This window comes from Pagrus major, chromosome 21, assembly GCF_040436345.1.
Source record: "Pagrus major chromosome 21, Pma_NU_1.0".
Lineage (NCBI taxonomy): Eukaryota > Metazoa > Chordata > Actinopteri > Spariformes > Sparidae > Pagrus > Pagrus major.
In genome coordinates, this window is record NC_133235.1 from 20,778,497 (window position 1) to 21,305,609 (window position 527,113).

The 527,113-nt window shown below is 40.2% G+C and overlaps 17 protein-coding genes across 24 annotated transcripts; 9 read left to right on the forward strand and 8 right to left on the reverse strand.

Annotated features, from left to right (window-relative positions):
• Nucleotides 1-17,064: 17,064 nt before the first annotated feature.
• Nucleotides 17,065-19,178, forward strand: snai2 (snail family zinc finger 2). Its single transcript, XM_073491500.1, has 3 exons — nt 17,065-17,213; nt 17,332-17,853; nt 18,227-19,178. The coding sequence occupies exons 1-3, from the start codon at nt 17,135-17,137 to the stop codon at nt 18,406-18,408; spliced, it is 783 nt and encodes a 260-aa protein (XP_073347601.1). The 5' UTR covers nt 17,065-17,134; the 3' UTR covers nt 18,409-19,178.
• Nucleotides 19,179-84,695: 65,517 nt separating this feature from the next.
• On the reverse strand, nt 84,696-90,555 carry ube2v2 (ubiquitin-conjugating enzyme E2 variant 2). The gene is made up of 4 exons (XM_073491874.1): nt 90,456-90,555; nt 85,990-86,138; nt 85,766-85,891; nt 84,696-85,571 (listed from the first exon to the last, which is right to left on the reverse strand). Exons 1-4 carry the CDS (start codon nt 90,469-90,471, stop codon nt 85,425-85,427), a joined length of 438 nt encoding a protein of 145 aa, XP_073347975.1. The 5' UTR covers nt 90,472-90,555; the 3' UTR covers nt 84,696-85,424.
• Nucleotides 90,556-93,074: 2,519 nt separating this feature from the next.
• On the reverse strand, nt 93,075-102,125 carry mcm4 (minichromosome maintenance complex component 4). The gene is made up of 17 exons (XM_073490480.1): nt 102,066-102,125; nt 100,694-100,768; nt 100,436-100,594; nt 100,144-100,307; nt 99,921-100,022; nt 99,730-99,825; nt 99,413-99,508; nt 98,408-98,546; nt 98,006-98,226; nt 97,744-97,864; nt 96,820-97,079; nt 96,172-96,537; nt 95,930-96,057; nt 94,523-94,730; nt 94,186-94,414; nt 93,743-93,876; nt 93,075-93,601 (listed from the first exon to the last, which is right to left on the reverse strand). Exons 2-17 carry the CDS (start codon nt 100,752-100,754, stop codon nt 93,506-93,508), a joined length of 2,580 nt encoding a protein of 859 aa, XP_073346581.1. The 5' UTR covers nt 100,755-100,768; nt 102,066-102,125; the 3' UTR covers nt 93,075-93,505.
• Nucleotides 102,126-106,451: 4,326 nt separating this feature from the next.
• On the forward strand, nt 106,452-107,857 carry cebpd (CCAAT enhancer binding protein delta). The gene has a single exon (XM_073491967.1). The coding sequence runs from the start codon at nt 106,645-106,647 to the stop codon at nt 107,527-107,529; it is 885 nt and encodes a 294-aa protein (XP_073348068.1). The 5' UTR covers nt 106,452-106,644; the 3' UTR covers nt 107,530-107,857.
• Nucleotides 107,858-107,949: 92 nt separating this feature from the next.
• spidr (scaffold protein involved in DNA repair) lies at nt 107,950-142,603 on the reverse strand. 2 transcript variants are annotated; one of them, XM_073492084.1, is made up of 20 exons: nt 142,385-142,603; nt 141,888-142,049; nt 141,714-141,777; nt 140,726-140,914; nt 140,087-140,229; nt 136,505-136,740; nt 135,568-135,668; nt 132,822-133,041; nt 128,030-128,234; nt 126,325-126,569; nt 118,992-119,150; nt 115,798-115,885; nt 114,114-114,254; nt 113,944-114,006; nt 113,222-113,420; nt 111,850-112,038; nt 110,561-110,654; nt 110,374-110,485; nt 108,966-109,022; nt 107,950-108,466 (listed from the first exon to the last, which is right to left on the reverse strand). In XM_073492084.1, exons 1-20 carry the CDS (start codon nt 142,397-142,399, stop codon nt 108,347-108,349), a joined length of 2,802 nt encoding a protein of 933 aa, XP_073348185.1. In that variant the 5' UTR covers nt 142,400-142,603; the 3' UTR covers nt 107,950-108,346. The 2 variants fall into 2 exon arrangements, with proteins under 2 accessions (XP_073348185.1, XP_073348186.1); XM_073492085.1 differs by lacking the exons at nt 107,950-108,466; nt 108,966-109,022; nt 110,374-110,485; nt 110,561-110,654 and having other exon boundaries at nt 111,955-112,038; nt 113,173-113,420; nt 142,385-142,485.
• Nucleotides 142,604-143,764: 1,161 nt separating this feature from the next.
• On the reverse strand, nt 143,765-158,792 carry mapre2 (microtubule-associated protein, RP/EB family, member 2). 2 transcript variants are annotated; one of them, XM_073492058.1, is made up of 7 exons: nt 151,968-152,234; nt 148,501-148,628; nt 147,719-147,864; nt 147,402-147,618; nt 147,028-147,170; nt 145,407-145,565; nt 143,765-145,156 (listed from the first exon to the last, which is right to left on the reverse strand). In XM_073492058.1, the coding sequence occupies exons 1-7, from the start codon at nt 152,087-152,089 to the stop codon at nt 145,058-145,060; spliced, it is 1,014 nt and encodes a 337-aa protein (XP_073348159.1). In that variant the 5' UTR covers nt 152,090-152,234; the 3' UTR covers nt 143,765-145,057. The 2 variants fall into 2 exon arrangements, with proteins under 2 accessions (XP_073348159.1, XP_073348160.1); XM_073492059.1 differs by lacking the exon at nt 151,968-152,234 and adding an exon at nt 158,759-158,792 and having other exon boundaries at nt 144,977-145,156.
• Nucleotides 158,793-162,098: 3,306 nt separating this feature from the next.
• dtna (dystrobrevin, alpha) lies at nt 162,099-184,660 on the reverse strand. Its single transcript, XM_073490988.1, has 22 exons — nt 184,596-184,660; nt 179,600-179,667; nt 178,522-178,602; nt 178,225-178,438; nt 177,819-177,904; nt 177,152-177,306; nt 176,930-177,035; nt 176,277-176,443; nt 175,921-176,045; nt 173,773-173,856; nt 173,448-173,528; nt 171,148-171,243; nt 169,352-169,433; nt 168,936-169,030; nt 167,046-167,159; nt 166,749-166,845; nt 164,553-164,576; nt 162,869-163,028; nt 162,693-162,782; nt 162,508-162,601; nt 162,262-162,379; nt 162,099-162,137 (listed from the first exon to the last, which is right to left on the reverse strand). Exons 2-22 carry the CDS (start codon nt 179,664-179,666, stop codon nt 162,120-162,122), a joined length of 2,154 nt encoding a protein of 717 aa, XP_073347089.1. The 5' UTR covers nt 179,667; nt 184,596-184,660; the 3' UTR covers nt 162,099-162,119.
• A 2,802-nt stretch (nt 184,661-187,462) lies between these two features.
• ccdc178 (coiled-coil domain containing 178) lies at nt 187,463-207,749 on the forward strand. Of its 2 annotated transcripts, XM_073491810.1 has the most exons (20): nt 187,463-187,561; nt 187,876-187,989; nt 191,141-191,277; nt 191,384-191,442; nt 191,535-191,614; nt 192,045-192,248; nt 192,341-192,561; nt 193,703-193,845; nt 194,345-194,498; nt 194,598-194,693; nt 194,903-195,039; nt 195,160-195,343; nt 195,437-195,499; nt 195,865-195,993; nt 196,103-196,216; nt 196,431-196,576; nt 196,910-197,069; nt 200,198-200,347; nt 204,648-204,782; nt 207,081-207,749. In XM_073491810.1, the coding sequence occupies exons 2-20, from the start codon at nt 187,932-187,934 to the stop codon at nt 207,207-207,209; spliced, it is 2,499 nt and encodes an 832-aa protein (XP_073347911.1). In that variant the 5' UTR covers nt 187,463-187,561; nt 187,876-187,931; the 3' UTR covers nt 207,210-207,749. The 2 variants fall into 2 exon arrangements, with proteins under 2 accessions (XP_073347911.1, XP_073347912.1); XM_073491811.1 differs by lacking the exon at nt 200,198-200,347.
• Nucleotides 207,750-217,853: 10,104 nt separating this feature from the next.
• Nucleotides 217,854-232,110, forward strand: klhl14 (kelch-like family member 14). The gene is made up of 8 exons (XM_073491919.1): nt 217,854-218,731; nt 220,713-220,834; nt 225,662-225,751; nt 226,325-226,403; nt 226,841-227,031; nt 229,761-229,919; nt 230,824-230,981; nt 231,970-232,110. The coding sequence occupies exons 1-8, from the start codon at nt 217,854-217,856 to the stop codon at nt 232,108-232,110; spliced, it is 1,818 nt and encodes a 605-aa protein (XP_073348020.1).
• A 9,480-nt stretch (nt 232,111-241,590) lies between these two features.
• cacna1eb (calcium channel, voltage-dependent, R type, alpha 1E subunit b) lies at nt 241,591-303,782 on the forward strand. The gene is made up of 49 exons (XM_073490858.1): nt 241,591-242,006; nt 249,119-249,388; nt 254,892-254,997; nt 256,341-256,480; nt 268,590-268,693; nt 269,792-269,950; nt 272,309-272,499; nt 272,577-272,680; nt 272,763-272,878; nt 274,499-274,552; nt 275,874-275,954; nt 276,050-276,259; nt 276,355-276,467; nt 277,111-277,223; nt 277,366-277,497; nt 277,765-277,834; nt 278,253-278,370; nt 279,877-279,944; nt 280,199-280,266; nt 282,940-283,701; nt 283,859-283,869; nt 284,602-284,865; nt 285,127-285,256; nt 285,342-285,471; nt 289,947-290,006; nt 290,167-290,273; nt 290,768-290,779; nt 291,849-291,945; nt 292,052-292,212; nt 293,722-293,859; nt 294,032-294,233; nt 294,323-294,487; nt 295,262-295,372; nt 295,497-295,577; nt 295,848-295,967; nt 296,116-296,181; nt 297,037-297,128; nt 297,394-297,568; nt 297,663-297,790; nt 298,154-298,250; nt 298,586-298,691; nt 298,969-299,076; nt 299,162-299,262; nt 299,379-299,482; nt 299,568-299,667; nt 301,979-302,083; nt 302,489-302,624; nt 302,780-302,928; nt 303,261-303,782. The coding sequence occupies exons 1-49, from the start codon at nt 241,591-241,593 to the stop codon at nt 303,780-303,782; spliced, it is 7,173 nt and encodes a 2,390-aa protein (XP_073346959.1).
• A 2,703-nt stretch (nt 303,783-306,485) lies between these two features.
• LOC141016676 (RING finger protein 11-like) lies at nt 306,486-311,514 on the forward strand. The gene is made up of 3 exons (XM_073491182.1): nt 306,486-307,152; nt 307,579-307,748; nt 308,833-311,514. The coding sequence occupies exons 1-3, from the start codon at nt 307,030-307,032 to the stop codon at nt 309,002-309,004; spliced, it is 465 nt and encodes a 154-aa protein (XP_073347283.1). The 5' UTR covers nt 306,486-307,029; the 3' UTR covers nt 309,005-311,514.
• Nucleotides 311,515-313,702: 2,188 nt separating this feature from the next.
• Nucleotides 313,703-318,699, reverse strand: rpe65a (retinoid isomerohydrolase RPE65 a). The gene is made up of 14 exons (XM_073491670.1): nt 318,689-318,699; nt 318,306-318,388; nt 318,002-318,152; nt 317,472-317,579; nt 316,164-316,305; nt 315,890-316,037; nt 315,725-315,806; nt 315,489-315,621; nt 315,258-315,397; nt 315,034-315,163; nt 314,834-314,948; nt 314,148-314,242; nt 313,941-314,052; nt 313,703-313,848 (listed from the first exon to the last, which is right to left on the reverse strand). Exons 1-14 carry the CDS (start codon nt 318,697-318,699, stop codon nt 313,703-313,705), a joined length of 1,596 nt encoding a protein of 531 aa, XP_073347771.1.
• A 2,001-nt stretch (nt 318,700-320,700) lies between these two features.
• LOC141016391 (uncharacterized) lies at nt 320,701-328,580 on the forward strand. 4 transcript variants are annotated; one of them, XM_073490707.1, is made up of 12 exons: nt 320,701-320,995; nt 322,149-322,282; nt 325,012-325,127; nt 326,015-326,095; nt 326,208-326,245; nt 326,344-326,477; nt 326,597-326,675; nt 326,769-326,888; nt 326,966-327,055; nt 327,190-327,273; nt 327,654-327,828; nt 327,945-328,580. In XM_073490707.1, the coding sequence occupies exons 1-12, from the start codon at nt 320,874-320,876 to the stop codon at nt 328,131-328,133; spliced, it is 1,362 nt and encodes a 453-aa protein (XP_073346808.1). In that variant the 5' UTR covers nt 320,701-320,873; the 3' UTR covers nt 328,134-328,580. The 4 variants fall into 4 exon arrangements, with proteins under 4 accessions (XP_073346808.1, XP_073346809.1, XP_073346812.1 ...); XM_073490708.1 differs by having other exon boundaries at nt 327,654-327,819; XM_073490711.1 differs by lacking the exons at nt 320,701-320,995; nt 322,149-322,282 and adding an exon at nt 324,119-324,780.
• Nucleotides 328,581-329,192: 612 nt separating this feature from the next.
• On the reverse strand, nt 329,193-341,028 carry LOC141016366 (ankyrin repeat domain-containing protein 13C-like). The gene is made up of 13 exons (XM_073490674.1): nt 340,151-341,028; nt 339,990-340,031; nt 339,303-339,407; nt 335,889-335,974; nt 335,638-335,683; nt 335,478-335,544; nt 335,153-335,297; nt 334,932-335,063; nt 333,787-333,948; nt 333,602-333,681; nt 333,149-333,247; nt 330,745-330,845; nt 329,193-330,647 (listed from the first exon to the last, which is right to left on the reverse strand). Exons 1-13 carry the CDS (start codon nt 340,524-340,526, stop codon nt 330,517-330,519), a joined length of 1,572 nt encoding a protein of 523 aa, XP_073346775.1. The 5' UTR covers nt 340,527-341,028; the 3' UTR covers nt 329,193-330,516.
• Nucleotides 341,029-341,066: 38 nt separating this feature from the next.
• On the forward strand, nt 341,067-342,436 carry znf830 (zinc finger protein 830). The gene has a single exon (XM_073490677.1). The coding sequence runs from the start codon at nt 341,161-341,163 to the stop codon at nt 342,196-342,198; it is 1,038 nt and encodes a 345-aa protein (XP_073346778.1). The 5' UTR covers nt 341,067-341,160; the 3' UTR covers nt 342,199-342,436.
• A 1-nt stretch (nt 342,437) lies between these two features.
• efcab14 (EF-hand calcium binding domain 14) lies at nt 342,438-349,550 on the reverse strand. Of its 2 annotated transcripts, none has more exons than XM_073490675.1 (9): nt 348,808-349,550; nt 347,912-348,060; nt 347,616-347,761; nt 346,900-346,998; nt 346,683-346,790; nt 345,358-345,510; nt 344,689-344,797; nt 344,485-344,601; nt 342,438-344,016 (listed from the first exon to the last, which is right to left on the reverse strand). In XM_073490675.1, exons 1-9 carry the CDS (start codon nt 348,981-348,983, stop codon nt 343,838-343,840), a joined length of 1,236 nt encoding a protein of 411 aa, XP_073346776.1. In that variant the 5' UTR covers nt 348,984-349,550; the 3' UTR covers nt 342,438-343,837. The 2 variants fall into 2 exon arrangements, with proteins under 2 accessions (XP_073346776.1, XP_073346777.1); XM_073490676.1 differs by having other exon boundaries at nt 343,743-344,016; nt 347,912-348,057; nt 348,808-349,080.
• A 69,739-nt stretch (nt 349,551-419,289) lies between these two features.
• Nucleotides 419,290-490,736, forward strand: LOC141017052 (adhesion G protein-coupled receptor L2-like). The gene is made up of 23 exons (XM_073491671.1): nt 419,290-419,383; nt 421,945-421,954; nt 436,437-436,676; nt 441,541-441,650; nt 445,124-445,138; nt 446,279-447,079; nt 456,057-456,359; nt 458,758-458,858; nt 461,337-461,522; nt 464,318-464,356; nt 467,867-468,050; nt 469,605-469,727; nt 470,168-470,373; nt 470,798-470,971; nt 473,438-473,647; nt 474,617-474,837; nt 475,584-475,650; nt 478,789-478,880; nt 480,202-480,370; nt 481,835-481,963; nt 483,859-483,955; nt 485,009-485,134; nt 489,376-490,736. Exons 1-23 carry the CDS (start codon nt 419,290-419,292, stop codon nt 490,239-490,241), a joined length of 4,563 nt encoding a protein of 1,520 aa, XP_073347772.1. The 3' UTR covers nt 490,242-490,736.
• Nucleotides 490,737-527,113: the final 36,377 nt, after the last annotated feature.

The following is a 527,113-nucleotide window of genomic DNA, read 5'->3' on the forward strand; positions in this document are numbered from 1 at the left end:
CATGTAGCACAAATGTCAAAACTATTTATGTCTTTCTTCGGCATAGACACCCCAGTTTTATGCAAGGGTCATCTTTCTAGCAATGAAGTACTTCGAAACCTTCAGATAAAATTTTCAGACAGAAAATACCTATTCCTAACCTTGAACAAAGTGCTTTGGTTGCCTTAACCTAACAAAGGACTGAATACAAAGCCACCATCAACCCGAACCACTTCCCTGTAACTCCAGCTCCAACTCCAGTTCACAAATGTACTTTTTCATTCAGTCAAAGAAAGTCACAGGAGAAAATGTTGGCAGTTAACATCTCTGCAAACATTGATACATTGTGTGCGTGTATCATTCGTACCATACTGACATTTCTACAATATGTGTCATATCACATTCACCTTTCATGTCAGAAGCGGAGGGGATCATGGTGGAGTTACAGGCGAGGAGGCTGCCAAGCCAGTGACCACTGTTCAAGACTACGTCTAAATATTTGTAAGGGTGACGTGATATTTTTAAGGAGACGTCGGGACAATTTCTAGCTGTGTTTATGGCAACAAAAACGGATTTTTGTGGTGACCAAAACCTGTATTTTAAGCCAAAACATGATGTTTTCCTAACCACGAACCAAGTGGCTTTTGTGCCTAAACTTAACCTTAAACTTAAGATCATGAGTAAGCTGTTGTTGCCACAACATAAAATAGGAAATAGAACCTAAAGAAATGTAAAATTTCAGCTTTTGTAGAAATGTACATTGCCAACACTTATTCTGGTGATTGTGTTGAGAAGTGTTGTTCAAGCATTAAAGGCTGAGAGTTGTGCTGAGAGTTACAAAAACATTTTAAATATCATGTACAGGAATCCAACAGATTATGTTTTGTATGTATATAAAGAATACTTTAGAAACCTCACTTATATCGATATGCATTCTGACCATGTGATTTTTATCTATATTGTTGTGTAACTGCAAATATATGTGTTCCACAGATTCATCATTAAGTTGTGACTTTATGTTTGACATTACAAATTCAATTCGACACACAGTATCACAGTTTTTCTCTTCAGCCTTCCTCCACCTAACAACCTACACATGTAGCTGTCTGCCTCAGAGATGAGTCGGCTCTGCAGTGGCTGTTAGAGAAATCCTGACATATTTTGTGGACCTGCTTTAAAAATGAATGCCTTCACGTGGTCAGCTGGAAAATGTGTCTGCGGCTCAGAGACGAGCACTTTGTCTTCGCGGGTGCCCTCCTGTACATCCCATCAGACGCCAGCACTTCCCTTTTTTTTCTGTTGAGAATCCAAAGATTAAATAGGCCGAACCTTTTGTGCCTTTTAAGTCGAGTCAGCGCAACTCCTTTTACAACCACGCCATCAGATATTTTCAGTCAATTTGCCAAGCGATGTTTTTCAAATAATGCTCTTGTCTTTGACACAATGGCAGGAAACACAGGGAGAGAGGAGGCGAGTTAGATTGCCTGGAAGATGTGGAGATTGTAACGTGACATCTCCATCTCTTAGACCTGAGGACAGCTGTGGCCCATACAGGATGATGAATGGCCGTTTGTTGCGTGCAGGTGGAGCAGCTGTCTGTGGAGTGCTCCAGCAAATGTAGTTTTACTGCACGTAAATTGAGATGGGTTTCACTTACTGTATGTTCACTTGTTCTGCGACCTGGAACATATGGTGCCTGGGAGTGCAGCTTTTTAATTTGGCGAGCGATGATAGCGGATATTATGTTACTCAAATATGATGGCATCCCAAAAGAGTCCTGCTCAAACATCAAGAGCATTATACTGACAGAAATTCAAAGGATCTGCCCAGTTCGTGTTAGAAAACATAATTAATTCTTTGTTGCAAGCTGCCAGCAATATGCACCTTCTTCTTTCTGGCTCTTTAAACACAATCTTTCCATAGAGAATGAAAAATACTCATTACGATTACCTTTTTACATTGTGTTTTATCTTTGTCTTGAGAGGAAAATACTCCTCAAACATTTAGGATATTTCTTGATCAGTTATTGACATTTTTTTACCTCAGAAAAATGGACATTTCTCAGTTGTGAGGGCTTAAAGATTTATCTAAATCGAGCAGGGGTGCTGACTTGTTGGCCAGATTTTGTTCTAGGATACAAAATCTAATTGGTGTGTGCTCGACTATTTTGCTTGTTAGGGACATGCAGTCAGCGTACTGTATGTAAGCTCCTTTTTGTCTCAATCTTAAGAGCTGTAGCTACCTTGTTTTTGCTTGTGTGTTTTTTATGTCTGTTTTAGGTGGGTGTATAATTGGTATACTATGGAGTGAAATGGAAGTTTTAACTGAAGTGCGGGTGTTTTGGGTATTAAATATGTCCTCACAGTGAAAGAAAGAAAATCTTCGTGTTTAACTATTCCTCACTTAGAGCTGCAGCCAACAATTACTTGTTTAATCTGATGCAGTTGATTTTCCCCATTTATCAGTTGAGGGTTTGGTTGATAAAATGCAGAATGTTGATCACATTTTCCCAGAGGCAAGGTGACATGTACAGGTTGCTTGTTTTGTGTGACCAATACATTAATTCAAAGATATTCAAATTAATATCATAGAAGACGCAGAAAAACAACAAATATTTACCCTTAAGAAGCCGGAGTCAGTGAATTTCTGGCATTTTTGCTTAGGACAGTTATAGGACATCTCCAACTGTGGACTGCACTTTTGAAGCTAAGCATTACAGCAGTCCACATCTTGCTTTTTTGGAGCCAGAAGTGCACATTTGGGCGAGTTGGTAAGAAAGCATACCCTACTTTATTGTCTATTTTGCTCTAAATGGGATGATAATTTACTAAATGACTTGAAACTAGCAAATGGGACCATAAACCCAGTACAAAACTGTCATTTTTTTATAAGATTACATACAATTGGACTTCTTTTTTAACCAGGGGAGTCACCCCTTTCTGGCTGACACATCCTCATACCTAAACGACTGAATAAGTTGATTGCCAGTGTCTCCCAAAGCGACATACATCACCGTTTCCAGAACAACCAGCAGGTGTGCCATACACGTACACACGCAGTCCAGTTAGGTTAAGGCAGATAAACTACTTGGTTAGGGTTAAGAAGCCACTAGAGGTCGCCTGTTCATATGAAGCATAAATACCAGCTGCTTTCAGTTGAACTGTCTATCAATTCATCTGCCAACAATTTTCTCACTGAACTGCTTGGTCTATAAAATATTTAAAAATAAAAAGGTCCAACAACAGCTTCAAAAGCCCAAGGCTCCATCTTCAAATATCATGTTTCGTGCTGACCTACAGTCCAAAACCAGAAAAATATTAAATTTCAGTGATGTAAAACTGAGATAAGCAGCAAATCCTCACATTTGAGAAGCGAGAACCACTAAATGTTTCAGCTCTATATGGTTTTCATCAAAAGACTAGTGTTTATACCAGAGTGGTGTTCAGGTTCCTCTTCGCCCCACAATTCATGATACGTTAATAAACTCTAAAAAGTTCTGTATTTGCAGAGCACATCTTGCACCCAGCAGTGCTTTGTGTGCCGCTAGAGGTGCCACTTCTCCTCCTATTCTTTCAGATTACGTTCCAGACATATCATTCAGGCAAGATAGAAAAAGTATCTCATCATGTTTTCAGTTCTTTTCGGAGCATTTGTCAAAAACGAAGCCTTTCATCACCTCGTAAGTCAATACCTGAGCTCCGGCGACGCGCTCCACGCCAGATGCTCATGAATGATAGGCAGAGGAGTAAATTAGTGATGGACACATTTATGGACTGAGCTCTTGACCTTCCTGACTGTGATGTATGTTTTCTGGCAACAGGGAGCCACCAGATATCAGGTGGGTGCCAACTTAAATCAGCGAGAATCATTTCAGAAACTGGTTGCCTGTTATACGGCTGGATATCAGGGAGCAGAAATAGACATACGCAGGATAATAAAGAACAGCGAGAGGAAACTGATCCTGCAGCATGTTTGCTTCTGACAGGTTCCTAATGGGATTGTAATCTTTATTCCTTCTTTAACATGTGATATTATGGTGCAACGCCTTCGGATAAATGGATTGGCCAAGTCAAGCATGTTATCTTACATGAGGGTCCTAATTAGGCTCAGCACAGAGCCTTTACACAAGACTGAATAGAGTAATTCACTTTCCTAATTAAACTATATACGAATAAATGTATGTGCATACAGTCACGTCTGTAATTCAGTCCAATGATGCCTTGCAGGGGAAGACTTGGGGGCCTGGAAATGGCCCCATGCTGTGTGAAGTACATGAAAGGATTAAAAAGCTCAGCGTACTGCTGAAGGCCAGGCAACATTGAAATGAAGCTGCACAGTCGAGGGACACATCTGCTCCCTTACTAAATATAAAGTCGGGAAACATACAGTATTAGCTACCTCTCGATTGCTCGGGTAAATTATTTATGAATTCAAACCGTCTGACATGAGACAAATTACTCTTAGGGATATAAATAACGTGCTGTACATCATCCAATGTTTACTTTATTTCCTACAGGATTTGCTTGATTCCCTTCAGGGTCATATCCTGTTGCAAAATGTGACCTCTTCACCTAAAACCTATAAAATATAGAGATGCAACTAATGGTGCATAATCATTAAGCATTATTCAGCTTGTGACGTTTTTGATCAATAGCGAAATGGTTTAGTCAATAAAATATAATAAAATAGAGAACAGGGCTGTAATAACAATCATTTTCACTGTCCATAAGTCTTTCAATCATTCTCTTAATTAATCGATCCCTGCTTCCTAAAGCCCAAGACGACCCCATCAAATGTCCGACTGTCATAGAGGAGTAAAGAAACCAGAAAATACCCACATTTGATAAAGGAAGTTCTGTAGCTCATCGAATGTCTACTTTATTCTCTGGGAAGATTTTCATTTCCAGCTGCAAACTGTGACCTTTGACTAAATATATGCAACTAATGATTCATAACCATTATCGAATTTGCTGCTATTGACTTTTTAAATAAGGGAAATGATTTAGTCAATAAAATATAAGAAAATAGAGAACAGGGTTGAGCGACTGACCATGAATCAGTCGATCGCTTCATCAATTAATCGATTAGTCAAAGTATACCGTGATAAGAGAATTGATGATTATCATACTGTGTACGTTTGCTTAACTACAGTATTGAATTCTACTGTATTAGTGATATTAAAAAGATAATTCTGTAAGTTTTTATAAAGTTTGATGTCTGTCAGGACATAATACTTTGTACAGCTGAAAACTTGTTCTGTTTTCATCCCTTTTAAAGGTCACTGTGAATGAAAATAATGAAAAATAATTGTGTAAACCGTATAAATTGAAATGTGATGTTTTTTTCTAGATGGTTATCATACCGTGAAATTCTCAAACTGCTGCAACACTCAGTGTTTGGTGCATAAAATGGTGAAAAATGAAATCACTGTTCCCCAAAGTTAGTGTGCGACGTCCTCAAATGTCTCGTTTTGTCCACAGTGCAAAGTTATTTAGTTTGCTGTCATAGAGGAGTAAACAAATCAGAAAATATGCACATTTGAAAAGCTGAAATCAGAGAATTTAGACAACAAATGTCATTGAATTGACTAGTTGCTGAAGCTCTGACTGAGAAAATGATTCCAGAGGCCAAAGTGATGTCTTCAAAATGCTTTTACTAACTGTAAAAAAAAAAAAAAAAAAAAAAAAAAAAAACAGATTAAAAGCATGAATAAGCTTATGTTGTGGACAATTTCACAACTGTGAAAGTAAACAGAAAAAAAAACTATGATGTCCACACAGCCTGTTCTGCTATCATAAGCAAAAACTGTGAAGCGGGTTAATTGCTGCTCCGGGGCTATTTTACTATTCACAGGTTGGATGGATTGCAAATGTTCCGAGGAAACACAATAATGCAATTTACAGTACAAGACTGCCTTCTATCAAGGTTGAGCTGCTGCTGCTGTGATGTGCTGTCAAGGCAGCGGTGCTTAACGAATAAGCAAGACTCTCCACATTAATCAAATGTGACCTAAAATTGTCCAGCCGGGGCTACACACACACGTTGTAAAGCTTAAAGAAAATGCTGCCTCCCCCTCGACAGAAACGTTGAAGGTATAGATGTGATCTCGGAGGGCTGGTACCATAAATCGTCGTGTATAATCTAACGCCTTATAGCTTTTCTTAGGGCAGTTATCACCAACGTGTCGCTTTCATTGCGTTGATCTGTGTTGCAGTCCTGAACCTCTAAATCAGATGGGCTGGTATATGAGGCGCATATAAATGAGAGTTGTGTCTTCTGTCTTCCCCACGAGACTTTGGTGTGCATTCGCTTCATTAGCCATCAGTCTCCGCTAAACCAGACTAATGGTTTTCTTCTTGCATGACAGTGACTCCGTGGCACGGACCAGTGATATTTTATCCTGCACTCCGAGAGAGAAAACTACGCTTCCTTTGTATGTTCAACGCTCGTACATCACACCACAATAAAAGCATATGGCTTCTCCTCCGTGGATTCGACATCTGGAGCAGTTCATGTGGATGGTCGACCAAACAGTTGCTATAAAAGCCCCACAGCAACCGCAGGAGTGATGCATTTTGTCTCTCCGCTGCCAGGCTCTGGTGCTAGATTGTAATGAAGATGTCCAGGTGACATACTGTGGGCTTTCCCTGCTGCCCTTTAGATAGAACAATCGCTGGAAATGTTAAAGGATTGCTCCACGACTGTTTCCTTTAAATAAATCCTGTTACAGCCTTATCTCTAACTTTCCCTAAACTCACTGCTACTTTTTTTCCATTTCTCTCTGGGAACCTGTCAAGTTTATTTTTTTTGCGCATCATTTTTAGCAGAGCAGCACTCCTTTTAATGGCCAAAATAGGTCACTGAATAAAGCCACACGGCATTAAAAAGAATGAAATGATGCTTCACTGAGTGCTGAAAGTGCAGCCCTCATATGCATCGAGCTGCAGGGAGTGAAACAGCACTTTGAATGCGTTAACATGCATAATTGATGCCAATGTGTACATTCAGTGCTTCTAGTAATGCCTTCGGACAACATATCCCAGTTGTACATTTCAAGACGTTTAGCTAGTCCGGATTTTTAAACGACCCGCTGGGATCCATGAGATTATTGATCGCTTAAGTAGGGAAGATAAAGTGTGGAGGACCTCTCTGATGTGGAGCAGATCTTGGTTGTGTTGGGTGAAACTTTGTGGCAATCTCCTTGCTCCGATTGATCCGGACTGCGACACAGTGTGTGGAGGATTTTCTCGTTCTCTCTTCCCGCCTGACGTATTGACCGGACGTGACTGACACCATTTCACTCAGGCCCTGATTTCCTGCCAGTGTACCTCTGTCACTTGGCCAAACTGCTCTTTGATTTAGGACATAAGCAGAAATCAAGGGGGAGGGGACGCGTGTGCTAGGGCATAAAATCGTCAATGACATGCCACCGTCTCCCCTCCCTGTAGGAAATGAGACCTCCAGTACATCAGACAGATTGCTCCTGACCTATGACCGGCCAATGGACCGGCTCGGATTGGCTCAATATGCCTGATAGGCTCGAGTCTGATTCCTACATCTCGGTGCTGAGATTGTCTGTCACACAGTGAGGAAGAAAAAACAAGCCACGCCAGGTTACAGTTAAAGAAGCAACATAAATTTTGTGAAACACTGGAGGGTTTTAGTGCCAGGATGATAAAACACAGTGGACCAGCAGCAGCAGCAGCAGCAGCAGAAACACTCCTCAGGTTTATCACAGATGGACTGCCTTACAAGATTCTGCAGATGAGCCATTTGTGAATACTTAATTGCTGTTCAGGATATAAAATGGCCTAAATATAAGTAGGTATGTTGATGATTATTGGCTTCACAGTGCAGAGAGAGTACTTTGAGGCAGCTTGAATAGCAGCACTATCCATGAAAGGAGGTCTGCTGCCTCTGCACTGGCTGGAGGAACTGCGGGTGCAGCTTGTGTACCTGCACTGAGGCGATGTAAAGAAAAAAGCTTCCTGCAAAGAGCACTTCTTCCCTGCAAGATCACACAATAATGACACGGTGTGCAATCATGAGGCCCATCATGAGTGAAGTGCATCACACAAATGTGACTATGAGGAGGATGTGGTGCTTCATTATCCATCTTGATCATATGTGTGGTACATACATCAGCATTAAGGTTGATCAAATGAGGGGAAAAAAGTGCATTATAAAGGGTTAATGTTTCGTTTCATGGGTGTTTGGCATCATAATTAACTACCTACGTTCGTCATGCACTGTATCATCAGGCACTGTAAATGCAAAAGGGAAAATAAAGGTCTGTGAGGCTTACCTGATTTTCTAGTAACAGGTGGTGATGTCTTTTTTAGATCCCTTTGGACTCCAATCCCTCATGTGACGGGCTTTTTTTTTTTTTTCTTATCTTAATTTATGCAACGGTGGCTAAAACATCTCAGCGAAAAAAAATCACAATGTATCCCTTGTGGCAGCATCGCCCACACGGCATCCTGGTCCACTCACTACTCTGTAGCGCTGTGCACAAAAAAAAAGAGGAGAGGAGGAAAAAAAAAAAGAAAAAAACAACACCGAGAGGAAAAGACAAGCCCGCACTCGCACAGAAAACGAGGATTTGTCCATATTTTTTCCTGGGCAGCGGTCGGTTTCAGGGATTCCTCTCCGTCGACATCTCTGGCAGAGGGTCCGGTTTCTCAGCTCCCGTCTCTGCCTCGCATCGTGCTGCCAAAATGACTGAAGCTGGAAATCACATGCGGCTGGTTTAACGCGCGCGTCAATCCACTTGGTTTACCCGAGGCACCCGCACAACTCTGGATGCATAAATATTACATGATGACTCTACTTTTTTCACTGTTTCCAGGGACTGCCTGCTGCTCTTTCCAGCGTCACACTCTCCAAACGTCTCGCAAAGCGTTTTCCCCCCCTTTCTGCCAATTAGATTTGCGTGCACTGCGGTCCTCTCTCTCTCTCTCTCTCTCTCTCTCTCTCTCTTGCTCTCTCTCTGTATATATATATGCGTGTGTGTGCGTGTGAATCCACTCGGGATTCATGCCGAGGTTTGCCCGCTTACAGATGAGATCTGCGGCAAAAAAAAAGACAAAAGAGAAAGACTATTGGATTTGTTTCATCATGGCTCATGCTTCAAAGTTGTTTTACATTACATTGTCAGTGTGTGTCTCTGCATGTGGGTTACAGGTTCCCTGAGCTGCATGTCACTTAAAAGAAGAAGAAACATGAATTACAGAGTCATTTGATATATGCAGTGACAGACGGAGGGAATTTAAAATGTGCTTTTTTTCCCCTTTTTTTTTTTTTGGCAAAATATATCAACATTAACGATTCCAGTGGAAACTACATGCTGCATGCAAGGACAATCACCTGAAGCTCAACATCAGCAGAAGACCAATGGCCTAATGTTGGACCAGTAGTCACTGAGTTCATTGAGAGAAACAAAAAACAGTCCAGTTCCTTTGACGTGCTCCGGCAAAGAAAATCGGATTGTGATAGACACAAAGTTGCAGCCATGACAGTAGGACAGAGCTTCAAATATGGACGTTCCTCTTGAGAAGCTGAAAAATCTCAAATGTGGAGGCTTCACACATACACCGATCAGCCACAACATTAAAACCACTGACAGGTGACGTGAATAACATTGATCATCACATCACAATGCGATGTTCTGCTGGGAAACCTTGGGTGCTGACATTCATGTGAATGCCACTTGACACGCACCACCCATCCAAACACTGTTGTGGACCAAGTACACCCCCTCAGCACAACAACACTACCCGATGGCAGTGGCCCCCCCCCAGCAGGACAACGTGCCCTGACACACTGCAAACACTGCTCAGGAACAGCTGGAGGAACACCATAAAGGGCCCAAGGTGTTGACCGGGCCTCCAAATTCCCCAGATCCCAATCTGATCGAGCATCTGTAAGACGTGCTGGAGCAGGTCTGATCCATGGAGGCCCCAACCCCCAATATACAGGACCCAGAGGATCCACTATAAAACGCCCTGGTGCCAGACACCACAGGACCCCCTCAGAGGTCTTAAGTCCATGTCTTGACAGGTCAGAGCTGTTTTGGCTGCACAAGGGGAACCTTCACAATATTAGACAGGTGGTCATAATGTTATTCCTGATCGGTGTATATTCAACATAGAAGACCAACACCAGCCAGCCACTGCTTTGAAAGGACCTGCCTAATGTCGTGTAGGTCAACCTCAAGCCACCAAACGGCTCAGATCCATGGACACAGGGCCTTTGGGTTGTGAGATGGGACCTGAATGGATTGGACTTGGGATAATGAGAATTTGGAGGCCAGGTTCTTCGAGCCATCCCTGTGCAGATTTTGCTGGGATGGCGGGGGCCATTTTCCTGCCGACAGGTTCAGTACCATCAGGAGTGCTGCTGTCATGAGGGGGAGTAGTCGGTCAGTGAATGGCAGTACCCAAGAGTTCCCAGCAGAATGTTGCATTGTAATGAGATGGTCGATGTTATTCACTTCACCTGTTGGTCCTTTTTTCAAGCTGTTGCACTCAGTGGGCGAGCCGCGTTCAAGGCCGACCACTGCGGGAGGGGGAGAGGTGGTGCTCACACACAATCAACGTTTCCCCGATGTGCAGATGCCGACCACGTTATCGTCACCATCATATCGCTGCTGTCTACAATTACCCCAACGCAGATTCAGAAGATGCACTAAGTGTATATTTGTATATAGATAACTGTATATGTGTTCTGTAATTTATGTAGGATGAAGGAGTTTATGAACCTCCGTTTCGCTATGCAACCTTTTAATGTTGAGGCTGATTGGTGTTTACAATCACCACAGTTTGAAGGTGGATACCCGTTATCAGTGTCACCAGTTCAGTATCCGAACAAATGTGAAACACGGTCTCATTCTCCCTTCTGTTGCTGACGTATATGGTAATGAAAAATGGTGGGAAAATGTCGTCATTTCAACATTTTATCCTACAGAGTGCTGCAAGAATGAGTCATAAAACCCAACAGCAAGTTAGCATTTTTGCACTCCTGGTTCCCTCGTCTTGGAGTCAGTTGTTTTTTTTTAATGTGTTGCCAGTTGAGTGCCTCAAACAAGTTTTGTGGTTAAAACAAGATTTTGTTCTACAACATAAAATACGTCAGTAAGTATCACACATGTGACTCATAAAGCATTTATGTGTCTTTAAAAAGGCGGTTGCTAACAAGTAGCTAGATGAGACTACAGAGGTTGTAGAAGACATTAAACATCATCATGCCAAACACAGACTCATCTACTATTCTAGCGCTATCTTTCCAACTTGTAGATGGATCAATTTATGGTAAAGTGTTTATAGTATAGTGCAGTAGGAAGCTTAGTGTTGGAAGTCAAACAATGCTAACGTTCAGGTTAGCCCACAAAAATATGCCATTCCTGCGGCACTCTATTAGACATTCGTAGGACATTTTGTCAAAATTAGTGAATAAATTCTTGAGTTATGGGCAAAAATGTGCTTTGTGAGGTCACGCTGACTTTGACCACCATTCATCCTTGACACCGTGTGGTCGTTTGTGCCATTTCTGAAGAAATTCCCTCCAGGCGCTTCTGAGATATCACTTCACGAGAATGTCACAGACACCGACACGGAGGCTTAAAAAAGCATGGGTGGATTTTCTCATTCTTGTACAGTCAGACTCTTATGACTCAGTTTGCGTTGTCAATGAACACACACTATAATCTCCTCACTCCTCACACACACTCACTGTACATACGTATCTGTTCAGTCACTCAGTAGTATTTGGACTCTTTCCCCGAGGCCCGAGCGTGAGCAGCTGCACGGGGCTGACCAGGTGCACCTCATTTTCCATGTTGTCATCAAGCCAGCTGAAGACTCCCGCTGTTTCCCCGCATGATGCAAGTCGGCTCTTGCGACGTTTCATGTTCCCTACCAACCTGAGCAGTGTGTCACAGACAGCTCTTATTCATAGAGCACGTGGGCTTTTCAGTCTGGAACCCCCCACACATATCAAGACTCTTACTCTGAAAGGGTTGTTAATTAAAGGTCAAAACTTGTGGCTCTGGACCAGAACTCTGAGTCCTGTTGATCCTGCAGCCTATAGCTGTTCTCAGGGTTGTCTGCTGACTCAATCACACTTCACTATACAACAGCAACCTTTGAGTGTCTGCCACTGTGAGGCTTTCCATCCCCGTCCTCCCTAATGGCTTAACTGTGATCCATTAGCAAATCAAAGTTAATTCACACCCAGATTATGGCGCTTGTATAGCCTTCAGGTCTCGCCAGAGGCCTTGTTAAAGTGCTACATTTGATCTTATGGTACCTTTAACCAATCTGACCCCTCTGCACCCGTCTCAGGGATGTCCTGATGCGATACTGATCCAATGGCTTTGGAGCGGCACTGATTCTGAGCTTATTACGTGAAATGAGAATCAGTCAATAGCCAGGTTCAGGGAAAAATGGGCAAAAGAAAATGAGAATTAATGCTCGTTTCCATCCACTGTTATGCAATCATTAGGTGCCAAATCTCCATTTAGAAAACCATTATACCATTGCAGAAGAAGAGAGAGAAATATGACTTTTTTCTTTGTTTCAAGCACGTAAGGTGCTATACGTTGTGTATAAATTCATTACCACGTCGTGAAGTACTGACAGTGGGAAACTTAAAGCATATGATGACCTGTGAATGAGCCTCACTGATCAGCTGTCTTTCTCTCGTGTTTTAAACCTTTAATCTAGGAAGGTTACATCAGATCTGTGTGGATCGATGAGGAGGCTGTTTTAATCTGCTGCTATTTTTTGTCTCTTCAGCAGAGCAGAGGCTTCAGTTGGAGCAGAAACAGCTGATCAGAGTTAAATGTCCACTACATGTTTGAACTTGTTCAGAAACTGTGTGTCCATCTCCCATTGAGCGCGTGAAATTCAGTGTTTAGCTACCATTTACATTTGTGTAGTCATGACTGGACTGCTAACTGCCAGCATCTTAACATTTATTCTACACAGTGACACATACTGATTTAAAATTAGGGAAAAAGAGAGCACTGTTATGGGAGCATTAGTCTCCTTCTGTAATAAATCTGCTATTGGCTGACTATTTCAATTGGTTTCTCCTTCCTCACGCCATCTCCGTCTCTACAGGAAACAACAACAGCAACCTCTGAGCTAGCAACATACACACTGAAAATACAAGGTACCCTTACCTTGTTGCTAATGGTACAAACCTAAACAAGCTAGCAGTTGTTACCCTTTTTTTTTGCAAGGACATAGCCATTTTAATACCTGGGTTCGCCTCCCCACGTGCAAAACAAGTTTTCCCCGACACTATTTTGCAGGGACACCATCGCTGCATCCTGGGCTTTGCATAGCCCAAGACTACAGTGATTGGTTAAAAGAAATACAAATAAGACAGAGCCTAAATTGAGGTATCAGAATCGTCATCAGAAAAGGGAAATAGTTCAATCGTTGCCTTACCTACGTAACATATTTCCTCAATCAGCTTCTCACTTTTAGATTTTTACCAGAATTGGATCCATTTTGTTTGTTTTACGTGAGATACGTTTTGCTGTTATCACTGGTTTAAAGTGGACGGGGCTCAGGTGGGGAAAGGTGATGTCACGCACTTCCATGCACCAATCAGGAATGAGCAACATTTGAATCAAAACTGTTGCAAGTAAATCTGATCAAGCCACACCTGCATAAATTGATGCTCATTTGGCCAGGAATATTTAGGATATTGGGGAAAACATCAAATTTGAAACCACATTTTAGGGGCTTTAACCAACCTGACCTCCTTTACATATTGTACACTTTTATAAACTTTGTATGTGTAGAGCTGGGAAGCTTAAATCCTATACAAAAAACACTTTTAAAAAGTCAAGACAAGACAAGCAGGATTACATTGAAAATGAAATAATGAGGGATTAAATAGCAATTACAAAACAAAGAAAAAGAGGCATGAATGCATAAGAATTAATGCTGGATGCAGTTGCTCATCAGTCAACACGGGATGTCCCCAATGTTCGTACAAGAAAAAAGAGGATGATGAATGACGGATGCTGCAGGTCTGAATTCAACACGTCACCCTCTGGATGAATTGCTGCAAACATAAAAGAAGATGATGATGTACCGCCGTGTTGTGTTGAGAAGCTGATGCCTCTCAAAATGAGCAAGCATGTCATCCATTTAACTTGTGCTTGACCAGAAAACCAAATACATGTTTGTCTGGTAATTGAGCACATTTCTGCCGGTGTTTCACTATCCCACTAGGACACAATGCAAGGCCAAGGGTACACGGCTTCCTCTCTGTTAATTAATTTCCTAGCTCATAAACTACAGCCTCTGCTTTTCATAATTGCTGATATGATTTGAGTCGGCACATCATGCTTTCACTCCCTCTTTGCTGCTGTCGGTACGGAGCAGCTTCCACATGCTCTGAATGCAGAGGACGGTGCTGAAGCATGAAAACACACGAGGAGGCATTTTACACCTGCATGCTCCGCTCCTCCTGGATGCGTTGTAGGTTTTGTGGGTGCTATTAATTTCAAAGCATTATCTTTAAACGCTGCACAATGTTTTTCTGCTGGATCACCACCATTCCTCTTCCATCCTTCTCGCCATATAGAGCGCTGAATGTGTGACAGTAGCCGGGAGTTATTATGCACAGATAACCTTCCCTTTCCTTTATAATCCAAGCAGGCACAAAGGGAAACTATTCATGATCTGCAATTATGTTTTCTAGATAAGATAAGCAGTTCACAATTAACTTAAGGCTTGCCCCAGACATAAGGAGCTTTTCATATCTGCTGACCTAGCCAATCAAACAGCTCCAGGAGCTGCTTTTCAATATCACCATAGCTAAGCCTTTTGCCTTTGTGTGCTTCTTCTCTCTCCTGCCTTGTTACTTTCAGATGTTCAGCTACACGCCCCTCTCAGAAGAGCCGAGTTGAACACAAGGGGGCGTAGACTGCTAAGTTTGCCTCACCTTGTCCAAATCAGCAGTAGCAGAGGCAGCAGCAGGGATAAATTTGATTATGGTGTCACGTCTGACCTTGAGGGGGAACTACGCTTGAATTTACATTTCAAGGAGGAATGCCTTATTGCATTATTGGCAAGGAAATGTGTGGCTTTCTCCACACTCCTGCTAACTGCATTAGGAGTGACCAGCCTTTGGCAGCGTGCAGGTTGGACCAGTTGTTGAATCATGAAGTCAACAGTTTGTCCGTTCAGTATATCCTCAGTCAAATCATTATCATCACCAATAGGAGAGTTGGTGTCGGTGGGAGTATTCTCAAGTTTAAATATGCCACCCATACAGGATAATCAAGTCCCCAGAGGTTTGTAGCACAACAATCAGCAGCAGCACACTCTGTGCAGTGATTGCATTAGTGATGGCATTTTAAATAATCCTGTCTGTCTCCCCCGGTAGATCTTATTCTTGTTCCTTTCATTGCAATCGTCCAGGATCTGTCTGTAGCTGAAGAAATAAAAATAGCAGCTCTGCTTTGTTTGTTTCATTTTATTTGCACAGTTTGGAGTTAAAGGGACATTGCACATTGCTAACATTTTTGTAAATGTGCGTAAGAAGTACCAAGAAGTCATACTTGAGTAAAAGTATAGATATTGTGTTATAACATTACTTGTACTTTTGATACTTACCGTAAGTACATTTAATATGTGATACTTAAAAACTTTTACTCAAGCACTATTCATATGGGTGACTTTGACTTTTACCAAAGTAATATTTGAACATGATATCTTTGCTTTTGGGTACTTTTTACACACTGCGGCACAGCAGTGATGGAATGTAACTAAGTACATTTACTCAAGTACTTTACTTGAGTACAATTTTGAGGGACTTTATTTAATTATTTCCATTTTCTGCAACTCTATACTTCCACTCCACTACATTTTGGAGGCAAATGTTGCACTTTTCTTCAGGTAAGTAACTTAAATTACTAGTTACTTTGCAGATTGCTTCACCAGAGCCACAATAACTTATTTTAAATTGATTTATTTTAACAGCAGTTGGATGAAAAAGAAAAACACTGATTCTGATCATGAAAAAATGCTGAATATCGTATCCAGCAATCGACCAAGCCGATGTAAACATATGTATAATTTACTTTTACATGTACTTTTGCCACCAAAGAACCTTTAACATCAGATACTTTAAGACTTTTACTCAAGTACTATTCATATGGGTGACTTTAACTTTTATTAAAGTAATATTTTTGCATGATATCTTTACTTTTACTCAAGTATGTTCTTGGGTACTTTTTCCAACACTGTGGAACAGCAGTGGTTAAGTACAATTTTGAGGTACTTGTACTTTACTTGAGTATTTCCATTCTCTACTACTTTGTACTTCCACTCTTCTGCATTTTGGAGGCAAATATTGTACCTTTTAGTTACTTGCAGAGCCAAAGTAGCACATTTAAAATGTATTTACTTTAACAACAACATAATATACAGTATATACATACCTTTACTTGTACTTTTGATACTTAGTACATGTAATATCAGATACTTAAAGACTTGTATTCAAGTAATATTCATATGGGTGAATATCACTTTTACAACAGTGGGCTGGAGCACACATAAAACAAGTACAGCAACACATAAAACAAAGCATGCTTCAGGGTATCTGAATAAGTTTCTTTTTAAATGTATTTTAAATGAGTTTCTGATGAGTGTTGGCAGTTTGAGCTGCTCTCACTGAAAAATCTGCCTTTATTTTGTAACAACTTTCTCTGCTGCTGCTCTTCTGGTCACCCCATGTGCAAGTGCATCCCTTGAATCAAACACGAGTTTAGCACAAGGCACCTGTCTAAGTGGAGGAAATGGCACTAACCCAGCCCCTAGGGGGGGTTGTGCGCCCCTATAGGCTACAGGCGCATTTGTGGTAAAAGCGAGATTTAATTGGTTTGAGCTCCCAGTATATGTAGATGGCAGTGGGTGACTCCTCCCATGCACCTGATAGGGAGTATTTACAGCTCTTTACAGCTACCCACTGCACTGTTTCCAAGAGCGCAGCGCTGCACCATGACACTCCACTGGACCTAAGCATTAAGGATTTCCGTCTTCACTCTCTAAACCTGCCGCTATATTTTCCGAGAGGGAAAACAAAACAAAAAAAAAGTTTGCCAAGAGTTGTCCACTACTTGTTTTCCAAGATGCCACGCTCGTTTCTGGTCAAGAAACACATAAACTCCGCAAAGAAGCCAAATTATAGTGAGCTGGAGAGCCCAACAGGTAAAGTTTGACAAACTCTCAGAAAGTTTCGCGCAAGTTTCTGTTTGCTTTCTTTCTCCTCATCCAGGCGACATGTGATCCTTCATTTCCCCTTTTTTTCTCTCTCTATTATTTCCAGTGTTCTTCACGCCGCACATCTACAGGGCCCTTCCTCTGCCCGTCATCCCGCAGCCGGAGATCCTGAGCCCGGCGGCGTACAGCCCCATCACAGTATGGACTACCAGCAACTTGCCGCTGTCTCCGCTCCCCAGTGACCTCTCCCCCATCTCTGGATACCCCTCATCGCTCTCCGACACCTCCTCTAAAGACCACAGCGGCTCTGAGAGCCCGAGGAGTGATGAGGACGAGCAGATGCTGCCCAAGCTGACAGACCCTCACGGGGTGGAGGCAGAGAAATTCCAATGTAGTTTGTGCAGCAAGTCCTACTCCACGTACTCTGGACTTCTCAAGCATAAACAGCTGCACTGCGACGCCCAAACGAGGAAATCCTTCAGTTGTAAATACTGCGAGAAGGAGTACGTGAGCCTGGGAGCTCTCAAAATGCACATCAGGACTCACACCTTGCCTTGTGTTTGTAAAATATGCGGGAAAGCTTTCTCCAGACCCTGGCTGCTCCAAGGACACATCAGGACGCACACCGGTGAGTGAATGTGGGGTAACAGAGGGCCCTCTGAGTGAGGATGTGGGCTAATTGTGTTCAATGTATACATGATGTAACAGCCTTTACACGTAGAGTAGACTCTAGCTACACAGCTCAGGACAGTTTGTAGTCAGGCTGATGTGGAAAGTATGAACTCTCAGATTGATTTTGGTGATGCACTGCGAAGAACAATATTGCTTTTTCTGATAAATGTCATGTTTGAATCAAGCAGCGACTGAACCTGCTCAGCTGAGTGCCTCTCTGTAGAACAAAAACAGCAGGCCAGCACTGTGACAGTGTTTCTATTCAAATGTGTTTGCACACAATCTCTGACAGCGTCTTCTTTCTCATTCCTCCCACCCCCCCCTGACAGGAGAGAAGCCGTTCTCCTGCCCTCACTGCAACAGGGCGTTCGCAGACAGGTCCAACCTCAGGGCTCACCTACAGACCCACTCGGATGTGAAAAAATACCAATGCAAGAACTGCTCCAAAACCTTCTCCAGGATGTCTCTTCTGCACAAGCATGAGGAATCTGGTTGTTGTGTAGCACACTGACTGAACTGGGATACTTCTTTTTCCACCATCAGAGAAAAAAACTGTTGCTTCTTTATGTTTCCGAGCCCGGGAGAGCTGTCAGGGAATCACATCGATGGGGGGGTTTCTCTTTTTTTTGTTTTTTTGCTTCTTCTTCTTCTTCTACGAGCGGTCGATTTCATTTCAGAGCGAGAAATAGCTCTGTGTGCTCACGTGCTTCTCGTCTCAAGCAGTGTTTCTGTGATTGCAATCAGTGTCGAGCTTTGTCATGCCATGTACTCACCTACCTGTGCTATTCATGCACTTTTCTGCATGTCTAGAGTGTTTTTTTATATGCCTTCACAATGTTATCTGCAGTGTTTGTACCGATGTCTCTCATTGGCTGTTATGCAGTCCTCCACTTCCTTTTTTTTTTGTTGTTTTTATCACAGACGATACCAAAAAGGCGCATTATTATGAATGACAGTATGAACAGAGGAATGCTGAAGCCATTGTTACTTAGGGAACAAGTGCAAACTTAGTTTTTTAGGGTGAATTTATTTCAACTTTTGCACAGTCAGTAGAAACAGTTTGCCAGCACTCAAATAGCAAAACAGATTTTCTCTCAAGTGCCTCAGTTTTACTTGGCAATAATATGTATGTTTCCTTTTTTTTTATATATATTTTTATATATTGAATGTAAGCGTGACTGAGATGATTGTATATCAGCAGTGAAAACTGTGATGCTGAATGATTTTGATATTTTTCATATCCTCATGACACTTTTGAGAAATAAAGTTTCATGACATTTATTTTCGTATAATTTCCTCTCATCCTTCAAGTCGCTTTTCATCCGCGCAGCCGTCTGTTGATTGTCACACGCTTCAAACGGAATAACTCGCACAAATGATATTTAATCCGGCTTGCACCGTCTCATGTTATGGAGATGTAAAAAAAAAAAAAAGAATGAGAGGAGAGAGGTGACTCAGCTCTGAATCAGGCCTCAACCTGTTCCCTGCGAACCTGTCCAGACATCAAACAATCTTGAAATTTAACACATACAAGCTATATTGATCTGCACTCACTTGTTATACCCTTTGAGGGCCCATGACGCCCTCTTTACCCGAGTGTGTGTAAAGCTGAAATGTGAGGGCGTTGTTCCTGTTTAGAGAATAATTCTTATTTTAAAACTCATGTCGTCAACTCAAGGAAAATGTGTGGTTTTTTTTCAATTATCTCAGGGGCACGGGGCACTCAGATATCTAGATTTTGACTATGTTTTCACAAAAAGCTCAAATTTGCATTTGCTTTGACAACCTCCTTGAGTTTCTGGGATGCTTGCCATCGACGATTAAATAGATTTCCTCGGGCTACATCTTGTTGTCTTTTACCATATGCCGTCTACTTGCAGCAGATCGAGATTAGAGCCCCAAAAAGCAAATGCCTCAAGGGATACAGTCAAAGTTGAACTCTTTCTAACAAACCCCACAGTGTGTTCCCGTTTGGCCCCAATGCCCAAAAGCTCCTGATCTGAAAGGATGTGATCTGACAAACAGACACTTGTTTTTCTCACTGCGAGTGGCTGAACTCCCCTGTAGGTAGATTCTCCTCGCTGTGAGTCATCATCGAGCTATTCCAGGTGCTCGGATTGGGCAAGGTGGCTCCGGGGCTCTTCAGCAACCTCGCTGGAAAAGCAGGTGCAACCAGGAGCATTTAAAACCACAGCAACAGCTCCAGAGATGCTGTAGAAACCTCAGCCACGACCTAATGTGGAAACAAGCAGCAGGTCCTATTATTCAGATCATTTGCCTCATAAAAGGAAAGTGGCATCGAGAGGCCACTCTAAACTCCAATATCGCTGAGAAAGTGAAGCTGTTTGTCCTGAATATTCTTCGGAGGATCTTTCCTTCCATAGGCAACACTTTATCACGCCGGTGTCAGAGAGGAGCAAAAACAATGAATACATAAAGCCAATTAGCTGCGCAATCTTGCAAGATTTGCCTTTTTACAACAACAATTAACTGCATGACTGATTCCTTAGATAACAACATGTTAAATGCTTTCCCCCCTCAAACATGAATATTTGATTTAGCTGCTGTTATGATAGTGGGAGGAGACGGGGCGGAGAGGGAGCAGGAACTCATTTGTTTGAAAGCATATGGCTATTAGAAGATGTGTTAAAGAATGTGAGATCAAATATTTGTTAGGTGTGGAGACTGTTAATAGTCTCGCTGTTGTGATCAAGTTGCGAATCTCGTAGACGCCAAACGCAGGTAGATACCCTGCGGCTGTTTTTGTGATTAGATAAGAGAGAGGAGTCTTTGTGCTGACACGTTGTGAAGATGAGGTTAAATTTGATTTGTGCATTACTTTTGCTGAAGTATTCTTTCAATACCAATAGTTTTACTTATAACTGAGTAATATTTCAGTGATGTAACTGCACTTGTACCTGAGTAGAGCTATGTAGAGGCCTCGATTAAGCCATCTATCACATTCAGTAGTTAATTAGGGGTTCAAATAACAATGAATTAGCAATTAACGATATAATTTGTAACATTTCTGCATGAAAATGTCTAAAAACAACACAACCTTTGTTATATACATTTTGTTGAGTCCATTTTTCTCAATTGTTTCCAACAAACCCAGAGAAATCTTAACAATAAGTAACAGTGTGGTTCATTAATCGCCTGTGGCTATAATAACGTAAAAACATCAGAAGATACTTCAGAGAGTAAGTAAGAAAGTCAACAATAGTGACTAAACACAACGCGCATAAAACGTTTGGACATAACTCGTGATTCTCACCAGCAATGGTGGTTGTTTAATAATGAAGACAGCAACTCCCATGATCCCATGCTGCTTGAACCTTTTGTTTTGTTTTGATTGACCCTAACCCTTGCAGCAGAAATTACATCACCATTGTTGTATGTTTTGCGCGCGTTGTGTACGCGCGCTATCGCAATTATTCCCAGCAATATACAAACCCAGTTTCAAACCTAGTTTCAGTTATTCGCGAATCAGAGAGTGATGCAGGAACGTGGCCAAACATAACACGAATAAAACTTTATTACCTCGTCCGTAAACATTTCTGGCTGAGTCATGTCGATAGTTTTGTAATCAGCAATGTAGACAACGACTCCCACGATCCCACCCTGCTAACGTCTTCTGCTTTGTTTTGATTGAGCAGCAGATACTGTCCGTTTAGTTGATTCATTTTTGTCAATCAAAGCCCTAGGATGTTTTCAAATTGCTTATTTTAATCAGCCAGCAGTCCAAAATGCAAAGATATTTATTTTACTTCCACATATGACAAAGAAAAGCATCAAATCCTCACAAATGAGGAGCTCAAGGGACTGTTTGGTCTTTTTACTTGATGCCAATTAATGTTCTGTCTGCGAGCAACTTGATTAATCAACTAATTGTTTTCAGCTTTATTGCAAATAAAATACAATTTTGCCAACATCTTTACTTTGGCTGTCATTTAATTAATCAGCCCATCCTGGTAATTTCTCCTTATTATTAAAGCCTGCAATCATCACACTCTCTTTCATTTTATCACGTACATGTTAAATAAATGTCCTCACTCGCTACATACAAGTGCTCAGGGGGACATAAAAACCCACAGCAGCTTCTCTGTGTCAGATGTAAAGTAGGGCCCAGCTCTCAGAAACCTGCTGACTTTATGGTGAATCAGGGAGTATGATTCCTTTATGACCATCAAGTGGAACAAATAAAGTTAAGGGCGTCCTCTAAGGGCTGATTGTCCTAGCCCGGGAAGTGATCCCCAGCCCTCCTCTCTAACCCCGCCACATCAGAAAGGAGATGATTGTGTATTCCCCTTTACTCCGACCGCCTGGAGGAATGTTTGTCTGTTTATTGAGCTCCCGCATCTTGTTAAAAACTATTCTCTTTCATTTCAGCTGTCTCCTCAAGTGACTGCGTTAGCTACTCAGAATGGCACTGCTTTTTTTTCAGCTGGAGGTGCATATTCTCCAGATAATACTGTTCGCCTCTAATTGTGTCGCGTCCTTTGCATCTGCGCCCTATTTGTTGATAAATTGGATTCATGCAGATGGAGCAGGCATAATTTAATCACCAGGGACGACAAATTCTTTTGAAGTGTCTTATACAGTCTTGTGCATTTATCTCGTTAATGTAAAAGGGTTAATGTAAAGGGGCAACAACAAAAAAATGTAGTTGAGAGACTTTAAAGGAAAAGTAAGGAGCTGGAAGCCTGTTTGATGTGCAGCAGGCTGCAGTCGTGTGACCCTCCATGTAGGTCAGAAATGATTTCTGCTCTGAAGTGAAGAGTCCAGCAGAGACAGACGAGGCTATGTTGTCTTAATCAATAGCTCTGTGGTCTCCTTTTGTTGCATCCCTCTTGAACAGAGGTCAGCAGTCAAAAGATCCTGTGATCATATTTATTACTTGATTGTATTTCCTCCTAAATGTTCAGCCCACTAAACCTCATGACCACAGCTGTAAAAAAAAATCATCACAATGGTCCTTTGTGTCTGCAGATGATTTGATGGATGGAAAGTTGTCGTTTGTATAAAAAGTTTTCACTCTCTAACCGTTGTCACAACTTTAGTGATGAAACAGTTTCTACTTCATTTTAAGCCTCCAAAAAGCCTTAAGCCTTTAACAACAAGTCATAAATGTTTTACAGTATAGCACAGAAGGCACATTAGCCTATATTGAGTCAAGGAAAGTGCTCATTTACGGCCCAGCACTGCAGTTCAGTTGACTAGTTTCAGTCCATAGCCCATGTTGAAAAGAAGGCCTGTCTTTGTAGCTAGCTAGCAGGTATCTGTCTGTTTACAATTAATATTTATTTAGATATCAACAGAGTTTAACACATTTAAATGACTGCATGATTTAAAGGTTACTCCTCAAAATTACACCAGAGTCCAAAGCTAGGGCAATTAGCCTGATGCTACTTTGCTAACATAGTTAGCTTGAACAGGAGTAGCTAGGTTTATATTTCCTCAATCGTTATTGGATGTACGCAAGCAGCTGCCTCATTTAGTTATTTGGTTCAACAAAGTGGATAACCAAAACATTTTTATTTTTCATGTACAAATAACAGCTAGGGAAAAACCAATCAATATATTTAGCTTTAGCTAGGGTTAGCTGTGGTTATCTGAGCAGCTAGCTTTCAGTTGATATACTATAGGCCGAGCTTTCTTGACCTGTCTCATTTCTAATGGAAATTTTCACAGAAATTTAATGGCAAAGTCATTGTATATATCGTCAAACAGAAAGTAAATACATAGCCTAATGAGTGTTTGACAATTGAACACAGCTATCACATAAAACATGTCTTTAAACTTTATTTATTTGAATATGATGTGTGTATTATATCAATTAGCCTAAATTTATTTTTATTTATTATTCATATGTTTTCTATTGATAAAGTATTTCTTCATGTATAAATGCTTCTTTGGTTGTACATGAAGGATTTCACCAATTTATACACTCTCATGATAACTGAGAAAACTCCAGCTCCCAGTTAAGGACCGGACATTTGTCTGAAAACATTGAAAGACATCTGGTAAATTGACCTTGAGTTGGGATTTTTTTTTTTCTTCTTTTTTTCTTTAATCAAATTAAGCTTTCCTAAACCAAGAATGAACCTTGAGGCTCGACATGCTTTCATGGTTTTTACCAGTTTCAAGCAGTTTTAAATGTTAAGGATTGTTCAGAAACATGGTACATGTTCGCCTGCATACCACAAATACTGCAAATGTGTGTTAATGTATCATTAAATATGATAACAGCAATGTTGCACAATGTTATCAATCATTCAATAACATTTATACTCCAGTCACAGATAGGGGAAGTTAAACTTGTTGACCACTTGTTGTTTTATTGGCTTATAAGTACATTATACAGTAGTGTATTATAAGCAATTTAGTATTCATACTGCAATTTATTTGATATTTGGATGGCTCAAGTGTTATTTGATAAACCTGAGTACTTTTCTAAAGTGGTGTGTTATCTTCATCATCTTTTGTGAAATTGTGATCAATTATATTTCAGTCTAAACCCCTTAACATGAAAAGAATTGTAAATAAGTAATCAATACAATCTCTAAATATGCAATGTGTGTTTTGCATGTAGGGTTTTTAAAAAGGTGGCCGGCACATTACCACATGATTTGCTGCCGATGGCACAGATGGCGACTTGTTTGGATTTTATCTCCTTCAACATGCAGCTCTCCAGAGTCGAATCTTAAGTCCCTGTCCTCCACGGGAACACGTCCATCCAGGCGAATAATGTTTTCAGAGTCCTCTCCACTGCATTTTCAGGACAAGCTGATGCTGGACAGACACCACAGTATCAAATAATATACTGACAGGGCCATCTAAATGGCTGTCAGTTCCACAAAGTGAGGCAGGAGTTTGATGTGAAGCTGCTGTCACACTAAATGGGCGAAACCTGCTTTTAATTTGAATAATGATGATGTCACGCATTGAAAAGCAGGTGCAGCAAATTGCTCATTTTTAATCCTTTTAGACTTCAGAGCTGCCTTTGACACCGTTGATCATCCAATTTAAATTTGAATGGGTGGTATTACCTGCACCACGCTTGACTGATTCATCCCCCTCACATCAGACAGAAACCTCTATTTCACCAGTGGAAGCTCATCTTTCTCCTGAGCGAACATCATATTTGGAGTTCCTCAGGGCTCAATGTCAGGACCATACCTTTTTTCACACATGCTCTCCCCCGGCCATATCAAACACAATATTTAATTTGGTTGCTATGGTAATTTCATGGAGCTATATGTAACTATGCTATACTGGTCAAGATTTTCAATGGATGGCAATGTGGGTATGTCGTAGACATTCACGGTCTCCATGTGATGAATCCTAATGACTTCATTGATCACTCAGTTTTTCTCTTGAGCCACAAGCAGATCATCTTTTTCACTTATTCACTGAAATATCTCAACTTCTGCTCGATGATATTCTTCTTCTTCTTGGTTTTGCGATTCAATAACAATCAGATGAAATGCCATAAATTGATTGAGATTCATGTCCTCCTCAGGTTGAATTTTGAGAACTTGAGTGACTTTTAACCTAATGCATCATCAGTTAAAAAATTGAATTTGAACGATACTTAAATCATGACCAAATACCTGCAAAATAATGACACTCTCAGCAGCCTGAGTTGCGCTTTGTGTTTAGCAATAATGTTCGCATGCTGCCCCAGTGTAGTTAGCAATATCGAGTTGTAACACGGCTGCATCGCTGTCAAGTGTGACGTGTTATATATGGTAGCACTTTCTAAACAATGGTATAACATGGCAATAACATCATTCACCGTCCCTGTTATATGGCAGTTGATTTCCTCCTCTTCTTGGAGGCTAAAAGGAGCTCCTGGGCATCGTTGTCTCCCAAATTTGCACACATTTTTGGTTGATGTTGTTCTGTTTTCAAATCTCCCACTGGTGAGGACTTCTCATCGATTATGGCTTAAACATTGACTGAACTGAAAGTTCATCGTTGATCTTGTTAACCAAACAATCTCACTTCAATGTTTATTTCGTAGATGTTCTGAAGTTTTAGAAGCAAAATTCACATCCACACTCAAACAGATAAAAGACCAGACATGATTAAAAGACGTTATCATCTGTGACTGCATTCATAACTACAAAAAAATCTTCTCTTTTCAGAAGCTCTCTCTCCAAAGTGAATAAACTTGAAAAGGCTGGATTCATTTTGTAGTGTCAACGGGGAAAAGACAGCATCATAGGTTTTTTGTTTTAGGGTTATCTGGTGTTCGGCATAGAAAACTTTTTGAAAGAAATATCCCAGGTTACATTTTTTTGGTTCAACAAACAAATAAGACATTTGTTTTACTGAGGAACTAAACCATCATAGCAGAATTATTTGTGTACCACCTGTTCTACTTTATCACTATCAATAGATCATATGGAGGTTTTGATCGTTATTTTCAGCAGCACGACTTTCAAAAACATCAAATATTAATATTTTCCTCATTTAGTAAGACAACACAGAACTTGGTACGAGTCTTTCAGAAGATGTTTTGACAGCCATCAGAAGTTACAAGCAAATTGATCCCACTGGAGCTTCCCATACTGTATACCGCCTGCGTTCACACAGGATGGTAGCTTGTCGGTAATTGGTTATCGTAATGACTTTTAGGCACCAATAGTTCCTTTGTCTTTTACCAAATTAAAAAAAAAAACCTCCCAGTATCAGTAAATGACAGAGATATAAGAGGATAAAAGACAGTAATGGGAATTTAGTAACATAACAAGCTTCAGAGTTGGTAAATGTTTACTTTAATTGCAGCACACATGGTTGTTTGTCCTCCAAGATCTAACTTCATCCGTCTGTGCTACAGGCTGGGCAGAAGCACCACATCCTCACTCTGGATCTCATCTTTTAGAGGTGATTGTGCTATTTCACAATCAATTCAGCTCGGAGCGACAAATTAATAGTGAGGTAGGTTTATGCCAATTGCATATTTACCAAACGCAACTGTGGCTGCATTCGTTCAAATCCTGATAAGGAGAAGAAATTACAGAACCAGAACGCACCAGACTTTTAAAGACAAATAATCATCATGGAAATGGGATTTGCTTTCTAATTGTATTGCTGTGTCCCAAGTCATTTATTCAAATTAATATCCTCCCTGTGTTTACCTGTTGTGGGAAGCGCTGTGCATCTTAATGTCCTCTTTTTTTCTCAATCCATTACATACACTCAATATAGACAATGTTACGGGTCACTTTTCATGACGTCCGCTGATGAGGCAGCGCAAGGTAAAAGCTATTATCTTTAATTGATTTCTCTCTCCAAATCTATACCAATCACGCAGGAGAGGAGACGGATAAATAGCAAATGTGCTGGAGGAGGGTTCACAAGACAATAGGCAGACGTGGATTGTGCTAAAACAAGGCTCCAGGAAAATAGGAGGAAGATTACTGTACATTCATAGTGAATTATTTTGATCAGTGGGTAATCTCTGAGCAACCTCGGATGTGCGCAATTGTAGATGTGAGAGTGTGAGTGTGAGATGATCCCTGAGAGGCCAGCAGACCAAGCCAGTGACCTAATTATGATGAATCAGAGCTGGGAAAAGCTGTCTGGCCACCAGCCTGTTCTAAGTGGTTTTACACTCCACAGCAACAGCATGAACAGCCTCAACAAGGCAACAAAACACAACAGGTATGCTTCGAGCTCAACAGGGGTAGCACGTATGTTGCTGAGCACACGTTCTTGTTGTATGAGCTGAAAATGGAAGGAGAGGCAATCAATAAGACAAGATGGGGTATTTTTGATGCTATTTAAAGCTCCTATTCGTGACAAAGTGAATTTGAGTCTCATTCCGAACTTATCAAAAACTGAGGCTTTGCGTCAGTATTTAACGAGTTGGGAATGAGACTCAAAAACTTTCTTACAAATTTGACCATTAAAGGGGCTACTTTGAAATTTCTTGCAGAGAGTATGAGAATATTGCCACCACTCCAGTGTCTCTACAGCACATATAATGTCCTTGACAAACCAGTCGGTCAGTGTTGAGCGTCGATCACCCTTGTTGATCGCCCTAGCTATGTGTCCCGTACCTTTGGCACTAGTCGTCCCTTGACATTCCCACTTCCTGTCTTTGTCTTTTTTCCCCATCCTTTTTTCTGTGTGCACCTGTGTGTTCATTAGTTCATTAGCCCTTGTGTATTTAAGCCTGTGATTTCCCCTTACCCTTTGTCAGTTTGTCTGTTTTTGTCTTCCTTTTTCCCTTTTTGAACGTTGAATACAGTCTACCGCCACCTGGTGGACTGGAGACGTATTTCCCCTCACGCGGGCGCATGTAGTACAAGCTAGCTGGCTGCCAGCTGTCTTTGTGGTGAGTTCAGGAGCGTCTTTTTTTGCCGAGACACAGGTGACTTGAGGCAGTCAAGCTTCATTACCGCTAGTTTTTTTATATTGCTTTGGTGTTGGCTTAGCTTAGCTTAGCCTCGAAACAAGGGGTAACAAAAACTGCCCAACAGCACCTCTAACGCTCACTAAACGAGGACTATACCTTGTCGGGGTGCAGTGACTTCCTGTTGTCTACTCCAGGAAGTCACTGCTGCCAGCCAAAACAAAAGTCCTGGACATAACCCCCTGTGAAACCACACCAACTTGTTTTAATAATTAGATTTTTGTACAGATTAAAGATGTAACATGTTGATTAGTGAGATTTCCTTGTTTCACGTCTTTATGCTAAGCTAAACTAAGTGGCTGCCTTATAAGAACTGAGAGTAAGATCAATGTTTTCATCTAACTGGATATCTAATGTTGAACTATTGCATAAAGGCAAAAAAAATGGATCTAAATTGTGTGAGCTTGTCATAGAAATGTGCGTATCCCTGTAGAGTCCCAGGTACCCAGATCAAAGAGCAGCTGTTCGGGGACACACATTACTGCATGACCTCTCTTAACTTATGGGTAAATAGTGAAACAGAATACTCTGGGGGCTTGAGAAAGGCTCGCCCCTGTACTCTGGCATGACATTGGGCCTCCGAGTGGTATTAGGCACTGTCCGCGACACATTTAAGGCTTGAATATGTCGCTTTGAGGAATTTCTTGGGTTTCTTAGATGGATGTTCGAGCCTCAAACCATGACGCAGTATGAAATCAGCCGACAATATCCACCGAGACACTTCCTACAAAGAGCCAGTGGCAGCCACAGCATCTCCTGAGATAGTTTGGAATTTTTCTTCCTTTCTGTCTAGTGGTTATCTGATCGTCAGTCAAGGGAAAAGGTGAGTATGGAGCGCAAACAAAAGGCGCTTGAATAAACTAGCTCCCGGCCACATTATTCAGACTCTGGGTATTGTATTCTGCTGACAAGCCTCAACAGGACGCGAACCTCCAGAGGAGCTTCTCTGGGGATGGGTAGGACTCCTTTGCTCTGCCTGACAAGGATCTCAGTGGAAGTTATGTACATAATCTGTATCTTTAATGCTGCAGGTAACAAATCACAACTGTTGTACTCCGCTCAATGTCACAATTAGAGAAACAGAAACACCTGTAGCGTATTATGCAATGCAAACAACAGCCCTGCTGGAAATACGACTTCACATAAAATGTTCAGGGATTTTTTTTTCAGACTGCATTAGCTGTGTCTGTGTTGACTCACTTCTGTGGCTGGACTTGATGTAATTTTGGACGGCTTTGTATTTAAAGGCGTTGCCAATATTTTGTCCACTTTACTGTAGAAACATCCAATAACACAATGCAATCAGTCCAGTGACAGTGGAAATTACCACTTAGAGTTCAATAGTAGAGTTGAACCAATGTTGTTAACACCATGTAAACAGCATTTATAAAGCCACAGTATTTATAGTGCAATGTACAGGCATTTGTATTTTTCTCAGCATGTATATTTTGTATTTTCTGAGATCATAATCTTATTTAAGTATGTTGTGATTGTACTAATTGTGCTGAAGGAATCTTATTTGGTGTCTATTACAATATCTGTTCATTCAAATCTGTTCTTTTCAATCTTTGTGGCTCTTTGAAATTAAGATGTATTTACTCAGGATGCCACATCACATGTTTTATATGTCAGCATGTTTTGAGCGGATCAAGCAAGACGTGAGTCTTCCCTCTCAAACTGGTTTACTTGAATACTTTTTGTTTATGTGTCTAAAGAGGTAAAATCATCCTGTAATTTATATGTAATAAAGTAAAGATGTAAAATCACCTGAGTTAGCTACATTTTGATTAAAACAACATAAACATATAAGATACAGTTACATGACACGAGGGAAAAATCCATTATCAGATTATACAGGTGAATAAAAACTGCATCAGTGTTCATATTTTAGGGTGTCACCAAGCTTTTCTGCTTTTCTATCCTGTTGATCACCTCTTGAACACCTCAGATTTATTTTGAAATCCCTCTGTGGGGTCAAAGTTTGGAGTCACTGCTTCAAGTAAGAAACAGTTATACCAATACGATCTGTAACAGGCTGAAACTGAAAAAGACAAATGGTTATTTCAGAAGTTTGGCCCACAATATTGATGATGTTGGTCGGTCGGTTCCTGTGGCACTTTGGCTCAAACAAAAATGTCTTCAAATGAGTCATGAGATGTGATTATGGATAATTATGGTTTCAAGAGGATGTTTTATTGTTGATCAACTGTTTGTTCCATGACAAGATACTGAAAAACTAGAAGAAGAAGAAAAAGAAGAAGAATCTTTATTTACTACATACAATAACATACTGAAACTAAAAACTAAACATTTCCATGAAGTTTACGTGTAGATATTCACGGTTCCCAGAGAGGGAATTTGAGTGTTTTTGGCTTATGGAGCATTTTCTTCCCAAAGGATGAACTCATTTTTGATCTTGTATCAGTACTTCTGGCTAAAATCTTACCTTTGTCCATGAGATATCTGATAGTGGGATTCCCATTAGATTCCTTGAGATATTTACGGTTAAGAAGGCCCTGATTTTAGTGACCCCTTGATCTCTTCCCTTGCCAAAATCTCCACGTGTACTGTAGATGCACCGCTAGACTTAATAGGCCCATCATAATGAGATTTACTGAACACTTTCACTTTCCAGTTGAGTTACTCATTCCGTCTTTGTGTTTTATGTCCCCCGTTATCAGTTTGATGAGCCAAGAAGCTCAAGGCTTTGAACAGTCTGAACCGGGGCCACAGTTACAAAACCTTTATCGCGCTATAAATTATTCTGATGATGGATATCCTTTATAGTTGTTTTTATTTAAAGAACAAAGTGTTACTGAGAGTCTGCTCTTGTTTTAATTGCCAGAGAAAAATCTTATGAGCTTGTTTTACTACAACCCGGATCCCAAAAAGGTTGTGACGCCGGGACAGAATGCAACCATTTGCAAACAAACAAAGTGTTTACAACAGTTTTATGAAGTGTTCCCGAGCCCATAATGTAATATCCTTTACACAAAGTGGTGAACCTCACCCCATCCTTGCTTGTGAATGAGGGGAAAAAGTTTGGGCATCTCTGCTTTAGAGTTGTTTGACTATTCAGAGCCACCGTACGATGTGTGTCCCTACTATAGACATACTGCCAGCCGCAGTTGAGGGTCTCCGTTTTTATGTATGGTTCCAGGACCTAACCGGACTGCTTGACATCCTGAAATACACCTGTAAGTGACGGGGATAAGTCTGCAGCTCCTTTATCAGCAGGTGAAACTCACCTTGCTCTTGTTAAGAAGGCCCTGATTTGTCTTTTTCTTCTTTCAAGAAGTGAGAGGATCACAAGATCAACTTCACTGAACTTCATTTTTTCCTGTATTGTGAATTTACGCAACAAATAGAATAATAAACGCGTCAGACTCTGTGCGCAATGTTTCTCGTCAGATGACGTATTAAATAAACACATATGAGAAAACAGACTTTGGTGTGGTATTTTGGTGGTTATATGGTAATCGCCAGTGTGGTGACACACTTTGACAGGATATGCATCATGAAATACCATCTGCATACAAAAACAAAATGGCAGAACACCATCCATCATTAAAAAAAAAAAAGGAAAAAACAGTTTCAGTATGAGACGTTTTTAGGCTCATTCTCTCTGTGATTACTGGAGGATAATAGATACAATTATGTTTTACAACAGTATCCAACAAAACGCTCCACAATGAGCTGAAAAATCCTCCGGGACTGCTGCTTTTTATTTATCTTGAACACAACTTGCTACTGCTATTTTCCTGTTTTCCAAGAAGACTCGGAAATATTTCAGCAATCTAGGATTTCAAACATAAACCACCAGGCAGCCGAATACTTGTGCAGAGCAATATTTTGCAATAATGAGCCATATAAACACTGCATCAATATTACAATCCCCCCTCCGAGAAATAGATTGTTTGTCTTTCCAAGCTAGTAGTCACAGTCTTCCCTGCCATAAATATCCTCTGTCATTGGTGCATTCCTCTGCCTTCACCACAGCCTTTGAGTCTTTTCGGAGATTGCCTGGTCTGCACCGATGCTTTCATTCCAGTGGACTGATCACAGGAGACCTGATCCAGCTGTGTCATGAGTTGCGGAGAAAAACCACGGCTGATAAGAGACCAAGACACTGAGTGATGTGGGATAAGGCGCGACTTTAAAGGCAATAAGCAGCATTTGGATTGTATTAGGAGATAATGCTAATGACGTTCAGATTAACACTAATTCAGCCCTCTGTGACTGAAGGAGAACAAAAAAAAACCTCTGGCTTGAGATCACTGATGATAGCATCAATATGAGACATGCCACTGAGCGCAGGAATGGATGTGAATCAAGGGCCTGTAGGGGCAGACACGTCATCATCCCGCAACAGCAGCGTTAGTTGCCACAGACAGCTGGAATGTTCCACTGGGATGACAGAAGGTGTGTCTGATCACACAACAACATCCCCCCACCTCTCTCAACACCACCCTTCCCCATCAACATGCCTCCTGGTTGAACCCCCCCACCAGCTCTAATCTCCCCTGTCCCTGCTAAGCGGTCAGTTGAGACAAATGGCGAGGAGCTGCTTGGTGGTGAGGACGCAGCAGGTGCTGTGCTGTCAAAGGCCACTTCACACCTCCTCTCTCTCTCACACTAACGCCATTATTGCCCCCCAATCCCCCCCGCGAGCCATAGCCACCCTCGTCACGGGAGGGGTGAGAGGGACTCTCCAGGGTCTGCTTTGTTATCAGCATGCTCCAGCTTTGAAGTGAGCTGGGCCAGAATCTGGACTGTGTTTACTTGAAGGCATCTCCCTTGTTGTGTGTGTCAGCCTGAGGTAATTACGGCTCAGCAAGTAGCCCTGACCGTGATGACACGGTGGGGTAGGTGTGGAGAAGTAGGCAGGGCCCGGAGTACATCAGCGTCTGAGGCTGCGCTTACTCACTAGGATGTGGTGTAGACAAGGGAGCTCCCAAGTGGGGTCTGCTTGCATGGGCATGATTTGTAAAATAAGCAGCGACCATGGCCAATAATGTCCTATAATTGTATTGTTATCATGAAGTGCAGGCATGCTGTGCTTTTTTCTCAGTGGGGTGTCACATCAAAGACCTGTTTAGCAAAGCAGTTCATTTGGAAGTACAATTTCTGTTGCATAATTCTAAGTGACAGCATGTTTAAGTTGTTATTTTGTCATATTAATATATGGTAATGCATTTTCCTATTCATTCTGGTTCAGGAGTTTGAGAAAGAACCAATAACTTCAGACATAAAATCAGTGTTTTTCTGTTTTCACTTTTGCTTATTTGGTAAATAATTGTATTTGCTTTCTTGCAGAGAGTTAGCTGAGAAGGTTGATATCACTCACGTGTGTATGCTAAATATGAAGCTAGCTGGTTAGCTTAGCTTAGCATCAAGACCGGAAACAGAATGAAACAGCTGGTCTGGTTGGTCCAAAGGTAACATGATATGTCTCCCTGGATGTCAAAAGCATCCTGATTAATATTTTGTATCTTGTAAGTTTGCTCTTTTCAAAATAAAAGTGTAAAAATGACATGTTATGGTATTTTTACGTGGTGTTATGTGCCATGTGAATTTCAGAAAGTTAGATATTCTCTTGGGAAGAAAGCGAATAAGTGTAGTCCCAAAATGTTGAACTTTTCTTTAAAAAAGTAAGTCTGGCAATATTCACTATCATTATATATTATTTTATTCTTACTGTTTCCCATGAAAAGACCAAAACCAACAATGTGTTTGAACATTTCTCAAGACTTTTCATTCAGCTCTAAGCCCAGAAAATTAAAAGCAAATCATAGATAGAAACTCACAATTCTAAAAAAGTAACTTCCTAAAAAATCTTGGTGGTTTTTTAGCACACACGACTAAATCTGGAGGAAACAGTAGATTTGTTGGGGACTATTTTCAGCTGTGGACTAATACACATTTTGTGCTCTAGCTGGTATTTATGCCACCGTCAAAGTGTATGTGGGCATAAAGATAAACTCTAGAACACGGGGGAATAATCCTCAGTGTTGACCTTCGACTATGTAGGCAATGTTAATAGTCAAGTGACTGTTGGTTATTTAATTTATTCATATAAACTCAACACGATATAAATAATTTGCATTAAATGATATGCTTATGTAATTGAATTACAGGGAAAATGTATATGTAACTGGAATACATAAAGTCATTAGAGTTCCAGCTGACCATCAAAAATCTCCTCAATATGGAAACTACTAGAGAATCATTTGCTGATTTTGGAGTGCCAATTATTCTCAGCAGTTGTACTTCTCATAGAGGACTCGAAAACAAGCCAAGTCTGTCAGAGTCATTCCAAAAACTCTGGTCACACATTGCACAAGCTCACTGGTGAGAGTCTGATAATAAGATTTCTCCCTCCTCCAGCTTACTCAGTGGCTAAAACAGGATGTTAGCAGAATACCAAATGACTGCAGAAGCCTTCAAATGAACACATGGAGCTGGTTTTGTTATAGATCACATTTAAACAATCTTGTTCCTCCGGCTCCAAACATGTTGATGACGTCAATATTAACATGAAGTCAAAGGTCAGACTTCTACATAATGCTGCTGCAGCTTTGTAGAGAGCCAGGCTCTGGACTGGATGTAATCTGCAACTAACATGACGCTGAAGATTGGTGCATTGCAAAAGGCCAGATATCCCCCTGCAGGCCTGGTGCAGTTGTCAGAGAGGATGTGTAAGCTCTCTGTCAGAGTAATACCATGGAAAAAAAAGGATTGCATCATGTCTGTGAGGTGTATTTTATAATCACGCGCATCATTTAAGTGTATCACACAGTGACTTATTATGAAATCCTGTGCTCTTTGTGCTGACTGCAGATCTTTTGAGGTACATCTCACAAACAAATCTAAGCACGATTAGGATATTTATCGTGTCATTGTCTCTTTTAACTTGCTACAATTAATTTGGGATGTTATCCAGATTTAATAGATGTTCTTGCTCGTGAAAGAATAATTGCCTGTCTGCTTTGAACAGCGCCGGAGCACACATAGCTAATTTGAAAAAATGTAAATCAACTGCGTTTAATGAATAAAAGCTGTCATTTAGAGAAAAAAAAAAAGAAAAAACAACACTAGCACGAATTCCCACACAGACCAAGGTGACGAAACACATATGGCAGAGAGTTAATGTGACAATGAAAGCTTTTTTTCAAAGCAAGTACACTCACAGATTAGGGAGGATCTACAAAGTCTATCGCAATCTGATAAGACTTCTGGTGTTTTCATTGGTGAGTGTCTGCTTTTATCTTCTACAACTGCTCAGCCTCTCTTATCATGTGCAGCACAGTCTGGAATTCCAGCCTCTGATAATTGTCTCGTAATCTTTGGTTACCCAAGCAAAGAGTTAAACTTACATGGACTGTAAAATATTTCACAAGCCGGCTCACAGCCTTACCTGTAAGCCACAAAGATCGATCTTCCAGCTAGAACACCTTCAAATGTTTGTTTTTACAGCGAACTTCTCAGGTAGAGGAACAATATTTTCTATTTATGATGAACCGGGAAATGGATGGAAATGGAGTTTGGCTATAACAGAGGAGCAATGGGAAGAGTTGAAGGGAGTGCATAATGCTTCAATTTTGTACCAGGCACCGCCCGATGCAGTCCACAGTGCTGCATCGATTGAATTGCTCCAAAGTTAAAGGAATAGTTCGACTTTTCGGGAAGTATGTTTATTGGTTTCCTTGCAGAGAGATGAGAAGATTCAGCGACTATGAAGCTAAAGCCAGCAGCTGGTTAGTTTAACTTAGCAAAGATTAAAAATTGTAAGCAGGGGAAAACAGCTAGCTCTCTCTCTCAAAATCTGTCTAAAAGCATCTGTAAAGCTCACTAATTAAGTCACATCTTATCGTTTAATCCACACAAAAAAGTGTAAAAACACATTGGGGTTTGATGGGGGGGTTTGTTTGAATACATGGATTTTGTTTTCTTTGGACAGAGACAGTTCGTTCGTCCTTACAGATGTCCTCATTGACGAACACCAGGGTAATTAATGACTAATTTAAAAGTATGAATAAAAGTAGCTTTCAAAAGACGACAACTCTCATAAGAGTGCTGGATTCCTCTAGTGCGTGCTTGGTGTTTACAGAACGTTATCAATCATCAGTGTGAACGATCACATCATTATCTCTATAGTGATCATTAAAGTTCTTGGTAATGACGACCCTTCAGTGTCCTTAAAGGTCAAGCTTTTCCCAAAAATTAGAGAAGCGCAGGTATTTTTGTGTTCCCCATGAAATGAGATCATTATCTACAGACACATCACTTTGTAACATGTTGATCTTTCAAGCAGCAAACCCTCCGCCACCAGTGTTTTCACTTGATAAGAAATCCAATTAAGAGAGTTATAAAAAAAAACTGTCATAATAAATGCTGTTTGGACTTCTTCATTTTAGAGGTTGTTTTATTTTTCATCCCTCGCTGCAAAATAAATCCACTGACATGAAGCCTGGAGGAATACAACTTGAGGTAAAGCTCGTCTGCCTTGATGCCAAGAGAAAGCAGAGGCAATGGTTGACCTTGTCCTTCTTTGCTGTTGGTCTGTGGGTTTGGGCCAGGGACAGGAACTCCCTGTACAGACACTGTGTCTGCGATTGCTGAAACTACTCCACAGTAGAACGCTTTGTTCACTGCCACCAAGGAAAACCTAGACAACAAAAACACACACATGCTGGAAAAATGAACACTTGAGAGGGGTCGTTTTCTCCTCAAAATGTCTTGCTTGGGTTTCAGTGGTAAATAATATTCCCTTCAGACGGGAGGGGAAAAATCATGCAGCTTCACAAAAATGCCTCGAGATAATACATACAAGACCTGTTGTTATCAAGCCATTAATCTAAATTTACAAGTAGTGAGGGGTTATGATGTCTTGTGTCGCAAAAAAAAGAGCCCATAACCGCACTGTGACCCAAGATTTAAGTTGTTTAACTGTGTGGGTGTGATTGGAGTGGGAGCTCATAACTCTCTGAAAATTAAACAGTTTAGAGGTTGTGTGGTTATTTGTATTACTAAGAAAAATCTCGGCATGAGCCAGCCAATAGAAATAACAATGTAACAGCGTTTTATTTTGGGTTGGAAATCAAGATGGATAATTTGATTTTGAGCAGTTTAATCCAACACTGGCATCCAAAGCTCAACGACTCTTGTGACAATAAATTCAAACACGAGATGTTTCGCGACCACATGCTAATAAAAGATTAATGCTCCGGCGACAGTTTCGCAGCCGAAGAGCTACTTGGCATTTTTCTTTCACTTCCAATCCGGCTGACCAAATATCACTGGCAAATAGTGTCACTTCAATCACTGTGCCCCCAAAACTGATAGGTTATCCAATTATGTGCGTTGATGCATTTCCTGTGAAGCTGGAACATTGCTCATGACCTTTTCTTGATAGAAATGAAATTTTCTCCCCTTCAGGCTAAACAAAATCTCACAGCACTCCACCCTTTGAGTGAGTCATGCTGGGATAGTCAAACAAGCCCACACGATGGATCTACAGATATTACTGCCGGAGAAGAGCTGCTTAGAAACCAGCCGTCGTGTCACATGGCTCTAGCACGTCTCAGGGTTTTAGAAAGAGGTGTCGACGAGGGGTGGAGAGTCCTTCATCGCTGCCTCAGAGCAGGTTATCTCTTACTGCAGCAAGCCGCCACGCGCCTGTTGCACCTGATTGTCTCATCGGCACATTCCAGGTGAGAGGGCCCGACAAGCCAGGACACAGCACCCAGACAGTGATACACTTGTTCGGCAGCCGCAGGTGTAGCTGCCCTCGTTTCTCTGCGTGCTCCCAGAGGAATCAGTGTAGGAGTAATCTGAAGGCGAGGCAAAGGAAAAAAATCAATGACAAATGACTCTGCCTTTTTTTTTTTTTTTTTTCATGAAGTACAGCAAGAAAAGAAGAGGCATTCTTATGTGTGGTCATCTTATTGACCTACATCCCGGTCCATCATTCAAAAGAGACTCTGGAGTAAAAAAAAAAATACAATATTAATAGAGTGAGTGGTGAAAACACCCGGTGCAAGTCATTATAAAAAGGAATTTTTCAGTACATTGATTCCACCTCAGTCCCTTAACTGGGACAAACATTGTGAGTTTATTCAGTCTGGAAAATTGCTGCAGTGGTCTGAGAGAAGACAGGCATGTACAGGGGGTGGACAAAATAACAGAAACATGTAGGAACGCCTATTTCAATGCTACAACTGTTTTAGCGTAGCTTAGTCTCTCCAGTGCGTGTAAGTTTTCCATCTAATTCTGTTACATAAGTTTGAAGTAATGTGTCACATGTAATGTGTTTGTGTCATTTTGACTCAACGTGAATAATTAAGTAACTTACTTAATTAAAGGAGACAACTACCAATTTGAAGTGCACTGCTTTCAATTAAGTAAACACTTGAAAAACACATTATATTCATGTAATGGTTATAATTAGATAAACACATTCATTTAGACGTTGTCTATGTAAAACTTTATCATAACTATCATTAATACATCGTACATTTATAGTAAATTAAACTTAAGTTAATAGTTATTTGACTGTTAAAAATGGTAGAAGAAAGAAAGAAAGAAAGAAAGAAAGAAGTGAAGTGGTACGGCAGCAGATACTTCTGTCAGGTGGCAGCAGGCTGGAACGAACAAGGAAATTCTTTGTAAACCATTTATCATTGTAAAGTTGCGACTGATGTTTAAAATACTTTGCAAATGGTTAATAAATACTGTGTAGTTTCTCTCTACACATTATTTCAATGGCTGTTATAAACCTTTACAATTGCTTAATAAATTATTTAGAAAGCATTTAATTGTTGCAGTTTTGGTTATATATAATAGTGCAAGCAAGAATACGGGAGAAATTAAAATAAATACAATTTACAAATCCATCGTGCCTTCTAAGTAAGAAAAGTCAAAACACATAACAGTTCCAGTCATGGATGGATGGGTGGATGGATAGATAGGACTGTGTTGTACAGATTGTAGACCTTGGGGGCAAATTAGTAAAGTTTGGGCTCTCTAAATTCTCTATTTTCATTACCAATTAACCTGCAAAGTATTTTCATGATTAAAGGACTAATAGTCTGGTGTATAAAATGTCAGAAATGTGTAAAATGTGTAAAGCCTGAGTCAATGCCCCTGTTACTTTGTCCACCACCTGAGCGCATTAGGTGCGATGCCTCAGAGAATTCACTTTAAACGGTTCCTGATTATGAATTTAATTCCGCCCTCCGGAGCAGAATAATGCTCTTGCGCTCTAATACTGTATCTCCAAGACATTAATAACTCCCCTTCATCCATTCAGACATACACTAGTACGTGCGCCATCTAAATTTATGCCTTTGTGGGTCTGTTCGGCTGCCACTGAGGGGTGATCAGCCATTCAGGGGAGGGAGGAAACAGGAACTGAAGCATTTTGATGATGTAATTGGCAGCAGATGTGGAGGAAGATGGAGATAAAGGAGAAGGAATTCAAAATAATATCTGTTTGGGCATGCTTCTGAGGGTTATCATGAATGCTGAGGGATCATGTTGTGACTTTTGTCTCGCTGATTCGCTGTTGCTCAAGTGCTTTCAGTTTTACAGTGGCCTGAGCTTTGGAAATCTGACGTTTCAGTGCAGCAGCAGTGGTCATATTGTGGAAGGATATTGCGGCGTCTCTGAAAGAAGCCTCTAATAAAACTTTTCTATCCCCACCTGATCGGCGCGCACACAGGGCCAGTGCAGAAGACAAATTGGATATGCTAATGTATGAGGCACATTGTGAGCTGCGTGTAAACAGTATTATCAACCCGACTCATTTTATGAGCCACAACATCAGCCGGGAGGAGGATTTCTCCTGGAAAGCTTCCTCAGCCTGGAAACAATCCAGGACTAAAGTTATTCTCTCATGTTAAATTCATGGCAAAGAAAGCGACCGAAGAAGGTCAAGAAGCCACTTTTTCCTGCCTTCCTTGTGGTCTGACAATAAGTCGGTGAGAACAACAAGGCAGGGCTGAGTAAGAGGATGCGGGGGGGTGGTGGATGCAGGCTGGGACCTGCTTCAGCATTAAGTTATGCCTTTGTAAGGCAGAAGCACTTGCCTGTGGCAGGTGCAGGTAGCAGACATGACGCTGCCGAGGTGTTTCTATTGAGGAGTACCCAACCTGCCGAGTTGTCGGGACAAGTTGGAGGACTCAGTCACCACCCTGCTCTGAAAAGCTCACCAGATCCGCATACTATGACTTGCACTTCTAAAGATGTGATGGAGGAACTGGAAAATCCCAGGGCTCCAACATAAAATTATCGGATTGTTTGTGATGCTTGTCACGGCGGCTAATGTGGAAGATAATACATCATAACAGCAATTACAATCCCAGGGATTGTCTCTTTTATGTTCCACCCTTAAAAAAGCACTAAGAGCGTTTGCAGACTTTACAGTAAAGTCATATATCTTTCACAGAGTTCTCAGCAGTCTTATTTAAAGTTCAAAATGTTTTTTATGGGAGTGGACTCATCCTAAAGCTAAAATTTTAAAGGGCGCATAATAACAGGGACTCTTATGAAGCTTTAAATCAGAGGATCGCCGTTTTCCACTTCAGAAATGTGGCTGCATTTCTTAATAAAACCATCCTTTCTGTTCATTAAGCCCTCAGCCCTTCTGCTCCTCTCCTGTGTTTACGCCACGGAGGCACCTGTAGCTGCAGTACAGCGAATCGGCATCTTGCAAGTCTGGCCATGTCATGGGATTCCTGTCATCACACTGCAACAGTAATCATCTGCACTGGGGAGTCTGAGTGAGGAAAAAAACGAATGAAAAGGCTCAGTGTGAAAAATGCAAAGAAGAATCTTCTGAAGGAAGCGTGACTCACCATGTGCTACTAGCTCAAAACATTTTCTTGTTGTAGGAGTGGCGATGGATGGCCCGAGGCAGTCATTTTTTAAGTTCAAAGATGTTCCATGCAAACTTATTTCTGACATACGGCGGACAGAGGGAGCTTCCTCGCTATGGTGGTGTGTAGCCAGAACTTATCAATCCAGAGCCTGTTTCAGCCTGTGTTGAAAAAAAAAGAAAAGCCTGGGTGAGATGACACGAAAGATTTTTAGCCCTCATGCTGGTCTGGAAAATCAAAGACCACGTCAATGCCCACCAACATGGAGTCAGAGGAATTTGAATATACGTCTTTAAGCCTTCTTTAAGCCCCCTAGTCTGGAGCGTTTCATCAGAAGGTAATTTCAGAGCGGATGTAGACAATTTTTATGTTACTCTAAGCAGCGAGCGGAGCAAATTTAAAGATATCGATCTGAAAAGTTTAGCTGCAATTATCCCCAAAGACACCTGAAGAGGCTTTTTCACAATGAGGGCAGAGTAAGCAAAACGATCTGTCCTCCCTCCTTCTGTTTGCTTTGCCTGAATGAATAGCAGATCCACCGGCATGGCAGTGTCAGAATAGATTAGCACCACGGTCCATCTCCCTGGCTTCACAGAGTAAAATCCTCTTAAAAGCAGGGGATGTCACTCAGTCTCCTGAGACATGTACTTGCATGGTGGAGTTTGGAGCCCTCACTACTGGGAAATATACCTGCACAAATACAGGGAGTTTAGACTGAAAATGAGCAGGCAAAAAAGGTGTTTGCGAAGATATATAAAATCTCCTACGCTACTGACCAATTTTACCTTACGCAGGAATGTACAAGCTATTAAAGGTAAAGCTCATTTGATGTAACTGCAGAAAGGCTTATCTTAAACACTAAACGTCCACTTAGTCTTTTATGAAGACGCACTGGGATGTTTAATGTTGAAGACGACAGGTTCAAGTAGCTCTCTTCTTGGAAGTATCTTCATATTGCCTTCAGGTACCTGTTATGTTATAATCATAGCCCAGGGCTGGGAGTAAAAGAGGGCTTTTCGAAACCCATTCAGAGTTTTCAATCCGTGTAGCTAAGAAAACAACAGGAAGTTCCTCTGCGACAAGCCCAAAGGCAGAGGTTAAGAGTTCATACACTTCACTCCTCTCCTTACAAAACAAGTATTTATCGGTTCAGATTGAAGAGTGTTTGTTCACACACAGCTGCGAATAAAACACATTGTGTAATATATTGAAAAGTGGTACGTAGTAGACATATATTTAAGCAATGTATATGTCTGAACATATGAAAGGATGCCACGTTGTTTTGAAATAAATACCAATACCTACACTACTGCAGATAAATGTATTTATTTTATTAGTTGTTTTTTTTTGATTATTAAAAGTATGTAATTTCTGCCATAGGTTGTTTCAATCAAAACAATTAAAACAGAAGACACAGTTGTAAAGCAGTGTGGGATCACTTTCATTGTTAAACAACCACCGTTGCTGAAGAAAATCTATCTGAGCGAGCGAATGAAACGCGCTGTTACCTTGAGAAAAATGGTGGATTTCACTGGATTTTAACAGTGTTGAAAACATTTGGGATAATTTCAGTACACAGCTCACAAAACATATAACAAAGTCTAGTCTTTTTTAGATATTTTACTTGGGAAATGTTACATATTGTATTTTTAAATGGAGAAAGTAAGAGGAAGCGTACCAGGCTACTTTTTATCTGTCCCCTTAAAAGAAGAATCAACTCGAGCTGAAACAGAAGACGGATCAGTCATGTAGCTACGTTTAGGGTTGTTGCTTCTCATTGAGTTTTAAGGTAAAATTATTGTATCATGGCTTGAGTTTTATACCGGCCACTTTAAAATCTTAACCTGTTAACTAGCCTCTATTTTGTGTCTCTGCTCGATGATTAACAGAGTGTATCTCTGCAACCACAAGGTCTATTTGAATAATCAAGGTGTAATAATAAAGGGAACACTTACAACAATATTTGTTCAGATGTGTAAGTATAAGTATATATGTCACTGGGTCCGAGTAAATTAAGTTGGCACGCAGAATAAATGAATTACAATTTTGAAATGAATATCCCCGAGGAATGATGCAACTGCAGCTCCAAACCTCTAGCAAACATTACAACATAAAAGCGTTGAACAAAATGTGTAAGTATCATTAACCTCTGTTTGCTAGAGAGTTTATTTTCTGCAAGAATCCAGATTCAAAATGAAAAATCCCGTAGGTTTTTTGTTGAGGGAACCAGGGCGATGCTAACTTCTGGGTTAGCCTACAACAAAAACATCATCTCTGCAACAATCTGCCCCTCGTTGCCTTGCATATTTTTACCGGAAGGCGCATACATTATGTATTTGTGATGAGGATTGCAAACTATAGGCTATAAATGCTGATGTATGTGTGCCACAGGTGCATGTTGCTCTATATAATGCTACATTTTTATCACTAAATAATGCATATTACCTGCAGCAATGACTTGTTCTTAACTATTCCACATAACACTACTATTTCCTGCCGCATAACACACCAACCAGCCCGCATAAAACAGTATTTTTTTATGGCAACAAATAAGAAATGTCTTTGTTTTGACTTTGTATAAAATTCAAAATCTTTCACATGCGACTGCTTAGTCTCCTTCAAGCCTGCCAATACATAAGGTCATCCAGTCTGCTGGTTCTCTCACCTCCTGATGGTAACACACACAGAACAGAGACAATACAGATTGCCCTCTGAGATATCCGGGGAAGGTGACCTGTAAGGTGAGTTACCTGTCCGGGAAGGAGACACGGTGTTGGCTTGTCAGCTTAATGCCTACAGCGACTTCAAAGTCTGTCAGAACGATCATGTCAGTGCAAACGCGTGCTCACACATTATGTAGATGTGGATTATATAAATTCATTTACAGTCACTCAACACCAGCACTTCTTTGTCATTTGCTGCTGTTCACAGGAGCTGCAGAGAAGTCAGTGTTTTTTTTTTTACCTGAGCTTCAATAAAGCAGCTGTCATTTGAGGACGTAATATTCTACATTTTCAGCATAGCAGCGCGTAGCTCCTCTCAAATTTATTGGAATCACTTTCTGTATCGCAACAAGAATCCTCTCCACTCTGCTTTTCATTTCATAGTCTCATTGATCATCGGAGCTTCTGAGAAACAGAGAACAGGTGTGATCATCATCCTAATGCATCTTCTGCGGCGCGCACGTGTGTGTAGGAGTGTTTCGGTGTGTGTGTGTGTGTGTGTGGAGTGCAGCTAAGATTTCGATGAATACACTCTGGTGTGGTCTGAAAGTACAGTGAATGATTGTTGGCACAACATCCGTAGTCATCCATAATTTATCTCAGCTCAGAACACTTTCCAAAGCTTTTTGAATGTTGATTTTCATCATTCCATAATTTCACGTTGTGCTCGATCTCGCAGGCCAAAGTGTACAATGCAATACCTTTCAGCATCTGTGTACACATGTTTATGTGTGCATGTGCTTGCATGCACGTATGTGTGTGTTTGTGTCAACTCTGGCATAATGATAGACTGACAGTGGGAGCGACAGCACCACCCCAAGCAAGCAGAAAAGCCCTACATTCCTGGGCTGCGAGCTGTGAATCTGAGCACAGATTACAAGTTAAAACACGCAGCCAGGAGCCACCACTGTTTTAGTAAATACTTTCACAGCTAGTGTTTAGAGATCATAGCTTCAGGACAAGGGTGGGATTGATTTCCCAAACAAGGATAGTGTGTTGTGGTTGTCCGGTTTTATTGAAGGGTGAAAATGGAAAATTGGCTTCACCTGCTAAGGAAAGGGTCTGGGAAGATTTATGGATGCTTTAAAGAAACTGTTCTGGGAAATTTGCCTGTTCGCTCTCATGCTGAGAGTGAAATGATACGTTAAATGTGACGCTGTGTAAAACATGTTGAACAGAATGTCAGTTAAAAACTGTAAAAAGACAATATGTTTAATGTTCAACCTCATCAGCTTCATTGATTTTTGTAAACATCTGCTCATTCTCATTTTGATTCCAGCAACATGTGTCAGAGAAGTTGGGACCGGAGCAACAACAGACCGGGAAAGTTGTGGAATGCTCCAAAAACACCTGTTTGGAACATTCCTCAGGTAAACAGGTTAACTGGTAACAGGTGAGAGTGTCATGATTGGGTGTAAAAGAGGCATTCTTGCCAGGCTCAGTCATTCACAATCTAGGATAGAGCAACGTTCATACACTTGATGATCACATTAGTTTTTTCTTATGTTTTACAGAGGGTCCCAACATTTTTTAAATCAGGGTTGTAAATACGAAGCTAGTCAGCTACCTGTTAGCTTAGCACAGAGACTGGAAACAGCCAAAGAACAGCTGGCTAGCTTGTCGTATTTAAACTGCAGCTTTTGTACAGATTAAGCAAACAAGATATGACATGCAAATAAGTGAGTTTAAAGGTGCTGGAAATTGATTTTTGTGACAGAGCCAGACAAGCTGCTTCCCCCTTCCCCACAATCTTTGTGCTAAGCTAAGCTAGTGAGCTAAACTGCAGGTTGCAGCTTTACATTTAGCATTAGCAAATATTTAGCAGATGTTAGTGGGTTTTTTTCATCACTTCTCCTCATAATTCTCAGTAACAAAGTGAATAACTGTTTTTCCTTATGCGTTGAACAATTTTTTTGTTATATTTGTGGGAAACATCCCGATAGGAATTGATATACAAATGCTCTAACAAATAAAACAAGAAAAATCTAGTACCTGTGGCTGCCGCAGACCTTTTTATTTAGCCTAGTCTTTTTGGTTTCTAAATTCTTACCAACCTAAGATTTAATTGGTGAGAAATGTTAGTAGGTTTTGTTACCATCAGACAGAGCCAGGCAAGCTGTTTTCAGTCTTAATGCTAAGATACCTGTCTCATGGCTCTAGCTTAACATTCAGCGCAAGAGTGAAGCATGAGTGAGCATTTCAAAGAAGCATATTTCCAAAAATGTGTAACTGTCCCTTCAACTAAAGATTAACAGCACATTTACTCTATTTTTATATTCATATCTGTAACATACAGTAAATGTGTGTAGTTTAAGTAGGCTTCCCTAAAAGAAGAGGCTCCCCTTGGATTTTAGCATGCCGTAGTAAGAAATTATGGATTTATCCGGTGGTTCACTCTGGCTGCATAGATCTGCATAGATCACCACCTGCCACTCAAATCTGAAACACCTGCTTCCTCCACAGTGTCCACCGCCAGCTGGCTCACTGCAGAAAACACTAAAATAGCCATAAAAAAAAAAAAACCTCAGCCCAGAACCAAAAACGGTATATCTCCCACATCAGAGCATTTAACATTTAATCCCATACACATTGAGAAGAATAATTCATAGGTCCTGTATACACCTCACTTTTCTAATGTTTATTCCCCTCTCTATTAAACATGCTTTTTCCCACTCTCATTCCAGCTGTCTAGGAGTTGACTGAGCTAAGAAAGGAACTTTCCTGAATTTCCATCCAAGAAAACCAAACAAAAAATGTTCCTAATAATAACACACACCTGCATTTACTCAGTAATCTTTTCCTCTTTCCTTTCTTTAATTGAAACATTAATCAAATAGACTTGCTGGTTGCTGGTTTGACTGTGTAGAGCTCAATATTCCCAGGTAATAAAGAGGAGGACTGGTGCTTAGGGCCGACAGATCAGTGTGATTTAGATGGCGGTCAGATTATCATGCTTGTTGGGAACATACAGGAAGGAGGATCCACTCCACCTACAGGATTCCTCAGCACATAACAGAGTGAATCTCCACTCGGCTGTATTAGCTCTGCCCAGCATGCTCTGCTGAATCCTTTCAACTTGACTTGATAACAAGCGTATTTGGCTCCTCTGGTCTTCCTCGCTCGCGCCTGTCTCACTCTGCCTCACTGCCTCTCTTGTTGTAATTCACTGTCGTTTTGCAACATTTTTTATCTGCGCCGTTGAGTTCAATTCTGTCTGATGCCTGTGGTTCATTTGTCCACTTTTCAAATCTTCACATGGCATTCAAACAGTGTGGTTCTTATCCCCAGTTTTCCTGTTTCAGACTGCAGCTTTTAGGGGGAAATATTGTACTTTTTACTACTTTTCTACTATTTTTATTTGAGGATTAGAATAATAAAATACAATGCATTATTAAAGATTAGGCTACCCAATATATAAAGTTAGAGCTAAAACAATTCAAATCAATCAACAGAACATTAATTCTCAACTATTTTGATGACTGATTGATCATTTTAGTCATTTTTTACAATAAAAAAGCCAAACATTTTGTGAAATGTAACATTTTCCTGCTTTTCCTTGTCATATAGTTTATGATAGTAAAATAAATGAATCTGGGTTCGGGACTACTGATTGGACAAAAAAGTGATTTGAAAACATTGGACAAGACTAAACAACTAATCGGCCAATCATTAAATAAATAATAATTGGTTTCAGTACTAAACCAGCTAAAATTAGCTTCACCTCCACGACAGCATTTAAATGTAGGAATAATCTGATGATATTTCAGTACTTTTACTTTGAACACTTTAAGTACATTCAGCTAACAATACATACTATTACTTATGTTGTAAATAACAGTTTAATGCAGGGCCTTTACTTGCAATAGAGTATTTTCACAACTAACATTTAACAATAGCATTCTGGCTCACATTTGACCACCAAGCAAGTTAGCTAAATAACATTCATTCACGTTAACTTTCTTTGTGGCGTTATTATAGTTCCCACCAAGACGGCCTCTGCTTGCTCTCTCTATGCTTGACTCAAACTGGTAACTATATACAGTGGTTTAAGAGCTGTAGTGTCCCCGGTAAACACACCAACCTCTCTGGCCTCCTTCCCAGTCTTCTGCTGCTCCTCTCTGGGTCACTCATCCTCTGGAGCAGCTCTTCACTGCCATAGTGTCTCTGGGCTAGGCAGCGCGGACACTGCAGCTGCCACAACCAAATAGGTTGGTGTGTTTACTGGGGAAACTACAGCTCACAATCTGCTGTAACAGCTCTGCTACTGTCTGTTTGTCTTACAAACCAACCTCAAGACAAACACAGACACAACCCGTTAACACCAGGCAACCACAGTAGGGAAATAAAAGCTTATTCTTGTCTCATTTGTAGTCTGATTAAACAGCGGACTTCCAGAGCCACGAAAATCTCTGATTTCTCTGATTTTTTGGGGGGGTTTTTTGACGGGAAATAGGCGCCCATCAGTTGAAATCTGCTACTTTTCTCGCCTTCCCCCGTCAAAAAAACTTGTTGTATGTATTTAGAGTTCCAGGACCCCGAAGCTGTCAAAGCTTTCATCATACAAAACTAATAGACACAAGCCAATCAGAGGCAGAGTTGGGCGGGTCTTATAAGAAATGCAGTGGGATCCATAATAACACTTCTTTGTGGGTTGACATTGGATGTTGAGGTGGCTGTGTCTCTGATATTTGAGCTGCAAACCTTGCGAATCACTCAGTTCATTATGTCTCATGTCATGACTTCCAAGTCAATGTCAAGTCGAGAGTTTGATTAATGTTGATAGAGCAAGTCTAAGGTTACTGAGGAAGATTACTTGAGTAAACATACTCACTTACTTGACAATAATGCGTTTTATAAACAGCATATTAAAAGCAGGATCAGATGATGATGGTGCTGTGTTACTAATACATCTATTGTACTGTAATGGTATTTAATGGATGAACGGGAATAATAAATCCTTTCAGCCTGAACGGCTAAAATCTTGGATACTGCTTGTCAAACAAAGCTGCTGCAGCTTGTCCAAATCGAATGACGCAAACCCACCAAGTGGAAGATTTCCAGGAGAACGTCAGACCTGCTTCAAACTTGAACTGACTGGACGAATTTCAGCGACTGTTTACAGACGGATGTCACTTAAGTCCAAGTCCAATGGTGACACATTTACTGGCTAAAGCTGCCTGTTTTGTTGAAAAAAGGCAGTATGTTTAACAATGTAACTAAAATTAAAATGTACCAAAGCCAGCATCAACCATCTTTGATCAGACCGTACATGCAGAATTGCTGTAATGAGGCTCCTTTAACTCACTAAACGGTGGTTAAACAAATGAATTGAAGTGATTACAGTAACTTTATTCTGTGCCTATTTTCAGAGCTAAATGAGAAACAGTTTGAGGCTAATAAAAAGCTTAATGTTTATCCACAAAGGGACATTTTAATCTCCAGCGGTAGACTGTCGGGGTAAAGATGTTTATCATATTGCCTGTAGCTAACTAAATAGCCTCCTATTATGACACAGACAGACCTGCATGGCGTAGGAGCGCAAGGTGGCTGTTAGACCGGATGAAATAAGGGCCTGTTGCCACCAGCTGGAGCAGAGCTGCAGTGCATCATCACCTGCAGGGAACACCTGGACGCAAACAGACAGGTGTGTTCATTCACTCTAATGAGGATGTTCTACACACACACTGTGATATTTGGTTGGTCAGAGCAGCATTTTAATGAGAAAAGGTGAAATTAATGTGGGAACAGTGTCTGTATTCTGCAGAGGTTGCTTATTAGAGACAAAAACAAGCTTTTTAATTAAGAGCAATCACCCCCCAACCAAAGCTGCGATGCATTTAGTGACTCTGTGTGATACTGATGAGCATGGCAGCAAACTGATAACATTTTATATGAAACCTGACAGGCTTTTCACCACGTTGCTGCATGTGGCCAGAAAATGGTTGAAAGCACAGGGCACGTGGGGTGCCACGAGCAATGATTCACATGGTTGTTAGTGCAGATTATTATCCAAAGAGGAGGAGGATTAGTCAGAGAAAGTATCCAGATCCTTTGTTTAAGCAAAAAGTATCAATACCACAATGTAAAAACTACGAGATTACAAGTATAAAATGTGCTGTGTGGATTATGTCAGTCTGATATTTTTTTTAATGTATTATTCATCTGTTTTATAAGCAGTGTTTTAATGTTATGGGGACTACTTTTTATGCATATTACACATAGTATACTTTTGCCTGAATTTGTGCATGATTCAGTCCACCCACACAGGTGTTTTTTCGTATGTGCTGCCTAATTAGACCTCTTCTCAGGACAGTGAGTCAGGCAAGAACAAACGGCTACTAATTGACATCTCCCTCACCCTTCTTTTGTTTTTGTTGTACCTGTTAAAAAGGTACTCTGCCAATTTATTTTTTAAAAACCATTGCTGTGGTGAAAGAGGTTTTATTCCAGGCACCTTCTTTCTTCTCAAAACATGGTGCTTACATTACCCACAATGCAACTCAACTGTCGGGACTGTCCTGTTTGAGGGTCCAGTGTGTAATGTTAATAACGTCTAATGTACCCTGAAAACATTGGCTGGATGGTGATGTCTTGTCCCTGGCCAAAATATTTTGAACCATATTGGACATCTTGATGGACGTCATTTAACATCTCACTATTTGCTGGGTAGTTTCAAACTGCTAGCCCCTAGCAGAGATGAACAGCATGCTCCAGAGGTCTGGTAAACCTCCCACCCCCAGATTGTTTTCACTTTCAAACTTATAGACTCAGGCAACAACCTTTTCTGACTCAAGTGACGTCAGTAGAGACTATCAGACTTCACACAACTGCCTTGGGAGCCATAAAAGTCTTTCCCTTTGAGTTTATCATCTTCATTCGAGCATCATGGTATTCCCACCGTAGGTGCACCCAGCGTTCACCTGACTGGAGGTCTAATCAGCCAGAGTAGTTGAAAACGCCTGTGTGGGTGTGCAGAGCCTCTCATCTGCAAAGTAACTAGTCAGCTGTTAAATAAATGTAGATGAGTATAGGGTACAGATTTTCCTCTGAATTTAGAGGACCAGTGTGTAGGATTATGTGGCAACACAGCACACAACGATTATTAGTTTCAGGTGATTATACACTAAGAATATTCCTTTCCTGCCAACAGATCCCACTGTATGCTGTACACTGGACCTTTAAGTAAAGTTATTGAGTAAATGTACTTAGTTACATTCCACCACTACGCAGGAGGGCCGGGCTGTCAGCGGAAGCAAATCTCTAAAGATCAATGGTCAGTGGAACAATGGCATCGGGAGTGAATGTAACAAGTGGCTCTGAATCAAATTCCAGTTTGTACAGGAAGCTGTAGAAAACCAGGAAGGACACTGCCCTCGCTCTTCCTCTGCTACGTCAAAAATACACCAGCTCAGGCACCAGACGCTGCCCCATCAGGATCCTGTTTTCACTCTTTTTCTGTTCCACATTTGTCGTTAACAAAAGGGAGAAGGGTCAACGTCAAAGGCAACCTGAGCTTCTTGTTGTACACATGACCAAACTTAAAGGCTATGATTTCCTAAGCAGTGGCATGCTGTCTAATTTTAGAGGAAACATATGATCGAGTAGGAATAATTGACTGCTGATCGCACTATAGGCTCTGTAGACAATCTGCGTTTGAAAGGTTTGCTGTATGAGGAAGTGATCATTGCAGCAATGCAATGACTCACGGAGCTATTCTCAACTTCTGAATCCATGTCACAATATCAAAGTGACAGTGATTCATAAGTCACTTGACATTATTAAAACAGCCCTTGAACGTTCAAACCTTCTTTCTCTGACCTTTAAGTACTGTTGAGATATGTCATGTGTACAGTATGTAAAGGATTAACGCATGCACAGTGGTGAAAAGTACAATGTTTATTTTAGTATTAAGTTGCTGTAATGTTCTACTCCACCATGTCAATCACTTCTTTCTGAGATGACAGATGTGTGATGGTGCTACCTGATTTAATTTACTTTTATTTCCTCCTCGGTTTGAGACACTGGATGATATTAATGTCACTGAGTAATATGAATTCATCAGCATTGTGCATACGACCACTAAGTTTGGTAACAGCTATCAAAGAGCATACAATAAAGTATGATAATAATAAAAAAAAAACATTTGCAGCAGCAATATCAGCTGAAACACCTGTAACCAGATGTTGGGATTATGAGACACAGCAGTGATCTTTATAAAATAAGACCTCTCATTTTTTTGCCTTCAGTGCGTTTAAGGTTTTACATTAAAAACTTATCATGAACTAACAAAACACTGCCCAGTTGGCCTGTCACCCCTAACAGAAAAATCATGAGTCATGTTGGGACCTCTTGTCATGTTTCAGATGTTTCTGAGTTGTTAGCAGTTTCTCCAAGGAGACACTTCCCTTTTAAACTCCTCAGATGACGTCATTAGAAAAAACTGCTCAAGGCCCAAAGAAGTACAACTATACCAAAGATAACAGAGGAGTCACATATTTGTGCAGCAGAACTTCTTTGGTTTTTATCTTTGTTTCTTTCCCGTTAATCATCTCAAGCCCCGAGATAAATTCTGTGAACTGTTGGAGGAGGCATTTCCCACTGGACTCATCAACTTACATGTTTTTGCAATACTAACTGAACCTCAACAAGCAACAAGAATAAAATGCTGCTTTTGCATCGATTCATCAGTATTAAAAGTAATGATAAACTGTATATAACATACCAGTTAGAGGGCATATTGATATTTTAAAGCAGCTGCTAGGAATTTTAATTTTTCGTTGATTTTGGCGGCCCCTGGGGACAAAAATGGTAAAAGCACCAACGCCTTGTGTCATAAATTATAATAATGATAGTAACTTTTTTGTATGGCACTGTTAAAAGAACACAGGTACAAAGTGCTTCAAATATCGGATGAAGTGCACAAGTCAAACCCGAATGTACGGACATACATTTATACACCAGCTCAAACACAATGCACAGACTTTATAAAAACGCTAACCTATAGAAATTAGTTCTTAGCAGCCGTTTAAAACACAGCACAGAATCTGCAAACCTGACGGACTGGGACAGACTGTTGTGGAGTTTAGCTGCTGCCACCGCAAAAAGCCCGGTCAACTGTGGATTTGAAACGTGAACAGGGAGCAGATAGAAGGCCCCGATCGGATGATCCGAGAGGAAGGCTGCAAGAATCAGGGCTCAGTAGTTCTGTTATGTGTGCTGGTGCCAGGCCATGCAGGGCCTTGCATGTACTTAATACAATTTTGGAACTGATTATGTGTTTTACTTGAAGCCAATGAAGAGAGGCAAGGATCGGGGTGATATGGGACTGACGGAGGGATCGTTATCTGTGCATTTGTCCCGAGTGAGCGAGTGAAAGACAGAGGCAACTTATTCTTAATATTATTCTTCTTTTACAAACACAGCTGTTTGAAGGATACGTGGCGATGAGGTCATTTTTGGTGGGTATTTGACGAGTCTGAATCCAACCCAGTGACGGGCATACATAACTTTGATAATAACTGTACAGGAATAGCCAATCTTCTCCCTTATGTAGGTCATCTAGAGGCATCAGGAATAAAATTTACGACTGTGTCATAACCAGTGAAAACATCCTTGTAGTACATTTAGGCAGATTTTACAGATAATACGTGAATGTATTGCTACTTTCACTTACATAAAGAACCTGGATTCTTCGTCCACCGCTGGGAACACAGGAGTAGCTCGGCCAACAGCATAAGTAATGCACCAGAAATGGGAAAGTACCATGTAATGTAGTATCTGCATTCAATCTCCATCTCCGTCCTTGTTAAACTATAGCTGCTGAGCTGCACTCCAACTAAGCACAGGGGCTGGACTTCCAGCTGGAAATGTTCTATTGGGCTTTGGGCCCATTTCCTATAATCTTTGCTAATTAAAAGCAGCCCCTCCTGCTTTATTCACATGCTCTGTGCAACAGAATACCATAAATCCTTGTAAAAGACCGAATGTGTGAGACAGAGGGAGAGAAAAGAAGGGAGACCGAGGGGGAGAAAATGAGACAGAGAGAGAGAAAGAAAGAGAAATGGCCAAAGCAATTACTCACCATCATGATTATTGTAGGATGAGATTTATTTTTGTGGAGATGTATTTTGTAGATTCAAATTTTCGTGTTATTTGAGAGAATTTGCACAATTTGATTATTGGTTACCGCATATATTTTAATTAATCTAGAAAGGGAACGACATAACATGGTGCACCTTGCTTATAATGTTAGCAATGATGTGATATAAGACAGTGAAGTACATAAAGGAAGCTGTCTCCATGCTCTATCTTTACCGATGTTAGATAATTAATTATCAGGTTTATAGTTAACACAAAGAGTTACCACATTACATTATCATCTATTATCCTCCTAATTACACTAAAACACACAGTATGTCTCTCAATTAAAACAATTCAAACAAAAGATGTAGTTTGATGATGTTGTGAATTTACATGGAATCATTGATGATAAACATCCACCATTGCAGATGGAAATCTTTCTGTGTGAATTCAGCAGAAATGTCCACAGATGAGGTAATGAATTGTTTTGTCTTGTTTGTCGACTTCCTCGCTCGCTCTCTGACATCATCTGATGTTTCCCTGAAGTTACAGTGACACAACCTGACATGTTTTGTTACAAGGAACCTTCTTTTGGAAAAGGGCAGGGATTTTCCTAAAGGTACTTGATGGGTGATTGAACCAACCATCTGTCTAAGTGTCGACCAATCAGATCGTCAGTAGAGAGTGCGACTACCAGCACAGCCAGTTCAACCCAATCGCCAGAATAAATGTTCTCAAAGTACATTTCTGCAAAACCACAGTTAACTTTATGCCTCTTTAGACCCAATTTTCTTCTTCTTTTTCTTCACACAACGCTGTGCCTATGTTCAGGTTAGGTTTAGGCACAAAAAAACAGTTGTTAGGGTCAGGATACATCATCATACATCATGTTTTGGCCTAAAATACCTGATCTTCATCAAGTATATAATGGGGTTTTTTTGTTTGTTTTTTGTATTTTGTTTGTTTCCCAACATTACAGTCAGGTCACAAACATGTCATGTAAAAGAGCTATGACACATTTTGTGGAAATGTCAGTATGGTACATTGACTATGACATTTGAACATATCCGTGGTTTGCAGAGACATTAATTGCTAACAATTAATTCTGCTGACTGGGCTACCCGTTGGTGACTCAAAGTCTTACCAAAGCCACATAAACATCTACTCCATCGAGAAAAGCCCTCAGTGCTGTTCTTTGCTCTTCTTTCGATGAAATAAACTCTCCAATTCTGATACAACTGATGCTACTGCAGCTAAGCTAACCTCTTGAGGAGCTGTCTGCCATTGTTTTCGAACAAACAGTCGCTTCTCCGCTGGTCTTCACATCTCAAGAATCCATCTGCTTTGCAAGGTAAATAGCAACAGGCGACGAGATGAAACGCACCGTTACATTACATAAAATTGTACATTTGTTGGAAATATTTAGGATAATGTAAGTAGACAAACATCGGACATTTTTAAGAGGAAATGTTACATGTTACAGCTTCAAGACTCAATTCTCCAGTTGAGGGATTCTTCAATGATAAAGTGTTTTTTATAATTAAAAATTCGGACACTTCTGGTAATCAGTGAGACAGAAACTGTCCGATAAACACCATTAACAAAATGTGAATCATGTAATTTTTTTATTTCTTGATGTATGGCTTTGATATTTGCCAGTGATGAATGCGTGCTGGGTATTTATAATCAGATTCCTGCACAATCAAGCTTTTGGGGCTTTTCTGTTTGTCTGTGTGAGAAATGAATAAGACCTTTCAAAGAGGAAAAATATGCACTGTTAATTAATCTTTTGATGTATTTTATTAATATTGACCCTGGATCACTGCACAGACATTTACAACATCACAATGAGGAAATACTGTTTTTAAATTAGTGACAGACTTTTTGTCCGTCTCTTTAATATGCATATATTAGATTGCAAATGAATGCAGACAAATTGAATACATTTAATTAGATTTTAATTAAATGTTTGTGTAAACTCAAACGTTTGTTTGTCGATTATGAGTCGCAGCGATGCCTGTCAGGAGAATCATTGCACAGGCTGCGAGGATCCAAGTGATGCAGACCAATCAATAACGTCATGGTCTGAAGTGACCTCCAGGAAACCCCTTTTCTGAGCTGTCACGAAAAATCCCAGGCTCCGGAGGATTTTGGTATTACACAGGCACGGTCAGGGTATGTGGGTAATGAATTTGAGATTTATAAAGGTTATTTATGGCAACAAAATAAAAAGAAGGGGTCAAGCGACATCATCTGACTAAAGAATTTCTTCCTCTTCCCTTTATTGTTTTTCTTTTTCAAAGGCATTTTTCTAAATTTAGATTTTACGTTGGCGTTTTTTCACGAGCGTGAGTCAACATGTGGACAGAGGTTATGGGAGCCGGTTTCCTTAAATAAAAGCGAGGTGCGAGTCATTCCCTGAACAAAGCAAAAACAGATCAATAAATTGTGTTTGTTTGTGTGTGTGGGTGGTTGTGCGTGTCCGTCCGTCTGTGAGAACAAAAAAAAGGTCATAAAATACAAAAATAGAGCCTCCAGATGAAAAAGGCTCCATAATCCCGAAAGTGTAAGTGTCTGTGTGATAATAGTACCAGGGTTTCTGTGTAGTACTGAGTTTGCATTTTCTCTAACAAGGGGTCTGGCGTCCCCACAGCCGTCAGTGGGATCCACGCTGGGCCCTTTCGCAGTAATCAGCCAGACTGTCTTGCTCTAATTGTTTCCAGATTTGTGTGGGAGGTCAGAGCCCCGGAGTGCTGATCCTTGCCAAGTTTATAAACAGAGCAGTGTTTCCAGATGGCCACTGGCTCCAGACTGGCTAGCAGGTTGATTGGGACCAGAATAATAACAGGTGGAGAACAGACAATGAATTCCTTGACACTTCTTGCCTCGCACACACTCACAGACGCACCGACACTCTCTCGAACACGCAGTAACACACTTCCAATATGGTGAGCAGGAGAGACTCCTGACGCCGTCTCTGCGGTTTGAGCTCGGCAACAAGCAGATCTGAGGGTAATACCGGCAGGATGTAGAGCACATTTTGGGAGCTGAACAGAGCCTGTTCTAAGGTTTTACACATGAGAATTTAATGTTGCAACAAGCTAGACAAAGTTAGTTTGGAGATTTAATCATTTTTGACTCCAAAAAAAGCACAATATTTGACCTTATTGAGTCCTGGAAAATTCTTTAAAAAGAAGACAGTTGACTTCTCCTTTGTGTTGACTGATTTTGACATTTTACAGTGTCTTTATCCTGACTTGGCCCGGCCCCAGCTTTATGAAACCTTTCCTTCTTGTGGGGAACAATGTCAGCTGTGAATTGCAAAAGACCAGATTACAAAATATGAAGTTCCTACAGGAAGCCAGCTCGCTCTCTTGTGTTGTTTTTGGACACCAGGTCAAGTTTGTGAAATCATTGAGAGTCTCCAAGGCATCTAATTATTCCTGTTTTCACATTCTGTAATTTTTTTCAATATATGTATTTTTAGTCACGTCTAAAAGCCAAATAAAATGAATTCCCAGGAAATGTAAAGGAAACAAATGCTGTCACGTACAATTTATGTCTTATTCAAATCTCTCTCTCTCTCTTTAAAGTTGTCAGTTTTGGAAATGTTCCTGTTGCAAACTTTGTCAAAGCTGAAGGTTCACTGTTTTTCCATGGGTGTATTCACTGTGACACACACACACACACACACACACAGTCACAGTTTCAAAGTGGAGATTTCAGCAGCTCCGGTGAAGACATTCCCACCACAATCACATCATTAGCTCCACCATGTCTCTTAATGCCTCTCTCAAGTTTTTGTTTACAGAATCCAGTCCTTCCAAGGTCTTTGTAATAGCTTGAGAGATCTGGGCTCTGGTGCGAGGGGGGGTTGAGGATGTGTGTGTGTGTGTGTGTGTGTGTGTGTGTGTGTGTGTGTGTGTGTGTGTGTGTGTGTGGAGTGGAGGGTGGGAGGGGGGGCTGCCTTTCATCGGTTTTGCTCTGCTACACTTGTTTGGGCCAAGGTTGGCCCCTGTTTTTCAGTAAGCGTACTCCACTCCAGATGTGCGGCGGCTCCAGAGTGGCTGCCATGTACAGTAAATCGGCATCTGAGGGCTCGTCAATCTGTGGGGTAGAGCGCTGCGGTGTCGTCAGCCCCAGCCACTGGTATAAACGGAAATTTGTACTGCTGAGCTCCCATGAGGGCTTGGGGGGAGGTGGTGTGGAGGGGGGGGTGGCTGGTGGTGTTGCAGAGAAGAGAAAAAAAAAAGGGGGGGGAGGATATTTGGAAGTGAGAACTCAAAACTGATGAGTAGCGAGGGACAGAGGCTGTTAACGCGCACAAAAGGTGCAGCAAATGTCTGAATATTCTCGTCCAAAGGGATAATGAGCTCAGTTGGCTCAGCGGCGGGACGGCAAATGAGCAGGAGGGGGAATGACGTCGACATGAGAATAAATGATGACTTTCGCAGAGAAATTTATCCGCTGCTGAAAATGGAGACATGAGTGTGGAAGCAGGTCACAGTCGGGGTATTTCAGCATGCTTTAAATCAAATCATCCAGCCCCGAGTAGATAAAATGATACAAGTTCATAAAATGACAGCCGAGACGATTCAACAAGCCTTGAAGTAAAACAGGCAAACATGAAGCGGTTTTACAGAGCTGCTACTTCTTACAAGGCCAAAACTAGAATATGCATAGAGAAAATGAGGGTTAATAGCAATGATACAGCATCACTTGTTAATGTAAATACACCAGCCTGAGTCATAATAAAGCTCTTTTCAGAGAGGACATAGAGCAGACTCTGGAGTGCCATCAGGGCAGACAGTGTTTCCCCCGCACATTCCTCCCTTTACATTTTCCCATGCTCAGAGCTCCGGCTCTGACTCAGCGCCATTATCACTGGGACCAAGTCATAGGAAAGCTGCTGATGACTTACAGAGTGAAGCCTTCATGTCCAGACAAATGTTTTAGCTCCGTCCTCGATGTGGTTTCCTCCCCGTCTGATGTTATTAAGGGTCAGCCATGTTTCTGTGACCCCAAACAGACTGAGGCATGAGAAAGCTGCAAATAATGAAGGAATCGACAGGATGAACGATCATTTTCTGTTTTAAGCATCACTGTGTTAAAAGCTTTATTAAAACAATCAGTTTGTTTACAAGCACTTAAATAACTGGGTTAAGACCTTTTTTACTCTGTGAGGCATTATCCTTGAAAAAACGTGGTGAAATCTATGATCAAATAATACTTTGAAAAGGAAAATAAGTTGATTCCTAGTTTTTATGAATCAAAATTTTTTCAGTCACTGGCACATCAAACCGAGATCATTAAATTGTGTCCCGTCAATCCCAGTCATACTTCTCGGAGGGGAAAAGGAGCCGATTCACTGGAATACAGTCGAACTTTCTATTGGATTGAATGGTACAAAATGCAGCCAAACTTTTATGCCCACCCAATATAACAAAAAGTATGTCAAGCCAGCAAGTCTGGCATCACTGTGCACTAACTAGAGTGTGGCTTGGGCCACATTTTTCTGTCTGCAGTGGACCGAGTCTGAGAGAGTACTAATCGAGCCTGACCTGAACTCGACAGGCGTTCTGTTTTTTGAGTCCAACTCAAACGCGACAGCTGAAATGTAACAAATAACCTCTATGCTGCATTCAAAGCATTATGTAAATAACAAACCCCGGCCCTTAAAAGGACATATAGCCCTATCACAAACAGTAGGATCATCACTTATAATCAGTTGTCACTATCACTTATTACTTATTTTATTTCATTTTTTTATTATTGTCTCCACCTGCATCTTTTTTTCCTACTTACAGCGTTGTGCTACGACTCACCAGACATTAGTACAATGTCCAGAACATCATTGGTACCGAGCATCAGCGACATTGATGAGGTGAGGTCCAGAGGATACTAAAATGGCAACACCCACCCAGCCACAGTCTGTTCACCCTGCTGCCATCTGGCAAAAGATACAGGAGTATCCGCTGCTGTACCACCAGACTACAGAGCATCTCCTTACCTCCTGAACTCATCCTCCGCACCTCACCTGAAATAATTTGCTCTTTATTTCATAATTTTATTTTTGTAAGTAACAGAAAAGGTGCTACAACTACCTTTTTGTTGCTCAATAATAATAATTGACTTGGTTTTGAAACATTCTCAGGACATGAAGCTAAACAGATTTTATTTGACATGATTGTTGTTATTGCCTGATGTTTAGGTGCCACTGCAGAAAGCTGTCTGCAGTAACTTGACTTCTTAAATGTCATGTATACGGGAAACCAGACATCCATAATTAGAGTGGAGGATAACGTCATCTCCCCAGCTAGATTTCTGCTGGATAACGCCAATTTCTCGGCCATGCAACTGGGTTTCAAATTGGCGTTTTATGTGTATGGTCCATGACAAAGACTTCAGACAGGGAAAGTAACAAGAACATGACAGAATTAAAGGAGGGCCCGTAGTGAAAAACGTAGTGACGCATTCTGATATTTTAATTTATTCCACCAAAAGCCCAACTGAAACTAAAACTAACACCATACTGGGTGTATATTGTAATGGTGTTGGTGTTGTTTTCCTTGCCCACGTCATGACCTTTCCCTCTTCGAAAGACAGACCCGCTGCCCGACCCCTGTCCCTAGTTTCCTTTGGGATCCCCCACACTCAACTCTGGGTTTTCCCCCCTTTGCCCAGTAACGAGGCAAGGCGTCAGAGGCCTGATTATTTGCACTGACCCAGGTCTGTCTCCTCGGGGCGGCTGCCTCGGCACAGTCGCACTGGATCCCATTGACACGGTGAGAGGGAGAAGGAAGGGGGGAGGAAAACAGACCCTGGCTCCAGTCAGTCGGCCCTCCTCGGCAGGTTGATGAATGTCCAGGACTTCACGATCTTTGCCACCCAAGCCAGCGGAGTCAGGCTACAATGAGTTACAGTCTCTCGGTTAGAAAACCCTCCTGCCCGCCACCGCCGCCCCCCTCCCAGCCAGCCCACGAGCCCCACAGTCCCCCCAGAACCCGAGCTGGCCGGCCTCCCTCCCTCCACAAACACTGGAGGTCTATCCTTGACTGCTCCGCGCCGCACTCCTGCCACCACCTCCCTCGCCCTTTCAACTCTCGGCCATGACTGCGCCGATTCTAACCGGCAACACACACTCACAGGTCCGACCACAAGCTGGCACAGGTCGCCTCCACCACCCCGAGCTGCTTATGTCAGGTTGCTGCAGCATCGGTGCATTCATGAACCTGACACCTGACTGTTTGAAGATATACGATGAAGTTCATTATATACTTTCCCAGCAACGCAAACTACAAATAGAATATTTTGTCTTCCTGAAGATGACGAACGCAGCAACTAAAACAACACTAAATAATAAATGTGTTAAATATTTTACCGTCTTTCTTTACTCCTTGCGTCACGTCTCCACCAACTATGTACCTAGTAAATGCAAAACAGAGGTGAAAACGTGTGCTTGGGATGCCCATAAAACCGAACCGCAATGGCAGGAGAAAAACAACAGCATTGTTAAGGTCGGCCCCCTGCTGCTGCAGCTAATTGTGCTCCAGTCATGGGCTATTCACCGTCACAGCTAGCTGGAGGCAAGACTCAACTGACTGAGGAACTCTTGCTCAAGTATTTCTCTCATCATTTGTGCTCGAAATAGTGGAGAACGGGCTGATGATAGTGGTTCTGCAGAAGGGTGGATGTAATCACAGGCTCATACAACCTCTGGAGTGTTTCGTGACACTCACTGTCTCATGTGAATACAGTCCTCTAACTTGATTGTCTCAGCAGGCTGAAAGGTTACTGATAAGATGGAATCAAGAGAGAGAAAGAAAAAACAGTAGGAGGTATGATGAAACTAAACTATACAGAGCCGAAGACAAATATGCCGTGCCATTAGAATTGCAATTATTCATTATTACGGCAAAGCACGCTCATTATGTTACCCTACAATTGAGACTGGCAGCACTCGTGGTAATTTGATGACGCACAAGTCGTGGTGCTTTTGGCTGCACAGAGCGAGTCTGAAGGTTTCACGCCATTTTTCCATTTTCAGCCAGAAATCCAGACTGACCTCTTTAATCCTCTCTGAATGATCCTTCTTCTGACTCCTTGTCGCCTTATGAGCATTTATTTAATGTATAAACACTTCAATAATCACACCAAGTTGTAATGAGGTATAAATATAATGCTTATATGACATGTTTAGAGACAGGGGGTGGTCTGTATAGGCCTTCATGTACATATAATACATGTTCTGTGTATATAATATATACTTGTTGATGTTTGGATAAATATTCTTCCTCTCTGATTAAAAACTCAACTTTTATTATTGAACATATAGTGATAAATATTTCATCTTCACACTTGAATCTGATTTGATTTAAAAGGGAAATTGCCTTTGTTTGATCTATATACAGCCTCGACTAGTTGTGGAAGATAAAAAGTAATCCAGCCAGCCTACAGGAAAGTAAGTGGAGACAAATCATGGCCTTTGATCTATAATGTTGCCAATTTCAAACAATTTTAGATATAAAAATAATGCACGTCCTTCATATTACAGAGGCTGTTTGACAACTTGTAACTTGTTTTACTTTTGTATTACCTCAAGGTTCAATTAAACAACTTCAGCGCGGTGCTTTGTCGGGTTATTGCAAATGTTAAATGGAAATAAGGCAAAATAACTGTTGGCTAACTGACTTAAAGCAACAATTATGTAACTTTTTGACCTTAAAATAACAGCTTCAAAATCATTTGGATGGTAAAGTGTTCAGTGGCTGCTTTTAAAATGCTGTATATTATTATCAATATATCATTAACACTCTGCCACACTGCCATAGCTGTCATAGTTTATGTAATATAGTTTATATAATATAACATTTAGAAGGTATATCAGGTTTTGCATGTAAAATCTGAACAGTACAATATTTAGCTTAAGTTCCACTTTAGTACAACACTATAGGTTATAGATTGTGGTGTCTTTGGTTGGAGGGTTTCAGCACATCACACCAGAAAAAAGGGTCAAAGGACTTGTAATCAGCTGACACAGAGACTGTCAAAGGATTCTTTGAATGGCCTTTCAAAGGAAACACTGTCCGCACACGGTTCATCCGTCTGTTCCCTTTAAACCACATCTAACTTCCGTTCAGCCCCCCCAGTGGAGCAGGAGACATTCCTCACAAGATGGTTGAATGGCAGCCCTGTTGCAGGTCAGCCTAGGCGGCAGCAACAGGCGATTTACAGGGTCCCTGCTGTGTGGAGCTGTGACCTGGCCTCAGAGCAGCGCTCCCAGGTGACAAATAAAACACTAGCCCTCACAGGAGCGCGACTTCAGGCTCCACAATGCTAATTCAATACAATGCGTCTAATTGTGGCCTATTTCAGAGAAGCTAGCACGATGCTCTGCCAGCCATTCAGTGGATTACTGCTAATTGGGAAATAAACGTGTGGTAAACGAGTCTGGGATGAGGTAGTTAATGTGGAACCCTCTTAATGGACACTTAGAGCTTATTAGCTTCATTCTCACAAAGCATTGTTTGATCTGAAAGGCTCCTTTATTTTCTCTTCATGGTGTTTCATTAGATTTGGTGTTTTTCTTAAAATACAGATTGTTTTGTTAGGCGCCACCAAAAGTCGGCATCAAAGACGTTACGCAATGCTGCTGCTACATATCATTTCAGTTATCTTGGCAATTTCATGTCATGCATTAAAGCATAATTCATACAAAAGCATATTTGAGTAATGGTCATGGGAAACTGTAGATATGAACCACTCACCAAAACCTAGAAACCAGACGGCTATGGAGCTTATCAGTGATGGCTTCATTTGATTTTTTGTAGAGCTGCTCCACCAGGAGCAGACGTTACAGACTGAGAGTCTGTTTGTTAGAGCTTGTATACCAAGAAAGACCTGGATTTATATTGCTACCAACACTTTGAACCTGAATTTATACCAAAATCCTTGGGTAAAGCAGTCTACATATCAATGTTGCCCTTAGCTATTTGTACTGTATTTTTTATATTCAGTCATGTTGTATCTGCTTTAAAATGCTGTTTGGGGTGTTTTTTAAGTTCATACATCATAATCCATCTGTTTAGTCGATTTTGGTGAAAATGGAGCTTGAGGTCGGAGATGCTCTCCACAACATATCATTAAGAAATGTTGACCGTGACCATTTTGACACCAAAATTAGCATGCAGGTTTTTTTAAAAACTAGAAAACAAACCAAAAATAGGCGATCGATTCATTTCTCATCTTTTTTTTCCCCTTCTGTATCTTTTCTGGTGTGTCAAGTTCGATGTCACGAACGTGCCGGAAAACAAGGAACAGTAGAAAGCAACATGGAGGATAGTGACAGCGTAACAATGGTTACTTCAGTCCCTCGTTCAAACTCAACACTGAGTAAACACTGCTTGAAGAGAGAAAATTATTAGTGAGCCGATGTCCTCATATGCAGCCAGCATCACAACATTGTACAAGAAAAGAGGCGGACATTAGCATGTCTGCCGATCAGAGCTGGAGCCGATAAAAACTTGAGACTACTGGTTACTAATGTAGCAAGTCAGACCCTTTATAATCCTAATGAAATGCCAACCTATAGGAACAGCTAGCTAGACAATGTAGCTAACACTGGAAAAGAAAGGCTGCGCCATCAGGCAGTCAAACGTTAAGGCAAACGTTAGCTTCATTGATTCATCCATAGACACTTGATACAATCTAATTCAGAATCTCTGAAGGTGTAAAGCTGCTAACATTAACCTAGCATTGCTGCACGCATGTGATAAGGACATGTGAGTGACATGAAGCAGGCAGACGAGACGTCCAACTAACGTCAAGGATAAGAAATAGTATGGTCCAGTTGAGGTGTGTCTCAAATTGTATTATAAGATTCTTCCAGACATAAATATGGGAAATATAGATTGTAATATTAAAGATTACAGATAAGAAGGATATATAAATGTTTGACACCCCTGACCTGTTGTTTTCACCTCTTTTGGGGGCGTCCAAGTCTTAATCAACCCTGTAATTCGAGCCCTGTCTATATCAATAATTGAATCATACATATTCACTGCTGCTTTCAGTCCAGTAACTTGCATTTAATCATGTTACATTCAAATGATTTATAGCTTCGGCTTCATGTATTTCCAAAAAGAAATAGTTTCCAGTCTGACCCAGAAGGGATCTTGACCTAGATATAGCTGTCCCATATGTAAAAAAAAAAAAAAATTCTATTGCCACCGTTTCAGAGGCAATATGTCTTGTTGAAATAACACCTATCTGTTGTGCCCTCAATTTCAAGTTTGTGGCATCAAATCGAGGGCTCGGATATTCTGGGCCATCAATAAGACAGATGGTCTATGAAGCGAGAGTCACTCAGAAGCACCGCTGCATCACATTGGCTTCAGCCTGGCACAACATGGTTTTCTATCTCAATTAATGGGGCGAAAATGATCCTGAAAGCAAATTGAATTCAAGTGTTAGCTCTCTCGGGATAGAGCTCAAACTCTGAAGGGTAAGAAGGATACCAGAACTGGCCGACAACCAAATATGTTGTTGTTTCAGGAGCTGATAAGATTTACTCCCATTTACTTCCATTCATCCATCAACAGAAAGTTACGCCGTGTTCTTGCAGTCTCAAATGAATTCCAAGATTTAAAAAAGGGGTTTTTTTTGGTTGCCAGACTGACAAATGTCCTGTGTTATAAACCGGTTGTTGCACCAGTGGCTCAGTCTGAACACACGGATTAGATCGTGGTGATTATCAGCGTCATAGGAAGATTTCCTATGGTTCTGTAAGTAGCAATATGAGATTCATAATCATATATGTCTAAAGGTCTTAACATAACACACACTGGACTCTGTCTTGTGCTCCACTTTGCACAGCAGGAGATACTTCATGTGTAACTTTTACTGACCTTTTACATTCTTAATAAGCTGCTGCTCAGTTGTACTGGAAAAGGTCACACGGGTGGTTTTGCATAATTCACCACAAGTTGCGTTTACTTTACATTCTGCTGACTGGTTTCCAAAGCAAACTAAAACTTATAGATTTCTGAGTGTGTGTATGCTATTGTTTTTGAAAATAAACTTGGAGAGACCTGAAACTTTAATCTACCAAAGTAAACACTTAGATTGCTTTTTTTTATTGTCTGTGTTATGTTATTGATGCACGAGAACGCAAATATAAACACAAGGCTGAATATTATTTTTTGCCAGTAAAGCCGTGGCACCGTACACTTTTGAGTCAACTGCTAAACAACAAACTTCATAATGAATGTTAAGCTTTTTCCAATATCCATTTTTGCCTTTTGTTTGTCTAAAATCCATATAAAGCTTATTTTGATTTCAGAAGTCTGCACCACTTTGCACCAACACCAATAACTACGCAACAATAACAAACCTGACAAAGAAATGTCGTCCACCGTCATGCTTTTATCAGAGATAAAGATACATTTAATTCTGCGGTGAAATAAGTGGAAACCAATGGCTGCTTGGAGGGTCAACAGTGGTGTGAAGTATACATGATATTTAATAAATGGTCTCCAACATACAAAAACATTCATATTAAGGGTTAGTTTAGTTATTAACCAGCAGTCAGTGAATTGCTAGGGAAAGACTGATCTCTGAACAGACTCCGGATGTGTCAATCTCTGAATCCCCGATGAATAACCACTTGTTATCATGTGACCAAAACCTTGTATTTAGGTCATGTGATGACAACTGAGTCGTGTCTCCGACAAAAGAGCAAACTATCAACCTGTGAAGGCCATTAAATGCATTTTAAAGCTAGTAAGTGGACCCTGAGCTAAGATTTTGGGACCACTTTCCAAAAAGAAACTAGTTTTTATAAGTAAAATTACCTTTGGAGGATATTTACCCTTTAAAGGACATATTTATTAGGAACTGTAATAAGTAACTTCATAACATTTACCACTGCAGACAGGATGGATTATAGTTATAGCAGCAAAATGTAACTTCCGAGAGAAACATAACTGATTGTTGAGTGTCATCAGCAGGTTGTCGAATACTGATGCTTTGGGTTGGCAGCTCAAGTCAGACAGCAGCCTAAAGCGTCAGTGTTCGACCACCTGGTTGCTTTAAAAATACGTTTATTAACATTTCTAACTTCTTACCTGATAGCATCATTGAAAGTGAGAATCCCACGAGCATTCATTAATGGATTACCACCATTTATAACTGCAGTTCTACTAAATTGTAAAGACTGGCATCAACCAAAGGGTGTTTTTAATAAAAGCAAATGAATAATACGTTTAAAAGTACTTAACTAATGGCTTTTGCTGCTGGTAACCATTAATAAAGCCATCAGTTACTTCTTAGAAACCCTATCATACTCCTTAATGTGCTTTAAATTGATTTATTTTAACAAGAAAATGGACATTTTGCTGCTCTTCTCGAACCCTTTGATAAACACCCACACTGTGCCCACAATGGGAGTCACCACCAGTTCACCACCCACAGAGAGTTTTTTTACAAGTCCCATCACAGAGCAGAGTCTGTCCTGGTTTGTGTAAAACACAGAAAGTGACTTGTCGTGTTTATAAATCCTCTCTTGTCTGTCCAAGATTATACAAGAAGTGTTGTGTGTGTCCCATAACTGCTAGATGACATTACCTTCCACACTTAACTATAATCATGAGTCAAGGACTACGTCAGACCATTAAATACTTACTTATTGTATCAATTCTTCACAATACAGTTCATGGAAAGACACTGATGTTGTCCTGAACTTTCTATTTCAGGCTGGATATCTATATGGACTCTATATGGGGGGAGGGGAAACAAGTACATGGTTATCTACAGGATTATAAATGAACTTTTCTTTGATAATCTACTGATTGACAGTGGTTGTAAAACAGTCCCGAGCGAGCTGTCTTCTGGATCAAATGGGCAGGTTCTCAGCATGCTATCAGCACTGTTAACTCTGGCTGTAAACCAAACCTCCCAGGAGGTCAGAGGTCAAAATGTTTGGGCTTCAGAGAGACGCCATAGACTGAGCATGGCCAGGATTTAATATGAAGTCTGACACAACGTTACTGCCTGTGAATTAGTGACCTCAACATCCGCGCTCATATACTGTAGGACCACAATACAGAGAAAGTCCAGATGTAGATCATCCAGACATTAGAGGCAGGGTACTGTGTATTTTATGGATAACACTGTGGTTAGTTTTATAGTTTTATATATAATTAGTAGATGTTTCTGTACAATTTCTTTGCTTATAGCGTGGCTTTGTAGATTTCTGTACACCACTTTGGGCATGACTAAAATATCTCAACAAATATCAGATGGATTGCCACTAAATTTTCTAAAATATTCATGATCCCAAGAGGATGAATCCTACTGATTTTAATCATCCCTGACCTTTTTCCTTGCTAGAGAAGTTATCATAAGGACATTCAAATAGTTTAATACTTTTGTCTATTACTAAATACTTACAAAAGTGACAATCCCATCAGCCTCAGCTTACTGCGTTCTTAGTGCTGATTAGCATGTTAGCTAACATGCTGTAACATCACTGTAAGCATGTTAGCATGCTGACGTTAGCATTAAGCTGAAGACACTGTTTACAGAGCTGATAGCTAGACTAGACTAGTAGCCCATGTTTTACATTATCCAACTTAATCTTCTTAGCTAACTTGTTTTTGTTCATGTTTTAGGCTATTTATGTCACTTTGTGTGGAGTATAGTGTAGGGGGATACCTTCATAAGGCCATTTAGGTTTTTCTTGATTTAAAATTGTATTGTTCTGTTAAGCTAGGCCTACGTTAACAAGTAACCTCAGCTGTAGTCAATTAGGTTGTTGATTTGATCTCACTAGCAAAATCCTTTTTTAAAACCTTATTCTTCAGTTCAGCTACTTTAATAAGTAGCTTCACCTGTAGTTTGTTTTTAGTGCTTAATAGCAAATGTTTGCATGCTGACATGCTAAACTAAGATTTTGACCATGTTAAAAAATTAGCCTACGCCTGCTAAGCATTAGCATTTTAGCATTGTCTGCTAACAAATACATGCAAAAATGATATTCCCATCAGCCTCAGCTGTACCCTGTGTTAAGTGCTAATTAGCAAATGCTAGCGTGCTAACACGCTCAACTAAAATGGTGACCCTGGTAAACAATGTTTTTTTTTTTCTTTTTCTTCTTTCCTTTTTTCAAATCTTACTGTCCTGTTCAGCTACTTTAACGGGGATAGAGATGGTTAATGTTGTACCTTGTAAAATCCAGATGATACATTTGTTCTGATGAGTAAGAAGCCGGTCAGAGAGGTGACGCTGGATGAATGAACATCATATCACATCAGTAAAGTGGAAACGTGTCTCATCTGTGGGCCACGGATTAACCCCTTTCCAACAGACTGGAGCATGTGTGTCATGTTGAGCTGCACAGGAGAGCTGAGCTGTGCTGCTTTCAGACACACTGGTGAAAAGCAATTTCCTTTGTTTGCAGGAATAGTCAGTGACCTAACAGAGTAATAAACATATAGAAGTGGTCGCCATCATATATGAACGCTTATATAAAGTCCATATAGTTTCTGGTTACAACTATCAGCCCCACAGGGACAATAGACAGAAACAAGACGTAAACAATACGCCTGAGTTGTTTTATGAAAACCATGAAAGCAATTTTGGCAGTAAAATAATACATAACAAGCTTATAACTCACTTTCATACATTTTAAGGCTCCATTAAGTTAAACAAGAGCTCCACCTGACAGAGAAACAGCCTGTCAAGAGGACGATGTTAATTTAAAGCACAATAGTTTTTTGTGTCCCGGATACTTCCATGATAGATAAGGCCGATAATGAAAGTGCCTTGACACTGCGGTCAAAAGACAACACTTTACTGTGCACAGCCTAATTGAAGGTTACTTCAAATGAATTATTTCTTTATAGGGAATTTCAATAACACACAGATAAGAGACTTAGAGCACCCTTGCCTGCTTCCCCTTCTTGCTCTTCATTTGGCATGCGTTTTGGCAGGCACCTCAATGCACTGCACTCCAGGGTGGTACAGATGATAAAGGGAGAGAGAGGCAGAGAGGGAGAAGGGTAGACTCGTCATGGGGGAGGGAGGGAGGTAAAAGTGCTCCCTTATCAGGAGCTGGGAGCAGCAGCCTTTACCTGGGATGTGCACCTGCTGGTTCAGTGTGTTCTCACGGAGGCCGAACCCCCCACAATGGTACATCTGGATACACTTGAAACATGGAGGCTAATTACTGGAGTATTAAAGTGTTCTTGTCTGGTATCACAGAGATTTGTCCGCACAGCACTCTGCAGTGGCACAGCGCCGGATTTTCACACATTTGGAGGTCAACCAAACTAAGCTCAAGGCATCCAGCCACATGTGCAATGAGACACCAACTTTGGGGAGATAAAACTTGGTTGCATGAAAATGACTCATTTTAAATTAAACAACAGTTTGGGAAATACATGTGTTGACTTTCTTATAGAGAGTTAGGTGAGAAGATTGATACCCCTTTCATGTGCTAAATATGTAGGAGGTGGTTAGCATATTTGAGCATAATGACTGGCAACAGGGGAAACAGCTAGCCCGGTTCAACCCAATCGCCAGATACGTTTCTGCAAACCACAAACATTTGACAATTATTGTGTGAAAATGCTGTGCTTATGGTCGGACAATGTGTAGGCACAATAACCGCTGAGTCGGGAAAAGATCATGTTTTGGTTAACCTGGCTGGAAATTGTCCCGACATCTTGTTAAAAATACCTGGCTTTGGGCTACAAATTGCCCCAGTGTCTTGTCTAAAATATCCAGTTTTGTTGCTGCTGCTGTCGTCCTGATGTCTCGTTAATAACGTCCAGCGGTTTGGCACTTACAAATGTTGAAACATCATCTCGAACAGTAGTCTCTCGCTTGCCACCCGTCTCCCCCAGCTGTCTGTACGAAAAAGTATAAAGCTGCTGCCAGTTATCTGTTGGGTGGGAGTGGGAACAGGTTGTAACTGACATGTTATATCTTGTTGATTCATCTTTTTCCACTTCCATTATTGTATGAATCAAACAAACTAGATATAACTTTTTAGAGGCTTCTTCCTCCTGTTTCCAGTCTTTATGCTAAGCTACGCTAACCGGCAGTAGCTACATATTTACCATACAGACATGAGACCAGTATCAAGCTTCTTATCTCTCTCAAGAAAGCGAATGAGCATATTTTCCCTAAAAGTCAATGTAATTTATGTAAGTAATTTTGTATTAGCTCTAAAGCTAGTTAATATTTTCTTCATATGTCTCTGTAACAAACAATATCTCTGTAGGGACTGATTGCCCTCTTGTCCCTCCTGTGCGACTGAGCCCGAGATGAGAGCTATTGTAGGGAGCGTTAATGCAAACCAGATGTTAAACTTGTGTCCTCAAAATGAATGGGCCTATTGGGAAACCAAGGCAAGTCTCTGGGGACATTCCACTGGAGGCTAAGCTGATTGGTTCATATTGAAACAACATGGCCAAGATAAACTGGGATTTCAAGAAAGGGGGTCTCTGGACGCTGGAGTCTAAAATAAATCGTTAGGGCTAAAGGAGGAGCTTAGCTCATCCTCAAAGGAAAACAGTGAGTTTTGCAAGTGACTGACACACATGATGACTGTGGCGCCAGGCAACCTCGGTCTACGGCCCAGTTGTGGGCTGCATGGGAAGTGGGGAGCATCAGGGGCCATGCTTCTTTTGTGCTGATGTCACAAAGCTGCAGGGTATTACTTTTTCCAAATTGTTGTATTTATTTTCCCCTCACGACTCGACTGTTTCTGGCAGGGAAAAAGCTAGAGCTGAAACAGTCTTGTAAAGACAAAGATTACCCCTATGATCACACATTTTAAACGCAGCTCATTTGTTTAATCTTGCATAAAGGCATCAAAGGAATCATGTGTGACTTGACTCCGGAGTTAAAGATACATCTTGATCTATTTACTTTTGAACACAATTCAGTGTTATGTAGTTCATGTGGTGGAGATAGCGTATGCCAGAACATATCAGCTTAAATCAGTTTTCCCAGCTGATTATTTCACACAGTTTTATCTCAAAGTTCTTGTTTTCATATTTTCAATATTCAAAGATTTACGTGTCACAAAGACAATCGTACTCAGTACAATGTGCAGTGAAGTGCTACACTGCAGTGATCCAGTGTAACTAAGTACATTTACTCAAGTACAATTCTGAGGTACTTATTTACTAGGTACTATATTTGCGAATATTGTACTTCTTACTCCATTATATTTGAATTAATGAATTTATTTTACTGGCAAAATGCTGAATATCAGATCCCATTATAATTTACATTGATATATATCTGCCTTACGAACTGCACGTCCTTTTGCTTCTGGCTACAGTCTAATAGTTATCTTGGTGCTTTTCGTCCGTAACTTAGTTCAAATACTTCACTTTTCACAGTTCACTTTGTATATATTTTCAGTAGTTTACTGTTTGTTTTTGTGTATCGTGTTTTAACACTTTTGATCCTTTCAATACATAGATTACCGTTAGCGATATCAGCTAGCCACACGCTAATGTTAGGTTACTATGGCTCTTTTTTTTTACCTGATGATTGGAAGTGCTGCTAAATATGAAAGTGACTGACGTAAACCATCTGGTGAACGCAAGCAGTAAAGCTCCGACCTCACTGCTGTGCAGAGCTTTTCAGGAGGTCAGCTAGGCTAGGCTAATCTCGCTAGTTAAAAACACCTACGTGATTATATAAATGATCAAAAACGCTAAAAAGGAATGGTAAAGTATTATAATAAAACAACATACACAAAGTAAACAGAAAAGTGAAGTATTGTAATTACGAATAACCTCTGAGATAACGTAGACTTATACTGTAGAGTTGCACCAGAAGCTGAAAGATGTGCAGTTCGTAAAGCAGATATAAGTCATACTACATTGTGCAAGTGGAGAATTAATACCTCCCTACACTGTGCAGAGGAAAAGTCAAACAAAAAGGAGAAAAAAATACACAAACATAAAAGGAATGGACCATTTTGAAAGAATACTTGTTGGATAAGGGGCCAAAAAGGTTGGAAACAACTGAGGTAATGTTAAAAAGCTTTCTCATTTTGTATCATTGTTCTAACTTGACCCAGCAAGAGTAAGAATACATTTTATTTAACTTTTATTAATCAATATGGATGTTGATTCTCATCAGTATCAGCAGTGAGGAGATGATCTCAGCTACTGGTTTTGTCTGTGCTATCACAACAAGGCTTGTTCTTGTAGAGTGGAAGTCCAGTTGTTTGGACCTCCTGTGGGATAAAAAACAAAACTCTCAAGGTCACAATAGTGGCATTTTAATTACCATCAGCCAGCCACAGAGGTAATTGCTGGTGCCATGTCCTTCGGTACTCCGAGATGTCAGGCTTCACAAAGAAAGATCTAAAAAGAGAAGCACGCTTCCACACAATAGCGGGAAAGCAGGAGTGCGGCGGTGCTTTCCTCTGTCAGTGGGCTGGTCGGCCTGTTTTGTAAGCACTTCCATCCTGTGAAAGCCCCTGGTAGACCTCCACCTGCTAGCTCACTACTAGTCTGCTGCAACTTCTCAGAGAGAAGCGAGCCAGCCTCTCCCCCTCATTTCACTGGCGCCAGCGCTCAATGGGCCCTGCACTTTGATTATTTGTGTTAACAGTTAATTTAGCACCACAGACACATGTGCCAAAGCTGGCTTCACTTCCTCATGCATCACCAACAAATGTGACTTTTATGAGTTCCTTTTCACAGGGCCACCCCCCTCTCGCCTCTCAACTCTCTCTCCTAACCCTCGGCGGACTCCCCACACACATACACACTCACCCATGCAGACACCATCTCCTCACCTCCTCTCACCTCTCCTCCCTCCCTCCTCCCCCATCTCATTTTCCTAACCTCCCGCCTCCACTCGCTCATTTCGCTGGTTAAGCCTTAATCTCTTCCACATCTTGCCTGTGAGAGTTATTTCTGGCTCCTCTGTTCCCAATGTTTGCATTTATCAGGAATACATTTCATGTCAATTTATTCGTTGGTTAAATACCACAAGAGAGTCACTCTTTGGGAGATTTGAACTGCAGTTGAAAAGAATGCTTATCCCCCAAAAGAGGGACCTCTCAACGATTTCTGACAACTTTTTCCATTTGGATCCGAGCTTACAAAAATAACTTCTAAGGGGGAATTAAAGGAATAACTGTTTCATACAGTAAGCTCACTCAGAAAGACATTACAAACCACAAAGAATGCATACCTTACTGCATCTGATGAGAAATGGTGCTATAGTCCAGACTCCTAACCGAGGACGACCACTATACAGACTTGAATGTTCCAGATATTAAGTAAACCTGAGAGCGTGACCTGCACTTTTTCGGTATTAGGTGACACAAAGATGTAATCTGCCTTTATGAAAACCTCTACCCTCAATCCCGAGTGGAGCCACAGTCTGGTGGGTAGTGGGAAAGGGAGCTCAGAGGACTTTGTCAATGCCTAGTTAGCTTCGACATCGATACTTACAGACTGGGAAAGAACAGTGCTGAGGGAGCACAAACTAGCCGCACACTGATGAGCTCATGCCAGGACTATGCAAGCAGAAGGCCACAGGAGCCATGGAAATATTTGGACATCTATTTTGCTCCCCCGCTTGTCTGTAGTGCAATCCAGTGCATCATCTTTTGTGGTTGAGAGACACGTTTTCAAGTGGCCAGAGGCAGAACCTTAAAAGGTCGGTCTTGCATATTTTTTTTATTGTGTGACTGCATTTCAGCCACTCAGCAGGAGCAAATTGCGACCGCATCCCGACACCGCAGATTCTTCTTCATTAATCCTCCATCCGTGCCATGTAGTCTATCACTGCTGGAGCATTGATTCGTGCACAGCGGTCCGCAAGAGCATGGCCTGCTTTCAGTCAGACAGAAATGGTCACTGCTAGTATCCTGAGGCAGTGTTATATGTGGTGAAACTGCTCCTGGAAACATGAGAAAATCTTATGTAATTGCTTTTGCTTTAACATGAGCACACACAGGGTCGGGGTCTCTACGGTCAGGCAGCTTACTGAGCTCACAGAGGTGCCGTAAAATCTTTCATTTGGATTATATTTCATCTCTTAAGAGGTTCAAGTCTAGGCTTTAAACTAGCAGCAGGTGAATTAAAACACTTTATATTAAACCCTGTATTTAGCATTTTGAAGCAGTATATAAATGACTAATAAATGGTTTATAACACTATAATGTAGTTGTAAACAGCCATGCCAACAGTCTGGCACTAGGGATGGGAATGTTGGTCTATCAGTCTTGTCTAGACTGAAATATCTCAATAACTGGTGACTGGATTTCCCTGGTTCCCTCGACAGGACAATGGCATTTTTCAGCTGGATTTTGGATTGTTGCAGAAAATAAGATCTGAGGCAAACACATGTTTGTGATACCTAAACATTTGTTTTCTTCATTAATGAACACCACTTCAGGTGTACTGCAGGTGTAGCATTCAGATGTTTATTTTAAACCACATTGGAAAGATAGCATAATATTTATTATAAACAGAAAGCCTAAAAAAAAAGTTATTTTTGAGAATAGGCTCCATACATCTAAAGTACTAGCTTGTATCTCTTTGGAACTAGGTCTACATTATAGTGTGTTATAAATAATTTATTATGGGTTTATACTGCTTTTGAATGCTAAACAGGGTGGTTAGAATAAAGTGCCACTGTGCATCCTCCTGAACCTAACCAAATGCAGATATCACCTCTGGAATGAGGAATGAAAACCTGTGAAGAAGCGAGACAAAAAGCAATCTTCATTCTCATTCCCGTCACACGCAGAAGGTGAGAGAATGACAAAGTCTATCCTCGGGGGAAGGAGGGGGGAGAAGGCACAGGGGAACGATCTCAGAGACACTCGGCTGACCGGGCTTCTGCACACAGCTCCGGGATTCCCTCCTCTTCCTTCCCAGTATTGTCTCACATCCTGCAGGGCCCGGCTCTCCTCTGCGGCCATCGCTGCCACAATAGCATCAGCGGGCAGCGGGCACTGAGGGGTGACCAGAGGGACACCAGCAGTCAGCCTGACAGGATGTGACACACTTCTCTCAACAATTAATGAGTACAAAAGGAGCGGCTGACACGACATGACAGCTTAGCGTGGCACTTCAGGCCTTAATGGCCCGCTGAGTGGCATCTTCACACCCGGCCATCACACTCGGAAACAAAAATGGCCAATGATGGCAACACGGAAAACAATCGCTAGAATGTTTTATTCAACAGGAGGTCACACTTTCGAGAAAAATCACACTGCAGTAGGATGAGAAAATGATGAACATGCTCAGTGGTGGAAAGTAGTGAAGTACAGTACATCTGCTCTCATAGTGTGCTTCCTACTTTGCTTGAGTATTTCCATTTTATGATACTCAACTGCAAATATTGCACTTTTTACTACATTATATTTATTTGACGGCTACAGTTAGTAGTTCTGTTGCAGCTTAAGATTTTACTTATATTTACAGTATACATAATAGTTCATATTAGCTCCACCTCAATGTCAAGAAACACATTGGTTTTCTCAAAGCATCCAGTGCATCAGCACTGTGCACCCCTCTCTGTCTGAAATGCTCTGTTTTTGCTCCTGTCTCTTTAAGGCCCCTCCTCCCAAATACTCAGTCTGCTCTGACTGGTCAGCTCGCACATGCCTGAGCCAGCACCACTAACAACAACAGAGCAGCTGTGCTAAATGAATTCTTACGTGCCAAACAAGCTGCCATGCATAAATTATGCAAATGTGTGACTCTGTGACGTAGCGTGATGTCACGGAGTCACAGAATTAGAGGCGGGACTACTGATGAGGCGTTTAAGGAGCAGTGTTTTCTGTGGGAGAAAGGAGCTTCTGTTGGTGCGGAGTGATGGAAAGGAAAAAAACAAGAAAGCGCAATAGGTCTCCTTTAATCAAGACATAACCACAGAGAAAGTAGCATTTCAGTGAGATTAATAATTGTATTAAATTATTTAATAAAAATAAATGTATTATATTCCATTTTAATTTGACTTGTGTCATTAGTAGAGGTCAAGTCACAGGTTGGTCAAGTCCAATCCAAATCACTTAGTTTCCCCCAAGATGCTGAAGTCTTACCTGCAGTATCCGGTATTTTAAAAAAAAACAATAAAACAGGGTGGTTGTAATTATCCAAGAATTTATCGTATTTATCTATTTCTTAATATCTTCTCAATAAAAAAAAAAAATCCATCCCCATCGCTTTTAAACAGCAAAATACTAATAGACAGCCAGACTTTAAAAAACTAAAACTGAAAACATAAAATGAACACAGACAAGCTGTTCAATTCGAAGTCCAAGTCTCAAGTTATTTATCCTGTCAAATCGAGTTGCTAGTCATCCAAACAGTGACTAAAGTCGACTCGAGTCCACATTTCTGCTAATGAGTATTCTAACTTTGATACTTGAAGAGCATTTTGTGCTAACACTTACGTACTTCTGCCTAATTCTGAATACTTCTTCCAGGAAAGCTCGTTGCTGGCCGGAGCCATAATAAGAATAACTACAACATCTGTGATGCAACAGCAAAGTCTTCCCAAATATGATAAAATAGCAAAAGGAAAACAGGATTGCAATCAATAATTTCAAAGCAAAGTTAGTTATTTGTCACCGTGTTTGCGGGGAAGAAGTTTGAAGAGCCACACAGAGATAAAACATTCAGCAAACTAGTATTTATATCCTCTCTCCCCAGTGACTTCTCTGGCCTTGGTAAATGAGCAAAAGAGCTGAATTTCTGCCTCCTCTGGCGTTCACCGACTGTGAACAGCAGCTTTCTCAATATTAATAATAATATTACCGATGGCACCACTGAAAGAGAGGGATTAGTGCTCATACTGCTGAATGAGAAGTCACCGCTTGGCTGGTATACATGTGGGATTTGACTTGACTTTTCTTTAAACACAGCAAATGGGAAGCCAAAAATCTTTTTCATTTAAGAGCAATTAAGTGGATCCCAGAATCACTGGCTCCAGCACGCCGCCGAGGCTTTTTTTTTTCCCCTGGTTTTATTACCCATTTCCTCTCCCTTGCGCCAGCAGAAGGAATGCTCACTTTTCTCTCACAAAGCCACATTTCCAACGCCAGAATCACACAGGGACCACCATGATTAAGTGCAAGCCAGTGCTTCCCTAAACATGTGAGACATTACAGACCCCCCTCCTCCTCCTCCAAACACTGGAGAAGTGTTGTGTTCCAACATTTATGTGAAGTAATTAAAAACATCCACCAGTAATTTAATAGTTCTCACCAAGTAGAGACATGAAGTCTACACAGTTTTTTCACTCTGTATAAATAACCTGGAATGCAGTGAGTACACAGACACACGATTTGGTCTCTTTTTTTTCTTCTTCCTGCCTTTTGCAACATTTTGTAAGAAGCCCTGTTCTGTGTCACTTTGACCCGATGTGAGGTTGCGCAGTTACAAGCGACACGCTGACTTTCTCAAATTCATGTTCAAGATAGCGTGATCCATATATCATACGCTGACAGCACATTCAAATCAAAGCCGCCCAATAACTTGAGACTGTCATATTCTCAGAGCCTTATAGTCTAACGTCAGTGAGCATAAAAATGACCCCGAGCTGCAGCGGCGTATCCGAATGCGGATGGCTCTGTGAAGTGCATGTCAATAGCCCAGAGAGCCGGCGCTGCAGCAGACATGTGTTTCCAATCGGTCTCTTTTCTCACAGCGAGAGACAAGGCCATTCATTTATCTCACTGTAAATACAGCACTTAAACACTCAGCAGACACACTTTTTTCCAGAAAAATTGTTCATGTAGGGAATTAACTTAAGCTTACAGTGTCATTGTTACTTTTTTTTAAATAATACATTCTCTGCACACATTTTGAGCTGCTGAAAGTTATATATATGCAATACGTGGTTCGAAATCTAAGCTAGTTAAAGGGTTAGTTCACCAAAAAAAAAAGAAAGAAAAGAAAAGAAAATTCAGTCATTATCTACTCACTCCTAAACATTTCTGGAGCTTCACAGCAAAACAGTGTTCTCCTAAACAACATAAGAATATGGGGACTCGTGAATGTAAAAAAAAAAAAAAACTAAAAAAACATAAAATAGCTCCATACAGCTCATCCGGAAGCTCAGACATCCCAAATTGATTTGAAAAGACATTATTTTCACCATGTTTTAAGCAGAAATTCTTGCTGTAGCTGCTAAGCTAAAAGTGTTGCAATTTTATGTTGTTTTTGTTTTGTTTTATTACATTTTAAAATAAGTCCCCACCTACTTCAGTTGTTTCGGAGCTAACACTTTTAGCTTAGAGGCTACAGTCAGGATCTTGCCTTTAAAAAAGGTCTCAATGACGTCTTTTCGAGTCAACTTGGGATCTTGGTGCTTCCATTTTTGTGGATTATGTTGGACAAGCTGTATGGAGCCATTTTACCGTATGTTACTACTACTTCAGTTGTTTTTGACAATGCTGAAATGCTGTTTTGCTGTGAAGCACCAGAAATGTTTTGTGGACTACAAAACTTTACCCGACTCCATCGTTGGTGAGTCGATAAAGACTGAATTTTAAATTTTCAGGTGAACCGCTCCTTTAAGTTCTAGTGAAGATGTTAACATAACGGACTCCACTGCACATTACATTACACCTCCAATGTTAAATTACCGTGTTATTGGTTGCACATCCATTATCTAACACATGCACCTGTCACTTTGGCATATGTCATCTACCTGGATATGATATTGTACATTAGATTGCACCTCCACTTTTGTTCCCATTTAATTATTGGTTGCACATCTCACTTCTTTCTGCATTGCACTGCATTAAAACTTCAATATCCCATTTCAAAATTGTCACAATTGTCTGTAAGGCACTTACACTTTCTTTGTATACCTGCATACTCTGCTAATACAACACGTTCTGATGGCACCAGTGCTGTTATACATGGTCAGATCTGTTTATATCAAATCCTCCATTAGTTTATTTTGGATGCATGTTTGACACTAATAGGGTAAGAAGTGAGCATGGCTGTAAAGACCCTGGAGAAGCTGAACAACTAATCTAATTTATTGAAAGTTTAAGCCTGCCACCCAATTTTCCTGTTTCAAGTTGCTTTGATGACTCAACTTGTTCACGGTTTGAAGGTCAGGGAAAAACACTTAAAGCTGCACTGAGCAACATCTTTTTATTACTTTATTATATTAACATTTGATCAAAGAACAACATGTAATGTGCATGAGGTCACCCACTGTGATGAAGCCACAGAAAAAGTAGGTCACAGTAGAAAAAGCTTTAATAAACCCACATAGCGATGGTGAACATAACCAGAGATGTTATGAGAGAGGTCACACACCACTTAAAGCATTTTGATTATGAAGGTCGGAACGCGTGAGATGGTGTGACACATGTCCCGCCCCTTCGCCCTGAAAGCCAATTGTCTGCTTTATCACAGCCGAACCTGGAAACATATTAACCGACTGTGTTGTTGCGCGGTTGAGATGCACAACAGTTTCAACTAAGGAAGATGAGGTCATTCAAACATTAGACATTTAACCTTTGCTTTCATTGATGTGTTCTGGTGGGATGAGCTGACGGTGTCTTTGGGAGTTGTATGACATGACGGGAAAAAAGCATCTTAAAACTGATTTTGGAACAAAGTCACCACTTTTTAAGGGTTTTTTTTTTTTTAATCAGATTTGACCAATGCTTATGCATTTTTTATGTCCCAAGTGAAGTTATGGCTCTCTCCCCATTCATTTAGATAGGGGCCTGGTCTTGTTAGCCTGAAATATCTGGCCATGGGCATTGCCAAGATGGCTTCCAAGTGGTAAGACTTGCCTAAACGGACTTTGACATAACAGAACATTTACTGTAGTAGCTAAAGACTCCCGCACATGCTGGCAAACTGCAATACCAACAGCACAGTTGGCTTCGATTGAAGGACAGAGCTGTAGAATTACAACTAAGTGCAATACATAATATTTATAAACAGAGCCAGTGAGTGTCTCAGGACCAAGTTTTTTTGTAAGGTTGAGGAAACTCATTCCCAGACTCAAGCGCTAGCATTACAGATATGTGCTAGCGTGGGTTTAAATGTGCAATATGTAAGAAATTTAGTTTTAAAACATTAAAAAGTAACTCAAATTATTAACACTCCTTAACAAGACGTGTATGTATTGTCTTGCAGTGATATCCTCTGAAGTTAGCATGCTTATCAGCTAGCCCCAGCCTATCCCTTTTCATAATACCACTCCTCCCAGTCCAGACCACTAGCTGTGTGGCTAATTGAGCTAACTAGCTGACAGCATCTCCAGTTAGCAGTAGTTAGCGGTTTCTCAGATGATATGCTGCACCCTATTTGCATGAATTTGAGAGGCCAATTCTTACATATTGCACCTTTAATACTAATATGGGCACCTGTTCCTTTAGGATCTGTGGTTACCTTTGCATATCAATAAAATTATAAAACCTCCAGAATTTTAAAAATAATTTTAAACTCTGGTTTATAGAAAACTTTGATGTGTAAATTATCATCCAAGTTATAGTTTTTTATGTACATTTTTATCATTTATTTTGGGATGTTTGTAGGTTATGAGGTTATGTTTTTGGCGGTGTCCGTTTGTTTGTTGGTTTGTCAGCATGATTACACAAAAACAATTGAACCGATTTCCAGGAAACTTGGCTGGAGGATGGGTCTCAGCCCAGAATTAGCTTTTGGTGCAGATCCAGATAAAGGGGCAGATCCAGGAATTTTTCTTTGATTTGCGTATTTTTCCTCATTTTCATTACCATTCTAGTTAGACAATAATGTACTTGTAGGTGTGGTGTGTTGGTAAGATATCACCTTGTCACTCCAACTCTTTCATCAAGTACCACAATGGAAAGTCTTGAAATGTATTGTCATCCTCTACATTTTTGTAAACTGAACTTTTTCTATTTTTTTTTTTAAATCTGAAGCTTCAGATTATACGAGCTCCTTTCTCTGTCAAACTCCAAGTGTGAGTTATGGCGAAGATGTAAAGAATGGTAACAAATGGAGTTTCTCAGGAAGACAGACACATTCTCCCTTCAGTGGCCGTAAAGAAGACAAAGCCTTTTACAGTATCAACAGACGCAAGACGTGACCTTTTGGCCCCTCAGGGCAAAAGGTGAGAGCTCTGGGAGCAGAGGCCTGGTTCCAGCAGTCTGCCGGCAGACGAGACATATGTCCTCCTCACCACATTCCTTCCCATCTTAGATCACTGAGCAGCTCTCCCTCGGCTTTCTGCCTTCAGTCCCTTCCAGCCCAAAGCAATATAACTCTTTATTTTAGCCCGGATGGCACCTTATAAAGAAACCAAAATAAACTGGGAGGTACAAGTGCAATAAGCTCTGTGAACTTCCAGTGCGGCCTCAGCTGGTGCTTTAGTGCAGGTGCTTGAGTTTGAAATTCAGATTAGTCTGATGGGGCTGGAGGTTAAATAGGTAAGGATTTCATTCAAAAAGAGATTCTCCAAAGAAGTGTGGTTCAGAGAAGTCTACTCTGGAAATACATGTGGTGAATAAAGGAATAAGCCAATGTAACCCGGGGCTATGTCTTTTATATCTGGGGATGACTGTGCTGCTGAGTGAACTGGCTGCAACACAAGCCGCTTCTTATTTCATATTCATGACTTCCGAGAGGAGTGGAGGGAAAAATACACAAAACAACAAGCGAGGAGAGTATAGATGATGGAAGCTAGGCCCATATACTAACTGTCACATCCAGAAAGTCAAATCTCATCTTTCTCAGACTGAGGAAGAGCGAGGTCATCCTCCGCAGCAGGCACTGACTCATCTCACACCCACACGTACACTCACACAAATTGAAATAAGAAATCTCGCTCGCGTTCAGAGATCTAATGGCTTCATAGTACAAACCTTAGTTATCTATCAATGTGCACAACCTCAATAGCCCCATGACAACACAAAGGGACACCGGCAGAAAGCCTTTGTGACAGTAGCCTACAAACAAGGCGGGTTGTACTTCCCTGCAGCAAAACTGCAAAACACGTCACTTTTCTAAAGAATAATGACAGCATGCACAAATGGAGCCTGGAAGCATCACAGTGGCGCTTGCCTTTTCAGACAAGTCATGTCCTCTAAACAGAAGCCCCTTCACACAGCCCTGTCAAGGACATACATGAGTGCAGAGCGCCCTCTAGGGGACAGAGCTCCGAGTTGATTGGACGTGAAAAGCGATTAAAGTGCAACACATCAAAGCTCACCCTATGCAAATGCAGCATTGAAAATAGAAATAGTTAGAACAAATGTGACTTTTGATATGTAAATGAGGTGCAAAGTGTTGATTTATTCCAACTATTCACAATCCAAGTGTTTTCTTCCTGTGTTTATATGTTGCTTTATCATTTGTGCGCATGCAAATGTCTCATTTATATTCATGTAAAGTAAAACATACTGACACAAGATGCCTTTGTGGTTCTTTTTATCTTAATGCAAGTCAGCTGTCTTGGGATTACACACAGATACAGTATGTGACCTCAGTAAAATCATGTTTTTCTATGGGAATATTTTTTGAATCATCACCAACCCAGATCTCTCGACAGTGTTAATGTGGTTTAACGTGGCCAACAGACGTGTGTTCATCCACAGACCCAGAGAGAAGCTGCCGGGAGTCAGGCTCTGCTGCGGCTGGAGGGAGATATATGGCCAGGAGGTCACTCGGGTCGGATGTGGAAGCCACCACAGTTCATCATTTTTAGATGTCACACGCAGACGCACTGTCTTGAAAGCCTTGGATGCTTTTGAGGACACAGATTTATCAAGGAGTTGTAAATGCTTACAAAGAGGAGCCTGCAGCTTTCAAAATTAAACATCCATCATTATGGTGTTCATAACATTGGGTCAATGTCACAAGAGGAAAAAAAAATGATTGGAAAATTGAATGATTTGACTGTCAAATACGAATCCTTCCAAAAAGAGTCTGGTGCCAGTGGATAATGGGAATGTAAATTGCCAGAAATCTCCCCAAAAAATGCACTATTAACCCTGCCTCACAGGCCAGGCCATCACTGCAGAAGAATGTTGTGGAGCTCAATTTTTCCTGGTAAATAGTGTTTAAAAATAGATGCTTCAACTCAATGTTTAGCAATGAACAATTATTTTAAAACCGGGTGCTCTAACGGTAAAAGATTACGCCATCTGCAGTGATTCCCCTTTAAAATGCCCATTTGGTTAATTAAACTTTATGAATAATCAAACAGCTGAAAAGCAACAAAAGGTCACACTCTCAGAGGGAACAGTAGCCCTGCTTCTCACTGCCACACTGGATATCTGCTGACAAATACTGTGCAGTGTTCACAGGCTAAAACAAGACAACATAACAAGGTTTGGAGGGACTGTCAATTAAGAAACAGCCTTGTTCATCTAATTAACAAGCCACTAAATGAGAACTGCAGTGTATAATAAATGGCATTTTGATTATATCATTCTAATGAGCACGAGCCGCATATCAAGTATCTGCACTAGTGTGGTGTCACCCAGCAGTTTCATTAACCTGGTTTCCATTACACTGGCCCGAGAGGGACAGCGAGAGCTTACTCACAACATAATGCATGACTAGCGCTCGCAGTTGCCAACAGGAGTCAACTTGTCAGCTAAGGCCCCCTTGTGGGAGAAGTGGCAACAGTACGTGCAGCTGGAGAGTCAAATAAACTTGAACCGTGGGATGTGTTGGGGGTTTTTTTTCGCAGACAGTGATTTTAATTTCAGAAAATCACAAGTTCATACACCTGCCATTTTCACTAGAAGTTAAATGCAAGGGTTTCAGAACAGAACAGGCTTCAACGTCTGTTACATGTCAAAGAGCTGCAGAACAGAAACATATTGGTATCGTGTCAAATACATATATATATATATTTATAAAAAAAAAAATCTTTCTTACCTTGTGACACTACTTTTAGACTACAGCCACAGTTTAATATTCAGCAATCTGCATGATATTTCAATGAAACCTGCTAAATTTGACTAACAACTCAAAAATGTGGCTTCTCCTCGACTAGGTATTAGTTACAGAACATGCCTTCATACACACATCTTGCTGTTTTACTTCAGTGATCAGTCATTTGAACAAAAAAACTATTGGGACTCTGGTACAGCCTCTGCGTGGCGTCATGCTTCCCTCTTCAAGCCCACTCAAGCTGGAACACGTCGAACATAAAAGTCATTGTCAAAGTAACTTTATTAAAAGGCGGATAACTGTGGTCTTGTAGTCTTAACTATCTATTTCAGTGCTTAACTGCAGGGACATTTTCTTTTTTCGAATGAGCTATGTAATAAGAAAGTCCAATCTTGCTCTTGCAGACGATATTGTTGATGTGCGAAGTGAGCCTCTTGATGATTTTACACAATATTTCTAAGAGAGTAAGGTTTAAGACAGAGGGTCGAAACAATCCATTACGATTAAGTGCTGAAGGTCTGTCCTTCTGGTGGTTGTGGAAGCTTCATATTTTCTTTGGCCATCATTAGACGCCTTAACTCTTGAAGAACAATTTTAATGCTATAAGAATTCTGCCATTTTGATAATATTGGTATGCTACGTGAATCCACCTGTGAGACAAAAAGAAAAAAGAAAGAAACAACCAATCAGTCATTGTGACAGGAGCGCTGACAGTGAGTTATTGCAACCATCACATCTAAGCGTCATGAAACTGCAGCGCAGAACAATTTCCAAGTTCAAACAATACGATACGACGCAGAGCAACACTCATATATAACCGTGTCAGATTTGTGATGACACTCACCGTCCCGTTGGAATTATTTATCCCATTCATGTTAATTTTTGTTACAAATCTAACAGTCGGGGCTGCCTCTGGGTATCTGGATCCACATTCCACTTTCAGACTGTATATCCTGTTCTCATAATTGGTCTGAAAAACAACACAGAGAAACAGAAACAAACATTAACATCAGATGTTCAGTCTGTGTTGGAAAATGAAAATCCACATGCCGCGTTTGCTCTGCTCACTCTTGCTGGTCCGATGATCATGCCTGTCCACCGTGTGAGAGTCATGTCTTCGTCATCCTCGAGGCCCCAGCTGACTGTGCCGTCGCCTTCGCCTTTCTGCCCCTCTTCAAGCTCCTCCAACAAACGAAAATTGCGTGGGACTTTAACTCCTAAGACAACAAAAACAGAATTTACAGGTATTTAAATGATACTTCTGATATTCTTTATTGATTTTTACTGTTTAAAAATTCCAGTAAAAGAACAACACTGTTTCCGTACGCCTCCATTGCTGCCCGTAAACTACAAAAACCCCACATCAATCAGCCACGTGGTTGCACTGTGTGACATGTTCCTTCATTATGATGTTCATGAGCATTGTAATTTATTTTGAGTCAATCCCCCTGCGCACCGTCCATGCTGTGCTGCTGTAAATAGTCACACAAGAGGACCGAATGTGTATAATCCGCAGCTGAAAAGCAAAGCTCTCAGCAAATGCACCATTTCCTCCTCTTTGAATAACTTTTGCTAAAAATCTACAGCTCCCGGCTGTTTCATGAAAGCAACGAGACGCTTAAAAAAAGATAAAGTATATATTTGTAAACCGTTTTTTAAAGATTTACATCTTCAGTAGGAAATCAATAAACTTGAGGCTGAGAGCCAGCCAGGGTTGAGAAGTCAGAAAGTACTGTAAGATGAATGAACACATTATTGGTTTTGGTCTTTTCATGGGATTTGGGGCAAATAAAAAAGTAATATCTACATAAAGAGAATTTCATAATCAACACATTTAAAGCCAACTGGTCTGGATTAAATTCAAATGTGAGGATTTGATGCTTTATCTTGTCGTACACTGTAGCAAACTGAATATCTTCGGGTTTTGGACAAAACAAGCAATTTGAAAATTCACTTAAGAAAACTGATGGGGAGTTATCGCTATTTTCTGATGTTTTACAGACCCAAAGGTTTATTGATTTATCAACAAAACAACTGGCAGATGAATCAATATAGCAAATGGGCTGAAACCATTAGTTGACCATCAGATTATCAACCAGAGAAGGATATTTCTGAAGGAAGTGCGCTGTGAGTGGTTGATGTTGAAAAGATGACACTAGACTGCAGCGCTGGCTTTGTCTGATTCAATTAAGAAGTAATAATAACAAATATTCTCTGGTTCCTGATTCTGAGACGTGAGGATTTTCTGTTTTTGCCAGTGGATCGAATGAAAATTTGTTGCCAACTATTTTAGTAATAGATAAATCGTTTCAGTCATTTTTCAAGCAAAAATGTCAGCAGCGTGTTCCAGCTTCTTAAATTTGTTCACTGACGTGTTAAACCTTTAATGCTTAATCAATAAATAGAAAAAACAGCCATAACGGTAAATAACTTTTACCCTTTTACGGTTTTCCTCTAAAAAAGAACTATGACATCATTATCAAAGTGTTTTGTCACTGTTGCTGCTCCATCTGTAGACACACGCTCATCTTTCTAATCATAGAAACATAATGCATGCAAATGAGTTACTGTTAAATTAGTGCTAGACGTGACTCATTGAGACGAGAAATTTCTCAAACGATCGACGGGTACATGCACATGGCAAAGCACAGTCTGATGTACCTTCTGCACATCTAATGTGATGCCTTGTTCACATTTGACATTCATTTGTGAAGACATTCGAGAAGCTCGATATAAACTGCACTCTTGACAATCATTTGGAAACAGTCATGAGATTTGGAGCACATGGGCCTATACTGCTGACTGTTAACAAATGATTAACAGGGCAACATCCACTCATCTTATGACTGGTGTTGTAACAGCTGACTTGATATCATTCAGAACTCGTCAATCAAAGTATTCAGCTACTGGGAAAATGTTCTCAGTTCGGAGGTTGGCATTACACGCAGCCTGACAGGCTCTTACAGAGGTGTAAATGATGAACCACTTACAGCTCATGACTGGAGGAGTGGTGGAGGTTGAGGGGACAGCACTTAAGTAAAACTACTGCTATTCATAATTATGATCCTGAAGACAGATTCACAGAAAGGGAAGTAAAAAGAGCATTTAAAAAAGGCTGGGTGACTGAGACAAGAGACACGGAGAAAAACATTCAAATGGTCCCCTGTCAATGGGTCGTTCATTTCAGCCCCTCCGATCTCAAACAACATTCATCACAGTCAGTCTTCACAGATCACTTTTTAAAATCAATATTTCACATCTGGTGCGCCGTCGCTGCGATGAAGGATCGACTCTTAAGTGTCTCCTCCATTTTCTCAAAAGGCATTTGCTCACAAGACGTTCAGTCCTTTATCAACATACAAACACTTGTAAGGAATGCTACTGGCTAATTTTAGCTCACCACAGTGTTACTGGTATCCACACATATGTTAGCTGCTACGTAATGAGAAACTGCAGCACAAAAATATTTAAGATACTCATAATTAGTTAGGGATATTAGGATATGGGTGCATGTATATGCAATAAAAGTCAAATGAAATGTGTTGCATAACAAAACACAAAATAAAAATTCAGATGTCACAGAATAAACGATCAAGTAAAACACTAAAATATCCCTTATTAATTTTGTTTAGTATAAGATGATAGGGCTGCAACTAAGTTACCAACATTATCAATTTATATTCAGATTAGTTTCTCATTTAATCAACTGATCAAGCGGCCTATAAAAAGGTCAAAATAACATCATCAACTACCTTTCTCCAGGAAGTTACATTTTGCTTTGGAGAATCCTCATGAAAAGTGTTTAAAAGCAAATTCTGGCCCATATTTTATGTTCTTACCAGAGTTTTTTTAAACCTTAAAAGAAGAGTACAGTGTAAGTGTAAGCCAAGTAGCTGCACATTTCAAGGAAATGAATACCTCACAGAGACAAACTGCTGATCTGGTCTTAACGTTGGTGCGAACATGCTTAGTAGAGTACGACTACGATCCCGCATGATGACAGACACAATAACTCAGTGTGTTCAGGATCAGTCACAGTTTGAGCCACTCATGTACATCCATTACTGCATAGTTTCATTTTTATTTCCCTCTATTGTCTGTGGTTGTCGAAGGCTCCTCTGTTCTCATTGGGTCCTCCATATTGTTACTGATAAGATAAGATCCTATGAGAATTTGAAACATGTGTAAAATGAAGCTCATGAGGAAACAAAGTATTATCTTACAATCAACTGCAATGATAATCTGAACCAAAGTGATCCTCAGTGATTCACTTTACTCTTAAATCTAAACACTTCACTACATTTGAATGGGTCAGAGTGTTTTTATGGCCTCTGGGGCTCGTCCTTTACGACTCATGCCATCTATGGCACTAACTAGTAATCTAATCCTGGCTAGGTTGAAATGAATCAGCAGGTCGCGGCAACTTGCTCCTATGATAGTTTCGATTATGAAGTTACTTCCCTGTTTCTCCGCTTTGCAATAACGTGTGCTATATGTGTGCTATAAAAACTGACGACGAACAAAATAACTTAAACCTCCCGAGACTTGTTATCTTGCCAATATTGTTCTGTTTTTCAATAATTCAGAATTTATTTGGCAAGTTTGAAAACCCACGCTTCCTGCTGAGCGCTAACGACAGCCACGGGCTCCGGCTATTTGCTGAAACAAAGCGTGCCCGCTACGGTATAACGTTAACGTTTGGTCGATCTGGTGCCTTTCTGCACTCCCCACACCCTGCAGTGGCCAAACATGTGCCACACGTGAAGACTGTGAATTATTTTCCTGCACCTATTTTTAGATTTACGGGTAGAGATCCTGTTAAAATTTGACAATAACGTTAGCAAGAGGCGAGGCTAACGGGACGGCAACACATTAAGCATCACCGTTACCTTTGTGCGGCGTTTCAGAGGCACAATCTAAAAACCCACATTATGTTCTCCACCTTTAAATTGTTAAAGCTTCGTGGATATTAAGGAATATGAAAGAATTATACCAGGGTAGTTCATACAATTAGAGTATGTTTGTGGCTAGCTAGCAGGACATAACGGGAACGACACTTGCAACCGCGCGGTGTTAGAATATTCTAGTGCCCGAGTTAGCTCAGCTAGCTAGTTCACTGTAGTGCCGTCTGCGGTTGTTTACAATCCTCATTTAAACGGCAACTCACACACCTCATTAAACTTTCACATTATCTCATTAAAGCTATACGCCTTTCTTTGTGGCACAAAGTCGTTGCTAGCGATACTGACGCTTATTTCAGACACCTTGTGCTATTTCAGCTAACTCACGGGGCAAGGCTATTCGCCCGCTTAAGCTAGGTTAGCCAACCCCTTCGCTCCATGAGATAGATGGCCCCCGCTGAAGACCATTGCCAACACCGAGAGGAGATATTAACGGGCAAATTACAATTTGGAGCAATTTCGTAACAATTTCAAGAGAGCATTTGGCCACGTTGTCTGGCTAAGTGGGCAACGCGACGCCGCCTTCGCCTCCAGTCTGCGTTGCTGTAAATGTTAGTTTGAAGGCACACGAACCTGAGGAGGCCGCCATCTTCTTCAGCCGAGTCCAGAAGCACACAGAGCTGTGACATCACAGCGGGTGAGACCGACAGCAACACCACACCGGCGGGTCAGCGCACTGCAAGCTGCCCCCTCTCCACATCCAGCAGCGCAGTTTGCTGTCAGCAGAGTCTCAGAGACAGCAATTACACCCCTGGTATCTTAAACCCTGATGTTTTCCACTTCTGCAGCTTCACAGTCGGCAATTTAAGTTGTATTTTTAGTGCTAATCCAATTCACCATCTTCTTTTTACATCAAAAGTGCACACAACTCTTCTGTCTTTGCCCTCTGTGTAGAGGGAGGCTCTTCTTCAAGGCAAGTGTTATTTGTACACAACACAATTCAGACACAAGGCAGCTCCAAGTGCTTTACATGGGGCATGCAATTACATTAAATGACTGTAAAAATTGCATTTAAAATAACAAGTAGGAAGACACCAAGAAGCAAAACATTAACATGAGTTCAGGAATAGGAAAATGAGCTAAAATAGAAAAGGTTTAAAATAATAAAAGTCACAGTGAAGTTCAAAGCCTTGAAATTGCTTCAATGAAAGGCTGTGGCAAACAGAAAGGTCTTCAGCCTTGATTTAAAAGAGGTGAGAGTTAATATATCTATATTTATAATATCTGAATGCTGCTTCTCCATGTTTAGTTCTGACTCTGGGGACTGAAATCAGACCTGTACCTGACGACCTCAGAGGTCTGGGTGGTTCATAACGTAGCAGCAGATCAGAAATGTGTTTTGGCCCTAAACCATTCAGTGCCTTACAAAAACAACAGCAGGATTTTGAAATCTATTCTCTGACTGACAGGAAGCCAGTGTCAAGATTTTAACAATTGGAGTGATGTGATCTACTTTTTCTGGTTCTTGTTGGGACTCGAGCAGCAGCGTTGTGAGTCAGCTGCAGCTGTCTGATGGATTTTTGTACAGAGTCCTGTAAAGACACCAAAGATAAATGCACGGACAAGTTTTTCCAAATCCAGCCGAGACATAAGTCCTTTTATCCTGGAAATATTCTCAAGGGTCTTCACTCAGTTGCACAACTATATAGTGGACACAGTAAATGCTGAAGACAGGAGTTACTGACTGTAAATTCAATGAAAGTGATTTTTGCAGAAAAAGATATCGTAAAAAATAGAAGACCAACGGTGTTGTGAAAATGAATAAGCAGCAAAAAATCTACATATGCAAACTTAAAGGGGCACTAAGGATTTTAATATTCGTAGATTTTAATGGGTAATAATACAAACTCAGAAATATTTAAGTAAGATGTTCTCAGAGGAAAATAGGGTCCCCTGAAAACTGAAAGGTGGCAGGGTCCACCAAATATAAACAAAGTAACACAGTATGAAATTGTGTTTGTCCTTCAGTTTGTTTTTTATTCAGTTTTTTCAGTCACAGAAAAAGAAGAGTTTGTTTATCTAGTTTGTGACAGGCATATACAATGTTCGTCTTGTTAACTACAGAGTGCACCTTAAAAGTTATTGCTCACAATATGCAGCGTAGCTGTCAAACACATTGCATAACAGGAAGAAATGCTTCACTTGTGGCCAACAAGCTGAAACGTTTTGGACAAGCCCAAATATGCTGGTCTGACAATGAAGTTATTCATGTGTGATATGTGTTGCTGCAACAGCAGGCAGTTATACTGTGTGTTATATATATATATATATATATATATATATATATATATGTATATATATATATATATATATGTATATATATATATGTATATATATATATATATATATATATGTATATATATATATATATATATATGTATATATATATATATATATATATGTATATATATATATATATATATATGTATATATATATATATATATATATATATATATATATATATGTATATGTATATATATATATATATATATATATATATGTATATGTATATGTATATATATATGTATATATATATATATATATATATATATATATATATATATATATATATATATATATATATATATATATATATATATATATGAACTGAACTGAACTATATATATATATATATAAACACTGCCCAAGAGCACAGATTCACTTGATTTCAACTAGGGGCTGCACAAATAATCCATATAGCAGTATGGCCAAGGCAAATCTAAATCTAAAGACGCTGCCTTTTCTGATGCATTATGATGAAGTGCTGTGGTGGTGTAGAGACGCCCCGCCCTACAAATCTTGTCCTCCAGATGAAGGAAAGCATGTCTGTGTGATACAGACACCAACTACTGTTACGTCATCATGTTTTTTCAGTGAAAGTAAGAACTGTGATGGAAAAATTATCATTTTAACCAATCGTGAATCATATCACGAAACATGTTTTTTTTTATTCTAACAACTTTTAAAGCACCACAACTTTCTGAGGAAAGAGTTGATTGTTAAGTCTCATCCACAGGTCACTGAAGCTGCAACAGGTCCGTCGCCAACCCGAAGCGTCACGACCCGGGGATGTGACTCAACAATCGAGCATTTCTCTTCAGAAAGTTGCATTTTGTTGCTTTAATGACAAAACTGGAATTCCATTCAACCAAGACACGTAACCACTGGAAAGAAGAAACCTTCCAAGCATGTTCAGTGAACAACATTTTATTTTCTCCTATTAACAAGCAGTTAATGTTAACTACAAGGACAACTCAACAATAAGTCACTGGCTTGATTACAATGTACAAGATGTAAGAAAAGAGCTTTTTACTGTAACATAGAGCACAAAACTGCAAGAGCATTTACTTGAAAACAGGTAAACAAACAATACAAGCACTTTTAAATATTCGCTCCATTAATTGCCATCATGTTTTGTTTTCTTTTTTTTCTCTTTTTTTTCATGTGGTTTATTCTGACTCAGGTCTCAAAATCTGGAGGATATTCAAACATCTAATACACCCAGAAAACACATGGTGGATCAATTATACAAAAATATTTTACAGCATGAAAAAAAAAAAAAAACAGGTCGACACAGGATAGGATTTAAAATTAAGGACTGTACATAATTGCAGGGTGTGCCTCAGGCCAGGAGACGAACAGTCTTGCCAGTGACCGTCAAGTAATCCTCGTCAGCCAGGGATCGGAGCGCCTCGTCGAACAGCTCCTTCGTGATCGCCTGAAAGAGAGTCAGAAGGAAGTCATGACGGGAAGAAGTGGCGTAACTTAAAGCAAATTTTTTTTTTGGAACAAATGTCAAGACCGTAAAAAAATTTGATTTAAAAAGGAAGTACAATGAAAGGCTAAATAAAATACTTACAGTTTCAGACTGTCCTCTGAGGTCATCGAGCAGCTGCTGGTATTTCATGGCAGGTGTCTTTCCCTTGGCCTGGATCAGTTTCTTCAGGGCTTGGGCAACCTCCTCCTTGCGCTTGCGGGCGGTCGCACTCATACCTGCAATCACAAATGAACACACTCAGAAACACCATCAGCCTGCGACTACTGATTATTTCACTGTCAACCGTCTGCAGTGTGCTTGTTTTGGTCAACCAAAAAGTGACTTTTCTAGCACTGAAGATGAAGAAAAGCAGCCGGTGTTTAATAGTTTTAATATACTGCCTTTCTAATTGTCGTTTGCCCAATCAGCTGCTTTTGTTTTACACAAAACGACCATTTAGAATTTTATAATAGCAAGATTTTGGACCGAGTGCGTCTCATATTTCCTGCATAACTAGTTACCATTATTTTAAACGCGATACATACCTGTTGTGAGAATAGAGATGTCGACGAATCCTGTTCTGGGGTCGGTTGCCGACTGTTTGAGGGCCTCTCGGTGCAGCCGCTTGGCCTCCTCCACGTCGATGGTCTCCACCTTCTCAGAGAAGCGCACCTTGGCGTGGGCCTCTGCCAGGCGGATCAGGGACTCCAGCTGTCTTGGGTAGGCGGACACCATCCCACGTCCACTCCCGATCTTCCTCATGTCCACGTAAGCCTGGAGAGCAACGAGCACGAGATTGGTCATTAATGTTGCGTGACACTTAAAGGTTAGTGAGCGTGTCACCAGGGCTGCAAATCGTCAATATAATGTAAAAAAACGAACCTCAATGAGAGCCTGGCTGGCCTCCTCGCTCAGCCTTGGGTTAATGTATGTTCGTGCGTATGCGATGTAGTCCCGCAGCACAGCCATGTCGAGGAACTCTTCCTCCATCTGCTCCTCGCTCTGGTAGTACAGCGACACCAGGTGGTGTGCCAGCCTGCGGTCGTAAGCCTCGTCCTGGGGATCCAGCATCAGGAAGATGAGGTCAAATCTGGATGGAGGACATAGTGCAGTGTTAAAAACCAGTAACCAAAGGAGAAACTAAGCCACAGAGAAATGATGGAAAGAAGAGGACATCAGGTTGGATGTCAATTAGTGGCATTTGAATTAAGACCTGTGAACTGCGGTCCCTTTTTATCTGCGCCGTTCACCTGAGCTTGCTATAAACATGTTTTCATTGAGCAGTTCATCTAAAAATGGACGAATGATTCAAGTGTTGCTCACTCAAAGGACGCATCTGCATGACATTTAATCAGTGATGTTACATGAAGACTAATTCTCTCCAATAACAAGAACGCTAGCAGAACAATTAGTCTGCACCTCCTTTCATGTATTGGTATGAATTAATAACATCCTCTAGATTTGTAAATGCACGCCGTCTGTCCCCTGGTGTTTTGTTTTATTTATCATGTTCATCTACCATGATCGACACCTAAATGATCCCTTCCTGCATCCATTCCTTGTGTAATGAAGTTTGTAACGCGTAAAGTGAATTAAGAGTACTGGGATTATTATTTTTACGCAATTGAAGTAATCAGTTTTGTTTAGGTTTATAGTTTTTGTTCCTTTTGTTGCGACTAAAAACATGATTTAGTAATGTTAACTCTTTCACAGGTAACGCTACCCAACACTGGCAATAAAGAATATCCTTAAATTAAATGAAACAGACTAAGGAGCTTTTCTTTTAATCTTCTGTAAATGTACGTATTAAAAGTTAATGTGACACATTTTGAACAGATGGGACTACTTCTCCTCTGATATGCGAGTAGTATTTCATTGCTGTAATGAGGGGAAAGGAAAGAAAGCATTTCTGAGCGCAACTAAAGTTCTCCTTTGATTAAAGTGAGCAGAGGCTCATTAGTAAAGGATCTGGCACTCCATTAGATGTAATGACTTTAGAGCCTATGTGAAAAATGCTGGATCAAAAGCGATGCATTTAAGAGCAGGCATGACAAGTTTTGAGACTTTTTCCTCATTTACTTATGCATGTTCTTACTGATTCACTCGCTTTGTCCTCTAAGGAGCTCACGCTGCTTTAAAATCTAACTCTCTGCCAGAGAGACGATTGCCAGACCTGTTTTATAGCTGATAAACGCTGCCAATTTTGCAAAACTGCCAACCTTTTCAGCAAAATTTTAACTGTGATCCAGAGAGTGAGAATGAGGTGCTTCAGTGACTGGCGGTATTCACCTGGACAGCAGCGTGTGAGGCAGCTGAATGTTCTCGATCGTGGTCTTTTTGGGATTCCACTGAGATTCAACAGGGTTAGCAGCGGCCAACACAGCAGTGCGGGCGTTCAGCTGGCAAATAATTCCAGCCTGTGAACATAGAAAAAAAAAAAAAAAAAAAACAGGAGTGAGAATCAACTAACTTTATTTTTTAACTAAATAAAAACACGTTGAAAACATGTTGAAAATTCGTCAAAAACACACCTTGGCGATGGAGAGCGTCTGCTGCTCCATGACCTCGTGCAGCACGGAGCGCGTGCTGTCGCTCATCTTGTCGAACTCGTCGATGCAGCAGATGCCGTTGTCGCTGAGCACCAGAGCTCCGGTCTGCAGGACAAGCTGCCTGGTCTCCGGGTCCTTCATCACGTAGGCGGTGAGACCCACAGCGCTGGAGCCCTTCCCCGACGTGTACTGGCCGCGGGGCACCAGGTTGAAGACGTACTGCAGCAGCTGGGACTTACTGGTGCCGGGGTCTCCGCAGAGCAGGATGTTGACCTCAGCGCGGAAGTTGCCGCGGCCGGTCTGGCTGAAGTCCTTACGGGTGCCGCCGAACAGCTGCAGCAAAATGCCCTGGAACCATCAGAGAGGGAAATAAATCTGCATTAAAAGCTGTCAAACACCAATTCTACACTTCTTCTTTTAGTCTTAGACATTCTCACAGGTGATTGGGTTCATCTCAAAATGTCTACTGTCACAGAAGGCCACAGAAGTGATTAGATTTCTGTTGGCCAATAAATGCAATGACCAGAATGTTACTGACAAATCATGCATATCATCCTTGTGTGACTGGGATCTTATACAGGCGAACACTCATATATTGGCGTGCATCCATTCATCAGCACACACACACACCTTTTTAATGTCCTCGTGCTCATAGATACTGGGTGCGAGGGCAGAGGAGAGGCGTTCGTAGACGTCTGGCTTGGCTGCCAGTTCCTTCAGGGTCTGCACTCTGTCTTCGGTGAACAGCTTCTGTTCCGCATCCTCGTCCAAGCCGTGCAGGCGCTTCTCGTCCGTCTTACGGAAGTGAATGGCATCGATGTGAGTCTTGTACACGGACTTCACGTTGCTCTGAATGGGGCTCACGCGCATGGGGACCGCTCTGTAGATACCTGCAAGGACATTAGAGAAGCTGTTGTAAGGATGTTGAATTATAAGTGGAAACATGGGCTGATTAAAAAGAGCTCTAGAGAGGCAATCAGTGTTGGAAAAAATAAGCTGATTGTGAACAATTGATTCATCATTAATTAACGAATTAACACTTGTTGACTCCTGCTTCTTAAATGTGAGAAATTGCTGCTTTTCTATGTTTTGATATCATAGTAAATGTCATCTTGGGATTCAATAATTGTTACAATTTTCTAGACTATATTTGAGCTGAAACGGAAGTCTATTGCCAAAAAGTTGATATGCAACCACTTAAAAACACATTTAAAGCAAAAAATAGAAATATTCTTTAGTTATTCTTTATATTATTATATTATATTCTTTATTTACTATCATAAATAACAAAGAAAAGCAGCAAATCCTGCCACTGAAGAAGCTGGAACCAGCTAATATTTGACATCTTTACTTGAAAAATGGCTTAAATGAGCAAAATAGTTTAATTGAGTCATTGTTGCAGCACCTAGTCAAAAAAACAAACAATATGAGGACGTCTTCTTCGGCTCTTTTGAATATTTTATGGCATTTTACTGACAAAAAAAATTACAGGCAGATTAATGGATAATGTAAACAGTCATTAGTTGCAGCCCGAGCAGGTTTCTGAATTCTTACCTGTGATGTTGATGCGGTCTCCTGGCTGCACTTTATCAACCAGGTCGTTATGAGCATAGACAATAGTTGTGTGAGGCGTCTGACCGGCTGGCATGTCCTCTGGAGACTCTTGAATTTTGATCTGTTATCAAACAAGACCAAAAAAAATGAACAGATGTCATGACCTCATCACTAATTACCACTCAACAGATCATGAGATTAGGTGTTGTTCACTGTAAGCAATCTGCCTGGTTAGCTACCCCACGACCCCACCAACTCTCACCATCTGTTTGTCAGAAAAGGCTGAGCGATTGTGAACGAGCGCCAGGCTGTGGGTGTTGTTGCAGTGGCGACACACAGCCGGCTCAGCGATGCGGCCGCGATCTATCTCCACACGGGTGCTGTAGGCGCACACCTGGCACTGGAAGAAAGCCTCCTGCATCTCGGGGATGAGCTGCGAGGTGCGGATCACCATGCCGCTGATGGTGATCAGCTGATCGATGTCTGTGAGGGGGAACACATGCGGCAAACAGAAGCTTTAGCCCAAAGCCAAAACCTCACATTTCACGATATTCACAAAAATCCCACTCTAAATATGGGAGAGGGGTGTCTCAATATGGTTGACTTAATAGTGTGATTTCACTTTGTTCTCATCCGACATCACCGGATTAATGAATCCACACACCTTCTGGGTTCAGGGTCCTCATGTTGCGGGTTTTCAGGGCGTTGTAGGGGCGGACTTGGATCTGGTACTCCAGGATGGAGTCTGGAAAGCGCTCAAAGAAAAGCTCATTGACTGCCATGTCGAAAGTTGGGATGACTTCCTGCACAGGGAACAAAGTATTCACTTTATATCATAAATATGCTGTCAAACTGCCACCACAGACAACATATACATCAGAGGTGTGGACTCAAGTCACTGCTTTGATGACTTGCAACTTGACAGGGAGTATAAGACTTGAGACTCGACTTGGAATTTAAAGACTTGTGAGACTTGATTAAAAAAAAAACGTTTTCAAATGTCTTTTTTTTAAGCAAATAATTCTCTGTTTAAAAGTGATTGGAGGGAATATTTTCTTTATTAAGAATAAATCAAGAAATAAATAAGCCCTTATATAGTTATTTGTTTTTGTTTGATTGCATTCATTTCATTTAATATCTATAACTCAGTTCATCTTCATACTTTTTGAACGGGCTAAATAAATTGGCCAATAATATTATTAGAAGGCTATTAATACCTTATCATTGCTCTTTGTAAAGACTGCATATTGCAGGTCTGACCGGTATTTTGAGGGAAGAGAAGTGAAAAAAAATACTTTTGAAATACTTGAGTCACATGTATATTATAATTTAAAACCGATTATTTCGAACAGTCATTTCCTACTTCGTTCAGGACAGCGTAGCCTGGTCATGAATTCTCTCACTGTTTGTATTGTGAGAAAGCATAATAAGCAATGGCTCCACAAGTATAATATCTTTTTAAAACAGTGATTTATTATGTGGCTGTTTAAGCACTGGTCCAGGTTTCATCGTCCATTTTAACATATGGACCAGAATGAAGGTTGATTATTGTCTTCATTTAATAACTAAAAAAACAACAATGCAAAAGAAAACAATATTTATCCAAAAGCAGACTTTGTAACACACATGAGATAGTAAAAATAGCTTATTATGAAATATGGGACATTACCTGTGGGTAGCAGATGAGCTGCCTGTAAAGCTCTGCATCAAAGGACTGCACTTGCAGACAGTTCACATTCAGCACTGGATCACCAACAACGCTGATCTGTGAGACAAAGAGAGGATTATTAATAGAATGTGATTTTGTGGTGTGTTCTCCCTTGATATCCCCTCATTTCCTGTAGAATAGGAGGTAAAAAATACCTGAATTTACATGAGATCAAAACAGATCTCATCTAGTGCGAGTCTGACTTAAAGCCTGCCTGAACGGTAATAGTTAACACAACATACCAGAAGTAAATAAATGAAGATGAATAAGCACTTTACCTCTTCCAGCTTCTGCATGTATAAAGGCTCGTTGAGGTCCAGACCAGCGTTCTCGTCTTCATTGGCGGTCGGGTCAATGAACCTCTGCAGGAACCTCTGAAAGCAAAGTGGCCCGCAGCATGCAAACAGTTAACTCTCCTGTACAGAGAGTCTACAATATCTCTTAAGAGCTGAAATGCAAGATTTCATACCTGGAACTTCTCCTTGCAGACCCCGACATTGACGTCAGTCCCCCAGATCACCAGTCTCTGGCCTGCGTTTGGCTCACTGGCCACAGCACCATCAGTACTGGGCTGCAAAAACACAGAAAAAGTGTTAAATGCTGTGGTTTTAAGATTTCATTCTTATTAACCTTAGTCTATTACAATAAACCGTCTAAGTAATTCTCTGAATATTCTGGACTCCTCCACTGACCGGCTCAGAGTGAAGATCGACTTGTGGAGCCTTCCTGACTGACCCCAGATCAGGACGCTGTCTGGCAGGAGTGCCACGCACACTGCTGCGAGGGGTTCCTTCAACCCTGGAGCTGGGGGTCCCATACATCAGTGGGGAGCTCATGTCCACTTCATTGGGCAGAACTGTTAAAAAGAGACATTTTTAACCACACTGGAGTTAAGTCAAGTGTATCAAAGCAAAACTAAACGATTAAAAAACTTTGTATGTTTCCAGTGGATGAGGCCAAAACAAACCAAAATGGTGTGGATACCTGAGGCACGTGGGCTGGAGAACAGAGAAGCGTCCTGGGGCGCTGCTGGACTGAGCATGTCGGTGGCCGGGGAGGTGGGCATCGGCATCAGGTCCCCGTTGGAGGAGTCCTGGCCTCTGCGTCGCTGAGAGGGAGGGGATATGGGGCCCTCACTGCTGGCTGAGGATACACAAGACACAAAGACAAGTTAATAACAACATACACAAACAACCTACACATAGCTTTTGAAATCATAAGGAATCGTTGAGAAAAACTCACGTGTGGCCGGGTTGCCATCCCTTCCACGTTTGCGGCCCGGAGTCGAGGTTGGGGAAGACATTGTTGCTGAGAAGTCTAAAGAGCAAACAGATTCAAGGGGATTCATTTTTAGCAAAAAGGAAACATGGTGTAGAAGCCAAACCCTACAGAGTACAGCAAAGATTTTAGCTTTAGCACCCAATTAAATATTCAATTTCTCTTGCCCTTTGCTCCAAGTAATATTTCTCATTTTACAAAATACCTCCGCAATCATCTTCTCCTTTGTTTGGACTGATTAGGAGAGGGTGTAAGTGCCTTCATCATACCTGGACCGTCAAGTCAAATTTGGTCCATAGGATTGCGTTAAAACACATTTTAACACCTTAACTTCTGAGTGAGTTTGGGTTTTGTGCAGCTTCACATTTGAAAAGCCTGATTGTTGCAGGTAAATGTACTGAATTTGTATAAAAGTGTGTTTGGACTTAATGTTGAGTCTTAAAACTGTTGCCCTGCCCTCCAAGTTTCTTTGTTTGCTGGGTTATTGTTTTGTTTAGATCAGTCTGCTCAGTGTTAGATTAAAAAAACCTATCTATATGGATATCGTTTGCCCCAACTAACCTGTCTTTTCTGGCCACAATGCTTTTATCATTCCACGTTTACTTCTTTAGATGAGATCAGATGTATGGTTTAATACTTGACTTTAATTCACCTGTCAAGTTTGAAGGCCCAGATATTTAGCTGAAGTGCGTCCTTTAAAGTTTTGTGTTATTTAAATGCAATAAACTGTCAAAACAGCTGTTTGTTATCATTTATTTGATGCTATGAATATTTGCATTTTGTCTAGTAGTGTTAACCAACACATTTCAATGGCTCCTAAAGTCACTCTGCGGGTTAACAGTTTACATGCCAAGCACACAATGAAGTGGAAATGTATTTACAGCTACATTATACACTCCAAAAAGTATTTCTCAGCTTAATCCAACATCACTAAGCGAGTCATCAGAGTGAATACAGGCCTCCTGGTTCACAGTTCAGACTAAAACATGAAGTTAACTAACATCATTTGAACTTTAACACAATTTACTGCTACTACCTTACGTGCAAACGTACTCTTTTATCACATATTCATCGTGTTTTGTTCCGTTTATTGATGACTTTCGGTCAGCTAACAATAACTCCTCCACCATCTGACATGTGGCTGCAGAGGAAACAATAAGCCGAAACTTACTGCTGCACTGTCTGACCTGATTTCGCACGTAAAGTGAGCACGTAAATAAAAATAATAACTCGATGCACAATCACTCAAACATCTGTAACAACACAAACCTTGATTTAATCAATATAATCAGTGAGATAATAAGAAATAAGTTGAGTAAATCAAGAGTTTTCTCACCTGCTCTTGTGTATAAGTCCGAGTGCTGCAGATCTGGCGCGAAACTGCTGGTGACGTGATTTTCGCGGGGAACTTTCGACCAATAGAAAGCCAAGCTCGTCGATTTCTTTCCGGTAGGTTCTTCCACCGCAGAGGGAGGTTCGTGTGGAGTTTCAGGCGGTATTACTCAAATTCAACATGATGAAATGTCTAATAAATCACATAAAATAGTTCAAAGTGTAACTTACACTACACGTTTTACTTTATATTGTATTTACAATACATGTTGCTTTTCGTGCGCGTGTTTTTTTGTTCATGAATACCCTGATCTGATTTGGTTTGGTCCAACAGTAAATTCCTATTTTTTCTGGTTTATCTTTATTGAAACAGCCGAAATATAACAAACATATGAAATAAAATGAAATAAAATGAACCGTAGCAAAAAAGAACGGAATAAAATAAGCAAATACAATGGTAGCAGAGACCTTACATACAAATCCATAAGTGAATAAATAAAAATATATATATAATATACATAAACTTAAGAATTTTATCGTAGTGCATATAATTTACCAAAATATAAGATTTTTTTAATGCTTTTTTACTGCAGTTATGGGATGTAACTAAGTACATTAACTCAAGTACTGTACTTAAGTAGAATTTTGATGTACTTGTATTTTACTTGAGTATTTCCATTTTCTGCTACTTTATACTTTGACTCCATTAAATCTTGGAGTCAAATATTGTACTTTTTACGCCACTACATTTATTTGATCAATTTAGTTAGGCTTCTAGTTACTTTGAAGACTGCATGCTGTATGATACGGAAGCCCTAGAGGGCCATGCATTCATACATTTTATTTCCTCCGTTTTCCCGTGATAACGAGTTAATTTCATTTGTTTTCTCGAGATCTCGAGTTATTATCTCGAAATAACAACTGCCATTTTCCCAAGATAACGGGATCATTTTCTCAAGATAACGGGATCATTTTCTCAAGATCTCGAGATAACGAAACTTTGTTTTCCCGAGATAACGACATAATTAATTTGAGATCTATCATATCACAGCCATTATCTCGAGATCTTGAGTTATTATCTCGAAATAACAACTGCCATTTTCCCGAGATAACGGGATCATTTTCTCAAGATTTCGAGATAACGAAACTTTGTTTTCCCCAGATAACCATATATTAAATTCGAGATCTATCATATCACAGCCATTATCTCGAGATCTCGAGTTAATGATCCCGTTATCTCGGGAAAATATAATTAATTCGAGATCTCAAGATAATGGCTGTGATATGATAGGCCTGAGATTATGGAGACGCTCACTTAGATTGCGCTGCCGATATAGCTGAAGCCTTGCTAACCGTCTTTTTAGATTACGCACACTAATGTGTATATTATCTGTAATAGCAAGGCATAATGCTATTTCAGCCTGTGTCAGGCCTTGATTGAAAAGATATGTGATGCGGTGATCGATATGCTCCTGCTCCTCTGACATTGCTACACTGAATAATGTTTCCTGCAATGATTTAATATACTACACTGTCGTTTTGTTTTCTCAAGATCTCAAATTAATTATATCGTTATCTCGGGAAAACAAAGTTTAGTTATGTCGAGATCTCAAGAAAATTATCTCGTTATCTCGGGAAAATGGCAGTTGTTATTTCAAGATAATAACTCGAGATCTCGAGAAAACAAATGAAATTAACTCGTTATCTCGGGAAAACGGAGGAAATAAAATGTTTGAATGCATGGCCCTTTAGGGCTTCCATACTTTAGGGCTTCAGTAGTATGAGATCCAAAGTAGAGTTTTTAAATTAATTAATTTTATTAGCAAACAGATATGTTTTTTTTTTAAAAAAAAAAAAAAAAAAGAAGAGAGAAAGAGGTGTGAGGAAATGTTGACTTAAATTTTATTTAGTAACACTCATCTAACCTACTGATGCATTTCATAAAAATTAATGAGGTTATTACAAAGTTTTGTAAAAAAAAAAAATTTACTTTATCCTGCAGGTGCGTTCATTGGCCACCAGGTGGCGCAGTCTCCATTTCAAAAGGGGCTTTGGTAGAGGAAAAGTACAGCTGACTTCCTCAGGGGGAAAACACAGGAGCATTTCCGAGAAGTGTCAGCACATGTGTCCCTTCAGGGGGGGTTCATTGTATTTTATTATTAAGTGGAATGATGTTAATAACTTTTGATTACAGGGTAAGTAAACTCAATAGACTACGTTATACAGACTCTTCAATGTCATACATTAATAAACACACTGTTTATACTTTATACTCTCAACATATATCAATAATAAACCACCTGTTTATAAAGAGTTACTTGTTATCCACACAGTGTTTATTCCTTTGTGTATGTTCAGTACATAGAAACGATTTGACGTGTGTAGATAGATTGTTGTCCAGCTAAACTGTATGTTTAAGTTTATTTAAGCTTGTAATCTCTGGTTAATTGTGCCTCAAATCAAGAGCTACTAAGCAGATTTGTCAACTTTGCACATGTTAACTGGGGTCATAGGTAATGAAATCCCAATATGACAAAGAAAAGCAGTCATTACGCAGACAGGCAGGCGCCAACAAATGTCTGGCAAAAAAAACGGATCGACTGATTGACTGGTCTATCGAAACAGCCGCCAGACGACAAATTAAATAATTGCTCTACTGTCAAAATACTCACTTATAAAGTTGATTCAGAAGCTGTGTCACACATTACACACACACACACACACAAATCAGTGGCGTCCTCATGCTGCCTGCATTAAGTCATTAAGTACACCAGGTATGATAACACCTGCCAATTTAAGTTATAAATGTGGTGAGAGGCCAAAAATACATTTGAATACATGTCTGAAGGAGTGTGTTGCTTTTGTTTGGGTGGTTTTCCATCCACTGCAACATTTTCATCACATATTATTTAAGATATCTGACCACTTTTGAAACCAGTGGTGAATAGCACAATAACTCAAGGACTGTACTTAAGTACAACTGTGATAGTTGTACTTGAGTATTTCCTTTTCTGCTACTTTATAGAGTACTTATACTTCACTGCGCTTCAGGATTGTTACTCCACTACATTTACTCCACTCTCTTTTCTGATTAAAGACATATTAAACAAGAGTATATAAATAATGTCAATGAGCTTCACTATGACCATTGATTTTTACTCAAGTACTGTTCGTATTGGTGACTTTTACTTTTCTCAAAGTAATATTTTAACACAATATCTTTACTTTTACTCAAGTATAACTTTTGAGTACTTTTACAACACTGAGTAACTAATGACCCATTAATATTATAATAAGAGGGAACATTCATTAACTGTTCATGCTTAAAAACATTCTGTACTTTATGATGATTTCATGTTAATGTGTCAATAACAACAGTGATGGAACGTAACTAAGTACATTTACTTACATACTGTTCTTAAGTAGGCCTACAATTTTGAGGTACTTGTACTTGAGTATTTACATTTTCTGCTACTTTTTACTTCCACCACTCCACATTTTGGAGTCAAGTATTGCACCCTTTACTCCACTACACTCCACTAAGTTATTTTGCAGATCGCATTCTGCATCAGAGCCAAAGAAGTACATTTTGAAATGTAATTATTTTATCTACAATTCAATTTAAAAAACAAAACACGACTGATACCGTGATTCGGAGTCATGCTGAATATGGGATCCTAAATACTCTAGACCCCTAGTAAACAGGCTATATGCAAAATATATTTATGATTTACTTTTAGTTATATTTCTGATACTTTGGAGAAGAAATTCAAACTCAGAATTATGATATTTACAACATAAATGAGGTAATAATAAATGTGTTTTGCAATAACTGAATAAACAAGCTGTTCTCAGAGGGAAATAAGCCCCCCCTGAACACTGTTTGAAGCTAGAAAGGTGGCAGGGTCCGCCACATATAAACAAAGTAAAACAGTATGAAATAGTGTTGTCCTTTAAGGTCAGTTTGTTTATTCTGTTTGTTTAGGCATCAAGTAAATCAGTCAATGAAGATCACTCAAGATCACAAGATTACTCAAGTACTTTTAACAAGACCTGTGCTTCCATGCGTATTGGAGTATTTTCACAGGGTAATATTGCTACTTTTATTCAAGTAAATGATCTCCCAGGACTGTTTGAGGCAGAGATCATAGAGAAAATTAATCCTAATCCAAGACACCCAGCGGCTGCAGTATGTAAACAACTGTGAGCCATTCATACAGTCGTAGTAAGAAGTGGGTGTCAGGAGCAGCACGCCCCTCTCTCCTCAAATGGGAAGTTAAGGCACACCACGTGACCTCCGTTTTGCCTTGACTGGCTCGTGAGAGGGCGGCACGTGTGACGTCAGCGGGCAAACGATACAAAACACTCCGCGAAAGTAGAGATGCCTCAGAGAAGTGTGTGAGTGTTTTCAATGACAGGAGCCTGACAGTCAACACCCAGGGATAAAAAAACAACAAAACAAAACTTTTTTAAAAAGAAAAGGCAGAAAGGCGCGTGCAGAGAGAGTGAAGTTGTTGTTGTGCTGTCACACTTGTGGGTTCACTTTTTCACACCTTTATTTCCTTCCTTCACCACGTGGATTCATGTGTGACATATACAGCCTGGACTCTCACTGCGTGTCTCCACGATGCAACATGAGTTGGGCGATGGAGCCTGCTAACTTCTACGAGAGCACCAAGCTGGGTGGCCCGCAGCAGGGGGGCTGCAAGCCGGGCAGCAGGGGCGACGGCGCGGCCGAGGACGGCACCATGGTGGAGCTGAGCACCGCCCCTGCCATGTACGACGACGAGAGCGCCATCGACTTCAGCCAGTACATCGAGTCCATGACAGCCGTGCCGAACCTGGAGCTGTGCAACGACGAGCTCTTCCTCGACCTGTTCAACACTGTGAAGCAGGAGAAGGTGGATTTCTACACCATGCAGAGCTCCGTGCAGCCCGGCGGCATGCAGCAGCTGTCAGCCGCCTACACAGCAGAGAGGAGAGCGGACGGCATGATGGAGAAGGGGGCGTTCAACGCGCCCATCAAGCAGGAGTCCGACTGGAGCGACAGCGACATGTCCTCATCTCTGCCCTCACAGATCGAGACCTGCGCCCAGACCTCCGTCAGCCTCCCCACGGGGCAGCCGACTCCCCCCACCACCCCGGAGCCCGTCTCCTCCAACGTGAGCTCGGCCAAGTCCTCCCCGCGGAAGATGGGGAGGGAGAAGTCGAAGAAGTCGGTGGACAGGTTCAGCATGGAGTACCGACAGAGGCGAGAGAGGAATAACATTGCAGTGAGGAAAAGCAGGGACAAAGCCAAGATGCGCAACTTGGAGATGCAACAGAAGTTGCTTGAACTGAGCTCAGAGAACGACAGGCTTCATAAAACCATCGAGCAGCTAACCAGAGAGCTCACCGGGCTCAGAGATTTCTTCAAGCAGATGCCCAACTCCTCCTTTGCGGGCTCCTCTAATGCAGAGAGCCGGTGACAGACTCATTAATCCTATGAACTGAGTTTTAGGAGACATACCTCAACAGACTTCTTGTTTTTACCATCTGTACCAGATGTATTTTAAGCTTACCATAATGGCACTGGAAAATATATGATGTTGCTGCCATATTTTTGTGGGATTTTTTCTCTCTGTATTAAATTATTTTACCACTGCATTTACATGATGTTATACCTGATATGGTACATGTTTTATAATTCCAAACTTTGTATAAGAGCCAGAGCATGATCTTTTATATAGTTTGTATGAAACCTTGAAAATATTTGTTATGGAATCTATAATAAAAATTGCTGAAAATGTGCAGAAATCGCCCGGTCTGTGAGTGCTCTTTTGCATAGAGAGGTTAAGTTGTGTCGAGGGGAGTGTGCTCTCACAAGAAGTGCAACAGGAAATAGAAAGTTAAGTCAGCAAAAATACAGCTTTTATTGACACATATTGTCAGTACTCTTAAATACAGAGGGAGATGAGTTGAAAAATAAGTTTCTTTCCGCTTCCAAAATCTGTTTACAGTCAAAAAGTCACAACCCCATCTGATGAACCACGTGGGCTGCTTTGACACACTGCATGCCACTGGTCTACCCTTGGGCTGTCAACTCCTGGTCCACAGGCTCACATATCATTAACACAAACAAGACCTTGTCTTCTTGCAGCCCAGCACAGCCTGAAGCTGTCAGGGAGGCCTTCAGAGGGGGGGTGGGGGGTGGGGGGCTGAACTGGCTCAGACCAACAAGTCCTAGTGTGCAGATCCTTGGAGCCAGCTGAAGCCTGAGGATTGATATCATCGCCCTGACAAGCCTCACAGGCTGATCTCTTCCAGGCCGATCCAGAGGGCAGGTTTCCTGGTGACGACTCTGACGTACACGGCGAGGGGACCTATCTCTTTTCCCAGGACATTCTCCACATCGTAACCTGGGAACTGAAACATACAAATTTAAAACACACTACTTGTTGAGACTGTTGTAGGTCCCTAAAACCTTCTTCCACTACCTGCACACACGGAAAAAAAAACCACTTGCAAGATTTTTAATCTGATTACGCTGCAAGATTGTTTGAGTGCACTCAAGGCCCTGACCTTTGCACATTGATCAGCGGTATTTCTTGTTTATTCTGCACTCATCAGTTCCCCAGTTAAAGAGCATTAACGCTTGCATAAAGATTTAGAACAACTCCACCATCTTCATGCAAACTTAAAAACATCACTAAATACAGGAGGTGGCGGAAGATTATGTCATTATTTTGGCAGCAAATTCCTTCAACTGTCAATGAACAGCATGACTCTGGGATTTCTATTGTTCAGCACAGAAAAGGCTGACATGTACAGATGACTGTGCTTTCAGGAACATATTGACGGAAGATCAATGCACCGTGCAGTTCAGCCCCGGCGTTATGTAACCGTTTGTAAAACGCTAACCTACCTCAGTGCCCTCCAGTGCTGCAGTGTTCAGGATGGACATGATCGTCTTTTGCTGCAGCTGTCGGAGAGATAAAGAAGGTGGTGGCCCGTTAATGTCCTTTTAATCATCGTCTTAATATTGTAAATACAAATGCAGTGCTAACATACTGTGCTCGCTGGTGAGTCACAGTCTGATAGAATGGGTTAAATTATAAATCGGCTGATAAGAAGAACACTGATAGTTTTATCACTTTGGCTCACTTTGTTTTCTGATAAAGTCGAGACAGGTTTTATGTAATAAAAATGGCGTCATGCAGATGCACATAGAGTGCAGAATTTTACTTCCTGGACCTTTTGATGTGAAAATTAATTTTTTATCGTTATGAGCCTAAGTCTAGACAGAGGTTTGTAGCAGTCCACCCACTCTGAAGACAAGCTTCTCTGATCACTGCTTCAACCAGAGCTGAGTGATATGGCCATAAATCTCCATATTTAAAAATCTCCTCAAAAGAACTTTATAAATGCCCGGACATGCTGACAAAATCAAATATCACTATATTTTTTACTTAATACTTCAATATCAATTTTGTAGGTATGACTATTGGTACTTTCACAAAATGTGGATATAATGACTAAGTGGGTAAAGGCAAATATGACATCACAATGCTTAGCGGCGGTGCTAAAACAGGGGATAATGACCTGTTGTCTCCCTAGTAAACATATCAACCGCACATGTATAAATGCTCACAATGGCATAGGCCACTTGTGTAGGTTATGGCACAGCCTACGTGCAACTATAAATCGGCCTTCAGACGATATATAGTCTCATATCATCATAACAATATAATAATCAGTATGTTGACTTGGCCTACACTACAACCATCAGGAGATTAGCTTAGCACGAAGGCTAATAACAGAGGGAAACAGATAGCCTGGCTCCGTCCAAAGGTAACCAAATCGGACAGTTAACACCCCTAAAGTGTGGGAGAAGTTGCCAGGAAGTCACTGGAGACTCACAGAAGTTACTGGTCCCAACCAAGAAATAGTCTGACACATAAACCCCGAAAATCGTCACTCTCGTGCTCTGGCTTTTGTACAGATTAAACAAAAGAGATATAACATGTTAACGAGTGGACTTTAAAGGCGCCGTTGTTTTTTTTTCTGGCAGTTTCCCCTCGTTTCCAGTCATTTTGCGAAGCTAAGCTAACTAGCTACTGGTAATAGCCTCATATATACTGTCCAGACATGAGATTGGTATCAATCTTCTCATCTAATGCGCAAAGGGCTTTTCTAAAAATGTTGAACTATTCCTTTAAAAAGATTCACTTTACACATTGTAAGACAATACAGAAACATTCTGATTCATTAAGCTTGACTCACCACACAGTGGACATCAAAATATTGGAAATGCATGTAAAGACTGTTCTCACCTTAACTTTTAAAGTGCAATTAGTTAACGAAGAACTCAGGAACACTTCCAGTTGGATCCTCGTCTTCGGCTCGTCAACCACAGACTTGCAAGAAACACAGAGAAAGTTTTCACTGTGGAAAGAAAACAAAAAGTAAAGTTATGATTTTCATGAGGTTTCACATTGGGGCCATTTTGATTAAACTTACGCTCTTTCAGATAACATCTCTAAGTTGTCGCTCCCACAGTGGTTGCAGGCGGGCCAGGAGTAAGCAGTGTTTTCATCCACACCAACTATCGCTCCTGCAGACAGAAACAAAATTATTTAAAATTATCTCACAAAATCATCTTCGGGAAAAAATCCATGCACATTGTACTTTTCTACATGGTTTACGTTAACTCTTTCGGGACAAGCTTATTTCTTATTATTCATTTACATTTTTAGATATTTTCGAGAGGATTGACGCCTAACTAGAAGGAACGCTGTCAAATCATCTACGCACAGGATTCAAAGTGTGTGTACTTTTGTGACAGGGTGTGAGAGATAAACACATCCCTTTTCATTTTTATCTGAGATTGCAGTGATAAATGCAACACAGTACTCCCTGCCTAAACACCATCTCACTTAACAACGAGAGCTGCCGCCTAACAAACACGAACCTTAAATAAGATACTGAGTTTAACACTGATAAATCGATCTTGTACATTCCGCTCTGGGCCTTTTTTCCACTGGTAATTTCCAGAAGATAGTATTTGCGCACGAGTGCAAGAGATAATAAGTTTGTTTTATTTTTTCAGCCACCTGACCAAACATGTAAGGCCAGAGGGGCCTGAAACAAGAGGGTTCACAGTGTGATCTTTGCCCTCAACTGTGACACAAAGTCGACAGATGCAGATTATTATCTGATCTAGGTTGCTCCTTTCTGCACCACGTTTACATAACAGAAAAGGAATCGAAGAAAGCAAAGAAATACAAAACAGATACTTTAAGGAAATGAGGTTGATCAAAAGCAGCAGCAGTTCTTCTATACTTGCAAAGTTAGGTTATTTTAAATATACACATACCTGTGGCAATAAAGCTTACAAATGCACAGAAGCATGCAATCTGATTGCTATGTTACTTTAAACTTCTTTTTACAATGTTACTGCACCCTCATCTGAAATGTAAAGCCGTATGGGGAGCAGGCACATTCATCTCAATTCAAACTGACATGGGAATTGACAAAAATCCAACAAATTTTCATGTGTTTGTATTTCATAGTCCCAAACAATGACAGCTGGAATACACTGAATAACAAACAGCAGAAAGTGAAGCCTTGAAGCCACATCAAGGCCTCTTGCTGAGCTGTAAACTTGTGTATGAAAAAACAAGTGGTTTTCCTCCCCCCTTACAGAACAACACATCGAGCATGTTCTGCAGGAATCACTTCAGATGAGGCGAGTTACAGGGAAACCGCAGGACTCTGTGAAGGGGGGGGGGGGGGGGGGGGGGACTGACCTGTGAGAGAGCAGAGGGAGTTGGGTGTTATCTCAGGACTCACAGGATCCAGTCTCACAGGTTGGGGTGGGGTCTTTGCCTCGGGCTCAGATAGTGACTGTGAATGTGAGTTTGGCATGGCTGAGGAGTTGCCTTCAGGATCCACGGAGCAAACCTCGACAACCGACTGCTCCACACACAGAATGACACCTAGATTTGGACATTTAAAATTGAAATGGTATTATAAAGGAAATGTTCATTAAAAATCTGATACTGATTGAGTTTATCTCCAAGCTAGCAGACTAGTTTGGGTGCAGTGGTGGAGGAAGTACTCAGATCCTTTACTTAAGTAAAAGTACCAGTACAACAATGTAGAAATATTTAATAGCAAGTACAATTTCTTCATTCAAAATCCTCGATTAGTTAGAATAGTTATTTATTAGCATTAACCCTGATAGCAAGTCAGGTAAAGCAATATTTTTGTGTTTTGGGGGAATGCACTAGTGCAGCAATGACTCTGGGACAAAATCATTTTGTAAGCTAAAGCTTCAAACGTCAAACAGCTATCAACAAGTTGTTTAAATGCACTGATGTCTTTGTTGTGTCCATGTTGTTTCCACGTTATGGCTTGAAAGCTCATGAACACACACAGAAGCAGTTGTGCAGAAACATTTTAGTTCAAGTCCAAAATTCACTCTCTTTTAGCTCGGTTTTTGGTCTCCAGCTCCTGAGGAAAATATTCAGCTGTTTAGCTACTAAATGCTCCATTCTGTGCACCAGCTAGTCTCTGTGTCTGTCTGCTTTTGGTGCTGAGCAGGTAGTGAATTTATTTTGCTGACAACAGCTCCTTGCTGCTGCTTCAAACAAGGCTAAGAGAGCGGTGAGAGTGAACCGGAACAAAAAAGTTGTGGGCGAACAGCTAAACAATGAGCTTAAACTCACCATAAAGCCCCATTCTCTGCATGTTCATCACTACAAGCGACCATTTCACATCGTCATTTTATTGCATTGTTATTATATTGAAAAAAAGCAATTATAGCAGCTTAAACAATCTAATAATGTGATGCATAATAATATATCAGACACAGGCCATTTTATGTAGGCGAAAGACCTGAGTACTTTTACCACCACTGCTAACAACTATAGCTTTCAGATTAATACAGTGGTTTAAAAATTACAATATTTTCCTTTTTAAATGTATTAAAGTAGAAGTACAAAGTAACAAATAATGGGAATACTCAAGTAGAGTACAAGTACATCAGACTTGTTCATGAGTAAATGTTCTTATTTACTTTCCTCCCCTGTTAGGATGGCATGTACACACAGTCCTAAAAGATTAAAAACCTTAAGAGATAGTGGTTGAATGGCACGTCAGGTCATAGTCGAGCTCTACCATGTTCTTTGATGGCATCTCTGAATAGCATGCGACAAGCGGCGGGGGATTTTAGTGCTTCGAGGACAGAGGAAGTGAGCACACAGGAAGTGTTCACACACAGGGCCACTGTTCGCCTACAAGGCCTCTCTGGCTGCTCCTCCTGAAGACTGGGGTCTGTCAGCACCAAGCAAACCTCACCCTGTCCTACATCACTGCTCTGAAATAGCAACGAAGACACAAAGGAAGAGAATTTCTTAGAAACATGCAACCAGAGTGGCCTAGAAAGAGGCAACTTAAAGGAAATATTACATAACAAAAGCTTAAAATTAACACAAACTAGACACAAGTCTTCTTTTATGTTTAAGAATCACCTGCTTTGATGAGATTATTCATTCACAAGTGACACACAATGGTGGTTACTAGTTCAACAGTATAAGCTGCATCTGTGTTTCAGTGGTGTGAGTGTGTGGCAAAGTCCACCACTTTGTTCTGAGCTGCTATCTCATCTTGGTCAAAGTTTAAAGGTCTCACCAATCAATGGTGAAGAACGCCCGACTGTCATACACACAGCGATATGAACGCCGCTCTCTACGTCAGAGCTCAATCTTATCAGTTTGTTGGCTCAAATGATCACAAAAAGACGACTGAGGAGCTCTAAAGGATGCAATGTTTATTATGTTCTTCTGACTAGAGTCAAATTAAATCAGTTTTATGGGGATGAGTAAAAAAGACAAACTTACCTGCAATATTCTCTTGTATATGACAGTGGCAATAAAACTGCAGCGACAGCTTTTAAGCTCACTCTAATAAAAAGGAAAAAAACATGTCTGAGATCGACCTGCTGGAGATAAGATATCCCAATCTGCAGATTTCTTTTTGGCATTTTGTGTGTGTGAGAGAAGCCGCTCACCTGCAGTATGTCTCGTAACGTTTGTGTTGTTGGTGGAAGGTAAAGCGGGGACACAGTGTGGCCCTCAACGGGTTCAACCGAGTTCTCCTGACCAGACAGAAGGTAGCAGAAACTCGGAGCTGGACCTGCAGATCTACTTTCCTGCAACACCAATATATATTGATTACTAAATTTGAATCCAACCCTCTTGTCAAAGAGGGAAAATTGCACAGACTCAGCTATTCTTTCTCCTGAGGTCATAACTGACATACTTTTCTACATTGGCCCTTCAGGAAAACACATTTAATGATTTTTTCTGAATTTGCAATTGTTGTCAATTCAGTGAATTTGTCAGTTTGCCCATGTTTTATTTCAATCCAGACTTTTCTTTGTCGAATAAGGCCAAAATGTTTTCTTCATTGTATTGTTTTTTTGTTTATCTGCATGTGTTGTGGAAGTTGCGGTTTATTGTGCTCTCAGGGCCACCATACTTTCCAACTCTTATATAAATAAATACTTTCTTTCACACTCGGCTCATCCCTGTTATGACTGTAGAAATGGTACACTTTGGTTTGATTGCAAATAAAAAAACTGAAACTTAAAGGTGCCCTGTGGATTTTTCTTGTAAAAAACAAAACACATTTTGTGCATCCTTAATGTCTAACAAACGTGTTTCTTTGATGTTTGTTCACTCAACATAAAACATCTGCAAAGCCTGTTTTCCCAAAAAAAAAGTTGAATTCTGCAGATTGTCATGTTTGAAAACACTGGTGGGACTGTTTATTGCATCAGCCACGTGTGCATGCATATGTTTGAGACAAAATAAATAAATGAAATACAAATCACTCCATAGTGTTGCTAGAGGCCTTTAAAGCAACCACAGATTGACACAAGGTTAGCCTGTTTTCCAGATTGAATCCCTGCCTATATCTCAGATTTGTTCAGCTATTTATGGAGATGTGGTGGTGAGACATCATGGCGACGTCTGTTTTTTTGTTTGTTTTGAGCCAGAAGTGACCATATTTAGACAAAGGGGTCAAGGATATTCTTATTGGATCTCACTGACAACCAGAGGACAAGCAGTGGTAGCGACGTCCATCACAAGGTCGCCACACCTAAAAGCACATCCAGGTTTTTCGTCTATTTTACACTTAAAATTTACAAAATGAACATTGTGCTGTATTGACGAAGACTTGAAACTAGCGATTGAGACAATAAACACATCAGGAAACGGTTTACTGAGGTAATATATCAAGTGAAAAGTTGGGTCATTTTCTCATAAGCTTACATACAATCAGACTCCTGTTTGCAACCAGTCGAGTTGCCCCCCGCTGGCCATTAGAAAGAATGCTTATTTTTAGGCACTTGAGCTGAAAGGATCGGTCAGTAAGTAGATTGACTTCATCTAGAAAACTAATCAGCATCTCCAATAAGAATTTACAAAAAGTCACTTTTTGTGCAAATGTACCAAACATAGTTTCACAAAACATGCTGTTTGATATAATTTCTTCTGGCTTTCAGAACTTGTGACAGGACAATTCTTTTACAATTTCCTGATATTTTAAATGGCAAATAATCACTCAGGAAAAGAGTTAGCAGATAACTAAATAATGAAAAGAATCATAAGCTGCAGCTTCAGTTCCTTCTGTGAAAATGAGAACACATTCCCAAAAGATGCAGGATTCCTGCTGTGTCAAAAACTTACACTGGACATACAGGGTGCGTTTCCATGATCTTTAACAGGCATCACTGGGGGCCACAGACTGTCTATCAAGCTGAAAAGCCTGGTGCGCCTGAGAGCGAAACAAAAAAAGGGAGAAAAAAACAAGTAAGGAAGGGGGGCACTGAAAAGGGGGGAAAGGAGAAGAAACTAGTGAGTAAAAGGACTTGACTGGGAAGATAGAGAGTTTCTACAGCCAGTTTCACTACCAGTGAAATATGAATCTGTTCAGACAGAGCTTGTTTTAACGTCACCGAACATTACTGTAACAGAGAGCATGCTCGGGCTGGCAGAGCAGACACGCACAAAAAAACAAGCAGGTTTTGAGATACTGAATGGTGGGAAACAGTTCACACCCTATGTTTAATCACAATATCATTGTAGCGCAAAAAAAACAGGGTTGAGAAATGACTTTAACGGCCACAGTTCTAATGGTACAGTCTCTCACAAACGTCTTAATCTCAGTAATGACAGATTGAAATTAGCTCGTACTCTCCGTGCTATTATGGTGATTCATTCTGGTCAAAGAGAGACTGGAAGTATAGATTAAATAATTAAATGATTAAGCAGCAACTCCGACAGGACACGTCAATCTCTTGATTCATTGTCTCTCTTCTAAGAAGCGCTTGTTGAGTTCAGAGTGGCTGGTAAATGTTACTTATTCATCCATATACGTGCTGTCCTATCAGCCAGTGGTTAACAACCTGTTAGTCAGCCTGTAATCACAGGGTTTCTTTGTGTGGAACCAGTTCTGCAGCCCAGTCAGGTCCAGTGAGGGCTGCTCACAGATGAGCAACGACAACACTAACAGGATTCATTGAACTCATTGTGACTGTGATACTGAGTTTATACACGTGTTGAGCACATGTTAATACAGCTTTTTAGATGCTCTAAGGTGCAGCTGTAGTTTGTAGTCACTGATATTCAGAGCTGAGGTGTTGATAAACAATTTAAAAACAAGTTTTGATTTTCTCTTTCGTTGGCATACTTCCAAGAGGCAGAAACTTTCCGATGAAACTAGTCCCCTAGCTCCTTTGCAGTCAATACTGATAGGACATACTATTCACACAGGTGCCAGGGTGGCTTCTGAGTATTTGTTTAGAAATCCCACACCCCTCAAAGACTGATACTGCTCAAGAAACAGTTGGACTTCAGGAAATTCAATTATTTGCTTTCACTCTTAGAGAGTGCTGCAGGAATGAGCCCTAGAACCCAGAAATGAGTTAGCATTTTTGTACTTCTGGTTCTCTCCACTAGAAGTCAAAGGGTTATTTGAATGGGTTTTTGGTTAGATGCCTAAGGTCTGTGGTTAGAAAAAAAAAAAAGCTGAAAGGATTTTCACGTCCCGTCCTATGACATAGATAGAATACTTCAGTAAATACCTCGCTCGTGAATTTTTAAGCTTTTGGGTGTCTTTAAAAAGGCAGTTGCTAAGTGGCTAAATGAGACTACAGAGGCTATCTGGGACATTAAAAGTGGAATATGTAAGAATTTTAGGTGACAACATTCAAAAACTAACTAGAAGAATGTGAAGTAATAACAGTTTTGAGGTTATGACGTATATTTATTGTGTTGGAGAAATATCTACTGAAGCTAGCATGCTAACCAGCAACCCCTGGTGCTCTGAGCTCTCAGTCTGGACCGATGGCTGCACTGCTAACTGAACTAAAAAGCTAACAGCAGCTACAGTTAGCAGCAGTCAGCGTTAACTCCGGTGAAATGCTGCCCCCTATTTGTTTTGAGTATGAATCAGACAGAAGGCCAATTCTTACATAGTGCACTTGTAAATATCCTTACGTCAAACACAGAAACTACTCATCTTGTCCACTTTGAGGACTTTACTTAAGTCAAACTTTTCAACTTGTAGATTTATCTATTTCTAGTGAAATATGTGTAGTATGCATTTAAATAACAAAAATCATAAAAGTGGCTTTTATTAGCAAATATTATCTCGCTGAACAAAACATGTAAGTATCATAAACTGCAATAAACCCGAAACCCAATTGAAAAATACCATCGGCTTTTTGATGAAATACGTCACCCCCTCTATATCTGTCCATTAAATACAGAGCTGCAGTCAGGAGAAAGTTAGCATAGGGGAGGGGGGGTTAATGTCAAACTATTTCTTGGCAGACTCACTTCCTGGAGTTTTGTCATTACAGTTATGTTAATTAGTGAGCTTTAGAGGAGCTGGATATACATTTATCTAACCTCTGGACAGAGCCAGGCCAGCTGTTGAACTGAGCTAACAGTCTCCTGGCTGTAGCTTGAGTGTTGTATCAATCTTCTCAGCTAATTCTCAGCAAACACGCAAATAAGCGTATAACTGTCAAACTATTCCTTTGAAATATGGATTATTATGACACACTTGGAAGTCCAATATTTACTGGTTAAAAAAAAACTGTGGAAAAAAAATGAATGCCTAATTTATCCCAGCCAGAGCCACGTGTTTTTCCACTCGAGCTAATAGGATAGCCCATGTGCGAGCACTGAAGATAGGCCATCCATCACAGTGCGACCACAGACAACCTCCAGAGACATTATAGGCTGCGGTGGCATTGAAAATACCAAAGATGTAAACATACCCCCAGCCAGTCTCTAAATGTTCCCATGTCAGTTCTTCTAACTGCTTCTAATCTGGGATCCTGACTATGGAAACTCACAAGGGACACAGAGTGTGCAGCTCGGTATCACTTTACATGTAAACACAGTTTCACTGCTGGCAGCACAGCATAATCAGGTGCATATGAGCGAAGACTTTAAATTCTTATTGTATTGTTTCTGTGGGTGTCAATGTGTGAAAAGGGCATTCGAAGATAAAATATAAGCTGCATATAAAAATATGATGGAGATTCACACTGAAAGCACTTAACGCTGATATGCAAATGTGTTGTGGTTTAGCTTGAGGCTCAGTGCCTTTATAGCACAAGGCCCTAAGGCTTTATTACTAGCATTTCATATCAGGACACGTCTATCACAGGCATTTACTCAGGGCTGTCGTCCCAGATGGCTAAAGAGTGAGATAAGATAACCTCTCATAGAGCAGAAATCCATATCACAAATTAGTAATGGTCCCAGGTTGAAGTTTACTCATGGCTGTGATCTGATATTCAGGTACAAAGCTAACCAGACTCGTAGGCATGGGTACATGCATACAGAAGAGAGTGTGTGGCTCTCACCTCTCTCGAGTGACCCGCTGCACCACTTTAATGTCTCTCAGCACACATGTCCTCCCCTGCCACATGCGGCAATACTGGTGGAAGTCGTCCTTGTGGGACAGGAGGTGGAGCTGGACCACGCTGAACATCCCGTAGCTGTCCTGGACAAGCACACAGAGTCTGGGAAAAAAACACAAAAACAGAACATTTCATTTAGGTTAAAGACAGACTGAAACAAAAAACTATTCACTCCTGTTTTGTGAAATAAATAACAAAAAGGGCTCGCATGTCAAAATCCTTCACTTTTCTCTGAAATGTTTATTTTCAATGACTCATCTTGAACTGGGGGGCAGTTACATAAACTTTTCCAATCAATTGTGATCTGGGGAGACCATACTTAATCGTAAACATGTGAGTCATAGCAGCCAGAGTGACATCCACCTCAACCTTCTCCTACTCCTCAACATGGGGTTTAGATTCAAGACTGAAGATGTTTACTGTCCCTCCAGTTGTAAAAGTACATTTGTATGAAATTCTTTGGCTGTGAGGCTCTACTATAGAACATAGTAAATAAGTATATATAAGTAATAAAGATATGAAGAGATTTTAACAGCAGTAAAAGGTCTTAAAGCAATAAAATGTTTGAAGCAATAAAACGTATAAAGGAACAGTAACAGAATGCAAATAGCAATAAAAGGTATAGCAGGAGTAAGGTGCATAAGGCTCCATGTTATGCTACATTTGCGGAGCAGCAGCTATGTAACAATTCATACTCCCAACGAATAAGCGCAGCATATCACCAGAGTAACTGCTAACCATTGCTAACTGTATTGTGTTTATCCATCCATGCCTATAGCAACTGTTAGCTTGTTGTGCTCAGCTAGCCATGCAGCTAGCCAGACTACCTTGGGATCGTTGGTGTTTACACCACTAGGAGAAAGAAGTTTTCAGGCCCAAGGCTAGCTGACAAGGATGCTAACTCTGCACGCTATACATAGACATTGATGGAACATCAGAACTGTTATTTCCTTTTATGTTTTTGAATGTTTTAAATAAAAACCTTTAACAACAACAACAACAACCTCGCCCTTGTAAAAACATTTCACATAACCGCAGCAAAATGCACTTCAACTTCTTTTTCATTGTGACTTTAAATTTCTATAAGGTACGTCGCCCTTTTTAATGTCTAAGTTCACTGAGACTGTGTCATTAGAGGAGGTGATTGAGGGAGTGGGTGTATTGTTGACTTTGATGACTGTGTGTAGCTGCTTCGAATTCTTTTCCGCTTGCCTGTATCTTGCTTTCGACTCTTTTGTGACTTTGCGGATACAACGGTATATGTGTAGTACTGAGATGGACGCAATAAGAGTCATCAATACCGATGAATCCACCGTCTCCTGTGTGCTCCACCCAAGCACCACCCTTCATCTCAACCAAACAGAATATTTCCAGTGGCTGAAAATGTGTCTGATAAGGATAATCTCTTGTTGTGTGCTACATGTGTGAAAGGGGAACTTTGGACAATGTCCCGTGTTCACTTCAGAAAACAGATATGGACAAGAGGTCCTAAAGGTAAATAATGGAAACTTTAAACATCTGCAGATTTTTCGCAACTGAGCATTAGACTGTTTTTGTCAGTTACTTCATACATTTTGGGGGGGATTCTTGGTGTGCCAAAACTGATCTCCTTGTCCTTGTATGCCGCTTTTGTCCTGGCTGTACGTGTAGCCTACTGGGGCTGAATGTGCACAATATACAAATGTCTCTATTTCTAACAGACACCCTCACGAGTAACTCTAAATAGATCAGTAAGTAATAAATAAATGGCTGAACTACAAGTATTTTCGTAGAAAGTACGACTGTAATAATCAGATTTTCTTCTCAATCTTTTCTAATCATATCATTCAATCCTTTTTTTGTTTTGTTTTTTTAGTAAATAACATGTCATTTATACAATTAAGTATTGAAACACCTCTGCTCCCAGTGTGACAATAACAATACACAGTTAAGGCTCAGTGCTGACATTTGGAAGTGTTACCGCTGCTGGCTGGTTTGACCGGCTGCTGCTGACAGAAAAGCCCTTTGACCTACAAAGTTATGAGGCAGTGAACGTCTGTGTATTCCTGCACTCTGCTGCTCCCAGTGAGCAAGAAGCAGGAACTGCTATAGGCTCCAGTATCTGAATAAGTCAAGCCCAGACACAGCCCCGTACCAGCCCTGAGAGTAAACAGTGGAGTTCATATCCCCTGGTTAGACAAGCAACGGCCAGGGAGGAAGAGAAGGAGGAGGAGGAGGAGGAGGATGAAAAACAGGGGTGAGGGAGGAGGACTGTCAGCCTGCCCATCATGCATGTGCATGCATGCGCACATCCCAGACATTGGGAAAGTTTGGAGACTGTTTTCAACCACCTGACTGGGCCTATAAATGTCCTCTGTTGGTAAACATGGGGTCTGTCTGTGTTTGTTCTCAGAGACCTGGAAATAGATATCTAAATAACATTCCTGACATGACTTTTGGTGGTGAAGGCCAACTTTTCAACCAAGATTATTCTCAGTTGTTTGCTTTATTCGCAATCCAAAATCAGACCTAAACTACATCTTGTTAAAACAACATGTTGAACATACAGAGGTGAGACAAATGTTTTCTGTGGGCTTTGTGTTTATGGTTATAAACCATGGTTATGAACAGAAAAGTTGTGTTTATGGATATAAACACAAAGTTCAGACTGCAAAAAGAACAGACCTCAGGACAAAGCTATTTATTGATCAGAGCAAGGTCACATTGAACACTTTGTCAAGTAAGACAAGAAAATGCCCCTCGGAAAATGTCATTCCTAACTGGCAAACACTTCCATTTCCTTTCCACACACAAATCATAGTAACAGGCTTCTGTCCTACGATGAACCCTGTTGTAAAAAAAACAACAAAACTTGCAACCAATGGGGCTCAACAGTTATTTTAGATGTATTATTTTAGATGTCTATATAACATCAAAAAAGGTGGAAAATGTTTATCTACTTTGACCGACAGTCCAAAACCCACAGACATTACATTTAGAGTGATGTTAAACAGAGAAAAGCAGCTAATTTACACATTTAAGTACTATAACCATATTGGCATGTTTGTGTTTGATGAATGATTAACAAATAATTGAATGTCAAAATTGTTGGAAACTTCAGATGATTGACTCAACCAACTTCAACTAATCCTTTCACGCCAACAAGAAGCTATTTACATATAACGTAGTTTTTTAGATACTACAGTTTGTCAAGATTATGATTAACGTAAATGTTCACCCTGGGTATAACCAAAGGAAATGGTTAAAGGGTAACTCCAACCATTTTACACATTAAAGTGTGTTTACAAGTCTTGGGGACAACTCCTGCATATTTGAAACAGTAAAGTAAAACCTTTTGTGGCTCCAGAGGAAGCCACATGTAATCTGATAACCTGCCTCGAGTGATGTCACTCAGTTGCTATGTTGCATTGTGGGTAATGTAGGCGCCAGGTTTTGAAAAGGAAGAAAAATACGTGGCATAAAAATAATAATTGGATTTTAAATTGACTGTAATGATTCCAACAGTGTTATAGTGCAATGCTAGGTGTGCTGATTGCTTTTCAAAACATGGCGCCTACATTACCCACAATGGAAGCCACTGAGTGACATCACTGGAGGCGATTTATCAGATAACATGTGGCTTCCTCTGGAGCAAACGGGGGAAAATAGATGCAGGTTAATATACATTTGGTGCTCTAGTGAGTATTTACATTATTTTTACATTATTTATTTGTTAAATACACAAAAAAATAAAGAATAAATTCTGTTACATACTGTAATCTGTAGTTATTCTATATGTTTAAACCAGGAGTTTAAAACAACGACTTTTACGTTTTATAAAACTGTACAGGGCTAAAACAATAAATCAATATTTGCCTACAATATACAGCTGCAAGACTCACATCAGGTGGGGATAAATATACACTTAGTGGAGCTTGTCTGAACTTGATAAAACTGGAGTGAAATGTGATATGCCACTTGACAGACAGAGAAGAAAAGGGTGAAGAGACACTTGGTGGTACCAGCTTGACATAAACAACCAGCTCCCCCCGCTTAGTTCCTCTTTTCAGCCGTTCAGAGCCCCACTTCCTCAAACTGCGACCCCTTACTCCCAAAAAAACCCAGCCATTGGCTGCTTTCAGTCACAGGCCGCTTTCAGGAATTTGTTATTGTGAGCCATCACAAAATTCTCAGCAACTCAGGTTTTCTTCCAGGAACTACGATCCACTGAGCCTGTGCAAACACACACACAAGCTGCTCCACACACACACTCACAGTCACACTGTGTGCGCATGCTAGCCCACGCACATGCACATTACTTGGCAACACACTAAGTAAGTGACCCACACATTAAGAATACAGCAGAGAGGCCTCATTGGTGGGGGGCGGACAGGCGGGATTCCTTCCTATGTGTTGTCCACCAATCAGTGCAGGCAGAGTGATAAACACGGTTGTAACTGGATCCTCGTAGCACATTGTGTTCCCTCTCCACTGAGGAGAGAAAAAAAAACAACAACTAGCCTCTCCTCACTTCCTGCAAACAGTTAATCTTCTTGTTTATTCTATTCTGAATTTACGGGAACTTAACATCTTCTTCAGGCGTAAATATCATACTGGCCCTTCTCCCGTGGGTGTGTGTATGTGTGTGTTAACGCAGAGGCTAAACAACAAAAGGATCAAATAAGCATGCTGACCAGTGGAGTGAGTCATAGAGGCTGGGGACACAACATGAGAGGTACAAACTGTCCTTGTCTTTATTCAGAATGGGGCCAGTGAGCTGCCAAGTAAACTACCCTCCTCTCCACAGAGCAGGCATGCATCCTGGAAAAGTACTATAAGAGACACATGGTGCGATAAGTTGTTATTCCTGTGCAGCAATTCACACCACAACCTATCATAAAAAGGCTGAAAAGTGACAGAAGCGTTGGACACTTTAGTATCTTATTATATTATAGACAAATAATTCAAATTTAGGATTTAGACTAAAAATAAAACTTTCCAATGTTCAAAGTCTCTCAACAAGCGATCAGGATCACCCAGATATTCTGAACTCAAGTCCTCCTGATAACCTCCTAACCTCCACCCCACCTCCATCCTTTCACTACCAGCCCAGCCTGCTGAATCTGGTTGAGTTCTAGAGAACCGGAGGGAAGGGCAGGAGTGTTTCCGGTCAGAGGGCGGCGTTTGTTTACCAGCCGGAGAGGCAGCATGGCAAGAACAAGTGTCATATTACACTCGATGCTGCTCGTTTAGTCATTTAGCTTGTCAGCTGACCGGGGCTCTCCTCCCTTTACCACAGAGCGCCCCTCGGACCGCTTCGCTCAGAGAAACCAATACATTTCTTTTATTAGTCAGCAAAGCACAAAAACAACGAGCCCTGGGGAGGGCCAGGCAACTAAAGGTCAGGCTTGCTGGATTTGCTTAAAGTAGAACATTCACTGATTCATTAACTTTCATAAGACCACTCGAGTAAACTTGTGAGACGTTTCAATGACACAGGAAGCTCTGAACAGCTCACACTGCAAGTCTTTTAACAACAGTTAACTATTGATATGACTCAGACTAAACGTCGCTGGATCAAAATATGCTCTTGTTTTATCATTATTTTTATCGAAATAAGACTAATGATTGGACAATTTAACAGGAGCACCAATCAATATTCTTGTATCAACAATGGGAAAAACAATGACTTGAAATCGATCACTCATAAGCCTCTTTCACACATAGTTGTCGGTAAATTACTGGGATAATCTTTCTGGCACAGCTAGTGCTTTTCGCTGTTTCACACATGCCACAGCGAAGCCAGAATAAATGGAACAAGGGACAGTCCAACGCGTGACAGTAATGGGACACTTGTGGATGCCAACCGCCATAAAACTCAACAGAAGAAGAAGACGAGGCAAGGCTAAAAGCTGCTGTAGGTGTTGTCGTCGTTTCAGCTAACTTCCTGTTTGTTTTGCAGTCAGCAATCCCCTCCCTCCTCTCCACGTCAAAAAGATCATTTACAACAAATAAGCATTGGTTTTACGTGACCATGAACAAGTCGCAGACTAAATTACAACATCAGTGTGACAAACCCACAGAGTATTATCACCCAACTATGCAGTTCCCCGTCAGCTCTGTTGCACTTTTTAGTGTCTTGTAGCTCATTATTTTGGCTTTACAGTCCACAACTTTGGTCATTTTTACCTCAAGAAAATTTTACCTCGTCCCATCCTCCTGTTATGTGATTGGCTTGTATTGGTTAAGTCTACAGGAGCGTAAAAAGGTCTATTTTAACCCAGAGCTCTGCTTTTACCCTACTAAACTTGTCTCATGTAGCACACCTACTTGCTAATATGTGATTCATTTATTTATTTTACATACATACTTGAAACAAAAATAACTGCAGTTCTTTCAATAGCTTCCAGCTACCCAGTGACTCAAATCAATACTGAATACTGATTGAATGACTACACTGACAAACAGGCCAATACTGTCACCATAACAATTTATAAAGTGAAAAATACCCTAACCCTGCATTTCCCACAGCACAAGGTGAAATCTTAAAATGTTCTGTTTTGTCGACCAACAGTCAAAAACCAAAACATATTTAGCTTACTATCATGTATGACTAATCGATTACTTACTTCAGCTCTAATAAATGTTATTCTTTTATAATGAATATTAATACAATGTTTGGGCTTCGCCTTATGATAAAGTAACCAAGCTGCAACAAATCTGACCCCATTCCACACAACTGTACAGTTTTGAAATGCTGAGAATGCGACATGATGACATTTTAACACCCACTTAAACAGTGCTGTATATACTTGTGGTTTACTTCTGAGCATTAAGGTAATAAAAGCTGTTGCAAACCTGTTCCACCCAGTGGTGTACAAGTGGGCATCGATTCAACTCTGGCTTGCTGGTGCACGACATACTGAAAACATCGTGTTGTCTTCCCTGAGAATTGGCCTGAATCGCTCACTGAGCGGCTGGATTCAATTAGAAATGTTTGTGTCCTTTGTCAAACAATGCCATATGGCTGGAGACAGCGTGAGCACTTTGTGGGGGCTTGCTGCGCTGTGAACAATAGCTCCACCACTGAGACTCACATTGTGCCACCAAGGAGAAGCATGCAAGGCCTGAGACCGAGAAGACCAGCATGAATGTTTTTTTTTTTCCCATAAAGAATAATTCATGTTGTGGGAGAGAAACATTCACAGCAGCTCAAATATGATTCATTGTCTTTTGGCATCAAGTGACAAACCAAATGTCTCACTGGGCTGCTCATTATAAGCTAGTCTAACAGTACCTGGTTTTGCCTTTTTCTGCCGGCGGAGGAGTTGTGGAAGACCTGGAGGGAACTCTGGGCTTAAGGATGGTCATGGGAGAGCAGTCAGGCACTGGGATGGAGTAAACTCTCTGGACCACCACCTCCACGTCCTGCCCCACAGAGCCAGCCTGGCCCAGCCCCTCGATAGCTTCCAGGAGGGAGAGGCAGTGTCTGGTCAAACCTCCTGAACCTCCGAAACTGCACAGAGCATCGAAGGCAGCAACCTGAAATGGAAAAAGAGAGGAAAATAAAATTACATAATCTTTTTATAGATAGAATCTTTTGTATTACACATTCAAACATTTAGTCAATTAATCAACTAGTTTATCAGCATAAAATTAATTTGCAAATATTTTGATCCCACAGAAAACACTGCTCCTGAAACGCCTTGTCAGTAGTCCCGCCTTTAATTCTGTGACTTTGTGACATCACACTACGTCATTATGTCACACATTTGCATAATTTATGCCTAGTGGCTAGTTTGGCATCTAAGAATTGATTTTGCACAGCTGCTCTGTTGTTGTTACCAGTGCTGGGTCAGGCGTGTGTGAGCTGACCAATCAGAGAATACTGGGTATTTAGAAAGGGGGTTCTTAAAGAGACAGGAGCTAAAACGGAGCGTTTCAGACAGAGGGTGAATACAGTGCTGCAGCCCTGGACAGTATGAGAAAATGTATGTGTTTTTTTGAGCACTAAAGCACGTAAACCTATTCTAGTAGTAATCCAAAACAAAATTATGAACCTGAAAATGAGCATAATATGTCTACTTTGAGCAAAAAAATGCTGGCTTCAACCTCTCAAGCATGATTAATTAGTTAGTTGCAGAGTAAGATAACATGACACAGCTGGTTTTCCTCCTGTCTTCCCATTTTTTTTGAGTCAATAGCCACAATTATGCAACATACAAAACACAGTAGTTATTTCACTAACTGTTTATGCCATCACACAGTATTTGCTTGTTGTTTGTCAGTACAAATCATGGGTATGAGCAGTCATTCCGATAAGGATCAACTTTTCTTTACGCCTTGCTCTCCTTTCAAAGGAGGGTGTGTTGTTTCTCAGACATTACCCAGTCTCCAGGTGATTTATTGGTTAAGTTATTAGTATTTGCTCAAAGCAACTGAGATTCAGAGGAAATCAAACATGCATGTAAGCCAACCCCTCATGGTATTCTCACTGTACAGAGTGAATGCACCTGTGGCTGACTGATGTGGGTTGAGCGCTCCAACGAGACTATTTATTATTCTTTGTACAAAAAACACTGAGAAGTGAAACTGATGTTTCACACTTGCACCTGTGATTTAATATGAATTCAAAAGAAAATATATCATGAGGACTAAAGTCATATTAATTTTATGAATACTGACACGAGTCTCCTAATTTGTGATAATGGACTTTTGTTTTATCTTTTGCACATAAACAACAAAACCTGAGGCGAACAGTGACCTGATGGCTAACACTGTCCTTCACACGAGATATTGTAGCTACCACCACCAGCTGTGTTAATATGCTGATTTAGTGGACTAATGACATTTTTCAGTAACTGAGCGTGCATGGAAAGTGAACGAGGGTTTAAAAGAAGTTTGTTTAATGCTCTATATGACCTATAATATACAATAACAAAAGCATGAAATACAGTACATTTGTAATGCAATTGTTTCTAATGAAATCAAAGCATACACACCTGTTTGGCATCGTTCTCCTCTGTGGTCCTGCATACTTCCTCCAGTCCAAATGTCTGACACAGAGAATACGGACTGCACCTCTCTTCTGAGAACAGGCCTCTGGGAGTGGACATGTTGGCTAGCTTTGAAGCAGAGTAGACTTTCTGGCTGAAGTGTGTGTTCAGAATAATATCACAGCTGAATCCCTCGATGGAAAGACTTTGCCTGCAAAGAGATAAAGTTAATTTGTTTTAGATTCAGGGTACAGTTTTGTTTCAGTGCTTTGGTTGCATTCTTTACTTGGATTGTGCAGTCTTTCTAATTGAAAGGCACAAAGAAATGAATTTAGGATCTGAAATTCAACACACTTTAGGGTGTTGGGCAATGCTTGTGATTGTGTAGATAACAAACGCAAAAAATCTGATTTTACAGCACATTAAATGTTATACATTATTGCACAAACGTAGGGGGGCGAGAACTCGAGACTGAATGTCATGTCAGATAAGGTAACAACCACCTCCGCAGGTCTGTTCAGTAGGTAGCACCCACCCTGCACAGAGTACAAGTTCAAATAAGTTAAACTCCTGGAAGTATAAATACACACTGGATGCATTTGTCCTCTTTAACTGAGGTAAAAGATGCTTTTTCCATGTAATTGAGGTTCTTAAAAGGCTACACCACGCAGCGCTGCACAGTTTCATTAAAACGCTTTCCAAATGTGACATCATCTGTGGAAAAAAGTACTTCATCGCTCGTCACAATCAAACAGACTGGTGAGAGAGCTCGTTGGTGAGCTACACCAAATCAAATGAAAAGACTGCATATGTGTGACCTGAAGTGCTCCTGTGTTGGAGTTTAATTTTAAACCGGTTTCAATTTCACCTTCATCAGTGTGTGCCAAGTCAAAGATGCTTCTTCTCTATACAATCTTAAGGAAAGCATTTCAGGTTGTGTGCTTCGGATCATTTAATGACACACGTACCTGAATGGCACCGAGCCTGTGATGAAAATAAGTTAAATAACAGCCAAATAATTACATGGCATGTTGTTTGTGTTAAGTTTGAGTTACGACTTAATTCATGTGACACAGATAATAGAGTGGTGATGGCTTATCACTGACTCAGAGCCAAGCGCACTCTGTGACTGGAACTTCAGTACATGTCACAGCTCGTCTCAGACCTGTGATGAAAGTTGAACCAGAGAAATCAAACACAAAGATAAAGTGGAGGAAACTATTTGTTTAGACATGCAGTGAAAACAAAAAGGGGAGAGATCAGTATTCAGGGACCAAATTATTATATACACTAAAATGTCAGTTTTAGGTACACCTAAACGCAGCCTAATGTGACCTCTGTGACGGTTATAAAGTTCAGTTTGGGTTATAAGTGTTTTAGAAAGGTATTTATTCAATAATATGGTCATTTGGAAAGCATTATACTGACTGGTGCTGGAGCATTATTAATAATAATTAGCTATAGACATTATTATATATTTAAAAGACAGATAATAAGTTATTCAAAATTAACAGCAAACAAAGTATAAAGAGGTCCTGACATAATTACACAAACATCTGTACATCTTGATCTGTAACACTAACACAGTAAAGTGAAATCAACACCCGAGGCAATAAATTGAGAATTGTAATCTTTACAGCGGCAGTTTTTATTGCAAGGTTACTGTCCTCAATTGTATTTTACAGTACATACAGTTCCTGGCACTGTACTGCTTGCCTTATCATGGTGGATCAGACACTTTGATGATTCATCCTTGAGTCAATCAACTGAATATTAATCCACTTGCACCATGACAGTCATCAATCTCAGTCATTTATCAAGTAGACATGCTCTACATTTGCTGGTTACACTTTGAAAAGCGCTTAAATGTTCTTGCCGTTTTATAAATTATATTTTAAAATAAATCATCATTTTCAACATTTTAAAAACTACAAAATTGTTATTTTACAATTGAAACTTTTCTTTGACATTCAGTTGTAAAGTAAATTGTCTTTACATTAAATGGCAACAAACAAGTTTTTTGCATTATCTTACCGTTATCAGCATTTTGATTGGTTCCCTATAAACCTCTCTTTCACTATGCTATCTTCTGGGGAAATGACGGCTAACTAGCGATCCGGCACCATTTTTGTCTGATTTTCACATCTCCATTATAGACTTAACAAGTTAATAAACTCATGTTTTGTCCCATGTTGCTGGTAGAAGAAAACTATGGTGCCACTTAGAAATGCTAGGGCGAAATCATGTCAGATATGCATAGTCCTTACAACCAGATATTCTGGAGGTGTTAAATGAATGACCCTGTAATGTTTTCCCTTTATTTCCCCTCTTTTTCCTCTCAATCTGACAATATAGTTGACAGTGGCAGTATAGCTTTAGTTATTAGTTGCAGATCAATATTCAATTTAAAACACATGATGCTATTATATAAATTAAATTACCTTGCAGGATGTAAATCACTGACAATAAGCTACTTTTTAACCAATAGAGTTGCATGTTGATGCATCGATTTGTATGAATAATTTAATATTATTATATTATTATTACTATTCAATAATATAGTATTCTCTATTCTTCCACTATCTTATCTTATTTTTCTATTTTTAATTGCAGTCTTGCTTCATTATGCTGTTCTGATTGAATGCAAGACTTTTACTTGAAGTTTGGTCATATCATAGTGCTTATCATTGCTGCTTATTCATTTAAAACAGTAGTAGTAGTATCTGATGCGAGTACTTCCTTCACCCTTCTTACTCATAGCATGTGTAATCATGCCAAACATCTGATCAGAGATCAGTAATCAGAGAAAGCATTACTGTTGTTAGTGGAGCAGAACGTTCTTTTCACAAGAACAGGTACGTGAGCCAAACAGGAAGTGTGGCCCCATTGTGAACAGGTGAGTGGGCAGCTGTCATCATCACACAGGTAGCCAGGTTAAGGAGTGGCCCCTGCTGCTCGCGTCACAGCTCCTAAGTGAATAATAGCTGCAGGTATTTCCGCTCAGGCGTGGGAGGTGAGGGGAGGGAGGAGCCAACCTACTCACTGCAGGAATCGCGGGGGAGGCTAACTCCTGGAAGTGTCACACCGGAAACTGTCTGACAAGTGCTCTAAATTCCGGGTTTTTCCACTATGGCCTATCCTTTGAGCTGTAGAGTTGGCTGAATATGAATATTCCTTGAGAGAATATGAGCTGATGTCATATATATATGAAATCAGCGTTGACCGTTTTAGGGACGTTTTATTAAGTTATCATGCTGGTTAAATTAAAATATAGACCAAATGCTGAAGCTACTGAAAGTAATTTACACAAACAAAAGAGGATTTAAGGATAAAAAAAGCAATTCTTTGAAAGAGTAAATGGGTGTGTTTGGTGGTGGTGGAGGAGCTCTACTCTATCTTGTGATTTCAGGAATAGAAATCAACAGGGGAAGGAGAGGTGCTAAAGCCAGAGATACTCTCAAACTGCCATGTGTTTTCAATCTCAGTCCTTTGGCTCCCTCCACTCTCTGCTCCCAAATGCTCCAGAAAATAATCCTACTGTGTTTTTTCCCCCGGCTTGCTGGAAATGACCTAACCACTGCCAGGAAGAGGAATGTGAAGCATTCCCTGGAGCTGTTCGTGACGTCAGAGCGCTGAGGAGGCCCCTGCGCTTCCGCCAGCTTGGATATTCCAGAGCACACTCGACCCAAACTCCCAACAGCTGGAGTCAACTGCTGCCTCGCTCCAGCTCCAAAACAATCCCGAAAAACACACGCCCCCACCTCCTCCTATCCTCTCTGCCCTGCATGAGAGGGACTTTTCCTCACATCTGGGTCTTTGCTGCTTACTATTATGAGCTGAGAAGAGAACATTTTATACTAAATCCCCAAATAATTGTATTTAATCATGCATATGTTATTAAACTTAATCATTTTATATGTTTAATACTTAAAGTCTTCACAAGTAGTATACTGTCTTTCATTATGCCTCCTCAGCATTATTTTGTGAGATCCTGTTACTCTTCTGTTCTGCAGCTACTGAGTCAGTCTTGTACTGTGTAACTGCCTGTTAACAGTCCTTTTGATCACCTGCCAGGACACAATTTAGCTATAAATTGCAGGGAAATGCAAGAAAACGTTTCACTGAATAGTACAACATTCATCTTTTACAGAAAGGTGCAACTCTACCAACCATCAGTGCTATTAGAGATAGCTGTAGACGTGTTGTAACAAGAAGTGTATTTATGCTTATTACACCTGAAACAATTAATTGATTAGTCAGCAGGCAGCATATCACCAGAGTAATCGTTAACGGCTGCTCACTGTAGGTGCCTTTAGCTAGTTAACTCAGTTAGCTAAATTAGCCGTGCAGCTAGCAGCCCAGACAGGGAGCTCGGTGTGGTATTATAAGACAGGACAGGCAGGGGCTAACTTCAGTGTATATCTCTACAACACAATACCAGATGTCTTTGCCATAATGTCAAATCTGTTACATCACTGTATAAAGTCTATTTCGTGTATATGCATTGAAGGTTTCAAGTCTCTACGTCACACCTGTGTAAGCTGCGTACTGGAGCGGGATTGGCTTCCAAACTAGTTGTGATGTCACAGAATTATGCTCTTGCTCTTATGTTCATGTATTAAACTTCAAGATCTGCACAAAAAAAAACAACTTTCCTCCTTTAGCAGATTAAAGTGAAACCATTCTTCTAGTGTCAGACTCTGCGCATTCACTCTGCACAGTGGAGGTCAAACGCCATGGTGAAGTAACAATAATCAGATGGGGACTTTAAAGTGCGTTATGTATTGCATCCTCTCACCATGGTGGGTATATGTGGATGATATCTCTGGGTGCAGGGAGCAGCTGGGCTGCAGTCTCTCTGTTGAATAACACCAGCATGCGAGCTCTCTCCTCAGAGACAGGGCTCTCGTGGTGGTGACCCTCTCCGGGGGGCTGCTGGTGCTCGCAGAGCGCCAGTTGCATGCTGCACTCCTCCTGAACCTCCAGCACCTCCAGCACCAGTACGCCAGGCCTGTCCACTGGGGAGCACAGCAACAACAACACAGATGTTGAGTGTGTGTGTGTGTGTGTGTGTGTGTGTGTGTATGTGTGTGTGTTTCAGTGTGCGTGCCTCTGTGTCTATGCACACACAGCACACACACGCTCTCACGGACTCTCGCTTTCTTTGGGACTCATTATGTGTTACGAGAGTAATTCACTTGTAGCATCAGAACAATTCGCACTGCATAACTGTAAAAGCTGTTACTGACTCAGGCTGAGTTGGACATGAAACACAGTCAATCCCACTGGGTGAGTGTGCAAATGTTTGGAATTTTACCACAGCACTGACTGTGCTCTTGGCCTGAACAATAAAGTCAAGAGATGATTATGAAGAGCAAATCAAGACAATACCCCGGAGCTATAAATCACGCTGAGATAAGAGAGCAACTTGGCTGCATGTGGATTCTGTGTGTAAAGTTGATTGCACTGCATTGTGAAAAATGCAGAATGAGAGCACACAGTCAGTGCAGCTCAGTGTCTGTGTAGTTAACGATGCCTGAAGGTGGCCAGAGGGAGGATTTTAATACGATAATAGTAAATCATATGAAAGGGATCGCTAGAGAGCTTGCATTTGCACATGCATTTGTCCAAACATGAATGTTAAGTAGGGATGCAGACTTACTTTTCACACTGGTTGCACTAAGTAATACATTTTTAAATTCGTCACACTATATTTTATTGATGGTAAACAGGAATAAAGGTGCAGAGAAATGTTTTTGTTCATTTAGATCACAGCGCATGCAACAAGAAATTGCAATAACCTCAATGGTTTAAGAAAATCAAGTTACACAGTGCCGATGTTTATTATCGGGGCATTATTAAAAAACATCAATTGATATAGAAGTTTAGACTTAATGTTAAAAGTATACACTATAGAAACTGGCTCTAAACTAGGGAGGTTTTTGGTTAAGTTTATTTTTGGGGATTTTATTGTATTTCTTTGATAGGCCAGCTTGGAGAGTCAGACAGGAAAGAGGGGGAGATATGGGAAGACATGCAGCAAAGGGCCACAGTTTGGTATCAAGGACTCAGCCGCCGTACATATGGTGCATGCTCAACCAGGTCAGCTATCAGGGAGCCACAGAAAAACTTTCTAAGCCCAGCCCCTCTCTTCTGACTAAATACCTTTTATAAACTATGGCAATCCAGTTACGGGTTGCCTCTCCCGTCCGTGCACTGGCACCGTCTAACTCCTTCTTCCTCTCCTCAAACTGCCTCCCATTAGAAAAAACATTAGCAGATAAAAAACTGCGGACAAGGCATCTTATGACCAGGAGACAGGTGGAGCGGTTTCCTCCCCCGATGATATTGGGCCTGGGCTGGGTCTTTCAGAGCTACAAACAGTCACAGCAGCATCAAAAAAAAAAAAAAAATCAATAGCCAACGGAAAATGAATAGAACTGTGTTTTAAGGATGTGCTGTGTCACGACTTCTCTCATTCACGTGCAAGGAATGTGGGAACAGTACAGGGCGCGGCCTCGCAAACGCACACACACACAGACATGCATGGCACATGTGCAAAATGCACATAAAACCCTGCTACACGCTGACAACATAATCCATAGAAAACTGTAGACTGTCTACACAGCCAGGTAGTGTTTGTTCTAAGTGAGAGTTACATTTTTCTGCTAGGTGCATCATGTGTGGATTCACGTCTCAGATTACAAAATCATCAGAATAACCACCGGCAGCAAGCCAAAACTCAGATTGTGCTCGATTCTTCCTCCTGACCTAAAACGATCTGATAAGTCATATTATGTCAGGAAACAAGTCACGGTCACATGTGCATGTACGAGCACATTTACATAACACACAAAATGACTTCAACAATGATAAACAGTTATCATATAACAGCACGATCTAGTCCGGTAACAGTGTTTTTAATGTTCACAATTTGCCCGGCAACAAATAACTTCTAATTGGGAAATAATTAAACATGTGTTATTGTTTAAGAAAATCCTGATGAGGACCATCTGATTTCGAATAAACAGAAGCAGGTGTCTTCAAAAGAGAAACAGCACATATTGATTTGACTTTAAAAATACCAAACCTCCACAATTTAACCCTGAATTTAACCCTTTACACATCACTCTAATCAAACCCTTGACTGATCTCAAAGTTGGAATCAGGTGGGTGCTTTCTTTTTCCACAATCAACTGCCACCTTTAAGTCACTGTCCTATTACAAGGAGATACTTAACGAGAGAACATAAGTGGTTTGGTACACCACGGAAAGGAAAAAAGACAAGAAAAAAAAAACAAACCTAGGCAAGCAGTTTCCTGTAACCTACATATTGAGTTCACAGTTCAGAGCCGTGGTGATCAACGTACAGCCGGCGCTTCCTCAGCGTGGCCTCTACGTACAATCACGCCTGCTCACAGACTGACTTCATCCCACTCACAAAATCAAAGTACATTGTTTAACGTGATAGATGATTAAGAGTGTGAATGAGAGCAACATCATTAGTATTACTGTGGATAATAGTGTGGGTTTGTGTGGATCACCTGTTGCCGTTGAGGCGTCAGAGATGGACTGGTGCCTCCAGAAGCTAACAGCTGACCTCTGTCTGCTCTGGAGTCGATTCAGCCTCTCAGCGAGACCTCCGCTGTGCACACACACACACAGATGATAGATGATAAATAGATGATGTTACTTGATAAATTCACAAAGCACACGCACACTTGAACAAAAACACGTGCAAAAATGTGTATTTCAAAGATTTTCTGATGCAACAAAACAAGCTGTCAAAGACTTCAGATAGCCATCTGTCAGATTTGGTGGGCTTGGAGATGGCGATGACATTTAGCACCCACATCATGACACCAGGTGTCCCTTTCATCATCAGTTCTGCCGTGGAAACATTGCCGCCAAAGTTTGAGTGTCATCTTGCAGCAAGAAACATGCCTTGTTGCTTTGTTTGCTCTCCTTATGAGGCAATAGTTATACCAGATGAGTATTGGGCCAATATTGACCTTATTAAGATCAGTTGTCAGCAACACAATACACACTAAAGCTGCAACAATTAATTGATTTACTGATGAGTCAACTATTTTGATAATCGATTAATCAACTTGAGTAATAAAAAATAGACAAGTCAAAATTCTCTGTTTCCAGCTTCATAAATGTGAATATTTCCTGAAATCCTGAATCTATTTGGGTTGTGGATAAAACAAGACATTTGAGGACGTCATCTTCGGCTTTATGGAAACACTCATCGACAGTTTTCACCATTGTCTAACATTTTATAGACCAAACAACATAACGTTTAATTGAGAAAATAATCAACAGATTAATCGACTATTCAACCATGAAAACAATCATTAGTTGCAGCCCTAATAAGTATAGTTTCTTCATTGTAATGATCTGTGTTCAGGCTATGAGAAAAAGCTGAATTGTTGCTTCCTTAATGTGACTTTTGAACACAAGAACAGCATTTCAAACCTTTGAAATTTCCTTTTCTTTTTGGCAGAGTCTTCAGGGGTCTTGGACTGCCTGGCGAGCGATTTCTGAGGCGTCTGCAGCATCGCTTGAGCAGATCTGACCCAGTCACTGACTGACCTTTTGCTGCCCTCACCAGTTTGGAGAGGACAGCTCTCTGAGTCCAGCCTGCTCGACGTCATCGTGTGGCCAATACTCTCGCCGTCAGATGCGTAGCCTGAGATCTCTAGCTCTGTCATCTGTGGATAAAGTGATAATCACTGATTAATTTTTTTTAAAAAGCGTATACTTTCCCTGATTTTGAAATGTGTCACGTTTGAATGAACTTTAATAAGTGTTACATCACAGATAAAATACCACTTTATGTCAGGGGGATATTAGATATTTATAAAGGCCTTCATTAAATTAATCACGTGTTATAAAAGATAAATAAAAGAAAATAAAATCAATAAACTCAGTAATAAAGTGGGTGGATATGGTACACTGATATACTGTCAGGCTGATTTATTCACGAGATAAGGTAACAAAACAATCTTTTTTGCTGTCTCACCGCTCACTACACCTGAGGGAATCAGTTCTCATGGAAAAATCCAGAAGAAACCTGAGTTCCTGTCATGTGCAGACAAGACCAGCATACCAGGCTCTGTCAGCCAACGAGCTCTCTTATTTGAATCAACTTGACCCTGCTAGGCCGAGTGCCAGCAGACGTCACACTCTAACCAGCTACAGAGAATAAGGAACACTATGTTCCTGGCCCCGGCTCAAAAATGTTTTCACCCGGCACCGAAAGCATTGTAAGTACACAGCTCTGCGCAGCCTGATTCACTCGCATGTTTTCCTGAACAAACAGTAGTAAAAAAGATGTTTATAGTCCTGCTCTGTTGACACAGCCCTGATCTAGCGTAGCCCTGATGCAGTGGAGGTCGTTGACCCCTTCGAGCGAGGGAGCGAACACGCTTCATCTGGGAAGTGGCCGTCCTCTTCGGCCTTGGAACGCGGAGTCGACCCTCACAGCTCCGCCTGTCCACTTACAGCGCTAGTACAATAACACAGAAATCTGGCAGATGTTCTGCAAGTGAGTCAGCCGTACATTTATCTGGAGTAATAAACTTTGACTTGGTCTGGGATCGTCTCCACTGTATCCTGTTAGATCCAGTTTGATTTACAATTGGCTGTATGCAAGCATGCTTTCCGGGCAGCACAAAAATTCAGACTAGGTTACATCTTGCTGTTCTAATTAAATCAAAATTGAGTGCATGTTTACAGATATATAAAGCAGAACTATTATAATATGTGTTCAATACCAAAATGCTATTACCAATACTGAATATGCATTGAGCGCTGAACAATCAAACTGTGCATACACTTCAGTGCGACCGTATATGAAAACTAGGACCCTTATAGAGCTCTGACCACAAGCCTCCTTTTAGGTGAACTTAAATCTTGTTTGACCCCAGAGAGCTGATAGCAGCAAATTAAAGTGTGACAAGAGGAAGTAGCTGGGTCTGCGGCAGTGATGTTAATCTGTGTACAGGCTTCCTCTCAGCACACAGCCTGCAAACTTGGAGCGTCATCACGACACCCCGGTTGCTTGAATTCACCATGTGTTTTGCAGTATGAATATGTTTAATTAGTGGGCACGGCACTGTACAGTACCGTGCTGATTCAGTTGATTGCTTGTTCAAGGACATCTTCATAAAACCGCTATCAAGATGACCGCATCGCCTCATAATTTGGACACATCTAGCTGATCAATTGCATGTTGTAATGTGTTCCGCCATGATTAAACGCCGTGTGTCTGGTCTTGAACCCAAGTGCTCAACCTTTACCACTCCTTATACATTCTCTCTACGCCAGCCCTGCCTTGGACAAACACTGTGTCTGAATGACTTCAGAGAAGGAACAGTCAATCCAAGTCTCCACGGCATACAGGAGGGCACACAAAAGATTGACTTCAGTGATAACACAGATATATATTTGTCATATGAAGTAGCAAGAGAAGTGTGTTCTGTGCATGCAATATATTGCGTCATATTTTAGCGGTTATTTTCATTTTCGATTGATCTGCTGATTATTTAATCTAAAATTTCAGAGAACGCTGAAAATACCCACGCAATTACTCATTGACGTTGACATCATCGAATGACTTGCTGTGTCTCGAAAACATACCAAACTTTGATTTACGGTACTGTTACACAAAAAAACAGTAAATCTCCACATTTAAGAAGCTGGAACCATCAAATATTTAGCATTTTTGATAGAAAAATGACTCAGTAGTCAATAAAAGCCCAAACATTTTCTGTCAATCGATTCATACACTGCGTTGTAGCTCTACAGTGTTTTGATTTACATAAATAACACTAATAAAACCCATTTATTTCTTTACATATCAGCATTTCAGAGGGAGCAACTAATGTTTTTCTTAACATGGAAAAGTTCATAGTGTACTACTAACTGTTAATATCAGCTTTGGATCAATGATTATCTGGCAGCTTTCCCTCCACACTCTGTCAGTGTTTTACTGCTACCTCAGCCTGTGAACTTTGACACTTTGGAGCATAACCCTGAATCTAGAAGGTTCATCATGAAATGTTGGTTAAAGCCTGTAAGGCCCTTTCAGGACATGTTGACTGCAATACTCCACCTGCTAGTGTGATAACTACAACATACAATCAAAACAAAATAAATCAGCTATAAAACATAAAGACTTAAAATAAAACACCATATCATTAGTGTTATTTTACGTTACACTGTCACATATGCGTCCATGCCATCAGGTTTTACACACACACAGTGAACAGAAAGACATCTGGAGTCTCTGTACTTTAGGAAAAGTACTGACACTCGTGGTGCTACTTCTAGGAACACTGCATACACTGGAAGTGAGCTGATACTTTTAAATTAGAAACATACACTGGACTCAAACAGATATATAGAATTTTAGAGGTTGTGTGGCCCCACCTAGTGTTCATTAAAGCACATAACAACCTTGAGAAAAGAGCAAACCACAGTCCATTAGTGTCGACGTTTACATACACAAAATATTCCAGTTTTTTCCCTAATTACAAAAAAGACAATGTTCCTACTAAGCCGTTTACATGGATAATGAAAATTAATATCCCTCTAATAGTCCTGTTACAAGCAGCCATGCATATTACAGTTAACAAACACAGCCTCTGTCTTTTCATTCCCGCAAACACATTTTAGAAAACGACATTGCAATATCTGTGCATATCCAAAAACCTGTTGATATCAAAGTCTTTCATAATGTGTAAAAGTAGGTGTGTCCCTCCATTTGATCAGATCTCTATCTGAGCCCTGAAAGCTTTTGACTTGGCAAGCATAGTTGAAACAGGCATGAGGTTGTGTTTTGCAAGCTACGGTAAATACCCACAAAGGATTGGTCTTAAAACCTGGATAAAATGCTGTTTATATGACCCATATAAAATTCTGATAATTGTCATATTTGGAATAATCGTGGATAATCAGTTTGCATGTAAACATAGTTATTGTACCTGTCTAATGCACCTGATTCACGCACTAATGCAGTTCACGAGAAGTACATTAATGGTTGTAAGTACTCACATTTGTAGATTTAAGAGGCAAGTCTTCCGGTTTTTCATCAAAGGACTCTGACTCGCAGTCAGAGATTTGTTGCCCACTGTCCTTTTCAACATCTTCCTCGGACTCATCCACATCACTGTCTGTGTCAATAACAAGAAGATCATCTAAAAGAAAGAGAGGGGAAAAAACAACACACATTTACACACACACATTTTTCACAAAATAATCTAATTCAAGGTCTGTTTACAAGGTTTTTCTGGAGCAGTGACTGGAGGATGCTCAGATCTTATCAAGTGACTAAAACCTCTTACCTAGGTCACAGGATGACAACTGAGTCAACGCCATGACAACTGAGAAAACTCTGGAAAAAAACTAGCAAGTGGACCTTGAGTTAAAGGAAAGGTTTGACATTTTGGAAAATACGCGTATTCACTGTCTTGCCACAGGTCAGATGGCAGCTTAGCTTAGTTTAGCTTCGCACAAAGACTGGAAACAAGGAAAACAGCAAAGCTGGCTCTGTCCAGTGGTCAAGGAGTTAACCTATTAGCCTACTTAAAACCCCGTAATTAACAAAGGTCAGCTCTTGAAAAGCTGAACTGTCTATTAAGAGCAATGTCATATTTCCCAGCTCTGACTCAGCGGCTCACAACATTCATTCACCTTTATCAGTTCTGAGCATGCGCAGCGCTCTTGTGTAAGACTGGATGGGAGCTGTGGGTCTCGACGGTCTCCGAGGACGTTGTTGCTGCTGAACCACACCTCTGGACAGATGTTGCTCCTGGGTCTCGTTATCAGACTGTTCACTGCCGCTGGAGCTCCACGCAATGTTCACCAAGTCCTCTCTACTGTCTACATTAAGAGAAGAAAATGGCGGTGGGTGTCAAAATGAAGTAAATTTATTTTATTAAAATACAACTAAGTTAAAAAAAATACAAAAACACACCACATACAAACAGATATTCTTACATTTAAGCCATTCAGCAGCCTCAACATGGGTTGAATTTTATCAGGCCAGATGTTAAATAGCGTCAGACAGGAGCTCGCAATTAAAATGAAGTAATTATTTGGTCAATTTACATTTATCATTCAAATAACTTCGCTATTACTTGATCTGTTCTTTTAACTCCTAGAACATGGATAAAGTCAGTGGTTAAAACAGTTTTCTAGTGGAAGAAACATCCAACATATTTTTTTATATTATTAATGGTTAACCAATAATGGACTGTTAAACAGGCACGGTGTGGTTTAAAAATATAGCTCAAAAATATTTATCTCTTCCATAACTGAATAAACAAGCTGCTCTCAGGGGAAAATAAGGTCCCCAGAACACTGTTTAAAGCTAGTACGGTGGCAGGGTCCGCCACATATAAACAAAGTAAAACAGCATGAAAGTGTGTTGTCCTTTGAGGTCAGTTTGTTTATTTAGTTAATTAAAAAAAAAAACCATCTGATTGAAGAATAGCAAAACAACTTTACTATTTTGTGATCATCTGTGGGCCATTTTTATTAAAACAAACATTAGGTTTGATGTAATATAAATAAAAATGTAGATGTAGATCTTAAATGGGGATAGTGAGAAAGTCTACAATATGATTGCAGCTGTGATAAAACATCAATATATTGCACAGGCACTTAAATTACAAATTACCTAAAGCAGGTGACTGTGCCAACTTCCTGATGGCTGACAGTTTCCTTCCAGATGACTTCAGGTTCTGCAACAAAAACAACAAAAGCATCAACAATGTTAAAAACAAACAAACAAACATAGAGTTGTGGTTTGGGGTTAAGTTGTGAGTATTATATCAATCATGTCTTTATCTACCTTCATCACTGGACTGTCCAGAAAACTGTCCCCACACTTCTTCCAGCTCTTGGCAGAAGACGCAGATGAAAGTGAGGCTGGCTCTCTGCCCACTTTTTGGACACCATTTTCCACATCATCCGGAAAGAAAACACACTTTATGTCCTTGTAGTGTCTTTTACGCTGCACAACATGAACAAAGGGACAAACGGTGGGGGCCATGTCAAACACGTTTTACATCACTTAATGAAACAACTGGTTCGACAGCTCATTCAGCCCTGCTTCTCGTTGAGTCTCGTTTGTTTCCTTTTCTTTTTTTTTTTACCTGGGTCTAGCTTAAATAAAGAGCAGCTGTGTGTTAGTTGTGACAGTAAAGACAATCTAAACAAGTTAAAACACGAGTTGACAGTTCAACTCACTGAGCTGTGGGCGGGCCGAGGCAGACAACACAGCTAGCTTAAAGTTAGCTCAAAGTGGATAGCAAGTTAGCTAGCTAGCAAGGTAGCAGGGGCTCTTACCTTTCTGAAAGACATGGCGACAAAATAAAACAAGTTTACGCCACTGTGGTAGTTTATCTGCGTGTCCACAAAACGTTGTCTGATGAAATCTTTTTCATTAACCCATCGTGGTGCAGTTGCGGTTTGCCGGTGGCTGCTAACTACCTCTCTAAGTGTGCAGACGAAGCTAACGCTAACTGACTTGACTGTTGCTCAACCACAGGAGGGGTGTGTTTGATTACTCAACAGCGTGGACCGGAGGCAGCCAGCCTGTCAGCCTCTCTGCAACACGATGGCCTGCTCACAAAGACTGAAAGTAACATGTTAGTCAAGTACTGTTTAATCAGGTAGACGTTTGAGTTACCTATACTTTGCTTGACTTGATAAATAAATAAATGCAGTATACACTACTCAGATTTAGGGACACTGGGATACAGTTGCATATTTGCATGTGCATGGATATGCAAAAAAAAAAAAAGTCAAATGCAATGTGTTGCATTATTTTTGGGGACCAAATATATTCACAAAACACAAAATAAAAGTTCTGATATGTCACAGAATAAAAAAAACAGTTAAAAGTTAAACACGAAAATATCCCAAACTAATTTTGAGTAGCATAATCTCTAAAAAAGATCTACAACATAAACACCGATACAGATATATATCTGTGATAGGCCAATATATCATCCTGGCTCGAGTAAATGTTCCCATTATAGTTATTTGTACCTTTCAGATTAAAATGTTACACTTAAAACAAATGAGAAAATATAATATATTTCACTAGTAGGCAGTATATAAACTACTTCATATCAGCTCCACCTCCAAGCACAACATTAAAATGCTGCTCACAGAAGTCTATTTTAATAGTAATTTTGTACTAAGGCTGCACATGATAGTCAAAAAGGTGACATTGCGATTATTTTTGGCATTTATTGCGGTTGCGATATGATTCATGATTAGTAGGAGGGATTAGTTTTCAAATCAAGATGAGATTTTTTTAGTGCCTGTACCGAACAAACATGGTTTCTTACATCTCAACATCACTTCATTATAATGCTGTTTTGTCTACAGTTGACCTTTATCAAAAAAGTGCAGCTCCTGCGATTTGGAAATTGCACGGCAATTTCGATAATATTTCAATTTTGTGCAGCCCTGTTCTGACTTTTCTTGGGTGAAAACAGTGTTGGTTTACCCAAGTAAAAAGCAGGGGTACCTCTTCAAACACTGTTTGCTTGTATGGAGTATCATCAGCATACAAAAACAGGTATGGTAAATTATCATCTATTGACATACTAAAACACTAACAATTTATATATATTTGATAGTTACAGCAGATCACTTAATTTCTTAACTATGACCAAGTCTAGTTGCTGCTGCTGGAGTGACAGGACAACACTCCTGTGGACTCAAAACGCATTTTTATTACAGCAAATCCATCCGAATCTCAACAACTTTCAAATTGCAGGTTAACCATACAAAAAGCTCACTTAACATACTTGTTTTTTATTAAATATGTAAAAAGCAGGTCAAGTTATTCACAAATAAAATGCAAACATGCAACACGTTTTTTGGGGAATGCATCATGAGTGGGACATGAAAAAAAAACATTTACCATTCATTAATTATTGACAGTACATGTTTACATTCCTTTTCATTTACACAATTATATATGACTAAAGCATTATGGTGCACTGCCCGGTTCAATATTAGTAAATGCAATATTAAGAAAGGGTATACAATGTACTTACTGGAATATAGCATGGCAAATTACTCAGTGAACTGACTCGTCTCCCTAACACCTGTGGTTTAAAAAACAAAAAAACTCTGAAATCTGAACAGACCACAAGTTCCAGCTGAGGTTTAAAACTTAAAACGCTGCATCATAATAAGACTAGTTCACAATAATGTTTCTTCCTTCCCTATGATAATGGTATACCAAGTAAACTATATCACCAAAGCACCTTGTATGGCGTGAGTAACACATTGTTGAGCACACTGATTATCTGAAATCTTGTAATTTGTGAGGATGTCAAACAGTCATAAATTGGCATTATACTACATTTTATTCACAATTCACTGAATGTATCGTCCTCCTTCACGAGGATGCAATGCAGAATCTCGCACTATTTCTAAGGCTTAATAATAATAATAAATATGGTGAGGGTCTATGGACAGATTGTCCAGTACAGAGTCAAATGTCAGTGCAACATATGGAAGGAGGTTAAATAAGAGCTACTACGAGCCCTTTCAGGGCTTTGCTTATTGCATTCTTGTGGTTAATATTGTTGATATGCAAAATAAAACAAAAAAATAAAATGAAAATAAAAAGGACAGAAGCCGGGAAGTTAACACTTGCACTGACAGATAACAGTGACCTGTCTAAACTTCAGCATTTCATCACATCTACTGTAGCTTTTGAATTGATTTTTCCACCCACACAGTCCTCGGAAAACTTCTGTGATGGTCTGAGCTCGTCTGCCACAGCAGTTCACCAAAAGTCACAAAAAACATCGAACAGTGAGCGGAGGGATACAAAAAATAAAAAACTGTGATGGTGCTTCTATTCAGGAGGTTGCTTCATGTGCTCAGTCTTGGAGAGGACAAAAAAATTAAACCATGAGGAAAAATAAAAATCCTTTAACAGTTCTCACATATTAAAAAGAAGGGTGTGACTGCGGTGAAGGATGAAGGCAGTCAGTATTCATCCTGCTCCTCCTGCTGATCATCTGTTGCCTCCTCGTGGCCTTGCTGGTCTGCTTCCTGTCCATCGCCCTCAGCCAGCTCCGCTCCTTCCTAAAAACAGGGGGCAGAAACAGCTTAATAAAAATGCTACTGCATTTTGCTCCGAGGCAAACATGTGATGACACACAGACTGTTCTCATCTGTTATAACCGCACTATAGCTTTCACATGACTTCACCACCAGGAAAAATGGCACAAAGACATTTCACTAGTGTTCACTGCTTCAAAAACTTATCTAACTCAGGATAAAAACAGCATCTGACTGTCCTGAACCCAGTTCAGATCAATCTGGGGTCGCTGACCTGTTCGTCTGAGGCGTAAAGGACCTCCATTAGCCGATCGACAAAAGGGGCGTTTTCTTCACCCTGCTCCTGGCACAGCAGCTCCACCTCTCGCAGCTTGCTGAAGTAGTAGTCCCGCTCCTTCTCCACTCCTTCCAGTGCCAACTTTAGTGTGTTCACCTACAAAAGAAGAATCCACAACATTATTTTTACCATCCATATCAACACACAAAACAATGTGGATCCTGGTTAAAGACAATTGATTATCTAAGAAGTAGTCTAAAGTGCACAGATCTCCTGTAATCAGAGGTCCAGAGTGAGCTGCTTAATTGATTATTCTATGGACTAACATTCAGTCTCTATCTTACTATTGCTAAAATAATCTATTGATCCATTTTGACATTTGTCAAGTAAAACTACCATACACTTGCAGGTTGTACCTTCACAAATGTTAGGACTTCTCTAGATTAGATCCTAGGGGGTCACTGAATATTTTCCAACACGATGGAAAAATCTGAAGGCCGTCCATCATTTTGACAAATGTTCCCCAACTTCAAAACTCTGGTTTAAGTGTTGCTGGTAATTCCAGTCTGCAGTGTGGCCGCAGAGGAAAGGTTCAACCCTCAGACCTAAATTAAAACTGCCATGACAAGTCATCTATCCAAAGCAGAGACACACAACCTAATGACAATCGTCTCTGCAGCGATCTCCCTTGATGCGTTTGAGCAACCTTGATTCCACGTCTTTCTTTTCCACCATTATTTTTTTCCCAACCTGCTCGAGCTCTTTTAAAACCATGAGTGACTGAGTTTTTAGGTTTTGCCACAAATTCAAAATAGGATTGAGGTCTGTAGGACATGAACACTATCAAGATGAGATAGTCTGAGCAAAGATGGTGCCAATGCACCATTTCTGACAGGCAGATGACATATTTACATTGCATTTCTTCCACTGTTTAAAGAACAGCAGTCACAGAAAACACCAAACAGTTAGTTAATGGTTGTTGTCTGTCTCTGCACCAGCTGCTCCTGATGATCTGCTGTGGTGCTTTAAAGATGCCAAGTATGGAAGGGTTCCATGTTTGATAAAGCCTTCTAATGTGGATATACGGTATACTGAATTAGGTCAAGATCAGGCAACACATCATTAATCCCGTCAAAAAAAAGCCAAACTGTACCATATTTTTTAGACCAGCTACTGTTGTATGTGGGTCAAGCTAGTCGTTTTAGTGAAGGGGTAGCTTAAAAAGAGGAAGTAGTTTTTAGTATAGGACATTAATAAACTGGCTACAGAAAGATTAATAATATATTAACAAGTAGCACCATTTGATGGTTTGTGTTACACACCAGCTCTGATTCTAGCACTTCTCTAGTCTCTTCTGTGAAAGCACACTGCCTCTCTACAGTATCACTGCCATCTAGAGCAATTAGTCAGCAGAAAATTAATTGACAACAATTCTAATAATCGAGTAATTGTCTCATTATTTTTCAAGCAAAATATTCCCTGGTTCCAGCTTCTCAAAAGTGAGAATTTGAAACTTCTCTTTGTCCTGCATATTAAACTGAATGTCTCATTATTGATAGTTGGTTTCAGAATAACAGTCAAATTTGACGTGCAACCATCAGAATTTGCATGAACACACCTGCTCGGTAAGTTGTGTGACCTGTGCTTCCAGTTCTTTCTCTCCTTTGGCAGGAGCCAATGGTACAGGGATCTTTTTGGCTGACGAGGGTCTAGATGTTGGTGTTGAGGACTTGGGGGTTGTTGAGCTCGACCTTGACGCTCCTGCAGCAGAAAAAGGGTTTATTACTCAGGGATGGATGCCTGACAATGTAATAATAACTCAGTTTCTCTCTCACAGGAAATGTCACAAGTCTTCTGTGTTCTGTGTTTGGAAATTACCGTATAATAACCAGAGAACAGGTACATAAGGCCAGGTATATAAATATGAAAACATGCCAGTGTCTGCAAACACTTCACCTACACTTGGATATCAAAAGAACAGATGATGCTTACCTGCAGTAGGGGAGCTGGCTGCATGGTGGGACTTCTTTGGCAGGTTGAAGATCTGCTCACCAGGGTCAGGTGGGGGAATGGCATCCTGACCCTGTCTGGCTGCCACCGGGTCATACTCTTTACCGTCATAATTGGCATCAAAGAATTTCTTAAACCACTGGATGAAATCAAGATTGTCCTGAAATCTGCCTTTGACCAGTTTCTCCACAGGAATTATCTGCATCAAGGAAGAGGAGGGAGAGAGAATCAAAATGTAAAAACGCACAGTTTTTTCTTCGAAGTACATACAGTGCAAAGTATAAAATAAGAAAACACACCTTGTCCACATTCATCCTTTTGAAGGACGCTTGTAACAGTTTGAAATTGTGAATGTACTCGTGCTCCAGCTTAGCTTGAAACTTGACCTTTTTAAGACTGATGCAGCCAGGGAAGAGCAGATCCATGAACTGGCAATAGGCAGCTCCTGAAGACAGAATAAAATGTTAGTTGAGTATGCATGCCACTGCTCAAAAATGAGAAGGCTACAATAAAAATACAAGCTGGGATTTATCAAGCCTGATAGAATTTTTTTTTAAAGGGTTTGGGAGCTTTGTCTGTACCCAGATCACTGCCCCCGTTTCCTTAAAAAGAAAACTATTAATGCACATTCTCAGAAACATGGCTAATATTAACTTAGACCTTTATCCAACTGAAAAACAGGGCACTAGCAGAGCCTGGCAGTAGGTCAGGTATTAGATAAAACTCGCATAAACCCAACTACAGAGCACCTAAGTAGTAATCTACATCAAACAAGCAGCCTACACCTTAAGAAAAGGGGGGTGGAGGGTGTTTCTGTAGGCGTGACTGTAGAGTAGAGTGACTGAAATTGGATTACTTGGTCACAGCAGGAGAACGTGGGAGGCTATACGTTTATTTTTAGACAGACGACTCTCGGCCAGGGAGAGGTGAGCACATTTCCACAGGTTGCTTTAACTGCTAGCTTACAAAGAAAATTATATGAACGCTGTGCTTTACCGGTGAAGGTGTAGTCTCAAACTGCTTCTTTAACGAGAGCAGGACAAGGTGAATAGAGGGATAAAGTTTTTCATTCTGTTCTCACCTGAGGAGAGCTGCTCCACTTTCGTATAGTTTAGGCAGAGGATATCGTTAACCCAGGCAGTGATGTCATGCCTGCTCATAGTCTCCTGGGTTATTGAGGTAGAATATACGTTGACCGCCATCCCCCAACTGCAACAGAAAAACAACAACACTTCAAAACAAAAGCAATGCATCCAGAGTGGAAAGGTGCCGTTTCCTCATGCGTCAGTTTCGGATTTCAAAACATGATGAACGAATATAGCAGCCATTTCATGTGCATTTTAGAACAAGCCCATAAAAGCGCTCATAAAATAAAAGACATACATGAAACACATACTCTCAAAAGACCAATTAATAACGATTGGAACAGTTCGACCAGACCAATCGTATTGTTCTGATGTTTATTAAGTAACAGCAACAAATCAGGTAATATTACATTCAGTAAACACATATCAAGCTTCTGAAGACTGCACCAGCATTTACTATTTATCATAATATGATCTTCAGCATGTATCCACATGGCTAGATCGACCCACAAAGAAGCACAAAAATCTACAAATGGCCATTAACAACAGCCGACCCCTTGCCGCTGCATGCCACCGGTACTAGTGCTCCCTCTACACTGTGAATTAACCTCATCTTCTTTGATGTGTGAATGTGTGACCCCTGAATACAGTGCGCCCTCTGTCATACAAGGTTAGACTGATGACGCAAAGTAGTGATGGCTCCATAAATAACACAATTTCATTGACTGGGCGGCAGCAGCTCAAGCGGCAGAGTGGATTGTCCAATAATGGGAAGTTTGGTGGTTCGATTTCCCGGCCCCTGCAGTCTACATGTCGGAGTATATTTGAGCAAAACACTGAGCCCCAAATTGCTCTTGGTGTGTATGAATGCTTGTTGCTCCTGATGAGCAGGTGGTGCCTTGCATGGCAGCCTCTGCCACCAGAGTGTGAATGCTGATTTGTGATGTTTGTGTAAATGCAAGTTAATTTTGCAGTGGCCAAAACTTTACATATTCATCTTGATAATTGCCTCATGAGTGTAAAATCTGTGGGGGTGCAGTATCTTACACACGTTATGGATTCAACTGCTGATTATTAAGTTGATTAATCAATTAATTGATGGTCCATAAAATGTCAGACAGTGGTCATCATAATTTCCCAGAGCCTGTGGTGATGCTTTAAATGTCTTGTTTTCTCTGGACAACAGTCCAAAACTCAAACATAGTCACTTAGTAAAGCAAATATTCACATTCAAAAAGTTGAATCCAGAGCCCAAATTCTCTGGTACATCAAATATCAAAATATCTTTGCACTTCATACCACAAATCTGCTTTGCTTGGGGAGCAAAGAATGTAGTATAGAATATACAGTACAGACCAGTACACCTATGCTATATTAATATCTTGGTTGAAGAAGGCCTTGTGGGCCTTTCTTTGATTTGATTTTACCTGTATGGTAAACAGAAGCTGCTGCATGGTTGAATTAGAAAGATGTTATTTTACCTGCTTGCAAAACAGAGGCCCCAGAGCACCTGCCCCATTTGCACTGAGGATATTCAGGCCTACAGTATACCAAACCAAAAGCGTATCAAGTGCCATAAAAATGTATCAAGAACTCAAACTTTGATCCTTAAACTACAGATTAAGCAGTTACACAGCAAAGCCACAACACAATTAATAAATGCTTACAATTTTATTTGTTAACTCTTAAGCAGCTTCGTTCACAGTGTTTCCCCACACTGGATATACCTGAACAGCCAGGACAAGTATATTAAAGCCTGCCTAAGTACATCTCAACCCTTTCGTGCAACAAAGCAATTCAATTGATCATGCAGAGAGAAATTTTACTATCAGTTCTACAAACGCAACACCTTGTCTCCAGGTTGCCTGTCAACATGTGTGTCGTGTTTTTTAACTGCCAGTCAAATAAAGGGTATGTTTGCTCCGTAACTGATTAGATACTATAGAGTTCAAATTAGGGATCGACTGATTATCTGCTTGGCCGATTATCAGGGCCGATATTCAGCATTTCTGACTATCAGTATCTGTGTTTTTGTGTCTGACTGCCAATAAAGTAAATTATTTTAAAAATGCAATATTTTGGCTCTGATGCAGCATCCTTCTTCTATCTGTAGTTAGCTCTCTGTGGTCGTACTCAACACCGTACCCACAACACTATCTGACTGGTTACACATCATAATAGCCCCTCAACACAAGCTTCTAGTAACTAAAGTCATCAAATAAATGTAGTGGAGACGAAGTATAAAGTAGCAGAAAACGGAAAAGTAAAGCATCCCAAAACTGAACCTAAGTACAGTAGTCGTTAGGTACATTTCCTCACTGGTTAGTCTAAATTCTGACACTGAGATTTTTACTTTTACTACATCAGTTCACAATATTTTCATCAGTCTCCTTGATTACTAATAATCAGTGTTCTTACCAGCCCTGAAAAAGGCACGTCAGTCAATCCCTAGTCCTAACATTGAGATGTATAATACAGTAATACTTACTAATATTCGTATAATTATCACATGTGCAGTCCTGCAGCATAACAATTTGAGCCTACTTCACTGATAGAGAACAGCAGGACATCTGCATTGATACAGCCCTGTTATAGCAGCCTCTGATATGCTATTAAAACCATGCTAAATCATCACCACCATCACTATCACCAGCTAACCGACACCAGGGTATGCAGGATAATAATAACCCTTCAGCAGCATTAAAGTTGGACTATCACATCACTGCAGGACAGAGCCTCGGTTGACTGATTCTCTGGGAGGGAGGAAGGAAACTGGGCCAGCCGATCTCATGTCAACAAAGCGGATGTATGAGCTGCTAGCATGCTTTGTTAGCCGGGCAGGGATATTAGCCAGCAAGCCGGCCAGCCGACACCAGGGCTGGGCTGATGGCTGATTTCAAACAGGGGGTGGGTGGGTGGGAATCGGACTCGTGTAGCAGCTCGTGGGGTGATCCACACAAGAAAACATCAACCCAAACGCACCACACATCCTGATTTTAGGGATTACAAGGTAGCTGCGAAGTGTCATGTCACGATAGGAATATTCTAGCAGCAGGAGCGGCGGGAGCAGGGGCGGCTGTCTGCCTGTCATTTAAAAAGCTGGACCCCTTTTTTTAGATCCGCTCCTCCACATGAAATCCTTTACACTGCTGCACACCGAAACACTTGACAGCACGTATCCGGGTGCTGGCAATAATTTGCGGGTGGTTGCACACCAGCAGGAGCGAGGGTTTAAGCTAACTTGGGAGCGATTTGCGCCATGGTGTCAGACACGTACAGAGAGCTAACATGACAGGAGAGACAACAGGGAGAAGAGGAGCGGATGGGTGCAAAGCAAAACCAGCACACGACGAGGAGGAGGACCAAGGCCAGTGCAGGTTTCTTGTCTGCAGCAGTGTTTTGTCTTTTATATGGGCTTTTTTTTTTCGTACATCAAAGCAAATGCGACGTTACACTGATTTACCTGTAGGCGCGCTCTCCCCGCACTGTATTTTTCCTGTAAGGAATGATGTTGGATCCGTTGTCCGGGACGATGTCGTTGTTATTCTCTCCATTTGGGGAAAGGGCTTGGGTGGGACCGGGCATTTGGGTCTCTAAAATGTTGAACAGATACTCTGTTCTCTCTCTGGTCGGGAAAAGAAAACAACAGGAACGATGCAAATGCTAAGAAAGTGCCGCACCTCCGGGGCTCTTTCCTTCTGTCTGCTTATTCTTCACAAATCTCTGCCCTAATGACGTTGCTGCACCGTGTACCACGTGACTGATGGGGCTGGCTGCCTGTTCCTTATGGTGGGCTATTTCAGTCCACCAAATTACATTGATCACTTGTGCTAAAAAGCACCATTGTTGGTCAGATCAATGCTTTATGCCTCTCGCTTTTGAGGTGCAGATCGACTTAATGGCACTCATCAAAATGATCAGAGACAATACCCAATCAACTGGAAAGTACTGATTTGACTGAAAGGAAAATGCAGCCCACCCAGTTTCACCTTCACATCTAAACATTATTATTTGTTTCTCAGCACTACGACATCCAACAGATGTGGGTGCAAAAGACGAAAGAAAAAGCAGGCAGATCCTAATAGATCAAAGTGGTGACAATGATGGTAGCATAATGGTATGAGGCAGTAAAATGTTTTGATTACTAACCATTTGAATCAATCAAAGTATTAAACTACTTCACTTAAACTGCTCCAGCTGTACTGTCATTTAAATAATAGTTGCAGAACTATTTATTGATTGATCAATTAGGCAAATCGACAGAAATTTCATCAGCAACCATTCTGATAACCCATTAATTATGTGAAGTCTTTCTAAGCACAAATTCTCTGATTCAAGCCTTTCAAATGTGAGTACACTGTGCTTGTGATTTTTTCCATGTTTCCTGACAATCAATAAACCAGTAATCAAGAAAATAACAGGACTAATAGATGATGAAAGTAATCCTTATTTTTATTTTTGTGTGATCTACAGATTGTTTTTTAAATTATAAAATATCATGCACACTTCTTGTTTTGTCTCACCAACATTACAAAACCCAAATATATTCAATTTAGCACCAAATTTGCTATTGCTATAGTATACTTATGATATCGTTTTGGATATCGTGATATCGTGACGTGGCATAAGTGTATTTTCCTGGTTTTAAAAGCTGTATTACAGTTAAAGGATGTAGTTTTCTGAACTTACCAGACTCTTCTACCTCAGCTAATACTTATCTTTACCCCACTTAATCATTATATCCACATAACTGATTATCAAAAATCTATTATTGGTAATCTTTAATGAAAGTACCAATAGTCATGTCACAATATTGACACCGAGATATGTGGTCAAAAATATCAAATTTGCTTTTGTCACTCAGTTCTAGCATTTATAATGTGCTTTTGAGGAGATTTCATAATATTAAGATATACCAGTAGATCATGTATCGCAATATAGCCTAAAAATACATTATTTTAAAGCCAGATCACTTAGCCCCAATGCAATTTACCATCACAGATTATTTTGAAAGCCAGCTAATAATTATATTTGAGAAGCTGAAACCAGTAAATTTTTTCAATCAAAATAATTTTCTGTCAACCAGCTCATAGAAGTTTCCCTGCCCCAACACACCTGATTCAAATGAATGAGTCGATGTCAGGCTTCAGCAGAGCTTGATGATGAGCCAATTATTTTTATCAGGTGTGTTGTTGCAGGGGAATAGCTAAAGCATGCAGGAACACTCATCTAATAAATCATTCAACTAATCATTTAGCTCCACAATGTGTATGTATGAATTTACAAATATCCAGTGTGGGGGTAACAATAAGCCTTATTCTTACAAGGATCTTAATTTAGTACATATGTTTTTTAAAAAATCTGAACAATGCAGTCCTGTGGTTGCTAAACTATCCCTTATTTGTGTTTCCACATCTGTTGTTTTGTGTTGTATATTCTGCTGAACAAACCGCTCTGAATGGGTCAGAGGAAACTACACTGTCCCATTTAAGTCTATTACTACATTAAAAAAAAGATACATTGGCAACTAAAACTTCTTTTTGCCGAAATCTAAATTTGCTAAATTGTGGGAATGACAACATATCCACATGTCCTGTGAATCATTACGCCAACTCAGTCCAGCCTTTTACGAGCATGGTTAGTAATCAGTGATATATAGCTACTGTTTGTGGACCAGCAGGTATAACAGGCATGATGGGAAACTGACAAAGCGCTGCACCACAAGCTAATACAACACAGCTACAATGTTTTATGCAGGAATTTTATGCAAGAAGCCCAGCCATTAATACGGCTTCTAACTCTACTAATGGAGCTTTGCCTTTGCTGTCAGGACCCTGACACCCTGACAGCAAAGGCCTCAGGGCAAACATACAGCACTTCTATGAAGCTGTAAAGCTGTTTTACTGCCTTGATTTTTTTCCTGCATTTTAATTATTATACCAAAAATGTACTTATTTGTGTCGTTGTTTTGTTGCTTCATTTAAAAAGTCTAATTCCAGCAAAAAAGAGTAAGTTCCTGCACACACTTCCACAAGACAAAAGGTCTCTGTGACTAACGCATCAACCTTTTTTAATAAATTAATCAATGCAGTGGTGAAAAGTGTGTGCAGGAATTTGTTTTGTTTTTTTATAGCTAGAATTAATTTTGGGAGGATTTAATTCCCAAAGCAAGTGGTGTGCGAGTTGCCTTCACCTTATCTTGCTTAATTTATAAAAAAAAAAAGACCACATTTTCCCTTTCGGCAGTCTCTTTAGTTTTTCAGTCAGTCATAGAGATTTTGAGATCAATACAATAATCCATCCAGCTCCACCATGAGTCCAAAGGTCGGCTTTTTTGTGAGTCAACACTATCGTTTCTGGAGTCAAGACGAGTTCAACAGGTAGTTTTGTAAATGTCAGCCAGGTCACAAGGCATAATGTTTTGTCCAACACACCTTTTGTGCTTCTTCTGGTAAAAGCTCATTGAAGCCCGACCATAGAAGCATCTTTTATTAGCCCTTAACACGACTTTTCAACAGAAATTTAATCTTCCAGTGTACCTTTCTACCTCCAGCTGCAGAACCAGCAATCCCTTTTGCTGTGAAAATGGCAAAGAATATATTGAACTGTCATTCAATGCTTTGAAATTGGGTAAGGCATGTGAAATACTCACACTTGATCTGTGTGCTCACTTAAAATTGTTCCTCTAGTGCCACCATCAGGCGAAAGTTGAGGTCTATTAAATAGATCTCTGATAAATCTCACAGACATAAAGACATGAAGTCTGATTAATTTTACCCAACAGTATTGACCTCCATTTTGAGTTTTATCTTGTTATGTAAGTTAATCCAATTTTCACTACACTCATGGTTACTGAACAGGATTTTCACTCTCTGTATGCATAGCAACAGCTAGATGAGGTTGCCTTCTGTTAAATGATACAGGATTTCCAGTAAAGCTATGCTTTGAAGACGTTACAACACATGTTCCCAATTCCATCTGCGTTTCACTGTGAAATTGTGGCCATATTTTACGTCCTCACTCTCATTCATTCAGCTTAAACTAATCATGCTGGTGCTTTAAAAAGTCACATGTCAGCAAAGCGGATGTATGTGCCACGGATTCCACATTTGACTGCAATAATTCACAATTGTACTGAAAGTGCATTAAAGCCATTCTTTTCAACGTTGTGAAAATATTAGAAATAAATCAAGGCAGTGACATTAAGGCAGGATATCCATCTCTAGTGTATTCTTAAAGGATAAATATTCAGCCTCTACTAGGTCAAAAGTACTCTCTAGTCTTTACACAAATTCCTGCAGAGCCAAGCACAAGACATAACCAAGCACTAATGCCATTAAATGACCGAACTGTGGACACTAGAAATGTCTCTACCAGGAACAAAAAGCATGCAATGCTACATTTCTACTACAGAAATGCTAAGGCCCTCTCAGACTGGAAAGTGCAGCATATTCGTCTCATCACAATCATGACATCGAGCACAGAGGCAAAAGTGTTCCATGGTGAAACTTCAGGGTGATGCGGGATGTGCTCGTTGACATGGACAGCAATTGCACCCCCCATAATGTGCCGCTTGGGTGGCAAAGCTATCACCAGGCTGTCATTGAAATGAACTTGTCACTTCCCAGTCTGACAGGCCTTGAAGTGTCACCACACAGGTGAAGCGTGCATGTCCTCTCTAAAATAAATGATTCAACTGTGAAGCTTGAGAATTAAATACATGAATATTAGGCCATAAGAAAAGAGACGAGTGCCCTTTGGGTCGTTTTTTTGCTTACGCCATCACCTGTAGAGGGGTTGTCCTCCTTGGTGCTCCTGACAAAAGGCTAGCATTTATGTCCAAAAAATGAAAAATCAAAGACATAGCTGCAGTTATATTGCAACAAAAGCACAGAAGTTTGAGCATCTCCTCAACAACATTTTGAAAAGAAAGACTGGTGTGAGAAAGCTGTCTGTCAATGTATTACTAGGCTTTCATACAAAAAACAGCATAGTGTTACAGTGTCAGGTACCGGTGAGACAAGTTTAAACTAAAGGTCGACCAATTAATCAGCACTACAAGGACGTTTAACAAACTATAATTACTGGCTGAATTTGGCTTCACCACTCACGCAGGGATTTACAAAACCATTTTACACTGAGCCTCTCAAAGTCCAAGTAATGTCATTGTGTGCCTGAGATCATTTATATCTAAATCAAGTTATCTTAATATAAGACAGCTTTATTTATACATTTTGAGCGTGACAAAGGTTGTTGGTTATAGAATGGTATTTTTAATACATTAGACTAAAGATTGCTGCTGCTCTGCCAAAAGCATGCTGTCCCTGTTTCACTAGCAAGCAATGGTCATTGGTTACAGCCATAGGTGCAATGGCCATAATTGATCATTTGAGGGCCATGCGCGCATGATTAACCGCTGATAATATCACCAGATATTTCTGTTATCAGCTTTTTCCTGCTTGAAATTATGATAGTATATCGGCCTTTAAAAATACACTGTCGGTCGACCTGTAGTTTCATTGGCCAGTGCAGTGCATTGCCAGAAAATGCTGCCCCGTGTTGACTGGGGTTCAACTTTTCTTGCCGGACGACCTCTGCATCTGAAACAAATCAGGGTGCTGCTTTTTTTTTTTACATTTTAAATGCAGTATAAAAAAAAATCACAGCAAAAAGCTCCAGGGTTTGAATCCCGCTGGGGTTAGGGCCTCTCTGTGTGGAGTTTGCATGTCCTCCCTGCGCTTGCGTGGGTTTTCCCTCAGATACTCCGGTCTCCACCACCATCTTAACATGCACATTGGGTTAATTCTCCAGTCTGGCTTAGAATCTGGAGTTGGTTCCCGCCGGGTGCTGTATGTTGGCTGCCCACTGCTCCCTCGGGATGGGTTAAATGCAGAGAACGAGTTTAACTCATTGTACATTGTGTGATTGTATGTGATTACAATTCTCCTTCTTCTTCTCAAAATATGCCAAGACTGGTGAGTTAGATATAAAATATGCAGTAGGCCTACTTAAAAGGGGTTAAGAATGGGAAAAAATGAGACTGCAGTCAAATTATGTATCAAGTTCAGTGTTGTATGTTTGGGAAACAATGACCACAAATGTTATGTTTTGTATTTTAATTATGTATTTGTTGGCACTGAGTGGGTTTGGTAGCTATCCAGACACACAGCATGCAAGCAAGATCATCTAGCTCTGACCAGCTGCTTTTATGTACATGTTGCTTTCCATTTTGTGAGGGTGGAGTAAGATGTTGGTAATGCACAGCTTGGGGAAGCAGTCTGTTAATGCTATATGCGAGGCTACAATCAATCACTGGGCTCTTATGTGTAAGAGCTGTGCTTGCTCTATCCATCCATATCTCACCAAGCTGGGTGATCAAGTGGGTGGGTGAGGGGTGGCGGCTCCACCCAGCAGACCCAGCCCTCCATATTCAAAAAATAGCAAGGAGGTCATCCTTATCTGGATTGCATGTGGGATAGCTTAAAGGGTTTGCTGGTTATTTGAGGTTGCACAATGGCAATGAGAAGGTTTTTTTTTTAAGTCGCAAACACTTTGAGGGGAACCTCATATTTAACCAAAATGAGAGCATGGAGGGCCAGGACCAGAGAGGAGGGAGCACTGCTAGCCTCACATCCTAAATGAGTATCTTTTAAGACATCCCTTTAGATATCACATGTGTGGGAAGAAAAGCTCTCATTTGCGACTTGACAGGGGAAATTTGGCGGCCAAGACAAAAGAGGTCCCTTCTTCTTCTTCTTCTTCTCGTCTGTCCCCGGTGCACATCACTGATCAGAAATAGCTGTCGTAACTGATGAGGGGGATAACACGACGCAGTCTCGCTAAATCTGCGATTTTTTAAAGCAAGTCCGCAACGAAGCAGCTAGCTAGTAAATCTCGTTGATGAAGCTAACTCGGCGTCGTGTTAGAAATGACAGCTAAACGGTAAGCAAGCTACTACACAGTCAAACTATGCCAAAGCAAAGAAAGAGTGTTTTATGAAGCCAGACGTTACTTATGGTGACGATAGTACATGTTGTTCAGCTAACCGCCGAGTTACAGTAAGCTAATTTTGTCGCTGCCGACACTTTGTCAGAATAGTGACAGCAGACATATGCGCTGACCCCGGGGTAACATCACCGTACGAACCACCGAAACACGTCAAAACGATCCGGTTTTTTCCGCTTACACACCATATTGTACGTTTAAAACCAAATAATAGACCGGGAATTGTCCGGCAAAGCAAATGTGACTCACCAGTGAACTCCAATCCGCAGGTTACAAGGTGTTAAAATTTGCTGTTTTCCGGCTGAGTCACCCCACCCTCAAAACGCCTAGTAAACGAGGAGCTGAAAGAGGGAAGCTGATTGGACGGCGCGTCATCGGTGTTGCAGCGGATTGGTCCGCCAGTGACATCTGTCGTGATTTTGGCCAATCGCGTTTTGATGCGTTGATAATTCAGAACAGCAGACAGCTTTCCGTCCTGTCGCTCCGTGTCACATCAGCTTTCCCACAGAGAAACGCAATAATTTGTCCAAATCTAATAAATATTAATTCAACGCAACGTTGACTCAATCCACCATCATCTAAAATTAATAAAAGATCATATGTAGAGCTATTATTAAAAAAAAATACTGTAGAGGAGTACATAGGCACATAATAGCCTAAATCATAATAAAATAAAAGACAATAATTCTGAAAACCTGCCATTATACTTTTTAGTACATAATATTAGACAACACTATATGTTGTGAGTTGCAATGTTCTAGAGCTAATAGAACCATTGAATCAAATAAAAAAGACATTTTTGGACTATTGGTCGGACAACAAGGAGACATTTGAAGAGGTCATCTTGGGCTGTTGTCAATTTGTGATCGCCATTCATACTATTATTTATTCATTCATGGGCATTTCCTATACTAAATGCTTAATGGAATTAGTAGTAAATGTTATTCTTCATTTTTCTATGTGAAAAAATGAATCTCAATCACCCTGCTGAGCCTGTAACATTAAGATTTATTGAGAAATAATGTTTTTTTATTATTTCTACTCACCAAATTATAATTCTAAGCCAAGATTAACACTATTTTTCACAGAGGGGAATACAGGAGACAAAGTTTGCATACGTGACTCAGTAAATCAGACGTCTAGCCGCTGACACAACTGCATTCCCCATGTTTTAACACCAGGGTGCAGTCATGTATCGAGACAAGACAAAAGATATCCTGAAATTGCTTGGTTATTATAGCTGCGTTGCTAACTAAGCTGATAGAGTAATCACAATAAAGACAAGATACAGAAAGGACAAATTGCATGAAGACTTAATTTGACTAGATTGTGATAATTATCTATCATTATGGATGCTGTAAACACTGTCCTTGAGCGGTGAACGCAAGGGCCTGTGTTCATGTTTCTATGGAGTACTAATAGTAATACTACTAATAAAGACTAATATGAGTTAATTCATACGCTGATAATATTGCATGAGCTTGAGAGCAAGATTCTCCGTCCTAATTTTCACATGAATGAGGTTCAGTGCTGGATGGCTGCTTTTATGTTACCTCAGATGGTGGCTCTATGTGATGAATTATAGACAATAGGTTGAGGGCAGCCAACAGTGCATTTATGACAGATAATAAATGTGCACTGCCAAACCAAGCCAATTGAAGTGTGCCGTCCTGGAATGGAAAAAGAAAGAGAAAAAGGAGTTCATAGGCAAAAATTGTGATATTGTGTCAACACTTTATTATGCATCACCACCATGCAAAATCACTGCTATGAACTTGCTCAAAAATCAAACTAGACATATTTCACACATTTATGATTTTAGATTGGCTTGCCACCTTTTTCCCAAAGTGACTGAGTTAAGTTTCACGCACGCTCAGGAAATACATCAGGAGTGTGTATGTCGGTGTGCAAGTCACACAGAGAGATTTGTGTGTGAGAGCTAATAAATGAAACAATGGCGAATGATCTATGGTCGAACCTTAATTCATAAACCATTGGTAGTAAACACAATTTGTTCAATGCCCTTGCCAGTGTAAACCTTTGAATTTGAGTGATTTGGAAGTCTCTATGTTACATCTTTCTCAGTGTATTTTAAACCAAGATACTAGAACCAATCCTCCTATATCTTATATTTAACTGACAATTTATATGTAGACAGTGTACATATTTGCAAACTAAGTCCCTCAGCAGACAAAATCACATCCCAGCATCAGATTTAATGAGTTTAGCCTCATTTGTCCAGCTAGCGTTGCTGCTGAACATGTTTGTTTTGTTGTTAGCTACATGCTGCGTTGACAGTTTGAATGAGCTCCTCTGAGAGGTCATCCAATCAGCTAAGGCAGTGTGCATTATTATAACTCATGTATCAAATAAAAGAAACATATCTGATTGGCCTGCTCCAAAAACAAAAACAATACAAAAGCCACTCGACAGCAACAGTAAGAAATCTATGGAATAGTGGTAAAACCTGTCGGAGTTATACATTTACAAAATATTGCAAATTGTTATCATCCATAACTGCAACTCCGACCTAATTTCGAGTTTATATCTTAAATCAGATGACAAACAAACACTTAAACCTGGTTGACTGTTTTTCAGAAACATGAGAATTTGAAAGAATCGCATTTGCCACCCTGTACTAACAGTGTTGTTGTACATTTGTTTGACAAATCATATAAAAACGATACAAATTAAGCAATAATTCCCCAAAAGTCATGTGTTTTTTATGGCACCTGTGGTATCATAGATAGCTCACTAATTAATCTCTTTACATCAGCTCACAGTTTTACCTTAAATATGTGGTTGGTTAAAAAATATATCTTTACATAAATGTATTCTATGGTTGGATTCAGCCATTTCTTCAACTTAAATTCTTCATATCTTCAGTGCTCCGTAGCGTCAGCCCAGTGTTGTCTCGTCCAGTGTCGTCTACTATTGTTGCTTTTCATATTGCTCACCTGTAAAGAATACGGAACAAGTTACGAACAGCTCGATGAAATGGAAGTGCTCAACGTATAGAGCAAAGAAAGGCAAGATAAGCGTGTCAACATATCTCCCTATGTGTCAACATAGGGAGAGGTAAGCAACATAATTTTTAGACATTTCTGTGTTTTAGCCCTGCAGTTAAATTACATTTATAAGTTTGCTTTCTAGCCTAATCTTATTGTGTAGTAGCTAACATATTCCTGTTTCATTTAATTTGTGTAGGAGCTCAAGTTTATTATCATAATTGACTGAAAGGGTTTTCTTATTCACCTATTTTCCCGAGTATTTCTTCTGGGTTTTAATGCATTACACCATGGGACAGAATGAACAGAGATCGCTTCCAAAGATATCCTCGTTTGGGCTTCCTCATTAAGACACAATGCTAGTCACCAACATTTACATTAAGATTAGCTAATTAGCGCTAAATGCAAAGTGCAGCTGAGCATGAGCACTGTTTGTGTATGTAGTCATAAATGGACTGTATATACACAACTGGTGCTATTACAGTTTGATTTTTGTGAATGTTAACATTTGTATGCTTCATATTAGTGTTAGTATAAGTGTTCATGTAAAAAGTTAAAGACTTACACTTTTGGATACTCACCAGTCACCTGAACTAACACGGTCACTGCTGCAGCGTCACCTGAACCAACACATACAACACATCGCCAAAACACACACAGCAGGTTAGGACAAGTATCAACAAGGATTAATTTAATAATTCAAAACACACAATATGCCTCCTTCTCCTTCCATCCCAGTCTCACCATGCATGTCTTGTCTGGTTCCTGCCTGTGCTTCATTAGCTCCTCTAACTTGAGCTCGTCCTCCAGCTGCTGCTCCAGATCGTTCTCGAAGCTCTCCTCCTCTGCAGCGCTGGAACTCCTTTGACAGAAAACAAGACACAAGATCTGAAATAAACCTGAAAAGCAAATCAATTGTGGGTAGGAAGCAGCCAAAGAAGTTTGACGGGTTAAGCTGCAGTAATCGATAAGCTTTGAAAGAGTATGTACCTTGGTTTATATGTGAATAAGGGGTCTGAAGAGGCCAATAGGTCACCACGTCCAAAGTCTGAATCCACAGTGCTCTCAGTCTCACTTCCACCCTCTGTGGGGAAAAAAAAACATTTTTTTTTCAGCTGCTGTATGTATAAAAACTCAGAAAGCAAAAAAGTAGCTTTTTATTGACTTATTTTTACCTGAATTGAGTTCTTTAACCAGCGATGACATTGTGTTGGTGATGGAGTCAGCAGCAATGAGTAGGTCATTTCTCAAATTTCTCCTTGGACCTTTGAAATAGTTTTAAAATGGGATCAGACACAGCTCCTAACCACACTTTGGACATCATATCCACAAACGAATGCTTCTGTGTTACCCTGAGCGAAGGCCTCCTGAACATCCCCTCCCACGCCCATGAGTGAGTCCTGAGGTGTGTGAGTCGGGGTCGTGCCGGCAGAGTCCGAGTGGATCGGTGTGGGGATCGGCCGGCTGATGGTGTGGCTGGGGGAAGAGCGTGGAGAGCCAGGACCCTGAGTCTGCAACACATACAGATGATTTCAGTGTCAACTAGTCGGTGTTGTTTAAAGTAGTTAATAGTTGAGTAAAAGTACAGATGTCGTGTTAAAATATTACTTTGGTAAAAGTGAAAAGTCACCCATACAAATATTACTTGAATAAAAGTCTTAAAGTATCTGATATTAACTCTACTTGTATCAAAGGTAATTTTCTGGCAATGAATGTACTAAGTACAGTGAAGTCAAGTCAATCAAAAAATACGAGTAAAAGTAAATTATACATATATTTACATGTATGTATATACACTGTATGCTTGTGGTCTGTTTTTCGATTGTTAATAAAAATAAATTAATTTAAAAATGCTACTTCGGCAATCATAAAGCCTGTAATCTGCAATGTAACTAGTACCTGAAGTTATCAAACACATGTAGTGGAGTAAAAAGCAATATTTGCCTCCAAAATGTAGAGTAGAAGTATAAATTAGCAAAAAATGGAAATACTCAAGAAAAGTACTGTAGTTGTACCTCAAAATGGTACTTAACTACAGTAAATGTACTTAGATGCATTCCACCACTGCAACTAGAGACACTGTTGGCATTTTAAAGAGAGAAATACATGCTGTTATGGCACGACTGTGAGAAGAATATAATATAGAAAACCTTTATGAGTAATGCAACAACTAACTTGTCACTTTCAGCGCTCAAATCACAGCAAATAGGTGACTGTTCACCCCAAAATCAAAAACATATTAGACATATCCATCTAGATTCTTTTGATGTAAGTCACCTGTCAACTGCATCACTGTGCAGAGGGAAGCATGCATCATCTACTCATTGACGAAAGGCTAGCAAACATTACAGCTCAGCCGAGGAGGACAGCATTAATGTTTACATCCAAGCTTCTCATCCATGAGGAGATGCACGTTTCCTTCTGCGCGATAATATGGTTTGGCTGGTGTAGCTTGGTAGAGGGAAAATGTGATAAATATGATTTTTTGGATTATGTGCCGTCCAGTTCCATTATATTAGAGAGAAGGCAGACATCTCTATGAGCAACATCTCACACCAAAATAATCCAGATAAATAAATAGCACTACAGGTAAGAGGAAAAATGTGTATTTTGATTTTTTTGGGGTGAACTGTCCGTTTAAAAAAGCAGTTCCAAACAAATGAGGTCAACAGTTTTTTGGGTCAGCAGGGAAGCTCATTTGTCCTAATAGATTCATGAGTAACAAACATTACACACATGCTAGAAATGTACGGTATGTGGGGTCATTAAGCTGCGTTTAGTTAACATGCTGTTAAAACGGTTTTTTTCTCTCGAAAGAGCCGTCCTAATTATTCCCACAGACCAAACCAAACAAGTTCATGCTGTCTGGTGAACACCATGTGTCTCCACATTTCAGATTAAAATGAAGAATTACAGAGCAGTGGAGAGACAAAAGTTTTCACTCAACAACAGCTGAGTATTTATTCCAAACATGCAGTAAATCTGAATCCAAGTGTAGCTTCAGTCTCTTTTTGCTTCACAGTTTTCACACTTACAGCTTGTTTCCGTTCCTCCTCCAGCTGAAAAACAATATTTTATGGCTCATGAAACAACAACCACACTGCATTGAGTACTTCTAAAAAAAATAAAAAATAAAAAAAATACCAATCAGTATTTCCTCCAGGAGGCGACAATCATGTGGCTTCCTCATGCAAGTTTAATGGATTAACATTGATCCTTTCAGGCTAATTAGATTGATATCCTGCCCACTTAAGCCAGTGCGGTAAGCAGTTTAAGCAGGCTTTGAGGAACTCCTGTCCTGTTGGCTGCAGAAAAGATTCTCACGCCAAAGGTTAGCCTTCTTCGACGGGGGGGAAGACACATTGGCTTGTAAAGTGTGATGGAGCATAATCCCAGACTCAATATCCTGTTCTTAACTTGTCTGTCTGGTGTTGTTGTCTGGCAGCTTGAAATACCTTTACATGGCTAGTGAAGGGCATACGTGCACCCGCTTCCAACGAGCTGCGTGCTAACGCTACAGTGACGATTTTGGTTTAAAAAAAGGGTGTAAATAATGTCTTTTCAATCAGTTTGAGCTCTTAGGGCTTCCGAAGACTTGGATTACATCAGGAGAGCTGTATGGAGCCATTTCATGTTTGTTTGTTTTTTACGTTTCAAAACAAGTCCCCATCTACTTCAGTCGTTTCGGAGAATGCTCCAGAAATGTCTTCACCAGACGTGAGTAGATAATGACTGAATTTTCAATTTTGTACGAACTTATCCTTTTGTCACGGTAATGGAGCAAGGTGTCACTCAAAAATCCACTGACAGGTCTTTGAACAGGACTAACAACTTGATAATACTTTTTGTAAAATGCCGTTAAAGGTGTGTTTACATCAATACATGTTATATTTGGTCAGATGAGAAACACACAAAAGCAGATATTTCATCTATAACTCAAAATATATGTGAATATCCTGTAATTTTTAAAGTTAAAGAATTACAAATTAGGCCTCAGCAGTTTTTGACTATTAAAGATGTGCGCCCTCTAATGGATGTGTTGGGTCATTTCTCATATGTTCCCTTCTCTGCAGAGTGCAGTATTCGCTTTACATTAGATGGAGTGATCACCCACAGCTGGGAGAAATTGCAACAAAAGGGGAATTCATCATCCGGCCATATTGCTTACCACCGACACAAAAACCACAAGTTTTCATGTCAGTCTTTACTACACTGATGTGATTTACGTTCACGCGTCCTCGTCAAATCTTCTGGACTCTGTCTTTCACCTGCCTCAAGATTTATTACCAATGACGTTTATAGTACACAATTACTTTATTTTATATGATAAGGTTGGGTGGTCTTCTCTTCGGGAGAGACTGAATACTCACTGGTTTCTTTTAATCTATAAAACCCTTACTGGAAAATTACCATATTACCTTTTGGAACTGCTTCGCCACTCAGATGGGTTTTATCAGACATGCTTTGCTGACTGGCTCTTGCGTCATGTTTCTTCATGAGTTTGGCTTAAATTTGGAAAAGCTGCTTTTAATTTACCTGATTCCTGGAACAAAATACAGCACCTCCTTCAAAAAATCAATGTACTTATACCTTTTGGACATTTAAGATATCTTAAAAGATCTTAAACCTCCCAACTTCGATCAATATTTTAAATATATTAATTCACCAAAACAATTATCTAACCTAATCGCAAAATTGTACGATTTTTTACATAACTGTATTTTCATCTATTAAATTATTTTCACTAATCGAATGGTTTTTAATGCTTTTTTAAAATGATTTTGATAATGGTATTGCCTTTCTCTGTTACTGTTTCTCTTCGTTGTTGCTTTGTTTTTTCACTTTCTTGTTCCTGTAATTGACTCGATGTCATTAGCTGTGTTTACATGGACCCTAATAGTCCAATCAGAATTAAAATGCCTCATGTAACGACCTTAATCAGACGAGACTGATCAGATCCAGCAAACATTGTCAATGGAACCACAGCTACTGTGAATGAGGGTGTCCCTCAATGATCTCTTGAGTATAAACAAAGTTTGAATGAATGAATACAACATACAGCTGCGACAGAACTGATCCTGTCTAAGGAGCAAACTTGAAACAGACGCACAGCCTCACTGTTACCCACAGGAAACAGAATGTGTTCGTTCAGTAATCATGAAGGCAATCCTAACCGTACTCTGTATTCGAGCACTGTGAAGTCAGAGAGATGAAAGGCTCCTCTGTGGTACCTTGAGAAGCATCATTAGCTGCTCCAGCTGCACCATGAGTTCCCTGCGACTCTCCTGCAGAGTAGACATTCTTTGTTCAAGCTCATCTTTGCGTTGCCTAACAGAGGAAACAAGTTGTACAATGTGATGATACCAGAATGTCACGTCAGCGGCAATATGGGTAAAAAAACAGTGTACGAGCATTTGTAGACTCTAACATATGCTGTTCAATTTGTCAAGGAAAAAGGTAAGCAGTTACAACATGTATGCTGAATTGCAGCCAAAGCAAAAACGTCTGTTATAAACACAAGAAGTTACCTGAGAAGTCGTAGCTCGGCCAGCAGAGTGGGGTTCTGCTGACCCCTGTCAGGTGGAGGCTGGGAGGCCTCCTCATGCTGAAGGCGCAGCCGCTGGATTTCCTGCAGGATTTCTCTGTGACAGGCACGAATGTATAAAATTACAAAACCAGGTTATATTGCAGACATTGGTTTGTCTGTAAGATCTTAAGTCAAAAGAGAATATGTGGAAACGGCATATACGTGTATATATAGTGTATGTAAGCACTGTCCAAATCTGACCATGTTTACATCTCAACTTAAACCTGCAATGACTGATTTTTTTTTTGTCCACTTGGGGGCAGCAGAAACAAACTGTGAACATTCATCACCTCTGTTATTTACACGACAAGCAGAAATGGAGCAACATTAGTTTGATAAATGTAAGTCAAATATTCACTCTCTTTCAGCTGTTTGTGGTCTCTACCAACTCCTGAGGGAAATATTTGACTCTTTAGCTGCTAAATCATCATGTCTGCAGGTATCAGACACTGTAAGGCTTTTTAGGACCTTTTAAAGATCATTTTCAACCACATTTTTTTGGACGAATCACTATTTTTTCTTATTCGTGAATTGCAGTTAAGTATAAAGGTATGTAGTATATACATATTTGCTCCTGTGGGGAGTTGTTTGTATGTAGGAACATTATTATCAGAGGGAGTTCAGTTAATCTACATTTTGCCAACAGATAAGTGCAAGTATAAAGCAAGAGGACAGTATTGGGCTCAGTGGTAGGTTTAAAGATTTGTCACATCTGATATATGGACTTTTACGCAGAAAAGCTTGACTCATTGACTCACAAAATGAAATTAAAAGATGGATAAATGAAATTGGATAAAATGTGATGATTTTAAGGCCATATATTCATACTAGAAATACTGCTTCACAGTTGTATGCCTCTGCGCACCAGTGAGGTGAGACCTTTTGGATATAAAATGTCATCATTTCATACGATAAGACATTATTGTAAAATTTTGTCATGATGATCATATGAATGAGTACTGGTTGAGTACTGGCTAAAAATGTGTATTGTGAAGACACAGGGACTTCGATCTTTCACCTTTGACCGCCAAAAACTAATCAGTTCATCGTTCGGGTCCAAGCGGACATTTGTGCCAAATTTGAAGAAATTCCCTGAAGGCATTCTTGAGATATCACATTCACGAGAATGAAACAGATGGACATGGACGGACAACCCGAAAACATTTGAAAAATTTGAATTTAAGACAGTTTTAGATTTTTTTAGGACCTGCAGACACACTGATAAATGCTCTACTCTGGTAACCAGCTAGTCAATAACCTCCATTTGGTGCTGGAAGGGCAAGTATGAAAGCGGTGGGAGTGGACTAAAACTGTAAAGTTACATGCAGAAAACCCCAAAGAATGAGGTGAAAGACACTATGATCCTTCACAACAGGTATTTGTGACGTGTCATCGTAAGAAAAGCACAGGTATCACGAATAACATAAATGATGGAGCCTAAACATTTGTAGAGCTGAAGGTTACTGCAGAGTCTGGTGATTATTCTCTGTCATCATTTCATGTCAGCACTTTGAATTTGCCTTTGTATGAAATAAGCTCTAGAAATAAATTGCCTTTACTTGCCTTGCATGGCATATATCTTATACAGCATATAAAGAGTTAGTTCCCCTTTTTAAAAATGTTAATATTTAGTAAAGAAATATCATACCTTGGCTAATAATGAAAGCTCATAATCTTAACAATGGCAGCTTTCAGTGATATATGTGTTTGTTGTGTCAGACTAGGGCTCCCTTTATTCTCCAGGTGAATTTCTTATTGCGGAGGTGAAAAAAGAAGAGAAGAGACAAACAGAAGAGATCTGAACAGTCTCACTGAGGCAGTCATCCCTAACCTGTTTTTGCTCTCGAGCTCGGCGATGAGCTGCCGCTGCTGTTTGTTGGCATCCAGAGAGCAGGGCAGGTCTGTGGGGACCCTCTGCTGTTGAGCCTGTCGGTGAAACCAAGCAAGAGACAGTCACGTGAGCTGGCTTTACCTCTGGATGATGTCATCCACTACCTTATCTCATATCTCACAGGGAAGGGGGAACAAAACAGTCAAGTCACCAGCCATCCATCGAGACCTGATCAGAGCATAAACAGGCACACGAGTCAGGTTTGAAATGATCACCACCTGTAAATCCCTTCATCATGTTAACAATAAGAAGGCCAGAAATCCCAAAGGTACTTTCTTCTCATCAATGACAGGTCTTTGGCAGGGGACACAGATGGTATTGTGTGCAATAAATATCACATATACACAGTATCTCACCGCAGCATCAGCAGCCAGTCTAGCAGCATAGCGGGCGATGAGACTGTGCTCTTCATCTTGATGGTTACTGCTCTCCAGCAAACTGACCAAGAGGAAAATAGAGATGGAGGTCACAACATGAAACGGTTACTAGAAGCTACAGCAGATTCAGGAAAGAAATGCAAGGGAAAAAAAAAATCCAAGAAAGTTTAGCTATTAAAGAGTCAGATTAGTTCTTTGGCAGGAAAGCTTCATAAGTTTTACAACAGAGGCTCGCGTAATCATGCTAAGCTACTTATGTAAAACCACAAAAGCAGGAATGAAGTTGGGTTATTTTATAAAAGGGGGGGGGGGGTGAAGTAATTGTTCACTTGTATTTAAAGACCAGAGGGGTTATTGTACAGTCTGATGAAAAAATATGTTTATGTACTTGCAAGCACACATACAGTAAAAGCACTCAAATCCACTCAAACAGATGGACATGGAGGGGATCTACAGAGCTGCTAATATAATACAGAGAGACAGAATGATGGATGATATAGCAACCAGCACAAATGACACACACACATACACAAGCATTTTAGTGCACTCACACACACAGTAAAATACAGGCATCCCAATATTCATGGGATGAGGAGAGAATAAGCCATATTCCCAGTTATACAATAAAAACCAGTCAGCGTACACATCAGTTTTGCTTTTCAAAAATTTACACGAGAGTTACTGGACCAAACACACCAAACTCATTTTAGATATTACCTTATAAGGAAGCAGTCAAGTCTCAGGAAAACACTACCTAAAAGTTTTTTTCAAGCATTAGGTACCAATTATTGAACTAATCTGCACTAAGCATTTGGAAAAAAAGAGTTTTAACATGACAAATATGAAACTATTTGCCAATTTCCCCTCGGAGATCAATAAAGTATTTCTGATTTACCTATGTAAGTACCTAGCCTTGACAGCTTCGTACTCCTCGTACTCTGTGCTAAACACATCCAACAAGTTTCTGAGAGAGATTTTCTTGGCTAGTTGTCTGCAGGACAACAAGAGAGAAGAGAGATCGATACAGTGGTTTATGAGCTGTAGTTTCCCCAGTAAACAAACCGACCTCTCGACCTTGGCATTCTTCCCAGTCTTCTGCAGCTCCTCTCGGAGACACTCATCCTCTGGAGCAGCTCTTTGCTCCCAGTGTGTCTCTGGGCTAAGCAGAGTGGACGACACTGCAGCTACAACAGCTGAAGAGGTCAGTGTATTTACCGGGGAAACTACCGTTCACAAACCACTGTATCCATCTCCCTCTCTTCTCTCTTGTTGCTGTCAAGGCTTTCGTTGCACTAAAACGATAGAAACAAACCAATCACAGGCAGAGAAGAGAGGGTCTTCCAAGAAAACTAGTGGGATCCATAATAACCCGCAAGGCTGATTCTAATTTACAGAAACATAACGATTCTCGGTTTCAGGTGATTATACACTAGTGAAAACATAATAATGAGCATTATTAGCCTAAATCCTACACACTGGGCCTTTAAGAACTCAAATATGAAAGATGAGCAAAGAATCACGTCTAATTTATACCTCTGTCTTGGTAGAAATAAACTCTGGCACCATTTTGAGCATAAACCAGGCAGGAACAACTATTGCTGCTGACTAAAACACTAATGCTGAGAAGACTAGACTGTAAAACTGACAGCATGCAGCGTTAGGGCTGTAACACACTCAGAATAAGGTTAGATTAGGGGAAGGATTGCGAGGTGGCAGTTCAGCAGAGCAAATAGTTTCCACCGGTGTTTGGCAAACACAGCACCACACCAACTAACCATGTTTTGGGGTTGTTTTGGAGTAGATTCACATAGAGGCCTATCAGAGCATGTTCGTCAGCAAGTCTATCGGCAACATCGAGGTTGTAGTTCAACCTGGAACAGTGCAGGGTTTCACAAAGCATAAAACATTACATTACACAGGTGACAATAGAGGGACAGGGGGTGAGAGAGGGGAGGAAGCCGAAGGAGAAAAGGAGAGAAAGCAACAAAAGAGAAGAGGAGGAGAGAGGCTGAAAAGCAGCCATTCATGGGTGACTAGAGAGACACAAGGCCATATTATGTTTGGGAGAGACACTGATGAAGGCTAGGAGCACGATTAAGGACATGCCCAGAAAAAAAAAAAAGAAGACTCTAAAAGCTACGTGCACTGTTTACATTCTACAAGCATCAATCACTCAGTGCTCTATTATTAAAACTATTGAAAGTCATTATTTTTGAGTCAAACAATCTACCCTCCAAGACATGTCAAGCATGCAGTCTTTTTGATGTAGCTCCCTTATTTATGGAGGCTAACCACCTGCATCACAAGCCCCTATAGCAACCTACTGCTATGGAGGGTCGATGCAGAAATGTCTCACAAAAGCAACAACAAAGAAACACACCGTCAATCCAATAAGAAAGTAATTTAAAAGGTAAAAGAAATAAGTGAGCCGGTGAACCTGGCATTTTGTTTTTTTAACCAGCTAGTTGACTTGGTTCGCTGGTTACATTCATTAGCTAAGAAACCACCAAGCTAATTTAGCAAAGGAGCTACAAAACCCACCAGCTACTGCATGTTGACCTCATAATGATGGCTACAATGCACGCTAGCCACAAGCTAATGTTTAGCAGAGAAACACAAAAATGGATTTGCTAAACCGTATTCGCTTGTTGTTAACACGTTAACAACAACATTACAAGGTCAGTAGCTTATGCAGTTTTAGCTTGTAGTAGTTAAATGTTCAAAATAACTAGAATAAAAAAGAAATTCGGTGCATCATTTGTTGAAATGGCAGTCCTCGCTACGCTAACGTAGCAACTGTGGACTGATGGGTGAATTAGCAGAAATAATACAACACAAGAGCAGAAAAGATTGAGCTGGTTGTGAGCAACTTAAGCTAATGGATAGCTAGTAGCTTGCGTCTTTATAGGCATATTGTTACAGTAGGATAGTCATCATCTCTTAGGCGTACATTGCCTTTCTCCTCAATGTTGACAAAAAGCTCTTGCACAGGAGGCACTAGATTTGGTATTATAGTACAGGTATTTGGTGCTGGGCGGATAATAGTTTATCAGAGGTTTTTGCTGCGTGAGAAAAGTAATAGAACAATCAAGTCATGGGCCATAAAACCGAAACAATTAGCTGAGCTGAGGGGACCTACCAATAATAATCTGCTTCTATGAGCAACCCCCTTTCACATTACACACAGTCATTAAATCCATTGTCAATATAAAAATATTGGTAAGTGCAGCTTGCATTACAACCCGGGGGTATGACATTTGAAAGAGGTGGCCATTTACCAGGAAGTTTATTGTGTTGCATCATGAGAAATGTTGGGTAGCTTGAGTAACATAAAAGACTAAGGATAAGGATATATGTCTTTATGAAAGTGCAATACCAACCCATCTCTACAGCGATTGCCTTTAAGTGTATATTCCAGCTGGTTGGGAACAAAATCAGGGCAAAAGTCATTCAGTCTACCTCTGATATGAACATCAAGAACAACCTAAAGAAGGCCGCTCACTCGTCACATCTGTATGTTTTTCTATAAGCCCGACCTATGAAAGGGAGTAGTGTTCCCTAAAGAAGCACCTTCTTCTGCAAGTGCAGGTGCGTAGGAGCTCAGCAGCCTTTTACTAAAGAAATCAGGATCAAACTGTATGGCAAATACGTATAGCGAATAAAAAAAAAGTTAATCCCATTTCATCTGAACTTGTTCACATAAATCATAAACAATGAGCCTGGGAATGTCTACAATTTAACTGCTACAGCTTCAACAAAGAGGTGATTGAGAGTATCATTCAAAGCTGCTCACATTAGAAACAGTATTTCCCATTTCTATGTGAATGAAAAAGATTGTAATAGACACCCTCGAAAATAATTGCCAATGATCTTTATGATGCATGCTTCATGTAGCGTCTCGGAAATAGCCCCTCGAGTACAACAATGTAAACCCCTCCATAAGAAAACTGGTTCTCTAATAGTTTCCTTAGGACGATAAGCACACCGGTTTATGCCCCATGATTATTATCTATATTAGATCACACATGCATTTGAGCTACAAAGGCATTCTCATACGCACACCTGTGTCACTTACCCTCTCCCTTTCAACAGATGTGGAGCAGGCCCAGTCAAGGGCTTTCTTTGCTCAACATCATTACTCTTGCTGTAAGGCAAGCTATTTACATTCAGCAGAAGAAACCACAAAGAAAAGAAGAAGCACGGTGACACACAAATGTTCACGCACACACACACACACACCCACACACACATACACACCACAGTTTGGGAAATAAAGGAGAAGAAAATAAAGACAGTGTGGGTCACAGTGTCTACAGGGCAAGGGGCCTTTAGGGAGCATGGCAAACTGAAAGGATCTGCAGTAAAATCCAGGACATCCATTGTTCAGCTGTTGCACTCACTTTTTGGTGGAGTAAGGGTTCCCTGATGTCGGCATGGAGTGGGAGAGTGAGTAGTCATTGGTGATGTTCACTGGTCTTGGTGGCCTGGATGGGAAACAAATGTTGGTTTTTAATCTGTTTCTTTATGCTACAGAGACGGCAAATATTCTTTTCTTCTTTGTTCATCTTTCATTCTTTCAATCTTGCGGCTTTCCTCCAAATTTATAATCTCTGAATTTCGGTAATTACTGTAGATGAACTGATGTAGGATGTTGCAACAAAGTCAGATATAATTAGTCGCGTAGGGTGTGGTACACAATGAAAACATGCAATGAGGGGGAGGGAATGATCGACAAACACAGCAAGTGTTTCAAAAGAAATGAACAATAGTGACTGTCAGTAACTAGGGTGGATAGGACTTGACAACACTGTATATGATTAGGACAGTACAAAGGATTCAAACCTACATTAACAAAAGTGTACAAAGACACATTTTGAGATGTGTTAAATAATCAAAGTTAAACTCACCATGTATCTCTTGAGGAATATACAGAACAAGAAAAGGAATGAAAATAATTTATTACAATCAGCCCAGCAAAGACTACACTAAATGTAATTTTAAGAAAAAAAAAAACAAGCTATCATCTTATAACAGATTTTGGTATCAGCATACTTATTGTTTCAGCCAATAAGTAACAAACAATTGAGGTAGTCTGACAAACATTGAGTGTAGTTTATTGCAGACAGTTCACATTTGGAGTATAGTTGCATGATATGTGTGTATTTACATTTCAATAGCCAGACCTTAGTTTGAGAAAAAAGCTTTGTTACTATTGTGGCGATGTTACAATTGTACCAGTTTTACCATGAAACCACTGTTCTGAGTCTTAACGACTACTTTCTGTATGAAGCTTAGCAAACTACATGTGGATTACGGGTACCTGCAAATGTGGATTCTGATATAAAGTCATTATATTTCTACAGTTTCTTACAATTATGTTTTGTAATTTTTGAACTTTACTTCCATTTACCATCATCCGGACTTTAAGATGTATCAACATCTTGTAAGTATCAACAATATCTGTGGTTTACAGAAAGGTACATTTCTTTTGGTTATCTATTCACATATTGTCCATTACTGCAGCACCTCTATCCACCCTCTGTCTGAACGCTCCATTTTAGCACCTGTCTCTTTAAGGCAACCCTCCCAAAAAGCCTAGTTTGCGCTGACTGGTCAGTTCTCACAAGTCTGAGCAGACGTTGCTCACTGTGTTTCTGCATCAGCTCTGCCAGTGTTTTCGTAAAACACGGCCATGCTGGGTTGAGGCTTAGGACACTGACTGTATAACTGTGACATCACAAACTTACAGGAATTCTGAATATGTGTGCATTTTTTTGTGGATGGAGCGTTTTGATACTTTAACAGTATTTATGTATGAAATAGTTAGACCAGATTCATTATCAAATATCTCACTTTCTACAATATGGGACCTTTAATTCTAAATCTTTTAATGGATCCTTATCAACAATTGTTTGTTTATGCAAAAAAAACTACATCGACTGATACATATCATCAGATGTTTTAATCCTTAAATACTAATATCGTCATGGACTTCAAAAATCCAGTATTGTTCAGTCTCCACAATCAACATTCAGTTGTAGGCTGACAAAACTGGCTGCCTTAATTGGAATAATTTGCTTTATTAAGGGTTATAAAACACTTAAAGGGAAGAATTTCAATTTTTACCTTTGATTTGAAGGTAAAAGAACAAACTATATTTTGCACCTGAAGCAGCCTTGTGTTCCTATATCTGATTTAGCCTTAATAAGGAGCCTCAGCTTGCTACAAAGTCTGTGGTTTTGTTTCATTATTCATAAAACAACACAACCATCAGTCAAGTCGAGGAAAAGGTAGCTGCAGTGTTGCAGATTACAATCATTCCCAAGGCTATAATTAAGCCTCATTGATCAGTTGACCCAGGAGATTGACTGGAATCACTTCAGACTTCGAGGCAGCAACAAGATAATTATCAGCTGAGGGATGGAGTCAAACATTTTAAAACGTGGAGCAGGAGGCTCTGAAATAAACACAGCTCTCTGACTGCAGGACTACAGAACTGGATTGTTTCAGTGTTATAAAGGAAAAAAAAAGCAAGAAGATGAACTTACACAATATGAGCTAGGTTGAGAGGTTTCTCTGGCATTTCAGGAAACATGGGGTGAAGAGGCTCTCTGCTCGATGCACAGCTCAGTGACTTACTGAGGGCATGGGATAACTTCTTAGCAGGGGATTTCTGCAGAGAAACAAAGGAGCGAGGGGCCAATTCTGAGGACGTGTGGACACTCATTTCTTTTCATCATTGTAGCAACACCACCACCTGCATCGAGCATTCAGCATCCTCACATTGTGGTGAAGCGGAGCAAAAAATAGCCGCTACGACTGGTCTAGTGCAGACACACCTCCCTCAGCCCGCCCCTCTCCTCCTCCTCCTCCTCCTCCTCCTCCTCCCCTCTCCTCTCCTTACCCATGACGTATACTCCTTCATTTGGTGCTGGTTGCTATGGGAACCGCTGGCATGCCCCCTCCAGAAGCAGTCCTGACAGAGCTGGTAATTATGACATTGCTGGCAGCGGTAGCGGAAGCCCATCATACTCTCAGTATGGCAGTAGGAGCACTCGACCGGGTGAAAGACTGCAGGCAGGAGAGGAGAAGGGGTCAGACACACACAGGCACGCAGATGGACAAACACATGCACACAGACAGATGTGATAGTAAAACCAGATATTTTGCACATAACAACTAGCAGAGGATTAATTTCCAATTAATTTAAGGACAGATGTGCGATCGAGTCCGCTCTGACAACGACATTCATCTCATTTCAACCGCGCAAAGCAGCACCACTCCAGCGTGCTGTGGATGTGTTTCTCCTGCTCACTTGGAGGTGACTTGTGATGATGACTGCATCACAAATACGCACAAGCACACACACTCATACGCAGGGTGTAAGGTCCCCATGGGTCATCATCACTGGAGGTGTGTGTGTGTGTGTTTCCTTGTATATGTCTGCTTGGCTGCTTGTGCGCATGGTGAGTCAAGATTATGATGCAAGGCTGAACTTTACATCCTCCCGGCCCCTGCTAGCTCTCCCGTTTCTAAATATTCCTTGTGGTGTCTTACCGTTCTCCACGTTGGCGAGCCGATGCATGAGCGGTAACCACACCAGACACTGAGGGGGCGGGTCTGACATCAACGTATCCAGGAATGTATTGAGGGAGACCTTTTTCTGCGGAGGAGAGGTGAGATTCAACAGGAAACAATCCTCCACAGCGTCGACGCAAAAATTCATTCATCCATTCATAGATTCACTATTATCACACTCGGTGGTTAATGAGCCCTCACCTGCTGCGCAAAGCACGTTCTGGAAGCTTGCTCAGTATAACCAAAAGAAGGTCCCTCAAAAACCGCCATAGGTAATTTGAGCACCTCCCTCAGAAATTGGTCAAACTGCGGGTACGCCATTATTCCAGCAGAATCTGATATCTGTGAAAAAATATCTGGGAACAACGCGAGCAGACATTACACAAATGAATCAAACTAATTGTCAGTTGCCACCACAGTCAGCTAATTACAGTTTTACACAATACAATTATCCCACTTATTTGTGAAAACAAATCAAAGTGAAGCAGTTATTCAAATCAATTGTTATAATACATCAGCAAACCAGCACTCCCCCCCCCCATTTCACGAGCCTTTGCAACTGCTCCCACGGATTTTGTACATTATGTAATAAACTCTATCCTTCAGATAATGAATAATGACTTCTTCCAGCCATGAAGAGCTGGGCCAGTACTGCTTCTGCTTTTAGGAACAATAGACTAAGAACAGACAGAGATATAGATAATACAGACACTACTAAGCTTGTATTATAATTTCCGAAGCAGCACTCAGACTCGAAACTGCGTGAACTTTACAGAGACAATTAGCTGATTTATTACAGGTAAAATGGGTGTTTTTCATTTCATTTTTCACAATTAAAAGTAAAATAAGGATTTGTTGTGTTGCTTACATCTTAATTTATCCAGAATTTTCCCTCCACACATGGTTGCCAGGGCCATCTTCGCAACAAAGACAGATATCTTGCCATGGCCCTCCCTAAAAGGAGCATATAAATGTTACATTACGGTCATAGATTCTTTTAAAAGGAGCTGTCAAGGCCAAAAGAAAAGCACGACCTTTAAAGGCAAACTTGAATCACAGTGATCATCGTCTTAAAAAATGTTTAGCTTGGCTTTTAGTACTTCTCGCACTCTTCACGAACATGTTGTGACACGACGAAGGTAAATAGTCTGTATTTTCACTCCATTTTGGCAGACACTTCCGAGTCACATTTCACACCACATTAGCTCACGTCAGAACCCCAAGACGTGAAAGCGCCCAAGCGGCCGCCGCCTGTCATGTGACGTGTTACTCACGGGTCATAGGCTGCCAGCAGGAAGTTGAGCAGCAGGCTGATGGAGTGCTCCACGATGATCTGGTGGGTGGTGGGCATGCGCTTGTTCAGCTGGTAAAAAATGGTGGACAGCACCACTTCTAGACGAGCCACAGAGAGGTCAGCGTTGAGGTCCATGGTGTTGATGCCGTTCTCTCGGAAAGCCTCGATGACATTCCAAATGTCAACCAGATGCACTGGAGAGCAAAGAGGAAGACTGAATATAAACAACTGCTATGAGCGTAGTGATGTAGTTAAATGTACACTGCATCATACTCACGATTGCATTTCTTCTGCACAAATCTGAGTTTGCAGGCTGTTCTGTATGTCGATAATCGTATGGAATCCAACTCTTGAGCCCCTGAGGAAGAGTTACTCATAATCAAATCACACTGGAAATGTCACTGCTAGTTCACAGATAATGTGGAAGTCTGGAGGGTGAAGTGTACAACATTAGAATAATAAATGACACTATGAAATAAGACATCATATGAACACTATAACTCAGGTCAACATTATGAATTCTTTTTAATACAATTTATTGTCGGTAAATTCAATATATGTCCCTTTGTTGGTTTGTCAGCAGGATTACACAAAAACTGACAAACGGATTTCCACCAAACTTAGATGAAGGATGCCCAGAATACACCACATTAACTTTTGGTGCGGATCCGGATAAAGAGACATTTTGTCTCACTTTCTATAATATTGTCTCACAAATTTCTCAGGGACTAATAATGCATGGATCTCGATGAAAAATATCTGACGTATTTAGGTGGCTGGTATCTATGAGTGCGCACAATTTCATGCAGATAAAGGGGACTGTTGACCTAAATCATTATTTCACCTAGTATAAGCACAAGAAATGATTAAAACCCGCTTTAAATTGGTATGTTGTATGGAACTTTGACACAGGTTAAGCCTTGGCATTGTGACATAAAATAGTCACTCGGAAACATGGTGATGTGCAATAAAAACAGACTATATACAAAGGATATTTTAAAAGAAAAATGAACTACACTGAAGAAGAATTACGATGAAAAGCACTAAATCTTAAAAAGAATTGTACTATCTAAAAAATTCAAGGTTATATTATGTTGTGTGCAATTATTATCAAGATTTCTTGCTATACTTTGCATCTCCATAGATGTGTGCCTCCATATGGTGTAAAAAAAAAAATGAGGTCACACTGGTGTCTCTCAGTGTTTGTAATCAGTCTGGGTGACACTAGCGGGTACACTTGATCTTCATGATATTTGATTTACATGAAAGTTGCAGAGAAGAATTTGCCATTTTTATGGTCAGTGAGTAGAACAGTCTGACATAGATCACGCTGGGCTGAGGCTACGAGCACTTACTCATCTCGACGAACAGTTGCCTTCTATCTGCCATGTTGTCACCGCTCTGCCCGTAGTCTTCAATCATTCTGATCAAGAGGAGAGAAAGCAATGTCAGAGGCTGCGTATCCCTGCTTTTAACAGACACAGTTCAGATTAAGGTGTTGTTTAATCACCGTGCTCTTCCGATTCCTTCCTATTCCTATTGAAGTGAGTTTTTAGAAGCATTTATTAAACTACTGTGCATAAAGAGTCTTTAAAACACACACCACTTGTGTAATAATTACATTACATTACAATAACATGTGTTAATTTCACTTTAAATAATCTTGACCATTACAGAATATAATGTTCAGTTTATAATTACAGTACATGATGTTCTAGAGGCAATTACTGATGCCAGATTTCCAACCACACAAAGTTTCCAGGTTCACTGTGTGGCGATTGACTGGGCACTGATCCTCCTTAGCTGTATGCATTTTACAATACCAGCGGCAGATTTATCCCTCAAGATTTATTGTAATTTTTTAAATAATGGGTTCATGATTTCAGAAAGAAGCAGACAAAATCAGCTCCCCATGTCTAATTTTTTTGGCTGATGTGACAGCTGGCAGATTTTTATCAGTTGTAGCTAATTAATTAAGCTAACGTGCGCTCCATGAGTTATTTGAAAACTCTGACTGACTTTTTAAAGTCTCAAGCTAACTATTCTGAGACTGACAGCCCTATAAAAGAGGGTCTTAAAGGTGCAATATGTGAGAATTGGCAAAACAAAAAGGGGACAGCATATCACCAGGATAAACGCTAACTGGTATCAACTGTAGCTGCGGTTAGCTCAGTTAGCCGTGCAGCTAGCGGTCCAGACTGGAAGTTCAAAGTGCTGAGGGAGTGTTGGTTTGGTTTAAACCGTTAGGGAAGGAGCTTTGGACTGCCAGGAGGAAGTTTCCAGACAGGTGCCCGATCATAACATCAAAACTGATATTTCTTCACAGTCTGTCGATCATTTTAGTTGATTTTTCAATGTTTGAAACTATAAATTCTTACATATTGCACCTTAAAATATCTACTTGATGGTGACAAACATTATATTGTGCTAAGAGACTGAAGCTAACACTGCATGATCCAGGCAAAAAGTAAGCATCCTCAGCCTGAAGTTGCTGGAGTGTGAGCCTACCTAAAGAGCGGGACAGAGCCGCTAACATTAGCTTGAACTCTGATAGCATTCAGGAGCAGCATCAACACAGCTAAGACATGCTATAAACTAGATGTTCTAGTTGTGAATGCCGCTTTTTTTAATGTTACTTATAATTGAACAAATGAATGGAGCTAGCTAATGATATGCTCTGGCTTTGGAAGTATGACTGATACAACTTTATGTAGGCTAGATCGCGGGGAAATGCTAACGATTGCAGTTCAACACAGAGCAGATAAACACACTAATTAATGCATTCACTTCTGCTGTTGGGATTTTGTGGTTTTGGAAAGGCTAAATTTAGGACCCCACCCTTCAAACTAAAAGATAAAATGTTCTTATTACAGCCCTGTGCACACCACGTCAACATGTGGAGGAATCCAGAGCTTGACAGGCCAGCTGTGCCGAGTTATGGTTGCAAAGCTGTGATCAGACAATCGCTGTTTGGGAGAGGGGGTCTAGCGAACAGTCAATAAATGAAGCACAGTGTAGACAGAAATTATAGGGGGCCTAAGGGCAACACAGGAATTAGTATCCGTCTTATAGAGGGGCCTTCAGTTCAAATTTATCTTGAAATGGTAAGACCTTTATTATTTCACGTCATATTGAGCTTGTCGTGTGCATTTCCCTCAATCAATGTGTGCTTGATTAACTTACCAAAACCTAATTATTAAATACTCATATTGGTGGTGGAGGGGGGGGGGGGCCACAGCTCATTTTACCCCCGGGGCCCCATAGCAGGTTCCTCCGGCCCTGGTAAATACACACTGACCTCACTTTTCCAGTTCTTTTTAATACATTTGCAAATTGAATGTAGCACACTACAGTACTTATCAGAAATGTGAGGGGGGGCGCAGAAAAACTTAAGTAAGACAAGGACAAGACTTTCAAAGGGGCAGAGCAGCAGAGAGAATGCTCACACCATGCCTCACTGCACTCTGTCCGAGGCAATCTAATACACCTAGTCATGTGGTTTGTTGCCATGGCAGCAAAGATCCCAGCCGCTCCGTTCGTAAAAACATAGTGCTAGTCACCCCCCAACACACACACACACACACACACACACACACACACACACACACACTACACCTCCCACTGCAGACGAGCAAAGTTTGTCGAGAAAAACTTTTTCTCACGAGTTAATATCTTTTGTGATATATCGCTGGATGGGATGATAGCTGAGAGCACGGTGGCACTTCTTGGGCGAGTGGTTCAAAAACACTTTTTCTGCAAGAGACGGTCATTCAGGCATGGTATTTCAAATTACTTTGACAGTAATTGGGAGACCCAAATGTTACGCTGCCGAGACCCACGGCGTGGAAATTAGAATTCACCTAGTGTTTAAAAGCAAACAATGGCATACGTTTCCCTCTTTTTGCTCTCCTTCCTGTTGCTCTGATTTCCAGTCGGCACAGGCTGGTCGATTATGGAGCTCTAGGAATCTTTGAAATCCAGTTTAAGAGGGATTTTAGATTAAGCTAATAAATTAACCTGGAATTACAGAATCAATTGTGGAGTATTTGAGAAAATTACCTCACAGCAGAGCAGTATGAGCAATAGAAAAAAAAAAACTGCTTATATATTATCATGACTAGACAGAACATTCAGTCATCTTCACAGGTTTTAAAGGGGCACTATGCAGTTTTGGAGAAGAAATTCAAACTCTGAAATTCAATATTTACAGTATTAATGAGGTAATAATATAAGCATAGAAATATTTAACATTTCCAAAATTTAATAAAACAAGCTGTTCATTGTCCCCAGAACACTTTCTGAAGGTGGCAGGGTCCGCCAAATATAAACAAAGTAAAACATTATGAAACTGTGTTGTCCTTTAAGGTCAGTTTATTTGTTTCTGTTATATGAAAACTAAGAGTTTGTTTATATAGTTTGTTTAGGCATTCTCTTCTGATTATAATTTCCTCCCCAATCGACATAATGCACCTTTATAAATGAGAAGCCTGTAAAAACAAATATAATAAATGAGTATTTCACCAGTTATAAGGCGATGATGAATGCACCAGCAGTACACAGCAGGTATAGATGTATATACAGCAGTGTCAGGCAGCCAGTAGTCCCAATGTCCTCTTCATAGTAATGGATATGCAAGCCCATTCATCACTTACAGAGTGCATAAATGTAGAAGTGTACAAATATACACCATTTTATAGATTAACATTGATATCCTTTCCACATTGCAAGTAAACACATCCTGAGTCCCAGCGACGTGACCTTCTGCGGTCTGTTTTCAGCCTCAGAAATAACTGAGATTGATACAATCTATTGCGAGAGCTGATATTAAACCAGCACAGCCAAATACAGGCTGTAGGACGGTGAAGGCAACAAGATGATCAACATACCTCTCATAAAGCACCATGGTCGTACTCCTTACACTCGCCTGAGATGAGTGATTACAAGGCCAAGTTCAAGAAACACAAACTCCTCTCTAACACGGAAACATTACAACAAAAGCAGCCCAAATGTACGGGGCACACTGCACATATCTGAAATTAGAAACTGTCAGCTAGGATACAGCGTGTGCTGCCTCTATCTTTAACTACAAATGAGAAGGCTTCACATTCTTGTCCAGCTTTACTGGCTCTCTAGTTGCAGACCCCAAACCTCATTCCTGGCATGTGCCCAGCAAACATCACTCTTCCTCTGTGGCACTGTCACATGAGAAAATAACTGCTCTTAAAAGAGAAAATCATCGTATGCCATTAACATTACAGAGAGACTGGTGGGGCTAGGCACTGCCAAAAGCAAAATAAGGGTCTCGCGGTAATGACTCACTCTGTCTTTGAATGCTGCACGGGCTTCTGTTGGCCGAGCGTTCAAGTGCATGTCAGGCCAGCAACAAAAAGAGAAAAGCCTTATTAGTCAGTTATTTACATTATTAGGCTATTTCTGTAGCAGCTCCATAAAACAGAGCGGACTGTGCTGTTAATTCATGTCCTGCTTGATGTACTTGGAACAGATTATCATGCAACATTTCCAAACACAAGCACTAACTTGAAGTTGGAGAGCAATCTGTGTTTGGCCGGCTCAGTACAGTACATCGCAGCTGTTACCACTGATTGGCCAGAGTTATTTTTACATCACGGACTATAAACTACACTGGCATCCAAGTCCCATCCCCTGACGGATAAAAATTGCTGCGGCGTTGACTTAAGGTTAATCAGCAGGAGCTCGGCGTAGCCAGAGATGTTGTGCTTAAACAGTTTTCCCTTCCTGTCTGGTACCAGCCGGTGATGTCTGCTCCCTGGTCCCTGTGCTGATGATCACCATGGTTTCAGCTACAAAAAGGCCAAAACTTTGGGGACCCTGAGAGTGCAGCTACAAATGTACGGCTTTGCTGGTGCTGGTGCTGTTCTGGAGTTCTTTGCTCACAATAGTACAGTGTGTTTGCCTGTGTAAATGTGTGATGTCATAGCCAACACAGATTTTGCATTTCAATCACAAGCTTGAATTGAGTTCAGGATATGAAGAAAAACAAAAATTCCACCGCAGGAATACTGTACAAGGCAGGTAAAAGGGGCAGCAAGAAAAGGCAACAGGCTCCTTATGGTAAACACTCAGCTCAGGCATCACCTGTCACACCAGAGACACCTGTGTGTCCGAGAGACAAAAGGTCTGATTGTTACACAAATGTCTCCCTGCACATGCGACTGCATTTCTGATGTTTCTCTCCTCGCACATCCTCGTTTTTGTTTTTTTTTTGTTTGTCTATCGCTGCAAAGTTGATCGACAAACTCATCTCACCCAGAGTGACAAAGTAGGTTAAGGTCGCTCCTCCAGCAGCTGCAGCACTTGCACGAGACTTACCAGTGTTTATTTCGAGGCATGTCATGCAACATCACTGTTTTCCATCCAGGAAGCCGACAGCCGGTCGTGTCCCGCGGTGCGATCAGGGTTTCTTTGGTGTAGGCTGCTGCATCACTGCACGAAGCGGCCGTCGTTGGTGCCGCCGCCGCCGCCGCCGCCGCTCTCCCGCAAAGCTCGTGTAGTGGAAATTTTTCGGGCAGCGTACTGGCTGAGCCGAGCCGAGCCGAGCCGAGCAGAGCTCACAAGGCAGCGTTCGCCTCCCGTATGTGGCCTTTGCGATGACGTAATGCGGAATCTCTTCACTTGCGTCAGTGTGCTTCGGCTGCAAAATGTTAAAGTTTTGATACGAGAGGAGGGAAACAAAGGAGAGAGAGAGAAACAGCAGGTTTACTCGCATATGTTCACAGAGGAGGTCACGCAAAGATGCGTTCACTTGCTGTTGTTGCAGCTTTGGGAAGATGACGTCATGGAATAAATTATTTCAGTAAATCTTTTGTGAATGAAAAAAAATAATTCACTTTCCGACAGATCTTTGTTTGACTGCTGTTCTTTTCTTTATATTTATTTCTTTATATTTTTTAAATGATGGAGATGTTATAAAACTGTTACAAAGCAGACAATTTGGTTTGAAAAACATTGAATGCATCTCTACAGTGGATAGTTTATATTAGGGTTAGACTGATTATCGTCCCTAGTCGATATTCAGTATTTTACTGATTATCAGTATCAGTGATTTTTTTTTTTTAATGTCTGATTACCAATAAAATAAACTAATTTAAATATGTGCTACTTTGGCTCTGATGCAACATCCTCTCACACAATGTTACATCACAAATAATAGCCTATAAACACTAAAATAATGTGAATCTGCAAGGTAACAAGGCCTAACTAAATGTATCAAATAAATGTAGTGGAGAGGAAGTGTAAAGCAGTACCTGAAAATTGTACTTAAGATCAGTACTTATACGTTATTTATTATACTTTATTCCATCAGTGGTTGTTCAGTATCAGTATTGGCCCTGAAAAAGCCATATCGGTCGACACCTAGTTTGTATTAGGGATGCACAATATATATCCGACTGATAAATTATTGGCCCAATACCAAGAAATTTATATTATTGGTTATATCAGTATTTGTGAAATTCTAGTTGATAAATAGAGCCAACGATATGAAGCCAAAATCGCAAGAAGAGGAACAAGGAGGAGAAGGAAGAGCGCAGCTTGTTGTGTTCATGACGTCAAACTGCTACGCCTGGGTAGAGCCATGCAGTGTAGCCTAGAGAACGTATTTTTACAGTTTCAGAGGACGACAACACAACTGCAGTTTGCAATAAATGCTCCTTAAAGGTTCTGAGAGGAGGGAAAAACACACAAGAAATCTTATCTTGACATCCATCTTTGCTCTCTACATGTTATCCTTTCTTACACTCAATTCTGCGTAAACTACAGGTTAGGAGCTTCTTTTTTAAATATAAAAAAATGTGAAATTATCAGTCATCCGTATCAGCTGAAAACACATCAATATTGTGCATCCCTAGTTTATATGTTAGCTGTGACTCCCATTCACTGTTAGTTTAGACTACTAGTAAATAAAATAATCATTAGACTGCAGAGGTTTTCCAACCACAAATTAAATGTGAAAACATAGCTATATAGTTTTGATATGATTTTTGCATATGAGCTGGTCTATGTTTGAGCTTTTTAGCTTTCCAAACATTGTGTGACACCCACTCAAGAAATGTCCAATTAATGTTTGCAGTGGGCTGGTACTGTGCTGTATTAGTGTAAGCACTTTGAGCTAAATTTAAAGCACTTTGAGCTGCATTTCTAGCGTGAAACGTTGCCATGCAAATACAGTTTATTATTATTGGTGTAACTGCATCACAGGTGAAACTCAAAATAAGAGGTCGACTGATATGGCTTTTTCAGGGCTGATGGTGATGCCGATACAGATTGTTAGAAATCAAGGAGACCGATATTTGGACAAATATTCATTTTCAGTAAAATTGAAATTCTTTTTGTCAAAATTTTGAACAACTAGTGATGAAATAAACCTAAGTACAATTTACTCAAGTACTGTTCTTCAGTACAATTTTGAGGCACTTTACCTGAGTACTTCAATTTTCCGCTACTTTATAATACCTCTACACTACATTTATTTGATAAATTTAGTTTCTAGTTACTAGTTACATTCAGACTATACAGTGATTATAGGCCATTAATTGTGAATGTGTTACAATCAGATATTGTTGTAGGTGGGACATTGTGTGAGAGGATGTTGCATCAGAGCCAAAGTAGCACAATTTTAAATTAGTTTATTTTATCGGTAATCTGACAAAAAACAAATTAGTCATACTGATAATCGGAAAAAGCTGAATATCGGCACCGATAATTGGCCAGGGCCGACAATCGATCTACCTCTACCCAAAATAATTCATGTTACTTGGATTTTTAGCCTATGATCAAACCAAATAATCATAAATATATCATAAATTACTGTATAGCAGTAAAAAGTAAAATAGCATATAGTCCTTATAATTGTGGCCTCATAGTATGAATATGTTTACAGTTCTATAGACATAAAACACATCTAACAGCCTCACTATAATTGCCAAAAATGATCTAAATTAAAAAGAAATTCATGTTAATTTACTCCCCCATTAATTATTCTATCATACTCTGTCATATGCTTTCACAAAATGTGCCTAACATCACATAAAACGAGTAGGAAACGCCTATCAGTGTTGCTAAACAAAAACACAAACCTCCATTGCTGCTCTTGAACGCAGCTCTCCCGCTGCCCCTTGTTGCCGAGCAACCTGGGCAGTAGATTGACAGCAGCCGGAGTTGAGAGACTTTGACAAAACTCAACTTTTTCACCGGACAGCAGCAGCGCAGAATAACAAAAACAACACACTTCAAGACTAGCTAACAGATAGCTGGCAGCCACAGCAGTGTTAATACAAGTAAGTTGATAGCCTGCCATTTTTCGCTTTCACTTTCTGCCATGACAACGACCCCCCACCTGCTCATTAATTTATCATTAGCCGAGTTAATTAACCGTAAATTTAACGTTAGCTAACACAGAGACTCGGAGAGTGAAGGCATCAGCTCCAACTTAAGCTAGCGCCAGCTAACGTTAACTTTGTGTGAAAGTTTAAAGGCTGTTATTAAACCTTTGTGATGTGTAAATAAAACAGCCAACCTTAATTACAGGGTAGTATTTGAAGCCTAAGTTTTGAGTCAATCTTGAACCGTCTACACCTCTTCGTTTCCACAGGACGGAGGAGGTAAAACTGGTGGCGTCTTCCTAAAAGTATCGCACAAGTTTCAGCGATGCCCGACGTTGAACCGCTCAGATTCCCATCAAGGGAAGGACGACCTGGTCAGCAAGGTGAGAGAAGTGACCGGTGTGTATGCAAACACAGTGGTGGAAGAAGTATTCACAGCCTTTAAAAGTAGGAATACCTCACTGTGGATATGCTCCACTACAGGTAAAAGCCTCCTCAAGTATGTAAGCTAAGTATTATTTGCAACATTTGATTAAAATATAAAAAGTAACCTACTCATGAATGCAGAAAATGGCCCCTGTCATTGTTTTACTATCATATATGATGTTTTTGGATTAATATTACTGCTGCATTATACTGTGTATGTTGCATTTTACTGCTGTAGATGTTACCTTACATGCTGTTTGATAGTTAAATCTACAGCAATCATATTCTGTAAGTTCATCGTATGTTTGTAGCCCTCCTGTGGACACCATGTATCTCTAAATAGTTTATTTAAAGGTGCTATTTGTAAGAAAAGTTGATTTTTGAGTCTCATTCCCAACTCTCAAATGATGACACTTTGGGATTGTGGGACAGGTCGACCGCCATCCCAAAGCACCAGTTTTGACGAGAATCTACCTTTAACGTAAAAAGTAGTAGAATTTGCTCAAAATTATAAACACTAAATCATTCAGTTTATCAGAAAATAAATAAATAAATTCAGAGTCACCAACATTTGAAGGTGCCGTGTTTTTTACTGGACAGGACAGGTATGAAAAATGTAATCTGAAAAGTAATTATAGCAGACAGACAAATGTAGTGGAGTAAAAAGTTAAGTTAAAGTTAAATATTTAAACAGAGATGTGTAAGTATAAAGGAGTAAAAGCATAAAGTAAGAAAGTAGAAAGAAAGTAGAAATACTCTTCTCCGAAAACAACTGAAGAAGATGGATGACTTGTTTAAAATGTAAAAAACTAGCAACAAAAAAAAGCGTTTTTGGTAACTAATAAACTTCACCTGATTTTCCACCCACATTAGGGTGACTACATACTGACTGGATTTTTATTTTAGGGTGAACTTATCCTTTAGATACTAGATTAAATGACTTAAGTTTGCGTACCGATACTGCTTACGATTGTTTAATGATTCTTAAATTTTATTTGTGAAATAAATTAGGTTTAACGTTACGCCATGATCCATTTTGTCACTGAAAGATAGGAGTTTGATGCAATTACAGTAATTTTCTAAAGAAATGTGAAAAAATTTGGATGATAATTAGATTTAAATATCTAATATCATGCGTGAGTGTGGCAGGTGAAGGTGATTGGCCCTCAGGCTCACATGGGCCTGCTCTGTCGCTATAATACACCCTGCCAGTATGATTTAGAGCTTATTCAGCCGGCTGATGACATATTGCCTTACCACCTTCCTACCCCACTTGGTTCTTTCACTGTGTATTATTCATTTGAAGTGCTCAGCAACAGATGGCCTTTATTTCGGGTCTCCCCGCAGTTTTTCCTCAACTGTTCTGGTGTTGGTCTGAGTCAGCTCAGTCAAAAGCCACCCTCCAAATGAAATATCATGGCAACGGTACCAGTTTGTCATTTACCTGTCTATCTGCACACAGTGGACATAACTTTAATGAAGTTATGCCTATCAACTACCCCCAAAAAGGTGCCAGGAAATGCCAGATGTCACAATGATGACACTCCTGAAAAGACAGGTGTGTAATCACCTAGTGTTGCAGGTCTTCCTTTCAGTGGCATATGTTCAGTTTTAGCTAAATCTGTGGCTGGACCCTTTATCCAGGGCTGGTCCTCACACTGCAAAGCCAAACACACACTCACAGAGTCAGAAGCAGTTTTGGCCTGACAGAGAAACACAATCCAGTGGTCTCTATCTATATTCCATATATCTAGTCCAAGCTCTCTCCACCTCTCTCTTGTGGGCATTGCAATGAAAAAGAAAACACTACCTCCATCTTACCTGCTATCTGACACTGCAGCTTACATGATAAGAGAGAGCAGTGAGAACTCATAATATAGTGTATATCTTTGTGCATGCAACATAAATTTGAAAATAGAAACAACGTCCAACTACTGTTATATTTGGGGTTATTTCCTACCTTTCTATCTACTTAGTATATCACAAATGAAATTATACTTAATGTCTGTGAATTTCATGTGAGAGATCATATCAGTGTGACAACAGAAGGCATAGGGACCAATATTTCAGTTCTTCATACAATGAAATTAATTTTTACCTGAAACAAATTTGTTCCAAATCCTCCACTGGACTGTACATATTATTTGTGTCCCATTAATAACTGTTCTGGAGCAGAGGTGCTCAAATTTTTTACCTTGTAGGGCCAAAACTGAAACTCTATGGTGGGCCACACACCAAAAGCAAACACCTATTGTATTTTACTGTATTAAGATTCAAAATGTAATAACTAGGACTTCAGGCTCCCTTGATTGGATGACTTCACTTTACCCACTAAAAAATAAAATGGCACAAACAGCGATTTATTTTTTATTTAAACTGTTATTTTATTTCTCTAGAAACAACCGTCAGGCCAAATCGAACCTTATGGCAGGCCGACTTTGGCCCACAGTCCTGGTCTAGAGGTTGAATTATTGTTTGTGGGAGAATTCATATACTGTACGTTGAAATGATATCGTACAGGGAACCTTTTGCCGTTAACATCAATTCTGGTGGTTCAGGTTACATTTATTTGTGAATAAATGTGACATGTCTTTGTGCTATGATATAGACAAAGGATTTCTTTCCAAAAGTTAGTTTTTCTTAGATGTACCAAAGTAGGATTGCGGTCCACAGCACTGGTGTTTTTGTTTTGTTTTTTACCCTTTTTGTCAGCCAGATGGCGTCCTTTCACCACTAAGAATTGTGCCCTTGGGTTTGTCTTGAGATGTTCAAATTAGTTTTCTCTGCTCTCTCACTGATGCTCCCAATATATTGCAGTCTATGCAAGCAGAATCAAAGAGAAAGTAAAGACCCAAAGAACATCTTTCACAGCCAAATACATTTTTGTAATTACATTTCAAAATAAAGTTAATGAAGAAGTGTGAGTGTTCCAACAAAAGTTGTTTTCTGGTGTCTTGAGGAGTGTTGGTCATAACATATTTCAGGGGCTTTGCAGAAAAACTGTAGGCAGGGTTCACTTATCATTGATTCTCTTAAAACGATTATTTGTTGGTGATAAACAAAATTTTAAGTTGGAATTACACATTTCAATATTTTGTGTTTCTCAAGATCAAGCAGATCTTCAAACCGTATGCTCTGGTAGACGTCGCACGTGTGCTTTGCTCAACAGTCCCTCGCCATGTGTCAGCAATGCTATTCACCATGTACAAGAGATGAAGATGATGGTGGAAAGTTGGTGTCAACAGGTAAACTGATGTCAGATGTGATCAAACCTATGAAAGATTGTCAGACAAGTATAAGATAGGAGTACAATCAATTTGAAATTATTGTTTCCTTTCCTTCCTGTACCAGTCTGGAAAATATCAGGCACAGATTGATCAGGACAAGCACCACTGCAACAAAACTTTAAGGTGAGGTCCTATGTTGTTTTGATTCCCTACTTCTTTTTGTTATAATCAGTAGGACTTAAAAATATGACACAAGTTTAACTCCCTTTTAACAGATTTCAGTCCAGAGACTCGGATACTGAATCTGTGACGTCTACAGAGTTATTTGTGGAAGGCATCGCAATTAGCGCAAGAGGTGACAAACAAAAACTTCAGTCTTCTCTAAAATATTTGTTTAATAATATTTGTTATACCATTGAAAAGCAAAAGCACATGAAAGTAAAAGAGCAACACACAAGTGTATAGTGAACATTTTCCTTAGAAAAGCTCTGGGTTTAGAGATGTTTCATTCCTAGCAGTAGTGGCTAGTCAATGTGAGAATAAATGAGTCCCAGTTGCTGGTTCACATCTTTTCTCTACATAATAATTCATCAGATACTATCCAGTGTTCACCTCTGCTAATAAGATACCATGGATCAAGTTTATTTCTATCTGCACTTTGTAATTGGTCACATTATGTTAACATAGCTTTGCAAAGATTAGTTTACTTCTTCATGCTTTCTAGTTGAAAGTGAGGATACGATACAAATCATTGTGGCGATCTTGTTTAATTTTTCATCCTCTAGAAAGTTGTCCATTATCGCCACTATTGAAGAAAATAAATGATGTCCTTGGAGAGGTTGTGTGTCTGATTGAGCGGCTGGAGGCTGATAGGCAGTATGCAGAGGAGACTCTCCACAAAGAGAAGAGGAGAAAAATATTTTTGGAGAGCAAAGTTGACAGCATCGCACTGTGGAAGCAACAAGAGCACTCTTTTGTAGTCCAGAAAGGTCAGTGACTGAGAAGTGTGTTATCATCTCCCCAGAGACATATTTGTGTCTTGTATTTTGATGTATTCCTTTTTGATGATTCCTCTTTACAGAGCATGAGGCTTGCATTAGAGACATCACTGAACTCAAGTGGCAGCTCAAACTGGAAAGAGAAAAACTTGAACAAGCCCAGGAGAAACTGTTGCACCCTGAGGTGTTGAACCAGCGCTTACACGAGGACATCAACTTTGCCAAAAAACAACTTCCTATTGTGAAAGAAAAAACTGACCTCCAGAGAGGCATCATAGATCAAATTAACTCTGCACAAGCTGAGGTAACTGTCTAATTTGACTGATTCTGGAATTCTTATGTTTCTATTTTCAAGCTCAGAAAGGTTGGACACTTGTGTTTGCCAGGGACACAATTAATAGCTATGTCTTGTCTGTGGTAGATGAAGTATTATTTTGGAAATTTTGCAAGAATTAACCACCTAACGGGGTGAAAGTTTGTTGTTGACACAGTCCAGTTGTGCCAAGATAATATCTATCATCTGGTGCATTCATACATAAGCAAGTGAGCACAATAACATAAGGAAATCAGGTTATTTCTTTTGTTTCTGATTAGTTTCTCCATCATACACTAGCTCTATCTCACTCAGCCACTCTCTCTTTTCTAACTCTATTTTTAATCCACAAGTGCCATGGCTTTAGGAATTACAATATTTGTTGGTCCATTGGTCCAGTGGTCATCCAACAATTTGGTCTAGACTAAAATCATTCCATTTTAACAATTGACTGGATTGCCATGAAATTTGGTACAGCCATTCGTAGTCCCTAGTGGATGGATCCTAATAACTTACATAATTCCCAGACTTTTCATTTAGCTTTTCTACTTGTTAATTTCTTTAGTTCATGTCAGGATGCTTCAAAATCAATTGACCAAATTCAGCCTCGGCTGTACTGTTGCCGTCAGGCAAATATGCCATGAAAGTGTGCCAGTAGAGAGAAGACTGAAAGGGGAACATGTAACAGGTCAACTTTGACTCAGAACCATTGCATCTTAATGGTTGATAAATTTAACAACAGCACCGACTCAGTGTTAGAATGAATACAATATTTGTTTTTGCTTGTACAACTCAACAAATCATTGGCTGTGGGTGCACTGAAGATAATAACACTGGGCTCTGATGTTCAAGTGTGAATCTTTGAAAGCAGGCTTACTGAAAGCCCAGGGTTAACAGACAGCCTTGGGTCTCCTGGATTTTCTCAGATTTGCCAAAGCCAAAAAAAAAAAGTGAAAACCCCTTTAGTTGACTTGTGGCAGATACTTGCTGTGTGTATGGGAGTCACAAGATTTAGTTTCAACAGGTTATGATTTGATTACAGGATAATGTATTGTCTTAATCAGTACCTGAAACTGTTAACAAATAATATCTAGGAAAAATAAAAGCCAATGATTTCCTCTTTCTTTTTCAGGCCGACGAAGTACACTCAAAAACACAAAGTGACCTCACACTGGCTCAGGAGGAGTTTAAAAAGATGGAGCTTGATGCCAAAAATGAAAAGACATCACTGGAAAATTCGCTGTCGACGATGAAAGATCAGCTTTCTTGCAGACTGTGAGTATCTATCCTATCAACATTAAAAATAAACAGGTTTTGCATCACTGTACTAAAGACCTATACAGTAATTAAATACGTCATAATGTCTGGCTGGAAGGTGTCTGTTAATATTACCGCAACCATACTCCTGCTAAATAATAACAAGTCTCAATGTAACGGACCTGACAATTTAAACTGACCACCATCAAACTTTGAAATTGATTTGAATACAGGTGGTTTGACATACAACACATAGGTATAACATAAACATAAATAAATAGGTTTTATTTATGCTTTGTAAAAAAACAACTTAACTTATTAGTTATACTGTGGTCATGCTATCTTGAAGATGATTTTCTTGCAATATATGGATTATAGTTGTCGTGATAACATATTGTAACAGTATTGTGTTGAGTTGCCCCATCATTCCCGAAACAACCTGAACACTAGATTTCTACTTTTAATATATCAGCTTAGTAACAAAGGACAAAACTGTTTTTGTTTTTTTTCCTCTCAGGGAGGATTTAAACCAGTTGAAGATGGTTGAGAAAGGTATTTGTGCTGAAATAAAGGATGCTGAGAAGACAGTCGCTCTTACAGAAGAAAAGTGTGCAGCCATAACACAACGTATTCCTGAACTTATGGCTCACGAGAAAACTGAAAAAGAACGGGTAACTGATGTTGTCCATAATTTAATTTTTAAAGGTTTTTTTTCCCTCAACATTATACAGAAATATTCAAATTCACATTTTTTCCCCTTCTTATGACAGATTGTGCAATTGAAACTTCAAATTGAGAATGAAATGCAACGGAACAAAAAATTGAAAGAGAAACTAATTGCAATGAAACAAGAGATTGAGAAAACTGTAAGTATTGTTACAGTAGTGTCAAAATGTCTCTATAATGTTGGTGCTGCTTGATAGTTCATTGGGTAGAGCATGGCAGATAACTGCCAGACTACATTTGGACTCTCAGTGGAGCTATGTATGCTAATAATGTTTGAATTCATTCAGTGTAAGGTGTTTTGGTTAAGTGCATCCACTCAGTGGCACCCTGTATGTTACGTTATCCACAGAGACTAAATGGGGAAGCAGAGGTTTCCTGCATAGAAGAGCAGCTCAATTCAAAACGTGATGCTTTTGCAGCTCTTCGTAAAGAGAACATGGAGTCTGAGCAGAATGTAGAAGACTACAAGCTAAAACTTTCTGTGAGGTACAGTGTTAAAGCCGAAGTCATGACAGAAGTGACAGCATCCTATATTTGGCGTTACTATATACAATATTAGGCTACTTATTTGTGTTTACTGTTACTTTTCTGTGTGATTTTCCTTAGTGCGAAAGCAGTGAAGCAGATGCGCGAGGAGAGGAAGCAGATGCTCCAGAAAATCATTGACAATGACGAGCAGTGGGAAAAGGCCAAGGAGGAAGTGACCCAAGTTGTAGCCCAGCACAGTGTCGCCCAGACTAAACTGGAAGAGCAGGAGCAGCTCACCTTCATGGAAGAACGGAGGGCCAGGGTCAGTGACAACATATGTACATGTGCTATGTATACTGCATGGGTCACAGTTTGTAAGGAAAACGGCTTTCAGTGCCCTTTCTATGCTTTACAGAAAGAGATAGAAAAGCTGAGGATAGATCTGACAGGACAGATGACTGCCCTGGAAGTACTGAAGGTAAATTCATGAGTCTGTACCCTGAGTACATTTTGCTCAGTCAGACTTTAAGAAAAATGTTATCACAAAATTGTCATGCAAACCAAGTAGAATTAAATTGAAATCTTCAAAATATAGCTATCTATTTTTGCACACCTTTTTGGCTTCTGTGGAAAACTTTATAGCTGTGATGAGAAAGGCATGAAGAGGTGAAGCTTCACAAAGCACAGTCTCAATAAAAAACGAACATTATACATTTCATAAAGGTAGTTTTAAATGTCTGGCTGTATTCAGCTGCATTATTTCCCATTAATGTCTTCACACCCTGTACATGTTTGTAGACTTTAAGATAATGACATTCTGCTTTTTATTTTCTTTTGCATCAGGGTCACTGTGCAAATAAAAATGAAGAAATGTGTCGACTGCAAAGGAGCTCAGCGCTAACCAACCAAAAGCTCCAGAAAGAATTTGAAGATGCATCCTCAGCAACAAAAGCTCTGGAGACAAAAGTGGAGGTACTGATGAAACTTAATAGTGTTTGATCCTAGTCCAAGTATCAATTTACATAAAAAATGTGTTCAAGGTTTAATTCAACTGCATTTGTGACTAATTTGGTTTGTATAGCAAATCAGGAAATTGACAGAAAATCTGGAGAGGATCCAGTGTGAACACAGGAACACATTAGTCAACCTCGAGAAGGAGAAAAAACTCAAATATGACCACCTGAAAGCTGCTCAGGTAAGAAAAGAAAAGTTAAGGGTTGCATAAAGCAATTCTTCTTGAGTCAAAGAACAGTTGCTAAGTCAGGTTTACTCTGCAAAGCTCATTGAGCACACAGCTAGTCACAGCTATTTATCTTGTCATTCTTTTGTGGAACAAAATAATCTCCTGCTCTAAGCACTTTGAACAAAATAAGGTTAACAGAAACATTAACGTTGCTATTTGTTTACAGGATCTACACACTGCTACTGTAGAGAGATATGACAACACCTTGGGCAAAATCAGTGACCTTACGAAGAAGAGCGAAGAATACCGAGATGCTTCAGATGAAATGGAAAAAACAGTTGATAGCATGCCAGAGATCATGAGAGAACTTCAGTAAGCTGGTCATACACAGGAATCACTTCATGTAATAGTTTGATATTGTTGGAATAACGCTACCTTTTCTTTTACGTCAGCCTTTTTGACAGAAAATGGATAAATAATGAAAATACTCAACCTTTTCCCTAAAAATGTTTCTTTGAATATTTATTTGATAATGAGTATTTTTATTTTTCACTATTTCCTTAAATAAATGCTTTGAATCTAAATTTCTACCTGCTATGATTACTGCGTCAGTGGGAGCGCTGATGCAGTAATCATATATTTATGATACTCAGAAACGATTTGAGGAAAATAATCTAATTTTGTGTGTTTGATTTCTCCTTCCAGAAGCGTTTTTGATGTGGTGGAATTCAAAAACAAATCAGCTGCTCTCATAATGAGCACCTTGCAGTCTGATATTAATAACTGCCAACGACGAACACAGCGATCCATGCAGACACACACCACTCATGTAACAGCAAGAAAAAAAGAAATGGAAGGTAGCAAGGTAACAAAATGTTGTTCAGGATAACTCTCTGTAAGTACATGACTTTTTTTGTGTCAAATACTGTGCAATCAGAGACGAGCTGTAAAAAACATCTCATTGTTTATTTGTTTGTGGATTAGTGTCAGCACATTGCTTGTCACAATACATCCCTTAAGATGCAGAGAAAAGAGCTGAGTGCAATTAAAATTACAAGCCATGGTCAATCTTGTTTAAGTGCTTTTCCCACAAATGACAACTCACTGTTGTTATAGTCTTTTGTCTGGACGAATTTGATGATGCGTGTCGTGGTGAGATGCTGTGCACATTTTGTTACCTGTAGGCCAACATTTTCAATACTAATTTCCATGTAAGCATACAGTTCACAACATCAAATATGCATATAATCTTGACTGTTTTTTATATTAATGTCAGAAATAGGCTCGTGTAGAAACACAAATGTGCTGTGCACAGCCTGGCTTGCATTTGAACACTCCTTTGTAAGAGAAACCCCTATTTATTGTAAGGTTTTCATCTGCAGGATTATCAGCCCCAGCCAGAGCCTCTTTGCTGATGGGGGTTTCACATGGCTTATCTAATGTGAAATCGCCATGTGGTATATAGTTTCATTAAACGGTGATCAAGAATGCATTAGTTCAAAACAAGAAAAGGCAATGGAGCTTAAGCCGCCATGCATCCAAGTGCAGCAACTTTAAAGAAGTTGTTGGCGTGAGACAATTTAAGAATTAGAAGTCTTCCTCATAGACACAACTCCCATTAGCCAGATAAAAGTTAGCCATGCAAAAAAGGGGTTTAGTCTCTCCACTTGACGAAATAAGATGATATAACAACAATACTCCTCACCAAATAAAAAGATCAGACAGACTCTCAAGTTCTAAGGAAATTGGTCACTTTAATCATTGAGACCAATATACAGCACACATAATGTCTGCATTAGCATAACATAATAAGCAGTGTGCATTCAGAAGCCACAGTGCATGAAGCAGAATGGTTAGGCAAATATTTCTTATAGAGGAGATTTCTTGTAAAATGCTGACCAAATACTATACTCTTATAACCTCTGAAGGTTGCAGACCTCTGTGAAACGGTTCAGTATAGCCAACAGCCTGGTGGCAATTTGCATGTATGTACTGCTTGCTGATGGTTATTTTTAAAGATACAAACACAGGGTATGTCAAGGTGAAGTAGATTGACTTGTCAGCCCTGTGAAGTCTTTGGTCATCTTTTCCCAACCCTACATGTCTGGAAGTGTTCCGTCTTTCGTGCACGCACCTATTTTTTGATCTGATCAGTGCTTGTCGTTTGGCGAGCACAAAGTAAACAATGCAAACTGCCGACGCTATCAGTTTCTTATGGGCAATGAAGTGTAATTTGTTCCATTTACACTTCACAACAGCATCAGATGGGCTTTGTCAGTGCTGCATGGAGTAATTAAACCTGAAATCAATAGCAGGCATTTGTCATGTTTACAGCCCCTCTTTCTGCTGGGTTAAACTCATCACTTTAGTGCTGTTCTGTTTTACTGCAGAGACACACTTCATTATGTCTGCAGGTAGACTTGAGATATTCACCAGCCACATCTCCAGTACTTGGGAAACATTGTTCAAATGAAAAAGACATGCAGAGAGACACATACTCACTGTGATTTATTTGCTTGATTTCACAGAAAAGTGTCAGTTGTTGTGTGCCTGTTATGTATATATTAATTAACAGCACAAGTACAGAAAACATGTATTGTATTATACACACACATACTGTACCAGGTCAGTGGTACAACTAAAGTATCTTCTAACTGCTCAGTGTGGTGTTACTATACAGTATGTTTGCGACTGTATATTTACTCTCCAGTGCCCTCACCCTTTAATTTTTTCTTAGGTATCTGTACATAGAAGATTGTGAGTCATGAAAACATTGATCTATGTGATCATTCATTATGTATTTTACATCTGACCTGAACTTAATGCTGCCTCAGTGGTCGTTCTTCTTCCATTACGGCTGTGGCATACAGCCAAAATATTGGTAAAACAGTCATCATACCAACAAAAATCAATTTGTACAGTAAATGCTATATGCTCTAACTGTAAAATTCACATTTAAGTGTGAGAGGTACTTGGATCCTATCCTTGTCATTTTTCTAGTATAATGGTGACAGTTAGGGTCAGGATACACCAATCAGGGCTGATGTTGACCTTATTTGTCGGTTTGGGTATCAGCCATGATATGACTCTATGTAATAACTTGTATCAATTTACATGTAACGTGATGTGAAAAATTAGACCTTCCCGTCTCTCTCGGCTGCTTATACATGCCTGTGGTAGATTTGTTAAAGTCGTTTAATGCTGCTGGACTGTGGATTTCTTTGAGAAGGACTCGATTTTCTGCAACAGTCAAAAGGATGTGACTTGGTACACGTTCTCAAAGGGCCTCATCTCAGTGCCTCTCTCTGCTCCGCTAACAGAGAGCAACCGTAGCTTACGTTAGTTTAGAAATGGAGTCCGCTAACATACACTAACAACCGGCTTCGAGCACAACACAGAAGTTCCACAGAGCCCCTTTAATGTTGTTTTGTTTTCGATATTTGTTACATTAATTTAGTCACAGAAGAACACTAGCTCTAGTTATAAGCGCCACACAGTGATCCCTAGCCTACATTAAATTGAATCCAGTGAGATTTGTACAGTAAGACACATAGTATAATATTGGGGAAAAGAGATGACTGGTATTGAATAGGTACTCAGTATTGACAGTTACTCTGAATTGATCAGAATGTTTTTATTTGTGTATAATCACATGAAACTACGAATCATTGTGTTTTTGTTACCTTAGAATGACCCTTTTATAATTACAGAGAGAGAGGGTCCTCTTCCTCAGAGTCCGCCATGTTGAATTGCCTTGTTGAACCGCCAGAACAGCCAAATTTAACACTGGCTCTATAGAAGGCCTATCGCGTTTGTAGCAGCCACCTTTGTGGAGGGTGAGATGAGGGGTGTTCAGTTGGTTACAGTGTGCAATCACACTGCTAGATGCCACTAAATCCTACACACTGGACCTTTAATAGCCAGTGTAAACATTTAACTTACCTTTACTGTTTGACCTAAACCTTTTGTTTTCACGTGTGTGTCTGTGTGTAGGAAGCACTAAAAATTGCACTGACGGAAAACAAACAGCTGGCAGTCGAGTACGAAGGTCTGAAGAAGATCCTCATGGAGGCCAAACAGGAAGCAGTGTGTACTCTGAGCGAGAGAAACCATGCACATAAATCTTTTCATTATTACACTCAGGTACAGTTCATATAACCTTTTGTTAAATTTACTATCTCTCCACCCCCTCTCTTTTTAATTATGGTTTATGACTGAGAATTTTTGCGCTGTTATCTTATCTTCTGTGTTATCTTATGTTGTATTCCACGCTATTCTTCTTTGCACCAGATAGCTCTTCTTTACATGGGCAGTAATTCTAAGAAGGTTTTAGTTTGTCAAACCAGCGAGGAGGTTACTGCAGCAATCTAATAATGATGAGATAACTTGAGTGGAGGAGGATGATGGATGTGACATAATGTAATGATAGCTATGTAGTTTTGCCACCAAGGGGAGTAAAGAGAGAGGTTGATGGTACATGTAAATACTTTACCTTCTCCATTTCCTTGATTATAGTTTTTGTGAGGTGGTCAGAGGTGAAACGTTTTATTATCTGGATGTTACAAATGTGCCTCTGCTCACCACAGCTCACACACACCATTTGTTGGGGATCAGCAGCAAACACAGGTTAGGATCGGACAATAAATGTGCCTTTAGTGCTAAAATAGCACCGGAGGTTTTGACTAGTTGAGGGAGACAACTCAGCAGCATTTTCCTGTTTAATCTTTATAGTTTTTGACACTATTTAACTGAAATAAAATTACACATGACAACCATAACACCAGGAAGAAGCCACACTGATTCCTGCAATGAAAAATACATATTATTTGTTCCAAAAATGACTAATACCTTTACTTGAGCAATTCCTCATCTAACTGCATGAATGTTATCAAGTGAAAAATGCATGCAAAAATAAAATCCTGTGGACAGGATTTTCCACGCTCATGATCAAAGCCTGATTTTCTTTTACTCCGGATTCAGCCTTCACCATTTTTGTTTGTTTCAACTCTACACTTCTACAACAGCAGCCTCTCGGCTACTGTTTTATGCCTGATTTTAGTTTTTATAACAAGCTTATAATCCAAAATGTTTCTGAAATGTAGATGCAGGCCTATCATATTTAATCTGATTTAAACAGGAACATCCAGGCACTCTTCTTTCCAGTTTTATATGTGTATAATTATCCTTATAACGTTGGATTTTATGTCCCAGTTAGTACATATATTACACAATGTTATTGTCCTTAATTGATTTGTTTGTAACTGGAGGCAATAAGGTAAAGGCATTTAACATTGTCAGGATCATTTGAGAGATCAAACATTAGTGCATATGTGTGAGATGCCTCACACCACTTGTGTGTGTGTTTGCAGAGCCCATAATCTCTTTAATGATATTCAGCTGAGGGATACAATGAAAACCATCTCTTTAGTATCCTTATATAGAAATATAATCCTGGCAGCAGGCAGCCCTGACAAATAGTTCAAGTGACAAGACAAAAACAGCCCTTATTATGCTAACAAGATGACAACTAAACAACACAGAATTTGCTTTTATAAATGAATTTTCTTGCATCTTAATTTTTTGTGTAAATATATATATAAAACATGAAATTCATTAAGACCTGACATATCTGTAATAAATGATTAAGAGTGAGCTCACAAGTGTGATTTCAACTTTTTCAAGCCGTTGCAACACAACCCATAGTTACTATTCACATTCACATTTTCACAAAATGCAGGTTATAGTTCCACCTCTGAAGCTGAAATGATTAACTTTCCACAAGTTGTCACATTGAAGTACAGCTAGAGTAGGCATCAGTGCTGAGTAAATCGTTACCAACCACATACCTTGAATGTTAGTCAGTGGTGGAATATGACTACTCTGTACTTTAGTACATATTTCAGGTATTTATACCTTACTTGAGTATTTCTATTTTATGCTGCTTAATACTTGTATTTCACTATAATTCAGAGGGAAAAAATGTGTACTTTATACTCCACTTTGTTTTAATACAGCTTTAGTTGTTAGTGACTTTGCAAATAAAAATTTTACACACAAAACACATGATAAGCCTATAAAATATAATGTGCTGTTATAGATTAAACTGCCTGACATTTTATAAAATCGTTAAAATAAACTTCACCTTGATCAGCTGCAACCGTAAAATGCTGCTTACATTATAATGCAGTAATAACACAATACTATAATACTACTACTAATACCAATTATACTATATTAGAATACTATAGTATAACACTCACAACGCTATACCCTGTACCCTTTGCTGATAATACTTGCATAGTTTAAGAAGCATCTTTCATATTATTTTGATTATGGCAACCGCTGTGGAAAAAAGTGGTATGAAGATCATAAAGATCATTATCTGCCTAGTGTGCGCATTTATATAATAGTATTTTTCTTTTTTAAACACAGCTGTTTGCAGGATGCATAGCAATGAGGTAACACGATGATGGTGGAACAAAATAAACTTTTTTTTGGTACCTTTAATACACCTAGGTTACATGAATGCCTACAGCTAACTGATTCGGTTTGTTGATAATTGTAATTTTGTTAAGAAAACTAAACTCATCAACATTCTCGTTATTACATACCTGTCTAGGAGGAAGATGGCCAGTTAAACATTAGTTTTGAATCCTTTCAAATCCCACAATCCTCTCCATCTGTTGAATGACTGTGTTTACTCTATCAATGTCCCTGTTCGCTTTTTCTTGGTCTTTGATCAGTTCTTTCTTTTTCTCTTTGGTGATCCTGCCCCAGTGTTAGGAATAACCACAAAATATAATTCAAAAATGAAATTATCTAGAGAAAAATCTCCTGTTTCATTCTAACTGGATAATGTATTACTCAGTGCTTTGCCTGGGAAAACAAAAGCAAATGTAGTTTGCACGCCGTAAATCGTTTTGCCGGATTTCGTGTAGGAATCCAACCCAGTGACAGGCATGAAGAATAACTATAATAATTATATAGAAATATCCACTCTTCTTGCTGATGGTCTTGTTTGCCTATGTAGGTTATATAGAGGCAACAGTATTAAATTTGAGATGTCTCATAACCAGTTACAAACTCCTTGTAGTATGTTTAAGCGACATTTTCAACGCACGATTTTTACCTGAAATGGATTGTTTTCTGTAGTGCAGTATTACTATGTTTAGTTAAGTAAAAGATTTCTTTATCCACCACTGATAGTAGTGAATTACGTCTATTTATTCTGCATTTAGAATAAGGACAGGTGCAATTCAGCAACCATTACCCATCAACATATTTTAATAGCAGAATTTGGGGATCTTTACGCATGTAAATGAGTTAGTTTCAGTGTTTTGGCATACTACACTATAACAGATGGGATAGAAGTACATGTATGATCTTCACATTTTTTTGTATATTGCAGCTTTAATATACTAGATAAAATCACTCAATGAAACAGTTTTAGCCACACAACTTGGAGTGTTGCACATTTTATTGTATACAAATGCTGTGTATGTTTTTGTGGTGGAAGAAATATGTCCTATTTATTAATTGTCCAATCAAGACACACTTCAGCTGGTTTAACTAATATTACAAATCTTTCTTTCAAAAACAGGATGTAGTAATGATTAATGTATTTCCAAAATTCAACAAGTATAAATACACTCACATAATCAGATTCTCGTTTGTAAATGAAAAAATAACTAATTAATTAGCATCTGATAGCTCTTGCCAGTATATTCCTCTTATGAAAATCCTCTTGATTCTACTGTACATGTAAAGTGTTGCTTTGTTTATGTGGAGGCTTTCAGCTCTTGGGTTTTAACAGGGTACACCATAAAGCGCATTCTTGTTATTGTCTTTCCTTCAGGAGCTGATGACTGAGCTAATTCGCTTTAGTTTTCAATGCACTGGGGAACACATTGCCAAGCAATGATAAGCTTTGTAGGGAGAGTAGAGAGATGGAGGGGAAAGAAAAGCAATGGCATCTATCAGAATTTAAACCTCTTTGCTTGAAACTGTGTTCAAATAATAAAGCAAGCAGCATGTCTTTCCAAGAGACTAGGAATAATTTCTGGTTTCAGTGGGGGGTTCATGACTCTGTGTGTATGTGTAAAATATGTCTTGAGGGGATTGGTATAAAGTTAAACTGGGTGAAGTAGAAATATTTTACTCATCAGCTTTGCAGTCACAGAGTTTGCCTCGGCTAGAACAAAACTGCTGAAGCATTTAGAGAAAATTAACCCCCCATCCTGGCAGCCAGATGTGACTGGATTCTGATGAGTGCACACGAGTGGGCAGAGAAACCAAGAGACTGTGAAATTCCTGTCAGGCCCGTGTACTGCAGAATGGGCTATTGACTGCTTTCTCTATTCCCCTCCATCATTCTTCTTGAACACTGCCATTAATTTCCTCTCCTGCCTTACCAATTCCTTTTCTCTGCCTTCTCTCCCCCTAGCTCTCTTTGTTGCAGAAGAGGATGCACAAAGCTTTGGTGAAATACTTCAAACAACGCAGCCTCTACAGCCGGGCTGAACTGGACCGGTGCCAGGCTCTTTCTCAAGAGACCGACCAGAAAATAAAAACAGTCCAGGTATTTGAACATATACATGTAAAACAGGCTGGAAAACTTCACAAACTGTCACTATTCATTTAAATGGTAAATCCCTTTATTCAACTTTTATCCCAGTGTAGGTATTCTACCGGATGGAAGCGTATTCTTTTGCATACCACAGTAACTCCATGTTATGCTTGGCATTGTTTGAGCCTCATCCGGCTAGTCAGTCGCCTTGTGTCTTCTTTGCCAAGCAAGGGCAGCCAGGCAAACATCCACCAAGGCTTTGTGCCTCGCTGCTGTGGTGGAGTTAAAGACGCCACTCTTACATTACAGTCTATACATTCACTCATCAGATCACAGACCGGCGTGATGGATGATGTGTCTGCGCGAGTGCCTATGCAGTGACTCCGTGTCTGAGGCTAGCTCTGCCTCTTGAGATAACTCTATATACACGACACATTGTGCCCGGCCACATCACATCAACATTTGAGCCTGTTTCCCATTTAGAAGGGGCATTTGTGGCTTTTACGGCTAATTCGGAACGAGTTCATTAGACGGAATGGAAGATACCTGTGTTACAGCCTCTTCTTTGTGAGTAGGATAACCTTCTGTCTGTCTCGCAGAAGAGTAGCGGTGTATCCTGCAAGGTTGAGAAGTAAGGATCTTCATTTAGAGGATAATCGGTGTCTAATCTGTGCTGTGATGTGAGATGAGGTCAAAGCGGACAGAGAGACAGTGATGAATCTTTATGAAATGTCCTGTCCAGCATTAACGCAGAGCCAGGTGGCATGCAACCGTATTATGAACTACTTCCACCCTTTTTACTTCTTCCTTACTATAACAGTAGGGCATCCCAAACTCCTAAATCTCCATGTTTGTCAGTTGCAATCTGTAGTTTTTGTTATTCGCCAGACATCAAATTCAACTTCGTCAGATATGCTGGAGGCAAAATATGCTCAGATTTGATTAGAGGTTTTTTCAGGGGAGTACCCAATGAAAATACTATTAAGTGGTTTCCTTCTCAGTTCCTCCTCCTCTGACTGCTGACATGTTTTTCCTTTTTTTTTGATGGGTCTGGTCCAGACATTACAGAGAGCAGCCATGTCTCACTGGCCCAGCCTCAAAAGGCCCCAGCAGATCACAGCTCAAGGCAGGGAGGAGTAGGGCACAGGGGGGAGGAGCTATCAGAGAGCTGCAGAGTGTGAAGGACAAAAGAGCTGGTGTATTCAAGCGCACCACACCGTCACCCGTCACAGCTCAGCACAGGGTCCATCAGAGCAGGCAACACTCACTTTAAACAGGCTCCTTGTGAACAGTCCAGCTCGGGGTCTAACCTCCAAAAAGTGTAGATAAACCTTTATGAGAGAAGAAGAAAAATACCTTGATTAGTTTATGAGCAGGCGTAAACAGCCAATCTGCATGATTGCATGAATATAAAGACCTTTAACGTGGTCTTATGATCCACAAAGAAATGCACTGACAGTATGCAGATAGTGATAATGCATGTGAGATTCGCAATTACATGATACATGTATTATCAGTATCGTTGCCACTATGTTACTGATACCAGTTGTAACTGGAGTTGAACCAGGCTGAATCCTGATGAGGCCTGTACTAATCCATCATGTCCACTTAACCCCACAAGCAGAACATAAGAGAGGTCAGGTTCGCGCTTTCACGGCTACGGCGTGCTCGAATCTGACGCCAAATGGCAGTTTTCTCTAAAGTAGCTTGAGGGGAGGAAGGCCGGGGAACCCTAGGGTGAGCGGGTGGGAGTGGGTGGGGGGTTGGTGGTGGGAGCGTGGGGGGCGGCGGGCTGTCATCCTGTTACACTCCTGCCAGAACTGGCAGTTCAGCTTTGTGTTCTGCGAGTTTACACTAGGGATGGCATAATTGACAATGGCTAACAGCGGAGAGCAGTGCAGAGCCTTGTTGAATGGCCAGTAATGATTGGAGCAGACGCCCACTGCCCCAGTCCCAGGGGACAGTAATCCAAGATCCTGTTGCTGATATAATTGTTAGTCAGAGAATTTCTGCATGGCTAGGCCGGTTCAGATTCCCAAGCTGGTTGACAGTGCCAGGCAGTTTAATAGAAAAACTGGATGCTGAGGTTTTTAAAACAGAAGAGCACTGAACCTGGACGTGGTTCACCAGGAGCCTCTTGTACTCCTTCCCCACAAAAATAAGAACAAGATGGTAACTTTACTCTCACAATTGCAGATCCACCATCAGCTGTGTGTGTGGGATGCACACCGAGTAAGTCTTTCTGCAAAAAACAGCATTTCCTTAATTAGCTTGTTTCCCATTTATTGTATTTGTCCTTTTTTAAAACAGGACTGGTTGTCAGAAGGAATTCAGCTCATCTCTTCGTTCCTACAATCCTTGACAGATGACTCTACTACCACCAATGATGCCGGGGCGAACAAACAAGCCAGTCCAGATGCGGTTGGATCGAATGAGTAGATGCCTTCAGTTCAAATAGCAGTGTAATTGGACATTCACCTGTACCAGACAACTTACTTACCCTAGCACGCTTCACTATTCCCCCCTCTACTTGCAGCAAATCCATAACAATGAAACAGGTGACTTTCATGCTGCTGTCAGGACTGATCTAATTTTAGCTGGGTGAATGATTGCAATTGGCTTTGCCTCATCAGATAATTAATCTATGTCACCATTAATTGGAAAAGAGAATAATTACAGGCAGTGTTGACAGAAATTCTACGCTTCTCCAGATTCCAAGATCTAATTACAACTAGTGAAACCCTGTGACCTTAACTAGCACTTAGTGCACCTTGGCCACCTTGACCATGCCCATGTGAAGACCACTGTCTCTCTGAAAGACCCTGTTTTTGTTACGGCGCCCCGCACTCCTTCACTCGCCTCACTCTCCGAAAGCTGTCTCCCTCAATCACTTTTCAATATTCAATCTTAATTTTGTGGAAGTTTAGCATTTTCAATGAGCTGGAGATGAATGATTAATGAATAAATTTAAATGCTTCATTTTGTCCATGGATCATTAGTTAAGTCCTTTGTGGGAAGGACCTGAGAAAGGAGTGAAAATTATTGAGACATTAGCCTGAAGCAATCCAGGGGTAAATAGTGTGCACAAAAGGATGTTGTGTGCGCACTATCCACTGGCTTTCTAAAGAACCCTGGGGAAACACTGTTTTCAATTTGGAATCTTAACTGAATCACATTTAGTACTTGTGGAAAATTGATTTTTGTTTCATCATGTTTCAACAATGTCATACTAATGGTACACGACACTAATGCCTGTTCCATATAGACTTTTAAAGTAAAGTAAAGATGTCTCTGGATAAACAATTCTTGACTTAAATATATTCATTTACTAAATAATTATGCTCATATAATCCTTCAAAGAGTACAATTTGCTGTTGATTTTCTTTGCAGTCTTAGTGTCAAGGTCGATGCTTTCAGGCTGCTCCTTTAGAAATATGTGTTGCCCTTTCCTTCTGTCTGTGTCTGGTTGATAGAGATGCTGTTGTTTTGGTGGTACACTGGATGCCTCCTCTACTTATGGGGACAGAAGGGGGCAGTGTGAACACAACAACCTTAGAAAGACATAATTGACTGCGGCATGGTCCATTCTTGTACCTTCACATGGCCGTAGCATTTCATCTCAAATGAAGGATTATTATTAATCTGTCAATTGGAATATGTAAAATAATTTTGCTAAGAATTCAAACTTTTAAAGTCTTCTGAATGCAAAAAAAGTTATTTATCTGTTCTTTTAACTTAAATATGCTGTACGATAATTGTAGTCACAAAAAAGCAAGCATAATGGCTCTAACCTCATATCAGCTACTCGCAGAGCCATGATGCCACTAGATCTCTAAAAGCACCTTGAAAAGAAAAATGTTCAGTCGTCTCATATTCCTTACTGACTATATGGTAATATCTCAAATGAAAGTGCCTCCCCAACACATTTATCTACTCTCTTTGCATCTAATCAATCCCCTAAATAAATGAAAGTGAGCCACAACTAGATGTCATCACATTTATCTGCAGGCGTGCCTCACAGTGCACACACCTTAATGCTGTTACTCTAAAAGAGGGTGGACTGTGGAAATACTGATGGGGCTATTTGACAGCTCAGATGTATTTTCTTCTACATGTTTATTTCATTATGATGAGGATGAAAAATAGCCTCGCTGTGTTGTTGTATTCTGTGAGACATCAAAGCTGGTTTAGATGATTTTGTGTGGTTTGGTATTAAGGCTTGTTTTGCAAGAGACATGTTGGGAAAATCTGATTTACAGGCAGCATGATTCTCAATTTCAGCCTGGCGCCACCATGCAGACGATGGGCCCGTTTCGTTTGGATTCACCCCGGTGATCGCTTCTGATCGTTGACGTGAAGCCAAGTGAATCAGAGCAACGTTCTGTCTTCTCCAGCTAACCCAAACTTCTGTTTTGAGATCTTATAAAAACCAGGAAATACGGAGGTGTCCACTCAAACCGTCCTGTCTTTGTTCATGAGCAAGTGGAGAGTTGAGCCATGGAGCTGATGGAGTCAAGGAAAGAATGTGAGTGGAGAGAGGTGCTACTGTGTCTAAAATATCAATGAGGGAGATGCTGCCAAGTTTTGGAGCACACAAGAGGGAATAGGTCCCCTGTTAACATCGAGTGGACCAGGCAGTTCTGCACTGCTTAGCTGTTAATATCTTTTATCCTACAGAGAAGATTTTATTTTATTTTACCTACATCATTTTAAACACCATCTACTGCTCCCTTCCCTCAGTATTTATACACCGCAGTGAGTTATTAAGGAGTGTGTTCCTTTAAAGTTTAGGTGACTACAACATCTGTCATTCAGTCATACTGTAGAGCTTAACAATACACTGGAACAGTGTGTTTGCCCAGGTGAGTCTTTAATGTGAAACTCTGCAGAAAACATGCCAAACAAATTCATCAGTAGAACAATACATGTTCCTTGTGTTTCCACACTCGTTTGATTTCAAAGATATTTATCTTAACAGGATAATAATTTGTGAAAGTCTCTGACATTTGTGGCTAGCTAGCATGATAATAAATCCATGGCTTGGAACATTTTTTAGTTAATTAGAGTCAATCAATCCAAACTTTGCTCACTTACCGGTGTGAAACCGGAGTATAATGAGCAGAAATCAGCATGGTGATTGGAAAACACAAATTACAGCTGTTAAAGAGAAACTCATCCACTTTTCTTCTGTTGATGCCAATGCCTGCTGCGAGGATTTAAAATTAGCATGGCATTCCTTTAATGGATGTTGGGGGAATGTGCTCCTCTATAATTAAAAAACCTGTTAATATCCTTGCAGGCTAAAATAAGAGGGGTTAGTATGATTAAATGACAAATCTTCAAAAGGACATATTGGTCATTTGACTGTTAAATGTGTCTGCATTTATTTATCTTTCGGAAAATGCACATCTTAATTACCGAACACTGCTTTCATACAGTATAAGCCGTTTATATGTTAGTTTTCCTGTTTATGTGTATTATGAGCAAATGAAGTAACACTACATAATGGTGTGTGACCATACCAGCGAGGTGGTCAGCACTGCAGCTTCAAATAGATCATGTGGCATATTAATGAACTTCCCTGGTACATATGGGACATGGTTATGGTTAAAGGCTGTGTGTATCTCTGTGCTCAGGGCTGCATTCACATCATTCTTGACATATTCCATGCACCTTGCATTCATTGTGTAATGATGTGAGTAATAACCTGGTGATGTTAACAGCACCCCACACTAGGACCTTTATCTATAGCATGATATGACCCCACTGTTAGTGGTCACAATGTATATGACCTCAGCGCTGGATGTAATTTCCTCTCAGGAGCTCTTGGAAAGGGAGAGCTTATGTTGTTGAGCTCATGTCGTCGGGGCTGCTAACAGCAGCTTGCCATTGTATTAATTATTGTCAGGGAATCCAAGGGGTGTAGATAATACAGAATGCACTGGTTGGTCCCATTTGTTTCACTTGTCAGTGGAGTGAATAATTGGGAGTGCTGACCATATTAGACACAGAGAATTTCTAAAACATACGACTCAAACAGTCGCAACACAAAAGTATGGCTGGGAAATTAAAAAGCTTAATGTCTGAGAATTTCAAATCAGTATGGAATAATTTGCTGGCTTCCCATTGCCAAAGGAATTTACTGAAGTTTAACTCTGACAACAGAACAGAACAGTCATTCTGATTCACAGTCAAACATACCCTTTAGAATATTGTGCTGAATTACAGAGACCTTGTTGATGATTGTAATTTACATTTATTTTTTACCAGAGACTATATATACTACCTCAACATTATGTCTTTTGTTAAAGATGTTACTTTAAGGCAACCTGCATCTGCCTCTCTGATGCACCCCAACTTTATTCTTTAAAGGCTTGAGAACATTGATACACTTTTAGTAGAAGGGGGTTGCTAATACAATGGGGCTCATCTTGCAATTCTCCCAAGGAATAACTATCAGTCCTGCTACAGCGGCTTCAGCGTCCCTAGGTGACCGCGCCACTGAGCCCGTGCTCGCTCCATCGCACCCCACTCCACGCCTGCTGCCACCCTGAAGGTAGATGCATCACGCTGGGGAGACTGCGCAACAGCAGCCCCCTCTCCCACCAGCCCTCCAAACCTCCTCCACGGCACAGTGGCCTCCTGCGGCCCCTACATATCTCCGGGTCTCCACTGCAGTCCCGGTCCCACCAGTCCAGACTCTCCCTCAGGTGAGTCTCCACACCACTTCCATGTCTCCTCCCACATGAACCACACAACTGGTATCCTTTTTGTCATTTGAGAAATGCCACACATACTGTACACACACACATACACACGCTCCTGTGCTCACTCTGAAGGGGACACCGCCTGTTCCTTTCTGCTCACCTCCCGGCTGCCGGCTGACTCTCTGAGCCGTGTCTGTGGTGGCTACGCCATGTGTGGGGATCTAGGGGCTTCAAACAGCAGGCCTCCTGTACTCCCTGAATGGCAAATATAAGTGCCTCCAATTTATTACCCCATGGACGCTTTATGAATCATCTCTGACTAACTTTGATCTGAGATGACATGCATGTGCTAATCAGTCTTAGTATCATAGTATATGTCGAAAATATTTAATCGGGTAAATCGCGTGACTGCATCCACTCAAGTCTACCTTGTCCTCACTTTTATTGAATCATCAAGTCAGGGCTTATGTCAGATTTTCACTACATGGTCATCGTGACCTAAAGAATTCATGATAAAGACATAATTGCAATATCTAAAGAAAATTGGGGGAAAAAGCTAGCTAGAGGCCAACTGATACATTGATTGTCTGATATTATCGGCTGATATTGGCCTGTGACATATAAATCGGTATCAGCATATATGTTGCCCGATATGCACTGGTAAAGAAAATTTATTTTTTTGAAATTATAATACAGAAAAAGATGCTCAGGATAATCCTCAGTAAGTTAACTGTTTCACTTCACTGATGTTATTTTGGACAATTTTTCTTTTTGTTAAAACTGTCAAATATCCTGCCTCTGTTACATATCTTTGACACAAGTGTTTGATAACCACATTTGAGGGACCATTGCAAAAAAAATAGTGTGTATATCGGCCGATATATCGATATCAGAAGTATCGGTAGGACTCGAATGCCAACAGTCAAATTCATCTTCAGCTTTGTTTATTGTGTGTTTTATCTCTATTTTGGCGAATAAATAACACTCAAAATATGAGTTTAGGGAGGTGGAGAGAGAGTCTGTAACCATAACTGTACAAAAGATACAACAAGAACATCTTACACATTTTTCTGGAAATTTCTCCCCCTTTGGCCAGGTGGCACCCAGCATAAGGGGGCATTACCGCCACCTACTATGACAAAGTGAGAACGGAAAGAGACGGAAATGATTTAAGAGGCGATGTATATTTTATACCACATTATCATTAGGGATGGGACGATATAATATTTTTATTGAGGATCAGGATTAAAAACACTCACAACAAGCTGATCGTGGTGAATTTTTTTATTATCGAGATAATCATAAATATCCTCACATGAATAGCTTGAAAAGGTTGTCTAGCTCGCTGATATACAGTCCTACATTGGTAAGCCTGACACTATGTCAGAGGGCATGGCTTGCACATTGTATCCCCCATAAAAACAAATTATGTGTGTGCATTATGTGTGTAAATACTATGCAATCCAAACTAAAAATCAACAAGGAGATGAGGATACCAACATTTATTTATTCTTTATTTGTGCAGGAGGACCTTATGATTTATAAGTACTTATTTAAGATTCTTTGATTGTTTTTCACTTAAAAAAAGATGTTTGTCCTCTCTGTGATGCAATGATTTGTTTCTGTTTCCAAACAAGGTTCAAGTGATTCCAGTATGTTTTAGTGCAATTTTAGTTTTTATTTGAAAGTTTTAAGAATATTTTGTCGATTGTTGGGATATTATCAAGAATCACAATAATGTTGGACAAGATAATCATGATTGTCCCATGCCTAATTATCATATGTGTATTATTAACATGATATCAATGTTTCATTTTTAAACGTCATGGTTATTGTCAGTACTGGTATATCGTGACAACCCCACTTCAAGTGAAATCATTTGTCACTTTTATATCATAGCTAATATCAGGACGTGACAAACTGGTACAATCGTTGCCACAAACAGTTAAAGTTACAGTTTGCTGAGACTCTGTATTAGGAACTCCCAATCAAAACCCCTTAACCCCCTGTTTCCATATCCAAAGCAGTGATATCACATTATAAGATCATTTCACACATAACTGTGATCTCTTCTGAAATCATATAAATACACTGAGACAGATGTTTAAACAAAGGAACCCTGCTTGTGTTCAGACGTTTGATTTAAATGTTACTGCTGATAAAATGCTGCTTCATAATTTAGCATTTACTGTAACCTGCAGTTTGTATTCAATCTTGTCTCACTAAAGCCTCTTTAAAGATGCTTCCTGCAGCATCCTCTGTTTTCCCCCCTTTAAACATTTTTTATCAGACAAAAACCTCTAAACTATAACAGTTTCACTAACACATAAATTACAACTTTCACTTTATAGGTTGCCATACCACACCACACTTAGTTAACAAAATATTTTACAAACAAGATGCTATCACCCTCTCCATGATATTAATATGATATGTTCTCTGATCTGTAAACAGCTGGTTATCTTGCTTTTCCACGATAAGAGAAAGTGCTGAGGATTTACGCTTGGTGAGCACATTTGGGCTGAATCTTTCACACGTCACAAATTGCAGATGGGAAGCAGTGATCTTGAACAGCCGATCACATTTCCGTGACCATCTGACACCTTCCATTTAGGAAAATAATACTTTCTATCTTAGCATACCCCCTCTGCAGCAGCCAGCAAAAGGAATTATGCCTGGTAGACTTTGCTATTCACAACTTTGGAGCTTCTCCTTTTGTTTTGTTCCGTTGCACTGATTAGATTAAAATGTTCACTCTCTCATCAGTTATTCAAGGCCACAAAAATGTCTACGTTTGTGTTGTTTAGTTTCATTTTTCCGTGTTATAAATAAGGAGATATTCGTGCTATAATGTAAGCATTACACAGGAAGTTGTGTTACTGAGGATAAAATAAGGAGCTTATTGTATGAAGTAGATAATCAGTGCTGGGATCTTTTGTGTACCTTTTTTTTGCAGCATCTCTGTGAGTGAATTACAGTATTTAAATCTCATGTAACTTGTTTTTCTCGCTGTAATATCTTCCCTCTTGTGTTCCCATAATGTTGAGGACAAAAAGACTTTTTATCCATAGAGGTAGATATGGTATCTGAGTAATATGACAGATAAATATGAGTCGGGTTAACTGGTACAGAGAGTTGTAAATCACTGTGGTGTGATTCTTTGTCTCAAAGGGTTTAATTAGTCTGGAAATTCTTCTCTTATCTGATGACCCCCCCCCTCTCCTTCCCTCCCTCCCCTCCCTCTGCACACTGCAACAACTTACAACCATAAACGCCCTGCAATCTGAAGACCAGTGGCCTCAGGAGACTGAGTTGCTACAAAGAGCTGAAAGAGTTGGAAATGGTCATTTTATTGCGTTAGAATAGCTCGCTCGAGACTTGGGTAATGTAGTGCTAACTGAGTGCTAACACAGATAACAGTATGTGGCTCCGAAGTGAAATACAGTGGACTTCTACTGTAATGCTCTGCGGTGTCAAGTGAAAACAAGGCAACACAGTAATGGCAGTACACAACAATACAGAACATAAATTAATACTACAGTATTCTAGTTTTCCTTCAGTGATGATTATTATTTGAGATGCAGTGCACAGTCTAATCAGTCATCTCATAAGAGTTCATGTAGATTGAAATTGCTCAGTATAACTACAAGTGGGGGATACGCAGGCTGCGTGCTTGTCAAATACTCAAACATCAAACCGCTTCCATCTATTATAAATGCTACCTATATGTGGCCTGTTATTGCTTGACGGTAGCATGGTGTTGCTCTATTTCATAGTACATGAACAAACCCATTTATCCCTATCTGTCATTTCATAACTTGTGAGGTATCTGTCACTTGTGGTCCCACGGGAGTCCTGCATGTAAGTTTTTTTACTCTAATTGAGCTCTTTATTTAATTGACAGTTTACTGTGTCCTAATAAGTCATTTGAAGCTGTTGTTTTTGATTGGATTTTGCATGAATGTTATTTTTATTTTGTGCTTATTTTGAACCTGCAACCATTTGGTGTCAACCTGATGATGATTAGGGTTTTGTTGCCTGATTATTCATGATGAAAAGGGTCATAGTAGGGAGGGAGTTTTAATTTGGATGATGAGATTAGACAGCTTTGTTTTTTCAAGGTTTCAAAGACATCCAGACCCCAAACTTCACTGTGGTTGAAGTAAATGAAGGTACCATAACGTATTAAGACATTAACTAGATTATACAGGACTGGAAGTACCTCAGGGCTTTAAGTTTATTGGGTTTTTTTGGTAAAGTGCTATTAATTACATATAAGACAACAAAGAGGCTTTTTCATTATCAGTAAACTTGTGTTAATGGGAAAAGACCGGTCTTGTGAAAGTGTGCCTGTATATTGAATCTAAATATCCAAGCAGGACTTTCACATACAACACAACACTACTGTGCACTGATGGATGTTGTATTAGGTTTCCACCCTTTGTGTTTTCAGGCCTGCAGGTAGTGACACAATGACCTGATGAAAGCACTATGTTTATGTTTTTATAAGTTTACCTCACTTTGTGCATGTTGTTGTGTTCATGCTGATGCTTTTGCCACACACAAATGGGGAAAAAATGGGGGGTTTATGTGCTTAATTCTATAGCATAAACAACGTGTGTACATTATAGTGCATGTGTTATTTATGATACAGATGCAAAACTTGAGTTTGCGTAGAGCACCTTCTTTTGAAGGACTAGCAGGAGCAGAATGAGATGAGGGGTTATTTTGGCGATGGAGATTAAGGCAGGGGCTTTTTGTCATTTGTGCGAGACAAGCCATTCATCCATCCAGTTCACAGCCAAAAAAAGGCTGGTCCCAGAAATTAGCAGTTTCAGCTCAGCAGCAAAGTCGTCGGGCTGTGAAGGCAGAGAGAAATTGACTAATTAGCAATGCGCACTAAAACTTGACGGTTCTCTCTATAACAGCGAGGGAAAGACTCGGTTTTTCTCCCCCTTTCTCTTTTCTTTCTTCCATAGATGTTTGAAATCGCAGTCATTTACGCTCGACAGTTTTTACAATAGCCTTGAGCCATAATTTTGCGAGTCTCTCCAGCATCCATACCCCTGCATGGTCTCTCTCCACCGGCCATGCACGACCGTTTCTCTCCCCAACCGTGGATTTCCTATTACTCTCGTTACGACTCACTGAGCCCCAGGCCCAAGGATAATGATGTGTTGTTTCTTGGTAGCATAATTTGTCACACGTATATTTCTTCTTCTTCTTCTCTTGCAGAAAGCACAGCTCCCTCTCACACACTCACACACTTCTTGTTAATTCAGAAGAACAAATGATCAACGTCAACAAATAACCTGAAATAGTGACTTTATGAGTTGGAATCAATGGTTATTTTGAGGCACCACCGACTATAGACTTTAAAGGAAAGGACACTTCTTTTTTTAAAGGAGAACAAAGGAAAATTCAAGTGAGATTATTTTGGGGGAACCTGAAGCTTACTTTCTGTTTTTTTGTCAAGAGCTGAAGTCAGGTAAGTTTGGCTCCTTCTCAGGCGAGCTGCTCACATCATTTAGTTGTGACAGGCGCTTTTAGTGAATCCGGCGACAACGTTTGCAGCACGCTTGTGCCAAGTTTACACACATTACGCACATAGAAATAGCTTTTGTGTAGTGCCGAAGTAACAATCGATATGCATATTACGTTTAAGTTTGCCGAAAGCTGCATTTCAGGGAATATTTCTCGATACTCACGTCCGCGTAACTCAGCCAGGCTAAAAAAAAAAAAAAGCGAAACGCGCCCGTACCGCTGCTGCTGCTGACGGCTCGGAGACAAACTAATTGCTTTTTGTATGACTCCTTAAATCTGTGCGATGTGTAATGTCCTCATTGTGGGGGTGTGCAGCAGGATAGGAGAAGGGATAAGTGTAAGCTGAATGCTGCATGTTCTCCGTCCACCGTGGCGGCTCGTCGCTTTTTCCTTATCCGACAACTTCAGCCGAGCGAAGGGGGGGACGCGCTGCAGCATCTCCGTATCCTCGGTTTGTTTTGACAGCGCCCTTCACAAACCTCAGCCTCCATTTAAAACCACCTTCGCATCTTTTCTGAGTTGAGAATGAATAAGAGTGGCACGCTGTGGGAACTACTGCGTTTTTGTTTGTTGCTTTACGACCAGAGCTCAAAGTTGAAAGCGACTGGAGCCGTATTGGAGGTAGATTGTCGCCGGCAGGCATGGCATGATGGTCGCTCCCCGCTGGATGGACGCGAGATCTGTTCAATAACTTACTCGAGAAATCGTTTTGTGTTGTAATAGTTGACTGATCGCATCTGTAGGCTACCGTGTGTTGTGCAAATAAATGACCTGAGGTAAATGGCTTGCATGCTTTATTTGTTGCCTAGGTGGCGTTCACAGTCAGGAAGTCATGTCCAGATCGGGTGATAGAACATCCACCTTTGACCCAACACACAGTGACACCCTGCTGCACGGGCTCAATCTGTTATGGAGAAAACAGCTTTTCTGTGATGTGACTCTCACTGCCCAGGGACAGCAGTTCCACTGCCACAAAGCTGTGCTGGCATCCTGCTCCCAGTATTTCAGATCTCTCTTCTCTTCTCATAATGTCATCAACAATGAGGGGAGCAAAGGGGACCAGGGCAGCAGTGGGACCCCCTCATCCTCTCCTGATGACAAGCTGGTGACCCCCAGCGCCAGGCCCATCAATAACCTGGTACTCCAGGGCTGCTCCTCCATTGGACTACGATTAGTGCTGGAGTACCTGTATACTGCCAACGTGACTCTTTCCCTGGACACAGTGGAAGAGGTGCTGTCAGTCAGCAAGATCCTCAACATCCCCCAGATTACCAAGCTCAGCGTGCAGTTCCTCAACGACCAGATCTCTGTGCAGAACTACAAGCAGATCTGCAAGATTGCCGCACTCCATGGACTGGATGAGACCAAGAAGCTGGCCAACAAGTACCTGGTGGAGGATGTGCTGCTGCTGAACTTTGAGGAGATGTGTGCCATGCTAGATGCTCTGCCACCTCCAGTGGAGTCAGAGCTGGCTCTGTTCCAGATGTCAGTCCTCTGGCTGGAGCATGACCGGGAGACTCGCATGCACTATGCGCCGGACCTTATGAAGAGGCTGCGCTTCGCCCTTATACCTGCTCCAGAGCTGGTGGAGAGGGTGCAGTCTGTTGACTTCATGAGGAGTGACCCTGTGTGCCAGAAACTACTCCTGGATGCCATGAACTACCACCTAATGCCCTTCAGGCAGCACTGCAGGCAGACCGTGGCCAGCAGGTGAGGATGAGACAGACAAACGTACACAGACACAAAAAGAGAAACACACAGACATGAGTTCACCCACACACACACAGCTCTGAGCTGTTTGAGAGTGAATGGAAGGTGATTAAATGCCTCCCCCTTGTTAAATTTTAACAAATTGCCGACTCAAGTATTGCCCACTCGCTCAAGTACTGGTCCCACCGCCTGTGTAGTCTGGACCATGTAGGTGGTCAGTCAGAGCTGTGAGGTTTGAGGCCCAGTAAATGAGGATTGAGGGGGTTTTCCTGTACAAGAATGCCAGCTGTCAGGGGCTTGATCTGCTCTCTGTTACACTGTATCCACAATTACAAGGTTACCTTATGTGTTAGTGAAGAAAAAACAAATCTTTATTTCCTCACACATCTGTGTAATTGCTCTGTAATCAGTGTAGACAAGGTGCAGAAAACTAGATAAAGGTTTTGCGTTTGATGTGTAGAAACTCATGATTACAATTTCAAATGCTGTAATTGAATTGTTACTAGAATTACATGGTAATTACGTAACAAGAATACTCCAGCTATTGAGGTCACAGTAAGCAAAAATAAAATACAGTCAGAGCCAATTTAATATATTTGGGTGTATATTATATAGAAAATGCAGCATTTATCAATTAAGGAGCAATCTGACGATGCTCCCTATATTCAGGCTAGACACACATGTCTCACTCACAAAAAAATAGGCCAAACTGCTCGTCTGACTTCCGGTTTGTCCTGATCAGCACTTTGAGGAGCAGGTAAATAGACAGACATTGTCAGTGAGTTGATTGATTGACGGTGCTGTTGTCAGATTTTGTTTACAGTGCTGGCTGTACAGTCAAGGCTGAAATTATTTTGAGTAGTGATGGCTTCAATATTCAAATTTAATTTCATATTTTCCAAGGTGCAATTTAGAGCCCTGGCACTGAGGATCTCCAAACTTGAAAATCAAATTTAGCACAAAGAATCTTGAACTGAAATAATTTTCCATGTATCTGTTTCCCACATTATCCCAATAACATATCTATCCCCACATATGGACCTAAATGAGCAAAGAATCAGGAATCCTCATAATTAGTTTCACATGCCACTGTTTCTCTCCTCTCTCAATTAATCACCATTATCTATGTCCAGGGGCTCATTTGCATATGAATAACCCCAAAACACTTCAGAGTGGGCCAGTAGCCGAGAGAATGTACCGAGACGACGGTGATTTACCCAAGCATAAAAAAAGAAAATATGAAAAAGGGAAAAAAAGGTGAATGTGACTGAATATAAAGGCCAGCTACTCTTAATCTTTTTTACTGCATATTGTGATTAATTGGTAGATTTGTTATGAAATCCATTAGGCGCCAGATAATGGTCATTAATGTACAGTAAAGTGTGCAGCTTTTGGGTTATATATCATATACAAACAGCAGGAAATATCTCACGACTGGCTCAGAGATGTCACATGAATCATCGCAGCCAATGAAATGGAGACACTGTATAGGCAGGTTTATGTACTCAATTGCGCTTTTAGCCTCCAGCATGGCACCCTGCACGACCGTCTTCGCTTCACAGCTAATTGAAAAGATATCTTTAGAGTACAATAACCATTCAATAACACATCAGTACTCTGTTGAGCAATTGTTTTGTTAATCATGATAAACGTGGCCACATATTGCTTTATTAGTAGTCTCAAGTTCAGTATTTGTGCACAGACAATAAGCAGATATTCATTTAACCATACATTTGTTCTTTATTTTATTCAGTGATTATTTCATTCATACATTTAGCATTTTCAGAGTGAAAAATAAAAAATATGGCGTGCAAGTGCTGTTAATGCTATCAAAGGAACTATGTAAATGAAGGAACTGAAGGTGTCCAGGTTCAGTTTGTGTTTATTTTGGCCTTCGGGTGTTTTATTTCAAGTCTTAATACCTGTTTTGTTCTCTGTTTCCTAACACTTGTCCACACACCCACACTGTCTGACATTACAGAATCCGTTCCAATAAGAGAATGCTGCTACTGGTGGGTGGGTTGCCTCCTGGACCTGATCGTCTCCCCAGCAATTTGGTCCAGTACTATGACGACGAGAAAAAGACATGGAAGATTCTCACAAGTGAGTTGCAAAAGGCTCTGCTGCTCTTCTTTTTTTCTTCCTTTTTAACCCGAGGCATCTTGTGTTCGTGGCTTTTATGATGAGAGGAAGTTGTTCCTATGGATGACTTTAACACAGGTTAATTTCCACAGAAAATGAGGGGAAGGAGTTCCCTAAATCCTTTAGGTAATAATGTATCACTATCACTTTTAATATAAGTTTTTAATCAGAGCGTGACTTCACAGCACTGTGGAGCGTCATGCCCGGTTTCCCTTGTTTTTTGCTGAAATATGCTGGCAGGATGCATGATGAGATTTACTTGAATCTAATGATCTATTGTGGCAGAGATGGAACAATAATGAATGCCATCTATTCCTCAACAGCTTTTAAATGTAGCTTGATTATTCACTCACATTGATCGATACATGAGATTGAATTACCCCATTCGTACTAAAACATGGAATTAGCCTGCTGACCTATGAGTTAAATACAGAGAGATGGATGGTGTCAGTGCAACACAGCAGCTGTAATGTTGAAGCAAACATTCAAAAACATCGTACGATTTAATTGACTAAATAGCAAAAATAAAAGACATATCCTATAACCTGTAGGAATTTTTACTAGGATGCAGTTTATAATATTGATTTCATGATGTCATATTGAAAGCAAGTTGCCATATTTTTTTATAAAAATCTACTCTATTGAAAAAAATGTTGTGTCTATAGAGAAAATATTTGAACACTCACCTCTTTAAAGTGTCCTAGGCTCCGTTTTCTCTCTGTCTTCCTTGACCTTTTAAGGCTCACCACTACATCGTTGCCATATTGCAAAGGTCAAGTGAGAGCTAATGGGAAACCATATTTGTGCTTTGAATCATCATTGCCGGATATATTGAGTTTTTGTCCTCTTGTTTTGGTTGGAACCATATCTCAGCAACATCTCTTCATTCGTACATATTAGCCATAGGGTCTGTTTTTTGTCATTGTGCAGTTTATGTTAGCACTTGATGCCACAAGTTTTTCATGAATCTGGTGTGGCGCCTCTCTTGTTGTGTCTTAAATTCAAAGAAAGTTTTGGACACTTTCTCACCCTCTGCTGGAACATCTCTTGGCAGCCGTTTGTTATTTTAGCTCCTGTTTGGACAAATCTATCAGGGTGCATTTTACCAAAGGAGCCGTTTATACACAGCTGCCTGAAACTCACTGCTGTTTATGTAGTCATTTTCTCATTTAGCTCACACTCATGGGTATAAACTGCAACAAGCAAAAGGTCAACAGGGATTTCCATCACTCAAAACTAAAAAGTTAACACTCAAATGGTCCGTGGCCAAGTGGAAGGACAAAACTGCAAAATCATCCCCTTAACACATCAGTGACCATCTGATGTAGCCTCCACACAATGGATGTGGAATAGAAGATTATTAACATTCAATCATAACTTTTCAATGAGGCGAAACCTGAGAGGGACAGCCTTTGATTAAGACATTCATCAACACAATTTGGGAAGAATCTGATCCCTCCACGTTGATATATCTACTGCTCGCTGATTCCAGTGTAAAGTTTGCCATCTAGTGTACCCACAGCAGCGTGGACACACACAAGACAAAGGCAGACACAGGCTCAGTCACAATGCTGGACCATTCCCCTCTCCTTCTTTGATATTAAAATCTCCCACTTGGAAATGGACCTCATCTACGCAGCGTGGTTTAGAACAAAGGAATTCTGCTCAGCGGGATGCAATTGTAATGGTGTTAAAGGCACGTCAGAGCTCGAGCAGCAGTGGTGCATTAGCTGTGGAGTCATTCAACCAACCCCGACTGTGCCTCTATGCAGAGGTTTCTGACTCCCTCTAGTGAGCCCTAGAGCTCACTGTAGACTGGAGTGATGGCGTCCATCTCGTAGAGGACGTGCTCATCCTGCCCTCCTGTGGCTGTTCACCCCTGGGGTTAGTGGAAGATTTCAGGGAGATAGGTGGATGAATTTCACCCTCTTTTTTAGCTTATATTCTCAGTAAAGTCTTGCACATTGAAGAAGAAAGAATAATTAATGTGTTATTATTTCCATCGGACTATTATCTTAGTTATTATAGCCTGCCACTTATCCCACAGTTCAGTTGTATCTGAGAAACCTGTAGAGGGGAGGGCAAATGTCCCAAATCCTCCTACAGCGCTCCTCTCACTGTAGCCTGTGACATACTGTAAAGCGGTAATCTTCTTTTCACGTGGGTGCGAGATGATTTTTAGTATGAGTACAAGTCGCTAGACATCAAATAAAAAGCCGCCCATCCGTGTCCTATATACTGCTGACTGAATGATAATGTAAATAGCATGTAAGGGAATTTGGCAGTCATATGGCACTCGTCTTTGAGGTGCAGTGGAGGCAGGCAACCTAATCCCCTCGTTCGAGATAAAGCTGTGTTTAGTGTATGTAGTATTAGTTCCTATCTGAGACTCCCCTCCCATAGAGGACCGGCACATGTCAGGCAGCCAGAGTGAGATTGCAGGGAGAGGCCAATTGGAAAGAAATGAGATTCAAGGCTGTCTAATTTTGCAGCAACTGTGATCCATCAGGCGTTGGGGGGGTGACAGTGGAAATGACTGATGGAGACAGACAGGTGGGCTTTAACATTTCACTGATTTGTGCTCAAAAAGCACCGGGCCTGAGATTTATTGAGTGAACACGATCATGTTCATTATGACTGTCACCTAAGACCATTTCTCTACATCTCAATGGGGTCACTTCAGCAAAAGAAGATGGAGGAGTGGAGAAGAGGGGAGCACAAAAACATACACAAGGGAAAATCCTCCACGCAGGGCTCTCCTGCAGCTGTGGGACTGTAGCCATTGATGCTAACGTGTGCTAACGTAGAATGAGGAGCATGATACACTAAAGATCGTATTTATTGAATATACGCAACGTATTTCTAGATAAATGGCTGCTGTGGGATATTTTAATGCTAGAGGAAGAGAAAAGGAAAAGTGTTGCAGTGTGAGACAGGCAGGTTAGTTAAAAATAAAAACTTTGATTCCTTTTCAAATATAAAGATACATAGACAAGCAGACAGACAGTTAGTCAGTTAGAAAGATAGATAGAAACAGCAGTCCGTTTACTCTGCTTCATACTTTCATTTGTTCCAGCTTAAGAGTCAACCGGCTTGATTCCCCACAAGAAATCACTTCCTGTAGATGGATGACTGGAAGTTTACAAAACCAAAGCAATGAAGAGAAGAAATCAATCCCATAACATTGGCTCACATTGACAATTGTGAATAGATCTTTTCCTGTGTCACCGTAACAAGACTGTTGGCCTGCTGTAGCGAGTACATCGCAAATTAAATCAATGTTGACATTAACATGAGCACTCTCGTTAAACAATAGGACATGCAGCATGACAAAAATAAAAATAGTCCCCGAATGAGAAACACAGCCAGGACAAATACTGCTTTTTGAAAAGTTAAGATAACAATTTTATAGATGTTATGTAAATAATTTCATTGTGACTAACTTTTTTAAAGCTTCAATGTAGTTTTTTCTATTTTCTCTTTTAGGATTATATCTGAGGGCTTTTATTTTTGTAGGATGTTAGGCTCTTAAAAAATAGAGAGAAAAGTGCTTAGCTGAGGAGCTAAAGGTGCAAAATATAAGCATTTTTGTGAAGCTTTGAGTGTGCAGATGGTTTTTTTGTTAACAGAGTTAAAGAAGTTTATGTTAAACAAAAAAACATCCTGTACAAGATTTTACGTTCTGTGTTGCACGACTGAATATGTAAATTGGTAACGCTCTATATTCCGGTCCTTGTAATAACAAGACAATATATGTGTTAATAATGACATAATTGAAATATTATAAGACATTATAAGACATTTAGAGGCACAAAACTTGTGAGTCCTCTGGTTCTCAGGGCACAATTCCACTTCTGCTATTGTGCTAAAGGCAAAAAGACAATAAAAATAATCTCTAAAGAAATAGTTAACAAGTGCATTATAAAGGATTTATTAACCTTAACAAAGCATTGTTCTCACTTTTTGATTTGGAAGCTGCGTAGTGACCTTCTAATGAATTCTTAATACATTATGTTTAATCTTAATAAAGCAACAATAAAGCTTAGTAAAGGTTTAACAATAACATAATAGGCAAGATAGTGAAACTCAATATATGCGTTTGTAATGCAATTAACAATTGTAAAAACTTTATTAAAGTTTAAAAAATTACTAACTTTCTTAAGCAATCTTTAAACTCTTAGCAAGTTTTTATAAGTGCTTATGACCTAACAATGAACATGTTTTATTTTGTTATTATTAACACTTATATAGTCTTAAGATTATTAAGAATCTCATAAGAACCTAATATAAAGCTTTATCCATTAATAAACAGGTTATCCACACACAATAAACAGTAGCTTTATTTATTCCTAGATAATGTTTTCAGCACCCTAATTGTTTAAAACTACCACTAATTGTGTTTTTAAAATTAAAACTTAATGTTCATGGGTACTTTAGAGTAAGTTTATTAGACCCAATATGAGCACTGGGGTTGCACCAGTATACATGTTTCACGGTATTATTCGTGAAACATGTCTAATAATAATAACAATAATAATAATAATAATAATAACTGTTATACCATGAAATTGTGTTTTCATTCCATGAAAATCTCATACCGTTACAACCCTAATTAGGGTTAAGGTCAGGGCTGTCTCCATTTGGGGATATTCTACAATACAAGGTCATGTTTATTAGGCTTTACATTAGCCTTGTATTTATAATGTTAACTATGTACATTTATAAGATTCCATATAAAAGCTTTCATGTTTTCGTGACTGACGCCTTTGATTTTTGTGTCTCGTCCAGTAATGCCTTACAACAGCGCCCATCACTGCGTGGTGGAGGTGGAGAACTTCCTGCTGCTGCTGGGCGGAGAGGACCAGTGGAACCCCAACGGTACAGTAACACCACAGACTGAACGTCTCGCTTTCCAGTGACTTCACGCAGCAAATTTGTCAGCGTTTTAATTAATTCAGAGAGCGCTCCTCGGCGCCAGAGTTGATGCAAGTTCAAAGCCATCAGAGTTAATGTAACACTTTCAGATAGTCTCAAACACTCATCCCAGAGCCAGATCAGCTCTGAGTGGACAAACAACACTCCAGTCAACACTTGTAAATAATTGGCAATGAAAAATAACTGTTACTGACACTGAAATATTTGTGGTTTAAAAGTGTTGAGTGCTTTTCGTGAAACGTTGGTAACGCCGCACCTTAGAAAGAAACAAAGACTGTAAATGATCAAAAAATCTGATGCAGTCCTGTTGTTCTAATTACACTAATTATTATAACAATACAACAGTAAAATCAACACTGTTTACAACTTCGATAGTACTGTATGAATCCAGGACTTTGGCAAAGAGCTAGCCAATTAAAACCGATCACTGTCGTATTGTACCATTAAGACTCACTGAACTACTGTAAGTTATTTAAGTAGCCAATGTTATTGATCTTGATTTTATCTGTTTTGCAGGAAAGCACAGCACTAATTTTGTCAGCCGCTACGATCCCAGATTCAACAGTTGGATACAGTTGCCTCCGATGCAGGAGAGGTAAGTCTGTTCATGTATACGTACATTTAGATCTGATGATGCACTAAGAGAGTGAAGGTTTTCCATTGGGTTTTGGAGAAACTACTTTTTAATGCTTAATGAACAAAAGAACAACTTTGTGGTAAATTGATTTAGTAGATTTAGTATTTTTTTCTTTAGATTTTTTATCAGTTTGCATAAAAACACCGTATAAATATCTATATTACTATCTTTACAATTCTGTTTATTTTTATGAAGTTATTATATTTCTAAAAAAAGTCTTATCCAAATCTAAGAAGTAATTATGCTGGCATTAAAGCACCTACTTATAAACATGTAACTAGCCCTGAACAGATCTGTGTTTTTTTTTCCACCTTACACATAAACTGGAAAATCCTATTATATCTCTTGTCATTGCTGGTTTAATGATGTTGTCTGGCTGACACTTCCTTCCTCAGGAGAGCCAGTTTCTTTGCCTGCCGCCTGGAGAAGCACCTGTACGTGATTGGTGGTAGGAACGAGAGCGGCTACCTCTCCAGCGTGGAGTCCTACAACCTGGAGACTAACGAGTGGAACTACGTGTCGTCTCTGCCGCAGCCTCTGGCCGCCCATGCAGGATCAGTGCACAACGGCAAGATCTACATATCAGGTCAGGAGAGAAGCTGTCACTGTCAATCTGCTAATTAAAACATACATAAGGCATCTGATGTTCATTGTTCAGCATATGAAAAAGATAAATACATCCTCTAAAACATTACTATGTGATAAGTATTTGGCTAATATTAAGAATATTAGACATTTTTATTATCAAGCTGGATAATGTGTTGTTGTCATATTAGAACAGCAATGACTATAGACAACAATTATGAATACATACATACAGATGTAACTTAGTACAAACTTCAGGCAGTTTTACTTTTTAGAATAAAGATTGTTTCCATTTTCTGCGACTTTAAACATCGATTCCACCTCAGGAAAGAGGGAAATATTGAACTTTTTAAACAATTGCTTTTGTTTGACGGCTACAGTTACTAATGACTTTGTAGATTAAGATTTCATATATGAAACATGTGAACAGTTTATAAATTACAATGTATTGTTATAGATTATATTCTATAGATTAAATATAAACCATGACACTTTGCGACATTAAAGTGCTGCTTACACAATCATTCTGCTCCATAATGAGCTCTTGCTTTTAAATTTTGCTGATAATACTTTCAGAATTTTGAAGCAGAAATGCGGGACTAGAAATAGATTATGTTTGTCTTGTGGCATTCCTCCATTTACTTCCAAAACACATTAAACACATTAAACATAATGAATAATAAAACATGAAGAGAAAAACTGTAAAAGTGGCCATTAACCACAAAGATAAAGGTACAAAATCATAGCATAAGTGACATCTTAGGTGTTAAAGATCATATTGAAAACATTATTAAGTAGTCAAATCAATTTTTAAAAAGAATGCATCTACAGAGTTTGTAGAAAGGTGCAGAATAAAAATCTATTTTCCTTAAAAACATTATGATTGTGAATTAATCATTTTAAAATTTTGTCAGGCTGAGTTTTACAGTACACACCCAGCATACTGTACCAGACTGTACTGCCCTAACATTAGCTAGCTAGCGTTAGCAATGTTAGCTAGTTCAACAAACTGGCAACCACACGAGAGGGCAGATGATTCATACAGCAGTGGTGTTGTTCATGAATGCAATGGAAGCAGGGGGTGGATTTCCACATTTAGTGGCTGAATGTACTCAATAACACCTTTAACACAGCCAAAATTTCACAAGCTCCATTTAAACAAAGTGCGAAAGTGTCAGAATCAGAATCAGAATCAGAAATCCTTTATTTGTCCCGCAAATGGGGAAATTCCTTAGTCACAGCAGCCAAAGGACAGTATCACACTTAAACAATAATAAAAAGTAAAAAATAAACAATATAATAGAGATAAGAAATAGAATTAACTCGTATATACATAGTATTTACAATATGAACTTGGTATTTACAATATGACATAGTATTTATAATATGAACAGTGTAAGTATAAGCAGTTTTGTATTTTATTTACAAACATTAAATAATAAATATGGGTATTAAAAAATTGTCCAATTAGTGCAAACCAGAAAGTGTGTGGATATGTGTAGAGTTTAGTATTGCACAGTGCACATGTGAGGTCTACTGGGAGCAGTGCTGGTTGTATAGTCTGACAGCAGCAGGAAGGAAGGACCTGCGATACCTCTCCGTCACACACTTGGGATGTATCAACCTGTCGCTGAAGGAGCTGACCAGTGCAGTGATAGTGACCTGCAGGGGGTGGGACTGTCAACAGTAATACGATAATATTGTGTTTAAAGAGCACTGATTTAGCATCATACTCTTCTAACAGACTGACTCACAATGGACAGATTTAATTTAAGGATCCAAATCAATACATAACTACAGATATCTTTTATTCACACCTTCCTTGTCAAACTCCTACATTAATTCCTACATTAGCCACCTGAACCTTTACAACTTTATTTCACATATGCAGTAGCGCTCCTTAAAACCTGTAAACAGGCTTTGATGTGTGAAATCAGTTTCCCTTTAATCAGGAGCAAGTGAGCGCTACATCTTTTCAGCCTGTCTCCAGGTGCCCAACAGCAAAAAACTTGTTCCAAATTTCAAACTCTCCTCTCAAAATGATGGACAGAAAAACAAAAACAGAAAGGCATCTTTCTTCCTGAAGACATGATGAAATATCTGGTTTGATTTCGACATAAAATCTATACAATACTAATACTGTCTGAAATCTATAATGCTGCCTCTTGTTTTAGTGACATTTAAATCAGTCAAAGACTCATCACACTGACGCAGTAAGCCATAAAGTAAGACAAAATCCTCCTCTTCCAAAAGCTGACTATCCCTGAATCATCAGTGAACTGTGACGTGGCCATTGTACCATATTATGCAGCACAGCAGCCATTAGAATATGAAACTGAAAGAAGGAATAAAGGCACCAACCTTGAGTGGAACCTGCGTTTGAATAGAGCTGGTTGGAGAAAGCACCATTAACGCTGACACACCGCTAACCATCAGACAAAAACAAAACATCTAGTCAGTGAAGATAGCAGCAAAAAAAAAAAAGAGCCAATAAGTTTCTCTGTGAGCACATGTGGCTAGAAAGTACTAATTTATATGTTTAAGATCATTTTAGGATATGGTTTAACACGAGAACCCTGGTTATTGTTAGGTTCAGCAGTAGATCAATACATTTTTTATTGAGGACTATCATTGATCAGCTTATACGCGTGTTCGCCCTACGGACTGTGTTACAAGAGTAGCCAGTGAGTCATAGCATTAAAGGCACAGTTGTGTGTCTACCTGTTGCAGGAGGAGTTCACAATGGAGAGTACGTGTCCTGGCTCTACTGTTATGACCCTATAATGGATGTGTGGGCTCGGAAACAGGATATGAACACAAAGCGTGCCATTCATGCCCTGGCTGGAATGAACGACCGCCTATATGCTATTGGTGGAAACCATTTGAAAGGTAAGTACCCGAGCGTTTCAGTAAACGAACAGAAAAACAGGTCAAGGTTGTATAGTTTATATTTTTTCAACATTGTGTGAAAGAGATGCTGCCATTGTGAGCACGACGATGAACTTTTTTACGCTCTCCGACCTATAAGCAATCTTCTCTTTCACAGTTTATCATTCAAGGTACAAATTAAAAAACAGGACAAACAACTGAATTGCTGTTATGTTTCATGCAGTTTGTATTTAATCATTTTAATGGGAATAATAAAAGCAGAGATACTGTCTTTCATTACTTATTTAATTGGCTTTTCGCTGCCACTGTTTCAAGTTCAGCTTGTGAAAACTTTCCATAAGTGCTCTGAGATCTGTCACAACTGTATCCACATTCAAAAACAAACTGTTTTTTATGATTCATTACTGCATGTGTGTGTCTGTGCGTATCTGTCTATGTCTTTGTCTGTGGTTTGTTTTTGTGGCTTCTTTACTGTCTTTACTATGTGGCTGTGTGTGTTTGCACGTCCATTTCAGTGTAAAACACATTCAGTTTATTTGTAGTGAAATGTGTGATATTAATAAAAGACCTTGGCTTCAGAATGTGGCAATATTCAGGTACTTTCTGGAAAAGCAGACGCTTGTAAATATAATCCACACGGCTTCAGAGGCCCTGAGAGGAATGAGTGAAGAAAACAAACGATGTCAATGTTTCATCTGTTATTTCTCTCCTGTATTTACCTGAATATACAGTATAGTGGCTGTTATGTCACTATCAGTATATACTGGCTGAGCAATTGAGGGACTTTCAAAGTCAAACAAGCAGCTTATTTCTGTTCACCTGAACCTACAGTTACAGGCAATACTAACTGACACTGAAATGCTTCCATTATTTGAGATTTTTTTTCCCTTCCTCTCTCACAAAGGTTTCTCCCATCTAGACGTCATGTTGGTGGAGTGTTACGACCCGAAAGCTGACCAGTGGAACATCCTGCAGACGCCCATCCTTGAGGGTCGCAGCGGCCCGGGCTGTGCTATTCTGGATGACAGCATCTTTCTTGTGGGAGGCTACAGCTGGAGCATGGTATATTCTTACACATCAGATTAGATTATGTTTGACATGGCAAAGCTCTGTATTTTTATTACTATGAACAAATCCCATGAAAAGACCAACAGTGCTCTTGTCTTAATTCTGTCTGATTTGCCTCGATGGGTCGGGAATACTTTCCATTCTTAAAAAGGCTACATAACATATTTAAATATCTGGGCAGTGTAGTTTTTAGCAAATGTTACTCAAACAGGAATAAATAGTGGATTTGTCTGGGACTATTTTCAGCTGCAGATTCATATACATCTACACCTATAACACGATTGTATATGTAGTGTTGGAAAACTTGTATAGACAACCAAGAGAGACGGGGAAGGTCTCATTTTTCCCGTAGTGTTACAATATGCTCACATATGGCTAATATAAAGGTAATTACTCAAGTACTCAAGTATCAGAAGTACAAGTAAAACTAAAATAACACATATATTTACACGTATGTTTATGTTTATGGTCAACTGATTATGGATCCAATATTCAGCATTTTTCTGATTATCAGAATCAGTGCTTTTTTTGTAACTAAACTAGTAACTAAAGAGCAGAAAATGGAAATACACAAATAAAGTACTAGTATCTCAAATTGTACATGAGTAAATCTACTTAGTTACATTCCATCACTGGATGTATATGGGACAATAGCAAAAAAAAAGAGTTTGTTGATGGTAATAGAGGATCATCATCACCAAACTTGCCACCTTGTGGCTCTTTGATGTGTTTTTTGAGAACAGAGCAGTTCTGTTTCACAGAGCAATAAGCTGTATCCATCCTCGGATACTCGGGCAGTGTTAATTAGTGGGTTTATTGTCTGTTTTTGTCTTTTTATGGAATTTCTTGACAAAATAATATAGAAAATCACCAGATTTAATCTTTGAAGTTGTCCCCGTTGTTTTTGACTACATGCATTTATATAAAACCGTGTTTTCCTAAGATGACTGAAGAGAATAACTTGGTTTCCTTTTTCCCTCAGGGGGCCTATAAGTCTTCTACCATCTGCTACAGCCCAGAGAAGGGAACATGGACAGAGTTGGAGGGAGAGGTGGCAGAGCCTTTAGCGGGCCCAGCCTGTTCCAACGTCATACTGCCTGTCTGCCTTCCCTTTAACAAATGACAACTACTGGCAAATGAGCGCGAGGAGCAGCAGAGTGAATGGGGGGAGGACGATCAATAAGCAAAACAGTTGTCCACAATTTTGTGACAAACCCTCCGGTCGGACGACGGGGGTGTGTATAAATTATTTTTTTACAGGTTTGACCAGAGCACTTTCGTTATTCCCTGCTGAAGGTTTGACAAAAAAAAAAAAAGAAGAAGAAGAGGAATTGTGTAACTCATGTATTTAAACTCATCTGTGTTCTGAGAAATGGTCGGTTTCATGTTTGATTTAATTTAAACTGATAGTAAGTGTTTTTGGCTTCTCTTCTATAGCACGCATAGTGTTGAACTGAATTATAGCTTTCAAATCCATTGTATCTTGTATTCAGTAGAGGCATAATTCCAGCAAAATGCAGTGTTGTTTCATGAACTGAAAAGGTGATCAGTCCCAAACTCAAGTTAAACTAGGGCTGGGTGATGATCAAAGTGTATAAATATTCTTCATGGCTCATATTATAATTGTTTCTCTCTGGGTGGATTGTGCACTTATCCCACAGCATCACCCGGATGGATCATAAAGCAGCTGTTTTGTTGTCTTTCTCTAAAAATGAACATATCTTTGTGTCGTTTCAGAAACATTTCTTCACTGCAGTTGTCATTATTTAACTCACATTGTAACTAGAACCTGCAAACAGCGGTCCAAACACTGTAAAAAGAAAAGACACAGTTGCACACTGATCTTTGAGGATGTGTTCATATCACCCAGCCCTAATTTTTAACTGATTATCTTAATAATAATTTCCATCCAGACTGAAGTCGTGTTTCTGTATAACTTGATGAACAGAGAGTTTTCCTCACGGGTTACCTGCTTGCCACATGTTTGTGGCCACTGTTCTCCATGATGCAAGCAAAACAAATCAAGGTTTGCTGTTTATTCTGACGCACTAACGTTCACATTAATTATACAATGATGGTACAATCAAATTGTAATTGCTAGCCGATGTATTTATTGGTGGCATGTTAACAGATGAGAGGACGTACGTTTGGTTTGTCCTCCTTCACAAGTTAATGCCAACAGGCCTGTTTATGAGGCCGCGTAGCATTACCTCGATTTTAATCTTTAATGTATGGAAAACAAACGAGCATACAGTGGCCCTGAATGCACTAATAGTGGACTTTTAATACAGCACTTTTAATTCACTGACATGTAAATTGATTAATGTGCTGTGTTTAAAAAAAAATATCTTCAGTGCAAATGAATCTAAGTCCAGTCTAGTCTACGTTATTAGGTTCAAAAAGTTGACTCTAAATATCGATGCAGTACCTGTTGAATTCTGTAAAGATTTGTTGATTTCATTCTTGTACATAATCGCTTGCAGTGAAACATTTTTGTGCACTCGACCTTGGATTTATTCTCAAATCCTGTTATGTCCTTTGCATTTTAGAATATGAAAATAAATTGACTCTTGATGATTAAAACACCTTTCTCAGTTCTTTGACATTCAAGACACGGGTGTGGTTTATACTGGGTACATGTCCTCACCGCTTTTTAAAAGGATAATTAGTGTGACGCTGACTCTGCTGTCCAGTTCAGTGGCCAAGAGGTTAAACCACAGAGCTCATCTCCAGGCTCTCAACTGCAAAATCACTGGTTTGAGTCCTGGCTCTTGGTGAGGCAGTGTGATGCAATTCCTGCATTTCTAGCAATGGGCATTTCAGCTTTCACACTGCAGTTTCAGCAGGAAATGCATCTCATTTTCTAGTTTGTTTAAAAAAAAAATGTCCTAAAAATAACTAGCACCAAGAAATGTTATCATAATATACAATTTGTATGTCCACCGTAAACATTACTATAACCTCATACAGTCTCCCATTACACTGCCTAAAATAGCATCTGTTGAAGACAGTTCAAAAGACTTTTTTTCACCTGAGCTCTTATATCTCCTTCACTTCTGAACACAAAGTGTGAACCCCTCAATTCTAGACAGGACATGAGCTAATTTTCTTGGTTTTTAATGTGAGTGATTAGATGTAAGATGATTCAACATATTTTAACTCACATGAAGCCAAAGCTGTCTCAAGAGATGGGACAATAAAAGCTTTTTATTATGAATCGTGACAAGAACACTCCTGATGACCTCCAATTTCCTGATTTATTTTGAATTGCCACAAAGGGGGTGGTAAGATGACATGATTCCAGTATGTGTTATTGCCATTTGATATTTTGATGATTACTGGGATGATATCTTGAAATACATATATATTGGCAAGGATAATGATAAGAAATGTTCATATCTTCCCATGCCTACCTGTCTCTTGTAGCTCATACTGTGCTAAAACCGACTTTGAGATGGACACAGGAAAATGTCTTTCTACATTCACAGATCATTCTCAGTCTTTTTTTGTGTTTTCTTGGAATCGTTTTGTGACTGAAATCTAATCAAAAGTCAAATCATTCTTTGGTTCAAGTGTTCACCCAATCAAGTAGGAATGGCTTTAATTTGGAGTTATGAACGAAAAGTTTGAGAGACAGATCTGTGTAATAACTCATCTAAATGATCAGAAACACAACTTCACACTTTGATAGAATGAAGCTCAGACACACAATACGAGCCAAGTGTTCGCAGCTCATAAGGACATTAAAAATGTTTTAGGAGGAACAGTTTCCCTTTTCTGCTCACTCGTCTTGTAGTCGTGTCAGACTAGAGCCAGACTTCGATACTTATCTGAACCCTCCGCTTCCTACACTTGACTTGACTTGTCAATATGAGTTAAAGAGAGATTAATTCAACTTGCAGTTCACCTCGAACCTCTCCTAGATTGACTGTCGTAGATAAAACCAATAAAGAGTTCTCTGAGCCCATAGAAGCTACGATTATTAATAAATCTGACCTTGAAACACCTCACGGTTAGAAAATAACAGCATTACAAAAAGGCAGGATTCTGTAAAATGTGAACCAGCAAGCGTACGAAGCGAACCTGATGTTTACCCTCAGGCCAGCCTCTCACGCCAGACCAGATTTGATCTGCCAACCATTTACTACCAACTGTCTCAAGCGCCAAGCAGCATGCTCGTCCCCACGCACACCATACACCTGGTGGTTTATTTCCAGCTTCTTTTTCCCCCCCCCTTCTCAATGGCAGCAGTTTCTCTGCTTGACGCCTCCACTTCATGCATCCACTTGGCCACGTGCCTGGAGGATAAGACGGCAATTATTTCCTCACTGAGATGATTCTGCTAGATTACATAAATCCATATCTAATTCACACAATATGGCAGCGGGACAGCAGAAAATACTCAGTGTTCTTCGTGTCGGTAAAATCCTCAGAGACATGTCAGACAACAACCACTGCGGAGGGGTTTGAATGCTTCCCTCTGGTCAGTCGAACTACAGAAGACTTGATCGCTACAAACACACCATTTACCCTTCAGTGCTGGTGGAGGCAGATGGTTTCTGCTCTGCTCACACACCTCATCCCCAGCTTAGGGAATAGCAGGAGTGGTTAAAATGAACAGAGTCAACCTTTTAATTAAGTACATGGACCATCATGGCTCTGCTTTAATCACAGACAAAGTATTCTCTGTCCTTGGCTTTGGTTTCATAACAGTGCAGACACGGGACTCACTTTTTGTGGCCTGGAGGTGATGAAATGCTTATCTTCGTATATTTCATAAGCAGAAATATATAAAGATTTTAGAAGACACACAAAATAGCAACAATTTATCTAATTCATTCATGGCAGTTTCAGTGTTATCTGTTTTTCCCGAGAACATGGATTAAGTTTTATAAATGAACATTATCCTGAAACCTTTATGTTTGATCTATTCCTGTAAACATGTCGAATCAACATATAGTAGCTGCAGGCTTTCCTTTTCATATTCAGTCTTTTTTTCATGTTTGCTAACGAGAGCGACTACGTTAAAAAAAACCTACAGGATGAAACTGTGCTTTAATCCTGCTGTACCCCACCTACCCCTGCATCTTATTTTTAGTATTTATCTGTATTTGTAATCTCAGATTGGTCTTTGTGAGTCCACTTTTTCTTCTGACGTGCACAAAAGTTCTCTGAGACATCATTTAGAGATTTAGAGATGCACTATAGTCAAACTCTTGATGATACCTCTGTGAGAACGAAGCATCCTCACATCTGTTCTTTTTAATCATGCCTTTTACCCAAAATGCTGAGCTTTTAAAAAATGTCTTAACCGCCTCCTATGAACTTGCTCAGTGAATAGAGTTTGGTCACTCAACTGAGCAACGTGACAATAAAGTTTCCGCTGCCATACCACCAGACTACAGCGCGGCTTCATTCCTCAGGCTGTGAGACTCCTCAGCTCATCTTTTAACCTTTAAGCTTCAAAATGAACAATGCAAGAAGAGGTTTCTATCACAAAGAAAACAATAAATAACATTAAATACAACATGCATATAAGCCACTTTTGGGGCGATACTCTTGACAACTGACTTAATGATAAAAAATATGACATCTTTGCTAATTTCCTTATTTATTCAAGTAAGTAATCTTTCAATTTCCATGTTTTAATTCCCATAGAGAAAGAAGTACTGCACAGGTGTTAAGGCCTGGTTGTTGAACTTACTTTTTATTGTGGTAACAGTTCATTTTGTGGGTATGAAGCATCCTGGATGAAACTCATTATTGGTGTAACAGAGTTCAGTTGTTACGCTTTAAACCGATTAATTACAAACTACTCAACCCAGTTTAGAGTTTTCACGGTGACCGAAAAGTGCAGTTTGTCTAAACACAAGCATTCAATTCAACATAATAACAATAATATTGTTTTCAATTACATATTGATGAAAAAACAGTTACTTGAGTTTACAAGGAGACGTTCTTTTCTCTGGAAGTCAACAAGCCGCTTTTAAACTCAACACAACTACTGTCTGTCATGTTACAGTCCTCTGTGTCACGTGTGATAATGCTAAAAAACTATTGTCTGGCAATAAGTTTAATTATGTGCTCTTTTTTTACTTTACTTGAGTACATATGTATACTTGCACTCGACTAGTATGTATTTCAGAGGCAAATATTGTACTTTCAACTCTGCTACACTTATTTGACAACTATAGTTACTTTACAGATTACACAACAAAACAATATGTACAGTACAATTTACATATTAAAGGTGCATTATGTAATTTTGGGGAAGAAATTTTATTCAGAAGAGAAAAAACCTTCACTGAATGTTACAACAGCTCAAGATCTCGAATTAATTATATCGTTATCTCGGGAAAACAAAGTTTCGTTATCTCGAGAAAATTATCCCATTATCTCGGGAAAACGGCAGTTGTTATTTCGAGATAATAACTCGAGATCTCGAGAAAACAAATGAAATTAACTCGTTATCACGGAAAAACGGAGGAAATAAAATGTATGAATGCATGGCCCTTTAGGGCTTCTGTAATTACCTCATTAATATTGTAAATATTAAAATTCTGAGTTTGAATTTCTTCTCCAAATATTCACAGTGCCCCTTTAATGCATTAGTAATAATAATCTAATATCATAATATATAATATAACAGCCATTCTTCTAGTATAGTATTGCATTGGCTTGTGCTGAAAATCTATTCTGGTTGTTTACTTCTGTAGTATGGTTTTGTTTTGTGTTTGTACTCCACACCAAGATGTAGTGGTCAAGAGTAAATAAAAACAAATAGAAGAAAATAAAAAGATCTGGATATAAATGTGAAAATGTGTTGTAAGTGAAAAGAGACTGGACTTAAACATGTAATTTCTTCATGGTTCTTCAGGAAATAGGTCAAAGGAAGTGAAGTGATGTCATCAGTGTGATTTTTATTTCAAAATAATAGACTTTTGTCAGATGATAACACCGGTGACTCCACTCTAGAGGACGATTACTTTCATTATATTTTGGAATTTTATCTTTTTGTATAATTTCTCTCATATAGTTGATAGTTGTGTACACATTATGATCAAAATACTGCACTTTCCTTCTATAATACATGACTGTGTGGACAACTGCGGTGCTTGGAATGTAAAATAACTGATTAAAAAACAAATATTGCCAAATTGCTCAAATAACTTGTTGTTTTATTGTAAAACGTGAACAAATACTACAAATTATGATCAAATTTATTATAAAATATGACAAAAATTCAAGTGTTTTTCAGGTGTAAAAAGTCTGCTGACAGAAAAATGTTTCCACAGAGTGACCCAGTAATATGAAGGTGAGGGTAAAACCTGTCCACCTCTGATGCCAGTGCAGTCCCCTCTCCTCTGAGCCTGCTGGGCGTCAGGTATGCAGCTTTAGTCCACCATCTAGTGGTAAATGTGTCTGAGCCAGTGTGTCTGTGCTCCCAACAGCCCACCGTTTCATTTGAGCAGCGTGCGGACCTGTTGATTCATCCCTCCTGTCTGAAACTCACCTGGTCTCGGGACAGGTGCATCACTCCTCAGAGGAAGAGGACGAGGAGGAGGAGGAGAATCCAATTAAAGTCTGCAAGAGATGAAGTTTTGGAGGAGGGAGCCATTCATTGCTGACCCACATAAAAGTGACTCACTTCTCCGCCGCCAGCTCGCGAAGATGATTGGGATTATTTCCATGCCTCTCGCCGGTCCCCATGCCTGTTTACGTTCATGTGAGCTGCTCTCCCCTGGCTCGCAGCCACCCCGCGGTATTTATAGCCAAACAGCTGAGTGATCAGCGCTCAAGGAATCCTCGCAGAATCCACCTCGAAGCGCTCAACTTGGACCCGAGTGAGAATTTAAGGATCCCACCTGATCTGATCTGATCTGTTTTGACGATGAAGGAGCGCGCGTCGCCTCAAGGTAAACCTGTCACCTTCATTAATCATGTCATTGGTTAATTGATATTGTTTTGGTTTTTTTTTTTTTTTTTTTTGCTTCCTGTCTCGCGCGCCTCATCCATCCTTTTATTCCCCTCGCAGTGAATATTTTTAGCATCTATTATTTCCACTTGTTGTAAACAGCTGCTGCCGCCGCTCCGTCTATTTTCTCTTTGTTCACTTGCGTCAAACACTTAACTCCACCAGAAGAAAGCATCCTAATTAGCATCTCAGCCCACTTAGTGTATTTCTCAAACCATCGCAGACCTGCAGCCTGACGCGCGCACATGAGAGGAAAGGGGGGGGGGGGGGGTCCGCCTGTTGTTTCCAGCAGCTCTGCAGAGGTTGCACTAATTAAAAGCGAAGGAGATCACAGCAAATGATCTGAATTTAAAAACAGGAGAGCGTCTTCACACAGGTGCTTTAACTTTAATGAATCACGCAGATGAGGTGGACGCCTCTTGTAGTCACACTGATGCTTTTATCTCTAATCAGCCCTGATTAATTTCATTTGTTTGTCTGAGTAACACAGATGCCGTGGATTCACCCTCCACATCGTCCCCCCTGCTGCTTCTCCAAGGTGTGCCTTGTTGAGTGCCTTGACATTTAATTCCCCCACAGCCTCCATCTGCAGAGCCCACCTGGCAATTAAAGGTATCGCATATCTTTTGAACTTGCTGCTAAAATCAGAGGCAGAGCTCGCCCGCCAGAGCCTGCGATGGAGCCACCCGCGTAAATGTGCGCGCTGACCTTGTGAGCCTCTCCCTGCTTTCAGTGCTGCGTTCGAGGGCAGAGCTCAGCTTCAGACTGTGTCCAGTTCATGTCTGAGGAGCCCTGCTGATGATGAGTGAGTCACTGTGCCTTTTGCTTCAGCTCTCCCACACTCAGTCATCTTCCTTTCAGCTGCGGCTCAGTGGAAACAGCCTTGTTTCGTCTGTCTCCGACTGGCTCGCCTCGAAAACTTGCTGTTTTCCAGCCTTGCCACTTCATCTCCCTCATATTTCTTCTGTCTCGGTTACACACACACACACACGTCTATGCTTAAGTGGCAGCAGCAACAACAACAACATCAACAACAACAGGATGGTGGTTTAACAGGGCTGGAATCATAGGAGCAGATTAGAGCGATGAGAAAGTCTAAACTGTGGTCAGAAAGGAAAATATCACCTCTCCTAATGTGTCCTCATTACTTTTTACTACACCCACTCTCTGCACAAAGTCTTATTCTGCTCACCAGTACAATTACTGGTGCTATTTCTGCATGGCTGCTGATTCAAAGCTTTTGCTCCTCCAGTCATATGCACTGCCAGCATCAAAGATCCCTTCTGGCTGAGCTGATCATTTAGATCACACAGTAGGAGTTGAATAGGTGGCATTGGTTCTGAATTAAAGATGCATTGTTATGTAGGAGAACCTAGTTCTCGTTCCAGGAACCGTCAGTATATCTGTTATGTGTCTCTCATCCATATTCCATAATCACCATCAGTCATAAATTACGGTAGTTTGCTTTAAAGAGTGAACCAAGAGTCCACACTGGAGAAAGTGCTACTTCAAATTATAAAAAAAACAAGGTGTTACTTGCTTGTGATAAGTAAACGAGTATGTGCCAATGGAACAGGTGGAAAAGTGTGCCCTCTATCTCACTGAGACGCTACTTTCTGTTAGCGTGTCTCATATTAACCCATTCATACACAAATTATTCAATCACAAAGTATTTTTTTTCCCAATGTTTACTATCAAACAACATCAACTTGACTTTGTGCATTGCATGTTACATTGAAGGAAGGCAGTGGACATCATGCAACGACCGTATACAGGAATGAAATTTCAAGTGAAGCTTCGTAGTCCACAAAACATTTCTTGAGCTTCACAGCAAAACAGAGTTGCAGCATTCTCCTAAACAACTGAAATAGATAGAGACTTGTTTTAAAATGATAAAAACAACCAGAAGAAACGTATAAAACACCTCCATACAGCTCATGTGGCATAATCTAAGTTTCCAGAAGTTCCGAGATCCCAAATTGATTTGAAAAGATGTTACTCACACCCTCGACGCCCAGTCAAGCTTGTGCACCCTCTTCAGGCAGGTTGTGCACTTTTACCCTAGCAGCTACAGTGAGGATATTGGCCAATAAAGGGTGTAAATATCACCTTTTCAAAAATTATTTGGGATCCCAGGCTTTCCGGAGACTTTGATTACCATTGCCATTTTATGTTCTAGTTGGTTGTTATAATGACTGACTTTGAATTTTTTTGGGTGAACTCATCCTTTAAATCGTCATTAGTCTATAATATCTGGGAGTCATGAATGTCTTTACCAAATTTTGTGCCAATCGTTCCAGTAAAAGCTGATTTTTAATGGATTGTGATAACGTTGACCAACGATTCATCCTCTGGAAACCATGAACATCCTTATAAAGTTCATGACCAGTAGTTGAGTGTGAGATAATTCATTCTGATTACCACCTGACCGATATTGCCATCCCTGCAGCCATGCCGCTATCATGGCTCAAAATAGACAAACGGAGATGTATGTGATGAGGATGTGAAGTGTTTTCTGAGCCGTGTTTCATGACGATCATGTTTAAAACCTTGCACTCAGAATTTTTCTGCCTCTCTACCCTTTTTCTTTTCATAGCATTATGGTGAAACCGCCACTCCTCTGTAGAGATGCTCACCAGATCAGACCAGTCCCTCTCCCTCTCCCTCACACCCAAACGCCACTCTCCATCCAGCTGTGGTCCAGATGGAGACAGGCACGTCCAGTCCTCCCTGTCCCTCCCCGAGCCTGAGCCCTGGAGGAGGCCCAGCTCCGCTGCCCGTCCCGGCCTGGCTCAAGGAGCCCGCTCCTGCTCCCTGCAGGTCCCTCATGCCGTCCCTGAGCACCTGGGGCTGCCCCCTCGAGCAGCCAGCTTTGATGTGCCTCGTGGTCAGGACGACGGCTCATCCGATCAGGGTTCAGGGTCTCTGAGCCCCCATGGCATGCAGCGGCGGCGCGGAGGACTCGTGGAGCAGAAGGACATCATCATGGCTCACCAGGCTCACAAAATCCAGAGCACGCCGCAGGCCCGCAGGAAGGAGTGGGAGTGAGTATAAAAGAGATTCAGAGGCAAATGATTCCTCTTAAATTGTATGTTTAAAGATGATAAATCACCATGGAGGAGGATGAAAGCATCAGTGTAAGAACACCATTATACAGTATAACTGCTCAACCTGTTGAACCTTTTTAGTGGGTCCGTTATCACAAACACATACTGTGAAGCTGCAGAACTTTACTTTAAATGTTTAACAAGGTGGCTTTTAAAGATATGAAGTATGTCGGGCTGAATTTTATGGAAAATTGACAAAAGTGATGCAAAAGGATGAAGAATCTTCCCTTTGAAGTGGTGACGGTGATGATTTCCATATTTCAGTCGATAAACCTTTTTTTCACGCAGACACTTAGACTCGTCGGGTGTAATTAATAACATTAACGATGGCTCAATTCCGTCTAGCCTTCGTTAATGTTATTAATTACACCTGTTCTTGTCCTGCTATGGTGCTTCAGATCGTCTATCATGAAAATGACCCGTAGATCTGTGACATACTGTAGCTTCAACAGTGTAACAAGCAGACACAGATTACAGTTTCTGACATAGTTGATGAACTTAAGGCTGCACTAATCAATATTTATACTGTAAATGAACAATGGGTTTATCACCCGGCAGATCTACAGAGCGTTTTAATTCCTTTCAGCTCATTGTTTTGGTTGAATGGCCCACAACTTTACTGTTTTGATTCTCTCTCACAGCTCTCATCAGCCTCGTTTACAGCCACATCTGGAAGCTGTTTTTTTTTGTTTTTTGTTTTTTGCAAAAATGTTAAGATAAACCTACTATACCTATAGTATATATAGCATATAGCGATTAAAGAGCCTGATGCTTCTCTCAAGAGTAGTTGGAGACGAAAACAGAGCTCACTCGAGTGAATAATGCACACACAGAAAACGCATCCAAATGAGTGGTAATGGTGCTCCGTGTTGCTAAAAGTGTAAATAACAAGTGTCTGCTGTGGCAAACGTCACCATATCAACTTTACAAGACGATATGTCCGTTTTTTGTTTTCAATTCGTTGCCCTCAAGTGGCCAGAAATATTAATATAATTTCTTTTTTATCTCAACGTCAATCTAGTTATACTATATGTTGATTGTGCTGCCTTTAACTCATTGATTGCTTATTTATTTAGAGGTCCAATCTGTAAGAAAGTTGATTTTTGAGTCTGTTTAAAGATGATAACTCACCATGGAGGAGGATGAAAGCATCAGTGTAAGAACACCATTATACAGTATAACTGCTCAGCCTGTTGAACCTTTTTAGTGGGTCCGTTATCACAAACACATACTGTGAAGCTGCAGAACTTTACTTTAAATGTTTAACAAAGTCTCGAGGCTTTTAAAGATATGAAATATGTCGTGCCTGATCTTCAATCCTAAGGCTATGTGAAGAGCTGGGAATGAGACTTAAAAATCGACTTTCTTACAAAGTGAACCTTTATTGAAAGAATTGAGTATTTCACTCCCTGGAAAACGATTTAGAAAAGAAGACTCTCGATTGATGACTCGTCCTGCACTCTATACTAATTTCGCGTCCAGAAAGCGCGTTCTTAATTTTTGTGACAGGCTGATTAGAAACTTGAGAGTTGAGAGACAACGTCCACGATGATACTGTTTCACAAGTAGAATAGATGATATATTTTTTAAAAAGCTAATAAAAAAATAAATCATTGTTGCGTTCCGTCTCCTTCTCTCTTCAGACAGTTTACCTGCATACTACCGAAGCCTGCTCAAACATGACTGACCAGAAAGCTTCTGACACCAAAATCTCATGTCTTGCCTTTAGATTCTGCGTTTATATGTGCATTCATTGGCGCGTTGCAACATTTCTACATCGCTGATTAGCGGAATAATGTCAAACCATCGACGGGACTGTGTGCCACATCATTCATGTGTGTCCTTGTGACCCACTCTTATAAATGTTGTCCCATTGTGCTTCTAGTGGTCAGAAAATACCACAATATTAAAGGTTCAAGGGTTCAAATGATTAACAATTACCGTATAAAGTATAACGCTTTTATTGTTGTTTTGTTGCTTAGCTACGAAGTGCTTATTTCAGCAGCAATACATACGCAGAGGCCTTTGTTTCCAGCATTGTTGTAGCTCCACCAATGAATCACCAAATCAGTTCCCAATGCTTTCATCACTTGATTTTTTTTTTTTAATGCCTGTGTCACATCGTTGCCGTGGTTTACTGTAATCAGATACTGGATAGCGTTATTAATGGCGGAGCTGAGGGTGCTTGCGTGTGAACCTTTGAACTCTGGAGCCACATCGCTCTGATTATCTGCTTCCCACCACTCGAATGTGGAGTGGCACTCCATCAGCGTAACCCCCAACCCACCATCAAGCCCCCTCCCGCCTCCTCCTCCGCCTCCTCCTCCTTCCTCTATCTCCTGATTTTCTCTTTACTGTACCTCCACCACCCACTCCACATCAACTTAACTGGTGTATTGTCATACAGAGAATTGTCATTCTGTCATTCTGGCTTTTCATCTTTTTCTCTCAGGCACAAGCACAGAAACACGCAACTTTAATCAGTTTTTCTTAGTATTTTCTTATTTTCAACATGTAAATGTTGACTGTATAAGCAACTATAGCACATAAAAGTACAAAATATTTAATGAGGGACTAAAGAATAAGAGCAGAACATTGATTTCATAGCTCTACTTTACATGTATTGTGGTTATTTGTCCATTAGGGGATGCTAGGGAATCAAAGTAGAAGAGCAGCAGGGAAGCAGCACATGATGTCTTTAGAGCTAAGCAGCAGAGTTTGGACATTGTTGACTTTTCCTGCACAACTCCACTGCTAAAACATGAATGATATTTTATAAAACTGCATGATGAAATAAAAAAAAGAGATGCAAATCAATGAGAGAAATTGAACTTCTACATAATGACTTTAAAGAGTGAGAAAACCTTTTTTCTCACAACAGAAACTTCAGCTTCACAGATGAATTTTTAACATTTTGAACTCATTTCGGTGTTAATCTGGAGGGTTGTAAGACTGCTCTGAAACCACAGCCATGATGTAAATATGTTTCAAGGTAATCTGCCCTGATATAAGCGCCAGTTATTGGTCCAATCAATCTGACATAACTCAGTACTAGAGGATGTCTGTTGCTAGGGAACAGAGAGAAAAATAAAATGCTAAAACCACTCCAGTCAACGTTGGATGAAAGCCTGTCTGCAATTATATAAATGCTCTTCAGAGTTCTGGCACAAAGTACGCCCATTAACGTTTTAACTCGCAGTGCATGTCACCTGCAGCCTCGCTTCATCCGTCTTCCCCTATATGATATTTCATAAGATGTTATTTTGCTGGACCGTGGACGTTAAAATGAATCGCAAGCTGCTGCTGCTCTTCTTCTGTCCTGATGTAAGGCACTAATGTACCCAGTGATCAGCTGCTAAGTTAATTTTATTCAAAGTTTCCCCGAGCGGTTTGATGTTAGCTTTTCTACTTTTGCCGCGAACAGTTCACGCAGCTATTTTTAGAAGGCTTTGAGTAGGCTGTGAGCAAGAGCATCACAAAAGCCAAACACTCTTAAAGCAGACTACATCTGGTCATACATGCAGTACAATGGATAATCAGTGTAGTGACGGTGCTGTGCAGGAGGCTGTCAGTTTCCTGAAGATGTCCAATGACCTTGATGGAGGGGAGGTGTGATTGTGTATGTGTGTGTTTGTGTGTGTGTGTACTTGCACTTCCTACATAGTGAGGACCGGAAATTTTTAACCAACAGAGTGAGGACATCTTTGGAAAGTGAGGACATTTAAACCCAATCACCAGAATAATATTGGCAATGTTGAAACTTTACATTTCTTTAGGTTTATTTTTTTGTTTTATGTTGTGACAATGCTGTGCTTATGGTCTGGTTATATTTAGGCACATAAACCACTTAGTTAGGATTAGGAGAACATCTAATTTTGTTTTAAAGGGGCACTATGTAGTTTTGTAGAAGAAATTCAAACTCAGATTTGACTAAGTAATAAAACAACCTATGTTTTTAACATAACTGAATAAATAAGCTGTTCTCAGAGGAAAATAAGGTCCCCATAACACTGTTTGAAGCTAGAAAGACAAATATAAACAAAGTCAAATAGTATTCAATTGTGTTGTTCTTTAAGGTCAGTTTGTTTATTCAGTATATTTAGTTATGAAAACAAAGAGAGTTCATTAGACATTAAAAAAATCAGTCCATCAAGATCTTTCTCTTCTGAAAAAAAAAATTCATAGTGGACCTTTAAAATACACGTACAAACATGGCTGGAGTTGTCCCGACAACTCTTTAAAAACACCTGGTTTTGTCGCCACAAACACAGTTGGAAACTGTCCAGGGGTTGCCTTAAAAATACTGAATCATTTCCCACTTACAAATTAAAATGCTGAGTTTGAATTTCTTCTCCAAAACTACATTTAAAGGGTAACTCCAGTGGCTCAGTTGCATTGTGGGTAATGTAGTCACCAGGTTTTAAAAAGGAAGAAGAATGCCTGGAATAGAAAAAGGGTTATATCTCTGGTTCTGCTGTATCAATTTTAATTATTTATTTTTTTAACTCTCCATAATGAGTCCGACAGTGATGCAAGAGGAGTATGCCTACATTACCCACAATGCAACTTCTGAGTGACATCACTGGAGAAAATTTATCAGATTGCGTGCAGCTTCCTCTGGAGCCACAAAAGGCTTTACATTACTTTTTACACACATGCAGTCCATTTCCCCAAGAACCTGTAAACACACTTCAGTGTGTGAAATTGATGGAGTTACCCTTTAAATGCAGCCTCTGACAATTACACCCCGAATTATAATAATTAAAAAAAGGAATACTGAAATTAATAAAAACTAAACTAATGAGAAATGGTGTGTTGGTAGAAACAGATTTCTGTAGGAAGAGCTCTATTGTGCAACATGGCTTTTGTTGGCAGAAATGAATTCGAGAGAGCTATGTCGCTATGGAAACAACAGCAAAGAGAGCGCGAGAGACGCAGAGATAGAGAGAGATATGTGCTGTTTGCAGAGATGGACAAATATTTTTGTTGGGCATCAGACAAGTAGATTATGGGGTTTTTTTTGGTAATGATGTACAACATTTTCTTATTAAAAAAGTGCAGATGAATGTATGATTTTTTTTTCAATATACAGTTCAGATGTAAACAATCTGTAAGCAGATCTGTGCATGTCACATGCTCATTATGATCCTGCTATTTTTACATTCTGCACTCAGTAGGTCAGCCTTTTGTTGCTTTGCACGAGGTGACACGCCCGCCTGCCTCATGCAGATTAGGAAGAGGAGGTAACAGAGCTGAGTTTTTGGGACTTATTCATAGATCCTGTTAAATCGATTTTTCTTTTTCTTTTTTTTTTATCCTCTTCTCCCCCAGATCTCGACTTGTTTGCCAAGCATAAATTTGTCACTCTCTCTTGGCTTTGCATTCTCAATCCCCCGTCTGAGCCCTTCCCGTCTGCACACACTGTGATACCTGCATTGTGCCTCTGCTGCTGCCTGGATGACAACTGTGCAGCAGCAGCAGCAGCAGCAGGAGGAGGAGGAGGAGGAGCAGCATACTGATAATTTGTGTCAGGTTCTCAAGTGGACTGATGCTGCTTCTGTGGTGGATTTTAATTGCATTTGTCTGACGCGACAAAGAGCAACCTCGGGTTTGAAACGCGATTGAATAAAAGCATGTCGGTGGGTGCCGAAGTGGTCATCTTCAGGAAAACAGTGGGGAAGGGAGGAGAGCAGCAGATGGAGTGAGAGAGCCCAATTGCCTAATGAGGTCTCACTTGTGGCACTGAGTGTGAAAAAGACCCTGCTTTCTTCTCTTCTCCCTCAAAAAGGGAGCAGCCCTAAGATCTATTTCATGCTCTATTTTTACTCCTGACTTTTACTCCAATATTAGCACAATGGCCTAGTTTTTAAATGTTTTAATAGTCTGTCTCCATTAATGAAAATATGGCAATGCTGTCTGACTTATCAAATGACGTTTAAATAGGGGAAATGAGTCAAGCTCCTGTTCTATGTGAATCACCTTTAGGTCCTCTTGTCCACACACTTGTTGCCTTTTTTCTGTGCATTGTCACTCCTACCAGTGTTAAATGTATTTTCACATCCCCTTCTTTTTGCCACTGCACCCACTAACATCTTTACATAATTGTTTTTGAACCCACACAGCCTGCTGTATATAGGCTCCTCACTGTCTCTCTCTCTCTTCTCAAAACTGTTTTTGTTCATCCTCAGCAAACTCTAATTGCTATGGTAACAAAATACACGTCCCTCCTCTCCACCAGCTTTCATTCAGATGAATTTTGAAATCGCCATCATGAAATATTACTGTGGGAAGGGGAGGTGAAGGGAGGGGGTGGTGCCGGGCTGCTTATGCGCTCCTGGCTGCGTGATCATTTTCCAGCAGGTGATCAGATTTGTAAGATACCGTCTGATCTGGCGATTCAAGCGGCTCTCGTGCCACATTTTTCGGCTTCTTATAGAATAACTCCACGTTCAGGTTTGCAAAGACCTTGGTTTTGAGGTGTTAAACGGGCTTCCTTTCACACGAGACCTTCCTTTTTGTCAAGTTCGCCGGGTCGAGAAGATGCGTAAAGTTTGCGAAGACTTTCCTCGGATCTCTCCAGCTCATGAGCGCAGAGTAGTTCTCGATCGGGCAGATCAGAACGAGCTTGGATGTTGAGAGAAAACTCTGAGATATAAACTCAGCGGATCCTCTTTTTCTTTTCTTCTTCTTCTTTTTGTTTTTAGCTCCCTCCGTTTGCTTGACTTTGAGACGCGCACACATTAAAAGTTGTCAGAGCTGATTTTTTACGCGCTGTTAAACAGATGGGATAACAGAGATGCTGAGCTTTTTGCAGCGATAAAATATAATCCAACTGAATGATATAATCATTTGTTTCTTGTGGATATGGAGTGATAGGAATCTGCAACTTTTGGGGCGAATTCTTGGCGTTAGAAAAGCTCTCAGTGGATTGAAGGTGGACCCTTTTTGTCGTTTTCACATCACATTTTTTTGCTTTGCTTGAAGTCCTGTAGTAAGAATAAAAACAAAACACTCTATCTAAGCCGGGCGGTCTCCTCATCTCTTTGTAGAATGGCTCGGTTTGGAGACGAGTCCGTTCCCGGCACGGCGGACGCCGGGGATGGGGACTTGGAGCAAGGCGGCAGCGGGGACGGCCAGGACGCAGCGGCGGCGCAACTCTCGGCTTCTATGAAACAAGCCAAGGCGCAGCGGGCCCGGACCATGGCTCTGTACAACCCCGTCCCCCACCGGCAGAACTGCCTCACCGTCAACAGGTCGCTCTTCATATTCGCAGAGGACAACATCATTAGGAAATACGCACGGCGAATCATTGAATGGCCATATCCTTCCATAATAATAACCTTTAAAGTTGTGTGTTAAGTTTGCTTTTCTTAGTTTGTTACAGAGAGTGCATGTTGGGCTGATGTCAGGTCAGCACCATGGACAGCTGCAGGCAGCATGTGAACCACTCACATTCACTCCTGTGTGTTAAATCATGTCTAAAAAGTGCCATTTTTAAAGCGCCTTCTCAGTGTTTTTAATGTTTTTTCACATCTAGAGAGCTGCCTGAGTGATTTCGTATCTGATCTGCATAACCTGCTCCATGATGTCCACTTGCCTTTCACTAATTCCCCCACACAAGCATGGATTTTAACCCTCTTCTCATGATTCTGCTCAGTAACTCGCCTCTGATTTGATTCATCCATGTGCTCCAGTGCTGGCAGAAGACAGAAAGTTAGCATGTGGTGATCATTAGAAGCAGCTCAGCTCACTGTGGGGGTGGCATGTAGGCACATCTCTGCTGCCTTAGTGCTCATTGGAATATGAACCTGGCCATGAGTAGGTGTCAGTTCAAATCCACCAGGCAGCGCTTCTCTGCTTCCTGCTGCAGCCAACAGTTTCTTTCTGCTCAACTTCTGCAGGATCGAACAACAACAACACGAGCAGGGAAGTTATTTATCTAGCAAATAAATGTATTGTAGACACAGATCAATAACACAAGAGCGCTGCTTTTTCTCCTTCACTGAAATGTATTTTTATTTACCTTAACTGTGTTTAAAGTGATGAATCATGTACATGTTTTGACGTTTTCAGAGCATAATCAGCTCAACAGCATCCCTCAGTTGCCATATCTACCCACAGCTCCTCCTGTCTTACACCCCCCTGCAGTGCAGCGTGCCAGTCTCCCACTGTTACCTAACCACAGGCTCTGTGTGGTGTGTGGGAGTGGGGCTAGTGGTCAAGACTAGCTGGCCACCGGCAGCACTGTAATGTGACTGTCGGTATCACAGAGGCAGAGGTATGTGGGAGAGAGCTGGCCAGTAGTACTGTGGCGGATCGTGGGCTGTAAAAGCAGCACATGTCAGAGTATTGACTGGGCGAGACCCAGATTTTTTTTTTTGCACACAGCGTCCAAGTTCTGAGCTCGCAAGTGGAAAACAGATTCAGATGAATTCATAGCGATGGTGTATTTCTTTGACTGTATGTTCCTGCAGAAATAGACTGGAGTGTTACAGTATGGCTGTAAGTTTAGTAGTTGCTGGGACTCATAATGGCTAATGTAGGTCAAGGTCTCTGCACCATGGAGTTAAAGGCTGCAGCTATGAGTTGATTAATTGATAAGTTGATTGACAGAAGATTAATTTGCAATTGTGATTAATCACTTTCACTTTCAAACTTCTCTAATGTGAGGATTCGCTGCTTTACTTTGTCTCATTCGCAAGGCTCGGCAGTATGTCGATATGATATCGTTATCGGGACATGAGGCTATATATTGACTTGGATATCATTATATTATGATATGGCATTACTGTTGTCTTTTCCTGGTTTTAAAGGCTGCATTACAGTACTTTTCTGAACTTACCAAACTGTTCTACTTGTTCTAAAACTTGTCCTAGTCATCATATCCACAATATTATTGATTATTGATCAGAAATCCTATTGTGTTGATATTAGATTTTCATCATCATCGTGGCCAGAAGAATTCACGATAACGATATTATCATGATATTCACCCACATTATGGGTAGCGTCTTTGCTCTTGTCAATGTGGTAGTGGCTAGCTAGTTACTGCATCTTCTTCTTTTTCCGTTTTATGGCAGGTGGCAACTAGCAAGGTACGTTACCGCCAGTTACTATGACAATGCAAGAATGGAAAGAAACAGAAATGAATTAGGAGGATTATTTGTATGATATTATCATACTGGTATTATCATCAGGATGTCAAAAATATCTCATTTTTACACAGCACGATTATCATCGTTATCGGTATATCGTGAAACCCCCACTTGAGGTATTTGGTGAATTTCGCCCACTCCGAGCATTTATGAAGTGCTTTAGAAGAGATTTCAAAATACCAAGTTGTGTATCACGATATGGACAAATTTTGGACTGTTGGTCAAGAAATTTGAAGATGTCACCCTGGAGTCTAAGAAACCAGGGTGGGTATTTTGTGCTGTGGGTTAGGGTTAGGGGGCTGTATTGTTCTGTTGTACAGTTTAAATGATAGACATGCTGATTAATGTAGAAAGTAATCAAGAGAAAAGAAAAACAGTGAAAGTAATCGTTTGTTGTAGGTCTAGTGTGTAGTTTCCCAAAGTGCGTCCATTGGCGGCCCTCAGCAGCATTTTGCGCGGCCCCCGGGATGTGATATAAAATGCTTGCATTATACAGCCCCCCGAATGAGGAATGACAGCTTGTAGAAAGCTTGTAAGTGTCGCTGGGATTATGTTCTGTCATCAATGCTAGCGCTGTTGGCTAAAGTTAGCAATTTCTGTGGACACATTAGCAGTTTAATGTAATGGAGGTGAGATGGAAAAGCCGCCACGGAAGAAACGCTGTGTGGTTGAGGCGAAAAATGGATCAACTCTCACAAATAGCCCCTCTCCCAGTGCACACCTGGTGTATACATCACTGCTGACCATTCGTAAGTGTGAGCTGTACAGTTTCAGACTTTTAAATATGTTTCTTGGCTCCCAGACAGCCATTAGTTTCCATTTATTTGCATATGACACAAGACCTCCTAAAGCTTTCTTTTGTGATGTAATCCATCACACTCCATTTATTACTGTCACAGCTACATTAGGAAAGTTACCTTGACAAAATAAATGTAGAGTTGATGTTGCCTGCGGTGGATTGCACATCTCAGGAGAGTTCCATACAGCAGTCGACAGACAGATAATTATTTTTTCTTTGCTGTTTTTCTTTGTCTTTTTCGATCGTAACAGAATCTCTTTGGGTCTTGGACTTTTGGTTTGATAAAAACAAACACTTTTGGGCTTTAGGAAATAGTGTTTGAGGTATTTTTCATTTTATTCAACACATTTTAATGGACAGATTATCGGCAGATTAATAAATGTTGCAGCCCTATTTTGTTTAAAATGTTGCTCAGTTTTGCATCAAATTAAACCAAAGGGTGAGTTTGTATCCTTTGACGATCAATCAGTAAGTGAAAAACATTGAAACGATCATAAGAAGTTGAGAAGAAAAGGAAAATTACACTCAATGGCTGCTTCAGAAGCCAGTAAAATATATTAAAATATCTAAAAACGCAATAAGAAGCACGGTTTGTGCAGTTAAATGGTTTTGTGATTCATCCCAAATAGTCCGAAACATGTAACAGGTAGTAACAGAGCGGGTGACGTCTATTAAGTATTCCCATTTTGGCTATTTTCAACTGCTTTTCAATGGCAACATTGTGGACTTGTCAATGTGAGTCAGTGTGGGTCCCAGAGGCCCCCATCACAGCACTCCTCTGTGAGTCAGTGACCCCATTTCTCTCAAGGCAGGAAAATTAATAACAAGAAGCAGCTGCCTCATGGGAACTCTGAGGGACTCAAAGTCACAAGCACATACAAGTGTTGGGGCAAATATAGTCAGAGGCGCTTGCATGTCGGTTCACACATATACACATATACTGTACCAGGAGGGGCCAATATGTGCACACACACATACAGATGTTTCAGCTGCAGGAGGGTAGATGCTACTTTTGAGAAATTAAAGTAATGATGCAAGAGATTCTGTAAGTAATGGGGACTTTAGAGTTCATAGGATTATATTCTCAATATGTCACATCAAGAAAATAGAAATGTGAAAGAGAGAATTATCTTGTTTCCAAAGTTGCAGTTGCACAAATGAGTCAGAAATGAGTCAAGAGTCGTGTTCATGTTCTTTTGAAAAATTTGGATCGGCAGATTTGTGATCTAAGGCAATGTTGATTAATATGGCTGATATTTTTCATTCATTGTTTGATCTATGAAATCGACATCAACGTTTCCCAAAAGCCCAAGGCAATGCCATCAAATTGCTGTTTTGCCAGATTACAATCCAAAAATATTCAGTTCGTCATAACATAAAGCATCACACTGAGAAGCTAGACCTTTAATGTTTACCTTCAGTGCCAAAATAAATGTTGGCAATCTACATTTCTGCAAACCTCAAATATGTAGATGTAAAAAACTTTACATTTCTTTAAGTTTCAACTCTATGTTTCTTTAGGTTCAATTTTCAGTTTTATGTTGTCTCTTTAGGCACAAAAACCACATGGTTAGAGTTAGAAAAACAACATGTTTTGGCTTATAATACCTGGTTCTGTTGCCAGTAACAGTTGGCAAATGTCTAATGTCTCCTCAGAAAATATCCTCTGGTTTCACACTTACGAATGCTGGAACGTCAGCGGTCTTGCCCAGGTGTTCCACCACCTTCTCCCGTCATGGAAGTCAGCTCATGTAATCTGAATGCGACACAGCATTGTAGAAATGTTGATATCATACATTTGACGGATTTCAATGTGAAATGCCAACATTTTATTCTGGTGACTGCATTTGAGAATGTTTCATGTTCAAATTTTCTTGCATTGTTTCTGGAGGCAACTATTGATTATTGTCAATTACTTTTAACTATTAATTGACCCGACCAACAGTCCAAAATCTAAAGCACAAAGAAGCAGGGAACGCAGAACATTTGGTATTTTTTCTTCAAAAATGACCCAAACAATCAAGAAACTATCAAACGTGTCTGTTATTAATTCTCGGTTGAATAATCGTTTCAGCGTTAAAACATTCACACGGCCACAAAACTCTGGAATCTGTTCTCTTTATGTTGAAACTGAATGAACAAATGTTTTCGTCGCTCCTGCTTTAATATCCAGACTTTCACGACCGTCTGCTTTACGAAGCTTCACAATCAAAGAGTTCAAGCCAAAACCTTTCTTTAGCATCAAAGCGATAACACTTTTGAAGAAGAGAGTTTGTCTTACAAGAACACAAGAATCGACAGCCCGTGGTCCATGTTGGTGTCAGCTGTGTGCTGTGAAAGCAGTTATGACAACTGTTTGCTGTAGTTTGTGTAGTTAAACCAGTCAGGCCAAGGTGACTTCACAGCGCTGTCTCTCTCTCTCTCTCTGTGCCTGCTCTCGTTTTCTCTTCATGAAAAGGACTTTTAAAAGCAGGTTGCCATGGATACTGCAATCTCTCTCACAGATTGCTTCCAATACCAGAGAATATGAACCATGCTATAATTCATCTGTCATTCAATCATCCATCCATTTATGTTGTTTTTTCCCTCTCCGCTGAAGCACACAGAAATATTCGTACAGTTTAACACAAAGACTGTTTGTATGGATAAAGTACTGCTGTTAGTGTGTTGAACGTTTTAAACTGTTTTTGTTGTATCGTGTTTGATCATCTTCAATTATCTACAAATCATGATTAGATACATTACAAGCTGCTGTGTTAGTTAGTGTTTTTTCCATGTTTTTGTTTGCATTGTTTGTTCGTATTTTTGTGTTAGTTTTTTGTCCATGTGTTGTGCGAAGAGTACTTTCCTTAACTTTGCGGCCTTTACACCGTTTGAGTACATGATCCTGGCCACCATCACCGCCAACTGTGTCGTCCTGGCCTTGGAGCAGCACCTCCCTGGAGAGGACAAGACCCCCATGGCAAAGAGACTGGTGAGGACAAAATCTCTTTTCGCATCCTCCATACATAGGCGGTGTCATGCGTGAGGTTATTGTGAAATGCAAACCAGAACATTTCTAAAAACCCAAAAGGAAAAGTCCAAAATGCTTATTTTTCCTCTCGCTTGTAGTGCTATTTATCCATGTAGATCGTTCTGGTATGAGATACCAGTAATGGAGATAGAGATGTCTGCCTTCTCGTGAATATAAAAGAAGTAGATGGCACTCAGCTTGAAAAACTCAACAGCAATGTCTCTTTCCAGAAATCATGAACAGTTACTCAAGGTAGTCTACAGAGCTTGTTGTGAGCAGTTCACGTAGGAACTATTTTCTTTCTACCAAACTACACCTGCATCTTCTCATGAATGAGCTGACTAAGCTAAGTAAGCTAGCTAACTTTACAGCTCAGCCGAGCTAATAATGTTTCCATCCCGTAAGTCTCTTCTCTACAAGTAGATGCATGATGATATGGCTGGCAGGTGTAGTTTGGTAGAAAGAAAACAGTTCCTATATGAAACTGCTCACAATAATGTCTGTGGATTATTGTCAGTAAGCAGGTCACGATTTCATTGCTGTGATGAGTTTTTCAGATGTATCTTTTTGGCGCTTTGAGCACCACAAGCCATCTAGTTCCCCTTGTAGTCGAGGGAAGGAAGATATCTCTACGGTCAATATCTCCAAAACTCAGCAACTCATGCCAAAACAATCTGCATGAATAAATAGCACTACAGGTAAGAGGACAAACATTTTCAATTTAGGGGTGAACTATCCCTTTAAGGAAGAGGTGGATTATTTTGCATGGAAATGGGTGAGGAAGAATATCTGTTTTAAAATAACACAGCCTACATCATCATCATGCCACATACAAATACACCTTTAGTTTTGGAAAGTAACTAAGTATATTTACTCCAGTGCTATAAATACCTATTTTAAATACCATGTTATGCTATTTTATACTTCTAATCCACTTCATTTTAGGGGGAAATATTTTTTGTACACGTTTACATTTATATGATAAATATAACACTTTGAATGGGACCATTTTCATGATGAGTACTTTCAAACTTTTTGTATATTTTGCTCATAATACTTTTGTACTTTTACTTGAGTAACATTTTGTATATAGGACTTGTTATAGTGGTTAGTATATAGTTTTGTATATAGTTACGAGTGGCCGTATGGCACTATGTTTTCAACCTTCGTACTGCATGCACCGAATGCACATCAAATCCAGCAGGCTATAGTTTTGACATTGTTCGTGGCTGCAGCATATATTAGTATGTTTATCAGTTAAGTTCAGACACTTCTGACCGTTTTTTCGTACATTATTTCCACAGGAGAAAACGGAGCCATACTTTATTGGGATCTTCTGCTTCGAAGCGGGGATCAAACTGGTGGCTCTTGGTTTTGTTTTCCATAAAGGCTCGTACCTGAGGAATGGCTGGAACGTCATGGACTTCATAGTTGTGCTCAGTGGGTGAGTGACATTAGTTTGAATTTGAGTTTTTTTCACAAAGTGAGAAATGTTTGTTGTAAATCGACAGATTGCTAAGTTACTTTCTTGCCAAGCGTACTGGTGAAAGTGTTCACGGAGGAAGATCAAATTTCAGTTTTGTAACTAACCAACATTTTGACTGAGAGCCAATCAAATCAGAGGAGACTTTTAGATTTGGGATTGTTCAGTAGTCAAGTCAATTTTATTTTTATAGCACAAAATCACAAAGTTTCCTAGTGGTGCTTTACAATCTGTACAGCATCAACACCCTCCATCGATTTGGATGAGGGGCAAAAAACAACTTTAAATGGTAGAATAAATGGGATAGACCTATATAAAAATACAACATCAACTTCTGTCAAGGCTTTCCTCCTTTATTTCTGTTTGGATGCTTCATAAATCTTCAAAGCAGTCATATCTGGGAAAAGCACAGGTGTGACTAATAAATTAACGCTGGCTCAGTTCCACCAAGCGTCCATGTAAATGAGCCAGTATGCAGAATACCAGGACCCTAAAGCTGGCTCACCTAAATGGAATACAGCCATCATTAAGATTAGCAATTACACCTGTACTCTTCTTATTATAGCATGTGAAAATATCTGCTGTGAAAATGATCTGGTAGATTACTGTTATTATTGTTATGTTTTTGAGCTGTTAATAGCGAAGATGTTACGAATTACAAGTTACAATACAGCCGAGGCATTTTTTTCTGCTTCTACAATATATCTGATCCTTCACTGCCTTACTACTTCACATGTTCATCACAGATGAACATCTAGCGTAATTTAAACGTCACCACCACTAAGTGACTTACAACACAATTACTATACACGTTTCCTGTGAAACTTACAAGTTGTAAAGTTACAGTTGCAATAGATTGTAACTAAAGTCGGCCTGTAGACGGACTAGTGAGTAGATGAGTCTCCGTGTTCGCTGTGATGACGTTTAATATCCTTAACAACCTCTGTTGTCTCATTTAGCCACTTCTTAGCAACCGCTTTTTTTAAGACACGTAAGCGCTTTATAATTAAATTGTGGGACATGTAATGATTTATTTAAGTCGTAGAACAAAATGTGTTAATATCTTAAGTCTGTGGTAACTACAGACCTTATTTCTGGTATTTAACCGAAAACCAATTTAAAAAAGCTCATAGACTTTGAGACGAGGGAACCAGATGTGCAAAAAAAAATCACCATATGTTGTGGTTGTTAAAGTAGCTAGTAGGCCTATGTCTGGCTAAAAAACAGCGGCTAGTTAGCAGTGCTGAGTCATTTGCTAGAGGTCCATTGCTTTGACTGTGTTTTCTGGGTTAGGGTTTTCATTATTCGCGCTCCAGTCCTTGAGCTACAGTTTGGGGCAGACCATAAACAAGCTAGTAAGCTAACAAAGTAGCAGGTCAGTTTTGTCTGGAGGCATGCCAGCCTACCAATATAGCCGAAAATATACCTTTTATTTTAAGAGATAAATGGGGGATTAGTTTTAGAATATGTGACAGCAACAGGCACTTAATATCATCACAGTCATTTGATGTGTCTTTGAGCAACAGTTTGTTAGCGCTGACCGCAAACACGCTAACAAGATAGCAGGTCAATTTCCACTGGAGGTAAGCAAACTAAAATAAAATAAACTTCTTATGTCTTTAGAGACTAATGGGAAGATAATGAAGATAAATCGACCCAAATATCCAGCCTTATACTAATCATAACCATTTCCAAACTCTCACTGTTGACTTTAAGGAAAAGGCTGGTGTTATTTGTATATTAACCTCCGCCAGGTTATGATTTAGCTTCTGTTTTAGCTCGTGTTTTACAACATTTTTGTTAATTTCTCACTTAATAACGCATAAATCTTGACGAAAAAAATCTGGCATATTTAGGTGACTAACTGTAGTGAGTACAATTTGATGCAGATCCAAATAAAAATCCGGATCTAGCGGATTTAAATATGTTTTATTTGATATTACCAAAATCAGAGGTGCGTTAGTCCGTATCTGCTCTCCGACTCCTCCAGCCTGTTTGTGGCATTCAACCCCAACCTTAATCTTTATACTGAAGACATAAATCTGATGTAAAGGGATCACAAGTACAGTTTCATTTTTAAAAAAAGGGCCAGGATTTTCCTAAAATAGTTGGTGACTGTATTTTTAAGCAGATGTTACATTAATGTAGGACGTAGTGTATTTTTTGGGTTACTATTTTCAGCTATGGATTATTTGGTGCTCTAGTGAGTATTTGCAGCAGCAGGACGGCGTATGTGGGACTCAAAATAAACTGCAGTAGCCATTGTTATTTATTTCACCCAGTACAACAGTGTGGGTCATCGATTGTCTATGGCACAGAGAAATACACTATATATATCAGGATGCAGCCACACAGACACTACTTGTAAGTAGGATAAATTCATTGTTGATTTTGGCCTTTTTTTGTTGTCTCACTGTGTCCACATTAGAGAAAAGGTGCTAAGATTCTGGTTAAAGGTCAGCTGAGGAGTCTTTTAATAGCCTATTAAAAAGCAACATATAACTCTAACAGAATGGGTTTGTGTACATATATAGACGTGTGTGTGTGTGTGTGTTTTGGAGATATGCCTCCAGCTGCTCTCTGTTAATTTTGAATTTGGTTGAACTCCATGATGAATTACAAACTTCACTGATTGTATGAGAGACTGAAATAAAGTTTTAAATTAATGCTCAGCAACTGATTCTGCAATTAATTCTGACAGAATTCATTTTTACTTCACCCGGCTGTGGCTGGTGAAGCAAAAGATTAATTCCAAGACACTGATTGTCAAGTTATGTTGGTGCATTCATGCATGTGACGCTGCTTGTGTCAACGTTTATCATTATTGTTGCCATGCGTGCTTGTACTGCATTTTAAAGGCTTTCTAATCCCTGCGTGCTGCACCTCGTGACTGACAAACGGCAAAGCAATGGCTGACCCTATAGTGCGAGTCTTTATTGTTTATATGTTGATGTGCTTTCTCTCTATAAGCATATACATTTTAAATACCACAAACATCCACAAGAAAACACATAAATGCAGGAAAATGTGTGTTTCCGTGGCACAGTCAGGCTCTACAGTCAGCAATATGTGGGTGGATAAGTGGATTGGCAGTTGTGTCTAAAACCTGCTCCGGTTCGCCCCCAGGACCTCTGTGAATTAAATGTGAATGCAGCGCTGGAGATGTTATGCAAAAGCATAGAAAGACTGGATGGATGGCGGAGAAAGAGAGAAGAAAAGGAGAAGGAAAACAAGGGGGAGGGAGGAAGATGGAGAGGCAGACCCAAAGAAAAACATAATGAGAGACTTTATTTGTTCTACTTACGACTGGGGTTTAGTGAATTAATTGTGCAGGAGTTAAGCACTGTTACCACTGTTGATGGCTAAGTGTACAGTATTCAGCTTTCAGGGAAGATTGCTGTCGGCATGTTGACATCTCATTTCAACCTGACACCCACATCTTTATTTTTCTCAGCATCTCTTATTTCTCTGACTGTCTGTCTTTCTATATCGCTGTCTCTCTCTCTCTGCCTCTTACATAAAAGGCACGATATCAGCATCACGTTTACAGACCAGTTAGTGCCGGACTCAACAGCTGAACAGCTGTGTTGCTGACAGGTTTCCACAGAATTTCAAAAGGTGAAAGTGTTCAGACGATTTTAATAATCCATTATGAACAGCTGTTACCTCAGCAGTGCTGTTTGTTTCAGTGGGATACTTTGAAATTCTCTCATTATGCATCTGTCAAAGTTTGCAACAAAACTGTTTGCTCTCAGTTTCTCAATTAGCGGCTTGTTGGCTGAAAAGAAGCAGAGCTCGGCTTGGTACAGAGAAACAGCTCATTATTCACACGACTTTCACTAGTCTTTAGATTTGAAACCCCACATGTGGCCGGAGCAACATGTCGTTAAGATGATCTTCTTCTTGTCTTCGAAGGCAGATCTGTGATTTAAACCTTAAACTACGTGACTCCACTACTGATATCTAAAAGCAAAGATGTGAAATTGAATGTAAATTGTCTACCAGGTTTTCAATTTGTAGATTAATTGAAGCTTGAATCAATCTAAATTATGATGGGTTTGTGATTTTCATGGTGTAAAACCATGAAAATATAGCTAAAAATGACGCTACTTGTATGTTGTAATACGTTAATTCTGCCGTGAAATCTGTTATAACCGATCAGATGACGCCAGCTACAGTTTCCCAAAAAAGGAATCAGTTATGTTTTTTAGCAGCGAACCAGTAAAGCCTACAAAAGTGTTAAGTGTTACTAAAAATAGAGATTTGGCGTAGGATGTCACTTGATGGCCAGTGGTGCAAGTTGTGTAACAGTTTGATGGAGTTCAGGAGTGTTAAGAGTGAGCTGTGGCATGAACCCAATTATTTTTATCAATCACCTGATTCATTGTTTGGTGAAATATGTCCAAACTAGAACGGCCCTCAGGCAAGCGCATACCTCCGGCAAGTCAAATCCAATATCAGCCTCTATAGTACCTGTATTACTCTACATTTTAAACCACCCATAACCCTTAACGTGAACAGTACGTATGTTTTGACTCACAGTTGTCAGTCTTGATGTTCATGGGTTGTGTTTCAGTCCAGTAATGTTTTTAAAATTAGTCCACACAAGGAGTCTTTATGCGAGATTGGAGTTGCAAAAGTTTATGCATTAGTGTTTGGAGGTAGTTTTTGATAGGGATATTGATGTGCTGCACTTCAAAGAGGCTGTAATCATTATTTTTTTATTGCCAACGTATAAAATGACAATAAGAAAATAATGTAAAAGGGGTTGTGATGAACCTACAAAGAATTATTATCTGAATCTGCAGCTCCCCTCGACTTTCTGGAGCTTCAGTTTCAGCTCATTGTTTTGCAAATATACTGTTTTTAGTTCATCCACACCACTCTCATGGTGTTGTTTCAGAAGTTTGAGGTGAAAAAGCTCTGAAAACTCACCGTACACTATCTGTTCCACAGACACAGTTAGGAGCTAGCTCATGAACTTAGTGGAGCATTTAGCCAGTAAAGATCCAGAAATTTCCCTGAGGAGTTGGCAGAGACCAAATCCGGAGCTAAAAGAGACTTAAATTCATCAGGTGGCCATAACCATGGCTACAAATGCAGGATAATGCCGCACTGACAAAAAAAAAAGGTTACTGCAGGTTTAAATGGTAGTGTGACCGCAGGCTGTAAAGTGGTGTTTCATTGTCCTCCCTGGTTTAAAGTGTGCTTCGTTGCACCTGTAACCACACCTGACAATGAAGTGTCAGATGAGTTGTGGTGTGAAACTCCATTGGGTTTTATAGACTCAACGATTGAGGTTAAGCTCTTCTAATACATTTGATTTCAGTTAACTTAGGTCATGAAATGCACAAAGTTGTCAGTGTTACTCTCTGCAGCCCACAGATCATCTTGCCTTATTCCAGCCACAGCTGGTTGGTAACTGACGACCTGGTTTCCTGCCACCTATCTGACACAGTTTCTGGTAGCACATATGCTGCTCTCCTCTCTCTCCCTCCCTCTCAAACACACACACACACACACAAACACACACACACATGCACACAGTGACTATCTCTCACTCTGGTGGCACAGCACAAGTAAGTCAGACTTAAAAGAAAACACACATGTGTCATAGCGGCCGGTTGGGAATAAAATCGAGGCCACTGGGCCAGCGCTGGCGGCATTCATTCCATTTCATATTAATGAATTGCTAGAAGCGAATCTGCTGGGACACTGAGCTCAATTAAAATCCTTAATCTGAGTGAAGAGTGTGTAGCAAAAAAAGGACCACAGCTAAAACAACTTACCCACAAACCAAATTAATTCAATGGGATTCCTAAAATGGTCAATTATATCCTGAGGCAAACAGATTGGCTCAGGTAGACTTGATGCTTTGATTAGCAGTAAAATGTGTCCCAAATGACTTGTTAATGTCTGTGTGCTTGTTACTCCTTTTATCAGGCTGCAGGTACAGATTGTTGCCAACGAACCTGTTGCCCTCATGTTGTTAAATTAGTTCTGACAACTCCTCCTATCAGACCTAAATTATATCGATCCCCAGCTGTGTCTGCCCGGCACACATACTCCTCCTGTGTGTGTGTGGCTGTCAGCATCCCATCATGTTGCATGAACGGTATCAGCTTTCCCTTGTTGCCCCAGTCCCTCTTACAGAGTGTGACACTTTGCTAAAATTGTTGCTCTTTAGACAGGATGAATAATACCACTGGGTGGGAGTTTGGAGTGATTCATTAGCCATCTGGCTCAAAGACAGACACACAGGAGAGAGAAAAGACTTACTCTTGTCGGTCTTTGCATGTCAAAGCAGTTTGCATCTGTGTCATTTAATGTGTGCTTGCATAAATGGCCAGATTAACCTATGAGGGGGCACTGGGGCAATCATCTTCGACCCTGTCATCTCATAGTTTCCATTCAGTCCAGCGCACATAGCTGTACACGGCAATCTTGTTATAAGCTGAAATTCAACCAGTGCTGGATTACTTCTTCCTACTTTTAATGTGTGTTGTGTTAATTTGTGAGAATTTGATGAACTTTTATAAAACTGTTCCATCCCCAAAATGTCCAGGTGATGAGGGGAGTAACAAATTGAATTTAAAACCGGGGTAAGAGAAGGAGAGAAACAAAAGTAGGAGCCAAAATTAAATGTTTCATTTACAATTTAAAGAAAAAGTAAACGAACAAAAGCGCATTTAGTTTGTGCCATGTAAGCAAAATTTAAAAACAAAAAATATTAAAATCTTTAAACTAGATTTCGACACCATGCCGACCAAATAACACTCAGTGGACCTGAGGGTCATTTTGGTCCCATAGAGCTGGTTGCTGCAGCTGTTTGTAAGTTAGCTTAGCCTGAGTCCAGCTACGCTATAGGCTAACACACATTTTTTTCTAAGTAGAGAACTGAGAACTAAATTTGGAAGTTTTCAGATTATATTTTTGAAAAATAACACAATATACCTCAATTTCTAAAGTGTTATGCTAAAAACATCAGGCTAAATGTCAGTTAGATTAGCATAAACAAATATTTCCCGCTCATTCAGCTAAATGGGCCTATTGCTGAATCAAACATAATTTCCCTCCTATGCCTACATTAAATAAGTCATTAGCAGTTATGCACAAATAGTTGGTGCAACCCAATCCTGGAGGTTCTGGGTCTCGGGCTCTGGGGCAGATTGGTAATTCATCCTTGTGTCTTTGTGTAAATGCTGATAAATTAGTCTGATCTCTCTGTATGTGGCACATTCTTGGCATTGCCATTTAACCCACCAGTAGGCACCAGCACGTCTCAAACCTCAAAACTTTGGGTCAAAATTCACATTGCAGCCAAAAGTGTTTGCAGCCATGTTAGTCAGTCACAAAACTGATCCAGAAATTAAGAGTAAAACTTGAAGATCTCGTCAACATCATGTGTGGTATTCATTCAGTAGATGTAAAGGACGGCTGCAGTGGTCTCAGCTCTAATTTTGCTTAATAGCTTTACAGTCCCTGGTGGGTTTTCTTTGGGAAAACATACACCCCGTCATTTATTCAGTGACTAATAGTGAATATATGTCTTTTTTTGAACTCATTCCCAATTCAACTGAGCAGGATTAATGTTGCCGTTACATGCGTGGCTTATGTTTCCCCAGATTTAATTTAAAGCCCTTAATTTGTTTGTGCACTATGATGATGTTGAGTCAACTGCACATTACCATATGCAGAGCTGTGTTGAAATGGTCGGCAACGTGATGCTGCTGATTACTGTAGATTTTGGTGGTGTTCCTAGTGTAGGTGGAGGTGTGTGGGAGAGGCTGCATTCTGTGCATGTAATGAATTCAGCCTCTCATGAGCCAGTTTGGTACAATACTGTGCAACAGTGCTTCACTTAAAGAGCCAACGAGGAAGAGATTAGCCTCTCACTCTGCACATTAACTCGCTGCTGAATTGTTGCAGTTGAATCTGTAGAGGGGCGTGTGTATGTGTGTAGCTGCCCTATGTGTTCTAGTGTCTCTTTACTGTACTGAAAGCCCTGATAAAGTGATCATATTAGAGTTTGTGTTTCTTTATGCTAGGTGAATTTTCATTCCTGCAAAACTGGCCTTTCTCTGTAGGGTTCTGGCACACTGTTGGATAGGCAGAGCAAGGAGGATTTAAGTCACAACAAACTTAAAAGAAAATGTGAAAATGTATGGAAATTCATAGGCAATCTTGATATATCAAGACTAATGGTGCGTTCACACTGAATGCAAAGTGAATTTTCACTTCAAACAGCCAGAACACTAAACACTAGTCTCAAGCTAGGAAGTAACGGCATGTGGTGAGGGTGTGTGTGTGTCTGTGTGTTTAAATTGAGTTGAGCCTCTCAATGAACCCAGCACTCACCAGAGACTCTGATTCTCCCTTCTTTTCCGTGTCTCCTCTGTACATTCATAATATAAAGTACATTTTCCCTCCAGCTCCAGTCGGAAGTCAACACAGTATGTTAACACCGACAACAGAGGTGTCCCGAAAGCCATGCTGAAATAAGGATATCCAATGATAAATCTAGTCAGTGTACTAAATCGTAAGAAAATCGTCAGACAACAGTGATGTGTAGAGTTGAACATCATCTACATACTGTTATTGTTATGGAAACATTGTTATTGTGGATAAGAGTGAAAGCATGTAGAGATTAAACAAAACCGGGTGATGTGAATGAGGAGCAAGTTGAAAATCTTGAACTTTCATATAAAGCCGCATTCTGGGTCCTTTCCAGACAATGTTGATTAGCCACACTGTATAACATCTGGAATCCGGAAATCATATGTCATCCTCCAAGCTAAGTGCATTGTGAAGAGAGTTTGAGGCTTTGAATCAGTTTAGGACTGCTCTCAGTCGTACCACCTCATTTTTTAATTGTATCCAACAAATTTGTGTTCCTAAAGAGGTTAGATGCAAATTCGCCCATACAGCATCTCAAGTAAACTGCATTAAGATATGATATTGGACACTGAAAGACTACAAAAAGGTTGCTTTGCGTGATTACTGACTGTGCCAGGGAATCTTGTTTCAGCAAGAAACCAATTTCCAAACTACACAAAGGAAAAATGGCCACAGTGTGTGTGTAGGGATGAATCATGAGCTACCACAAGCAGACAGAACATTTACTTTAATTTTGAGGGAGCCTCCACTGAATTGTTGTGCTCAAAGTGCAGCCTTGAAGGAGCTTTGCTGCCTGCCTTTGTTCAGCGTGTTTGGTTTGAAGGCTATTTCCACAGACTCCCACTCCTCTGCTCCCGCTCCGTCTCAGTGTCTCTCGCTGTGTCGTCTCTTTGTCTGACTCAACTCACTCACCCAGTCACTCACTCACTCACTCACTCACTCACTCACTCACTCACTACAGTTACAGTATGTGGAAGACAAAATAGACAAATAGAAAGACTGCTTTTGTGTTTGTCGTGTCAATTAATTTACATTAATTTGATGTGATATTTCCGCCACCGCTAGCTGTGTAACTTCTTACACATGTGCCAAAACAAAGTCAGACATGCCACAGTAATTTGATAGACTGACTGATATGTCATTCTTTAATTAGGTTACAGTCTGCTCCAATTTCAACCTTAATCTGATCAGTAAAAATGTCGATGTTTTCAAGGCATTTAGAAGCATATATGAGGGGTTTTGTGTTAAAGGCCACATTAAACTTGCCATGAGGAGTGCGCTCAGCCTAATGTTTTAAAATCCTCTCTGGATCTGAATGAGCTTTGTCAAGTCTAAGACGGACTAAGATTCAAGAGCCAAGCAAGCAACAATGTGAGACTTCACTGAGCTAAATGAGAATGTCAGCATGCTAACATACTTCTAGTGCTAAGATGCTGATGTTTAGCAGGAACTTTGCCTTTGTATCACTACAATTATGGTATTATATGCAACAGAACAACAGTGATATTTTAACTCTTTTGCTGGCAAGAATCCACCAAATGACACAAAATGCTGTAAATAGTAAAGTAAATAGCTGTACTACTCCTTTAACACTTATGGTTCTGTATATTGATCAGTTTCCCCCAAAGATCCCCGTGTTGGTGTTGTTCCTGGGACATCGTAATTATTGTTTCTCCAGGACCATCATTGCACCTGATCAATCACGTTGTTGTAATGTCATAGCCTAGTGACCCCAAAAAAGACCCTAAAAGAACGCACATGGGAAAAGTTATCCTTTCAAACACGTGTTTAACGTTGTGAAAGGGCCTATTTTGACCTAACCAAGTCTTTCTGTCGCCTCAACCCAACAACACAAAAAAACTGAGAAGAATATGAAAATAATACATGAACATACAGTATAAATAGTAAGTGAGCAGTATAATAAAATGTTCAGATGGGATACAAACTCCAGTCTCCTGGGGGAAAGTTCTATACTTAATTGATTGAGCCACAACGGCTGACTCTAGTGGACTTTGTTGCTTTCTCCTAAATCGAAATGATGGTCCTGGAGCAATATTATGATGTTCCAGGAACAACACCAGCACGAGTTTCAAAGCTATGACATTACAGTAGCATAATTGGTCATTTGCACTAATGGTCCTGGAGCAACATTGATTATGATGTTCAACACGGGGTTATCAGATACACCTAAGAGGTCCTTAAAGCGGCTGTTGCTTTTAAAGGGGATGGGAAAATTTGACATGAGTGGTCATTACTGAAGCCTGGCACAACTCTGGTGCTGAGAGTTCCCACAGCTGGTCCAGCACAGATCATCGCAGGGATTTATTTTACCTGAAAACTTACAACTCTGCCATTATACGCGTATTTGGGTCGGTTTGAATATTACACATCACGATCTGTTTACCTCTAAAGCGGAGCAGTTCTTTGCCAAAAAACACATCTTTGTGAAAACGCTCTTCAACCTCACTCGCACAAATGTGAAGTTGCTAGCTCACATGTTAGTGTGGATGGAAAATAAACACAATGTGATCGATTTTTTCACATCACCTGTAACCACAGCACACAGTTTCTCGCTCAGTCGTCGAACACGGTGGTGTGGACGTTGAGCTTTCACGGCTCTGAACAGCGCTTTCAGGTTTATCCGCAGCAGTGTGAACGTGGCCTCACTCATTCACTCGCTCATTCGGCCTCTCTCCCCTCCCACTGCTTTCAGGAGAGATTCTGCGTGGGCTTACACTTGAGTTTGTGCCATGTGCTTTCTACCCCCTGCTCACACACATGCACACACACACACACACACACATATATATACCCTCCCCCACATTTCCGATCACTGGCCAAAGATTTTATGAGTTTGTAAATTTGTGTCTCTGTGTCTCTGGAAATTAATTCTAATTTCTAGGATAATTTTCACAGCTCAGAATATTACTTAGCAAATTAGCAGTGGATATTGACTGATTACAGGACGTCAAAATCGTCTTGGTTGGTATCGCCTTGAGGTGGAAAACATCGCCAAATGAAAATCTTCCATTTTCTGGCAGGCACTTGTGTTTTGTTTGTTACAACATTATCTTCTCCTAATTAAAAAAAAAATGCACAAAATCTGCTTTTCTCCATTGCTGCAAGAAACATTCAGATGTGAATTCTGGTGTATGTGCTGGTTAGAGATTGCCTGTCGGTTGCTCCTGCTGCTGTTTTTCAGTGTTTGTGTGTAGGTGGAGGGACATCAGTGTGTGCGTGGGCAGATGTGAGTAGAGATGCCTGCCAGGTGTATGTGGCTGTGCATTCTTTGTCCCTCACCATACAAATTTGGTACACTAAATGGATGTACTACAACGCTGCATGACATTATATCTGTTTATTTTTTTCTTTAAAATGACTCAACTCCCAAAATGTCCTTGAGTTACATCCTTTTGTTGCCTTTTACCTATTTTTGTCATTAAATTTGTCACACACCGCAGACAAAAAACATTAATCTCGGCACCAGATTTAGCTACTAATGGGTTTTTTTTATATGTCCCTGTTGCATTTTCTCTATTTTAACCCAGATGTCTTTCTCCTTTTCAGGGCCATATTAATTTCACTGTCTTGACAAAATGATAAAAGCGAGAAACACACAGTCAACACCTCTAAATCAAGCGATAATACTGATAATGTCTGTGTTGTCCATCAGGATCTTGGCCACTGCTGGTGCTCACATGAACATCCCAGTCGACCTTCGGACCCTGAGGGCCGTGCGAGTGCTGAGACCTCTCAAACTTGTGTCCGGGATCCCCAGTGAGTCCGTTACTGACCTCTAATCCTGCACTGTAAGGCCGAACAAACTGGTGCAATGCTGCAAATAACAAATTAATATTCTTTGTGGGTAATTTTTAAAAAAGGGCTTCAATCATCGATCATTCATGCCCTTTTTGAGAAGAGGTGTGAATCCTTCCTCACCTCACAATTGACAATTAATTCGAATGCATCTCAACATATGGCATCCTCAATTTTCTATATGACCGCACACAGCTGCTTATCTATTATGTAATACAGCAGTAAGATGAATCTAACTTCCATTTTTTTTTAGAAAGTCCTTCCAATAATCAGACTACAACAGTCTACTATATAAAAAGCTGCGTCTTTCCAATACCAGTATCTGTGTGACCCACTGTACATAAAAATAACGAGGGTGCTGTAATCCACAAAAACATAATTTCACATAGCAGCTTTAGGACAGGGCACATATTGAACAGTGCCTCTCAGAGTTGGACAGCAAAGTTGACAGTGCTTCCTCAATTCTTAGCTGATTAGCTGGGCTCACTGGCTGCAGACGGTAGCTTCAAGTGAAAATGGCTACAGTGGTTCACAATTCTCATCAGATTTTACACACAGCGTATGTCTCCTCTAGTTTTCAAAGTTCAAAAAACCTGACAAGTGGCCTGAGATGTTGGCTCTCCAAATACTAGGTGCGTTTTTTTAACACTGCTGATCTCTGCTTCCCATTGAGAGTGAAGTTGCAAGGTAACTTAAAAGTTTATTGTCCAAACAAGGCTCTCGATTACGCTCCCTCTCTGCATCAAAGTGTATCTTATAATCGAGATATTTCTACACCTCTACTTTTCAGTGTAAATCTAAAACTGTAGTCAATCTTACCATTCAACGTCTTAATGTTGTTGTCTATGTTTTTGTGAGAAGGTGATGAGTGCTGCAATTCATTGGCACCTTTGTTCAATAAGCACCTGCGAAATCCAGCTTGCACATGTAGAAACATTGAAAGCATGTGTATTGCAGTTTATGCCATTCTTGACAGCTAATTACTGCCTTCATAGTAACAAGACTGTATAAATACTAAATACTTTGGTGCTTTGTCTTCTTCTTTGTGAATACTTTCAGGCCTGCAGATTGTGCTGAAGTCCATCATGAAGGCGATGATCCCGCTGCTCCAGATCGGCCTTCTTTTGTTCTTCGCCATCCTCATGTTCGCCATCATCGGTCTGGAGTTCTACAGCGGGAAGCTTCATCACACCTGCCTGCCATCTGTGGAAATCCTCGGTGCGGTCCACGCACACACTGCTCACAAATCTCTTTCTTTTCTAAAGCCAAAAGGTCAATCCACGCACCAAATGTAATTTTGTTTTATGTTTGTAAAGTAAGTAGATAGTTAGTGTAAGTGTTTTCCCAAAGTTTTCACCATCTAGTTTTAACTGTAGTAAGGCATTATGATATCCAACAGGCTGACTGTATAAGCATAAATTTTGGCTTGACCACCTCGCCATCTGTGGGCACCTCCTGTCCTTAGGTTCATCTTCTTTTATCACAATACCAGTGCCTTTAGAGGATCATTGCCGCGCTTTGTTTCTACCAGCAGGTAGAAACCTGCTTTCCCAGCAGGTATACCTCATGTGTCACTCATTGTTCTCAAACAGAGGGTGTGAGCATCTTTGTTTGAGAACCTGAGGCGTTCGTAGATTATAGTAGCAGCGAGCTCAGAGGTATTATTAGAGTTGTTGCAGGCTGATTTAGCTACCGCTTAATTAGTCAACATCTACTCTCTAATCACACGCCACACCACAGCATTTACTGTCATCACCAGACGCAACGCAGAGCTGAAAAGGTTCACAGTATTTAGAACAGGAAAAGATAATTTAATCTATTCCCTAATTATAAAGCGATTCATTTTGTAAAGATGCCCTCCAGACGCATTTAAAGACATTTAGAAATACTCTGCTTTGAATAATAATTTGTGTCTGTTATAGTTCATTAAGTTTAAATACTCATGTCCATATCACACTTGTGTAAAGGCCCCTACACACCAGGCCGAAGGTCGGCTGTCAGTTAGTGTCCGGGGCTGTAGTCAGTGCAGTGTGTCCCGCGCTGTTGGCACTAGACAGCCGATGTCAGAGGCTTTTTGGCCGATTCAACATGTAGAATCGGCAGCGGCTTGTCCGTGAAAGAAATCACTCTGATTGGCTGTTTAGGTTGAGTCTGTCGCTGTAGTATCTCATTTTCACCCATTTAGTGCACTTTTCTCAGACATTTTCTTGATTATAAACAGCCACATTAGCGACAGTAGTGTCAGAAAATGCTGCTTAATCATTACCAACGGTTTGTATATCGGCAGAGAGGTATTTCCTCTCCTGAGGCGCAGAACGTGCAAGCTTTTCGGCTGCTGGCTGTAGTCTGTGCGGTGTGTTAAAGTGCAGCTTTGTGGCCGAGATAAAGGAGACATGAGGAAACGCAACAGTCAGCCTTTGTTGCAACTAGTTCTTTGATGTCAGATTGGTGTGTAGGGGCCTTAAGTTGCATACTGAATCAATGCCTGGATGTGATGTCACAAAATCCTGCTCGTACATGCACATGTTGATCTCATATTTAAGGTGAGCACAGAAACTTTAAACCTTCTAGTGTCTAATTCTGCACACTGAAGTTCAAACATCCAAGTGAAATAACAAGAAGTAAAACACATTTTTGAGTGGAAGGGGCCTTTAAAATGCAGTTACCATCTACTCAGAATACTTAATGTCCAAGTAAATGATTATTTAGTTGTTGACCGTGATAACGGTCATAAATTGGACAGAAACCATGTGAATGAAGTGTTTCCTTGAAGCAGTTCAACAAAAAAAGTTTGATATTTTGGGAAAACATTTTGGGAAATATACTTTTCTCTATTGCAAAGAGTTATAGGAGAGGTACTTGTACACAGGTCTGTCGCTTCTACGCTTCCCATTCATTGTCTATGTAAGCAGCTGTGCAATGTGTCATGTTGCCCTCTCCTCATCTGCATAACGTTTAGGTCTAGGCTACTTTTCGCACATTAGGGGCCTCCAGTGTGACTCGCCGCCTCTTAAAAACCCCTGAAAAACTATATAAACTAACCGATGTAAAGTTAAAATGAAGACAGATTCATCAGAGGGTGCAGCCTGTGTTGATCAAGTATGCAAAGCTGGCAAGCGTCCAAAAACACCCCTATGGACACATACCGGTACAGCTAGAAGCCTATTAGCTTAGCTTAGCATAAAGAGTAGAAACAGTGTGAAAAAGCTCATCCTACTCCGTCTGAATGCAACAAAATCAGCGTATCGGCATCTTTAAAGCTCTTAAAAAAAAAAGATTATATCTCATATGTTCATCCGATGTGTAAAAGTGGTGGTTGCAAGCATATGACAGATGGTTAGAAAACCAGAATATGACTTTGTGTGAGTTGTTAATGTACACCACATGCATCATCACAGCATGTGGTACAGATTCTATGTATGAAGATTTATAGTGTTCAGATAGAATATAAGGGAAGTTTGGCAGCAGTGCGCTGCCCAGCTGCCTAGACCTAAATATTAGTTTATTCATGAAATTTTTTTAATGTAGCTATATGGATATTTATCCACATTATACTGCTATTGTCTTTGTACGTAGACAATGAGACTGTTGACTCGTCGGAGTTGGCGTTCGCCTGCGGAGTGAGGAAGTGTCCAGAGAGGTACGACTGCAACGACACCTGGATCGGGCCCAATGACGGCATCACGCAGTTTGACAACATCCTGTTCGCTGTACTCACCGTATTCCAGTGTATTACCATGGAGGGATGGACGGCCGTTCTCTATAACGTGAGTTCAGTTCTGGTCAAACCACAAAACAGTTATTGTATATGTGTAATAATGAATGAATGTTCATGGATTTTCAGACCAACGATGCCTTGGGTCCCACATGGAACTGGATTTACTTCATTCCTCTCATCATTATCGGCTCGTTCTTTGTGCTGAACCTGGTGTTGGGTGTCCTCTCAGGGTGAGTGTGACTCCTCTCATGTGTATATCATTGCCGTTTCCATCTGTTTTATGACGGCAGTTTTTAACGCTTCTCTCTTCAGAGAGTTTGCCAAGGAGAGGGAGAGGGTGGAGAACAGGCGGGCGTTCATGAAGCTACGCCGGCAGCAGCAGGTGGAGCGAGAACTGAACGGCTACCGAGCCTGGATAGACAGGGCAGGTACTGGGCAGCAGAAGAACTTCACATCTGCAGACACACACCTGTTGTTTAGTTGTGCGGAGGTATGCAGCGACACAGTGAGTGAGAATGCAGATGTTTATGGATGCACATGAGCGAACCTGCGATCTTCTAGTTATGGGAAAGTTGCCCTAATCCCTTGGTCACCTGAACAAGTGCTGTCAGACCCGCTTAATGCATTTTGGATCCAGATGTTTTCCTGCAATCATCATCGAAGGGTTTGGTCACAACAGACAAAAGCTGATATGTAAAAGCCATCTGACAAGCAAAAGAAAATATTACAAAAATGTTAGATGGTGCTGAAATAACTTAATAGTACACTTTTGATAGGAATTTAACAGGTTTGGATGAGTCTGAATCTTTCTATTGTGTTTTTTTGTTTACTTTTTGGTACGATAATAACTTTAAAATTCAATATTCAATCGTGCGTTAACAGACAAGCTGTAACAACTCCAGGAAAAAGACAAAGTGTATGAGTTCAAATCAACAATAAACAAACTCCCACTTTCCACCACCACCCACCCAACCACCCCCAGCCCATTTTTATGTAATAGTCCATGTAAAAAACAGTGAGACAGATCAACAGACAGACAGACACAGACAGAGAGACACCATCGGTCTATGGTTAGTGTAAACAGGTATTGATGCACAACATAAATATGTAATGTTATTTATATTTTTATAATGAGTGAGTTTTAGAGGTGCAGGTAGGGAGATTTGGTTATCGATGAACAGAGACTTTGATGTATACAGTCCAGTAACATTTGCACATTTTTATAACACTTGTAAAATGTTTTATTCCCATTCAAGTTAGTTGGGGGTTAAACTGGAAGTTAGCCACTTGAACACAATGGTGTATAAATATTTTGACCATCACAACCCCCTCGAAATGACTCATTTCACGATAAGAATTTGATCCATTTGGTCAGATTTCGATTTGAAAGTCTAGTAGAGGTGCGAGAGAGAATGAAAATGTACAGATACTGTACGATTACAAAAATTCAACAGCTCAGCGGTGGGTCTTTTTTCCGGCTTCCAGATTTTGTAAAGCGATCGCTCTGCTACAGACACTTTCAGAGTTTCTGGACCTACAGTAAAGTAGCCACACACAAACACACACACACACACACACACACACACAAACACACAATATGGCAATGGCAATCTACATTGCTAGTCTCCCACGCAAGGAGAGGGTGAGAAAAAGGTGATACTGACTCACTGACTTAAATTTGTGTGCAGCATGTGTGTGTGTGTTTACATGCATGTGTGTGTGTGTGTGTGTGTGTGTGTGTGTGTGTGAGAGAGAGAGAGAGAGCTGCGGTGCATATTTATGTGTGCATGGATGTGGGTGAGTGTGGGAAGAGAGAGAGAGAGAGAGATATTGGGAGGATGTAAGAGAGAATAAGAGCTTTTTCTCTAAAGAAGGTCATGCTGGCCTCTCCAAGCACACGTTTACATCAGTTTGGCCTCAGTTCCTGTTAACGTTCGCAGACATCCTAAAGAATACAAGCCTGAAATGTGTATTTACACGTCTGATGGTTTAAATTGTGCAGTATGAAAATAAATCTGTGTATAACCTCCAGTTTTATTGTGTTACAGAGGAGGTAATGCTGGCAGAGGAGAATAAAAATTCAGGGAGATCGCCGTTAGACGGTGAGTTCACACACTTTAAACACACCTACACTTCATCACACGTGGATATACGATTATTACATGTTGTGTAATGGCCACAGAAAAATGCTCTGTTGTTCATCTTGTGTGTGGAAACATGTCAAACCTTGTTTCCGGTCAAGTTTAACCACAACTGTACTGTAAATCATTGTGCAAGCTCCAGGTAACCATAGCAACAACACTAATGCTTGTTTTACCAGTTCAGCCTCTTTCAGATATGAACCTCGTTACGTAAACATGTTGGCAATTCAACACGTCGGTCTCATGAGTCACTTTTACGTAAAAATCACAGCAGGAATACGACTGAGATGCTGCACGTCGTGTCCTGCCATATTATTTATCACTTAATTATCACCTCTTGTGTGCAAAGGAAATGAAATCGGTCAACTTAAACAGGAAATATTGTGAATGAGTCTGTTTTAAGGTAATGAGGAGATTCTTCTCATGTCAGATCCATCTGGAGAAATGATTTTTTTTCTCCTTTTCAGTGCAGAGCAAAGATAAAATAGAAGAAAAGCACGTTTAAACACAATCACCATCTGACCAGCAGTCTCCCTCCTTATATATTCATTGAAATCCTGCAAATCGCCCTACATACAGCATGAGAATAAATTATTTTCATAATAAAATAGGCAGTAAAGTCAAATTAAAGTTATAAACTAAACTAATGAATGATGAGCGAGAAGCGGGGGCGAGAGTTGATTACCTGTTAAATCAGGAATCAGTGGCAAAATAAGGTTTAATATCCTTCACTGAGAGTGAGATAACTGAGAACACTCTTTTTTCTTCATATAAATAAACATTTCATCTCATATCTGTCCTTCAGCAATGCCCCCACTCTCACCTCCATGAGAGCTCTGAATAAACAGGCATTTACGCAACCGATACCTATGTCTGAAGGATAAAAAGCCATCATTGCATCATGAAACCAGCAATGTTACATGCTTAACCGAGGGTTAATCTGAACACAAACGCAGTGTCTCTTTGCTCTTTTGGTGTGCCCATATGAGTAGGGTGCAAAATTGTGATTGTGACTCTTAATTGTGAATTAATTTAATTCGACATTATCATTATTTTAATTTTAATTTGATAACTGTAGATAGGTCAAAAAAAAAAAAAAAAAGAGGAGGACCCAAATGCAGACACAACGACAGTGTGGTTAAGAAACAAAACACTAGCTTTAATAACGTGAGGATGAAACAGGGGAAACACAGGCAGGACAGCTGAGAACACGAGGGATGAGGGATTGAAATTCAGTCAATACAATTTTTTATAGCATGAATTTTTTGTGGAACATTTTTAGTGCTAAAGAGAGCGAGTAAGAAGACCGGTGCACGGAGAGGAGCGCCAGGGGACGAGAAGTTTACAGACACGTCTACAGCCAGTGAGTGAAGAGCATCACCATTTCAGTTCCTTCCTCACCCTCCTGCCCTCCCATGTTTGGACTTGAACCTGTGATTCTCCCTCCGTCTCTCTCAGGTATGTCACGATCCAGGATGAACTTCCGCAGCGGCCGGCGCGGCCCCGCTGCCTACCTGCGGCGTAAAGAGCGGATGCTACGCATCTCCATCCGCCGCATGGTGAAGACAGACACTTTCTACCTGATGGTGCTCAGTCTGGTGGCTCTCAACACCATCTGTGTGGCCATCGTCCACCACAACCAGCCCGACTGGCTGACCATCTTCCTCTGTAGGTTTTTACATCTCATTCTAGATTTACTACTTCTGGTCATGTCTGCCTCCTTCTCCTCTGATTGAATTGCTTTTTTGTTTTCTCATCTCTAGACTATGCAGAGTTTGTTTTCCTGGGGCTGTTTTTGGCTGAGATGTTTTTGAAGATGTATGGTCTGGGTTTCCGACTCTACTTCCATTCATCTTTCAACTGCTTCGACTGTGGGGTGAGGTCCTTCATCTCTCATTCTGACTCCATATTGCACTAGAAAAGAAAAACTGACTCAAAAGCAATTCTGTTTTATATCACAGAGGAAAAAAGTCGATTTCTGGTGGAGAAGCCAATAAATCAGGAAGTAAACCATTCTCACAAATGTATTAAGCACATGCAAACACCAGCCTGTAGCCACCACATTCATAAATACTCTACGTATAATATCAGGGGGAAATTAAAGATAAAAATTGAATTACTGCATGAGCAGGAGAACGAGAGACATCTGACCAAACACTTATTTTTTACATTTATTTTAATTATGTAGTGTTGATAGGCTATTACTCGTGGCGTGCAACCAATCAGATAGTGTTGTGTTCGGGACATTGTTGTGGTGACTACAGACAGAGACGGGTGACTGAATCAAAGTCCAGTAAGCGCATTGTTAAATTAAGTTATTTTCCTGGCAATCAAACTAAAAAAAACACAGATTCAGATAATCAAAATTATTCTGAATTTCTGATAATCCGTCTGTCTTGAGTTATGATCAATAACTGTGCCACATAGATTTTAGAGGGTAGTAAAAACACGTCCCACATGTCCACATCAGCTCTCATTTACTGATGGAGCCGTTTTTTGCTGTTCGACATGTTCTGCAGGTCATTGTCGGCAGCATCTTCGAGGTGGTTTGGGGCTTCTTCAGGCCGGGCATGTCATTTGGGATCAGTGTACTGAGGGCGCTGAGACTTCTGAGAATTTTCAAGATCACCAAGTAAGTGGGACAACGAGACTGTTCGCATGAAAAACAACGCATTTCAGCTAATTCGGGCCTGGTTTTGTAGCATATTTGTCTGTGTATATTTTTACAGAGCTGTGTTCAAAAAGACAAACAGCGTGTGATTTCTCTCTGTCAGATACTGGGCCTCTCTCAGGAACCTGGTTGTGTCCCTCATGAGCTCCATGAAGTCCATCATCAGCCTGCTGTTTCTTCTCTTTCTCTTCATTGTGGTGTTTGCTCTGCTGGGGATGCAGCTGTTTGGAGGGAGGTGAGTAACATCCTCACAGTTATCCAGGACTAGTTTCTTCTTGATTCACATTTTAACCTCGGCATCTGACCGTGCCGCAGTTTCGAAAGCGGTTTCTACGCCCCGCAAACTGATCCGCAGTTTCTCTCAATGGCGTCTATGATGAAGAGGAGAGGAAATGACATGTCCGGATGAAAATAGCTCTACATCCTCCTCCTCCTCTTCCTTCCTCCTCCTATTCTTTCCTTGGTCATATCTGACCCCGCTTTCTATCTTCCTTCCCTCTAGGTTCATCTTTGAAGATTACACTCCCACCAACTTTGACACATTTCCAGCTGCCATCATGACAGTGTTTCAGGTTTGGCTCCCACAGATCCCCCCCGTTCTGCTTGCTCTCCATGACACATTGCACCCTGGGATATTTCTCACCCCAGGCGCAGATTAAACAACTCTGCTCACTCGCTCTCCACCCCCCTGCCTCCGCTATCAGCCCACACATCCATGCACACATATGCGCACATGAATATCAAGACAAGTGAAACGTGAATGAATGCACATCAGATCAGCTACAAAACCAACCGCACTGTGAAAGAGTGTTTTGATCTGCACACGTAGTAATTACTGATCTTGCTGTCACTTTTAATAACATATCATAAACTGGTGTTGCAGACAGATAATACATCTCCTGATTAATGTATTTTAAGGCCAATATTCTCTTGAATCACACACGGGCATTGTAATTATTTATGCTATATATTCTGTGCGTTTGCCTGCAGATTTTGACGGGTGAGGACTGGAACGAGGTGATGTATAATGGGATTCGCTCGCAGGGTGGAGTCCAGTATGGCATGTGGTCATCGATCTACTTCATAGTGCTCACCTTGTTTGGAAATTGTATCCTTACTGACTCTTCAAGAGTGGTCAGAGAGCTCTGATATAGGGTTTACATCTGTACATGATCAGTGGTGGAAGTATTCAGATCTTTTACTTGAGTAAAAGTGGTACGAACACAGTGTGAGAATACTTTAGTGCAGATAAAAGTCCTGGAAAGTCATTGTATTGCAGAAATAGCAGTAGAATAGCCTCTTTTGGAATTATATTATTTTTGTGCATACGCCCAAAATGTTTTCTGGCCTCCGCGTCTACTTCCTGGTTGTGCGGCTTGAGGGAAGTCTTACAAATATAAAACCTCCATGGATCAAAAAGAGTCATAATTGACCTTGTTTGCAGCTCTTGATGTCTGGTCAGCAGTTTTACAGACGTCTCTTTTATAATGGCGGTCTATGGATGAAATGCTTTTTGGGCCACAGGGGAATTTTTTCGCTGCAATACCGCTAGTGGCCACCATGCCAGATTGGCAGCAAGGCTGAGCGGCACCCTCCACTGAAGGGTTTCAGCCCAGTTAGTGTTTCCTTTGAGAAAACAACAGGCTAGAGATGGCAGCTACAGGCATGGTGTAGATGTGACGACCAGTGTTCTAGAGAAACAGTGGTTACGACCTAGCCTCACGTTTATGACAATGTTATGATGTTATTGATGCACAGGTAACATGATGACCCTTGAGCCATCTGTATTTGCTTACGAAGACCATGAGATGTGCCCAAAGATCCCAACCAATGAAGCTCTATCTTTCCAACTTGTATATTTATAATTTATAGTAAAATGTGCTAAGTGTTGGTGACGTTGAAGTCATGCAACTGCGATGTAGTTTGTCTGAAGCCTAACGCTAGCTTTTTACTTCTGGTGATAGCATTTACACTTCAAAAATCATAAAAGTGATGTTGGCTTGTGAAGATTATCTTGCTCAGCAACACGTGTAAGTATCGTAAGCTTGTGTTTGCCACAGAGCTTATTTTCTTCAATAATCCAAAACCCAATCCTATGGGCTTTTTGTGGAGGGAACCAGTTCCAGAACCAGCTCATAAACAGTGATTGACAGATGGTTCGTCCAATCTACTGCCAAGTATTTTTTGAAAGTGCCTGCCCTTTTCAAACAGTTTTTAAGGACAACATCCCAGATGGTATGACAAACCATCTGGTGAGTCAGGTTAGATGAATTTAATGTTCTTGTTAAATACTTAGTGTCGGGAAATTAAATTCATAACGTCCCATTATATTTTGTACCGTCATTACAGGTTTTGTTGAAACCGAAAGCTTCTTGGTTCAGCTTCTTGGAGAGAGTTAGATAAGTGGATCGATACCTTTCTCATGTCTGTGAGGTAAACGTAAAGCTAACGTCAGCATGAGACCATGAGATGTGAGAAAATAGAGCTTATATTTACATTATTATGTCATACAAACTAGAAATCTGTTTGAGTCTTGCTAAGAAAAGGGCGAGGAGAGCACAAACCTTGATAGGTTCCCACAGTTTGGTTTTTTTCTTAACTGCTTTCCTCACAGACACACTGCTGAATGTCTTCTTGGCCATCGCTGTGGATAATCTGGCCAACGCACAGGAACTGACAAAGGTTTGCAATGTTTTATAAAATATCTGTATTTATATAGCGCACACCAAGTGTAGTATTCAACCTATTTTTATGCAAAGGCATCTCTTAACTCTTTATGTGACTTATTTTACTCTTTCTCATATGATGCTTCTTGCTTTTAGTCATTGTTTGTCTACCAGTTTTCTTTTGTCTTGTAAAGCACCGTCTAACTTTGTTTTAAAAAGTGCCATATAAGAGAGTTTATCATTATCAATAAATCATTTTGCCTTTGTCAGGATGAAGAGGAGGAAGAGGAGTTCTTCAACCAGAGATATGCCAGAGGCAGAGACGGCCTGATATCTGAGTAAGTTATTCTTCAAAAGCTAACAAAATTGCAGTTTTTAGACGAGATACCCGGAGCATTCACAGCTCTTAAGTAGCTCTTAGTTGTGAGTGTTTGACTGTGTCTTCGATCGGATCTCCTCACGTCAGATTGGCCCTAAAAATGTGTCATGATTCTTCCAATTTGTTTGCCTTTCAGCGGCAAATCACACTAAGATTTACTTAAGATACAGTGTGGATGCTGTGGGACGACTGGTAGTGGTTCTGAATTTGATCATCGTGCTGCTTCTGTTAAAGGAGAGATGTTTAAAAATCAATTAATGAATAAATCCACAATGTCACTGATTGTGGACTCTCTGAAAATCAGTTCAGTTGCATGGTGAATGCAAAGTTAGCGAGGCATGTTTAAAGCACTGATGACATGTTGATTGAATGTGCCTGATTTCAAAGCATGAACCCTGACAGACTGATGTTGCAGCATTACTGAGACTCCTGTAATTATCTACTGCCTGTCATTGGTAATGGGAAGCCTCTTTTGTTAACGAGAGTAATTCGTCAGTCATTTCCTGCTCCTTCCGATGACCTGGTGGTGGCTTTCCCACAGGCCTAATGGTCCAGTAAGTCAAGAGGAGGGCAGAAGATTTTCTTTCCAAAGATTTTTGGGAACAGTGGGAAGTCTCAACGTGTCACTCTACTGGGAGGAGGCACATTTTGGAGCTTGCCACATTTTGAACAAGATTCCCGACTTAGTATGACTCTGATCATCATGCCAGTGTGACAATGGAGTTATTCTAGGCACCATTAAGCTACTGTAGTATGTGACACATCAGAGTGACTGATTTCCAAAACAGCTCTGGCTCAAGAGTGCTTGAGGATGCTGCTGGGACACATCAAGTGTCTCATTCAGAGCACTGGCCTGGCTCAGTTAGGACTCTACTGCATGTTTTACACCAATAACTGCCATCTCTATTTATTTCCATTTCTAGCTTGATTTTTCAAAACGTTTAATGTGATTAAAGATTGACATGTGTTTTTTCTGCTTATGTGCTGGACCTTTATTTATAGCTAATGTCAGCAGGACCAGAGTTATTATATTTTTGTATTTTTCATTAGTTTTTGTGGTTATTTCGCTTTTAATTTTTGTTTTCAGTTTAGTTTCTGTTAGTTTTCCACAGGGTAATTATCCGTTTCAGCTTAGTTTTTGTGGCATACAAGTGTTCAGTTTTAGTTTAGTTTCTATTAGTTTCATTATTTTTTTGTTTGTTTTTATTAGAATATGGGATATTTGTCAGGAGCAATTTAAGCAACTTAAGTTTGGTTTTAGTGAAATAGTTTTAGTTAAGTTTAACCTGGAAACTGTCCAAAACAAAAGATAACAATCCCTGTTCTCAGTGATGTGAAAAGACGGAGCAAAACACCCACGTGTATTAATAAGTCGGCAGGTTTTGTTGCTCACTAATCTAGTAGACAGAACAACCGTCGCAAGTCCTGGTGGTAAGGGGGAAACACATATCAACAGGGGAACATTCTTTGACACAACACCGGCGCTCTCCATCAAATGAACGTCAGTCCGTTCACTCTTGCTTTACCTCGGTTTTTCTCACTCTCCCTCTTCGCTTTCTTTGCCTCCTCCATCAGCGGGGGTCTCCCACGGTTATTCAAGATGTTCCACCATTACATGCGGATAGAGACCAGGGAAAACTGTGCCTCTTCCTGTTTTGGTTACGCAATGATGGACTCGCTTCCTTTGTGCTGTAATTCATCCTTCATTTTTGGTTGGAAATATCGAGACCGAATTGTATAGTGAAAGCAATGTAAAGAGAAAAAACCCACATCAATGACAGATAACATTGACACTGAATGTATCATTTGTCTGTTACATATTTGAATGTTAGTCATGTACGTGTTGCAGCTATCAAGATGCTGATTTTGATGTGTATTACAGTGTTTTTGCTGCTTCCATCACGTTGTCTTGTTTTTATGCCTGTTATGTGACACTGACCAAAATGTAACTCAGCTGTGGAATCAAGTTGAACCCTAAATTAAGAATAATATTTTATGTTAACAGCCATAATCGAGGACTTCCTTAAATGACATGTCTACATTGGTAATACTAAAACCACCTTCGCACATTTTGTTATGTGTCACAACAAATGTTCTGTGTATGTTGTAAAACACTAATGTCTTGTTTTCAAATAATCACTCATTGATTACATGGACACCAAAAGAGTCTGAACACCAGTAAGTATATTTGTATGCATCTCTGTCTCACAGAATTTCTCCCTTGAGTTTTCCTACTCAATTATTGAGATTATTTTCTCGATGTTAAACTATGTTTGTACTTAAAATCCTGCACCTTACCTTTTTTTTGTCATGGTGGTTTTTCTTTCGATCTGTCTTTTACCTCTCAGGTATCCTCATTTTTTTCAGTTCTTGGATGTATATGTTATTTTTTAGCTTGAAGTATTTTTGCACATTTTTATCATGGGAATTTTTGCTTGTTGTTAATAGTCAACTAACATTGTAAATTCACAGAAAAGGTTTGTCCTTTTCTTGCAAGTTTTATTTAATTTGAATATTTTTTAAATAACTGGTATGCTAAATGGACACAAGTCTTGATGTTTCTTGTCACCAATTCCTTAAATCTGGGCCTGTTGCTGCCCTGTATTGATGTGAAATATATTGTGGTCCTTAGTGGGAGGAGGAGACCCTACCTATACAGGAAGCGAGCCATCCACCGAGGTCGACCGACCTTTCCAGACGAACCCGAGGGTCCAGCAGGGGCAGTGGACGAACCGCCTCCAACCAAGGCCTTCTCCAACCGCCGTGAGAGGAGGAGAAAGGTCAACATGTCAGTGTGGGAGCAGAGAGCCAACCAGCTACGCAAACGACGCCAGATGGCGAGCAGAGAGGAGCTGTTTGCCAGCCCTACGGAGGACACAGCTGAAACTCCAACCACTGCCCACCATGCCACCACTCTCTCCTCAGAGGCCAGCCCAGCTCACCTGCCTGAATCTCCCATGTCCGTGGGGATGCCCCTCCCTGAGCCACCAATGTCAATCTCCATCCCCATCCCCGAGCCTCCTGAGGCTGAGCCTCTGGTCAACCTGAGCGAGGAGAAAACAGGAGGAGCTAACCACCGAAACGCAGGCGGCGGCAGGCACAGGATGGCCCGCAAGTTCAGACCCAGTCAGGGGCCAGATGAGGGGGCGCGACACAGACGGCACCGCCACCGCGAAGCTCGTCCTGAAGCCAAGAGTCTGGACTGTGCCCAGGCGCCACATGAGGTGCCGCTAGTCAGACGGTCGCTCAGCCAGGAGAGGAAGATACTGGACGAGAGAGAGGAGAAGGAAGACAGAGATGAGAGAGAGAAAACAGAAGGAGAAGGAGGATCAGTCCAAGATGATGGAACATGCATCGTCAACCCGTATGCAGAAGTGGGAGGAGATTGTCGGAGGTAAGGCTGTTCTCACGTTTCCCCTCAGATTTCCAAAGAGGTATTTTAAGGTTTAACACTTTCTCGTGAAGTCAGGCATATTTTTATTCCCCTGTATTTTATCCCGTTCATCGTTGTATGTAATTATCTGAAATGTGAGTGGATATTCTTGAGTCAGAATTGCACTTTGTCATCTCCCTGTTTTATTCTTACAATGGGGAGATTCACATGTTAAAAGTCCATCTCAAAACATTATCCACATGCCCACATGTGCATTTAGAAAAGTTTTACCTGCTGTAATCATTCTACCTGTTCATCCTGGGTGAGAAGAGATCCTTCAATGGAGGTGGTCAACCTTTCATGAAAGACATTATCACAGTCCAGGTTAAACAAGTCAAATGTGTATTTTCCAGTGTTAGACGATTGCCTTTTTAGTAACACAAAAAATGGGAATTAATACTAAAAAAGAGTGTGACTTTCTTTCAAAGATATCTACTTGTTTCGTCTCACTGCTGAGGCCATGTATTGCTCCACTTTAATTTTCGTCTTTTGCACAGTGTGGATTTTGTCCCAGATCTCTTCTATTAGAATTGCATTAGTGCTGAATCGGTGGTGGTTTTGCCCTCAGTAGGCTACGTGTCTGGCCTTATACCGAACATCATGCCCAAAGCCAAACTCAACATGAAGATATTTAGGGCAAAAAAAAATTCAGGGGAGTGTGTTATTTTGGAAAATCAGGCCCTCTGAGCAGCAGGCTTATATTTTGAGGATAACCATTTTATTGTTCAATGGACTGTTGGGATTTCAGAATAATGGACCATCGGAACAATGGGCAGTTGCCGCAATATACTAGAGTTAAATGAACTAAAGCTTTCGCACAGTTCTTAACCCTCAATGATCTTTTTTTTCCATTTTTCAGAGCTGGTGGCGACATTCCAGACCCTCCTCAATGTGAGCAGCTGCTGGACTGTACCTGGTCCGAACAGGGTGGCGGTGGGCACTCCGACCAGTACGATGGCCAAAACGTCCCAGTGGAACACGCCTTGGAGGCCACAGAGTCCACTGTGAGGGCCATCGAGTCTGAGAGCCGCCCGGTCTCCATCAAACGTAACAAGTCCAACCTGGAGGGCAGCGTGGCTATTGAAATGTCCGCACAACCGCTGCTGGAGCTCACACCCATGACAGGTAGCGCCATGATCACTTCTCACTGCAGTCACACATCATCATAGAGTGGGATTTATCATCAGTATCACTCTGGGTGAACTTGTGTAGGTGTTTCTGACATCTGATGAGAGTGCCACTCCTGTAGTCTTTTTCAGATGAATCCACCGGCACCGGCACTGTGACTCACATTGTTCTTTCTTTGTCATAACTGTTCCTGTACAGCTAAAACATTTTCTTCTCTTCTCTCACATCCCTGGCTGTCCCTATCTATCTGTGTTTTAGGGAACAGTAAAGAGTTGGAGGCATACAGCTCTGACCAGAGAGACGATGAGACAGAGGAGGAGGATGTAGCTCCCACTCCTCCCAAACGTGTTGCTCCAGACAGCATGTTCATCTTCAAGTCATCCAACCCGTAAGAGCCGATAAAATCTACAATAGCAGTAGCGTTTGCTTTTTGGGCTCTTTGTGTTAACATCTTCCCCTTCGTTGATCCGCAGTATCAGGAGGATCTGTCACTATGTGGTCACTATGCGCTACTTCGAGATGACCATCCTCCTCGTGATCGTGGCGAGCAGCATTGCGCTGGCTGCTGAGGACCCAGTGTGCACCAATTCAGACAGAAACAAGGTGAGATCGACTTACATCTCTCTTGTAAGTGTCCATATGATGTCACATTAACCAGAAACAAAAGGCAAGCTTTAATAATGTGAGCTGAAGGCCAAAAATCCAGAATACAAGCAATAAAAAGGCAGGCAAAGAAAACCAAAAGAAAAATCCAAAAGCTAAGGACAAGCCAGAAAGCCACAGGGAACAAAAGGAAAAACGGTGGGAAACAGACAAAGACGGGATGTGGAAAGTAAAATATGACCCCCGAGGAGAGACTTTCAACATAAAACAGGAAAGCACCAAACTAGAACTCAGGACCACGACACCTAAGGCCAGGAGAAGCTGGAAAAATACATTCACTACTGCAGGAAAAACTGTTTATAGCTGATCCAAGCAAGATGAGTCTGCAAGACGAGATGTGTTAATTGTTCCAGTGTGACAGTGTCTTCTCAAAGGCATTCGTAGTGTTGCCCTCCTTTGCACATACATAAAGAGGCAGAATTGTGTGAAGAAACAAAAAAGAGAGTTTGAGAAAATAAAACATAAAATGGCTCCATACAGCTCGTTCGGCATAATACCGGACTCTGGAAGCTCCAAGATCCCCAACTGATTTAAAAAGATGTTATTTAGATCTCTTTTAAACCGAAATCACTGTAGCCATAAAGCTAAAAGCGTTAACATCCCATCTGAAGTGGGAGCACAAACTCAACTGCACTTCGAGGGTATAAACCTTTAATGTTAGAAGTTATAAGTCATGTTTCCACCCAAAGTTGGTGGAACTTTAAACTTTTCAAGGAACTACAAGGTTATTTCATCCCGTTCTTGTCTTCATTTCCTCCACAAAGACTGGCAAATTAACCCTGTGATGTATGAAAAAGCAACATCATTTTTGAACGCGATTATTAACAGAGGAGGGGATGCCTCGCTCACATGACAGACATGCAATAGATGGCGTGTGATAGAATAGACAAACACACTTCAAAGTTACAGTAATGACAATTAAGACAACAAAATTATAGCATGGACAATTAAGATGACAGAATTAAAGATAGGTTGTGAACATATCCCAAACAGACCGGAGCCGCACGACCTCGTCTCCACCATGGAGACTTGAAAAGAGGACAGACTACAAAAACACACAAGAGACAAAAGCTGAAGTGCGCGCACACACACACACACACACAGAGGATGAAAGAGAGACAAGGACAACATGAACACACGAGCATGAAGTGGGTGTGAATGTCAGACTGTCGCACACAAACGCCTTAAAGAAGCAGCTGATGTCTGAAGTGTCAACCGCTTTATTCAGCAGTCTTTAATTACTGCAAGTGACACAAAGGCTTACAATCAGGTGCTGACATCGCAGCAGAGCAACATGATGGTGATACACCGAGGCCAACGTAAAAGTTAAAACAATGAGTTTATAAACGTGTAGTTTAGGTCCGTCTTTTACAGACATTTATCCTCAAGGGAAGCTTTTCAATCCCAAAGACTAAAAGAATGAATTACTGGAATACCACTGATTAGATTTATAGCTTTCAGGTTTACTGTTTGATCTCGGGTTGACATAACACTGTGTCAGCAACAATGTGTCGTGACACATTTGGCCACACGCACATGCAAGGTGAGAATCGGCAGCTTTGCCTGGGAAAGAGCTGTGCAGTTTGTTTTTCACAGCTTTTCACTACTCGGTATCGCGCAAAGTGTCAAGAGTGACCAAATAAGCACAAACCAGAGGGAGAGAAAATCCACAAAGTCACATTAGAAAATGTGACACACCATCTACGTACCGTGCTGCCAGTCATTTCCCATCTGAAGCGAGCGATCCAAATAATCTTTTTAGTCACTGTCCTGCTGTTGAAGGAGAGCAGACGGACTCAAAGAGGAGCTTGAAAATCTTGTCTTTGCTGACATCCAGTGGCTTAAGTGCTCACCTGGCTGCAGTGATGTACAGGTGGTCTTCAGGACGCTGTGACATCACTGCTGGGTGTGGCTACAGGTGCACACTTTTCACATAACCCGTGAGTGATCCTGGGTGTGTTCAGAGGAGAGACTGGCTAATAACTGTTCTCATACTGATGTTAAGTTGCTTTTTAAAGGGGCAGTCTGCTGACTTTTTAAGGATGTTCTAACAAAAGATCCCATCATGCTGCATTATGGGAACTGTAGTATTGAGAAATGTTGGAGCCTGACCCATACTAGCGACTAAAAGCCAGGATATCTTGGTGTCTGCTGTACGGATTTTAGCCGTTCTTTTTAAATCTGTCTTTTGTGAGTGAAAATGTAACAAATGATTCAAGGGATCCAGAGATAGACAGAGCAACTTTTTTCTTTTTGTAGCATCCCTGCATATTTCTATCTTTCTCTTCTATTTCTAAACGCACTGAATTAGTTACATTCTCAGTTTAAGGTTTGAGAAGCAGGTCAACCAGATGATCACAGGTTCATTTCCTCTGATTGGATGGGATCAAGGAGTTTTATGTACTCCTTTGAAGCCGTACCACTGTCCCAAATCCATACTATGTCTAAGCAAAGTGTTTTCACTAAAAGGTATGCTCAAACCAGGCACCATGGATACAAAATATGGTCAATATTTAAGCGTGCCGTTGGGAGATATTGCGCCTCATTCACATGGATTCAGTCAGAGTGTGAATGGCAGATGGACAACACCTTCTGGACGGCACGGGAAAAACAAACAAACAGTGGGACGGGATGGCAGCAAGGCAAGACAAAACATGCATGACTATTTGTTGCTATGGTGATGTCATATTGTTCATCAAACTAAAGAACTGGCACGCTCAACTCAAGTATAATGAGTGCCAACCCAAAAATCACAAAAAATCATCATCAGAAGAATAACACTGAGGAAGGTCTAGGGCTGAAACACATCTGTTTCTTTTTGCTGCTGTGCATTATTCAAAAATATTATATACTGACTTGCGAGTGCAGACGACTTCAGATGTGATTTTTGATTTCAGCGTTTACAAAAATGGAATAAAATATATTAGATACAACTATTTTGTGTCTATTTTGGTGGTCAAGGGTCACTGCGCCCTCACAAAACACATTTTTGCCCATTACAATTACAACACGATTTTAGAAAAAAGTCTAACAGGATAAAATGATGAAGTTCTGACATGTCATTAAATGTTCTGGCCATCATTCAACGCCTTAACTCAGCAACAACAACTTGACTGGTGCGCGGCGACGACTGCGAGGCGTTAGCACTAGTTTTATCTCATTAATCTAGAAATAGCTTCTTTTCTTTTTCTTTTTCTTTTTTTTTTATTAATTGTGCAGTAACAAACAAGGGGTTGCCACACACAGGAGGAAGACAGTGTGTGTAGGAAGAAAGTAAAAACGAAAAAAAACAAACAAACGCAATTATAAAAAGAAATGAAAGCAAACAAAGAGCAAACAAACTAAAACATCAGAAAGGTGCCCCACCCGTTTTGAAGTTATATTACTCAGTATAGCGACAAAATGAATAACAGACAGAGTCCAGTGGTCTATGATTATTGTAAAGAGGAATTGATGTACAAGATGGTTTTACATTAAGAGAAAATGAAGCACAGAAGAAGGTAAAACGGAGTTGAGGTTTAAGTTCACCGGCAAATTTGAGAGGTATTAGTAATAGTTTCTTGTTGTCAGCCATGTTTTCTCCTTGTGTGAGGGAGCTACGTCACATCCAGTCGTAAATTCTGTAACGGAGGACGGCAAAGAAGTTAAAACATTTTAACTATGGACGGCAATGTTGTTTACTGTTACCTTTCCCTTTATTCTCTGCCGGCCTTGCCTAATTTTACCATCCTGCTCCACTGAAATGATATCCAGTTTGCTGTCTACCATCTGCCGGAAATCCATGTGAACGCAGCATTATTCTGCCAGAAATTAAAATGAGAAAAAAAAACAAAACATTGAAATTGTGGTTTGTAATGAAACAGAAGATTTGGAAAAAATAAGTATCAAATCCTAGAAAAGATAATTGATGTCTGACATGGATTTTATATATGCAGATATATTTTATCATTTAGGCACCAAAGGGTGCAGATTTTTGTATACTATGTGAAGACTGTAATATGGATTTGGGCCACACAGTATGCCCATTCAGAGAAGTCTTATTTAAAGGGGCTGTGTGGAACTTCTGTGTTGTGCTGGAAGCCGGTTGTTAGTTTGCGTTAGCAGACATTAGCTTCTGTTGCTCTTTTTTAGCTTAATGGAGAGAGGCACTGAGATAAGTCACATCCTTTGGACTGTCGTGGAAAATCCAAAAATTTTATGCAGTCCAGCAGCATTAAACAACTTAAACAAATTGTCCACAGGCTTGTTTAGGCAACAAGAGAGACGGGGAAGGTGTCATTTTTCACGTCATGTAACAACCTGCTCACATATGGCCAATGAAAAAGTGATAAATACATGTAAATTGGTTCAAATTGCACAGAGCCCCTTTAATAAATTATTCTTATGTGTATTTTGTGTGTTTGTAACTTTTCCAGGTCCTGCGTTATTTCGATTATGTCTTCACCGGAGTGTTCACCTTTGAAATGATCATCAAGGTGCGTAACTGAAACAAATATTTTCTCCACCTTGGCAACCTCAAATCAACACTTTTAAAGAATTTACTGTGCTCTTGGTGAACTCAGAGGTGTTTCCGTCCCGGTGTGTATTCAATATGTTCACTTTGTGTGTCTGTGTGGGCGTGTGTTTGTCCTCCAGATGATAGACCAGGGTCTCATTCTGCACGATGGCTCCTATTTCCGAGACATGTGGAACATCCTGGACTTCATTGTGGTGGTGGGAGCTCTGATTGCCTTCGCTCTAACGTGAGTCACTGTGTATTGGCGCCTGCCGATGACTAACGACTGAGTCACTGCAGCAAAATCGTTTATCGAGCATACAGTATTGTTATAAAAGACCTTCCCTCAAAGACACTTTATTGCAAAAAATTGCAGTCTGCTTCATTGAGCTCAAAAGCTGCATTGATGGAGGCATGCATGGTCCTGTGCGGTGTGTAGATTCAGCTGCGGTCCTAGAACAAGAGGAAAAAGTGGCTTTCTGTGTATTTTCCTGTCATGACTGATGCTAAAACAGCCTCTTCAGTATTTCTTTCTGCTGTCGTTCCCAGTATGAGTGTGATGGATATCTTACCTAACCTTCTGTGACTCTTGTTGTACTGTAGAGGACTGTACTGTATGTTAATTTCTCTGTTGTGAATATAGCTGTGATCCTCGGAGCTGTGCTCACGGTCTATCTCTCTTTATGCCTCGATTTTTTTCTCTGTTGTTCCTGTGGATTTTTTCACTGTTGGGGCTACCAGGAATGTGATGGGGTAAAAATTTCTGTCACACTAAATGTGAATGTCGCCCATAAGCTTATTGTATGTTTCTTTTATTTTCATGTATGTAGTTTTCCTTTTTGTATTCAGTGTGTTTTTGTTTTTTCGTACCAAACTACAGAGCCGGACAGGTATCATAAAATTTTTGGCAATTAGGGGACACAATGATTGATCAATCAAATCAATGATTTACACCTTTGTTTTACCTGATTTGTTTCCTCAAATTATATTTTTTGCACAGTAATCAATAGATTATAGAGATTTTTTTCTGGTGATCCATTTTCAAAGTCTGCTCTCAATTATTTTCTCTCTTGTGATTATGACTTGAGAAAAAGGTTTTGCTTTGCTTAATCTTTCTAAGTTCCTTAATTCTGTTTCAAGAAAAATGTCAATTATTTATGTTTTATGAAACAAAAAATGAAGGAACTTAAAAGAATTACAAAACTTGTTTTTTTCACCAGTTCTCAAGTCATAAACACAGGAGAGACACCATTTAGGTCAGACCAGAAAATAAAATCTTCACTTACAAATTTTGAAAATAATCAATTAATCTGTAAAATTAATATTTTTTTGTGTGTATCTCAGTTCAAAATCAAATTAAACTTTACGGCACACACACACAGCTCAAACTTGGGTTTGATACAAGGACAAACTGAATGAATATTATAATTTATAATTTATTGTGCTGCACAAAAAATCAGCCTCTAACCTATAATAACGTTATAATTTTAGTCTAATTTGATGGATTAAAGTAATTTAAAGGTGTAATTTCATGATTTGAGCACCCAAATTATAAATACAAGTGAATTTAATACCAGTTTTTGCACCCAAACACAAATTATCAACATCTTTACCTGCTGTGACACCTGCTGGGCTCCGTACAAACACACTCAATGTGAATTCTGTGTCTCATTTTCTTTTTTTTTAAAATAGCACCTGTGTTTACATTTTGGTTTAACTGTGCCTTTTTTTCACTGTTTTAAATGTGTCTACACCACCTGTCTTTGTGCCTTAGTTTGAGCGCACAATTACGATCCTAAGTGCCGCGTTTCAATGTCAACAGAAACAACAAAGGCCGAGACATCAAGACAATAAAGTCCCTCCGAGTTCTGAGGGTCCTGCGGCCTCTTAAAACCATCAAGAGGCTTCCTAAACTCAAGGTGCGATCTTAAACGCTTTCCAGTATTTTTTGGTTTTGGTGTTATTTCACAGATCTCTGACAGACTGCGCTCGCTTCGTCGGCCCACTTGTCTATTTTCTCCACAGGCTGTTTTCGACTGTGTGGTCACATCTCTGAAGAACGTCTTCAACATCCTCATTGTGTATCAGCTCTTTATGTTCATCTTTGCTGTCATCGCGGTGCAGCTCTTCAAGGGGAAGTTTTTCTACTGTACTGACAGCTCCATGAATACAGAGAAAGAATGCCAGTAAGTGGATATGTCTGTACCACGTCTTTTACTTAAAGCAACATTATGTAACTTTTTCCCCTTAAAATAACAGCTTCAAAATCGTGTTGATGGTACAGTGTCTTGTAACAGGATGAATGGTGGCTCTGTCTCAGCCACTCCGCTCACCTATCACTTGTTTCTGTATTATGTAACTTCATTGAGAGGGTAGGATCACAGCGTTACATACGTGTTCACTTCAACGTGCAAGTTTTCAACACGTAACATTGTTAGGACGTAATGACTTATGAACTGTTACATGCCTGGGATTTGTATGATTTGTACAGGTGTGTTGCACTCAGACGCTGTGGGGGGCGCCAAATCACACAAAATGCCAATTTCTATATTAGCATTGCTTTAATGTGTAAGCAGCAATAACTCAGTGTAGAAATACTCTGTTAGAAGTAAAAGTCGTGCTTTCAACATTTCATTGAGTAAAACTAAATCAAAGCATCAAAGTGCCAAAAGTAAAACTACTCATTATGAAATTTGGCCCAAATTCATAATACATTATATCATATTACTGGATTATAATTGATGATGCATTAAATATTGCAGCTGGTAAAGTGGAGCTTATTTTAATTACTTTGCATAGAATACTGCTCGGTAGGTTGTGAATTCTCCCCAGGGATCAATAAAGTTTTATCTTAACATATAATAATTATATTTTGTATTACTGATCTGAATCTGTAAAGTAACTAGTAACTAAATTTCTAAGTAAATGTAGTGCAGTAAAAAATATAATATTTCACCTCTTTAAATACTTTTTCTGTGCCGAGGTGATGTCCATGTTAGTGTTGGTGATGTTTACTGGGAGGGACGATGTGTTTCACTGAGCGGTTTTACACAAAACTAAATGGTATGGGTATTTTACCATCTTTAAGACAAGCTGTAATTTTCTTGACTTGCAAAATTATCGTTTAAATTTCATGGCACAATGGACGGGACTTGGCTTCTCTACAGTGACTCTGTTGAGTCAAATTGTCTGAGGAATCTGTGAAGAGAGGCGGCATCTTTTAATAAAAATATCAAGATTTGGCACCAGTGTATCAATAATGTATGGCAAGAGGAAGCGATACGATATGTAGCCATATCGCTAATGTCTTGCCCCTAATTAACATCTTGTTAGCTTAATCCACAAACACACACACAAAAACAAGTGTAAAATTGACATCTTATGGGTTTTGAAGAGAATGTCAGGCTCAATATAATTAACTTATAAATATTTAACAAATGCAACCGCAGCACTTCTGACCTTTCTGATAAGAGAGCAACGAAACATCCTACATGAATACCTCAAGATACTGAGACTCTGAGTAGAAGCAGCAGCTCCTTTATAGTCTTTATTCACCTGCAGATGACCTGTGATTGTCTGCAGATCCACCAGTTAATAGTACGAGTTAGGCTAATATCTTTCTCTTCATTAAAACTGCTCATTTAATCGGTGAATTAAGTGAGTCAATGACCTCTGGGCCGCTCTGTTCCCTGCAGAGGCTACTACATCGACTACACCAGAGACAAAAAGGAAGTGAAGAGGAGAGAGTGGCGGAGACACGAGTTTCACTACGACAACGTGTGCTGGGCCCTCCTCACACTCTTCACCGTCTCAACAGGAGAGGGATGGCCTCAGTAAGTGGATTTTCACTCAAGACAATTGACTTTTTTGTAGGATTATTATTTACAAATACGCAATTCCCCCCTCCAGAAATGTAGTTTTGCAGATAAAAATGTAAGTAATTTTGGCTTTGATTGCCTAAAAAAGATAAATAATCTGTTTTCTCTAATCTTTTCTTCCTGCCAGGGTGCTGCAGCACTCTACCGATGTCACAGAGGAAAACATGGGGCCGAGTCGAGGGAACCGGATGGAGATGTCTGTTTTCTACGTGGTCTACTTTGTGGTCTTCCCGTTCTTCTTCGTCAACATCTTCGTGGCTTTGATCATCATCACCTTCCAGGAGCAGGGCGACAAGATGATTCAGGAGTGCAGTCTGGAAAAGAACGAGGTGTGGATCGATGAAGCACAGATGCATTTACAAATGTATTCATGTATTTAAAGCTCATCTTCAGCTCCGCGTGTCTGTTTCTCCATCAGAGAGCTTGCATCGACTTTGCCATCAGCGCCAAGCCAATGACCCGCTACATGCCCCAGAACAGACAGACCTTCCAGTACAGACTGTGGCACTTTGTGGCGTCGCCCTCTTTTGAGTACACGGTGCTCATCATGATCGCTCTGAACACCGTGGTCCTCATGATGAAGGTAAAACAGGATTAATTTAACAGGAGTGGAACAGTAGATACTTTTAAAACACGTTGTGTTTATCATGTTTGCATGGTGAGGTGCTGGTTATGTCGACACCGAGGTGGTGGCTCGCACCAACCAGGAGGACTTTTACAAAACAACACTTTATGTAGGCCTGTATTAGTCTCTCTGTTTCTCTGCACAGCATGTGTAAATGTACAAATAGACAGTAGGGGGTAGAATGAGGGTAGTTTGTCCAGATTTTATTTGGTTTCGCACCAAATTGAGGTGGTAACAATTAATACGTACAAGAAAATATAGACAGACACTGTTATACAATACAATAAAACACTGTAAAACATGACATACCAGATAATTCAGTTTGACTTTAAGTGATCCAGGTCAGGATCCATTTTGAGTTCTGCAGGTCAGGTATTCCACGTGTCGATCTCCTGAAGATTCAAAAGCTAATGAGGATTTACGTGAAGGCACCTTAAAATTTCCTTTTGGATGCTCCACATGTTACTAAGCAGTACAACCCTAAGGTTACTGATTATGTCGGCATTTACAGATGACTTTAAAACAAGCAAATTTGATAAAATATTCAAAACTTAACATGTTTAATTTCTTAAGAACGTGGCAGTGATGTGATCTTACTGGCTTCTTGTCTAAAATTGTAATTGCTCTATTGTATATCATCATGAGAGGCGTTTGTGGATGTTGTATTTGCAGCAAAGTGATCAGTAATGATAGTTATATTTGTACATTTTTTGACTCGTCCTTTTCCTTCAGTACTACTCGGCCCCAGCAGCCTATGACACCGTCCTGAAACACCTCAACACAGCCTTCACTGTCCTCTTCTCATTGGAGTGTATACTCAAGATCATGGCTTTTGGTTTAGTGGTGAGTATTAAACAGAAGAAGCGGGAAATCAAACCTAATTTAAATCACACTTAGCTCCGCTGATTTGCAGGAATTGTCTATATTCAGTCAAATATTCAGACTTCTTTTTTTTTTTTTGCTGCAGAACTACTTTCGAGATACTTGGAATATTTTTGATTTCATCACTGTTCTTGGCAGCATCACTGAGATAATTGTGGATTTACAGGTAAGTTACTGCCAAGACACCATTCATTTTTCACAATGTTGTGACCCTAAATGAAAATGACACAAATAGCCAGCTTCAAACGCAGTCATTTCTCTCTCCAAGTTTCCTGGTGTGTTACGATCCCTGCCTCCAGACACAACTTTAGTCATATTGTGATGAATTTCACCATCTGTGTTTTACATCCTGTCTCTCCCGTCTGTCTGCCGCTCTCGCTCTCCTCCCCTCCGTCTTGTGTCACCCTCTCTCCAACCGTCTGTGCGTCTGTCCTAGTCGGTGAACACCATCAACATGAGTTTCCTGAAGCTTTTCCGAGCGGCCAGGTTGATCAAGCTGCTGAGGCAGGGTTACACCATCCGTATACTGCTGTGGACCTTCGTGCAATCTTTCAAGGTCGGACATTTTGACGATCTTCTCTCTCGTCTTTTTGATTCCTCACACGAGGATGATGCCAGTATTTTTTCAGGCAATATGACAAATTCATATTCTTGCCTTCATGACAAGTTTTAATAATTTGTCTTTGCTGTCTCTTCTCCAACAGGCTCTTCCTTACGTCTGTCTTCTCATTGCTATGCTTTTCTTCATATACGCCATAATTGGAATGCAGGTACCTTTCAAGATAAAACACAAATTACATAACATATCTCAGTTAAATCTCCCTGTACGCCTGATGAAAAGTATATAAAATTAAATATATTATTGAATAATATTAAATTATGTTAAAATATAATATTATGATTATTATGAATATTATAATGTTAAATAACATTTAAAAGTATATTATCTTAAGTATACTTGCAGCCGGACTAGTCAGTATGCTTCAAGTGTGTAAATGATTAGTTGACGTGAAGTTATCTATTTGGGAACAATTGATTTTGTACTAAGTATATTTTATTTGTAATTAAATTGTAGAAAATCACAATTTAGTTCACTTATTGTACTTATATGTGTTGAAATTAAAAACAACTTCAAGTATACTTTAGGACACTTTAAGTATATGGTTGTGTATGTACTAATATTCAGTACATGCTTGTTTGTGTTTTAAGTAAATTAAAATTTATTGTGAGTTTTCTTGCAAATATACAAGCCATATACCAGTAATATATTCTTACTGTAGGAATGGCATGCTCAGTTATACTTCTGGCTTATTCCAATTACTAAAAAAACTTTTGTCATCCTATTTTTCATGAATAAAATTGATGGCTGTTTGCTTAAAAATAGCTGCATTATTGTAATTTGTATGAGCTTGTTCAGCTCATCAATTGGCTATATTTTTTATATATTTACATTTGATAATAACAACCATTTTTTTTGCATTGTTTTGTTTTGGATTAGCTGCTTCCTTTTATCTATTTATGCTTTTTTGACATTTTCTGAATGCATGGAGCCTGATTACTTCTATGTCAGATCCAATGAAATAAACCAAAGTATTAATGTTACTGAAGTTACCTGTTTTCTGCAGGTGTTTGGAAACATCAAACTGAATGATGAGAGCCACATCAATCAACACAACAATTTTAAGACCTTTTTCAGCGCACTGATGCTGCTCTTCAGGTGGGTTTATCAAGGAATATCATTCAAGCCTGATGTCTTTAGTTTTCATTTTAATTAAATCTAATTTACAATACGATACGTTACGACATACTCTTTTCCTTGGACTCAAATGCTGTGCACATTTAGCAGCCTCCATATACCAGCAGCACATATCGTAATAAAACACAACCACATCTTACACACATTGCATGTATATTTGAGATTTTTTGCAAAGTGGATCTTAATTTGACATCAGCTCTGTGCTTATGCTTGTTTAAACTACCAGGAGTGCGACAGGGGAGTCCTGGCAGGAGATTATGCTTTCATGTCTGTCAGGACAGGAGTGTGAACCGGACCCCTCCATCGCCCCCCTCACCACGTCTCCGGACCACTTGGGTGGCTGCGGGACTGACTTTGCTTACTGCTACTTTGTCTCATTCATCTTCTTCAGCTCCTTCCTGGTCAGGACTCGTCCAAATTAACACTCCGTTCATGTATTTGTCAGTATTTCTGCTGTCTTGCAAACCGCTTTTCATCTCATGTCTCTTTTTTTAGATGCTGAATCTGTTTGTGGCTGTGATCATGGATAACTTTGAGTACCTCACACGAGACTCGTCCATCCTCGGTCCTCATCACCTAGACGAGTTTGTTCGCATCTGGGGGGAGTATGATCGTCTGGCGTGGTGAGATCTTCTTGTTACTGCTGCATTTTTACATTTCTAAAGCCGATCTGATTTACATTCATGTTCTATCTTTATCCAGCAGAGGGCTGTCAAAGAGTGTGAAATGTTCATACACTTTTTCAGTGCACTGAGCTGTCATGTTTAGTAGAGCATCCAGAGTTCACTGTGCTAAAGCCAACGTTTTTTTTGCGAGAAAAAGAAAATGTTCTAAAATTTTCAGATGTCCGATAACAAGTGGAAAAGCCAAGTAGCTGGTTGTCTTCGTCTATATTAGATCTGAATTTTATACCAATATTCACCAACCTCTCCCACTTCTGCTTCTGTTTCTCTCTTCACTTATCACCCCCTAATTTGCCTCTGAAGTGGTCGTATCCACTACACCGCCATGTATGAGATGTTAACGCACATGTCTCCTCCGCTGGGCCTGGGCAAAAAATGTCCTGCAAAGATCGCCTATAAGGTACTGAAAACATGAACACTTTTTTCCAAACACAGAAGGGCTAGACTATGAAAATGCAAGTTAAATCCTAATTAATATGAATCCATTATATTGACTACAGAAAAGAGAGATAGGAATGATAGATAGAACTGGATTAAAGAGAACCAACAGACTATTTATCAAGTCAAGGGTACTAAAACTGAATAATTTAGTTACATTCAAAACTTTTCAGTTGGAGAATAATTTAAAAGATTTTCTTTTTATTTATTAAGTAAAAAAAATGTAAAGCGACCAAATAACTGGATGATATTTACTTAATGTGTGATGTATATGTCAAATATTTCTGTGCATCTCAGAGGTTGGTGCTGATGAACATGCCTGTGGATGAGGATATGACCGTCCACTTCACCTCCACCCTGATGTCGCTCATCCGCACAGCTTTGGACATCAAAATAGCTCGAGGTCAGCATCACCAATAAGCATGCAATGACTGTGATATGGCATCTCGGGCTGCAACTAATTATAATCAATTAATTGTTTGGTCTATATAGTGTAAAAAATGCTTGTCCAATCAATCCAAAAAGAAATTTCAGTTAGCTGTCATATAAGACAAACAAATGCAGGAAATCCTCACAATTCAGAAAGGTATTGTATTTTTGACTCACATTGTTTTAATGGCTTAAATATAAAATATTGTATTTGCCAAAGTTGCTGAATGTTGATTTTTGGTTCTTTTCAGGTGGTGAGGACCGTATCGGTCTGGACAGTGAACTGCAGAAAGAGATCAGTATCATTTGGCCTTATCTGCCCCAGAAGACCTTGGACCTACTGGTACCTATCAACAAAGGTCTGAGTCTAACTATGAAAGAAATACTCAATGTCATGCTGACGGACGAGCAGTAGCAGCTAATGTAGAGCGTCTGCCCTCACAGATACGGACATGACAGTGGGGAAGATCTACGCCTCCATGATGATAATGGACTACTTCAAACAGAACAAAGCCAAGAAGCTCAGGCAACAACTTGAAGCTCAGGTCAGCTCTGCATCCTGCACCTAGAAACATCTAAACAATGTGATAATAATGAAACTGTAATGAAGCCGTCTGACCTGTATTTTTAATATGTTGTGCTTCTGTTTCTCTCATCTCAGAAGAGTAGCTTAATGTTCAAGCGTCTGGATGCCTCCACCCTCCCCGAGGACATACTTTCTAACACCCAGATGCCGATGATGGCCCACAGCGCCGGCTCGGCCCTGTGAGTCTGTGCGCATGTGCACATTTGTTATATTTGCGTCTCTGTTCATGTGTTTGTTTACTTGTTTGTCTCTGTCCCATTACAGGACCAGAGGAGGCTTTGTGGCGCTGAGCCCCATCTCACCCCAGGAACTATTTTTGCAACCCATGAGCTCCGACAATGAAGCTAGTCAACAGCAGAATCCGGTGAGAAAGAGGACCAACATGAGCATAAAGCCATTAATACCACACGACACGTCTCACAGCAGTGGTTCTTAACCTTTTTTAACTTGCAACCCCATAAAACAAAGCATGGTCGACTTGTCATACATAAGTTGTGTACAAGTTGTAACCAGTTAAATGAAACAGCACATTTGGGGGTCAAATTCAAAGAGTACACATGATTTTGATTTTATTTTATTTTGCTATGCATTTATCCTGGTAATCATTTAACAACCCCTAAAGTGCAACACACATCTGAAGGGGTCACCAAGTGTCATGTTAATTGATGCCCAAAAGCATTTTCAAATGTTCCAAAAATAGCTAAAATAATCAGAATGTGAATAATATCCGTTTTGACATTATGTCAATGTACTATGTTGTAGTGATGTCTGTTGAAGTTAGCATGCTAACCAGCTAGCCCATCCTGCAGTGAAATCACTATCACTCTCCTAGTCCCTGAGCTCCAAGTCCGAACCACTAGCTGCACAGCTAACTGAGCTAACTAGCTAAGAGCAGGTACAGTTAGCAGCAGTTAGCAGTAACTATGGTGGTTTGCATTCTCCTCTTTGTTTTGAGTATGAATGGTGGTGACCAGTTCTTACATATTGCACCTTTAACCCTGATTACAAGTCAGGTAAAGCAATATTTTAGTGGTTTTAGGAATGTACTGGTGCAGAAACAAGTCTGGGACAAAATCACTTTTCAATATCAAGCTTAAAAACTTCAAACAGCTATCAACATGTTAAAACACACTGAGCAAGAGACTACAACACATCTTCTTTGTAGCATCCATGATGTCTCCCCGACATAAAAAGCGGAAGAACAACTTCCTCACTCAGGAACTGGAACTGAAGAGCATGTGCACGCAGGGTCAGATTTTAAAAATGAATTGTTATGAATAATAAGCACTAGCTGAGTACTAAGGACCAGTTTCTGTAATTAGAAAAACGACGCTGCTGGTGTGAAAACAGCCGTAGCAAGAAAACAACAGCCTGAATATCAAAAAGATCCCTCTGTCTCTTTCTCAGCCACAAACATGATACATATGTGCTTTGGTAGAAACACCGTCAGTATGAAAATGCATTCAGTGCAACAAAAACATATTTCTGTTCCTATATCAGCCAATCCATCATTGGATATGTGGATGAGTGAATACACTTCAAATATGAAGTGCAGCTTGCACCTGGCGCAGCACACACTCACAGACATAATCTCCACTGTAACTTCTACCCTCTGATAAAACATACCATGAGGCAAAAATTCTCCCTTCTCTCTGAAGTATTTTATGATAAAATAATCATTTTGTTCATTCAATTCTCCCATATTTCTCCAAACATTCATACCTTTCTTCCTTTCTGTTATCACAACCTCATTCTGGATCTGTACAGAGTGTAAAAACCCTGCAGATCTGGTCACCAAAACACTAAATACAGTTTATGGCAAGCATGTGACGCTCACGCCTTGTTCTTCTCAGGGTGACAGAGAGATAAATGGAAAGTAGACTACTGAGAAAAAGACGATGTGTGTTGCCCTTTAGGGTTACAGTATCATGTGATCGTTTAGGTTTCCAACAACTGTCTTCACATATTTCCACTCGTAACTCTTACAAACGTTTTATTTAAAGCTAATTATTGATGTGTTTAACCTCACACAAAAACGCTCTGAACATGTTTTAATGGATGACGTTGCTATAACTTCTCTCCGTGCCTTGCAGAGCACGGCATCGCTGCTCTCTGTGTCCCTGTCTTTTAGTCCTGTGGAGGTCGGAATAGCAAAGACAGACTGTCAAACTGTCGATGTTCTGCTCTGTCCTTACTGTCTGGTTTTACTGGTCTGCGTGCTCGTAGAATGATATGAAATTACTCTGAAATTAGTGTTTGGTCTTGCAAAGGAATGTGTTCGGCCCGTAGGCGGATGTTGTGTGGCTCTGTTCGTGTAGCTAATAAGACCTGAACGTGCATGACTGAATGTACCTTGAAGCTGAAATATAATTCCCATTTTTACCTGTGAACTGTTTGTTTCTTGTCTACTCTTCTCCTCCGCTCTTTGCTCCTCTTCTATCTCCTCCTTGAAGTCAGTTTTCCTGTTTCTGGTTGTTAATCTGTTCGTTTTATTTGGCTGGAATGGCTTCTGATTGGATGGCGATGGTGATGGCTTTAAATAGACGACGCTCAGTGATGAGTTTGCTCACCTGAACTGGACCTCTGTATGTATATAGAGGCAGTCCTGGCGGGGACGAGCCTGATTGGTGCTCTGTCTATCCTTGCCCTCCTCTTTTGTTTCTGTACTCACCTAGGTGGGCGAGTGCAGTTTGGGGATTGAAGCCCCACTGGAGCTTCCACTAGGGAGGGGCCTGTGTGTGCGGGCCTCTTCCATGCCCCGTCTGGCTGTAGAGTTGCAGGTACACACTTCTTCCATGACACGGCCTCTGTGCTGGATCTCCAGGACGTCAGTGGTTGCATGGGCTCTGATGCCAAAGTGCCTTGCTCTCTACGTGCACGAGAAGTAAAATCAGTCGAGTTTTGGCCTGTGTTTTGCTCCTTTTGGAGTCTGATTGAGGGGATGTGATCTTTGAATGCTGATGCCTTCTCACCTTCATCTCTCTATCTACAGAATAGAGGAAACTAAACCTAACAAGTCTATGAGGATGCACTGTTTTATTGCACTGACTAAAGCATGACAACTCTCTGAAATCTTCCACTTGTTTCTCAATTAAATATTCTGAGTCTAATTACAGAATGGTTAATGTGTTCTTTGTGTATGTACTTTGTGCCGTTTTTGTTGGTGTGTGTTTTCACACTAAAAGCAGGCGGAGGTTGCCAGTGGCTCCATGAAGCGTTCGGTCTCCACCATCGCGGATCAGCGGGTGAACGGTCTTTGGCAGGAGGAGAAAAGTCCTGAGCGCATTTATCGACCTCGTCACAAAAGCTACAAAGCTGCTGGTTAGTCCTGCTCACATGTCGTTATCACACCAGATTGTGTGGATGAAGTGTGAAGCGATTGTCTTTTCTCTCACCATTTGCAAACACAGATCACTGGTGTTAAAATACAGGCAAAAGTTAGCATTAGCCCCCTCTCCTGAACATCTTCCCTCTAGTTTCTCGGTCTGAGCGTGGGGAGCGTGGCCGGTCCAAGGAGCGCTGTCATCTCCTCTCTCCAGACGCCTCTCGTTGTAACTCAGAGGAGAGAAGCTTGCAGCCCTCTCGATCCTCCAGCACAGAGAGAGCACACACCCAAGATAAACAGGTAGGTCGGACAAACTCTGTCCAAATGAGTGATTCAGGGACTTTAAGAGCAACAAAACAAAAATCAACAAATTAACACTTTAAAGTCTATGAAATTAAAGGTAAGTTCAACTTTATATTTCAATTCAACCCTAAAGTTGAAGGTTTAGATTGGAGATTAAAACATTTACAAGGCAGTTTGGCCATGTCTGTTTTGTGTTTTTGTCTCTCACACGCCTCACAACATTGTGGAAGTGTGATGCTGAATTGCTGGAAAGACCCTTTAAGTTTTGACATTCCTGTGTTACCAAACGTCATTGTGGGTTCCATTTTTGTCTTGATTCCCGTCTCCAGGGCAACAGCTCCGACAGTCCGGTGCCCTCCACCTCAGAGTCCAGCACTCCCAGTGCCCGACGACCTTCATCACAGACCCCGACCCGCTCTCGCCCTCACATCTCCTACTCCCCGCTTGTGTGTCGCACGCACCCCTCCGTCGGCGAAGACGAGGATGAGCGGGGCAGCCCAGAGACTGTGAGACGGGGCAAGTCCAGCTGGGAAACCCAGGAGGGGGATGAAAGCGAAAGGGGCAACGAGGCCCTACACCCGTCCCCACCTCGACGCTATCCCTCTGAGCCGTTCCTCGCCTCCCAAGAGGACGACCACAGCCCAGACCCCTCCGGTCCCATGGAGACGTTGACCTTTGAGGCGGCTGTGGCCTGCAGCCTGGGACGCGCAAACACCATCAGCTCGGCTCGCCCGCGCTTGCGGACTGGCTGGCAGGTCCCCAACGGACATTTTCGAAAGCGCCTGGCGCAGACAACCTCCATTGCGGGCTGCGATCCTCTCAGCGACACAGAGGAGGACGACAGGTGCTAGGGACAAGAGGCACAGTATGAGGGAGGTGTTAGAGGACTCTGTGTGCAGAGTCGAGGTCAATGTGACTCTTTTTGCATCAGTGCTCCGAGGCCATGAGCCCTCTGGATGTTTGGTAAAATGTGAACCCAAAATGAACGAAACAAAAAGAACAATACTTCCTGAAACTGTAGTTGCCAATTCACACAGAACACTGACAATAAATAAGGTCTATTTCCTGACTTGTACTTGATGATAGAGAGTAATAATAACACATCTCAAATAGTCGCGGGATGCAGAAAATAAATGAATGGATCAAAATTATGTCATTTGTGTCAACAGGTATTTTCATTTCTGAAGATGTTTCTAAATGATTCAGTGTTGCTCTTAGCGGTATTTATCTGTGGGGTGTGTGAATATGTAACTACATTTTCTTAGAAATTAATTGTTTTGTAAATACATTGTGACCATCAAACCATCGCCATCTCTTAGACCAGATCAATACAGGAAGCCATCATGAAGAGGCGATCTGATACTTTACCAGACAATGTGGATACTAATAAGTATCACTCAATAATGCTGGATTTTTTTACAGTATGAATGAATGTGCAGGGGGAAAAACTGCCTGATTTTCCCCGTCATCTTTCTTTTTGGTATTGAACATATTAAGTTGTCAGATATGAATTCAGTAATAGAATAATATAGAAAAGATGCTTCTTTGTTAATTCACCCTGCGTTATTGTTGAATCATGCCTCCAACAAACCTCAGACCTTTAAATTAACCTTCAAAACTGTTATTTTTTTGCAGTCTACACCCTTTAAATGAGACTTTTCCAACAATCACGTTTAATTTTGAGGATTGTTGGATGGTTAATTTTACAAAGAAATTATATGAAAACATCACAACCTCTCATCTATTTTCACCTTTTTCTTCCTTGTGAATATTGTATGAAGCACTGCAGACGATGACTGTGGAAACCCTGCAGACGCAACCATGACACATCTGCTTCACAAATTAACATTACTCTATTACTTACTAATAATGTACAGAGGAATTATGCTGTTTGTAACATTTAGAGAAAAGAAATAATAAACAGTATCAGCTGACGAGCTTTAAAGGTAAAGGAATCTTTGGAAATGTTCATTTTAAGGTTTGTGTTTTTGTTTTCTTTGCCTAAACAAGGCCGATTCTGTGAAACTCACTTAACCAAAAACATGGAGATTTGTATCATAAGTTCCTGGAATGCAAATACTTTGTGGGTTTTTATGTGTACAATAGCTGTATATACAAATAAAGGTGTCCTCAAGTTGCCACTGTTATTGGATGTCTTTTTATTTTATTTTACACAGTGTTTGGAAAACATCAAAAACCACGTTAAATACATTTTGAAACTGACAGTTTGTGCTGTTATTAAGATTTATTTTCATGATATACTATTCTTATTAGTTATTAACACCTTTGTCATGGTGGTTAGTGATCAAGGTATTTTTTCAATGTTACATGTATTGTAATAATAGTGTTAAACAGAAGAAATTCAAGGTACTTTTACAGCTTACATGAGAATAAAAAAAGCAAAGGTCTTTTACACCTATGGTTCATCCACACAGCTGTTTTTTTCCCTTATTGTGCCTGATTAGACCTGTGTGGGAGTATACAGGCTGTAGACTAAACATTTAATTTGTTGTTGTAAGAAAAGCACAGGCGTTACTAATAACATTAACGATGACTCTTTTCTATTCAAGCCACAACAGTGTTGAAGTGATCCAGCCAGAGTGATTCTGTGCGGGTGTGCAGGGCTTTTAATCTAATTTTAAAGACTTTATTGAAAGTCAAGATCATAACATTTACAGTGAGATCAATCTTTGGGGCCTTGCAATGAAAATAGTCTAGTAAAGTGTAATTCACAAATTGCTGTGGCAATAAACAGACAAGCAATAAGGAAAGAGAAAAGATAAACATTTAGTTAATAAAATGAATGAATCTAAATATATGATATAGTTTATAATGTTAAAGTTAAGTATGACATAAAACATATAAATACCATAATGTGATAACAAAAAAACATTACAAGGTGGAGCACCAGAGAACCACTGATACATTTACTTCATTTACCAAAGCAGTTGCTGAAATCTGGATTCATGATCAGACATTCAGTTAAGCCAGATTATCTAAACCACTTTATTTGGAGGTAAAATCAAAAGTGAGCCCTCCCTAAATGTTTGCAATGATCTCCAAGAGAACCACAGGAGGCTACATATACTGTGCAGTCTGAAGGTACACATTCAGAACACAATATTACATCTTTGATGGATTAAAATTGTGTTTATAGTGTTGACAATGACATTAAAAATCTGACCCAAAGTGTACAACTAAAGAAAAGAAAGAGAATCTGGCTAATCTTTTACAAAATAGAAGCATGAAATAAAAAAAAAACTGGCAGGATATATGTTTGCAGGATTTTTAAATGTAAAACCATCTTGGATATTCAGAATTTGTGTGGTGCTAACCAACTTCATTCCAGTTCACAGTGTATCTTAAATAACTAGATTTTTTTTTTTGTGTAACATTTTTACATAAATGTGATGATCTTCTTAAATTATTATTTGTTTACAATAATGAATTATGTATACATTAATCATCATTATTTTTAATTATTTTATTGTATTTATCATTGAAGGGGGTGGGACTCTTGGACACACGCATGAGGAATCAACCAATCACCGTGCAGAATCACACCTATACGTCATATCCAACGGACCGATAACATGTCCTCTGGTTGAAGAAAAAGCTAGCAAAGAAGCAAACTGTTTAATGTTACTCACGAAGTTTAAAGGCGGAGATGTCGCTACGCTTCAACCCGTAGACCGCTCACTGTTACAGCCACAGTTGCTGCTGAAGTTGACATTTTGCAGAAATTGTGATTCTTACGAAGGAATGAGCGATACTTATCAAGGAAGTAGCCCAGCTGGCTAGCGAAAAAGTAGCTAGCTAGGCTGCTAGCTGTCGTTAGCAAGGGAGTTCTTTGTTTTGTTTTTCAGGTGGAGGTCCGTGTAAACATGAAGAGAAACTAGTGTGGACACCTGCTTTAACGTTCATGTAGGAGTTGTATAATCATGTACATGGTATCTTTGGTAGTAAGTAGCTGAATTGTAAACTAAATGGTTTCTGGGATATTAGAAAGACAAAAGTAACATTAGCAACCGAGAGCAACTTTAGCAACAAAGATCGGATTTTTAGCGTCGGGCAGGATAGGACTGGAGACACGAAGATATGGGCAACTGTCTCAAGTCTCCGACATCAGACGACATCTCTCTGCTTCATGAATCCCAGTCAGACAGGGCGAGTTTCGGTGACGGGACAGATCCAGACCTGGAGCCACCTCCGCCGTATCAGGTGAGGGGCTGCTAACACTGAACTTCCAGGGTATTGATTCAAGACACAAAGGTTTCTGACACACAAAGAACAAGTGATCATGACAATGAGATTAGCTGATGTTAATACGCAGCAGGTAGTGTTGATGAAAATATGTATTTCTGTCGTGTCTTTGAGGATAATCGGTGACATGTCTGTGGCCTTTATGTAAGTCTGGCTCCAGTCCAGTACAGTCAGTAGTTTACCTGTGTAAACAAACGGATATTGGAGTCATTCCCACTGACTGGCCTGTCAAGACAGTCCAGTCCAGACCAGACAGCTGCTTTATTTTTCAGTTTATCCCTGCACACAGCCTCACCAGCCAGACCACTTTGTCTAGACACAATGAGCTGATATGGGAAGCTAACTGTTTTTGTTAAATGTTGGTGTTTCTTTGTCTTTTACCAGGAGCAGGCTCACATGCCCATGTACCATCCCACACCTAGTCAGGCCCGTCTGGCCACCCAGCTGACGGAGGAGGAACAGATCCGCATAGCTCAGCGCATCGGCCTCATCCAGCACCTCCCTAAGGGTGTTTATGATGGAGGGCAAGATGGCTCAGAGAAAAAGATCCGAGAGTGAGCATTTTGCCTTTTTGCATGTGAAAAAATGTTGCAGGCCAACAGAGCCGAGCAATATTAACTGACTACGCCCTCATTTTTGTTAGAGCTGCACAATTAATCGAAATATATTTGAAGTTGAAATGTCTAATTCACAGAAGCGTTCATGTTTTGATAATGTACTGAAGCTATGGAAAGATTTCCTGGCCTGCAAATCTTGTTCTCCAAATGTAAGAAAACATATTTAGTTTTAACATAGTACAGACCCCAACAAATATCACCTAGTCATGATTTTGATATTTTTCAGTGAAAATAAAAATTGTGATGCAAAAATAATCATTCCCACTAATCATGAATCATATCGTAATTGTAATATTTGTCAAGATAACTGAAGTATTATTTTTTCCCATATTGTGTAGCCCTAATTTTGGCAAACATGCAGGGAAAGCTTTAATGGTTTCATTTATTTAGCATGTCAAATAAAAACATCTAATAACCGCAGTACCGCAACTAACTATTATTTCAGCTATTAATACATCTCTCAATTACTCTTTTGATTATTCACTGCGTCTATATAGTCAGAGTCTATAATATCAATTTCATTTATATAGAGAAGAGAAAATCAGCAAATTCCAGTTCATTCTAGTTTCCTTTGATAAATTGAGTTAAACATCGAATAGATTATCAAAATTGTTGCCACTTTCATTTTTTGTCACTTTCTTGTAACCTACGTTAATTGATGAATCATCTCAGTTCTGTATACCTGTAATGCATCCTTAAATATCACTAAAAGACAGTATTAAAGTTGTATAAAGCTATTATTATTATAACTAGACTATGATGCTGCTTTTGCTGAATCATTTTATTTATATTTTTTTGTATTCGTTTTATTTATTAGCTCTTACCTAGTTGTCTTTGTTCTATATTCCGTTTCTAGTTACATGTCTTTTATTTAATTAACAGAGAGAAGCCATACAAAGTTTCGTTGTACCTCGGTTTAATGACAATAAATATTAATCTTACTCGTAAGTCTCAGAGGATTTACATTCTCATGTCACTAAATTAGCTGCTGTGTAAGCATTTTCTTTCATCCCCTTTTCAGGTGCGTGATCTGTATGCTGGACTTTGTATACGGGGACCCCATCCGGTTCCTGCCGTGTATGCACATCTACCACATGGACTGTATAGACGACTGGCTGATGAGATCCTTCACCTGCCCCTCCTGCATGGAGCCTGTGGATGCTGCCCTGCTCTCCACCTACGAGACCAACTGATCTTTCACCCCTCGCCCCCAGCTTAGGTCGAACACAACCCCTCCAGCCCCAACACTCACACAAACCCAACAACTGCCCTCTTATAGAGTGAGAGGAGCTAAAACATGTCTTCTCTGTTTTCTTGCACTTTGAAAAAATCTTAATCTACTCACCTAATGTTGGCCTTCCATGCCCCTTCTGGTCTAAAAAAAAAAAAGCTGGTCTTAAACATCAGTTACACAGCTCAGTAAGGAACTGCTTCCAGACGACCCTGCGTGATTGTGTTTGTGTGTGTTTGTCATGCTGATGGTGAGCGCTTGGGATGTGTGTGTTTGGGCTGTTCGATGCATTTCCACTTGAGCCGGCCTCAGTGGTATTCCTCCCCAGTTCACCTTCATTCCCACTTTGTCACTAAAATGGATAATTAGGTTGACAGTTTATTGACCAAAATGTTACGCGGTGTTGCCTGAAAATTCAGTTTTCTGTAGCAACCGTAAGCAGAAACTTCCTCAACATATTGATCTCCCGGACATGCCCTCATATAAAAATGGCCATACACTTTGGAGGTATGGGAATACACAGCTAAAGTTTACACTGTTGGTGTTAGATAACAAAGAAGAAATTACTGTCCAGGTAGTCAATACTACAGAAAAATTATGCACACGCTTAACAGAAACCACCCAAAGTTTATAAGTACACCGTCTACACCTAAAGGAGATCAAGGCTACATAATAACTGGCCACTCCAAATTTCCAGACTTTAAAGAAAATGCTTTGAGTTGAAGGGAAGATGACGTTGTGTAACATGAATGTTTGCCCAGACGGTGTGTAAAGTAGCTGGCAGCCAATGTAAAGGGCTCATTTGTGCACAGGTGGGTGGATCAGTCAGTCAAAAACTACAAATGCTTGCACACACTTTTCATCTGATCCAGAGATTTGCACTTTACTTATAGGACAGTATCTAAACAATATATTAATATATGTACCTTATAACCTTGCACTATCAATACTTCATTCCTTAATTTCCTGAGATGCAAAAGTTATATAGCTGATAAAAGAGATTTTCAAAGCTGTCAGTAGTCACGTCGAAGTAAGCCTGGATATGTATTTCATGAAATCTGTGATTCAGTAGTGTGATCCTCCGCTTCGTTCTGCTTGATTTTTTTTATTCCTGTGTGTTTTTGTGTGTAAGTGAAGGGACAGAGGCTTGCTCCAGTTTAAAGGAGACGTTCTACATTTCTGGGAAATAAGCTCATCTGTGACTTGTAAAGATTTCAATCAAAAGATTGATGTCACTCTAATTCTGTAAAGTAAGGAGCAGGAGCCAGCATGCCATTAGCCTAGCTTAGCATAAAGACTGTAAAGAGGGGGAAACAGCTAGCATGGCTAAGAATCTCAAAGGTATACTTACAAGCACCTCTAAAGCACAATAATTGTTAGTTTTACGGGGACTTAAACCAGAAATAGACAAGTTTTTGGTTTTATCACATCATTAAAAATAAATATTGATTGCACAATGTAATGGTTTAAGAATAATGAATGAACGTTCTTCACTGTACTATTCCTTCCCTCCAACTGGTATGAAATCTTCCAGGAAAATGAAGGCTGATTGGCACCATTTCTATCCATCCAATTATAAACTAAATGAATGAGTAAACTCTCATTCATCGTGTGTTGTTGGTAGTTGTTACTCTGAGGAATACGGAAAACGATCCAATTGTCTAGTAGCAGCAACAATAATGTCACTTGAAAAGACAAGGGAGGAAAAATCATCTGCTTGCACTCACAGGAGAGATTAAACAAATGATTTATAGTGAGTTTGTAAATGAACTTGAGAGATGCCGGTGGGCCTTTTCTAAAATTTGGACGGAGCCATGCTAGCTGTTTGCCCCTGCTTCTAGTCTTTATGCTAAGCTTATTGCCTCTGGCGTCTAGCATCACACTAGACATACAGTGAGGAATTAGCACATTTCCCAAAATGTCGATCTGCTCCTTTAATAAAGAAAAGAGGCTACATTTAAGGAGAACTTGAACTTATTTTGAATCCACATTAGTACAACGTCACTCTCTTTAGTATACGTCACTTTTTTTGTTTTATTTCACCATAATTGATGTATTTTGTTGCTTAGTTACAGTTATTGATTTCCTTTTGATTTGTGGCATTGTCTGGTGATAGAAAGGCTGTATTTTTTCTGTGACTTGTGTTTTATCTCATTCCTTCACATTTTTGTTACGTTAGTGTAAAGATCCACTGAATATTTAGGACAGTAAGTATATAACTTTTACACTGGTTGAAGCCGGACTGTGCAAACCTCTGTCCCAAATGAATTTCAGAGTGCAAGAGACTTCTTTTATGGTGTGATAGTAACAACTGAGATATCAACTTTTCCATTCAGCTTTTCCTTTGCTGTGTTTTTCAGCTTAAGTTTATTCTGAAAATTAATATTTCCTGTAATCTTGTTTTGTTTCTTTTCTTTTTGGAAGGCTAAAAAGCCTTCATGTAAAAAAAAAAAATAAACAGGATAAAAAATATTTTTACTGTTGTTATTTTTTAATTCAAACCCATTTAAGAAATCAGCTGGCATCAGTCAGACCAAGTGGACTGGATTTGAGGCCTTATGATTACCAAAATGAGAGATTAAAGAATACACGATTGCAAAATATTCCCCTGAGCCTTTCATTACTTCAATCCTAAAATCTGGCAGTGGAGTGGAAAACGTGACTACATAATCAGGGTGATGTAGCAAGCAAGTCCATGCCATATTAGTAATGTTTGATGCTTTGTTTCCTCTGCTTGCATCAGCTGTGGGGGAAACGTGAGTCAAATCGACTGTTTATATGTGACGCGCAAACATCACAGTGGAATTGTAATTAAAAATTTGAAGGTTACAGAAGGTAAAACGCTGTGTGTACCTTTCCACACAACATTCAAACAATACATGTCTTGTCTATGTGCAATCCCGATTCCAAACAGAGTTGGGACGCTGTGGTTCGTTTTAATTTTGTAGTTGCAGGCATCAAATCCAAAACTAGAATGGCACTCAAATTGTACTCACTCAAAGAGACCAGACACCTAAATACGCATGATTTTAAACAAGATCGAAACATTATTCCCAGAGGAATTATCAACAATGTCAGAAATAGACAACTTTTTTGCTGTCACTTATCATTCTGAAGTAAATTCTGATTGCACAGTGTAATGGCTATAGAAAAATGACACCATCTGCATATAGATTAGTTCCTTATGAGCCTCGCTTTAGCTATGTTATTTGGCCTGCCCACCGGGCTTGATTTTTCCTGCAAAAGTGAAGGCCACATTACGGTACAAAGGAAGCAAGTCTGCCATTGCGCAAACCAAACAGGAAGAGGCATTGTTTTCCCCGGTTGCACTCCGGAAACGCTCGGAGGGGGTAATTTGAAAAGCTGTCAATTTTCACTTTTAAGGAAAATTAGAAAAGAATTCCTGGATCTATCCCTTTAACCAGATCTGCATCAAAATTTAATGGGGTCTATTTTGGGCCGAGACCCATCCTCCACCCACGTTGCAGTGAAATCTTTGCAGTAGTTTTTGAGTAATCCTGCTGACAGACCAACAAACGGACACGGGTGGAAGCATTACCTCCTTGATGGATGTAATGAGTATATATTTACAAAGAAATAATAAAGTTTATCCGTTTGAACATTGAATATACTGTCTTTGTAATGTCTTCAACTGAATATGGGTTGAAAAGGATTGCATGCTGTTTTAATTTATCGTTACATAGCGTTCCAACTTTTTTGGAATCTGGGTTGTTTATGAATCTTGCATAGAATGACCGGGTGTATGCAGGCTCATCATGACTTTACATACAGGGGTCACACATCCACTTAAAGACATACCCTTTCTTTCTTTCTTTCTTTCTTTCTTTCTTTCTTTCTTTCTTTCTTTCTTTCTTTCTTTCTTTCTTTCTTTCTTTCTTTTTTCTTTTTATTTCTTTCATTCTTACGTTCTTTCTTTCTCTCCATCTTTTTTCTTTCTTTGTTTCTTCAGATTAAGTTGTGACACAGTTAATCAGCTTTGCCGTTCTGCAAGACCTGCAGCTTTTGCCTTTTTAATCACATTCAGACAGCGTTGAGCAACACAATAGGGACCGACTTGGAAAGGTCACTCGTTCAAATGCAGCTATAATAAGAATTTTGTGTGGCAACATTATAAATCTGTTCAAACACCTGAAGAATTTAGGCTGAGGGATTATTTGTAGTGTTCAACGATCTACAATATATCAAGAGACAGGCCTGTTTGTTATAAGAAAACACCAAGCATTACAAATGTACCTCATTTTAACATCTTGTGGCCTTATGCAAAGAGTGAATTCAGTGACATTTTCAAAAGTGTTTATAGCCTTAAATATGCAGTCTCACCGGGATTGAACACTATGCTTCCTCGTACATAGCTCATGAACATATCACATAGCAGAAGAATACAAAACAGCCACATGTTATGATTTTGTCAAATTTATTTTTTCAACCATTACATATGTGATCAAATCCATGTTTTTTCTCATTATACCAGCGCTGATAATTCAGGGTCAGGACATGGCAACTAGGCTCAAAGAGGCGATTTGATTTGTGAGAACATTAAACCATTTTGTCTGATAAAGCTTTATTTTCCTTGAGATGATGATACATTAGTCATTATTTATCCTGTTTTAATACTGAGTGGCAGTTGAGAAAAGCACTATTATGGTTTGTACATCCCGTGAAAGGTGACGGGCATGCTGCACTCCACTTCTGCCCGGGCGATCTCAGACAGGTCCTTGGCGTTGAGGATGAGGAGGTATCCTGGTCTCTGGGAGCCGGGAGCCACCACAATGGTCAGCAGCACACCTGAGGGGACAGCATTACATTATCATAAAACCATTCTTATCATAGTAGTTGTCCGATTCGATTACATTATGTTTACATTGCTGTTGACATACCGTCATCCTCATCCACTCCATCAGGAGTCTGAACAAACAGGGGCTCTGAGGGGTAGGAGTCTGGTTCTTGCCATACCCAGGTCTCCTTGGTCTTCACATTCAACTTGCAGATCTACACAGGAATAAAGAACAAAATAAGTTAACGGAAAAGCACGTTTTTACACATTCTGTTATGTTTATAATTGAAGGTATTTATTTTTTATTTACCCTGTCTGGAATGAAATGGTTGAGACCCAGGCCATAGGCGTATGTGTAGTTCTTCCCTGCGTACCTTTCATAGTTGATCTGAGGGAACTCAAAGGCTACAAAAACAACATGAAAATGATTACATAATGAAAATATTTCGGTAACACTTACAGGTCTACAGATTTCATGATAAGTAGGTGGTAGTTACAATGTAACATTTGAAATTTCTTGAAATTACCCCAGTGCTATTCATTAATAATATTCTATTTTCTAATAAGAAGTTAATAAATAGCTGGTCATTTCTTTAATAACATTTCCAGGAAACTTCCAACTAGTTTATATCTAACTTCCCCTTAGCAGGCCACTGTATTTGTCACTAATTAGCGATTTATGGTGGCTAACTATAAAAAAAAAGGCATTTAGGAAAATTGTTCCAATGTCGGGTTGATCTGCTGAAATTATAGAAATCGGTGAGAATGTAAAAGGTTAAAAACAAAAAAAATTGTAATTGTCAATAAACTTTTGAGTCATTTATTGTGGTAATTTGGAGGTAATTTAATAAATTCAAAATATGTTGCTTAGTAATTACCACCTACCTACAATGAAGTTTGCGGACCTGTAAAAAAAATTATTTCAAGAATGTACTAAACATTAATGTGTCCTCCATGACACACTGAGTGAACAAAGTTTGTTGGGTGTGTTTGCACCTTGGCGCGGCCCGGAGAACAGCACCTCTGGCTCCAGCCAGATCATCCCGTCAGCGTGCATCACCGCTGTGGCTGTGGTGTACGGCAGACTGACGAGGTTCTTCCCCTGCTCCTCCTACATCAAGTCAGAGATGAGGGTAAATAATGTGAAACTTTACATCTGTAGGTGGCAATTTGTGCGAGTGAAACAGTAGACTCACCTTGTGGACGTCCAGGGGAATAACATATCTGCGGACCTCCGGCTGTGGTGCCATCATGGCCGCTTTCTTCACCTCTTCCCAGTTGGCTCTCAGGTTGGCCAACCACAGGTAGTTGTAAACAAACTCAAAACTGCACAGATAATGAAAAACAATGTCTCAATCAATCAAACAGAAGAGAAACAGGATGGTTGGAATAAAAGTCCAACATTTGGTTCTTTAGTTACCCTTTCCATCCACAGAGGTCAACAACAATGAAGCCTTGGTCCTCGTAGGTGTTGATGTGGTGAAACATGCCAATGGGAGCCCCTTTGAACTTGTGATCGATGTACTCTCCTGGGTATTTCCTGGCGATGTGAAACAAGGTCTGCAAAACAAACATTGGAACAGATATCATGAGATTTCAGGGTTAGAAAACTTAAAATCACTAAAAATACAATTCTACTTCTAGTTCTTACTCCTTGAGCCTCGTTGGACTCAAAGCAGTCCATGTAGTTGGAGCCTCGGATGCTCCAAGCGCTCAAGAACTTCAGCAGGTTGATTTTCACCGGGGTCTCCACAAAGACAAAGTAGTTGTCTGACATGCCGAAGCTGGAAATACGAAAGGAGAGAATGTCAAAGCTTTCTGCGACAACATTTGATTACACCAAGCGGATCGCTGACAAAAATCCTGTGGGCTGGAGTCTACACACACCTGTGCACATAGGAGGGCTTGAACCTCTCAGCACTGGGGAACTGCACCACCACCTTGGACTTCTCAATGGGATCAGACTTATCTAGGGAAAAAAAGGCAGAGGTTGTCATATTTACTGACCTTGAGAAAAAACACATTTTATAAAATGTTAGCTGTGATCCAAACCTTTCTGTGTGGGTGGAGTCCTGACAATGTTGTAGGCCAGCGTCGCTCCTTTCCCCATGCAGTTTCCGATGTTATACACCGTCCCATCTCTCTCAATATGAGGATGGGCTGTCACTCCGTTAATGTTGACATAGTTGCACATGTCAACCTAGAGTAAAAACAAGGATTTTTTTTAACTGGGCTTTAATATGAAGAGATGCACAGTATGAAGTTGAAGAACATTAATATCAGTTTTTCACTCCTCACATTTTATGATATATTTGTGCTGTTGTACCTTCTTCAGTGTCTCCAAGGTCTCAGTGTTCACTTTAGTGATGAAGTTGGTTTCTGTCACAGCATAATAGTCCTCACCAATTGGGTACACGTTCACCAGGCAGTTGTCCGTGACCTCAACACCCTTAAAGTAAGAGAAGAACCTGCAAGCAAAATGAAGATTCCACATAAAGATGATGTTAAGTACGGAAGCCCTAAAGGGCCATGCATTCAAACATTTTATTTCCTCCGTTTTCCCTTGATAACGAGTTAATTTCATTTGTTTTCTCGAAATCTCAAGTTATTATCTCGAAATAACAACTGCCGTTTTCCCAAGATAACGATATAATTAATTTGAGATCTTGATAAAACAATAGTGTAGTATATTAAATCATTGCAGGAAACATCATTCAGTGTAGCAATGTCAGAGGAGCAGGAGCATATCGATCACTGCGTCACATATCTTTTCAATCAAGGCCTGACACAGGCTGTAATAGCATTATGCCTTGCTATTACAGATAATATATACATTAGTGTGTGTAATCTAAAAAGACGGTTAGCAAGGATTCAGCTATATCGGCGGCGCAATCTAAGTGAGCCTATCATATCACAGTCCTTATCTCGAGATCTCGAATTAATTATATCGTTATCTCGGGAAAACAAAGTGTCGTTATCTCGAGATCTCGAGAAAATTATCCCGTTATCTCGGGAAAACGGCAGTTGTTATTTCGAGATAATAACTCGAGATCTCGAGAAAACAAATGAAATTAACTCGTTATCTGAAAATGGAGGAAATAAAATGTATGAATGCATGGCCCTTTAGGGCTTCCGTAGTTAAGTACAAATCTGAGATACTTTGCGTCTTTTCTCTTCATGCCACTTTTTACTCCACTTGATTCCAGAGGGAAATATTCTACTTTTTACTTCACTACAATTTTTTGACAACTGTAAGCACCAGTTGATTTACAATTGAAGATTTTCACACACAAAAGCTATGAAAAGCAAGTATGAGGGCAGTATCAGGCACAAAGCGGTAGAAAATTAGAACCGCAACCAACTACAACAGTTAAACCTGTTTTTATATTAATGCATGAGTACTAAGATTCTAATTATATGATCTATAATAGTAACGACTGGGTAATGATAATGTCATGAGTTGATGAGTCTGGAGATGTGGCACATTCATCAGGAAAAAACATAATATACATTTGTTGGATCAGTTTTCCAACTTTAAAGTACATTTTTGTGTCTTTTTCTTTACAATTAAAACCATCCAGATGAAAGTGAGGACAAGCTGGAGACAATTCTGTGTGTTTACATAAAAACCCACCTGGAGAAAATGTTTTTGCAGGGATCAGGGTACGCAAACGTTCCGAACTCAGTGATCACCACACGCTTCTCTGTGATGGCTCTCACGTAGGCATCTGTTCTGACAAACCTGCATGAGGGAAAGAATGGAGAAGAATCTCATGACAAAACATCATACACACATTTTAAAAAAACAAAAAAGTATTTAATAGAAATGTATCATTCAATATCTTTAAAACCTTCATATCCTTACAGGCTATCTATTGAATATAGGTGTTAAAATGGCAAATAACTGAATACAGCTTTACCATTACCATTATCAACATTACAATGAGAAGATCAACTTGCAGAGAACTTGCATTGTGTCACATTGGATATCAGGTAACAGTTGTATGAGCAGCTTGATCAGAAAGGTCTGCACGGCATTTACCATGTAACAATAACATTAAAAAATGGAGATTTTTGAGTTTTGAGTCTCTGTAGGGTGATTCTGTTACATGGCTTTAATGTAAACGATGCAAACAGACACTTGTTTTGTCTTTAAGGTCTTACTTTCGGAAGTAGGTGACCTGGCCATTCTTGAAGTCAAATTTGTGCATGAGGGCCTGGCCATCAAAGAGATGGTAGAAAGGTTCATCTCCAACCTCAAAAAGTCCAGGACCCAAACGGAGAAGACTTCCCTTCAGAAATGAAGGAATCCTACCTGTAAAACACCAAATCAGAGATTGTTTTGTAAAAAAGGCATTCAGGGCCTAGTTTGAATGCTGGTGCTGTATTCTCTGCAATCAGTGCGGTATATGACTGTCACAGACTTATTTGCCTGCAGTCTATTTCTGTCTGAAATATGCAAACAAACCTGTGACTGTTGCTGGAAGAGGCTCAGCCAGTTCCTCACATGTCTCAAAAATCTTCTTGTATCCACCAGCTGGGTGTTCAAATCTGTTATCGAAAAGTGACGACATTCACCAACATTGCAAAGTACATTAAACTTAATTAAATTTCTAGCGAGATAAATGTACGTGTCTTTTAGATGAAGTCACTAAAAGCTGAATTTCTGACTGGTCATGCAGTTCAGCTTGAATTTTTAAATCCGTCTGGAGCTCAGTCAGCTGCAGACACACTGACCATTTAAATCACTGTGTTTAGTTTTCAAATATGCTGTGCCCACTTGCACCTCACTATAATCAACATGAGATAAAAAAAATCATTTTGAATAGTTTTGATTGATCAGAAACTCACCGGCTGACCATGTTTCCTTCTCGTTGTGGCAGCAAACAAAGCAAACTCTTGAGAAAACCTTCTGGTCACTTCTGAAGTGGAAGTCTCTGATCTCCCAGTGGATTTGGGGATATTTATTCGTTTAGTCTGCCGCTGCAATGTGCCCTGTAAACCTTTCTCCTGACCAATCATGTCACACCATGAACAAGAATCCCATTGTGCCAATATCCTCTGCTGGATGACTCAGTGGGACCCCCACTGAAACCGGATTTATTGCAGAGAATATTTATTGCGCAGAATTGGCAAATGTGTTGCAATAGTGCATGTGATTTTTTTCCCCCCAATTGTTCTGATTTTGTGTTTGAGGAGTTAAGCTGAGTCATACTAAGTGCAGTATATTTCAGAGTATGGATGTAGGGCAACAAAACAAAAGAAAGGGAATGCGTTTTTCAAAATTTACTGTACTTTAATTCAGAACATATGCAATCTACATTACTAGCCAGTACAAACTGACACACTTTTAGGTTTTAAGAGAAAAAAAATAGATTGTGATAAGGACTAAACTGGGACAAAAAAACCCCCAAACCTCTTATAATATTAGTGCAATAACACCACTTTATTTTAGATTAAAGAATACAGAAATAGAAAGGATCCATTATAAAACAACAATAACAATGAACTTCCACTGCTATTATTAGGCAATCTTGAACAATGTGATGGTTACACACTGTTCTAATTGGACGAAATGTGGCCAGTGGTTCTTTGGTCAGAGCACAAAATGCCTTAACTTGCTTGTCTCGGTGCAGCTATAATCTAGGTGTGTGGGGATTATGCTCGACGTAGCCTGAAGACAAACGCTGCATTGTTCCTCCTGGGAAAAAACACCATTAGTACAGAGAAAGTTTCGCCAGAGGCAGTTTTGTCAGAGGCAGTGTTGTGACTTGGCTCCTCCAGCCAACACGTGGACTGACTTTAACCAGCAATATGCAAAATCTTTCTAATAATAATAATAATAATGATAATAATAATAATAATAATAATAATAATAATAATAATATGTTTTATTTATAAGTGCCTTTCAAGTCACCCAAGGACACTAAAAAAGCAAATAAAAACAGTCAATACATAAAGAAGACAATAATAATACAAACCACGCAAAAAAACCCAGTTAGGGAGCATCAGAGAAATGATCTTATGATCTATTAATCATGAAATGATGGGTCAGAGATTCAATACTTTTTTAGTCAGGGAGGATTTCTCTAATGAATTTTACATTCACATGTACTGCAAATAATTTGAAAGACAATGTTTATTACAATCCAAACTCCAAGTCCACTTATCATCTTATTCTGAGGCTTTCAACCACATCACATGGTCCTCAAGAATGGATAGAGGCTGCTCAGTTGTCATGGATCTTCTACCAACTTATGGAGATCATGACAACTGCAGGTTTATAGATCCATCTTATGAAAACTTAACGAACACCATCCTCTGATGAAAACTGCTTTGTGATTGAGAGCTCCAGCAAAAAGCCAATTAGCAAATAGGAGCAAACTAGTTGTAAGGCAGATTTATCTTTGACAGTTTTAGATTCTGGATGTGTTTGATCAGGTCAGCACATGGATCGAAAGCTGCAGAAAAACTTCCTTTAGTTGAACTACTTTCAATGCAAAAATGGAACTTTGATTAATATATATGGTAGGGGATAAAATGCAAGATATAGCACCATGTCATCATGACTGTGATGTTATAGGTAGGCCTATGGCAAAGTTATACATGCTCTACTTTCCTATTGTCCTTGTTTATATCATGTATAAAAGCGGAGGGAGACCTCTGTTGGTTATTGACTGAAGTTCAAAAGTTGACCTACATAATATCAGTGTCTGACAAGCTGGTGAGCAAAACTAACACAACATCGATCGAGTAAAAGAGGTGAAAACAAATAATAATCCTGAAATCCTGAGACGTTTTCATGAATCTGTTATTTTCACTGCAATAGAGATTTAACTGCACGCATGCGCACTTCGCTCGGGAATTACAATATGGCGGCGGAACCTTACAGTGTGTTGATGTAGTCGCTCGCTAACAGCTAGCCCGCTAATTACCTTCAAACAAGCGGCTTTAACCGCCAGTAGTTAACTGTTACTGTAGTTTAAGTTTACTTATTAACGTTTGTTTTGTTGTTTAGACGTTTTTAGTCGGTAAAATGAATTACACAACGAAGGTGGTCCAGGTGACGAATGTGTCTCCGAGCACAACATCGGAGCAGATGAGAACACTGTTCGGGTTTCTGGGAACCATCGAGGAGCTGAAGTTGTTTCCACCAGAGTGAGTTAACTAGCTGGTTGATTCAGTTGCTCGTTAACTTTAATGTCAATGCAGTCACATATTATTCGTGTAGTTTTTTCCAAACATTCGTTAAAAAGGAGACGTAACAAACAATGAGGCCCGACGTGCTAACCAGAGTTGTAGCTAGCAGTAATTTAATACTCCTAACCTGGCTAACACTGTTGATCATGTCTAACACGAGTACACAAACGTTTCTTTAAATTGTGGCTAATGGTGAACGTTTAGTTAAAACAGCAGCTTAATAATTATAGCGAAAATCTGACAGCAAATATAGATTTTAAATTAATTTGGGCTGTGACTTTAACTCCTGTGGTATTTTTGTTTGTGCAATAGTGAAATCATACACCTTTTTTTCAGTTTCAAGCTGAGTTTGTTAATCTACTTCAAGTATACAATTGTGTTTTTCAGCGTGTTGTTTTCCTTTTATATCCGTGTCGATGAGTATCTTGGAGAAAAATAAGTGTTATTGCTGTTATGATAAAAATAAGGAATGAATCACATACAAATGCTCATTTGATTTATTATTTCCTAAGATCATAATGTTCGCAGCTCAATGTCACAGGTCTGATTTATAATCTCATATGTTCCCCTTACTATCATTATTACATCTTTGTGCATAATATACAACGATTTTCATTATTGATTTGTCTTGTGATAATGTTTGGATTAATCTACAAATAGTTGAAAATGTATGACCAATCAAAGTTTAAAAACCAAAGAGAAAAAAGTAGAAAATGGCAGCAAATTATCACGTTTCTTTCTTGGGAATGTTTGGAATTTTGCTTGCTAACTGTCTTGATTAAATCTCTGTTATCTGACTAATCAATTGATCAACTAACCAGCTTTTGAACTTACTACATCATTACTTTAATTTGAACTTGTTAACCAACAGAGCAGGGAAGTTGTAGTGATGGGACTCAAACTCTGCGTGGTTCACATTTGTTTTTATGGCAGTATTGTGTGTAGATATCCGGATTTAATGGATGGACTGAATGCATTTTCATATTTATTTGTTAATGTGCCAAATCCACAGCGCGTTACGTTATCAAAAGACGTGATAAAACAAAGGGTTGTAATGTGATTGATTGCCATTTTGTGCAATATTAATGCATTTCTTTTACTTCCTCCACAGTGATTCTCCGATGCCGGTGACATCACGGGTGTGCTTTGTGAAGTTCCAGGAGCCAGAGTCTGTTGGAGTGTCTCAACATCTGACTAACACCGTGTTTGTGGACAGAGCGCTGATAGTGGTCCCGTTTGCTGAAGGTTTGTCTCTTTGATATTTCCTTGTATGAGTGGTCCATGTTGATCGAATGGCATGCTCCTTGAATAGTGAAAATGTAAAAGAGTAAGAAGGATTTCATCCATTCCATCCGTGAACTGCACAAATCCACTCACCTTGGTCTGTTTATATGAACTTTTTTGATAATTTGAATCATACTGGTAATACCATTCCCTCCCATTGTATGTAAGAAGAGTTAAAAGCAGACCTGCCAGATTTTTGGTATACTGTGTAACAAGTCCCAAACCAACACAATGATTTTTCATTTAAAAAAACAACTGGATTTTATTTTGATGGGAAAGTACATATGAAGCTGTTTATGTCTGCCTGAAACAATAACGTCTGTATATTGAAATGGCAGTATACCAAAATCTGCTTTGCAGACTTGGAGTTGAACACTCTCAAGCTGCGGCCGCCACAGACACCTCAAAATTCAGAAGTGAAGTTGTTTGAACTCTTAACCATGTGCATTTTATTTTCTCCCCCATATTGGACTTTCCTCTGTTAAACTTCTCTCTATTTGTTATTTGTGTGTGTATGTGTGTGTGTGTGATTTTTGTAGTGAAGAAGGCCCTCGTTGATGGCTGAAAGTGGTCCTCTGCCTGCCAACAGGGGATTATAGACATTTGCAAAGGCCAGCAAGCATTCAAGTCCCACCCCACTCTTTTTGTGTCCTCTATTCTCTCTCTTTCTCTGCCTCCTCTTTCTCTTTCCTCCTGTCTAATTTATCTTCATCTTTACCCTGAAGCAGTGCTCATTTTGCATTGTTTTGAACGCTGCTTAGCCATTTGTTTTATGGCCTTAACGAATGAGGCTGGCAATATTTTAAAATTTTTGATGTCAGCAAAAATCTTGCAAAGACCAAAAGAGCATTGTTGTCCAGAAAACTATTAAAAGCCCATCAGTGAGCGACACCTTTGTGCTGGTTGACATGCTTATTCATTCTGATGCCACAGGCACCATCCTGTGGTTGCTTATAGTCGCTAGCACTCTAAATGTGTATTAATCCGCCACTGAAAATGTTCCCCACCAAATGCAATATTTAAATCTTCAGTTCCCATTTGTTTTAGCAATCACGTAGCCTTCTTATTAAAACAAAATGATTTATAAAATAGTCACAGATATGGTATAGAAGGCAGAAAGAAGGGCTATTATTGGTTTTGGTCTTTTCATGGGATTTGTTGAAAATAACCAACAAGCCAGCCTCATCCTGTAATAATGTGCAAGTTAACCTTGAGAAAAAAAAACTTTGAAATGCAGTAGGGCTGCACCAAATCAAAATATTATCAAAATCGCAAAATATTGCCAAGTGCAATATCCAAATGGCAGCAGTTGCAGGTTTTTTTTTTTTGCTAAAGGTAAAATGTGTGACAAAACAGCCTTTTTAATGAAGTATTGTATTGCTGCAGAGATGCCCTGGTCTACAAATCTACACATTTCCTATCATCATTTTAATGATGAATAAACTTAAATAGTTTTTTCAATTGTGATGCAAAAATGATCATTCCCACTAATTGTGAATCATATCGCTCTTATAATCTGTTTCAAAATGATCGCAATAAGGTTTATTTTTCTAACCGTATCGTGCAGCCTTAAAGTGCAGTTATTTGGGTCTGTTGGCAAAAGGCTTTACAAACGGGGTGTGACAGACATACTTACTGAACCAATGTGAGCAGCTTATTTTGGGACTTAAAGACAACACTAGTCAGTGATTGGTTATCTTATATAGAAGTCAAACTACAGCTGCCGACGTGAGACAATGTTGGTAAAATCTATTCTCTTTAACAGTGGTCTTCTTCTTTTGTTGTTGTGTTTTACAGTTCTTTTTCCTGGCTCAGCCAGTCCTGTATACCAGACCCTGCTGAAAATACCATCCAACAGTTTTGTCTCCTGCAGCAATTTCTCTCTTCAGTGTGCACTTTTATTTAAATGTTGTCTTTGTTGTGTGTCCGTATCAAGGTCATGTCTTTTTGTGAAAGAGTTGTTTTGGGGGTGGATTTATTGTGACATGATTATGAGGTGCTTATTTGTTAATTGGGGCCATTTTTAAAATGAAATCAGTGGCTCATTGCAAATAAAGATGATACCATTTTTTTAAATTGGACTGTGGTAGCGCAGATTAATCAAACCAGCTATCCTCTGCCTAGGTTTGGTTAATTGATGCAGTGGCAGGTAAGGATACTAGAAAAATGATGTACAGCCGGCACGCTACCCATCCTAAGTTCTGCTATTGTCAATAGTATATCTGACATTTGTGTTTTTGGTAAGTAAACACTGATAGCTTGTGTAGTGTTCTTGCCAAATCCCTAAAATTCTCTCTGTTGTGTGTATCTCGATTTTTCTCTGTGTGCTTTTAGTAGCGAAGCCGCCAACGTGAGTCGCTTGTTTCAGTAAACGTCTAAATGAAAATTGAGGGCACACCCAACTGGAGAAGCAGCTGTGCTTGCTAACGTTTGGTTCATGACTTAAAAAACACGTTCAGGTGATATATTCTTGGCAGTGTTCATTGGAGTAGTGTGATGTATTCCAGCAATAGTTATGTCACTGCAATGATTATGTTGAATTAAGGGACCTCTTCTCTGATCTGTAAGGTAACCATTTTGTTGAAAATGCAGTGTGAAGACATTTTTTTTCTTGTCTTTTCCAACATGTCTTCTCTGTAGTTGATGTTTGTGAAACTCCCTCCTAATGCCTGTATTTTATTTTCCTGTAGGATCTATTCCAGATGAGGCTAAAGCTTTGTCACTGTTGGCGCCAGCAAACGCTGTTGCAGGAATTCTGCCAGGAGGAGGACTTCTTCCAACGCCCAATCCCATCCCCAATCCACCTGTAAGACTTCAAATTCATCGTTTGGTACAAATGTTGACTATGGGAAAATACACTAAAGTGCATGAGATTACAAAAATTGGTAGAACTTTAAGTTATGATAGTGGGTATGCTGTGCATTTTAGCAGATAATCATGCTCCAGATGATGTGAACTGATCTGGTTTTGTTCTGACTGTGAGGATTTGCTGTTGGCGTGCAGAAGCAGGGATGTCGTGTCACATCAGATTATGCTCCGTAGACTAGACAATCTCACCTAAAAGTCAATTTGATAGTACGGCTGCACGATATTGGAAAAAACTGACATTTGTTTCTCTGCGATTATATATGACAATATTTTATCAAACAAACAAAGCAGTAGGTTCGCGGTGCAGAGCTTCTTTGCATTTCTCTCGCAACCAACAAACTCCCTATGTATCTGATAACCCAACTAGACTAAATTATCTGGTATAAAACAGAGTTCTCTCATAGATTAGTCATGGAAAATGAGAACGGTTTGAGTTTTCCTTTTGTATCAAGCAGCTAAAAAGTTGTAGTGTGATGTGTTTGAGGTAATGTCAAGTTAAGTAAGTGAATTACTTCGCATTACAATGCATTGTGCAGCAGTATTTGATAGTTCAGGAACTTTCGATCAAATCATATGACATTCATCAGGAGATGGGGTTAGGATCTGCTCAGTTATCACTGAAATTACATTACGTTCTAATTTGTGGCTTTTGTGTTATTGAGATGATGATTCAGAACTGAATGCATGGCCTCATCTGTCAAAATGGGGAAATCATATTAACACCATTATGAGCATGTGAGCACTTGTAAGATGTCAAGACCTCAACAGTAGGCTATCATAATAAAAGTGCCTTTACAGGCTTGTATGTCTTTTTTTTTACCTCAGATGGGAGGGAACCCTTTTGGTGCTCCGAACATGGACGCAATGGCTGCATTTGGATTCCCGGGACCCAATATGAATCCCCAGGTGGGAGGTTTTCTTGAATGACCGTGATTATTGAGTCTTTTCCATAAACTCGTTAAGTTAGACACGCAATGTATTTGACAAACCTTTACCCTTCTGTCCTCTGATTTTACAGGCTGCTGATCAGCTGTTAAAGTTCATGACAGATCCAAAGTAAGTCTTTATTAAGAAATTCCTTTGTGGTCTGACAATAGATGTGTTGGTGTGTTTTTAGTGATGATGAGTCAACTAACTAAGATCCCTTTGTGTAGACTGAATCCTTTGGCTGCAGGCTTAAACCTGAGTGCAAGCCTGAAGGCAGATGCATCTAATAAAGAAATTGAAGAGGCCATGAAGAGAGTCAGAGAGGCCCAGTCGCTCATTTCTGCTGCCATTGAACCTGGAAGTGAGTGCACAAAAAGCTGCAGTCATAATTCTTACCTTCCTAATTTATGTCTTTTTTAAAGTTTTTGTAAATTGTACCTTGACATTATTAAGTAATTTCTGTTTTTTTCTGTCCTGCAGATAAGGAGAGCAAAAAGAAGCGCACTCGATCCCGGTCCAGGTCCAGAAGGAGGAGGTCAAGATCACGTTCAAGACACAGGTGATGACTAATGTACATTATCTGAAGAGTTGAGATAGAGAGGCTTTTTGTATTTTGAGAATAAAGAGAAATCGGCAAATTATCTGATTGCAGGCGATCTAGGAGCAGATCCCGACGACGGTCAAACTCCAGAAACAGGAGGCGCTCCAAAAGCCCACGCAGAAAACGCACCCACTCCAGAGACCGAGGCAGGCGATCTCCAAGCAGATCCAGGTGGGTTAACTGTTCGGACTTCTTTATGGCAATCATAGCTAAAGATGTAACTGATCTTACATCAAATCCATCTACAGAGACAGAAAGAAGGATGATTCAGGGAGGAGAAGATCCAAAACACCACCGAAAAGCTACAGCACAGCCAGGAGGTCACGCAGTGCAAGCAGGTGAGATTTTTATGAGCTAAGGCAGAATGTAATTTAAAAATATATACAAACTTTTCTACTGCAGCCACCTAATTCTCTCAGTTTCGAAGTTGCAGAATAACATTCTCAGCTTTTTGTCCCGGTCTGCTACACAGGAGACGCAGGAGAAGTCGAAGCGGCAGCCGATCCCCTAAAATTTCTCCTAAAAGGAGAATCTCCAGGTCTCCGTCTCCTAGAAGGTTGGTGTATTGATGCTTATTATTTGTATAATACCAAAAACTGCATGCTTATTGTAAGTTTGTGGTAATGATGTGTTTTTTTAAAACGATGATTAAGGCTGCTTCCACACCTGTCCTGTTTGGTTGAAACAAACTCTGGTGTGTTTGCCTGTTTGGTTCAGTACCTCACAGACGAACACAAGATTTGTAGTTAAGTACAGTACTTTTGTAAATGTACTTAGTTACATTCCACCACTAGTGTAAAAACAGACCGTACCAGAACTTAAAGGCAACTCTTGACGTCTTTTCTTTGGTCCAAATCACTAAACATCCTTTGTGTGGGTACATCCAGGGCATTCTTTGACACCCCTGTCTCACCTTTTCCTCTCCTCCTTCTACAGACACAAGAAGGAAAAGAAAAGGGATAAGGAAAGGGAGCGCAACAGTGATAAAGATCGCAGTCGCGAGGAACCTGTACGTTCTGCTAGCAAGAAAAAGAAAAGCAAAGACAAAGACAAAGAAAGAGAGCGGGAGAGGAAATCAGATGGAGAGAAGGGAGATGTCAAGGTTGGTAAAGTACGTTTGACACTCAGGCTTCATTCGTACACACTGAGCTTTGTTGTTCTGATGTAGACAGACTTGGGGAGGTGTTCATACTTTTAAATATCTCATCCAGTGGTTTCGTTTCACAGATCACCAGGGATTATGATGAAGAAGAACAAGGCTACGACAGTGAGAAGGAGCGTGAGGACAGGAAGGATTCTGACGACTCTGCTCTGTCTCCTCAGTCAGTAGAAGGCAACGGTACAGCGCGGCTTGTGAAGGCTAAAGTTAACGGAGCTGACGATCACCATGAAGAGGACATGGACGTCAGCGATTAAGCGGCCCGTCCTGATTTGTCCAACATTATCCCTTTGTTTTGTTGTGAACATGTTACGACTTTTTTTGCCCACTGCGGTAAATCTAAAATGTGAATTGAGCGTGAAATGTATTGATTTTTCGTACTGAAGAGTCGTCTACTCTTTTTTGCAAATGCAGAATTGTCATGTTTGCCCAAAGACACCGTCATGTTGCTTTAAAATACCCAAATGCTTTTTGCCCTGACTAACGTAATCGGTTAAAACTGGAAGTAGACTTTGCTTTTCTTGAGCTTGTGTTGTCAGGTGTTGTCACTTCTTCGCTTATCGAATCTTTACATTATTGTTTATTGTTGTGGTGTGTTGCTCAGGCCTCTTTCCCACATTCTCAAAACAGTTTTGCTTCTTGTTATCTGAAAGTGTTGTTTTATCAAGGATTTCTTTTATAATAAAGCCTATTTGGAGGACAAAGTCTTTGAAGTTATTATTTGATTTTTGTTTTATTACCTCAGGTAAGGGATTGTCATATGGATAAAATCCTCCACAGTAAATTACATTTTATATTGTGATATATTGACGTTTTCTGGAAAATCCATTGAAAACTCTTTAAAGATAAGATCACTCAAAAATGAAAACAGTCATTATCTATTCACCCCATGACGATGGAAAGTCAGGTGAAGTTTCAAAGTCCAAAAAAACATTTCAAAGAAAATGAAAAATGACGTAGCATTCTCATAAATATCTAAACTAGATGAAGGGAAGCTCAGTTCAATAAACGTCCTCAATCATGCTGAGTATACTTAAAAAATCCCAATAATACATTTAACATGAAACAACTGAGAAAGGCTGATGTATATTTTAACAAGACGAGCTGATATTAATAAACTATTTCCTAATAATTTTGTTTGACATTTGATGCTTTCAGTTTTTCAAATGAAAAAAGCGGCTTAAATCAAATAAACTGAATATTTAGATGATTTAAATACCTCATCATACATTGCCATAAACTAGTCCTAAACCGAAAGGTGATAGATATCCCAGTTTAACAAAATATGTGACAAATGAGTATTATTTTGAAGTCTCTTATACAATACTGTCTTTTTATTATACTTGCACAAAGTCAGTTGAAACATGATGCTGGTGCTTTATTTAAAGGGATGTGAAGTAGGTATGGTTGCATTACATATTAGCTGAAGCCAGAGACAACTCAGTGGATCAGATCATTTCCCACCCGGACAGTTTTGGTGATATCCAGCAAAATCAACTTCACAGCTTCGTTTTACTCTCCTTGGATTGAAAAAACAAAAACAAAACAAAAGGAAAAATGCGCAGACTACCATCGAGGAGAGATTTTATAAGCACTAAAAGGTGTTTCAAAGAGTTAGTGTTACAACTTTTCCTTTATCTAAATACCAGTAAGTCTGCAGGTAATGTAACAAACGTTCAGAGAATATACCTTAAAGATGCATGTGATCCAGTAGGCCAACACAGCCATAGCATGCCTTAAATATACTTAATATCAGTGCAGTATTAAACTAAGAACAGTTTACCTGATATCCCATCTGGGTTCTCCCACACACAAACGTACATACAACAATCCTTGATACAGTACAATTATTCACTCGCACGGAGCACAGAGTCCATACTATCACGACAAACATGGAGACGGTTGAGAGGTAACATGAGTGAACCTGAAAACACAGGAGACTGCGTCCTGCACAGGGGAAAAGGCTTTGATATCGAACTGTTAAGAATGTGTTTTTATGCTAAACTTTCTCCCAGCTGGTTAAAAACATTCTTAAGTACTGGAAATGTATTGCTACACAGTGTTACTCCTTTTGAGTATATATATTTATATATAGTACATCATTTATAAATGAATATTAAGCTCAGTTTGAGGATATAGCTATATTTGTGATTCTTTTTGCTATGACTTACAGATAAGACGTGAATAATGTACAGATGACGGTGTCAGTGCAGTTTCAGGAATGAGAATTCATTGATCAGTCCAAGGGGAGGAGGAGGAGGAGGAGGAGGAGCAGGAGGAGATATTAAAACAGTGAAGATGAGGAGTCCAGACTGCGTCTTCTGACAGCAGCTCAGAGCAGCGGATTGAGCCGCTTGTGTGGTGAAAAGCGAGCACAATGAAACCTATCACTCATTTCACATAAAACGGCTGCCAATATGCATCTATAAGTGAGATGTAACATCTGCTTGCATTGATTTGCTTTGGAGCCATCAGCAAAATGAACAAAAACTGATGAGTAAGATCAGTTCCCACCTTTTTTTTTTAAACAGATAATATATATTTGAATAAAACAATACAGGTTTCCTTATTTTTGTTTTCCGCCTCCAAAACGTATCAGCTCTCTGGTCATTTCCTCTTAGCTTCAGATGTGTTTACAGGTCAGAGGTCAGGGAAGCGACTGGGGTCTTCTTTGTATTCGTCAGGGATGACGAAAATGGACTCCTCAAATTCGTCGTAGCGGAATTCCTGAAATGTGACAGTGGCTGTGATCGTTGGGAAGACGGGGATGTCTGCGAGGGAGAAAAATAGAAGATACCGTTATTTTGGGGATTTTTCCCCTTAAGCTCACCCACTCAGATGAAAACAGGAGTAGATTGGCAGGCGTACCAAGTTTGACAGGAAACCCGGGCGGAAGTTTCATCTGAACAAACTCTCGCAGTTTGTTGAAGTGCTTGAACGGGGCTATGACCTCCAACACGTTGAGTAACCTGGAGGCAGAGGAAAAGGAGTCAGCAATTTGTTTAAAAGTTATTTCTAAGCAAGCACTTGCCGTTGGCTACAGACAAACTCACAAAATCTGAGCAGGAACAAAAGATAAATTAGGTCAAACTGCAAATCGAGACCTTGAGAGAAGATAGCAGCTCTGATGGTAGTACTAGAAGAAAAGTAAGAGTATCACCAAAGTCACTGGGATACATCCTCTGGGGAACATTATGGCCAAAACACATTTTCATGGAAATCCATCAGATAGTTGCTGAGTTATTTAAGTCTGAACCAAAGTGGTGGACCACCAGACCAGCATTTCAATGGCTAAACAAATATGTGTAGCAGAAATGTTTATAATCTTGCCACCTCTCAGATTTATCTTGTGACCCCGGGTTGGAAACCACTGGAATAAATGAATTATTTGTATCCTGACAGATGAGCTTTGACAGAGGTTTCCCTCAGGGTCCAGACAAACACTGGTTTTCTATTACAGTCCCATCCCAGTTGTATAAGATGGTGAGAATGAAAAGTAGTGAGTCTGAGACTCAAAATAATGTGATTGGCTACAAAACTAACTTCTTTTTAAACATTGGTCTCTTGTTGGTGATTAATGACTTTTAACTGAATATGTTAGGGGTAGAAAATAAAACATTTTTAACATTACAAAGCACAGAATGCAGAGGAAATAACTAAATCAAATTAAAAAACCATTAGCTATTACAACAGCTTGGTTGTTATTGTTGGCTCCATTAAGGTTCATTCAGTAGAGGAGATAAAGCAATTTACTACATTAGGTCCCAGTAATATTTTACAGCACTTCCTGTAACAAAACCGCGTCCTGTTTGAAGCCAGCCATGCCTCTCCCTTACATGATCAAATGAGTGTTCTTGGCTGCATAAAATCAAAACTCAAATCTGTATGTAGTTAATTTTATGTTTCTTGAATATAACAAACAGGAAAATGCGCAGCAATCACCCTTTCCTCTCAAGGCCGTCATTAAAACTTAAACTAGTGTTACGATTTACACCAGGGGTTCTCAAACTTATTACTCAAAGGTCTGGCATCTGATTTTATTCTAGGTCAGGGGCCCAGAACGATTCGCTATAATTAAACAAGATTTACTCATTTAATTGACTTCACATCCCTCACATCTCACTTGTTAAGTATTTTATTATTTGAAAAATGCTGCAGTGAAAATGATCAGAGACAACTACTTGGGGACCTCTCGTTCAAGAATATGGTTGAGTTGGCAAATAACAACAACAGATTATTTAAATAGAATTTTTTTTGCCCGTAGAAATTATTGGGATATTATTATTTAATCACCAAATTATAAAAAGTGCTGTCATGAAAGAACAAGAAAGTGATCACAGATATAGACTATGTAACCTATCAGCTTTCATGCACCTTTGAGATTTTTGAGTTTATGATGTGCACCTGAATGCACCATGCAAACACTGATACAGTTTATCTATGGAGAGAAGCAGCTTGACTAAAGAGTGACTACTTTGGCACAAACATTAACATGCCAGTGTGGCTGATAGCCTTCCCAGATTTAGTCACCAAACAGAAAATAGACCCAAATATGGCTCTTGGTGGACTCAGACATATTCTTCCAACTACGTTTACATGAGTTGTAGAAATTGTTAGAAATGAGATATAGAAAATGAGACACAATATGTATTTTAATAGTATTTAAGTGCTAATAGCAAATAATTCTCTGTAACGTTAATGCACAAACTCAACAGCTGAGCTGAGTCTGGACCGACTTGCTGTTCGGTCGGATGCGGGCCAGGGTCTAGACTTTACGATGATCCGATTTGCACTTTATTTGTATTTAACTACTCTACTTCCATCACCAGACAAAATAAAGCTTCTACAATGGATAACCAGTGGTGGGCAAAGAAAGCTGTCTTTATTACTTAACTCCCTTGAGAACCCTGAATCTGCAAGGCTCTCTATCTACAAACTGAACTTGAAACAGATCCCACAAGCGTGAAGATGCATGAAGAATAAGGCATAAGTGAATAGGAAATGAGAGAAATAAGGAGATTGTTCCTTCAAACAGCTCAAGCACACTGTGATTTTGTTGTCACACAGTGAAGCAGTTGATTTGCAATCATCTCATCAGTGGTTACCCCACACAATCAGAGAAATCCTAGTATCTGCCTGGCCCAATTATCTGATCCATTTAATCTCTACACTACCCCTTCACTAACGTCCCAAGCGTATCTGTGTATTCACCCAGGATCAATCTGTGCAGAAAGCTTTGTAAACAGATCTAAGGAGGGAGGGGTGCACTTACGACTCGATGCCTAGAGGGAAATCCTGGCTCATGGCTACAGTGGCTTTGAAGTTCTTCTTGCTTTCCTTACACACAAGCTCTCTCCCAAGATGAGGTGGCCTGAAGGTTTGAAGAGACAGACAAACACACAAAGCTTTTTATAACCCATGACGGCTCACATGCGTTTCAAACTCGGATTTTCTTGCAACCACACGGATTAAATTTGTAATTATGACATCAACTGATGAAATTGTAGAAAATGCGAGATGCGGTCCACCACAGCAGCTCAGTCGGTAGAGCGCGCACCCCACGTACAAAGGCTGTGTCCTCGCTGCAGTGGCCCAGGGTTTGAGTCCGACCTGTGGCCCTTTGCTGCAGGTCATCCCCCCCATCCCATTTCCTGTCATATCTCAAGCTGTCCTATCAAATACAGCACCAAAAAGGCCACAAAAAAAAAAAAAGCGAGATGCTTACTTTCCGTGCTCTGCAGTGATGTACTCTTCCCAAGAAATTGTGTTGGGTGCCGGAGCTGTGAGGGACTGTCTTCTCGCAGGCTGGGCACAAGAAAATATCAGTCAGTGGCATATTCACAGTCCTCAGGGTACCGTTACTATTTACCATCGGTAGACGAATCCAGAACACTCAATTCTTCCTCTCACCTCAAAATTTTGTTCACTGATGCTCCCTCCTTTACTCAAGCTCTCCATGATGGCTTTATTCCTCAAGATGTCCTCCTCGCTGAGGTGTTCTCGGCGCTTTCGTGACTCGAGCACCAGGCCGTTAACTGAATAGAAGTCAGCCAGGAAGTTTCCAATCCTCTCCTGAATGGAAAACGAGCAGACATCGGTGTTTAAGCAGGAGTTACCAAGTGATTTTAAATACTACCACTGATTTCTTAAATATAAAGCCTGAGGGTAGGACTGAGCTAACGTTTTAGGAGACAAGAAGATTTAAATTCCCCTTCTCTCTTATCTTCATAGCAAAACAAATCAAAACTAAACAGAGCAATTAGGCCTCATCTCTACAGCCAATATCTTCAAAACTTGGCAACTCACACCAAAAAAATCCTGATGGATAAATAGCACTGCTGGTAAGAGGAAAAATATGTTTTTGATTTGGAGGAGAATCAGTCGTTCCCACCCAGGGGGTCGGAAACCCTCCAAGAGATGGATCACGAGATGATTTACAGGACAGAAAAGAAACACGCATAAAATAATTTTTAAAAATTCTATCCTTTATCTCAAAACAGGATACTTTTACTTCTTAGGGACTCAACAATTTGAGAAGTTAACTCACTCGAGTAATACTTACTCTTACATTACTCACAACTCATTGTCATATGCAACATAAAACACAAATTATTGACCCACTTACATGTAATGTAGAGCCAGGCTGATATATCTGTTGGCTGATACTGTTATTTCTTGTAGATATCAGCGTATATTTGGTGCGATTTGAAAACTTTGAAAATTTATAATTATTAATTCCCAGCGATGTTGTCTGTTTCACTGCACTGATGTCATTTCAGACAATAAAGTTTCTTGTTAAACTGTTAAATATCCTGTGTCTGTTGAAGCTCTGTCAAGTGTTTGATTACTACATTTGAGGAATCAGGAATCACTGACATAAATGTGCGTATATCGGCTGATAGTGATATCTGTATTTTCTAGTTGCTAATATTGGTATCACTATCAGTCACACTCGATTTGTAATGTTTTAACCTGTAAATCATTCTGTAAACTCTTAAAAAAAGAGCTCTTTCACTTTCAGTAGTTCTAGTTCTGATTTGTCCCATAAAGCTTACTGTTTTATCTTCTCTGAACAGCCAGCCGATCTGACTACGAGAGAAAGTGATGGACTTGGTGGACAGGGTTGCAGAGTAGACATCACTGCTCATCAATATATCCACCTCTTCTTCCGTCTCCATCTCGGACTCCTTGGGGGCAGGACAGTGACAGTTATGCTGTGCTACTCACATCAAACAGCTGATGACACAAGGTGAAAGTGGTCGTACTGCTCACTCACCTCGTGGTGTATTCTTTGGTACACTTTTGCCTCATTGTCCAGAACCACAAAGGACTGGGAGGGCTCAGCATCGCCATTGAAAATAAAGCTGAGATCTCCGCGCTGACACTTCATATCAGTGAAGTCTATAAGAGTGGTGTCAAGTCTAAATCAAGAGAGAGGAGGAGGAGAGCAGAGTGTGAAGACTGTGACGTCCTAGTTTTTAGATCTAAAAGAAGTCTTTGACCTGGATAACGACCATTTGTTGCTTCAAAAACTTGAGTCTCTCACAAGCACAGTATCATCCTTTATCTGGTACACTTAACAATAGAATTGCACATTTTACCTGATATTAATTCCCTGCTTGTAGATTTTACAAGCATCAGACGGCAGCATCCGGGACAACAAAGGCACTAAAACACAGAAAAGAGTGTAAATAAATTCATCTGTGGCTGGTGAACAAGTATTTTATACTCTGGCTTCAACTTTATTGTGTAAAAACTCACCCCAGCTCTGAAAGTCCCAATGCAGCTCCAGATAAAAGTCTCCAAGCTACAGAAAAAACACAAACATGTCTGACGGAGGGATCCAACAAATACTCATACGACTGTAATTTCATGGGTCAAAAGAAAAGCGCAGTACAGTGAAGATTTCACATTATGCTTTTCAGTAACCATGTGCCCTAAAGGAGTCAAAGTTCAGTGATGCAGTTCCAAACTTGAATTTGGTGTGGAAGTGAAGCCAGTGTGATCCTCACCTCTCTGAGAGCTTTCAGCAACTTTGGCCTCTTATCCTCCACACTCTCCCTGGACTGCTGCTTTAACTTCCGCAGTATTGCTGTGACTGAGAAAACAAAAAATAAATCTCAATTAGAAGTTATGCAAATGTACTGCAGGGTGATGTCAAGTACATCCAAAGTCTTTAGTACTGGCCTCAAAAATGCACAACCTGTCAGGCTCTTCGCATGTTTCTGGTGCTGAATGGAGTCTTATTCACATGCCGACCTGCCAGGTTTTCTTATACCGTGCGTTGTAGGTGTTTGTAGCGTAGAAGAGTCAAATGACTAGTCGATTAATCAAATAGTCGATTAATCAAATAGTTAATCAAATAGTTAATCAAATCGATTAATCAAATATTAATCAAATAGTGAAAGAAAATGACTTGCCAACTATTCTGATAATCCAGCAATCCCTTTTAGTCTTTTTTCAAGCAAAAATGTTTCCATTTATGGTTCCAGCTTCTTAAATGTAAAGACTTACCTCTTTTCTTTGTCATTTATGATATAAATGAAGAGTCTGATTGTTATTGTTGTCGTGTTTTAATGTTTTGAAATCTTATTGTTGTTGTTATTGTTGGGGTTGCTGATGTTGTTGTAAAGTGAATATGTATTGTCTTTTTTTTAAACTGTAGTGTCTATTTTCTTAACAGAAGTGTTATGCTCTGTCTCCTGCCCAGGGACTACAGATATAAATAAGCTTATAGCTAACTCTGGTACAGCTAAGAAGCTGTGCACTGTCCCTTTCAAATAAACAAATAATTAAAAATGTACGAATATAAATCAAGCGTCTTTGGGTTTTGGACTTGAATTTAGGCTTGGGGAAACTGTGACGAGTATTTTTCACAAATTTTTAGGCATCGTTAATTGTGAAAATAATCGTTGGATTAATTTATAATGAAAATCTTTGTTGTAGCTCTCTAGCGTAAATTTAGAATAAGCAGATGTCCGGACAGATCCTCAGTGTACAGCCTAAGATGACAAAATGTACAAGTTTAACCCACTTGTCCACTGTTCCACCAGTGTTTTTCATATATACAGTTAATAGTAGGGTCGCGGCTAACAGTCACATAATTTATTCAATTAATTGATTATTGTTTCTTTTAAAAAAAAAGAAAACATAGGAACATTTTGGAAACTTTCATTAGATTTTTCCCAAATCCTATGTGATGTCCTCAAACATATTGTTTTGTCCAAAAAACAGCCCAAAAAAACCCAAATATTCAGTTCACAATGATATGAAACAAATAAAAGCAGGTAATCCTCACACTAGGGAAGCTGGAACCAGAGAATGTTTGGCATTTTTATTATTTAGTAATCAAATAAGTGCTGAATCAAGTGCTCAGTCAGATTTTAATATGGTGCTACTGTGACATAAGGAAGCATCTCTACTCTGTTACAACCAATCCCTGTACAGAAGTCTCATTTTACATGTTACATATATTTTCATCTGGATCAGCTGAACTCACTGTCTTCATGAAGTGCAGCTCTGTCTCTCTCTCATACACAGCAGCAGCAACAACAACAGCAACAACAACAACAACGACCACTTAATAATACAGGATGGACCACAACAAATCAACATATCAGATGTATCCTGGTTATCTCGACCAGGTGGGGGGGAACGCTGGACTGGACGTGACTGAGGAGAGAAATGCTGATGAGGCACTCGCTGCACTGGGTCATTTTGTCATTGCACACGCAGACAACCAGTGAGCTGCTGACGCAACGTGCACACGTGTAAAAGTGAAAGGTGATGACTGATGACAAGACTGCAGTGTTTCAGGTAAAAGCTGTTATCTGCGCATTTAATATCAAGCACATGTTATTCTTCCTGTGTCCCTCTGACTAAGTGATAGCCAGCTGTGTGCTGCATGTTATTTAAATCTAAATAAAGCTGTGCCTTTCTTTGCATGCCCTTGCTGATGGTGTGAATATACCCAGCCCCCTTTCTACTCCCCCCCACCCTTTACCCTTAAGAATGATGTGACCTTCTCGAAGCAAAAACTCCTGGTCCCAGTCCCAGTCCCAAACCAGCCTGCCACAGCAGGCACAGAGAGCCGGGACGCATACTAACAAGGTTGAGGGTCATTGCTCAAACTGCTGGGCCTCACAACCTCCATCACAAGCTGTACAAGAAGATGATGCTGATAATTCACTGTTAGGATATCTATTCAGCCAAATAGCAATAACAGAAATTTGATGGAAATAAATGATTTAGTATGCATCCCCTTTACTAGACGTTTAGCCTGGCCTTTATCTTTAATTTATCCTTGGTTATGTAAACAAAATTAACACCACACACACAAAAAAAGGACAGAGCGGTGAATTCATCCCAAAGGCATTAGCTGGTGCCTTTCACATGTCATTTGACTCTTTTTCACTGGATGTCAGATCTAAAAGCAGTGGCATCATTAAGCAGGCGAGTGACCGGGCCGTTAAGCTCAGGGCTTCCCAACACTAAGCCATCGTTCAGGCTGTGTTCCAGCCCATCTGGATGACGAGCGCTCAGAGAAAATCCCCACCTTTAGCTTTTTAGCTGGACCGACCGTTTAGCTGTTGCTGCCTTTAAACAATTAAATGACTCATAAAAAGGTCCTTCAAACACACATAAGCCGTGACCTCCAACAGTATTTAAAGCCCTTTGCCTTTTCCCACAATTTGTATAAATAAAAAGCAGATGAAATTAGAATTTGTAAATGACGTGCACATATGAACCTTTGTATGGAGGAAAAACTTTGATAAACTAAAATAAATAAATATTGAAATTCCTTCTTGACTTGCTCTCTGCAACATGACTGGATTTCAACTGTGGGCAATACAGCTGACACACAAACTCTGAAAAGAAAGTGAAAAACTGCCCAAAACCCAGAGATGCCAAGCTTGTACAGAGGTATTCAAGAAGACTTTAAACTGTGCACACTGCCAAGAAATGTTTCTGCAAAGCACGGACTGTGGAGATTCAACTCACGTTGAGATTTTGTATTATATTGACTATGAGAGAGAATAAAATCACAACTTCCTTTTTCATTCGGGAAGTATACTCTATCATTCAGCTGGCAAAAGAACAAAGCAGAGCAATCCAAGCAAATGTGATACTGAACACACCACAACCATCAGGCTGACATTTACCAATACTGCTACAATATTAGCATTCATGCAGAAAGCCATTCCAGATGTCAGACTGACGAACTGACAAATAGTGACTAAATCTGACATCACTGTGACGCCGTTGCACATTTATAGACCCGTCAGATATGCAGCACTCAACCTAAATGTTACAACAGTGAGTGCATGATTGCAGGTATGCTGTGGAGATAACCATCAACACATCCGAATATGAAAACTCTAGGAGAGAAGACAGCTATTCAGAGCAGTGTTGTTGAAGCAACTTACTCATCTGCCTGTCGCCGTAGCTGATGGCTTCTGCGAGAGGGCTCCATCCCTGTGCATTCTTGATCTTTACGGGAGCGTTATGGGCCAGGAGCAGGAGGGCACATTCTGGAAGAAAAACACATAAAATTATCATAGAGACAAATGTGATAATGTCTAATTTATTGTGAATTCTGTATACTGACACAGTTTTTCATTCAATGTTGTTTTGAGCAGAAAAGTTGAATGTTAACTTTGTGACAGAGTCTATATAAAAGATGTCAACATTCAAACAGACTGCTGATCATTTAGACGTAAAGATCATTTATTACGATCAGCATCAAAAATAGTACCTCCGTCTGTACAGGACGAGCCAGTACAGCCTACCTACTTTGTTACAGCAACACTGCAGAGGTCAGATAAGACATGCTGAGTGCAGCAGGAGTACAGAGGCTTCTCCAAAAATCTGTAGGGGAACTGAAGTGGTTTACAAAAAAAAGGCCTTAAATGAGGATGCTAAATACTCTTTAACAGAGTCACATAACGACAGATGCGTGGCCCTGGAGCACAGCAGATTTGGTATAATTTTCCGGGCTAGATTACCCTCTGAGAAGCTTTTTTGTTCATTTAGGTTAATCCTGCGTATGACAACAGGTTGTTAAGATCATAAAAAAACGAGTTAAATCCATGTTATTACTCTATCAACTTTACCTTTGTGGCCAAGCATCACAGCCAGGTGAAGAGGTGTGTTACCTGAAAGAGAGGCATGAGAGTGATTAACAACAATAAATCCACCTGTTCAGAGACACTTGTTATGTAACGCATTTGAATTGATTAACACAACAAAAGAAAAACAATGGCAGAAAGCTCACCATGCACATCTTTCTGAGAGATGCTGTGGGTCCTGATGAGAGAGGAGAGCCGACGCACATCTGCCTTGAAGACACACTCATGAACAGGGAACTCCAGGTCCTCGCTCGTGAGGATGATCGGGTTCTTATTATTATCATTGACAACTGTGCCGATGGATGATGAATTGCCGTTGATGTTGTTTGCATTGAGCTGCTGTTGCTGCTGCAGTGCTGAGGTTTTGACTGCTTTCTGGAAAGCCTTGTTGGATTTGAAATGGTTCCCGGTGCCGTTAGGGATAGTCCCGTTTGAGGTCTCATCGTACGTGTCCATTATCTCGTCATTTTTGTTTGGTTTGTTGTGGTCCTTTCGCAAGGTGCGTATCTTCTCACCTGTCATTGTGACTACCGTGCGTTAACCGGGCTATACTAAAACAACTGCTACAGGCTGGTGACTAAAGATGTGGCACGAACCTGGGAGGAGACAGTCAGCAGGTATAATTTCAAATGAGCTTCTTAGCTATTTTAAAACAACAGCGACGCTTTCTCGTAGCTGGCTGCTCTCTGTTCAAATAGCGTTACACCTGCTGCCCACGTTAGCTTTAGCTCCCAGCAAACGTTAGCTAGCCAGCCCACAATAAAAAATGATTATGGTGGGTGCGGCGATGAAAACAGAAAATAATGCTAAACATAACAGAACACACACGCACTAAATCAACATGCAGCTATGAGTGAGGACGAGGAACAAACGGCTACATCGTTGTCTCTTCTACCGCTCCTTGGACGTTTTAAATGGTATCGATTCAGTTCGCTTTGCGGCAAAATTCAGGCGAACGGGATGGTACAAAAAGCCAGCTGAGCAAGAGCTACATCCGCGCTAGCATGCTGCGAGTTGCGAAATATCGCGAGACCACTCTACATCCCAGTTTGAACGCGAGTTCATGCAGCTGACGTCATTTTCATGAGACGCATTTTTCTTGTAACTTCAAGAAAGCAGCTAGCTAGCTAGCAAACAAGCAGCGTTATTTTCAAGAATGGCGACCTCTAAGAAGGGGAAGAAAGTTGTAAATCAAGAGGAACTCCGGCGCTTGATGAGGGAAAAACAGCGGAAAACAACCGACAAGAAGCGCGTCGAGTCTCCTTTCGCTAAATACAACAGTCTCGGGCACCTCAGTTGTGTCCTGTGTAATGTGCAGGTGAAGTCCGAGCTACTGTGGCCGACACATGTTCTCGGAAAACCGCACAAAGAGAAAGTTGCTGAGCTGAAGGATGGAAAGACTCTACCGGTAACACAACAGAGTCAGCCGGTGAAGCGCAAAGCGCCGGAGAACGAGGACCTGAACGGGAAAAAGGCAAAACCCGCGTCGGGTGCAGGCCAGTCTGCGTCAGGGCTGCCGGGAGATTTCTTCGCGAAACCCAGCGAAAAGGAAGCTGTGCCTACTCAAAAGTCTGCAGGTCTGAGTCTGTTGGCTGGTGTTTATGATGAGGACGATGATGATGATGAAGAAGAGGCAGGCCAGGCGGGAACCACAAATCCCCCACCCGAGAAGGCTGAAGCCGCAGGACTACCGTCTGATTTCTTTGACAGCTCCATCCCATCCACACCCGCCATCTCCCATTCGGGCTCCATCCTCAAAGCAGACATCCAGGAGAAAAGCGCTGAAAAGAAAGACAACACAGCCGAAGCCCTGCCAGAGGGTTTCTTCGACGATCCCGTGAGAGATGCTAAAGTGCGCAACGTCGACGCACCCAAAGATCAAATGGACAAAGAGTGGGAAGAATTTCAGAAGGAGATCCGACAGGTGAACACAAAGTCAGAGGCTATCGTGGCGGAGGACGATGAAGAGGGTCGCCTTGAACGTCAGATTGATGAAATTGATGAACAAATTGAGTGTTACAAGAGGGTCGAAGTGCTGAGAGACAAGCGGGATGTGGTGAAGAGCAAGCCTCTGCCCAGTAAGGATCAACATATGGAGACAGATGCCAGCAATGATGATGAGGAAGAGGAGGATGAAGAGGAGCTGCTGGGGCTTTTGTCCCGGGACTGGAGGGCTAAAGATGCACTGTCCTAAGTTCCACAAGAGCTTATATGACCCTGGAAAAGACTGCATATGAATCAGGGCTGAGAGAGGTATTCCAAAAATTGTAAATATCTTTGTGAAAAAATCTTCACAACATCATTTTTGTATGTATCAGACTGATTTAAATATGATGCAGTGATGTACAATATTCTTGTAAAACACTGTTTGGTGCCACTGGAAAATAAGGTTTCTCAGTTCATGACTTAAAACAACAGATTGACCACAAATCAAACCTTTAACTGTGTGTTTATTCATTGGTGCTCACACAAAAACACATTCATAAAGTCCCCAATGTACAGTAGCAGCATGGATCCAAAAATCTTACGTCATGATGGCCAAAGCTGTTACTTGTTGAGCTCAACTAACCATTGTCCTGCAAAAACAAGGAGTCGACTATGTTAAGTTTATAAATAATTGGTTCATGTTACATCATAAGCAACATGCAAAGCACAACAGAATTATTTTTTAAAAATGTACAATGTTGAGATTAAGACCGTAAAGTAAATTTTACCAACCCGACCCCTTTCACAAGATAATTTATTGAGAATACATTTAAACCATTTTTACAGAATACAACAAGTTTGTTATGTAAATACACAATTATTAGGCCCATAAAAATGGAATAAAATGAATCAAGTAAAGAGTGATGTCAGTGCTTCTTATACTACCTGTTACACATTGTGAGCAAAGTGTGCCACCTGTCTGTCTACTGCAACTTTAAACAAGCAATATCTACGTCATTTTGTTATTGCTACATATGCCTCACAAGTTACCACTTCAAAACTTTCTGAATGATTCAAAGTGTTCATAGCCCTTCGAAACTTGTAGAACTGAAAACTGAAAAAATAAGCAAAAATACAGAAATGTACAATTGGACAAAACACACGATTTCAATCAAAATGTAACAACTAATTGAAGATAAATGAGGGGAAGAAAAACACTAAACAGAAAGAAATCTGAAACTTTGTTTAGGACACACAAGTCCTCACCTCTATGCTCAACTGTGTGTAAGTTAAGTTAGGAATTTGTCTAAAAACCAAACAAAAGACTCACGAAAATTCTGTTTCTAGTAGTCATTTGTAAACATTCAGAAAATTCTATCTCGGGTTCTATAAATAAGGTTCAGGTGAGTTGTACCAGGTGCTTATGCTGATGGATGGGGAGATCTGCAATGAACTGACAATTACAGCCTCCAGAGAAGCTTGGTACACAAAGATTTTACACCAAAAGGAGACAGATTGAATGACCAAAAGAAACAAAAAAAATACAGGTGCAGGAAAACAGCAAGTCTGATAACCGAGGGTGGAAAACGGGAGTCAAAATAATTTACAATTATTTCCACAGTTTATTTCGTATTTATCATGGATTTTGCTAAAATAACAGCTAAATATTTTGCATACTCAGATGGATTAACTTTAAAATTTAAGCTCATGTTCTGTAAAGAGGTTGTGTTGAAATGGCTCGGGGAGAGGAGGTGAGTAGGGGGCATGCCAGCGCCATTGTTCCACAATCAGTATGATAAATATTCAGTTCACAAAAGTGCAGCAATTACAGAAAAGGGTCGGGATCTCCGAACCCCCAGACCCCGCTGGGTTTTCAATACTGTTCACTGCTGTCAGTGATAATGTGCTCATAAGCCTACAGCAGCTCTCAGCTCCAGCAGGGAGTACCTCCGGTCCCCGTCACTATCGAAACACTCCATGGTACGAGCTCTGGGCGTTGATCTTCCAAATACTTTACTCAGGCCGTGATGGGTCAGTCCGCGTGAATCCTGTCCAACGCTTGCCTGCTGGAGGATGTCTTCCAAATCTGTGAAAAGAATAGTTTCTTCAGATATATGCCAACACCGGTTTGTCTGTGAGAGCACTGCAAAACTGAATATAACAATTCAGAACCTTTAGTTCAACATATTTGGAAATACACTTCTTTGCTTTCCATTCTCATGTCTGGTTGTTAAATATGAAGCTAAAGCTTAGCTGCTGGCTCAGCATATAGACTGAAAATGGGGAAACGGCTAGCCTGGTACTGTGCCAGCATCTCTAAAACTCAATAATGACCCCATAATATCTCAAGTTTACAAACAACGAGTTAAAGTTTTATGGGGTGTTATGTGCCAAGTATTTCTTGGCTTGGAGCGTTAACTTCCTAAAGTCTTGCGAGGTTGCCAGGCAACCAGTGGAGACTTAATATATCATAGCCTTACATTTACTGAACAGACCTGAGAGCGGAATTTATCTTGACAAAAAACAAAATACTTGTATTTTCACTTTTATTCACCTTTTTGAGAACTGACACCTGGCAGGAACACACTCTTTGGACATCTTGTTGCAGCATTTCTCTTAGAGCGGTTTAGAGTTGAGAAACGTGGACGTCTGCTCGTCTGAGGCTCTGCCTCTGTTTAAACAAAGGAGAAAAAAAATATTAAAATGTAACCGATGAAAGATAAAACTGCTGCAATAAACACTTTTTCCTGCACTGCACCTTGCATATCCTCAGGTGTTGCTTTGGTTGGTGTAGCTTCATTCACCACCTCGGTTGCTGGACTTTCATCAGTGATTGGCAGTTGAGCTGCTTCTTCATTTTCTTTTGACTGTAAAGCAGATGGGAGATGACATGTAAAATGAGTCAAGTTGCCATTTAGTCTCTAGGCCAGTGATTCCCAGCCAGGGTACGCCTGGGGTATTTCTGGAGTTGATTGGAGATACGTGGAAAGATTGCAGAGTAGCTCAACTAATCGGAAAAAAATGAAATCACCATTTCTGTATCAAAAATAAATATAATCAGATTCAGGTATGACACCTGAACATCGCATTGAGATGGCTAGTTAGCAAGCAAAGACAACACAATTTCATACTGTTTTACTTTTATTTGGCGGACCCTGCCACCTTTCAAGCCTCAAACAGTGTTCTGGCGACCTTATTTTCCCCCCAAGAACAGCTTGTTTATTCAATTATGGAAAAAATAAATATTTTTGAGTTTGTGCTTTTACCTCATTAATATTGTAAATATTAAACATCTGAGTTTAGATTGCTTCCCCAAATCTACATCGTGCCCCTTTAAAAAAGTTACCCACGACAATGCTGATCACAATACCACAAAGGTTTGACTTTTACAATGCGGAAATTAAGTGTGAAGCATCACATTACTCACACTTTGCTTTGACCCGTTCTCTAATGACAACACTCTCTGTTGAAGATCTGCAACCGTAGAGAGGAGGATGTGGATCTGCTCGTCAGCCTGCCTTTCGTGCAGCTCCTCCGTCTTGTTAGCTTCACTCACAGCTTTTCTCAGGTTTGTTATGTCCTATAACAAAAACAAAAACAAATCCATGTAAAGTAACCATTTCTATGGCTTTGTGAGAATCATGGACATCCAGTTACTAGCACAAGAACACACAAGGGAAATTTGTTGTGAATTAAAAGAAAAAAAAGAGATGTGTGATCAGGTTAAGTGTGCACCTCATAATCCAAAATTAAAAGACTACTGAGGTCTCAGCCAGCTAGCAATTTATCACTGACCACATAATTATTGACGGCACTGTATAAAACATGATCTTCTTTTCCCTTCCTATTTTGCTTTAAAAAAATAAAGTGGAGAAAACATTCTGCAGTTGTCTATGACCTAGTTTTACTCAGCAAACCGAAGCATCTAAGCTCCCAAAATAGATTGGCACTTGTTTCATGCATTATGAATGAAAACCTGACGCATGGATCCAAGAAATGACAGGACCTTCTTAACCCGACGACTCCTCACATGTAAGCCTAACAAGAACTGCAATATATTCATGCACGCTGGATAAACAAATAAACAAATTAATCTGGCAGCGACAAAGTTTGTCGCGGCTTCTGGTTTGGATTTCTGCCACAGTTAAGCAGATCAACCGACATTTCATCAGCGGAATCATCTTGGCTATATGCAAGTAGACTTGCCTCAATACGGAGTGAGAAAAATATGCTGAAGCTCCACTACAACCAGCAACTGACAAGTAGTACATTAGACATTGGTGCACGACTAATTCATTTAGACACTATACACTTTTAACTTGTTTTGTGTAAACACTGCTCTCCATACATTCACACATAAATAATAGATGAGAACAGCAGCCTCCGCCAATGCTTGCATTGAGTGTAGAGATGTAAGCAAAAAAACAACAACGACAAGCTGTCTCACAAAATCAGAGAAATCCTCCATCAACTTGGTCTCATTAAAAATCCATCAGCTTTGCTCAAGTGAAATACGAGAGCTAGCAGCCCTATACTGTTTACAGTATAAAAAGACAAAAACAAAAGATATAAGCAAAAGTAGGTAATATGAAACCCTCACAATAATCTCCAAGTACTCATAAAGATGTGTATTTGGAGCCCTGGAAGATACCTTGAGGTTTGCAAGCACTCATGTCCTATTTAATCTGAACAGGTTATCATAACAACTGTCAAAATTAGAAACAATTACAAATGTCACCAGCTTGAATTTACCACTGTCTTCTTCAAGTCGTCATCTTTCTTCTGATTTTCGAGAGCAGCCTGCATAGTCTTCACGTCGTGCTGTACACTTGTTAGTGTGCTGCCAATTGTTGCAACACTCTGGAAAAGAAAAACACTCTGTGAGGTCACTTATGAAAGCATAAATAGAATCTTTATAATAGATTGTCAACCCAATTTCTCTTTTAATTCAATGTTGCTTTGCCTTTACCTTTTGAAGCTCTTCAACTGTGGTGGGAAGGCTAATTAAATCAGCAGCTGATTTCAAGTTAGCCTTTAAATGGTTTACAGCAGAGTCCAACAGACTGATCTGCAGGAGTAAAATGACACAACACATTGAGTTTCATCTCTGAGACGGAATAACAAATCCTTTTAGCTCTTCACATTTCTTACTGTAATTTAATCAATTCAAAATTGAGACTATTGGAGGTAGTAGAGTAAAAATACTGTGTATTTAAACTTTTATGAAATGTTCTCTATTGTTACAATACGCTGAAATCATTCAACTCCAAACCAGATCACTCAAATAACCTGTTTTGCAGCAACACGGGAACAATTGCATATTTGCTTGACTGGTTGTCTAACTGAGGGAAGTTATGAGGACTTGTTTCACTACATTTGAAATATGTTGTTTTTCTAGCATGTGAAAAATATACTGCTCACACTTTCACGTTCTTGGTTTACACAAACCAGAGGCAACTACACAAAATTGTTCACTATTAATGTTGACATAATTTCTTTCCTTCGTGTTACTACTGTATGTATATTTCATATTTAACAAGGGTTCTCAGCGACAAAGTATCAAAAGTGCATGTACTGAAGTATGACAAGATATTCTCTAACACTTTGTCATGAGCTCTAGTTCGTGCATCACTGTGTCAATGTGTTACGATGGCTCCAAAACCTGTATTGATGAAAACAACTCACCTTTCGGTTCATTTCTGTGAGGTTAGACCAAAGCTTGCTCAAACCCTTGTCCCCATTTTCAAGCTCGTCAAGCTTTCTCTCCTTATTTTTCAGGTCCTCACTTAGTTTTGGTATTTCACTTGATGACGCCTTCTGGCTGGATTCCACTGTAACACATTAGAATATGTTATCAAAGACAAAGAAAATGATTTGTGACTGTAACTTTGATATAAAAAGATTATGTTTCCAAAGAGCACTGAGCTTTTATGAATGTCACAAGGTGACCGTGCGTGTTTGTGTGTGACAATAAATCTTACTGCTGTGCAGCTTTTCTTTCATTGCATCTAGATCTTCTTTCAGAGCAATCTGCATCCATATGAGTCCAGCACAGGCCATAACGCAGGCAGCTAGTATGATGAACAGAAACAGGGGGTAGCACACATTGCAGCACTGTGTGTAGCTTCTTCTGTAAGGAGAAGAAACATGATCATGTAAGACATTACAACCGCACAGCCTCTTTCATTTTTAATGAAGGAGATATTTTCAGAAGCCTGCATGCTGTGTCATGGGAATTATGGGAAAACTGAGAAATACGGGTGCTTTGACATACAATATTAGCATATCATACTCATGCTGAATGTAGTATTGATTACCTCTTATGTGGCTCATAACAAGCTACAGAAAAAAAGCCTGATTATTTTCTTAGTGCGCAACATGTGTGTAATCTTACCACAGAACAAGAGCAAGTGCATTGATCTGGCAATACTTATATTTTCTTTGGTTTGATCATTCATACCCATTTCTGTGTGGTTTTGGTCTCAGAGACTGTGTTGCTGTAAAAACTTTATCTTTGATTCAAAATTCAAGATTTGAGAAGCTGAGTGAATAAAAATGAAGCAATATGTACTCTGATGGTTCCAATGTGAACAATCTACTACATAAAAATAGTAACAAAACAACCTGGAAAATACATGTTGACTATATTATTACAAACACATTAGCAAACACACACAGTTTAAATGGCTGTCCTTACATGCAGTGTCCTGTAAACCAGTTCTTTCTACCATCTTGTTTAACTCGTTCATATTTAGGTCACACATACTTTGGGAACTTAATACGCAGCAAGTAACAATACTGGCGCTATTGACTGAACAAAAACACACCCACACTTTATCTTTCACGACAACAAAGCGTTATTACAATCGTGACTCACTTCCCAAAGTTAGCTCCGCTGCTCAGGTTGTTGAACTCGTCTCCGTCCGAGCTCGAGTCGGACTCAGAGTCCGGCGGCTCGGTTCGGAGAAGTCGGTGACCGGAGCCCTTTTTGGTCTTCTTCCTCTTGCTGTCCCCGAGTCCGATCAGGGCATTCAACTCCTTCCTTTTCTTCATCTTCTTCTGAGGGGTCAGCGAACCTGCCGAGCCCGATTTAAACCCGACTAAATCCAAAGTTTTGTCCAGTTTGGTGGATGTTGTCGTTTGTGTAGCGGCTAAGCTAACTCAATGTTCTCTTGCTAGCTTGAATTTCAACCACGCAAGGTTGCTAACGGATATAAACACATCGGACTTTACCGACTGGGTGCCCTGCTCAGTTACACTTATATATATATATAAACGTTCAACAGATGTTCAGAGTTACGCTACTCTCCCAAAAAGCGTCTCTAAAACAACTTTTTCTACTAGCTGCCGGTAATCGCATACCTCCGCTAGCTAACTCGGCTAGCATCTGACACCTTGCTAACGGTAGCTAACAACTGCTGGCTATCGTTACTGTGCCGTCACATCGTCTCGGCGTAGTTTCTAAACACCTGTAGCGAAGTCGCTCAGTTTACAAGCACCGCCAAATGCCTTTAAAAAGATAAACAGCAATAAAAACCTATCTATCATAACATCACAATATGCGGCACTGTGCTTCCAGCAATCTGTCCTGCTGTCTGTATTGTTTGGGCAGGGGCGTCCAAGTAACCTCGCAGCTGATTGGTTCAAAGAGCAGCTACAACTTCCGGTGCCGTGTTCTGCCAGGGAGCGACAGAGAGCATAACACCACCCGCCAACGACAGCCTCTTTCTGGACCCGGTTGCAGCACAAAATCATGAAGAATGTAATGTTAGTAAATTAAATTAGAAAAAGTAGAAAAGGAGATGGCGATATCAGTGATAAACACGTTAGATTTAACAAGCTAAAGACAACAAGAAGGACTTCCGGGACAGGTAACTAAAGCTAAAGTTGACTGTGGTTTATAAATAACAGTCTTGCTAGGTGCCCACGAGCTAATTTCAAACCAGACTATCTGCAGTCAATTTTATTTTATTTCCCAACTTCAGAGTAAATTTAATTAATCTTACAGTATGAATTACACACTTCATTTGAGTGTGTTTAGTGTTTTTGCAATAAGCTTTTATTCTGCTCATTAAATACCCAGGGTTCTTTCTTTTCTTTTTCTTTTTTTTTTAAATCACAGGGCTAATTTCAAGGTCCAGTGAAATAATCCCAATGGAAAGCAGGTCATTTTTTAAAGGTGCACTATGTAGTTTAAGGAAGAGATTTTAAACAAAAGAGAAAGATCGTCTCCATCTCCATTGACTGATTTTTTTTTTTATGCCTTAACGAAGTAAATAAATAATCTGTTTTCGTTTTCATGACTGAATAACCAGACTGACCTTAAAGGACAACAGCGTTTCATACCTTTTTGACTGTGTTTATATTTGGCGGACCCTGCCACCTTTCTAGCTGGGGACCTTATTTTCCTCTGAGAACAGTTTATTTATTCAGTTATGGAACAAATAATACTTCTAACTTAGTGTTATTGCTAATTAAAATTGTTAATATTAAAATTCTGAGTTTGAATTTCTGCTCCAAAACTACATCGCACCCCTTTAACGTTAAATATTTTCACTTTTTTCTGTTTGAAGTATTTGTTTTTTTCTAGTTTTGTTTTTTAGTTTATTGACTGATATATGTTTATTGGGTTCATGCCGAACCCATTTGATACAAACAAATGTTTAAAGCGTTAACACTTTATAATAACCATCATTAATAAATGGTACATTTATAGTTAATTATACTTTAGTTAATAGTTATTTGATTGTTAACAAACAATAAAATGTTTTAGAAATAATATTAAGCAACATCAACATCAATTGCATCTTTATAATGGCCATCATAAAAATGTTTATGGATGAGCTACACAGTATTTATTAACCATTTTAAAAGTATTATAAATACCACTTGCTACTTTTCATTAAAACAATTAATACATGGTTTCTGACACACTTCATTGTTTAACAGTGAAATAACTATTACCTAAAGTTTAATTAACTATACATTTACTATTAATGATGGTTATATTAAATACCCTATGATGTTATGTATCAGAACATCACTTTGATATTTTCCTTATTGTGATATTGATATTAGAAAATATCCTTAACGATAATGATTCCTACCACATTGCCAGTGATCAATCGGAATTACTTGTCGGTAGAAAAATGAGTGCTATCAGAATACGTCTTAAAATACATATTGCTTATAACATGTTTAGTCTACAGTGTTACAAACCAGAGAAAAGCAGCAAATCCTTTCATTTGAGGAACTTGAACTAGCAAATGTTTGGCATTTTTTATTGATGAATTACCTTAACAATGCATCAATTATCAAAATTCACAGTAATTTTCTTGACACCGACTAACTGATGATGTGACTAATCGTTGTGGCTCTAATTTTCACATTTGTAGCTTGTTTGTAGTTGTATCAACAGGTCGTCCCTCGGGCCCTTGTCATTTTTGTTTGTGTGTGTGTTTTGGTGTTGACATAATATTTTCGAGAATACACCACATCCTAGGAAACAGGATTTAATTTTTTGTTTCAATTCGCCTCGTCCAGCAGGGGTCTGCCAGAAATCCAGCTGACCTGGAGAGCTATTGGGCTGACCCAGCAAGACACATGGGCTGAGTAGATGCAGGGTTGCTGCAGTGTGGCCTTTAGCTCTTTTTCAATGAAAAGGGACTCCCACTGGCCTGCCTTTGGCTCTGAAAATATAGTCCTTTATGTGGCTGGACCCCCATACTACCATGGCACAATACTAATAATAATGACACTGAATGAAAATCTCCACACTGGACCAATTTACAAACACACAATGGAGCTGGGATGCTCCTCAGTATCTCAGTATGAGTTTTGTTATTGAGTTGCAAGAGATGAGGCCCACTGCTGATGCTTTATTATCCTTAGAAAAGAATTCCTCAAGGCAATGCTTGTCATTTCACAATAATAGCATGATGCCACCCACTCAAATACAAAGCTAATGTTATTATAGCTTAGTCAGACTGATGTGCCTGCCCTGTTATTTAAGTGCATTAAACGGGGGGCAGCCACTGCATTGTTTTGAATGCATTTATTGTGAATCCAGTAGAGTCATGTAGAAATTCAATCAGCGGCTCGCCTGCACTCAGAACACCTGGTGAGGGGACAAACATCACGCTGAGAGCCTGCGCAGAACCCCGCCAGCATGAGGCTGCAAATCAAAGCGTCGGAGGTGTTTCATCTCTTCGCTGGTGTCTCTGTTTTTCATCCGGGGTTAAGACTATAAGGATGACACTTCAACTTATGGCTCCTCACATCTACAGCCACGAGGTAGGGAGCATCAGGCCTATGAAGCCCACGACTCTGATTACTACAAAACACTTGTTTTCACACTTTGTTCACAGCAGGGTTTCTCATATTCTCACCAGGAGTGATTCCTGCAACTGTCAGCTGGGAGCAGCCGTGGGTGCTGACAGAGAATGTAAATAGTGGTGGCACGATAGGAAATACTGAATAGAATTGACTGCTAATTGAAGGCTTTCATCTGACATGGCAGACTATGTGAATACAGATTATTGTCAGTTGGAAGCAGTGCTGCTGTTAGAATACCAATTTCTCTCACCAGGCGCTGTTTTCCCCGTTTATTTAGAATCTTTCAACCATTATGTTGGATGACTCAACTAGTGGACATGAAAATGTAATCATGAATGTATGCCTGCTGACATGGGATGGGGCCCACATGGTATTTAGAACTGTGAGACATGCTGGAATTTACGAACTTCTATCTCTGACAGCCGCCGTCTGATGCAAACACATAATTTACAGTAAAGCACAAGCTTTGTTGAGCTTTCACGGGGAACTAAATGCATGCACGTTTTTTCCCGCAATTTCTTTGAACTGTTTTGGTTTTATTTATTTCACATGAGAGGTTTATGTCTGTGCTGTTTTGTACATAAAGCCAAAGTCATGACTTCATGTCCGGGTTAGCCTCTGTTCCACTAGCTTGTAACTCAACACAGTTTCTCGTTCAACAATTCTTTCATCTGTCCTTCTGGAAAAATGAAGCATGTTCCTGGGGTTTACTCCAGCAGTTGCTGTAAGAAAAATGGAAACAGTTGTGTTGTAACAAAGTTTATTTTTACTGTGTAAGCACAGAAAAAGTGCCAATGCAGGTACTTGGTTCTGTCCATATCGTTAAACTCACCAACACTGTCCTCTTAAGTATATTTTTAACTCTTAAAATAAAAAATATTGAATAAACAACGATAATAGATAATTTGTCAAAAACATACCATCCTGATCTAAACATGTGACACGAGCCACATGACACATTGAATAAGGCTCTGTTCAAAGGCTGGATTTTCAACTATTAGCGCTGTTGGAAATAAAAAAAAAAAAAAAAGCGTTAATAGTAAAAACTGTGATTTTCGATGACATTTCCTTACTTCTGGAACAGGACTTAAAACATCCAGTTTCGTTTTGGCTCTCTATTGGTAAGAGATTTTTTTGACCAATCAGAGCTCTGTAGGCAAGATAAACAATGGCTGCGTTATCTCCCTAGATGGCGAGCTAGCTACCCAGCTACCTCTAAGAAAAATAGCAGCAGAAAAATGGCAACAAGAGTGACGAGTCTTACAAAGATTTGTTTTTCTAAATCAACTGGTAAATTAACAAATCCTTAATCGACATATTGTTGTGATTGTTGAAGAAACGTTAAGTGTAAAATGAAAATTATGTTGTCAGGAAATTATGTAACAGAACAGGGCTGCAACCAACAGTTATCTTCATTATTTATTAATCTGCTGTTTGTATTTGAGATAAGGGGTTTACTCTTTAAAGTATTTGAAAATTGACACAATAATTTCATACAGCTCAAGCTTGAACGAGGTAACGTTTGTCATTTTTGTTTGAAAAATGTCTTAAATGATTAATCGATTATCAAAACAACCTCTGATTAATTTTCTGCAGATCAACAAAGCAATCAATCGACTGTTTCAGGTCCTAAAAACAACCCAATTAGTGCCACTCTGCCTAATTGGAAAATTGCCTTACGTGAACACAATGTCCAGCTGAGTGAATAAAATGAAATTCAGTGTTAATCAATTAAATGTTAATCAGGCTGTTTTCTCTGCAGCCCTCTCAATGGCCTAATACAGATGGGGCTTAGTTGGAAAAAGGTGATGTAATTTACTTCCGTGCACCAATCAGGATTTAGCAACGTTTGAATCAAAATGTGATAACAGTTGGGGTTTGTTTGCTGATGTTGCCAGGTAACTTTCTATCAAATATGATCAAACCGCACCCATGAAGTTAGCAGTTTAGTTACGTTTAAAAGTTTACATGTTTACAGTTTGTCCAGTCTACTGACTACTTCTGACTGACTTCACAACACTTGTCACATTCTCACACGTTCTTATACTGATGGCAGAGGCTGTCATGCAAGGTTGGATTCAGTATTTCGCCTTAGGATACTCCAATTAATGGGACGACCCGCTCTACCTCCTGAGCCAGAGCCACCACAAGAGTCACCTGTGTGCAGATACCTCACGTCAGCAATGTCACTGACGCTCAGTAGATGTTCTGAGCAGTTTTAACCACCTGCTGCAGAGCCTTCCTGTCCCGTTTTTATGTTTCCAGTCAGAAAGCTTTCTATTGCTGTAAAAGTTTACAAGAACTCGGCTTGGGAATTTTGCCTTCTTAAATTTCCTGAAGAAATACAGACATTTATGAGCTTTCTTTACCAGTGTTGATTCCCAGGAACCATAAACTGTTCAACTGCTCCCCCTCAGCTCCACTGATGTTTAAACTCAAAATTTAATTACTCTCTATACCGAACTTTAACTTTGAATGTTGCTTGTTTTGTCATGAATATTTAATGTTATAGAGAAATATTTAAGATTTGAAGCCAAATTATCGGGGGCTTTAATGCCGCAGTGAGAATAAGAAGGCGCTGAATCAGTTAGTGTGTTTTTATTATGTAATAAATATTTGTTTTGAATGTGAGGGAATTATTTACACTACCTAAACTTTTATTCTATGTGTTTTCTCCAGCTGCTTTGCTGTAGGGAGTCCAATCTTACATTGGACAGCATATTCAGAACATGAGTGTGACATCAGAGTAAAGTGAGCCAAAAAAACAAAAGTTGTCAAAGCTGTGAGTGATCCGTAGCATTTGAGTGACCCCCGTCCCACATGTCTTGTGTCAGTCAGCCTGGCTTGTGGAGGCCCTCTGTACAAAAGTGAATCAGCAGGGGGCAATGTTCTCACATCAAACAGTCCTAAACTGCAGCACGAAGGCAACACTTGAGTCAAGGACAGAGGAGCTCACCATCACTGGCAATGGCAACAATGCAAATATATTTCATATCCAGCACACAGTGGTCATCATTGACAATTTTTATGCAGTAACAATGACTATCCTTTACCACTATCCTTGTGATTGTGAAGGGCTTGTACACCTGAATATTTTAAACCCTGCCAACATTAGCCACATACATACACAGTCAGCTATGTTTAGGCAGCAAAATGCATTTTAGATCATGTTGTGATTAATAATTAACGTGATTGTAACGTTCGCCATTGTCGGGTAGCCTGGAGAATATTTTCAGTGCAGAGGCAGAGACGAGAGTGGGAAACGACAGTTTGACGACTATTTGCAGCTTTCAGTGCAGCTCCCTCAGTGTAGAAGTGTCAGATAAATGCTTTAAAAGTAAGAAGAACATGTAGGAGACAGGGCACATCATGATTTAGCGCTTAATTCTCTGTCTTCTGTCACAGCGTGGCGACGCTTTACTGTAGAGGCCGCCACTGCAGTGATACAGCAATGGTCTGATAGCATCTAAAATGGATAAAAGGGAATAGATTAATATATTAAGCATATGAAAGAGGTGAGGGGAAAATAATCAGACAGGGATCATCCTTTGATTGAACATTTGGGTAAAGTTCCAACTGTATGTGCACTTTAACACAATTTGTTGTGCATGTTAATTCTGTTGCTCTTAAACACGTTTATGTAAATCATCAGAGCCTCTAATAAAGCAGTTGTACTGATAGGTCTACTGCTGGAAATATCAGACATTTTAAATTCAATGAGATTTAAGGATTGGTTTCACAGACAGACAGCCAAAGTTCCCCTTATTCAGTGTATTAGACCAGGATTAGTTTAATCCATGTCTGTGAAATAGGTCCTTCATTTTCCTGGTAATGTCTTCAGTGCACCTGGTGTCTTCTCCTTCGTTTGAAAGGTTTTCTGTTATTTGCTGTGGAAAAAGAAAAAGAAAAAAATCACAATAAGAGATCATTTTAATCCACATAATCACATTCTCCTTTTTTTTTCTTTTTGGGAATGGTTTCAAGCAAGTTTTCTGATCTGCAGCATAGTCAAAGAGAGGGGCGGAAGAAGAAGGAGACAAAACAATAGAGGCGAACAGAGGAAGAAGAAGAGAAACACTTGACATGTCAAGGAAATCATGGGGCTAGAGGGGGCATATAACATCTGATGGGGAAAAAATTCATTGAAGTTTTGCCGATTTGATTAAAAACTGTTTATGTGAGTGATTACAGCATGACGGAGGGGGAATTGATTTTATTGATGGCAGCATACGTGCAGATTGACGCTCAGAAGACAAGAACAGGGCTAATTTCCCACAACTGTTTTAATAAGATGGAAATGGATTGCACAGATATTGTACCTGTTTTTCCAAGAAAACCCTCAGAGTCCTCGGTGGGGGTAAATTGCGGTAAACAGAAATACTGCTCTGGCCTAGATTTCTCTCACACAGCGGCTATTTTATTAAGCACATCCAGCTTGCAGCAGCAGACCAGACTCCCTTTACTGCAGCTCATCTGTGACATGGGCTGATGGTTTTTGTGCTGTGAAATGCAGCTATATGCATTCGCTGTAGCTGCCGTTATCAGAGATGGAAATTCTGAGTTTGTACTTCCTGTAGTTTCATTATACATCCCTGCTCGTTGTTCACCTTTGATATTCCTGCTCCTTTCTTTCTCGAGTTTTCCTAGAAAATCTACTATTGACAGCTTACATCTGTCTGTTTCACACCGCGTGGTTTAAAAAACATCTCCAAGGCAGATACAGAGGGAGTTATTTTTTCCCTCAAAGACAGGGAGTGAAATGTGACATCCTATCCCACACACTGTAATTTGTAAGTTGTATTGGCAGTTGCATAAACTGGATTGTGTGTGTGTGTGTGTGTGTGTGTGTGGCTGCAACCTTCCTTAGTGCAGTTGTTATAGAGAGTTTAACATTTAGGGTAAATGTGGCTAGTGCAAGAACATTTTTACTTAAGTAAAAGTAGCAGTACCACAGTGTAGAAATACTCTGTTACAAGTAAAAGTCCTGCATTCAAAATGTTGCTTGAGTTGGTAATTGCATTGTAATTGATGCATTAATGTGTAATTATCACTTTAAATTTGCAGCTGCTAAAGATGCGCCTGATTTGAACTGCTTTAAAGGTGCACTATGTAGTTTTTGGGAAGAAATTTTAATCAGAGGAGAAAAGTCTTCATTGATTGATTTTTCCTGCTTCAACAAGCAAAATAATCAAATTGTGATTTGTGAGCAATTAATTCATCATATTATGTTTTTGAATAATCTGAATTAGAGATCAATTTCAATGTTCTATTTTTTTTTCTTTTTTAGGGCTGAATACAATCATAAGTAATCAAGGAGACCAATAACTAATATTTTTGATACTACCTTTGCAGTAAAAATCTTAGTGTGAAAATATAGAATAACCAGTGACAGAATGTAATTAACTACAGTACACTCAAGTACAGTACTTAAGTACAATTCTGAGGTGCTTTACTTGAGTATTTCCATTATATACTGCCATGCTTCTGCATTTATTTGATAGCTAGTTCCTAGTTACTTTGCACATTCAGATTATTCAGTGTTGATAGGCTATTACTTGTAACGTGACTTGTAACCAATCAGGTAGTGTTGTGGGCGGGACTTTGAGTGAGACCACAGAGTGGTTACTGCCTACAATAAATTCATTTATATTATCAGCAGGGGGTCACACTGAATCTGCAAAGAACCTAGTGACTAAAGGAAATGAATATAGCAAAAAGTACAATATTTCCCTTTGATTAGTAGTTGACTAGGATAGTTGGAAGTTGGTAGTTGATGAAAATAGAACTACTCACTTGCACTTGAGTAACATTAACTTCAAAGAATAGGTGGTATATTTGTTGTGCACTTATTGCTTGCAGTCCCACGAGACTTCTCACAATTTTTTCTACACATTTTAACAGAACTGTGTCTCCATGGGAGAGTGTAAGTTTAACAAGTGAACGAAAATATGTGTGAAAATCAGTGTTTTGCTAACTGCCTTTTGGTGTCAGTATCAGCTAGTCGGATGATTTTCCCCTCTAGAGTCTAATTATCCTGATCTAACTTTAATAATTCTACTAACTCTAACACAAAATGTGTCAGGTGTGAGATTTTAAATTATTACTCTCAGCATTCATAATGCCTTAATTGTGGCTGCTAGCCTGCCCGTTGCATTGACTTCACACATGTGGGGTTTGAACTAACAGGAACATCTGCTCAGTGTTAATGCAGGCTGCACCTGATTGGAGAAACTGAGAGTGCAACTACACCGAGCTAATGGTCTAATCACATCCATACACACGGTCATGGGATAATTACAGCCTTATTACAGTATTTACTTTTCATTTACTGTAGTTTAGCCAGGAATTATTCAAGAAAACATCTGACTATCAGGTGCAAACCCAACGATTTTGAGCTTTTTGCTAGATTGTAGATAGAAGATATTTAAAAAGAGAAAACATTCTTTAGAATGGTTGGATGAGAGAGAAAACAGGCCAGTCCACGTTTCCTCCAATGTAAACAAACAAGTGGCAGAAATACATTCTTTTGCCTTCTGATCATCATCTTAGTCGCAGAAACTGGCACAGCTGCGTTTGGGGAAGAAACAAAAGAAAAATAAATAAATCGCACAGACATTTTAAGCTCGTCTCCAACATCATGCGGTTCTTCTATCTGAACGCCGTACTGTGCTGTTATTTGCTTGTTTGCGGCCATTCCTTTCACTCGCCTGATTCCTGCTAGCCTCCCTCAATCTCTCCATTAATGAGCTGTTTTTTCACCCTCAGAACTATTGCTGACTGGAGGGGTTGTGGGTTGTCCAATGCATGAAAAGCGCAGGAGGGGTGTCACTTTATGAGATACTGGAACCGTGGTGCCTGGCAAGGACAATCACAGCAGCACCCTCGGTGTCGTCTAATTCTGCAAAGCCTTGTCTGCTTGCTTTGTACTGCAAGCAGCAGCCATGTGCCTCTGATTCACTGTAGAAGCGATTCACTTTCATGAATGGTGTAATGCATCTAATAATATTCCCAAGATGGTTACCGATTATTGCGAGTAACAGGGATGTGCCCTAGTTATGAAACAGCAGAGCATCATTGTTTTCTTGAGATAATATTGTCAGGAGAACAGAAGGGGAATTTTAAAATAGTTGTTATGTGAAAACACAAGTTCCTCCTTCTGCACGTTGGATGGTAAATGAAATGTGCTTCTTACTTATGTTGAGGTGCAGGCAACGCCGTTTAGGCTCTTTGTGCTTTGGCTGCATTCATCTACTGTCGAGCTGAAGTTGATCTGCAATTCTCTTTGTACCAGATCCTCTCCCAGCATCCACTATCCAGACGCACGAGGGAGAAACCTTGACGAGGCGCATAAGAAGAAAACCAGCACATTTGGGTATGACTAAAACCTTCAAAGCATTCTCAGGCAGCCAGATCTTTTTTGTGATTCAGCCTATAGTACAGCACATGGAAAAAGACATTCTATCTTTTCGGCAGCATGTGTTATTTGTGTTTCTCTGGACCTCGAGGTCCGTGGAGCCCCCGCAAAAATGAAGTGAGAGCTTGCAGCAGCTGCTAGACGGCATGTAAGCATAGAAATACTACCTCCTCTGATGAGGTCGAGAGGAAAGACAAATTTTTTTAAAGGAGAGAGGAAATAAGAGGATTAAGTCTGATAATGTGTGTGCAGCCTCCCACTAAGACAAGTGTGCCCTGATGCAGAATACCTGTGGCTTGTGTGAGGGCCTGTTTACAACTGATTCATAGACAAGACAAAGGAAGAGCGGTTGATTGGTTGGAGGGGGGAGGGTTGAGAGAGGCAGATGTGATGTTTTCTTGAATAAGTAAAATACATGAAGAGTGGAAGGTCAACAGATGCATTCAGCACAATACTGACAAGGACTAAAGTATCATTTGATGTTTTCCTGAAGTACAGATTTTCAAGGGTGAAATGCACGTTCTGAATCTGAAGCTTATTTTCTTTAAACGTGTCCAAACACCTTGGCAGCAGACAGGCTTGTAAAGCATCCGGAAAATGTTTAAGAGTGAATTTAATGACCGTGGAAAAAAGTTAAAATGATCTAAGAAATCTGATTATCAAAGAAGACTTGCTGTTCTAAGTCGCCGCCCTTTGTGTTCACCATGTGCAAAGGATTTACTGACAAACTTGCATTCGGACCACATTCCAGCAAAGAAATGTTCAAGGTTAACTCAGCCCAAATTTTGCAATTGAAGTAATTAGTCAACTGAGTGGAACACATGTTTATTTGCTTAAAAAGAACCAGACGGAATATCCAAATGTGGTGGATGAATGCCAAAAAAGAAACTATTCCCACATTCGCCCTATTGTCAAATCCAGGTAATAAAGGCTTTGATTGATGAAGACGTTGGCAGAGCAGTGAAAATCGCTCCCTGGCCTTATTTACATACAGTAAATCACTGCCTGCAGAGTGACTGATTTGGCATTTGTGCCATCCGCAAACATTAATAAGACATAAATAAATAAAATGAGGGAAGGTGATTATGTATGTCTGTGGGGATTTTTGAAGCAGGATGTCTCTGACAAAAGGGCTCCAACATTTTGTACAAGCTTCCCTCGCCAAGCCTCTATCTGCTCCCTAAGTCATATCAGATGTTTGGGCTTTATTGGGACTTGAAATAGTTATTAGCCCGAGCACCCACCCTGCTGGATTTATCTCCTGCGAAATAAAGACCCACACAATAATGAGTACTGCTTAGTGTGATATCTGTTCCCTCTATTCACCACTTTTTCTTTCTTTAAATCAAAAGCGACCCCCTTTCAGAATGATGTCAGGCTGGTGAAATTGGAGTTAATATAGGAAGTAATATATCTCTTGACTATCCTTGGAATACAGCTGAGAATATGTGAAAAAGTTTACAGAGCCACCGTTATTACAACTGAACTGCTAAAATGTCTTTTTCAGTGGATTAAAAGAAAATCTCCATTAAACAATGAACAACCACAGTGGCTCTGAATAGAAACCCCACTGCCGTGTAGGAGTACAGCCGGTCTGCTCAGTTGTCCTGAAAATCTTCAGCAGGAGGGATTACGAGAGAAGGTGGAGTGGTTGTGCCGTCCAATGCATGTTTCCTAAATTACACGATGTGGGTCATTTCCATAGGGGGAAGAAGTCGGCCTGCGGCGTATCTAATTTGTCTATAATACCAGCAGAACTGGAGAATCTCCTGCCAAGCATCATCTCAACTTCAGCCTTTGTCAGACATCCTGTTGCCGGAATTGCAGAATCTCCGCCAGAGTCTTCATGCCAATATTCCACGAATCAAACCCAAAAGAAGTATCGCTTTGGAAAGATTGTTTTATGAACATCTACTAAGTTCTGGTTCACAGATCCTAACGTGTTTAATTGAGAATTTAGTTATGATAGCAAAGGCAGATCCAAAACACAGAAAACATTTTTAATATTTTTGTGATACTTTTACAATTTATTGATTTTATTTTTATACACAAAATGGCAAAAATGTATGTTTTTAAGCTTTTTTAATGGACAGGATTAGTCAGTGTTATAATTCATAAAGATATAGCACACCTGAACAAAAACAGTGAAATAAGGGGATAAGGTGTAGGTGACTGTGGTTGTACAGGTTTGAATGTGTTGGGTAAATGAGGGAATTGCTGAATAGAGCTGCAACGATTAATTAATTAGTTGTCAAATGAAGCACCAACTATTATAATTATTGAGCAGAGTGACGAAAAAGTAACAATTCTCTGCTTCCAGCTTCTTAAACGTGAATATTTCCTGGTTACTTTACTCCTTTATGACGATAAACTGAATATCTTTGGGTTGAGGGCAAAGCAAGACATTTGGGGACACATTTTCCACAATTTTTTGACATTTTTTACCTAAAAACTAACTGAGTAATTGAGAAAATGACTGACAGTAGGGATGTCATGATATCACGATATTCACGATAACCGTGATATTAAAACAGGACAAATTGATAATACAATACACATATGATAATATCATGTGATTAATCCAGCAGAGATGTTAGTTCTTGTGCATCTTTGTTTTGTTAATTACGTTGCCTTTTCACTATTCATTAAGTGTAATTTTTCTATTTTTTTATTTATTTATATATTTATTTATTTTTATTTTTATTTTATTTTTTTTACAGTTTCACAGTTATGGCTACAGACTCCACCTCCATACACTTTTATTTTTAGGGTAATTTATTTGCCAAAAAGGAGAAAATACACAGTAAACACAGTTAAAAATGAATGTCATTGTTAGCATAAAAAAAAATTCTATAGATATCGTGATAATATCGTTATCGTGATTTCATTTTGCCACGATAATCGTGTAGTAAAAATCTGACATCATGATAGCCCTAATTAGCAGATTGATCGACTATGGAAATAACAGTGAGTTGCAGCTCTACTGAATAGATCATATAGTAAGCTCATTATCATGGATGACTTAATGAATCAAAGAAGGCTGCGTTTATTTTATAATAAATTAAATGTATTCACCCTTAATGCAAATGTCAAGGCCACAAGATGCTCGATATATCTCTTATTATTTCAAACATTTTTATATATAAAACATAAATATATAATTTAAACATGTATAAAAGTGCCATAATGAAGGAGAAGTCTTAGTAAAAAGTGTAGTATAAGTACACGTGTTAGCCATTTTTGATAAAGAGGATAAAACTATGTATAAATGATGTGAGTTCAGTCTTTCATGATCTCTCTTTGCAGCGGCAGCAGTGTGTGTTTACTTTCTTTGATAATGCTTTAATGCATTTGAAAACGCCCTCTCTCTTTTGTAACTTGCCAGTTTAAAGCTCTGACATGTATGCGTTTCTTTCTCTCTCTCTCTCTCTTTCTTTCTACCTCCTCTACACATGCAGTTGGCACAATGGCCAAGAATGAAATACATGAAACCTCGGACTCCATGTAAATCCCATTCATCGGCAACAATACAGAGAAACCTGGCATAGAGAGAGGGTTCTTTTTCTCCTCAGGAGGAGGAAAAAAAAAATCATTAAGACCTCTGCATGTACAGAAAATGTACAGTCATGCTGATTCTATTTAGCAGGAGAGTTAAAAAATATCATTCAATAAGTAGCAGGTGCCATGGTAAGCATTAATCTGTGTGTTTTAGAAATACGCCCCTTGCTGCGACTGAGGCTGTCACTGTTTCTACACTGTTGTCATGTGGGTGCAAAGTGGCAAAAAAGATGGCAAAGCAAGTGAAGTCTTTTTTTTTCTCTGGCTATCTCAAATTGCAGTGGAGGAAAACTGCACCAAGAAGCTTTCACCATTCAGGTGTTGGTCAGAGGCTTGGATGTGCTTGACTATTTCAAATTGATTACAGGGCGAGTGATGGCCGCTAGACCTACATTTAGGAAAGCTTTCACAAGTGAGATCTGAGATTTTATACTTCCTTCATATATGCTACAGTGAGACTGCTCCCTGTCGCTCAGGGTTACCAGCTGCTTCTCTAGTCGTGTTCAAAGTTAGGCTCAGGGAGCAGATCACGACTAACGTGAACTGACAGGGAGGCCAGAAGAATGTCAGACTTTTTTTTTTTTGGTTAGGTTTTGTAATTTTCTAGCTGCATCATAAATCTAATTCTCTCATCCATGATTGTGTGTATTTCTGCAGAAACCTCCTTTTAGCCACAGATGAAGGTTAACCTTTGCTTGATGAGAAAGAAGAAGGAAAAAGAAAAGATGAGAAGATGGTTAATTTTTTTTCCTTCTGTTCCTGCTTCCTTTGCCTCCTAGTTAACATTTATATTATAAATAAAACCTCCCAAAAATAGAGGAAATAACCTTTTGTTCTGTCACAGGTAAAACAGTTTAAAGCTTCGAGCCCTTATGACAGACTTTTTCAGTCTAAAGACTCAAGTTCAACATCTACTGTAGCTTTCACTGTGTTACACAATCCACCAAAAACATAGTGGTGGTATTAATAGCAGCTGTACTTCAGTTGAATAACAATGAATCTCCAAATTAATTAATTAGAGCAATGACATACTGTAGATCTACACTCAAAGAAATTAATTAAACATGACTAAAGCATAACAAGACAAAAATCAGGCTTTTTAATAGGCTATAAAAAAGATTTTAAAAAAACCTTCAATATTAGTCATTTACAAACGTAGTTTCTAAGACAATTGACTTTGTCACGTTGCACTTCATCTGATGTACATGCTGCAATTATTGTTGATGCTGATACAGGGTATTGGACAGCAAAACATCCAGTAATTAGTTAATTAATTAAATGTATTTATATACACATATTTTATATATCTATATATCTCTAAATATATAAAAATGTGTACAAAAAATGTAAGTAAAAATGTGTATATATATGTGTGTATATATATATATATATATACATACACACACACACACATACACACGCAGTTTTTGCAATGACCCCTCAAAATGTGACATCTCGTGACAAACGGAGGCACGATATTTTGCAGTTTAACAATAAAGTTTATTGTCCTTCATGAAATCAGTGCAATGAAACAGTTAATTTCACTTGGAAATAAATAATTATAATTGATCCTTAGCATCTCATCCTGCATTATGTTCCGTAAAGAAATGATTTTCCTGATATAACGCTATTGGCACATATATGCCATTACCTATATATCTGTGATATCACAATAACATATATATAAAAAATAGAAAACTGTCAAACTGTTTTGGTCGGGCTCTATAATTTAGGACTTTAGTAATTGGTTTAGTAATTACACATTTCACAGTTTACAGCACCCCATCATTAAATCCGACCTTCACGAAAGGTTATAATGTTCAGTTTTTGTTGAAACACTTTTAGAGACATGTTGATTCAACTTTATCGTCAGTGGAGGCTTTAGTTTGTGGTTGCTGTTAAACTCCTTGATTTACACTGAAAGGACAAATGTAATTGATATTATCATATGACCGTTTGGGTATAATAGTCTCTTCTTGGTGAGTATTGTAAAAAAAAAAAAAAAAAGGTACAATTTTATTAAAAATGTTTATAATATTTTATAAAATGTTCTAAATGTATTTAACAGGGTAAAAACAACAAGTGCCTTATCCCCCACATCTAAACATCTTAATTAGTATATTAACTACAATACCAGAAATATGAACATGTTTTATGTCAAGGTGTTAAGTAAAAAAAATGCAATATTTGTCCTTAATTTGTTCAAATGCTAATTGCTCATCTGCTAAAATAAGAAAATAAAAAAAATCCACAAAAGTGAGGGATTGTGTCAGTCATTTTTAGATTAATGTCATAATCAAAAGCCAGAGAGTTAATAATAACTTGGACTTTTTGACTGGTAACAAAAACACAATAATTGTGACGGAAATATCTTTTGACAGTCATATTTCAGGCGACCCGGGACTCTGCGCCATAATCCCTGCCCTGCCTACAGTACAGTCTTAAATGTCTCGCTGCTGTATAATTCACACCGCACCGTGCCACTGCTGTGTTACATGTCATGCTGATAATGACACAACGCATTTGTCAGTTCATACCCTCTGGTTTGTCCCTCCCATCACGCTGCGTTTGGATAAACATTTGGAAATACAACTGTCGGCGCTGTAAACTGCGCTGGGATGCTCAACAGGAATGCGCACAACGCCACTTAACATCTTTTAGCAAGTCAAGGAGTCAGTTGGCCACAAGGAGCTGGAACACGATGAGTGTAACACAACAACACTACCAATTGAGTGATATTAGTGTCAGGTCTCTTGTTAACACAACTGTGGTGGTCTCCTTAACTGCTGTGAGTGTGGACCCTATGTAAAAATCCATATCGCTGTATGTTGTCAACACGTCTTTTTCACGGTAACATAATTCCTATAATAGGTGTCTGGTAACACTCTGAGTCGACTGTATAATCAGTGCAGAAACAGCCCTAGGTGCTCAGTTTATTGTATGAGTTGAAATTCATACTGATAGGTCAATCTCAAAAAGTAAGACTGTGCAGTGTTGTGAAACTGTGGAGCCGTGCTGCTACTGTTCTTCCTGACTTTCTGCGGATCACTTACTGTGGATTTCCAGTGCTGAACAGTGCATTTTGTCACACTGTATGGTGCTTAAAAACAAGAGGTTAGGCAAACATAACCTGCCTGTCTGGGGGAATATGCTGTGCAAGGTCCTGCTGCTTCTCACTAATTCTCAGCGCAAGAAAATCCAAGCAACACTCTGTGCCAGCGAGAGAAAATAACACATGTTGGCCGGTCTAATTCTATAGCGCACTCAGTAGAGTCAGATGAGAAAACATAATGCCTAATCAGATAATTGGGTCGAGGAATTGACAAAATGAATTACCCATCTGTTTGTGTCACAGCCGGTGATAACCATGCAATTTTGATTTTAAAAAACACCATAATATTTTCATGAGGGTCTGCAAGGCTCTGAGAGATTGAGGGGCAAGCTAGCCATCCAGAATGCACCGCATTACTTATCATAATAGATAACCCAGGGAGAAGTCAAGTGACCACTCTAATGCTGCTATTAAGTAATACATATATTTATGAATTTGGATTTAATTCGACAAAATACAAGAGCTGTCTGTGGAGCCACAAAACTGATAAAATGTAGTGAAATATTTTTGGAAAAACCGAAGATATAACTGAATACAGTGATAGTTCTTTCTCATTAATTAACGCTCAAGCAAACAGAAATGCACCTTAGTTAGCTGAATGGCTAGTTTTCATCAGCAGTCCCTTCACCTGATGATAATGGGTATTCTATTAAATAAATAAATAAATAAATACAATCAGTGCACAAATATATAAGGCTTCATACTTTGAGACACGTTCAACTGGTGAAAAATGCAATGTTTTTCCTTTTTTCCTTTTACCAATAAAATAGTTGATGTATCTTTTGCTTGCTCATCTCCGTCGTTATCCTATTTTTTCCCCTTTTTTTAATTCATTTATTTTTTGTCATGGCACACATTAAATTATTTATCTATGACCTAATTTCGTTATGCAACAATTCTCACGTTGCTTACCACATTCCCAATTTTCCTGAGGGATTTATGTTAATGAGATGGGCGTATCCTTGTACGCACAGAGCAGTGATTGGTTCAGTGTGTGTGTGTGCGTGTGTGTGTGTGTGTGGAGCAAATCAAGAGTATTGTGGCTGGCTATCTTAACTGAAAACACTGGTGGCTAAGCACACACATGGGAAGCAGCTTTTTCAGCTATCAAGCTAGCTGAAGCTAACCACATCTGATAACCACACCAGTGTTTATTATCCATAGAGTGTCCTGTAAACTGTTGATCCTGCGGCATCTCAGTGTACACTTACACTTTGTTTAGTTTATTTAACAACATTATAAGAAAAGAGATTAAATCATTCCATCATGAACACTAGAGACATCACTGAAGATGAGGATAATGTTAAGAAGAAGTATGGTGTCTGAATTTCTAAGAAATGTCCCCCCATGGAGTATTTTTGTCTTGTCTGATTAGCTTCTGCTGCATTTTGTCAGTTCCATGGGCTCCAAACTGCCATGTATGAAATTAAGTTCAACAGAACATACTTTTTAATTAAGATTTCACTCGTCCACTTTTCCACCTGCAAATGCATTCATATACTCTTTTATCTGAATGTGAAATGTCTTTTTAGTTAAATTCGGAAAACTGCTCACGTACTTTAATTTCCAAAATGTTCAAAGCACCAGAATCCAGAAAAAAATAAACCAAAAGGTTGCATCCTTTTGTTTTGTTAGAATTGTAATAAAAGTAATTTTTATGCTCTGTGGAAATTTAATTTCGGAATGAAACTCTTCACTTGAGACAGATTCATCCAATTATTTTTGGCCGTTTATTAATGAATTAAGTTCTATTAAATATTAAATAGAGAAAATGTAACAGAGGGCTTCATCTGCCCTTGACATGAGATCTGGCAGTGAGGAATGCTTGCAAGCTAAAAAGTTGCATCTCTGTAGAAACCTCTTGGCATCACCGTGGGGAGAGATTAACCCTGTCCTCTGCTGTTTGATGTGGTCGGCTGATGCAAAGCGGCACAGCCAACTGCATAGAGATACACCAACCCGTTACCGTGCTAATGCTTTGAGTCTTGTGTGAGCCATGCAAGGATGCTATATGAAGCATGTTCGCTGCTAGTCCTCTTCGTAACAGCTTCCAGCCAAGGATGATGTCACTTCTTGCCCTGCAGAGGAGCAATCAGTCTCCTGCATGCCTGAAGGGCCCCTTAGGAGTTATCAGTCTTTGATAGTTGTCTCCATTGCAGCCGATTCAATCTGTAACATCACTTCAGGCCTTGTGTGAGCATATAACAAACATGCTTGATCATTTCCGTCGTTAGAAGTGGAGAAAATCCTCCGCGAGCCTCCCTAGTTATGTTCTGGTTGCAGAGTATTAATATCAGAGCAGACAAAGTGCTACGCCTTGCAAGAGGTATGATTACATACATACACATGACAGAGGGAGACGGAGAGCGACGGATTCACACGTACACACCCGCAGGCTGATACAAGCACAGAGACACACACACACACACACAGCTCAGTGTGCCACTTCCTCATCTCCTGCTGCTCTGTCCTTAAACCTCTTCACCCTCCATGCAGGGAGTAGACACTGTGCTCTTTTCTCTTTGTCATGGTAATAACACTAAGCCTAACTGTCCCCCATTTTGCCTGTCAACTTGCATTTATTTTGTTTTCCTTTTTTCTTTTCTTTCTCCGGCATGTACTGTCAGGTTTCTTGGGGTACGTTTAAGTCCCTCCCCGCATCATTCAACGCTCCTGGAACCAATTATATTATCCGGCCAGGCCCTTTCAATTCCTACAGAGGGAGGGACAGAATGAAATCTAGAGATCTATTCTCTATGCCAGCAGCATCACACCTTTACTAACCTACTCTTAAGATCCCACTCGAGAGATTTGCATTCCTCGCCCTGCTTGCTCTTTCCCTCTCAAACTCTTCCCTTCGTACTTTCTCATTCTTTCCATGAAGCTTCTCCTGACAGTGTGAATAAGGGTCTTGTTGTTTGCAACACCCAACATACTGCTGTGTGACACATTATCTGGTGTAGTCTGCCATTGCAGCGGGATGCTTGCCTCAGAGCCTAACCGTATTGTCTGAGCTTTCACCTCACCCCTGGCTATCTGCTGTGCTCTGGCTTAAGGCTTATCCTCAGGCCTCTGCAGAGCTGCCGGGCCAATGAACACTAACAACTTTCCCTTTGTATGCTGTGAGAACCTCGCTACACCACCACTGGCACATTTACTACCACTATCTACCTCTACTACTGATATTATTCTCTATGTGGTGCAACAATCAGTTGTATTATATTGGATTGTTCGGCACAGGGCTCTCAATTTAATACATGTGTTGCTCTGAACAATTTACTACTACCTACCTCTACTGCTGATATTATTCTGTCTGTCTGTTTGTGGCGCAACAATAAGTTGTATTATATTGGATTGTTCAGCACAAGGCTCTCAATTCAATACATGTGCTCTAAACAATTCACCACGCATTTTGTTCTCTTGAACACTTGTTTGGATGAGATCACATCTCTTGTTTCTGACACCACATCTGGTGTTTTTGTTACAATGTGAAGCGCGCTTTGTTTTTTGTCACGAGGACGGTAGGAAACCAGTCGAAATGGGTCACAAAATATATATTTATTATGAATACGAATCTTATTCATCTATGTGTTCATCCGTCGACGCTACCTTGCCAAAAGTATGTGGACACATAAAGATTATACCCATATGTACTGTAATTGTTAAGGATCTTATTTCAAAAACCATGGGCATTGATCTGTTGCTATATCAGTCCCCGCTCTTCTGGGAAAGCTTTCCACAAGATTTTGGATGCCGGCTGCAGGGATTTGCTTTCATTCAGCCGCAGGAGCATTAGTGAGGTCAAGCACCAGTGTTGGACAATAAGGCCTGGCTCGCACTCGGTGCAGTCAATTCATCCCAAAGGTGTTGAAGGGGTTGAGGTTAAGGCTCTGCGCAGGCCAGACAAGTTCTTCCAAAATAAGAAAATCACATTATATGAAGCTGGCGTTGTGTATCTATCTATCTATCTATCTATCTATCTATCTATCTATCTATCTATCTATCTATCTATCTATCTATCTATCTATCTATCTATCTATCTATCTATCTATCTATACATCTATCTATTTATACATCCATACATCCATCACTCAGTCAAATATGTGAAAAATAGAACAATAACAGCAGTCTGACACACAACTCAGTACAATTCAAACACAATTAACATCAAGCCAACCTCTAAAAGTAAGCCAATAAAAAGATAAAAGAAAAATCTCCCAGCAATCTCTCTCCAGTGTATAACATCAAAAGCCTGAATAATGTCAGCAGTCCAGTTAAGAAAAAATATGACACGAGTTTAACAGGAAACAGAAACAAAGTTGATTTAGCCCTTTTGGTCCCTCCAGCTATCTACCTACCGACCTAACTTATTCCCTACTTGTAAAAATGGCAGTCAAGGCTGACATTTTACAGCCCAGTGGGAGTTAGGACAAGATGTGTTGCCACCTGAATGATGACACAACGTCCATTTGACTCTCTCACATTTTTGACACCACTTAAAGATGATAGGAATCTACCCCGTATAGCACATGCAATGCTTTTTCAAAGGCATGGAGGTAGACATCGCATGCTAAACCATTTTTTTTCATCTTCTCACTGGCTGCTATTGCAATCAGACAAGGCTCTGCTCGCAAAGTCATTGGCTTTGATATGGATGCAGTTCCATTGAGATTTGTGTATCATCAATTCTTTTTATGTTGTATTTCTGAGCTGCCAGACATTGGTTTACTCTGACTGCAAGGAGATGCTCAACTTCAGATAAATTTAATATGAAAGTGATCATGAAAGTTTCTGATTCTCCCATGGTTCTACAGAGATGTAAGATGCTGTGTATCAGCCTGATTGAAATTCTGCTGCTACATTCAAAGTTGTCCTCGGTTTCAGCTGAAAAGCGTTCCTATGTAATTATCCTAATCGCAGTTTTAAAAGCAGTGGAGCCGTCAAATACTTCCATGCAGGATAATACACATATTGGCTAGAAATGAGCTATTCGGACAAGCGCAGCAATGTGTCAGAAATGTCACCAGCTGAACAAAATGCCCCCTATTGTTGTTCTGTGACACCTGTGGCTACCTTTTTGCAGACAAGCTCTAATTAAGCACTCAAAGAACGATGTGGATGGGAAATATTTATGCTAATTTATCTATGTTGGTATTTTTTAGGAATTTATTATGGCTTATTTTCTATTGTTGTTGTTGTTTGGCTCACTGCCATTGTTAAAAAAAACTTTTAGATAAATACAAATACAAAAAATGAATACATAAATGCATATAGCTAAGAAAAACAAGCTGTGTAAAATGTTCACAGGTAACATAAATAAATCTTTATATATATATATATTTCTGATCTGAAGCAGACAGCTTAACACCTAGCAACCATGTCGGAGGTTCTGTGAATACCTTAAGGTCAATAATACTTATATCTTCTGGAACTGCACTAATGTTAAGTCTTTCTCGAACAATGTAAATGTAACTGACAGAGATATACCATTCCAAACAATAGTGTTGTGATGTACTCAAAAGACTAGAAAGGATAGAAAAGGTGGGCCTCCATCCACCTGTTTTAATGCACATTTTTAATTTATGAATGGAAAGAAAATTAGAAAATAAAATCTTGAAATATTGTTAAAAAATGTTGACACTTTGCTGATGTGGATAAAGATGGTCTATCAATAAACAGCACATCCTCATATCAAAATGACTGAACTGCCAGTGACTTCCAAAACGACGTTTATCACTGTGCCCAAGACAACATGAGCGTTGCAGCGTACCAGCCCAGACGCACTGGACCTTCATCTGATGTTCATATTTTGGTGAGCTTTAGGCACTACTTGGTTAGGTTTAGGCACAAGAACTGCTTGGATAGGTTTTGGCACAAAAACTGCTTGGTTAGGTTTAGGCTGTTGAACTACTTGGTTTGGTTTAGACACTTAAACTACTTGGTTAGGTTTAGACACTTAAACTGCTTGGTTAGGTTTAGACACTTAAACTGCTTGGTTAGGTTAAGGCTCTTGAACTACTTGGTTCGGTTTAGACACTTAAACTGCTTGGTTAGGTTTAGACACTTAAACTGCTTGGTTAGGTTTAGGCTCTTGAACTACTTGGTTCGGTTTAGGCAAGAAAACTACTTGGTTAGGTTTTGGCACAAAAACTGCTTGGTTAGGTTCAGGCTCTTAAACTACTTAGTTAGTTTTAGGCAAGAAAACATCTTGGTTAGGTTTAGGAAAACATTGTGTTAAAAAAAGTTAAAAGAACTCAACGTTGACTTCTGGTATTACACTGGACGTGAACAGCGTTCACCTCAATGAAAGTCCTGTGTTTGTTTAACCCGACCATCCAATACCCGACCTCCTCCCTATACAGACTTTTCGCTCTTTGTTCCTCACTTCCTCCTTTGGAGCCATTATCATTACTACAGCTGCTAGAGGTCGCCGCCTGACAAGAAATATAAATGTTGGTTGTAAATAGCTGCTGTCATTGTCGACCTTTGTGGTTGTTTTTCTGATGAACACTGGCTTAATGGCAGAATGGAACAAATTGCAATGGAAACAGAGTTAGCGAGTAAATTTTGATGTACATGATGCATGCAACTTAAATAAGACTCTGCTCCACTCGAGATGAAAAATAGTGGCAGATGAAAGACATCATATCTATATGGAGTGATGAACAGACCATAACGTTAAATACATGAAGACATTGTCATTAGACATTGTCACCTTGATGCGCGCCCTTCTTCTGCAGTGAATTCAAACCGGAAAATAAGCACTACCAGCTGCTTGTCTCAACAAACTAACTCCTATTAACTGGTCGCAGATGGAACAAGCATCAATTTGCAGATTTTTTTCATGATTAAGTTAAAATTTTCACTAGATTTGGATTGAAACCTAGTTACAGATATCTGGTATAAGATTCTGCTTGGAAACAACATGCCAAGCTCTGGGCTAAAGGAATTATGGCTGCATTTAGGCAAACATGCACTGGGGTCTTGGCTGTTTCTTATATACTGTATATTGTACATTGTATGATGTATGATGTATACATTTGTTTTTGTCCTGTTTTGATTCCGCCTCCCTCAGGAGTTGAGTCAATCAATCAGCTCGCTTGACATGCAGGTCTGCACATCGCATAGTCGAAATGTGTGAGTCTCACGTGTCAGTTCCTCTGTGAGCCTCTGCAACCTATGGTTGCCTATATAACTCTCCTCTATGTGTGTTCCTGAGACATGTATGTGTATCTTCAGAGAAGCATAATGCCAGTCTAATAAGAAAATGGTGTAAAGCTGACCTTTCAGGGAAAGAGCGATTTGATAAGATTGTTGGTATACAATGGAAAAACTGATGTGGCTGCTGAGGTAAAGGAAATTGATTTGGAAAAAGTGGATCATTACACAAAAAGATAGTGGTGATAGCTGTTTAAATAGACAATAGCTGGAAAAGAGAATGTGTACATGTGTAAGTAGCACTTGACAACTAGTTTCCAAATATGAAACCCCAAAAAGAAATATAGTATGAAATATGAATATATCTCTGAATTTCTTGCACTAATGATCGAGATGTTTTATTTTGGGATTAAAATGAATGGTAAGAGATGCAATGGGCTGGTGATCATACGGAAGGTGTTGGCTGAAGTTTGTTTGCTCATGCAGGGTGGTGCTCGTATCTGCACAGCGTCCAACAGTGTATTGATCGGGTAGCGAAAAGCTCGTGATGGTAGGTGTTGTCATGACATGACAAGTTCAGAAGAAGCTGTCCTGACAGCGTGGAGCAAAACCGGCTCCTGGTGAGGCTTACAAGCCCTGTGCACACGCACATGCCGAGCAGATTCAGCAGGAGCTGCTCGCTTCTCAGGTCACTGACAGTTCAGACTCCCAGATTTTTGGTCCTGCAGTGAGGAGAGTCTGCTGCCGCTGTGAGAGGAGGTGCAGATCGAGACTACAGAGCTCTGCAGGCACAATCTTATTTATATTCAGTGTATAGATTTACCCTGACTCATCATGGCGCAGGAAGAAGTATTAAGAGTGCCGCTGCATATCACTGGAAGAAAACAATCTGCTTATACTTTGTGTCAGAGATATCAGCAAACAAAAAGCAAATCAATCATTTACATGTGACAGTTGGTTGTGAAACAGACACCCTTTCGTTTGCATAGTGACTTCCCACATTACTTTAATTTTTTTATTAATCCCTTTTATCAAAAACGCCCACACGAAATGCCAATCAGATCTCAGCCTGGCCTCATTTTTACACAATGCATTTCTTTAATAACTATGCAAAACAAATGTGAGATCACCAGCTTCCATCAAAGCCACCTCAGAGTAAATCTGATTGTTCGATTGAGTTGCATAGCGTGCTGTCTGTCTGCTCAGTGAGATGAAATAATGCAGCCACACCATAGTATATAGAGGGATGTTTCATCATATTGGAATAACAACTGTTATTCCTGATGCCACAAGCCACAGTATAGAAAACTCACAGCTGCCTGTGTTTAGGGGTCTATTAATTCCAGCCATGACTGCTGAAAGATGAAACAGCTGGCCATAAACTATCTTGACAAACTTGTGTGTTGTGTGACAAAAAAAAAAAAAAGAACGGGAAGGACAGCCGCAGTTACAGTCTTTGTGTCCATGATTTTTTATTTCCTCTATCATCGCTTGTGCTACATTTCCCCAACTATGCCAGAACCATCACTTCTGAAGGAAGGACAGAGAGCATATTTAAAATCCCTACAGCTCACTTAGGACTGTTTCTTCGGATTCCTCAAGGACTTTGCAGGTAGCCTCTTTTCAGGGGTTTAGTGCTTACTCTGTACTTCCACTGGCATGAAAAATTAAAGGAATGGATTCTGCATGAAACAGCTGGGACATACAGTATGTTGAACCTCCTGTCCAGTGAATCATAATGTTTGCATCAAGTTTGCATTTAATAATAACTCAAGGTCTAAATCCAGGCTCCATCAGCCAACGTAGAGTTTATGTAACGCAAAAGCTATTAGTGATATATTTGAAGATTAGCCTTGAAGATGCTTCCCCTTTCCTGCCTGTGAAGCCAGCACCTCTGGGGGGCAGTAGAGGCATCAACACTTCCTTTCATCTCATCCTGGCTGCTGGAAAGGGGGTAAGGTCAGAGGGGATTTGAGCTTGGCTCTCCACCACATGTTTCTTTGCTTGCCCAGTCTTGCTTTAGGCTCAGATTATCACCATATACCGGCTACTGTTACAGGCTACCTTTGTGGCCGCAGCACCACGACAGTGATTGGCGTGTCAAGAGACTCTCCCTCGTCCTTACCTTTCCCTTTCATATTTATGCAACTGAAGCCCTTTCTTCACCATACTAATAAAAATATACACAAACATCAAGGAATTTAAAGAGCTTCTTAAAGGATTTCCAACCAAAATATACATCAACAAAGGAGAGCTGGGAGCCATATTTAGAGAGCTTTAGCTGGATACGCTTCAATGTGTGGACTGAATGTTTAGCCTTACCTTTACTTCTTATTGTGTGCCACTCCAGCAGTTTGAACATTCAAATTTTTACTTTAATTTGTTGATATCATACACTATGATTCATATAACGATAGGAGCCATTTCCTCACCATTTATTGTTATGACTTCCAGCCAGGCGTTCAGTCGGACACTCCTTTCAGGAAGCTGTGTGTGATAAAAGATTAATAAAGCTTTCGGTACGCTCACAGTGTCCTTCACCGGCACATCCTTTACATGGCCTACATTTGTTTCGATATCATAAACACAATGAGCGCTCTCTGGGTTTGCTGTAAACTGGTAGCGTGTGGCTTGATTGTGCTGATGATTTGGCAGAGAAAAGAAGCGACAGGCAGAGCGTGACTGAGAGCGAAATCTTCGAGTGAGTGAAAAAAATTAGAAATTCATTATGTTTCTGGGGAGTGAGGAGTGTGAATAGAAGATATGCGGTGCGGGAATGAATAACTTTATGACTCTCACTACTTAAAATGTCACCAATCCTGCCATTTGAGGAACACGGTATAATTGACAACTATAATGGTCTTTGAACTTAAAGAAAATAAAGAATACTTGAATAACTGTCAAGCATTGACAAAATAGTTATAATAGTTGATATTGTTACGTTTACTTTACTCTGTTGAAACACCTGAAATTGACTGATGTGACTGACACAAATTTTCCTCACACATTTCTCCTGTAATAGACAATAAACAAAAATGCATCAAACTGCTGTCGTTTTATATGTTTCTCGAAATCTCTAGGGGCCTTAGGAGGACTTTGCTCAGAGTATGGCGAGGTCGAAGTCATCCAGCAGTGGCCTCCGTCTGGCATTTTACCCAGAGCATATCCTGTGGGAGCGGGAGCTTTGGAGCCGGCTGTGCGACCACATCAAACAATGGCTTTTTGTTGTAAACAAAGCCAGGGCAGCTTGCCGGGGGCCCGCTCTCTCTCTCTCTCTCTCCTCACACTCACGGCCCGGATCCAGTCTGCCTACTATAATTCTGGACTGTCAGACAAATGTGCGCCAATGCGCCACAAGTCTTTCTTATTTCATTTGCATTTGTACACACAGACCATGAACCTGGCAGCACAACAGACAAATTCAAATGTTTTCGAAAATAGTAAAGCGAGATGAATTGCAAAACTAAGGGCTTTGCCTCAAGAGAATAGTTAAAACACAATCACCTGAGCAGTTGGTTGACTGCACGGCGTGAAACATTATGTCCTTGTGTTTGTTTATTGGTCAATGCAGTCACTGCTGCAGCTGCTTTGTTCAGGGGACAGAGTTCCAGTTGTGCATTAAACATTTTATGTATGTTTGTTTTCTTGAAATACACTTACATACACTTATTTCACAGGTTGCATCTCTGTCATTTAAGAACATTCAGTCTCCACAGGTTAATATAGTCTTGCAAGCAAACATTTTCCTTAAGATTTTCAGAGTTTGCACTATCTCTGTTGCATGCTGAGCATTTTATGTCATTATTTGTTTTATGAAACAACAGTCATGGGCAGCAATATTCTTCAAAAGGAGAGAAACAACTTAGTGAGGTTGAGAAATAAATTAAACAATGAATGGAAAACTGCATAACATATGGAAAGGTTGTAAGGTTGAACGGTTCATTTTTATCATTTTAATTACTAACATGAAACTTAAATAATCCCTGAGAAATGTAGATAACGCACAGTGCCAGAAAAAAAGAGAGTATCTACAAAACATTATTTACAGTCCATAGCTTATCTGTCTGGCTAGGTGAAAGTTTGTCCAACTACTATTAATGTTTATAATGAATTCAATATTCTAAACTCATTTACAATATAGCACATCTATATTTAATGTTAGTTTAACTCACATTGAGAGACACTGCTACTCTTCCCGTTACGTTAGCTTTAGCTCAAGTTTAACCAGGTATTTTTTATCCCCAAACACTAAATATAGCTCCTGCCTCATTTTGCTACATGGAGTAACAAAGATGTCAGTTTATTAAAATAGATGAGTCTCCATGTTCGGCCTGATGACGTTTAATACTCGTGACAACTTCTGTAGTCTCATTTAGCCGCTTGTTAGCAACTGCTAAGACGTGTAAGCACTTTATAATTCAATTGTGGGACATTTATTAATGTATTTTATGTCGTAGAACAAAACATGTAAATATCTTATATCTTAGACCTTATTTCAGGCACGTAACCATAAACCAATTCAAAAAACTAATTGACTTTGTGACGAGGGAACCAGAAGTGCAAAAATGCTAACTGATTTCCTGGTTTAAGGACTTGTTAATACACCACCCTATTTAAAATGAATTCAGTATTATAAAGTAATTTACAATATTAAATGTTATCTTAACCAAAATCACATTTATTCCACCAGTTATTGAGAGTCACTGCTACTCTGTTAGCCCGTTACGTTAGCTTAAGCTAGAATCTAGCCAGGTATTATTTATCCATAATGATTACATTTAGCTACAGCCTCATTTGGCTTCATGTCGTAACTAAATAACCAAGATGTCAGTTAATTAAAATTGATATATTATTTTATGACAGATCAAAATTAATGTGTAAATTTAGCTTTGGTTTTTAGCTGAGGCTAATCTCACCAGCTAGCTTTAGCTTGATAGAGTCCTCTTGCTACAGCTGTGGTTACTGCTGTTTGGCTTGGTTTTCACTCTATTTATCGTAATCATTTTAACTATTGCCATGAACCCTACATAATACCTGAAAAATGCACATACCACAACCTACCTTTGGATAATCCTCATGGAGCGTAAGAGGACATATAGCCTATCTGCAATACATTATTTACAGTCTGTAGGTCATCTGTCTTGCTAGGTGAAAGTTTATCCAGGTACTATTAATATTTACAGGGGTTTAAAACTAAGTAACAATATAGTAGCCTACATTTATATTCAGCTTAACCACACCAAATCACATGAATAGTCATTGAGAATTACTTCTACTCTCCCTGTTACGTTAACTTTGGCTAGAGATTAGCCGGGTATGTTTTTTTCCTTAATGACTGGATTCAGCTCCTGTCATATTTGGTTATATGGAATAACTACCTGAATAACTAAGATGTCAGTTTTCATAAAATATATATTTTTAGATTACAGAGAAATTAATATGCGAATTCAGCTTTAGCATCGATATAGCCCTCTTGCTACAGCTGCGGTCACTGCTTTTTGGCTTGGTTTTAAGCTCTGTATTGTAGTTACTGATACATAACACACCTCTGTGGTATATTATTCATTTGTTAAAATATAAAACAGAAAGTAAGTATATGTTTATATGCGTTTTCCCTTTTGTAGAGCAGAATAGACCTCCTGCATTATAGCTCAGCTGGCACACTGACCAGTCTAACTAACAAGCCACACTCACCATGAAATTAAACTTAATAGGTACCCAAAGGTGCTGCGCCACAATGTCACATTACATTGAAAAATCCATTTCAGGATCAGGAATGATTCAAAACAGTACCAAATGCTGCAACGTGCTGCAACCCCTGCTGTTTCATGTTAGTGCCATTACCTCTCATATAGCAGGGCTGTACTTGATCAAAGGTGACAATGCAGAATGTTTTCACAGTAGGGCTCATGCTTATCCCATTAATTAGCACCATATTATTGTCAAGAGTGTTGAATGCACTCGGTTGGTATAGACCAGTGATCACATTTTCCCCATGATAATGAAATACTTTAAACACCAAGCTAATTGAAATGCTGGTGCAAGGTAGCAGCTGGTCTGCATGCCTAGCTATTATCACTACTAATAGTTTAGATCGGAAAAGGAAACAGGAAATGGAAAGGGAGGCCCATCTCTGTGTCCCAGGAGCCACCCAGACCCTCCGAGGCTATTAGAGTCTGTGTTTTTCTATTATGGCACCTATGTATATTTTATCCAAACTGATATACTGTCAGCAACTCATGCAGAGTAGAATTTGGAGAGCTGGTTAATTGTGAGGTTTGCCGATAATTGTTTCATTAATTCTAGCTCGCTCCCATTGTTCCTGGCCAGGCACATGGGTCCAAGCCTACGCAGGGCTTGGCAGTAGTTTTTAAACGAAGGGGAAATGGAACAACCTGCTTCACTGCCCCCGCTGATCCCTCGGGTTTCAGCTGGTTTTTCTTTTTTCTCTCATACCTAGTGTGTCAAGGGCATTCCCTGTCTCTAGGCTTCTAGAAACCTGCATACGACAATCACTCTAAAAGCCAGTGGAGGCGCACAGCAGGGGACCAGATTTACGTACTCTCTCCATATTCCCTTCGACAGAATAGCTGGGACATTTGTTCTTAATAAATTATACCAGAGCTTTTACGGTCTTGTAAAATATTCCCTTCAAAAAAATATAGACTGTAAGGTTCAGACATCATTTGTTTTGTTTTTTCAACAAAAGGAGGATTAGCATCCTGTTAACATTTATATTCCCATTCTGTTTCATATGAAGTGGAAATTATAATGGATTGAATTCTAACCAAGTATGTGCATGCTAATCACATGGCTTTGCCATTTGAGATCCACATGCTGACTGCTGAAGGGGAAAGAGGCGCCTATTGACTCTATTTGAATCCATTGGTGAGCACATGTTCCAATCTCAACACTGAGAACTGGGGTTATAAAGTGTGGCAATGGGAAGTACACCAGAGGGCAGAGGCCAGTGGCTTTATTGCTATTTGGAGCGCTGCTGTGTGTCTTTGAGGTTTCAAAAGTTTGAATTAGATTTGCTTCACCACATCTCCAGCTGGGAACTATGTAAATTGACAGTAAGGGACCTTATCTGTGCAAGAAAAAGTTAAAACCTCCACCATCAGCTCTACAGCCATGGGCACTGGCATTTTATATCCTCTACACTGAATGACTAGACTATAAATTGTCATGTACCAGTGATTGAATAGGCGTCTCATCTTATCTGGTGGCCATCAGCAGAAAGAATGTAACTATATGAGCATATCCTGCTGATAAAATCTATTTCTGTTCTTGTTCTTTAGGACGGAACTTCATTCATTTGAGGGAATTAACCCAGCATGAAAATATTTTTCAGTATCTTTTTGTTCTTAAAGAAAAACAGGATGCCTGGGCTTTTCAATTTATGTGCAGTTACTCAAAATAAAGGAAGAATCCAATCCCCTCACCGTGAGGCTTAGAAGAGCACATTTCAGCTTTGAATCACAGGGTAATTTCTGTGTGCTGCCTCTGCGGGCTGGTGTGGCCTGTAGACCCTGGGCAGGGCTTTACAGTGAGAGACAACAATTCACCGTCATGGCTGGTGGCCGTTTTTTCCTTGAACTGCGAAAACATATGAAGAGCCGAAGCGCCTCTGTATAGCAGAGAAAAAAAAGACTATCATTTATTATTCAAATGAAATGAGGTCCGGCAGATGGTGGAAGAGGGGCCGTGGGCTTGCGGCAGAAAACCTCCTGCTCTCTACCTCTGTGATTCCAGTCAGCCCGTGACGAAATAAAAAGTTCAAAGGGAATCAGCGATCGTGACGGCTCTCATTAGCATATTTCCAATGAGCAACATTAGAGGCAGAGATGGGGGAGTTGCGGGTGTATCCCATGCAGGAACTAATCAATGTATGAAGTGTATACATGATACTGCAAGCTTCGCTTATGTATACATCATTTAGTATACACTGGAAGATACAACTTTTTCTTTTCAAACAAGAAGAGGCAGCGTTGCATTAATGTGAATAATGTGATCGACAGTTCAGACTCTTGGGTCAACAAAAAGCCAGAATTTTACATTCAATTTTTTGATTCATCTCCTCAGATTCAGTGTAAAACAAGTCTCAAAGACCTCTGTTCTGTTTTTGAATAGTTTAAACGTTTTGGAATGAGTGAATAGAGAAAGCATCCTTTCAGGCTTTGTTAGCTTTATATTACTCCAATGTCAAAATATATTGTGAAAAGAAGAACATAAAAAAGGAACAAACCCCACAGGAGACTGTTAGAGCTCAATTCTGACACAAAACTGACTTGTTTAGGTTATAGTTCAACAGCCTGGGAAATTCACATAGCCTATTGACTTTCTTGCTGGGATTTAGTTGAGAAGATTGATACTCACTTTTTGTCCGTTAAATATTAAGCTACAGCCGGGAGGCGGTTAGCTTAGCATAAAGATTGGAAACATGGGAAAACAGCTAGTCAGGCTCTGTCAAAAGGTAGAAAAATGTTCTCTGCCAGCACCTCAAAAGCTCACTAACACATCACACACGTCTTCTTCAACACATCTTTGAACCTAAACGACTGAATAGGTAAATTCCCAGGGACTCCCAAAACAACATAGCCTTTTACCTATGTACAAACACACATTGCGTAGCCATGTCAGCTTGTCAGTGAAAGCATGTTAGCATGCTGAGGTTAGCATTAAGCTCAAAGGAGCACAGTGCCTGAGTATAGCCTTGCTACAGCTATCAGCGAGTTATTGGCACAAGAAACGAAGAGAAAGTGCATCCAAAGTTTCGCTATACTAACATGCTAGCTTGGCGTCAGTGAGTATGGCCGTCATGACATAAGTTACATCATGTACATGAAGTAACTTAACTGCATTAGGAAGATAAAATTACTCACTGTTGACTTTTGGTTTCATACTGGACGCGAACAGCTGTCTCTGTGTGTTTTGGCACTCTTTATACTCACCTGACTTCCTCCTTTGCTGCTGATGTAATTATTACAGCCATCTCACAAGAAACGTAAATATGAGTCGTATTAAGCTGCTTTCACAGTCGACCTGTGTGCCTGTTATTTCTGATGAGGATGGGCTGGCCTTGTTTGTGAATCAATAAAGAAAGTTCAAATGTGTTAATTAGTGAGCTAATGGGTGGATATTGTCACCTCTGGACAGAGCCAAGCTTGCTAATTTTTCTTGCTTGCCCTAATTATGCTAAGCTAAGCTAACCTGCTGCAGGCTTCTTATTATCTGTACAGGCAACCCTGTTTCCTAGAAATTACATTTGTGCATTAATTATGTTAAATACAAAGCATTTCCTCATTATGTTAATAGAAAATGCAATTCGGTTAATGTTACAGTATGTTTCCCTCAGATGTTCTGTGTTCACTGTTGCAAATTAGTTTTATACAAGCAATATGTCGAGGAAAAAGGGATTTTACAGACATGAGCATGGTATTGATCTTCTCGTCCAACTCTTGGCAGCAGAGTGAATAAGCCTATTTCCGAAGAATGTTTAACAACTCCTTTAAGAAGACTATTTTTCTGTCTTTTTTGAGCTCTGCTTACAGTCTCCTATAGGGTCTGTTCAGTTTGCCTTTTCTAGTTTGTCATGTTGGGTCAGGGTTTTTCTAGTTTGTCACAACATACAAAAACCCTGACCCAACATGGAAGATATACCACTACACAATATGGTATGTTGTACAATAGATACTGTAAATGGTTATATATTCCCAGAAAACCACAATGGCTCTATTCACTCACTGGAAACTGTAGCATTATGGAGTGCAGTCGCGTCATGCCATTTGCCCGAGCACTGTAAAACACTGTCATGTGTGGGGTGAACAAACCAAGGCTGGGCTTGTAAAATAGCAGAAAACTCTTAAGCTTCCCTTCAGACACATAAGACTTCAGCACCTGTCAAGGGGTAACTTAAGTGTCAGGCTGTAACCACGTGCACCCAGCAACATGCAGCCAGCCTATGGTACATGGGGTTTTATGTTATTTAGTACTTTATTCTTTAGGAGGCCTCTCCCCCTTTCTTTTCAGAACAGAGTACCACTCCATCTGATTTGAAATACTGGGCTGGGAGATGCTTTTGCCCCCTAGGCGCGACTGTATTTCAAAAACTGAAATTTGAGTGAGTTTTTCTCAAGTTCCCCGTGGTGCTGTTCTTTTGGACCACAACAGGCCACAAATCTGGCAGTGGCAGCTTTTTCTCAGTGAAAATACAGAGGAACATCTACCCATTAAAGCACAAGAGGAATTTGGTTAGAACTGGAATGCAATAAAAATGTATAAAAAAGCCTGATTTGACTTTACACAAAGGATCTAAGAATGTCGCAGACCCAATGAGGGATAAAAAGGAACAAATAGATGACAGTCCTTTTTATTTATTGGATATAAAAGAAGGGGTGGTCACATCCTGCAATTGGGTTTTGGTTATCACACAACATAGGAATGTAGTCGGCGGACTAGAAATACATTTGCAGCAAATGAAATCAGGTGATATGTTAATTCTAATTTGGAACTGATTGTGGAAACATGTTGGCAATTTGACTACTACTTGTTATTTGCATATTAATTAATTGGGTATAATTATAACATAATACTCTCTTTTTGAAAATGTGTTACATTACAAACTGAGAATCATGATGGAAGTCTTTAAGCAAAAACATTTGGGAATTTGGCTTGGCGTCGCTGTTCTCTTTTGTTCAGCACAGAAGAAAAATGGCTTAAATACAGTGCAGATTAATATAACAAAAATCCCATTGCTGGGAAAACACCCAAACCTTGCTATATTGGCAAGGATCGTGCTCATGAATGTCTGTTTTGAAGATTAATGACTGAGAAGACGTTTCAAAACAGAGACATAGACGGGACAATAAAGTGGTAAATTGTAAGTCTTGATTTAGGAGGGGGATCAGTGTTAGAAGCTCTGGCTTTCTTGTAGCTACTTCCTTCTTCCTGCCGGATAAACAGAGCCCTCGTTGAGGCTTTTTGCAGATCACACATGGCACTCTTGCAATATCAGTTTGTGAATCCCATTCTTCTTAGCAGTGTCACCTTGTAAATTCCTCCTCCTCCCCCCCCCTGCTTGAAATGCATTTTTACTGCTTTGAAAATGAAGAGACCACCATGTGCTTGGAACATACCTTCGCTCTCTCGCAACAGGTTCTTCTTTTTTTTTCTGACTCCCACTCAAACACTCACCCACTCACTCCTCTACACTTGGCGACCAGAATAGAAGCAGCAGAGCGACATTGACGAGCCCGCTGGGCCTGCAGGCCGACGTTAGCCCACCCTGGGATGAGGCCGGTGGAGGACCACCCCAGCAGGCTGCTAAGCCAAGAGTGCCTCGGCCAATTTATGACACCTTCAAGGAGAGATTGCACTGTAGACACTTTAGAAAGCAAGTGGCTGAGTCATGGACCTGCTGCATGGCTTCCTGCTTCCATTTAAGGGTCTATCTCTATTTTTTTTTGTTATACCAACTGATTTCTTTGTTATCTTTATGAGTGTGATTGCTATGCTGCCGCAATCATACTCATATTGTGTTCCATACTAATCATTATGTCAATTGGGTGCCTTTTTTTTTTTGTTTGCTCACTTCTAGCTCGACATGAATTGTGCAATAAATATGTTCACATTTAAAAGTTAGTTTTCTGCATTTTCATAAAAAGTACTTTAAAAAACACTTTTGTATCTCTTACCCATCTTTTGCATTAATTAATAAGATTATTTAGATTTAAAAAACAATCCATATAGTCATGAATCATATTGTAGCGAATGCAAACAAATCAAATTCTATTGATATTTCAGAATGCTCAATATCACACACTGATCAAGGGTAGGCTCATTCTGATAACATGTAGGGTTTATGAGTCATTCTGAGTCATGTACTGTTTACAGTTTTGTAAAAAGTACCCAAAAGTCATACTTGAGTAAAAGTAAAGATATCGTGTTTAAATACTACTTTGGTAAAAGTACCATACTAATAATACTTGAGTAAAGGTCTTAAAGTATCTGACATCAATTGTACTCAAGTACCAAAAGTAATTTTCTGCCAATAAATATGGGATCAGCATTTTTCTGATTATCGGAATTACGTTTTTTTAAGTTAATTAATTTAAATAAATGAGCTGCTTTGGCTCTGATGCAGCATGTAATCCAAGTCACAAGTAACTAGATTAATCAAATAAATGTAGGGGAGTAAAAATACAATATTTGCTTCCAAAATGTAGAGAAGTGGAAGTATAAAGTAGCAGAAAATCGAAAAAGTCAAAGTTAAAGTACCTCAAAATTGTACTTGAGTAAATGTACTTAGTTACAATCCATCATTGCATATATAGTGTTTTAGTCTACAGAGGTCATTTACTCCCATTACTTTTAAGTCAGGACATGTATATGCTACAACCTAAACAATTCTCACACTACAATAAATTTATTTTTGGAGTAAAATAATGCATCATTTTCTATGGACACTGTTTGACCTCAATTGTTTATATACCTCTGTCATGGTAAGTAGTTAATTCGAATTTGAAGATGCTCAGTTTTGCACAGTAATCAAGTGTTAATAAGCTCACGGGGACATTTAGAGTTTGTGAGTAATTTTGAGTTATATAATAAACAAGTCAATACATTATACAAGTCTATTATGTCCCATTGTATTTGTCACTCACAGCGACTTACACACTGATTAAATGTGAATAGGCTCTTTATGATGACATGTACAGTTTATGAATAATGTACAGTTTTGCATTTAAGCCTAGCACAGCAGTATTTTACTGCCATTGCTTACTCTAAAAGTCATGTCATGCAGCATCAACACAAACACCAATGAAATGCATTATTATTATCATTATTATTATTATTATTAGTATTGTTAATATAATTATTATTATTGACTCCTGACATTGATGAAATTGCAGTGAGCCTTCAAAGCTTTGGACAGTAATCAGAAGCACCCCTTCAGTCTGACGGCACAAAAAGGAGTGAAATTAAGACCAGACCCGACTGCGGACGAGGCTTAATCCACAGCAGATTCTCCCCTCAGCTTGAATAAAGCTTTGCAGCGTGGCTCTCCACTATGTCTGCTTGCTCTGGTAACAAGCCTCTTCTGTGACCGGGGAGAAAAAAAAAATCATACGCAAGGAAAAAGGTAGGGATAACCTCCCTCCCTTCCTCTTCAAATAGAGGCATGCTGAGCTTCGCTGGAGAGGGTGGCGGTAGGGGGGGCACTGGGGAGCATTCAAGCCCCTCTCCCTCTCGCTGCTCAGTTTTTAACCAGCGTTTTCCATGAGCCAGTGTGCACGCAAGGCAAGCCAAAATAGATAATGAGGAATGTCAGCCTAGAAACAGAAAATCACCTCTACCAAGACCAAGCTGTTCCAGAGGACTGGATTGCATTCCACAGCAACTCTGAGTGATTTATTACTACCAAAAAAACAAGTCCCCCCCAAAAAGACATATAGCTACACAGCTGGTTAATGCCAACTGGTAGTGACTTGTGATGAGTAATGACATCCCTTTGAGTCAGTAGCTTTGTTCTGCCGCGTCTGGATGATGGATCATTCTCTTAAATCAGTTTTCAAGATGTGCAGATTATCCGTTTCATAATTATTATTTTCTAAAATGGAGCCGGGAACTTTAAGAAGTCTCCCCACTCTTCGCCGGGTCAGTTGTGTTATCACGTTTCTGCGAAGCCGAAGCCATAGATGTCCACTCTTCACCCTGCTCATCAACAGTAGATCCAGGGTCCATACAAACCCAATTAAGAATCAATTTGAGCCAGTGTCAGACAGTCTGGCGCCTGGAGAGGGGTAAATGCTTTTAATATGAACATTTTATCGTTGTCTCACAGTCTTCCATCGTCTAACAGTCTGGCATGTGTAAAGTATCTGTCATGAAGCCTTACGCCTGAGTACTACCACAGTAGTGCGTCTGCGGACCTCCACACATGGCATGCATGTGAAAGGAAAGGTAGAAAAACTGATATGTGAGACAATCCTACTTGAAAGGCATAAATCTTGCAATACTGGATAACAATATGATTTTGACAGTAGCTATGATTGGCATATTTATTCCTCCCGCTGTTCAGTCTCAATTTAGTCCCAGGACAAATGTCATGGCGTGAAATGCGCACTTGAATCATGTCAAACATGCTTAACATGGGCACAGAATGATGTCGATGCCATGAAGGCGTTGAAAAACGGACACCTTTGCTACTTTTAGCCTTTTAGTAACTCGGTGCCACTTCATGTCTACCACAACGCAACTATCAGTCAGACTAATGGAGTGTGTACCATATATGTATCTGCATATCTCAGCATTTGTTCATAGCTTTGAAGACCTTTATTGAAAGCGTAATAACATCATTTTCAAGAAAAAATAGCATGTTTTATGTCAGTGCTAACTGAAAGAGGCATAAATGCACTCTATCAGGCTCTCCTCCCTGTGTCACGGCAGACATATGCCATTCATAATGGTGCTATCAAATCAATATCATACCATACTTCTGCCTCTGCTCCCACCAGGTAGCACACTGTACCTGTATTTTTCCATCAATTTGCAGCATTTCACATAACAAGAGCCTGCACTTAGAGCACACACTGCCTGAAACCTGTGCTACAACAGCCTCTTTCGGCGGCTCTCTCCACACTGACATACCTGTGGCTGTGAAATGCCATGATTATCATTTGAGGCAACACTGTGGAGAAAGGCGCTGTGAAGAGATGATGGCCTCTGAGGGCTGAGTGGCAGTCAAGAAATGAGTCATGTTTTCTGAACATATTCACTTGAGCGTGAAGGTAATTTTTACACAAAGGTTTCTGAAAGTCGCAGATGGCGGTGATGTTTTTCATGCTGCTATTGATTAAACAATTAGGTTCACTTATTTATTGGATGCATGTTTTCAAACAAAACCGGTGGAGAGGTTTTTTTTGACAGTTGCGCCAGTAAAAAAAAACTTTTATTGATATTTTAGATCCAAATTTTGTGTTGATAAACGACTGACAGCACACCCCAGGGACAGACTTTCGAGCCACCTTGACAACAGTGTTTGCTTGGACTTCTCTCTGGAAAGTTAAAACAGAATACTGTGGGTTTCTTACTGTATTTTAAATGTAATGGGTATGTACTATTAAACACCTTTTTAACAAAATGCTAAAAATCAGTGTGTTATGTCAGCGTTCAAGAAACACTGTATGGCTTCCATGAGGCTTTAAACCTGCTTCTGTGTCTGATGAAGCATTCACACAGTGTCGGCAGAACTGAAAGCAGAGGAAACCTCCTTTTATTCTGACCTGTTGTTCGGGCGTTAATCAACGATATTTACGATATATTAGTAGCAGGTTGAAATCAGACAAACACTGTATAGCTCCATTAGCTATTCTGACTGAATTTGAATTATTGTTGGATTTTATCTAAATGTGACTGCTTGAAACGGTTGCTATCAGTATATATCAGTTGTCTAATCATAATTAAGCGTGAAATGCAGCCTAATTACAACTTGGATGCTTACATGAACAGAAATGTAAGTGAAGGGTATTGAAAATAACTGATGACATGTAACAAATGCTGTTCCGCGGTGGCCCTGCAAAAGGAGAACACTCCCATGCAGGTGTTGTTAGGAATGATGGTCATGTTGAACTTGGATGGAGCAATAGACCATATTTACACAGTGAAGCTAAAATGCTGGGATATTATTAAGCTGCTCTGTTCCGGCTTGCAAGGTGCATAAACAAAGGGAGTCTGCAAGTTGTTATCATTTTACCCTTTGATCAGCAACTAAGTGGATGATGGATATTGAAATCTGGAGCGACATTGGGCCGTATTTCAAGGCAAAACAACATACTTGACAACCTATTAACATGCAAAACGTAGCATTCAACCACTTCCGAGCTAACATGACTGTTTGATAGTGTTACAGGATATGAAAGGAACATATTCATTCAATTCATTCTAAAATATCAACACATCCTGGATGTATGGATATGTATGCAGTTGCTGTTAAGTGAATGAAGCACCATACACTCATCTCAGTCTAACCTACCCGTGTTGGCGCATCATCGTTGCTGAAGATATATGTTCCAGGAAGTGGTTGAATGCTAATGTTAGCCAATTGGTTAGCATAATGTTAGTGTAACAGGTGTCATCTTGCGTTGTATTAAATAAAGAGGCCTAACGCCTATTTGACAAATGGGTTGTCAAATATGCCGTTTTTACCTTGAGATATGGCCCGACTTCACACAAGCTATCCATCATCTTTTCAACACCTGATCCATCAGGAAGCAGTGAAATGATAACAATTTGTCAGATTCTGCAGCCTATGTTTACATGACTTGCAGGGATGTCAAAGGAAAATGGCTGGCGTTCGAATATGGTCTATGCTGGGAATTACGTGAGCTTACTGAACTACCAAATAGAGATGGTAGAGATGTGATTTGATAGGTGGAAGACCACTAACAGGAGAGCAAGGCAGCTCCAACAGTCTGTGCAAATCCACTGAGAGAACGTCTTATCGTGTGTCTTATGTTGGTTTAAAAATGTTATACCAATTTATCTCAGAAAATGGATAGCAGCCCCCGGCGCTTCAGCTTTTCTGAGAAAACAATTCAAGAAAGCCTTTATGAGAAAAGGTAAGTGGAACAGAAGCTTGGAAAGGGGTAAGGACGATATTCCCACCTTGTGTTCCTCTTGCATCCATTCCACTGTGCATTTTTGCATAAACGGTTTATTTCACCCAATTTTCCTTGTGAGCTGCTTTGCAAATTAATGACTTGAAACCAACCCTGGAGAGGATAATATCTTCCTGTTTTGCGGATTTATTATTTATTGCGTCTGTGTTTGTGTCAGGGTTAAACTGTATGGTATGCGTCTGAGCACCAGGGTCTAAAAATAGACGCAGTCCCAGAACTCCTGCTTGAGTGACAGGATTCCTTTCACTGGCACGCAAGGATGACCCATTTCCTCTTTTCCTAAAAAGTTTACCACAGCCTGCCTTATGATGTTATTTTAAATAAATTCACTACTTTATTTGGCTACAATAATTTCTGCCAACGAGCTATATCAAGGGTGTTTTTAGCATTCTGCCGTTTATATTTTGCTTAAAGATAGGTCTGAGTTAACTACGAGCTACTGTTGAATGGAATCATTAGATGCTGTAAATCTTTTTTTTCCCCTTTCCTGTCCTTTTTTCTTCGCCTTTTTCATACCGGAACAATGAGCATCTGTTTCCATTTTTTCAGCGTGTTTCAGCCTCTTTGTGGAAGAGGGTAGACTTGCTGCACAACAACGGAGCAACAACACTTCTAACTACACTCTAAGATAAACATGCACCATTGGAAACTAAATTAAAACAAATGTTCCCAAGTGCTTTCGAATGTGCAAGTAAAGACTGAGATGTTTTCATCAGATAAGCTTGTTTTTGGGCTGAGAGTCACAGATATTTTTGGAGCAAATCACACAGTTGGAAAGCAGCGACTGTGGTGCATTACATTTATTTGTTCTGTGCTTTTCCCCATATAAGAGCATTTTTACAGACGTCCCAAGGACAGAGGAAAGGCAAAGTTCTGTGAGCCAAAAAGATCTAGAGAGGAGACAAGCCTGGATCCATGTTGCTTGTCAGATTTTATCTATTGTAGAGAGTTGAATTCGCTTTCTATGCTTGATCTAACTTCTGTCAGTGGAATCTGCAGTCGACACAAGTCTCATGGAGTGGAAAAAAATGGAGGACTACATAACTTCCAGAAGGGAGAATATACTGTATGGTTCTGAAACTCAAAGCCATTCAGTAGCTTTTGCTTCTCTAGCAGCTATATACGCCTAATTCTGTTGAATTGGAAGCAACAATCTCCACCATCAAACATTCAGTGTATTACTGATCCTATGCAGTTTCTCCTCTTGGAAAAAATAAAGTAGGTCTACAGGGTCTCAACTGACAGACAGGTCCTATGACTTATGGCAGCCATATTTTTATCTTATGTGGGCGACCTAAAGCTGCGTGACCCATAGCATAAGGATCTAGATTTTTTCACATTACTGTTGAACTGTGCAAGCTCCATTAAGCCTGGACTTACTATTATTAGTTTGTAAGTACTTAAGTACTTAGGAAGTGATTCAGTACCTATTTTTCTGTCAACAAGATGAAAATTTAAGAAATAAGTGTGTTATGTCAGCTACTATGCTCAGTTTTATGTAAAGATAGAGTCGTTTTCACCAGTTCATTCTTAATTCCAAGTTAGCCTTGTTGTAATGTCGAGTGTTCTTACATAGAGATTAGTTTTAACTAAATATCTCCACCCACTAACTGCCAGGTGTAAGTTAATGTTAGCTAACGCTAAAGTTAGCTTTCTGACCCATGTAGAGTAAGAAGTAGCCTAGCTAATAGACACAATCTTAAATAATGGAAACAAATCTGACCTGACATTTGAAATTTGGTTTCATAACTGTGTATACTGGCATTATTTTAATTACTCTTTACAAAAATAGCCTACCTCAAATCACAAAACGTTCTGCTAACAACGTCAGGCTAACACTCAGTACGTCAGCATGCTTGGACATTTTCCATTAATTCAGAAACATGCTGTATCTCTCCTATCTGATATCTTTAAATAAAACATAATTGTAATAATTTGGAAGTTAGTTTAGTTGCGTGTTGATCATGAGGTGCTACAGATATTTACTGAGAACTGGTTTACACACTTCTAAAGTCGCTTTAAGTTTTAATGATGCAATCTGATTTAGTTAATAAGTTTGAAACTAGCTAGTAGTTGCTAAGAATTGAGGAAAGACATACACAGTCTAATTGCTGGTGCGAACGAATGCCCCTGCTTCCATTGAACTCGTTCGTTGTCTTCACGAATGTGGTCAGGTTCACTTGTGGTTGAGTCTTATAATGGAGCCCGTTCCATCACAGGAGCCGCCATTATATGACCATCAAGATCATGACGATTCCCACCCGTTTTCCTGTTGCCCTGTGATTACAGAACTATAGAAAGCTACTCTGCACAATAAGCTGGGAGATGGACCCTTCAAAGAATTAGCTTCCTCTCAATGTGGAAAGAACAGAGAGCGTTTTCTGTCTGCGTGAAACAAAAGCATTTATCAAATCCCATAGAAAATCCTCAAAAACTCAGCGTCGATCCTTTGATTTTTCCCTTTTCAATGAATGGCTTTTCCCTTTAAAGTTTGCGATCGCCTTTGATTTTGCGGCTTTTGATCTTAATGAGTAAAACCACCTAATAATGACTCCAGACATATTTACCGCAGCATTCCCAGCTGCCCTCTTATTTACCGCATGAATGTTTGTTGAAACACCCCACATTATTGCATGAGGTTTTGGGCCATAATGTTAACTGCACATTTGGAGGAGGGGGGGAACACACACAACGCATGAGAGGACAAAATCAAAGACAACATGTCGAGGTGAAAGGACTTCTGAAACTGTCTCTCTCTGTGGGGTCTCTGCGGCTGAAAAATACCACATAAAACCTACCACAAAAAAAAATTTAATTAGCACCCCTATAATCCAGTGTAGCATCTGAAGTCTGGATTCACAAGAAGTGGAGTTGACTTTGAATTAAGGCATGCGGGCTGCTGTTTTCTTGTGTTTCGGCAGCTAATTTTCAAGTGAAAGAATCAGTAACATGAGCAGAATTTCAAAGCAGTGGGTGTGTTATTATCAGGGGTGGAAGTAACTCATTACAGATACTCAAATTACTGTAATTAAGTCATTTTTTGAGGTACTTGTATTTTTTCAGGTCTGTAATTTTACTCATACTTAAGTATGCATTACACCATGTAATGTACTTGGTTATTTTGAAAGCTTAATGGATTACTGAGTACAACTTGAATGACTATCTAAACCTTTCATCTGCATTTTTGTAGCCAATAAGGTTATCCGATCACAAGTGGGCCAATGAAAACCCAAAATGCTAAACATCAACAGTTAGAAAGTAACTCTGAGTGCTGTTTGAGAAGAACACCAGTAGCTTTACTTGTGTTTGAGTAATATTTCAGTTATGTAACCGTAGTTGTACTTGATTACAGATTTTCAGAACTCTTTCCACCACTGGCTATTATGTATTGTAATGAATCAACAACTAAATAACTAATAAAACTAATACAAATGCATTCATACAACACAACTACAAAACACAACCACAGTTGTACAAATTTTGATATGTGTTGGTGAACAGAGTGAACGGGAATATGTAATCAGTGTATTCTGGTAAAGTTACAGGAAAAAAAAGTAGTGTAATTAGATTAAAGATACATTCAGTAAAAAAGGGGATTACTGACAGGATTACAGTTTTAAAATAAAGAATAACACACATGACAACACTTTCTCACACAACATCACATTGGTCTTGAGTGAAACCGAATGCACAAGTGTGGGTTCTTACAGATTACCGATCGTTATCAAGATTAAAGGTGCCATGCTTAAGAAATGGACACCTTGAATTGATCCCAACAAAGAGGATCATTCACACCTGGGCTCACCTAGCCCTAACGACCGTCATGAAGGCCGGTTGGGTCAACGACTCACAAGTTGCTCTTCCGACTCTGAAACTCAGCGTTCACACGTGTCCTTTACGACTCTGTAAGGACACTTCCACACAGGGTTTTTAAAGCCTGCAACTCCCCTCCGTTTAGTTAGAACTGAAGAAGCCTGCTGGATGAGAGGGAGAGATGAAACGTCTTCAAGAAACTGAAACCAGTCTACGATACAGCTGGTTTTTATATTGCTAGAACAGAAGCTTTGGACTGCTGGGAGGAGGTCTAGCTGGTTAACATGCTAACTTCAGTAGACACCTCTTTAACACAATACATAGATGTCTTTGACATAACGTTAGAAATGTTACTTCCTCACATTCTGTTGATCACTTTAGTTATAATCGAATGTTTTAAACATAAATTCTTACATATTGCACTTTCAAATAGAACCCGTCTTATTGACATTTCTTTTATATTGTCTATATGTGCAGATGTTTGGTATTGCGGTTATCCAGAAATAATCAAGGTACATTACTTTAATATTGTGATACTTGGACTACATTACTGACTTAATTTTTTCTCAGGTAATGAGTAACTGTAGCAGAATATATTTTTAACGTAACCCCCGCAACACTGAGAGTGAGCCAGTAGGATGTTTGTGTCTGTCCTAAGCTATATCGTACTGTAAAGCAGAAGCAACCACAAGCAGTCATTGGTAATGTAATGTGTATGGATGGTAATTATTCTCCCCAAAGTTAATTAACACAGATTTAGTAAGCAAAAGCTAGGTCAAATGTGGAAGTGAAACTATGGTAAAAAGTTAGCGAACTATTCAGGAAAAAGGGAGCATTTTGTTGTTTTTTTGCGCTGCTATAATTTCAATGTGGCTTAAAGTGGAGATCGATGGAGACACGTAATTACAGCATGAAGTCTGTTCTCATGATAACGACTGATCTCTCACTGTGAAATGTATTTGCTCTCTCAAGATGAGTCAGCAGCGAAACTTTTAGCCCTTTTGTGACTTACTGAGGGTTTTCATTGCACATTGAACACAGGCAGGAATGACAGGCTGCAGCAGAAAGAAGCAAACCAAAGCATTTCCTGACAACTTCATCAGTCCTAAAAAAAAAAAAAAAAGAAGAAGAATAAATAGAGACAAGGGCCGGCTGTGTTTATTTACATATATACTGCATTGACCACAATGAATAAAACACCAGCAAACCGAGCTCTCTTGGGTCAGTTCAAATGAAATAGAGAGTTTGCACTTTCAGTAGTAGGCCATACATAAACATTGTTTCTCTAAATAAGAATATGTGCCAGTGGATCAGCATCATTACATCTGCTTTCTTTTACTCTGCTTTTCTTTATTATGTAAAACTACGCCTCAGAAAACATGCGAGCTCTGCACTAATCCTCTGCCTTTCCACCTGGTGAATTTGACCCAAATTCACATTTCCCCTGTGCGGCTAGGGGACTGTTTTTTATTGAAGCCACGTGTAACAGAGACCACTGACCTGGCTATGTACTTCGGCTCACGCAGCGAAGAAAGGAGAAATGATATTTAGGACATTAGTAGCTCCAATCTTGGCGATGGAGTGTTTGTTCTCTGACAGACTTTTCTCAGGCAAATATGTCCTTCTCCTGATTTTGTACCACGGAGGTAGCTCTTTTATTACAATGCTGAAAAGTAAGGATCTAAAAATAGAATCAGTGTTGGAGAAGAATGAAAGCTCTTGCTAACGGTATAATATCATGTTCAAAGGAAAGCTGCATGGGGCTGAACTTTCGAAACCTGAGGAAAATGTTACCATAAACCTGCTTCCAGCTGGGCAGATCATTTTCCTTTCAGTACATCGATTGTTGAGAAATGACAACAGAAACCTGACATGATATTTAGAGGCAGAATGACGGAGCTCAGACAGCATATTAAAAATTGCATGTCCCCCGAGGAGGAAGGTGAATGTGCAGAGACACCTTGGCTCAGAAAATGGACACAGCTGGTTGTACGGCACAGGTAAAAATTACACATCTCATGAACTGTTAAATTTGTGTGTGTTGCTTTGGCTTATAATGGGTGTAATGGTTTCTAATGATAGCCCCAGTGTGGTGACTGAATAAATCAGAACATTATGAAATACATTTATTTCTTCGTTTGTTTTGTTCCTGCATTTGCAAGATGGAAAAATATGTAGCCTGCAGCTGCCACATCCAAAGCAGTCAACAAATCATGACTAAATAATTGGGGATCTGCCGTGCACAAACATGCGGTTGTCCAGTTTGTCATTAAGATTATATCACATTTGTTTGCAAATGGCAATTTAATGCTAATGTTTTGCAGCTTACAGTGAAATCCTAATGGGCTTTCAGCTTTGAAGTGTAATTTCATCGACAAAGCCGAATCATTCCCAGTCAACTCAGTTATAGTTTCATGTTTTTTTGGGGTGCCAAGTCAGTTACAATTCTGGTCTCCATTCACCACCATAAAAATCAGGATTCAATTTGCCCCATCTCCATTGTAACCAAGGCAGAGACGTGGTGTGCTTTTAACATGAAGGCAGGGCTAGTGCAAGAAAATTCCTCTTTGCGTCATGGATTATTACTTCATTTAAAGGCAGGCGTCTGTGGAAACAGTGACAATACTTTCCACCTAAATGAATTAATAATGATATCCTGCAATAAACAACAAAATTACCAAGAATACAGAATCTGAAAAATCCATACAGCATCCCTATAATGATTTGTAGTGTTCCTTCAGGACAGTTATTTTATCTTGTTGTGTGATAATATTCTTACAATGATCTACTTAATGCACTTGAGTGAGATGTATTGTTTCCTGATCCACCAAGTCTTTGCTTAAAGAATAGACATCATCCACTCACCTTATAGCTTTAATTCAATCAATATGATGCAGTTTTATTGAGTAGATAATTGATACTCTTACATAAAAGCATAAAAACAACTTGATTTGGAGCGTACTGTATGTGTTTTTCGACATATTTGAATACATAAAATTTCACATTTCCCTGAAAATCACATTGACCTGCACTAATTTGTGTAGATTTTCATGTTTTTTTTTTTACAAATGGTGCACACTTTCCATCAAAGCTAACCTATTTGTAAACCATGCTAGAAATTTCACCCTAGCAACCATTGACTCCTACTCATTTCCATTCATTATAGAAATCAGTTGACAACCTCAAAATACATCACAGTTGAAATTACGACTGAAAAGAAATGACATACTTGTTGAGTGGTAAATTACTTTAATGGTAGATGGATTTAAAAGTCTGCACTGCCTCACAAAAATAGTATAATTTAGTGTAATATAGTACATTTTCAAACACCTAACTTCAAAGCTGAACGATTTGTAAACGGTGTTGCTGTATTTCTTGGCAGCTGTTGAACTGAAAGTGCCTATTTTGTTGAGTGGCAATTAATTCTAATGGCAGATTGATATAAAAGTCTGCACTGCCTCATAAGCACATTATAATGCAGTACATAGTATAGTATAGTACATTTTCTACAAATGATGCACACTTTACATTAATACCAACCAATTTGTAAACGATGCTGCTGTATTTTTAAAATTTTGTCCTGGCAGCCATTGACTTCTATTAATTTCAATACAGTGTAGAAATCAGTTAACAAACTGAAAATGCTTCACAGTCGACATTAAAACTGGAAAAAAAAATAATGTTGAGTGGTAATTCACACTAATGGAAGATTGGTTTAAAAGTCTGCTTTGTCACACAAAATTAGTATAATTTAGTACATAGTATTTATTTTCTACAAATCATGTACCCTTAACATCAAAGCTAACGAATTTGTAAACCAAGCTGCTGTATTTTAGAAAATTCGTTCCTGGCAGCCATTGATTTCTATTTATTTCCATACAGTATAAAATCAGTTGACAAACTGAAAATGCATCACAGTCAAAATTAAGACTAGTAAAAATATTTACATTATTGCTGAGTGGTAATTTATTCTAACTGAAGACTGGTTTTAAAGTCTGCACTGCATCACAAGAGTATAAAATTAAACAAAAAAATAACACAAACTGTTTAATTGATTTTCGCACTGTAGAGAAATGAATGGAAAACGATGGCTGCCCCGAGCATTAGGAAAAACACAAGTATGCTTTGGAAAACACACCAGTGTGGTACTTAATGTTTCCATGTGTAAAACAAGCAGTCGTAGAATTACAAAACTAGACAATATAATGGTTATATGATTGTGAAAATGATATTCATGCATAAAAATGTTTACCTTTTTGCATATGAAGTTAAATTGCATTTTTCACTTGATGCAAAAACTACACAAAGTAAACAAACAAATGTATCTCTAAAGCTTTTGTGGTTTTGAGGGTTTCTGTATGTAAGGGACTGACAATGGCAATCAAATGTATTCAAATAAATCCTTGAGATTTCAGTCGAGCATTTTAGTGTCTCGTGGTCTAAATCCTGTTTCAGATGCTTTTCCATGTCGACAAGTAAAAATTCAAAGGGAGGCAATGAACAATGGGATTTCTTGCCGTGAATATATGCATGCCATATGATACTTTGAGCTCTGCAACGTATATAAGCGTCGGCTCTGCTCTCTAAATGAACACTGTTTACACTTGAGAACATGATCATGTGAATATGATTGTATTTCCTTTGTGCATGCTTAAGGCTGAGGGTTATGTTTGTATTGCTATTTTCCTTCAAGTGTGTTTGGGTTTGATGCAGTTATAAAGCAACACTGTAGGCTACATATACTATTATACATAACACAGCTAAGCTCTTCATCTCTGGTAGCATGACCCTGTTATATATTATAAGTACCTCTTGTTAAACACAGTCAAATGCTTATAGAAGCCGAGTTTTTATCACCTTCTGCATTTACAAACCTACTTTATTCCCAAAGTCTGTGCACTTGCCCAATTAAAACAAGTTGAAATCAGCCTCATTATTTGCTGCTGTTGTTACAAACTTCTAATTATCCAGGTGAACACTGCTGCCCACAATAGTGAAAATCCAGCAGGAAACGAATTAGTATGCTATTTATATGAGCTGCTTTCAGTAGCATGCTTTCTTAGTAATGACTGGCCTTGTACATGTTCGCACTCCTGATTAAACAGCGGGGGATCCTGATAAAAAACACAAAACAAAAATAAAAAAAACGTGCTTCTAGGTTTGTTTAAGTCTAAAAACTTGGAAAAAACACAGCAGTGCTTTAAATCTGAGCACACACCAGATAAGGGGTTTAACATTAGCCTCAATGCGGGCTGTCATAATTAGCATCAGGATCCAGTCCGCTCCCTGGCAGCGATCCGCTCCAGGTTTTGCGCGCCGCCCTCCTCGGCCAGCTGCTGCAGAGCAGGGGACCGGTGCGCCGTCTCTGCTCGCCTTGTTCGCCTCCAGTCCGGCTGTAGCTCCGACTGTCTGCGCGGCGTGTGGATGAGGCGCAGAGGGAACAACCGGGAGCGCACCGAAAGCCAGACTCAAGAAGTCATATCATCCCTCTCCGGGCTGTATCTGTGAACCAGGCCCCGCTGGAGACGTCTCAGACAAGACTTGACAGTGTGGAAGACGTGCTCGGAGTTTCATTTCGTGGCGAGACTGAGGGCGCATCTCGTCTCCTTGAAGTGCTCCTTTTCTCTCTCTCTCTCTCTTTTTTTTAATGCAGTCTAACCGTAGCGCTCCCGTCGGAAGGAGCCTGGGTGCACGCACTAGTAAAGGAAGAGGAGGCGGAGGTGGCGGAGGAAGAGGGGGCAAGTAACGATCATTACTTTTGAACAGAACCCCCCCCCCCTCGCTATGGAGCTATCCGTCCGGTCCCGGACGTATCGGCTTGAACAGAAACCTGCCACTGGAAACACCAGCGCCGTCTGTCCGCTGTGAAGAAGAAAGTGGAGCATGCAGCCGAGCCCCAGCCGTCTTTGTGCGACCCGCTGCTTAGTTTCTGGGGGCCTCTTCTGAAAAAGGGAGAGGAGAAGGAGAAGAGAGGAAGGGGGGCTCCTGGTCTTCATCTGAAATTCACACTCCATGCCGGGATCCATATTTTGGCACGGCGTACCCACAGTAAGTAGCCTTTAAAAGGAGGATGTTTTGAGTCTTTCAAGGGGAGATGCTGGGTTATGCCTCTCTGAATCGATACCATTTATTTACACTCCCTGGATATGATAAGGCAAATGTCAGAAAAGGGGCCCACGGGCTCCTCCAGCAGTTTAAAACTGTTGTGATGAGATCAATACGCACAGCCCCGTAGTATGGGCTATGATGTTATTTTGCAGCCCAGCCGTCTGTTGCCTCCAGACTTGTGATTAATATGAAGTTGCTTGTCTAATAGGATAATCCCCAATGTGGATTTGAGTGCATATGAATTAAATTAAAAGATGCAGTGCATGGCAAAATGTGTTTTAATAAAAAGAAAAAGAAAGAAATGCTCAAATTCAAGCTGCTTTCAGATGTGAAAGAGGTTATTTTTTTTATTTGAGTTGAACTCTGAGACAAAAGAAGTCCTGGATATGAAAGAAAACACCTATAAATAACAAAAAAGGAGGTGATTTATAAGCTATTCAATGATGACAAATCGGGCGTGATAACATGGTGAAAAAACAGAGCTCACACAAACATCTCCACCCAGTCCAGGACACCGGGAGCTGAGTAGTTGGATGTCAGTTACTGTCTCCATTTACTTCTCCATTTTGCGGCTATAAAATAAGATCATTTCACAGAGCATGTATAATTCACAGACCTGAGCCAGCCATGTGTGATGATGGGACACACACACACACACACACACGCACACACACACACACACACTCACTCACACAGACACAGTTTTTACAGGCTCAGAGAACCATATCTCACTCTCACGTGAAGCTTTTAGAGATAGGGCCGCATAGACTTGTGCAAGAAACCCCAGGAGGGCACGACCAGCGGTGGACTGAAAAATCAAGGTTAAATAACATTAACACATAAATCCATACTGTCAATGCCAAATCAGGATAGTGGTGCAACATTATATAAGCCATACTGACAAGTTAGAGGAACTGAGAGCTGCCCCAGCCGGCGTTCACTTATATAACAGCTTTTCGTGCAAGTGGAAGTATGGATGATGACTTTTTCAAATCTTTTTGGCAAAACCGGCAAAGAGTTTTTGAGCAAAGAAAAACTGCAACATTATATAAGCCGTACATGCACAGTGTGAGAAATTGACTTGCCACCACATAAATTCAAGCATATTGTGACCGTGGCGGAGAAGTTTTTTCCTGTCACGCCAGCCATTTTGAAGGAATGGACAAATAAAGAATGGGATGATACTGACATGGCCATCACTGAAAAGGAGATGAAAAGGTCGTTCTGTGCCCCCCCTGCCTGTGGGCCGTTATGGGGTGTTTTACTTTGAAAATGCTCCGACTGAGGCTATTTCTTGAAACAAATGCTGGGACAGTGGATTGAGAGCAGGATTTGTGTGTGTGTGTGTGTGTGTGTGTGTGTGTGTGTGTGTGTGTGTGTGTGGCTAGGGGGACAAATGTTCTGTTGCCTCTTCCTCCTCCTCCTCCTCCTTCTCCTCCTCCTCCTTTCCACCCTCCTCTACCTTCACTCCATCTCTCACCCGCCCCAGACGTGCTGGTTTGGTCCATTTGTCTGCGTTGTCTTGGGAGGAAGTGCCATCTCATCTCACATTGCGCAAATGGTTTCAATGCATGCTAGTGTGAATTCTAGCGGGTTTTTGTAACTGCCAATTTCCATATCAAAGTGTCTGCATTTCAATGGGGAGAACTTGAGCTACCAGCCCCCTTCCTCTAAGCAGTTTTGTTCTGATAGTGTTGCTGCTGCTGCTGCTGCTGGCGGCGGCGGCGGCGGTGGAGGCTACTGACAAGGATTGCTGGACACTGCAGTTGGTTGTGTGTGAGAGGCAAGTGTTGGAAACAGATTTAGTGTGGATTGGGAGAATTTGTTGGTCATAATCTCGCAGCAACAAGCCATGTATTTAGTGGAAAATTTCTGGACGGCATTCAGAGACGTGGTCATGTTAAAAAGATTTCGTCTGTTACAATATTTTCCCCCCAGAATGTCTCCACGCGAGCATGAAACATCAACAAAGGTCTGCATTTTATTTTCAAGCAGAATAAGAAACCGCTGTGTCCGGGCCGAGGGAGAAAAATAAGGCATAAATAACTTCTGTTTGCATATTCCGACTTGTATTTTGGCCGCAGCAGAAGCCTCCAAAGTGAATTTGCTTTCAAGTGGTTTTCTTGCACAATAAAACGGGGTTTAATTCAACAGTCAGAGAGTGTAGATGTAAAGACGCAGAGCATTCAAGCTTCGTGAGTCACTCTGAGCACCTAGTGGTGTCTGATTGTTTTTCTGTCGCAGAGATAATATTTATTTCCCATTCTGTGCAGCTGTTGTTTGTCAGTGAAAGAACGCAGAGAGACACTGTTTATTTTGATTCCTTCCTTTTTTCTCACTTCTTTGTCTTGTGATACATGGCCTAATGTTCTCTGCAATTTTAGGCAATTTAGTCGAGGAGAAATAAACACTCATTTCGACCACGCACAAAGAGAAACTCAAAAAAGAGGCTTTCTTGCCTTTGTCCATGGCCTCACTTTGGAAGGAGTAACAGCGTAGGTTAATGGTGAAAGAAAGTGCAGCGTGCAAGATGTTATTACGCAGAGACAGGGAATGTAAATGCCATCGGGAGCGCAGTAGGGGTCGGTGGCCCCTTCATGGTCATCCGGCTCCTGGGTAATAACATGAGCCAACTGCGCCCCAACCTGCCGGAGAACAGAGGGCTCGCCCCCTCCTCTCCTCTCCTGCTGCCTTTGTTCGGACAAAATAACATAAAAAGAAAAACTTAGAAAAGAAGTGGGAGTTTTGAACCCAGAGAGCAGGAAGGAGGGGAATAAAAAGAGGACTTCACCTGCCATCTTCACTCATGGCGGACGGGTTTGACAGCTGTCTTGTTCAATTCCTCTGACATGCTCGCTGTGAAAAGTTGGACAAACAAATGGACAGAGGGAGGGTGAAAGAGGGTGATGCATGATGGTGGGTGAGACAGTTTTGAGGAGGTGAAATACTTTTACATCAGTTACACATAATCAATTTTTAGACGTTTGGCTGAATTTTTTGTTGACTTTTCGCCAGTCTGCACCTCTTCCTGCTAGTGATTTCCTATGTTTTCCTGCAATGATTTCTGACAAACGGCCCAAAGAACAGGGCCCTCTGTGTTGTGTTCGTGTAGGAGGATAGGGCAGGAGTGAAAACAATAGCGAGCATAGTAAGTTTTGTTGAGTTAAGAAAAAAGTGAGAGAGTGGAGCGGGAACCATGCTGTGGTGTGCTGAGCCGAGCCTGGTTGTTCAAATTATTAAAAAGTCTGCTGAAGAGGAGGAGAGGTACATGCATTCTGCTCCGTTGAGGCTGTATCGGTGGAGAAATTGGCATCGGTGCTCCTTCTCAGATGGATTTCTTCCTGGGTGAGTGTTGCTGCAAAATGGTCTAGAAAGTAGTCTCTGATTCTGAGGGGCTGACACTGAACCTGACATTTACTGCTGATGCTGTGAAGAGGCGCCCTCCAACTCCCTTCAAAAAATATTTTTTAGATTTTTTGAAAGAACATCGAAGCTGCACTCTTGTTGTTCGCATTTGGCCATGTTGGACGAGGAATACAAAACAGAGGGAGTAGGTTTAATAAAATAAAGGGGGCATTTTATTTATTTAAGAAAATGCTTCGGGGTGAGTTTCTCATTTAACCGCAAAAAAGCCCAGCGTAGCTATTTGGTGGCTTGCCTCAAAAATAAGGAGACAGATGACTGGAACGAATGATTATGTGTTAGGGTAGTTAACCCGATGGATGGATATATGGTCTCGCTCCTCATCACATCCGAGGGAGAGAAAACAGCTCTCCCATGCTGCCGCCTCCTGTGTTTAAAATGACAGTTAACTTTCCCCCACTGGTTCAAAATGGATGTTTAATGATCAACAGAGGCTTGGAGCTTAGGTCTAGCAGTCACGCAGGCTCTATACGCGCTCAACGCCGAGTCTCTGCTAAGAAAGCTACCCCCTCGGTGTTGCTGTGCTCATAAGGAGGCTGCTTCTTGAGTGATGGATCATCAGAGGTCTCTTTGGGGGGTGTGCGTGTGTGTGTGTTAACTCTTTAGTGTGTGCGCATCACTCTCAGTTGGGGAGCCATTGGCGGCGTGTGATGGATGTGTCCCGGGTCTTTAGGCTCCATATATCAGAAGATTAGCACTGACCTGTGAGTTGTCTGGGCCGCCCTCGGAGCTTCTTCTCCAGCACTGGCCCGGCATTAGCATACGAGGACACTGCTCTGTCTCAGGGGGATACAAAGATAGTGTTCTTTATTTGGTTCTGTCATAGCACAGGTCACAGGAAGTGTGCAGATTAAAGGCTGAAGGCTTTGTCTTTGTATTAGGTGTATCTGACGGGTCATCTGTCTTCAACTGTGGAAGTGCTTTTCTCTTCCCCAAATTCCTAAATAGTAGCCCATCATGTAATTATCCTAGGAATTGAGGTTCAGGACATGCCTCACTGCAGAGAAATCTCTCCCCTGTCCTCCGTCACGGTATTCATGAATCGTATAAAAATGTAAATCACTCGGCTGATGTGGTGTAACATTGTTATATCTCGTTCTGCACAGGGAAGAAAGGGAACGTAACAGGTAAACACCCAAACTAATGTTTTCTTTTCCAAATAAGTCTTCAAGTTCTTCTATTAAAAGCTTTCACATAAACATATTTGCTGTGTTGAAAGGCTAAATTCTATATTTTCATACGTTTTGCAGCTTTCAAATTATCATAAAATCCTTCCACATGCATTCTTACACCTCCCACTTTACTGCTGGCATTTGTTGTCGTGTCTTTATGTACAGAAAGTATGCTTTCAATGCAAATTTTCAGAGAGATGTTTTCACGTCGGATCATCACCTTTAGTCTGCCGCCTCTTTGTCTGCCATGTCTAATGGCTATTTGATGCCTACTTGGTGTCACTTGGTGTCTCACGATGAAGCCAATGTGTTTTCAAGGTGAGGAGATATTGTCAGAGCCCTTGAATGTTCCCGCGGCTTTGATTGGCAGGCGTTGTCACGGAAGATGAGAAGCGGTGGGAGTCGCTCAGCAAAGAGAATCTATTACCTAGGATGGCAAGGCGCGCTTTCACAATGTGTCAGTGCAGTCAGCCATCTTGCTCTCTCTGTGTCTGCGGAACGGTCCCTCCTCTGCACAACCAGGGAACAGCTTTCAAGTTTAATTTCGGTGGCTGCCATAAGTAATGTTATTGATGGCTCTTTTTTTTTCTGAGGGTTTCGCAGAATGATGAATTATCATGTAAAACCAAAAACATTTAAGCGCTCATCATCAACGGTGTGTAATCCGTTTTATGCTTTGCCGGCAGTCAACATTATAAAAAAAAAAATGTATTGCAACGTAAATGGCGTCTTTAGTGAAGCGAAAAAAAAAAGCAATATAGAAGTTGAAATTCAGCTGCGCCCTTTCATGTGGAGTTGTGCTGATTTCCTCCATTTCAAAAGCCTCCCTAAAACAGAGAGAGAGACATAGAGAGAGACATAGAGAGAGAGAGAGAGAGAGACTGCAGGCTCTGTGAGATGCAGCGAGAGAAGGAACCTTGTTGTTGATCAGCCAAGCAAATCAGATCTTGATATTTGAAGAGTGGAGTTGTGATTGCTAATCACTCCACTGCTGAGTTTTAATTAGGAGACTCATAAGCATTATGTCATCCCTCGGCAGAGCATAGTCAGGCATCAGATGAACTTTAAAGAACAAATAATTAGTTTTCTTGTTAGTTGGGCCTACAAAAACAAGCATGGGCTCCTTTTTTGTACCCTTGATTAATGAATATTTTTATTTAATGTGCTTGCATTGATTAAAAATATTGCAGCATAATTGGGCTTCATGTGAACTCGTGTAGGTTACACGTTATCTTAAATCATTACTTGACCTTATTAAGGGATGAAAAAGACTTATTTGGAGCACAAACAGCCATGCATGGACACTTTTTTTTTCAGCAAGGAAAGCCTGAATCTAATCTTTAACTATTTTCTAGGAGACGGTGCAATAATTTGGACTGAGCTTATTTTCAATGGGTAGGTCTCTGTGCTGTGCTCCTAAGACCTTTGTTAGGACATTTTAATTACAGCAGAGCTGGATGTAATTGATCTAGGCTTAGAGGGATTTCACTGTCAATGAGAATGAGCCTGGGCGTTAATACAGCCGAGCAAATGCTTCCACCCCTGTGCTGGAGGAGGTGAGGGGAGCTCTTCTGCTTGACTTTGCCTTAATTCGGCCAGGCGTCTGTCTTTTACGCGTAACGGTTAATTCAGCTGCACAGGGCCGCCTGGCACGGCGTTGCAGCCAAGTCTTCGTCCGCCTTCACTTAAACATACATTGTTGTCACCTGGAGTGTCCTCTTACGGGGCACTTTCTTCATGGTTCCGTGTTGTCACCCACAATCTTTAAATTTTCATAAGGCTGTTAGATAATGCTTCCCGATGAGGGTGAATTATTGATGGTCTTGTTCGTATGAGTGGGACAGGGCAGGCTTTTAACTCTCTGAGCTGCTGGGTCTCTTATCCTGTAACTAAGGGACACCGCACAAACACCCAAAAGAATGATGTACTGGAGGAGAAGGAAGAAAAAAAAAACGGAGGCAGGGGGCTGAAAATAAAATAAAAGAAGCATGCATCCTTTACACTAGTGTTGGGCTAAGCCACAGCACAAGTGAAACTTGGCAGCAGAGGAAAGCGTTGCATCTACAGAAGCCTTTTCTCTGTTTTTGAAGCATTGAGGAGCGGTATGGCGGCTGTGTATTTGTTGCTTATGTTTGTTGGATTGTATGGGAGTACACACAGTGCTCTCTGGTGCTGCTATTTTATTTTGTAGAGACAAATGTTTCAAGTTAGGTAGTTTTGTTAGCAGAAGGAGGCTCGGGCTGGGATGTAAAGCGGTTGCATTGCTTCAAAGTTATTTTTTGGAGTTCGAGTGGACATTTAATATTTGTTGCCCCCAGAGCGGAAATGGTTAGTTTATTAATTGAGTGGTCGGTCAAAAGAAAATGAATCCGCAGCCATTTTGACAACTGTTTCAGTCAATTTTTCCAGTTAAAACTTTGAGCATCCATTCTCTGACTTCTAGGCGGATTCTTTGCTTTTCTTTGTTTGACATCCTGGAGCCTGAATATCTTCGGGGTTTTGACTGTTGGTCGGACAAATCAAGCAATAAGAGGATTCTGTAAACTTTTCTTTTTGTGGCTTTTTCTCTTTCTGTTCAAAAGACTTCAAGGTTATTTGATTAATCATAAAAATGACCAACAGATTCATGTATAAATGCAACCCTGGTCAAGACAGTTAACTGGCCAGATAATGCAGTGCATTCATAGTTCAAGTGCCCCTTTTTTTTTTGAGGGGAATAAGTCTTATTATTGTTATATCCTTGGTCCAAGGCAGCACAAACAATATTTCAGAACATTTTTTGGAGAAAAAAACAGCGCAGCCACAAGAGATACTTTGCTTATAAATGGAGCTTCGACCCTGACTGAAAAACTGTGAAACGTGCTGCAAACAAAGAACGACTGCCTGAACGTAAACACACAGCTACATTTGAGTGAAATCACTGCCTTACCGCTAAATGTACACCCATGCACCCTGACAGCTGTCCAGATTCTTATAGCTCGCACTTTAAGCATTGTTCCAATTCACTCTCTCTGCACTCGTATGGCCCTCTTGTTTGCATCACAATAGGCCGAGCAGAACAAACTCATGGAAATACTGGTAAAGCGTACAATTTGGCATGCAGAAATTCAGCCGTATTGTTGTTTGAGCTTCATTTTAGGTTCCATTTTAACATTGATTTAGAGATGCTGAAGTTTCTCAGTGAGAAATTGCTACGTTTGGCCCTGTAAACAGCCTGTCTTTTGTCCAAATCTCACAGATTTTGTGCATTTAAAACATGGAGTCTGGCCAATGCTGCAGTCCAAGATTGGACTCAAATTTGTTGAGACTTATCTAGTTGTTTAGAGGTTATGTTGTGTGATTATGTTGTATTTTTGCCCATTCTGACTTGTTGTGTCTGCGAATAGTCCCTGACAAAAACACATGTTCAGCCTCATTTTAACCAGCAGACATGAGTCTAACTGCTCTAGAGGAAGAGACATTTTAAGCCCAACAGTAAACCTGCAGTGTCCATCTTTCAAAATGAAAATTAAGTGGTTACCAGCAGAATCGGGTCAGTAAATCTTCAGTAATAACCCTGAGACTGTCACGGCGAAGACAGGAAGAGAACAAGAAAGTGATTATGTACAATGCAACAAGACAAACAAGTCCAACCAGTTCCCATTTCCCACTGGAAACGCTGCAGATTGGTGGCTGTGCTCTTCGTTTCCAAAGGAACAGACAGAGTGGGTGGACAAATTAATAGAAACCAATACTGAAAGAAATCGACTTTGAATTGAAAACAAGCACGAAACCCATCCAGGCCTACAGCGCATACATGCATATTAAGTCCATGGCTCATTTCCAACTCAATACAGCCAAATGGTAGAGCTGGGCAATATGGCTAACAGATAATAACTTGATATTTTACGCCTTGGTGAAATACTGCATCGCTACAAAGGATTTCTTCTCATTAGAGCAGTAATTGAGAATAATCTGCCTCTAATAAATGCTATTTGATTTGAACAGGCCCGCACAATCATGTTTTCATTCAAGATTATTAAGCATATTTAATAATGTTTTCACGAATTTTAAGTCAAAAATAATCAGGGTTTGTGTCCAAGATAGTTCCTCCAGGGTCTTGGAGAGTTTTCTGCGATTATGAAAAGCCCAGAATACTTCCATAAAGGCTGTTTTTCATTCATAGAGTAATTTTAATATCCCCTTATTCCAAAATCAGCGTACACACACTAACATTAACTGCCACTATCAACATGTCATCAGGCGTGCCTTATTTTCTCTTTCACTCTTTCTTTAATCGAAAATTTAACTAAATTGTCGGTTATGTGTCCGCTTCAAAAGAGGATAATCACTGCTTTTTAAACTGAACTGATGCAGCCACCAGTTCCAGCAAGACGTTAGTGCCTGAATTGCAGATGTATCATCCACAAAATAATTAAGGTGGAATTGGAATCAGTACACAAAATTGATGGCAGCAGTGGTGGTTAGTGTTTAATTTTTCATATGAGGACTAAACAAAAACATTGGTTTCATAAAATAGTTGGACAAAATTACAACTGAAGCTGCACTCACTAAAGGATAAGTTTACCCAAAAAGGAAAATTGAGTCATTATCTACTCACTGACGGAAAGTGGGTGAGTAGATAAACATTTCTGTTGCAGCATTGCATCCTAAACAACCGAACAACTGAAAAAAACATCTGAAAAGTAAACATAAAATGGCTCTATACAGCTCATCCAGCTTAATTCGTCTAATAAGTCTACAGAAGCCCCAAGATCCCAAATGGATTTAAGAAAAAAACAAACATTATATAACACCCTTTTTAAAGCCAAAATCTTTGCTGCTAAGCTAAAAGTGTTTGCACGCGCCCAATCTGAAGAGGGTGCACAATCTAGACTGCACTGAAAAGGTGAAAATAACATTTTTCAACTGAATTAGGCATCGGGGGCTTCTGGAGACGAGCTGTGTTGTGCAACGCTGTTTTGCTGTGAAGCTCCAGAAATTTTTTGTGGAGTAAAAAATGTCACCAGACCTTCCAGTGGTTCAAACGACTACATGCAATGTCAAATTGGTCACTCCCGGTGATACAGCCTTTTAGCGCCTTTTTAGCAAATGGTTTGGTGTTACACGCCACAAATTCAGTCATGGCAGGACTTTTGGCAGCAGCAGGCAGCTACTTTCAGTGACAGCGCTTTAGAAACTTACTACACTACCTGCTAATGACATGCAGACAACGTTAGCAAATAGCAGGTGAACACAGAGATATCTGTGGAGACACATATTTCATCCGGGAGTTGGTAGAGACCAAAAACAGAGTTAAAAGGAGAGTGAATATCTGACTAATACTCATCAGCTGGCTGAAACACAACTGCAAATTAGTGCTAGTATTGCTCTGTGTGTGCTGGATGTGGAGGCCACTGTTTGCCAGCATGTTCACTATAAGGTGCCCTGACCTACAGATCTTGTTTTTCAGGCGTGTATATAAAATTGTGATGCAAAAACTGATCGTTCCCACTAATCATTAAATCATTTGGCAATCAAAACATCTGTGAAAAATAATGTTTAATATGTTGTTTTTACAGCAATTAAAAAATGTAGATACAAAGACACCTACTGGGATAGCTAGTAAACACAATAAAACAGACCTCATCTGTTAAACATCTCGAGCTAAATACATTGCCTTTAAGAAAGCGGGCACTGCCCAGAGGAAGCAGCAGGATGATTCAAGTGATTTATTGGTAGTGAAAGACTTAAGATTCTGTATGTGAAAGGTTAAAATTCAGGTTCAGGTGGCAGTAGCTGGAAAGCAAAAAAGGACAAGAAAACAATATAGTGGCCAGGGTGAAGTGACAAGGCGTGAATGAAAATAGGATGGTTAAATAGCTGGAGGACGGATGAGGAAAATGAGGACAGGTGAGCAGGTGGGGCGGGGAAGGTCAGGTGATCAGGGAAGGAGGGTAAGTTTGAGGGCATCTGGTGGACATGAAGAGCAGAGAGAGGCAGGGAGGCATTCAGTAGGTTACCCGGTGTAAGAAGAGAAATAAGACAATGTTAAACATTTCTTGCACCCTTTTCCTGCATTCTTGAGTTGAGTTTACCTGCAGAGAAAGCTAGAATATGTCCGCTGTCAACTGTTGGTCTATAATAGCATAGGCAGCCGTCTCACGGGACTCATTAGGACCGACAATTACTTTGCACTGTTGTGTAATGGCCAAGGTATATGAGGCAATTTTACAGGACTCCAGTAGCTGCGCTGTGTTTTGTGGTGGTTTCACGAATTAAATCAGATTCCTGGTCTGGTTTTCCCCCGTCACCAGATCTAAACATCATTTAACATGTAGGGGAAGTGTGGAGTCGATTTCCACCTCATTCAGCTCTCACACAGCAAGAAGTGCATAATTTACCTCTCCTAGAAAATTATGCCCTTCAGGACTTGTAGATGCTGTAGTCATACCTACCTCTTGTCAGGATCTTGATATTTACATACTAATACGTTTTCACTCTCTATAGAAGAAGACATTCTTTATTAATCCCCCCAGGGGGAATTCAATATTTTCCACTCTTGTTATTTTACACACACACACACACACACACACACACACACACACACACACACACACACACACACACACACACACACACACACACACACACACAAACCCAAAATACACTCGTGCACAAACAGGACCTATACACATGCATCATTGTATGGAGAGATGCCATATCGAGGGGGCCTCCATGAAGTCAGGCGCCCCGAGCAGTTAGGGGTGTGCTGCCTTGCCAGGAGGTGAGCTGGCTGCTCTCCAGCTACCAGTCCACACTGCATACTGATTGAAAGGTTCATGCTGGACTTGAACCAGCAACCCCTCTGTTCCCAGGCCAAGTCCCCACGGAAAGACTTACTGATGCCCCAGAGCTCCACCATATTGATCTGTATGGCTTTAAAGGTGTTTGGCATGATTGACCCTAGTTCTATAGTATTTTACATGTGTTTGTCGTGTATTGTGTTGGTGAAAAAAAAATCAATTTTATCATATTGACTTCAGTGAAGTCTATTGTGGCATATTGTGATACCATTTTACAATATTGCAGTGTCCTTCAGTCTTGGTCCTGCTCCAACATACCTGATTCAAATGAATGGGTCGTTATCAGGCTTCAGCAGAGCTCAATGACGAGCTGATCATTTGAATCAGGTGTGTTGCGGCAGGGAATCATCTAAAACATGCAGGGCAGGGGGCCTGAGGACCAGCATTGAAGAACACTGCAATACTGTGTGGTCCAAATGAACAAATTCTATCAAGTTCTCGTTAAGAACAAAGAGGACGAGTCACAGAAGTCTTGGTTTTACATGTGTAAAGAGTTTGGCCTGATGAAACACATGATATCATAGCACACACGATCTGATTTGTCCCTGTTGGTGTTGTTCGCAGCACGCCAAAGCAAATGTTGTTGTTCCAGGACCTTCATTAAACTGACCAGCCATGTTTTAGGAATGTCATAGCTTAGCGACTGGGGTAAGAAGAGTGGAAAAAGTGCTTATTGGAGAAATTATCCATTCAAACACGTGTTTAACATTGTGAAAGGGTGTTATTTCAACTCAAACCATGTTTTCCTAAACCTAACCGAGTATATTTGTTGACAAAACCTTTTAGTTCCCTAGACTTAACCAAATATTTCAGTTCCCTAAACCTAACCAAGTATTTAAGCTTCCTTAATCTTCTATTTCTTTAAATCGTTTAGTTCCCTAAATCTAACCAAGTATTTAAGTTTCCTTAACCTAACCAAGTAGTCAAGTTTCCTTAAACTTCTAGTTCCCTAAATCTAACCAAGTATTTCAGTTCCCAAATTTTTTTAGTCCCCTGAATCTAACCAACTATTTTAGTTCCCTAAATCTAACCACGTTTTTTAGTTCCCTAAACTTAACCAAGTATTTAAGTTTCCTAAATCTAACCAAGTGTTTTTGTTGCCTAAATATTTTAGTTCCCTGAATCTAACCAAGCATTTAGGTTCCCTAACCCTAACCAAACAGCAACAGAAAATTGCAAAAACATGGAAAGTGAACTTAGTGTAAAAATAATAAGTGAACTGTATGAAAGTATATTCCCTAACCCAACAACAACACCAACACGGCAATATCAGATAGACCATTTTAACACATTTTAGCATTTTATGGGCTGCAGCTGATGATTGCTTTAATCATTAGTGACTGTTCTTTTCCCACTACACTTTTTAATCGTTTGGTCCACAATGTTTTACAAATCATTGAAAAAATCACAATTCCCCAGTATCCACTATAACATCTTCAAATAGCCTGCTTTGTCTGACCAACTGGAAAATATTCAGTTTAAAGAGACTAACAACAGTTTGGCATTTTCCTTTATAAAAACGTAACAATGAACTTATAATCAAAATAGTTTTTTGTTCTGTTGTTTGTTTAATCAACATCTTAATTCAGCTCCAGATAATTAGATCATTTTAAACTATTTTGTGTTTAAGATATCACGATTCACAGTCGCCTGGAAACCGGTACACCTCAAACTAAAATGAATGCAATTTAATACATTAGCCCTGCAATAAATCCTAACTAGATGAAGGTTTGAAAAGAGCTTAACTCAACCTTATACTCATTTTAGAGGCGTATTGTTGAGCTGTGAATGTATTTTTATGTCAGATAAAAATATTCTTGTCACTATCATGATTCAGCTGAAGTGCTTTGTGCCTTTGTAACTGTGACGTGTGTGTTTTATATAAATTCAGTATTGTCACTCTGCTTCGGAGTGCACACTACAGCTCTGAATTAAGGCAAATTAATGCATGTCAGTCACTCAAGACACTGAATGAATAGAGACCACACATACCGTCCACAGTTAGAATGCAGCCCATGTGCTGGCCATGCATAGGTAATGCAAAGCAGACTGGATTCTGGACAAAAATGTGCTCGAGGTCTGACAAAACTTAAAACTTTACAATGAATCCACTGCAGGAAGGTGATGAAACCGGGAGGATGGATGTACCCGTGTATGTGAGGCAAGCCATCGTGGAAAAACATTAGATTGTTTCCAGTCGACAGAAGCCACATAACTTTAAATAGCTGCTACAATCAGGATGAAAATGCATTGAGCATGAAGTGTAAATGTCGATGTCGGGAGAGAGACAGCAAGCAGCTTGTTTGAGTGATGTAAAATGTCTGGTTAACAGTTTAGGTTCTTCAGATAAGAACAAAGTCTCACAGACATGGATCTAACAGCTGTGTGGCTGAGATACAAGCAGGAAACAGTCAGATGTTGGCAGATCTGAGCTATTTGTCGTAGGTGTTGCAAGAGTTTTATCCAAACTCGAGTGGGAGCAACTTTTTTCACATTTTAGAAGTTTTGTTTGTGTTCAGTATCATTTGAATTTCATAAGCCACTCAAAAAAAATACCAAACGGATTTCCATGAAACTTGGATGGAGGATGGGTCTCGGTCCAGAATAGATCTCATTAACTTTTGGTGCGAATACAAGATCTTTTTCTCACTTTCTTTAACATTGCGAGGTGTTTTTTGACATTAATCTCATGGATCCTGATGAAAAAAATCAGGCATAGTTTGGTGGTTGGTGTCTACGAGTGTGTACAATTTTGGTGTGGATCCAGATCTGGTGTGTTAATATATGCTTTAGGCCTGATTAAATTAAAGGGTACTGTTGGGTTTCTGCGGAGGTATGCGCTCTTCTGAGTTCCATTTTTGTTAACTTACTGTTTCAGCTCAAGTGTGGTTTCTATAACTGAAACTAAATGATTTAAATAATGCTGGCATGAATACAATTTACAATTTTTATGAGACTACCATTAATTTGGAAAGCTCAATAACCAGTTTTAATAATATGTATTAATTGCTCAATGGATATAAATATGTAAATACAGGAAATATCACCTCTTCGTGTGTCTCCTCACCACTCCTGAAACCAAATGCACGCCTTCGCAAACAATTCAAAATGTATTTTTTTTGGCTACACCGCCAACCACTTGCTCCCCTCGAGGATTAATAGTGTTTGGAAAACTAACTGCTCTTCGCTTTTGGCAACAAAAATGACACTTTGTCATTACACCACTTTGTCATAAGCCCCTTTTGGATGGGATTAGTTTTACGGGGGGTGGAGGTGGGGAAATGTAATCGAAAATAGAGCATGTCTGTAAATTTTTTCGTCCCGCATGAATCTTGCATGTCAGTAACTTGGGCGGATTTTAGTGGCTGGCCAAATCTGGGATCTCCAGGCAGAAATAACCTCAGATAAAACCTGAGCGAGTCCCCTCCGAAATGACAACCCCTGAGATAGTTTGCAAATAATGTGTCATTTTTTCTGGGGGGGAGAGAGGGACTGTGCTCGCTCGGCACACTCCTCCAGCTCTCGGATTCTCCAGATGCAACATTTCCTCTCCATCACGGTTTTGTCATTATTTAAACAAGTTGCTGTCAGTTTGCGGAAATTATGTTTGATTATTGAGATGCGTTTTTGGTGCGATGGCAGCACATGAATGGAGCTCTGTAACACTGGAGACTGATTACACAGATCTCTCCTCCCCTGCTTTTTGTTTGGTAACATCACAGATGTTATGTATTAGCAGTTACTTCACGTACACTTTGCTGAAAACTAATCCAGCCTGAATGGGGCTACAGTGTGTAAAAATTTTAACGTGGTGTCAGTGTATTTTCCCCCCAGAAGGTGTGAACATCAACACATCATCTGCTGGAAACGTGCTGAAGGAGTGAATGAATTTGTAGTGTGTGTGTGTGTCATGCTCACGTACAAATGAGGGGTGATGCTGCCGGGCCAATCCTGGTTTCCGTTGTAAAAGCTGTAGCATTGGAGCGAGCTGGAGGTGAGCAGTGTGTGTGTGGGTGTGTTTGTGTGGATAAAGAGCAGGCAGGGAGTGCTAGATTCATGTGTGGAGGAGGTGAGAAGTGAGGCTATTGGTACATTTATGAAGAGACTGATTGAAAAGGAGCAACCTCTCTTTTTCCATGTCAGCGTCTTTGCTCTTCTCTGGTGACCCTGCTGCTTAACCAACTGCTCAGAGGTCAGCCTATTCACTTGAATGGCAAACAAACATCTCTTTCTCACACATTTTGGTCTCAACAAGCCAACGCAGCCTGCACAAGATGTTCAGGCAGAGAATCTTAAAAAGGAGTATTACCATGAAAGATTTCTGCAACAAGAATGTGGCTCAAATGTCAAGATTACCATTTTGTTTTTTGTTTTTTTAAAGCAAAATTAGCTTCCTGAATGTGAATATTTTCTAGTTCTGTTAACCTTTCATGGTACTAAAGTGTATATTTTCAAATAGCACATGGATTGAATTGTATTGATAAATGAAAGATTAATCGATAATGAGTAGTACGTTACAGCCTCTAAGTCAGAATTGCTATTGAAAGGTGAAGTAGACAGAGATGATAGTAAAGAGTCTTTTGGCCATGTTTCATTATTTCCGTGCGATTCCTACTACAAACATCGACAGAAACATCCGCTCTTACCCTCTTTCTGCAACTGTCTGCTCCTCTGCAGCTCCTTTTTTTGAACACCGACACACCACCCTCTCTTCATTTCGCCTGACACTAACCTGGTTGTTCAGTCTGGGTCTTCTTTGTTCTCTTTCACTTTACTAAGCTTCTTTGCTCACCCCTCTCTGTTTCACCATGTCCATCTGCCCGCTGGCACTCTATCTTATCTGCTGCCTCAATCATTTGGCCAAGAGCCGCTGAACACACCAACTGTTGTCCTCTCTCAATAAAATAGTGAAGCGTTGCACCTTTCAGAGGTTTTCTGTTTGGGCTTTTTTGAGTTGCGCTGAAGATCTTTTTTTTTTTTCTTTTCTGTTAGATCTCTCCTTTTAATCCAGAGCCATTTATCCCCAAAACAAAACAAGACATAAAAGCCGCAATTTATGTGCCTTGAATTAGAGTTTTGCATATTTAGATGTTACAGGATCTCAGTGTGACCCAGACCCAAACAGAGACGATGTAAGAAGTTCTGTGATCTATCATCATAAAAAAAAAACACCTGTTGACATATCAATTATTTATAGGCACTGAACCAGGCTGTGTATGATGATGAATAAATAGCACGAACAGACTCGTAGGAACTTGGGATGAAGAGTTTTTTTTGGGGTTTTTGTTGATCTTAAACCCTTTCTCAAAGAATCACACACACATTTTCCCAATTTTTTTTTTTTTTTTGTCTGACCAATAGTCCAAAACCTCTTTATATATATACTCATTTTGCCATAATTGCCAAGCTTGAGGTCTCAAAAATAGGGAGGATTTCGAAACCAAAGCAGGGTTCTGGGGGTCCTTCCCTTCAAAAATGAGAGATTCAAGGATTCCTGCATTCTGGTGACATTTAAAGAATGAAAAAACAAAATAATACATAAAATGCAACAACATTTTTATGTCGAATTATTTTAATTGTAATTGTAATTATGTTACTACCAACCTGCTCATACTGATCATGTGACTGCCTGTTAACCTATAACTGGAAGAGCCCGAAGGTAGCCATTTTGTACTGCCCTGATAAAGGCCTTAATGGCTGAAATGCATAGGCGTGTTTTTACTGTTGCTGTGATTCAACAGCCATGATTAATTAAAGGATTTTTAACTCATTACCCTCTTGAGTGCCTCAGACTTTATGTCAATATTATATCGTAATCGTCTTAGATTTTGGATATTTAAATATCATGATATGGCATAAATTTTGTGTTGTCCTGGTTTTAAAGGCTGCATTACAGTAAAGTGATTTAATATTCTGAAATCCCCTTCAGCTCTTCTCAAGACACATTTAAGAAGTCCTTGTTGTTTTAGTGTGTTGCACGGGTTGTAAGTTGCAGTTTACAACCTGTTTATCAGACTAGTGTATACTGTATATTATCAGCTCCGTGCTTGTGCAGACTGCGCTTGGTGTCGGCCCATCTCTGTCTGGCAGTTGATGGCAAGTTCTCTACATCACTGGTGGAGCCAAGGAAATGACATCATGTCCCTGCAGGGGTTGAAAGCGCAGCCCTGACAGGACTGTCATGACAAAAGAGTTTCTTGGGAACATCAGGGTGCACCGAAGACAGGGGGAAAAAAAAGTGTCTGGAGGCTGTGTTTTCTTAGTTCCTGTAGTTCCCGTCTCCCACTTCTAGCCCATCAACCATTTTCTGATGTTTGAAATTCCCCTCTCACATGTGCGTCTTTTTTTGTCCTGAATGTAGGGCATGGGGGCGGAGCCGAAAGTTCTCCAAATTAGTAGTTATTCAAAGAGTGGAAGACGAATCATTGTGTTGGCGAGATGCAGCTCAACAGAGCCACATCTCTATTTCACTTGTAGGTTTTCAGCTTACACTTGGACTTGCGCATTAGTTTTGTTCCAGTCTTACTTGATATGTATGTATGCGCTCTTTATCTGTCCCTCCTCGGCGTTGACAATTGAAAATAAATTAACATTCCTGGGCTTTATTTTTGTCTTCTCTAAGCCTGTGGAGAAAACTTGGAGGCGAACCCACGAGGTCAGGCCATACTCACAGGCTGTCAATCCTCCGCAGTGACCCCACCGCCCCTTCCTTTCTCCCCCTTCCATTCTTCTCCTCCTCTGCTCTCCCTCTCCCATCTATTTAGTCCCTCCCGGCTTAGAAACTCTCAAACTCCCCCCCACTCCTCCCTCCTCCCTCCTTCTCTCACTCTCTCTTTCATTGGACGCCTCTCCAGCTTGAGTGAGGCAGACACAAGCTTTGTCAAAGCAGACTCACATTCATTCAGCCGGCTGTTGCACGCAGCCTTGTGTTTCATGTTAAGACATGTGGGCTGTCTCCATCTATCCATTTATTTTAATTATGTTTTAATTGCTCGCCGTCCTCTTTTAAACGCTTGCTTATTATTTCTATCAGGCTGATGTGAAAAATTGGCTGTGGACTGTGATTTCCTCCATTATCTTAACTGATGATAGATTTCCCTCCTTGGGTTTCCACTGTGTATGTATAGAGACAAAAGAAAAACAGATGTCCTGGATGTTTGCATATCATTTTTCATTTCAATGCTGGAATTTTTTTTGGTCCTGTACCCAGAAATATATACTGTTAATATGGAAGGAAAAACCTGAGGGAATATATATATGTGTAATTTTTTAGGCAGAGGAGCTCAAGGCGCTGATCAAAATGAATAACTTTTATGCAGCCAGTGGTCTGCTGGTGTATTTGAGCTCATTAGATTTAGTGTAGGTGGTGACAGTTAGTCATAACTGTGTACCTTTTTTTAAATATCTGCCTCGGTGGAACATGATGATCATTATGTGGAATTTGCTGGCCGAGAAACAAGTAACCTCAATTCCCAGGCTTGGGGAGGGGTAACTAATTCCTCAGCACAATCTCTGAGGGGCTAACGATGCCTCACTTACCTCTTAAAATCATTTTCTGCTCGAGAACATCTTAGCCCCCCACAACCATCATCCCCCCCCACTGTCCCCTGATGTGAAATTATGATACGTCTGTCAGCGCTTGTGTAAAGCATCTTAATGTTAATCGCCTAATCCTTTTATCTCAAGTCCGGACCGATTCAGTGCAGAAATCCCACCAAACAAAACAGTTTTTTAGGAAGATGAGCATGGCTGTGTCCTCCACCAGCTTAAGGGAGAAAGGAGACATGTTACCCAGCGGGGCGACGGCTGATCGGGAGAAAGAACCCCGGGGTGGTGAGGGCAAGTCTGCATCCGCGAGGCCCGACAGGCTCTCGCCCCCTGGTGTCTGGAGGGGCTGAGTGGCTCAGCGGGCTCAGCAGGCCTGAAGGGCAGGGGGATGTCCCCCCAACAGTTTCCAATCTCCTCCTGTCAACCACCATTATGGTTACCCCATGGCCCCAGGCCTCATATTTGCAGAAGATAAATGGCTGAGGAAGAGGTCACGTGCGTCTCTGGAGATTTGGTGTTCTGCCCAATATTGAACTGGTGGCAGCGCTGTTAGAAGACTTGAGAGCATGAGCAGCCTCAGTAGACTGCTGGTGTTGCAGGAGAGCTTGTACCCTCCATTTCGGTCTTATCTGATCTGGTTGGGCGCCACTGGGAGATAAACAACTGGAAGACAAATAAAACCTCAATTCCTATAAAAACCACCCGAGTTTAACTGATAAATTATAAGTTAGCTGTTCGTGTGTTTCCTCGGCTCGGCCAGGGTGACCTCAAATGAAAATAAACACTCTCAGGCTGAGCCGGGCTAGGTGCAGATCCACTGGGGCTTTCTTTCCAGCTATTTTCCCCCCTCGACAGCATTGGTCATGTATAGAATGAATCCAATAGTGACTTAAATTATTACTCAGTGTGCTAATGTGAAAGCTTGCCATGTTTTGTGGGTTTTTCATGTTGCCAAAAATATCCTAGCGCATTAGCGAGGCCCGGAGAGCGATCAGAGCTGACTGCTCTGCTGCTCAAATTTAGGTTCATTATAAAATAATCAGCGTGGTTGACGGGTGGCTCTGGAGGAGCAGCATTCAGAGACGGGAAACATTCACTCCCCTCTGCATAGCGACGGCTACCAAGTGACCAATCCTGTTTATGATGTTGATACGTGTGTGTGTGCGTGTGCATCGGGGAGATGTTGGGAACAGACAAGATGTGATATGTCCGTGTGTGTGTGCCTTTTCTGCATGTGTGTCCGCGTCTGCATGTCCTTGATTATATGTCTGTGCAGGCATGCATATGTGTGTGTGTGTGTGGCATTTCACATATGACACAACACATCCCTCCTTGGTGTTTGACTTTGGTAAGCAGCTTATCTGTCTGGTGTGTAAGGCTCTAACCTTTTGCCGCTTTTGCAGACAAAGGGCTGTTTTTGCCTCCCCTCGATAAGGAAGGAGACAAAAGTAACTCACAGAGCAGCCGTGTCTCTAATGGCGTCCTGTGTGAACGTGTTGCCGGAGCGACAAGCTTTCTCCCGTGGGGGATCGGGGAGTACACAGAGAAGGTGGAATGGGAAAGAGTGGGAGAATGAGGCAGTGTAAACACTGAGTTGTAACACGCCGCTGTAGAGTGCTGCAGAAGTGCGGCATGCTATCTGCTTTGTGTTCCTGTCGGTGTGCTCAAGAACATTTGAGAACAAAGTTTTAGTGTTTCTGCGGAACTTCTGAAAAACACTTTTGTCTAATCAATCAAACAGCCGGGAATGTGGTTTTCAGATTTGTGTTTGACTGGAGCATTGTTATACGAACATCTTTTATTGTCATGCACACGAGTAGAGCCGAGATAAAAACATTGTCTGTGCAAAGTCTTGAAAGTTTTCTTAAAAATGCTTAAATTTAACAGATATGTTTTCAAGGTTAGGAACATGCTTGAACTTGCATATAATTCTTCAAAAATGCTTGATTTTCAATATAATCACTCATGTCAACTAGGGATGAGCAAGTATGGGTATCATCTCAGTAATATGTGTCCATAGAAGAACTTATGTGTGTCCATATAAGATGAGGCTGTTCTGTGAATAGTTTTCTAATAAATAAGCAGAAAGGCACTTACCTACATACATCACATACCAACCAGTCACCTAAATATGCCTGTTTTTTTCATCAAGATCCATTGAGTGCATTATTCCCTGAGAAATCATCAAAACCCCCGCAAATCCTTGCAATATTAAAGAAAATCAGAAACAATTCCCGATTCCATCTTTTTATCCGGATCCGCAGCTAAAGTTAATGGGGTCTATTCTGGGCCGTGACCCATCCTCCATCTAAGTTAACCCTAACCCAGCATTAAATACACATGAGCAAAGCACAGAATCAGAGGTCATATAAACAGCTGGTAAAATAAACAGAGTGACAATATACACTGATTGCTGTGGGTATAAATGGCATTTAATGAAACAATTTAGACGAGATGATAAAAGGCTTCTAAAGTCTGGAAAACTTTTGGTTTATGTGTCTTGAAAGTGCTCGAAAAGTGCTCGAGTCGTTCTCCTAAAAAGCTGTAAAAACACGACACACGAGGCTGTGATGACTGTGATGACTCCAGTAATGATCGTCCATTTTCCTCCGTTTTTATGCTCTTTCCTCTCTTCTTTTCCAGATGAGAAGATGACTGGTGATGCTTCTCCGAGAACCACTGATCGTTGACATCGCTCCAGCATTCTGCTCTCCTGCTGCAACACACTGAATCACTATTATTAGCCACCAGGCTCCGGGATCGTTTGCATACAACACACAATGGCCTCTGCACTGTGGAGGTGTCCAGTGTTTCGCTGCCTCTTGCTCCTTCTCTTTTGCTTTCAGACTTCAGAAGGTGAGTTACCAGTTACGGGCTTCTGTGGCAGAGAGGGGTGTTAATTTGATTCTGGTCAGCCTTCAAGAAGCCACTTATTATTCAGCTTAAGAATGTGTTGAATTTATAAGCACACATTCTTCAGTGTGTGCTAATAGTTTCTCTTCAGCGGTTTTACCCTTGAAGATACATTCACTTTGTACCGAACTCATAGAAAATTCCTGGCAAAGCCATCGACACTTTCAGCGACACATTTCTTCGGTTTCAGAATCGCGGGTTCTGACGGAGACCTTCCCCTAAATGTTCGCAACTGCACCTTTTCTCCACAGTGAGCAGATTGAGCGTGCTTTGAGGCGCAGGGGGCCGCAGGGAATAGACGCTTTTTTTTTTATTTGCGCCTAAATCGGATCGTTTCCTACAGCCGGTACACCTGCAACCATCAAAAGCAGGGCACTTGATTCGACGGCAGACTCGCTGCACTGGGATAGAATGTGTCACTGTTTTTTAATTGTGTGCAATGACATCCCAGGGCTCTTCTTTCATTCTTGGTTCCTTTCCCTCACTTTTGATTAGTACATTTGGCTGTAATTACAAGTATTGTCACAAAACACACCCGTCTGTTACATGCCCATCAAAACCACTGATGTTGGTATGTCTGCTTAATGATGATCATTACATTTTTTCCCCTTTCAGTCCCATTGTACCAGGAAATAAAGTAACCCAAAATCATATGCTTGCATGCCAAGCATTGATTACAGATAGACGTTGAAGCGCATTATTTTGGGGGCTTTCCTTTTCAATTCATGTTTTTTTTCTCGCTCTTGGTGTTTTGTTCCACGGTAGGTTTCTCCTCCAGTTTTATTTTAGGTTTGGCTGTAGTGCACAATTTGTTAACAAAGACAGATTGCCATGGAGCAGGCTATTCCAGCAGTCTTTCAAGAAGGGAGCATTTTTTTTTTTTTTTTTTGTAGATTAGCAATTTTAGATAATATAAAGGAGTCTTACTGAGGCATCTGAAGAATAGCCCTCTGATTTGGCCTGGCTTTTCATCTGAGTTGAATAGTCCTGTTGAATTTTTTTAAAAGAGAAATACTGCTTTGGTATGCAGAAAGTCGAGGTTTTGGGTTTCACTTGATGTGAGGGCTCTCAGGCCTAAGAATGCATATTTGCCCATCCATCAGTAAGGGAATGTGTGTGTGTATGTGTGTGTGTGTGTGTGTGTGTGTGTGTGTGTGTGTGTGTCCCTCTGAAAACAATATCTGATTCTATCACATGCCACTCACCTTCAGCCCGTCCAGCCCTGAGGGCCAGCATCCCAGCGCTTATGATCTACGTTTCCGTCAGAGTCGCTGCAACAAAAACTCCACCTGATAATTACCTCCTGTCCCTCACCAGGAGAGAGTATAATCAGGTTATCGCTTTCACCCAAAACATTCCTCACGCTTTGAGATCCTCATCGACGTCGCTCAAGAGAGAGTGATTTTTCTCTCTCCTGGTATTGACTTTCCCGGCCAGTATGAAGAACGAACGCCAGCCGAGCTTCTGTTTTGACATACTTCGTCAATTTGAGCAAAATCAGATGGAATTAACTGCTAACGGGGGAGTTGCAGCTAATGCACGTAGTCAGGCATAGATTATTCAGTTAAAGTTTTAATCTTTAAAGCGGCTTTAATCAATAGTAACAATGTGAAAGAGGTCGCTCGAAGTGATGAACCTACATGGAATTATCACCTGGATCTGCAGCTCTCCTCCTCAGCTTTACAAAGCCTGAGAGAGTTTCAGCTAATTTTTAGCTGTTCGGTAGCAACTCGTCTGTTTTGGGTCACTCCCACTGCTCTCAGAGGGTCGACTTAGGCTGCAGCTACAGCAGCACAAAAAGCTCCAAGGACATCGTGTACTACCTGTTCAGCACCAGCAGACAGAGAGCCAAATTCAGAGACTACCGAGTGAACATAGTATTTCCCTCAAGAGCTGGTAGAGAGTGAATATTGGGCTACATACACCATGACTCAAAATGAATGATAATTTTGCTGGATGTATAAATTAGCAGCTGTTTGCAAAGTTTGTCATATCAATTTAACAGATTATGATTTGTTAGTGTTGCGTCCACAACTTGTTTCCGCTGTCCCCAAATGCCCGAAAAAGTTAATTAATGCAGGATTAAGATTTCAGTCCAGGTTGATTTGGTGACAGCAGACAGCAAACACTCTTTGAGCTGCTACTCGGTCAAAAAGGAACTTTTAACTGGTTATGAAACAGTCTCAATGTAATACTGATGCCTCTTCATGACTCACATTTTAAGACCATCAGCGAGATGGGGACGATGCCTGTCACTGGATTCTGACTTATCTGGGGTTGGATGAGTCATAAAATCAAAACAATTTTTTTTATGACTGAAGATGCTCTGTAGTCAGGTGTACGGCACTAAAACATTTTTTTATCCAAAATGCACCAACAGAATCAACAAAAAAAACAAAATATTTTAATATCTATACATAAAGTAAATAAGTAAAAAAGTGGTCTTTTTCCGTCACGCCATGAGCATCCACAATCTGATCTCATGGCACGAATGCTGCAATTAGCTAAAAAACAGGAATGCTGGATTTCGTTTGTGCCTTGTTTTCCTGTGAATTTCAGTTTCCTGCATTTAAGGGCAATTTGAATTTAGCGTGGGAAACTAAGAAAGAATCTGATACATAGAGAGACAAGTACGGAGTGTAATATATTCAATGCCAACCATAAATAGTTTTAAAAACGGGCTTTGATTGCATAAAAATCTTAAGGATCAAGATTTATCTTTTTGATATTTAAATTAAGTATAGCAGTGGGGAGAAAACATCAGCATGACTTTTCTGAATTCGCTGCTGTTTCTTGTTCTCACTCTTTGTACTCCATTTCTTCCACGTCCTTGTGCCATTATATAACGCATCTATGAAATGACGCCGCTGCGAGAGAAAAACTAGGTCATGCAGGTATCAGTTGTTTTAGATGTTTCCGACCGCCCAGTCTAGAGAAATGAAAGAAGACAACCAGATCAAGGGGAGCAGCAACGAAGGTGGGGCGAGTGCACAGGCACATACCTACTGTGAGTGCATGCGAGCTGTTATCTCAGTCTTTAAAGTAAAGAAAGACAGATTTAGGGGGGATTATGTCGTGCAGTCAGTGTCAACACTTTTAGTTAGCTCTTGTGTTTGTGCTCTGTTTAAATGCCAAAAGGAGAGCAGCCACCTCGGCCTTTAAATGTGAATATTGCACAGAAGGGAAATTAAGTGGTTTGTGTTGGATAGCTGTTTCATATCTGCAGAGACGGGGAGAGCATCAGAGTAAAGGCGCAGTGTTTGTTTAGGTCCTGTAGTGATGCAGCGTGGTAAGAGAATGAGGCGCATTAGGATGCAGTTTTTTTTTAATAATCATGTCCGTAGACACAAGAATTGTGCATGACAGAAATGCAAAGAGAAGCAGTGGATTCCTAAAAAACAAATTATCCGTTCTGTTTTTTTCTGTTCCACTCTAGAAAACACTAACTGTACAATGGAGATTTTTTTGTTAGTGTGAAATATTCCTTGGTTGAACATACCAGCATGCTTGTGTCTCTCCCAGGAAAGGTTGTAAAGGTTAAGAATACGTCTCAGCACAACATTTGTCTCAAGCAGTGCCGTACATTGTGCTGATGGAAGACCCTCCCTCGTGCCACACTGGTATTTCCAGTCCTGGGGTTGACTGAATGGAGAAGCCATTGTGCTCTAACTCCTCTCTGGCCCCGGGCCATACACATCCAGTCTGTCATCCATTGATATGCTTGGCTTGCCATTTTATAATTCATATTGAATACTGCGGGTCCATGGCAGGGCGATCATGAATTATCAGCTAAACCATGGGAGGTTCACAGATGACTGGTCAATCTGTGTGGCGAGAGCAAGCAGAGAGGAAGATAAAAAAAAAATCTGATATATCAGTATTGCATGGAAATTCTGCCCCGACTGGAAGCATTTCAATAAATAAGGCAGGGGTTCATCATCTGGATTGAATGGACTTTCTTGGAGATTTGGTGCCACATGGAGACAGATAAATCATCCCATTTATTGTTCTTTTTGCTTTATTTCTAATGCATTTTGTCAGCACTTTACCACAACCCCTGCAGTATGCAGCTTTTCAGGTCCTGCACAGAGCCCCAGATATATTTCTGTATAGCGTTGCGTAACAATACGCTGTTTTAATAATAACTGAGGACCTGGAAAGTTTTGAATCATAAGAGAACATGGAATTGAAATGAGCCAGAGTCACATGAATCTCCAGGATCAGTATTTCACTCAGAGGAAATGAAATACAATATCACCCTTGATGGGGTCATCCTAGATTTATTGCAACAGCGATTTCCTGAGTGCGTTTTTGGTAAAGCAAAAGCAGCAAGAAATGTCTCCATCCAATATGTGAATTCGAGAGGAGAGCAAACCTTTTTTTTTTTTTTCCTTCAGGAGGGAAGAAGCTTGTGTTTTATCGTGTGTTTAGCGGTGATTGTAAAAGTGGCTGTTATATGGGCAGCTGATGAACAAACACTTAATTTAATGGAGCAGGAGCTACACTTTTCTGACAGTTTGATTTCATTTGTTAAGCATGCTTTAAATCTCACTTGCTCTCGGCGTCTCGGAGCCGTTCAATTCACACCCCTTATGGTAACAAGTTGTATAAACATCGGACCAGATGCCCACCTCGCTCTTTCCTTTCTTAAATGCTGTCTGCACTTGTTTTTTCTTCTCGGGGCAGCCTAATTCAAATAATAGATGAGTCCAGCTTACGACCACAAAGTAGTTTGCCTCAGAGTCTAAACTTTTGGATTTGCTCGGTGTAAGTCACTGCATCACATGAGGGTTCAGCTGTCATAACAAAGTAATGCATTTAATCTTGAGAGGAAGCAGAAGTCTACGCTATAGAAAGCTGTAGACTTTTTCCTCTCCTTTCCTTTCCTTTCTTTGTGTGTGGGGAGGTGTTTGCCAACAATATACATCAGGTTTGGAAGGGAAACAAAAGTATTTACGGAGGCAACAAGAACTTGTCGGATTTTAGTGTTGCTTGACGCTCGCCCAATACTTTTAAATAGCTTGGAGGCATGTCATAGCTAATTTTGTTTGAACAAAAAAAGCACAAGAGCCAAACAAACATGCAAAAACAAAAGCAAGCATGTAACATTTAACACCAAAGGGACATTGTGTTAAGGCAATCAAAGCAGATTGTTGCTCTGACTAAATACCTGCCGCAGCGGATTTTCTTTTTCAGCACAGCCACTCCAGCTGTTTTGCAGTCACATACGTTTTAAGCATTAATTTGTTCAAGAAAGGTTGATCTGGAGACACGTCGTGTGTGCAAAAGAACACGAAGGCCGTTTGAACAAAAGCCCCTCGCTGTTAGAAAAAGAAAAGGAGAGCGAGGGTGCAATTATATTTACAGTGTGTGAAAGTTGTTCAAAAAAAACGATGCATTTGTCTCCACCTGTCCTCCTCGATCCGTATCAGAAATGTCACAACAGCTCAGGTCTCACATTTTTGTTACTGCTGGTTGTGATTTGCACAGTAAACGCTGGTGTCAAAACTAATGTCGACAGTGGAGAAAGGATGACAATCAATAAAAGAAATTATGATGGATTCTGTAAATGTGCCTTTGTGTGCTTTCCGTGACGAGAGTGTGTGTTTTAGTGTGTGCACAGACTTTCTGATTTGTCTTCAGACAAAGAGAGCAGAGGAGGGACTGATGTGTAAATATAACATGTAACTGGTTCCACTTTTATTTGCCTACCAGTGTTTTTTATTCATTTCGCCCACTCTTGCATGGCTTGAGGTCATGTATGATTCGAATCAGTGTAATAACGTGTGTTGGATCCCTCTCTCTCTCCGTGGCTGCCGGCTAGCTCTCACTACGGGTCATGAATGCAGCTCTGTTGCATTCACTGTATTAGTAATCTCCTCAGGCTGAGAGGCTGTGCCATAGAGCATGACCACACATTTTTTTTGTCCAGGAATTAAATGTCACCTCAGGGTGGGTCACCTGCAAACAAAAGGCCACCAGCCGATTTGCAGGTATAAACAGTCTAAGATAAGGAAGCCCTCTCCTGCCGCGCAGGAAATTGAATAAGTACGCAGCAAGAAAAAAGTCAGAGAAACAGCGAAGCACAAAGGACGTTTTTGTTTGCCTTACGCTATCGGTATTGACCCCCTCTTGTAGCGTATATCCCCACTGAGTGTGCGAGAGGCACAATGGCCTCATCAAAGATGAGGGGCAGGAAACTGTCTGTCATCAAGATCTCCCCATCTGTGCATCTCTTATCAGCGTTCCTGTTTTCTGCTCGCATTGACCGGAATGCTGGTGGAAGGGAATGGGGCAAGGTCATCGCGCTCAAGCCAATCAAAGTGGTCAGTGTTCCAGAGATAGCAGGGGGTTATTGCCAAGGAATGTGCCTGGATGTTTTATTTTCACTGACTTTCCTGGTAAATCTCAGAGAGACTCAAAACAGAGCTGTGTAAAATCACACAAAGGCTTCCCCTGTTGTGCCCTTTGTACATTGTGTAGCGTGCAATTCGCAGTGTGCAATATCTTCAACGGACCGTTACAATCTGGAAAGCGATGGTCACATGCTTATTTTTGGTAGCCTCACTAGCATGGCTACTAAAAAGGCAAGTCATGTTGAAGCACATAGCAACTGTACTGAAAAATTACAGACAAATTGTGATTTAAACAAAAAAAAATCTCAATGTATAAAAATTACAATAATAAAAAAAACAAACTCTTTTTAGCTAGTGAACCCCGTCCAAATCCAATTATATCCCTTATGACATTTTAAAGTTCACATCCATTTGAGTTAATAAACAACAAATGTTTTTTTTTTAATCATATCCTCTTAAATGTGTCTTTTGGAACCTTTTTTAAAAAAATAAAAACTCATATAAGAAAATCATCAAACCCACGGCCAGTGTGGTCTGACATTATAGGAGGTTGCACAACCAACAGTTGTCAGCTGGCAGCGAGCATGCTAGCAGATTAGCTTGCTAGCTCGGACCATCACCCTCGCTCTACAGATTGAAGCAGTCTTGAGTCAGTGAGACCCTCCCTGTATGTTTATATTGACCCTATTTTTTCTGAATCTGGTCTGACCAACACATTTTTGACCAGAAGTCCAGTCCTGGTGCTTTCGTATGTGCAATCTGGAAAACATTGTGAGCGGAAGCTGAGGATGTGTCCTGAAGACATTCCCGATAACAATCATCCATTGATCTTTGCCAGCACAGACTCCTTAATTGCATTAAAAATTGAATTTTAATGCACAGTGAAACGTGCACTAGATTAAAAACGTATGTCAAACAAAAGAGGAAAAAACAAAACATACATGAAAGGGTTTTTTTTTTTTAATTTCTCTCGTGTGCTGCAACTAAAGCCACAAAAAATTCTTGTGTTGGGATGAAACACAGAAACATAATTTTATACCAAAATTGCACTGCACCACCTCATCAGCATAACCGCAACCTCAACTACACCATCCACTTCGGCACTAGTGGGTTTGTTTCAAGGCACGAAAGTACCAAACTGGACTTGTGCCCAATGAAATTGACAGCCCTACTGTGTTAACAGCCTCTTCAGGCTCTGCATGAAGATAAATCCTGTGTCTCTTATCAGAATTGTCTGTTCGCTATCATCTCAAGGCCCTGATCTCTGTTCCTAGTCATCCTCGTAGTCTCTGGCTCATTATTCATGTAATCGGTGTTCCGGTTGCAGCTTCGCCTGACACCCTGTCTGTGTGACGTACTGAGTAAGCCTCCTGGGCTCAGCTCGGGGCAGGGTGGAGGAGGTGGGGGGTTGATTGGGAGGGTGAAACGGGGAGACTTTGCACGAGAATACAAGAAACAGAGACAAAAGCATGTGATGGAGACAAAAACACATCCTCCGCCTCTCCTCTCCTCATCCTCCTGTGTTTTCTTCCTCTCCATCCCCATCCCCACCCTCCCCGAGGGATGCAACTGACTTATTCTGAGACATCTTGTTGAGCAGAAAATCCAACTGAGGTTTAAGTGCATTGGTAAAATATGGGCTTTGAGGGGAGTTAAGCATCACTCAGGGTAGATCAAACCTGTGAAACTATACCCCTGCTGCACTCGGGAGTGTTCCTTTAACTCATCTCTTTCCACGTGTTTCATCAACTCCCCTGCAAAAAGGAGATGCAACAGTGTGTGAGATATTCAACTAACATTGAACTAATTCTGTCAAAATGGCACCCTCCCAGGAGCATATAGGTTTTTTTCATCTTCCAAGTCGAACAATTTTTTTTTTCTCTCAAATGTTTAGCCTCCGTGACAGTTATTTGTATCTTTACAAAAGGGTTGTTTTCTCAGTAGACTATACATGGCGTCGAATTATACTCTTCTTTAATCCAAGTGATGTGTCCATGGACCGAACAAAAAGGAGACGTTACATCTTGGTAATGTCTCGGCAACTGAATTACTCTTGTCACTTGTCAGTGTGACTTATATTAAGCACTGACCCTCTTTGCATTTAGAGGATTATACGTATTAGTAATGTAATGATGCTCCTCTCTCTTTCCCTGGTAGTTTTCTTTGATGTGCGCCCACAGGGTCAGGGATCATCCAACCAATCGACGGAGGAGAAAAACCTTGATTCTCGCGGCCAAATTAAGACACAGTCATTATAGCCTACACTTTCGGGGCTTTTTTTCTGTAGTTCTCACTCCCCTGGGAGAAATTCTTCATCTGCAGTCTTCTGCAGCTGAGCCGGCTGTTCTGCTGAAACAAAATAATCCACCGTGTCGACTGTGCATCCGTTGTGGCAAAATTTAAACATTTTCTCTGTGTCGTGTTATTCCAGACTGTGATTTATGCAGCATCAAAATATTTGTGCATGTCAAATAGTGTGTGTACAGTGAGGCGCTGTTGGATACTTAATAAATGGATTTGCACATTTCAAGGAAAATTCTGGTATTAATTAACCCCCAGACTTATTCTCATAATTTCTAAAATAAATGAGTTTCCTAATTAATTTTAGCTTTACATAATTTCAAATGCTCGTCTCTCAGTCCCGCCAACACACACAGTATTGGCTGCTGGAGCCAACCAACCAGTTAACCAAGCTAGCTATTTTGTTCTGCATACTAGCAACTTACTTAAACTTAAACAGATATTACAAGAAGTTCTGAAGACTGCTTTGTCCAGTCAGCCTCTGTCTTTTCTTCAAGTTGATTTTGGTCTTTATAATAATGTAATGATGTAATGAAATACGCTTTTTCGCATTTTTGCTGAGTGTCAGACGAGGGAGCAAGTTGTGCGATAATTATGCAGCTGGTGCCAGCGTGAGGTAAGCTAAGATGTTGTTTTTACAAGTTTTTGGATTAAAGAAACAAAATATACTGTTTTTTCTGCTCATGTAACTGTCACCAAAACTAATAACTGAAACCTTGTACAGCCCTGTCCCGTATATTAGCTAGTTCACAAAACTGAAGACCTCTCCTTTCACATAACTGCAGCTGTAATTATTGCCAGACTTGTTGTAATTTTCACCCTTTTCATACCTTTTCCTCTGACGAGATTACCCGGAAGGGGTGTGACTTCACAACTCTGTTAACAGAATAGGACCCAGGTTGAAAAAAAATTGGCGATTTTCCCTTTTTATTCTTGCCGCTCAGCTAAAAGAGAAAACATTCCACGCCTGCATTTGGTGTGATAGGATCTAGCTGTCTCTAAATGGACCCACCTGAGGAGTTAAGAGGCAGCAGCAGGGTCTGTCACGCTTAGCCTCAGCAATATGACAAATCCTTACCCTTAAACCCCTTCAAGGAGACATGCGTCAACACGAAGCATGTGATTCTCTCCTCCCACCTACTGTTCTTTTTTTTTTTCAAGAAAACATTCAAGAGATGCATTAGAGAAAAAGCATGGTCATGAATACAAATCGTGGCAACACTGAATTCTTGTATCAACAGAAAGAGAAAAGAGATATGACTCAGAGCGCTCCGTCTAACCACAAATGGACTCTGGTCTTATATCGCCAGTTTCTATTTTAGAATACTTATATCGGAATCAAGAGTGTCTGATAGCAGTTGTCTGGGAAAGGCGGGTGTAGCCCCGGGGTTTGTGGTCTTGTCTGACACTGTCTTTAGAAACAATTCCCAGCAATGTGGACTAGAGCGGGGACTAAAGTGTCATGGGAAATGGTGCCATATGTCCAACTAGATTTTCAGTGTTTCACCGCATCTCAACTGTTGAAATGAAATACGAGCCGCTGTGGCATAGTGAGGGGTTCTCGGGGTGTTGCCTGTATTTGAAAAGCAGGTGTTATTTTGCGAATCCCAAATCTCCTTTCTCATCTCCCACCTCGCCCCTTTGTGTCTCGCACTTCTGATGGGCGGTCATGTTCTGCATTTCCGAAACTTGTGTTGCACGCCTCACAAATTTCGGGATGTGGAAATGGAAATTTTGAGGGCTGTTTTTGCACAGTGTAAGCTGACTTAGTCCAAGTATTAAGTTTGGCGGTTTAGAGGCATGTGCACGGACAGTGAAGTGTACTTTTGTTTTATCTAATACATAAAAGGTTTGCCGCAGTGGTCTCTTGAATATAATTTTTTTCTAAGCTAATTTTACTCCTTGGCCGACAATCAAACCGTTCCTCTGAACAGATTAGAAGTGCTGCAGCAAAGAACAAAGGAGCTGGGAAAAAAGAGCCGCAACTCTGATTGTGCTTTGAAAATCTTTACTCCACCAGAGCAAAACATGCTGTATGACCACTCTGTCACTCCGGATATTGGATTATGGAGGCATCCCCTGCTGTTGGAGAAAAAGCTTGACTCTAAGATCTGCTCTTTCTTCCAAAGATGTTGGCTACCAGTAATATCGCGAATAAAACAACGTTAAAAGACAAACAATCCTGAAGTACTCCTGCTGTGACCACGGTGGGGGCACTCTTATTTGACTAAAGGCTACACCCTCCTTTATGCTGTAGAGAAAGCGTCCCTGTCAAACCCAAGCACAGAACAATGGGGGCCAGCCTTGGGGAAACAGGGCCATTTGCATGCAGCTGTTTGCCGTTTCCAGGACCACAAAGGCCAATCAAAGGAACCTTAATGGAGGATGACAAGCGTCAACCAACGCCTTTGCTCTCTGTCTGTGCCAGCCCTCACCACACTATCTACCCTCCAAAAAATGGCCCAGTTTTTTTTTTTTTTTTTTTTGAGTGATCAAACATTCCTCCACTTCTTTCTCCCGAACAGTTTGTCAGGGTTAAAGGTTCGTCACGACTGCACTCACACACAGAAAACACGAGCCTCAACCTTTAGCGCTTTGGTCTGGCGCTCGCAGCCGCCAAACGGCAACATGTCGACACCAAAACCTCCATTATCTCTTCGTTTCATCTCCAGGGTTTTAAAAGCCACCGAGTGTAACTCTGCGGATCGTTTCAGATGCACCCATCTGAGCCACAGTGCCACTTCCAATTTCAAGGGTGTTGATAGAAAACAAAATATGTATTATGAGGTGGGGGGGGGGGATTGTCGCCAGTGAATTATAGGCTGTCAACTGGAGAAGAAGAAAAACTCCCAGAACGCAACATATTGAGAAGCCGACTCGGCCGATGCTTTGCTCTCTTGAGCTCAATAGACGGCTTAGCAGGCAGGTCAGGGGGGAGGAATCTGAAAAGCTACTTTCCTCACAGTCACTCACTGACCAGAATGCATGATAAGGCTTCATGTCAACAAGGCCAGGGATAGGGATCACAGCCAATTATAGCTAAGTCAAAGAGGCTACCACGGCAATTTGACTAACTGTTCTTCATCGAGATTGTTCAATTCCCATCCTGATTGTGTAATTTAACGTTAACCTCAGGTACAGATACAGAGAGAGCAACCTTGTTCTCATTTTTCCTTTTCACACACACGTACACACACTCACGCAAGGATCGTGTTATGGATTTTTTCCTGCAGTTTTCTTGACACCGTTTTCCCCATGCAGCTGGTGCCCTTCTGTCGCAGTCTTCAACTTCTGCAAAGTTGAGCAGTCAAACAAAGCACAGAACGTGAGATGAAAAGCTTTTCATAGCTCCCTAAGACATTGACATTTGTGCACACAAACAGTCTTCCTCTCTCTCCAAAATCTCGCCAAACTTGTTTAAACCGAGAAAATCAACACAGAAAAATACCTACATCCAGAAACCTTTGTTGTCACAAGGTTTTTCCTTCTTAGCTGTGCTTAAATCCTTAGATCTTAAGCAACATCCTGTTAAGTCGACCGAAAATACATTCTCTGAAAATCAGTACTCCTCCTGCAGAGCAGAAAATCTCCTTTATATATATTTTAACTTTTTAGACAGATTTGTCATTACTTGCCCAATTACAAGTTGACAAGGCAGTCATTAATGAGGCCGAGACTATCCGCAGTTTGGAGAAGAGGCAATTTGTTCTTTAGGCCGCCAGTACAGTCTCGATACTCCCCCTAATTGATGTAGTGTTAGCCTATGACCAGAGAGATCTATACTGGCGAGGGAGGAGGAGGCCAGCGAGGCACAAGCCTAATCAATCGCTTGGCTTCTGTTGACAGCAGCGTGCCATCATGCCATAGTGCTCTGATAGATGGGCAGAGTCAGAGAAATGGGGTTACGAAGGCAGATGGCGTGCGCATGTGTGCGTCCGTGAGGGTGTTTTTTAGCTGAAAGACGGTCTCTCGGCTCCGGGATTTTTAAAACCCCATGAAATGCATTCTTTCTGCGTGCTCTCTGTCGCTGCCATGATAAACCCGTCACTCCTTCCATGAGGAATGGCAGGCGGGACGATCATTAGTCTTCGCCGTAAAGCCGGCAACTTCACTCTGGGTTTTATCATCCACCATTTCTGGACAGGTTTTCTGAAAGGCTCGGGTAATTGTCGTGGTTATTGGAATAGATGGAGTGACCCCACAGCCCTCCACTTACAGTCGGGCTACACTGACGTCTCCTAATGAGGTGATAAACAGTCCAGCTAAGCAGAATCTACTGGCCATTAGATAGATCATGGTATTATAATGAAATGTCTAGTGGCAGAATGCCAGAGAATTTATACCATTAGTTTCATATTTTGTAATACAGCTACCACTACTTGTGCGTGCAGGAGTTTCTCCTAATACACGATGACTTTTCTATTCTCTCAACAGTGTATGTTTCACAGATGTCTGTGTGTTTTTTTTCCTCTGTTTGCTAGTGTGACATGAACAGACTGACGTAGAATATCATTATATCTGAGCCAGGCGCAGCAGGCTGAAATGACTAGCAGACATGTGGGTCGGGGGTTTCAGGGTAGGAATTTCAAGCCGGAATCACTTCAACTTTGAGCGGTTCAAACAATGCTAATTGCGTAGGGCCCTGACTGTCAAAAAGTGTGAGGATAATTAGAGTGAGGGGGCAAAGTGAACCCGGGGTGGTAAGCGTTAGTACATGACAATGCTCGGGAGCCAATGGGAGCATGGAAAAGGTAACAGGCTGAAAGGAGGGCTAATTAGCAGAGAGCAGTGCAGAAAATACAAATGGTAGCTGCCCCCTCAGGGACCCACTATTGCTGCAAACAACAGCGATTATTGACAGTTCATGCAGCGCTCTGCTTGCACTTCTTAAATGGAACGCATTTGCATGTTCTACTTAGATTTTACCTAATTGTTTTCTCAGAATTGCAGACAGTTACATTTCTTTTTGTTCCTCACTTTGGATCATTTTAACCTCAGATAATGGATTTCTCTTTCTCTTGTTTTTTTCGTAATTGTTTTGTTCTCTCTTTGCAAAATCTCCACACTCCTCTGTAGCTCCACACTATTTGTAACATGACTTTTTAGTACTTACAAGAAGGAAATACCAAAAGAATAACCCATTTCATTGTAATCTTCTCAAAAAAAGGAGGGGGGGGGGGTACAGCTTTGAGTGAAATAGTTAATTTTCCCCCAAAGTAGAGCTATTTGGCTGTGCTCCCATCTGCTGTGTTCCGTGTATAGATTTTTCCTCCTGTGTGGACTCCAGACTCTTCGATCGCCGACACTGTAAAATGGATTATATTACACTCCATTCTGCCGGGATTCTGCCTTTTTCTCTATCTTCCTTTACAGAGCAAGTAAAGCAAAGAAACAAATGAGTGGGGTTTGTACGACTCATCTCAGTCCAGATAGCTTCGGCTCTGCGGTGGATGCTCTCTAGGTGGAGGCCTTCCTGATGTCTCTGTAGCCTTTGTGTTTGCTCAAGAATTTATGAGGTTAACATAGGTCTCCAATGACTTAGATTAGATGCCTTAGCCAACATCCAAAGCCACAGAGAGATGGAGAGATGAATTGTTTCGTCTTTCCCCATTCCTGTATAGCGTGTAATGGCCCGTCTGTTTAAAACTGCGGTAAACATTGGACTGCTGTTGCCTATTTATTTTGTGCCAGTGGATCTGACTTGTGTGGTCTTATTGTATTGAAGCAGCGATCCCTTTCCACTCATTAATTTCATTATTTGCCTAAAGTTTTTCGTCTCTGTCTCCTCTGTCAGGGTTCAGCCGTGCGGCCTTGCCTTTCGGGCTGGTCAGGAGAGAGCTCTCATGCGAAGGATATGCAATTGATCTCCGCTGCCCGGGGAGTGATGTCATTATGATCGAGACGGCCAACTACGGCCGGACTGATGACAAGATCTGTGACGCTGACCCGTTCCAGATGGAGAACGTCAACTGCTACCTCCCCGATGCCTACAAGATTATATCACAAAGGTAAAACTCCGGGGAGAGGAGGGATTTGATTTCACAAACATAACCAGGAGCTAGAGAGGCAAAGTGTGGACCTCTTTTCTTTTTTAACCCTCTCTGAGCTGCACACAAAAGAAATGCTTAAATTATCACCCTGCTCTTGCAGCCACCTACATACCGGACAATTAATCAACATCTCACACCTTTTATTCCTTCATTGACTAGATTATGTAGGTGGCGTTTTTGAAATTCAGAAAACTGGGGCGCAGATTAATTCTTGACAGGCAGGAATTGACATCCGTGCGGCACAGCGCTTCACACCAGCTGCGCGTTGTTGCTGCTGTTTGAGTCATAATCAGCGTAGCTCACAGAGGCTGCAAGTCGCATGAACACCTTCTTAATTCCCTCTCCGGAACATTGGGCTTGCTTTGTTCAAACACTTGTACTGCATTGAAGTGGCTTTGCCTCAGGTAGTGAGCAGTGCCCATCATCGTTGCCTTTTATCCCCGTTACCCTCTCACAGGACGCCGCTTTGCTGTCAAACGACAGTACAGCAACACTTCACTTCACTGCTGCCTACCCCTAGAGGTGTGTGTATTTTTAAAGGGCGCCAGATGAACTATTCATAAATAGTAACCAGCACAGTTCATCTTCTAATGCACCACTCTGCCCTAACCTGCCCTCCCTTTAGCTCGCTTCTGAGCATCATCGCCCACTATCTTACACCTCGGGGTTTTTCCCCTTGCATCATTCACTTCTGTATTTACTCCCATGAGATGCAGCACTACAGAATAGCTGAGGCATAGATCAACTCATCCTGTCTTGCTCTGTCTTTCTAAATTTACAGCCCAGTCCCAGTGCTCTCATACAGTAACACGCATCTGACAGTGTCCATGCCCTTCGGTTTGACTGCGACGTGCTACATTGTGCATCACATCTGTTGACAAGTCTGACTCGCACTCGCCGGAGCTGCACTTCAAACTTATCTCTGTCGTAGATCCCCCGGAGGCAGCGTGCGAGCTTTTGAGAAGACTTTGCAACACAAGCCCTTAACCAGAATTATTCTAATGATTCAGATCAGAGGAAATGGGCTCCTGACCGTAATTAAGGTTGATGCGATAACCAGGAGTGTTAAAGCAGTCGCAAAGCTTTGGGAGCCTCTGATTAGTCCTCCTTCAATCTGCAGCAAAGTGAAACAAGGAGGATATTTTAAGTACGTCACATTAGGACACAATGTGCTGCCAATATTGGGGGGAGATTAACAAAAGGCAATAGCACGGCAGACAGATAAACAAACATATTAGACAAGATTGGATAGATAGAAACAGTGGGACGTCTGCTGCACAGAGTGGCAGTTTTGTCGGTTTGGAAATTGTGGCAAAAAGTAATCATCAGCAGCCCGTTTCTCAAAACAAACACCAAATAGACAGACTGCTTGATTTTCAGCAGCATTTACATCAAAGTGATTTGTGGAGTAAAATGTGAGGTTGTTGACAAAAAAAGTAGCTGGATGAAAAATGGATGAAGGAACTGATGGAAACTCTGTCTGTTAAGATCAACTGTAAATGGACGTTTTCTCTGACCTCTCTGTTCCTGCCAACCTCTCTGTTTTCTACCAGTGTAGGTATAAAAAAAAAAAACTATTCACACACAAGGTCATAATCTAAACAAGGTTGTTTTGCTGACTTGGCCACCTATTCTCCGACCCAGCGGAACTGACAGAATAAATCTTTTAGCCGGTCAGAGGTACAGCTCTTAGATGGAAAGCAAGCAGGATTCAAATACTTTACTACCATGAGATTGTGCTCAGTGCAATAGAGATTACAAGCAGTGATTCCAGTGGCACTTTAAAACAGAGCAAGCGTGTCAAAATGCTTAGCAACAACACCTCCCTTTACTCCGCAGCAGAAGCATCTGAAAACTGCAGCTGAGTAAATGCCAGAGCGAATTCTGAAAAAACAGGTGAAAGATATATTTAGAGTTTACTTAAAGCTGCACTAATCAATAGTATTTATATTGACAATGGATCAAAAGACCTTGGTTGATGTAAACAGGCTCATTTGCATTGACAAACCCACAGAGAATTTTCACCCTACTCTGCAGCGTTAATGTCTTTCAGCTCACTGATTTAAAAAAATTTTGATGCTGATACCAGTTCAGAAATGCCTCCGCTCTACCTAAAATACTGGATGGGTTATTGGCATGTACAATACCATGTAATTTATATATTAGGAAAGGGATCCTGCTATCTCCCGTACACCTGTATGCAACTTAAGGATTTTTTACTAACCAATATTCATAAACGGTGAATGACTTGTGTAATCTCAAGCATATCCATACAGATAAGTTGTATACAGCTGTTAAAAAATAGAAATAATACAGTATATACATGTACATAAATGTAAATATATGGATTGGTACTCAATATTGGTTGATACTCAAAGTTAAGGTATCAGAATTAATTTCAGGAAGGAAAAAATAGTATTGGTACATCTCAAATTGTCTTTAATGTTTTTGCTCTATCCAACTCTTTTCCAGCCAAATTAGGCTGCTGTTTTTTAGCAAAAGAGCTCGGATAAACTGACTGTTCACTACCTGCTGAGTGCCAGCAACAGCAGACAAAATTAGCAACGTACGTTGGTGGAGCTCAAAACGGAGCTAAAAGGAGCAGATATTGGAGTCCAAATGAATGTTAATTAATGTCACTCTGTGTCTTCTTGTTTGCAAACGCATTCATCATATCAGTGTAACAACATGTGTTTACAACTTGTTGCACTGACCCTGCATGGCAAAAAAATCTCCAAAAGAGTTAATTTTATTAATGAGGTATTATCACTGATGCTTTAACAGATAAACAGGATTGTAATATTGTGGCTGGTGGAAGTGGAGCAAAAATACTATACATATATAATGCAGCTTTCTTTTATTTGAACAGCACTTATCAAAAGATACGCAGTAATATATGATTCGATCAAGATAAAATGTACAAAACAATGGATACATTAAAATAGAGCAGTGCAAGTGCAATATCCTCCACAGCCGAGGAGCCCTAACAGCAAACGGTCCCCTTTAGTCTTTAAGTGTCAGTTGGGAACAAGGAGCAGGTTTCTGCCTGAGGATCTCAGGCTGGTCGGTAAGGGCCAAGCAGTTCTGATAAATATTCTAGGGGCCGGGCCATGAACGGCTTTAAAAGTAATAAGTAAGATCTTAAAATCAATCATAAAAGCAACGGGCAGCCAGTGTTAGGGCATGAAAATTGAAGTAATGTGTTCCCTTTTCTTGCTTTTGGTTAGCTGTCGCACTTTGTGCAGTTTGATTTCTGTTGAGTAATTTCTCATTAATACCTGTTTAAAGAACATTACAATAGTCCAACCGCCAAGAAATAAAAGCATGAATGACACTTACATATATATCAAATGAACTTATCATATCTTGCCTATGTTAAATCCACTACAGTATCTATAGCTGACATTTATATCTAGTGGAGTAGAGAACATTATTTTCCTCTGGAGTAATTGTATCTCAAAATTGTATATAAGGGCTCCACTTAATGTACTTTACGGCGTTCAGAACTACAGTGTCAGCCAGACTTCTAAACTCTAAACACTGAATCAAACCAAATATCTTGCGGTGTATTTGAAGTGCTCTCATCTGCTGTCAGTCAGTTCACATTTTGATGCAGTGACCCTTCTCCCTTGCAACAGCTCTCACTGCAGTGAAGCTATAAAAGTGAATCTCTTAAGTGCAGCTGGCACCATATTGTCAGTGATGTTTAAACCATCGCTCATGATGCTTCTGAGGCTATTTGTTAACTTCATAATGGGCCTTGCACCTTTTTTTATATCCTTACATAATGTTTAATAATCCATTAGTTTCAGCGGGTTTTGTTTTGAAAATGCATAGGTGGATTTAGAGTGCAGCCTGAAAAGTAAAGTTTCTTTCTGCTTAATGTACGTTTACCTTTTTATTCAATACCGCATAGTTAAAAGCGCGCAGTCATGGTTTTTGTGTGGTTTGTTGTGCAGCAGAAATCCCATTTTGCAGCGACAGAAAGCCTCTTTAATTACTAATGGTTCTTTGAAAGTCATGTCCAGTGTTGAAATGTGATGTCCAACTTGCATGACTGCTGCTGACCTTCTGAAATATTTATCTCAGTCTTGCAAATTGTTGAATGTCCTATTTTGGTGCCAGTTTTTTCTTGTTTGCCTCTGTTGCTGCTGACATTATTCTCAATCCCTCTGCCTCAAGTGAGCTCGATTGAAGCGGAGCCAATTTCACCCTATACAGTATTTACACACACTCAGTGCTCTGCTGTTCTTTTTTTTCACCTTTCCCTCTTTACTTGAACTTTTTTAGCACCCGCAAACATCTGCAAAGACACTCACACTAACCTTGCCATTCACACATTAGATTGGTAATTCATTGAGAGACACTATTTCATTCTGTAAGGCAGTAACGACAAATTCATGTTGTTTGTTTGCGTGCCTGGGCTAAAAGCCTTCGCGTCTCACCAGAGGCCAGTCCGCCGTATGTCACCGCCACCTGTCGTGTGTGTTTTAATGAATGTTAACCCTTTCAATAGTGACATAAAGATGCCATGAGAGGAAATGCAATCCCTAATTCCCGACATGCCTTAGCAGCTCTCTCACTCTGCTATTCATCATCACATCCGTTTACTCTGCCTTAATGTTTTCATTCCTCTCTCTGTTTGCCAAGGTTTAAACTAGAATGCATATGTGACAGCCCAGGCGGGGATTTCAGCAATTTTCTTTGTAGCTGTAACGATGAACTTTCCCCCCCTTGGTGTTATTAATGTTGTCTTTTGCCGAGTACTCTTGCTGTGGGGAGTCATGATGAAATCTCTGGTCAATCTTTTTCTTTCCTCCAGGTGCAACAACCGTACGCAGTGTGTGGTTGTCACTGGCTCTGATGTCTTTCCCGATCCATGCCCTGGCACCTACAAGTACTTAGAGGTCCAGTATGAGTGTGTTCCCTATAGTAAGTATCGCCATCCAAATCTCATCCTGAACTCTTATTGTGTGTTTTTGAAGCGTCTGTAGAGTAGACAGATGTGCTGTAACTACAGTCTCTGTTCAGTTGCAAATATATGTCTGTTTTACAGATGATCCCTCAACTGGAAACTGTAAGTATTTGGAAGGCACTAATGATGATAGATTAAGGTGAAGCATTAAGCATTACAGTCGTTTAAAGGGTCAGTTCACCATAATGACTCTGGTGGAAGTCATCCATGCAGATAGTTTTGTTTTTACCTCGTTTTGAGATATCCGCCTTTAGGCTTGTGTTTTGAAAGCTGCTTCCATTTTGGATGTGGTTCCAAGTTGGCGAAACACCCAGCTTTGTTAAGCTCAAAGGCTAAAGAAACTTTAATTGGACCTTATTGTATTTGTTAATTAATGTTAATTCTGTAATGGCCTAAATGAAACTTCTGGCAGCTCTCTGGTTAATGTGCTCTCTGCAAGCCAGCGTCTGCACTCAGCCAGAGACTGTCTGTGAGGGAAAAGAAATTACTCTAGTAGACTGGCCCCCTTTTGCACCAAATTAACTCTGGTTCTTGAACCGGTTCCGTTCAGGTTTCTTGAAACTTGGTGTTATCTCGCAACCAGCCCAAGTATTCACCTGTTTTGAGCGGAACCACCATAGATTGCACGACCTGTGAAATATGACACGCCCAGTTTGGTTCGCACTTTCTTTGGCTAGGAACCAACTTTTCCGGTTCCAAACCAATTAACTTTTCGTCGAGATGATCTGAACAGTTCAAAATAGGTGTGCGAACTAGACTGGCACCGGTTCCACCTTGGTGTAAAAAGGGCCTTGGGTGTTTTTTGTATTTGAATATTTAACTTTTAAACATTTTATATCAACGTTAAGGATTTGAAGTCCATCTTGACATAATTTGTTCTGCAGTTTCATGTATTCCTGGTCAAATATTACTTTATAAATAAATATAAATAATACTAACAATGTGGCTTAACTGTTCCCTGTTTTTTTGGCAATGTTTAGCCTTATAGATCAAATTATACATAGTTTTGACTGTTACTTCAAGGCTAATTGACTAGTAAAAGTTTAAACTTTGTTTCAAACGTAAGGAAATTAGTTGTTCGATAATCGAGTTTGAGTTTATTTTTTTATGAAACACATTTAAAAACAACTACAGCTGACCAAAGTGCTGTCCAAAGCCAGAATCTGTGGAAAAGAGCATAAAACATCACAAAGACTCAAAGATCAACACAAAAATGTACAAAGTATAAAAATCACAAACACAAATCACAAGCAGCTTATACAGATCAGTAAGTCTCAGATGCTTAAAAAGTATGTTTTAAGCCGAGACTTGAGTTGACAGAGGGGGCGGATCTGATTGACAAGGGCAGGCTATTCACAGTCGAGGGGCGGCTATTGCAAAGCACAATCAATATAAGATCAGCTTCAGTTGAATGTTCTGAGATTGGATCTTCAGGTTTTAGGTCAGCTAGCTTGCGAACAATTTGGTCTATAAGTTAGTAGGATACACTTGTTATTACAATATAGTGGTTCATTTTTAAACTAGCAATAGACAAGTGTTTTGCTCTAATGTATCATTATGAGACGAATGTTGATTGCACAAAGTAGTGGCTGTAGAATATTGACACCATCTGCGTGTAGATTGGCTCAATATGCAATTTTTTGTGCCACCGGGCACGAACTCTCCCTGGAAAATGAAGCCAGACTGGCCATCCAGTCCGGCTGGCAACCTGGCTCCATTTCTATCTGCGTTCACGTCTCCATTATAGATTAAATGAATGAAAAAAAACGTTGTCATGTTTTGTAGGGGGAAAACAAGTATTTTATGACAATAATACCACTTGAAAACACTAAGTGACAAAAGGGTTGTCTGTTTCCACTTGAAGGTCGTAGCTACAGGCTGTAAACATTACATTTCTGGATTCAGTTCAAGGTTATCGAATCTTATCCCTGTTCTTGTGAGATTTCAGCTTCCACCACAGTGTCCCTGTTATTCTTTCTCACTGTTGTTTTTGGAACAACTTTCCACGTAAGAAATAGTCCATAAGAAAATGTTTTCTCCTCACTGCTGCGAGTACCAGAAGTAAAATTCCATTCACTTCTATTGTATTTGGGTGGTGGAAGAAATCTCAGAGGCCGCAAATAAAACCATAACTATACGCATGACTGGATACCACTTGAGGGTAACTGAAAAATAATATATTTTCTTGCAATTTGGGTGAACTGACCCTTTAAATAGCTTAAACAATAGTGACTTTAGATTTGGTGTCTTTTGCTGAGATAATAAAGGAGAGATTACAAAGAATTGGGTCTTACATTCACTAATGTCCTGTGGAAACACATTACAGAGGATATTAGAGTAAAATAGTATAAAAATCCTAAAAGTCTGAGATGACTCGGCATGTTTTCGAAGATTAACCAAATTCCTGTATTCCGGTCATGAATCAGCTTTAGTGTCTCGCCGTGAAAATTGTTTAATCAAATGTACTGTAGAGTTAGTTAAATCCGGCACTATTTTAAACTCTGTCTATGGTATCTGATTTGAGCTAATCTACCTTAAAAGGGTGTTTTAGATTAGTTTATAAGAGCAGCTTTAGGCGTCGTCGCTGCCTGTGAATGTACTTTGTATTTCAATTGATGAATTGTAAACATTTTCAGAAATATTCACCTCTTTTTTTTCTTCTTTCAAACAGACCTCCCTTTCACCTCCTGTCCCCCACCTTTTCCCTCCTCCCTGACTAACCTCTTTGCTCTCAATTTTTTTAACTTCCAATTTTTCACATATTGTCTCCAGCCTCTCTCTGTAGCTTCGACAGTCTGCTAAAGAAAACTCCATATTAGGCCGACTGTTCATCAGTCATCTCATGTGCTGTTGCTCTCTTTGGCTCATTTAAGAGTTTGGTCTGTAACATTAGCACCGTGTCATGTTTTACGTGTGTGGGCGAGCTAGTTTGGAATCAATTTCTGATTTGTGTTTAGAAAGTTTGAACAAATTCCACCCGCAGTCAATACATGCCAAAAATAACTGCTGTGCTGTTTCTCTAAGAATCGTATCCATCTACATATGACCGGGAGATTGTTTTTTCCTCTCTGCTGCCACTTAGGAGAAGCATTTTTTAGAGGGATTTATTCTGCTTTTACAGTGGCCAATGCGTTATTTTGTTGGCAGTTAAAGATGGTAGGAATGAAGAGTTTAATGTGCTGGAAAACATAGCACATAGCTTGTCTCCAGCCATAACTTGTCTGTTTTTATATCCTAGGAAGAGAGGCTGTTTCAACTAACAAACAACCTTTTTTTCTCTCTAGCTCTTTTTCCTATAGCAGCCCTGCAGTTCAGCTCATGGTCATATCCTCCGACTAATTCTTCTCTTTGTACCTGGTGGTTGACTCATGATAACCTTTCTCTCCCTTTTGCACTCTTTTTTTGCTTTCTTTTCCAATGCCTGAAATAGAAGTGGAGCAAAAAGGTAAATGAGTGGTCTGGTCCTCCCCCACCCCTCCTCCTCTGGCTCCTTGTTCTGTGGTGTTGAGTACAGCTCCCCTCACGTCTCCTCCCCCTCCTGATTGCCTCTCCTGTCAATTGCTAGACCCATAGGAGGATTGTTTGCACCCATGGAGTCAAAAAAATGAATTTCAAATACAGAATTTCAAATGACATCCACGGTTATCGAATGTAGTTTTTTTCCCTGGCAATGTGAAAGAAAACACCAGCTGTTCGGTGTCGATTTGTTCCGGGGACTCTTGCATAGCACTGTGTTAACCTTTGAAGAAGAGTAGTTGTGTTTATATATTCTTAGTTTGCTTGGCCCAACTTCTGCTGCACCCATAGCACGTGATGTGAAATAGCAGTGATGGCTGAGTGAGATTGGCGCAAAAAGTTTGAAAGGAAAACAAGAATTCACTGTGTCCCTTTTTTTATCCTGAACCAATCAATTTAAAAGCGTCTAAATGGGAATCTTGCCATGACCTCCCTCACCCATCAATGGTTTCTCCTGTCTCAGAAGTAGTGAAAATCCTTTACCACTGTTGTTCGATCTATCCCCCAACCTTCCACTTTCATTTTACCTCTGCTTTGCTGCCGCCACCACCATTTACAACCTGTTGTTCACTCTTATCACAAGATGTGAAGTCTGTCCCCTTATCATTTTGGTTCATGACCTCAGTCATGTGAGTATGCATGTGCAGTGTGTCCATCTACCCAGCTGTTCATGTGGCATTTGACGTCAAAGACAGGCTGGTATTTACAGAAACAGTGTGACCACTACTTCTCCCATTTCCCATGTCTTTCATTTGCAGGATTTTTACCTTTTTCGTTCACATTTTGTTTTGTTTTGTCCCTGTTAGGTCGTAGCAGCAGACCCATGAGATGCAAGTTCTCTTAACCCTACATTTCTCATTCTGAATAATCCTTATGACACATTCATTGTTTTTCTTTTTTCCCCCCGATTCATTAGCAGTAGCACAAAAGCGCTAGTTAAAAGAATCCTCCAAATTCACAGTCCCTGATCTTTTTGTCAGCAGCGAAAATGATGTGTGTCAAATGTGTTTTGTGTGTTTCAAATATTTTGCCTTATTGTATTTTGTTTCACTCTCTTCTCTGTCACTAGTTTTCATTTGTCCCGGGACTCTGAAGGGTGTAGGAGACGCCACCTTCCTGTTTGAGGCAGAGCAGCAAGCAGGCTCATGGTGCAAAGACCCACTGCAAGCCGGTGACAAAGTCTTCTTCATGCCCTGGACGCCATACCGCACAGACACCCTCATCGAGTACGCCTCTCTGGAGGACTTCAAAAATGGACGCCAGACGACCACTTATAAACTGCCACACCGTGTTGACGGGACAGGCTTCGTAGCCTACGATGGTGCTATCTTCTTTAATAAGGAACGCACTCGCAACATTGTCAAGTTTGACCTGCGCACTCGCATCAAAAGCGGCGAGGCCATTGTTAATAATGCCAATTATCATGATACCTCACCTTATCGCTGGGGCGGCAAGACAGACATTGACCTGGCAGTAGATGAGAGGGGCTTGTGGGTGATCTACGCCACGGAGCAGAACAATGGGCGCATTGTGGTGAGCCAGCTCAACCCGTACACTCTCCGCTTTGAGGCCACGTGGGAGACGGCGTACGACAAGCGGTCCGCCTCGAACGCCTTCATGGTGTGCGGCGTGCTACACGTGGTGCGCTCGACCTACGAAGAGAACGAGAGCGAGGCCAGCAGGAGCCAAATCGATTACATCTACAACACCAAGCTCAGCCAGGGCGAGTACACCGACATCCTTTTCCCCAACCAGTACCAGTACATCACCGCTGTGGATTACAACCCCAGGGACAACCAGCTGTACGTGTGGAATAACTTTTACATCCTGCGCTACGACCTGGACTTCGGGCCACCCGATCCTGCAGAAGGTGAGAGCTGCCCCAGCTTTTTTTGTTTGGTGGTCCACCATCTTTGTGCAGTTCCTCTGTTGTTTGGTTGCAGCGTGGCATGTCACAAATGGTTGCCTTTTAATTTAGGATGCAATTCAGGTGTGATAAAGAAAAGAGGGTTGTGTTAGTCTTGGGGAAAGGGCTCATTTGCAGACAGAAATTACAGATTCACCTTGGAATGAGGGATAGCTCCCAGTGGTATCACGGCGCCTCACAAACCTGTTTCTTTATTACCATGAGGCGAGCTGAGGCACTCACTCCAGCTGAAGCTTGGACCCTATCAAATTCTTTTATCTTATCCTTATCCTCTTACCTTATCCCAAACCATTATGATTTTATAACTTTATATACAAAATTCTAATAACATAATTTTATATATATATATATATATATATAAAGTATTGTGCAATATGACAGAGGTTATCCTTGCCTCCTTACCTTGGGATTTTAAGTTGTGTTGCTATGGCTACCTTAACAACTTCACAGAAGCCATTTTATATAATAGATCAGAAGATAATCACCATCCTATTGTGGCATAATATTTCTAAAACCACCAGGCTGAAGTGTGTGTGAGTAATGTACCACATGGTGAATCAGGGAAGAAGAATAGCTGGAAAGAGAGATCAATTACAGTGAAGGATCTTGTCAGGCTGTTAGGGGGCTTAAATTAATCTGTGAAGTGCTGAGAGGCGACATACGTGACACGAGACTGGGACCTTACATTAAACTGATGATGGGCTTAATTACCTGACTGCACCCCATAGAGCCGGGCTAAGTCTCCCGCATGAAGTGGGAAAACAAGGAGCTTGACCCAACTTCACGGCTCAGGTTGCCCCCGAGCGCTGGTCTGGATTAGGTTATGATTTTTAACTTCTGGAAATTCATGCCAGGAGGAAATCTGAGTCTTGACCTGTGTTGTCGAAGGAAGGGGAGGAGGGGGGGGTCGGTGTTGATGTCTCAATGGCGGCTGTGTGCTCCTGAACTCTGGCCTCTTGTCAACACGTCTGTTTTTTTTTTCTTGGAATCTCCCCTAGCATGATAACTCGACACCCGAGGGGGCTCCAAGTTTGTGTCTGTTTTGCTGAACAGCCAAAGCCTCAATTAAGAGCATGTTAGAGGAAAGATATGAAAAATACTCAAACTTTAATGAGTTCCCCATGCATGCAAACTGCCTTCTCAACTGTTCGCGTCCTGATGTATGTAAATGTAATTAACAAGTGAATTATCATAATTACCCTCCTTGTCTCAAAAGAGGCTCAGGGAGAAGAGGAAAGTGGCCATCACAGAGCATTTCCAATGAAGGGTTTAATGTGCTCTCTCAGCTACTGTAATGCCTCAGTAAACATAAATGCCACATAGGCTTAGTGTTGCCACTTGCTGCAGGAGCAGTGCATTTAATTCAAGGAACCCAACAGAACATAGCTGTTGATTTCACTCATTATTCTGAGTACCCGCTCCCCTGCCACTGTTTTGTTATTGGGATCCAATCAGAAATGCGTCCTTGCAGCAGAACATGTCACTTTGGATCATTAAGTGTGTTTTGTGGGAACATTTTGAGCTCAAGAAGGAGAGAGGAGGCATCTCAAGATGCCTCGACCAGCAGCGGCATGCCGGGCTTTCGTGAATAGCACTTGAAAATAATTGGTTCTTGTTTATTAGGGTTTTTTTCAGATCTACACCTTTAACTTCTTTACTGTGTAGCTATTAGGAATTATTGCTGCCCGTGATATGGCGTTGAATTAAACAACCTGTTCTGCAGGGTAATCTAATGGTGCTGAAATAATGTCTCTCTCTCTGAAACTGAGGGGCACTTGAGGCGTAAAGGAAATTAATTGTGCCCATTAAGATTCATCGACCACAGAGTGAAGTTACCTCGAACACCAAACCCAGTGTATTTTCTCTCCTTTGTAGAACTCATGTAACACAATGAGCGTCTGTGTCCTTTTCTGTCAGACGCATCAACCTTGGCTGCGAGGCTCATCCCGGAGAAACGCTGAAGTGCCAGCAGGATTAGGGGGTTTATATTGAAGGAGTTTTAGGGAAAGTGATCAAAGCACAAAATAATTGAGTTTAGCAACTTGTCGCTATTTCCTTTACCTTGTGTAGAGTGTTTGTAACGTTGCAGGTTTCTTAATTCTGGCCCTAGTTGACATGATTAGCCAAGATCATTCCCCACATTGATCTTACTGCTTATTGTTCCAAACAATTCACACGCATTTAAAGAAAATGCCTTTTCGCTGCTAATGCATTGTGAACACAGAGCAGTAATAATCAATAGTTAGAGAGTCCACCTCCTCAGAGGTCTCTCTAAAAGAGGTGCATGCCAATAAAAACCACACCTAAGTGCCCGATGTTACACAACTTGGAGGGACACCGGTAATGTATTCTCTGTGATGTGCACAGGCATTAACTGATTTCAGGCCAATGAATTCAGAAAAACCAATCAGAGGAGCCAGTAATTGCCGAGAGCATTTCAAACTAACAAGGGGAGAAAGGAGAAAATTAATTTGTCTTTGAGGTAGCATTGATCTGAGGCCTTAAAGACGAGAGGCATAAAATTAATGGCTTTGTCCGAAAGGCTTTGCCACTCAGCGTAATCTGGTCGCAGTGAGCACGAGGGGGCTCCAAGCTGAATTGAAATGTCAAGAAAAAACACTATTTGGTATCCTGCATGCAACACGATAGAGACCTTTCGTCACAAAGCTGAAGCCATTTTGTAGCTAAACCCAGCTTTGCACCTCGCTGCTCCTTGGTTTGCTTTTGAATCCCCTGAACGACGCCTCCAGGTGAGCCTTCAAGACGGAGGACATTTATAGATGTATCATGCACTAAGCCTGTGTTCCACCCTCAGAAGCATGATGTTTGGCAACCAAAATAGCGGCTGAGGTGAAGGAGTCTGGAGATTTGCAAGAGCTGTAATTGTTCTGCTGTCATGGTGAAAGCTGGCGAGATTATGGAAGGGAATTGTTTAAGTGGACATTACAGGCGTAGATGAGACGGAGAGTTTTGCCCTTTCCGTCCGCACATATATCTTCCTGTCTGCATGTGTGAGCCGCTTTGCCACCTTCCTCTGATTTAAACCTTCTAGTTGTGACTGCCCCATGTCTGCTGCTCCACAGTGCTCAGTTTCAGGCCTCATAAATTACCCGACAAAGACACAAGATATGTCCAGCAGAGCTTTTTCTGTCTACTGCTCTCTTAAAGAACAAGTGCCAATAAAGCAGTGAGCCCTGCAACAATTTCTCAATGGCTTGCGTTTGTTTCATTTAGCAGAAATAATGACATATTCTACAGTGTTGGATAAGGCACATGATTTGTCTTGTGGACCTTTACCTTCCATGCCAAGCTCTGTGCTCCCGTCACGTAGGCTGAATGAAGCAGAACAGCATGAGTGCATATAAACAGCCTAATGTAAAATTCATGTCTTGTGGGATTTGTCTCTGTCATTAATTACCAGCACTGGCTCGAGGTAAAGGGGCAAAAAGACCAACTGTAGCTCATACACAGTCCTCTTAGACAGTCTTGTTATTGAGTCAAGATAAAATGCTCAGAGAATAAAGAAGCATGGATATATAACACACATGGAGTCACACCATGTCTTATTCACTGAGGTATAATGGGCATCATTAGTGTGGCAAGATGCCTATTGGTCTTTATTTAGTTAAAGCAAAAGCCTGACATTTCGGGAAATGTCAGATGTTTATTTATGCGGTAGAGTTTTGCAGGAATGAGTTCTGAAACCTGGAAATAAGTTAGGAAGTCAAAAGTTCTTTCCTTTTTTCTTTGTATCCGGTTAAGTGCCTGAAGTAAAGTTAACACAATAGCTAAAGAGATTTTCACATTTTGCTCTGTGACATAAAATACATCAGTGAACACATCACATGTGAATTCTTTAAGCTTTAACGTGTCTTGGTTGCTAACAATTGACTAAATGAGACTACAGAGGTTGTCGAACACCAAACACAGACACCATTCCATCCTTACAGGCGGACTTTAATGTCCAACTTGTAGATCGATCAATTTAAGGTAAAGTTTGTATAGTATAGTGTAGTCGGATGCTTAGTCGTGGTGACATTAAAGTCATGTGACCGCAATGTAATTAGTTTATAGCCTTACATTAGCGACTGGATATAGCCTTAAATTTACCGTTTAGTGCATTTATCACGCTCTCTTCTTATACTTGGATTTAGACTGCTTGTTTAACCACAGGATCTTTTTTTTTTTTTTACTATTTTTACATGTGCTAATAGACACAATAGCATTGTGATAATTGCGTACATTGCCCAACACTGGTAATTAGCATGTTACATTTTGTTTGTTTACAAAAAGCGATGTGTAACAAAGACAATTTGCTGCACGTTGTTGGCTGTGAGCAGTTGTCAGGCATCCAGCAGAGCCTTCAAGAACTTAATGTGCCAGGAAATAGCCTGATACATAACCCACCATAAAACATAAAACACGTATTTTGTTTTATTTTTTGCATGATTGAACAAACAAGACATCACGTTTTATTAAGTGAGCTCTAGATGTGCTGCTAATTGGATTTTGTTATCTTTGGCTAGCTGTTTCCCTCTTGTTTAAATTCTTTATACTAAGCTAAGCTAACTAGCTGCTGGATATAGCTTTAGATTTACCCTACCGTACATTTACCATGCTCTTTTCTTGTTCTTGTGTTTTCACAGTGCATTTAAAAGAAAGTTTAGGCATAGCCATATTTTTTATTTTTTCATTTGGATTGTCAACAGGAAGTTTGCTTACCATTTAATATGGTTTAAAAATGGACCCCTGCTATTTAAAACAGGGTTCTTTCCTCATCTTTTAGCATTATGCAGCTGAATCAGGTGCTTCTCAGCTCGAACTAAAGAGGACAAGAGCACACTGATTGATTTGCAGCCTTTAATGGTGTAAACAGATCCTGCTAAATTAGGGATGATTTTAAACTGAGCTCTGCCTATTCAATATTTCCTTTCCACTATATGTCTGTGTGTCTGTCTGTTTGTTTTTGTACTGGGAGGATTAGCCTTGTAAGTGATTCATTATCACAAAATGAAACCACTTAAAACAGCTTGATTTGGCTGCGAGTTATCTTCCCTAATAGCAGGTATTAGGCAGCTTATGATCCATTTATCCTGGGTGTTTGTATGGACAGGTAGATGTGTGTAATTTGAGATAAAAAAAACACTCTTTAATGCTTTGGTATACGCCGCAAAAGCAAGGACAAACAGAATATCTAGGCTTCGGATCATCTGATTATGGTTTAATATTTTTTGTCATCTTCCTCGCAGATACCTAAAAGACTCTGGGGGGCTATAAAGTGATAAAACTAATTCTCTTTCATCTCTGATGTCTTGATTGATGAGCTCGGATAATCGTTTTTCTTCCTTTTAGCTCCGTTTTAATTTACACACTCTGTTTAGACTCGGGTGACGGCCATTTTTCAAGTGTTCAGTCTCAAACTCTTCCATTATTTACAAGAGGTATTATTCAGCATATGGCAACAGTATGCCTTTGGTGTCAGATTGCCCATAAAGAGTGACTTCACTGCCTCTTGGGAGAAATGGTAGCTAATTGGTGCAGCCCTCTCTGAGTCGAGTGCTATCAGAGGACGCGGCTCTTGCTGGCCGAGAATTTGCTCTCCACAATCAAAAGAAAATTGCAGCGCGCCTGGTGCTCAGGCATCAAAATAAGCCCACAAATACATCGACGCCCGCCAAACACATTTCTGTAGTATTTAATAGACATGTTGTATGTTTAATGTTCTTGATGTCCTTCATAATCACACTTTGATAATCCTAACCACGCTGACTGAAAACATCCACAAAGATTGTATCTTGTCTTTGATTGAAAAAAAATCACTCAGTCGACATCTGAGCGCCCCTCCTAATTAAATCGTGATGATTTAATGATTCTGCCTGAAAGACTGAACATGAGAGACAATGACCAAGTGTCTCATCGCATGAACTGAAACATTTCTAATTATGGGAATGAAAGGTAACTTGGTGCTAGAATAGAATATGTCATCTTAATATTACTCTCTGTTGGTTTTTGTGAGTGATCGTTGGAAGTCGGGCTGCACCTAACGATTATTTTTTTATTGGGTGATTTCTCTGCCAAATATTTTCGCAATCAATAGGTAAATCAAAAGAGTGAAAAACATCCATCACAGTATCCAAGAAACCCAAGGTGATGTCTTCAAATAAATGACAAAATCCAAAGCTTAAATTTACAATAAAATAACGAAAAGCAGAAAATCCTCACCCGATTGTTAAAGCTTGAACTAGAGATTTATTTTTATTTTTGCCAGAAAAACAACAACAATTGATGGATCATAAGAATTATTGTAATTTTTAAAAAAGATTATTCTGCTCAAGTTAGCTCTTCAGCGAAGGCTGGGTAATTGTTTGGAAATGTTTTAACAAAACACCAACAAATAAATTTGCTCTCTCTTTCAGTCTGGTTAAAAATATGAATGTTTACTGGGTTAGCTTGATAATACATTTAATATTTTGAAGTTTTTCAATAAACAACCAACCTAAGCGCTGGTAAGCGATGGATATTGGTGACATGTTCAAGACTAAATATTAAATCGAGAAAACTAGATTAGCACTCAGTAGAATCCAACAATCCCCTTTTGTACTCTCTTATAGATACAAGCCACCTCATCGAGATTTATATATTATTCCCTGAGAAATTAACAAAATTGTTGAAAACTTGCAATGTTTGAAGAAAGTGAGAACAAAATTCCTGGCTCCATACCAAATTTTATTTGGGTCTATTGTGGGCCAAGAGCCATCCTCCATCCAAGTTTCCTGAAAATCCTTTCAGTAGTTTTTGTGTAATCCTGGTCACAAACCAACCAACGAACATAATGCGTTAATGAAAACAATCATTGGTCGCAACACAATAGAAAGATATGAAGATATTCCCAGTTGTTTCCAGTATCTTTATATTGATTGAATCACTAATGATAATGTGTGCTATTGAAAGTGTTTGCATTTGCCAAGATAAGAAACATTAAAAAATAAGGCCAGGACGGAACAAAATATGTCTTGATACTGTGAGCTGAAATGTGGGTGGCACAGGGCTTTGGACTCTCGAGGTCTCAGGAGCAGGTTAATCAGGTGATGCCAGCATGCTGTTACAGGCAGATGCATATTAAAGCTTATATCAGCCAGTGGAGGAGCAGAAGTTTGCTCAGGTATGGAGAGGTTTAATAATCTAAAACCCAATTACACTTGCCCTGGTATTGCATTATATGCGTATATTGAATCAACGGAGTCAGCCTATGAATCATCTCAGTTTTCCTGAGTCAATAAAAAATCTTCACTGGCAATACAAATTTGAAATACTTCTTTTTTTTCTTTTTTAAATGTTGCATTGTTATACTCTTATGTTGTTTAGAGTTATTCATGCATTTCGGAAATGAATCTTATTTCTTTAATCAGATTTACAGCTATCCTCCAAAAAAGTAAAAAGAGGTAGACTATAGTGATCCTGTTTCTATTAACAAAATTCTGATCATCATTTTCTTGGTCTGTCTGCCATTTTTTAGGTAATTCTTAACATGTTTCCTGGAGCAATTAGGAACACCTTTAAAGCTGTGGGTGCTCACAATAACCACGCTTGTCAGCTGTTACTTTGCAGCCATGCTGGCCTGGCCAACCTGTTAACGTCTGGGTGACAGAAACACAATGACTGAATGAGTGTAAGGGTAATTAGCCAGGGCTCCAGCCAGGGGAAAAGGTCACTAAGTAAAATGTCACAATTCAGCCTCACTGTAGGGTGGTTTGAGGTTTATTTTTTTAATAGCGAGCATCACAGGAACACTGTTCCCTCCCTGCTGTGGCCTCCTGACCACATCGCCTGATATAAGCTTTGTAATAAACTCAAATATTCCACTGGAGTGAATAAGGAAACCCGCTGACTGGCTGACTCGTGTGAAACGTGAAATGTGGGCTTTGTCACCATTCTCTCTCAGGAAATGGAGATATGTGTCTGATGATGGAGTGTCAGATAGCATGATATTGCATTTTTTCCCAGAAGCACCAAGGGAACCAACACTATAGTGCCTTTCACATCAGCAGACCTCATTGTGGGAAGCTGCTTTTATCTCCAAGTACAATCAGGTGGTTGTGGGTAAAAATCTATGATCGTTCATGCAGGATACTAGTATATCCATGTAGACACTCACGCACGCACATACACTCTGTATCCACTGTGTTTCCTGTTTTATTCATATTGGCTATTCATACTGTATAAAATTTATAGATTTCCTATTTCTGCTCTCATTTCGTAGTTGTCTCCGGGCTCTCAGCAGCAGATATCCATCCGTGCACACGTAGTGGTTTTAAGCAGGAACACATCTGAGCGATGGAGCAAACACAAGCGCCTGTGCACACATGCATGTGCATATTCACACATAGATTTGCTTCGCAGGGTAGGCGTGGATTGAATACAGTGGAATTGCATTATTGCTGATGTATGTTTTTGGCTCGGAGCGGTGCAGTTCTCCTTCCGCACACCAGCTTTATCAAAGCGAGAGAGATGAACTAGGCAGGAAAAAAGTGAAATGCAGCCAGGCTTTGTCTTCATTGTTGACATTTAATCAGCCCAAGGTACTGACTCTGTTGGGAGGAAATCACGGATATGTCAAAGGATGCCACCGTCACTGCTTGGCTTATTTATGGGCTTAAGTAAACTAAAAATAGCAACAGATAGATGGGGTGTTGCATTGACAAGTTTGCTTTGATTTTGTTTACTGAAGGAGCAGAGAAGAGGTGGACGCTGGGAGAAGCTTTTTATTTCTAGGAATTATGGGCAGCAGTAACTCCAGAGATACCATCGAGCCAAAGGACTGAAAACAGTTGGAGTTTCCCCGCTGCTGGAAACAACGGGAGTTCGAGGCAAGGGCATTTATGACTCCAGCTCTAACAGCCCCACTCTTCTCTCATTCTAGTGCCAACCATTGAAGATTTCTCCGTCTCCCCATCCATACCCAAGACCACCTCGGTTGTCACCACTACCACTGCGTCCACTGCGAAGGGGCAGGGTGACACGGTCACTGTTGGAGGAGCCGATCCAAGAGAGGGGAGGGACCCGTTTGAGGACAGTCGTAGCCCGGGCACAGCAGAGCCCACTGTCCCTGAGCTGCCACCAACACCCAGACGCTTCTGTGAGGCGACCAGGAGGAGAGCCATCGACTGGCCCCAGACCCACACTGGTAGCACTGTGGAGAGGCCCTGCCCCAAAGGGACCAGAGGTAGGACCACCATCTGATGTTTATGATACCTTTACGTTAACCAGAATTTTATTTAAATCTATACTATATTGTAATAATTTTTTTTAGATTTTTCAAAACCTTTTTCTGCTCTGCCTGCAGGATGTTAACAATAACACAACATCCTCGAACACAAGACTTGTGTACTCCCAAGTCTAATTTACAGGCACTTTCTAACTTTAGCTTTCCAATTTGTAAGTTGATCAATTCATAATAAAGTGTGTGTAGTACAGTGTAGTAAGAAGATAATTGATGGTGACATTGAGGTCATGTGAATCTAATTTAGTTTGTTTATAGCCGTATGTTAGCTTTTTACCTCTGCCGATTTTATTTAAGCTTCAAAAATCATAAAGTGGTGTTCAGTTATGAAGATTATGTTGCTGAACAAAACCTGTAAGTATGATCAACTTGTGTTTTCCAAAAGAGCTTATTTTCTGAAATAATCCAGAATCCCATTGAAAAATCCCATTTGCTTTTTGTTGGGAGATCCAGGGCGATGCTAACGTCAGAGTTAGCCCACAAAAATACGTCATCCCTGCAGAACTCTATTGCCAGTCAGCACTACACACACACAGATATCTGATTACAAGTAGCCTAGTTAGCTTATTTGTTGCAGCAGTTTTTTTCTGTGGTCACACTTTTATGAGCTCATGAGTCATTACATTATTAACATTATTTGCTTCCAACACTGACAATCACTCAACCAGATGATTTTTTTCTTTTCTGGTCTGGAATCTGATTTATCAACACAAAATGAAATGTACTGCGTGTCATTGATTATATAATCTTATAAAATCAGCCCGTTACATAATAGTAAGCCCATGCATAGGAAAAAAGGAGTGTGTATAACCACTGTGATTGTGATGCAGAAATATTGTTTAGCACACTTTAAACAGCCACACTCACTCACACCCATGACTATTAAAACAGTAACATGACCAGCTGAGCCCAGAGCTGTGTGAGAACTGATCTAATTGCTGCTCTGTAAATAGTGGTCAGTGTTTGTCAGACTGCTGCAGAAGAAAGTCTTATTTTCTTCCAGTTTATGCTCATCTTTCTAGTATAAAATTGGTTCAATATTTTCTTATGTTAGGCCACGCGACATACACTCTTGTTATAGACAGGAAGTTAATGACAAATTAATAGAGTTGGAACACCTCTTTGTTGCTGTGACGCATAAGGTCAATAACATCTGATTGTATTACCATGTACATGATTTTCTGCTATTTTTTCATCTCGTATAAGTCCATCTATTTTTAATCATCTTGATTGCTCGCTACTAAACTCTACAGGGGGTAAACAGGGATAGTGTTTTTTTCTATTAACAATCAAACATTTCAAAGAGTCTCAGAATCACACTTTCAGCATACAAATGATCAGAAACGAAGCTTCAAACATCCTGACAAAATAAGTGAAAATGGCACTTTATTTGTGCTTATTTAGGTGTTAGTGTGCTATTTCCATCTTTGCTTCTGTGTGCCGAGTGTGTGACATTTGTACTGGGGGGTATGTCATGTTTGAAACTATAATCTAGCATGTTTAGAGGTGACATGACTCTGTTTTAATATAATGGCATAATGTACAAAGCCAATTTAGTTGAGATTGCAAGGAGAGGAAGAAAAGAAATGCTGTTGCCCATTTCATATGTAACAAAGCAAAGAAAACAATGAAGATGTTTGAAGTTATACAAAAGAAATCTCTGCCAAATTCCAATGACTGCTAATTGTCAATTGTCTAATTACATCCAGACAGTAGACTCACAGTTACTTCTTGCTTTTAAAATCACTTGTGCAGTGAGGGGGAACATTGTGTTGATTGCAGTTATAACATTTCAGTTGACAATGATACTCACACAGGAATCTCTCACAAGTTACCTTAACACCCCATCATAGAGACTGACAAAGCTGTCAAAATATAAAGCAGGGCTATCGGAGGATGAAAGCCAAAAAGAGACAGTGTTTTGACTGTGGGGGTGAAAAGAGAACGAGTCTTGTGTTACATATGTTGTCAGCAACGAGGCATTCATTAGGAGTTATCTTGTATTTCATTTAGACATGCATATCGTGAGAGCATATGAAGTGTTTAGTGATCTGAAATGTTTGCAACAACAAACCAGAGTCCATTGTTTTTTTCTGTCAGTTTTATCCAAGCTATGTAGGAACCTGATCGTGTTTTAGCATCTCTTATACAATTTTGTTTTGTTCGTGTAGACCGTACAGATATCGCAGGCTTTCAAATTGTTTGGAAGTGGTTGTTCCTGCAGAGCAGTTAGTTTCCTGCGCAAGAGAGTCCGTGTGAATGAAGGATCAGCAGGAAAAACTGTATTTGAGCAAGGTTTTGGATTCCCTCCAACTGCTTTGTTTATTCTGTGGTACTGCAGGCATCGCCTCCTTCCTCTGCACCGTGGCAGGGACCTGGTGCTCCAAAGGCCCGGACCTCAGCAACTGCACCTCCCACTGGGTGACTCAAGTGGCACAAAAGGTAAAGCAAGAATGTGTCAATTACAAAATATAACAGCGAAACAAACACGTTGCACAGGTAAAATCAAACATCCGAGTGGCAGTTTTTGACCTTTTTGTTTGGTTTGTTTTTCCTTATAGCAGCAGAGAGCCTGCTGGTCATGGTTATGAAAATATTTTATATATTTATTTTTTTCACGTGTAGCTAAGATACAGAGTGGTAGCAGAAAGAAATGAGCTTTCTAAAACATCAGGAGTAAATGCCAAGTTCTGCAGTCTGTTGCTGAGAATCAAAGAGCTCGAGCCTCTTTCTTCACAGACTCGTCTTCTTTGATGTTCAGAGTCACGCAGTCAGAAATCTAATGTAGATGCACTGATAACAGTGTCGGTAGCCTGAACGGACCATAATGCAACTCAAACAGACAACATATTTTATTCTAAAGGAGATGGGGTTGATCTGAAAAACACCTTCCACACAGCAGGTACAGACTGAATGTTAGCAGAGGGAATACTAAACTAATAATTGTAGCCAGGTTTGGGAAAATTATGGAAAGTATACTGAAAAACAGACAGAATCCGCAGTAAATCAGCTTGATGTTTGAGTGTGTGGTTGACACAGTTTTCCCAAGATGCAATGCACAATAAGAAGAACCTATAAACGCAGACTCAGATTATTCAGTGTTGTTAAGCTATTACTTGTGTTACCAATCAGATAGTGTTGTAGGCAGGACATTGAGTGAAACCACAGAATTGATTTATTTTCTCTGCAATTGGACACAAAAAAAACTGATGCTGATTCTTATAAAAATGCTGATTAACGTCCCCAATAATAGGTCTGTCTCTAGTTTCATCCATTGCTAGACTTGTACTGACACAGGAGAAGCCTAAGTTAGTTATTTTTATTTTTACATAATTGCTCATCAACAGAAAACATTTGTAATTGGCTGAACTGATTGTATTACCACTGGTGTTGAATATAATTTAGATGTAATTGCCAACAACAGTGGTTTTGCAGCCATTATGCCACCAGATTGTCGACACTTCTGTAGTTCTTTTCACCAAGTGGGAGATATCGCAGCTGTCAGAAATTTCTTGTATCTCTGACTTGGAATTACACCTTGGAGGCTGAATGGTATGAATGTTTTTCCCACTCTGCCTCTCATAATTATGGTCCGTATGATAAGACATTAGCTGCATTAGCTTTCTCTTTGTCAACTTTAATTGGCAGTGGAATTCCAAGGTTGCTTTTTAATTGATGTCTGTGCATGTGTGGCTTCATTTCCTCTTAGTGCAGAATGGAAAAGTACATTGATTTCTTGTGCACTAACATAAAAAGCACCACAGAATGAATATTAGTATCTAGTATAGACTGAATAACATTAGTATTGTAACAATTTCCCTCAATTATTAACTCAAAAAAGGAGAAGTACAAACGCAAATTTTAAGGGAACAGGTGGACTTGATAAGTGTCGCGAATGGACACTGCCGGCTGGCCGAAAATAATTGAACCCCCAAAAGTAAACAGCAAATCTCTCCCTAACACCTATGATAATGTTAGAATAAATTATAAAGAAACAAAAACACACAGAAGGTTTGATTTATCACTATATATTAACAGAAAATAAATTAAATTACGTCTGACCAGGACACGCACACCAAACAAAAGAAGGGAGGCACACTCCAATACAAACAAACATTTGGCCAAAAACCCCACAACAACCCCAAAAATCCCTACAGTTCAAATGTCCAAATCCCAACGTAAAGTGTCCATGAAAGAATTATTCCTGAAAAAAAAGGTATCAAAATAAAACTACCTTTGACAGGTGGAAACGTGGCGAGCCGCCGTAAGTCTCAATGAAAAAAGAAGCGAACCCACGCAAAGCTCACCCAGCCCGTTTGGCAACCGGATCGCGGGCACGCAGTAATCCGGTGGTTTCTGTTGGATTCCTGCTGTGGAGATTCACCGAACAATCCTGCTGGCCACGTCCTCCAAACCTACGACCTTTCCCCTCTCCCCCATTTATCACATTTGGTAAAAATAAACAGAGTAAAAAATCATAATACCAGTCCGTATTAATAATCCGTGTTCTTACCCTAGGCTCCTGATAAGTTTGAACCCATCATGGCAATTGCAATTATGGCAGAAGACTAAGCAAGAAACATGTTAATCACCATAATTACCACACATCAAGGTAGACTTGGGCGACCCTTACTGTATGTTGAATGATATTAGGTCACAATTCAGGCAAGGCAGGTTCATGCTATTATATTTCCTGCTCAGTATGTGATCCATAACACATAAAGGGGTATGTATGTGAGTGTTTACATTCATGCTGCGCACAATTACTTTCCTTTCATTCTCAATATGCCCTGTTCTAATGGATTATGACTCTGTGGTGTCTGTGGGATATATTATTTCAGCTTCATATTGCAGAACCATCTCAGGTCGGCTTCATTGACGCTTCACTGACACCCACGTTTTCCCCATTGCTGTTTTTAGATTCGAAGTGGCGAAAATGCTGCTAATTTAGCCAATGAGCTGGCACGCCACACACAGGGCCCGGTGTTTGCCGGAGACGTCAGCTCCTCAGTGCGCCTGATGGAGCAGCTCGTGGATATCCTGGACGCTCAGCTGCAGGAGCTCAGGCCCAGCGAGAAAGACTCAGCTGGACGCAGCTTCAACAAGGTACCGTGAAAACTCCTGTCTGGCCTAGACTTTGTCCCCCCTTTGGCTCAGCTCTGTGTCAGCATGACTCAGGACATTCATTAGCAGGACACCTACAGAAACACACAAACAGATGCATTCACTAACATGCACACACACAGTCTCAGGTGAGGGGGCTAGAGGCAGGTCTAGCCCTGGGGGGAAGCTCATTCCTCTGCAGCTCCTTGGTAATTACCGGCTTTGGGAACACAGGCTCACCTGGCAGTTCTACCTTAAAGGAGCTAATGGCCATGAGCCCCCCACCAACACAAAGAATAACTCTTCATTGCTGACAAGTGTGGAACTCTCCCCTGGAGCTTCTGCAAACACTCGGCATGAAAAGAGCAGACCTAAGACGCACCTACAACTCTCAGCTGCTGGCAGGCCCATGGAGAGATGAGTGACAGTTTGAAAAATTACATTGTTATTCAGACTTGTCTCGACAGCAGTTCCTCCGTAAACAAGGTGATTTTCACCAAAATGACGCCTGTCGTTTGTGCCCTAATGTTCAGACAGCTACGTTTGCTATTAGTGCATTTGAAGATAAGAGCTGAAAGGTTTGTCACTGTTGTGCTGATCGTGTTGGAGTCCGACATCACAACATCAACAGCATGTGATTGGCTGATTACAAGGAAAAATGACAGGAGTTAAAGGAGGACCATAAAAGTGATTTTGCAAGTTTTCTTCCCTTCACTTGAAATCATGTAGTACTACTCTTCAAACCAGGCTGCTGTGTTTTTAATTTTTTCTACCGTTCCAGGTAGCCATTATTTCCTCTTCATACCTCTATGATGCTAAAATCTATTAGCAGAGTTGCTTTAGTTCCTGTAGTCAACATCATGCCTGCATTAGTTTTTGTCAAAATTGCATTACAGCCACTTGTTAATTTAGTTTAATTGCAGTTTGACTTGAAAAGTCTGCACGATGATAATGCAGCGCTGACAAAAATGAATGCATACTTGATATTCATGGTTACATGCACACAAGAAAACCAGGTTGATTTGAAAAATCAAGCTATACATGCGTTTACAGTACACAACCTATATTAACCTAAATACTGTTAAATCCACATATACATGTAACAATTCAGTAATCAGTCTCATTTTGGACCCACTTCTTACTTAGTGTAACAGACAGGTAGAATGCAAATGTCCTCAGGTAGGAACTGGCGGTTGATTTGCATTGCAGAGATATGTGAAATAGGCAAACATGTTTATGTCTGTCATCATTTTCAGCCCTAACTATAACATTCATAGATATCTAATTAAATACTAATGTCCGTTTTTAATTACATATCCAACAGCGACATCTCAGAATAACTGCTAGTTTTGAGTAAACTCAAGCTGTTATTTTCTTAATTTTGTGACACAACAGAAAAAATAGGTCTTCATCTGAAGGTTAGTGAAAGTGTTATTATATATAAGATATGAAAGCATCAACGTTGGATGAATTAGACGTATAAAATAAACATGATGAAAAAAGCGTGCTATCTGTGTAAGATAGCGTGTGATACAGGAGTAGCTCAACAACCCCTGATCATTTTGTTTCCACTGCTCTCCGGTGGTTAGGCCCTCTGTAGTGATGTACAGGTGTACTTCAGGACTTGGTGACATCACTATTGGGTGTGGTTAAAGGTGCAACAGAGCACACCTCTGACCACACCCAATGAGAGTTGAAACAGACTTCAACTTTGCACCAGAGAGGGCCTGGTGTTACTCTTTAAAGAGGTTACTTTGTGTTTGTTTCAATTTTAGTTTAGTTCATACTATAGTCATTGTTGAACACATGCATACTCCTAAAAAGCTGATAAGAAACCTAGTTACACATAAAAACGGCCAAGAAATCCAAAATCAGGTTTTGCCCTGATTCCCCTGCCCTGATTATGGAAAGTCTCTTTCTCGTTTACACGACGAAGAAATCAGGTCACTGCAGAAAGCCGCCCGCAGCTGTACTAAATGTAAACGCATATAAGACAACTTGAGTGTCAAGGATTTTCATGCCATACAGAAATCAGTGGAAGCCAGAAGGGTGCTTACGATGAAAGGAAAATACACATTTAAAAATCTAAGAACATACAGCATGTACTGTAAATGTAAAGCACAACATACATGAGCTAGAACATACAGAATCACTGATGTGGTCCTTTTAGTTACATGCAGCACTTAGCCCACAAATCAACAAGTAAATACTGGTGTCTGTTGAAGCACCCTTTACTCGGCTGAAGAAACATTTTGGTTCCAAGTGTGTGTTTGTGTTATGATGTGGAGGTTGTAATCTGGATACGAGGAGCATTTTCATCTCTTTGTTTTCCAATTCTGTGTGGAGCAACAGTCTGTGGTTTTCTTCCGGATCCACTCAATTAGGAGGAGAAGGCGACTTATTTAATGCCAAGAGACCAACAAGGAGCTAGTGCTGTATTACTCTCTCCATACCGTGAAATACAAATGACCTCATCCCACATTGTTTATCTTCTCAATGTATTTTAAAGCATCGCTAATGGGGACCGGAGGAATCTGTTCTCAGCATTTTTTCCTCCACGCCGCCTTGCATTTTTCATCTCTTCACCCCTGATCCATTTTCATATTTAGAATTCATCCATCGTTTCTCCTGAAAAGCATTTAGCGCTGTTGCATCACTTTAAGGTTGTAGTTCATACACCTGTGCCTTTCCTTCTTTCTATTGAATCTGTAATTCCTGGTGAGTAGCATGATTTAATAATGCCTCCTGTTTTCTTACTATCTGTCTTTTCTGCTTGATCCTCTTGTTGTGTGGAAAAGCTTCAAAAAAGAGAGAAGACATGCAGGGCGTACATGAAGGTATAACTACCACTCTTAGGCTGTTTCATGTTTTACCCCGATCCCTAACGCCTGACCAGTAGCATGCAGCGCTGTCTGTCTCCACGTCCTTGATTGTCTTGTGACAGTATGTGCCTGGTGAACTGCATGAACATGATAAGGCTGCTGTCTCGCCTGACTCAACTGTCAGTTCTCCTGTCTTTCTGTCCATCTGAGTATGCCGCCGTCAATATCACTCCATCTTTGCCCTGTTTTCTCTCCTCTTTGTGCTATCACTCGTGCATCTTTCTTTCATTTGTCTCTCTCCTTCTTTTCTTGCTCCCCCACTCGTTCTCTCTCTCCATCCCTCTTGTCGGCTTTTCATACCTTGTGTGAATAATTGCCTTCCCACGGTCGTAATTGCACCTCCCTGTCAGCTAGAAGTGTGATCAAAGTGGCAGTGTGCTCAATTTTCACTTGCTTACATTGTATAATTTCTACTCTCCCTTGTCCCCTTAGCAAAAAAAAATAAAAAATCCCCTCTCCTGTTGCAGTTGTGTTTTATCTGCGATATTAATTTCTGAGCCCATTAATATGTTTGTGTTCCATTCTGATTTTTCGGTTTCTCCTGCAGACATTTTGCTTTTCATGTGCAGTGGCAGGATTTATTGCCTTGGGTAGGTTCTGCTGAAAGACAAGAGCTTGGTGTAAACACTCGGGAGGAGATGCCTTGCATGGCATAATACAAATGATCTGATTTTGTATTTCTCAGTGGGTCTTAGGGGATCCCTAAAGAATGAGTTGTTTTTACTTGAGGTCTCATTTTACTGAGAGAAATGGGTGATGCCTTCCCTTTTAACTGATTTAGAAATGTTGTTTTAGCCATGCTAGTGGCTCTATGGGTGCTGACGTCGGCCGGTCTTTCAGTACATCCAATTGGTCTAGATTGAAATACGTTTGATGGATCGCCATGGAATTTTGTTAATCGTTTCTTGTCGTTGTGCCCAGAGGATGAAACAAGACTTTGGTAATCCCCGGACTTTTACTGCACTGCCATAATGAGGTTGACATTTGTGGTTTTAAAGTTCCCATGAAATCAAAATTGATGTTTTAAGTGTTTTTGTATCACATATTTCTTGCTCTGTATCTCACTTATACACCAGTACCAGGTCCAACAATGGCATAAAAGTCATTTGTAGGTATTTTGAATGCTATTTTAGAGTAAGTTATTTTCTGGAAAACAGTAAAAGATGTTGATGACTCACCCTGCACTCAGGAGGGTGTCCAATGTATAATGTATAAAAAAGAAGGACGTTGCCAGAGTAGCGTGTTTCTGCGGACCGGGCCTCAAGGATTACTAACTAACAACTAACTTAAGAACTTTATTAACTGATTTGGGTGCTATCCTCCGGTCCCATTGAACTCCTCCAGATCATACGCAGCTTTCGATTCGATTCGATTAATGGTATTTATGATGGACATACTGCTAGTGTTGTTGCTAAAGTGATCACGAACTGCTGCTAAACGTAGCTGTTGTTAGTTAGCTTGTGATTGTATTTGCTTAAACCTCTATTATTTGTAATGGCCAGCAAAGGGCAGCTCCACTGGTTTCATAATTTATTCTGATTGTATGTAAGCTTATGAGAAAATAACTTCTCACTTGATTTATTATATCAGTAAACAGTTTTGTTCACTTTGTACATTATGGCTCCATTTAGAGTAAAATAGACATTAACGCGCGGTATGCTTTTGGGCATGGCTAACATTGATCGACAAGTCACGAAACCATGGCAGCCATCAATCAGGATAGTGGTGAAGCTGTGTGTATGCTCCCCCGCTCCACTCTCTTCTCCAAATATGGTCACTTCTGGCCCAGAAAATCCAAGATGGCAACGTAATGCAAACTCAAGGCTTTGTAACGGTAATCACAGTGCTAACTGGCAAATGTTAGCATGCTAAACCGCTGCACTGAGAGGGAATATAATTTCTCAGAGCTGCTATCATGGCTGCTAGCTGTTGGTCTTGAGGTCACTGCTGTTCGACAGTCCATCGAGCTCCCACCATGCGATTCTTTACTCCAGCCGTAACAAGCCATAGGGGCTCCCCTTTTAGCACCCCTGTGATTTGTAAAGTGACCTCCACCCAAGCGAGAATTAAAGAGGATTCAATCAGAACACAGATCCTTCCTGTGCGACACAAATTAGAGACAGCAGACTTTTTTTTCACCCTTTTGGATTTCATGGGCCCTTTGAGGATGGCTCACCAGGGGGAGAAGACCATTTAGTGTCTGTCTGGTTGTAATGGCTCCGACCCTGTAATAGCCACTAGTCTTTCACATATACACACACACATACACACACTTAACTCCCATCATAGTCACAGCTCACAAGCGTCTGGTTGCCTGCAAGGTCAGGGCCACAGAGATTGATTTCTGTGCTCCAGCGCGGGATATAAAGACACGCTGCAAGCCCTGCGTCTGGATACAGTCATCATCACTGTGGTTAATATGAGCTCAGTGGTTAAATGTTGCGGTTAATCATATATTGGTGCAGACTTCGGTTGATCCCCTTTCTTGTTATTCCAGGCAAACGGATAATCCTGTCTGTGGTCAATTAGTGTTTTGGATAATCATAGCTGTGACTAATTGGTACAGTGAGCAAGGGCTTGTTGTGGTTAATTACCGTTATTGTGGTGGGCCTTGCTCTGGTTAATGGCACCTATGGTTAAATTGTCACTCTGATTTATCACACCAGGGGTTGGCTGTAGATTCTGAATCTGGGATTTGAGGAAGTTATCGACGTTGTGGTTGATTGTGTCAGCAGGCAGGAGTAATGAACTCACCCCACCAGGGTCAAAGGAAACTCTTGTTTTATCAACATATGATACTTGTGTGGGTTTTGTGGAATGTTTTGCTTACTTACTGCTTATCAGAAAGCAGGAAATGAAAGGATTGCAAATGAAAACAAGCAGAAATTTTCCCCCATCTTGACTCAGATGGCCACTCTGGACATGGATTTCTTGGTAATGCCCCCTTTCCTCCTGGAGAATAGCATTCAAAGCCTTTATAAGCAGATCCTGTTAGGGGAAATAAGTCTATTGTTCATGATAATTGTATTTTTGGAAAAAGCTACTTAAAACCAGGACTTGAGAATGCAACATTGTAGAGATGTCATTCAATGAAGGAAAAAAAACATTTGGTTTGTATTTCTTTTCCCCCTCAAGCACTTTTACATTATTCACTAAAGAAACTAGTCCAAAAGAAGCTTCCTCAGATTAGGCCTATTTCTTGTAAACAGAATTTTAAAAAATACATCCTGCATTTTTTACCATCATCATTATTTTAGTTACCCTTGATGTCCTTGAACCCTCGTCTCATCAGCGGGAGTGATCTTGATATTTCAGTTTCAGTCATTGTTGCTGCTGCTGTCACTGTTGGCCATGCATGCCCTTTTTTTATCATTCGCTGCTCAGTCCCCTCCCATTTGTTATTAAACTGAAATTATGATGGGAGGAAACAGCACGCTGACATTTCACTTGTCTCCATGGATACAGGCAATCGTGGACACTGTTGACAACCTCCTGAGGCCGGAAGCTCTGAAATCCTGGAAAGACATGAATTCAACAGAACAAAGTCACGCCGCCACAATGCTACTGGACACGCTGGAGGAAGGAGCGTTTGTCCTTGCAGAAAACCTGATCGAGCCGGCGATCGTAAAAGTGCCTGCAGAGAATATCAGTAAGTTCCTCTCCAATAACTATAAAACAGATGAAAACCACATCTACACATCTGTCAGTCACAATTTATGATGCTGATGGTTGTTTTTCTTCTTGGCTTTGCACCATTTCTCAGTAGAATTGATTCAAACTGACTTCAGAGTGATTTTATTTTTTTTTCTGGTACCTTGACAGCTATTTACCAGGAGAATCTAATTTAAAAAACGACCACATCTTGCTGACGTCACATTAAAAGATTTAACCAAGCAAATGTGTCCTCACAGGCAGTTTATTAGCAACGTGATCTCATTCATTTAAGTCGCCTTTGTGCAGTGAACTGTCACATTTCTGCTCATATCTCTTTGCTGAAATGGTTATGGTCTCCGACTCACCCTCTTTTGTCTTATACCTCACTGATTTTTAATCTTTTTCCTGCATCGTGCAGTCACCTCATTCAATATACGCTGCAAGATGAACTGTCCAGACCTCTTGGGGAAAACAAAGAAACCAATTGAATGGCATTGTTCCATTCATACAGCACTCTATCTGCGCTCTCCAAGCCTTTCCCATTAAGTGGTAGTTAGCTAAGCTGATAAGAACTAGTTGCTCTGTCTCTACCACAGGCGCTGATTAATACATTGTGTAATATGCAGTATATTGGCTACTTTATTAGCTGCATTCAGGCAGTTTTTATGAGCTTGTCAAGCTCTCACTTATCTGCTCAACTGAGATAATTTTCCAGCCTAGAAACATAAATACAACCACATAAAGAAAACACACAACCTCAGAGAGCAGCTTACCTGACCTCCCTTGAAGCGTCGGAAAAAAATGTGAAAATGATTGTTGCTCCTAATTAGCAGTTTGCCAAAGCCCAAATGGCACCTCCAGGCGAGCATCAAGGGCAAAACGAGGGAGCTAAAAAAAACTAGACAGAGGAGGAGAGAGAGCAACCAGAGAACAATTCCTCATCTCCGTCTGTCAGAAGCCATCTATCTGAGGAAGTGAGGCCGTTTCTGATGGGAGGGAGTGTGCTGATACGTGTGTCCTCCTGACCCTTCAGTAATTTCACACATCAAAGGGAGCACCACCCGGCAGCTGGCATACCGGAGAGAGAGGGGGCTGCAGGAATTTGGAGGATTTTCAGAGATTTGCTCGTCGAGCCCAGAGTTATCTGAAGCCACAGGGGAAAGAAAAAGTGAAAGTAAAAAGCTCAATGATATTTTTGATCCTATGAATATTTGACATTCATGCTGCAGTAGGCTGTGCGCTTGCATTCGCTCATCCCTCTATTGCCGCCCTTGTTGTTATTTTTTTCTTTTGCTCTTGCCTCAGAGGCCTTCACAATGCCAGCCATCAGCTTAGTGACATGGCTTTTTAAGTATATGACACTCTACAGGGTCTCGCCAATAAGATTTAGTTCTGTCACGATGAACCTCGTGTCTTCAGACATACCTTGCTGAGCCTAAAGGGTAGAGAGCTATCAAACAACATGTACTGCTTTTTAAATATTGTCTATAATGCATCTCTTTCTTTCTTTCCCTCTCTCTATTTGCCCTCACCTCTTACCATCTCTCAGTGTTGGATGTGTATGTGTTGAGCACCGATGGTCAGGTGCAAGACTTCAGGTTTCCTCAGACAAACAAGGGTGGAGCGACCCTTCAGCTTTCCTCCAACACGGTCAAAGTCAACAGCAAAAACGGTGAGAAAAATGCATAATATTCCTCTTTAATTCTTCTCCTGGCTGACATGTTTATTGTCTTTCGTGCAGGAGAAGTTCACCATTTTGGGAATTATGCTTAGTCACTTTCTTACTGAGAGTTAGATGAGAAGACTGTCATATCGTACATTAACTATAGAGCTAAACACGTGAGGTGGTTAGCTTAGCTTAGCATAAGGACTGTGAGCAGGGGGAAACATATATAGTCCAAATATAGGTCTTCCAAGCTCTTCTTCTAAAGTATCCTCTAATTTAATCTTCTAATCTAACTCTCTGCAAGAAAGTGAATAAGATTTTCTCCCAAAATATGGTACATTCATGCAATACCTGTGAATTGAAATATCTCTTTTCACTGAAAAGATCATTTGTGCTTGTTAATGTGCCCTCTGAACGTCTGATGATTTTATCATTGCCGGTTGCAGGTGTGGCCAAGCTGGTATTTGTGCTCTACAAACACCTGGGTCAGTTCCTCAGCACTGAGAACGCTACGCTGAGGGGAATGGGCGACCTGAATAAACGCAACCTCTCCCTCACCGTCAACTCCCACATCCTGTCAGCCTCTATAACCAAGGAGTCCAGTCGTGTGTTTGTGGCCGACCCTGTGATCTTCACACTGGAGCACCTGGATGTAAGACTCTCCAGACACTATAGAGAAAAAAAATACTGAAATGGCTGCACAGCCTTTTCAGCGAAGAAACAAATGCAGCGCTTTGATGTATTGTTGAAGAAAAAACATTGAAGTAAAGAGACAGCATCTTTATAATGCTATATTCATCTGTGTCGTGTTTCATCTTGATTATTTTTTCTTTGTTTGGATCTCATTCCTCCCTTTTCTTCCAACAATTTATCACATCTAAAGATTTGTGAGCAGATACTAGCTGATAAAACAAGCACATATAAACATCTAAACATCTGGTACACTGCCATCCTCTTTCCCACTGTTACACATATGAAATATAGAAGGTGTGTTTGTGTACAATCATGCATATTGCAGCACATGTTCATATATGATTAATAATTTTTTTCTCTCTCTCTGCATTTGTGTTTTGCAGAAGGAGCACTACTACAATCCCAACTGTTCCTTCTGGAATTACTCGGAGCGCAGCATGATGGGATACTGGTCCACTCAGGGCTGCAAACTGCTGGAAACCAACAAGAGCCATACTACTTGCTCCTGCAGTCACTTGACCAACTTCGCCATCCTCATGGCTCATCGGGGAAATGTGGTAAGTGGCCCTCTCCATGTGGTTTTGCATGAGCTATTTTTCTGTCTCAGTTAGTTGCTCTTCCGTCTCGCTGATAGATTTGTGCACACACGGCAAGAACAAGAATGGCATTTCAGTGGAGATAATTAGATTATTGCTGGAGGAGAAGGTAAGGGGCGGCGGGAGGAGGGGGAGAGGTGGAGAAAAAGAAGCGGGCTGTCACTTTAAAAGAGCGAGATTGTGGATCAGGAGAGGAGGTGCCATACCATTATCAGGAGTAATTATATTTTACCTATGGTCCGTGTCTAATATTCCTCCATGCATATGTGCCAGAGAATCATGGGAAAAAAGTATAACCTCAGCTTTAACTTGTGTTTCCACCCCTCTTGAAGTGGTGTAGGATCCATTTGGTCGCAAAATGCAATTACAATCCAATTACATGATAAATAGCATGTGTAGCAAGGACCTTGCCAGTATTAAATGTGGAGGATAAGTTTGTGGTTCATTTAATAATAAGTCTATACTCGTGAACTCTGTCCCTGTCATCTGTCTTAACCTCAACCTTAACCACAGCTTGAAACCAGAGCCTCGAGGCTAGGATTAGCCTCACACCGATTCCCTACACATCACCTCAAATGCAACTCCTGCCCTCAATAAAATTACAAATATCACAGGAGGAATTGCCTCACTCTCCGCCGTGTCCTTGAGTGATATTTTGTATGGTCAAGTCTGCTATTTCCACATTTTCCTCCTGCGTGTCTTGTAAAATGCTCAGTTTTTAGACTTCCTGAAACACGACCTGATTCTACCTCAAAGGGAAACCTCATGCAGACGTCACATGACATGTTCGCGGTTTCTTTTTGGCAGATTTTACAACTAATGTCACTTTCTGCACCCCTATAATGTGATCTTCATTTGAGCCAAATGTCATCAGGTGTGATCAGGTTTAAGGATAGCTTCACAATCTTTCAAGTCTGAAGAACTTGAAGTATTCACGTTCCCATGTGGGAATTGGATCATTTTTTACTCAGTGTAGTTAAATTTAATTTAAAATATCCCTTCCTAATGTTCTTTCAATGTGACTCTTTGCAGTGATGGGGGACAAAATCCACAGTACTTGTTCAAGCAAAAATACATTCCAGAGTTTTCCCTGAAGCTAAAATGAGGCTTCAGCAGTCTGAGTTAGACAAATGAAGTAGATATCATATAAAGTTACTATTTTAGTACAACATTCCTGCTTTTGCTACTATTTCTCACTGCAGCTCAAGAGGGAAACATTGTGGAAAACATGAAGAGGGTTTTTGTAATTAAAAGACAGAACTTTGGAAGGTATCTTCTTGCCTCATTTTAGCTCCAACTAGGGCTGCAACTAACAGTTATTTTCATTATTAATCGATTAACTGTTTAATAAATTGTGAAAAATACTCATCAAAATCTCCCTGAGCCCAAAGTGATGTCTTCACCTTGCTACGATTGGCCAACCAATAGTCCAATACTCAAACGAGTCTGCATTTACAATCATAAATGGCAAAAAAGCAGCTAATTCAGGTGTTATTGATAGAATTTAGCCACTAAATGTGGGACCATCTCTCCCCCTTCCACTGCATTCACATCACAACACCGCTGTTGTTCGAATCATCTGCCCCCTAAAGTGGTTGCTAGTTTGTTGCACTAGCAAACGCTGCTAACACTCGCCAGCTATCTTTAGAGCAGCACAGTATACTGGGCGCATACTGTAGAACTCAGCCATTCTTAGGTTCTTTTGGCGCTGACAAAAGACTGGTACCACGTGATACCAACGGCGATATACTATTGGCTGACAAATCTAGTGAGAAACTGGAACCAAGAGATAAACAAAACAATAATTTTGGACCTGACGAAATGTTTAAAATTATTAATTCATCATGATAATGTTTTTAAGGAAGAGAGATACTTTTATTCTGCCCCTTTCAGCAAGCTTTGTAGATGTGTTATTTTTTATGTAAAATAAATGATGCGTCTACATAACAATGCATAAAAATGTTATAAATATAACCTGTAAGAAGCTGGAACTAGCAAATGTTTGACATTTTAGCTTGAAAAATGACCAAAACAGTTAATTGATCGTCAAAATTGTCAAATCCTTACTTAAATTGGCAAATAATTTTCTTTCATTTGAGTAATTGATTAATCGAGAAACTGTTGCAGCTCTAGCTTCAGGTAAACATTTTTGCACAGAACAAGTCTTTTCTGCTTAAAGAGCATGAGGACGGGACTTTTTAATTGCTCGTACAAACAGGAGGACTGATTAAATGAAGCAGAAATGTCTCAATACACATACAGACTTAAGGACTCTACAGCTCAGAATTCTTCATTTCAAATTCATTCAAATCATCAAGTTTTCCAACAGGTCAATATTTGCATTTCAACAAATATAGCTCCATCTGCTTTAATGCCACCAATCATTATGAAAAGCATGGCGTTGAAGGTCAGTCTGTCTCTCTGCAGGGCGACGGCAGCGTCCACGAGCTCCTCCTCACCGTCATCACGCGGATGGGCATCGCCGTGTCCCTGGTCTGCCTCGCCATCAGCCTCTTCACCTTCTGCTTCTTCAGAGGTCTGCAAAGTGACCGCAACACCATCCACAAAAACCTCTGCCTCAACCTCTTCATCGGCGAGCTCGTCTACCTCGTGGGCATCAACATGACGGAACCAAAGGTACCGTGGAAATTATATCGCAGAGGGTGCTAACTTTCATGCCGCTGATGAATGGGCTCATCTGCTGTGATTAACCTTTAAGCACTTGAATTTCTCCTTCAATTTTTCTTCAAGAGGCTTCAAAGTTTAAAATACCGCAATTTTATTCAGTATCTGATGTTCTAACATTTGAAGATCTGCAATGCTGATTCTGAGTGGAATATTTATACGTGGGATGTTTTCTTTGTGGCTGCACCATTTTATCAAACGATTTTATACACAGTTCCCCCACATCAACTTTGTGAACTTAACTGAAACTTTGAACAAAGCTTAGTTACATAATGTGCATTTTAACAATGGACCGACCATTGTTTTTTAAGGAAATTGATGCCAGAGATGCCTGTGTATAATATTGTATGCTGTTTGTTCGCTAGTGATATTAGCTAGCTCATTTGTTAAATAGTTACGGGATGTGTACTATTGAGGGTAGGATGAGATACTCTGTCTCAAATTCTCACATGAGTGTTTGTACTCTTATGTCTAATGATTGTATTTTTATCAAATATTCATTTGTACAAATACTATAATCTCATTCCTGGGTTGTTTGGTGGAGTTACCCTTTAAGCAGCTGAATGCTCACCAGTTTGTAATTAAGATCTCTCTTGTTTTGGACAAGTAGTGAACAGTGGTTGGGTGCCGTAAAATGTTGAGCTTAAAGATGTTAAAAAGCTCAAGTGATGTCTTAAACACTCAATGTGGTCACTTCATCCAGTTAAAAATATTGATTTAGAGCAGCTTTAATTAGAGCCACTACTTGATCCCAGAGACATTTTGATCCAGCTCACTGAACCTTTAAACTCTTTGGGTGAGCAATGTTAAAAAAAAGTCATTCCGGGTAACTATGAAACGTCAGATTCAACTAACCCCAAATTTTCCTTCTGAACGACCTCTTACCTTTGTGTCTAATGCCTGCACGTGTCCTCCTGTCAGCTGGTGTGCTCCATCATCGCCGGCATCCTCCACTTCTGCTTCCTGGCTGCGTTCGCCTGGATGTGTCTGGAGGGTGTGCAGCTGTACCTCATGCTGGTTGAGGTGTTTGAGAGCGAGTTCTCCCGCAGGAAGTACTACTACATCTCCGGGTACCTCATCCCAGCTGTGGTGGTGGGCATCTCGGCAGCCATCGACTACAGAAGCTACGGCACACACAGAGTGTGAGTGTGGCATCTCTGCAGAGATTCATTTTTCTCCTATGGGATTAAAATCAGGCGCATTAGTCCTCCTGTCTCCCCATCACGACAGAACCACACAGCGTGCATGTATGTGCTAATGATAGTAATATAACAAAGAGTAGTCCACCTCTGCCCCCTGGCAAATTTACACCCTGTCACTGCTAAAAGAAGAGGCAGCGAGCAAAGCCGCAACATTAATGAATACACCGGCTAGCCGCACTGGCCTGCTGGGTTTTTATTCTTTGCATGAGGATAATTGCCGCCTTGTCAGTTAAAAGTTTATGCACTTCTCTGCTGGTCTTTATCCAAGCAGCAAGCCTGCAATCCTCTAATTTATGGGATTTAAGTAAACTTCATTTTTACTGCTGTACTCTTCACTTCATTTCTGTTTCCTGGCGATAAACACAGGCCGAGGTGCAATTCATTCTCCAGACGTCTACAATACATTGTTTACTGTTCAGAGTCTTAGGTACACACTCCGACATCCCACATTTGTAGACATTTGCAGACTGTGAAGTCATGAGTCCAATAACCACTGGCTTTCAGACTGCAGATTCTCGTGGCACGAGGCCAACACTCCCTCAAGGTCGGGTTTTCTTCTCTGTGGTCAGAGGAGTCTGCGGCCGATCATCCTGCCAGCTCTGCTCGGCCCTGATCGATGAGACACAACTTTGTTTTGGCAATGAGATGATTTAATGAACTGAATATCACCTTTTTGCCCCCCGTAGATGCTGGCTGAGGGTTGATAACCATTTCATCTGGAGCTTCATCGGGCCTGTAACCTTCATAATCGTGGTAAGTTGTAATTTTCGTGCACACATGTGATAAATATATATATATATTTTTTTTTTTTCCTTTCGAAGAAAAGCTTTGAAAACAGTTTATAGATTTTCTTTCTCTCCGTGCTGGCAGCCTCTTAGCTCTGCTTTCTTCGATCAATTTGCATGAAAGGAAAGTGGTCCCATTATAGCTGACACGAGGACATCAGTGTCCACTCAGCTATGAAATCCTCTGAAATCAGAATTGGTGAGCGGCAACAACTTAAAGCTGTTTGGTCCTTGCTGTACATCTAGAAAATACTCCTCTCCCGCAATCAGGAGGAGAAATCGTCTCAGGCATGAAGGTCATTTGCTCAGTGGGAAAACAAGGGTGATGGTGGCGACGGCGGTGGTGGTGGTGTGGGGGGGTGAACATGGAAGTAATGAGTGGGTGGGCCAGACAACCATTACCACAGCTCATAGCCCTGCTGAGGATCATGACACATCCCCAGCCAATCCCAGCGCACGGACATCTCCATCTTCACCTTTTAATATTTCATGTGGTGCGCTGGGTGTTCACAATGCGCACACACACACACACACACATTTAGGACACATGCATGCAGGAATGCATGCACGCAGTCCTGAACAAACACACGGCGTATCCATATAGGCACATACTTAAACAAAACATGTAAATCTGTCCATAGGCTGTAAATACATGTAAAACCAAAGAAGTGCAGCGTCGGCAGCGTTGTTTTTTCTCGCACTGGATTTGGCAGAGAAGCCGGAGACCTGAATATTGTAGAGGACAGTCCCTTAGAGACTGGGCATGAGGGGGGGAGTCCATATGTAGTTTGCCTCAGCTTTCTGCAGAGTGCCTCCCTGCCTCCTCTCCTCGCCTCGCCTCGCTGTCCGTCTGTCTGTCTGTCTGTCTGTCTGTCTGTCTGTCTGTCTGTCTGTCTCATCGGATCTGTGTCATCTCTTGCGGCTGTGTTAAATGCATCTCCAGCCACTCGACTCATGCGGACGTAAATCGGCCCCAGTGGCTGGGAGACAAAACTCGGCATTACTCTAAGCTGTGATCTAAAAGCCTCTTTCTGTCCTCTTAGCCACTCCTTTTTCTTCCATCTTTCTTTTTTCGGTTTCCATCTGCTTTCCACTCATCATATTGTTGTTCCATTTAAAGACATAAGAAAATGAAGTATTTAATAAGCTGAGAACACAACATGGAGATCATTCTGCTTTGTTTTCCTGCCAGCTCATGCTTTTTGACGTTTGTTTCTCTTCATGTACAGACGATTGGTCACGCTTTTAAGAAAGGGTCACTGGCGAAAAAAATCCAGATTCATTTCTGTTTTTCGTTGAATATTTACAGAAATGCATTTCAAATGTTTGAAATGGTATCAGGCCAAATTGAAGCACATCTCCTCCCTTTACCTCAGTGGCCACGGGCCCTCCAGTGCTTACAGAGAGACATCCTGAGAGCATGGAAACCTTTCTGGATGTATGGCTTGAATCACTTAAATGTTTTTCCTGGCCTCGGTAAAAATTGTTTCTAAAATATGGCGCTGGGCTCCGTTCTTTCGTCTCTAAACTCTTCTGGAGCTTTTTGTCCGCGGTACATCAGTTCTGTTTGGACTTCAGCTGATATACATTCTCATATTCAGTGTGGATTTGCACTCTGGGATCGACTATAATGTCAAACAAAGGAGGGAAGAGAAACTTGTGGTGAAGGCCAGAGCTGTGTGAAGTAGACCAAAGCTTTAACCTGGAGTCAGTGTGCTTTATGATCTGCACTGAGGCGTTACATTTTCTTTTTCCTCTCAGTAAAGGTAGGCTGGTAGTGGTGCTCACTATTGAGCCAAAACCACTAAAGATTGAGAAATACTCTATGTCAATGTGAAACAGAACGACAGGGCTTCACAACCAGTGGTGGAATGAAACTAAGTACATTTACTCAAGTATACATATATTTGACGTACTTGTAAGAAATATTTTCTTTTTTTTAATGCCACATTATTCTTCTACTCCACTTCATTTCAGACAGAAATGTACTTTTTACTCCACTACGACTATCTGACATCTTTGTTTACTAATCACTTTATAAATGTCGATGTTTGCATTCAAATCAAGAAGAGCTTTTTCAATATGATTCTTTGTCATGATTAAATTACCCGACTTGATATAGAAGTAGAGCCGCAACAATTGGTTGACTGACAGAAAATCAGTTAACAACCATTTAGATTTTTTTTTTTTTCATGGAAACATTCCACGCAAAAATAAAAAAAAATACAAAAGTGTGCACACTTAATGGGAAAAATTACACACACTAGATAGAAGACAGATCTTTAGACATGACAAATAGAGTCTGAAGAAGGGGTTGGTGCCTGAAACAACACATGGAGGTAATAAATGTTCATGGGAGCATTTGCTAGTGTGCAGACCTTTTTTCTCTATCTCCAAGGAGGTTATGTTTTTGCTCATGTCTGTCTGTTGGTTGGTCTGTGAGCAGGATTACACAAAAACTCCTGAACAGATTTCCATGAAACTTGGATAGATAGAGGATGAATCTCAGCCCAGAATAGACCCCATGAACTTTTGGTGCCGAACCAGATAAATGGTTTTACATGACAAGATAAGATGTCTTATGACATTTTTGTTAATTTCTCAGGGAAAAATGTATGGATCTTGATGTAAGAAAATAAGGCTTATTTAGGTGGCTGGTATCTTTCAGTGAGTACAGTTTGATGAAGATCCTGATCTAGTGGATTTAATTAAAGGTTTTCAGATTTAGCATCTTCCTCTAATTATTTCAATTATTATATGTATATATATATATATATATATATATATATATATATATATATATATATATATGTATATATATATATATATATATATAGATATATATATATACATATATATAGAATGCGTAACAGTCGCATGGGCCATTTTTCTGCATTGAAGAGGTCCATTAAAGTAATACTTGTGTATTTTCCTATTTGCACACGTAGCTCTTTTTATATTCTGTAGTGTTAGTGCTATCAATGTGGTATTAGTACTTTAATTAAAGTATTTGAATACTTCTTCCACCGCTGTTACAGTGGCAACAGGAATTTGATGCCTGTCTAAGTGCAGTCTGTTAACCCCCGATACGCGTCTGTTTTGACAGGTCAATGTCATCTTCCTGGTGGTGACGATGTTCAAGATGGTGAAGCACTCCACCTCCATGAAACCGGACTCGTCCAGGCTGGGGGGTATCAGGTGAGGGGTGTCACTCTGGGAGATTAGCTGGCCGCACTGCGGTTGCTTGCTCTGAGACTGTGTGTGTGTGTTGAGTAGAGGATGGGGGGGTTCACTTATGTGTGAAAAGAAAAATAATATGCACCATTACTGCTTTTGCCTCCCTCCAAAAAAAGCTGCATTTGACCAAGACGTTTATTTGATTTTCTCCTCTCTTAAACCCGACCGGACCAATATTTTATATTTTCCCCTTTCAGATTTATATTTTGGCCCGTTTAGGTGCTGCCTTTTACTTCACTTTATGATTTCAGTATTTGCCCTACGCAGGGTTATATTGCCTTTGCTATTTCTTCATAACTGCATGTTTGACCTTCAGTATCTCTTTGCTCCTGTGCTGGCATAGTTTACAGGCTTCCTTGGAAGACAGACTCAACCACATGCATCACAGATTTAAAGATGGTAAAAATGGAAAAAAAAAGCCCTCTCCCCCCCTCCTTCATCTTTCTGCTTCCACTGGGCTCGATAAAAAGACATGTCCCTGTATTTCCGTGCCTGGATTCTTCTTCAACAGTATGTTTGAGGGAAGGCCAAGACATGTTATGTGGGCGCATGATTTTTAGGTTACCACTCGGATTTTGGTCCAAACCCAAAAAAAAAAGGGATTGAATTGGGCTTTCAGGTTTGTTTTTAGCACACGGGAAGCCGCATTAGTGGATGCTGGATTTCACACATTATTCTAAGAAGTCAAAACTCATTAAATGTCATTAACGAGTCTACCTCAAATCCGCTTTGTATTTAGTGTAAAAAAAAAAGGTGAAATAATTGGTTGCATTTATGTGATTATTCAGACAGAAAGTCTCTTGTCTTTCTGTGGATCCTCTTCTCATGTGATATGTCGTCGTCCCTTTTCTTCCCTCCTCTCTGCGTGCTCGCTGTATCTCTCACAGGGTGGCTCGCTTCTCTCTTGTGTATCAATAACGACCAGCCATCGTCATTGAGAGTGACTGTGAAGTTATCTTATTTCTTCTAGGCTTTCCTGGAAACCTGCTGTGTTTGCAGTCTCTCTGACCGGCAACTGCAAGGAAGACAGCGAGAATATATTTTGACGTGTCAAATGCAGAATGCACATTCATTGTTAAAACTTTGCATCAGCATCTCTACACTATGCCGCCTCTTGTGCAACTTGTCTAAAACGAAAATAGCAAATAAGTGTATTTGGTTTTTTTTTTCTTTTTAACAAGCTGCTGACCAGGAGGAGAGAAACGCCAAACCAAGCAAAGACGACATCTACCACAGTTTTGCTGTTTCACGCGTTAATATCAATCTTCTTTCTATTTTGCAGGTCGTGGGTGTTGGGAGCGTTCGCCCTTCTTTGTCTGTTGGGGCTCACATGGTCCTTTGGCTTGTTCTTCCTCAACGAATCCTCCATTGTGATGGCTTACCTCTTCACCATCTTCAACACCCTGCAAGGGATGTTCATCTTCATTTTCCACTGTCTTCTGCAGAAAAAGGTAAAATTTGATCCTCTGTCACTCTTTGGAAATTATTAGTTGTCAAATTGATTAGTCAGTTACAGATTTTAAATGAAAAATTTAACAAGAAGGCATTTGTAAATTGTAAATGCCAAACACTTAAGGTTTTGCTGTTTTGATCATATTGGGAAATAAAGAAATAGTCTCTCTTTCTGTTCTTTCTAAAGGACTCATGATAATAATATTTTCACGATATCTATAAAAATATGAAGAAAGAAGATCAGTTGAATTAATTTGTAACTTTGTTTATTGTGTGTTTTGTCTCTTTTTTGGCAAATGAATTAGACTCAGTACAGGTATAGGGAGGTGGAGAGAGAGTCTGTAACCACAACTGGATTATGCCGGGTGGCAATCAGCGTTTAGTTGCATAACCGCCACCTACCGCAAGAACGGGAAGAAACAAATGATTTCAGAGGCGATATATTATTTACTTGATATTATAATATGTCTATTATTAACACAATATCAGTATTTCCTTAAATATCGCAATTATTGTCAGTATTGGTATATCGCGACACACCTGATTCTTTGGTTTTGGGACTGATGTTTGATAAAATTAGAAATTTGAAGACATCACCTTGGAAATTGTGCAATTTTGAACTGTTCAGAGCAAACAAATAATTAATTAGTCAAATACATAATTGACTGATTCATCTGCAGTATGATGAAACTGAAACAAGTCGATTTTTTTTTTTAATAAAGGACAACAGAAAATAATCATTTAAACCACCTTTTAAAAATTCAAAAATTCTCTTATTTCAGCTTTTCAGAATGTGAGGATTTCTTGCTTTTCTTTGTATCATGATAAATTGAGGTTTGGGAGTTTTAGACTGTTCAGACAAATTAAGACATTTTGAAAATGTTGCCTTCAGGTCAGAGATTAGCTTTTTTTCCCCTGACATTTTATAGACAAAACAATTAATTGAGAAAAGAATCAGCAATTAATTGATACCGTAATGATCATTAGGTGCAGCTTTAACGTCAAACCCAGCCTACTCCCTTCCAAACTGCAGGTGTGGATCTGTAAATATCTATATTGCAACAAAGGGCTAAAATGTTACACAGTATTTGTTATCCCTGTCCTTGTAGAAGTGGCATTTAAACTTCTGTCAGCTGTTTGCCATCAGATAAAGATTTGGGAATTACATCTCTCATGTGGGCAGTGGTAAGCATTGCATCTTCTCCCAGTGTGTTTTCCCCCAGGGCCTCCAGTTTCCTGCCACCGTCCAAAGACATGCAGGTTAAGTTAATTGGCGATTCTAAATTGGCCCTAGGGGTGAATAATGTGAATGGTGTGAATACGGCGTGTCCAAGGTGTTACCCCGCCTCTTGCCCCTCAAGGATAAGCGGGTATAGCTAATGGAGGATGGAAGGATCTCTCATGGGGCAGATTGTGTCGCTGTCTGTGTCCTTAGTCCGTCCTGACCACTTGTTCCTCTGCAGGTCCGCAAAGAGTACAGCAAATGTTTCCGTCAGTCCCAGTGCTGCGGCGCGCTGCCGCCTGAGGGTCCCCACAGTTCAGCCAAGACAGCAACATCTCGATCCACGGCCCGCTACTCCTCTGCAACACAGGTATGTACGTGTACGCCACCAGGAATCAGATACATCAGGGTTAATGATTTAGAAAATCAGCAAATCGTCAAGATATTTCTATTTCGCATTTGTTTCTAATGTAATGCCATTTTTTTTCATGAGAACTGATAATATCAGTTTAATAATTTGAGTGAAAAATGCCCATAAATTTAAGAATATCTTTGTATTCTGTGTGTTCCCTTTTTGCTTTAATGACAGCATGCACCTGAGCTGGCATGGACTCCACAAGTTTGAACAAAACATGATGACTCATGTTGTCCCAGCATGATTTGACAACGATCCAAAGAGCTTTTTGTGTGGTCATGCTGGGTCTGCCTGATTCTGCTCGGGATACAACAGATACAGTTTATGTAAAGTGTTTTAAGTCAGTTACTGCCCCTTAGAAACAGAGTCTAGCCATGATTTGACACTGAGAAAGCCCCATTTTGCTTCAGTTAACAATTTGACTTGACACTTTATGTGATAATATGAGAGATCCTGGTCTGTGACTTTCTCTGCACAAAATAAATCAATATTCTTTACTTTTTTAAAACAAATTTAGGGATCAGTCAGGGATCAAAACCCAGTGGTGATAGTCATTGGGTTTTTGTGGTCAAAAAATCCCAGAAAAGGTCGAAACCAACCATGAATTGATTTGGCTGTATGTGGAGCCAAAACCTGATCTAAAGTGAAAAACACTCACGAGAGCAACAATAAAAATAAATACAAAATAATTAAAGAAATACAGTATCCAGATCTTTAAAACAATTAGTGAGCCTGTTTTTATTTTTTACAGTAAATCCATTAAGAACATGTCACAATACAAACAGAAGGAAACCAATCTTGGCACATAAGCCACATCAATAAATTCAGGAAATAAAAGAGAGACAAATAAAATACTACAAAAGTACAACATAAATTAAGTATGACATTTTCATAAAAAAGAAAAATGTAGAAATATTTCCATCCATTATGTTTCTTTCTTTATAGCCATTAAATATTGAGACTAGATTTCCTAAAACTTCCCTCTGTAATTATTAGTCCTTGAGATTAAAGATTCAAAAGAGGCGATGTCCGACATTAATGTTCACCATTCATCAGAAACAGGCTTTGTTTGACTCTTCCAATGGTGGAGAACAATGCTTGAAGCACCGATAAAGCCTGCCAATGCAAGTCCAAAGTTTCATTTAAGATTTAGGTTCTGAGGAACAAACAGCCTTGGCCGGAAAAGTCAGAAAGTATTGAGAGACTGACAAGAAAGACTCAAAACTCTCTGTTTATTTCACTTGAATGTGATAATTGTAAAGCTAAGCCTTTTGATTCTTTCAGCTAAACACATAGTCTGAACATTGAAATAGAGATTTCACTGCAGTACTTGATTTTGCTTTGTGATGTTAGGCTTTAGTATCAGGACTGCCGAGGTTGTTTGTCTGGAGATGGGAATGAAACTTTTCATGCATCAGTGCACTGAAGTGTGTTTCAACTTTTCTTTTTTAAATCTTCTTTTATACCTGTTATCATTGTTGAAAGCCTATTTGAAACCGATTTGAAAAGAGAGAAACTGAGAAAATTTCAGAACAGATAAGAAAGTATCGTTCAATTGAACATACTGGTCTCTAGTCTCTTCTATATTAAAAGCACTTCTGGGTGTCTTGTAGCGGAGAAGAAAGTGCCTCACAGCGCTGATCTCTCACATTACAGCCTGTAAGATTTTTTGAGTATTCATTTAAGGCACAGTCGTGTTATCAAGCAGTGACCCAAGAGTTGAATCTTGTCTACAAAATTTGGTTCAAATCATGATCCCACGTAGCCACTTGATCCTCAGGGCCAGAATCCTTAAATAACAGCGGCACCATGTCGAGTCCTGATCAATGGCTGCTTTTCTCTCCACCCAGAGCCGCATCAGGCGGATGTGGAACGACACTGTGAGGAAGCAGTCGGAGTCCTCCTTCATCTCGGGAGACATAAACAGCACCTCCACACTCAACCAGGGTAAGCAAGCGTTTCTTCCACCGCCACCAGACGAGACACAGTCGCCAATCTCTTTGTGATGAAGCTCTGAATTCACAATAAACACTTCAGTGGATGCAGCTCACAAGGGTCTGTGACAGCTCAGAAAAGAGGAAAATGAAACCATATTTAATGTTGCAGTTCTCTTTTTAGTGGAGAGCGAAAAATGCCATGTTAAATGCCGCCTCTGAATCAGAGCATTTTTGCTGCATTTAACTGGGATCAGGTGAAAGGAGAGGAACAGAGACAGAAAAGAGGTGGCATGAAACGTTCCTGACGAGGAGTTCAGATCCTAACGACCCTGACTGGAGAGGCCGACTGTGACGCAGCCTCCTAACTCTTCTTCTACTCGAGACTGATTGTCAGCGTGAATGCAGGGGTTGGGGGAGATGAGCAAAGTCAGGCTGAGGTCAGAGCAGATTTTGGGAGTCATCCCGGCTTCATGAGGCTCAGGCTCCAGACTGTGCCAGCGCGGATTTGGCTGTACTTCTGAATTAGTTTAGATTTTTTTTTTTATAAAAGAAACACACATGCCAGAGTTTCTCAGCGATCCGTCCAAATGACGGAGGATAGTTATTACATTCTTTAGGATTTACACAAGCGATGATAGGGATACTGTATAATTCAGGACAGGCCACTTAGACGTGTTTTGTCTAGTGTCTCCACTGGATGAGGTTGTTTAGATAAATTTGTCTCAAGTAAACACTGGAGTTGATTGTGTTGCCAGGCCTTGGTCAACACTTGTTATAATAATATTGTTTGTCAGTTACATCATCCGACTGTTTGGATAATGTCATGCTGTGACCAACGTTTCTGTGGCTGCTTTGTCCGTAATAGAACGCAGACATGTTGGAGGTCATAAATCTTTTGTGGTGTCAGATGTTGGACAGGGAATGTCAGTGTTTTGTTTATGTCGACAGCTACCCAGCGCACCACCACAGACCATGGAGTACAGTACCTCCAGCTCTTTTTCCTCAACTGTTTTTTTCCCTCCTGATTTTTCTCCCTCTCTCTCTCTTCTTCCTGTTATTTCAGGGATGACTGGCAACTACCTCCTAACTAACCCTCTCCTCCGAACCCACGACACTAACCCTTATAACAACCTGCTGGCAGAAACTGTGGTGTGCAACACCCCCTCTCCACCGGCCTTTCACTCCCCAGGTGCACATCCACCCTCCACCTTTATTCTTACGTAGATTTGTGTTTGTTGTAAAGAAAAGGTTTGACATCTTATTGGGGAGAGTTTGATGAGACAATCTATACCACTCACATGTCATGTCAGCTAGCAGCTTGTTAGCTCTGCTTAGCAGAAAGACTGGAAGCTGAGTAACAAAGAGCGAAAATGGTATGAAAATCTGACTAACGGCATCTTTAAAGCTCACAATTACCCCTTTTTCACCAACATTGAACAGTCCTGTTTGCACGCCTAATTTTAAACCGTTAAACCGACGATAAATTGGTTCTAAACCTGAAAAGCTTGTTCCCAGCTGGAACCAAAAAAGTAGGTTTTTCAAACTGTAGTGGGCTCGTCATATTCTACAGGTTGGAAAGAGAGGATTGAGACGGCAATTGGCATTGTCCGAAATAGGTTTTCTTATTTTTTCTTATCAGTAACAGTTGTTCCGTGCTTGTTTTGTTGGATAAAAACAAATATCTGTCACAACAGAACAAAAGTTTTTAGGTAATCAATGCTATAGGTCATCTTGCTACTGTTGAATTCCATTGTGCATTTTGCAACGCCCTCCAGTGTTCCCAGATGTACGATCATTTTTGTACTTGTACAGATTTGTACAGATAATATGGATAATATTGCCCTCTGTACGATGTACTATCAATAATTTTAAAAAAAGCCATAATGTACAATAATTTCACCATTTGTGCCGCTTATATAAGTAGTTAGTTTTAGTCTATGCGGTACCGTTTTACTTCATTTCCTGACATGATAGCAAAATACGGATCATGCATCTACATTACCTCTTTCAAGCCAATCATGCTTGGTGTCTGCTATGATGATAAACTCGAAGTCAAGACTGGTGGAGTTAATTTGGTAGAAATGGGGTTTTATTGACATGTTATTATATCATAATTATTTAATTTACACCAAAATCAAACTGTAAAAACAACAGGTTGTGGTCTTTATGGGAAATGGCTAGCTGAAACGAGCTGAAGCTAGCTTTTAAAGCTCCATTATTAACAAATATCTCATTTGTTTGATCCATACAAAAGCGACAATTTGCTGCTTTCGGGGTGGTCATGTGCCAGACTACTTCTTGGCTCTGAGCAATTGTTAGCAAACCAACAGAGACACAAAGAAGTTGCTGGTCACAGCACATCATCCCCTGTAGAGCACTGAGTTATCTTTTTTACACAGACTGAACAAAGAAGACAAAATGTGTTTCTTAGTGAGCTTCAGAAGCCATTTGACAGGGCCAGGCTATCTCTTTCCCCCTGTTTGGAGTTTTTGTGCTAAGCTAAGCTAACCGACTGGCTCTCGCGTCATGATAAGCGACAGATATGAGAGTGGCATCGAGTTTCTCATCTTACTCTCTCCTTTAAGTGTGTGATTAATTAAAAAAACATGAAAAATGGTTGTGGCTCTGACGCAGCATGCATTGAAAATGTTGAGAATAATTATTCTAGATTTACCTTTTGTTCTTCTTCATTCACACCTTCTCTGCATTACCAGTAGTTCTTATCTCGGCAAGTTCCTCCTTTGTAAACACAGAAGGAGATAAACTCAGACGTCAGTGCTGTCTTATCTCGTCTACTGAGCAGTCAAATGGGAATTCCTCTGTGTTGAATATGAGCTTCACACTTTGGTTCAAGTCATTTACGTTGTCACCCTGCACTCATGAATGTTGATGTCTTTAGATTTTCTTTACTTCAAATTAGACTGATTTAAAGCATGTCAGTGTTTATGGTGACCTAGTTCCTCACTGGCAGAGCAAAAGAAACCCCAATCAAAGAAGAAGAAAAAAACAGAAGCACATGACGCAATGCGGGCAGAGTCATAGCCCTCAGATATTCACAGGCATTTGATGATAAAAGAGAATATAGAAAAACAGCAGTATGGAGAATGTGTGTAAGGAGAGGATGTGCAGTAACATATAGCTTTAACCTTCTGCAGTCAGCCCAGACTTGTTTTGTGCTACGAGGTTGCTTACAGCACAATGAGAGTACTTCACACTAAGAGATAATGAAGCAGGGCTGGGACCAAACAATGTCTTCACAGAAAATCAAAGACATTTTTTCAAATTTTTTTTCCCCTGCGCGTGTGTGTGAGAGAGCTCAGCAGCAGCCGAGCAGCTCCGACACAGAAGTCAGCATGTATACAGACAGCTTGTGCTTTATTGCCCTAAAATGTTTACCCACTTAATCATTGTAAGGATAATTGCGTGTTAACACAGGAGAGCACCAGAGACAGATAAAAAAAAAACTGCAGTGTTTAATTAGCAGGTAGTTTTGAACGTCGACATAAGCATCTCCTTTACCTGTAGAAACACTTCTTCCCCTGAGGCGACCCGCTGAACAGGCAGATCAGGAAAGCAGAGAGGAAAATTCAAAGATTTAACATATGGAAAATAGTTTGAGGCTAGCAAGCGACGCCATGACACACAAACGTCAAAACCTGGTGTGAAGATCACCAACCAAGTATGAAATGCGCGCAGAGAGACTGTCAACTCCAACATATCGCCTGCTATAGTCATTACACTTAGCTCCTGGAAAAGGATGAGCGTGTCTTCTATTATAAGTGTATTAATACTAAGTAATACTCTGCAGATGTTCATCCGATGCAGTAAAACTCGGTAAGGGGAACATCTCTGCTGGAACAGTTCCCAGAGTGCAGCTGTCGCCGTGTCCAGTTGAATTCTGTTCACATCATTTCCCTCGCTCCCAGTAGACAATACCTGTCTGCGATGAAATTACAGACCGGGCATAAACAAATGCAAATTTGGAAGTGGGGTCTATTCAGAGAAGTGTCTAATAATCTTCCCCCTCCCCAGTTCTTTTTTTGCCCTTTTGCTCCTTTCACTCTTCTTAGAAATGTCTTTGATGTGTTTTTTTTTTTTTCCCCTCAGTTGAAGTCATCCATTTTCTGACATGTTGGTTTGAAACCTAAGACTACAGTTTCCCTTTTTCTGAGTGGCTATGACATCATGCCTCCCACCCTACAAAATGTCACAGGCTCACAGTGTACCCAGTAAATAAAATCCTCATATCAAATCAAACTAGCCCCCCTTCACTCTCATCCTGCTACTTGAGCTTAGTCATAGTGCTGCACAAAATTATCTTTGTGTGTGTGTGTGTGTGTGTGTGTGTTTTGTTCACATAAAAGTGATAGATGTACGCTTCTGCAAGGGGTAAAAAAAAAATTAATATATGTCATTCAGGAGGAAATAATTTCGTCAGGAGATGTTCTTTTACCTTAGAGTTTTTTTTTTTAAAATAAAGACTGTGCTTGCTGCTGAACCCTTTCACCTGCTGAGTCCAGGATTCAGTTGTCCTTGGTTTGTCCTTTAGCTCTACTCAAACTGTTAAACACGTAATTTCGCTGTCATTCTCCACCCACCTACAACAATTTGAGCAAAGCATCACGTGGGCTAAATTACAGTTAATTGCAAGGACACGATCCGAGCTGGATTGACTGAATCCCGGTTGGATGTTACGAGCTTCCACTTTTGTCTTATTTCAGTGATTTTGTTGTTTCTTGCTGCAATTGAAAAAAAGCATCTGTTTTACTTTTTTTGCACATCAGCTGTTCTTAGGCCAGATAGCCTGAGCAGACACACTTGATGTGAGTGGTGGCAAAGTGAGTCATTGCACCGTGCCTGTCTGTCGTGGTGTGTCGGGGCTGTTGCTGTGCTTGTGGGGCCCCAGTGCAGAGAGGTGGCTGGCCATCTGTGTTCGACATTACTCTTTTGTCTTGCCTTCCTTTAACGGCTGGAATGTTTTATTCATTGTTAATGTCACAACACTTCCTCATCAGCTTGTATTTATTTATTTATTTAACTCCCATCCAGTCAGCCGCTCTCTGTATGCTGCTGTGTTGTTACCTGGTCATCAGCTACTGTATACCGTCTTCTCGTACTATATTTTTTAAGTTTTAAGTCATCTTTTGTTCTCATTTCTCCAATATTGTTCAGGATAATCTCTTAGATTGGCTTTAATGATATTCAGCCATGATGAGGATGGACATGGTGGGGAGCTAATTGGGTTCTCCTTTGAATTTTAAAACTTTTTGCATTTGCATAAAATTAAAATTAACCCAGAGATCAAAGAGTACAAGAGTGAAGTGTCCTGAGCAGTATCAAGTTGTATGTGTATGGTGTAGTGGAGATTGTTTTGTTCTATTTAAAGGCATGAAATTATACCTCACGCACTCTTTCTGCATTTTCTTGCAGGACAGCACTCTCTGAGCAACAGCAGGGACATCAGCGCCATGGACACCCTCCCCCTCAATGGCAATTTCAACAACAGCTACTCCCTGCGCGACGACGACTATGAGTCTGTGGGCGTCAGAGCCCCGGGTGAGCTGGGGGGCCTCAACCTGGACGATGCTGCCTTTGAGAAGATGATCATATCTGAGATTGTCCACAACAACCTGAGGCCCCGCGTGGCCCCCAAAGGTCGCGACGCCCAGAGGGAGCGGGACAGACCGTTGCCTCCCCAGACCAGAGTGACAGTTGACCGAGGCGGGGGTGGGAGCGGCAGCGAGGATGACGCCATCGTGGCGGATCACGCCGAGGCCTCATCCCCCCAGAGAGGAAGTGGAAGAGGAGGACACGCCACCCTGGAGCTGCTCCTGCACCCCCACCACAAGGAGGCACTGGAGGCCCCCCTCCTGCCCCAGAGGACTCACTCCCTGCTCTACAGCGCCCAGAAGGCCCCCAGGCACCTGGAGGGGCAGGGTGGCCATGGCTCTGAGACTGTTACTGCAGTGGAGGACATGGGCTCCCATTCACCCAACAATAACAGAGACTCCCTTTACACAAGCATGCCAAACTTGAGAGACTCACCCTCGCCCTCAGCTTCGCCGTACCCCCCTGAGGAGGAAGAGGAGGAGCTCTCCCCCTCACCTCGAAGTGAAGGCGAGGATGCGTATCATAAAAGCATGCCCGAGCTTGGCGACGCGCCGCAGCCCATGTCCTACTACCACATAAACCGAGGAACCAGCGACGGGTGCATCATCCCACCCAACAATGAAGACTGCGCACAGGAGGGAGAGGCGCCCACCGACGGACAAATGCAGCTCATTACCAGCCTCTGAGTCTTTATTTGCACAGGATTTAACAGATGGGTCCTTTCAGTTGATGTCAAGAGAGCCAGCAAGCCTGGCTCCGCACTCAACATGCCCTTCCTGTTAGGACAGGAAGTGAAATGTTGTTGGGTGGGAAAAGGAATGAAGAAATGACTTTTGCACACAAATCTCATTAACACACAAAACACGTCCATCTGAGGCCAGACAAATGTGGACTGTGAAAGCTCTGCTGTTGGACTAAAGAGGTGCGGAGAATGACACACATGCCGCTGTGTCAGAGAGACGTCTGGCATTTCTGTTCTGTACTGTCGATGAATAAGGGATAAAAAATACTCAAAGCAAAGAACTATGAAACTCCTGTCATATTCCTGGGGGACTTTGCAGAACCAGGGTCGTTATAGTCATGAGGAAGTACAGAACTAGAACTAGTGTGGCTCCACTACACAGTCAGGACTGTAAAGTTAAGAAACCACTAATTCAGACTCAGGCCTTATATTTTCTCTATTGCACATTTAACTGTTGTCAAAGTAACAGCTAAAGAAAATATATTTTGCTGTACCACTAGTGTAAAAAGTCAAAAAAAAAAGAAAGAAAAAAAAAAAAAGAAACGGCAACCATTCAGTAGTAATGCCCTTTCAATGTTAATAAGATTCTTCAGACAAGGTTAATCAAAATGGTGGAAATGTGCTTTTTCCTCTCACACTTGACTCGTTGTAGTATGTTTGAATATGAAAAAAAAAAAAAAACGTTTCGAGAGATATCAGTCCATATGAAATCATGCTCACGTCTCTGCTTGTGAAGTGCTTTTTGCTTTCATGAATGATGAGTTTTTGCCAGTAGTATATTTGTTAACACCAGGCCATGCACAGATTTGGGGTGAATTGGAAACTTGTGTAATTTATTTTACTTGAAAGAAATTGTCAGGTTTAAGGACTTCTGTTCGTGTCAATGCGATAGTGCAGTTTTTTGCGGACATGTTTCATCCTTTCGACACTAATTAATTTATTAACTGAACTATTCAGAAAAAAAAACAGAGAAAAAAAGAACATGGTTGGAAAGTGTGAAAAGTTGTTGCAGCACTGATTAGGTTCATTTAATTTCTTTTGTAAGAGCCCATCATCAGCTGATATTTAATTCAACTCCTGTTTGATATCAAATAAATGTGAAATTTTTTCTTGTTCGCAGATGTCTGGCTGCTTATTCATGCTTTGCTTAAATGATTTGCTATGATCCATTTATGTAGGAAAATTACCAAAAGCTGGGGATATTCTTAAATGTGTCGACAAATCTCATGAAAATTCCAAAACCAACAGTGTGTGACTTTCAAAGCCCCAAACCCATCAACTCCTGATGAAGATGTTTGTCTTTAATTTCTGGTCACCAATATTTACTTACGCAAAAACAACATCCTTCAACAGAGGGGCACTTAAGATTATTTTTAGCAAACACAGGAATATATAGTGTTTTTTGGGAAGGTCATAGTGTTCGCAGTAGGACCTTGGCAGAGTTGCCAGGTTTGTTAATTTCCTGCAAAAACTGGGCATTTATGATGAAGTGTGAAAGAGCGAGACACGGGGGATACCTGACCTGATGATTCGGCTCGAGGTTTCACAGAATAATTGACTAGTGGAACAACAAAAACCACTAATTGACACTGTGCATTGGTGTAGACTAATCGTTCGTCTGAGATTTTAGCACTTAGCTGTAATAAGTGACATCATAATGACAGAAGGTAGACATAGCTTTTATTTTTTTGTTTAAACAATAATTTTCTACATGATGCCATGTTAAAAAAACAAAACATGATATAAGCTATTTAGAGAATGAAAGACTCGACTTACTGAGGGTTTATTCGTCTGCTATTCAGAGGAATAAACCTTCTGCTATTTAACGTATCCCTGGTTGATCCTGCCTACATGCTGGTTGTATTTTAGATCTTTTTTGGGACATACTACTTTGTCATATCATTGCACATTTTGTTCATACATTCTTTGCAGTTTGTGGAGCAAAAGTGAAAAGAAAAAGTAAGAGTTTGGGACGCAGCTGAAATCTGGCTGTGCTCCGTCGCCGTCTCAGTCTATGTTACATATCTTCTGTTGCACAGAGGACTGTGGGTCAGAACAGCCAGAAAATCATTCTGGCTTGCACGCTGCAAAATGCGACCGGATGCAAAAGGACATCTTGGTATTTTTGGCAAACAACATTTGACATACATTGGGGCATACTAAATCATTTTCTGCCATACTGGATAGTATGGCAGTGTGGGTACTGGAACGAGGCCATTGTCTGCCGGCTGCACCGACAGTCGTGGGGTCTAGCAGTATAGTTAAATAATTTTAAATATAGCAGAATTTAAATAACGTCACTGCGTGATATAACTAACATCAGTCAATTGATATTGTTTATAAAATTAAGATAAACATGCCTAAATTTTGATCATCATTCTATCAAACAACTTTATAAATGTACCTTTAGGGACACATCCCAGTGGCTTAGCTGTTCTGTAATACATGTGAACAGTTATGATCTAAGACATCAGTAACACGTAGTATAAATATTCAATGAACCAACATCCCCGCCCCTCCCTTTTCTCAAGAGTGGATTGGGAGTGGACGTTTATTTGTACCAGTCCTGAGTTGTTATAAAGAAAATAATAATGTTGGAGATAACATGAGAGCATTGCTGTGGCTCAGCTAGAGCACATGCTGCATTGACATCAGGTTTCAGTACATTTATTTACTTGTAACATGTCTTGTGAAAATCTATCAAATCTTTTCAAAATGATTCATTGTAGTCTCAATTTTATATTGATATAAAATATGAAATATCTGTTTAAAATCAGAGATAAATTCCTATGATACGCATCCTGGTTTAGCCAAGTTATATAAGCAAATACATATTGAATGACGCAAACATTCTGCAGAGTCGAGCTATTTGTGTTAGTCTCACTCACCAGATATAGACTGTTGGTATAAAGCCTTCTACCTTTTGCTGTCTGCTGCTACAACCTCCAAGCGATGTGATTGGTTTAAAGAGATGTAAACCAGCCAAAGCGTTTGTTCCCCCTATACCAGAATGAGAATTGGTGCAGTCACACCTTAACCAGTGCTGTGGAGATAGGTGCGTGTGTGTGAGGTTGTGTGTGTGTGTGTGTGTGTATATGTGTGTGTGTGTGTGTGTGTGTGTTCATGCCAATTGGATAACAGGAGTGGTAATGTGAGGGGCCCAGTAGGCAATTTGAGGAGGGGATGAGGGGGAATGCCATCCAACATGACCAAAATACATCCCCCCAGTTAACCTACCACCCCCCATCTCCATCAGTATCAAAGACAACTTTACGTTTCTGACAGTAAGGTTCAATTTTCTCTTTTATGTTGAGACAACCATGCGCTTATTCTCTAGTCAGGTTAAGTGGTACAAAAACCACTTGGTTAGGGTTAGGGAAAGATCATGTTTTGGCGTAAAATACCTGTTTTCGTCACCACAAATATAGCTCATGTCTCATATTTTTTGGGTAATCTCCAACAAGGTTGGAAATTGTTCCGAGGTCTCCTTAAAAATATCCAGTGGTGTGACACTTACAAAAGTTGAAACGTTGTCTTGAACTGCGATCACTGGCTTGGCCACCTCCACCACCATCCCCTCCACCTCATGAGATGAAAGTCAAGTCATAAACCGGTAATGTTAATGTGATATGAAATGTTTTGTAGAAATTTCAATATGGTACGTAGGAGAGCAACAGCAAATGCAGTTAATTTTGTGATCAAATTAATTATAGTTTTGTGTTTTGAGATTCATGATTGGCATTTGATGATTGTGCTAAAGCAACTGAGAAAAAATGTAAATGGCTTTTGGACAACCATCAATGTCTGTGACAAAGAGGAAGAAGCTATATCAGGCTTTGGCTACACAATCAGTTCATGAATTGTTTTGTTCTATGTTGACAATAACTAAAATATAGAAAAGCGCCAGCCTAATCCTTTAACTGTCACTTTATAAACACACTATGACAGTAATTATGCAAGTTTAATTAGATGTACCATAATCATTGCTCATCAGCGTCTAAATCATTCCATGTGCTGAACTGCAGCACATCATCTGAGGAGGAGACACATCACAGATTCAGCAGATTTAGTGTCTTTCATCCGTGTCTCTCCAGGAGTCTCCCGCTCCAACTGACCACACACACACACTCAGCAGGCATACAGTACATGCAGTCACTAAGGGATATGGGTGGTGCACTTTTATTAGTTGGAGCTGGGTGCCAGTTCGCTGTCATGAGACTGACACGGAGGCCAAAGCAAAGCTCTGAGTCCACTAGGGCTGTCTGCCTTGTTGTTTGAACATCAGTCTCTCGGTTTACACAGAGCCGTCCAAAAGCTAGAACCGGTCTGTAAATTATACAGAAAGCTGGCTTCTGTTCAGTTATAGATAGATTTAAATTAAATGCAAAGTCAATGACCCGCTCACGTTTCACCAGGAATGGGTCGGCATTGTCTGCAAGAATTTCTTTATTATAAACACTCGGAGATCGGCCTCACATGAGACTAACCCTTCGGGGCGTCGGTGATGTCACTGCACGGAGGGGAAGTTTCCTCGTCTGCATTTTCATAACAGGCAAAATCGTGATGAATGAATGTGCTGAGATCCCTTAGCCGAGCATAAGGATCGGTTTTGCATGATGCATATATATTGGTTCATTATCACTAAGTCACCTGTGCTCTGTATTAGCTCACTCACCCCATTATCTTAAAGAACATTGGATCCTGAAATTGAACAATATATAGATGATCACGTCTTTTCCCCAATAAGACTGGGTGGTGGTGGTGGTGGTGATGGGGGAGGTTCTTGATGTAAAGATCATCATATCCTGGACTCTCTTTATCCTGCTGCGATGATTTCCGGCCATTCATCCTCGTCAAAGATACAACCACCACCTTTTGACTCTTCATTGAGTCACCGGCGTTCCCCTCTGTGATTATCTGATTATATTATGATGCAGCACATTAGTCATGCAGTGTTTGTGTTGCAAATGAAAAAAGTTGTCAAAGTTTGTTGGAGATGAAAGTGCTTCATTTATCGACTCATCTTTTATCTAGGCGCAGTCAAAGCCCAGCTTCCATGGGGCAGTGGCAAATGAAGGCGCAATAAAGCTCAGTCCGAGAAGACATTACCGTGTTTTCATTTGAATCCGTTTGATGTTGCAGCCTCTGGTGATTTGGACATTATTTCATGTCCATCATCAAAAAGACATCAAACAAGATGCTGGATTCAAAGTCAGATCACAGCGGACGGCCAAAAATTTGGTGTGTGTGCTGACTGCATGGAGCCTATATATACTTGAACGTGTGTGTGCTTTTGAGGTACACATATTTTTTCATGGATTATCCTAAACTTTTCCGTAACTGGAATGAAAATTGTGTATATTATTCTGCTCCATCGACTGGGGCACCCGCGAACCCCAGTTAAACTTTTTATCATCTCTCACAGGTGCTTTGTTTTATCGTGTCGTTGTCAATCAGTTTGCCTCTAATTACTGCATATCATTGTTTTCAGTTTCTGTTTTAATTAGTTCTTTTTGAAAAATATCATAGTATTCGCGTCCTGCGGGAGCCCTGTCAAGAAAAAAACAAAACAATTCCGCCTCTGCAGTTTTAATAGATGGAACTATTCATTGAGTTCATGTTTGCCAAGGGTCCTAATTTAATAAAGTATCGCACACTGTCAGGGGGTTTAGGGGCACTCTGTCAGTCATTTTGAAGGCGACAGACACAGATGTTGCAGACAGATGTAAAACTGTGGGTTTACTTGAAATTACTGAAAACTAATTAATACCAGGATTATGGAAGCCCTAAACGGTCATGGATCAAACATATTGTTTCCTCAGTCTCCCTGTGATAACGAGTTAAATTTCATTTGTTTTGATTTATGTCATTATCACAGAATAACAAACATGGTTTTCCAGAGATAATGGGAGATTTTCTTACAAGTGTTTTTATGTCACTATCGTGAAATTACTGGCCCAAGATAATGAGATAATTATTTATTGTGAGAAAACGGCTTCATAAGATTCATTAGAGTCGAACATGGTATACTCACACTGCTCTGTGGGATGGATTTTGGGAGTTTCAAAGAAAACCACACAAATGTTTTATTAACTTTTGCCATTTGAATGCTTTATGTATTGATTTGATATGAGTGAACTTAGTATGTAGTAGCATGTAGTGCCTGTTTCCACAACTCAAAGGATGGTAAATAAGGTTTTACAATACGATACGATACAATACGATACGATACGATACGATACGATACAATACGATACAATGCAATACGGTATGGTACAATCCGACAAGGTACGATACAAAAGATCTTCATTGTCAGGTTACACTGAAATTTAGTTTGTTTATTTATTTCCATAAGTTTAAACATTGGTTAGAAATACAATTACACATATTCCTAGACATACAAAGCACATTGAAAAGCCATGACCATAAAACATATCACATAATATCCTCAGAATTAGATCTTAGTTAGCAGCACAATGATTTTGGTTTAGCAACAGGATTGACTGATGTATAAAATAATTGTACAGCCTGTTGTGTCTAAATGGAGGAGGATGGACTATAAATGGCCTATTGGAGGGCAGAAGTTCTCTGTGAAGAATAATTCTAGTACTCATGTGGATTGTACTTGGGATAAAAGCGGCAGTATACATAAAAGAAAAATGTTTATCTTTAACACAATATACAAATTAACCAACTTTCCTAAAATAATTACCATGATGGTTGTTTCTTAATGTAGATGATTCTTAAGTTCCCAGGGACCCCGGCTGGTATTTCTTGTATCTTAAATATGTCGGCTGAGGGTTACAAAAACAACAACACAATACAGTGACAACATTGTCATTATTAAAATGAAAAGGCGTTCTTGCAGACAATGTTTACAGTATTGGATAGCAATCGTTTCTTTAGCATGTGCAGGAACTATGCATAATTACATTAGCACAGCCACAATGCAGAAGGAGTATTATATTTCCTCGGGGCCTCTGTAAATGTACAGCTTACATTCCTCTACATTTCACTCTGCAGCGGGAAGATAAAGAACATCTGAATCCCTCCTGCTCTGCTGCCACCATCCCACTGAACAACAACAGCAGCAGTGCCTTGGCTGACTCGGCTTCTCTGTGAGCATTTAAAGATCCGAAGAATTCCTGCCAGCGAAAACAAGCTGAAATCAGGTTCCCCCAGATGTTTATAGCCGTGACACATAATGCAAACAGCACTTATAGGCTGTGTTATAGGGTGGATGTAAACGTGTGAGAGTGTGTGTTGAGGAAAAGCTGCACGTGTTGCCCTGAAAATCCTGCTGTTGTCGTGTTTTTGTTACAAAATCTCTTAGCGCAATTATTACAATTTACCTGGGCTGCAAATTTTTCAATTTAAGCCTCATGGCATTTCTAGTTTGTTTTTTTAATGCTTGTTAGGATATATCACCACAACTAGCCCCCTCCAACAGTGGGCTGTTTAAAAAGAAATATGGGCTTCCTCTATGACTTCCACAAAGAAGCCTATTATGAGAGATTAAGACTTTCAGCTTAGAATATGCTCAAGAGTCCTCTTTGAGTCGGGCTGAGAAAGGCTTGATATAATTTGTTGCCCGTGTGTGTGTGTGTGTGTGACAGAGAGAGAGAGAGAGAGAGAGAGAGAGAGGAAATGAAAGAGAGAAAGAGTTTTGCATAGACAGTCAACGTGGCCAAGGAGGAGAAAGTGAGAAGAACAAGAGAGAAAGGGAGATCGTGAGACAGACGGAGAACAGCAGCAGCCCAAGATGTCAGAAATGATCCGAGTCTGAGCCGTGCAGTTGTAAAACTGTCATACCTCGTAGGAAACACCAGCAGTGACCTCAGAATTGGACTAGGGTAGCCTGTCACACCCATTATACAGTAAACACTCAACAGAGGCCCGTGTTTTTGTTGGGTTGTCTCTGTTAAAATAATAGCAATGCATTCCCCCGGCGAGAGAAAACATAACACATGACTGCTATTAGTCAAAAGCTCAAGAGAGGAATTTTCCCATATTTAAGCAATTGGTCCCACAGTTTTTGGCCATTTGAGACTCAACGTAATGATTGCAATTTTGAAGACGCAGGACTGGGAAAAAGGAAAGTGAATTTGTGAATATATTCCAGTCAATCACACCCGACATCAAACATGTGAAAAACACAGTCGAACATTAAATCTGTTCTTTTTTTTTAAGAGTATGTGGCACTTCAAAGTCTCTTTTGATATGCCAATTCATGAAGAGGCAGTATTGTCAAAAACAGCCTGGACAGAAAAATCTTTGAGCAATAACAATATTATTTTTTTCTCACTGAAACTTATATGTAGGATAGAATATAAATGCTTCAAGGAAAAGCCTCACTCTTGTCTTATTCAGTGGTGTTTTAGAGTCATAATTACGGATCATTCTCACAGATGTTTTCCACATTATCTCTGAAACTGTATAGTCATGATTTACATGTAAACCCCACTATCATACACGTGTGCCTATTTTACATTTTCCAATTTATCACAAAAAAGGGCAGTCAGCTGTTCAGCTTTGAACGCTTCACAAGATATTGCGAAAACTTTTTCTTAAATGCCTACATGGCAATGCACCTTCCCTGTAGAGGGTTAGGGCTCCCGGTAGATTCAACACATGGGCCTTATTAAATGCTGACCGTTGCATTGCGATGCTCAAAATGTCATTCGGACAATCAGTCTTCTCTGTTTAAGGAGGAAAACTTTGGAACCGCCTACCCAGCGAGTTGAAAATGCAACTTTAATGTTTTTAACAGAAGTGTCAGGTCACAGCTGAGAGAGAAACAACACTGTTCTCACATCTCATACAAAAACACACACAAGTCTGTACTAACATGGAGCTGTATGTTAATGCCCGCTTGTATTTTTACCTGCATTGCATTTTTAATTCCTTGTATTTTAATTCATCCTTTTGCTGTACTTTTATACTTCCTTAACCTTTCAAAGGCCTCTGAGCATCTTGCTATAAACACCAGGTGCAGTGCATCTGGTGTTTGTGCATGGTTGAAAGTTGCAGCACCAGTGTTTTCTACTATGTCCAGGTCAACTAAATAAACTAAACCAGACAAAAGGAGATAAAAACATGGAAATGAGCCAATGATTCTGTTTGTGAAATACTGCTTCAAATTTAAAGCACAACACTGGGGGGAAAAAATGCAGCTTCAGACATGGGTAAAAATAAAACAATGTCTTGGGAAAAAGTGAAATAAAAATGTCTAAAAACAAGTGAAAATTGTCTAAAGAAGTCCCTGTGTCTCACTGAGATGCTGCTTTCTCGTTGCGTGTGTCTTATATTAAATGTAATGAGATATTTTGACAAGAAATCAGGAAAATATGCTGAGTAAGATTTTGAGTTTTGCAGTAGAAAATGTAAACTGAATGTTGTAAAGGTTGCACCTTTAAAACAGCCATCCAAATATTGTTTATGGATGAACTACACAATATTTATTAACCGTTTACACAGTGTTACAAACATCTAACTAAGCTAACTAAAGCTATAAAATGACCATTTATTGATGATGGTTATTATTAAGTGTTACCGTGATAGTTTAGTTGAAGCAGTGCTATATAAGTCATCTTCAGACTGACTCTGTGGCTGTTTCTACTTTATTGTGTTTCCACAGACTTCACTGTTGGATCACTGAGAACATTTATAGCATTAAACCTTGGGCTGCCTCTTTGACTAATGCTTTATTTAAAAGGCTTTTATTCACAGCTAATTTGCTTACAGTTGTTATAATCACTCACCCAGGATGTTGTGAGCCTCGTCTGAATGTGAGATACAGTGGTACAGTAGCATGTGGAGATAATTATGAGCCTAAGATAATCAATGTCATGCTTGAAGTCGCATTCAAAAGATGCCCAAAGCAATGTTTTCTTGGGCCACTGGTTTGAAAATCAAAGTGACGTTTTCCGAAAAAAGAAACAAAGAAAGACAGAAAGTTGAATAAAGGTTCAGCGTCAGCTTGAACCGAGCTACTACACATGGTGACATGTTTTATTATTGCTTTCGTGTAGTCGCTAAGTGACATTTACTACTGACAACATCAACAAAGGTTTAGATTTCATCAAAATATTTAGTTTGGGAGTTAACAGACACACATGCTCCAAACCACCCACAAACATACAAACACAGAAAGAAAAACTAACACAAAATGTTTCATTGTGACATTTGTTTTGGAAAGGTTCTGCTATCTAAACAACGTTTAAAAAAATATTAACTTTTGCATGAGAAATGTGCTTCTACGGACTCATAAATACACAAAATACTGTATGCTTCACTTTGATGCTTTGGAAAGATTCCTGACATTTTTATAGAGGTGGAGATCAAATTTCAGAAAGAAGCTCCTCAGCTGTTTCATCTTCCTTCTATCAGCAAGCCCCGAAGCAAAGCAGCTTTCCAAGAAAGGTCCGACTAGGGACCTCTCGTCTGGGGACTCCAGGGCTGTGAGCCAATGGGAAGAGAGCGGGGTCTCCAGAAGTGAGATTCAACACTTCCTTTTCTGCCGCAGAAGAAAATACGACTATACTTTTACAGTTGACTTAACTCCTTATCGCTCAGACCACAAGAGTCAGAGGATCTTCTGTGGTAAAAATCTGAAATAAAATTCAACGAAAAGCAACTCAAAGAGTGAAAAGTCAAATTATTTTCAGATAACAAAGGTATCTTTAGCTTTGTTTTGTTTTTTAATGTTGTGTAACTGACATTAAATGCTGGTATTAAATTCTAAAGCACTGTTAAAAATGTTGTATAAAACCAGCAAGGTTTTCAGTTTTATTCCAGCTGTCATATTACAAAAAACAACATAACTAACATAAATGGATAATTTCACTTGCATGTTATATTACAACCGAGTTGTATTTTTTAGTTATAGCATTGATTATTCTATATTTACATTATACAAGGAAAAAAGCATTTACTTCATTCAACTTCAAATCTTAAGGGGCAGATAAATGTTACAATTATCATGTCTGGTAAAATAAAACTGAAAAGAACGACCTCTCTCCTCTCATTGGCTCGCAGACCAGACATGAGGTGTTTCAGGACCTCGGTCCAATTACTCCAGAGTTTTTTTCTTGGTTTTGAATGATAGTGCTGGTAAGAAAGCAAGCATGCTCACAAAGAATTGCTGGTTCTCCTGGATGAAAAGATTTTGCAAAATGTTGCAAAATGAATAATAAATACCAGGGCAAATGTCTGCTCCTGCGCTCTTCAGAAGTTATCGCTTTTCTTCTTTTTTTCATTTGTGCAATATTAAGGGGGAACATTCAGAAGTCGACAGCAGAAGAACCATAATATTTTAAATATTATGGCTTTTCTGCTGTCGACTGTCGACTTTATATAAAATTTTGATGTCAAGTCTCTCTGAGCTGCGGCTCTGTGTTCTCCATTCTGTGAGAGAGCAGTTCAAAAAGAAAAATAACCCTTGAAGCAGCCAGAAATATCCAAGTTTTCACCCCACACCTCCTAACGTCTTTTACATTTCAGTCTGCAGAGAGCGCAGTACAAAGCTCATCCCAGCTCCCTGGTCACATCCAGGGGCAAAATCTTCAGCCACACATTGGATGTTCAGTAAAAACACACACAAGACACAGAGTGTAAGGACCGGGTGTCACAGACAACACACCCGCATGTGTACAGAACTGCCACCGGCGAGCACGTGTGTGTTTTCACTATTAACACAATGATAAGCTGCTTGTTTCACAGTGGCACAGTTTAATGACAAATCAGACCCAGTTTTCAAAAGACTGGATCAGCCTCTGAACTGTTACACTGAAAAACACCCGAGCAGATGCGTCTAACTAGAGCAGTAACACATTGGTTTATATTTAATTAGTGCATCAGTGGAGCTGTGATTTAAACAGTGTTTTACCTGTGCAGTAGACCTGTGAGTAATCAACCGTGCATGGTGTGCAGAGGATACAGAACGGCCGAAAACACAGAGTGCACAGCTGTTGTGTTCACTGTTGCTGGTTGACATGACCAGTGAACGTGAAGCAGGAGGAGTTCAATGATCATCCAGAGTGTTTAAGTCGAATTAACACCAGATATTAAGAGGATTAAATTTGCTGTCTATTAGCTTTTGGGGGCATTTTGATTACTTGTTCATAGGGATAGATACAGTGGAAACGTCCCCTTCAGTATTTAGAATATGTACATTTGTCTTCCTTTAATAAGACATGAATGTAGCAGAGGACTTTTATTTTAATGAACCACTAGAACACAACTCATAGATGCAGCAATGAGTTGTACCCAAAGTACCCTAGTTGAGTAAAAGTAGAGGATATCATGTTTAAATATTACTTAAACTTGAGTAAAAGGCTTAACTAAACTATCTGATATTAAATGCACTTAAGTATTAAAAGTAATTTTGCCAAAAGTACAAGTTAAAGTAAATCATACATATTTAAATGTATGTATATATTGTAAACTTTGGGTTGACTGATTATCGGCCTAGCCAATTATCAGATCCAGTATTCAGCATTTTTCTGATTATCAGAATCAGTGTGTTTGTTTTTTTTAATGGATTGCAGATACAATTAATGTATTTGAAAATGTCTTCGCTTGGCTCTGATGCAGCATGTAATCTGCAAAGAAATACGTAAACTTATTAGTTAAAAGTGCAATATTTGCCTTCAAAATGTCTTTGAGTGGGAGTAGCCTATAAAGCATTTTAGAAGTGCAGTTTGCTAGTTTGCTAACTAATCTAAAAGGTATGTTTCCTGCCCAATAGAGTGGTGTAGTTTGTAGTCCTGAAACCTGTAAATCAGTTAGCATTTTTGAACATCCAGTCTCAAAGTCTATGGATTTTTTGGTTACTCACTAGTCCGACTTTAGTTACAAACTGTTCTAGCTCTAACTTTACAACTTGTACATTGATCAATTTATAGAAAACGTGTATAGTAATTGTGTAGTGAGACGCTTAGTGGTGGTGACGTTCAAGTCATGCAACTGCAATGTTGTCTGTCTATAGCCTGACATTAGCTTTTTAGTTCTAGTGACTTAATTAAAACTTTGAACATTACAGAAGTGGTGTTCATCTGTGAAGATTATGTCACTGAACAGAACGTGTAAGTATCATAAACGTGATTATTTTCGGTGATAATCCAAAATCCAAAAATCATCATCTCACAGGCTTTCTGTCGAGGGAACCAGTGTCATGCTAACTTCCGGGTTAGCCTACAAAAAATACGTCTTCCCTACCCTTCACATCAGCTGTCCAAACACAGTCAATTTCAATCAGACAAGTCAATCAGATTTAGGGCAGTGTGGGACATTGTATCAGCTGGAATTTACATATAACCTATAAAATCATATGACAGGAATAAATAATAGCTAGATGTTAGATGTTGGTCTGAAGGAGAGTCTCAGATGCCTGAGAGCCATTATATTTCCACCTGAAATTGAGGCAAAGAATTCACACTGCATAAAGACTCACCTGAATGCCATGTTTGACATTCAAGAATTTCCTTAGGAACAGTCCCCTGAACCCCCCACTTCATATCACCCATTAAAATAAAACCTTTACCCACTGACTAGTTAGGCTACAAATGCCAGTGGAGGGGACAAATTTCCATTCCTCATGTTCGGGGGCATGACCACCGGTCCCCCGTGGCGATTAGGAACTCACAGCTTCCACTCAGACAGAGCGAAAAGGGCAAGAGGGGTCTTTTCAGTCAACCCCCCCACTGCTCTCAGGATCTGTGTTGTGTGCCCTCTGCTCCTTTCCTTATCACTTTGCTTTCTCTCGATCAAGAAAGGTCTCGACTCAGAGCTGCTATAGGAGTGCTGAGAATGTGAACGCTCCGTATTGTGACGTTAATTGAAAGAAACGTTGTGGAAGAAATAAGAGAAGTATGTAGCAGTGGCAGTAGTATTTCTCCTTGGTTTTATACCCATAAAAGAGAAGATAAATACACAGTATGTGGCTCTAAGTGTGAGCTGTTTTCTCTGAGGTCAAACAAGAAATTAACCTCTTCTAACAGCTCCAATTCACACAATGGCTTTCTGCCTAATACAGCAAAATATAGGAAATATTACATATAAAACTGATTAACAGTATAGTTTTTGCTGCTAGCGCTGCTCTATAGGGATGGAAATGTTTGCCAATCCACCCCTTGAGTTCAGACTTAAATATCTTGACAACTATTGGAGGAATTGCTATGAATGTTTGTACAGAAATTCATGGTTACCTACTTTCTATAGGGACAGGCTTCCTAAAGTCGCCTGTAGTGCCACCATGAGGTCAAAGTTTTAACCCATTCAGTGAAATATCTCAACATCTACAGTGAAATGTAATGTTAAATATAAAATTAAAGTAAGATGTGAACATCAGCTAAATATCTGTGTTAGCACCGTAAATGTGCATTTGTTTTATTTTTTTTAGCAATTAGCTCAAAGCACTGATGCCTCCAAGTACAGCCTCACAGAGTATACTCAGCCTATGACTGTAGACTGTATAGCCGACCATACTCTGTTATTTGAAGGGTGCTAAACTGTGAATGTTAAAATAAACATGTCTGTTATATCAAATAATCCCTGCACAACATTAAACTTAAAGTATTGCTAAGCAGTATGTAAATTACATCAATCAATCAGTAGCGTATTATTCAATAAATGGTTTATAAGACACCATAATTCATGTATTTAACAGCTATGATTCCTGTGGGCGCAGATAACTGGAGGTAGAAACACAGTTATTATAGTAGTATTTCATATGATGATAACATATGTGTTACAATCGCTTCAGTTAAAGCAAATAAATGCTGAAAGAGCATGTTTTTATTTTTTTAAACTGCACTTCTGTGATGATTTGGAAGAAATTATGTTTCCTATCTAAGATGGCCTTAAAAGCGTATCTGGTTTTTCTCTTTGCACGTCCACACAACTCCAAAAAGGAAAAAAAGAAAAAGAAAAAAAAAAAGATTGACTAGTGCAAAAGGATTGTTCTTGACCCTCCCTTGATTTTTAAACGGCAATTCTTGTTTTCCCTGGTGACTTCTCAAGGGGGGGGGGGGACCATCATTTAATGCACCGTTAAAAGGCTACAGCTGGAAAAGAGAACAGGAACATTTTTAACAACCTCACAAAGCCCCTAAAGCCTAAACCCAGAGCTGCCTCTGACCACCTCACGCACAAGAGGAAGCAGTCCCTCAAACTGCAGACTCCAAATGCTGCACGTCAATCTTCCCCATCGGGCATATGCGATGGTCATTTCACTTTCATTTGTGCGACTGAGCCTATCAAGTATTGATTTTGAAAGCATCCCCTGACCACGATTGAACTGTAATAAACATAATTCAAATTTGGGGACATGGGATGTGTGAGATATAGCGGAGACCTTGAAGGCATCCGGGAGAAATGGGGAGGACAAGGCTTGTGCTATAGCTTATTTCCAGAGGGGGGAAAGGGGGGATCTGTCCTGGATGTACTGGAAATATATTTCCAGGAGGAACAGCAAATCTTGAAGGAGAAGTCATAGTCAAAGGAGATTCATTTCATCATCAAGAGGATATACAGCCAGGCTGGGTCTGGAAGTTGTACCATTTGATAATATATGTGTCTGAAAAATATAAGTTCTGTTACCTGTCCTTGGGTATGATAGCACATATAATCTGCCTCTATGACATCAGCACATAGAACAGAAAGCACACAGAGGAAATATTGAGAGCAAGTGAGGGAAACATGCGCACACATGCACGCAACTTAATAAGAAAAACTGTGTAAGTATGTGTCATCAAAGCAGACAACTGGGTAAACGGCACAACAAGGGGTGCAAACGTTCATATTAGATCCCAGGCCCTGGGGCATCATTGTGTGTTATGAGTTCAGCATTAATTGCCGCCTTTGGGAGCGTTTGTTCTTGACGTAATTACTTGTCAGAGGGAACCCTGACTCTCGATGAAGCACAAGCTGCGGAGGAGCGTGTTTTGTGACAAATAATTCAGGTTTTTAACAAGACAGAGCTGATTCCCAACACTATAAAGAGCAAATGTGTCCCACTGTGACTGGTGCTTGTATAGTAATTGCACTACCAGCATAGGCTAGAACCAAGAATAAAAAAATCTTTGTTCAGTATTAATGTCGGTTCATAACTTCCTGCAATCTGGAGCTGGAGGAAATTAGTGGATCAATCGATTGCAACAGTGGTGATAATCGATTCATTATTTCAGTGACTTTTTAAGCAAGAATGCCCCAAATTCTCTGGCAGCTGCATCTCATTTGTGAGGATTTTTCTTCCTTTCATTTGTTAGTAAATTGAAAATCTTTCAGTTTCAGAGTGAAGGTCAGAAAAAACAAGACATCTGAAGTTGTCACTTTGATTGATTTTGGTAATTTGCGAAGTGCACTTTTCACTGTTTTCTGACCCAAAAGATTAATCAATGAATCCCCCAAATAATCAGTGGCTAGATAATGAATATAAGTTGCCCTACTGTATTTTTACATCACATGCTGTGCATTTAAAACATCACTCTGTCTAAAATTGACCTAAAATTGAACATAGACTAGTTTCTGATCTGAGATTTCAGTGTCACTTTTCACATTTATTGCTCTGCTTGACCGTTTGACATGCATGCACACCCACAGGCACTTATACACATGCACGCACCGCATGCACGCACGCAGACAAACAAACACACACACATGCACTTGGGCACACATGCCCTGTTGGACTTTGAAGCCTTGCGACCGTCATGTCCATCTTTTCAAACACTGTCCAGACAGGAGAAAAACCTTGGCCATCAGCTCTCCTCTCTGAACCTGTCCATCACTGTCACTCTGGATCAGTGGTGCAGAACTCATCCTTCCTCTCCCGCTGGTCCCCGCCGGACTGGACTTGCTCAGTCTAGCCCCTCATATCGCTGTCAGGAGTCCCAACTGACAGCCTGCTGCTGCAGCTGATTCCAGTTTGTTGGCCCCGCTATGGGCCGATGCCAGCAATCTGTGCTCTGGCAGTGGGTGGCCGTCTGGTAAGGAAAAGCTTTGATAGGTGCAATGATGGAGTTATTCATATGGGCATCTTAACACCCCTCAAGCACTATCATATGCATGAAATAGCAACGTGTTGGAATGGCGATGCCTGGCTCTGACGTGAGAATGCTCAAATCCAGCAGTTCACAGGGAGAGATGGCGATGTGGGTGAAACACACATGTCTCAACTGCCCGACCAGACCGGATGTCCCACCAGTCCTGCGTCTGTGCCTGAGCACAGGCCTTTTTCTTTTTCTCTTTCTGCACCACATGTGTGAATTCTATCATAATGGCTGGGGTTTCCAGAGAATTCTGGATCTTTCAAACAAACCACAACAGGCGGTAAACCCAGCTTCTCAGCCTCCCACAGAGACAGGGACAGTCAGTGGAGAAGTGAGAGTGGGGATTGGAATTTAATTACAGCCTTAAAGCCCTCAGAGTCCAATATGAGAGAGAGGGATGAGACATAAATCTACAGGGGTGCCTTTGTTTGTACGGTGGCTACAACAAGAAAATCATTCAAAACCCACTGTGGTGACACTCGAGTCCGTAGAACAGCGGTTCAAAGTTTGACGGATGAACAACTGGGCTTTGAAAGACTGACATAGCCGTTCCCTCGTTCTATCCAGCTTTCTTTAATTAAAGTGTCCATTCTTGTTCTGCTATGGAAAACCGTGCCGCAATAACAGACTGGAAGTAACAAAGACAAATATAGATTTGATTACACACCCTGGGCGGTGAGCCAATCGGTATATTTGACTGTATATTAAAATTATGATAAAATTTCAACAACTGACAACAATATAAATGAGATTTTAACTGTTTTCCAGCCAGAGGACGCTGAGGGAGTTCACTGATTAACTATTGAGAAGGTTTACTAAACTAACTGCGTCGTGCTATACATCACTGTGGGAGCAGAGATTCATGGCTAAAATCAATCTGTCTTTTTCCACATTGCTGACCATAAACGCAATTCCCCTGTGTCTAAGTGAAAGAGCATGGATGTACTATTACAAGGGAACCTATGGCCTTATGATTGGATTCAAAGCTGCTTTGGCCGGCACATCAAGGGAATTTCCTGGGCTGCAGATTGGCCAGTCTGGCGGCACAGCACAGAATCTGCAGAGTGAGTTAGAAGTCACAGGCCTGCTCCCAATCCATTGTATTTCAGCCAGGGTGGGGCACTGACGATGAAAACCAGATTGGGTGCTCCACATACTGATCCGCATACAGCGTGAAGAATAAGACCCGGAGGACGCTCTCTGTCTCTTTCTCCTTTGTTTCGCATTTGAAACAGACATGCAGTGAGGAAGTGTTGATTTAGGACTTAACTGGACTCTGCTCAGATAGGTGTGACAGGGAACACTGGAGGGTTACACTCACAACAGTGTGGCCTGCAACTCAGAGAAAAGAGAGAGGCTTGTGGCTCTGCTGCGAGAGGCTGTCAGGGGGTGGGGCACCCTCTAGTGCAGAAATCCAGATGTAGGTCACTGCCAAAAAATTCCAAATTCCTGATGTTCTGGCCAACTGGGAGGCTACAAAACCTTCTCCATGTAAATAACGTCAGCAAATCACCCCCTACAATCCTTTCCATGAAGAATCTGGAGACATTTAAGCTGAGACAGCCATGAGAATACAAACCGCATGTCTTCTTCTGTTAGGGTTTCTTAAATCACCTCGGCTCTGTTTAAACAAAATATCAGGGTGCAATTTGACAGGAACCCGTCAGGGCAATGGACGTGGGGGTATGACGTTCGTAGAGCTTATATAGAAAAGAAGTTGGTATATCCAACTTGTCAGTCATGATTGTCTTTGGCATCAATACCATGCTAATATGCCTTTTCAGACTGACAAGGTTTGCTCAACAAATTGCTACAAAATATTGCTGTCGTTTTGTTTGTCTGGACAAAAGTCTTCATTCAAGGAATTGAATAGAGTCGTGTGCTGAACTAACTGGCCTTGTTCCAGGCCTGGACAGAAAGGTCTCAATCCTCAGCTCTTGAACTAAGAGGATGAGCCTGGTATGAGATGCATGCAGCGGGAGACTCTGCAGCTAAGAAGGCATGTGTGAATTCTTTGTGCACAACCAAAGGAGACGGATCGTCCTCACAAAACCTGCCTGCAAAATATTAACACCAGCAAAATTGAGCGTCTCTGGTGGGTGCATGCCGATTCCACCTGTTTTCTATTTATTTGCGTAATCAAAGCCATGCAAGTGTCATCATTCCCTCATTACAGTTCCACCAACTTTATAACCATTTTCCTGACACATGCAATCTCTTTCCCCAGGAGCCACGAGGTGTTACCCGCCAGATGTTTCATTCTCAGGCCGCTCGTGGAGACATTTCGATTTGGAGACATAGACTTTAAAGATCTTGTTGAAATGTAGCTATGTGCGTGATGGCGGTGAGAAACATGGAAACGTTCAGAACCAGGAGAGAGTGATCCACATGAATGTCTATGTTGCACTGTGGACTTAATGGTTACTTTGGGCTGCCACCTCCTAGCTTGACATTTTCTCGCCATAAAATCGCAGCAGAGTGACATCTGGACTTCATGCAGCAAACCGCAGTAATACTTCAAACGTCAGGGTGGTTTTCACTACCTACAGTATCTGCCATAAAAATCCCCTCCTACAGAGAAATGCAATAACGTCTTCACTCAGTCATCATCCTAAAAGTAAAGAATCTCACATTTGGCTGCAATTGACAATTATTTTTACTAGCAGTTAATTTACTTTTCTTAATCAATGTATTAATCATTTGGTTTACAAAATGAAAGACATAGAGCATAATGTCGCGATCACAATTTCCCAGAGCACCCTAAAAGATGCGATATGTAACTGCTAACTGTCGCTAACTGTATTCTGTTCCATGACTGTTAGCTAGTTAGCTCAGTTAGCCATGCAGCTAGCTACTCTACGGGGGGAGTGTTGGTGCTTACACCGCTTGCACAGCTCTGGACCAAGGTTTTACAAAGTAATCTTTGACATAACATCAAAACTGTTATGTTGTCAAGTTCTGTTGATAACTTTGGTTAATTTTTGAATGTTTTAAACTAAAATTCTTACATATTGCACCTTTAAGTTGACACACTTAAATGCAAAAACCTAAAGATAATCAATTTACTATCATAGAAGACTAAGAAAATGCATGCATGTCAAAGAAAATATTCACTTTTAAGGAGCTGAAACCAGACAACTTTTGGCTTTGTACTATGAAAATTATTACTTATTAATTTTCTTTAGACTTGCAAATCAAATTATCTGAATATTAGCTCTAATTTTAAGGAGTTACACGGATACACTCTTGCCAAAATCAGATTCTGTTCACTTCCGTTAAATATCTGTGGCGGCATTAATTAGATCTCAAACCTGGGAAGGTAAAACCAAAACTATTTATTTAGTTACTGTGGAGAACTGGCCCTTTAAGTAAAGGTGATATATGGTTATCAAAAGTGAGCAAAGCCCAGTCTACATAAATACCATCTTACAAACTACTTGAGTTAATTACGGGCAGAGAGACTTCTGGTATGTTTGCATAACATTACATCTGTGCAACGTTTTCCCCTCCTTGATGAAAATACCCCATGAGCTCAGCTCTAAACAAAGTGTAAAGGCTGGCAGTACACACATGACATGTATGTACTGTGACATGTCAACATTACTGGCCGTATTTATCCCTGCACAGGTTGCCACTGACCAGCCATGCATGACTGCTGCACCAGGCACTAAGGTTAATTAACTATCTGGAAACTATTTCAGCCCTGCCAAGTTTGTGTCACTTCAGGTATGTCTCTATTTAATGTCTTCCGCTCTAAGTATAGGTGGCTGGCACAGGCTCAGACTGCTTTCCTTTATGTGGAATTATAATGACAGGACAGGGAATTAAATAAAAATGGCTCTGATTCAAAAAGGTTTCCTAAAAGAACTTTGTGTTTTGCCAAAAAATGTCAGGGCACACATTACAATGACAAAGAAGCTCATCTCTTTGGCATTACCATTTTAATCCAGCATAGGCTACAGCATTCTGCCCTGCAAAGTCAAAATCTGGTATCTAGGGCTACATATTTAGTTTGAAATTCACTGAAGTTCTGAATCTGACTTTGTGATATCCTCTTTACTGTATTAAAAAGCACATATCACAGGCTGCCATAGAGATGGTACAGAGCTAAAAAACCTCACCGAGAGCAACTAGGTATAATTTTTCCTAGCCCTGATCTGTAATTGAAAAACTTAAATGTTGATGAACTTGGTTATTTAGTTAGTTATTCCGATTAACTAAACGAGGCAGTGGTGAAATTCACTCTTTATGGAGAAAAAAGAGCCTAACTCAGCTAAACTCTTGTCTAAGCTACCGTATCAGATCTCTGTCATTACCTTACAGACTTAAAGTAAATGTAGGCCTATTAAAACTTTAAATTAATTAATTATATTGAATTGATTGCAAATATTAATTTACAGTTCGACATTCAGGCAGAAATACAGGTAATACATCCGATTCATATAGTTTGCTGCGGGGATGGCATATTTTTGGAAGCTAACCATGAAGTTAGCATCGCCCTGGTTCCCTCAACAAGTTTACGATACTTAATCTTTACAGATGACCTCCACTTTTATGATTTTTGAAGAGTAAATACGATTGATAGAAGTAAACAGCTTATCTCAGACTATTAATGAACCACACTGCAATCGCAAGACCACGAAGCGATCAATTGACAATATACAAGTTGTAAAGGTACAGTTAGAATAGCTTCCAACAGTCGCACCAGTGGGAATGAGTCTCTGTGTAATGACGTTTAATGTCCCTGACAACTTCTGTAGTCTAACATAGCCTTATAAAAGACATTTTAATGCTTTATCATTCAAATGTAGGGTATTAACATCATGTTTTATGTCATAAAATTTTTTTTCTTATCTTATGTTAAAGCTGTTGTAAGTGTTGTCGTTTTAACTAATGTGCTGCCTGTTTTCCAGTTAGCAATCCCCCCCCATGGATCCTGCTCTCTGTGCATTAACTAACAGGGCCGCCTCTTTATGGAGTTCTCTGTCCTGATTGGATAAAGTGAGCAGGGATACCAGAAAATGCAATATTCTCTTTTACTGCATGAGCATGAGAGGAGATATATGGGTTACTGACTAAACAGTCTCTAACAGTGATTACTGTTGGAATATAGAGCTATTAACACTTACTTACTTTTAATAAAACATAAATTCAGGACTCATTCCTGCGGCACTCTATAGGCTACGTAACACTACTGCAATAACTTCATTCACAAACAAACCAGGCTTGTTTAAATGGACAATAAAAACATGTCACGTTGTGTTTACCAGCAGCACTCCAAATGCAGAATGCAGTATTTTTTTTAAATTATTATGCAGCTTTTATAGTAATCATCTTTCAGTAAAGTATCAGCCAGAGAGGACATAAAATGAAGGCATTACAACCGTCTTACATTTCACCAGTTTGTTAGTCCGCTTAAGAACATGAAACCCTTTTTTCTCAACTTCACTGCTTATGCAGGTAATGCTCTCTGCTTTTGTAGGGCAGAATAGTTCATACTACAAGTTGTATTATCCCATCAGGGGTTTTAAAAAGAAGTTGGGGAATTATCGGATGAAAAGTCAGGATATTTGTTCTCTTTTGTGAAGTATAAATCCCATGTATGATTATTGCAGCATCTGGATGATCTCAAAGAGAAAGAACAGATGTATTAAATTGCTCTTTGGTGTCTATATTCTTCCCGTAACCTTGTTTATTTGCCGCATTAGCATAATCAAATATTGCATCAAACACCATCGTCTTATCATTGCATTGCTTGTACCTGCGAAGTGTTGATGTTATTTCTTCTATTGAGACACACTTATTGCAGCACGATTCATTGGGGACATCAAAGCCTCTGTTCTCTATGTAAAACAGCAGAAAGGCTCTCGGCAGCTTCATATCTGTAGCTCAGTCAATTGCCACTTCAGGATGGATCTGGGATTCCTGCCGCACAACAAAATGTATAAACATGTCACATTGTCAAATCTATCTGCTGATACAGTGTCGCTCTTCAAACATGAATTTATCATAACTACATTAAATGAAGAGAAATGCATTAAAAAAAAATCTCTGTGTGAGAAACGCTTCTGATTGCGTCACCTTATCTCTCTCTGTGTAGTGAAAGGGTTATTTGACATTATAGGCTACAGTATATAATGGAAATGCTGGATTTCATCTTTCACCTTCGTATCAAATTATTAATTAACAGCATTCACTATTCATGCTTTTCACATCTACCACTGCATGGACATTTAAATGCAGCAGCTAGTGTATTCTCAAGTGAAGGATTTATTAATAAAACAACCTAACCTGTATTTATGCAGCGGGCAGTAAAAATAAAAGCCCTGTCACTCGTCTGACATTCACACCAAAATCCAGAAATAACAGAGGCCGCGGTGAGATTAAAATCAAGGAAACAGCACTTTCTTGTTGCTTTCAGTTAAATCATTTAATGTTCATCTTTCAAGTATGTGTGTGTGTGTGTGTGAGGAGCAGAGGTGGGGAGGCAGATAAATTCTGGTGCATGGGTGGAAGTGGATTATAGCCAACAAGTTCAAATTGAGGACTATTTTTGCATTGTTCACAGTGAGTGATTGCTGAGTGTGGGGCCTTAGTTATGCTGACTGCAGAACTATAAATAATATTTTACTGTGGTGAGGATGTGTGTGTGTCCGTTAGCATGACATCTGGGCTTTAATTCTGGGGGAAAAATCCCATATCTGCATGATCCTACTAACGCAAGCCATCTGAAGAGAATACAGATGAGAGATGTTCCCTCCATTCCCACAACCTCCTTCAACAACAGCGCATTGCAACACACAGTGACCTTGGCTGATTAAACAATCCGCTTTGGTTTGTATGCTGAAGCCCTGCCTTCTATATGTGACTGTAGCGTCCGTGCATTGAGCACCTACAAACGTGCTGGAGTGTGAATTTGAAATGAAACATTTCAATAGTGGAGCACGGCTCCTGCATGAGGCTTGTTTGTGGATTGATATGTATGCATATGATGAAGGGGGATATGCAGATCAATAGGATTTCATTGCACGTGGCCTGTGGGATTTATTATCATCACTCATTTTAATGAGGTAGCATGTGATAGGACAACAAGATCACTAAGAGTAATGTTCCACGGGGAGAGTGCAAAGACCGCCACCAGATGGTTCAGTTGGGGAATGTCTTGAATACCAAACAGTCTTTACAAACAGAATCCTTTTACTTGCAAGGTTAGGCAGCATAATTTCTGCCATGTTTACAGAAATAGACTTGAAACGGCCTATTAGAGGGTTTGAGCCAAAAAAAAGGGAAGCAAAACGGATGATGTAGCACACTCTAGCCCACGCCACATACTCAGGAAAACACATGATGATTTATGTACAGTGCGAGGGAACATAACTCTCTCACACGATTGCCACAGTGGACTAATATCTTCACGAAAATAATGTTGTTTAGGAGTCTCTGCTGTGGGCATGTTAAATGTCTGCATCATAACATTTCACATTGCAGTGCTGAAGATATACAGTATCGCGTGGGCCAGACTGATCCCTGTTTTAATTTCATAGCAAATTGTTGGCTCTTTGAAGCCTTCAGTTACCACATGGTGACGCTGGAAATGGTCTATTTAATACCTGTTATATTGTCACTAGACCCACCAGTCCTTCAACTGCCTCGAGCCCTCTGTGAGATTGGAGACGAACAAAGGGAATATGAATTAAGTCTGTAACTGAGCTGGCCCCTGGCATACTGAATTGTAAATGCAGCGGTGCTTTATGAGCCTTTCATACATTTTGGGTCTGATCATTTTTGGTCTTAATTACGATGGTAGCAGGCAGACCTGGGCTCCAAAAAGATGTTGAACACAGGAAGCAGAGCTATCAGGAGGTTTTAAAAAAAAACCCGAGATGAGTGGAGAATACCACTCCCACATTCTATATTTACAAAGGGAGAGCTGGAGTGAAGACGAATACTGAAAGATCAGAAAGTATTCCTGGAATCGGCAATGTCTCGAGCAGTATGTGTCAGAAGCCCAGTGCAGACTTCTCAGCTCTGATTTTAAGCTATTTAACAACCCCATTCCCTGCTGAACACTGGTACCTTAGGCCAAAACTGTCTCCCGTGTGTCCAAGGCGAAATTTAGAGCTATTTGAAAACTGTAATAACGTGAAAGGGGTTTAAATCCAGACACAGTCACATCTTGTTAAGGCAGACACAGTGCATGAACTGCAGGTTTGCGATGGCTAAATATTTAGAGCGGAGGCAGCAGTCGTTTTATTTGCTTGAAACACACAACCGCAGTCTGCTGTGCCGATGCCAAACAGTCTCGGAAAAGCTCAGGAGTGGGAACACAGAACAATAAAAAAAGTTATAAACTGTCACCAACGTAGAAACTCTATTGATGAGGCTGATAGTAAAAATAATACAAAGCCACGCTAAAGATAAAAATAAGCAGCAGCTGGCTGACAGGGTGAGTCGTGCTCTATGCTGAGAATGAATACAGACTTCAGGTTGAGTCAAAAACCTGCCCAAGATTAACCTGATAAGACTAGTATCATCTATGAAGTCATTTTCAATTCGACATATCTGGAAAACTTCCACACAAACCAGCCAACAAACCACTTAACCTGTAGCTCGCTTTAATTGAATTGTACATTTAGATACCATAGGTTTTCTGCTAACACCATGAGGAGCCTGTCAGCTACCTTTTTTTTTCCAGGTTCAAGGACACTTTAGGACAGCAGGATATTGCTATGTGTAACCAGTACTGAAAGCTTTTGCAAACCAAGCAGGAGCACGGCCAAGAAGAAAAAGGGGCCCGAAAAAAACTTCAAACAGATTGATGAAACATCATCAAAATGAGAGTTCCCCCTCAGCGTACTCATCCCTGCTCTCACAGACATTACAGGCACTCCAAAAGCTGCTGTCTGTGGAATTGACAAGCAGTGCCAGGTCGGGTGTTTGATCTCAGTCGTAATCATTACGATGCTCTTAATTGATACAGGTTTGTCCCCTACTGCTGCAGGTCCAGGTGAAACATTTGATCCGTGCTCCCTGAGGTAAACCTGTCCCTGGTAGGTGCTTCTGTCTACCTGTCACCTCTGTCCCTGCAGGCGAAAACAAACATCTGAGACGGCAGAGTGAGAAGCAGTCTGTGGACATTTCTGCAGGACAGTACCTTCGTTTTTTGTGCATTTCATTTCAATTTAAACTAACTTTATTTCAGACACATAGGTTCATAACTGTATAAAATAATGAATACAATACAAGGACAACAATGAAAAGATATAGTCATTACAGTTCATAAGTCCACAGTGATTAAATCAGATAGACATCTGTTCCAATGTTCCCAAAAAACAAGAGGAGCGCCTTGTAGACTCAGTTCAAGCCATTATGATCACATTTACTACTGTATTAAATGTGTATATTCTGCCAAACATTTCCCAAAGCACATCACAGAGTTTTATATTGATCAATGTGTTTTTAATGCTTTCTGGGGAGCCCCTGTTTACTGTTTAATGTCAGTTCAGTTTGAAAATGAATTTGCATAGATTTGAGACCTGCCTCAGAGAGTTAGATAGCTTTGAAATGTATTCCAGGTGGCGCCTTCAAGTTCTGATCCAAACCTGGACTACTGTTAGCTGCTTCTGCATAGTCAGAATAACCCAGGATACAGAGGACACATTGTTCTGAGGGCTGTGATAGTATTAGTTTTTTTGCTTTTACACTATCACAGCCCTTTTTGATATTTTTAATGCTCCATGACTAGTTACCCTCATACAAATATAATAAGCAGCCTAATGTAACTATTTTAATTACTTCATTAAAGTAATGTAGCATTTTACATTTAATTAATTTTTGATTAGTTTTCTACCAATTGTTTTAAAGTGGCCAATAAAGCTTAATAAAACATAAATATGTAGCCCACTGGACAGGCACAGACAAAATAAAGAGCTGAATTACGTCTTAAGCAGACAAGAATATCATTTAAATCAATCAATCAAACCGATGCGAGCAATGCACATTGATTTTGACAGACAAAGAGAGTCAATCAAAAACAATGCTAGACATTTGAGCGCATACTGTCCAATGAATGTCTATAGCTGAGCTCTATAAGTAAGCCATCTAACCCTTGATGGTGTCACACTCAAATTAGTCCCCACCACTTTGGTGACCCTTGTTTTCCAGAAGTATGAAAAAGAAAGCCATTCCTGCATGGCTAAAAGACACAAAGCAGCATAATTAATGTTAACTTACAGTTTCTAATCAAAATGTTGATGATTACCAACATTTAGGTAATTAAGGGGTTACATCTGAATATATTATCTGCTGTAAAAAGCTTACATGTAAGATATAATGACATATTTTTCCTCAGTAACTGCAACAGATTACAATTACATCTATTTGGTTATTTAATTACATGTGTACAGCTCTTGTATCACTGGAACGCTGACAAACTGCCGAATTCATACACAGATATTTACCATGTGTCCAAAAACTGGACATACAATCGAACAACTCAAAAGCATTAAACATTTAATGCAACAACAAAAAACAAAACAAAAAATGGTCTAAAACTTTATGACACAAATGTGACAAAATGAGGCATTTCTGAAGAATTTATGTAAGTAACCACATGTGGCATGCTTTGCTATAGTGACTGTTAACAGCCTGTAAACAAAGGGAGTGAAAACTGGGCAAAAAAGCCTTTGGTTTAAAGAATTAAAGCTGCATGAAGTGATTTATGACCACCGGGGGGCAGAAGGACTCCAATGCGAGTACAGCCCTGGGATAATATCTGCTTATCACGTTAGCAAAATTACAAATTGAGAACACACACAGCAACAATGCTGTTTCATAGATTTCTTCAATTTTACGTAAGTATGTAAGTAAGTAAGTATTCAGTCACCTTTAATCTCTGCCTTTGTCCACAAAATTCTGTAAAAAACATATTGATGTTTAGCTTTCTCTGTGCTCAAATTTCCTCTCCAAAACCGAAACAATGAGCTAAAAACATCTGCAACCTATGAACTAGAGGCTGGATGGGTCTTATTCCTATTAATTCAGTGTAAAACTGGCAGGTTAAACGTCATTTTAATTCACTTCACTTGATGAAAATATGAATTTTGAAGCTCCATGCATTAAGACATTTGCAGCTAAGCAGCTGAAGTCTGATTGTTGGAGCTTCCCATCAGCACTTGAAAACATTTTAAAAACAATCCGAGCCTTTCAAGTGCATTACCGTGCAACCATTAACATATCCTTGACTAAGAATAATGATGACTAAACGTCCATTATGATGGATTACCCTTTTCAAGCAAGTCTCTGATGTTGATTTTCATACCATACTGAAATGAGCTGAAACCAGTAGCTGTCTGGGAGGTAGAAAAAATGCATTCATCAATCCGAAAGCATATGGGAGCAAGCCAAAGAGGGGTCAAAGGTCAAAGGCTGAAAAGTCAAGGAGGGTTGACTTCTGAGACTTATGGTGAGCTGTCACTAAATTTGTACAACCTGTGTGAGAAAGTGGGTCAAAAACTTCGACTCCGGTACGACCGCGCAGTGTGGTTACGCCCTTTCATGTAAAACCATAGTGAGTCATGACAAGTCGTTTGTCATGATGATCTTATATAGTCTAAATCCAGCGCCATAAATGATTACGACCAGTGTCATGTCTTATCAGTTCTGGCATTACATAGGCTTTACGGCACGACTGCTCAGGTTTAATATTATCATAGGTCATTTACTGCTCTGTTTACATTGCTTTGAAGGATTTATGTCCGGCCTACTCACTGTCCAGTATTCAAGCAAAAGGGGCTTACGTCGGCCCCAGAAGTGGAAAGAGTGGGGATGGAAACAGTTGAGTTGAGGGTAACACTCAGTTGCTCAGTTGGGGCGGGGGAGGCAGACATTTAAAAGAGCTTACTGCTGTAGCTTTCACTCTGGCTTTGATTGTCTTTGCTTTGATCTGGTTTGGGGCGGCCATGTTGTGCAGTGTTATCCTCCCATAATCTCTGCCATCTCTGTAACGCTGCAGTGGAAAAGACACTGACTGGGTTTCACTGTCTCTGCGCTGCTTTGGCCAATATTTTCATCCCTCACAGTAAGCATGAATCGCCTCATCTATGAATAAAAACTGGAGAAAAATCTTCTGAAGGAACACTGAATACATAAAAAAAAAACTCCCTCTTGGTTCAGTCTGTCGAGGAAGAAGGCAATAATACAATTCTTTGAAAAGGAATAACCAAGTATGACTCAGGCAAGGTGACCTGGACCTTTCTTGCAGTTCTTTGCACTAAGACTTCCTCATGCATGCCCTGTTTTGTTAATGAGTCAACCCTGCACTTAATCAAATGCAACATTACCTTCCCTTCAGCAACTAAAACAGTGCAGAACAGAGAGGCACTAAAGCACAACTTCAAAGGGATATTGTGCATCCCTCCCAAATTAGCTGCCTGTGCAACTGTCTGAGCACTTTGAGACCATCCTCTGTTGGTAAGAATACATTATCTTGTGGTTGTGAAATTACAGGCATTTATGTTGTAGTGCAGCCACTGAGCCTGCCAAAGGACAAAATACTTGGATATTCCCTGCGTGAAGCTGCAAAAGAAACCTGAAAAAAGACTGAATAGAGACAAATCTGTATGGTTTTCAGATCAACATCCCCAGACAGTATATATATATGATACCTCTAGATGCCCAGAGCTCACAGGAAGAGGGCACCAAGCTGCAAACACAAGCATCAATACTTCCCAGCTGCAAAACAGAAAAATGGGAAGTGAACATAAGGCGTGTTCTGCATACTTACAGCTCATGTTTCCCTCCTTGTTTCTCCTCCCGTGTCAAGTTTGGAACGTCTTATTAAAGCCGATAAAAAGATTTAACTTCATGTAAGTTACAAAATCAGACTTCAGGCCTTTGCAACAGGTCATTTGAGCCTCTTGTCCGTGATCCAAAGTACATATTCAACAGGAATATATTCACTGGGAGAGCTGTCATGCGTGTTGACACACACTTGGAAGACCTTCTGCAGTTTGCACATGATTTGTATCACCTGCATATCATTAAATCCTGAGCGTTTGCTAGCAGTGTGTGAGCTACAACAAAGACAGGCCCTACATCATGCTGAAATATCTGATCGGTCTGCAGCTGAGGACAATACAACACAGTCCTCCCAGTGGCGTTTTTTTTTCTTAATTACATAAACAAATGCATGATTAAAAGTTGTACTGAAGCTCTACGCCAGCTGTTTGAGGCAGGCTGACACAGCTGTATACATGTGTCTTTGCACACTAAATCAAATGTCCCATTGTGCTCATCTGGAGTGAATTAGGTGCAGCAAGGGAGGGGGACCTCAAGGCTTTGATATACAGGGGAGGAAATGGGTAATGTCCTGGAACCACATGGAACATCCTAATAGGAGCTGGTGACTGATAAGAAGGAGATAACCAGATCATCTCTGTCTCTGTGCAACCTGCAACCTTTCCTTTCCCGAGTTCATTCTTTAACACTCTCACAACCTTGAAATAGACTGGATTTTTAACACATTAAGACAAAATTTGCTCTGATTTTTTATTCTGTAAAGCTGTAATAAATCAGGTTTAGCTGTAAAATTCCTCATGCAAGCAGTGCCAACCCACCACACCCAGAGAGAATAACATAAAATGACTGATTTTTAAGCAGAATGAGTCAAAAAAATGTACTCTCCAGGTCTCAGTAATCTTAAAATGATAGACGTGAGCTTGCCATTGCAACGCTGTTGGTTTGAATCCCAGCAAGAGGAAGGAAATTTAAGGATCCAGTGACAAGCAGAAGCTAGAGAGCTGCAAATATCACACACCCCACTCTCTATAAATTCAGTTGATGTGCTGTGGAGGAAGGCACTCAAGCCCCAACCACTGGAGTGGAGTTGGTCGGTAGCCAACAGAGGAAATCTGTGGTTGTACTAGGCAGCTCCTGTGTGAATGTGTAGCAGGGTGTGTCTGAAATGCAGCCACTCTACCCAATATTTCAATTGCCTGGACAAATAAAGGCTTAAAATAGTGTGAGAGTTACATTACAGGGCATTTTTGTAAACAAGTGAAGCTAGATGTATGGCTGAAGATCATCATAATAATTATCATGTGTGTTGTTAGAATGTGTCAGGCTGAAATAACGCAGCACAGTCTATAGTTACAGATCCAAACAAACCGAATCCGAACACAGGAAAGATATGGCTTTTCATTCATTCATTTAAGGGCATAAATCATTCCCTTTGAAGCACAGCCGAGCCTGTTTGCAAGGAACACAAGAAAGGCAATATGGAGAGCAGCTGGTCAGCTGGGATGAACATGACATGCTGTTTGCTTGGGAAGAAAATAGAAAAGAAAGGAGAAATGAGGAGATAAAAGAGTGAAAACAGATGAGCGTCACATTCAATATCCAAAATATCTCCTCACAGGCGAGCACGCATTTTCGGTGAACAACAACATGAAGGGCTGTACTTTATTTGATGAGTGAAAAACTCTTGGACAGCTATGGATGCACAAAGTACTGCTTTGCCCTAACCATCAGACATACCACAGCTCTAACAGGACACGCAGCGCTGTCACATGTTTGTCGCAAAAAAGTGCAACGTGCTTACAAGAGAAAGCTGTGTTTGTAAATCTAAAATTCGCACAGCAGACGACCAGCAGACTTGCATCAGTCAAATGCAATGTAATTAGGGATAACTAACCACAATGAACTTAAATCAACAAATTAAATCAAGTCCCTGTGACTGTGGTCAAGGCAAAAAAACAGCACTGCACTTACTGACGCAGGCTTTCATCACAGATTATGTAACAGAGATCTGCTGCCCTCTTGTGTCATAAAGGATCATTTCAACACATCTTGATGATGTGCAACTAGAAATTTTACACTATAAATTTGACTTTTATTTGTTTTATTTGCACACAGACAACCTGGACTCAGTGGATTTCACCGCAGCTTTAAAATTGTTCAGTGATACAATATTCTGAAGTTTACTTTCAGTGTGTCGATTGTTCCATGCAGTTTATATCCGGTGGTGGAGGAAGTATTCAGATCATTTACTCAAGTAAAAGTAAAAACACAACACTGTAAAAGTCCTTCATTTAAAATGTCTCACAAGTACTGTCAGCAAAATGCACTTAAAGTATTAAAGGTATAGGAACCCAAATGCAAAAAATTACCTCCAGTGTTTTAGTATTAGATATCATAGGTCATGTTATATGATTATTATTATAAAACTGTATCATTAATGTGTAAATAGCATTTTATTGTTGAAGCTGGTTGAGATGGAAATAACCTGAATGATCTTATTACTATTTTGTTATTATACCAGTATAATCTGGAGCAATGCATAATATATTATGAGATTATATGTTTTGTGTATAAAATCTTAATCTGAAAAGTAACTTGTAACAAAACCTGTCAAATAAATGTAGTAGAATCAAAAGTACAATGAAAAAGTATAAAGGATTATAAAGTTGTATAAAATGGAAATACTCAAGTACCTCAAATTTGTATTATCTATAATACTTAGTTTCATCACACTGTACTTTATTGTCTGACCAAGAAAAGTGACATTCAAGAGTTTCATTGTCTCGCAGTTTAAATGAAAGCCGGCCCAAATCTGCCATTCTGAATGTAAATAGGTGAAAAACACACAATATTAATTAGCTTGACGTTTGCTTAAATGTTCTGTAAAGTGTTGATGACAAACTGAGAAATAGTGGGAGAGTTTGGCATAAAAAAAAAAATATTTCTTTGAGAAAGTGCGGTTAAAGAACACATATCAAGGTCAATGTGTTTTGTGGGTCAATATTTTCACATATTAAACATAAAAGAAAGTGTAAAGCTTAGTCAATTAGTAGATTAGTTGATCAACATAAAATAAATATGTACTTTAAATCAATTACTCATTTAAGTCATTTTAAAAAATACAAATGATTCTCTTTTCATTTTATGCTTTTCTCTGTTTTGTATCATTGTAAATCAAATATCTTTAGGTTTTCCCTTTAGGTCAGACAAAAAAAGACATCTGAAGATGTAACCCAATAATGATAATAATGATAATGACTTTAAAGTAACTGTTGCAGAATTAAAAATACAAAGTGTATTCAACACATGTTAACCCATTGTAACATATTTCATGGGGAGAGTCCATAAATAAACCTATCTGAGGAACAGTGTCATGACTAAGATCAGGCTGGGCAGTAAGCCTACATTCAAAAAGGAAACAGGATCTTCAGACACCTTATCAAAATATGACAGCTGGCTGAGGGTGTCAGTGAAGGAGGGAACCTCCCAGCCCACATGTCGATGATAATTAGACCCATGGTATCTGCACAGGGATGAGCACTTCTGCCCTCCCAACCACAAGTACTATAGAACCTACACTCTACATTACCTGGAATGCTTAGGCTTATCCCTGGTCATCCAATCATTTCTAAACTAAACTTGCTGCTGTTAGACTTCACAACATGGGCTACTGACCCTCCGGGCTTTAAATAGTCAGTGATTATGTAATACAAGTATTCAGATTGATCATTTCAGCAAAAGTAAAATACAGTGGCACAATGTAGAAATACCCAGCCCTGCTTTAAAAAATGCACTTCAGCAACTTTATATAAAGTAAATATTATCATCAAACTGTACATCAAAAGTAAAAGTAAGTGATTCACTAGCTAGTTAGCTAACTCAGGCTGGTCTCATTCCCAGAACATCTAATACAGACCTTTGGTCTTGTCCCATAAGGCTTTCTAGCAGGAAGGCTTTGCATGTTGCACACAGATGAGAGTTGTGAATCTGTATGAGACTCACAAGGCGTGACAGAGCTGCGTCGGTATTTAATGACCTGGGGTGAGAACTAACTAGGCTACATGTTATTGAAACATATTGGCCATTTAGCTGCACATTATTGTAGGCCCAGGTTAATATGCCACATCATTTAAGCAATGTTGTGGCTGAGTGGTGTATGCAGTACAGGGGTCAGTACAGTAAATCATGTGTTTCACAAAGTTGTGATCCCATCCCATCCTTGCTTGTGAACAACAATATCCAATCATGATACTCTCACCTGTTACTAATTGACCTGTTTATCTGTGGAACATTCCAAACAGGGTTTTTTTTTACATTACACAACTTTCCCATGTACAGAAAGGGTATTATTCTACGCACATATTTATAAAACGAAAGTACACATATCATATGTCAATTGATGTGAGCAAACCTTACACAAACCTGAACATGGTATCAAAATTTCTGTTTGAACCATGCTCTAACACCTACAGGTTTGCTTGCCCGAATCTCCCCAGATCTTCCTCTGAACGCTAAGCTTCTTTTTGATCTGGAGCAGCAGAAACTTTGGTGGACACCTTTTATATTTCTGCCATACTCCCAGATGCTGGCGCTCACTTCCCACCTTCATCTCTGACAAACCAACATTTGCTTGTCCTCAAAGGTCCCTCACTCCAGCTTTAAATAACTGTTATGCTATATTTTTCTGAATTCAGTTTTCTTGTAACTGCACTTGCATTATTTTTGTTTTGACGATATCACGGTCTAACTCATGTTTATTGTATCTCCTCTTTTTCTGATTTTTTATATTTTATCCAATGGCTTTCAGTAAAAACTTCACAGGCCAACTGCTGCATTCATCCTTCACTGGTGCTATATTCAGCTCACAGTAAAGCTGTGATCCTAAGTTCATAGTAAGGGCAGAAGTAGTAGCATAAAATGAAAACATTCAGGTATAGCACTGGCACCTCAAAATTGCACCTCATCACGACCGTAACAGTTGACATGGAGCATAAACAAAAACAAAAAAAGCTGTACGGCTGCACCTGTAGGGCTCATTGTGGCTCCTACAGTGATTCTGAACACTGCAGGGATCTTTTGTTACATCAGGTTGCAAATATATGCAATTATGTAATTTGACTGCATGCAGTAAATGTGGTCACATTGTGAGAAAGTGAATGGTGGCAGGAGGAGGAGGAGGCTGAGACTGTGTCTATAAATGGACAGGAGTGAGGCAATGTTTCAACCCAATTCATTATTCCCTTACAAATTTTAAATGTGTGGTAAAATTATCAAAAATTAACACAGAAATTACATATTTTATTTTATGTATTATAAAATCATTAAATGTAACAATTCTCAAATGTGATGATTTGTTTACTTTTTAAAAAAGACATTTTACACATTAATATATTGGATCAACGCTGACAGGTCTTTCAGCAGCACTGTTTTTACATTACATTGTTATTATTAGATATATTATATTGTTTTAACTAACCTTTTTTATGAAACTCTATCTAGATATCGTCTGGTTCTACCTTAAGTCTTTCATGCTTGACACACATAAATACATACGCTTGAAATGCTATGAATAAGTTGACTTGATCACATACATATGCAGCTAAATAAAAGTGATTTTGCTAAATACTAAACTCTTAGGCCATTCACAGTTGGATAAGTCGTTGTAGAAAGACACTAATTTGATTTGCTCAGGTGCTCTCCTTTAGCGCAATTTCAAGTTAATTTTCTTTACTTCGGTATTTCAATTTTATCCTAATTTATATGTCAACTTCTACTACACTTGAGAGGCTTGAGTAACACTTTTTTAATCCAGGGCTTTTATTTGTAATGGAGAATTTTTTCTTTTACTGAAGTGGTCTGGGAACTTATGATTAGCAATGTCAGGATATTTAAATAAAACTGATTTGACTACTTCAACCACTGTTTCTGGCTCAATATTTCATATTGTCTGGGGATTTTTTTAGTTCTATTTAAATATATTTTAGCGTCAAATCCTTCTTGCTTGTCATATTTAACAGAGCCCAACTAATATGTATTGGTTGACCAATATTATCAGCCAATATTGCCCTTTCACAGATATACTGGTATCGGCTAAGCCTATATGTTGTCTAATATATGAAAAAATGATGTACTAAAGTTATGAGATACATGTAGTCTTTTTACTTTAGAATTATGACTTTCACCTCATAGTTATTACTTTTTCCCTCATACTTGTAACCTTGTATTTCAAAATCATGACTTTTTATCTCATAATTTCAAACTTTTATCTCATAATTTGGATTTTGAGTCTCACAATTGAGATTTTTTTAATTAAATTTTTATTACTATGACTGTTTATCTCATATTTTCACTTTATATATCATAATTTAGATTTCTTTCATCTCAGAACAGACTGTTTATCTCTGTTTATATCTATGACGTTTTATGTCATAATTTTGACTTTTTTATTTTATTATTTAGGCTTTTGACTTCATAATTGCGACATTTTTTCCTCATAATTATGACTTTTTATGTCATAATTTTGACTTTTTACGTAATAATTGACTTTATCAAAAAAGTATGACTTGTTATCTCATCATTTTGACTTTTAAATCTCATAATATTGACTTTTTTTATCTCATGACTATGACTGTTAATCTCATATTTTCGATTTCTTTGTTTAACCTGTTTATACCTATGACTTTTTATTGCATAATCATTTTTTATTTTATTATTTCAATTTTTTTTACCTTATAATTGCGACCTTTTATATCACAATTATGACTTTTTATCTAATAATTTGAACTTTTTTGTTAAAAGTATGACTAGTTATCTCATCATGTAGACTTTTATCTCATAATATCCACTTTCTAGCTCATAATTTTGACTTTTTATCTGATAATTGTAACTTACCAAGGGAATATTATTTCATTTTCTCTGTCTCTATATATATAGGACCAATTAAAAACTCGATGCCTGCTGACTACTAAAA

Excerpts from the sequence above, each read along its gene's own strand:
- cebpd (XM_073491967.1), top strand. The coding sequence starts at position 106,645 with ATGTGTGACATATACAGCCTGGACTCTCACTGCGTGTCTCCACGATGC.
- ccdc178 (XM_073491810.1), top strand. The coding sequence starts at position 187,932 with ATGCCCGACGTTGAACCGCTCAGATTCCCATCAAGGGAAGGACGACCT. Across the intron at positions 191,615-192,044 it reads CATCGCAATTAGCGCAAGAG|AAAGTTGTCCATTATCGCCA; the intron begins GTGACAAACAAA and ends TTCATCCTCTAG. Across the intron at positions 195,994-196,102 it reads CTCTGGAGACAAAAGTGGAG|CAAATCAGGAAATTGACAGA; the intron begins GTACTGATGAAA and ends TGGTTTGTATAG.
- znf830 (XM_073490677.1), top strand. The coding sequence starts at position 341,161 with ATGGCGACCTCTAAGAAGGGGAAGAAAGTTGTAAATCAAGAGGAACTC.
- spidr (XM_073492084.1), bottom strand. Across the intron at positions 114,007-114,113 it reads CGTTACGAGACATACTGCAG|AGTGAGCTTAAAAGCTGTCG; the intron begins GTGAGCGGCTTC and ends CCTTTTTATTAG. Across the intron at positions 112,039-113,221 it reads AGATGCCATCAAAGAACATG|GTGTCATTCTGTGTGTGGAG; the intron begins GTAGAGCTCGAC and ends GTCCAAATCTAG.
- rpe65a (XM_073491670.1), bottom strand. Across the intron at positions 318,153-318,305 it reads TCTTCCAGCAACAGTCACAG|GTAGGATTCCTTCATTTCTG; the intron begins GTTTGTTTGCAT and ends GGTGTTTTACAG. Across the intron at positions 313,849-313,940 it reads TGGAGTGGATGAGGATGACG|GTGTGCTGCTGACCATTGTG; the intron begins GTATGTCAACAG and ends CTGTCCCCTCAG.
- LOC141017052 (XM_073491671.1), top strand. The coding sequence starts at position 419,290 with ATGAGCATGGCTGTGTCCTCCACCAGCTTAAGGGAGAAAGGAGACATG. Across the intron at positions 470,374-470,797 it reads TCACACTGGAGCACCTGGAT|AAGGAGCACTACTACAATCC; the intron begins GTAAGACTCTCC and ends TGTGTTTTGCAG. Across the intron at positions 473,648-474,616 it reads TCAACATGACGGAACCAAAG|CTGGTGTGCTCCATCATCGC; the intron begins GTACCGTGGAAA and ends TCCTCCTGTCAG.
- ube2v2 (XM_073491874.1), bottom strand. Across the intron at positions 85,892-85,989 it reads TGATCATCGGACCAGCAAGA|ACCAATTATGAGAACAGGAT; the intron begins GTGAGCAGAGCA and ends GTTGTTTTTCAG. Across the intron at positions 85,572-85,765 it reads TAAATAATTCCAACGGGACG|GTGGATTCACGTAGCATACC; the intron begins GTGAGTGTCATC and ends TTTGTCTCACAG.
- LOC141016391 (XM_073490707.1), top strand. The coding sequence starts at position 320,874 with ATGAATTACACAACGAAGGTGGTCCAGGTGACGAATGTGTCTCCGAGC. Across the intron at positions 326,478-326,596 it reads TGCTGCCATTGAACCTGGAA|ATAAGGAGAGCAAAAAGAAG; the intron begins GTGAGTGCACAA and ends TCTGTCCTGCAG. Across the intron at positions 327,274-327,653 it reads AGGTCTCCGTCTCCTAGAAG|ACACAAGAAGGAAAAGAAAA; the intron begins GTTGGTGTATTG and ends CTCCTTCTACAG.
- efcab14 (XM_073490675.1), bottom strand. The coding sequence starts at position 348,983 with ATGAAGAAAAGGAAGGAGTTGAATGCCCTGATCGGACTCGGGGACAGC. Across the intron at positions 345,511-346,682 it reads ACGACTTGAAGAAGACAGTG|GACATAACAAACCTGAGAAA; the intron begins GTAAATTCAAGC and ends TTTTTGTTATAG. Across the intron at positions 344,017-344,484 it reads AGGTGTCAGTTCTCAAAAAG|ATTTGGAAGACATCCTCCAG; the intron begins GTGAATAAAAGT and ends TTCTTTTCACAG.
- snai2 (XM_073491500.1), top strand. The coding sequence starts at position 17,135 with ATGCCACGCTCGTTTCTGGTCAAGAAACACATAAACTCCGCAAAGAAG. Across the intron at positions 17,214-17,331 it reads TGAGCTGGAGAGCCCAACAG|TGTTCTTCACGCCGCACATC; the intron begins GTAAAGTTTGAC and ends TATTATTTCCAG. Across the intron at positions 17,854-18,226 it reads ACACATCAGGACGCACACCG|GAGAGAAGCCGTTCTCCTGC; the intron begins GTGAGTGAATGT and ends CCCCCCTGACAG.
- klhl14 (XM_073491919.1), top strand. The coding sequence starts at position 217,854 with ATGTCCAGATCGGGTGATAGAACATCCACCTTTGACCCAACACACAGT. Across the intron at positions 218,732-220,712 it reads AGGCAGACCGTGGCCAGCAG|AATCCGTTCCAATAAGAGAA; the intron begins GTGAGGATGAGA and ends CTGACATTACAG. Across the intron at positions 227,032-229,760 it reads CGGCAAGATCTACATATCAG|GAGGAGTTCACAATGGAGAG; the intron begins GTCAGGAGAGAA and ends TACCTGTTGCAG.
- mcm4 (XM_073490480.1), bottom strand. The coding sequence starts at position 100,754 with ATGTCTTCCCCAACCTCGACTCCGGGCCGCAAACGTGGAAGGGATGGC. Across the intron at positions 98,547-99,412 it reads AGCTCATCTGCTACCCACAG|GAAGTCATCCCAACTTTCGA; the intron begins GTAATGTCCCAT and ends TTCCCTGTGCAG. Across the intron at positions 97,865-98,005 it reads CCTTTTCTGACAAACAGATG|ATCAAAATTCAAGAGTCTCC; the intron begins GTGAGAGTTGGT and ends GTTTGATAACAG.
- mapre2 (XM_073492058.1), bottom strand. The coding sequence starts at position 152,089 with ATGCCCGGTCCCACCCAAGCCCTTTCCCCAAATGGAGAGAATAACAAC. Across the intron at positions 145,566-147,027 it reads TCACACAACTTACCGAGCAG|GTGAACACACTAAAGTTGGC; the intron begins GTGTGTTCATGC and ends CTTCTTTTGTAG. Across the intron at positions 145,157-145,406 it reads TTTACGCCTCAGACGAACAG|GAAGGAGCGGAGCTGGCTGA; the intron begins GTCAGCGACCCC and ends CCCTGTTTTTAG.
- cacna1eb (XM_073490858.1), top strand. The coding sequence starts at position 241,591 with ATGCTCACCAGATCAGACCAGTCCCTCTCCCTCTCCCTCACACCCAAA. Across the intron at positions 297,129-297,393 it reads GCACTGATGCTGCTCTTCAG|GAGTGCGACAGGGGAGTCCT; the intron begins GTGGGTTTATCA and ends TTAAACTACCAG. Across the intron at positions 302,625-302,779 it reads CAAAAGCTACAAAGCTGCTG|TTTCTCGGTCTGAGCGTGGG; the intron begins GTTAGTCCTGCT and ends TCTTCCCTCTAG.
- dtna (XM_073490988.1), bottom strand. The coding sequence starts at position 179,666 with ATGATTGAAGACTACGGGCAGAGCGGTGACAACATGGCAGATAGAAGG. Across the intron at positions 178,603-179,599 it reads GCAACTGTTCGTCGAGATGA|GGGCTCAAGAGTTGGATTCC; the intron begins GTAAGTGCTCGT and ends ACTCTTCCTCAG. Across the intron at positions 173,529-173,772 it reads AACCCTTACTCCACCAAAAA|CTTGCCTTACAGCAAGAGTA; the intron begins GTGAGTGCAACA and ends GAATGTAAATAG.
- LOC141016676 (XM_073491182.1), top strand. The coding sequence starts at position 307,030 with ATGGGCAACTGTCTCAAGTCTCCGACATCAGACGACATCTCTCTGCTT. Across the intron at positions 307,153-307,578 it reads AGCCACCTCCGCCGTATCAG|GAGCAGGCTCACATGCCCAT; the intron begins GTGAGGGGCTGC and ends GTCTTTTACCAG. Across the intron at positions 307,749-308,832 it reads TCAGAGAAAAAGATCCGAGA|GTGCGTGATCTGTATGCTGG; the intron begins GTGAGCATTTTG and ends TCCCCTTTTCAG.
- LOC141016366 (XM_073490674.1), bottom strand. The coding sequence starts at position 340,526 with ATGACAGGTGAGAAGATACGCACCTTGCGAAAGGACCACAACAAACCA. Across the intron at positions 340,032-340,150 it reads CTCTCAGAAAGATGTGCATG|GTAACACACCTCTTCACCTG; the intron begins GTGAGCTTTCTG and ends CCTCTCTTTCAG. Across the intron at positions 335,064-335,152 it reads ACCAAAGAATACACCACGAG|GAGTCCGAGATGGAGACGGA; the intron begins GTGAGTGAGCAG and ends CCTGCCCCCAAG.